The sequence below is a fragment of the Myotis nattereri genome (assembly GCF_964212035.1).
Source record: "Myotis nattereri genome assembly, chromosome: 1".
Taxonomy (NCBI): Eukaryota; Metazoa; Chordata; class Mammalia; order Chiroptera; family Vespertilionidae; genus Myotis; species Myotis nattereri.
This window is the reverse complement of record NC_138075.1, coordinates 65165658-65648210: the sequence shown is the minus strand read 5'-3', so window position 1 is coordinate 65648210 and position 482553 is coordinate 65165658. Positions and strand designations below refer to the sequence as shown.

The 482553-nt window shown below is 42.7% G+C and overlaps 11 protein-coding genes and 1 pseudogene across 16 annotated transcripts in view; 5 read left to right on the top strand and 7 right to left on the bottom strand.

Moving 5' to 3' along the window:
* Window positions 1–3136: 3136 nt before the first annotated feature.
* Window positions 3137–144939, bottom strand: UBR1 (ubiquitin protein ligase E3 component n-recognin 1). The gene is made up of 48 exons (XM_081112661.1): window positions 144862–144939; window positions 144383–144731; window positions 130055–130311; window positions 125767–125845; window positions 117951–118061; window positions 108020–108150; window positions 105269–105407; window positions 104011–104073; window positions 103612–103735; window positions 103217–103324; window positions 102493–102581; window positions 100488–100586; window positions 99448–99605; window positions 94853–94952; window positions 93441–93569; window positions 88535–88715; window positions 86011–86072; window positions 85619–85729; window positions 84766–84831; window positions 84409–84510; window positions 79311–79374; window positions 77136–77260; window positions 73284–73336; window positions 71758–71860; window positions 71235–71283; window positions 70688–70842; window positions 68813–68912; window positions 68108–68217; window positions 64295–64381; window positions 60154–60335; window positions 55317–55522; window positions 53804–53897; window positions 52422–52571; window positions 47289–47386; window positions 42950–43043; window positions 41764–41912; window positions 39819–39874; window positions 38727–38823; window positions 36478–36545; window positions 34729–34879; window positions 34195–34282; window positions 25857–25990; window positions 24360–24468; window positions 22448–22504; window positions 17644–17721; window positions 9417–9587; window positions 7619–7720; window positions 3137–5743 (listed from the first exon to the last, which is right to left on the bottom strand). Exons 2-48 carry the CDS (start codon window positions 144461–144463, stop codon window positions 5602–5604), a joined length of 5262 nt encoding a protein of 1753 aa, XP_080968787.1. The 5' UTR covers window positions 144464–144731; window positions 144862–144939; the 3' UTR covers window positions 3137–5601.
* A 19965-nt stretch (window positions 144940–164904) lies between these two features.
* TMEM62 (transmembrane protein 62) lies at window positions 164905–213742 on the top strand (the record flags this gene model as incomplete). The annotated part of the gene is made up of 14 exons (XM_081112674.1): window positions 164905–165084; window positions 165394–165505; window positions 166745–166882; window positions 169652–169697; window positions 175267–175408; window positions 178255–178379; window positions 178525–178647; window positions 184542–184694; window positions 193205–193364; window positions 203344–203457; window positions 206033–206117; window positions 208039–208143; window positions 210030–210148; window positions 212710–213742. 14 exons carry the CDS (start codon window positions 164905–164907, stop codon window positions 213034–213036), a joined length of 1929 nt encoding a protein of 642 aa, XP_080968800.1. The 3' UTR covers window positions 213037–213742.
* Window positions 213743–213993: 251 nt separating this feature from the next.
* Window positions 213994–226127, top strand: CCNDBP1 (cyclin D1 binding protein 1). Of its 3 annotated transcripts, XM_081089224.1 has the most exons (11): window positions 213994–214221; window positions 214438–214497; window positions 214781–214866; window positions 217407–217488; window positions 218345–218441; window positions 218615–218688; window positions 219524–219600; window positions 219939–220222; window positions 221511–221571; window positions 224669–224715; window positions 224966–226127. In XM_081089224.1, the coding sequence occupies exons 1-11, from the start codon at window positions 214119–214121 to the stop codon at window positions 225078–225080; spliced, it is 1086 nt and encodes a 361-aa protein (XP_080945350.1). In that variant the 5' UTR covers window positions 213994–214118; the 3' UTR covers window positions 225081–226127. The 3 variants fall into 3 exon arrangements, with proteins under 3 accessions (XP_080945350.1, XP_080945352.1, XP_080945351.1); XM_081089226.1 differs by lacking the exon at window positions 221511–221571 and having other exon boundaries at window positions 214037–214221; window positions 224966–225799; XM_081089225.1 differs by lacking the exons at window positions 218345–218441; window positions 218615–218688 and having other exon boundaries at window positions 214037–214221.
* Window positions 226128–228124: 1997 nt separating this feature from the next.
* On the bottom strand, window positions 228125–249451 carry EPB42 (erythrocyte membrane protein band 4.2). Its single transcript, XM_081089212.1, has 13 exons — window positions 249252–249451; window positions 247578–247763; window positions 246716–246949; window positions 243063–243181; window positions 242044–242148; window positions 240450–240627; window positions 239761–239899; window positions 239395–239498; window positions 238377–238619; window positions 236739–237038; window positions 233245–233405; window positions 231086–231219; window positions 228125–229111 (listed from the first exon to the last, which is right to left on the bottom strand). The coding sequence occupies exons 1-13, from the start codon at window positions 249259–249261 to the stop codon at window positions 228949–228951; spliced, it is 2076 nt and encodes a 691-aa protein (XP_080945338.1). The 5' UTR covers window positions 249262–249451; the 3' UTR covers window positions 228125–228948.
* A 15039-nt stretch (window positions 249452–264490) lies between these two features.
* On the bottom strand, window positions 264491–294934 carry TGM5 (transglutaminase 5; the record flags this gene model as incomplete). The annotated part of the gene is made up of 14 exons (XM_081091799.1): window positions 264491–264644; window positions 264816–264949; window positions 268101–268261; window positions 268735–269082; window positions 271996–272235; window positions 272339–272442; window positions 273129–273264; window positions 282360–282537; window positions 283383–283511; window positions 285881–285999; window positions 287388–287633; window positions 287731–287910; window positions 292241–292349; window positions 294926–294934. The coding sequence occupies 14 exons, from the start codon at window positions 294932–294934 to the stop codon at window positions 264491–264493; spliced, it is 2247 nt and encodes a 748-aa protein (XP_080947925.1).
* LOC308527532 (10 kDa heat shock protein, mitochondrial-like) lies at window positions 274592–274902 on the top strand (annotated as a pseudogene). The gene has a single exon. The product of its transcript is annotated as a 10 kDa heat shock protein, mitochondrial-like (transcript).
* A 7624-nt stretch (window positions 294935–302558) lies between the features above and the next one.
* On the bottom strand, window positions 302559–330148 carry TGM7 (transglutaminase 7; the record flags this gene model as incomplete). Its single annotated transcript, XM_081091677.1, has 13 exons — window positions 302559–303065; window positions 303305–303438; window positions 304995–305155; window positions 305879–306205; window positions 307474–307716; window positions 308146–308249; window positions 309738–309876; window positions 312058–312235; window positions 312322–312450; window positions 314249–314367; window positions 315094–315339; window positions 317190–317372; window positions 330136–330148. The coding sequence occupies 13 exons, from the start codon at window positions 330146–330148 to the stop codon at window positions 302906–302908; spliced, it is 2136 nt and encodes a 711-aa protein (XP_080947803.1). The 3' UTR covers window positions 302559–302905.
* A 21987-nt stretch (window positions 330149–352135) lies between these two features.
* Window positions 352136–354250, bottom strand: LCMT2 (leucine carboxyl methyltransferase 2; the record flags this gene model as incomplete). The annotated part of the gene is made up of 1 exon (XM_081112647.1): window positions 352136–354250. The coding sequence occupies one exon, from the start codon at window positions 354248–354250 to the stop codon at window positions 352193–352195; it is 2058 nt and encodes a 685-aa protein (XP_080968773.1). The 3' UTR covers window positions 352136–352192.
* Window positions 354251–354403: 153 nt separating this feature from the next.
* On the top strand, window positions 354404–378577 carry MAPDA (N6-Methyl-AMP deaminase). Its single transcript, XM_081112635.1, has 11 exons — window positions 354404–354700; window positions 360118–360344; window positions 360582–360712; window positions 362020–362080; window positions 364904–364991; window positions 367999–368080; window positions 371094–371220; window positions 372220–372300; window positions 374691–374829; window positions 376980–377080; window positions 378294–378577. Exons 2-11 carry the CDS (start codon window positions 360282–360284, stop codon window positions 378486–378488), a joined length of 1068 nt encoding a protein of 355 aa, XP_080968761.1. The 5' UTR covers window positions 354404–354700; window positions 360118–360281; the 3' UTR covers window positions 378489–378577.
* Window positions 378578–381725: 3148 nt separating this feature from the next.
* ZSCAN29 (zinc finger and SCAN domain containing 29) lies at window positions 381726–392011 on the bottom strand. 3 transcript variants are annotated; one of them, XM_081112593.1, is made up of 6 exons: window positions 391662–392011; window positions 390743–391180; window positions 390065–390266; window positions 387376–388074; window positions 384632–385102; window positions 381726–382664 (listed from the first exon to the last, which is right to left on the bottom strand). In XM_081112593.1, the coding sequence occupies exons 2-6, from the start codon at window positions 391055–391057 to the stop codon at window positions 381796–381798; spliced, it is 2556 nt and encodes an 851-aa protein (XP_080968719.1). In that variant the 5' UTR covers window positions 391058–391180; window positions 391662–392011; the 3' UTR covers window positions 381726–381795. The 3 variants fall into 3 exon arrangements, with proteins under 3 accessions (XP_080968719.1, XP_080968718.1, XP_080968720.1); XM_081112592.1 differs by having other exon boundaries at window positions 390743–391961; XM_081112594.1 differs by having other exon boundaries at window positions 381732–382664; window positions 387376–387624; window positions 390743–391961.
* Window positions 391447–438934, top strand: TUBGCP4 (tubulin gamma complex component 4). The gene is made up of 18 exons (XM_081112623.1): window positions 391447–392588; window positions 396619–396747; window positions 410723–410845; window positions 411224–411277; window positions 411967–412023; window positions 416582–416661; window positions 420524–420725; window positions 423620–423785; window positions 423996–424120; window positions 428223–428273; window positions 428698–428803; window positions 430266–430373; window positions 430667–430805; window positions 433519–433696; window positions 434223–434357; window positions 436231–436347; window positions 436964–437103; window positions 437939–438934. Exons 1-18 carry the CDS (start codon window positions 392511–392513, stop codon window positions 437949–437951), a joined length of 2001 nt encoding a protein of 666 aa, XP_080968749.1. The 5' UTR covers window positions 391447–392510; the 3' UTR covers window positions 437952–438934.
* TP53BP1 (tumor protein p53 binding protein 1) overlaps window positions 437935–482553 on the bottom strand; it is a 94039-nt gene continuing 49420 nt past the window's right edge. Inside the window, exons 14-28 of the mRNA XM_081112578.1 lie at window positions 481617–481820; window positions 476946–477003; window positions 474050–474142; window positions 464338–464821; window positions 458602–458754; window positions 452198–452469; window positions 451446–451595; window positions 450719–451149; window positions 447848–448039; window positions 447255–447470; window positions 445625–445840; window positions 442137–442231; window positions 441271–441470; window positions 440362–440507; window positions 437935–439969 (exon numbers count right to left, since the gene is read on the bottom strand). Coding sequence (XP_080968704.1) covers window positions 439782–439969; window positions 440362–440507; window positions 441271–441470; window positions 442137–442231; window positions 445625–445840; window positions 447255–447470; window positions 447848–448039; window positions 450719–451149; window positions 451446–451595; window positions 452198–452469; window positions 458602–458754; window positions 464338–464821; window positions 474050–474142; window positions 476946–477003; window positions 481617–481820 — 3098 coding nt within the window. The 3' untranslated portion in view covers window positions 437935–439781. The remainder of the gene's footprint in view (window positions 439970–440361; window positions 440508–441270; window positions 441471–442136; window positions 442232–445624; window positions 445841–447254; window positions 447471–447847; window positions 448040–450718; window positions 451150–451445; window positions 451596–452197; window positions 452470–458601; window positions 458755–464337; window positions 464822–474049; window positions 474143–476945; window positions 477004–481616; window positions 481821–482553) is intronic.

Below are 482553 nucleotides of genomic sequence, written 5' to 3'. Positions count from 1 at the left end.
TAAATTTTATTTTTTAATATTTTAATTTCCCTATACTAATAAAAGACAAAAAGGGTAATTAACCATACCTCCACTACGCTTCCCATTGGCTAATCAGCGAGATATGCAAATTAACTGCCAACAAAGATGGCGGCCGGCAGCCACGCAGCTTAAGGGCTTGCTTGCTCCAGTGATGGAGGAAGCCAAGCTTCCCCGCCTGATGCGGCCTGCTCTAAGCTCCAAAAGCAGCAGCTCCAAAAGCAACAAAGTTTCAATTATAGAAGCCAAACAAACCCCAGATACCTGCTTTCAGCCAGCCGCAGCCTCAGAGCTGGGAGTGCCAGTGAAGGCAACAGAGTTTCAGTTATAGAAGGTAAATAAATCCCAGAATAAAAAAAAGAAATAAAGGAGAGGCTGGGAGCTTCAGTCCCAGGCCAGCCTGAAAACGGCCCTCAGCCCCTCACCCAGACTGGCCAGGCACCCCAGTGGAGACCCCCACCCTAAAGGGGGCGTGGCCAGCCTGAAAACAGCCATCAGCCCCTCATCCAGGCTGGCCAGGCACCCCAGTGGGGACCCCCACCCTGAAGGGGGTGTGATCAGCTGCAAACAGCCATCAGCCCCTCACTCAGGCTGGCCAGGCACCCAAGTGGGACCCCCCACATTGATCCAGGAGACCCTTCAGGGCAAACCAGCTGGCCCCCACCCGTGCACCAGGTCTCTATCCTATATAGTAAAAGGGTAATATGCAAACTGACCCTAACAGCAGAAAAACTGGGAATGACTGGTTACTATGACACACACTGACCACCAGGGGGCAGACGCTCAATGCAGGAGCTGCCCTCTGGTGGTCAGTGAGCTCCCACATGGGGGAGCTCTGCTCAGCCAAAAGCCAGGCTGATGGCTGCCAGTACAGCAGTGGTGGTGGGAGCCTCTCCTGCCTCCTCAGCAGTGCTAAGGATGTCTGACTGCAGCTTAGGTCTGCTCCATGCTGGCAAGTGGACATCCCCTGAGGGCTGCCGGGCTGCCAGAGGGATGTCTGATTGCCAGCTTAGGCCTAATCCCCTGGGGAGCAGGCCTAAGCCAGCAGGTGGTCATCCCCCGATGGGTCCCAGACTGCGAGAGGGCACAGGCCGGGCTGAGGGCCCCCCACAAGTGCACAAATTTTTGTGCACCGGGCCTCTAGTTTATTTATAACTGACAGTAAGTTTTCAACCAATTTTTTTTTAAAGCAGGCTTTCTTTTATTTTTAAAAAATATTTTTTTTCATTGATTACAGAAAGGAAGGGAGAGAGAGAGAGAGATAGAAACATCAATGATGAGAGAAAATCAATTGATTCTGCACGCCACACACTGGGGATCGAGCCTGCAACCTGGGTATGTGCCCGGACCAGGAATTGAACCATGACCTCCTGGTTCATAGGTCCACACTCAGCCACTAAGCCACACTGGCCAGGCTTAACCAAAATTTTTGAAGGCTATGGAACAATAGTAATATTTTCCATTGGTTATTAAAATTGCTTGCCACATTTGTAGTAATTCACTCCTGTAGAAAGTGAAGGACTGCCTCTGTTTGGTTTCAGTTTTCCACATCTTTGCCAACATGTTATTGTTTCTCTTTTCAATAATCGCCATTCTAGTAGGTAGGTATGAAATGGTATTTCATTGTGGTTTTGATTTGCATTATTCTAATGACTAATAATGTTGAACATCTTCTTATGTAGTTATTATCAATTTGTATATCTTTTCTGGAGAAAAAGCTATGCAAATCTTTTGCCCATTTTAAAATTGGGTTTAATGTCTTTATTTTCCATCTGGATCTATTTGTTGCTCACCTGATATTTTCCTAAATAGGTGAGTTAACCCATTTAATTTGATAAATTGGTCTAAATTTATAGTTTTACTATGTAGTCCATTTTCTTGGCTTTTCCCTCTTTTGGTATTGTATTGAAGTTCTAGTTGAAACTTTATATTACTAATATCTTTATGTAATGCTCTTAATATTGTCTTTAAAAACTTTTGCTTTCCTGATATATGACTGGGAATAGAACTGGTGTCCACTGGTTCATGGGTTGACGCCCAACCACTGAGCCACACTGCTGGGCTGTATAGTGCTGCTTTAGATAGTTGTCTGCCCACAGGGTGTGCTACCCCAAGGGATGTATAGATTCACTTTTAAGATATTTAAATATAAATATTCTATTTTTCAATTGATTTTTTAAAATCTCAATTTTAAGAGAATGTACTTAATGCATTAATGCAGTATTGCATGAATATAGAAATACATAATTCATGTTTAAAACTAATTTACTGATAAAGTGTATGGTTTCAAAGTTTGGAGACCATTACACTAAATACCTATTTTTTAAAAATATTTTTATTGATTTCAGAGAGGAAGGGAAAGGGAGATAGAAACATCAATGATGAGAGTCATTGATTGGCCGCCCCCTGCACACCCCCTTCTGGAGATCAAGCTTGCAACCTGGCATGTGTCCTTGATTGGAATCAAACCTGGGATCCTTCAGTCTGCAGGTCAACGCTCTATCCACTGAGCCAAACTGGCTAGGGCAATATCTATGTCTTTTAAAGAATTTGTTTGGGCCCTGGCTGGGTGGTTTAGTTGGTTGTAGCATCGTCCCGTGCACCAAAAGGTTGCAGGTTCAATTCTCAGTCAGGGCACATATCTAGGTTACAGGCCTGAGCCCTGGTTGGGGTGCATATGGGAGGCAACTGATAGATGTTTCTCTCTCACACTGGTGTTACTTTCTCTAACTTTCTCTCTAAAACAGCCGTGGGCAAACTACGGCCTGCGGGCTGAATCCGGCCCGTTTGAAATGAATAAAACTAAAAACTAAAAAAAAAGACCGTACCCTTTTATGTAATGATGTTTACTTTGAATTTATATTAGTTCACACAAACACTCCATCCATGCTTTTGTTCCGGCCCTCCGGTCCAGTTTAAGAACCCATTGTGGCCCTGAGTCAAAAAGTTTGCCCACCCCTGCTCTAAAATCAATAAAAAACATATCCTCAGATGAGGATTAAAAATAAATTTTGTCTGGGCTGACAAGGATAACTTTTAACTAGAGCTCATTTCTAGGTACAGATTTTTATACTTCAAACCCTATCCCCAAACATAAGAAGTCCCTTTTTTCCTTTTAAATATACACATATAAGATATTTTATTTCAAAAAGCACGAGAACATTATACAAGTTTTAAATTTACATTTTGCAATAAAAGATATCAATATAAGCATTATTTGTATAAGTTCATGGATGGAATTTCAAACAGTGGTATAAACATGTTGCAGTCACTAAATATAGATCATCATCACAGTGAACCAAATGCATAGTTGTTATGAAATAACAAATGACCACTAAAGGATGAACTCACAGCCCATACACCAACATAATAAATTAATTATACAGATACATGTTTTCCTTTACCGTATCATAAAAATTCCTGCTGACCCCTCACACCAAACATTAAAAAAACACAGGTTTGGAGTTATCTTGTTGAACTAGTTCCTCCACATTCTACACTAATAAAAATAAAGTGACTTTTTGCTCATTTTTAAAGTAAATTTCATAAGCAGGATTAAATTGTTTGCAATGATGAAGGCAAACCACTAAGGTATTTGAATATAATTAGAGATCCATTGGGCTGGCGGCAGCACTGACATATATTCATCTACAGTGCAGAGATGTGAATCTATTTCAACAGGTGGAACTCAATATGAAATAGGTTCTTTGGCAATACAGGTCTGACTGGCTAATGTGGGATAGTCTTTCTGGCCGCTTGAGAGCTTAACCCCAGAATTTGCGAAGCGAATATAAAAAGACTAGAAATTTAAAGTCAGTTTATCTTTGCTAAACTGGAGCCGGTCTATTAGGGCAGAAGTCAGCACCTTCTGTTGACTATCCTGGCTCAGACTTCCCAGTCAGCCAATCCATCCAACAAAGTCACATAAGAAATAAAGGGAAATGTTCTAATCACTTAATCACACTGGCAAATTTGACAAACTGAATACTGAATTTTCTGATCCTCACCTATCAACTATTACAAATTGTTCAGTGAAGTTTAATCAATTTCCTGATACCTTCTCAATAATTATTCAAGTAGATCATGATTCTGATGCCTGTTCATGTCAATTACTTACTGCAAAATCCACCTTTACTTTACATAGAAATAACAAAAAAAATCTGACCCCAAATGTGCATCATCAATCACTTCACAAATTTTTATTTGCTTGCCTTTGCTGAGCACAAAGAAAGTAGGAAAACATTTACACACATATATGACACTAATCACTAAAGGAAAAATAAGATGATCTTTGAATGCATCTTTCAAACTCCTAACATTATTCCACATACAACAGAAGCTAAAATGGAAGATTTCAACTTATCTTCTGTCTGCTGTTTACATCACAAGTTCTTGATAAAAGTTAAAAGTTTGCACAGATTTTGGAGAGCTTGATTATTTATAAACAAGATGGCTCAACCACAGCATGTTATAACAGGACACAGACTATTGATCACATGGCTTTTTTGGTTGTTTGTACTAGTCATAAAAATCAGTTTATGAAAAGGTTACACACAGATAACAAATGAAGGATTAGTCTTTTATAAAGACATAGGAGGTTGCAGAATTGGCTTCAATTTGATTGTCCTAACTTACAGCTGTCATGCTCTGTTCACTGAGGGAATTTTCCTTTCTTCATTCTATAGATAGTTTACATCAGAACTGCATCAGATTTCTAAGAGTCAAATAGGATGGTACCACATCACGAGATAAGTGAACTCATTTTAGAAACTTGCCTTTGGAAAATGGAAAGTATAATTTCAAAACTCAATGAAGTTATTTGTGGTCAGAGGTGAGGATTATAGATAGACTGTCCCATCAGGAATGAATAATAAATGCACTATCCTAATACTGGCAGAAATTTGCCTTAGAAGTGGCAACTCAGTCCATATAGAGATTTCATTTAATTTCTAACTGAAACAGTAAGTAGCACGCTAGGGTATTTCCTTAAAAGAGAAATGACTAAAAATTTACTTTTTTGGGAAAACTTTCTCAATTACAGAATTTTCCAATTGAAGCATACTGAATGGTTTCTGCAATTCCTCTTTAGCTGCAAGAAGAAAATCACAGATTATTAGAATCTTGTCAGTGATCCAATGCTAGCCTAACTAGCATTAAATCGGGGGTGAGGGTGGGGACCACCAATAACAAAATTGCAGAGTTAACTAACATACAATAATGTCCAAAACTGCTTGATGTGACTTCATTGATCAGGGAGATGAAATGAAATGGGATTAGAAAGGGAAGTAAGTTTTCTGGATATATTAGCAGAATCAGACACTTGGGGTGAAGGAGCATTTCTTTAGTGTTCTAGAACATAGAACAGATTAGTTTATGCTCTTCTTTTCCTTCAAGCATATGTTCACTAATTGAAAGCAATACTCCATTAAGGAATATTTTATTGATTTATATGAATCTGGGCACAACTGGACAAGGAGCAAAAGACCCTCCAACACTTCTACAGCCCTCCAAAAGGTCTCCATAATTTTGAATCAGTCTTCATTATAGTCTTCATTCGTGATTGTCCCGAGGCAGAGCTGGAGCTCATAATAACTGCCAGTTGAATCCAAATAACATCTGATTCGTTTCCTGGCTCCTAGCAATCTCTTCTATTATGCAGTGTTGTTGCCACACCAAATGGAGCTTCCGATATCTCTCATGACACAAATGAAGGGGGTTGCCTCTCCTTCAGAGAAAAACAACAACAACATGTAAGTTTGATCAAATAATTGTCACTTTGTTGCCTAAATTAGCCTGAACTCTTGAGTTTTCTTTGAGCTGGGAGGAATCACCAGGACAGGGTTTTAAAAGGGATATTTTCCCTTCACCATTGATCACTAAGAACCTAATAGGTTATTTAGCTATTGAAGCAGAAATTTACTCCTTGGTTATTCAGAAAATAGGTATTCCATGAGCATTATGGGACCTCATTTAAATGGCCAACAAGGAGCTCTAATGGCTTTTTAGGTTCATCAGCTTTGATTTCTGATCTTTGCATAATAAAGGTTAGATTTGAGATGTAACACTAATCCCTCAAATTATATTCTGCTCCTCAGAAATATTTGGTTATAGCTGTCCTTGTGACACAAAAAATTTGCTGGTGATTAGCACATATTTAAATCAATTTACTCCACAACAATTCTAAGGCTGCACAGTTTGTAACATTATTTAACAACTAATCCAAAATGACTTAAGTTTGGCTGTTGCCAATAATGGAGAATTGTGAGATTCTCATTCCTGAGGCACTCGAGTATCTCAGCTAGTTGGGTATTTCTAAACTGCCTAATTAATTTTAAAATTCTGCTTCTTTGCACCTTTTTGGAACACATCAGATCTCTTATCCTCAGTCAATAACAACTTTCACAACTCAGATTTTTTTTTAATCTTCACTTGAGGGTTCTTTTTTTAAATTCTTTATTGATTAAGGTATTATGTATGTGTCCTCATTCCCCCATTAGTCCCCCTCCCCCATACCCTCAACCCCTGTTGTCTGTGTCCACTGGTTAGGGGTAAGCGGGAGAGATCAAGGGTATTTTTCCATTGATTTTTAGGGAGAGTGAAAAGAGAAGGAAAGAGAGAGAGAGAAACATTGATGTGAGAGAAACACATCGATTGGTTGCCTCCTGCACAAGCCCTGACCAGGGCCCGGTTTGGGGAGGAGCCTGCAACCAAGCACGTGCCCTTGACCGAACTGAACCTGGGACCCTTTGGTCGGCAGGCCGATGTTCTATCTACTGAGCCAAACTGGCTCGGGCTTTTCTCAGATTTTTTAAATCCCAAAGAGTATCTCTACAGGTCAAATGCTGTCACAAAAAAAACAAATCTCTATATGATAAAAGAGGTTCCAAACCCCTGTTAATTCCAAGTAATATATATATATATTTAAAAAATATTTTTATTGATTTTTTTACAGAGAGGAAGGGAGAGGTATAAAGAGTTAGAAACATCAATGCGCCAGAAACATTGATCAGCTGCCTCCTGCACACCCCCTACTGAGGATGTGCCTGCAACCAAGGTACATGCCCTTGACCGGAATCGAACCTGGGACCATTTGGTCCGAAGGCCGACGCTCTATCCACTGAGCCAAACCAGTTAGGGCCCAAGTAATATTTTTTAAAAAACCCACAATTTCAATTAAACAAAGAGACAATTTACTGTATGGAGATCTAATCTTTATCTGTGTGTACTTTTGTAACTATTGTGCCTTATTTCCTCTTTCTCATACATCATGAACAGTCTCCAGTACCTAATACCGGGAACAATATAGAAAAATTCAGCTTCTAAGTATTTTGCTTTGCTAAAGCAAAGAAGGCTGATGTAGCTGACTAATAGTTTCAAGTATTGCAATGGAAACAATGAATATCCATTTTAGTCTGAAGTCCCTCACTGAACATTCCAGATTTCTTTCTTTTATATATTAGTGTCAATTAAATCTAATTAATGATGAAGAATGGTTGATTAAAAAAAAACAGAGCATGCAAACCAGGACAGTTGGTATCTTAAAAATGTTGGAGAAGTATTACTCTTAATGTGACTAAAATTAAATAAAAAAACCTCTTACTTCAGGCCAGGATCTGTTTCACCATATTCATCCAAGTAAGGAGCCGGATAGGCACAGCCTCTGGCTTTACCTTCAACTAAGACCACTCTGCATTCTCTGATTCTGAAGGACAACCAACCAACAGGAAGGAATATTAAGTGCATGTGTGCAAATGATAGGCACTGTATCAAAGCTAATCTAAAGAAAAGACAGCCAATATCTGTTAGGAATTCAGTATGAAGAAAATTATACATAAACAGGTAAACTGTGTTTTGTCTAAATAAAGAGAATAAACATTACTCTATTTGTTAAAGCTATGAGAAAGCATCACTGGATTTAGAGACATGGAATCAGTAATACTGACTATCTACACTGAAGAGGGAAAGGAGACTATCCTACCCGAGGCATAGGTAACCTAGGAAGTGGTGACTGGAATAGTTTCTGTTATGTTTCCTGACCTATGAACTGGGGGGGAGAGCGCTAAACAGAAGAACAGCACCACATCTCCCGGTCTGATAACCGCGGGCCAGAAAGGTCAACCGGGTAAGTGTCAAGCCTTTCCTGGTTTGAACCAACCTCCAGCAAGGGCCACTTTGAAGTATTTGGGACTCTCACAGCAGAGAAATGGAGACACGAAAAATAAGGCTTGTGTACACAGGTGATAAGTACTATAGAGAGAAATTATAAAATAAACTAGGTAGTGGTTTTACTCGCTGCAGGTTCCCTGGAAGAAGAAAACAGGTGTTGGGGTTTGGCTTCCATACAGTCATCCCCTCATCTAACTGATGCCTACAGTGATTACATATGCCATAGATAGGGAGATACTAGTGCTTATATACACAAACACTATATTACACGGGGAAATGGAAAGAAAAAGGACAAGCATCCTTCTCAATTTTATCTCACAAGACCAACTTGTTCTCTCCTTTCATAAATGAGTGACTATTGTACTACTCTCAGTTTTTTGCAGAGAGAACCAGGGAAAACACGGCTGGTTGATAGAGGAAATGAAAATATTCAAAGGACAACCTAAAGTAACAATTTACATATACTTTAAAAATCTAAGTTTTAGGATTCTAAGCTCTTTCACTATATCTTAGTATTACACAATTCCAGAGTAATCAATACAAAGTCTGTTATATTTAAGATTTTCCACAAATAATCAAAATCTGAACAACATTCTACTGAAAAAAAAAAATTATCTTTATTGTTGAAAGTATTACAGATGTCCCTCCCTTTTCCCCACTGACCCCTCCCCCCCGACTCCACACCCCCCATAGGACAGAATCCTACTTAAATTTTTTATTTTTTACTACTTATTTTGTAACTAGAAGCCCAGTGCACGACATTTGTACACAGTGTGTGTGTGTGTGTGTGTGTGTGTGTGTGTGTATGTGAGAGAGTCCCTCAGCCCGGCCTGCGCCCTCTCGCGGCAGACATCCTGAGGGGTTTTTAGCACTGCTGCAGAGGTGGGAGAGGCTCCTGCCACTGTCGCTTCACTTGCCAGCCGTGAGCCTGGCTTCTGGCTGAGTGGTGCTTCCCCTGTGGGAGTGCACCGACCATCAGGGGGCAGCTCCTGCGTTAAGCGCCTGCTCCCTGGTGTGCGCCACAGCGACTGGTTATTCCACCAGTCAGTTGATTTGCATATTAGGGTTTTATTATATAGGATAGCTTCTCGAATGCAATCTCAGGTGAATAACTGGTCTCTACTCTAACTTGTGATATAATTTCCTATCAACACACTGATGTCATAATGGCCTCCAGATTGAATCCAAATTCCCTAAATTCATTATGAAGCTTTCAGAACACACATACTCACTTCAGGAAAATGCAGACTCCAGCTCCACAGTGAAGTGCATGAAAAATGCAAGCTCCAACCTCTTCCCCATTTACCGTTTCTTGGCAGCAAATGTTCTGAGAACACAGTATGGTCCCACAGAAAAGACAAAGGACAGGGTTCTTTTTCTCATCATCTGCAGACCGTGGGCACCTCAAAAGGGAAGAAAACATTCAGTATGGCAGAAGAACAAAAAAAGCATGATATATCTAGTTAGCATGAAACATGTTCCCATCACTGGCTGCTTTGCAGCAAAGATAGCTCTTAAAAGACAAGGGAACATTTAATTGCATGATTCCTCTTTAATATTTTCCCCTAAGAAGACTTAACAACAACAAAAATCTTCTGATTAATCCATAGTAAGAAAATTTATTATTAAATATAGTATCCTGATAATTCTTATAAAGTTTGACAATTAAATATGTTTTGAGATTGAGATTTATTATAGAATCCAGTCTTCATCTGACATGGCCAATTTATAGTCAACTGCTTCCTCTTGATTCATGTTTAGTCAAGCTTGTGTCCTATGTTGGAGGAATAAGACAATATTTTTAAATCATAATTTGCAGTAAGGGTTCAAACACATTTCTCCCCATTTCTTTGAGGTATTAAGATCTTTAGGATTGAAATGAGAGACTGCAGTCTTTGAGTTGATGGCCCCTTCCACCTGGAAACAAAGAAAGTCTTAGGAATAAAAAAGTGGCCCTGATTGGTTTGGCTCAGTGGACAGAGTGTCGGCCTGCAGACTGAAGGGTTCCAGGTTCGATTCCAGTCAAGGGCATGTACCTTGGTTGCAGGCACAACCCCAGTAGGGGGTGTGCAGGAGGCAGCTGATTGATGTTTCTCTCTCATCGATGTTTCTGACTCTCTATCCCTCTCCCTTCCTCTCTGTAAAAAATCAATAAAATATATTTTTTTAAAAAAAGTGATAGAGTTGACTTACTTGAACCTAATAGTACTTTGAGATCCGATCATTTTATATAGTGGCATGGTATAGCCTTGCTATAATGCCCCCAAAGGGAGCATCACTTTTTGAATTAAAAGTGATAATGGTTTTCTTTTAAAAAGGAATTTCCCATGCTCCTATCTCTGCTGTATACTGAACATAATAGAAACATCAAAAATTCCCTAATTTGGGCAGTAAAAAGTAAATGAAACCACAGTAGAGATCCAGCAAGGCTCTACTGTCTAATAGGAGCAAAGGGACTCTGCGCATAGGTCTTCCATTCCTGTCTCCTGTAGATGACAGAGCCGTTTCCACTTCCAGGGGGTTGCTCCAGAGTGTAATCATGGCCCTTTTTTGATAAAGCCAACATCTTCTTTCACTTTTCGCACAGGACGGCTGATTCTGAGTCACTAGCTAGTTTATGGAGAAAAACAGCTGAAGTGTGATAACTGAGCGGCCACATTACACTAAGGCTGGCTCAGCCTTAATGTAAACTGGTGGTGACAATAAAACTGGAAGAAATCATAAGATTTACTTTCATTTTTACTTGAAACCAGTAAGTAGGAATATCATCCAGGAGGATCTTCATTGTGATTAATGACTAACACTCTTTTCAGATCCTCCTAAGAGCCAACAGCATGATAGATACCTTTTAGTGCCTGGGAGAAAATACCTATTCACTGGGCTTTGGGATAGCAATCCAGCCCTAAGATTATGAAAGTCAATGAACTTAAACTGGATGTAATCTTTGAAATCATCTAGCTAATTTTTTGAGGGCTGAGAGATAAAGTGAATCAACCACTTCTTTAGTTGGCTGACCTTAATCTTCATGAGACAAGCATCAAGGAGCCAACACCAACAGCAATTCTATCTGGGAGCAGAGCCTGGACTATAAACTGCCTGAGCCCTGGCTGGGCCCTTTAAACCTCCTGGCTTCCTGGCTCAAAGCATTCCTTAGTCATTTTTGTAGGGCAGATTCTTAAAGTGGGCCAAAGAAAGGCTCTTTAAGCTCTCAAAATGTTCCTAAACAGCAATCCCTTACTTTGTTCCTTCAAATGATAGCAAGTTATTTAACACATGATTAAGGACTACTAATTGTCACCTTGTACAGTAACTGGTATCCTTAAAACAAAATTAGAGTTAGTCGTGTTTAGTGGGAGTTGTAATTAATTTAAATTTACTAAGAAGTTTGGCTGCAGGACAATGCTTGGTAACATTACAAAACTCCTAAACGAATTTTGGAATTCGGCAATTTGGGAAAAAGGTGCTTTCTTACTAGTATATCATTCACAAAGTGTTGAATGGGCTTTGACATTCAGGCTGCCGAGATTTTTGCCTTTCAATTACAAGTCACTGTTAGTTTCATGTCATCATTATCAATCTGGTTTGCTATAGGTGGTAGTGTGATGCCAATTGAATGCCAAGGATACATAACTGCATCAATAGGAATTTTGGCTTATTATTTTCAAGACATGATGTGCTGTGATTAAAATATGAAATATTCACATACCAATGGCTAAAGCAGATATGAATATAATTTCTCCACTCAGTGACACTGGTGGTGTACTACTTATGAATTTATGCTATTCAAGTAGTTTACATCAGATTATGGCAAGGTAAGTGTAAAACAAAAATTACTGTTAACTTTAGAGGATGTTATTTTATCATAGAGAATCATGTGTTTAAGCTCATATTGTTCTCTTACAAAAGTAACTAACACGTAATTCACCCATGGTATTAGTAATGAGTAGAATATAATTTGTGTATTTTGCTTCTCACCAGTCCTAATCATACAGTGCTTTTTAAAATTTTATTTTAAAGTGATAAGTGAAAAGGAAGATAAAGAAAATTTTGAGAAACACTGCTTTGAGTAGTGTTTAATCTGACTGAGTTAGAGGGGCATGGTACCAAAAAAGGTTAAGGGGGTATATTCCCTCTTTCCCTTATCCAGGCTTGAACTTGAGTTACAATGCTATTATTTGTTTTATTGTTATAATGGGATTCTATAAAGATTTTGTTTGGGGGAGAAAAGGGTTCTTCAGTGTTTTTTTCAGTGAATCAATGTGGTCACCACACTGTAATGCATGTAAAACTGTTTAAAGATAGATGAATAAACAATGATTCTTACAATGGGGGAGGGGGGATGGAGGGAGAGAGCGGGAAAGAGGGGGAGAGAGAGAGAGAGAGAGAGAGAGAGAGAGAGAGAGAGAGAGAGAGAGAGAGAGAGGAGAGAGAGAGAGAGTTAGTTCTTGTAGCTTTAAAAAAAATTGAGGAGGGATGTCATAGCAGATGGGGGAATAGGGCGCTCCAGGTATCAGTTACTGATCTGGCAAGAATTGACTGAAGCAACTACTCTGGAACTCTGGAGTGTAGATGGACACTCGCAGTGTCCAGAGGAGTACTTGACAAAGAAAGAGACTAGCAAATTTCAGCAAATTGTAGCGTTTTGTGTCGTGACTAGCATCCCCAGGCCTATAGCAGGTAGCTATGGGGGTGGCTGCCCGCAATCCTGGTGGGGCTACTGGATGGGCAATAGGAAACTAATCCTCAAAAATCAGGGTCGTATGTTCTGCACAGCAATTCATTGCCGGGCTGGACACAAATTGATCGTTGTTTCAACCACCAAAGGCTGAAGTAACTTCTTTGGCAATGATGGTGAAGGGAATTAGACAGAATATTCTTTTTTTCTTCTTCTCTTTTCTGTTCTTATTGGATACAGGAATTTAAGGAAATCTTTGTCAATTCACTGGCTTACCATAGAAATAATGATACAAAGCCTTCAGTAAACACACAACAAGGAATAAAGTCTTCGCAAATAGTGTAGAAAAGTCACTACTAGTGACAATGGCAGCCTTTATCAAGTGACAAGGGCAATTCCTGGGGCAGTGGGGTGGGGCAGATAATCTGATTTCCAGAGTTACTAGATCATAATATTCAAAATGTCCACTTTTCAACAAAAGTTACAAAGCTTAGAAAGAAATAAAAATCGATGGCCCAGTCACAGGAAAAAAAGAAACTGATAGAAATCATTCCTGAGGAAGCCCAGACATGAGGTTAAAAAACAAAGACTTTAAATTAGCTCTCTTAAATGTGTTAAAAGAGCTGACGAAAAACAATGACAAAGAACTAAAGGAAATTAGGAAAATATATGAAAAAGTAGAAAATATTAGTAAAAAGAAATTATAAAAAGGTATGTGCCCCTGTCTGGAATCAAACCCAGGACCCTTCAGTCCGCAGGCTGACACAATCCACTGAGCCAAACCGGCTAGGGCAGAATCAGTAAGTTTTAAGGCAGGGCAATTGAAATTACTGAGACAGAGGAGCAGAAAGAAATAAAAATTAAAGAAGTGAAGAAAAAAAAGGAACAGAGCCCTAGGGGATTTATGAGACACCATCAATCATACCTACATACATATACATTATGGGAGTCCTAGAGACACACACACACACAAAATATTAAAACTAAGCTGGTATCAATTCAAACTAAATTTAGGACATTAATTGTAATCCCTATGAATACCCAGCAAAGTTGCGGGGTGTAAGATCAACACATAATATTAGTTGTGTTTTAATATACCAGCAATGAACAATACAAACAGGAAATTAAGAAAACAATTTCATTTATAATAACATCCAAAAGAATAAAATACCTAGAAATAAATTTAACCAAAAATGGAAAGACTTCACAGTGAAAGCTATAAACATAGCAAAAAGAAATTAAAGGAGACCTAAATACAGGAAGGCATCCATGTTCATGATATGGAGACTACAGAAATGGAAGAGCCAACCTTCAAGTTCATGTGTTACTGCAAGGGATCCCAAATAATTAAAATGAAAAGGAAAAAGCTGGAAGGCTCAAATATTACAATTTCAAAACTTACTACAAAGCTACAGTAATTAAAATGTGTGGTACTAGCATAAGAATAAGACATATAGACCACTGGAACAGAACTGAGAGTTCAGAAATAAACCCAAACATTTATGATCAATTGATTTTCAATGTGGCTGCCAAAACTATTCAATGGTGGAAAATAGTATCTTGAAAAACAGTGGTGGTGCCAACTGGACCCAGTTGAAAAGAAGAATGAAGCCCTAACCAGTCTGGCTCAGTGGACAGAACGTCGGCCTGTGGACTGAAGGGTCCCGGGTTCAATTCCAGTCAAGGGCACATGCCCAGGTTGTGGGCTCGATCCCCAGTGGGGAATGTGCAGGAGGCAGCCCATCAATGATTCTCTCATCACTGATGTTTCTCTCTCTCTCTCCCTCTCCCTTATCCTCTGAAATAAATAAAAATATATATAAAAAAGAAAGAAAAGAAGAATGAAGTTGGACCTCCTACCTTATTTCAAAAATTAACTCAAAATGGATACACATCCTACCCTAGCTGGGTTTCTCAGTGGTTAGAACACCAGCCTGCAGTGCAAAGTATCTCGGGTTTGATTCACAATCAACGGCACAGTACCTTAGCTGCAGGTTCCCCAGCCCTGGTGGGGGTGCAAGCAGGAGGCAACCAATCGATGCATCTCTCTCACATCGATGTCTCTCCCCCTCGCCCTCTAAAAATCAATGGAAAAATACCCTTGGATGAGGATTAAAACAAACAAAAAAACCCCTAAATCTAAGCGCTAAAATGATAAACCTATTAGAAAAAAACATAGGAATAAATCTTTATGACCTCAGATTTGGCAATGGATTCTTTAGCACTGACATGAAAAGCCCAAGCAAAAAAGGAAAAAACAGAGAGAAAATGGACTTTTATGAATCAAAGGACATTATGAAAACACAACCTATAGAATGGGATAAGTTATTTGCAAATTAAGAATATGATTAGTCCAGTTTAATGTCCAGAATATATAAAGAACTGTTAACAACTCAACAACAAAACAGTCCGATTATAAAATTGGGAAAGGACTTAAACATATACAAATGTCCAAGAGGCACATGAAAAGATGTCTGACATCACTGTCATTAAGGAAATGTATATCAAACCGCAATGAGCTACTATTTTACACCCACTAGAATGGCTTTAATTTAACAAAACAGAAAGTAGTGTTGGCGAGGATATGGAGAAATAGGAGCCATCGTATATTGCTAGTGGGAATGTAAAATGATACAGTGGAAAACAGTTTAGTGGTTCCTCAAAAAGTTAAACATAGAATTGTCATAATAACCCAGCAATTCCACACCTAAGTAAAATTACTGGAGGAAAATTAAAATACATGTACACACAGAAACTTGTAAATGAATGTTAGTAGTATAATTCATAGTAATCAAAAAGGGGACATGATTTTAAATGCCCATTAGTGGATGAATGGATAAAAAAATTTGAAATATACAATGAAATATTATTTCTCTAAAAAAACAAAAAAGTACTGATACATGCTACAACTTGGATGAAACTTGAATACACTATGCTAAGTGAGAGAGGTAAGACACAAAAGGTCATACAGAGTATGATTCCTTTTATATAATACTAGAGGCCCGGTGCACGAAATTTGTGCACTGGATGGTGGGGGAGGGGGTGTCCCTCAGCCCAGCCTACACCCTCTCCAATCTTGGACCCCTCAAGGGATATCTCCCTCCCCTGTGGGATCAGGCCTAAACGGGCAGTCGGACATCCCTCTCACAATCTAGGACTGCTGGCTCCCAACTGCTCGCTGCCTGCCTGCCAGGCTGATTGCCTCCTAACCACTCCCCTGGCTGATTGATTGACACCTAACTGCCCTCCCCTGCCGGCCCGGTCTCCCCAACTGCCCTCCACTGCCGGCCCAGTCGCTCCCAACTGCCCTCCCCTGCTGTCCTGATCGCCCAAAAACTGACCTCCCCTGCAGGCCATCTTGTGGTGGCCATCTCTGACCACATGGGGGTGGCCATCTTGTGTGTTGGAGTGATGGTCAATTTGCATACTGGTCATGACTAATCAGCATATCTGGTTGTGACTGTGAGGGCTTCGTGGCCAATTTGCACATTACCCTTTTATTAGTCATGACTAATTAGCATATCCAGTCATGACTGTGAGGGCTTCATGACCAATTTGCATATTACCCTTTTATTAGTATTATTAATATAGACTAGAGGCCCAGTGCACAAAATTTGTGCACAGGTAGGGTCCTTAGTGGCTGCTGGCTGCAGGCCAGGGCCTCCCTTCATTCCGAGCTGCCCTCTGGTGGTCAGCGCACATCACTGCAAGCAATTGAACTCCCGAGGGGACACTTTGCATATTAGGCTTTTATATATATTGACTAGAGGCCCAGTGCATGAAATTCATGCACTGGTAGGATCCCTAGTGGCTGCAGGCTGAGGCCTCTCTCCCTGCCCCCGGACCTCCTTCCCTTCCCCTGCCACCTGCCAGCCCCAGGACCTACCTCCCTTCCCCCAGCCGGCCTGTGAGGGGACAATTTGCACACTACATTTTTATTATATAGGATATCCAGAATAGGCAAATCCACAGAGATAGAAAGCAGATTATTGATTACCAGGGGATTAGAGAAGAGGGGGATGGGGAGTAATTATTTAGTGGATACAAGGTGTTTCTCTGGGGTGATGAGAAAGCTTTGAAACTAGAGAGGTGGTGGTTACACAATATTGTAAATATACTAAATGACACAGAATTATACACTTTATCACGATTAATTGCATGTTATGAGGTTTTCACTTAGAGGAACCAGTTAGTGACCCTGAAACGGCAGGAAACAAGAGTATCCCCAAGAAAAGAGAAAATTTTCTTCAAAGGAGGAGCCACTCAGCAGTGGACCTGAAGAAGTGGCTGGTAGCAAGACTAGCAACTCCATGAAAAAGAAAAAGCACCAATAGCTATGCCAGGAAGATTAGAATAGATAGTACCCTGGTGGGTTATAATCACCCACAGTGCCCCATCCCGATCTCCCAATAAAAACAAATTCCTAAGAGTTGAAAAAAAAAAGTTTGCTAGTGGTGGTGTATATATCAACTGCAAGCTTAAACAAATTTTAATTATATATTTCTCTCTCTCTCTCTCTCTCTTATTTTTTTATTGATTTCAGAGAGCAAGGTAGAGGGAGAGAGAGATAGAAACATCAATGATAAGAGAGAATCACTGATTGGCTGCTTTCTGTACACCTCGCGCCCCCCCCCCCCCCGCCCCCTAATGGAGACCGAGCCTGCAACTCGGGTATGTGCCCTTGACCAGAATTCCAGCATTGAACCTGGGACTCTTTAGTCTGCAGGCCAACACTCTATCCACTGAGCCAAACTGGCTAGAGAAAAATATATATTTCTTCTTACCTGAAATGAGAAGCTTGATTTAGAAGGCAGCTATAATCATCAGGAAGCTCTATCAAACTATTTCTTTTTCTAGGGTACCTAAAAATACAATTTAAAAGGCAATTTTATTAGGAAATAAGCCCAGATCAAAAATTGACCAATAAAAAAGAAAGTCTTAAAAATAACAAAAGGACCCATACTTGCAACCCACAGTTAATAGATTCCCACTGCTACTAGATTAAAGCCAAATTTCTCAGCCTAGAATTCCAAATCCTTCATCAGCTAGCTTCCTTTCCAAACTCAACTTCCTAAGACTAAATTGTTTCAGCTAGATTTCTATACTATCTAGGAAGGAAACATAAAACAGTGGTTAAGAACACAACCTTTGAAATCAGACAAACCTGGTTACAAATCCTAAATTCTCTGACACCTGATAAGTCACTGAACATAAGCTTATATTTCCTGGTCTGAAACTGAGGATGAATATATTATATTTTCTTAATCAAAGGCACACCATTGATTTAATAACACTTTTTTTTGGGGGGGGGGGGACCATAAAAGATTCATGTTGATTTAAGAAATGTTATACGGAGATCAAGAAACATCATGGAGCTGTTGAGGGCTCAATAAGACATTGAAATGAAATATAATATACTTAGTACTTGATGCATGTTTGCAAAAGTTATTATACATTATCACCATACTAGATACAACAAAAGCCTTGCTTGCTGCCTTGGGGAAGGTCATCTGAATAACATGGAATTCTCCTCTCAAACTTCAAGCAATCTAAATTCTCTAATTCCTTCTATGTTCAGCTAAAAATTATTTCCTCTAAGACTAAACTTGTGTCATTAAGAATCTTTTACTCTTTAAATTTCTATAGCATTAACAGTATATTCCATATACAGGAGTGGGCAAAAGTAGGTTAAATTACCAGCCATCATTACATAAAAAACAAATCATAAGTAAGGATACAATATAAAATAATAAGACAAAAAATATAAATAAATAATACAATAATCTATCCTATCTAATAAAGAGGGAATATGCTAATTGACCCTTACATCGTCACAAAGATGGCGGCACCCACAGCCAATAAGGAAGGAATATGCTAATTTACTGCCCCGCCCTCAAATATGGTGGTGCCCACAGCCAATAAGGCGGGAATATGCTAATTGACTGCCCGCCCTCAAAGCTGGTGGCGCCCACAGCCACAAGATGGCGGTGCCCAGTTCCCTCAGCCCCACCAGGGTGGCAAGGATGGGCCCACTCCAGGTGGGTCTGGCCTCTCTGCACGCCTGCCTCTGGAGTTCTCCCAGTCTTCTCAGCCCCCCAGCCACCCAGGGCTGGCCCAAGGTGCAGGCAAGCCTCAGGTGGCGGCTGTCCAGGGCCACCCGAGGCTCAGGTAACCAGGGCCGGCTGAGGCTTGTGCTGCCGGCAGTGGCAGCAGCAGAGGTGTGATGGGGTGTCACCTTCTCCTGATAGTTGGATTGCCTCCCGCCCCTGAGGGCTCCTGGACTGTGAGAGGGGGCAGGCCAGGCTGAGAGACACCCCCTCAGTGCATGAATTTTCATGCACTGAGCCTCTAGTCCTACATAAGAAAAGGGTAATATGCAAACTGACCCTAACAGCAGAAAGACTGGGAATGACTGGTCACTATGACAGACACTGACCACCAGGGGGCAGATGCTCAATGCAGCAGCTGTCCCCTGGTGGTCAGTGCGCTCCCACATGGGGGAGCTCTGCTCAGCCACAAGCCAGGCTGATGGCTGCCAGCACAGTGGTGGTGGTGGGAGCCTCTCCCGCCTCCTCAGCAGCGCTAAGGATGTCCAACTGCAGCTTATGCCTGCTCCCCGCTGGCAAGTGGACATCCCCCGAGGGCTGCCAGAGGGATGTCTGGCTGCCAGGTTGGGCCTGATCTCCCAGGGAGCGGGCCTAAGCCAGCAGGTGGACATCCTCCGAGGGGTCCCAGACTGCGAGAGGGCACAGGCCGAGCTGAGGAACCCCCGCCTCCCCGAGTGCACAAATTTTTGTGCACCAGGCCTCTAGTAATATAAATAAAAGCGTAATATGCTAATTAGACCGGACGTCCTTCCGGATGACCTTCCAGATGAAGCTGGGGCTGCGAGGGCTGAGGTGGCCACCGTGGCGGGTGGGGGCTGAGGCACCTGCTGCCGCGGTGGGAGCCAAGCCCCTTGCATGTATTTCATGTACTGGGCCTCTAGTCTATAATAAGAAAAGTATAATATGCTAATTAGACTGGACGACCTTCTGGACGAAGCCGGGGCTGTGAGGGAAGCCCGGGTCCCGGGTGCCAGAGGGAAGCAGGTACCAGCAGCTGGAGAAGGAAGGCCCACTATTGCACAAATTCGTGCATTGGGCCTCTAGTTAATAAACAATAATACAAGAATAAACTGTGTTTTATGTACTCACAACTATAAACATACTTTTGCCCACCCCTGTATTATATATATATATATATTTTTTTCTTTTTTTAAATATATTTTATTGATTTTTTACAGAGAGGAAGGGAGAGGGATAGAGAGTTAGAAACATCGATGACAGAGAAACATCCATCAGCCGCTTCCTGCACACCCCCTACTGGGGATGTGCCCGCAGCCAAGGTACATGCCCTTGACCAGAATCAAACCTGGGACTGTTCAGTCCGCAGGCCGATGCTCCATCCACTAAGCCAAACCGGCTAGGGCCCCTGTATTATATTTTATCCTACTTATGTCTTGAATTTATGTATATAATTCGATTATAAACTACACATTACAAAACTCTATGTGTTATGTCTTTTAACTCTCCCAGAGTATTTAGTATCATGCTGGGGAAGTAGCAGATGTCTAAAAGGTACACAATTAATTAGAACAAAGGAAAAATGGTATGAGATTAACTAGTCCTAAAATATGTATGTACTCATCTTCTAAACTTTTTTCTACTTTAAGATCTTTCTTTTCTTTTTTTTTTGTAGCTTCTTGACCCCTTCTGCCATTCATAGGACCCTTCTGTCCCCCCCCTTTTTTTTTTTAGTTTTATTGCTTAAAGTATTACAAAGGGTATTACATATGTCTCCTTTTTCCCCCCGCCCTTGACAATCCGATCTTTCTTTTCTTGGTGATGCGAATACTACTGCATCTGAGCACAGGAGCTGGATCTGTAATCTCTAAATCACTAAAGCTGGGTTAAAATAGGTTAAATTACCAGCCATCATACATAAAAAATAAATGGATAGCATGTGCACATTTACAAGGAAGGTGCAAGAGTTCAAAGGGTGAGAAAAGATGTAAAAAGAAAGTGGCAAAGGTACATTGTCTCACAGTGTTTGCTTTAGTCATAGAAAAATGGTACTGGTGTTAGTATTTAAGGCTGAGCAGGTGGGTTTCGACTCCTCTGCTTGCTTATTGATGCAATTCAATTTAAATAAAAATTAGACACTGTACATAATATAAGCCAGGCCCTGGAGGGGATACACAGAAGATAAGCGTGCAGTTTTGGCCCTTGTTGAGTTTACTGCTAGTGATATAGTGTACTGGCAGGTACACATGCACACACATGCCAACACACATTAGACGATATATTAGGATAGGCTTTTTGGAGGAGGGGATATTTGAATTAGTCCTTGAGGAAGAAGTGAATTTTGATGGAATCATAACTTGAGGAAGAGAGGAGGGCTAAAGAAGTTTTATTGGGCTGAAGCACTGTCCAGTTCTCCATCAGGAAGAACACTGGTGTTGAGACTATAACTCCACATCTTCCAGTACTTTGACAAAACCTCAGATGCATGGCCAGAAGGACCCATACTTGCAATCCATAACAGAAGGCCACACATCTGAGATTTCATATTGTTGGAATCAGCTTTCTATAAGTTTGGTGTGGCTGAACCAAGAAAGAAGGCATATGCAGATTTCCATAGAAATTCTGATGCCATGAAAGATTTTGAGGAGATGAGGAAGGCTGGTATCTTTCAGAGTACAAAGTGATGATCTTAGAATGTAAAAAAATTCTTCGGGTTGAATTCCATGGAAGTTTGTCACTGATCTGTGTCCCTGAACTCCGAAATATGAATATCTGAGCTAAGGAATAATTTCTCTTGATAACTAAACAATTAAGAAATACTAAAAAAGAAAAGTTTTGTTGGGTAATCTAAAACCATATAGGTAGGAAGGGAAAAGAGAGGAAACAGTTCTATTTATATCTTTATATATTGCTGTATTCTCAAAGGAAAAAAAGTAATTTATAGGAATACTGTCACAACCATCTGATGGCTCCAAGATGCCATTCCCTTCCTTTGCCTTTTTTTTGTTGTTAATCCTCACCGAGGATATTTTTCCATTGATTTTTTTGAGAGAGGGGAAGGGAAGGTGGGGGCGGGTGGGGGGGTGTTCAGGCAGACATTCACACAAATGAGAGAGACACATTGATTGGTTGCCTCCCACGCGTGCCCGACCTGGGGGTAATCGAACCATGTAACCCAGGTATGTGCCCTTGACTCGGAATCAAACGCAAGACCCTTTGATGTGCGGGCAGATGCGATACTCTATCAACTGAGCAACACCAGCCAGGGCACCTCTGCCTTTTAATGGACTTGCACTAGCTTAAGGAAGAGGAGCTGGTGGGCATCAAACTATCTGGGAAAATGACAGTCAGTCCAAGTGAAAAACAAATGTAGGAATAATCTGACTTCTGGCAAAGACCTAAAAGAAATGTAGGAAACCAGGTACTTAGTGAGAATGAAGACAGACTAGAAAGCTCAACAATCAACTAGTTTTGGAAACATAACTTGTAGATGGGGAGAAAAGGACTAAAAAACAAAACCAACCTGACTATGGTGCTTTTTTGCTTCAAGCAGTTCAGTAAGGCAGGATCTGCACACCACCTATATGAGGAGCAAAGAGAAAAAGCAAATAGGTCATCACAACTTTAGTACAATAGTCACCACTGAGTCATTCTTTCCAAATCTTTCTGTTCCTTCTTTCCAAATTCCTTCTTTTAGACTTTTTATTTTATATCTTGTCCCCTCTCTCCCCTACTTTTTCTATATCTCCGTATTTATTGTTCCCCTCTTTTTATTAATTTCTTTTTTAAAGGGTTTATCAATCAAGGTCCTACTAGGAAAACAAAAACCATTCTGAGTACTTTAGCAAGAGGGACTTTAATCCCAGGAATTGGTAATAGAAGATAATAGAAGGGCTGAAGAGCCAACCAGGAGACAAAACAAAAAACAAAAAACCAAGGCAACCCAAAGGTTAGCCAATAACAGGACGCTCCCACCCCTCCTAGGCTGGAAGAATAAAAGAAAATAATGTGTTACTGAAGCCCCGGGGCCAGGGTCACCAGTGGATTCTGGAACCACAGCAGCCTTGTCTGGTGGGAACTGGAGCAAGAGAAGAGCTACAGCCACTGCCAGAGATGCCCCACCAGGCAGAGAGAGGCAGTCTAAGGACTCAGGCTTTTCTCATACTCCTGGCTTAGAATATCTTGCCAGTGTCTCCCACTGGCTAAACGCAGGCAGAGCCAACTGACAAGGAAGGGAGGCTGGAAAAACCTGCAGGGGTCAGTCTCCTGCACTACAGAGCACAGGATGAGAAAGGGCTTTGAGGCAAGCAGGGTCAGGAATGGTACAAAGGGCAGCACTTTTCGTTCCAAAGTTTAAGTTTTTATCATTTGACTACCCTAGAATTAGCAAATTCAAAATGTATTAATTCCAAGAATATAAAAGTAAAATTAGTATAACCTACTGTGATTATTATAATCAACACAAAGCATGATACTGATTTTTTTTTTTACCCATTTTGATTCATTTTTAACACACTGAATACCTTGTGAAAAATGAGTAAACACAGAAAAGAACCTAACAAGAGATGAAAGCACAGAAAAAGATGACAAAAGACAGGCAGACATTCACACAAATCCTGACAGGGACATGGAAGGTCAAAAAACATTGATTAAAGAAAAAGGCAGACAGTTAAAGGTAATCATTACCTTTAACTCAACCCGTGGTTCGCAAACAATGAATATACATCCTGCATATCAGATATTTACATTACGATTCATAACAGTAGCAAAATTACAGTTATGAAGTAGCAATGAAAATAATTTTATGGTTGGGGGTCACCACAACATGAGGAACTGTATTAAAGGGTTGTGGCATAAGGAAGGTTGAGAACCACTGTAAGGAAGTCATGGAGGTAAGAGTAACACAGTGGAAAATGACTGAAAATGGTGGCAGCAAAGACAAAAGTAAGGAGATTGCACGTTAGGAGGGTAAAGAGCGATCAGGAAGACCAATAAGTAATGGGGTAGAAAAAAGCTTTTCTGAAAGCAAGACATACTTCTCCCAGGGAAATGTAACTGATACATTTTTTATCTACCAACTGTTTTGGATATAGCCCCCAAATGGGGTTCTTTTGATACTTAATTGAGACTTAATGGCTACTGGCAGCATGGTTTTTACTAACAGTCCTTCCCCCCGACGCCCCAGTTTAAAACTGCGATGATGAGACAGTAGCTCTGGAGAAGATAAGTACAGTGAATGGTACTTGGTGGAACAAGTAGAAATTCCAGCTGCCCATGGCTCTTAGTCTTACCCCAATTCCTTTAGTGGGTAAATTAGGAATCACCTATATTTTTGCCATCTTCAATCAATGCTAGTCAATTTAAAAGCTAGCAAGTAATTTTATCTTTCCTAAACTGTATCATAACTCAACAACGATATTTTGTCCCCATAGTACCTCTGGAGGAAGGGTTTTACAGTATGCCAATATTCCTGGAAAAGTAGGAACAAATTTGTGGGTAAAGATAGATAGGTACAGAGTGCACTGTACTCTCCTTCTGTAGAATCTGCAAGAGAATAAAAACACATTTAATAAGCACATTATTCTTTCCAGGTCAACCTGTTAATAGAGGTTTTTCATTGTTTATGTTCATTTCTATACGCTCTCTATACAGAGTGTATTTTGTACTCTATAAAACTCCATAGAAGCGATCCTTTTAAAACACAAATCTGATGAAGTCATTCTCCTGATCAGATGTCTCTAATGTTAAACCACCACATGATATGAAATACAAAGTCCTTATTGTGGCATACAGACCCTACATGACCTGCCCCTGGATGCCTCTTAGACCTCATCTCTATCACCCTCCCCTTGCTCATTATGCTTCAGCCACACTCTTCTTTTTATTATTCTTTGACTGTCAAGAAAAGCATTTGCATTTATTACTCCTTCTGCTTAGGAAAACTCTTTCTTCAACTCTCTGTCAGTTCAACCCAGCTCTGTTTTTTCAATGTCTCTTTGCTCAATGTCTCCTCACAGAAAACCCTCCCATTATTATTTTCCTTTGCAGTACTTATCACCATTTGACAAGTTTATCTGTCTATTTATATTTGGTCTCCCCCCAATAAAAGAAAGAACTTTACCATATTACAACACGGACTAGACTAGATAAATACATGATTTTTTAAAACTGCAAACAACAGATCTGTAATGGTAAGTACTTAAAAAGTAGCAACCTATTTTACATAGAATCAGGACAAACCTAGATTCAATAAATCCTACTAAACTGAGTTCAAAACAGAGAAACTGACAGCCAGTAAAGTGGACCTGGTCAGTTTAATCTCAAAGGATAAAAGGAAGAGTCTACAAGCAATTTTGGTGACTCTACCAAAATCATACAAGTGCTCTGATTTTTACCTATACAAAGCCACACGGAAGCCTTCTTGACTTTGATCTAGATTTAAGGCAAGTTAAGAAGAAAATGCCTCTGTTAAATATACATGGCCTTGGTTTAATACTGGAGACCTTTCCAGGAGCATTTTAATTCTTTTATAAAATAGACATGTTCAAAATTTAAACAACTGAGTGTACAGTAAAGTTTTCCTCCTACCTAGCCAAACATTTCTCTTCCCTAAGAGCTTTCCAATTTCTTATATATCCCATCCTATCAGTTATGTTCTGCATGCAGGCATTTTATAAACTCAAGCACATTAACTATACATAGAAAGGACCCATGAGTAGATTTTGTAGATTGTGAGGCTAATCTGGTTTTCGGTCTGACCTTTAACCTAACACCAGGGCAGGGACACACATGTTCAGAGTGAAAACTGATGAGTGAGGTGGGGAATACTAGAATTAGGAAGTTTTTTTTATGCTCTCCCTTTGTATTCTTGAGGCTGAAGGTAAGAAAAAATAGCCTCTCATTTACTACTATGATTTCATTTTTCTACTTACTGGTAAACAGGTCTTCAGGTGGAGTTATTCCAAGTAAATAGTGGAAAAACAACGCAGCACAACGAAGGTAAGGCATGATGCCATTCTTCAGCGAGACCCACAAATACCAGCCAGGAATATCACAGGCAACGCAGCTAAGAGGCAATAATTTCAGAACAGAACAGAATACTGATGAGCTTAAAACTCTAGATTTTAAACAGACCCTCTTTCAAAAACATAGCTAAGCATTTAAATAATTTTTATCCATTTAATTTTTAAACATTTAAAACAAAGTATTTAACTAGCTATAGCTTCAGTCTATACATCTAATAATTTCCTAAAGAAAACCACAGGTGACGTCAGAGGAATGGCAGCGTAAGAGATTCCCTTTGGTTTCTTCCCTTGAAATTTCAACAACTTGAACAGCTATCTCAACAAATGATTCCATGCTCAATGCACAAATACACCGGAGAGATCCACAGGTGCGGATCATCTAAAGATGTGGACAAGTAGAGCAAAAGGGGAAGGCAAAAGGGAGAGGGGCTGAAACGAGCCAGGCATGCTCACAGCGGGGCTCTGTTGAAGAGGGGAGGAATCCAGTGGTGACTGACATTCCTTGCAGCCAGGAGGAGACTCAGTGGGCAGGAGTGAGCAATACAAGCTGCAGCTGAGCTGAGAGACCTAAGCAAAGACACATACAGTACGTGGTAGTATGGCCATGATTATCAAGCGGTTGGCATTTCAGATGGAGAAACAAAGCCATGGAGTTTGGCCACCTTTCCTTAGTCTCCCCTTAGTCTCCCCGAGCAGTGGTTGCCAACCTTTCGGACCTCACAGACCACCAGTGGTCCGCAGACCACCAATTGGCGACCGCTGTCCCATAGCATGCCTCCCTTTGCCCTTGGTATTTATTGGGTTGCATAGCACATTATCTGCAAGCCTGAGAACTAGCACTACAAAGTAATCCCATTTTTTTCTGAGTGAAAGGTGCACTCTGTGACCGGTCCCGGGGAGGGGGAACAAGGGGAACCCTGTGGAGGCCCAATGCATTGCAGCTACACAGCAGCCAGAGACAGTGGTGGTGGGTTGACACTGTGGTTTCACAGAGCTAATAAAAAAAACTAGTGATTCAGCGCCACCAACTGGAAAAGAATAGAAAGACCTCTTTATATTAATCTTGAAGTGCTACTTACACATAAATGTCTAGAGAGGAAGGAACCCATCAAATACCATGAATAACCAAGGTAGTGAGGCAGATAGAAAATGAAAAATCTCCAGAAAACACACTTAAAGACACAGAAACCTGTGACATAAATGACAGAAAATTCAAGATTGCAGTTCTGAAACTACTCAGTGAGATGTGAGAAAATACAGCAGACAATTTAGAAACCAACTTAATGAACAAAACCAGTACTTTACCAAAGAGATTGAAACTTTAAAAAAGAACCAAACAGAAATACTGGAGATGAAGAATTATATAAAATAGATCAAGAATAAACTAGTGCCCTAGTTGTTTTGGCTCAGTGGATAGAGCGTCGGCCTGTGGACTGAAGGGTCCCAAGTTCAATTCCGGTCAAGGGCATATGCCTGGGTTGTGGGCTTGATCCCCAGTGGGGAGTGTACTGGAGGCAGTCGATCAGTGATTCTCTCTCATCATTGCTGTTTCTATCTCTCTTTCTCTCCCTCTCCCTTCCTCTCTGAAATCAATAAAATATATGTTTAAAAAAAAAAGAATAAACTAGTGAGCACAGAAAATAGAGCAAACCAAACAGAGGAAAGAATCTGTGATATAGAAATCTAGAAATGACAGAAAGGAAGAGAGTGATGTGAGCATAAGGAAAAAGAAAAAAAGACCTCTACAAGAACTATCTGACTCTATATATTTAAAAGCCTAAGTAAGGGGTGGGCAAACTTTTTGACTGGAGGGCCACAATGGGTTCTTAAACTGGACCGGAGGGCCGGAACAAAAGCATGGATGGAGTGTTTGTGTGAACTAGTATAAATTCAAAGTAAACATCATTACATAAAAGGGTACGGTCTTTTTTTTTTAGTTTTATTCATTTCAAACAGGCCGGATCCGGCCCGCGGGCCATAGTTTGCCCACAGCTGGCCTAAGCAACCGTTACAACTGAACAACCGGTTGACCAGTGGCTAGGACACACACTGACCACCAGGGGGCTGACACTAAACACAGGAGCTGCCCCCTGGTGGTCGGTATGCTCCCACAGCCAACCTCCTGTGGCCCCTTCCCCTCAGCCGGCCAACCTCCCACGGTCCCTTCCCCTGGCTGGCCAACCTCCCAAAGTCCCTCCCCCTAGCCAGTCCCCCATAGGCCTTGATTGCCGGCCAGGCTGAGGAACCCCACCCATGCATGAATTCGTGCACTGGGCCTCTAGTATAAGAATAATAGGCATACCAGAAAGAGAGGGAGAAAGGGAAGAGAGCCTATTCAAACAAATAGTTGACGAAAATTTATCAAACCTATGAAAAGAACTAGATCCTCACTTCCAAGCAGTAAACCAAATACCTAGTTACCTCAATTCAAAGAGGCCTCCTCCAAGTCACATTGTATTAAAACTTAAAAATTAATGACAAAGAAAGAATTTTCAAGGCAGTCAGGGAAAAGAAAGTAACCTATAAAGGAAAGCCCACTAGGTTATCATTGGACTCCTCAGCAAGCCAAAAAAAGAGTGGAACCAAATATTCAAACTACTGAGAGAAATAATATCCACCAATAATAATATATACAGAAAACTTATCCTTTAAATATGAAGAAAAAATAAACACTTTTCCAGACATACAGAAGCTGAGGGAATTTACTGCCAAAAGACCTATATTGCAAGAAATACTCAAGGGAGGTTTTTCCACCTGAAACAAAGAACAAAAGGTCACAGTCCAGCTAGTGTGGCTCAGTAGTTGAGCAATGACCTATGAACCAGGAGGTCAAAGTTAATTCCTGGTCAGGGCACTTGTCCGAGTTGCAGGCTCAATCCCCAGAGGGGGGCATGCAGGAGGCAGCTGATCAATGATTCTCTCTCATCACTGTTGTTTCTATTCCTCTGGCCCTCTTCCTTCCTCTTGGAAATCAATAAAAATTTTTTTTTTTTTAAAAAGAAGTATGTCTTCTTGATACAGTGTCCCCATTATCATTATAAAATGTTCAACTTTGTCTCGTTACCTTTATTATCTTGAAATCTATTTCATCAGATATAAATATGGCTAAACCTGCTTTTCTGTGTATGTTATTTGCTAAAGAATTATTTTCCACCTTTTCAATTTTAATCTAGACGCGTCTCCTAGGCTCCTTACACTAACTTCGTATTTTTGGATTCTTTTTTCATTTTGCTTTTCCGGTTGGGTGTTTTTTGCTTCGTCATATTTCAAATCTTTGACTTGATTCTTGCGATCCTCTCATCTGCTGTTGGGAGTCTGTATAATATTCTTTATTTCAGTGAGTGTATGCTTAATTTCTAGTTGGTCCTTTATCACAACATTGAGGGTCTCACTAGATTTCTTGAGGATCTCACTATATTTATCGGCAGTTTCTAGAAAATTCTTAAAAAACCTTAAAAGTGTGGTTTTGAACTCTATATCCAGTAATTTGCTTTCCTCCATTTCTGTCATTTGTGTCCTGTTTCTTTGTCTCGGCATTTTTTATGCTTCGCCGTGTCGATAGAGTGGCTTTCTGTGCTAGGTGTCCTATAGGGCCCAGTGGTCCAGCCTCCCTAATTACCTGAGGTAGACACTCTTGGTGCACCCCCTTGTGGGCTTTGTGCACAGTCTTGTTGTAGTTAAGCCTTGATTGTTGTAGGTAACACTGGGAGGATTTGACCTCCAGGCCAATTGGCTGTGAGAATCAGCTGTGTCTACGGTGGGAGAACTGTGCTGAAGACACTCTTATGGCGCAAGACTTGCTTCAGTGGGGCTTTGGTGCTCACTGAGTCTGCCCCCTGAGTGTGTCCCTTATGGATCTGCAGAGTTATAATTGGATGGTCCCACTCTGACCACTGGGTACACTGGCTCCTGGATCTATGGAGATGCTAATCTAGCCTCTGCCTGAGGCTACCCTGCAGAAGCCAGCTGTAAAGCAATGCAAGTTGCCCTGGGGCCTTGGGCAGCTGCAGTTTGTTAAGTAATTTTCAGATTACAAAGGGCCGGGCCTTTCATATGCAAAAGCCTCTGTGCACGGCTTGGGTGGGGTAGAGCCCCAGGGGATCAACTGGGCCAGCGGAGGGAGCAGTATGGCTACTCTCAGTCCTGTCCTCAGAGGCCCCGACAATCGTTGTGTGTGCCTCCGAGAGAAAGCTGCCCTCGATTTTCGACTGATGCCAGACAGTCCCGTTTCTCCTGTATGAGTCTGGGTCCCTAGAGACTTGCCCGGAACTGGAGCTCAGAGCCTGAGACTTCCTCCCGATTGAAAAAGACAATCGTGACCTCAGCCGCCAGCCCTCTCCGCATGCACTTCCGCACCTTTGTAGTTTACTTCCACACCGCACCTCCTCTTAGTCTCGGTATGCTTTTCTCTTTCCTTCCAGTTGTAGAATTTCCACTCAGCCAGCCTTCCTGTGGTTCTGGATGATGTCCGTTCTGTCTTTTAGTTGTATTTTTGAAGGGGTTGTGCGAGGCAGCAATCTCCGGTGTTTACCTATGTCGCCATCTTGGTTTTTTTCCTGGGCAACAGTTCTTAATATGTATGCACCCAATGAGGGAGCACCAAAATATATAAAGCAACTACTCACAGAATTAAAGGGAGAAATAGACCAAAACACAAAGTTGGGGAACTTAATACTTCATTGACAGCTCTAGACAGATCACCCAAACAGAAAATCGACAAAGAAATGTCCTTAAATCAGATCAAATGGACATAATTGACATTTACATAGTCTTGCATCCAAGGACATCAGATAATACATTCTTCTCTAGTGCACATGGAACATTCTCAAGGATAGACCATATGCTGGGCCACAAAACTAGGCTCAGCAAATTCAAGATGACTGAAATTATACCAAGCATATTCTCAGACCACAATACTTTAAAATTATAAATTAATTGAAAAAAGGAAGTAAAGAAGCCTACAAATTTGTGGAGATTAAACAACATATTACTAAAAAATTGAGAGCCCAGAAATAAAACTGCAGGTATATGGGAAAATACTTTTTTTTTTAATCCTCACCTGAGGATTTTTTCCTTTGATTTTTAGAGAAAGTGGAAGGGAGAAAGAGAGACAGAGAGAAACACTGATGTCAGAGAGACACATCAATTGGTTGCCTCCGGCATGCCCTGTACCAGGGCAGGAGCCTGCAACTGAGTACATGCCCTTGACTGGAATTGAACCCGGGACCCTATAGTCTGCAGGCCAACGCTCTATCCACTGACCCAAACCAGCTAGGGGATAGGCAAATACTTTTTAACAAAGGAGCTAAAAACACACAATGGAGAAAAAAGCCTCTTCAATAAATGGTGCTGGGAGAATTGTAAAGCCACATGCAAAAAAATGAAACTAGGTAACTATTTGTCCCCTTGTACAAAAATTAATTCAAAATTAATTAATTATAAAGACCTAAATGTAAGATCTGAAATATAAAGTACATTGAAGAAAACATAGGTACGTACTAAACTTATTGACCTGGGTCACAGAGAACATTTTATGAATTTGACCCCAAAAGCAAGGGAAGTAAAGGCAAAAATAAATGAATGGGACTATATCAAACTAAAAAGCTTCTGCACAGCAAAAGAAATTGGCAACAAAACAAAAAGGCAACCAACTAAATGGGAGATGATATTTGCAAACAACAGTTCTGACAAGGGGTTAATAAAAACATAAAAAACTCATACAACTCCACACTAAACAAAAAATTCAATTAAAAAATGAGCAGAGGACCTGAACAGATACCTCTCCCAAGAAGATTTATAACTGGCCATCAGATATATGAAAAGATGTTCAACTTCACTAGCTATTAGGGAAATGCAAATCAAAATTACAATGAGATACTACCTCACACCTGTTAGAATGGCCATTATCAATAAGACATGTAATAACAAGTGTTGGAGAGGCTGTGGAGAAAAAGGAACCCCCATTCACTGCTGGTGGGAATGTAAACTAGTACTAGTACTATGGAAATCAGTATGGCAATTCCTTAAAAAATTAAAAATAGAGTTACCATATGACACAGCAATCCCTTTTCTTAGTATCTATCTAAAAAACACTCAAAATAATTTATTTGCAAAGATTTATGCACCCCTATCTTCATTGCAGCATTATTCATGGTGGCCAAGAAATGGGGACAACCAAAGCACCCTTTTTAGAGGATTGGATAAAGAAGATATGGTACAGCCGAAACCGGTTTGGCTCAGTGGATAGAGCGTCGGCCTGCGGACTGAAGGGTCCCGGGTTCGATTCCGGTCAAGGGCATGCACCTGGGTTGCGGGCATATCCCCAGTAGGAGATGTGCAGGAGGCAGCTGATCGATGTTTCTCTCTCATCGATGTTTCTAACTCTCTATCTCTCTCCCTTCCTCTCTGTAAAAAATCAATAAAATATATTAAAAAAAAAGAAGATATGGTACATATATACTATGAAATGTTACTTAGCCATAGGAAAAGATGAAATACTGCCATTTGTGACAACATGCATGGAACTTGGGAATATTATGCTAAGAGAAATAAGTCAATAGAAAAGACTAAGAACTATAAGATTTCACTCTTATATGGGATATAAAACTGAAACTCATAGACAGAGACAGACAATGCTATGGTGGTTACCAGAGGGAAGGAGGTGGGAGGGTAGTAAAGGATAAAGTGGGCCAAATATATGGTGAAAGAATATGATTGGACTTTGGAAGATGGGCACACAATGCAATATACAGATCATATATCAAAGAAATGTACACTTGAAACCTATATGACCCTATTAACCAATGAATGTCACCTCAATAAATTTAATAGAATTAAAATTAAAAAAAGGAAATTACAAATCCTACATCTTTACCATGTATATTTCTAAGACAAAGAACTACTTTCTTCTTTTTCCTAATCCTTATAATGAAATATAGAGCAGATACTTTATCACTAACCCAAGTAGCTAGGTGAGCTAAAACAAAATTAATAATTTCCTGATTTCTGTATTAAAATTAACTCGTGATTTGTAGAATAGTAAACTATCCTATATGATACTGTAATGGTAAGACACAAAGAGTGAATAGAATGTAAACTATGGACTTTAGTTAATAACAATCCTATATAATAAAAGCCTAATATGCAAATTGTCCCCTCGACCCAGAGTGACTGCTTGCTATGATGTGTGCTGACCACCAGGGGGCGGTGCAGAACATGGTGGGCATTGGCGATGCAGCACTGGCAGTGGGCAGCAGTAGAAGCGCTGCCAGCTCCGATGACAGTGGGACCGTGGCAGGATGGTGAAGCAGGTGAGCAGGTGGCGCCAGGCCAAGGCAGGTGTGAGCAGGGCCCGATCACCCTGCCCATTGCCTCGCTGAAGGGGACCAGAGGCGGCAGGGGGTGGGGTTGCCACCTGGCTCCCATGACTTAGGCAGAGGGAAGGCAGGGGGGCGGGAGCCCAGAGGCCCAGGTACTGCCCAGGGCCCAGAGGTCAGCTGGGACCTGCCCTTCCACACCAGACGCTCGCGCTTCAATCACTGGCCAGGCCCAGGGACCGCACCCGTGCACAAATTTTGTGCACTGGGCCTCTAGTGTATTAATATTGGTTTATCAAATTTACCACACTAAAGGAAGATGTTAATAATAGGAGAAATTGTTAGAGGGAATATATGGGGAACACTGTACTTTCTGTTAAATTTTTCTGTGGTTATTGAACACTTACCAACCTATTTTCTATTTTTCTACATTTATTTAAACTAACTGCTGCCATTTAAAAAAATTCTATCAAACTTTGCCTATATTCCCATAATATTTACAAGAGTAAAGATGTGCCAAAACTTCTTTCAGTCTGAGAAACAAATACTATTAAATGGCTAGCTATTATTCCAAAAGCTCTCTGTTCCGTTTTTAAAATTAAAATAATTCAAAAGTTATACTGTCAAACAACTGAACAAAGAAGTGGAATTATTAAAACAATACTAAGATAGCCCTAGTCAGCTTGGCTCAGTGGATAGAGCATCAGCCTGTGGACTGAAGGGTCCCAGGTTCGATTTGGGCAAAGGGCACATGCCTGGGTTACAGGCTCAATCACCAACCAGTAGGGGTTGTGCAGGAGGCAGCCGATCAATGATTCTCTCTCATCACTGATGTTTCTATCTCTCTCTCCTTCTCCCTTCTTCTCTGAAGTCAATAAAGAAAAAAAAAATACTAAGGTAGATTATGCTAATGGACTGCTGCTACTCACCCACTTGTATATTGAGAAACTTCTGCCATGAAAGAAGATGCAGAATGAGCCTCTTCACTGTCTTCTTGAATCTGAGCAAGGGGAAGGCCTGAAAAAGAATTCTGAAAGATAAATCTATAAACTGGCTATTCCATTTACAAATTACACCTCAATTTCATGGTTCCAGGATAATAAATAATGTCTTTTCAAGGGAAGATTTTTCCCTTGTTCTCAATCTAAATAGTTGATTCTGATATTAAAACTATTATGTAAACTTTATCAGTATCTTACCCAGAGAAACAAAAAGAGCAAAACCACAGCCTAGCTAAACATGGATATTTAATAAATATTTATTATTATATAATAATTTGTAATGATATATAAAGAGAATCCATAAAGAACAAATGAGTGATCCTTCAACATCAGACAAAATACAGAACTTAGCAATATATGATTAACCACAGTACAATTAATTTTGCCAATAAATCATGGGCAAATGTTATTTATAGTTAAATAATGGGAATTTGTCAGTCAGTAAGATAGCAATGTAGTTACCTCTGTCTATGGTAAGAAGTATCTGAAGTATGTGTGCCATGGTGATCAAATGAAAGAGATAAAGGTGGTTATAAGAAGAACTAATTGATGAAGGCTGTAGATCAACAGTGTCATCCCAATACAAGGATGGGAATGCTAACACAGCACCTACCTATAAGAAAAAATGGACATCAACATGAGTAACAACAAAGACCAACACAAATTAATCTTATAACTAACTGTAAAGGGCACCAGATGCTGCATCATGTTTGTATGTTTTTTTTATAAATAACTATCATAATTTTCCTAATTATTCAAGAGAATATCTTAGAATATAATGTACCATAAATGGAGGACAAAAGTCGTCATCAAACAGGCTATTCCTTTGCTGAGTCTGCTTATTCTAGCTCTAGGCAGTGGTCTCAACTCTGTGAGGTTCAGAAGATTCAATAAGTGAGGATTTTTGAGCAGATAGCTCAAAGGCTCTTAAAATAACACTGATACACAGGTTCCACTCCAGCCCAACCTAATCAAAATCTCAGGGTTTAGGGTTCTGTTTATTAGCATTCTTTTCAAAGTTCTCCCAAGAGATTCCAAAAGACAGGGTTGACAACCACTAGGCAGAGGCCTGCAAAATGAGGGATGAGAACACTGGCTAACACAAATTCCATGCTCCCTATCTCACCACTGCTTTCCCTAGAGAATGTGTTTCGAAGGAATTAGATCATTACAGGAATGGAAAAGTTCTTCAAGCAACTCACAAAACAGCTGCCAGACATCCATGTGTTTGGGGGAAGCCTAGCTGTGTCCCTGGCCAGTTCCTATCACCAAATAACTAACAATTTTAACACACTGCGTATCGCATAGAAATCTCTAAGACATACGCCAGGGACCGCACGTTTTTGGGCAAACTGCACGTTATTTAAATCATCATAATGCACTTTAGGTGTTGTTTTTCAATAATTATAACATTTTTATTTACAAAAAACAATTAAACAATTAAAGTTCCTAGTACTTTTTTTTTTTTTTTTAATATATTTTTTATTGATTTTTCACAGAGAGGAAGGGAGAGAGATAGAGAGTTAGAAACATTGATGAGAGAGAAACATCGACCAGCTGCCTCCTGCACATCTCCTACTGGGGATATGCCCGCAACCCAGGTACATGCCCTTGACCGGAATCGAACCTGGGACCTTTCAGTCCGCAGGCCGACGCTCTATCCACTGAGCCAAACCGGTTTCGGCTCCTAGTACTTTTTTAACGTATGGTACTGCGTAAAACATTTTCCTCTATGAAGAGGGACCAAACAAAATTTACATAAGTATCTAGATTCGCTCCTTTTTCCATGGGCGTGAAAAACGAGAACACTCGTGAGGTCCTTAACAGATGGCGCATGAAACACGAGAAAACTCCTGAGCGGTACAAAATGTGCTAAGATAGCTAAAGCTGTCATTCACTGCTTATAATGTACGTAAGTTAAGAAAAAGGGGGAGAGGGAAAGCATTATATATTAGAAAAAGTTTGCTTGTATAATTATAATCAACCATGACAAGACCTATTACAAAGTAAAGAGTAAATGTGCTTTCATTTTTACAGTGGTTTTGATGGTCTCAGTCAAATCTGTATCTATTTGTAAACACAACAGACAAAAGAGACTTCATAGTTTGAGTACCAGAAGCTTATAATCTTGAACAAGGAGCACAGACTTGAATGAGACACATGAAATTATAAACTTGAGTGACTTTTAATAAAATTTCATTGAACACTTACCAAAACATGAAATAGATCTATAGATAGAAGGCAAGGTGTATCTTCTGATTTTAGGTTCGGAAGAACAACTAAAATAAAGAAATAATTATAAGTCAGTCAGTAAGACGGCAATGTAGTTAAATATAATGCAAAATGTAAACATCTAAAACAAAAATATAATTGGATTATAGAATAAAGAATCTGATAAACTGGTACATTACAACTTTAAGATATGGGAATCATAATTAAATATAAACTAAACTGAGAAAAGGCTCCTGGAAAGCCTTGGATAAATCTAAGGGTTAGAAGATAGAATTTAGGAGGTACAGGTAAAGAAACTAGGATAACTGAAATAGAGATTGTTCAATAAAATTTGCTGAATAAAAAGAATTACTTTTATACAATGTTCTCTACTTTCACCCCCTAATTAAAAATTTCTAAATGTTCTGTGATAAATAAGTGAATAAATTTGAGGTCAGAAGCAGGGAGAGCATGCAAAGCTGTATAAGTGAAATGAGGATGGAGAAGAGCCTCCTAAACAAAATAATGGTTAATATGGATTGATGACTGGAAGGAAATGCAGATAGCTCAAAAGCTATTGACTTTCTAATTTAGTTAGTCTCTAAATTTACAAGTGAGGGAAGAAGTAAGAAGGAAGTAAATCAAGAATTTAAAACAACAGTAAGGGTTGTCTATATATAAAAATGAGAAAATTAATTGTATTTCAATAAAGCTGTAACTTTTTCAAGTGAAGGCAAGAAGACTCTTTCCAGACTAGGTTAATTTTTTTTTTTTTAATATATTTTATTGATTTTTTACAGAGAGGAAGGGAGAGAGATAGAGAGTTAGAAACATCGATGAGAGAGAAACACCGATCAGCTGCCTCCTGCACATCTCCCACTGGGGATGTGCCCGCAACCCAGGTACATGCCCTTGACTGGAATCGGACCTGGGACCTTTCAGTCCGCAGGCCGACACTCTATCCACTGAGCCAAACCGGTTTTGGCCTAGGTTAATTTCTTAACCCCAAATTCAAGAGTCTGAACAAAAAGCATTAAAGTTAATTAGGAGCATAGATTTTTGAGTAAAAATGGGTTCCAGTAGTGGTTATGATTATTTGTCATATGCAGGTGACTTAACTTCTCTAAGTCTACCGTATACACAAGATTGTTAGTAGGTTCATTAGCATATGCATTTAAAGCACTTTTCCGAAGTCTGGCATATACTAACCATTTGATAAATGTTATTAATATTGGCTTTATAAAACAAACTAAAGTGATCACAGGGTGATGTCATTAACTAGCCCTTTGTTCTTGACAAGTCACTTGTTTCTAGTTCTTATTTCCTCATATGAAAAATTTTCAGTAATATTTTTGATATATCAGTTAACATATCCATGACACTATCTTATTTTCTTCTGTGTTATAAACTTCTTTGTTCTCAAGACATTTTAATAACTCTAATCTCTTGTCCTGAATTCTATCATCTTTTCTGTCATATTTTGAGGTATTTTAAAAATCATAAATCCCATAATGTGTGATAAGTGCAAAAGCAGGGAGATGCCCTAGCCGATTTGGGCATAGCATCCGCCTGTGGACTGAAGGGTTCCAGGTTCGATTCCATTCAAAGGCACATACCCGGGTTGTGAGCTTGATCTCCTGTAAGGGGTGTGAGGGAGGCAGCTGATCAATGAGTCTCTCTCATCACTGATGTTTCTCTCTCTCTCTCCTCCCTTCCTTTCTGAAATCAATAAAAATATATTTTAAAAAAAATAAATAAAAAAGCCGGGAGATTATTTGGAAGTGCTAGTAAAACAAGGTATTCAAATTATGACTGAAATGAAAAGAGATACCAAGAAATTAAAAACAAAAACAAAATTGAACTATGCAAACAGGACAAATGGTTCAACATAGCAAGAGGTCTTTTTTATTTTTATTGACTTCAGAGAGGAAGGGGAGGGAAAGAGTGATAGAAACATCGATGAGAGAGAATCATTGATCTGCTGCCTCCTGCATGGCCCCTGCTGGGGATCGAGCCTGAAACCCTGGCATGTGCCCTTGAATGGAATCGAACTTGGGACCCTTCAGTCCACAGGCCAATGCTCTATCCACTGAGGCAAACCGGCTAGGGCTGTATGTTTTTATTTTTTTGTTTGTTTTTGCATGTTCAAAATGAGTGTAGTATGTTGTTTCTTAACAAATACACTGCCAGCCATGTGATGAAAAAGAAATGTAAATAATGACATAGTAATAATTCAGAGAAGACTCTACCTGATAGGAGACGAATCAGAAGTTTCTGTATCAGGACCTGAGGACAGGTACTCCTCTGTGCAATGGCAAACTGCATTAATGCTTTCAGACCATTATGCTAAGTTGTAAGAAAGGGGAGGATAAAAAGATAATAGACCTAAGTCATTCACTGTAAAAATAATTAGTTGCAGACTTATTATACATTGTACATTCTTACAAATAAATTACAATATTTTTAATACTTCTATACAATTTTATGACCGGCCCAAATTTTTAATCAATTTTCCATGACAAAGAGGTATTAAAGCTATAATCATTTCAATTTTCATTTAAGTATTCATATTCTCCAGAGTCAATTTCTTAAATGCTTGATCCAATTTATTCTATTGAGACCCATACAAATAAATATGTTAATAGAAATTACAAAATGATGGCAGGTAACCAGTGAATTCAGGGAACAGTGCTTCTATTTCCCAAACAGAAGGAAGAGAACTAAAAGGAAGCCTACTGTGGACTCTAAGTGTCCTGTGCCAGCTGTCAGAGAATAAGAGGGTAATGGCTAGGAAGGAAGTGGTCTAGGAAGTCCTTGGTTGCCCATTCTGTGTTTACGGAACTACTGAGCACATTTCCTAAGTACCATTTTCAGGGCATGTAATGAGGCTTAGGTCTGAGGCAGGAGTACAGTCCTATAGTGTCAGGATATGCCCATCAAGGAGCCATGGCTTAGTTTTATTCTTTTATTCTTCTTCTTCTTCTTGAATTCAGTATGATGATTTATCTAGAGCTAAGCCACCATTAATAACTAAACTTAGTAAGAAGGAAAAATGTAGGTTTTTAATTTTGCAATAAACAGAGAAGGGGAGAAAAATTAACTAGTATCATCTGAAATCTCTCTTAATTACATTGAACTACCAAGATTGAGTAAGCTTTAAAGTATACAATGGCCATTCAGGCTCTAGGAGACTGAAGTAGCTCCTTAAAAAACAACAACATGGAATTCTGATAATTTTATAGAAAAAGGAATGAATAAAGAATTTTGAGAAGATAAATTAATTGCAGATTCCTTAAAAGATCATACCATGAGTTACATGTACTCTGTAAGAACACACATACCTGTCTATTTTGAAGTGCTCCAAATAGAGGTTTTCCTTCATCTCCCAAGAGGTTTTCTCAAAGAGTAAAAAAAAAAAAAAGTAATAAATCCTGAATATTTGGTTTCTGTCTAGCAGATGTTCTTTTACTAATTACATTTTTGACCAGATAATTTGCACTTCTCTGTTTCAAAGGTTCATGTTTAAGTCTATGCCAAAATTTCTAAATCTTTGAGTGAGAGAATATTATAGAGCCAAAGACAGACTGTTTACAAATTGCTACTATAGAATAATTTCCCTGTAGCAATCTATAAATAATACTTGGGCAAAACAAAGCTTCCTGGTTCATTTTTCCCCTTTTAACATCTCTTCTGGGCAAAAAAAATTTAAATAAATAATTTTTATATATAATCGCAACCTATTTTTATTATAGTTGACATGTAAGTCAATCTATTGTGTTGAAAAATGCATAAGGCAGATGCAAATAAGTTTATTGTTGTTACAAACAGTATTAAAAAGAATTATAACAGATTAAGAGGAAAAAAGATAAAGTTAAAAATACAAAAAAATGAATTCAGAAATATATTCTGCCTTGTTGGCTAGCATATTTATTGCTAAGCTACTCTTTTCCTTTTTTTTCCCCCATCAATTCTCAGCAGCAGATACATCTATGAGTGGGGAAGACTTATTTCCTTTTTTCTTCCCCCCCAATATTGTAATGTTCTTAACTATGATAACACATTCTGTATATGTCGCTTCATTCTCATGGAAAATGAGATATGTTAGTTAGCAGCTTATGCACTAGGAATAAAGTACAGTATTATGTCCACTGGATAGAAAAGCACTATAGTAAAAACAATGTAACACTATGTTAATCAAATATAGTCCAATTACTAGATTGCAGAACCACATATGAAGATACAGCCCTTTCTCCAGTCAATTTCTCATCTCGTTTATGACAAAACTGTGACCTTTTTTGTTTAATGTCTAAATATAAATTCTTGATTCCTAATGCTTATATTCCTACACCAAAAGTCAGATTTTATTGTACTTCAACATATTGTTACTATTTCTCATTTTAAAAAAATATTTTTATTGACTTCAGAGAGTAAGGGAGAGGGATAGATAGATAGAAACATCAATGATGAGAGAGAATCATTAATTGACTGCCTCGTGTATATTCCACACTGGATATCGAGCCTGCAATCTGGGCAATGTATCCCGACTGGGAATCGAACCATGACTTTCTGGTTCATAGTTCGATGCTCAACCACTGAGCTATGCCGGTCAGGCTCAAATATTTTTTGCTTCTATTTCCTATTACCATTATTATAGTTAAAAAAGAGATCAATACAAAAATTCCCAGACTAAATGGCATCAGGCCACATTAATGTACTGAAATAGTCTTCAAACAAGTTACACTATTTAGGGCTATCAGGGATAAAAAGGAATAATTTTTAGTTGGTCAATATTAATTCTATTTTTACTAGAGGCCCGATGAACAAATTTATTGCACTGGAGGGGTGGGGGGCAAGAGGGGTCTCTCAACCCAGCCTGCACCTTCTTGCAGCACGGGACCCCTTGGGGGATGTCCGCCTGCTGGCTTATGCCTGACCCCCCTCTTACCCCCAGGGTCAATCCTAAGCTGGCAGTCAGACATCCCTCTCACAGTCCAGGGCTCTCACAATCTGGGACCCCTCGCTCCTTACTGTCTGCCTGCAGTGGAGGCGGGAGAGGCTCCCACCACCACTGCTATGCTCGCAAGCCATGAACCTGGCTTCTGGCTGAGTGCGCTCCCCCTGTGGGAGTGCACTGACCACCAGGGGGCAGCTTCTGAGTTGAGTGTCTGTCCCCTGGTGGTCAGTGCATGTCATAGTGACCGGGTCCTTCTGCTGTTCGGTAGATTTGCATATTAGGGTTTTATTATATAAGATAAAATACCCAAACCAGTTCTTTTTAGGCTTTACCTATGGCCTGGAGAGTGAAAGCACATGTGCTCCAGGTCATCATGGGGACTCGAGGATCCGTTTCATCAGGAGGCACTTTCAGTCCAATTCTATACACTGTTGTGGCAAAGAGAATGACCATTTCCTTGATGCTATTAGAGTATTTTATCCTAAAAACAAAATAGAAAAAACTTATATAATGATTTAGTCACAGGAGCTAACTACTGAGAAGTCTAATTAGGTATTGAAGCAACAAACAATTTAACTCCTTTTGACAAAATAAGTTGCCCTTTGTCAAGTTAGAGATTAGAGCCTCTGTAGAAAATGTATTCAGTAAGAAAAAATGGGAAAAACAGAACTGTGTCTCCTGTAAGTAGAAAAATCTTACAAAATAGCTTTACTTCCTATGAAAGATGCAGTAAATGATCACAGCAGAAAAGGGCCCAGGCACAAATTAAGGGATTGAACAGAAAAGAAATAAAATTAAGAGGAAAGAGATCAAACGTAAGTTTTAGTGTCTGGAAAATCGACCTAGAAGTGCTTTTGTGTTGAAAGACTGTGTGTGGGGTGTTGATAATACCATGTACATGGAGGGATAATTTCTGGTCTCCTGAACTTCCATTTGTAACAAGTAACACGCACTTTCAGTAGCAGTGGGATACATAATATAAATAAGAATCATAAGTAAAAAAAGTACCTCAGATAATATTCTTTATATAATTCCTGATTTGGATACATTATATTTTTCAAAGTGTCTTCACATAAATATATTTCCAATAATCTTATGAGGTGAGTTAGGAGCTCATTGTCTCAATTTTATAAACAAGAAAAATAAATTGGGGGAGGGGGAGGTGACCTGAAGCTTTTCAGAAGTCACAGAGCAAATTAGATTTGACTTTAACTGAAGTCTCTTAAATTCTGCTCTTCTTGTAGGTTGCACTAAATATAAATGGCATTATTGTTGGACAAAAATAGTTAATTATAGACATAGTTCACCCTAATATATATTACTCTAGTATTTCAAACCACTTAATTTTATTAATACAAATAAAACTCTAGGGAGAAAGAAAAAAGATAAAAATGGGATAAAGAAACAATTTTACAAATAAAACAGGAAGGAAATAAAATACAGAAGCAAGGAAGAATTGTTCTCTACTCTAATTTTCACAACTATCTACAAATTTCTCTTAATTACTTAGATACTTACGAAGACTGAATTCCATAACTCAGGATAGAATGGAACTCAAAAGTGGAATCACCCATCCCTTGATCAAATAATACTGGAATTGTTGGGTTTTCTCCTTATAAATTAAAAGGAAAAAGAAAGAAAAATCATGAGAGTTTAGTCTGACATACACTTTTGTAGCTTTTTAAAGTTATAGATGATCATTTTCAAAAACTTTGAAAAAGCTAATAACAAATCTTTCAAAGTTTCTCTATTCAGATAACTTTGTGCGATAGTCTTCTGTTCTCCCTATAACTGTTACACATTAGATTTTTTAAAAAAATTGATTTGAGAGAGAGAAAAAGAGTGAGAGATTGAGAGATTTGTTGTTCTATTTATTATGCATTAATTGGTTGATTCTTGTATGTGCCCTGAGAGGGGACTGAGCCCACTAGGGCTCGATGCTTTTTTAAAAAGGACAATAGCTATAGTACTGTTCTGTATCTTGTTTTTTCACTAATAGATCAGAAATGTCTTTCCACATCAATAACTTTCCACCTTATCTTTTAATTTTTAATAAATGCATAGTATTCTATTAGTAAAGCAGCATATATTAGTGAATAAGAGCAAAGGATTTGTAACCAAACTGCCTGGGTTTGAATCCTAGCACTGCCACTGACTGTTACAAAGACCGTGAGTGAATATTAAACCTCTCTGTGGTCTCATTTCCTCAACAAATCAGAACTGTTGTTCCCCTATCTGGAATAAGTTGTTTTTTGGTTTTTTTCCCTGGTTGCTTTCAATATTTCCCCCCCTCATCTTTGTTTTTTAGCAGTTTGCATATGATCTGAGTGTGGTTATCTTTAAGTTTATCTGTCCGAGGTTCACTGTACTTCTTAAATCTGTCAATTTAAAGTCTTTCACCAAATTTGGTAAGTTTCTAGCCATTATTTCTTCAAAAAAAATTTTTCTGTACCATCCTTTTTCTTTTTGGGACTTTAATGAAACAAACATTGAATAAAAAATAATGTCCTAAGGCTATCTCTTTTTATTTCATTGCTTTTTCTGTCTATTCTACAGATAGGATAATTTCCACTGATCTAATTTCAAATTTACTGACTCTTATCTCTCAATCTCCATTTTACTACTGAGCCCATCTAGTTAATTATTATTTCAGTAGAGGTCCAGCGCATGAAATCGTGCAGGTAGGGTCCCTAGGCCTAGCCTCCTGCGATCAGGGATATCTTCTGCCCATTCGCCAGTCCCCAGGCTGAACACTGCTTCCACCGCCGGGCTGTCAGGCCGTTGGGATCACCAGCTCATCCCCGGCTGCTCGGGGGCGGGGGGTGGTGGTGGGGGACTCAGGCCTGTGCGAAAGCAGGCGCTGGAGACTTCACCTCCATGTGTGTGCGCCCAGCCCGCTGCTGATGGAACTTGCTACCCTCTTGGGGCCACTCACGTGGGTGCCCCCGCCACCACTAGGGCTTGCTTGAGGCCTGATGGAAGCTGCGGGGCACGCCACGACCTATCTGCCCTGGTGAAAGTGGCCCCGAAAGGGCAGCACTTTCCATCAGCAGCCGGCCCGGTGCACATGCATGGAGGTGAAGTCGCTGGCGCCTGATTTTCCGCAGGCCTGAGCCCCTGAGCAGCCGGGGATGAGCTGGTGATCCCAATGGCATGACAGCCAGCCTGGTTCTCCCACCACCCACCCCGATTCCCCCGTTCACCATCACTGATCCATCAGAGCCTGCAGGCCGGGGGCAGGGACCAAGAGGTCACCGTTCAGCCAGCTTGCCAGTCCCAACCCTCCACCACTCGCAGGCCGGGGGGAGGGTCTGAGAGGTTGTTTGGTCATGACGCTTATGGCCTGTGGCCATTTATTGTATAGGACACTAGAGGCCTGATGCACAGAATTCGTGCAAGAGTAGGTCTTCCTTCCACAGCTGCCAGCACTGCCTTCCCTCTGGCACCTGGGACCTGGGCTTCCCTCCAGCACCTGGGACCTGGGCTTCCCTCTGGCACCCGGGACCCAGGCTTCCCTCCGGCTGCCAGGAGGCACCTGGCACCCGGGCTTCCTTTGCAGCCCTGGCTTCATCCAGAAGGTTGTCTGGTCTAATTAGCTTTTATTATTTTATTATTATTAGCTTTTTTTATATTATGCTTTTATTATTATAGACTAGTGGCCTGGTGCACAAAATTCATGCATTGTTGGGGGGTGTCCCTCAGCCCGGCCTGCACCCTCTCCAATCTGGGACCCATAGGGATCGGGCCTAAACCGGCAGTCGGACACCCCTTTCGCTATCCGGGGTCGCTGGCTCCTAACTGCTCACCTGCCTGCCTGCCTGATCACCCTTAACCACTCTGCCTGATGGCCTGCTCGCTCCCACTGGCCTTCTTGCCCCCAACTGCCCCCCTGCTTGCCCCCAACTACCCCCCATGCCGGCCTGCTCACCCCCAACTACCCCCCGCCTGCTGGCCTGCTTGCCCCCAACTGCACCCCTTGCCAGCCTGCTAACCCCCAACTACCACCCAACCCTGCCAGCCTGCTCATGCCCAACTGCCCTCCCCTCCTGGCCTGATTGCCCCTAACCGCCTCTGCCTGGGCCCCGCCACCATGGCTTTGTCCAGAAGGTCTCCTGGTTAGTTAGCATATTACCCTTTTATTAGTATAGTGTGGTTTTTTTTCCAATTCTATTATTTCCATTTAGATTTTTTTAGTTTTAGTTTTTTTCTGCTGACAACTCCTATCTTTCCATTCATTTCAAGAATGTTCACCTTTACCTATGTTTCATGATTATATGGCTGCTTTAAACTTTTTGCCTGAAAATTTCAATATTAAAACATCTAAGGATTGGCATTTGATTGTTGAATGATGGTCAGGTTCTTTGTATATTGAGTAATTTTGGATTGTATCTTGAGTATTACATTGTACAGTTATGGCTCCTGTTAAAATTCTCTAGAAATATTTATTTTGTTTTGGTGGGTAATTAACCCAATTAGGTTTAACAAGTTCTGCTGCATTGTATGTGGTTGGTTCCAGTGTTAGTTTTCAGCACCTTTGTCATACTGTTTGGGTGTGCCAGGATACAAACGACTCAGGGATTAGTCTGGGGCTTGAATGGTGATTTAATGTAGCTTCGATCTCAAAGCTGTTGCTAGGCTTCTTGGGCCCTGTTCTGCACAATGTACAGCTTGGAAGGGAGCCCAGGACTTGTGTTGATCTAAAAAATAGATTTCCCTTCTATAGTGCTTCCTCTCTGGAATTTCCCCCTTAACCTCTAGCTCCAAGGGATCCTTTTCCCCAGTTCTTTGGTCAAAATGATAAGTTTCTCTCAGTTTTAGTCCCCTGTGCTATCAGCAACCTTTTGGGGTAAAACTGTGAGATAAAGAGAAAAAAATAATTGAGGATTCACTCTGCATTCTTTGGAATACAGAGGTCTCCTTTTTCTAATTCCTCTGGCTGGAGGGATTGGCGTTCTCTTATGAATTTAGGCATCTACATGGCAGTGCAGCTCTATGACAGGGGCTAGCCTCAGGAGAGGGTCAGAAGAGGTAGGGGGAACCACAAAAGGAATTTCCTTTATACTCTCTAGGGGCTTCTTTGCCTGGTGCTATAGCCAGAGAGCACCTCTCTTGAATTTGTTGCTGGTCATGTCTGTTACAAAGTTCTGTGATTTGGGGTCAAAGCTAGCAAATAAAGGAGGGGGAGGGAGGAAAACCCAGGAAACTCAATGCCTATATTAATCACTCTTCAAATTTTGATTTCTCTCCTTAATCTGTCTGAATTGTTTATTTCTCAGTCTTTAGGTAGTCTTATCTCCAACTGTAAATATATATATATATATATATATATATATATATATATATATATATTTACATATATATACATATATATATATGAGAGAACAGTTTTAAAATGTTGTTTTTGTAATTACTATTAATGATAACATTAATAATACTAGTAATAGAAATGGCTAACACATATAGTATTTACAGCTCTACTTTCCATAGGATAACTCAACACTTTAATCAATGAGATAGGTAATATTATTATTCCCACTTTATAAATTAGAAAGTCGAGGGTAAGTAACTTGTCCACGATCATATGAACAGGAAATGATGGATATAAGATTCAAACCCAAGCAGTGTGACTCCAGATTAATCACTGTCTATCCTGCCTCCCAGTATAAAAAAAATTATTAAATCAAGTAAAGTGTTTAAAACTAAACTTAGGGCTTTAAAAACCTCTATTTTCTGATACTTAACAAATATAGACTTTTAAACTATATCTTAAGAGCAATAAGTACATTTTTCTTAGAAAATTTATAGATTCTGATACTTAAATCCCACATAGCTAAGTAAAAGATAATTTTAAGCAAACCTTTAGCATGTTTTATATTATAACCTGATATTCTTGCCAGAACAGTTGGTATCCATCGTGCCAGGGTCAAAAGCTGAGCAAGAGCTTCTGCATTCTCACTGAAAAGAGATATTGAAAACTTATTAAAGCCATTGGCACAAAGTCAAGCTGAAAAGCTGAATTTGTGGAGTTCTTCCCTTGATAAATGGCTATATGAAGAAGTCAAATTCTGCCCTCACTGGTGTGGCTCAGTTGGTTGGAGCATCATCCTGTCCACTGAAGGGTCACAGATTCGATTCTTAGTCAGGGCACACACCCACCCAGTTGCGGGTTCCACTCCTGGTCGGGGAACATACAGGACAACCAATTGATGTTTCTCTATCACATCAATGTTTCTCTCTTTCCCTCTCCCTTCCTCACTCTCTAAAATAAATAAAAATATTTTTTTAAAAAAGAAGAAAAGTCAAATTCCTCCAGATTAACTGCCTATGTGATAGAGCACATGTGCCTAAAAAACAGTTTTTGGAGGGAGGGGAATTTTAAAAGTACAAGGAATAAGATTCCACCCATATTCCCATCGAATCACCATTCTTTTTTGTTTGTCTGTTTTGATAATCCTCACCAGAAATATATTTTTCACACTGCTCTTTCAAAGAGAAAAGGAGGGAGGGAAGGAGAGAAATATCTGAGATCTCATACCGACTAGTTGCCCCCTGCATGCTCCCCTACCTGGGAGCAACCTGCAGCCCAGATATGTGCCCTTGACTGGGAATCAAACCTGCAACCACTCGGTGCATGGGCCAACACTCTAACCAGAGCCACAACAGCCTGGGCTGGAATCACCATCCTTGTTGCTCAAATAAAAAAACTAGGTGTTGCCACTGATTTCTCTGATTCCCTCACACTCCACATTCTAATTTATCAGCTAGTCTCACAGGTTTTGCCTTCTAAATATATCCTAAATTGGTCACCTCTTTCTACCTCCATTATTAACCTAATCCAAGTCATATCTGAACTAGTTCAATAAACTAGTTCCTGCTTCCGCAAGGGTGTTTCATTATTATATGTGTATGCATCATACAGCAGAACCAGAGGGTTCTTTTAAAAATGTAAATCAGATCAGATCACTCCCCTGTTCAAAACACTCCAATGGTTTCCCATCACACATAAAATATAATCTTAGCTCATTCATAGCCCTTTTTTGATCTGGCTTTTCACTTGCTCCATTCCAACCATGCTGCCTTCTTGCTGTGCCTTGAACATGCTGACTGTGTTCCTACCTCAGGGCCCTAGCTCTTTTTTTTTTCTTCTTTACATGGATTACGTCTCATTTATTTTTCACAACATCCCCATTAGTTATGAACTTTTTTTTTAATTCTTTTTTTTTAAAGTATTACATGTCTCCTTTTTCCCACATTGACCTCTCCCCAGCCTTTCCCACCCCCCAGAACATGCCCTCACCCCCCTATTATCTGTGTCCATTGGTTATGCTCAAATGCATGCATACAAGTCCTTTGGTTGATCTCTTACCCCCCCTCACGCCCCGACTTCCCTCTGAGGTTGGATGGTCTGCTTGATGATTCTAAGACTCTGGCTCTACTTTTGTTCATCAGTTTATGTTGTTTATTATATTCCACAAATGAGTGCGATCATGTGATATTTATTTTTCTCCGCCTGGCTTATTTTGCTTAGCACAATGCTCTCCAGATCCATCCATGCTGTTGCAAATGGTAAGAGTTCCTTCTTTTTTTACAGCAGTGTAGTATTCCATTGTATAGATGTACCACAGTTTTTTTAATCCACTCATCTACTGATGAGCAGTTAGGCTGTTTCCAAATCTTAGCTATTGTAAATTGTGCTACTATGAACATAGGGGTGCATATATCCTTTCTGATTGGTAGTTATGAGCTCTTAATAATTGCATTTGGAAAATGGTGGTTTGTACTATGAAAACCTGGTTACGCTAGGCCTGGGTTCCTCAGAATGCTCTTCCCTGTATGATTCTGGGCTTGATTTTGCCAGAACAGGAATTTGAATGAGATTTGGAAGGCAGAAATAAAGCAGCAGCCATTACTCTCTGACAGTCATCATGGTTAGATGCAGTTATGGGCAGACATAAAGGTGTCAGCTGCCGAAACCGGTTTGGCTCAGTGGATAGAGCGTCGGCCTGCAGACTGAGAGGTCCCAGGTTCGATTCCGGTCAAGGGCATGTACCTGGGTTGCGGGCACATCCCCAGTAGGAGGTGTGCAGGAGGCAGCTGATCGATGTTTCTCTTTCATAGATGTTTCTAGCTCTCTATCTCTCTCCCTTTCTCTCTGTAAAAAATCAATAAAATATATTTAAAAAAAAAAAAAAGGTGTCAGTAGGTTCCAGTTGTCTGTAGCTGCCCACCTCTCCTTCACTCTACCTCTCTGCTCTTTTTGGAACGTCTCATCTCACTGATGTGTCTTCATTAGATGCTTGAATGTGAACCTTCTTAGGCAAGAGCTCACCACAGATTTTTCCACCAGCAACCTACTCACAATCCTATTTCTACAATTGGACAGGCCTACCTCCTCAGAGGACTAATGGGTGGACACCTCTTATCTTCCAATTCCCCCTTTAGACCTTCACTTCCCCAATGCCTCCCACAATAGTGGTTCAGCTTCCCTCATTGAATCTTGACTGATATGAGGAGATAGGGCCCTGGCTCTTGATAATGCCTGTGTGTGGCATTCTCTTTTCCCAGAGTAGCACTGCTTGTCCTTCCCTTCATTCAAGTCTCTGACAGAAGCTCCCTGACAACTCTGTCTATAATTAGTCTCATGCATTGGTATGTCTCTAGTCCTTTACTCTGATGCTTTGGTTTTTTTACAGTATTTCTTGCACAACACTTTGTATTTATGTTTACTGTTGGTCTTTCCTCTCTGTAATGTCAATTCCATACAGGCAGGGACTTGATCCAAACTATTATTAACAAGCAAGGGGAACCACAAACAGTGTTATCAAAAAGGACTTTAAAATAGGAATTTGCTAATTAAATGACAGTGAAGTTAAAATATATAATAAACTGTGCCCAAATTCACATATCTAGGTACAAACTTGATCTAAGAATTCTTTTAGTTCTCACTGTACTATGACTGATTATGACCATTTTTTTAAAAAAATACTAGTTTATTATTAGTTTTGATAAGGTTTTTATGTGCTCTTAACTTTAATAATCTTAGATTATACTGATGTTGATTTTCTAAAAATAAAAGTGGCAAACAATTACATAGGTAAGTTCTATTGTCTAATAAAAATGTTATGTATAATTATGTATTTCAGATCCTAAGTAACAAAACTGTTACTATAGCTTAAAAAATGTCACAGGATTCAGAGAACCAGTTGTAAGGATCAGTTTAACTTGAGAAAGAATTGCCCTGAAGCACCGTATTCTTAAAGAAGGTGCTGAATGTTCCTGTAGAGCAGCGGTTCTCAACCTGGGGTTTGAACGGCCCTTTCACAGGGGTCGCCTAAGACCATCGGAAAACACATATATAATTACATATTGTTTTTGTGATTAATCACTATGCTTTAATTATGTTCAATTTGTAACAATGAAATTGGGGGTCACCACAACATGAGGAACTGTATTAAAGGGTCACGGCATTAGTAAGGTTGAGAACCACGGCTGCAGAGAATAATTCCTATGTTTAAGAATCCTTATTTGGGGAGCCATTATGTAAAAAAGGCTAACAAGAAGTTGGAAAATCACTATATTTTATTATGATTTATTTTATCTTTGTTTTCACCTGTATAGTTAGGTATGGCTTTGGAGTCAGGTCTGGGTTCAAATCCTGGGTCTTTCTTGGGATAAATAAAAACTATTCACAGTCTTGTTGAAAAAAACACACACTCCTTATCTTTAAATGGAAATAATAGTACCTACGTCATTAGACTATTTAACAAAATAACCTAGTAGAGTGTCTAGAACAGGGGTGGGCAAACTTTTTGACTTGAGGGCCACAATGGGTTCTTAAACTGGACCGGAGGGCCGGAACAAAAGCATGGATAGAGTGTTTGTGTGAACTAATATAAATTCAAAGTAAACATCATTATATAAAAGGGTACGGTCTTTTTTTTTTTTTTAGTTTTATTCATTTCAAATGGGCCGAATCCGGCCCGCGGGCCGTAGTTTGCCCACGGCTGGTCTAGAACATATCAATTACTGGAAGAAAGACAGATAAATTGTTCTGATGCCACCATTTTCCAAAAAGATGACATTCTATATTCCCACGTGTTGAGTAGACGACAATTTCCAAATTAGATTTTCTAATGAATGGAATAGTAGAGAAATAGCTACTTATCGACCCTAGTTGTAAATCTATAACCTTTTAATTCTTTTGTTGTGGAAAAATGTTAAAAGTATTTTATTAACAAAACCATTTTCTTTTATGTTATCATTACAAATTCAATAAGTTTTTAAAGAAACTAAAATAGTTACAATAAATAGTATTATTATCATCAAGTAGAACAGTGAGAAAAAGAAATACACAAGTGAGTGTTCTAGTTTTCATTAAAAACTAATTAATTTGCTGTTAAACTGCAGTTACAGATAGTCAGAATATAAACTTAGTCTAAATGTTCAAAAACTATCCAAAGATACAAGATGAATCAGGTATTTTTTATTTACTTGTATAGTTAACATTTTGCCCATGTCTCTAAACTGCTAACATTTGGATCTGCCAAAAAACAGAATTAAAATTAATACTACAAAGACATTTAGAGGAACCAAACTCCAAATAGCAAATCTAACGGTGGCAAAGAATTATATGAAAAAAACAAATCTTTGCATCTTTTCTCCTTCTGTGAATGCTGACAGAGATTAAAACTCTATTGCTACTATCTGGAAGTACCAATTCAGTTGGAAGATTTACATAAAACATAGATTTGAAAAAAAACAAAAAACAAAACAAAAAAACCCATAGATTTGAGTAAATGAATATTCCAATTATTTTAGATTCCAAGAATTGGAGCTATTTTTAATCATATTTTCAAGTAGCATGTTATGAAATTAAAAAATATTACTTTAAATACCAAAAAAGAAACTAGTAATCTAACCAAAATATGCATAATGAAAAAATTAAAGACATCTTTTTATAAAATTAACCAAAACATAAATTAAAATATACCTGCTTATTGTTCGAGGTTGCAAAGGAATAATGGGGATCACAGTATTGCACAGAGACTTGCAGAGGGGGCAAAGATATTCTCCACTTTCCAAGTCAAAAAGGTCAACATGAATACGCTGCTGAAAGCTCAGCTGTACAGCTTCAAAATATCTGCAAAATTCCAAGACATAGATCCATTCTCATGTATCCTTGTTCTAATCCAAGTGAGAAAAATCTGAAATTTTGGTCTCAATGTACATGTATAAAATCCACATGCAAAAATACACAATTACAATTATAGAAGAAATAGGATGCCCATTCTATTGGGGTAAAACTGAAGGATTCAGCAGGATAGAAAAAGATTTTTAAATAATTTTGCTTAATCATAACTTATCTCCTGCCTCAACAACATGGAGAGAGAATGTAGACACTATTTTCTTCAGTTTCCAATGACCAACTGAAGAAGCCATTGGCTAATTAGGAAAATTATGCATTTAATACAATGCCAAAAGAGTAAAGCCTATACAAAAGATTTCCCAGTAATTACATTTCTGAATTGTTATCTCTTTCAGAGATAGAACTAGAATTTCTTGTCTTATTCTATCTCAAAAGTCTGTTTCAGCCCTAGCCTGTTTGGCTCCATGGATAGAGCGGCGGCCTGCGGACTGAAGGGTCCTGGGTTCGATACTGGTCCAGGGCACATGTCCACGATGCGGGCTTGATCCCCAGTAGGGGGCGTGCAGGAGGCAGCCAATCAATGATTCTCTCTCAACATTGATGTTTCTATCTCTCTCTCCTTCTCCCTTTCTCTTTGAAATCAATAAAAATAAATATTTTTTAAAAAGTATGTTTCACTCTGTTTTGAGGGGAATGAAATTTTTATAAAGGTTACTGTTTCTTTTACACAAATATTGAGCAACTAATTAGTTTGTGAAGAGCAAGTGCAGCCCGGCTGGTGTGGGTCAGTGGTTGAGTGTCGACCTATGAATCAGGAGGTCACTGTTTGATTCCTGGTCAGGGCACATGCCTGGGTAGCAGGCTCTATCCCCAGGAGGGAGCGTGCAGGAGGCAGCTGATCAATAATTCTCTCTCATCGATGTTTCTATCTCTCACTCCCTCTCCCTTCCTCTCTGAAATCAATTCTAAAAATATATTAATAAAAAAAGAACAAGTGCAAAGGAATGATGAATGAAGTGAAATTTAAGTTTGTAACTTTACACATCAATTTCTACGGGTGGTAATGTAATGAGTATCATACAAACAAAATTAGTAATTAAAACCACTTCAATTATTCAAACAAGGAAGGAAGGAAAGAAGACATGAGAAAATATGCTTTTTTGTGGCCTTTAGTGAACTTCAATATTCCTAGTTTCTTTCAAGAATATGTCAGAAAGACAACTTACTTCTGCCAGCACACCGCATGCATTACATGACCACAGCTTCCTGTATAAGTTCCATATGCCAAGTCTGGATCCATGAAAAGTGGGTCCAGGGATTCTGGTATAGGAAGACAAAATGATAGGTATTATATCCATCTCTCCCACAGTCATAAAAATGGGGGTAGGGGGAAGAGGTTATCACATCTAAAATTCTAATCATAAACTTTCTAAGGTATGTGCAAGAAAAGTGTCACTCTATCATGATAGCAGAATCTGTATTCTCAATAGTAATTAAAAAGAGGAAAATATAAAAATGATTCTAAAATTAGTATGGATTAATGACTAGTTCTATTCTTGATTTATATTTTTATTTTGAACATTAGGTTTAAGTTGCATTATCTTGGTTGTTGAAGTTATTATCTATGACTCAAGCAATTTACTTTTGTAATTTGACTGGGTAATTTTAAGGGATATTTAGGGGCATTATAATCCACTGGATAAAAGCACACACTACAGGATTCAAAATTTGGTTTCATTACGTACTTATAAGTCATGGCCTTGGGCAATTTACTTCTCTGTGCCTCAGTTCCTTCGTCTATAAAATGGAGCCCATGTTGGTAGCTAATTCATAGGGCTATTATATGGATTAAGTGATTAAATACACAGAAAGCACTTATTCTGTGCCTGGCATATGGTAAGTATTCAGTAAATGTTAAAATCAATAGGGTATTTTAAAAATAAAGCTATCTCTTGTTGTGATATAAGTGCAATACATTGGCTAATTAATTTCTTGCCAAGAAAATGCTTACCAGGAACCTGATGATGAGGCAACAATCAGACATATCCACAATGTAAGACACTGTATAAGACTACTGTCTTGCATTCTTCAAAAATGTTATTATCAAGGAAAGAAAAAAGGCAAGTGACTATTCTAGATTAAAATAGACTAAAAGAGACACAACTAGAGAACACATAAAACATGTCTGGATCCTAAATGAAAATGTCTAGTTAATAAAAGATGTTTTAAGGGTAGTTGGGGAAATTCAAGTATTGATTTTGTATTAGGTAATATTCCTGAAATGTTATTAATTTTCTTAAAGTTATAATGGTATGGTAGTACATAATGGATTGTCCTTAGTTTTAGAAAATGCAAGTGGAAAAATTTAGGGATGAAAAATCATGATACTTGCATCCTACTTTCAAATGTAAGAGCAATGAGAAATGGGGAGGGGAGGGGAGGGGAGGAGAGAGAGAGAGAGAGAGAGAGAGAGAGAGAGAGAGAGAGAGAGAAGAGAGAGAGAGAGAGAGAGAGAGAGAGAGAGAGAGAGAGAGCTAACAAGAATTAAAATTAAAAAATAAAACAAAGCCAGTATGGCACGTAAAGACCCAAGAGTCCATTTTACATATAGGTAAACTGTGATTTGACCAAATAAGGCTAAATACAATCTTGCTCCCAAAGTTCTTCCAGATAGTAGTTTTTCTAATTATATAATATGAAAAGAAATGCTCAAAAGTATATTTATTAAACAATACATACCCCCTGAGAATTCTATGGGTTTCCCCCTGTGCTGGGTTAAGGCGGTGGATTTCTGGACACAGGCCGATAATACCATGGCATTATTTTCTATTTTCACCTCTTGTTCTTCTTGGCAGAGGATGCATGTCAGCACCTCCTTTTCAGTAATAGATGGACCTCGTTTAGGACCCAAAGCAATTCTAGAGTAGTCACTGACTGGTGGGGTGCTACCAAGAGAAACGACCAGAAATGAGGATACATGTTTTGGTCACTTGTATTATATCTTGGTAGATTTTAAGTAATCATAGGGCAAGAACTTTAATAAAGACAAAATAAAAATTATATTTAGTAATATTAGCTTAAAATCCCCCCACCCCCTGATATTTCTGGCTTTTATTAGTGAATTTGCTTATTATAAAGTACATTTTGTATTGCTAAGTGCAAAAAGCGCAGATCACAAAGTAGAATGTACCAAGAAGCTAGGTATCTGTTTTTACTCTGATTATAAAAGTAAAACATACTTATTAGGAAAATTTAGAAAATCTAGAAAAGTATAAAGAAGAAAGTAAGATGCATTATACTCTCACAACCTAGAAATAATTACTTGTGTATTTCTTTCCAGCCTTTCTATTTAGAACATTTTTACATAATTAAGATCATATTACATGTATACATTTGCATACTGCTTTTATTCACTTATATTTCAATATTTTATCTCATTAAAATGTTTTTAGAAACTTTATTTTTAAACGGCTGCACAGTACTTTTACTATATGTGCTTTAATAGTTTTATCCATTTCCTCTTATTAGTAATTTAAGTTTCTATTCTGTTTTGGTAGCTGTTAAAAATGTTACACTTTAAGTGATTTACCAATTCTTAGGGTCAATGTGTGCAATAATCTATAATAATAAAAGGGTAATATGCTAATTAGACTGTCCTTCTGGACAAAGCCACAGCAGGCAGGGGCCGCGGCAGAGGCCCCCAGCTGCAGAGGTGGTAGACAGGGTCCAGGGCCAAGACCCTTGCCCGAATTTTGTGCATTGGGCCTCTAATAATGTAATAATAATAATAGTAAATATTTATTAAGCACTAATTGTGATGTGAGGCACACTTTCAAATTCTTTACATTATGTTAACCCATTTAATCCTTCCAACAACCCTCTGAGGTAGGTACTATTGTTACCTCCATTTTTCAGATGAAGAAACTGAGGCCAAAGATATTAAGAGACTTACCTAATGACGTATCACTAGGAAATAGCAGAGCCAGGATTTAACCCAAGTGGTCTGACTTCCTAGGCCATGCTCTGAACTACTCTGCAATACTACCTTTCTATCTGTACAAGAAACTCTCTAAAATGTCATAGATCATTCAATAAATGAGGAATAATTTAAATGTTCATTATCAATGTAAATGGAATTACATAATACAGAATACCAGTTTTTAAAAGGTGGGTCTCAGCTAGGTGTGGCACCACCTCTTAGAAGGCATCCAGCAATATGTGGGTAACGTTTAGTTTTTGGTTATCATAAGGACTAGGGCACACCACTAGTGTTTAGTGTATGAGGGACCAGAGATGCTAAATGGCCTGCAATTCATGGAGCAGGAAAAAGAATGGCTGCCCAAATGCCAAGACTGATAAACAGTCTAACAACATATATAAATTTCCAAAACATACTATCATGTGCAAAGTTGCAGAATATGTACATAATGCCATATACTATGCAAATAAAACAAAAGGCTGAATGACACTATATGATTCCTATGGCTGCATATATTTGTTGTGTAATAGCACAGTAAAAAACTATGACAAGGTCTATATAAAATTTATATCTCTGAAAAAGGGCAGAAAGGGGTCCAGGGTTTGGGTAAGTGCTCAAATAGAACTTCAGCTTTAACTCTATTATTTGATTTTTAGAGGAAAGTGAATTAACATAACTATGTAATTGTTTTTGTTTTAAAAATGTAATACTATATTTGCGACTCTGGGATAGGAAAAGCCTTCTTAAACATAATATAAAATGTTAAAACTCAAAAAGACTAATAAATCTGTTTTATCAACATTGAAAACTTCTCTATGGCTAAACTTCATAATTAATGTTAAAGAAACAGGAATATGAAAAACATGCAACAAGTTTAGTATCCATAATTTTAAAGGACTTCTATAAATGAGTAAGACAAAAGCAACACACTCAATAGATGGGCAAAGGATAATAACAGCCAATTCCTGGAAGACAAAATGTAGCAGGCTAGTGAACTATCATATGAAAAGATATCCAACCTGGTATTAACTAGTAATCAGGAAAATTTGGTCTGACACCAATTTTGATTATATCCAACATTTTCAAGTACCGATATATTAAGTATTGGTGAGAATGAGGAAAATAGACACTCTCATATACTGTTGGGAGTAGAAATTGGTAACACTACTTTGGAGGGAAACATGGCAGTATCTATTAAAATTTTAAATAATTATGACTTAGCCCTTTCACTTATTAGATTCCACCCTTGAGAAGTACTTGTACAATTGCAAAAGGGGGCACATAAAAAATGTTCTGCACACACACATTGTTTACAATAAGAAAAAGTTTGGAAATAAGGGGAAAACTTAAATGTCCAAAGTAAATATTGTGTATATGTTCACAGTATAGAAAACTATGCAGCAGCCTTAAAGAATGATGTAGACTCTATACTATACATCTATATATATTGACATGAAAAAATTATAAAACAGTGAAGGGAAAAAGCAAGTTAGAAAACAAAAGGTATGCTAAAATAAAAATAAGCCACTAAAAAACACAAGACTCATTATTTCCTTATGTACACCTGTTAATAAATGGTTGAAAACAAAAGAAGAGGTCTAGAACAAAAATTATGTATAGCAATGGTTATCTGTGAAGAAAAATCAGGAATATAGAGAATGGTCAAAGGGGACTTATGAATTTGAGTTGTTTTTAATGAGAGCACATTCATAATCTTTGTGCAATCAATCAGGCAATAAAAAGAAATAATGAAAGCATTAAAGCCATTAATTAACCCTGAATACATTTCCTTGTTTTGATAAATATACAGTATTCTTTTCCATTACTTTCTAAATAGTACATTGTTAATATGTAAAACTAGAGAGTTGGGACTTTCTGCTTATTGTTTTAAAGTTTTGTATTAATTTCTAGTGTTATTACCACCATCAGCCAAGATAGCTTACCTTCATATCATTTTTTAAAAAAATCTTTAAAATATACAGTCATCATTGTTTGTAGTTTGCTAGCATGCTCAGCTTCAGGATTACAGACACATTATGTGGAGTATAATGTTTCTACTGTTACTGCAAAACAATTTCCCAAAAGTATCCACAAGACAAATTATTTTAAAGAGTTGTGAAAGCTTGTTTTTAAAAATAAGGATAGGAAGTATTTACAATATTTTAAATTGGAATGCTTTTCGAACTACCATTATTTTGCCTCCTCCCTTTTCTCATTGTATCTATATATACAGCCCACAAACCATGGCTCTCAAAAGGCTAATTGATGATAATGCTCTTTTTCCCCAAGAGCATACCATAGTCAGGACTCAGAAAATCAGACTTACATATTCCCATTCCAATGTACTATCCATGACAACTATATGCGTTGTCTTCTATCTCTTTAAAAAAAAAAAAAATATATATATATATATATACACACACACACACACACACACATATATACACATACCACCTTTTGGTGAAGGACTTTTTCAATCTGCAATAATTGCAATCATTATTAGAAACTAGAGGCCCGGTGCATGAATTTGTGCACGGGTGGAGTCCCTCAGCCTGGCCGGCGATCGGGGCTGATTGGGGCCGTCTCACCCAGTCCCAATCGGGGCCGGGTGGCCAGGGGACGGGACCACGGGAGGTTGGCCAGCTGGGGGGAAGCACTGCAGGAAGTTGGCCGGCCACAGGAAGCTGGCTGTGGGAGCGCACTGACCACCAGGGTGCAGCTCCTGTATTGAGTGTCTGTGCCCTGGTGGTCAGTGTGCATCATAGCGATCAGTTAACCAATCGTTCAGTCGCTTAGGCTTTTATATACATAGACTAGATGCCTGGTGCATGAAATTTATGCATGGCTGGGGAGAGGGGGTGCCTCAACCCGGCCTGCACCCTCTCCAATCTGGGATTCCTTGGAGGACATCCCTCTCGTAATCCAGGACCGTTGGCTCCTAATTGCTCGCCTGCCTACCTGCCTGATTGCCCCTAACCATCTCTGCCTGCCTGCCTGATCACCCCTAACTGCTACACTGCCGGCCTGATCGCCCCTAACTACTCCCCTGCTGGCCTGATCACCCCTAACCGCCTCTGACTTGGAGACCGCACCAAGGACCCAGGCTTCCCTCCTCTGGCTGGCCGCAGGCACCTGGGACCTGGGCTTCCCTCCCTCTGGCCAGCTGCTGGCTTTGCCTGGGCTGGGCCGCAGGTGTCCGGACTGTGGGTGGCTTTGCCTGGCCAGCTGCAGGTGCCTGGGGCTGTAGACGGCTTCACCTGGGCCAGCCACAGCCACAAGCGCCCGGGCCTGGTTTTGTCAGGGAGGATGTCCAGAAGACGCCTGGTCTAATTAGCATATTGCCCTTTTATTAGTATAGATAATAAAAATGATGTGGAATATATGAACTGATATGTAAATGTGTATCTAAAAAAGCCCATGTATATAAGACAACAGGAGTCAATTTCTATTACTTCTGTTCACATCTTCCTATCTTTTTGTCTTTAAAAATAGTGTAATTTCTTACTATAAAATATATTTGAAAAAACGTTATTGGAGTGAATATGTACTTTTCTTCCAAAAACGGATTTGCTAATTTTTAGTTTTGCTTTGTTTTACCTCTCTTCCTCCATAATGGAGTCCTCTTTTCCAGACATTTCTGATGTACTATCATACATGAGTTTGTGAGTTTCAATGAAGGTTTTCTGTAAGGCAGACATTTGAGCCATGATCTTCTGGCGGTGTAGCCTAGCAGCTTCAGCTTTTCTTTTCCGTTCAGCTTTTTCTTTATCATGAGTAATCTGGGTATGATGAAATCACAAAAATTAGGTAAAAGCTAGTGTTATAATTTGCATATAGTGTTCAGCCAGGCAAAATTTCCTAGAGTAACAGTCTGATAAAATTGATTACCCCACCCCTTAAGCCTAGATTCAAACTTAAGTCTCAAAATTAGCATACTTTCCCATCATATCATGCAACTAACTGCTTCTTTGGTTACTTTAATAATTTAATATAAAGGCCCAATACTTTAAATACCTAATAAACTGTCTTTTATACTCAATGCAGGTACATCAAGAAAAATATTAAATGAAACAAAATTTTGAAATCATTTGTTAATCATTGAACCACTGACATTTAACCAATTTAAGCCAATCTGATGATGTTCAACAGTTACTCTTAGACCTGATGTTAAGACTAAGATCTTGAACAATATTATTGAGATGTACTGGCATTTTTAAAAAATTACTCTTTATTGTTGAGATTATTATGGATGCCCCTCTTTATTCCCCCATAGCTCCCCTCCACCCAGTTCTCACCCCACCCCAGGCCCTTGCCACCCTACTGTCTGTGTCCATAGGTAATGCATACATACATATAAGATCTTTGTCTAATCTCTTCCCAGACGCCCCCAGACTCCCCTCCCCGCACCCGCATACACCCTTCCCTCTAAGAACCGTCAGTCTGTTCCATTTCCATGCCCCTGGTTCTATTCCATTCACCTGTTTATTTTGTTCATCAGATTTTTTATTCGTTTGATTTTTAGATTCAATTGTTGATAGATAGGTATTTGTGGCCATTATGTTTGTCATATATTTTATCTTTTTCTTCTTCTTCCTTTTCTTAAAGAATACCCTTCAGCATTTCATATAATACTGGTTTGGTGGTGATAAACTCCTTTAGCTTTTTCTTGTCTGTGAAGCTCTTTATCTGACCTTCAATCCTAAATGATAGCTTTGCTGGGTAGAATAATCTTGGCTGTAAGTTCTTGGTATTCATCACTTTGAATATTTCTTGCCACTCCCTTCTGGCCTGCATAATTTCTGTTGAGAAATCGGCTGACATTCCTATGGGCACTCCCTTGTAGGAAACTAACTACATTTCTCTTGCTGCTTTTAAGATTCTCTCTTTGTCTTTTGCCAAGATCTTGGTGTGGTCCCCTTTGGGTTCCTCTTGTTTGGGGTTCTCTGTACTTCCTGGACTTGTAAGTCTATATCTTTCACCAGGTAGGGGAAGTTTTCTGTCATTATTTCTTCAGGTAGCTTTTCAATATCTTGCTCTCTCTCTTCTTCTAGCACCCCCATAATTCAGATGTTGGTACGCTTGAAGTTGTCCCAGAGGCTCCTTACACTATCTTCATATTTTTGGATTTTTTCTTTTTGCTCTTCTGGTCGGGTGTTTTTTGCATCCTCATATTTCAAATCATTGATTTGATTCTCAGGATCCTTTAGTCTACTGTTGAATCCCTGTATAATATTCTTTATTTTAGTCAGTGTATACTTAATTTCTGACTGGTCCTTTTCCATTTTTTTTTGGCATTCTCACTAAGATCCTTGAAAGTCTAAGTACCTTGGAGATTTCTAGAAGATTCTTGAGTAACCTTCTGTGTTTTTGAACTCTATATCCAGTAGTTTGCTTTCTTCCATTTCTTTCATTTGTGACGTTTGTCTCCACATTCTGGCTGCTTCCCTGTGTTTGTTTCTATGTACTGGGTAGCTGCTAAGTTTCCTTGAGTTGATGGAGTGGCCTTGTATAGTAGGTGTCCTACTATACAAGGGCCCAGTGGCTCAGCTCCCCAATCACTTGAGGTGGACACTGTAGGTCAATGGTCGGCAAACTGTGGCTTGCGAGCCACATGTGGCTCTTTGGCCCCTTGAGTGTGGCCATGAAGTTTCAATCACACTGTACGTGCATGTCCACAAGTGGTATTTTGTGGAAGAGCCACACTCAAGGGGCCGCAGTTTGCTGACCACTGCTCTAGGTGCACCCCTTGCTGTAGTTGAGCCTTGATTGCTGTTGGCATCACTGGGAGGAATTGACCCCCAGGCCAATTGGCTGTGAGGACCAGCTGTGACTACAGTGGGAGAGCTACTGTGCAAGAGACATCCTTATGGAGCAGGATTTGCTTCAGTGGGACTTTGGTGCTCACTGAGTCTGCCCCTTGAGTGTGTCGTTTATGGATGTGAAGAGTTGTAATCTGGTATAATCTCACTCTGACCACTGGGTACACTGGCTCTTGGGTCTCCAGGGAGATGCAAAGTCAGCCACTGCCTGGGGCCATCCAGCAGGAGCTACAGAGAGATCTGCAGAGTCCTCCTCCTTGTATCAGGTTTGTAAGTGCCCAGACAAGGCCCAGCTGTGAAGCAAGGCAGGCTGGTGATAGGTTTGAGCTCCCTAACCCAGCTGCAGCTTGTTTGACAGGTTTTTAGCCTGAGGAAAGGCAGGCCATTCATATGCAAAAGCCGCTGCACAGCTTGGGTGGGGTTGTAAGTTGGGTGGGCGGGGCCTAAGGGAATCACCAGGTGGAGCAAACAGAAATGGCTGCCAGTCAGCCCTGCAACCACGGAGGTCCCTGCATGAGAATAATGACTGACGCAAGCACCTCCGTCTGGAAGAAAGCTGCCCCCGAGTTCCTGCCCTGATGCCAGACAGTGCAGTTTCTCCCTGTATGTGTCTGGGTCTCCAGAGCCTCACCCGGCACTGGAGCTCAGAGGAAGTTCCCGCTTTGTAAATTCAGTTTCTGGTGCTGGCCTTTTAAGAAGAGCAGCTGGGTCTCCAGCAGCCTGTGTCACTCAGCCCCAAGCTGCACTGGTTTTTACAGTGCGCAGGGACTTGTTTTCCCAGCTCTGGGACCCTGGGCTGGGTGTCTGGTGTAGGGCTGGGACCCCTTGCTCCTTAGGGCAGCCTTCGCAGAAGCAATTTCTCTCCCAATTAAAAAGGCGGCACACATGGGTGCTGGACCTGCCCCTTCTGCGCCTGGGCACCTCCTATCAGTCTCAGTGTACTTTATTCTTTACTTCCCTAGTTGTAGTACTTCCATTCAGCCAGCTTTCTGGTGGTTCTGGATGATGGTTGTTCTATATTTTAGTTGTAATTTTGATGTGGTTGTGGGAGGCAGCAAGTACAGGCATTTGCTTACACTGCCATCTTTTGTACTGGCATTTTTTATTATGTATTCTAACTTAAGCCCAGTGTTTTCCTTTTATAAAGGATATTTAATAAATACAAATAATATTCTAGTTTTAAGATTAAAATAATCAAAACCTGATTCATTATATTAAGAAAATTCATAATCTAAATATTACAATTTCATTGAATCTAAAATGTACCATTGTCTATGTTCCACTAAGAATGAGGCTGATTAAATTATAAGAAGCTACTGATTGTAAGACATATCCCAATATCAGATATTAAAAGTTTTTAAATTAATGAAGTATTTCCAACAGAGCTCCACTACACATCTATTTCCTCTGACTTTGTATTATATTGGATAACTACATGTCAAGTACCACTAATCCCTGCAATACAGAAGCTTAATGAGCCCTGGCCAGCATGGCTCGATGGTTAGTATGTTGGCTTGCACACTGGATGGTCACAGGTTTGATTCCCAGTCAAGGGCACATACCTGGGTTGCAGAATCGATTCTGCCCTCAGTCGGTATGTATGTGGAAGGCAACCAATTGATGTGTCTCTCTCATGTCGATGCTTCTCTCTGTCTCTTTCTCTCTCTCTCTCTCTCTCTCTCTCTCTCTCTTTCTCTCTCGGCATCCCCCATCCCTTCCACTTTCTTTAAAAATCAAAGGAATAAAATATCCTCACTCCTTGGATAAGGATTTAAAAAAAGAAGCAGCTTAATGAACAACAGAAAATGGACATCTCATGTACTTTACAATAGGTTCCTTCTAACAGAAAGAAGCAGCTCCTTTATACCAGCAAAGTTCAAAGACAGAGATGAATGTCACCATTATTATAATGTTATTACCTCATCGTTCCTAATAGATTCTGATCCTGATGCAGTTGCTACTATTAAACAAGATTTTTCTCTTAATCGCTTCACTGTGTCAAACATCTGAAAAACAAATAAAATGTTAAAAGATTTGGTTGCACTAATCAGGAAAAGAAAAATTCACTAATCTGATTTTGTCATCAAGTGTCCAAATTTCTTTGACTTAAACCACACACATACACACACACAGTGACTCCTAACTGTGACAAACACCTCCCCTATTTGATTAGCAATGGAGCTAAAGAGGAGGTTCCAGGAATCAAAATAAACTGATTCGATCTGCAGGTGTTACCATACCTCTGCTTTTGCCAGGGAAAATAAAGAATTTAATTCGTGCCAAGACCGGTTTGGCTCAGTGGATAGAGCGTCGGCTTGCGGACTGAAAAGGTCCCAGGTTCGATTCCGGTCAAGGGCATGTGCCTGGGTTGCGGGCACACCCCCAATAGGAGATGTGCAGGAGGCAGCTGATTGATGTTTCTCTCTCATTGACGTTTCTAACTCTCTATCTCTCTCTCCCTTCCTCTCTGTAAAAAATCAATAAAATATATTAAAAAATAAATAAAAAAAAGAATTTAATTCGTTATATTTACATAGCCTATCTAATAAAGAGGGAATATGCTAATTGACCATCGCACACTCACAAGATGGCGGCATCCACAGCCAATAAAGAGGGAATATGCTAATTGACTGTCACACCCTCAAAGATGGAGGCGCACGGTCCCGTCAGGCCCGCCAGGGCGGCAGGTTGCAACACAGCTGGGCCCGCCCCCAGGTGGGTCCGGCCACTCCACACGCCTGCCCCCTGAGTCCCCCAGTCCCCAGCCCGCCCAGGGCCAGCCTGAGGTGCAGGCAAGCCTCAGATGGCGGCTGCCCATCGCCTTCCCGATTGCCAGGTTGCCTCCCACCCGAGGGCTCCCGGACTGTGAGAGGGGGCAGGCCGGCCTGAGGGACCCCCGCCCTCAGGTGCATGAATTTTCATGCACCAGGCCTCTAGTCTTCTCATAAGAGGCAATCCTGTTATATACTAGGTTGCTGTTTCCTACTTTTCATTTTCACTTAATCATTTATCTTCAGAGGTGTTTCCACAACAGCTATCTTATTCCTCATACCAAATATCAGGTTCCAACAATATGAAGGTATAAATTTACTGATATTTTGAAGGAGCCTCAATCTCATGTGGAAAAATCTCCCACAAGAAACTTACAACACAACTTTACATTACGCATTTGGATAAAATACCCAATGTTTATAAGAGCAAACACTTATGCTTTTTGTATATTTTGACAATGAACTTGGGTATTTCAACCAAAACTAAATTTTCAGGAATAAATCTTCAATTTATAACATCTTATCTGTAGAATATAAATGTTGGACTAAATCACAGTTCAGTTTACTTTCTTAATAAAGTTAGAATAGTTAACTACTTCTCTTGTTTCTGTTTTGATTTTGTATTTTAAATTATTATGTTGGTAAATTTAACTCAAATACAAAATATTCATGAAATCTACTTCAAGAAAAATCTTAATAATAACATCTTTATCTTACAGTTACATATCCAATTACATTAAGCTTGCTTAAGGAGTGTCTGATCCTATATAATAAAACCCTAATATGCAAATGGACCAAACGGTCGCTATGACAAGCAGTAACTACCAGGGGGCAGATACTCAATGCAGGAGCTCTGGTCAGCCAGAAGCCAGGCTCACCCACCTCCGCTGAAGATGGGCAGTAGGGAGCGAGAGCCCCGGAATGCGAGAGGGATGTCTGCCTGCTGGCTTAGGACCCCCAAGGGGTCCCGGATTGCGAGAGGGCACAAGCCGGGCTGAGGGGACCGCCCCCGCAGTGCAATAAATTCGTGCACCAGGCCTCTAGTTACATAATAAAAAAGGCAGACTTCTTGAAGTACAAATCAGTACAAAGATCTCCATTTGATATGAATGTGGGAAAAAAAATCATTCTATATTCTAATTATAAAACAATTATCTAGCTGATAACATCAGAATATTTTAATAAATACAGTGAGGGGAAACCCCATAATCTTGGTTTCATGTTTCCATATGGAAGGTTTTCGTTAAAGAAATATTCCTGGCCTTTATCCATAACCCCTTATACACTCCTTCCCAAAGGCACAGCCACCCACCCAATAGTTCAAGCTCCAAATCCAGAAGTCATCTTTGACTCCTTAATTTCCCCTTCCATCAAATCTATCAGCAAGTACAATAGATTCTACCATCAAACTACACCTTAATCAGTTTAGCTTCTTGGCATTTGCATCCTAGTCTAAGTCATACTTACTTCTACCAGGTTTACTGCAATAATCTTTTAATGGTTTCCCTGATTTTATAATTGTCCCTTATAATCCATTTACCCCACAGCAGAGTGAGCTTGTAAAAATATAGATAATATATTGTCACTTAAAATCCTTCAATGGTTTCCCACTGTACTCAAAAGTAAAATCCATCACTTTACCCTAACCCAGTGTTGGCGAACCTATGACACGTGTGTCAGAGGTGACACATGAACTCATTTTTTGGGTTGATTTTTCTTTGTTAAATGGCATTTAAATATATATAATAAATATCAAAAATATAAGTCTTTGTTTTACTATGGTTGCAAATATCAAAAAATTTCTATATGTGACACAGCACCAGAGTTAAGTTAGGGTTTTTCAAAATGCTGACACGCCAAGCTCAAAAGGTTCGCCATCACTGCCCTGACCTGTAAGTTCCTATAATGGCCTGGCTGCTGGCTGCCCCTCTGACCTTGTTGCCCATCTCTCTCTCCCTCTCCTCATTGTACTCCAGTCGTCCTGGCCTTCTTTCTGGTCACCTTAGAGCTTTAGTTTTGCTGTTACCTCTTTCTAGAGTGCTCCCCCAGATTCTTATGACTGGTTTCAAGTCATTCAGTTCTAATGTCATCTCCCAAAACAGACCTTTTCTGATTACCCATTTAAAGTTACCCTCTATTCATCTGAATTATCCTGGTATTTTCTTATTTATTGTCTGCATCTCAGTTGGTACATAAGCTCTATGACAGCAAGCACCTTATCTGTCTTGTTCAGAGTCTAGCAATGAGTACAGCACATAGTTGGATTCAATACGTTAACTGAATAACACACATGAATACATTTTATTTTTTTTAAACTCCACTAAAACATAGAGAAAATAGAGTTACTAACATGAAAACATAGGAGTAAGCATAAAAAAACAGAAGTAGCCCTGACCTGTTTGGCTCAGTGGATAGAGTGTCGGCCTACGGACTGAAAGGTCCCAGGTTCGATTCCAGTCAAGGGCATGTACCTTGATTGTGGGCACATCCCCAGTAGGAGGTGTGCAGGAGGCAGCTGATCGATGTTTCTCTCTCATCGATGTTTCTAACTCTCTATCCCTCTCCCTTCCTTTCTGTAAAAAAATCAATAAAATATATTAAAAAAACAAAACAGAAGTAAATGACTTCACAAGAATATAGTGGTTTAATTTTAGAGGCAAGCAGAGGATTCTTCTTTTCTTAAAAAATATATTTTTTATTGATTTCAGAGGGAAAGGGAGAGGGAGAGAGATAGAAACATTAATGATGAGAGAGAATCACTGATGGGCTGCCTCCTGAACACCCCCTTCTGGGGACGGAGCTCAAAACCTGGGCATGTGCCCTTGACTGGACTTGAAACTGGGACCTTTCAGTCCACAGGATGACACTCTATCCACTGAGCCAAACAGGGTAGGGCGCAAGTAGAGGATTCTTAAATAATTATTCCAAGATATAACCAGTTATTTTCCATTCCAGGTTTACCTGGAGTATCCATGTTATCATGTCCTTCTGGCCTTCTAACTGGGGAATTCCTTTGAGTTTTTCCAAAAGCATTTGTATATTCTGAGCATTCATGGCCGAACTTCCTAATCCTTTTTTAAAACACAAAAAGTACATGTCACAAGTAAATAAATTGCTTCATAATTATGTATAAATTATAACTTACAGCTAATATTATTCAATGGATAAGCAAAGTTTGCAATTAATCCCTTAAATACATTAAGTTTTTAATGGAAGAATCTGCAATTACAGGAAGTATGAAGTACTGAATTAAACAACTTCAAAACTTGAATTTACTTTGGGTCTCTCTTGCTCATTGTCCCTTGGGGCTGGTAAGTGAAAGCTAATCTTACTGATCTGTCTCTTGCCTTTCCTCCACATGTTTCATGTTTGGTAAAAGTACTTAAATAAGAACCAAAGCTCCAAAAATATGAAAGTGGGAGCTATTATATATCCATAAACTAAATAGATTTATGATGTCTTCAATGATCTAAAAAAAAACCTGTGTATAAATAGAAATAAAATGCTTTTCTCCTTTTGGTCTTATAAGCAATATGCCTGGAGTGTGCTTTGAAAAAACTCTTAATCAGGTAGCATTTAATAAAAATCTAATCTAAACTTATTCTGTTCTTCTAGGTTGAAGACAGTACAAAAGGCCACCTATCCTTCGCTCAGCCTAAAACATACTTGAAGCCTTGTGGTAGAAGTCAAAGGTCACTTCTTCCTCAGGAGCTTTCTGAAGCTGCTGCTTTTCTTCTAGTAACCCCAACGCCAGAATATGGAATGCCTACAGGAGAAATATAGGAGAAGATCTTTATGATTGTGCTTCTTCAGGTAAATATATTTTAAACGGATGAATAAAAATAAGCAATCTGATAGGTAAAAATGGGCAAAGGTTACAAACTAGAAGTTTACAGAAAGAGAAATGATAAGTACACATATGAAAAATGTTCAACCTCACTTAATAATAAATAAGTGTAAGGTGAAGCAAGATCATCCTGTTTTTCCCCTACAAGAGTGGCAAAATTTTTTTTTACCATTTAGTAAAATACAAAACTGGCAAAGGTGTTGAGAAGCAGGTACTTTTCACCACATTGGTGATGGGAAAGTAAACCGATGTAACATTTTTGGAAGCCAATTTGACAATATCTATAAAAAAATGTAAAGGTACAGACCCAGTATACTAGGAATTAGTATGATAGATACACTCACTTAACTATACAAAGATATTTATATAGGGATGCTCATTTTAGTGTTCTCTGTTATACAAAGACCTAAGAGCAACCTAATGTCTCTTAATAAGAGACTGGTTAAATGCATTACAGATATGCCTACAATAGAATCTGTAGCTTTAAGATTGAAGTAAGCTTATATGCACTAATGTGGAATAATTTCCAGAAGATACAAACCTTTAACAATGCTTACTTCCTAGGAATAGCACTGAGAGTTAGGAAGAGAAATGTTAACTTTGATTTCAAATATATCTGATATGGTATGAAATCTTATTGACATTTATTTACCATTGCTATAACAAAAATTAAGATACAGATACAGTAAGACAGCATTTAGAACCTGCAGGCCAACAATAGCTAAGAAAAAAAGAAAATTTAGCCTAGATCTGTCTGTCATCAAGTCTTTATTACACTGTCGCTTCATAATACAAGTGAAATAAAAAAAAATATATAGAAAATTATGACACAATAACTTGGAACTTTATTATCAGTAGGAGCAGGCTATCCTATTAATAAAAGGCTAATGTGCAAATCAACCAAATGGCGGAACAACCGGTTGCTATGACGCGAACTGACCACCAGGTGGAAGATGCTCAATGCAGGAGCTGCCCCCTGGTGGTCAGTGTGCTCCCACAGGGAGAGTGCTGCTCAGCCAGAACTGGGCTCAGACCTGGCATGTGCAGCAGCGGTGGCAGGAGCCTCTCCTGCCTCCATGGCAACTCTAAGGATGTCTGACTGCCAGCTTAGGCCTGCTCCTCAGTCAGACATCCCCCAAGGGCTCCTGGACTGAGAGAGGGTGCAGGCCGGGCTGAGGAACTCCCCCACCCCTGAGTGCATGAATTTCATGCACCAGGCCTCTAATATATATATATATATATACACATATATATATATATGTATATATATATATATATATATGTGTGTGTGTGTATATATATATATATATATATATAAATAAAAATAAATGGTTCCCAGAAGTAAGGATACTAAAAACATGATGTGTCACTAAGGAAATCTGTGCCACACCTAAGCTTTTTTTTTTTTTAACATGTTTTTATTGATTTCAGAGAGGAAGGGAGAGGGAGAGAAACATCAGTCATGAGACAGAATCACTGATCCGCTGCCTGCTGCACGCCCCACTCTGAGGATCAAGCCCGCAACCCAGGCATGTGCTCCGACCAGGAATTGAACCATGACTTCCTGGTACATAGGTCGATACTCAACCACAGAGCCACACCAGCGGGGCACACCAAAGCTATTTTTAATGACCTCTGTGTCTCAGGTGCACTAGTTGTGGTTTTGACTCAGGTAATATTTGAGGTTTACATACCATCTGGAGCATCCCTTCAGTCCACAAGTTAGAATCTGTGTCTAATGCCCGCTCAAATATGGTCCTGAGAATGTACATCATGATATCACAATTTAGAAGGTTAATCACTTTGCTGAAAGCAGGACAGAATTCAGGAGGTGGTGGTGGTGGTAATGCTATAGTAGAAGGGAGATGGATGGCAGAAGAGATAAACAGGTACATTTTTATTTGGGTTATTCTACATGCTCAATTGCAAATGTCAAAGTCATATATTACATGCGAAAACAACACAATTTTTATTACCTTTAAAGCACTAAAAACATTAATGTCAAGAGAAATATAAATCACTATGTCAATCACCCAAAATAAACTCCATTTGCTATAATTTAAAATTATATCACCACTGAGGTGGGCCATATCTTAAAATGTGAACAAGAAACAAAGGGTTCTTTGCACTTGTATTAGTTACCCACACTAAATAAACAAGAAAGAAACCACTATATACTCAGCTGATAATAAAAGCACAGGAAATAGTCAAAATGAGTCAATTCAGAATCTCACTTTTTACCTTCATCTTTGTTTTCTTGTTTTCTCTTTTTCTTCTGCATATGTTCAGCCTATATATTAAAAAAAAAAAAAGAAAAAGAAAAAGAAGACAGTCTATCTTTAAATATACTGCTTGGCAAGCATGACACAAATGGAATACTTTGAAGGAAGCAAGAAAGTTCCACCAACCTACCAAAATATTTTATATACTGAAGTGTGTATTCAAAATGCTACCTTGTTCCAGAAGCAAAATGGTTGTACTAGGAAAGTCTCTGCAAAATAAATGGGTAATATCCTTCCTCAAGAATTTAGTGCCCATTCTTTCAGTCAACAATATTTACTTATTGTCCTTTTCTTGTATAATATAGAAAATTTCAATATTACCTGTACACTAGATAACATTATTGATTCCATTTTAATTTCTTGGATGAAATAATGGCCTCTATTAATAAAAACGAGTATGAAACTACAGAAAACCCAGAAATTTTTCTGTGGAGTTAAAAAGCATTTTAGTTTTATTTTCTGAAGAGGATATCTTTTCCTACCTTGCTATGCTGTGTTTTGGAGTAATGATAAAAGTACATATTGAAGTCTTTCAATGATTCATCTTTTAGTTCATAAACTCCATGGCCTGATACACCTGGTTTCCTAAATAAATAAAAAATACAGAGATGAACTGCAGTTGTCTTGAAGAATAGAATACAGACAAAATAAGAACCTAAAAAGTAATCAAAAAGTCAAAATCTAGCAGAAAAAAACCATAATTATATCTCACTCAGCTGGCTTAAACTGAAATGACAAATTCATTCCAATATTAAAACTAAAAACATACACTGTATGCTCAAAGTCCTGATAATGGCTAACCTGTGTTTCATAATTATGAAATTCAAACAAATCTAAGGAAGCTTATTTTATACTACCTATAATTGATTCCATGACCTTTTTAAGTTCCTAAGGATTCTTTTTTAGCCTCTGAAACCTAAAGGTTGTCTGTTTAACTAAAGCACATTGTGTTATCTAAGGTCAAATCTAAAAATGGTAGAGAGGGGAAGAGAGGGGAACATTGATGTGAGAAAGAAACATCAATTGGTTGCCTCCTATATGCACCTCGAATACACAAGCTGGGTATATGCCCTGACTAGGAATCAAAACGGCAACCTTTTGGTGCATGGGATGGGATGACACTCAACTGACTGACTATATCGGCCAACACATAAAATACTGTTTTAAATCTACTAGAGATTTTCATGTTCAGGATAAACAATTTTTCAAATTTGGGTGAAAATACTTGCAACCATTTAAGATGACTGTGTTTTACCTTAGGATAGAGATTTTCAACCTTTTTCAGCTCATGGCACACATAAAATAATTGCTAAAATTTGGCAGCACACTAAAAAATATACTTTTGCCAATCTGACAAAAAAATAGCATTATTCTGATTTATTTACATCAGACAGTTATTGCTGTGTTGGCTGTTGTCATTTTTTACTAGACAAGAGGGAAAAGAGGTCAGTGTCCCTAAATAAATAGGTATTGCATGTTTTGAAAATTCTTGCAGCACATCCATTGAAAATTGCTGCCTTAGGACAACTACTGCATGCCAATTTATGTGTGTGTGAGAAAACACTTCAAAATTGAATTAAAATATGTAAATTTTAAATTGGTTGTGTATTGAATTTGCCTCAAGGTCAGTAAATATACAATTCTTTTTAAAAACAAACACAAAAATAAACCTACTAGAAAAGTCTAAAATTAAGATGTAAAATGAAAATTTATAGAATAAGTAAGTCTTGGCATACTTGATGGGAAAGACTATGGGTAAGGTTTCTTTGTTACATACTAAATCACTTAATATCACACATATGGGTATAGCTCATTCACCTGCCCCAAATACTCATTTCTTCAACAAACATGTATTAAAGTGCCTACTGTGTGCCCCTTGTCCTCTTTCTAACACTCTATTCTAGTTCTTGGGAATTCAAGCAAGAATTTCAGAGCTTCTACAAAGTATCCAAAATACAAGACCAAAGATTGCCTACTCTCAGAATAAGCATAAGCATTAAGTACTTACTTAAATGTGGCTACTTTGTTTATAACATTCTCTAAGCCGGTTTCATTATTTTCCTGTTGAAACATAATTTTTATTATTTTTACCTTCATATAATGACTTTTTCTTCTCTTACTGAGAAGTAGAATTCATTTTCAACATTCCTGAAGTACTTTATACACAATAAATAAAAGATCAATTTCTAATATAAAAAATTAGGCCTAAACACAATTAACTTTGTTTGGAGGGAACAATTTCTTAATAGAGGTAAGACCTATGTATAAACTGTTTAAGGAAGAAATTTTATCTAAGTTTGCCCTCATATGCATGTATACACACACACACACACACACACACCCCCCAAAACTGGTAGTTCAAAGAAAAAGAACTTTATGTAGTACATTCATTACCCACACCATTTAAGCACATGCCCATGATGTACTTTGCTAAAATCAAGGTAGCAAAATAAATGGGATCTATAGCAAAACACATATGCAAGTGTCCAAATGTAGTCTGGCTTCTGCAATTATATATATTTTTTCTAATTGCCTGAAACTTTTCTTTGAACAAAGATTTTTTTTTTAATGAAGTCATTTAAAATCAGGAAAAGGACCTAGTCAAGACAGTAAACTATCATAGATTCCTATAGTCTTGCAAAAATTAAGAAAGACTCCTTTAAAAAATTGTACTTGGGGTAAGCAGTAAAAAGTTAGGTATACCTGAAGCATTTTCTTTTATTATAAGTACTAGAGGACTGGTGCACAAAAATTTGTGCACTCGGGGGGGAGGGGGGGTCCCTCAGCCCGGCCTGTGCCCTCTCGCAGTCTGGGACCCCTCGGGAGATAACGACCTGCTGGCTTAGGCCTGCTCCCGGGTGGCAGAGGGCAGGCCCAATCCCTAGGTGCAGCCCCTGGTCGGGTTCAGAGCAGGGCCGATTGGGGAGTTGGGGCGCCGCCCCCTGTCATGCACAGAGCAGGGCGATCAGGAGGTTGTGATGCCACTCTCAGTCACGCTCAGGGTAGGGCCGATCAGGGGGTTGGGGCACTGCCCCGTCACTCACAGAGCAGGGCCCATCAGGGGGGTTGGGACTCTGTACCCTGTCACACACAGAGCAGGGCCAATCAGGGGGTTGGGGCACTGCCCCGTCACGCACAGAGCAGGGCCGATCAGGGGGTTGAGGCGCTGCCAATCTCACACTCAGGGCACGGCCCGTGGGGGGTGGGGTGTTGCGGCGCCATACCCTGACACACACAGAGCAGGGCCAATCAGGGAGTTGAGGCGCCGCACTCTGTCACGCACAGAGCCGCAGGGCGATCAGGGGGTTGGGGAGCTCCCCCCTATCAGGCACAGAGCAGGGCTGATCAGGGGGTTGGGGCGCAGGGCGGATAGGGAGGTTGTGGCCCCGCCCCCTGTCACACACAGAGCGGCAGGGCGATCGGGGGTTTGGGCGCTGCCCCCTGTCATGCTGATCCCAGTGCTGGGAGGCATATTACCCTTTTACTATATAGGGTAGAGGCCTGGTGCACGGGTGGGGCTGGCTGGTTTGCCTTGAAGGGTGTCCTGGATCAGGGTGGGGGTCCCCACTGGGGTGCCTGGCCAGCCTGGATGAGGGGATGATGGCTGTTTGCAGCTGGTCACACACCCTTCAGGGCGGGGTTCCCCACTGGGGTGTCTGGCCATTCTGGGTGAGGGGCTGAGGGCTGTTTTCAGGCTGGGGGTGACTGAAGCTCCCAACTGCTCCTTTTTTTCTTTTCTTTTTTTTATTCTGGGCCAGCTTTAGCTCTGAGGCTTGGCTCCAGCTCTGAGGCCTCAGCTGCTGAAAACAGGTATCTGGTTTATTTCGGTTCTATAATCCAAACTCTCTATCAACTCCAGCTCTGAGATCCCAGCTCTCTGAAAGCTGATTTCTGGGGTTTTGTTTAGCTTCTATATTTGTTACAATGTTTTTTAAACTGCAAGCTCAGAGGCCGGCAAGGCAGGCGGGGAACGTTGCAGTCCTCCGTCACTGAAGCAAGCAAGCCTCATGTTAGTTTCAAGCTGCCTGGCTGCCGGCCGCCATCTTGGCTGGCAGTTAATCTGCATATCGCCCTGATTAGCCAATGGGAAGGGTAGCAGTTGTACGCCAATTACCATGTTTCTCTTTTATTAGATAGGATGATATATATATTACTAGCAGTATGTTAAATTACTTTAAGTGGCACACACATATTTTTAAAATTTTGAATAATTATTCACTTACTGTAATATGTATTAAAAAAATAATAATCCAGAACATCAAGCCTACTGTTTCACTGATATTATTGCTTAGAAAGATGCTAAGGAAAATGTAAGTAAGGTGATTTTAAAATGCATTCATAATTATAAAATTGGTGAAAGGATATCCAAAAATTATACAAGTGACATGCCAAATGGTTACAGTTTAAGAATTAGTTAACAGGAACTAAACTTATCAGGGTGGTCACTTTGTAAGGTATATAAGTGTCTAATCTCACTATGTTGAAAAACTGAAACTAACAATATTATATGTCAACTGTAATTGGAAAATAAATTAATTTTTTAAAAAGTGAAACTGGAAAAAGATATAAATAAAAAGATACAAATTGGGGGTAAAAGGGTAACCAATAGTCAAAAGTTATCTCTATTCTACTTCTCTGGAAAGCCCTAATAGTACAGATAATTCTAATTCTCTTTTAAGAATCATTGTTCTAATTCATAATTAAATCTCAAGGGGAAAAATATGAGACTCATAATCTTTAAAACTATACTTAAATATCAGTATTTACAAAAACATAAATATCACCCATGGCAGACATGAAAATGCATCCCAGACCTCTAATTAGATGGACTACAGTTATTAATACAGGCCCACCCTGGGAGAAATGAAACATTGCGTAGGGCACCAGCAATCTACCATGCATCTATCTAACCTTCCTCCCTTCCTTCCATCTGGAGTCAGACTTGTATCACAGTCTGATGGCTTCCCACCAGCCTTAACCAGCTTCCTCACCATTTTCTCTCCTAGGCATTGTTTCTAATAAAATCTTAAATGTTTTGTCTTGACATCTGCTTCTCAGAAGACTCAAACTAACACCCACCCAAATAATCTCAATATTTTAGGTAGCCCACCCCCCCACCTTTCCTCTGAAAAAGTCTTAATTTAAAGTAAACAAAAGGTCAAGGAGTTTCTTGCTCTAAAATGTCTCCTAAATAGCCAGAATGTTTCTAAAATGTTTCCTAATGTCCCAAAGCCCAGACTTAAAATTTATACCACTAAAGAATGAATGGTTGCCGAAACCGGTTTGGCTCAGTGGATAGAGCGTCGGCCTGTGGACTGAAAGGTCCCGGGTTCGATTCCGGTTAGGGGCATGTACCTGGGTTGCAGGCACTTCCCCAGTGGGGGATGTGCAGGAGGCAGCTGATCGATGTTTCTCTCTCATCGATGTTTCTAACTCTCTATCTCTCTCCCTTCCTCTCTGTAAAAAATCAATAAAATATATTAAAAAAAAAAAAAAAAAAAGAATGAATGGTGCCCTGACCGGTTTGGCTCAGTGGATAGAGCATCGGCCTGCAGACTGAAGGGTCCCAGGTTCGATTCCGGTCAAGGGCATGTACCTTGCTTGCGGGCACATCCCCAGTGGGAGGTGTGCAGGAGGCAGCTGATGGATGTTTCTAACTCTCTATCCCTCTCCCTTCCTCTCTATAAAAAAATCAATAAAAAATATTTTAAAAAAAGAATGAATGGTGATGGTTTTACATCAGAAGAATTTGCTAAACAAATTTTCCTAAAACTTTGAAGTAGTTTCCAATTAGAGAAAAAGAAATAAACTATCCATCCCATCTTGAGGTGAATGAAGTAAAAAACAAAATTGGTCTTACATTCTCAGGTAAATTTTTGGCAATGGCACTGTGTGGCATGGGTTCAATACAAAGCAAGTGAATAATTTCTCTCATCGTGACCTCTTCTTTGGTCACATTTCCCACTCCAGGTACATAACGCTCGCCTAAAACAAACAATGAGAAAAAAAGTAAAACAATTAATTGCTTTCTATTTAAATCTCTTCCCACCAGGCGCACTTATAGACAGAACATTGCATTAAATTAAGTCCATGAGAGAGGGACTGAAAATTATTAGACATGTTCCTAAAACTGAACAAAAGTCTATATGCTGAAAGAAGGAGGAAGAAAAATGAAGAGATCTAAAGAACACAGCCCTTCTCTTTCTTTTGCACACACACATACATATACATACACATACTCAAACATTATAAACAAGGCCCTTCTATTAAATTAGCATGTGTTTCTAATCCAGAAAACAAGGCAGATGGCATTGAATGTGCAGTGGCCATCAATGAATAATAGCTTTTCTTTCAAGATTTTCCTCAATTTTGTCTTTGTTATTTATGAAAGAACAAAGTGAAAACTGAAAAACAAAATACTTAAAAATGTCTTTATAAATTAAATGACAAAACAGTAATATGTATCAGGAATGAGTGGTGTTGCTAAAATGCCCACATGATCAGGTTTCCATTTTGTATCTCAATAAACTACCAAATGGAGAGAAAATACTTAAATTAACAAGAACTTCATTGGTGTTAATAGCATCTAATTCCCATTGCCTCTAGAAGGCTTACAATATCTGGCCATATGTCACCACTGATTTTCAATACTATAACGTGTAAAAAGTCCAATGATACCTACAAGAAGGTTATTAAAAAGACAGTAACCCTTTGTCTAAGAGAATTGATGAATTCTACAAATTAGCCAGAGAAAGACTTTTTGTTAAATGAATTCATTTCCCACAGACTTAATCCTTTTTATATCTGTAAAGCACCTTGTAATTTTATTTTTTTCACCAAAAACAGTATCCCCTAGAATTTTAGTGCTAAAAGGAATTATCGAAATCATACAGATTACCTTCATTTTACAAATCACGAATTTGAGACTCAAAGAATGTAAATGGCATGCTCTTTATAGTTGACAACAAGGCCAAGACTACATCTTTTGATTCCTAATCTGAATCTTTTTCTACTTTTAATGTTTTCTCCATTATAAGATCAGAGATTTTATATGCTTTTTAAAAAATGTTAACTCCTGAAATTAATGAATTTAGGAATATAGCAAGTATTAACTAAAAATCAAATCACATAGGAGAAAAAACCCCAATAGATTTGACTAAAAATAATAAAAGCAAAATAGAAGCAATAATAAATTAGTAAAAATATAAAACAGCAAAAATATAGTATAGTATTAGAATTTTTTAAAGCATTCCAAGAATACAAAAATTCCCCTCAAGTTTTTATAACCTAATAAAGTATATCATTAACTTTAAAAATCTTTTACACATTTTAATTTGTCCATTTTTTTCATCAGTTTCCTATGGAATATTCTGGACAAGAAGAGTTATTAGTACCTGAAAGATTTACATATCACTTAGCAGAAAAGGCTTACTACACTTCCTGCTGAGATAAAGCAGCTAGTCTAGCAACTAGCTCTAACAAACCAATAATATGAATGCATGTTTTCAGATTTAGCTACTGGCTAGAATCACCAGGAACTATTAAGACAAAACAGAGTCTGCTGCACTAAAGTAAGAAACAAGAGCCAGAGTGAGAAGTTAAGGACTTTTCCTTAGCTGGTAAAATCAACAGAGTCTATAAAACAAAACATACAAAAGTAAGTGTGGCCAATATTTGCACCAAGTAATTTAATAGAATGACATAATAAAAATATATTTTACTTAGACCTACGTTACAATGAAATTTCATATCTATAGAAAATTTTCGGCATTCAACAGTTATTTTTCACCTACATTTCTATGATAAATATCCCAGATCTCTATAAAAAAGTCCAAACAATTACAAATTAGATATTAGAAAGATGTAATAGCTGTGTTTTTCTAAAAGGTGGGTTTCTAAACATATTAATCACATTACTATACATTCTAAGCTATATTTGGGAGATGAGTAAAGTGGTAAATTATAGCTCTTATTAATGTTCTCTTTAAAAAGTAACCCAACCCATATGCTATTTCAAAACATGTTTTAATCTTACCCACAATATAGATGAGGATTTGAAGCATTTCTTCTATTAATGTATTATATTGTTTAATCAAATCCTATAGAATCAAAAAACAATAAATTAGTTGTATAAGAACCAAAACCCTCCACAAAACATATATTTCTGCATCAGACTCAGGGTCCCTCTAAGTCCAGTATTTTCTTTCAACCACAGCAACAGAAAATTATGAGGTGAATAATTCTCTTTTTGACATCAAATTCAAAAAGGTTCATAATATCTGGCACGTAACAAGAAATAGATAATAACTGCTAAATACTATTATTGTGTTACTTATTCCCTTCATAAACTTAAGTCAACAAACTAGTTCTAATCTTTAACTTTTCCTCTACTACAGGCTTCCTTCTTACCTGGGTTGGTGAGGCAGTAGCTTCAAATAGATACTTAACAATTATGGTGAGAGTACCTTTCCATAACACAGTTCTCATTAAGCACTATTGAAAATTATTTATTTATTTTCACTAAGTATAAAACATTTATTTTCACTAAGTATAAAAATTAGCTTTGTATTTTATATCTAATACATGGCCCTTTGCAAGTGAGTTCTAATCTGAAAGAATAAAATAATGTGATTTATAAATTCAAAGTAGTCAAGAGCTACTTTATAAGTTGTTATCAAATATTAAAACAATGAAGATGTGAGAAAACTCCATGAGACAAATTATAAACTGAAAAATGTAGCAAATACAATAAATAAATAATTAATATCCTTATTAAATAAGGAACTTACAAAAACAGAAAAAGGGCAAAGGATAGGAACAGATAATTCACTACAAAAGGGGAGAAAAGCCAATAATTATGAAAACATAGTCACCTCACTGATAATTAAAAATTACAAATGAAAATGAAACACCACCTTTCATCTATAAGATCAACAAAATTAAAAATACCAGTGCCAGCTTCTCCAGGAAAAGGATCCAGTAACAACATATGCAAAGTGGTAACCAAGGGATATGACTGGTTATCTATTACTTGCTCTTTTGTGGAGAGTGATTTGCTGGTCTTCTCCCAATCATCTAACCCAGTGATGAGCAATCTATAGCCAGTGGGCAAAATCCACCCCAAAGCCTATTTTTATATGGCCCAAACAGCTAGGAATGATTTTTTACAAAAGAACATGAGCAATCAACTGTATGGAACACGAGTGTTGAGCCTCAATTAAGTAACATAATATAACAACAAAATCCATTCTCTTCCTTAGTAGACTTATACTACAAAACTCAATTATTATTATTACTAGCGGCCCAGTGCATGAAATTCATGTACTCAGAGGAGGGGAGTCCCTCAGCCTGGCCTGTGCCTTCTTACAGTCTGGGAGTCCTAGGGGGATGTCCAACTGACAGCTTAGGCCTGCTCCCTGCTGGCAGTCAGACATCCTTAGCACTGCCACCACTACCACTGTGCTCGCCAGCCATGAGCCTGGCTTCAGGCTGAATGGTGCTCCCACTGTGGGAGCGCACTGACCACCAGGGGGCAGCTCCTGCATTGAGTGTCTGCCCCCTGGTGGTCAGTGCGCATCATAGTGACTGGTTGTTCCGCTGTTAGGTCGATTTGCATTTAGCCTTTTATTATATAGGATATTTTTAATTTCATCAACAAAAATTGTGGAAATTTATTTTCTGTTTAAGTACCTACTTTCACTCAACTTGGCCTCTGGGCTCACAAAAAATTGCAGTTATTGTTAAAATAAAAAGGAACCAATTACTATTTCACCAAGTTTAGCTTAATTTATATGTAATTTAAGTATGCTATTTTGTGGTATCATTTTTTTTTGTATTTTTATTTTATTTTATTTTATTTTTTTAATTGCTTAAAGTATTACAAAGGGTATTACATGTGTCTTTTTTTTTTTTCCCCACCCCTGACTATCCCCTGGCCTCCCCCATCCCCCAGCGTCCCATGTCCATTGGTTATGCATATATGCATGCATACAAGTCCTTCGGTTGATCTCTTATACCCCTCCCTCCTGCCCCCCAACTTTCCCCGGCCTTCCTGCTGCAGTTTGACTGTGGTATCATTTTTGAAATTCATATTTATTCGCCACACACAGGTTTTCTTTTTTTTTTTTCCATTATTGTTATTGCTTTTCATTTTCAAAGGTAGCTCACATTTTGAGGTTGTTTGACAGCTTGTTTCTGGTGGGTGCGAAATAATGTGCAGTGTGGTGTTAAAAGGTAATTCAGATCATCTAAATATATGCTTCAATAAACACAATTTAGAAAGGCCAAAAAAATTTTTTAAATGCTACTACAGATGTACTGCTAGAGAAATCTTAAATCAAAGTAACTTTTCTGAAAGCAATTTGACAATATACATGAGGAATCTTAAGAAAAAGCATCCACTAGCCCTGACCAGATAGCTCAGCTAGTTACAGCATCGTCCCAATATGCCAAGGTATGGGTTTGACCTACAGTCAGGGCACGTATAAAAATCAACCAATGGCCCAGCCAGTGTGGCTCAGTGGTTGAGTGTCGACCTATGAACCAGGAGATGGTGGTTGGATTCCTGGTCAGGGCATATGCCCAGGTTGCAGACTTGATCCCCAGTAAGGGGTGTGGAGGAGGAGGGCCAATCAATGATTCTCTCTCAATATTGATGTTTCTATCTCTCTCCCTGTCCCTTCCTCTCTGAAATCAATAAAAAGATATTTAGGGGGGAAAAAATCAACTAATGAATGCATAAATAAGTGGAATAACAAACGGACATCTGTCTGTCTTTCACTTACTCTCTCTTCCTTCCTCTCTTTCTAAAATTAATAAAGAAAAATTTTTAAATATATTTTTATTGATTTCAGAGAGGAAGAGACATAGAGATAGAAAAGAAACATCCATGATGATAGAGAACCTTTGATTGGATGCCTCCTGCACGCCTCACATTGGGGATTTAGCCTGCAACCCAGGCATATGCCCTTGACTGGAATCGAACATGGGACACTTCAGTCCACAGGCCGATGCTCTACCCACTAAGCAAACTGGCCAGCGCAATAAAAAATTTTAAAAAAATAAAAAGCACATTGTTTTGTCCAGCAAATCTACTTCAAATAATTTATCTTAAGCCCTAGCTGGTTTGACTCAGTGGATAGAACATCAGCCTGTGGACCAAAGGGTCCCAGGTTCGATTCCGGTCAAGTGCATGTACCTTGGTTGGAGGCTTCTCCCCAGCCTAGGCTCTGGTCAGGGTACATGCAGGAGGCAACCAATCAATGTGTTTCTCTCACATTGATGTTTCTCTCTGTCTGTCCCTCTCTCTTCCACTCTCTCTAAAAACCAATGGAAAAATATCCTCGGGTGAGAATTAAAAAAAATAATTTATATCTATATATATAAAAGCCTAAGCAATCAAACACCTGAACAACTGGTCAACTGGTCACTATGGCACGCACTGACCACTAGGGGGCAGACACTCAACGCAGGAGCTGCCCTCTGGTTGTCAGTGCGCTCCTATGGCCAACCTCCCATGGCTAGCCAACCTCGCACTGTTTCTCCCTCGGCCGGCTGTCTCCCTCACCCCCAACCCTAATCAGCCCTGATCAGTAACGATCGCTAGCCAGGCTGAGGGACCCCACCTGTGCACGAATTCGTGCACCGGGCCTCTAGTAATAATAATAATAGTTAGGCAAGTGTTTAAACCTTGAGGTACAGAGATGTTATAAGACTAAAAACCTAAAAAAAAACCTCTTCAGCAATAAGGAACTAAAATAGCAATTTTGAACCTTTTTCATCTCATAGCACACATAAAAGAATTACTAATATTCTGCGGTACAATAAAAATATATATTTTTTGCCTCTCTGACAAAAAATTAGGTATAATTTTGTAGGATTTAAAAATAATAATAAATAATAGTAATTATCTATTTTTTTACTCCAAAATGAATTTAAAAAAAATCAGGTACCTATAGTTGTATATAAGGATTTCTGGTACCAAGAATTAACCAATCACATGCAACCTTATTATGTGACATGACCAATAATATGCAACTCTATTATATGACCTATATGTTTATGGTTCAAGACAGAACATTTACACCAGATGGCTATTGTTGTGTTGGCTGTTGTCATTTTTTTATTTGACAATGTAAGGAAAAAGAAGTCAGTGTCCCTGACAAAATAGTCAGGTCAGGTATAACATGTTTTAAAAATTCTTGCAGCACACCGGTTGAAAATCACTGGACTAAAGTATAATGCATTCATATACCACCATTAAAAATGATAATGTAAAAAAATGATATAGTTGTATATTTATTTAGTAAAAAGAAAAGGCCCATTGCAATATTTTATTAAGTACAGAAAGCAAATTATAAAATAGCACATACAAAATGATCCAATTTTTGTTTTAAACAAACAAGACACCAAAACTTTAAAAGTGATCAATTTGCCCTGACCAGTTTGGCTCAGTGTATAGAGCAGGGGTGGGCAAACTTTTTGACTCGAGGGCCACAATGGGTTCTTAAACTGGACCGGAGGGCCGGAACAAAAGCATGGATGGAGTGTTTGTGTGAACTAATATAAATTCAAAGTAAACATCATTACATAAAAGGGTACAGTCTTTTTTTAGTTTTATTCATTTCAAACAAGCCAGATCCGGCCCGTGGGCCGTAGTTTGCCCACGGCTGGTATAGAGCGTCGGCCTGCGGACTGAAGGGTCCTGGATTCGAGTCCAGTCAAGGGCATGTACCTTGGTTGCGGGCACATCCCAAGTAGGGGGTGTGCAGGAGGCAGCTGATCGATGTTTCTCTCTCAAACTCTCTATCCCTCTCCCTTCCTCTCTGTAAAAAATCAATAAAATATATTTTTTTTAAAAAGTGATCAATTCTAGGATGTAGTGTTTCATGTGATCTTTTTCTTCATTTAAAAAAATCTATATGTTCTAATTTTTGCAGAGTAAAAAGAGTATATGTGAATATATATGTAAGAGTATGTGTATGTATCTGTAGATATATATATATATATGCATGTTACCTGTATGTGTGATTTTTGCAGATACAGATAAAAAATACCAATACTAAATATGATTAAAATAGTTAAAAATAACATTTTATTTGGAATTATTTCACATCTCAGTTTCTGTTGCTTACCTGGTCATTTGTAGATATGGTCTTTTTAAAAGCATCAGCAAGTTCATACCTCTGAAGTATCAGTAATAAGAACTTGTTGGGATCCATTAAAGATGCACCAATCTGTGAAAGACACAGAGCATCAGAGTTTGTGTGTATTAAATCAGAAACATTTTGCTTCCAATAGTACTGTCAGAAAAATTATAAAATAAGTCTGTAGAAGAAAATGTAGTAGTCCCTTTTACTTCTATGATGTCATATTTTAACAGTGAGAAAAATTTAAGTAACTTAAAAAATAATTACAACATCTTCTCTTATTACTATGAATCTAAGAACGAAGGTTAAGACATAAATACCAGAAGTAATTCAAATAGGTACCTGAAGCATGATGATATCTTTATCATACATTTCTTCTCTGCACTTAACATCCTGGTAATAAAACACCTATAAAATAAAAGGTAGAATAGAAGCTACAAGAATTATTTGATCTCAAACAGAATTCTCAACAAAAACTATTCTTTTTTTTTTTTTAAGTGTATACTTTTTTTTTTTCTTCCTTTTTATTGCTTAAACAAAGACTATTCTTAAAACTTTCTCTAAACTAGGAACTCCAAGAACTCCTTAGTGGCAAAACACTAAATTGTAAATCTACAAAACATTTTAAGGGACTGTGTGGATAAGGCAAGAAAATGTGGTATGAAAATATTTCAGAGTTTAAAAATGCTTTATATTAGTTAGTACTCTTGACATGTATAGTTAAAAATTTTATTTTTCTTAAATTTAAAATACCCACTTCAATACAAGTAAATCAATACAATCAATCATAACACCATTTTTCTCCCAACTGTGGTATATTTATAATTTCTATTTCCCCAACTTTTAGGAATTGCACTTCTCTTTATTTGCTCTAAAACAGAAGGAAAAATTATAAGGTGGCCTTAATTAAGACAGGTTGTAGGAAGGCTACTGGTCCCCAAGCAAGGTAATCTTTAGAAAAGACCTATGTTAATGGGCAGGTTTCTGGTGGTACTACTGGCTATCACCTAATCTAGCCACTCAATAGGATAAAAGTAGAAATGTCTACATGGTCACTAGAACTTTCATTTCTGACTATATAAGAAAACAGAAAGCAAATACTCAGCAAAATCCAGGGACACAAGGTAAACTGATATGTTTTTTTTAATTAGAAAATGAACACATTCATAAATGTGAATAATTGGCCTTACCGTACCTGGCTAATGAGAGAGAGCCCATTTCTTCGCCACATCTCAGCAACAACCTGGGCAACTAATACCAGACAACGCAAAGGAAATTCTACTAGTGCCTCTACTTGAAAATCCTCCTGAAACAGAGTGAGGTCAATTTCATTATTTCTCAGAAGGCTTGGATGTGTCTCACAGTTATGGCAATATATATATTCTTCAGTATTCTTATCAGTAAAATAAAAGGCCTTGAATTAGATGACTAAATCCCTATGATTCAGATTTCAATGTACTACATATAGATTTAAAATTACTAAATGGGAATTATTCATGTGGGTTTCAAAATATTTCTTCCCACTCATCCACCAAAAGATATTTAAAATAGGATATAAGCCAGTCAACACTCCATATAGGCACTTACAAAAGGCACAAATTCATGCAGTCTTGGAACACCGCCCAGCCTGCTTAAACGCACATGAAGACCTAATGGTTAAAAAATAAAAGGAGAAAAATTTAAAAAGTAATAAATCCAATTAAGTTTGATTCTCAATCAACTCATCAAATTTGGAAATTTGTGAAATTTAAAAATACCATTTATTGAGTTTAAAAATGACACCTCAAAATATAAACTTTTGATTTCTAATTCTGAAAGTATTACTAATATATTTAAGTTCCTACACTGTGCAAGGTATGCTTATACATTATATAAAAATAATATGTTGTTTATAAAGACATGCTTATTTTTCACTTAACCAAGCATCGAAAGAAACAACTTAGATCTGTCTTTTCTTATAAAAATAGAAGTGACATAAAATGACATGTCCATTACACAACATACCAAAAATAACTAAAAGTGGGTCAACGACCTAAACTCAGGAGTTAAAATTATAAAACTCTTAGAAGAAAACATAGATAAAAGGCTCCAAGACATTGGATTCGGCAATAATTTCTTAACTATGACACCAAAAGCACAGGTAACCAAAAGAAAAATAAATTATAGACTATATCAAAATTAAAACCTTTTGTGCATCAAAGGACACTATCAACATAGAGAAAAGGCAACCCATAGAATGGGAGAAAATATTTACAAATCATGCATCTAATAAGCAGTTAACATACAGAATATATATAAGAACTCCAACAACCCAAAAACAAAAGATCTGATTAATGCCTGGCTAGTGTGGTTCAGTGGTTGAGCATCGACCCATGAACCAGGTGGTCACGGTTGGACTCCAGGTTGGGGCACATGCCTGGTTTGTGGGCTCGATCCCTATAGGGGGTGTGCAGGAGGCAGCCGATCAATGATTCTCTCATATCATTGTTGTTTCTGTCTCTCTCTCTCCCTCTTCCTTCCTCTCTCTGAAGTCAATAAAAACATACTTTTTAAAAATGACTTGAATAGACATTTCTCCAAAGATATACACATGGCCAATAAGCATAGAAAAAGATACCCAGTATCACAAATCACTAGAGAAATGCAAATCAAAGCCACATGAGATATTTCACAATCACTAGGATGGCTATTAAAAAAAAAAACAAAAAGAAAATAAGTGTTGATGAGGATGTGGAGAAGCTGGAATCCTTGTGCATTGCTCATCCTATATAATAAAAGGGTCACATGCAAATTGGCTGAATGGCGGAACGACCATCACTATGACGTGCACTGACCACCAGGGGGCAGACACTCAATGCAGAAGCTGTCCCCTGATGGTCAGTGTACTCCCAACAGGGGGAGCGCTGCTTAGCCAGAAGCCCTGAGCCAGGCTCCCCGAGGGCTCCCGGACTGCAAGAGAGCGCAGGCCAGGCTGAGGGACCACCCCCCCCCCCCCCAAGTGCATGAATTTCGTGCATCGGGCTTCTAGTAGGAATATAAAATGATGTAGCTGCCATGAAAAACAGTATGGCAATTCTTCAAAAAAATTAAAGAGGAGAATTACCTTAAAATCCAACAATTCTACTTATAGGTATATATCCCAAAAAATTGAAAACAGGACTCAAAGAGATATTTGTACACTCATGTTCATACCAACAGTATTCACAATAGCCAAAAGGTGGAAACAACATGAAGCATCCATTGATGAATAGATAAACAAAATGTGACACATACATATTATAGAATATTATTCAGCTTCAGAAAGGAAGAAAATTCTGATACATGCTACCACATAGATGAACTTTGAGGACATTATGCTAAGTGCAATAAGTCAGTTATAAAAGGAGATGTGTATGATTGCACTCATATGAGGTACCTATAATAATAAAGTTACAGAGACAGAAAGTAGAATAGTGGCTGCCAGGAAATGCAGGGAGTGGGAAATGAGGAGTTAAGTTGAATGGGTACAGAATTTGAGTTTGGGAAGATGAAAAATATTCTGGAGATGGATATTGGTGATGCTGCACAAAACAATGTACTTAATGCCACAGAACTAAACAGTTAAAATGGTAAATTTTATATTATGTATATTTTAGCACAGTTAAAATATATACACTTCTATAAAGTTTAAAACAACAACAACCCTGACAGGGCTAGCTTACATGGAAATGCAAATCAAAGAATGAATAAAGGAAATCTATGATCTTTCTTTTGGTGGTGAAAGAAACAGTGACACCAGCAACACTTGTGCAATTTGGCAGAAAAGAGATTAAAAACCAGCAACAAGATTTTACTATATTGAGATTTGGGCGGGAGATGAGTTATCAAGTTAGTCTTTAAGTGTGTACTGTAAGATCCATTTGTTGACCAAGATGACAGAAGGCCTAGGAAAACAAGCATCCTTAGATGTTTAGTGACAGCTCTTTGAAGGACAGTGACAGATCGTAACTGCAGTATCTGATCTGAGTATGCCTATACATACTTAGCATAGAACAAAAATAGATATGATTCTAGTCCTCTGAATATCTAGGAAACATAGCTAACAGAAACAAAGCAAAAAACTAACACTCACCAGCAAGAGTCCTTGAGAGTGGAAGATGTATGCTTACGAGATCTTCAGATACTCTGTAGGACTTAGTTTCCAAAGTGTGACCACACAATTGTACTACTGTCTTGCTACTAGACATAAAACTTGTACTACACCTCATCACAGCTTTGTGACATTCTTTATATGCCACTAGTAAGAGTTCTTCCTAGAAGAAAAATGGAAATAAAATGACAAATGATCTACTTTACCACATTATTCAATAAATATTTGCTAAGTACAAGCGCAAAATTGTTCTATGAATTACTAAGGCTACCTCCACAGGATCTGTAAACCAGTAGGAAATATAAGAAAGAGAGAGGCACATGCCTGTATACACACACACAATGTGAAAAATTGTACTAGTAAGTACCATGTAAATGACAGAAACTATTCCACTAAGAGGGGGGAAAAGCATCACAAACAACTGGGAAGACATAATGTGAAAGCAATTTTTGAGTGGGGTCTAAAGAATAAGCAGAATATAAATATGGAGAAAAGATAAGAAAATGATGGCATTATGAGCAGAGATACAGAATAAGCAAAGAAAAATAACGGAGAATACACCTCCTGTTCAGGAGTAAAGGAATAAAACTAGAAAAATCCAAGGTTTTGTGGATGGAATTAATGAGCAATTAAAGTGGAAATATGCCTGGGCATTGGCATGTGAATACATTGATGGTATCTGAAGTATAATAATATAGACAACTCACTGCTTCAAGAATTAATGGGTGTCAATAGAGTAGAGAGTAATGTTAGGAACCAACGAAACCAGTAGGAAGATTACTACAAAGTCTAAGCGTAAGGTGATAAAAGGTCTCAACTAGAGTGGGAGTAGTCAGGGGAAAAAAGAACCCAAAATAAATGTTAGGATTATCACTTCTTTGTTGTTGTTAATCCTTAACCGACTATATTTTTCCATTGATTTTTAGAGAGTGGAAGGGAGGGAGAGAGACAAAGAGAGAGAGAAACATCGATGTGAGAGACACATTGATTGGTTGCTTCCTGCACATGTCCCAAAAGGCCACTTTTTAAGATAGTGCTTCTCAAACTGATTTTATCTTCAAAAAGGAATACTATTATCAAATAAATTTTGGGACTATCCCTCTTAGAAATTAGCACATTAATTAAAGAGTTTGAGAAGTTCAGGCCCTGGCTGGGTAGCTCAGTTGGTTAGAGCATCATTCCAATAAAACAAGATTGTGGGTCTAATCACTGGTGAGGGCACATACAAGAATCAATCAATGATCCTGGCTGGTATGACTCAGTTGGTTGGGCATTATCCTGTGCACCAGGAGGTTTGATTCTCAGTCAAGGGCACATGCCAGGGTTGCAGGCTCAATCCCCAGTAAGGGGTGTGCAGGAGGCAGCAGATTTATGTTGTACTCCCACATGGATGTTCTCTCTCTCTCTTCCTCTTTCTAAAAATCAATATTCTTTTAAAAAAAATCAACCAATGAATGCATAAATAAGTGGAACAACAAATAGATCTCTTTCTGTCTCTTTAAAATCAATAAATTAAAAAAAAAGTTTAAAAAGTTCAGTGGCTTAAAAATTCCTGTTTGAATTTGTTCAACCTAGCATTTCCCAATCTTATGTGAGCACAGAGCTTTTATTCTTTAAATATAATTTTTTTTAAAAATTATTTTTTATAGATTTCAGAGAGGAAGGGAGAGGGAGAGAAGACAGAAACATCAAGGATGAGAGAGAATCATTGATTGGCTGCCTCCTGCACGCCCCTTACTGGGGATCGAGCCCACAACCCGGGCATGTGCCCTTGGATGGAATCAAACCCGGGAACCTTCAGTCTGAAGCCCAACACTTTATCCACTAAGCCAAACCAGCTAGGGCGCACAGAACTTTTTTTACCATCAAAAATATCTGTTAACAATTTAACACAGAGAATGCAGTAGCTCTTGAGATTTCCCATATGGATGAATGTATGAATCATAGTGTCTTTAATGGAACAAGAGCAATCAAGAAGAGAACATGCAAGTTGTAAGTAGAAGGAAATGATGACAAATCAATTTATTATATTCTTTTTTCTTTTAAATGATTTCAGAGAGGACGGGAGAGGGAGAGAGAGATAGAAACATCAATTATGAGAGAGAATCATTGATTGGCTGCCTCCTGCACACCCCCCACCGGGGATCGAGCCCTCAACCCAGGCACATGCCCTTGACCGGAATCAAACCTGTGGACCCTTCAGTCCACAGGCCGATGCTCTATACATTGAGCCAAGCTTGCCAGGGCTCAATTTATTATATTCTGAATTTGAAATAAGTGTAAGATCTAAGCAGGAATGTCTAACACACAAACAGAAATGATATTATAGCTTGAAAGAGTCATTTATATGAAGTTTTAATTGTGGTGGTAGAAATAAAAAGAGACTATTGGGAAAGGTCTCATTTAAATGGGCAGTCAATACAAATATTGGATAATGTAGATTTGTGAAAATTAGAGGGAAAGAACGTTTCAAAAAGGTTAAGGTACTCAACAGGAAACGATGCTATAGACATTTTAAGGAAGATGGGGCCTTAGAGAAGACCTCTGAATTTGGTTACTTAAAAAGATCCTTTGAAATTTTTTCAAAAAGCAATTCCTGTCATTTGGTAAGGGCAGAAGCCAGACTCTAAAGAGCAACAATCTGTACTAATAAAAGCCTAGGTGGTCCTCGTGCCCTCACGTGATGCCCTCACATCATCACAAGATGGCCACCACAAGATGGCCCGGCAGGGAGGGAAGTTGGGGGTGAACAGGCCAGCAGAGGAGGGCAGTTGGGGGTGATTGGGGCGGCAGGGAAAGGCAGTTAGGGGCGACCAGGCCAGCAGGAGAGGGCAGTTGGGGGCGACTGGGCCAACAGGGGAGCAGTTAGGCATCAATCAGGCCAGCAGGGGAGCAGTTAGGGGGCGATCAGGCTGGCAGGTAGAAGCGGTTAGGGGTAATCAGGCAGGCAGGCAGGCAAGTGGTTAGGAGCCAGCAGTCCCAGATTGTGAGAGGAATGTCCGACTGCCAGGAGAGATCGGGCCGAAACCAGCAGTCAGACATCCCCCGAGGGGTCCCAGATTGGAGAGGGTACAGGCCTGGCTGAGGGACAACCCCACCCTGTGCACGAATTTTGTGCACCGGGCCTCTAGTCTATACTAATAAAAGCCTATGTGGTCATCACGCCCTCACGCCATGATGCCCTCACACCGTAATAATCCATCATCAGGAGGCTGTGTGTGCAGCAGGTGCACGTGGGTGGGCGGGGCTGCCTGCATGGTGAGGCACTCGCAGGTGGACAGGGACTTGATGCTGCGTGCACGTTGTGCAGGCGGGTCCCAGCTGCTCTGCGTGGTGATGCCGGGGATCCCGGCAGCTCCACACGGAGCTGTGGAGGCAGGTCCTGGCAGTTCCACATGGTGCAGAGGTGGAACCCCTGACTCCGTCCTACCTCTTTGGGGCAATCCATTGAGGAGCCCTGGATAGGTGGGCGGGGCCTACCTCTTCGGGGAGATTGATCGCGAGGCTCCCTCACTGTGAGAGGGCACAGGCAAGGCTGGGGAACCCCCCTCCCGAGTGCACGGATTTCCTGCACCGGGCCTCTACTAGTAGACATAAATGACTTCAGAAGGCGTGACAGATGTCAAGATAAACAACAGACATTTTGACCTCATCTCCAAGAATTATGCATGCCCTTCATAAAACTGAGAGGAGCCAAAAATATGTTCTGTGACTAGTTGCTGAACAATATTTCCTGTCTTTGTTCTATAAAGCTACTGTGCTGGCCCTAGCCAGTTTGGCCCAGTGGATAGAGCATCAGCCTGTGGATTGAAGAATCCTGGGTTTGATTCCAGTCAAGGGCACATGCTTGGGTTACAGACTCGATCTCCAGTGGGGGGCATGCAGGAGGCAGCTGATTAATGATTCTCTCCATTATTGATGTTTCTGTCTCTCTCTCCCTCTCCCTTCCTCCCCAAAATCAATAAAAAAATATATTTTTTAAAAAGCTGTTGTGCTGGATTAAGGTCTTTTGTGTCTATCACTAACTGCTGGTGGTGGAGCAGAAAAGGAAAAAAGAGAGCAAGAATATAGTTTACAGAGGTAGCAAAGACAAGTAAGGGAACTTTTATTCTTGTTGTTTTTAAGGATATGTGTTTACAGGCAAATGAATGCAAGAGTGGGAAATACCAGAGGAGACAACCAAGGAATCAAACTCCAGAAAGAACTAATATAGGTTGGGACAAAGAGCCTTGGTAGAGACATTAGTTTTAGAAAGAGATGAAAAGAAAGAGACCAATAGGGAAGATACAAACTTAGTTGGTGAACAGACTGTGGTGAGAGATAGAAACTGAAGAAAATGAAAGAATTTGACTCAGGTGTCAATTTTCTCAGAACAGAAAATAAGTAAGCTCTTACTCCCAAAACAGAATCTGTGGTAGGGTTATGATCTAAAAGAGGGTTATGGTCTAAAATTATTACTTAAGGAAATATATTAGTCCTATATTTTGAAATTAATTTTCTTACTGGTTTAACACATGTAATAAAGCACTTAATTGAATGAATAGCCATCCCTCTCCATTGTTGGAATATTTAAAAGTCTGTGTTATGTGGTCCCAATTTCCATATTATTTATATTCATGTCCAAGGAAACAAATACATACATAAATAAATGTATGTTGTATTTTTTTAAAAACTTACTATTTCTAAGGTAAATGAAACTACCATGGAGAACACTTTCTAATTAAGTGTGAAAAACTGAATTTTCTTCATAAATTTTAATAAGACAGAATCAAATATATAAGAAACTACTTAATTAACTTTGCATCAAGGACGTTGCAATATTAAACTAAACTATAATAAGCACTAGAGCACTTAAAAAGACACTGCTCCTACTAACAATTTTACTTACATCACAAGCACACCACTCTTGGAACATGAGTAGAATATTCTTCAATTGCATCTGTATGGCAATGGCAGCCTCCCAGTCAGGATCCACTTCTATATGTTGTCCAACCTGTCTTCTAATTTCTTCCATTCCCTGCAAAAAAAAAGTGATTAACATATATATATGTGTGTGTGTGTGTGTGTATAGATATAGATGTATGCCCTCTTTTTCACTCCTCTACTAGCAAAATATAGAATTATCAGGATTCATATTCATATACTAGTATGCGTAGCTTTTTGTTGTTGTTGTTAATCCTTACCTGAGAATATTTTTACCATTGACTTACAGAGATAGTGAAAGGGAGGGTGGGTGAGGGAGGAGGAAGAGAGAGAGAGAAACACTGATGTGAGAAAGACACACGGGGCCCTTGACCAGGAACTGAACCTGCAACCTTTTGGTGGGCAGGCTGATGCTCTAAACCAGTGGTTCTCAACCTTCCTAATGCCGCGACCCTTTAATACAGTTCCTCATGTTGTGGTGACCCCCAACCATAAAATTATTTTCATTGCTACTTCATAACTATAATTTTGCTACTGTTATGAATCATAATGTAAATATCTTATATGCAGGATGTATTTTCATTGTTACAAACTGAATGTAATTAAAGCATAGTTATTAATCACAAAAACAATATGTAATTATATATGTGTTTTCCGATGGTCTTAGGCGACCCCTGTGAAAGGGTTGTTCGACCTCCAAAGGGGTCGCGACCCACAGGTTGAGAACCGCTGCTCTAAACAGTGAACGACACCGGCCAGCACCACATGTGCATAGCTTTTTGACATGGCTGTTATACTAGGTCAGAATGCATAGATTCAATTCTCAGCTCGGTCACTTTCTAGCTGTGTGACCCTGATAAAATTATTTCTAAGCTTCAATTCCCTTATCTATAAAAAGGGAGGTAATAATAGTAACTACTTCATAAGATTGCTATGAGGTTCAAAGAGATAATTCGTGTAAAGTGCTTATTACAGTATCACATAAGGCAGGATCAGTGAGGCAGTGTTTGCATTTTATTTCTAGTTTGCTAGATATATTCTTCCTGATATAAAAACCAAAATTTGCTAAGAAATATTAAAGACTCAGGTTAAATTTTTTTTAAATATATTTTTATTGATTTTTTACAGAGAGGAAGGGAGAGGGATAGAGAGTTAGAAACATCGATGAGAGAGAAAGAGAAACATCAATCAGCTGCCTCCTGCACACCTCCCACTGGGGATGTGCCCTCAACCAAGGTACATGCACTTGACCGGAATGGAACCTGGGACCTTTCAGTCCACAGGCTGACGCTCTATTCACTGAGGCAAACCAGTTAGGGCACAGGTTAAATTTTAAAAAATAACTTTATCTTACTGGTGTACAGAACTGTACCATACCTGCATACAGGTAAGAATCTTCAGAAAAGATCGAAAACCTTTAAGGAACTGCATTTTTAATCTTTCTGTCCAGATGGTGGGCTTGCTGATTAGGATGTACCTACAATATTAAGAGACAAAGAAATATTTCACTTCCATATTTTGAGATAGTTTAAAGTACTCAGGGTTATAAACAATATTGATTAATCAAAATTATGTATTATAATTTCTTATAATTAAAAGCTCTGGGCAGAGCTAGAATTATCCCAGCAATATGTGAATGCTCCAGAAGAGACAGATGTCAAAGCTAAGCCTGACTTCTCCACTCAAAAGGTAGTTCTGATTAAATGAACCCAGAAGCAACTTACCTTATCACAGTTGGATAACTATAGTACAGATTTTTTAGGATTGTTTATACCCTTCACCCAAAGGGAGGTAAAAATTGCCTTCAGCCTCAAAATGCATGTCAAAACAGCGTGTGTAGAATACACGCTATTTGTACAGACAAATGATTTCAGAATATTTTTTAAAAAATATATTTTATTGATTTTTTACAGAGAGGAAGGGAGAGGGATAGAGAGTTAGAAACATTGATGTGAGAGAAACATCAATTCAGCTGCCTCCTGCACACCTCCTACTGTGGATGTGCCCGCAACCAAGGTACATGCCCTTGACTGGAATCGAACCTGGGACCCTTCAATCTGCAGACCAACGCTCTATCCACTGAGCCAAACCGGTTAGGGCTTCAGAATATTTTGTAAACTAATAAATACTTATTGTACTAAAATTACACACTTTCCCCCTCCCCGCAAAAGACATGCAGTCATGAGAATTACAGAAAATTCACAACACATATAGTAGTTTGGTCTAAGAGGATTTAACAACTTTGTTGTTGCTGCTGAGTGTGTAATGACTAGAGATTTGTGAACATCTGCACTGGTTCTCCAGAGCTATTTATTCCTACGACCTGATTTCAGACAATAAATACACTACAGTTGGGGATGGGGGGGAGTCAGGATATTTGGAACTGGCTTCATATCCAATGAAAACAATGTTTATTGTGAAATGACTTCTCAGAAAGGAATCTAGCAATTATAAAAATTATTTTGCACTCAGTCAATCCCAATCAATTCCTGTTAAATATCACACATTGGGAACATAAACATGACCAAGACATCCTGTCCTTGAGGTCCTTAGTATACTGGGAAAATAGATATGGATAGTGGACACTGCAATACAATGTTAAGCACTAAAAACAAAATAAAATACAAAGGAAGTAAAGTAGGAACATAAAAGACAAGGCAACAAAGATAGGAAAAATATTTTTTTACTTTGTAAAGATTGTAAGAATTGTAGTTTAATTCTTCCTTTCTCTAGATATCCATTAATATGTTAAAAATATAATCATACACTAATAACCTTTCAAAATCTCCCTCCCTCCCTCCCTCCCTCCCTCCCTCCCTCCTTCCTTCCTTCCTTCTTTCCTTCCAGGCTCACCCAAGGAGTGAGGATATTTTTTCCATTGATTTTTTTAGAGACAGTGGATGGCAGGGGGAGAGGGAGAGAGAGAAACATCCACATGAGAGACACATCAATTGGTTGCCTCCTGCTTGCGTTCCAACCAGGACAGGGAATTGAACCCACAACTCTAACCACTGAGAAAAACTGGCCCGGGCTCTAAATCTTTTTTTAAAATCTTTATTGTTGTCCTAACTGGTTTGGCTCAGTGGATAGAGCGTCGGCCTGTGGACTGGAGAGTCCCAGGTTCGATTCCAGTCAAGGTCACAAACCTCAGTTGCAGGCTCGCTCCCTGGGCCCTGTGTTTCTCTCTCTCTTGTCTCTTCCCCTCACTTCCACTCTCTCTAAAAATCAATAGAAAAATATTCTCAGGTGAGGATTAACAAAAAAAGCAAAACACAAAAACAATAAAAAGTAAAATGAAATAAAATGATCCTAGTATAACAATCCCTTCCTTCTATTATGTAGACCTCAGAGTACTGTGTTCATTTATTCACAACTAGCTTAAATGTTATACATTCAACTAGAACCGGTTTAGTAGAGAAGGACAATAATTTAGAAGGAATTTTAAATATGAAATGAATATGGCTAAGGAAACTAATGAAACTCAACCAGTGAAGATTTGGCAGATATGCCTGCTATCTTCAAGTTAAATGAGAATTGAAGTTCTGAATGGACAAAGGGAAACAGAACTACAGAAGGAAAGCTACAAAAAGACAGAGTTCAATATAAAATAATGAACTTGTAACAGCTGGATGGGGCTACTCAACGGGTGGAATACACTGGTTTGAGAGAATGAAAATTTTCTGAGGCAGACTTAACAGAGCTTCTACTAGTACTAACAAACATTAAATACTACAGTCAGATTAGTAGCACATATGGTAAGACTATGGAGAGCTACAAATTCTGAAAGAATTTAGACTTTATTCTAGAAACAATTAAAAGACATTAAATATTTGTGGTTATTTCTGATTTAAAAGCCGGGTTCAGAAAGAAGTGGCAAATAAATAAATCTATGGGGAAAGAGTAAAAATAAGATATGACTGCAAAATTTGTACTAAGAATGACGGAGAAAATGGGATTCAATAGCTATTTGTTAAATGAAGGGTATATCTGATTGATGTTTTAGGCTAACTTTCAGAGAAGTTTTATTGATATTTATTTTGTGAGGCTAAATGATGAAGTAAAAAGAATTTGAATATTATAGATAAAACAGTGCTGGGCTCAGATCCAAGGTCTGCTACTTACTAGCTCTGTGACCTTAGGCAAATAATTATAATCTAAAAATAAAATTAAATCACCTAGCTTATGAGAATGTTGCAAGAATAAAATAAGGTGAAATAAGTTAAGCTCCTTAGCACATAACAGTTACTAAAAAAGAACAGAAGCTAGGCTGGTGTTGCTCAATAGTTGAGCAATGACCTATGAACCAGGAGGTCATGGTTCAATTCCTGGTCAGGGCACATGCCCGGTTGCAGGCTCAGTCCCCAGTGTGGGGCGTGCAGGAGATGGCTGATCAATGATTCTATCTCATCATTGATGTTTCTATCTCTCTCCCTCTCCCTTCCTCTCTGAAATAAAAATATATATTTTTTAAAAAAGAACAGAGGACACTCGTGAGAGTGAGTTACATGAGAAGCCTAGAACAGTATCTGTTGGACAGGTGCTCAAAATATGTTCACTTTCCCTTTTCCTTGTATTCAGAGATATCACTATTTAGGTAAGGATGTAGAAGAGAACTTGTAAGCATCAAAAGAGTAGGAAAACTTTAAAGTTGCCTTCCAAACCAGGATCTCTTAAAGTTTTATCATATGGGTATGCAGGGATGTCCTGACTCTAAGTTATTCATCATAAAGAATAACTATAATCAGAGATCCATAAAATAAAATATGATGAGACAATGATGTGATAATGCATCTCTTCTCTGGATATAAAAATAACTCAGTTACAAGAGTACTTCACAGTGAGAGCCACAGTAAAGAGATTTTTACTATACAGTAGACCAAAAAATGATGAATATACTAATTTAACACTGATAACTATAAGCACTCCATTGGAGTTTTTGTATATTTTTTGTTTGTTTTGCCTAATATATAATTTATGCAGAATTTGTGAATCACAATAGCTAAATGATGACTTACTACTGAATTCTTCCACCGTCTCGACTTGTACTGAAGATGTAATAACATAATAATTTACTGAACTTTAAAGAAAGATTTGTACGTCATAATCATATTCAGAAATTGAGGAATTTGAAAAGGTCTGGAAGCATTTTCCTCATCAAGGATCCAAGGCATAATTCCAGAAATCTTTCAAATGTATTTTTAAAATAGATTCAACTATTTCTAGGTTGGTTTGGAAGTCTATTTGTTTCCATCTCTCTATACCCTACAATGTGCCCTACATGGTCACCAGAAGAAGGGGACAAAATTTGATTTTTCCCCCTCAGGACTAGAAATAATTATGTCATGGAGCCCTTCATTTTAAATAGCAAACTACATGAAATATATTTTATCTTAATAGATTCTAAAAGAAAAGAATTTTTTGAAGTTTATGAATTATTTAATAGTTGATATTACAACCCTTATAATATTCACCATTTATTACTAAAATAAATTCCCTTTTAGGTCCAATAATCCCAAGATTTATCATGTGATTTCCATTTTAGTTTAAAAAGAAACTCTCCACTTTCTTCAAGGAGAAAAACTTAAGAAACCACTGATGAATATCAATAACTTGGTTACATGCATGAAAACGGGAGTTAAAACAAAATTCACACCAACTAAATCATCTGAAACTATGCCCGAAGAGACTATACAAGAGGGACAGAACCAAAGTACAGAAGTGGAACTAAGTGGAGATTCATTTACTGACCCTAAGTTACTGTGACAGGCCCCTTTTTTATTAATTTGGTTTTAACTCTATAAGAAGCCTTCACTTAAAACATTTATTGATGTGAGACAGTAAGGGTTCTTTTTACTTCTCATTATAATAAGTGAATCTTAGATAACCAAAAGCATCAGAGGTTTATTTACAAGACAGAACAAATAAGCAGTGTGTTTAATAAGTACCTTCACCTTTTGACTCGAACAACTTACTTTAGATCACATATAACAGCATATACTCGTCCCAATTTGTCCTGGCTATAACCCTGGAAGTTGAATTTGTTGTTCCTATCCAAGTACTCAGGCAAAACTTCTAGCAAAGTTTCAGTAATGACAGAAATAACATTCTGCTCTTCAATAAGATGTCGAGCCTGCAGAATATTTCAAGATGTTGTCTTTAGTATTAACTTATTTGGTTGGTCAGTAAGTCATTTTTAATATGTTTACTGAAGATCAAACACAGTCCTTTGTCTCACAGAACAGCAATTTCTGAGAAGCTATTTTCTAAAAGTAAAAAATTCCCTATTCCTCAATAACTAGAAAACACCTGTCTGGACACTCCAAACCCATTACTAAGATTATTTATATAATGCTTACCATAGGCAATCATACAACGAACAAAAGTAGAACAATCATAGATATACTTCATAACTTGTCACATTATTATTTATTATGGCACATCCCCCTACCTCCCAGCCACTATCTCTTCCCATCCCTTTCGCTGGACTTTGAAATGGGAAAGTATAGTTAGCCGAACTGTCCAAAAGAAATAGGAAAAAAAGTAGCACAAAAAGAAAGCAGAATCTTCTACTCTCCTCCCAGTTCTATGCAGCACTATATCTCCCACAATACTGGAGTCATACCCTGCACCTGCTTTATCTTTACTCACCCCAATAACTAAAGGACAACAACAACAAAAAAAGCAAAAAAAAAAAAAAAAAAAAAAAAATTGGTATTGAAAAGGCATTGCTCCTACGTTACTCTTAAAACTGAGAAATAAGCTCTGGAATTCATGGATCAGGACTTTAAGACAAAGGTAGTGCCATCATTCCCACTTCACAAGTTACCTTGTCTTCGGATACCATTAATATATTATTCACATGCAGATACCACTTAAGTATTATTCAATTTTCCAGATGAAATTAGCCCAACAAAATGATTTTGACATTGTTTTGAATCAACACTAAGCAAAATTCTTAAAAAACAAAACAAGTTTTACTTAGAAAGATTGCAAAGAAATTATTAATACATACCAGAGTAGGAACAGTAAACATCTGAACTGACAGGGCAGTTACAGAGATACTTCTATCATGATCATCACTAATGTATTCTTTCTGCAGCTGTTTATAATACTGAAAGATATAATAAGTAATAAGTGGAGAATCAATTAAAAATGACTACTGAAAACTTAAAAATCCCAATTTTAACAGCTGCTGCAAATCTGTTTCTATATATAAGATGACAAGTATTATAATTCCTATTTCTTGATGGGAAATAATATGGTCAACAAAAATATATTAGAAAGAAAATAATGAATAAGAGTAATGAATAAGAGACGAAATATGAATTCAACTGCCCAATCTCACAGAGTTGGAAGTGAGAACTATAAAAAATGCAGCCCTTGCTGGTATGTCTGAGTGGTTAGAGCATCAGCCCACTCACCAAAGGGTCACGGGTTTGATTTTTGGTCAAGTATTCAATTCCCCGGGCATGTGCAAGAAGCAACCAATCGATGTGTCTCTCTCACATCTCTTCTTCCCCTCCCACCTTAACTCTCTCTCCTTCCCTCCTACTCTTTCTAAAAATCAATGGAAAAAATATCCTCTGGTGAGGCTTAAAATAAATAAATAGATGTTAAAAACAAACAACAAGATGCACAAAACACACAAACACAGGTAAAACATCACAGAGGACTGCAATGGTGCAGTATATCCTTCCTCCAAGAAGGATCTGGGGTAATCGCTAGCAAATTCTATCCCCAATGGTATAGGCCATGGCCTATATTCCAAGTACTTATAAACTGATATGAGCCAGAAAACCAACCAATCAGATTCAATCTAGCCTTAAACAGAATGGATGCTGGCTGTACATAATTTCTTATCCATATTGGTGCACACCAGCTGAAAATAAACCCTGACATATTGGGAGACCAAAAATAATAATACATTCAGTCATGTAGTGTTAGATCCTTGATCTACATATTTAATTTTATCCATTAGAATTCCCATAGATTTAAGAGGTACCCAGTGCATACAAAAAATATCATCTTAGTAAAGAGAACTGATTTTGTATAAGAAAATAATTTCCTTTCAGATTACACATATGGTTCAACATTGTATCTCTAAAGAATTTTAGAAAAATAGAGCTGACAACCTGAATTATCACCTTTTAAGAAACCAAATGTCTTAGTTACTTTTAACAATCCACTTCTAAAATCCAGGGAGTGAAGGATCTTACCCTATAGTATCATTTGCCTTTAACAATCATTATTTCACTTTCTGCTTCCAGTTCTATCCTGGGCCCTACCTCTGCCTTGTTTTAAGTTTTACAGAACTGCCTGCAATTCAATATCAAAGGATCCTAACAAGTAGTTATTGGATACCTAACATAAGGCAAAACAGAACTCTTGCCCATATAATTCCTGCCTCCCTTTAGCATTCTTTTTTAAAAAAATACATATATATATATATATATATATATATATATATATATATATATATATTTAATTTATTTCAGAGAGGAGGAAGAGGGAGAGAGAGATAGAAACATCAAGATGAGAGAGAATTATTGATTGACTGCCTCCTGCACACCCCCTACTGGGGAACGAGCCTGCAATCTGGGCATGTGCCCTTGACCGGAATCGAACCTGGGAACCTTAAGTCCACAGGCCGATGCTTCATCCACTGAGCCAAAGTGGCCAGGGCCCTTTAGCATTCTTATATGTTCCTTTTCCCTGCTATGACTTTCAGCTAGTCACTTCTATTCTTATTATATTAACAGGCAAATGATTAGAAAGGATGAATGAACGTGATAACTTCCTATTGTTCTGTCTCAGCAAATAATAGGTCATTTCCCACCTTTCTCCTCTCCCAGACTGTTTCCATACTAGCAAATGTGAAAATAAAAAACTGTTTGACAAAGAAATGAATCCTAAAATTAAATTCTGGATTCATAATTATCCCCTTTATTTCTATTACTTCATTTACAAAAATGTTTTCTATTTCTGTTTATTGATATCTATTTATAAAGAGCAATTACCTTTACAAATTCCATAGCAAAGAATTTTTTGTATTCCATCTCCATAAAAAAACTGCTGAAGATCAATTCGTGAAGGATCTTACGGGCACCTATAAATCATTTTTGAGGGGAAGTGGGGTAGTATCACCAAGGCAAAAAAAACATTCCAGCTATTAGAAGTGGCAAAATATTATAAAATTATTTCACATGCTAGTAGACCTCAAGGACTCAAATATGAGTTGTATTTATTATATTATTTAATAGATAGAATTTAAAATATATACATATATGGCCTTTTCCCTCTTTTTCTGTAGTCTTCTCACTACTTTATCTTACTTCATTCTACCTCTCCCAACATTTCTCCACTCCTTTTCATTCTATTTCACTCAAAACTACTTACTCTTTATTCTTCCCTTTTCCATCCCCTTTAGCCTTTCTCTCTTACCTTTCACTTTTTGTTCTTTGTTTAGATTTATAAAAATTAGTACAACTTTAATAATGGCACTACATACATATACATACTTCTTTTACTGATCCTGACTAAATGAAAAGGCACTATAATTAAAAGGCAGTATCCCCAAGTTTCAACATAGAAGAATACATATTGATTGGTCGATCTTACCTTAATGTTTATCTTATAAACCAAGATCATTGATAATAGTAAACAAAAGAGATCATAGCTCCACTTTACGGTCATAATCTTCCTTTGCTTCATAGCAAACAGCATAAGCAAAGATCCACCTACCTTTATAAAGCTTTGCATCCCAAAGCATTAGCCTGCTTATGAGACAGGGATTCTCAGAGCCAGGTTCTTCTCTAAGGCATGCTTGGCAAAAGATCTGTCTAAAATCACCTACAAAAAAAAGTCATCACATAATTTTTATTCTTAAACATTTCTCCCAAAAGTATGTTTCCTATAGCATGTGAAAAAATTAACATTAATCTTTGCACATTTGATAACAAGGACAATTCTGTCAACATCATAGAATCAAGAGCCAATAAAATATTATTTACAGTACTTGAAATTCATTTCTGAAAATTAATCAAAATATATTAATAAAAGAAATTTTATTTTATACTTAATATTTTTAATTTGTAGCTATTTAAAAAAAACAACACAGTATTAGACTATATGCTTACTTGAATAGCTCATAATTTTGTTCATCCAGGAGCCAAGACGTAAAGCAAATTTCTGATGAGCCATAACCTCAGAGTGTAAAACTTCTACATGAAGTGGATGTTGAGAGACATTTTCTGAATGACTCTACAAATAAAAGGAATATAAAAGAAAACCCTAATTTTAAAAGTTTTGTTTTAACTAAGTAATCTATTCTTTAAAAAATAAATTACATGACTACTGCAGTTCCAAATCTCTGGATCCAAATACATCAACCCTATCTTTACTTAGGATGCAAAACCCATTTCAGCTTAACAATAACCCACAACCGTCTGACCAACTATGAAACCCATTTCAAAAAGATAGTAGTTTTACATGTGCATTCCTCTTATGTTCTCTTCGTCCCTAATTCAGAAAATTACCTTTATATCTTCTTTTGCTTCCTGGCAAGCAGCAAAAGCACCTGCTTTAACAGCCCGACGACCCTAATAATAGACAAACATGAGAACTAAATAGCAGAATGACAATCCAAATCAATTAGTAATATATAGCCCAAAAATCTAATCAGTTCTTAATTATTAATCATTTGTCGACTGCCTAAAAGTTAAAAGATGAACAATAAACACAAATGTTTAACACCTTCGGGTAGCTCCAGAACTTTTAATACCACTAGTAGAGAATTTCTATACTTTAGGATTTTAGATTTCCTGCCTAGCAAGATGTCAGTTCTTTACTTTTTGTAGTGTACTCGATTTCCACCTGATAATAATAACTGAAGTTTAGTAAACTCCTGCTATATGCTTTAAATACTTCTCATGCATAGCCCCAGCCAGTTTGGGTCAGTGGAGAATGTTGGCTGGCAGACTGAAGGGTCCCAGGTTTGATTACGGTCAAGGGCACATGCCTGGGTTGCAGGCTTGATCCCGAGTAGAGGGCAATCAGGAAGCGGACAATAGATTCTCTCTCATGATTGATGTTTCTTATCTCTCTCCCTCTCCCTTCCTCTCCGAAATCAATAAAAATAATAAATAAATAAGTAAATAAATAAATAAGTACTTCTCGTGAATAACTCAAAGTTCCTCAGCATGTGTTGCACAACACATTTAAGGTCCACTAGTGGGTGAGAGGTGTGGCCAGGATGTTGTTTCCTCAGCCCTGGAATCACTACACTAATTACTAACGCCATTCTGCTTCTTTCACTATATTACACTCCTCTCTAGGGCAGGATTGTGTTAAACAGTCTTTCTATACACCTGAGGAACTCATTGCTTTGGATGGAAATGAAATAAAAGCTGAGCCATAAATGAATATTATTCTAAAAATAGTTTTAATGAATGTTAAAATCTCAGAAACATACACTTTTAATAATTCACACATTTATTCATTCATTCAATAAAAATTACACAAACGGACTGAAGTTGAGCCAACATTCTTTACTCTTTGCCAAATACATTCAGCCACCTAATTACTTAGACTAAAAGAGGAAAGTTATAGTTATCTACAACTATGATACACACATAGAAAGGTCAAGTTTTAACCAGTTTGTGTAGGATATAAGAAATGGGTGAAAAAGATGGTTGTACCTAACACAATACTAGGCACTTGGCAAAGGCTCAGTCAACACCTAACTTCCAGGAACGGATATAAGACAGTACAATAATTCAAATGAAGCTCACAAACCTCTTTGTCTATGGCAGTGGTATGCAACTGGGCCTCTGCAAGCTCACAGTCAAGAGCTCTTTGTAGACTGTATATGACATGGTCATATGAATGGTGTTCGTCATTAAAAAGGACACAATAGTATCTTTCATTTTTCTCCCTGTTTAAAAAATAAGATAAGCATTCAGATATTGCAACAAATAAACAAAAGAAAAATAGACTAAAATAATATGACATTTGTACCGAAGCAGCATTGTGTAAGTTCATACATATGAGAAAGTACCACTATAATACTCATATAGGAAATTATTTTAAGTAGTACAGTACTGTGGAATTTTAAAAACCCGAATAAAAGTATTACCTTTTCCATGTCTTTTCCCCAACTTTTTTTTAATCACTTCCAGATACAGATTATTATTATCATCAGTTTATTTTTTTTTAACTTTCTTAAAATATATTTTTATTGATTTCAGAGAGGAAGGGAGAGGGAGAGATAGAAACATGAATGAAACAGAATCGTTGATTGGCTGCTTCCTGCACTCCCCCTAGTGGGGACCGAGCCTGTAACCCGGGCATGTGCCCTGACGGGGAATCTAACCGTGACCTCCTGGTTCACAGGTCGATGCTCAACCACTGAGCCACCATGACTGGGTGTAGATTATTATTGTCAGTTTAGTGGCAGGAACACATTGAAAGAGGAAGGGAGAGGGAGAGAAAGAAGCATCAATGATGAGAATCACCGATTGGCTGCTTCCTGTGCGCTCCCCACTGGGGATTGAGCCTGCAATCCGGGCATGTGCCCTGACTGGGAATTGAACCATATCTCCAGGTTCATGGGTTGATGCTCAACCACCGAGCCACACTGGCGGGGCCATCAAATATTTTTTAATCTTAAAGGCCTGGGCTAAAGGGAGACACTGTGCCCAAGTCCCTAGCTTTGTTCACAACCTCCTGGGAACCTGAAGTTGGTCCAGGCCAGGGTCATGGTTTTAATACCATTCTTCTTAACTTCTCATCTTGACAAAGGAAGAAATGCCTCAGACTCAGAACCTTCAAGCAGGCAATAATACTAACATTTTAATAACATTTAGTTCCTATTGAATTTATTTTTGTTTTATCTTATATTTCTGATTTTACAGTACATTTAAGTTTTTTTAAGTATATAGACTTAAAGTGCAGGCACTACCATTTGACTGAATGAGGGGCCTTATAGACATTTGGGTGGCTTAGGCTTTTAGACTTGTTGATATGACAATGCCTCTTCCATCTCTAAGAAGAGTATAATGTCTACATTTGAGAGTGGTGTGAGGATCTTATAAAACATGTGAAAATAGTTGTCATGGGCTACACAAATTTAGGTGTTATCAGTTTTCAACAGTTTATATAATATGCTTTTACAATGTGCTCAATTATTAATCCTCATAACTCTAAGAGGAAGATTTTCTTGGGCCTCTTATAGCTTAGGATATGGAAGCTCAAAAGGATTTCTTCATGGTCACAATGCCAATACGCAGTGAGAAGGACAGAGCTCAGATATGTGAATGTGAAGTCCGATGCTGCCTCCATACACATCCACACTCAAGCAACTTTCCCTTTTTAGGCAGGCAGATTGCTAACTAGTATTTTGTTGACCAACACAATTCTTACACGAGTTTAACTGATGCTATCACATATTTGAAATTAGAACCTTTGTGGACATAATCTCTGATGACCTGTATTTTCCCTAGCAGTTTTTGGCCCAGCAAGAGTAAAACAATGTTTATTGTCTTTATAAACTTAAATTCTTAATTTTCTCTCCTAAAATAAAACAAACCATAAAACCTAGTAAATTCAAAGAAGAATAATATATTTGTGATTAGATTTACCCACAAGGCCCAAATTATATCTTCATATCAGGTCTGGAATCCCCTTTTGTATCTGTAAGTTAAGAGCAAATAGTATAGTCTTGGAAAGACTTATTTATGCCTATTAGGAATTCCTGGATTTGGGGCTTAAAGATGTTCAATATCTACAACTGAAATAATCCTAGATACCAAAGCACAGGGCAAAGGGCCAATTCCTAATTCCTGCCAACAAGCGTATTTTATTGTTGTTGTTTTTTAAATGTGCAACAACCCACCTGAGGAACACATTGAGAGAGGGAGAGGGAGAGAGAGAGAGAAAAATCAATCAATGATAGGAGAGAATCACTGATCAGCTACCTCCTGCATGCCCCTGACTGGGAATTGAGCCCGCAATCTGGGCATGTGCCCTGACTGAGAATCGAACCATGACCTTCAGGTTATATTCAACCACTGAGCCACACTGGCCGGGCCATCAAACATTTTTTAATCTTAAAGACCTGGGCTAAAGGGACAGACACTGTGCCCAAGTCTCTACCTTTGTTCACAAACCTACTGGGAGCCGGGAAGTTGGTCCAGGCCAGTATCAAACTGGGCAACTTACTTCCCTACTTCCCTACTGTATAAGTGGCTGCTAGGGACTTATAAATCATTTAGAACATAACCCTGCAAATAGTTTTTTTGGTTTGTTTTTTTCTTAAAAATCAGAAGATTCTGACTAGGTTCTTCTTTTTGGCTTAACTTCTGTTAGCACCTAGCAGAACATCTCATATAAATGGACATTTTAAAAGTATTCCAAAAGACGATTCTCTATAAAATTTGCATAATGGTAATAAATTAAGCAGTAAATAACAAAAACATTCTTCCAACACTTATTTTGCAATATAAATAACAATCACTAAAACTTATAGCTTTTGAAAAATTTCTCCACCTTATTTGGAGTTCAGAAGGCAGTTCTTTTTCCTCTTCCCATATAGTCATTTCTACAATGTATTTTATCACTGAAGGGAACATTTTCCTGGCTTGGGCAATTACCTCTTCATTTAATGAACAACGTAAATTCTGTAAGAAAGCAGAGAAAAACAAACTACCAACATTGTATACAAATAAAATGGATAAAGAAGATAGTGTTATTAATTTATAATTATGTGTATTTATTTTTTTAAGATTTTAAAATTGATTTTCTTTTTTTAGAGAAAGGAAGAGGGAGAGAAAAAGGGAAACATCAACGAGAGAGCAAAATGTCGATTAGCTGCCTCCTGCATGTCCCCTACCAGGGATTGAGCCCAAAACCTGAGCATGTGCCCTGACTGGGAATTGAACCTGCAACTTTTCGGTGCATGGGATGACACTAAACCAAGTGAGCCACACCAGCCACGGCTATAATAATCTATAATAATAAAAGCATAATAATAATAAAAGCATAATATGCTAATTAGACGGGACAGCCAAATGGCCTTCAGGGCCACCTTTCTGACGAAGCCGGGGTTGCAAGGGCAGAGCCCCTTGCATGAATTTCGTGCATTGGGCCTCTAATGAATTTTAATAAGTTCATTACACCATCCCCCAGGAATAAAATTGAGTTGACCTCAAGTAAGTTGCTATTTATATAAGTTTAGTTTAACTCCTTATGGCCAAGTCAGTGCTACAGATAACAGAAAGGAAGGAGATAGGACCATGCCCCTCTTCACCCCCTTTTAGTGATGCTCTGCCATATGAATGTTCTCTGCCTTTCTGAGTAGCCTAACTATGATAATATCAGAGAACTACTGGTTATCTCTTATAATTTACAAAAATCTTTCTCATACCCTGGCCAATGTGGCTCAGTTGGGCGTCATTCCATGCACCAAAAGGTTGATGTTTCGATTACTGGTCAGGGTACATGCCTGGGTTGTGGGCTAATCAGTGGGGAGCATGCAGGAGACAGAACGATGTTACACTCTCACATCAAGATGTCTTTTCTCCCTTCCTCTCGCTCTAAAAATTGATAAACTATTCTTTAAAAAAATTTTTTTCTCATAATTTAAACTGATTCCCATAGCCACTCTGTAAGAAAGGCAGAGAATTAATGACATTTAAAGGATAAGGAACCCATCCAAGGTCAAAGAGCCTATAAATAGAAGACTAAAACCTGGGTCTTTTGATTCCCATAAAAAACTTTTTATTACAGAACATCATCTCCTTAATAAAAGGCTTGTTCAAACCAATCAGCTAAAAAAAAAAAAAAATGCATCCAAATGCTCTGTATCATAAGCCATTATGGAAATGCAAATCAAAATCACAATGATATACCTCTTCACACCTGTTAGGATGAGTATAACGAAAAAGGCAGATAATAACAAGTGTTGGCCAGGATGTGGAAAAATGTGAACCCTTACACTACTGGTAGAAATATAATGGTGCAGCCAATTAGGAAAACAGTATAAGAGGTGTCCAAAATGTTAAGCATCGTTAACATATGACCCAGCCATTCCACTCCTAGGTATCTATCAAAGAGAAATTTAAAAATGTCTGCACAAAAACGTATACACAAATGATCATAGAAGCATTATTCTTAATAGCCAAAAAGTGGAAACACCCCAAAAGTCCATCAACTGATAAATGGATAAATAATACGTGGTATATATCTATATATTGGAATATTACTTGGTCATAAAAAGGAATGAAGTACATGCTACCACATGGATAAACCTTGAAATCATGCTAGGTGAAAGAAGTCAATCACATATTATATCTTCCCATTTATAAAATACCAGAGGCCTGGTGCACGGATTCATGCACTGGTGGGGTCTCTCAGCCTGGCCTGAGGGGACTGGGCAGAAACCGCCTCTCCAACATCCCTCAAGGGGTCCCAGATTGCGACAGGGTGCAGGCCAGGATGAGGGACCCCACTGGTGCACGAACGGGGCTGGGGAGGGACCGCGGGAGGGCTCCAGGGCGTGTCCAACCCTGTCTCGCCCAGACCCAGCAGCAAGCTAACCTACAAGTCTGAGCATCTGCTCCCTGGTGGTCAGTGCACATTATAGTGACTGGTCAAACGAATGGTCAGACACTTAACATATTAGGCTTTTATTATATAGGCTGTCCAAACTTGGCAAAACTACAGAGACAAATTAATTGCCGAAGGCTGGGAAGTTTGTAAAAATTGAATGACTGGTTTCTTTGGAGATGATGAAAATCCTATCCTATCTAATAAAAGAGAAACATGGTAATTGGCATACGACCACTACCCTTCCCACTGGCTAATCAGGGCGATATGCAAATTAACTGCCAGCCAAGATGGCGGCCGGCAGCCAGGCAGCTTGAAACTAACATGAGGCTTGCTTGCTTCAGTGACAGAGGACTCCAACGTTCCCCGCCTGCCGCTGCAGGCCTCTGAGCTGCAACTCTAAGCAACTATGTAACAAATATAGAAGCTAAACAAAACCCCAGAAACCTACTTTAGTCCACCAGGCTTCAGCCAGCAGGATCACAACATTGTAAGCAAAGGCCAGAAACCTACTTTCAGCAGCTGAGGCCTCAGAGCTGGAGCCAAGCCTCAGAGCTAAAGCTGGCCCAGAATAAAAAAGAAAAAAAAAAAGAAAAAAAGGAGCGGTTGGGAGCTTCAGTCACCCCCAGCCTGAAAACAGCCCTCAGCCCCTCACCCAGACTGGCCAGGCACCCCAGTGGGGACCCCCACCCTGAAGGGTGTGTGACCAGCTGCAAACAGCCATCATCCCCTCATCCAGGCTGGCTAGGCACCCAAGTGGGGATCCCCACCCTAATCCAGGACACCCTTCAGGGCAAACCAGCCGGCACCCACCCATGCACCAGGCCTCTATTCTATATAGTAAGAGGGTAATATGCCTCCCAGCACCGGGATCAGCGTGACAGGGGGCAGCGCCCAAACCGCCTGATCGCCCTGCGGCTCTGGGTGTGACAGGGGGCGGGGCCACAACCGCCCTATCCACCCTGCTCTGTGTGTGACAGGGGAAGGCGCCCCAACCCCCTGATCAGCCCTGCTCTGTGCCTCATAGGGGAGAGCTCCCCAACCCCCTGATCGCCCTGCAGCTGTGTGTGTGACAGGGTGCGGCGCCCCAACCCCCTGATCGGCCCTGCTCTGTGCGTGACAGGGTGCGGCGCCCCAACACCCCTCCCCCCCGCCACAGGCCCTGCTCTGTGTGTGATGGGGTAGAGCCATAACCTCCCCATCGGCCCTGCCCTGAGTGTGAGAGTGGCGGCGCCCCAACCCCCTGATCGGCCCTGCTCTGTGGGTGATAGAGGGCGGTGCCCCAACCCCCTGATGGGCCCTGCTCTGTGAGTGACAGGGGGAAGTGCCCCAACCCCCTGATTGGCCCTGCTCTGTGCGTGACAGGGGGTGGCGCCGCAACCTCCCCATCAACCCTGCCTTGAGTGTGACAGGGGACAGTGCCCCAACCCCCCAATCGGCCCTACCCTGAGCGTGACTGAGGGTGGCATCACAACCTCCCAATCGCCCTGCTCTGTGCATGACAGGGGGCGGTGCCCCAACTCCCCAATCGGCCCTGCTCTGAGCCCCACCAGGGGCTGCACCTAGGGATTGGGCCTGCCCTCTGCCACCCGGGAGCAGGCCTAAGCCAGCAGGTCGTTATCTCCTGAGGAGTCCCAGAGTGTGAGAGGGCACAGGCTGGGTTGAGGGATCCCCCTCCCCCCGAGTGCACAAATTTTTGTGGAACGGGCCTCTAGTGTTCTATAATTGATTATGCTGACAGTTACAACTCTATGAATACAGTAAGAAACCATTGAATTATACACTTTAAATGGATGAATTTTCTTATATGGTATGCAAGTTATAACACAATAGCGTTATTTAAACCAGTGGTTCTCAACCTTGGCTGCACATTAGAATCACCTGGGAATCTTTTTAAAATCCTGATTTCTGGGCCTCATCCTCCGGAAATTCTGTTTCTTTGTTACTAATGTTGTGGCCCCACCCCATAACAAAGAAACAGAATTTCCGGAGGATGAGGCCCAGAAATCAGGATTTTAAAAAGATTACCAGGTGATTCTAATGTGCAGCCAAGGTTGAGAACCACTGATTTAAACAAAGGACTCAAACAGAAAAGAAAAGAAAAAAATCATAGTAGCTCTTTAAGATAAAAAAAAAAAAAGAAATCCAGTGGAAATCCAGTATAAACTTGTGAGACACCTAGACAGTGTTGGCGAATAATTGAATTAATTCCTTGGTGGTATTGGAAAAAAACACAAAGAACTGCATATTAACAAATAGTAACTCTTCTGTTTCAGAAATATGACATGTTTTTCCATTTATTTAGATATTTTAAAATTTCTTTCAACAATATTTTATAGTTTTCAGAATATAAATTTCATACTTTTCTTCAATTTATTCCTAAATATTTTATCTCTTTGATACTATAATATATGGAATTTTTTCATTAACTTCATTTTCAGAGTATTCATTACAATGTATAGAAATACACGTAAGTTTTTGTTTTTTAATAAGAAACTTTTTTGCTTCTTTTTCTTTATGTATATTTTTTTTATTGATTTCAGAGGAAGGAAGAGGGAGAAATAGACACATCAGTGATGAGAGAGAATCACTGATCAGCTGCCTCCTGCACACCCCTTACTGGGGATCGAGCCCACAACCCAGGCATGTGCCCTTGACCGGAATCGAACCCAAGACCCTTCAGTCCGCAGGCTGACATTCTATCCACTGAGCCAAACTGGCTAGGATGAAATACAAGTAATCCTATACAATAAAAGCCTAATATGCTAAGTGGCCAGTTGTCTGTTCAACCAATCAAAGCGTAATCTATACTAATAAAGAGCTAATATGCTAATGGTTGGGACACCATAGTGGGTAACGACCACACCATTAGCATATTAGCTGGGACGTTGCTCCAGATTTGGGGCGGAAGCAGGTAGGTGCCTGGAGGAGGCGAGACCATCCCATGCCAGGGAGGACAGGGGTGAGAGCCCATAGTGCCCCCCTCACCAGTCCTTTGCCACCCATCGCTCACACTCTGAGTGCCCTGCGGCTCACGTGCCAGGGGAAGGAGCATAGTGCAGCAGGTGGGAAGCTTCCATGCTCTCCTCCGGTGCCACGATGGGGTGGAGCTGCCACGTTGCTCCCGAGATGGGGAGGAAGTGGGGAGGCACCTAGAGAAGGTGGGACCAACCCGTGGCGATTTGAGGGACTGAAAGCGGGGCTTAAAGTGGCCAGAGAAGGCTAGAGGATTTGGGGGCTGGGCCAGGCATGCTGGAGCTCTGCGTGGACAGGTTTGGGTGTCAAGGCAAGGCTGCAGGTGGGTGAGCGGTGCCGCGTGATTTTGCGCGCTGGGCTCCTAGTATGCTAATAATATACTAAGGCCACTCAACCGCTCGCTATGACGTGCACTGACCACCAGGGGCAGATGCTCCGACCAGTTAGTTAGCTTGCTGCTGGGGTCCGGCCAATCAGGACTGAGCGAGTTGGACCAGACATGCCGTAGAGCCCTCCTGAGGGCCCTCCCCATCTGGCCAACCTCCCACATCCTGCTCTGGCCCCGATTGTGCACCGGTGGGGTCCCTTGGCCTTGCCTGTGCCCTCTCGCAATCCAGGACCCCTTAGGGGAAGTCGGAGAGCCGGTTTCCACCCGGTCCCGCAGGCCAGGCTGAGGAACCCCACTGGAGCAAGAATTCATGCACCAGGCCTCTAGTTTTTACATAATTATCTTTTTTAAAAAAATTTTTTTAAATATATTTTATTGATTTTTTACAGAGAAGAAGGGAGAGGGATAGAGATTAGACACATCGATGAGAGAGAAACATCAATCAGCTGCCTCATGCACACCCCCTACTGGGGATGTGCCCGCAACCAAGGTACATGCCCTTGACTGGAATCAAATCTGGGACCCTCAGTCCGCAGACCGACGCTCTACCCACTGAACTAAACCAGTCAGGGCTATATAATTATCTTATATCCTATAATCTTGCTGAATGGATTTATTAGTTCTAATTATTTTTTAATAGATTCCTTAGGCTTTCCTATATATTTTATATAAATCATGTCATTTGTAAATGGAGCTAGTTTTACTTCTTCCTTTCCAATATGAATGCCTTTTATTTCTTTTTTCTTGACAAACTGTCCTGGCTAGAAACTCAAGTATAATAGTGAATAGATGTAGCAAGGACAGAATCTTTGTCTTCTTCCTGATGTTAAGGAGACAGTATCCTATATAATAAAAGAGAAACATGTAAATTGACCATCCCTCCGCTACACTCACCAGCCAATCAGGAACAAGTATGCAAATTAACCCAATAAAGATGGCGGGTTAATTTGCATACACAGGCACTGGGTGGAGAGCAGAGTGGGAGAGCTGGCAGCTTGGGGGGACGTGGTTCCCTCGGTTGCTCCCCCAAGCTGCTGGGCGGAGAGCCGAGTGGGAGAGCCGGCTGAGAATGGAGCGGCTTGGGGAACTTGGCTCCCCAAGCTGCCAGACGGAGAGCAGAAAGGGAGAGCTGGCAGCTTGGAGGACTTGGCAGAGTGAGAGGCCGTGGGACGGAGACACAGCAGGAAGAGAAAACCAAGAGCACGGGGAGCACCAGGAATTCTGGGAATAGTAGTTCTGTTGGCAGCCCCAGGACCTAAAGCCGAAGCCCAGAGCGCGGGGAGCACCAGGAATGCTGGGAATCGGAGTTCTGGTGGCAGATGGATCTCCTACGCACTACAGCAAAGTGAGCCTGGAGCAAGTTACTGTCACGGTGGGAGATGGAGGGAAAGCAAAGGTGAGAGACATAAGTAAAATCAGAGTGTCCAGGAAAAATTAAAGGGAATATATCCTAAAACTTCCAGGAAATCTCCACCAATGAAGCAAAGAAAAAAAAAGATGCCTCAATTACTCTGTGAGCAACAAACTAAACTGGGTTGGGGTCTCAGACAATTCGCTCATATGATTGCAAAGACAGAAACTCCCGGATTGGAGAGGGCTCCCCTGAGAGCACCTAGGTTGGAGAGGGCGCAGGTCGGGCTGAGGGACCCACCCCCAGTGCACGAATTTTCGTGCACCGGGCCCCTAGTCCAGTATAATTACAGCTTTGAGTTTTTCCTAGATGCCCTCTATCAGGTTGAGGAAGTTCTCTTCTATTAATTTTAAGTCTTTTTTATCATGAACGTGTGTTGGAATTAGTGAAATGCTCTTGCTGCATCTTTTGTGATGATCACATGGTTTAATTTTTTATTCTATAGTGGGGCTTTGACTTACGAGTTTAATTCGTTCCGTGACGGAGCTCGTAACTCAAATTACTCGTATATCAAATCATAAAGAGACACGTGATGCTGGGCTGATGTTGTGGCATTCACTGTGACGTTCGCTGTGCCAACTAGCAGTGGGGTATCTGAAGCTGGCTCGTAACCCGAATTTTAGCTCGCAACTCAAAGCAAAAAATCGGCCGAGAGACGGCTCATATCGCAAAAAACTCGTTAGTCGGGACACTCGTAAGTCAAGGCCCCACTGTATTTATATGGTATATTGCATTGACTGATTTTTAGGTGTTAAGCTATGGACTGCATTTTACATCAGATGATGCTCATTATGCTACATCAACCCACTATTAGCAGCGATTCATGACTGGCTTCAGGAATGACAGAATGATACCTCCATTGTAAAGTTTCATTTTTTCTCTTATGACTATCAAGTAATCTATGAGATGACAATTTAGAACCATGTGAATATTGTTCCTTATGAAGTCAAGTCTCAACTGTTTTCACATCCAGTAATGATCCTTATTTATCATATACTAGTGGCCTGGTGCAGAACACCTCTCCAATCTGAGACTCTTTGGGGGATGTCCGACTGCTAGTTTAGGCCTGATCTTGGGCATCGGGTCTAAACCGACAGTCGGACATCCCTCTCACAATCCGGGACCGCTGGCGCCTAACTGCTCACCTGCCTGCCTGCCTGCCTGCCTGATCGCCCCTAACTGCCCCTAACTGCCCCCTCATGCCAGCCTGGTTGCCCCCAACTGGCCCCCTGCTGGCCTGGTCACCCCAACTGGCCTTCCCTGCAGGCCTGGTACCCCCCAACTGTCCTCCTCTGCTGATCTGATTGCCCCTCACTGCCCCCCATGCTGGCTTGGTAGCCCCTCACTCTCACTGCCCCCCCTGCTGGCCTGGTTGCCCCACGTAGCCTGCTGTTTGGTCGTTATTGTGAGGGTGTCCTGACCAATTTGCATATTACCCTTTTATTAGTATAGATTTCCTTAGGGCTTGCAAAATGTTGATTTTTGTTATTCTAGTATCCTTTTTCTATTAGCTGGTATTCGTCTAAAAAAAGAGCTTTGCCCTAGCCAGTTTGGCTCAGTGAACAGAGCATTGACCTGTAGACTAAAGGGTCCTGGGTTTGATTCTGGTCATGCCCCGTTGCAGGTTCAATCCCCAGAAGGGGGTGTGCAGGAGGCGTGCAGGAGCAGATGATCAATAATTCTCTCTCATCATTGATGTTTCTCTGTCTCTCTCCCTTCCTCTCTGAAATCAATAAAAATATATTTATAAAAGAAGAGCTTTGCCTCATCAACTGAAAATACTCATTTACCATGAAACACAATTCCTACCAACTTTTAAAGAATGATACAATAATCACTACGATGACAACAAACTTCATCTTTCTATTTTTGCTTTCTCATATGTTTCATGGGTTTTTATATCTTTAATATGAGTTAATGAATTATTGCGGTTATTTGTTATTTTTTGATGCTACAATTGTCCAACTCAGGTCAATGGAAGTCCTTTTAAGTTGTGTTCTTCTTTTGACATAAACCCATCCTTATAAGCTTATGTATTCCCTAAGGCCTGGAATCTAGTATTTTCACAGCAATCCCTGATCACATTTAATGGAAAATGGTACTTAAAGAGATCAAAAGCTGGGCCTTAGGGGTGTTTACTGCTTTAGCATTATCTGGAACAGTTTAAAGAGTACAAAAACTCCTTATTCTTAAAGTTTTGAAAGAAATTCCTCTGTGAAACTATTTGAACACTAGGAGCCTGTTGCATGAAGATTCGCGCACCTGGCTGCCAACACCGGTTTTTCTCCGGCACCTGGGACCCAGGCCGTTGGTCCGGCCGCAGTGGAGAAGCCAAGCCTCTTCAGTCTTCAGTCCAGCTGGAGCCTTCAGTCTTCACTCCACACCTGCATATGCAAATTAACTGCCATCTTTGTTGGGTTAATTTGCATAGTCACTCTGATTGCCTGGTGGACATAGCGGAGTGACACCAATTTGCACGTTTCTCTTTAATTAGTGTAGATGGCATTTTTTTAAAAGTATTGTCTCGTGACAATTTTCTGAATTTCTTCAAAGCTTACAAATATTTCAGGTGTTCTGTTTATTAATAAATTGGCATTGTATATTGTTTGATAAAGTAATCCATTTTCAAATGTATTTATAGTCATATAAAGAGTTTTTTTATAATGCTTACAATTCCTTCTGTGATTGTATCATTATTTCCTCATTCTTCTTTCTTATATACAACTGAGTTGGCTCACTTCTTTTTTTTTCTTGATTAGGATGTATAGTGAATAATCAATTTGTTGACTCTTTTTAAGGAAAGTAATTATTAAATTTATGTGTCAGTTCTTCAGTTTCCTAATTTATTACATTTGGCTTCTAACAATAATTACTTACATTTGTTCTTTTAGGCTTAAATATGTATTGTTCACTCTTATCAAATTGACTGCTTAACAAAAAGTATTCTGAGTTATCTTTTCATTATGAATTCACTATTAGGATTCTCAATGGAATTCAGTTTAACCCATACACAAAACATTTATTTCTATCCAATTTCAGCAAGCTTAAAGTAGTTAGCATTTTTTATTTAAAAAAACAAAAACAACTAATATTCTTACCTCTTTTGTAGTAGCTGCTGCTCCAGGTTCATGACTTATACAAAAAGGGCCAGTTTTCCATGCCTCGGTGTCTCCACAGTCACAAAATCCTCCTCCACTAGAAGTATGCATCTAAGAAATGAAAAATGAGTTTGTCTTGATTTCAAAACGTATTACAAAGCAAGGAAGAATGACACAGATAACTCAAATAATAAATGTTCCCTAATACTTCTACCTTAATTGTGTTTAATGTAATGGAAACTGGATATGTAAAAAACCTGAATACTAACCACAACAAAGATGTACCTTCAAATTTGAAAAATTTTTGAAATATACTCTAATTTTTAATAATAGTTTTTAAATTTTTCTACTAATGGAGAACAGATTGTGTAATGTGCAAAAAAAAATCTACACAATTCCCAGAATGCTTAAGTAATGCGATTTTCTAATTAAACAGACACTTTAAAATAATTACAATGATACTTATATATTGTACTTAAGAAATGTAAAAAGTATTTTCATCTATTTGGTGTCCTATAGCAACTAAAATGATTTACATTTTTCCTTTGAGAGTTCTTGCAAAAAAAATTAAATAAAATATATTAAGCCAGATAGAGAATGACAATGGCCTGATTTTGAATTCCCTGACTGGGAATCGAACCATGACCTCCTGGTTCATGGGTTGATGCTCAACAACTGAGCCACACTGGCTGGGTACCTAATGTTGTTCTTGAGTTATTTGTGCCAACTTACATTCCCATTAAAAGGATATATTTCGGAGTTGATCACACTGGGTGAGTTTTTCTGTTACTCATGGGTCCTTTTATTGTGTCAGGGCACATGGCCAGGTTAAGGGCTCAATCCCCATTAGGGGCATGCAGGAGGCATCTGATCAATGATTCTCTCTCACCATTGATGTTTGTATCCCTCCCTCCATCTCCTTTCCTCTCTCGGAAATCAATAAAAATATATTAAAAACAAAACAATATTAGGCAAAAATTATCAAAATTTTAAATGTATATACTGTTCAATCCAGAAAATCTACTTCTAAGAATCTAGCCTTAGGCATTCTTGAATATATACACTGAACTATATGAAAATAAAGACATATGTACACTTCAATATTTGTTGATCAGTGAAAAACTGAAAACAATATAATTGTTTATACAAAGTGGATGAGTTAAATATATGATGATATATTCCCACAAAGGAATACATGCACAATTAAATAAGGCAAGAGTAGGGATGAAAGACACAAATATAAATACATCGTTGTCATTTAGTAATTATAGAGACATACACAGGAATGAAACAGAGAAAAAGAACATTATTACATGTATCAACATAGAATTACACCCATGATATACTGTTAATTTAAAAACAAGTAGCAAAATAGAACATATAGTAGGATCCCATTTATATATACACACACACAATACCTCTCTAAATATATAAACATATGTATGTCTGTGTGCATGTTTGTAAATACATGTTTATAGATAAAAACGATCTGTAAGGATGTACAGTAAAGTGTGTTTAGTTTAACAAAGAAAGTACAAGGGGGCAGAAAGACAAATATAATTTTTATTTATAATCTTCTGTATTATTTGAAATTTTAAAAGGTAAGTTTTATTATATTGCCTAGGTAAATAAACATTTTTTAACACTGTGTGTTTCAAAGATAATCCTCCTATATAATAAAAGCCTAACATGCCAAGTGTCCGGTCATCTGGTTATCAGTTCAACTAATCAAAGCATAATATGCTAATGATATGCTAAGGCAGCTCAACTGTTCACTATGACAGGCACTGACCACCAGAGGGCAGACAGTCGGCCAGTAGCTATGATGTGCACTGACCACCAGGGGGCAGACGCTCTGACCAGTAGGTTAGCTTGCTGCTAGGGTCCGGCCTATCAGAACTGAGCGAGACAGGCCGGACACTCCCTGGAGCCCTCCTGCGATCCCTCCCTGGTTGGCCAACCTCCCGTGTCCCTCCCTGGCCCCAGTCGTGCACCGGTGGGGTCCCTTGGCCTGGCCTGTGCCCTCTCGCAATCCTGGACCCCTCGGGGGATGTTGGAGAGCCAGTTTCCGCCCAATCCCATAGGCCAGGCCAAGGGACCCCACTGGTGCACGAATTTGTGCACTGGGCCTCTAGTATCCTATATAATAAAAGTCTAATATGCAAATTGACCAAAAGGCAGAAGGACAGATCACTATGACATGCACTGACCACCAGGGGGCAGACACTCAACTCAGGAGCTGCCCCTTGGTGGTCAGTGCACTTCCACAGGGGGAGCGCCACTCACCCAGAAGCTGGGCTCACGGCTGGTGAGTGCAGCAGCAGTGGCGAGAGCCTCTCCTGCCTCTGCGGCAGTGCTAAGGATGTCAGATTGATGGCTTAGGCTTGCTCTCTGGGGCAGGCCTAAGCCATCAGTCGGACATCTCCTGAGGACTCCTGAACTGCTAGAGGGAGCAGGCCAGACTGAGGTACCCCCTTCCCCGAGTGCATGAATTTTGTGCACCGGGCCTCTAGTCTATATAATAAAAGCCTAAGCGACTGTTATGGTGGAATAACCAGAATGACTGGTTGCTATGATGCGCACTGACCATCCGGGGCAGACACTCAATGCAGGAGCTGCCTCCTGGTGCTCAGTGTGCTCCCACAAGGGGAGTGCCGCTCAGCCAGAAGCCGAGCTCATGGCTGGCTAGCATAGCGGTGGAGGCAGAAGCCTCTCCTGCTTCTGTGGCAGCGCTAAGGAGCAGTGATCTGAGTGGTAAAGGGCAGTGAGCAGGCAGGCAGTAAGGAGTGAGGGATCCCAGACTGCAAGAGGGATGTCCGCCTGCCAGCTTAGGTTTGATCCTCTGAGGCAGTGGTTCTCAATCTGTGGGTCGCAACCCCTTTGGGGGTCAAACGACACTTTCATAGGGGTCGCCTACATACATCCTGCATACCAGATATTTACATTACAATTCATAACAGTAGCAAAATTACAGTTATGAAGTAGCAACGAAAACAATTTTATGGTTGGGGTCATCACAACCTGAGGAACTGTATTAAAGGGTAGCGGCATTAGGAAAGCTGAGAACCACTGCTCTGAGGGTTCCTGGACTGCAAGAGGGTGCAGGCCGGGCTGAGTGACCACCACCCCAGTGCACAAATTTCGTACACCGGGCTTCTAGTATGTATATAAATTCTCATTATATAAGATTACAACAGGCTGATGTTAAAATAGACCGAGATAGTTATTTTTATAATTAAATCTTAGATATCACCAGCTCTGCCTATGATTTAGTGCTTTTGATCCTAACACTTTATTTCCACACATACTTGTTGAAAGCCTCTATGTCCCAAGTACCATGACAGACATAGGAGGTATAAAGTATATGAGATCTGGACCTTGTCCTGGAGAGCTTAAAGTCAGGTAGGGATGAAAGACACAAATATAAATACATCACTGTCATTTAGTAAATATAGAGACATACACAGAAGCGGAACAAAGAAAAAAGAACATTGTTAGTGAGCTTTGTTTTCTTCTCCAAGTTTATTCTAATTGACTCTAGAATGTGTTCCAAAAAGGAGTGCCAAGATTACAAGCCGGCTTGGTTTTCAGTATTAACTTCCAAGATGCAAGAAGACCCTAGTTAGGTGAACTCAATTACTATTTTGGTTCTACTTGATCAAAGTCATATTATTCTGATCTTGGCTACTTAAAATTTATTCTACTCTTCAATCAAAGACCTTGGTCCTGTCAGCAAGAACAACTGCAAAATAAACTGCCAAATGCCTTGTTCCTATTATCCAGGATGATAGCAAAGTAAAGTAGCAATGCAAAGGTATTCCATATTCACCATTCCAAAATAAGGTAAGAGAAACAACATTAAGAACAATAAAATAATTTCATTTCAATAGTGATGGTAAAAGTATTTTAAAAGTCGGGTTCAGTTATAAAGTTTCTATTAAGAGGTTTCTGCAGGTCCTGCAGGTTTCTGGATTGCTGACTGTACTACATTTGGTATAGTTCTTTCCTATAGCAATTTGGAAAAATGTATTAAGAACCTTTAAAAGTTCTTTAAAAAAATAGAACTAAAATTATTTTTTAGAGCAGTTGGTTTAAAGAAAAATTGAGCAGAAAATATCAAGTTTATATATAGCCCTTCTTCCCCTAATCCTAGAGTGTTTCCTGTATTATTAAGAACTTGCATTAGTGTGGTATATTTGTTACAATTGAGGAGTGTAACCAATGATCAAATATGTAAATTCCACCAGTGATTAGCTTTGTAATCTTGGGAAAACATTTTAACCACACTATATTATAGGCTTCTCAATCTGTTTTTCCTTGTGCACAATATTTATAACCTATATCTATAGCCCAGTACTTCCTGAGCTTAAAGCAATAATATTGAGGCCAGTCTCAAAACATAAACATCACTTTCAACTCTATGGAAGACACAACCTACATAAAACTTTAGGCATGTTACATGTCCAAAAAGAAACATCAGTCCTGGCTGATTAGGCTCTGTGGATAGAGTGTCAGCCTGCGGACCAAAGGGTCCTGGGTTTGATTCCAGTCAAAGGCACCTCAGTAGTAGGCTCCTCCCCTGCGTGGACCCTGGTCAGGACAAGTGCAGGAGGCAACCAATTGATGTGTTTCTCTCACATCAACATTTCTCTCTGTCTTTCCCTCTTTCCAAAAAGCAATGGAAAAATATCCTTGGGTGAGGGTTTTTTAAAAATACACAGAAAGCAGCATCAAGTTATTATGTTTGTCTAAGCCAGGGGTGGGCAAACTTTTTGACTTGAGGGCCACAATGGGTTCTTAAACTGGACCGGAGGGCCGGAACAAAAGCATGGATGAAGTGTTTATGTGAACTAATATAAATTCAAAGTAAACATCATTACATAAAAGGTTACAGTCTTTTTTTTTTTTTAGTTTTATTCATTTCAAACGGGCCGGATTAGGCCCGCGGGCCGTAGTTTGCCCACGGCTGGTCTAAGCCCAGAGTAAAGAACCAATACTGCCCTAATCGGTTTGGCTTGGTGGATAGAGCGTCAGCCTGCAGACTCAAGGGTCCCAGGTTCGATTCTGGTCAAGGGCATGTACCTTGGTTGAGGGCACATCCCCAGTAGGGAGTGTGCAGGAGGCAACTGATTGATATTTCTCTCTCATAGATGTTTCTAATTCTCTACCCCTCTCCCTTCCTCTCTGTAAAAACTCAATAAAATATATTTTTTAAAAAAAGAACCAATACTATTACTTGAGAAGTATATTTCAGCTCAAAATTACAAGGTTGTCTAAAAATGTAACAGGAAAAGAAAAAGCCCTCAACCTCATTAGTAATTAGGAAAATTAAATTAAGATCACAATGTGACACTATTATATAACCATCAGATTGGCTAAAATTAAAAAGACACCAAATCTTGCAAAAATGTGGAGCAATGGCAACTCTTAGATACTGCTGCCATAAATTGGTATAACCACTTTGGAAAACAGTCTGATGTTATCTATTATGAATGAAGATTCATATACTCTAGAACTGGGGTGGGCAACCCCTGGCATGCGTGCCAAACATGGCACGCCAGTAACTTTTGCTGGCATGCAAAACCCTCTCTTATAATCTTCCATTTATAATTTTTGTGAACATTTGAATGACTTAAATGTTAAATTACAAGGAACTGGCAAGACACTCGATGTTATGTTTGGTTACATAAAGGCTTTTGAAAAGAAACTGGAAGTCTTTAAGAGGGATGTGAATGGTGAGAGATTTAGATATTTCCCAAACATCAAGAGGCACATCAAAGACCTCCCAAAAGATGACAGAACAGACTGTCAAAGCCTTCAAAAGCTGTTCTTAAACATCATCGAGTCAACTATTGAGCAGTTCTTCTCAAGATTTGTGAAATTCAGAGAACTGGAAGAGAGAGCAAAATTCATGAGGTTTCCAGACAGCATGAAACTGGAGGAACTAAACTTACAAATGTTTTCATGGATAGACATGGCTGACTTGGAAATGCAGTTGATTGAATTTCAGAGTAGCTCAATTTGGAAGCAGGAATTTATTGACCTTAGAGTTGACTAGGAAAACATTGAAAAAAAGCGATTAGAGACAGAAGTACCAGAGAGAAGTGTCGAAAACGAACTATTGAGGGCTTGGAATGCCATTCCAGAAAAATTTTTGTTTAAAAAACTTTGCAACAGCGTTACTCTCCATGTTTCCATCCACATACGCTTGTGAATCTTTGTTCTCAGTGATGAATTTTGCTAAGTCTCATAATAGGAGTAGCTGACGGATGAAAGTAGTAGCTGGTGCATATCTCTGAAGGTCACGAAATATAAACCTGATGTAAAATCTCTGTCATCAGTGACGCAGCAGCAAAAGTCCCACTGATAATATCAAACCGAGTCATAAAGTTTTCTGTAGGACTATCAGTGTACATGTATACATTAAAAAATAAATGTATTTTTCATCATCATATACTGTGTTTTTGTCGCTTGAATGAATTTTATTATTTCTTCAACGTTCTTCACATACGTACATCTTAAGAGATATCAAGTAGGCATAACATGTTCTCAAAAAATTAGGGTTGGCACACAGAAGAATTTTGAGTCAGAGATTTTGCTGGTTTTGGCACGCACTCACAAAAAGGGTGCCCACCCCTGCTCTAGAACTCAGCAATTCTATTCCAGATAAATAGCCCAGAAAAACTACTGTACATATATACCAAAATGCACAAATAAGAATGTTCATAGCAGAATTGTTCATAATAACCACAAATTAGAAGCAATCTGCATTACCCATATATAGCACAATAAATAAAGACAAGCCGAAACCGGTTTGGCTCAGTGGATTGAGCGTCGGCCTGCGGACTGAAAGGTCCCAGGTTCGATTCCGGTCAAGGGCATGTACCTGGGTTGCGGGCACATCCCCACTGGGAGATGTGCAGGAGGCGGCTGATCGATGTTTCTCTCTCATCGATGTTTCTGACTCTCTATCTCTCTCCCTTCCTCTCTGTGAAAAATCAATAAAATATATTAAAATAAATAAATAAATAAATACAAAATGGATTACTGAGCATATAAGGCCAATGGACAAATTACAGCTACACACACAATGCTGAATGAAAGAAGTCACTCAAAAGGAAAAAGATACAGTATGACTCCACCTATATAAAGTTCAAAAATCAATAAAACTTGCCCTAACTGGTTTGGCTCAGTGGATAGAGCATCAGCCTGGAGACTAAAGGGTCCTGAGTTAGAATTTGGTCAAGGACACATGCTGGTCAAGGTTCAATCCCCAGTGGGGGTGTGCAGGAGGCAGTCAATCAATGATTCTCTCTCATCACTGATGTCTCTATCTCTCTCCCTCTCCCTTCCTCTCTGAAATCAATAATATATATATATATATTTTTAAAAAACACACAAAAAAACCCCAGATAAAACTATTCAATATGATTTGAGTGATAAGCTAAAACGGAAATAAAGGACAAATTATTGTGAGGGGTGAGAGAAAGATTATGATCCAGGAAGAACAAATGGGAGGAGGCCTCTGAGAGCAGGCAATGTTTTATTTCTTGACCTCAGTAGTGGTTACATGAGTGTTCACTTTATAGTTGTCCTTTAAGCTGTTCATATACCTTACACAACCTTTTGTATAAATGTGACATACTTATAAAAAATTGTATGGGACTACCTCTTCCTCATATAATATGTTTAATCAGAGCTAAAGTTACACACATCAGAACTGTAATAGCAGGAATTCAAGTACTGGTCAGGAATATGAACTAGGTGGCCAACAGATTCCTGCTAATCTAGATATTTTATGGCTCTATTTTCATACCTTGTAACGATGGTTTTTATGAACACTGTTCTGGAAGCAGTCCATACAGAGTACACATGTTGGATCAATTGCACAATCCCTGAAAAAGATTAAAAATCAGAATCCAAAATTTAGATTACTCCCATTGATGCTTACGGACTATAATGTAATGTGAATGAGTTTCCTATATGATCCAAACTAATTATAAAAATGCTTCAAAAACTAAATTTCAAATAATTTTAGCCATAGTCAAATGTTTAAGTTTGTATATTTCATTTTGTTTCTTAAATCATTCTCATTACTTTGAGTTTGCACATGGTTTCAAACTGTTAAGATACACTTCATAATTAGTTTTATGAAAAACAATTCCAGCATGTCATAATTTCAAGAGTTTCATCAAAAGGTTGATGAGACTTGGGGACTCAACAGCGTTGAGTCACACATGTAGTCACCTGTTGGGAATGGCTAAAGGCATTTCCCCAAACCTGAATAGGAAACTGATTGTGGCTGCCAGACAGTTAGAAGGCATCTTAATCTACATGTTATTGCCTCCTACTGGCCAAACACCTGAAAAGCCTTAGGCTATTCCCCTGACAATGCTTCTGTACCCTTTGAAACCTTACCCTTTGAAGTGTATTATCTCCACCTTGCCTTAGGACAAATTGTGTTAATAAAAGCAAGGGTCCTAGACAAGGCGGCAGTCTTCAGTTCCTTTAGCTGAAGGTCCTCTGACCCCCAATGTCTTTCAAAATTATATCTCGTCTCCGGACTCTTTATTAGTCTCTGGATTTCTATGTCATCTATGCATAGCCTTTTCCAGATTCCTGAACCCTTCTTGATGCTGGGACAAGAACCCCAGCAATTAACTTTTAAAAAAGTATTTGCAATCATCTTACCCATTACATTTACAAACACTTTACAAACAATGATTGTTCAATGGTAAATAAAGCTTGGATAAAGACAAAAGCCATTAGAATGTAAGCATCATAAGGGCAGGAATTTCTATTTATTTAAAAAATTTTTAATTTATTGATTGATTTTAGAGATAGAGGAAGGGGGAGAGAGAGAAACATTGATTTGTTCCACTTATTTTTGTATGCATTGGTTGATTCTTGTATGTGCCCTGACTTGGGACCGAACCCGCAACCTTCGTTATCAGGACAATGCTCTAACCAACTTAACTACCTGGCCAGCATTCTATTTATTTTATACGAGAGGCCCAGTGCATGAATTCATGCACACATGGGGTCTCTCGGCCTGGCCAGCGACTGGGGCCAGCGATTGGGGTCCATTGGGGCAGTCTCGCCCAGTCCCGATCAGGCTGATCAGGGACCACCGGGCCGCCGGGGAGGGACAATGGAGAGCTCCAGGGCATGTCTAGCCCTCTCACCCAGTCCAGATCAGATGGACCCCAGCAGCAAGCTAACCTACCATTCTTCCCCTTGGTGGTCAGTGAGCATCACAGAGACGGATTGAGAGGTTAACCGAATGGTGGACCGATAGGCTGGACACTTAGCATATTACGCTTTTAGTATATAGGAGGATATTGATATGTCCCAAACACCTTAAAACAGTGCCTACTACATGTTAGATATTGAACTAATATTTATTGAATGAGTGAAATTCAATCTCTCTTCATCTCTTCCCTAACAGCTTTTAAAATGTACTATTTTATTTAATATTTTCAGGAAAACACTAAGGACAATATACAGTAAGTCCTCACTTAAGGTCACCTATAGGTTCTTTGACTTTAAGTGAAACAACATATAACAAAACTAATTTCAGCCCTGGCTGAGTGGTTCAGTTGGTTGCAACATCATCTGGTACGCTAAAAGGTTGCAGGGGTTCGATTTTCCCAGTCAGGACACATACCTAGGTTGAGGGTTCAATCCCTAGTCAAAGCACATATGGGAGGCAACCAATTGATATTTTTCTCTAACATCGATGTCTCTCTCTCTCTCTCTCTCTCTCTACCAATTTTAAAATACATATCCTCGGGTGAGGATTAAAAAAAACCCACACACACCAAAAATATAATTTTTAAAATAGGTTAATATAAACAAGAGTTAAGTTCCTATGGCATCTTATCACTATAATGAACAACACTGAACAAAATGTTGGGGACCTGCTATAAATTGGTGCAAAATGCAAAATTAATTTTTTAAAAATAATTTTTTTTTATTGATTTCAGAGAGGAAGAGAGAGGGAGAGATAGACTGAAACATCAGTGATGAAAGAGAATCATTGATCGGCTGCCTCCTGCATGCCCCCCACTGGGGATGGAGCCCTCAACATAGGCATGTGTCCTTGACCAGAATTAAACCTGGGACCTTCAGTCCGCAGGCTGATGTTCTATCCACTGAGCCAAACTGGCTAGGGCTACAAAATTAATTTTTAAAATATTTAGAAGAGTTGAAGATATGGAATTGGAAGTTTTAAAAATGAATCTTAAAATAACAGGAAATAAAAATTGCCTAACAATGTTCTCTAAAATGTATTTGATCTACTGACCTATTTAGAGCAGGATTTCTAAACCTCAACAGTACTAAAGTTTTGAACCAGATAGTTGTCAGACATAAAGATGTCCTGTGCATTGCAGATGTTTAAGCAGCAACCCTGTCTCTACCCACTAGTACCATTTCCCCAGTTGTGACAATTTGAAATGCCTCCATGTGCCCTAGCCAGTATGGTTCATCCCGGTTAGGGCACATGCCCAAGTTGCAAGCTAGATCCCCAACAGGGCCTGCAGGAGGCAGCCAATTGATTTTTCTCTTTCACTGATGTTTCCCTCACCCTTCCTCTCTCTCTTTCTAAAAACATTAATAAAAACATATATATTTTTTAAATGTCTCCATGACACTTTTGGAGAAATAGGGTCTAAAAATGTCTACTATGCTTTAGTTGAAACTGATTGGGGCTTCAGCTAAAAATATGTAAGATAAATGAAGTATATCAGGCTATACAGCAAAACAGTGTACAAAACACATAAGCTGACTTTTTCCTGATGAAAGAATTGGATAAAAGATAGTAAGCTCTAAACAACTATTAACTAAATATAAACCAGTCAAACCTAGAATTACAGTAAAGCAAAAAACAATTTCTGTATTTATAAAGTCTAAAAAGTCCCACTTCTAACCCAACCTAAACTACCTCTATTAAAGGAGAAAAAAGAAAAACCACTAAAAGTGCTGCTAAGATCTAAAAGTTGAAAGTTTCAGGCAGGATTAGGGAGTGAAAAAGTTTTCCATGTTTAAGGCAACTGCTCTCACAAAGGGTAAAAGCCTAAATCTGTTTCTAGTTTCCATACCACTGGCCTCCTTTACCCAGTGAAATTCTTTCTACCCTTACAGGTCTGCAATCCTTTGGCACCAAATCTCACTTGGTAACAAAAACTGACTTGAAATAACATGAAACTACAGACTCTATGTATACCACTTGCTGTGAATATTTACAGATTTCTTACAAAAATGCTGTGTTTGATGATAAGATCCTGCCTTGACTCTGCTAGGGAAGTATAAAAATTCTGAAATACACCTGGCCTCAAGAGTTTCAAATTAAGAGTATGTGGACTACATAATGAGGCAAAAATCTATCACTTATGCACACTTTTGGAGAAAATAAAGAAAAAATGAGAAAACTGCTTAATTATGTCATATTAAAAAAACAAGCTGCCGGCTGACGTGGCTCAGTGGCTGAGTGTTGACATATGACCTAGGACAGTGATGGCAAACCTATGACACACGTGTCAGAGGTGACACGCGAACTCATTTTTTTGGTTGATTTTTCTTTGTTAAATGGCATTTAAATATATAAAATAAATATCAAAAATATAAGTCTTTGTTTTACTATGGTTGCAAATATCAAAAAATTTCTATATGTGACATGGCACCAGAGTTAAGTTAGGGTTTTTCAAAATGCTGACACGCCGAGCTCAAAAGGTTCGCCATCACTGAACTAGGAGGTCAGGGTTCGATTTCTGTGAAGGGCACATGCCTGGGTTGTGGGCTTGATCCCCAGTCGGGGGAGTGCAGGAGGCAGCCAATCAATGATTCCCTCTCATCATTGATGTTTCTATCTCTCCCCCTCTCTCTTCTTCTCTGAAATTAAAACAAATTTTAAAAACAAACAAGAAAACAAGCTACTAGTATACTAGCAAAAACAGATGTATAAGTGAATAATAAAAGGAAGTTAGTTAAGTAGGATTACACAAGTAATAAACCAAGAAAGGTACATCATGAAGTAGGTGTCCCTGAATTACAAAATATCAATATTGTAATTACAACCAATCCTGTAAATTTCTAATTCTTACCTACAAGAATATGTTGTTTCTCCACTTTTGAAAACCTTCCCACAGAGTTGAAATACTCCACTATGTTTTAATTTCTCTAAAGAAATATCTGGATCTTCTCCAAATAAATACCATTCCAGTGGAGTGAATATTGACGTTTGTATATTCTCCTCCTGCTTTTCCAAGTCTGGGTCCATTTCAGCAAAATAAATTTCCGGCACCAATTGTGCCAAATGGTGCAAGAAAGTAGTATGAAAATCAGCTTGCTGATCCCACCACTGAAAGAAAAGAAAATGAGTAGATTTTGTTATAAGTTCCTTCTTAAAATTCTAGGGGCACAGTTCTGTAATTTCAGAGAAAGTGACCTACAATATATTCTTATTTTATCCTTTGCCAATACAAAAGGAAAGTGGGTGATTAAAAAAAAGTCTTGGAAACAAGTGATTGCCCACATATACCATAGATACCTGGAAAAAAGAAAAGCAGCTGTAGTGGGTGAGAATTATCCTTCCCTTCTGAAATGGCTAATTTTTGGTGTGCATAGGTAACTCTATTATCATTTAGAGGCTATACAGACAAAGCGTTCCCCACAGTATTAGTTTTTTTTTCAAGAACCATGCAATTAATGAGAGATCAAAATGAATGAGTGCCAAAGAGTTTTTAGAACACAAAAAAAGCACTAACCATCAAAGAAAAAAAAAAATTGGGCTTCATCAAAAGTAAAACCTGCTCTTCAAAAGAAACTGTTACAGATGGCTTCTATGCCATGCTTATTTTTAAAAAATATATATTTGTATTGATTTCAGAGAGGAAAGGAGAGGAAGAGAGAAACATTAATGGTGAGAGAATCACTGATTGGCTGCCTCCTACAAGCCCCACTGGGGATGGAGCCTGTAACCTGGGCATGTGCCCTGACCCGAGAATTGAACCGTGACCTCCTGGTTCACTGGTGTAGGTCAACACTCAACCACTGAGCAACATCAGCTGGGCTATGCCATGCTTATTTACATCTGAAAGCATGCTCAACATCCTTAGTCATTACAAAAATGCAAATTAAAATGACAATGAGATTACCCTACAAAACCCATTAAAATGTAGGTAAAAAAATAAAATAAAGCCCTGGCCAGGGTGGCTCAGTTGATTGGAGCAGGTTTGATCCCTGGTCAAGGCACATAACTAGGTTGTGGGTTCGATCCCCAGTTGGGGCACATGCAGAAGACAACCAATTTGATGTTTCATGTTTCTCTCTCTCTCACTCCCTCCCCTCTTTCTAAAATCAATAAGCATGTCCTGGGGTGAGGATTAAAAGAGTAAACAATGCTGCCCTAGCTGGTGTGGCTCAGTGGACAGCCTGTGGACGAAAGGGTCTCAGGTTCGACTCCAGACAAGGGCACGTGCCCAGGTTGCAGGCTCCATCCCCAGTAGGGAGTGTGCAGGTGGCAGCTGATCAATGATTCTCTCTCATTGTTGATGTTTCTATCTCTCTTTCCCTCTTCCTTCTGCTCTGAAAGCAATAAAAATATATAAAAAAAGAGTAAACAATGTCATGTTGCTTGACTTAGACAAACAAGTGTCAATACTTCTGCAATTAAGAAAAAAACTCTTAAAAATCTGTAAAATATATTTAAAATGACACCAAATATTTTCAAATTATCTCCCTAATGATATTTATTAACTAGAAAGTTAAAAGATAGTAAGTATAAAGTAGAGACCCTGCAGATACCAAGTTAACCAAGTGATTAAGATAAATATCACTAATAAAAAATATTAATATCAAGACTCCCTTAATATGATGCCCTGAGAAAAATATGGTACCATTTTTGTGTTATTCTTGCCCAAAATGTATAACCTCATTCCAATCATGAAAAAACATCAAACTCAAATTGAGGATCATTGTACAAAACTGTGCAATAATCTTCGAAAGTATCAAGGTCATCCAGCCAGTGTGGCTCAGTGGTTGAGCACTGACCTATGAACCAGGAGGTCACGGTTTGATTCCCGGTCAGGGCACATGCCTGGGGTTTCCCGGGTTTCAGGCTTGGTTTCCGTAGGGGGCATGCAGGAGGCAGCCAATCAAATGATTCTCTCTCATCATAGATGTTTCTTTCTCTCTCTCCCTTCCTCTCTGAAATCAATAAAATATATATATATGTATAGATAGATAGATAGATAGATAGATATTAAAAGTATCACAGTCATGAAAAACAAGGAAAGACCAAGATACTGTTACAAATTGAAAGAGACTATGAAGAAACTGAGACACAAACTGGAAGAGATAAAGGAGAAATACTAAATGTAATGTGGGATCCTAAAAAAAACCCTGGAACAGAATAAGAACATTAGTGGGAAAACTGGTAAAATTCAAATAAGGTTTGTAGGTTAGTTATTATCAATATTAATTTCTTTACCCTAATAATTATACTAAGGTTATGCAGGATGTCAACATTAGTGGATATAGGCCTGAGAGATATAAAATAACTGTCTGTGCTATTTTTTCAAGTTTTCTGTAAGTCTAAAATGAGTCCAAAATAAAAAGTTACAAAAGTTACAAATAGTGCAGATGTCTATTTACTAATATAGAGAGGCATTAATAATATACTAGAGGCCCAGTGCACAGGTAGGGTCCTTAGGCCTGGCTGGCGATCAGGGCCAATCAGGGCTTTCCTTCCCCAGCTGCCGGCCAGGGCGTTCCTTCGTTCCATGCCGCCCCCTGGTGGTGAGTGCACGTCATAGAGGGTGGTCGAATTCCTGGTCGGTGGAACTCTCGAGGGGACAATTTGCATATTAGCCTTTTATTATATAGTTCAGTAAAGTAGGTTACAAAGCAATATGTATGAAATCTCATTTGGATTAAATATTAATTGTATTTACATGGGGGGAAATCAGAGGGAATATATACCAAAATGTTAACAGTTGTGGGTAGTGAGATTTTAGCATATTTTCATGGACTCTGTTTGTATGTCTGCTTACCTATGAATAATATCTTTACAGTGCTTTCATATTAGGGGGATAATTTTTTATTATAAAAACTAAGACATTTTACTAAAACCTTTTTTAAAAAACTGTGCCTTCCAGCCTTGGCTGGTGTGCCTAAGTGGTTGAAGCGTCAGCCCACGCACAGAAGAGTCGTGGGTTCAATTTCCGGCCCCAGGCAGGGTGAGTTCAGCATTGGGAGGCAACCAAACTATGTGTCTCTCTCATGTCAATGTTTCTCTCTCTCTCCTCCCCAACCACTTCCACCCTCTCTAAAAAACTGATGGAGAAATATCTTCAGGTGAGGATTAACAACAACCATAAAACACCAAACAACAATAACAAAAAAACCTGTGCCTTCCAGCCCTGGCTGGGTGGCTCAGTTGGTTGGAGCATCATCCCATACACCAAAAAGTTTGCTTTTGTTCTGTTTGATTGCTCTTAGTAATTTTCCCAATTTAAGAATAAAATTAATAATTCTTTATTCAATCCCCAGATTTTTTTTTCCAGCATCTGGAATTAAGGGAAGGTTTTCCTAATTGTTCTCTGAAAACAAGCTCTCACATCATTTAAATTCCCAAATATTTCCCTCATCCCCAGGGACTTACTTGGATGCTTGTTCAGGAACATCATTCTGAAAAAGAAACTTTAAATATAGTATATAACTCTTTTTCTAATTCTTCTGTTTTGAAGTGGTTACAACATCTGGAGGCTCTAGAAGTGGTCATGTGGCAAGTACTGGGTTAGTAATTGAAGCATCTCTAGCACCAAGAAATCTTTTGGTTACACAATGTTTTCTTGTGATACCATTTGACAGGTTCATAAACATAAGAAAACAACAACCCTAGTTCAACTGCTTACACCATAGGGAAACCCTACCCTATCTGATAATTGGGTCTCTAAGCCTGTCAAAACATTTCCTTTCAGCTAACTTCCATTCTTACAGCTCACAATTAACCCAAAATCTACCTTCCTGTAACTTTTAGCCTACACTGCCTGAAATGATCCAATACAATTTACTCTGCTATTTTACCCAATACAAAACATTTCCTCTCAGTCAACTTCCATTCTTACAGCTCACAATTAACCCAAAATCTACTTTCCTGTAACTTTTAGCCTACACTGCCTGAAATGATCCAATACAATTTACTCTGCTATTTTATCCAACAGCCTTTCAAATAAATTAAGGTAACTATTATATTCCTCCTTAGTCTCTTCATTTTGAGACTGAACTAGAACATAGAAACTAAAGAAATGTGTCCATTCCTAATGACATAGTATCCAGACCGTTCTCCATTTATGGAACATGTACAATATGCCTCCACACAGGGGAGCAGAACTATTTATTACCTTTCTTATCCAGAGCACTAAATTGCTTTAAAAGATCGTGTTCTTTTTTTGCCAGTCATATCACATTATGACTTAGTGAGCTTGCAACAATTAAAACCCTAGATCAGAGGTCCTCAAACTTTTTAAACAGGGGGCCAGTTCACTGTCCCTCAGACATTCCACACATGCGCACTGCAGGCCCGGGACGAGTCGTCTGCTAAGCAGGACAGGCAGTGGCGGCAAAAACACCCGGCGGGCCGGATAACTGTTTTCGGCGGGCCTCATGTGGCCCACGGGCTGTAGTTTGAGGACCCCTGCCCTAGATCAATCACATATAATTGTGATGAAAGATAGAGTTTACTGTTATTTACTTGAGTGTAGTTCATCTTCTAATAGTTTACTTAATGCCATTCTTCAGAACAAAGTCTAGTTGACTTGTTTGGAAGAGTGGAGCTATAACTACTTAAGGTGTCTTTATGGACTACCTTTTAAAATGCCTTTGAACTTTTGGTATTTATGAGTAATGACATTAACCACAGAAGGACAACTCTATTAATTTATCCACTGGTGGTGGTGATTGTTTTTTTTTAATACAGTACACACATATTCTGCCTTAGGAAGAGAATATGAGATATGTACCCCAGAGTTTAGGAAAGCAGATTTCATTCATCAAAAGACTTCAAGGAAAGCCTAGAAAATTGGAGCATGAACTTATGGTTGGAGGAGAAAAAGAAAATGGTTTAAGAGGGACAGTATGTTCTCAAAGCCATATCCTGACTGCATGTTTATGTATTTCAACAGGGAAGAAAAGAGAGGGACCTTGTTTATCACATGACTCTATATTTGTCCTAGCCTATTTTATCAATGTCATGAAGACACAGTAAACTTCCTTATCATATTTGCCAACACAAGGCTTGCAGGGATAAAAAATTCTCCTTAGGCTGATATTGCATTGAAACTAATAAGGTGAAGCTTAATTGTAATTAAAGTAAACTCCATCTGGACAAGGCCTATGTCATTCCCATATAGCAAGTAAGCACTTTGGTAAGTACTAGTATAACTCTTCCGGAGTTTTTCAGTAACTTTATTTAGTAGAGCATATTTCCATAACCACTTAGCTTATTAGAAGGGTATAACTTAACATTAAAAAAAAAAAAGGTTGTACCAAATGCTTTAAAAAAAAAAACACCAAACTCATTATATAACTACTAGAGGCCCGGTGCACAAAAATTTGTGCACTTGGGGAGGAGAGGGGGTCCCTCAGCCCAGCCTGTGCCCTCTCACAGTCTGGGACCCCTCGGGAGATAACGACCTGCTGGCTTAGGCCTGCTCCCAGGTGGCAGAGGGCAGGCCCAATCCCTAGGTGCAGCCCCTGGTCGGGCTCAGAGCAGGGCCGATTGGGAAGTTGGGGCGCCGCCCCCTGTCATGCACAGAGCAGGGCGGATTGGGAGGTTGCAATGCCACCCTCAGTCACGCTCAGGGTAGGGCCGATTGGGGGGTTGGGGCACTGTCCCCTGTCACACTCAAGGCAGGGTTGATGGGGAGGTTGCGGCACCACCCCCTGTCACCCACAGAGCAGGGCCAATCAGGGGGTTGGGGCACCGCCCCCTGTCACACACAGAGCAGGGTCGATCAGGGGGTTGGGGAGCTCCCCCCTGTCACACTCAGGGCAGGGCCGATGGGGAGGTTATGGCTCTACCCCGTCACACACAGAGCAGGGTCCGTGGGGGAGGGGGGGGGTTGGGGCGCCACACCCTGTCACCCACAGAGCAGGGCTGATCAGGGGGTTGGGGCGCCGCCACTGTCACACTCAGGGCAGGGCCAATGGGGAGGTTATGGCTCTACCCCGTCACACACAGAGCAGGGCCCATGGGGGGGGGGGGGGGGTTGGGCTCCACACCCTGTCACCCACAGAGCAGGGCTGATCAGGGGGTTGGGGAGCGGCACCCTGTCACACACAGAACCGTAGGGCGATCAGGGGGTTGGGGAGCTCCCCCATATCAGGCACAGAGCAGGGCTGATCAGGAGGTTGGGGTGCCTTCCCCAGTCACAAACAGAGCAGGGCGGATAGGGAGGTTGTGGCCCCGCCCCCTGTCACACACAGAGCCACAGGGCGATCAGGGGGTTTGGGCGCTGGCCCCTGTCACGCTGATCCCAGTGCCGGGAGGCCTCGCGGCTCCGCTGATCCCGGTGCTGGGAGGCATATTACCCTGTTACTATATAGGATAGAGGCCTGGTGCACAGGTGGGGGCCAGCTGGTTTGCCCTGAAGGGTGTCCTGGATCAGGGTGGGGGTCCCGCTTGGGTGCCTGGCCAGCCTGGATGAGGGGATGATGGCTGTTTGCATCTGGTCACACCCCCTTCAGGGTGGGGGTCCCCACTGGGGTGCCTGGACAGTCTGGGTGAGGGCTGAGGGCCGTTTTCAGGCTGGCAGGCAACTGAAGCTCCCAACCTCTCCTTTTTTTCTTTTTCTTTTTTTATTCTGGGATTTATTTACCTTCTATGGCTGTCACTGGAGCTGAGAGCCGGCTTTAGCTCTGAGGCTCGGCTCCAGCTCTGAGACCTCGGCTGCTGAAAGCAGGTCTCTGGGTTTGTTTGGATTCTATAATTGAAACACTGTTTCAGCTCCAGCTCTGAGGCCGGCTGGCTGAAAGCAGGTTTCTGGGGATTGTTTAGCTTCTATAATTGCAACATTGTTTCTTAGACTGCAGCTCAGAGGCCGGCAGCGGCCGGCGGGGAACCTTGGCTTCCTCCGTCACTGGAGCAAGCAAGCCTCCTGTTTGCTTCAGCTGCCTGGCTGCTGGCCACCATCTTGGTTGGCAGTTAATTTGCATATCACCCTGATTAGCCAATGGGAAAGGTAGCGAAGTTACGGTTAATTACCATGTTTCTCTATTATTAGATAGGACTAGAGGCCTGATGCACAAAATTCATGCAAGAGTAGGCCTTCCTTCCCCCGGCTGCTGGCACCAGCCTCCCACTGGCACCCAGTACCTGGGCTTGCTTCCCTTTGGCCACCCACAAGCACCTGGCTTCCCTCTGGCCCCGGCTTCATCCAGAATGACGTCAGATCTAATTAGCATATTACCCTTTTATTATTATAGATAGATAACTTATACCTCAATAAGATTTTTTTTATATCTGTACTGATTTCAGAAAGGAAGGGAAAGGGAGAGAGATAGAAACATCAATGACGAGAAAGAATCATTAATCAGATGCCTCCTGCATGCCGCCTACTGGGAACCGAGCCCATAACCAGAGCATGTCCCAACCAGTAATTGAACTGTGACCTCGTGGTTCACAGGTCAACACTTAACCCCTGAACCACACCAGGAGGCCTCAATAATATTTTTTAAAAATCCTCCCTATTTTCCAACAATAAAGAATTTAAATTTATATATATATATAGATAGATAGATATAGATATAGATATAGATAAAATCTCTTATTTGCCCTGCCAGCATGGCTCAGTGGATAGAGCATCAGCCTGAGCACCAAAGGGTCTCGGGTTCAATTCCTAGTCAAGGGCATGTACCTAGGTTGCAGGTTTTATCCCCGGTCCTCAGTCGCATATGCACTTGTATGTGCAGGTGGCAACCAATTAACATGGCTCTCTCACATCAATGTTTCTCTCTCTCTCTCTCCCTTCTGTCTCTCTCCCCCTCCCTCCTTTCCACTCTCTCTAAAAAGCAATGAAAAAAATATCCTTGGGTGAGGATAAATCAATAAATAAGTAAGTAAAACAATACCCAGCTGGTGTTGCTCAGTGGTTGAACATCAACCCATGAACCAGGAGGTCACCAGTTAGGTTTGATTCCTGATCAGGGCACATACCCAGGTTTCAGGCTCAATCCCCAGTAGGGGGTGTGTTTCTCGCTCATCTATGTTTCTATTTCTCTATCCCTCTCCCTTCCATTCTCTGTAAAAAAAAAAAAAAAAAAAAAAAAAAAATCAATAAAAAAATTTTTTTAAATCCTCCCTATTCAATTTTAAACTTTTTAGCCTTATAAACTCTTAACCTTCTCAACTCCTATTTCCTTCACCTCCACTCTACCTCAGCTAGTGTCTCCTCATTCATTCATTCATATATTCAATAACAATTCTGAAGCAATGTTGTAGGTAGTGGAGATACTGATGTGAACAGGAAACAGTTTGTATTATCAAGGAGTTTATTATCTAGAACAAAAGACAGACAGTAAATAGGTAGTTATGAGTAGAGCCTGAGATATGCTATATACAAGAGTATGAAAAGGATGCTATAGGAACATAGAGGCACATCTAAACCTGGCTCTGCCATCACAAGCACCTGATGTGCCTCCATGTTCTAAAACTCCAAATTTCCTCTTTCTGACCATAACATTCAGTCCTTCAATTTATGTCAACATCATAACTTTAATACCTTAAATCCCACCAATTCCCTTCGCTTTCCTTAGCTCCCTGTTCAGTCTGGACTCCAAGGTTAGCCATTATCCCAATATGCTCCCTACTTCTGTCCTCCTTCCCCCAATCACTACCATTCTTGCTAAAATAAATCACTAATGTTGATCCTCATTTATTCACAAAGAGTATGTAAATGTCTGCTATATAAAGCACATACTGGTATATATCAGTATACAGTGAGACATGATCCTTGCCTTCATGGAGCTTACATTCTGGCAGGAAAGACAGACATTTAAATAAGTAAATAAAGATAATACAGTAATTACAGATTATAATAAGTACAGTAGAAGAAATAAACAGGATACTTTGACAAAGAGTAAGAGGAACCCATCTTTTAGACAGGGTATCAAGAAAAAACAGAAGAAAAATACTCTAAGGAGGGGGCAAAAAAACAGCAAGCAAAGGCATAGGCCCTGAAGCAAGATACAGCATGGGCTCGTTTTAGAAACTAGCAGGCCAGGTGGCTAACACTGAGAGAAGAAACTAACAAGAAATTAGAGGACATGTAGAGGCCGATCAGGCAGGATCTTGAATGACTTGTAATGCATTTAGATTTTATTCCAAACACAATGGAAAATCACCAAAGAATTTAGGCAGGAAACTGACATGAATATGATTTAGTCTTAAAAAGATTTACTCTGGTTGCTAAGAGGAGAATGGACTGAAACAGGGCAAAATGGAAGCAATGAAGCCAGTTAGGAGGCCACTGCAGTTGCCTAGCAATAGATGGTGACTATGACTAGAGAGGTGGAGTGGAGACACAGAATTGTTTGTGTTCAAGAGCTATTATGGAAGTTTCATCTACTGAGACAGGAATAACAAAACTCTTGATCTGCCTCCCTGTTTCCCCCTCCCAAAATCTGGTCATTCCTCAGTATATGACACAACTATGGCCATGAATGCTTAAGCCAAACACTGGGGATCCAGATGTCATCTGTTTCTTCCCTCTTGCCTCATGCTCAATCCACAAGCAAATCTGTTTCTGCCATACTTCCAAATTCTCTCTCGAATCCAACCTCTGCTTTCCATCTCCAGTGATCTCTCTCATACAAGCCACCATCACCTATGGCGTGGATAAGTCACTGTAGTGGCTTCCTAATTGCTCCCCTATTTGAAACACTTAGACATCCAAGTGGATATGTCAAGTAGGTAGTTGGATTTGTGATTCTGGAGCTCAGAAGTGAGATGACCTAAATTTGGGAACTGAATGCATACAGGTGGTATTTATAGCCATAGAACAAAATAAATCACATAGGCAGAGAGTATAGACAGGAAAAAGAAAAGTACCACGCCAGGAAAATCTTCTGAGATGGACTTATGAAAGTCCAGTTGAAGAAGACAGAAGCTAAAAGCTGTGTTAGACCACCCCATATACTATCTGAATTTCCAATTTTTCTCAGTCCTCATCTTCCTGGACCTAGTAAACCACCCTCTTCTAGACACTACGCTACTCTCACCTCATTCCTGCTTGGCTACTCCCTGGTCCTTCCCTGGTTTTTCCTCCATCTTCTGCCCCTGAAATTCAACCATTCCTGTTCCGCCTCCTTCTCTCTCTCTCCCCCTTTACCCTGTCTTACTCCATGTCCGTCTGTCTCTCTGTATGTATGTTCCTATATACGCATATACACATACACACACACTTTCCTCCTCAAAGATCTTATCCCTCCCCACAATGTCAAGTCTGTACTGAGAACTTCCAATTGTCTAGCTTAGTCTTACTCAATGTGTGGCCCACAAGACCAGGACTTCAAAATTAGTAGGGGATGCTGATCTACAGAATCAATTACCCTAATCATTATCAAGCAATGGCTTTTATAAATGTCCAATAATTCATACCTATTATCTCACTATAATTGTGTTAGGTGATACTAAGAATTTGATAGCCTTCATACATGTTGATAGCAACATGACAGAAAAATGACCAAGGAACTAAGAAGGAAGTTTGATTTAAGGATAGCAAGAACTATAACCATAAACAAAACTCTAGTGGAGTTGGTAAGAGTTCTTAAACCTCTGCAACACTCCCATATTTATTAGTTTTGTTTTACCTGCCTCCCCATGTTGATTTAAAATACAAATTATTCAAATGTCAAAGAATCGTTGAGCTTGTTTTGCTTCATAGCAAAGAAGAAGTAATCTGGAAAGCCAGAATCTTACTCCAGTTAGGATAAAATTAAAGATAGTAGATTTAAAAATAAAAGAAAAGTAAGATGCTATCTGGGATCCTCAAGTAGAGAAATCCAAGCCAAAAAAGTGATCATGAGGCTTAACAGTCACAAGTCTTCATCCACTTATATCACCCTATCTTGTATTAAAATCATTTGATCGCTTGTCTTATCTGTGCCACTGGACTGTGACTTCCCTGAAGCTTTTGCACCTCTCTTGGAATCTACCTGCTACTTTGCAAAATCCAAAGCCTTACAATGAAATCTAACATTTCTTGAAGTAGAGTTTGCAACGTAACTCTAGCTCGATTCCTGTACCATTATCTCCAATGCCAAATAAGTGAAGTCCAGGTTGATGAGATTTTACTATACTACTTGGAAGGAATACATCAAAGCTTTAAATAAACACTCGTCATCTTTAGCAATGCAAAATTACAGTAACACTTCTGTCCACAGCACGCAGTTTCTCCATTACCTCTAAGATGTACAAAGCACAAGCTACCATTGAAACCAGATGTTTACAACTGCTTCCAAACTTTTCCCCTCTTCTCATTTCTTATTATCTCAGAGTAGAGGCCTGGTGCACAAAAATTTGTGCACTCGGGGGGGGGGGGGGGGGAGGGAGGCTACCTCAGCCCGGCCTGTGCCCTCTCACAGTCTGGGACCCCTCGGGAGATAACGACCTGCTGGCTTAGGCCTGCTCCCGGGTGGCAGAGGGCAGGCCTAATCCCTAGGTGCAGCCCCTGGTCAGGCTCAGAGCAGGGCCGATTGGGGAATTGGGGCGCCGAACCCTGTCATGCACAGAGCAGGGCGGATTGGGAGGTTGCGATGCCACCCTCAGTCACGCTCAGGGTAGGGCCGATTGGGGGGTTGGGGCACTGTCCCCTGTCACACTCAAGGCAGGGTTGATGGGGAGGTTGCGGCGCCACCCCGTCACGCACAGAGCAGGGCCAATCAGGGGGTTGGGGCGCTGCCCCCTGTCACGCACAGAGCAGGGCCGATCAGGGGGTTGGGGAGCTCCCCCCTGTCATGCACAGAGCAGGGTCGAACAGGGGGTTTGGGAGCTCCCCCCTGTCATGCACAGAGCAGGGCCCATCAGGGGGTTGGGGCACCGCCACTGTCACACTCAGGGCAGGGCCGATGGGGAGGTTATGGCTCTACCCCATCACACACAGAGCAGGGCCCGTGGGGTGGGGGGGTTGGGGCGCCGCCCTCTATCACCCACAGAGCAGGGCCGATCAGGGGGTTGGGGTGCCACCACTCGCACACTCAGGGCAGGGCCGATGGGGAGGTTATGGCTCTACCCCATCACACACAGAGCAGGGCCCGGGGATGGGGGGGTTGGGGTGCCGCACCCTGTCACACACAGAGCCGCAGAGCGATCAGGAGGTTGGGGAGCTCCCCCATATCAGGCACAGAGCAGGGCCGATCAGGGGGTTGGGGCGCCTTCCCCTGTCAGGAACAGAGCAGGGCGGATAGGGAGGTTGTGGCCCCGCCCCCTGTCACACACAGAGCCACAGGGCGATCAGGGGGTTTGGGCGCTGCCCCCTGTCATGCTGATCCCAGTGCTGGGAGACCTCGCGGCTCCGCTGATCCCGGTGCTGGGAGGCATATTACCCTTTTACTATATAGAATAGAGGCCTGGTGCATGGGTGGGGGCTGGCTGGTTTGCCCTGAAGGGTGTCCTGGATCAGGGTGGGGGTCGCCACTGGGGTACCTGGCCAGCCTGGATGAGGGGATGATGGCTGTTTGCAGCTGGTCACACACCCTTCACGGTGGGGGTCCCCACTGAGGTGCCTGGCCAGTCTGGGTGAGGGGCTGAGGGCTGTTTTCAGGCTGGGACTGAAGCTCGCAACTGCTCCTTTTTTTCTTTTCTCTTTTTTATTCTGAGCCAGCTTTAGCTCTGAGGCTCCAGCTCTTAGGCCTCAGCTCCTGAAAGCAGGTACCTGGTTTGTTTAGGTTCTACAATCGAAACTCTGTATCAACTCGAGGTCTGAGATCCCGGCTAGCTGAAAGATGGTTTCTGGGGTTTTGTTTAGCTTCTGTTTTTGTAACCATGTTTCAAACTGCAAGCTCAGAGGCCTGCAGCGGTAGGTGGGGAATGTTGGAGTCCTCCATCACTGAAGCAAGCAAGCCTCATGTTAGTTTCAAGCTGCCTGGCTGCCAGCCTCCATCTTGGCTGGCAGTTAATTTGCATATCGCCCTGATTAGCCAATGGGAAGGGTAGCGGTCACATGCCAATTATCATGTTTCTCTTTTATTAGGTAGGATAGATGCTCCCTCCTTCCGTACCAGCAGTGAAGTGAGGTTGAATTACTATTTGGGATAGGGGATAGCTGCAAGCACTGCCACAGCTATGTGGCCCAACCCTTATTCCAACTCCCTCCCTACCTGGTTTCTATCTCCCAGCCAAACTGGCCAGTCCCTGGGGTGGACTCTTATTTCTGGAGTTCGCTCTGTTCTCTCATAAAACAATGCTCAAGTGTCTGCGGTATTCAAATACTCCAAGAAAGCTTCCACTAAAACTACAAACCAAAGAAACTGCAGGAAGAGGTGTATAGCCTACACTTTCCTGCATGCAAGAAGAAACACCACCTGACAAAAGTCAACATCATGCCACAACCAATTATTTTAATATTCCCTACGTATCTCCCCACTAGACATCCAGACTATTACCTAATGTTACTGCTTACGCCTAACCTCTGTCGGCTTTCTCTCTGCAGCCAGGCGACGGGCTCAAATTTGCTCACTCTCTCTTGCCTTCCCATTCTTTCCACCTATAGATCCCGATATTCATTCATGGTATTTCTCTGGCTGGAAATGTCTGGAAGTCCCTTTTCCACCTTGCAAAAGCAGCGACGGAAGACGGGCTCCTCCACTGAGGATGAGGCCCGGGGTTCTCCAGATCCTGGGCCCAAGGACTCCAATTGCTACACCTCGTATCTTTCCCTGCAGCCCAGAGCTGACATGAGTGGACAGGGGCAGCACACCCTGGCCCTGTCGGTCCCCGCCCCGTCAGCTATCAACCCAACAGCAGGTGCTGCACCCGGATTCCAGCCGTCAAGGGGGGGGGGGGAAGGGGGGGAACGCTGCGTCTACGGGAAAATAGCTCTTCCTCCCAGCCCGCCGCAGCCCCCGACGCCACAGACCAGCTACCACCATCACCAGTTCCCTCCACGCCAGGACGGAGACATGCTGAAGCTCGTCACCGCTAATAAATGACAGGGGCATTCTACTGCGCGGACCCGGCCAGCAGGAAGGTGGGCGAGGGATGACTTTGTATTGGGTGGCTGCCTTCCACATCCATCCCGATGACTCCCCCTCCCCGGAGCCGCCATGAGCGGTGCAGCCCCACATCCTCCGAAGCGGTGCAGCCCCACATCCTCCGAAGCGCCGCAGGGAGGCACGGGGGGTACAAAAGGCACTGGCCCGCGCGGACTTACAGATGCCAGTCCCTGCGGGGTCTGGGGCAAGTCCGGGCCGACTTCCATCCTCTCCACGCCCCTGGCCTCCTCGTCCGCCATCTTGAGGGGAACCGACGCCTGCAGCTGCAGACCCCCGGCCGGAGGCGAGCGGAGACCTGTGGCCGGTTCCAGAGGCGCGAGACGACACTTTTACGACGGCGCCTGGAGTCGAATTTGACGCAGAATCGAACAGCGGCTTCCGGTGCGCTTCCCGGAAGCAGGCGTCAGGGTTCTCGGGGCGCGTGGGTCTTCCTTCCCTACTTTTTTAGTCGTAGAGCTCGGTGGCTGAAGGTTGTGTGTCTGGTTTCGGTGCAGGGAACTGTTGCATCTACGAGGTAAAAAAATAATAATAATAAAATAAAAAAAATCGGCGTCCGTTGTGAAAGGGGAAAAAAAAGCCGGGGCCAGGGTCTCCTGGCCGGGTCGTTGGTGTAGGTGTGTGTTGTCTCTCAACGTACCTGCTGCGGTTCCCGGGAGCCCATCAAAGTGAAAAAGGACTCGAAGCCATCACGTCTTTAGGAAGGTAACCCGTGGGCACTTGCGCATGCGCACAATGAAACTCAGGCCCCAGCGTTTTGGGGACTGGCGGTGAAGAAATAGCGAAAAATTGGGAACCTATTCGTCGGTGGAGGGAAGATACAATTAACATGGTAACCTGCATTATGGGACACCGTGCATCTCTTAAAAAGAACAAGGTATAGATCTATGTAGAAAGATCAAGCTAACAAGGGAGGAGGGGAAAAGACAGTCAAGTAGCCACAAACCTTATGTTTAGGCTTACATAAATTTAAATGCGAAGGAAACATCCTGAAAGGAAAGAGAACAAATGGTAGTTTGCTCTGAAAACCGGAAGGAGAGGAAGATGGTCAAGAGCTACTTTAGCTTCATCTGTAGTTTTAAGTTGTTTGCAAAACATCATTTTAAAATTTATGTTTTTAATAAAGGGGAAAATAATAAAGCTCCTTTTAGAAAATAATAAAGAGTTAACTCTTTGGCATTAGGTTAAGTCAGATCTTCAAATCATAAAAATAATTTTTAATACTAAAAAAATAAAAAGTAAAGTGAATATAAACAAAAGTAATGTATAGCCCAGCCAGCATGGCTCAGTGATCGAGCATCATCCTATGAATCAGAAGGTCATGGTTCGATTCCTGGTCAGGGCATATGTCCAGGCTCGATACCCAGTGTGGGACGTGCAGGAGGCAGCCAATCAATGATTCTCTCATCATTGATGTTTCTTTCTCTCTCTCCTCTGAAAGAAATTAAAAAAAAATTTTTTAAGAGTATAAAATAATCCTAAGACCATACAATTTGAAAGCCACTGTTGTAGAGACATTCTTACTGACTTGGGAAGATACTATATCTTGTTGGGTAGAAAAAACAAGTTAACTAAAACAGTATGGTTGTGCCCTGGCTGGGTAGCTAAGTTGGTTAAGAGTGCTGTCCCAATATGCCAAGGTTGGAATATGATCCCTGGTCAGGGCATATATAAGAATCAGCCAGCGAACCCTGGCCGGTGTAGCTCATTTGGTTGAATGTCCTCCCAGGCACCAGGAGGTCGCCAGTTTGATTCTGGTCAGGGCACAGGCCTGGGTTGCAGGGCTTGATCCCTGGTTGGGGACCTGCAGGAGGCAGCAGATCAGTGTTTCTCACAGCAATATTTCTCTTTCTCCCTTTCTGTTCCTCTCTCCCTCTCTAAAAAATAAAATAAAGTCAATTAAAATCAACCTCCCTTCTTTCCTCTCATTTACTCTCTCCCTTCCCTGTCACCCTTCCTCCCCCGCCCCCCCAAATGAATAAATAACAAAAATAGTATGGCTCTGTTTATGTAAGACAAAAATGTGCCTAGATATTTAAAAATAAACTACACAAAGTTAAAAAGTAAACAAAACCTGGGAAGAAATGTCTGCAACATAGGATAGACCAAACGATAAAATCCCGAAGACTATTCCAAGAATATTAATTACCAAAATATTGCTCTTGGTTATCCTTAGGTTGCAAAATCACAGAAATTACTTTCTGCTTAACTGTATTGTCTAGTTTTTCTTGTATTTATTGTGTAAATTTTTTAAATCTACCCATTTTTTAAAGATAGATAAATATCTAGTGCCTGATAGATACCCACCCAATCTATTCAATTCAAAAAGCCTTCTTGATAATGTATTTCCTTATCTAGCCAGATGTGGTGTGACCTTTCCCCTCCTCTTGGAGGAACTAATAGCTGTATACCTAACCTCTTGAATCAGACTTTCTGGATTTGAATTTCTTTTTTACCACTTGTTGATTGTGGAACCTTAGGCGAATTAACCTCACAGAGATTTGGTTTTCTCATCTATAAAAATAGACATGGTAATAAGACTATTTTCCTCATGATGGTTGTGAGGATTAATGAGATACCACCTGAAGCCCTAAATGCCTGGTATTGTTCAGTACAATGACTGCTAGTATTCAGGATGAACATTTTTGTAGGTTTTTTTCTGGCTGTCCTGCACCTGGTGGCAGCTTCTCAATTTAATGAAGGAGATCTTTCTGTTGTGGGAAGTCTTATTTCAGGGTGACAGTGTCCCCAAACACATGGTTAGATTTCATTTCTGCTTAGTATCCTCAGGCAGCAGTCTTCATTTAGCCTGTTCATGCTAAAAAACAATTGTGCCTCCAGCTTCTTGGTCATCTGCAGTTCCTTGGGTTTCTAAGCGTTTCTTTCTAAGCCTGTCCTCAGCTTCCTGCAGAATCTATGGATCCCTGATATCCTTTCCATAGATATCCTCTTTTCTTAAGATAGCTAGAGGTAGTTTTTATTTTTTGAAACTGAAAGATTTCTAATTGATGCATTAACTATTATGTCATCTACACTAATAAAAGAGAAAAATGGTAATTGGCGTACGGCGATACCTTTTTCATTGGCTAATCAGGGCTATATGCAAATTAACTGCCAACTAAGATTGGCAGTTAACTGCCAACAAGATGGCGGCTAATTTGCATATGTAGGCACAATGCAGGGAGGCGAAAGGGAAAGCAGGAAGAAGCCCCCTGCCACTGACAGTGATCGCAAACCCAGGGGTGAGCTAAGAGCTGGGGGGCAGGGCAAAGGCGGCCCTGGGGCCGCCTTTGCCCTGCCCCCCAGCCATGATCGGAGAATCAGGCGCCTTTGCCGCCCTGGCCAGTGATAGCAGGAAGTAGGGGTGGAGCCAGCGATGGGAGCTGGGCACGGTCGAAGCTGGCAGTCCCAGGAGCTAGGGGTCCCTTGCCTGGGCCCAAAGCAAAGCCCACGATCGCGGCGCCTCCCGCTGCCACTGCAGGTCCCCGCTGCCCGGGCCGGACGCCTAGGCCAGAGGCGTTAGGCCTGGGCAGGGGTGGAGCCTGCAACCGCGGGGAGCTGGGGGTCCCCTGCTCAGGCCTGACACCTCTGCCGGAGGCCTCAGGCCTGGTCAAGAGGCCGATCCGGTGATTGGTGATCGGAGGGTGATGAGGGTCAACTCCTCTGGCCGAGGCATCAGGCCTGGGTGGGGGGCGGAGCCGGGGATTGGGGGGATATGATGGTCCCCTTGCCCAGGCCTGAAGCCTGGGTCAGAGGCGTCAGGCTTGGGCAGGGGGTGGAGCAAGCGATCAGAGGGAGATGGGGGTCCTCTGCCCAGGCATGATTCCTGGGCCAGAGGCCTCAGGCCTGGGCGGGGGCCAGAACCAGTGATCGGGGGGAGATGGGGGTCCCCTGTCTAAGCCTGACACCTCTGGCGGAGGCGTCAGGCCTGGGCAAGGGGCCGATCAGGCGATCGGAGGGTGATGGGGGTCAACGCCTGAGGGCTCCCAGTATGTGAGAGGGGGCAGGCTGGGCTGAGGGACACTCTCCCCCCCTCCCCCACACCCAGTGCATGAATTTCGTGCACCGGGCCCCTAGTTATTAATAAGATAACACTGCCTTATATTACAGCTTGTCTTGGCCTGTCTTATTTTTGTAGTTCCTTGAGTACAAGAACCAAGATGTATACATAGAACTGCCAACTACTATTTTAAGGACTTTAGATACATTTTAAAGTATAACTCACAAAACAATCCTGTGATGTAGTTCCTATTATCATCATTGTACAGACCAGGAAATTATAGCTTGAACATGTGAGATTGCTTGTTCAAAGAACCGCAATTACCAAGTGACAGAAACCTAGATTCAAAACCTCGGTCTGTCTAGCTTCAAAATGTATGCCTTTAACCATTTCACTCTCCTGCCAACTATAAAAAAATTTTTTTGTTTCCTTTACCGTTTTGTATGTTGCAGTATAATGTCTATTGCTAAATAAATTAAAATATTCATCATGTGCCAAAACCGGTTTGGCTCAGTGGATAGGGCATCGGCCTGCGGACTGAAAGCTCCCGGGTTCGATTCTGGTCAAGGGCGTGTACCTGGGTTGCAGGCATATCCCCAGTGGGAGATGTGCAGGGGGCAGCTGATCGATGTTTCTCTCTCATCGATGTTTCTAGCTCTCTGTCTCTCTCCCTTCCTCTCTGTAAAAAATCAATAAAATATATTTTTTAAAAAAATATTCATCATGTATCTGGCATACATTTAACATCCTAGTACATTTATAATAGACATTTTATAGGTCATTAACCAAACAAAACAGATATTAACTTATCAATTATTGCTCTTTTCTGATTTAGAGCAAGGTATGGGTAGTCCTAGTTTAGGACAGGATTATGAATTTGTTTGATTCTTATGCAAAGACATACTTTTTTTTAAATTAGTATCAGTTCACAGTAAACTTTGTGAATAAATATGCTACAAGAGCATTTTGCAGGTGCCATTTTCTGTTTAAAGTGTTATCAACAAATAATATACATTAATTAGCTTTCTCAGTGCCCCAGAATGACACAGTCCATTGAGATATCCATGCCTAGAACTGTTTTCCTTAGACTCCTCATTTATGGGTTGTGCTGGAGGTTTTCAACCCTGATTACATATTAGAATCGTCTGATAATTTTTAAAAAATTCCAATGCCTGGTGTGTCACTCTAGTGAGTCTGATTTAATTAGAAAGAGGTGAGACCTGAGTATCCTTTAAAAAAAAAAAGTCTCCCAAGGGATCCTAATGAGAACCTGTGACTGATTCCATTTTAACTGACCTCTTTCTTGGGGTTATTTTCTCATGTGACACTACATGATTCTTCCTGCTTGGTACAAATCCTTGATATTCCGCATCCATTTAGAAAGAGTAACCCTTATTGGTTTTCCTATTTCTACTCTCTTGCTCATACTCATCCTCTATTTTCCTGCCAGAATTATTCTTAAACGTAAATCTGATCATGTGACTCTTACCTAAATATATTAGACTAGAGGCCCGGTGCACAAAAATGGTGGGGAAAGAGGGTCCCTCAGCCTGGCCTGTGCCCTCTCGCAGTCTGGGACCCCTCGGAAGATAACGACCTGCTGGCTTAGGCCTGCTCCCGGGTGGCAGAGGCCAGGCCCAATCCCTAGGTGCAGCCCCTGGTTGGGCTCAGAGCAGGGCCGATTGGGGAGTTGGGGCACTGCCCCCTGTCATGCACAGAGCAGGGCGGATCAGGGAGTTGGGTCGCTGCCCTCTATCACCCACAGAGCAGGGCCAATCAGGAGGTTGGGGCACCGCCACTGTCACACTCAGGGCAGGGCCGATGGGGAGGTTATGGTTCTACCCCACCACACGCAGAGCAGGGCCCGTGGTGGGAGCGGTGGTTGGGGCGCCGCCCACTATCACCCACAGAGCAGGGCCGATCAGGGGGTTGGGGCGTCACCACTCTCACACTCAGGGCAGGGCCGATGGGGAGGTTATGGCTCTACCCCTTCACACACAGAGCAGAGCCCGTGGGGGGGGAGCGGGTTTGAGGCGCCGCAGCGTGTCACACACAGAGCCGCAAAGCGATCAGGGGGTTTGGGCGCTGCCCCCTGTCACGCTGATCCCGGTGCTGGGAGGCATATTACCCTTTTACTATATTAGATAGAGGCCTGGTGCATGGGTGGGGCTGGCTGGTTTGCCCTGAAGGGTGTCCTGGATCAGGGTGGGGGTCCCCACTGGGGTGCCTGGCCAGTCTGGGTGGGGGGCTGAGGGCTGTTTTCAGGCTTGCGGGTGACTGAAGCTCCCAACTGCTCCTTTTTTTTTTTTTTATTCTGGGCCAGCTTTAGCTCTGGCTCCAGCTCTGAGGCCTCAGCTGCTGAAAGCAGGTATCTGGTTTGTTTGGGTTCTATAATCGATACACTGTATCAACTCCAGCTCTGAGATCCCGGCTCACTGAAAGCTGGTTTCTGGGGTTTCGTTTATCTTCTATACTTGTTACAATGTTTCAGACTGCAGGCTCAGAGGCCGGCAAGGCAGGCGGGGAACGTTGGTTTCCTCCGTCACTGAAGCAAGCAAGCCTCATGTTAGTTTCAAGCTGCCTGGCTGCCGGCCGCCATCTTGGCTGGCAGTTAATTTGCATATCTCGCTGATTAGCCCATTGGAAGGGTAGCGGTCGTACGCCAATTACCATGTTTCTCTTTTATTAGATAGGATGGCTGCTTTATAAGATAACTTTTAACCCTTAAGCATGGCATTCAAAGCCCTTTTCAATCTGGTTTGAAACAACTTTTGCTAGTCTAATGTCCCTGCCACACCACTTAAACTATCTAAACTATATCTGTCACCTATACCATATAATCCCTTGGCCTATAGAGCCCCCTCCCCCACTTCCACACCTATTTCTATAAAGAACTTTCTGTTTATTCTTTAGAGGTCAGTTTATATGCGACTCCCTCTGAGACGTTTTCTGGTTCTCTCATTCTCCAATAGGCAGAATCATTACCTCTGTGCTTTCATTGCACTTTTAATTATTTTGATACCTGTTGAACCTGTTAGACTAAGAGCTTCATGAGAATAGGAATTCTGTCACCACTTTGTATTCATAGAAAATGGTAGCTGCCTACTAGATCATGGATGTCCAGTATTCCTGGAAAAAAAACAACCTCAAAAAAGACTAAAATACTACACACACAAATTATTATAATTGAAATTTATAAATGGTTCTTAAAATAGTCTTTAAAAATCAATTCACAAAATGTGTATTGATCTCCTAAGCCACACTAGAGGCTAGCACTTGTATTTATTTCATTGTTAGAGTCTCCTTCCTAGGGAGAGTTTTCACTTTGAGAACTTATTAAAATACAATTTGTGTTGCCCACCCAGTGTTGCTCAGTGGTTGAGCATTGACCTATGAACCATGAGGTCAGGGTTCAAGGGCACATGCCCGGGTTGCAGGCTTGATCCTCAGTGTGGGGTGTGCAGGAGGCAGCCGATCCATGATTATTTCTCATCATTGATGTTTCTATCTCTCCCTTTCCCTTCCTCTCTGAAATCAGTAAAAATATATTTTAAAAAATACAATTTGTGTTTGGAGAGGATAACCTCTTATCAGATTACCTTTTAGTGGCATTAGTTTAACAGATGCTGGGATGTACATGTTAGAGGTTGGGTTTCAAAAGAAGCTGATTCTAAAGCAGAATTTAGCATACAGGTTTATTAGGGAGAGTTTCTTTCCCTGTAGAAGGGAAAGAAACTGAAGGAAACATGATTGAGCTGAGAGAGAGGCAGAGCTGCAGTGCAGTCTGAATGAAGGCCTTAACCAGCTTGGCATTTATGAAATTGGACTAGTTCTTTAGAGATAACAGTGGGTAAAGAGATTACAAGAATGAAAAAGTTGAAAACTGTTGGGGTCCTGCCCCAGCAGGTCCAGGGGTTCCCAAAGGTGTGGACGGAGTTGGCGAAGAAGGAAGGACACGGAGGCAGCGTTTGGTTGATCAGCATAGCGAGGTTCTTTTTTTATTCTCCTATTACATATATATTTATACCATTTGATCCTATAAGCAATCACATCATGGTATGTTTTGGGTAACGTTTTACAGTTCCTTGTTTCTTATCTGACCTTTGCCAAAAATCCTGTCTCTATCTAGTTCTGTTGGTTTTAATCTTGTCTAGGTTAATCTCTGTGTTTCCGTTACAAGGTCACTGCTCTACTGATAAGCTACGAGGAAGTGACTGAAGGAGATTCTCCTACCCAGTAAAGGTTATGTCCTCCCAGCCTCGCTGCTTGCCTTCCCTGGGACTGCCCTGTGTCGGTGGGGCTCCAGGGGTATAGGCTTTGGTGCTTCCCCTGATGCGCAGACCCCTGGGGATGTGGCCCAACAAGTCCCAAATTTATTGCCAACAGTCTTAGTCCAAGTCCTTCATAAGTAGTACATGGTATTTCTGTAACACTAGGGGGATTTACTGATTTATTCTCTTCCTTAGTCCTGTTAATCCCTAACCTGGGGAAACAACCTTTCTCCGGACTCAGAGGAGGCGCAGTGTGGAAGTCAAGTACTAAGGTGCAGAGGTGTACGTGGAGCGGGCTGGCGGCTGAGGACGCGGTTGTCTGTTTCAATCAGGAGGGAGTCTCAGGCTCTGAGCTCCAGATCTGGGCGAGTCTCTAGGGACCCAGACTCAAACGGGAGAAGCGGGACTACTGTCTGGCATCGGTCGGAACTCGAGGGCAGCTTTCTCTCCGAGGTTTGCAGCAGTTGCTGGGACTCTGAGAGGCAGAGCCCCTGGGGACGGGACTGAGAGCAGCCTTAACTGCTTGATCCGTCAGCCCTGTTGATCCCCTGGGACCCCGCCCTGCCCAAACCCTGCACAGAGCCATTAGCCGGATAGCCTCAGGCAAGGGCTAGATTAGCACCTCCCTAGAGGACAAAAGTTCTCCCACTGCAGACACAGCTGATTCTCACAGTCACTTGGCCTGGAGGTCAACTCCCCCCCACCCCCCAGTATTACCTACAACAATCAAGGCTTAACAACAACAAGACTCCCCACAAAGACCACTAGGGGGTGCACCAAGAAAACATAAAAAAATGCGGAGACAAAGAAACAGGACGCAAATGTCAGAAATGGAAGATATAGAGCTCAAAATCACACTTTTAAGGTCTTTCAATAATTTTCTAAAAACTGCCAATAAACTTAATGAGATCTACAAGAAATCTAATGAGACCCTCGATGTTGTGATAAATAACCAACTAGAAATTAAGCATACACTGACTGAAATAAAGAATATTATACAGACTCCCAACAGCAGACCAGAGGAGCGCAAGAATCAAGTCAAAGATTTGAAATGAGAAGAAGCAAAAACCACCCAACCAGAAAAGCAAAATGAAAAAAGAATCCAAAAATACGAAGATAGTGTAAGGACCCTCTGGGACAGCTTCAAGCGTACCAACATCTGAATTATAGGGGTGCCAGAAGAAGAGAGAGAGAGCAAGATATTGAAAACCTATTTGAAGAAATAATGATAGAAAACTTCCCCTACCTGTTGAAAGAAATGGACTTACAAGTCCAGGAAGCGCAGAGAACCCCAAACAAAAGGAATCCAAAGAGGACCACACCAAGACACATCATAATTAAAATGCCAAGAGCAAAAGACAAAGAGAGAATCTTAAAAGCAGCAAGAGAAAGAAACTCAGTTACCTACAAGGTAATACCCATACGACTGTCAGCTGATTTCTCAACAGAAACTTTGCAGGCTAGAAGGGAGTGGCAAGAAATATTCAAAGTGATGAGTAGCAAGAACCTACAACCAAGATTACTTTATCCAGCAAAGCTATCATTCAGAATTGAAGGTCAGATAAAGAGCTTCACAGATAAGGAAAAGCTAAAGGAGTTCATCACCACCAAACCAGTATTATATGAAATGCTGAAAGGTATCCTTTAAGAAGAGGAAGAAGAAGAAAAAGGTAAAGATATAAATTAAGAGCAACAAACATGCATCTATCAAGTGAATCTAAGAACCAAGTGAATAAATAATCTGATGAACAGAATGAACTGGTGATTATAATAGAATCAGGGACATAGAAAGGGAATGGACTGACTATTCTTGGGGGGGAAAGGGGTGTGGGAGATGCGGGAAGAGACTGGACAAAAATCGTGCACCTATGGATGAGGACAGTGGGTGGGGAGTGAGGGCGGAGGGTGGGGTGGGAACTGGGAAGAGGGGAGTTATGGGGGGAAAAAAGAGGAACAAATGTAATAATCTGAATAATAAAGATTTAATTAAAAAAAAAACATTCCAATCAAAAAATGGGCAAAGGACCTAAATAGACACCTTTTAAAAGAGGACATTCAGAAAGCCAAGAGACATATGAAAACATGCTCAAAGTCGCTAATCATCCGAGAGATGCAAATCAAAACAACAATGAGGTACCATCTCACACCTGTCAGAATGGCTATCATCAACAATTCAACAAACGACAAGTGCTGGAGAGGATGTGGAGAAAAAGGAACACTTGTGCACTGCTGGTGGGAATGCAGACTGGTGCAGCCACTATGGAAGACAGTATGGAGTTTCCTCAAAAAACTAAAAATGGAACTCCCATTTGACCCTGTGATCCCACTTCTAGGAATATATCCCAAGAAACCAGAAACACCAATCAGAAAGGATATATGCACCCCTATGTTCATAGCAGCACAATTCACCATAGCTAAGATCTGGAAACAGCCTAAGTGCCCATCTGTAGATGAATCGATTAGAAAGCTGTGGTACATCTACACGATGGAATACTATGCTGCTGTAAAAAAGAAGGAACTCTTACCATTTGCAACAGCATGGATGGAACTGGAGAGCATTATGCTAAGTGAAATAAGCCAGTCAATGAAGGAAAAATACCACATGATCTCACTAATTTTTGGATAATAAAGACCATTATAAACTTATGAACAAAAATAGATACAGAGGCAGAGCTGCCTCGAACAGATTGTCAAACTATAGCAGGAAGGCCGGGCAGGGTGGGAGGGCAGGAGGGGGGCGGGTAAGAGATCAACCGAAGGACTTGTATGCATGCATGTAAGCATAACCAATGGACATAAGACACTGGGGGGTAGGGGAGGCCAGGGGATTGTCAAGGGCGGGGGGGAAAAAAAGGAGACATATGTAATACTCTTTGTAATACTTTAAGCAATAAAAAAAATTAATTAATTAAAAAAAAGTATATGCAAGAAAAAAAAACTTAAATAAAATATTTTAGAAAGTTGAGAAAGAAATACTGTGCAGACAAAACTTGAATACATACAAAGGTAAAACTTATACATATGTACATGTAAGTATATAGTAAGCATCTAGGTTGAACTGAAGGTTTAGATTTATAAAAGCTGTTTTAAAAATAATCGTAAAAATTATTTTTACAATTCTAGTAATTATCCATCTTCCTGTTATTCTTTCCTCTTACACGGGTGATAATTGTTAGCCTAGCCTTTTGTGTGTGTGTGTGTGTGTGTGTGTGTGTGTGTGTGTGTGTGTGTGTGTGTCTTCATTGACTAGAGTTCCTGGATTGTCTCAATTGGGCCTGGCATATTCCTTGTCAAGAAATATTTCCTGCCCTAGTCAGTGTGGCTCAGTTGGTTGGAGTGTCATCCATGTGCCAAAAGATTGCCAGTTCGATTCCCGGTCAGGGCACGTACCTAGGTTGCAGGTTCAATCATCAGAGGGGTCAGGGTGCATACAGGAGGCAACTGATCAATGTTTCTCTCATATCAATGTTTCTCTGTCTCTCCATCCCTTCCTTTCTCTTTAAAAAGTCAAAAACGTATTCTTAAAATATATATTTCCTTCCTTTTCAACATTAGGGACTGTTTTTGTTTTATTTTGCTTAATCTTTGGCTTGTTGGGTGTGTAGATATCGGGGAGTCCTTGGATATGACTTTAAAATGGCAGCGACTTGAATGTTGCGGTGTTGGAATACAGGTGTAAATATGGAACATGTTCAGAAACAAATCCTGTATACCCTCTGCAAATTTGGAAAGATATACACAGTATAGGGAATGTTTATTGATTTGATTGATGATTGCTTGTTTTGGAGTATTTGGTGGAAAAGTTAATCCAGGCTCCTCATATGGGGAGACTCTCCGAATTTCATGATTATTTTAGAAAACAAAACAATATAAACATGAGTTTTATGCTTACTGAAAGTAATATATGCCGGGAGCCGGTCCATCCTTGCTGTTTCAAGGGACCTGGCATATATGGCATACTCTTCTTAATATGTTTGCTCACCTTCTTGGCACTATGTGTTTTAACCAAGGTCTCTGAGAAAGGTTGTTTCCCCAGGTAGGGATTTTCCCCTGAAGTTAGGGAGGGAATAAAACCTCTTAACTAAGTGCCAGGCGGGTAATTAATCACTTTAACTATGAACAATCATGCTTAAGCTACATAATCTTTACTCCCTGGAATGGAGATAAGAAATGCCCTAACCTTTGTAATAGAGATTGATAGGATTGAATCAACTGGTATAAATACAGATGTAACAAGACAGCAAGAGACAGAGAGAGACAGAAATAGGCACAGAACCTACACAGAACGTTCTCTAGAGACAGAAGAACTTCGCTGGAGAGAACATGGCAAAAGATCCTGGACAGAAACTGGCCTCAGAACCTAGAGACAGAACCTAGCGAGAGAACATGGCAAAAGATCCTGGACTGAACTTGACTACAGAAATTGGCAAGAGAACCTGACTAGAACCTGGTGACTGAACCTGGCTGGAGAACCTGGACAGAACCTGGCTGGAGAACCTAGCGAGGGAACTTGGCTACAGAACCTGGCTGGAGAACCTGGCTGGAGAACCTAGCAAGAGAACATGGACACAGAACCTGGCTGGAGATCCTAACCAGAACTTCACTGGAGATCCAGAGCAGAACCTCTCTGGAGATCCAGACCAGAACTTGGCTGGAGAACCTGGCTGGAGAACCTAGCAAGAGAACATGGACACAGAACTTCGCTGGAGATCCAGACCAGAACTTGGCTGGAGATCCTGGCTAGAGATCCTGGCTAGGCTGCTGATCAACTGAACGCTGCCTCCTTGTCATTCCTTCTTCGCCGACTCCGTCCACACCTTTGGGGACCCCTGGACCCGCTGGGGCTGGACCCCAGCATATGGCGCCCGAACAGGGACCCCTAGGTAAGCCCCACTCTCGGGATGGATAGGACTCCACCGTAGGAAGGGGGTGGATAGTCTTACAGATGTAACAAGACAGCAAGAGACAGAGAGAGACAGAAATAGGCACAGAACCTACACAGAACGTTCTCTAGAGACAGAAGAACTTCGCTGGAGAGAACATGGCAAAAGATCCTGGACAGAAACTGGCCTCAGAACCTAGAGACAGAACCTAGGCACAGAACCTACACAGAACGTTCTCTAGAGACAGAAGAACTTTGCTGGAGAGAACATGGCAAAAGATCCTGGACAGAAACTGGCCTCAGAACCTAGAGACAGAACCTAGCGAGAGAACATGGCAAAAGATCCTGGACTGAACCTGACTACAGAAATTGGCAAGAGAACCTGACTAGAACCTGGTGACTGAACCTGGCTGGAGATCCTAAACAGAACTTCACTGGAGATCCAGACCAGAACTTGGCTGGAGATCCTGGCTAGGCTGCTGATCAACTGAACGCTGTCTCTGTGTCATTTCTTCTTCGCCGACTCCGTCCACACCTTTGGGGACCCCTGGACCCGCTGGGGTTGGACCCCAGCAAATATACATTTTAAAGAAGAAGCAAACAAAAAAGAAAATGTAGAATAGTACCACTATCCTCATCTTCTGGCTCTAATTCCCTCTCAGTTTCTACTCCTGGTACTTATAAGGACCTGTCACAAGAGTGCTAGTTTCTTATTTAAAAAAAAAATTTCTTTTGTTAATTTTCACCCAAAGATATTTTCCCATTGATTTTTAGAGAGAGTGGAAGGGAAAGGGAGAGACACACTGAGAGAAACATGGATGTGAGAGAGACACATTGATTGGTAGTCTGTGCATGCGCTCTAGCCTGCAGCCAAGGTATGTGCCCTTGACTGGAATCTGTGGGGACAGATTGTACTTGAAGAAAGAGGCTCCCATATTGAGCTGAGAAGCAGGTGGATATGAAGTGGGTGGTCCCCATTACAACAGGAGTTGCCAGTCTTGGACTGAGGTCATTCCACAGCTGTGGGGGGAATCAGCCTATGTTAGAACAAGGAAAGTCCTGAGAATGTGATGAAGTAGTTAAGGCTGGAGCCTTCAGGACCAGTTTATGAAGAATCAGGCCTTTTGGGGGGTTGGGGGGATGGGGATTTAATGGGGGGGGGGGATGAAGACACATTTGTAATACCTTAACTAATAAAGAGTTAAAAAAAAAAAAAAGAATCAGGCCTAGGTTCAGATGTTTTATTTATTTTTTTTTTTAATTTTTTTATTGCTTAAGGTATTACAAAGGGTATTACATATGTGTCCATTTTATCCCCCCGCCCTAGACAGTCCCCCAGCCTCCCCTATCCCCCAGTGTCTTATGTCCATTGGTTATGCTTATACGCATGCATACAAGTCCTTTAGTTGATCTCTTACCCCCCTCCCTCCTGCCCCCCAACCCTCCCCGGCCATCCCACTGCAGTTTGACAATCTGTTTGAGGCAGCTCTGCCTCTGAATCTATTATTGTTCAAAAGTTTATAATGGTCTCTATTATCCATGAATGAGTGAGATCATGTGGTATTTTTCCTTCATTGACTGGCTTATTTCACTTAGCATAATGCTCTCCAGTTCCATCCATGACGTTGCAAATGGTAAGAGTTCCTTCCTTTTTAGAGCAGCATAGTATTCCATCGTGTAGATGTACCACAGTTTTCTAATCCATTCATCTACTGATGGGCACTTAGGCTGTTTCCAGATCTTAGCTATGGTGAATTGTGCTGCTATGAACATAGGGGTGCATATATCTTTTCTGATTGGTGTTTCTGGTTTCTTGGGATATATTCCTAGAAGTGGGATCACAGGGTCAAATGGGAGTTCCATTTTCAGTTTTTTAAGGAAACTCCATACTGTCTTCCATAGTGGCTGCACCAGTCTGCATTCCCACCAGCAGTGCACAAGTGTTCCTTTTTCTCCACATCCTCTCCAGCACTTGTCGTTTGTTGATTTGTTGATGATAGCCAGTCTGACAGGTGTGAGATGGTACCTCATTGTTGTTTTGATTTGCATCTCTCGGATGATTAGTGACTTTGAGCATGTTTTCATATGTCTCTTGGCTTTCAGATGTTTTATTTCTGAGGTTGCCTTGCAAACCTAGGTTTGTTGGGATTCGCTTAATTTTAGAGATAAGAATTTCCATAATTGAGGAGTCATTTCTGATTCAAATTGAATCAGACTTGGGCTAGAGGTCATAAATAGGCTGTGATCTTGGGTTCATGCTTAGCCCCGGAGCCAAAGGTTTCATTTAAGGGCACAGCTGTCCTTGTGTAATTAGTAAAATGTATGCTCTCTCTCTAAATTCTAGCCTGCTTATCAAAGATTTACAGGATCTTCTAGATTGGACCCAGATCAGTGTGTTTGTGTGTGTGTGTGTGGGGGGGGGCGGGGGGGGGCAGGATTAATGTACCAACTGGAAACAGAGATTTAGAAATTTCTGTCTTCCTTGGATCCCTGCCATCGCCTAGCTGTCTACAACCCCCACCCACTTTTGCCTTACTCTCCTCTTTTCCCTTGATATAAAAGATGCCTGAATTCTGGGCTCTCTTAAGATGGATTTTCAAAAGCTATAAGGCACCCCCATCTGCTTGAGTTGGGCCTTCTTGATCAATAAACCTTTCCTTTAAATTTCGATGTATTGAATATTGGCCCACAAACTCTGAACAGGTAACATTTGCAGGTGATCAACCACAGCATTGCAACTCTGGTGAAGGGGGAAAGGGTGTAGAAAAAGAGGGTTAGACAGATAAAGAACTTGCCAAAGATAACACAAGTAGGAGGAAAGAGTCAGGATGTGAATCAAGATACATACAACTAAAAAGGAATGAGACTGAATGTTCAATGGAAGGAACTTTGTTTAGGCATTCAGGGAGTAGTTCAACCTACCAGGAGAATAAAATCTAGTTTGCAGAGGGACAAAGTAGATTCTTTCACCATGTCTGTGGAAGTGCTATAGGCACCAGAAACACCAACAAAGATATCAGACAGCCCCCTGAGATGAAGGGAGAGGGCTGTCCCCTCCTCGGTTCATGCCTGTCTCGTAGGGAGGAATTCAAAGAGTGACCCTAGCTGATTGCGTTGTAGTAAAGCAAATTTACTAAATTTATTAAAGAAGCAAAGCAAGCAAATCTATCATACTTCTGGCTTATGGAAGCACAGATGGACTTCCCAGCTAGTCTGAGAAGTGAGCCTGGTGGAGATTTAAGGGGTTATACTCCCTTCTATCTATAGGTTTTTAAATTTCTCTGCTGAATATCTTGGTACAGATTAAGGTCTCCCTTTTACTTTTTTATGGCTTTCCCAGAATTTATGAGAAGAATTTGGCAATTTTATCTTTTAACGAGCCCCAAGACTGCTGGCTTCTCAGTTTAAACAATGTGATGAACACTCCCTCTTCTCTCTTCCTTCCCCAAAACGACTGACTTCTTTGAGATAAGTCTCTCCCTTCTTTCTTTCCCCCTGCCCCCTCCTGCCTTAGCAGTTCCAGGGTGATCTACACTGTGTATTCTGTGGTTAGGGAGAAGAGGCATTAAAACTCACCCTTCTTTCCTGCATTCTTTGGTTAGGGAGGAGAGGCATTAGTCATTTTTTCTCAAGCATCCTTGGTTGGAAAAGATAAGATCTTGGTCTTGCTTAATTTTCTTGTCTCAGTTTCCCTATTCCTCTTGCCCTGGGATTTTCCTAGCTTCTCATTATCCTGTAATAGAAGGAGTTACAGGACCCAGTTTTCAGTAGACTGCATCAATCCTGGGGTTCAGTGATTTGGTGAACATTAAAAAAACATGAACAAATGTATTTGTCCAGGATAGGAGTAAATTTTGAAAAGAGGACCCAAGATGGATCTATAATGGTTTGAGCACCTGTCAGTGAAGCCTGTCAACCATCTATGTATTCTATGTAGGCTCTTTGGAGAAAAGGTTAAACAAAACTTGTAATAAAAGTGCAGGTGAATTCAGTACAAGAAATACATAAAACAATGTATTATTAACAGAGCTGAAAGGTAAAAGGAATTCCTAGGCACAAAGTGAAAGCAGATACCAGGATAACAACTGTGTAGCGACATGGTGAACAAACAGGCCAGGTGAGAAGTCAGGAAACTCTGAAAAGAGGCCACTTCTGAGAAATAAAAATGACACAATATTTGAAGGGTTTAAAAGTACCAACTAGAGCAGCTGTGGGCAAACTACGGCCCGCGGGCCGAACCCGGCCCGTTTGAAATGAATAAAACTAAAAAAAAAAAGACTGTACCCTTTTATGTAATGATGTTTACTTTGAATTTATATTAGTTCACACAAACACTCCATCCATGCTTTTGTTCCGGCCCTCCGGTCCAGTTAAAGAATCCATTGTGGCCCTCGAGTCAAAAAGTTTGCCCACCCCTGAACTAGAGGTTTCGACAACTGGTAACAAGTTTGAGTTAGTGATAAGAACTTGGAAAACCAAACAGAAAAATCAAGATAATTCAGCATTGAAGGAACATGAGTTGTGCAAGAAGAGAATAGTTATTCTCAAACAGGGTTTAGCAAAATATGGCCCTCAAATCCACCTGTTGCCTGTTTTATACAGCCTTTAGGCTATGAACAGCTTTTACCTGGTTGAATAAGTCAAAAGAAAAACATTTCATAATACACGAACTTCCAATTTCATGTTTATAAAGTTTTTTTTGGAACCCTGCCACCTCATTCTTTTGTGTAACGGTAGAGTTGCATAGTTGCAATAAAACAGTCTGGCCCAGAAAGCCTAAAGTATTTACTGTCCCCTATAGAAAATTTTGCTAACTCAAAAAAATGGTTATTTTTCTCTTTACATGGTCATTATTGAAAACTCAGAAATATGGATAAGCAATGCGAACATAAATAACCATAATCTCATATCATCTCACTATCCCAATATAACCATAATTAATAGTTTGGTATATATACTTCCAGGCAGTTTTTTTCTGTGCCTGTGTGTGTGTGTGTGTGTGTAAAATGCACTATACTCTAGTTTTAGAAAATACTCATTAACATGTTAACATGCTATTTTTCTTCAAAATTACTTAAGATTACTGTATGTTATTCCCTTATATGGCTGTGCCATTCTATTTTTAAGACATATTGTGGACAATTTACTGTAGTTTCTAGTTTTCTCCTATTATAAACTTTGCTTTAGTAACCTTACTTATTGGTAAATCTCTGTAAACATCCATATTTTTCCTTAGGGTTAGCTATATATGTGGAAATATCAGGTCAAATAGAGTGTACATTATAATATTTTTCATTTTTACTTATTGATTTTTAGAGAGACAGAGAGATATTGATTTTTGTTGTTTCACTTATTTATGCATTTATTGGTTGATTTTTTTGTATGTGCTCTGATTGGGGATCAAACCTGCAACCATGATGTATTAGGATCTCTAACCAATTGAGCTACCCAGGAGAATAAAATCTAGTTTACTGAGTCCTGACTGGGAATTGAACCATGACCTCCTGGTTCATAGGTTGATGCTCAACCACTGAGCCACCGCAGCTGGGCTAATATTAGCTTTTAACTATTTTCCTCCCAGTCAGCTGTCAAATTCTGTAAGTTCTGTATTTACAATTTTACATCTGATTCTTCCTTTCTAATTTCAGTGTCATATTCTCCTGTCTTCCTTCTTCCTCCATTTTCCTCTCACTACCTGGATGGCTTAGTCTGTTCAAGCTACTAAGACAAAGTATGACAGACTGAGTGGCACATAAAGGACAGAAATTTATTTCTCACAGTTCTGGAGGCTGGGAGTCTAAGAGCAGAGTGCAGCATGGTCGAAGCCTTCCTACAGGATGCAGACTTGCTAACTTGTCAGTGTCCTCAAAAGGGGACAGGGACAGGGATCTGGCAGGGATCTCCCTAGGGTCTTTTTTTATTATAAGGGCACTAATCCTATTCATGAGGGCTGGATCAAAGGCCCACCTCTAAATATTACCACATTAGGAGTTAGGATTTCCACATATGAATTTTGTGGGGACACATTCTGACCATAACACTGGATTATTCCAATATCCTTCTAACAGGATTCTCTGTTACAACTCTCCCCTGTCCAGTCGGTTTCCAATGCTATTGCCAGATCTATCTTCACTCTTGGCATTTATAAAGGCCTTCCACAATGTGGCTGAAACCAAGGGTCTGGTCTCATTACTGTTATTCTTCTAGATAAAACCTAGGTCCAGCCAAATAAAATACTGTCTCCTCAATAAGCATTTTCTCACCTTAATACTTTAGTTCATGTTGTTAGGTCCTGGTGGAAAATGCTTCTCCTCGTCCCCACCTCCCCACCCCCAATCTCTGTCACTCAGAAATACTATCCGTTCTTTTTCTGTTGTTGTTAATCCTCATCTGAGAATATATTTTTCCATTGATGTTTAGAGAGAGTAGAAAGAAGGGAGGGAGGGAAAGAGAGAAAGGGAAACATCGACATGAGAGAGATACAACTGGTTGCCTCCTGCACGCCCCCTATTGGGAATTGAGCTTGCAACCCAAGCATATGCCCTGACAGGAATTGAACCAATGACCTCTTGGTTCCTGGGTCGATGCTCCCCAGTCCGGCAGCACATGAACATTCTTAAGCCCTTCAAAGGTTTGTGGAATTTGGGTATTTCCAGGCACTGCTGCACAACTGAAAAATGCCAAAGGTTAAGTTCCCAGGCTAGTTAAAGCAGGAAGAGAATTGCTTCCTTTGCCTTAGCCTACTTGATTTTTTATAATTTAGCAGCTTGACATAGCGACTCCATTTTATTTCTTCACTCTTTTCCTCAGCCTGAATCGAATTCTTCGTGCCTGGCTCATTGTAAGTATTTAAAATGTATTAAATGAACGGTATACACTCCATTGGAATACTATGTAACTAAATGCATGTGAAATCAGGTTTAAGAGAAAAAAAATTTTCACAAAACATTGGTATTACATCTAAAAAAAACCCACATATGGAAGCAGGTTGTTAATAATCAGAAGGGGCCAGAGAAAGTCAACTGTCACATGTTGTACTGCAATTTGTTATTTATTATTATTATTATTATTTATTATTATTATTATTATTATTATTATTATTATTATGTGTGTGTGTGTGTGTGCTGCAATTTAAAAGGTGTCCTCGTGCATACTTTGATTCTCACACCCCTGTGAAACACGCTCCGGGAGGTAGTATTAAGCTGTTTTATTGGTAAGGAAGCTGACGCACAAGAGGTCAGAAATGGCAAAGGCGGGGCCGGAATTCTAGCCCCGCCTCCCGGAACCGGCTCCTTCCCGGACACCCCTCGGCAGCCCCGAATGGCGCTGGGGGTCTCTCGGTTTGCTTGTCTTCACCCCCGTTACTTTCGCAAACCAAACCCAGAGCTGCAGGCCGCCGCGAGGGGCCGGTGCCCGGGAAGGCGCAGGGGCCGGCGGCGGCGTTCCAGAGCGGCGCCGTAGGCTCCGGACCGAGCCCCGAAGGTCGGCCAGGGCCGCTCCCGCGGGGCCGCGCCGGGCCGGGCGGGCGGCATGGCTGCAGTGCTGGCCTTCCGGGTGCTGGCGGTCCTGGTGGCCGCGGCGCTGACGGCCGTGCTCCTGGAGCACTACGGCCTGGCCGGCCAGACCTCGCCGCTGCCCCAGCCCCGCGTCCCCAGGAGGCCGCACCCTGCACCGGGCCCCGGAGCCAGCAATGTCTTCTGGGGTCTGCAGGTGACGCTGGGGGGGCCTGGCCGGGGGCGGGGGGCGGGGGGAGGGCCTGGGTGCAGAGCTGGCAGGACTCGGTGAGATGCTGGCAGTTTCCGCGGGGGCAGGACCCGTGCCCATTCAGGCCCCCAACCCTGGGCAGGGGCGGGGGCGGGGGTGGGGGTGGGGGGGCGCCTCGGTCCTTCCCTGGCGGGGGTGGGTTCTCTGTTGCACTGCATCTTTGCTTTTTCCTGCCCCCATAGAGAGCCGCTGGGTCGCTCTGTACGTGCTGCCTCTTCCTGACTCAGATATCTGTTTAATACCTGCTTTCGGCAGATATCCGACCTTCACCTGAGCAGGTTTCATGACCCAGGCAGAGCTGCAGACTTAGAAAAGTTCTGTTCTGAAACTATTGACATCATTCAACCAGCTCTCGTCCTAGCAACAGGTAGGGAAGGTTGCTGTGCTGTCATGTTGTTCTGTGGTCCGGAAGGTAGAATGATAGCCAGGGCTGCAGCCCTTGGCTTTGGGAACACGGGAAACACTATAGCCCCGGCCCCAGGGGAGTCCTGTAGAGGAGATAACACGTTATACTTCCATTTGCCTGTGGATAACTGAATCAAGATCCAGGGTAAAAGATTTGTCATAGCAAGGTTTTGTTAAAGTGGTAGAAGCAGGACTCAGTGTCCTCATCTTAATGTCTGCTGTATTTGTATCTGTTTTTGATGTTGCATTCCTGAATTTGAGAGGGGATTAGGGAAAGCCCTTTAACCACAACTCAAAAGTTATCTTTAAAACAAAACGCACTCATATTTCCATGTTCTTTACAGTTAATCATATTGTCAATTGTTTGAGGCTTAAATTACTCAGGACACCTTTTTCTTCAGCCCTTGGTACTTCTGAGACTTGGGTTCCCTAGAGTTTTTAAACCCCTAACCATTTGCTCCCAAACCATGTTGGAGGAGAAGCTAAAGGAGCATCTATCTTGTCTACTAGGGGATTCACCCCACCCCCCCTTACTGAAACACCTCTACTGATATGATGGAATAGCAGTCCTCATCTTATGGCAAACTTCTATTTAAGGGTCTGTCTAGTTTTCTAGAAATTTTGGTATTTGTCCAATCTACACCTTCCAGATTGCTTCTTGCTGTAAAAATAATACTTGGTTAGATTACAGCCGTTGCCATAGACATTAGGCACCTGCCCAGACTGTTGGAATTTCTTATAATTTTCATTACAGTCCCATGCTCTCTTTTTTATTTTTTTTAAAATATGTTTTTATTGCTCTTTAGATTGAGAAGAAAGGAGAGGGAAAGATAGAAACATCAAATATCAATCGGCTGCCTCCTATGGGTGATGCAGCCTGCAACCCGAGCATGTGCCCTGACTGGGAATTGAACCAGCAACCTCTTGGTGCATGTGTCAATGCTCAATCCACTGAGCCACACTGGTCAGTCCATGCTCTCTTTAAATATATATTTTTTCACAACCCATTTCTAATATAGGAGGTCAGATAGGCATTTGCTAAGCTATAAGGAACAAATGAATGGACTCAAAAGTGGCTATGCTTACACATGTGGAATACTTTAAGTATCTGTTCCTTCAGTGTGCATTAAAATAAATTGAACCTTGAACCTCCTCTGGGGTTTATTTTGTATTGCGATTCAGTTCTTATGTAAATCTGCAGGGGATCTGACAGATGCCAAAACAAAGGACCTGTTGGGATCTATGCAGCAGAAGGTAGAATGGCAAACTTACCATAGTATCCTGAAGAAGACAAGGGTCATGGAAAAAACCAAGTGGCTTGATGTCAAAGGAAATCATGGTAAGAGCCAAGACCCACATATATTAAGGCTATATTTTTATTTCCTCCAGGAGCCTAGATTCTTTCATTTAGATTATAAAATGGGACATTGTAACCTAGGTTTAGAGATACTAAAGGCCACAATTCTGAAATACAGCTATGATTTGTGATTTTAAAACGACAGGTGTCACCTGGCCAGCGTGGCTCAGTGGTTGAGTGTTGACCTATGAACCAGGAGGTCATGGTTCGATTCCCCATCAGGGCATATGCCCAGGTTGCGAGCTTGATCCCCAGTGTGGGCATGCAGGTGGCAGCCAATTAGTGATTCTCTCTCATCATTAATCTTTCTCTCTCTCCCTTCCTCTCTGAAATCAATAAAAATATTTTTAAAAAATAAGTAAATATGAAACTACAGATGTCAATGTTGGCCTTAGAGGGGAAAGTTGTATGGTCCTTTCTTCTTTACATGGAAGAAAAGCTTCTAGCAAAATCCATGCAGGTGAATATTTTAAAAAATATGCATTTTGCTAGCTGAAAGAAGCCAAACTTGTCAATCTATATACTGTATGATTCCAGTTTTATGACATTCAAGAAAAGGCAAAACTATGGGTAGATAACAGATTGCAGTTGCCAGGGGTGAGGATGGGGAGAAAGTTGACTATAAAGAGGCTTCAAGAGAGAATTTTGGTGGGTAGTGGAACTGTTCTGTATGTTGATTGTGGTGGTACATATGTTACTGTGCATTTCTCAAAATCCATAGAACTGTACATCACAAAGAATGAATTTTACTGTGTATAAATTGAAATTGCAAATAAATCCCCATCAGCATGAGGAGAAAAATGGATAATCCCTTTATGTTTTTAGATGATCATTGTTGTGATAGTAAGGAAATGAACTCTTCTCCAAAAGTATCATGATGGTAGTAGATTTGCTGGTTTTATAAAGGTTGACTTTCTTACTGGTTAGTTACTTAATTTGTCTGCTTCATTTGATTATTCATTAGTGGTAAGTACCTAATTATATTTTTAAAAACTCTACTATTTTAAGCAGATAAGTCTGTCTGGTGAAATATACAGCTGTTGGTTTGATTAAAAGATGCCTTCTTACAAAGCAACTATGAATTATAAATTGAAAATAGGATATCTGGCTTACAGCTTTCTCTGCTATATTTACATTTCCCCTTTTCCCTGATCCTAATTAGTGGTACAGGTCAAATTCTTTTGCAATAAATAATAAATATGTGTATTTTTAAAAAAAAGTTTTCCAAGCCAAGGTGCTGACTTATTTCAAGTAAGAAATATCAAATAGACTCTTGTGTTTAAATAATCTGCATAGTCCTTGGAGTTCATAAAAATCTAACTTAACTTGTGTAGGCATAAATGTTTATGGTATGGGCATATACATACATGCTGTGCTATCATAGGAGGAGAAACTAATCTTTACTAAAATTTATAACAATTTTTCTCCTACTAAGCAAGAAGTTACATATACATTATATTCCTTTGGGGCTAGCATGGACTTACAGATTAATTTCTAAGGTTATTAGAAATGTAGTGGATTCCTGGAATTGAAGCAGTTTTAGCTGTTGGAATCAGTCTGTCAAACTATGAAATCACTGTATTTCCAGATAAATGTTCTATGACATCCTGAACCTTAACCCTCACCATTATGTAATTCCTTTCTTACTGAATCTTCTTTAAGATTTAAGAGGAGCCCTGGCTGGTTTGGCTCACTGGATAGAGCGTTGGCCTGGGGACTGAAGGGTCCCAGGTTCAATTCCGGACAAGGGCATGCATGCACCTTGGTTTCAGGCACATCCCCAGTGCGGGGTGTGCAGGAGGCAGCTGATCGATGCTTCTCTCTCATCGATATTTCTAACTCTCTGTTCCTCTCTGTAAAAAAATCAATAAAATATATTTAAAAAAATGATTTAAGAGGAGAGGGGCTATTATCAAAGTAATCTGTTTTTTAGAGTCACTTGGTATGTATCCATAAATCAGGCATCAATCCAGTCCTTGCTGGCTTCCAGAATCACATGATTAAAACAACAGCAATAACCATCCAGTCTTGTACTTTCAAATTGATGTGTATTCTAAATAGTACATGATTCAAAGTACAGTGGGGCCTTGACTTACGAGTTTAATTCATTCCATGACGGAGCTCGTAACTCAAATTACTTGTATGTCAAATCACAGTGATGTTCGCTGCGCCAACTAGCGGTGGGGTATCTGAAGCTGGCTTGTAACCTGAATTTTAGCTCGCAACTCAACTCAAAGCAAAAAATCGGCCGAGAGACGGCTGTATCTCGAAAAACTCGTTAGTCGGGACACTTGTAAGTCAAGGCCGCACTGTATTTATTATTCTCCAGTATACTAGTTGCCTTAAACAGGTTTCCAGATAATCTGAATTCTATTTTCAAATTTTAAAAATTATCAATCTAATTTATTGGCATTCTACCATTTAAAGTGTTATTGAAAGAATTGTAATTTTTCTTTAGTCATTAACATGTTTGCACTTTTTAAAAAAAATATTTCTACTGATTTTGAGAAAGAGAGGAAGGGGGAGAGAGCGAGAAAGAGAAACATTGATGTGGGAGTGGGACATTGATTGGCTGCCTCCCACATGCTCCCCACTAGAGATCGAGCCCACAACTCAGGCATGTGCCCTGACTAGGAATTGAACCAGCAACCTTTTGGTGCATGGGATAATGCCCAAACAACTGAGCCACACTGGCCAGGGTTCATTTTTCTTTTTAATATAGATGATGTTTGCTCTTTTCTTTTTAATTAGATTCATTCAATGTTCCAAGTCTGGAGAGCGTCGAGAATTATTACAGGTACTGTAATGAACAGAAGACAGACCATCATGTGTTACAAGAAGGGTACAGTCAATGAATGGGTGAAAACATTTTTTAACAGATAAATTTCTATTTATAGAAACTGGTAATTTAGAAAAGGAAACTTTTTTTTTTTTAATGTGTGTGACATTCAATTTTTTGGTTTTGTTTTGGGACTTCTTTTAATTCTTTTTATTTCATGTGCTTTCATGCTTTTTCTTGGGTTATGGTACTTGTAATATTCCACATAGACATTTATTTATTTGTTTATTTATTTATTGCCATTGATGCATAGCAGAAGTCATTTAGATCATAGCTTGTCAACTAGAATACTATAGGTTTTAGGAATGCTGAGATGTTGATTTTCTCACCCGCTAGGGTGGCTGAAGTGCCCAGTTGGTCACCTCTGGCTGCTTTATCCTTTCATTCCAGAATGTCACACAAATATTAAAGTTTTCTTTATGTGCAATGAATATGAAAAAGATGGTGAAGGTGAAAGGATCTTGAGTTAGAAAACTGATTCTGTAATCTCAATGTGTTAAGATTTTTCTTTTGATTATAATTTCACAGTATTTCTGCATTGTCAGTCAAGTAGCAAATATTTATTGAGAGCCCATCCTTAGTTAGATAGTATGAGAGATACAAGAGTTAATATTCGTAAGACTTCTGTATAAATGTTTAAGATTCCGGCAGGTGGGTGTATATCCACCGGTCATACAGCTACCTAAACAACCCTTGTATGTAAGTTCACTTATTAAACTGGTCACCTACAAAAAAAAAAGAGTTAATATTAAAAAATATAGTCTATACCAGTGATGGCGAACCTTTTGAGCTTGACGTGTCAGCATTTTGTAAAACCCTAACTTAACTCTGGTGCCGTGTCACATATAGAAATTTTTTGATATTTGCAACCATAGTAAAACAAAGACTATCAAAGGAGCGAAAATTGTGTCCAGTCTTTTTTATTTTTCAATATTTTTTATTGATTTTTTTTAGAGAAAGGAGGGTAGAGGGAGCAGGGAAGAAGATAAAAACATCGATGAGAGAGAAGCATTGATCAGCTGCCTCCTGCACACTCCCTACTGGGGATCAAGTCTGCAATCTGGGCATGTGCCCTGACAGGGAATCGAACCAGTGACTTCTTGGTGCATACGTTCACACTCAACCACTGAGCCATACTGGCTGGGCTGTGTTCAGTCTTAAAAGAGGGGTAGCATTTCAAAAAGTAAGATACTTCGAGTGGTATATTTTAGGCAAAAACAACAACAACAAAACCAACCCCAAACAAAAAAACAAAATAAAGCGAACTCCCTGAACTTTAAAAGCTAGAATGAACTTTTAGGGGCAGAAAGGAAACTGGTTATCACCAAAATTAGGGTTCATAATGAGGACTGGTATCTTGGGGCCAATTTAATGGAGGTCTTAAGTGAGAAGCATAGAGATTTAGATGTGATGAGTAATAGTTCATAATCCAGTACAAGTTCCTAAGAAGACAAGTAACATAATGAAAATAGTATCTTATAAAGACAATTGCACAACAACAACAAAAAGATAAGGATAAAAAAGAAAAAAGAGGGAGAGACTGGAGCTGTATGGATACCAAATAGGAGAGTCCTGCAGTAGTCCAGTCACAGTATGAAAAGGGCTTGAGAAGACAAACCTGTCTAAGTTCCTGGATATGGGAATGGTGGCATCAATTTGAGGATGATATGTCAAAAAGAATTGGTTACCATATAATTAGTCGCCATAACTTGGAAGAGGAGGTATTCCTCTTTTGTTAATGTGAGAAAAGAAAAGGACAGACATGAAAATCTTTCACTTTCTATTAACTGTTTGTGTCTTTGATTGTGACTATGGGAATGGAGTTAAGAAACATTTTCAAAGAAGAATTAATAGGGTTTAGGATCTGAGTGTTTATTGGGAAAGTAAAGTTACTAATCACTTTAAAGTTTCTTATCTTTATACTAGAAGCTCGGTGCACAAACTTCGTGCACGGGGTGGGGGGAGGGGTACCCTCAGCCCAGCCTGCACCCTCTCCAATCCGGGACCCATCGGGGGATGTCTGACTGCCTGCCTGCCTGATCGCCCCTAACTGCCCCCCCCTGCTGGCCTGGTCATCCCCAACTGTCCCCCCCTGCTGGCCTGGTCGCCCCCAACTCCCCCCCCCCGCCCCGCTAGCCTGGTCACCCCTAACTGCCTCCCCCGCCAGCCTGGTCGCCCCATGCAGCCTGCTGTTTCATCATTTAGTCACCCCTCACTTCCCCCCCTGCTGGCCTGCCTGGTCACCCCACACAGCCTGCTGCTCAGTCATTTGGTCATCCCTCACTAACCCCCCTGCTGGCCTGGTCGCCCCATGCAGCCTGTTCGGTCGTCCGTTCAGTTGTTTTGGTTGCGATGGTCGCTTGGGCTTTTATATATATAGACTAGAGGCCTGGTGCACAAAAATTTGTGCACTCAGAGGGGGGGAAGGGGTGGTCCCTCAGCCTGGCCTGTGCCCTCTCACAGTCTGGGACCCCTCAGGGGATGACCATCTGCTGGCTGAGGCCTGCTCCCCAGGGGATTGGGCCTAAGATGGCAATCAGACATCCCTCTGGCAGCCCAGCAGCCCTCGGGGGATGTCCACTTGCCAGTGGGGAGCAGACCTAAGCTGCAGTCAGACATACTTAGCACTGCTGAGGAGGCAGGAGAGGCTCCCACCACCACCGCTGTACTGGCAGCCATCAGCCTGGCATGTGGCAGAGCAGAGCTCCTCCATGTGAGAGCTCACTGACCACCAGAGGGCAGCTCCTGCATTGAGCATCTGCCCCCTGGTGGTCAGTGTGTGTCATAGTGACCAGTCATTCCCAATCTTTCTGCTGTTCGGGTCAGTTTGCATATTACCCTTTTACTATATAGGATAGAGGCCTGGTGCATGGGTGGGGGCTGGCTGGTTTGCCCTGAGGGTGTCCCAGATCAGGGTGGGGGTCCCGCTTGGGTGCCTGGTGCCTGGGTGAGAGGCTGATGGCTGTTTTCAGGCTGCCCACACCCCCTTCAGGGTGGAGGTCCCCACTGGGGTGCCTGGCCAGCCTGGATGAGGGGCTGAGGGCTGTTTTCAGGCGGGCCAAGCCTGCAACTGAAGCGCCCAGTCTCTCCTTTTTTTCTTTTTCTTTTTTTATTATTCTGGGATTTATTTACCTTCTGTAATTGAAACTTTGTTGCGGCTCCAGCTCGAGGCCGGCTGGCTGAAAGCAGGTATCTGGGGTTTGTTTGGCTTCTATAATTGAAGCATTGTTGCGGTCCTGCTCGCTCCAGCTCTGACGGCTGAAAGCAGGTATCTGGGGTTTGTTTAGCTTCTATAATTGTAACATTGTTGCTTAGAGTGCAGCTCAGAGCCCAGCAGCGGCAGGCAGGGAACCTTGGCTTCCTCCATCACTGGAGCAAGCAAGCCTCCTGTTCGCTTCAGCTGCCTGGCTGCTGGCCGCCATCTTGGTTGGCAGTTAATCTGCATATCCTGCTGATTAGCCAATGGAAAGCGTATCGGAGGTATGGTTAATTACCATGTTTGTCTATTATTAGATAGGATTTTTGTTCCTAAGTGCCTAGCCTATCTGAGTTTAATAAATAGCACATATCTACATATCTTCATTATCTATCTATCTATCTATCTATCTATCTATCTATCTATCACAGAAATATCAACCTGAAGGAAAGAGATCTTGAAGTTAAATCTTGAGCTTAAGAATGCCCCAGAGGATGTGGAGGAAAGGGAACACTAGTTCACTGCTAATGGGAATGCACTATGGATAACAGTATGAAGTTTTCTCAAAAAATTAAAAATGGAACTGTCATTTGACCCAGTGATCCCACCTCTGGGAATATATCCTAAAAACTCCAAAACACCAATCAGAAAGAATATGTGCACCCCTATGTTCATAGAAGCATTATTTATAATAGCTAAGATGTGGAAATAGATCAAGTGCCCATCAATAGATGAATGGGTAAAAAAGCTGTGGTACATTTACACAATGGAATACTATACAGCTGTAAAAAAGAGGGACCCTTTACCCTTTGAGACAGCATGGATGAACCTGGAGACTATTATGCTAAGTGAAATATGCCAGTCAGAGAAAGACAAATATCACATGATATCATTTACTTGTGGAATCTAATGAACAAAAGGAATTGACCAACAAAATCAGACTGAAAGCATGGAGGCATGAACAGACTGACTTACCTCGATGTGGGGTTGCAGGGAGGAGGAGCAATAAACCAAAACACTTATATGCATAGTCCATGGACACAGACAATAGGGTGGTGAAGACTTGTGGGGAGGGAGGGAGGGGAGAAAGTAGGCATTAGGCAGAGGCGGGTAAAGGGGGAAAAAATGGGAGACATCTGTAATACTGTCAACAAAAAAATAAGAAAATAATTTAAAAAAGAGTGCCCCAGTGAATGCCAAAATCCAGAATTCCAAAAATGTTATTAACTATCATATATTTTAACCTCTCCCTTTAAATAGTTGGATTTATTTTTTGATAGTTGGATTTTAACGTGTCAAAAAATATAGCAATATAAACAACATATGAGATTATAAAATCCTGAAGAATAACTCTGAAAACATATTGAGCAGGAAAAATATAAATAAACTTTTTAATGAGGAAGAAGCCCTGAAATGAAAATTTTAAAAATACCAAGAAGAGAGGGAATAGAATTGACTATTAACTGTAATATGTATGATAATTTATGATATAGTTGATGGCTGTTGTGGCTTAAATTTAGCTCCCTGATGGCACATTAAGTTTCAGAAGTTTATTTGTATTTTTCATATATGCTCTTCGGTAAAAAGTCATATAGGACACTTAGATATTTTCTTAAAATGTTCTGACATTTGAATAATATAGGTATACCCCAATGTAATCTATACTTTCCTTACATTTATTTAACAAATATTTAACAAGTGCCTACTTTATGTACTATGTTACCCATCCTTTCTCTCTACTCTTCACTCTCCTACTTTATGGACACCTGAACACTATTGACACTTAAGATGGTGAGGACTTTTATTACTGGATATGGACCCTGTGAATGTTATCAGTATGTTTTTAGGAACTGAAAAAGGTTTACTGACTCATACCTAGACTATCATTTTTCTCCTGGTTTGATGGCTTCTTTACAAGGTTTTATCGCTAGTTAAGCCTCTGTAGTCCTGTTTTAAGAAATAAACACTTTTGTATCTCACTGCACCAAGAATTCTACTATGTACTTAGTAGGACTTCACTACAGTTTTAATGATTGGTAAGTACCATTTCACTAGGTTCTGACTGATCTCTTTTTAAATGTTTAGTGGATTGCTTAAAATCGCCCCCTACTTCTCTGCTTTACTTGGCAACTTTGTGTGTTGGTTACTGTCTTTAGAGACAATGGGATAAAAATCTTTAAAATTTCTTTTACACTTTATCCATTGTGGATCTAGTTCAGTCTGTTTCTCTGTCAGATCAGGGGAGGCAAACCACGGTGTGATATTAGGGCATTTAAACGTATTCAGTTTTTTTATGATTGCATTAAAACTTTTCTGTCTTGTATTTTTTAGGAAATATTCTGCCATACGTACGGATGGCTCTTTCCATTATGTTCACAGTACTCCCTTTGGAAACTATTCTTTCATCTCTTTGGATGCCACCCTAAACCCAGGGCCTAAGAGGCCCTATAATTTCTTTGGAATTTTAGATGAGGTACAGTAAAAATCTCACTTCTCTTTGTAGCTAACCTACTTTTCTCAGATATATGTGGCTTACTTAAAATTATCCTAGGGAAACAAGTCCTTATCTAAAAATGCTTGAGAAAAAAGTTTCCTGCGATTACAGGTATAGCCAGAAGAAATTACTGGCTACTTCAGTACTGTTATAAGTACCTCACATTTTATACTTATATTTATTCAGTAAACATTTATTAAATATGTACTAAGTGTAAGATGCACTTAGCAAGGTACAGGGCATACATACAGCTTTGTATACTATATGGTATATTCCTAAATCCCTGCAGTTGCCATTTTTAACTGAAGGTCTCTCTCTCTCTCTCTCTCTCTCTCTCTCTCTCTCTCTCTCTCACTCTCACTCTCACTCTCTATCTCTTTCTCTCAGTATATATATTGAAATAAATAAGTTCCTTTTAAACAATTTTTTTGTAAGCTAGGTGAAAACTCTTTGTAAGCTGGATTAAAACTGGAAAGTCACATCTGAGAACCTCTCATTATTTCTTGGTACAACAAATAACAACTCATTAAATGTTTAGTGAGCACATGCTCATATGCAATACGTATGTGTCCATGTATAAGAATACAAAGGTGATATGGTCAAGTCCCTGGCCTCTTAAGATATTTAATTTAGTGGTGGGGCATAAGACCAGTGCAGAAATAACTCATAAAAGGCTGAATTTGCTAAGTGCTGCAAGAGATTCAAAGTGATATGAGGGTGTAGAGGGGCTGGAAATCAAGTGAACAGAATATTGTCTGATGCATTGTGTTATATTAGGCATTTTGTTTAATGTAGGTGTATTTTCTTTCCTGTCTACTAAATGTCTTTAGACCGAGTTGATTAAAGTGTTATTTTTAAATATATTCCTCAGAATAATGTTTTTTAAGGTATGATTCAAGGATCATCTGCATAAAAATCGGCTGGAATCTTATAAAATGAATATTCCCGGCTTTACTTGCAATGTATCAAATTAGAAACACTTAGGGTGGGGCCCAGGAATTTATTGCCAATAGCACTTTATAGATAATATTAATGTATATTTACATATGTGCAAGTTATTTTTGAAATCAACTTCTTGAGGGATGATTTACATATAATAAAATACATCATTTCAACTGTTTGAAGAGTTTAAAAAATATATGTATATATTTAAAAGAGTTTAAAAAATATATGTATATATATTTTTTATTGATTTCAGAAAGGGATAGGGAGAGAGAGAGAAACATCAATGATGAGAGAATTATTAATTGGCTGCCTCCTGCATGCCCCTTTCTGGGGACTGAGCCCAAAACCTGGGCATCTGCCCTGACTGAGAATCAAACTGTGAGCTCCTAGTTCATAGGTTGACTTTCAATCACTGAGCCACGCTGGCCAGGTTGTTTGCAGAGTTTTGATAAATGTCTATACTGGTGTATAACTCTCACCACAACTAAGAACCCCAGAAAGTTCTCTTGTAAAGTCAGTCTCCACCCCCAGTCCCAGGGGACAATTGTTCGGGGTTTTCTGTCAGCATAGATTACTTTTGTTTGTTCTAGAGTTTTATATAAATGAGATCATACAGAATGTACTCTTGTATTTGGCTTCTTTTGCTCAGTATAATGTTTCTGAGATTTATCCATACTATTGTGTATATCAGTTCTTTCTGTTTAAAAAATACATTTTTATTGATTTTTTTTTTTCTAATCGTCACTTGAGGATATTCTTCCATTGATTATTAGAGAGAGTGGAAGGGAGGGGGAGAGACAGAGAGAAAAACATCGATGTGAGAGAGACACATCAATTGGCTGCCTCCTGCACATCTCCCAACCGGGGATTGAGCCTGCAACTGAGGTACATGCCCTTGACTGGGGATTGAACCGGGACCCTTTAGCCCTTGGGCCAATGCTCTATCCACTGAGCAAAACTAGGGCTTTATTGATTGAGAGAGAGAGAGAGAAACATCAATCGGCTGCCTCCTGCACACTCCATACCAGGGATTGAGTCCAAAACCTGGGCAAATGCCCTGACTGGGAGTCAAACTAGCAACCTCTCGGTGCACTGAAGATGCTCAACAAACTGAGCCACACCGGCCAGGGCAGTTCTTTTTCTTTTTTTAAATCCTCACCCGATTTTCCATTGATTTTTAGGGAGAGTAGAAGAGAGAGGGAAAGGCAGAGAGAAACATCAATATTAGAGAAACACATTGATTGGTTGCCTCCTGAACCCCTACCAGAGGCCAGGCCGGGGAGGAGCCTGCAGCCAAGGTATGTGCCGTTGACCGGAATTGAACCTGGGACCCTTTGGTCCACAGGCCGACGCTCTATCCACTGAGCCAAACTGGCCAGGGCCAGTTCTTTATTTTTAAATTGCCAAGTAGTATTCTGTTGTATGGCTATATGCAATTTGTTTATGGTTTCTAATTTCTGGCTACTATGACTAGAGCTGTTAGAAACATTCAGGTACAAGGCTTTCTATGGACATAATATGTATTTTGTTTTAGTATCAATATCCTCTTTATTAATTGCAGTGTGGTATACAGGGCTGAAAAGGTTAGTGTTTCTTTATTTTTATAAATAAATTTATAAATTTTAAAAATTACGTAAGGTTACGTTGATTATTTTTGTTCCCTCATCTATTAAATGGGGGTAGTACCTGCCCTGTTTATATTATATGTGAAAACAGTTAGAAACTTACAAACATCCATACAGGTCATTAATTAGCAGGGTGTCAGCCCGAAACATAATACACTTTTTATTATAATATTTGAAGGGTGTTGTTTAATCTATTGACATTAGATTTCAGCCTGAGCCTAATTAAAAGATTCTTCTATTTTTCTTCCTTTTTAGAAACAGATGGAGGAGCTTTTATTATTGTCAAAGGAAAGTAATCAGAGCAACCACACTATTTGGTTTGGACACTATACAACATTTACTATTCTTTCTCCATCACCAGGAGTTCAGTCAATAATGAGGTGAGGCAGGCTTCTAAAATTAAAATTAATTGTTTTTAGTTATTTTATATTGCTCTACCTATCTTGCTTTTCTGAAGAAATATTTGTATGAGTTTGGCACACAAGTTATTTTTATTCATTATTCCATTTATTTTTCATTGGTTAGTTCAGCTATAGCTTATTTGTGTGGGCACCTCCATACACTTGGTGGACTGATGCCTGTTTTGCACACTCGTCACTACCAGGGCACTTTGGAACTTGAGGTGGGAGACTGGAAGAACAACAGAAGGTAAGGGGTAGTTACCCCACAGAATAAAACTTATACATGTTAACACATTGTGGACCAGTAGTTTTATTGCTAGCTTTACCCAGTGGTCAGATAAGTTTCTATTGAACTAGTACAAAAAATGTTTTACATAAATGTTAAAGGCATGCTTTAAAATTAAATACCCATTGCATTTTGAAGTTATTTATTACATGTTCTTACAAGCTAATATCTTTTTAAAGTATGATATTTTGTAAAACACTGTAATATGAAGCGAGAATTCTCGTGATTCATCCGCAATGTGTTAAGTTTGCTAAAGCAATAATAGCTTTCTTAATGCTATCGTGGGTAATCCCAATTAAGGAAAAACTTGTGATACTTCTGTTTTTGAAGTAATTTGTGTACCTGGCAATTTTTGTTGTGCAAAAACTTTTTACGACAGTTATGTTTGCTATCACTATGTTATGTTGGATTTTCAAGACACATCCATTAGGAAATAGTTCTCAAACTCTAGTATGCATAAGAATTCTGGAGGATCTTATTAAAAACTAGAGGTCCGATGCATGAAATTCATGCACGGGGGTGGGGGGGTCTCAGCCTGGCCTGCATCCTCTCCATTCCAGGACCCCTCGGGGATGTCCGACTGCTGGTCGGATATCCCTCTCGCAATATGGAACCACTGGCTCCTAACTGCTCACCTGCCTGCCTGCTTGATTGCCCCTAACCAGTCTGCCTGCCTGCCTGATCGCCCCTAACTGCCTCTGCCTCGGCCTCCGCCACTGTGGCTTTGTCCGGAAGGACAACCAGAAGATGTCCAGTTGACCTGGTTTAATTAGCATATTACCCTTTTATTAGTATAGATTAGTCCGCTCAGACAGCTAAAACAAAATATCATAAATTTGTGTGCCTTAAACAACAGAAATGTATTTTTCTCACAGTTCTGGAGGCTGGAATTTGGGGTCAGGGTACCAGCATAGCATCGTCCCATACACCAGAAAGTGAAGGATCCATTGCCAGTCAGGGCACATGCCCAGGTTGCAGATTCAATACCCAGTCCAGTGAGTGTAGGAAACAATGGAACAATGTTTCTCTCTCCCTTCTCTCTGAGATCAATTAAAATGAATGATAAATAATGTTCTCTAAGTATGGTTTTAACAGGAAAGACATTAGTGATCTATGAAGTGAAAAACTTGTTATAACACATATATACAGTATGACCCCATTTTAAAAAAATTGATTTCAGAGGAAGGGAGAAGGAGGGAGAGATAGAAACATCAATGATGAGAATCATTGATCAGCTGCCTCCTGCACACCCGTACTGAGGATCAAGCCCGAAATTTGACCAGGAATCATATCGTGACCTCCTGGTTCATAGATCGATGCTCAACCACTGAGCCCCACCAGCCGGGCCCCATTTTTATCAATACCAGGCACATGAAGTACATGGGCAAGATCTCACTCCTAGACAAAAGTCTGAAATTGCCCAAACTCCTCTGCAGCTAGGTTTCTGGATATGAATTCGTTTCTGCCAATTGGATGCGCTTGCACAATATTTTGAAGGCAGAAGTGGGGCAGAGGCATCTTCCCGCAGTTTGGGCTGTTTGCTGCTGGTGATCATGTTTGCAGAGATGTGGAGGATTTCTGAAGCGGAATCCAGGCTGTGCACAGGCAGTTGTGGCAAAGGCAGTGCCCAGTGACCTGTTTTGTGGGAGCTGGAGGGCACTTGCGGGGTCAGCAGTTTCCCGATCCCCAGGTCACAGCTGTGCCAGAGTGCCCTAGAATTCAGTTGTGGCTGAGGGGTAGCTCCTCCCACTGGGCAGGGAGTCTTTCCTGGGGGACCAGCCTAATACCCACTCCTCCAGCTTTCCGATGATTTCCCAAGCACCAGTTCCCTGTGCTAAATTCTTTCCTGCCTAAAATAGCAAAGATCTAAAAACATCTTGGATCTTCTCCTTTCAACAAAAACAATGCTATACAGGGTCAGGTCTGAGAAGTGGCTGAGGTGTTGCGGAAGGCTCCCTTCTTTGAGTCTCAGCTTCCTCTTCTGTAGAACCAAGACCAAAGATTATCTGTTCATAGTTACTGAAGACCATGGCAGCTGTTTCCCAAAGATGGCCACAACATTTCCCATCCCTTCTGTTGCCTTGCCACTTTCCTCCACGTCCTCTCTCTTGAAGTGGGGCTGACCTCGGAATTCCAAGGCCAAGGCGGAAAAGGCATGGGGCTGCAGCCTACCCACCTCGCCAGGGTTTCCAGCTCCAGCCCCACCCACGCCGCTCCGGGCTCTGTCTGGTGCGGGGCCTTGCCCTCCTGGCTCACTTCCCCTCCTGTCTGCCGCCCAATGCCTCGCTGCACATCATGGCCCACCTGCTGGTGCTGCTGGGCCCAGCAGGCGGGGTAAGAGCCCACGTCGGGCCTCGCACCTCCTGGCTCCTATATGCCGCTGCCCCCTACACCCCGTGACCCCTATTCCTGCTGCTGTTCCAACCGAGCTAGACACCTGGGTGCTGTGCGCGGCCTGCGGGGACTGCTATGGTCACCAGGAAAGCCTCCCCACCCCATCCCTGATTCCAGCGCCCCGATCCCAGGTCCACTTCCGCCAAAGGGGCGCTTTACCCGCGCAGCTGCCCGAGCCTGAGACCGAGCAACTCCAAGGTCCCCGGGCCCCAAAGTTCTGCCAGCCAAGGCGGTGGGCTGGCTGGCCCCGCCCTGATCGGGGTGTTGGGGGCGATCGGCCCAGATCAGGCCAGTTCGCTGGTCTCAGTGGGTGTCATAGCGACTGGTCGTTAGGTCGTTATGGTCGTGACGGCACTACAGTCTCTGGCTTTTTATATATATAGATAAAACTTTCCAGGCTCTACCTCTAGAGATTTTGATTGTGTTGGTCTGGGTAAGGACCCAAGAAAATGCATATTTTAAAAACATACCAGTGCCCTAGCTGGTTTGACTCAGTGGATAGAGCGTTGGCTGCGGACTGAAGGGTCCTGGGTTTGATTCTAGTCAAGGGTACATGCCTTGGTTGTGGGCTCGATCCCCAGATGTTTCTATATTTCTCTCCCTCTCCCTTCCTCTCTGAAATCAAAAATATATAAAAGTAAATAAATAAAAGCTGTTGAGCAAAAATATGTTACTTAAAAATAAATAAATAAGAGCATACCAGGCACTTTATGGACCAAACTTTGAGAAACACTAGGACCAACCCTGGTGGGGTAGTTCAATTGGTTAGAGCATCATCCTGATATGCCAAGGTTGTGGATTTGATCTCCAATGGGTACATACAAGAAGCAACCAATGAATGCATAAAATCAATAAAATTTTAAAAGAGAGAAAGAAAAACACTATGACTAGAAATAAGTAATTTTCTCTTGAATTTTATTTAATTTTTTTAATATATGTATTTTTTATTGATTTCAGAGTAAAGGAAAGGGAGAGGGAGATAGAAACATCAATGATGAGAGAGAATCATTGATTGGCTGCCTCCTGCATGCCCCACACTGAGGATGGAGCCGCAACCCAGGCATGTGCCCTGACCAGGAATCGAACCGTGACCTCCTGGTTCATAAATGATAACCACTGAACCATGCTGGCTGGGCTTTAATTTAATTATTAATTTTTATTTTTTAATTGATTTTTAGAGAGAGAGGAAAGGAGAGAGAGAAAGAGAAACATCTATGTGAGAGCAAAACAGATTGGCTGCCTCCTGTAAACCCCCTACCTGGGATTGAGTCCAAAACTCCAGCATATGTCCTGACCAGGAATCGAATATGTAACCTTTCAGTGCATGGGATAATGACCAACCAACTGAGCCACACTGTCCAGGGCTCTCCTGAATTTTATCTACATTTCTAGTTATTTCTATAAGATGTTAGTGATTTAAGTTCTTCAAATAGATGATAATTGGTTTTGTTAAGGTTAATGTCTTCCTAAGAAGAAACATAACTTATCAAAAGCATATAGTATAATTAAACATAGAAAGAGAACTAAATATATTATAACTTTGATAATACCATTTAAGTGCACTAGTTTAAGTATCGATGAGTATCACTTCATTGTTTAACTATTATCAATTACTGTTTATTATGACTCAGTACTCTGAAGATATTAGGTACCCAATAAATATTTGCTGAGCTGAGTATGTTTTCTTCCCATTTTTAACTATCTCCATTAATTAAAAAGCAGCTTTACATTGTAGGTGGTACTTACTCATTTTAGTTGGTTTTGTAGAATCTGGGTAAGAGCTATGTTTGAAGCCTGTAATTAGTTGGCTACTGGCTACTGTAATTACTTTGAGCCTTATAAGACCTGTCTTTTCATGACTGAAAGGCTGTGGGCTGGGCTGGAACTGCCTTGTTCCTAATCCTTGATTGGCCTCTTTATTTAAGTGATATTAATTATGACACTTTTTTTCCTCTTCCCACCTGTTCTCCTGTGTTCTAACCCTGGGGTTTTATTTGGAGTTTTACTGAAAGTACCTAACTTTTACCTGCCCTTACTAAACATTTAAATTGTACTAGTAAAATAGTTTTAAAAAATAGTAGATTAGTAATATTAGGCCAGGCTTTGTTGTAGATGCAAATAAACGTGTGACTTAACACAACAGATGTCTATTTTTTCATTCATGTAAAGCTGGTATGAGTCAAGCCAACTCTCTTCTAGAGGGTGACAGGGATTCAGACTTCCTCCATCTTAAAAGGCCACTATTTCAACACTTCAATTCCCGTACTTTGGACCAGAAGTGTGGTATGTGTCACTTCAGTTCACAGGCCATTGGTCAGAACTAGTCACATTGTCCCAACCTAATACCAGGGACTCTGGGAAATGCCGGGGAGCACAGGGAGTATTTGGTGAACACTCTTGTTTCTGCCATAGTTAATTATTTCTCAGTTCTAAAAGTTAGAAAATGCAGAACTGGTTATTCCTTTTTGTTGTTAATCCTCAACCGAGGATATTTTTTCATTGATTTTTAGAGACAGTGGAAGGAAGGGAGAGAGACTTTTTTTTTTTTTTTTTAAATATATTTTATTGACTCTTCACAGAGAGGAAGGGAGAGAGACAGAGAGCCAGAAACATTGATGAGAGAGAAACACCGATCAGCTGCCTCCTGCACATCTCCCACCGGGGATATGCCCGCAACCCAGGCACACGCCCCCGACCGGAATCGAACCCGGGACCCCTCAGTCCGCAGGCCGACGCTCCATCCACTGAGCCAAACCGGTTTCGGCAAGGGAGAGAGACTTAAGAGAGAGAAACATCAATGTGAGAGAGACACATCATTTACTTGCCCCCTGCACTTACCCCAACCAGGGGCCGGGGGTTGGGCCTGCAGCCAAGGTACATGCCCTTGACCAGAATTGAACTCAGGACCCTTTGGTCCACGGGCCAATGCTCTATCCACTGAAACAAACCAGCTAGGGCAAAACTGGTTATTCTATAGCTTTCATTGTGCATTTAGAAAATCAAGACAACTTAACTTTTGTTAATTTCTTTGAAATTATAGAAATAAAGATTTAACAGACAAGTGAAAGGTTTCTAATTGTGTTTATTTTAATATTTTATGTAGCATTGTTGATGGTGTGAGGAATGTCAGATATTAGGCTTAAGATGAATATCTCAGGTTCAAAATGAATTAATTCAACAAGCATGAATTTAAAAATTAAAGAGTGCATGCTATGTACTAGACATTTATCAAGGCACAGTTAAATTCATGGCTTCAGTCAGATCCCAGTTGTTGTGACAAATGTGAAGTATAAAGTGATAGGGGCCAGGGAAAAAGACAGAAAAACAATATTATTGACTCTGCATTCAAATTCATGATCTCAAAAAGTATACTTTTATATTTTTACATTTGTTCTGTATATAACCTTCATGCCTCTTAAAATGTGAAGTGACTAATTGCCTTATTGTTCTCTGGTCTCTAGGTACCGCATCTTTGCTTTTGATCATGACCTCTTTAGCTTTTCAGATTTGATCTTTGGTGAGTGGCCTGTGATACTTATCACCAATCCTAAGTCGCTCCTCTATAGTTCTAAACATGAACCACTAGAAAGACTCCTTCACTCAACACACATCAGGTATGTAGAAAATCTTCAGAATTTACTTTCAGTTTGATATTGATGGAGAATAAATCATTGTGACTGCATTCCCATGTAACAGCTATGAGATGTCCCACTTTAGTTGTCTCAACAATCTAAACATGTAAAGACTAGAGGCCCGATGCACGAAGATTCATGCAAGAATAGGCCTTCCTTCCCCTGGCTGCCCCCACCGCCTTTGCTCCGGTCGGAGCCGCCTTTCCACCTCTCACCTTGTCGAATCAATGTGCATATTCCCTCCTTATTGGCTGTGGGCGCTGCCACCTTTGTCGTGAAGTTACGGTCAATTTGCATTTTCTGTCTTTATTAGATAGGACTAGAGGCCCAGTACACGGGTGGGGTCACTAGGCCTGGCTGGTGATCAGGACCGATTAGGGCCTGCAGGCCGGGGGAAGGGACAGGGCACAGGGGGTTGGCCACTGGCCCTGAGGAAGGAGCCGGCTCTCAGTCCCCATGGGAAAGGGGCCACGTCCACTGCCACCCACCCCCGGCTCCCTGTCCCAGCCCGGGCCCGGGGAGAAGGCAATGGGTCGCTGGGAAGGGTGTGGAAGGAACAGATGCTGGCGCCTTGCCACTGCGTGGTTCCCTACCTCCCCAACTCCTCCTTCCTTCGCCACCTCACCACCACCGCTGGAGGTGGGTAGTGGGCCAGTTGGAGCCTGCCAGCTGGGGAGAGGGACAGGGTGTGGGAGCTTGGCCACCAGCCCCTCTGGGAAAGGGGCTATGTCCACCACCACCCACCCCCAGTTCCCCATCCCAGCCTGGGGCACAAAGGCCCCAGCGGGGTTGGGAGAGGAGGCGACGGTCACCAGGCCAGGCATAAGGAATGGACACCGGACGCCAATGCTGCCCTGGCCACGGGAGGTTGGCTGTGGGAGTGCACTAACCACCAGGGGGCAGTTCCTGTGTTGAGCATCTGCCCCCTGGTGGTCAATGCACGTCATAGCAACTGTTCGACCGGTCATTCCAGTCATAATGGTTGCTTAGGCTTTTATATATATACTAGGGGCCCGGTGCACGAAATTCGTGCACTGGGTGTGTGTGTGTGTGTGTGGGGGGGAGTGTCCCTCAGCCCAGCCTGCCCCCTCTCACATACTGGGAGCCCTCAGGCGTTGACCCCCATCACCCTCCGATCGCCTGATCGGCCCCTTGCCCAGGCCTGACGCCTCCGCCAGAGGTGTCAGGCTTGGACAGGGGACCCCCAGCTCCCCCCGATCACTGGCTCTGGCCCCTGCCCAGGCCTGAGGCCTCTGGCCCAGGAATCATGCCTGGGCAGGGGACCCCCATCTCCCTCTGATCGCTTGCTCCACCCCCCGCCCAAGCCTGACGCCTCTGACCCAGGCTTCAGGCCTGGGCAAGGGGACCATCATATCCCCCCAATCCCCGGCTCCGCCCCCCACCCAGGCCTGATGCCTCGGCCAGAGGAGTTGACCCTCATCACCCTCCGATCACCAATCACTGGATCGGCCCCTTGACCAGGCCTGAGGCCTCCGGCAGAGGTGTCAGGCCTGGGAAGGGGACCCCCAGCTCCACACGGTTGCAGGCTCCGCCCCTGCCCAGGCCTAACGCCTCTGGCCTAGGCGTCCGGCCCGGGCAGCGGGGACCTGCAGTGGCAGCGGGGGGCGCTGTGATCGTGGGCTTCGTTTTAGGCCCAGGCAAGGGACCCCTAGCTCCTGGGACTGCCAGCTTCGACCGTGCCCAGCTCCCATCGCTGACTCCACCCCTACTTCCTGCTATCACTGGCCAGGGCGGCAAAGGCGCCTGATTCTCCGATCATGGCTCGGGGGCATGGCAAAGGCGGCCTTTGCCCTGCCCCCCAGCTCTTAGCTCCCCCCTGGGTTTGCGATCACTGTCAGTGGCAGGGGGCTTCTTCCTGCTTTCCCTTTCGCCTCCCTGCATTGTGCCTACATATGCAAATTAGCCACCATCTTGTTGGCAGTTAACTGCCAATCTTAGTTGGCAGTTAATTTGCATATAGCCTTGATTAGCCAATGAAAATGGTATTGCCGTACGCCAATTACCATTTTTCTCTTTTATTAGTGTAGACTAGAGGCCTGGTGCACAAAATTTGTGCACTCGGGGGGGGGTCCCCCAGCCTGGTCTGTGCACTGTCACAGTGCGGGAGCCCCATGATCAGTCACCCCAAAGAGGTAGGCCCCACCCACCCATCTGGGGCTCCTTGATGGATTGCCCCAAAGAGGTAGGCCGGAGCCAGGGGTCCTGCCTCTGTGCCGTGCGGAGCCAGGAGGCAGGACCCCCAGGCAGGCCTCGCCGCATAGAGCTGGGGGACCCCCAGGCAGGCCTCGCTGCATGGACCCGGGAGGAGGCAGGACCCCCAAGCAGTCCTTGCTGCGCAGAGCTGGGAGGAGGTGAGACTCCCAGGCAGGCTTTGTGCTGCGCACGCAGCGTCAAGCCCAGCCCTGCCTGCCTGTGCATGCCCACTGTGCATACAGCCATCTTGTGATGGCATGAGGGCATCGTGGCGTGACGACTACTTAGGCTTTTATTAGTAAGGATACTAGAGGCCCGGTGCATGAAAATTCATGCTCTGGAGGGGAGGGGTCCCTCAGTCCAGCCTGCCCTGTCTCACAGTCTGGGAGCCCTCAGGGGATGTCCTACTGACAGCTTAGGCCCACCCCCCCAACGCCCCCGGGAGCAGGCGTAAGCCACAGTCTGGCCTTCCTCTGCAGGAGGTGACCGGGCTGATCAGGGAAAGGCGCCGCCCCCATCACCCTGCTGCTGCTGCCACTACTAGCTATGGTGGCTGCGAGGCCTGAGGCCCGAGCCTCGCAGCCGCCAGGTCTCATGGCTGCCTGAGCCCACGGCCACAGCTGCCATGAGCCCCTGGCCTTGCAGCCGCTGTGGCTTTGTCCGGATGAACATCTGGATGGACATCCGCCCTAATTAGCATATTACCCTTTTACTAGTATAGATAGACAAATTGGTTACTGTTTCATTACAATTCAGTTAAAAATATATTTTAGCCCTGGCCAGTGTGGCTCAGTTGGTTGGAGTGTCGTCCCATATACCAAAAGGTTGCAAGTTCTATTTTTAGTCAGGGCACATACCCAGGTTGCAAGTTAGATCCCCGTCTGGGTGTGTTTGGGAGGCAACTTATCGATGTTTTTTTTCTCTCTCTCTCCCTCCCTTCCTCTTTCTAGAAATCCCTCTCTATCTGTCTATCTATCTATCTATCTATCTATCTATCTATCTATCGATATAAAAAGCAGTAATATGCAAATGAGGTCAAGACTCCGTCACAGTCATGACCAGCTCAGGAGGAGGGGCCGGGTGTGGCCCTGAGCCTGAGAGAACAACATGCAGGCGCAGCTTGGAGCCTGAGAGATCCACACAGAGGGGCGCCTGCTCTGAGCCTCAAGCCTCAGACACGGCTGGGGGCAGGCCCCTAACAGACACACACACACACACACACACACACACACACACACACGGCACCTGCTCTGAGCCTACGCGGCTGAGGTCACCTGTCAGGGCTGTGAGGAGAGAGGAAAGCCTATCCTGCCACGTGTACCAGTGCCCAGGAGGTGCTTGGGCCCCTTGGTCTGAGGGGTCTTCTCCAGGGCAGTCTCCTGGTTGCTTCTCTGGTCCCGGTCAAGGGAAGGAGCCAAGGGTCGGTGGAAACGAGGCCAGGCCAATCAGATTTTCCAGTTGTTCCCGGCTGTGCTTTTGCTCCAGGGGCTGGAGGGGGGAAGTTCTCCACACAAAGGCAGGAAGGCAGAGGCGCTCTGTGGCAAAGGCAAAGGCACAGTGGCCCTGGGACAGCCCGAGGGTCTGCAGCACAGAGTGCTGGGCAGGGCAGCCGCCGCAGGGGGCCGTCCCCGGCACCTCTCACCCCTCCAGGGACCTCAGCTCGGGATGTCACAGTCAGGGGAACAGACCCAGACAGGGTTGAGACCTGCCCAGGTCACATAAAGCTTCCAATTCAGCGCCCTCTCCAGCTTCTTCAAGTTCACAGCCATTGACTGAACACTTTCTATCAAGTTCCTAGAAGGTGGTAATCCCTCACTAACTGTGGTTTTAAGAGGGCTCCCTTTACACAGCTTTTACACAGTATGCCTTTACACAGCTTTCTTGAAGAGGCACTTACATGCCATACAACTCACCCACAGCAGGCATACTGTTTGATGCATGAATTTCCTCAGCAGCTCAACCACCGACACAAACCGTTTTCAAGCTTCCATCACACTGTTTGTCCATCTGCAGTCAACCCCACCCCAGCCCCAGGCAACCACAGGTCTGCTTTCTGTCCCTGTAATTTTGTCTTTTCTAGAAATCTCCACATTCTTTAAAAACAAAAAACAAAAAAACAAAAACGATTAAAAAAAAACAAAAACAAGAACGCTGCTGTCTTCAGGCCTACAAAGGGGAAGATGACTGAGGGCAAAAAAGATGTCTCCGTGAAGGGCCTAGAGCAGTGGTTCTCAACCCTCTGGCCCTTTAAATACAGTTCCTCATGTTGTGACCCAACCATAAAATTATTTTGTTGCTACTTCATAACTGTAATGTTGCTACTGTTATGAATCGTAATGTAAATATCTGATATGCAGGATGGTCTTAGGCGACAGCTGTGAAAGGGTCGTTCAACCGCCAAAGGGGTCGCGACCCATAGGTTGAGAACCGCTGGCCTAGAGTGTGGGGCCTGGCCCCTCCTGCTTTAACTCCCAGATGAACAAACTCAGGGTCAGAGAGGCCTGGGGTGTGGTTCAGTCTTTTCAACCCATGCCTGCATCCCAGACACTAATGACAGTGGCAGCAGCGGTGGTACTACTCAGAGCCTGGCCTGGCCACACCAGCCCCCCGACCCCAGTGGGCACACACATACACACACACGGGGGCGCCTGCTCTGAGCCTCTGACACGGCGGGGACAGGCCCCCAGCAGACACATACACACACACACACACATACACATATACAGGGCACCTGCTTTGAGCCTCCGCGGCCAGACTGCAGCTTAGGACATCCTGTGAGTAGGACATCCCCTGAGGACTCCCGGACTGTGCGAGGGGGCAGGGTGGGCTGAGGGACCGCCCCCCCCCCCCAGTGCACAAATTTCGTGCACCGGGCCTCTAGTGTGTATGTATGTATGTGTGTATATATATATCTGTATATGTATATGTATATGTATGTACTGAGTGGCCAGATTATTACGACCACCCCATCAGTACAATGAAGTGAATTAGTTATGCAAGTAATAATAATAAAACCTTGAGAGTATTTTCTTAGGAAGTTTTCAATATTCAGTATTTTTGGAAGTGTCAATGAAGTACTGATGGGGTGGTCCTAATAATCTGGCCACTCGGTATGTATGTATGTATATATACACACACACACACACACACACACACACATATATGTATATATATTATATATTTACTAGTATGCTGCTGAAAGTTTAAAAACTATCCAGAAACCCATAATCCTACCATTATTACTTTTTTTATTTTATCTTCATGTTATTATATTGTTATAATTATAATATACATATTCTAGGGTTATTCTAAGATATTCATTTGTATACTACTTAAAACAGTTATATTTTATATCAAAAAATTTTTTCATTTTGCTACATAGCCTTCCAAAAAAGAAAAAGCTATATAAACCTTATGGAATTAAATATTCCATTGCCATGTGAATGTGACTGTAAATTAAAGAGACTTATGAAACCTTTCTCAAACATAAAGGCACTCTTTTAAATATATGTATTTTATTTTTAAGCATATTTTTATTGATTTCAGAGAAGAAGGGAGGGGGAGAGAGATAGAGACATCGATGATGAGAGAGAATCATTGATTGGCTGCCTCCTGCATGCCCCCTACTGGGGATTGAGCCCACATCCTGGGCATGTGCCCTTGACTGGAATCAATCCCTGGACCCCTCAGTCTGCAGGCTGTTGTTTTATCCACTGAGCCAAACCAGCTAAGGTAATATATGTACTTTATGCTCTTTTAAATTTTATTTTGAAAAGTAATACAACAACCACCTTTGGAAAATAGGGTGTGGGATTATATGTGTATCCCCACCCCTCACCAATAGAATTATTATTAATGATTTTGAGTTTCCCTTAGTAGGCATTCTCTTTTAGGCATCTTTTTACTTAGTTGTAATAATAGGGCACAATCTATTCTTATTTTAAAAATATATTGGGCTGACATCCAATCTAATAATAGACAAACATGGCAATTAACCGTACCTCTGACACGCTTCCCATTGGCTAATCAGGGCGATATGCAAATTAACTGCCAACCAAGATGACAGCTGGCAGCCAGGCAGCTGAAGCAAACAGGAGGCTTCCTTGCTCCAGTGATGGAGGAAGCCAAGGTTCCCCGCCTGCCGCTGCCAGCCTCTGAGCTGCAGTCTAAGAAACACTGCTGCAATTATAGAAGCTAAACAATCCCCAGAAACCTGCTTTCAGCCAGCTGGGCCTCAGAGCTGGAGCTGCAACAGAGTTTCAATTATAGAAGCCAAACAAACCCAGAGACCTGCTTTCAGCAGCCGAGGTCTCAGAGCTGGAGCTGAGCCTCAGAGCTGAAGCTGGCTCTCAGTTCCAGTGACAGCCATAGAAGGTAAATAAATCCCAGAATAAAAAAAAAAAAAAAAAAAAAAGAAAAAAAAAAAAGGAGAGGTTGGGAGCTTCAGTCACCCACCAGCCTGAAAACGGCCCTCAGCCCCTCACCCAGACTGGCCAGGCACCCCATTGGGGACCCCCACCCTGAAGGGGGTGTGACCAGCTGCAAACAGCCATCATCCCCTCATCCAGGCTGGCCAGGCACCCAAGCGGGACTCCCACCCTGATCCAGGACACCCTTCAGGGCAAACCAGCCGGCCCCCACCCATGCACCAGGCCTCTATCCTATATAGCAGGGGTCCTCAAACTTTTTAAACAGGGGCCCAGTTCACTGTCCCTCAGACCGTTGGAGGGCCGGACTATAGTTTAAAAAAAAAACTATGAACAGATTCCTATGCATACTGCATATATCTTATTTTGAAGTAAAAAAACAAAACGGGAACAAATACAATATTTGTATTTGCATGTGGCCCGCGGGCCGTAGTTTGAGGACCCCTGCTATATAGTAAAAGGGTAATATGCAAACTGACCCTAACAGCAGAATGACTGGGAATGACTGGTCACTACGACACACACTGACCACCAGGGGGCAGACACTCAATGCAGGAGCTGCCCTCTGGTGGTCAGGGCGCTCTCACATGGAGGAGCTCTGCTCAGCCACAAGCCAGGCTGATGGCTGCCAGTACAGCAGTGGTGGTGGGAGCCTCTCCCACCTCCTCAGCAGCGCTAAGGATGTCCAACTGCAGTTTTGGCCTGCTCCCCGCTGGCAAGTGGACATCCCCCGAGGGCTGCCGGGCTGCCAGAGGGATGTCTGATTGCCATCTTAGGCCCAATCCCCCGGGAAGCGGGCCCAAGCCAGCAGGTGGTCACCCCCGAAGGGTCCCAGACTGCGAGAGGGCACAGGCTGGGCTGAGGGACTCTCCCCCCGCCCTCCGAGTGCACAAATTTTTGTGCACCGGGCCTCTAGTCTATATATACAAATCCTAAGTGACCTTTACAATTGGTCGCTATGATGCGCACTGACCAACAGGGGTCAGATGCTTAATGCAGAAGCTGCCCCCTGGTGGTTAGTGCTCTCCCACAGCCCTCCCGTGGCTGTTCAACCTCTCATGGTTCCTGCTCCTGGTTGGCTGGCCCCGATCAGCCCCAATGGGGACTAGGTGAAATGGCCCCCATGGCCCTGATCGCTGGCCAGGCCAAGGGACCCCACCCATGTTTTCCATAGTGGCTTTACCACTTCACATTCCCACCACCAGTGAATAAGGTACTCAATTACTTTTTAAAATGGGTACTAATTTATATGTTATTAGATATTGTACTTTTAAGAAGATTAACTACTTAATCTGGAAAAAATGGTATCAAGCTGTTTTAAGATTTTTTTTATTACTAGTTAAGTAAAACATACATTTCTCAGGTTTTTGTTTTTTTTAATAGGAGCTGGATATCAAATTTGGGCATTATATTCTCTGGGGCCTGGTAACCTTAGCCTTATTTGAAACATTGCTTCTTTAGGGTAGATAGAAGAACCAAATGAGTGGACCAAATAGGAGATGGTAGGCTTGACATTAGATGAACAAATGTCTAATTTACATTCTCTTTCTATGAGAAAAAACAGGACTTTAGGAGTTTCTTCAGAAAGAACTTTGGGTCTACTCCAAAATATACTCCAGAAACTACTCCAGAATAGTTTCAAATTTCTCACCAGTTCAGGTTTGCTGAATTATGCAAATCCAAAAGCCACCATTCAGAAAGAAACCAAATTATATGAATAGTGGTCCCTACAGTAGTACCATGTCATGATTCTGCCTATATTTTTATCTTTTCGGGTTATAATAGGTTATTCTCCTTTATAAAAACAATGACAGATACCTAAAACCTGTGCTGTATATGCTTTCATTTCAGAGTCTTGGCCTTTTCCTCATCCTCCATTACTTCTGTCACAGTTAAGATCGATGGAGTTCATTTAGGGGAAGCTACTCATTTGTCTGGTCCTATTTTCACACTGAAGTGGAACCCAAGAAACTACATTAATAGTACACATAATATAGAAGTAATTGTCCAGGTAAGTTAGTAATTTTCAATTCGCTGTATAAATGTGATTAGACTGTAACCACACTGAACTCCGATTTGGCGGGGAAGGGGGGTTTTGCAGTCAGTTGGTAAAGGTGAAACTAAGTGTAATAAAAATTTGGATGCATTGGATTTGTTATGTTCTGAAAATGTGCACTCAGGAGTAATTCTTCTTTTAGACTAAAAACTGAGTAGAGGAAAAGTGGAGTGTGCCACTACTGGCCACAGTCCCCCCGTTTTCTACCTTCAGGGAATCATTCTTTTGTTTTCTTTCAACTGTGGCCCCAGTGTCTTTTAATAATGGGAGAAAAATTCACCAATATACCAAAAGATAATAGAATAAGTCAGAAGACATGTATTTATGTATCCATGCCTTTGATTGCTTTCTCCAAATACAGGAAGATTGTGTCATTATTTTGAAAGCTCTAGGACAGCAAATTTTCAAGGCAATGAAGGATTTTTTTTTATTTGGGGGTATGCATTCATAACATGTGCAGTCACTGTCTGCCTGGCATTGCTCTGATTTAACCTGGCAAGCATTTAATTCACTAGCACCTGCCAGAGTAGACAGTGGTCATTGTTACCAAAATAGAGCTGTTTCATCAACCTTATGAAACTCTTTAAGGGATAGATTGTGCTCAGAAATTATTTTCTAAAAAAAAAATCCATCAATATCTATAACTTTATGGTTTGATGACAGTTTTTAACTGTTAAATCTTTTAATATTAACTTGGTTTGAAACATGAAGTAATCCTTCAGAAAACACATGAAATTATTTTCATTACTTTTTTTTTTTTTTCGGTCACAGAGAAGGATTTTGAGCAGGAAGGAGCTGTTTACTGAGCCCTGATGTCAGGCACTTAAATTTTTTACTTTATCCATATCATAATCCTGTATGCTGGGTAGCTTTATCCCCGATTCATAGATAAGGAACAAGAGAAGGCACTTTACAATGTCACTGTCTTTGAAGTGTTCTGCTTAGGAGGAAAAAGGAACACAGGGAGGATGTGGAAGGCGGGATGGCTGGGGATGAACTCTTAATGTCTTTCATATTAGGAGTTGGTCATTTAAAAAAGGCTTGAAGGTATGAGTGCAACTAGAATATTCCCTGTGTCATGGGAAGAAGTAGGAGCAGCCATAGGAGATCTGCTCACTGTAGGAATGGGGAACTCTCAAATCCTTGGATTGCTCCAGAATCTCAGCTTCTGTAGTTTTATGAGAAAGAAACCTTATTCATATTTCTTGAAATATTTCTGGTTATCTATCTGAATCCTTAGTAAAAATGTGAAATCACTATACTTTTTATATCTTTAACATTTCTTGCAACATTATTGAGGTATAATTTACATATAAAACATAAATACAATTTGGTAAGTTTTGACATACATACACATCCTTGAAACCATTACTACAATCAATATGACACATCACCCTCAGAAGTGTTCTGGTGCCCTTTTGTAACTACCTTCTTTCCGCGCTCATTTCCAGGCAACCAGTGATCTGTTTTCTGTCTATGTGTGTTATAACTTAAAAACATTCGTCTACTGAATATGAAATAGGGACCCTGGTCCCCTCATTCATCAGTGGGAACATTATGTCCTTTTAAAAGATATATATATATTTTTTATTGACTTCAGACAGGAAGGAAGAGGGAAAGACAGATAGGAACATTAATGAATCACTGATCATCTGCCTCCTGCATGCCACCATTGGAGACTGAGCCCACAACTGGGGCATGTGCCCTGACCAGGAACCAAACCTTGACCTCCAAGTTCTTAGGTCAACACTCAACCACTGAGCCACACTGGCTTGGTGAACATTATGTCCTTTCAAATACGTTATGCTATATAGATAAGTCTGAGAGAAAAATCTGTGAGAATCTGGCCGGTGTGGCTCAGTTGAGTGTCATCCTGTGCATTGAAGCTTTGCCAGTTTGATTCCTGGTCAGGGCATGTGCCCAGGTTGTGGATTTAGTCCCCAGTTGGGGTGCATAAGGAAGGCAAACTGATTGATATTTCTCTCTCACAGCGATGTTTCCCTCTCTTCTTTCTCTCCTCTCCCTTCCTCTTTAAAATTAATTTAAAAAAAATTTTAAAAATCCATAAGAGATCACATCAATTTATTATATTGTATTTTACCTACTTACTACAGTGGGGCCTTGATTCATTCCAAGACCAAGCTCTTTAAGGAGCTCGTTAACTCAAATTACTCTGTCAACTCAAAGCAAAAAATTGGCCGAGAGACAGCTGGTATCTCAAAAAACTCGTTAGTCGGGACACTCGTAAGTCAAGGCCCCACTGTATATTCATTGAATATAGGTTCCAGGCAGCCTACCAGCAAACATTCTCAGCTCAATTCTCAGTGTGGTTCCTGAATTAGTAGCATCAACACCACCTGGGAAATTGTTAGAAATGCTAACTCTCAGTTTCCTTCTCAAACCTATGAACCAGAAACTGGAGATGGGAGCCGGCAATCTTTTAACAGTCAATCCCTCCAGGTGATTCCGATGTGCATTAAAGGTTGAGGACAGTATTTTAGACTGTTGTATCTACTTTGCCAATTTAAAGACTAGGAATTTCTATATCTCAATTAAAGAAAATCTCTGCTTTAAAACAAGAACTTATCACTGAAAGTAAGAATATTTGGAGTATTTACACTAATAAAAGAGAAACATGGTAATTGGCGTACAACCGCTACCCTTCCCATTGGCTAATCAGGGCAATATGCAAATTAACTGTCAGCCAAGATGGTGTCCGGCAGCCAGGCAGCTTGAAACTAACATGAGGCTTGCTTGCTTCAGTGACGGAGGACTCCAAAATTCCCCCCGCCGGCCGCTGCAGGCCTCTGAGCCTGCAGTTTCAAACATTGTAACAAATATAGACGCCCAGAAACCAGCTTTCAGCCAGCTGGGATCTCAGAGCTGGAGTTGATACAGAGTTTCGATTATAGAACCGAAACAAACCAGATACCTGCTTTCAGGAGCGGAGGCCTAAGAGCTGGAGCCTCAGAGCTAAAACTGGCCCAGAATAAAAAAGAGAAAAGAAAAAAAGGAGCAGTTGGGAGCTTCAGTCCCAGCCTGAAAACAGCCCGCAGCCCCTCACCCAGACTAGCCAGGCACCCCAGTGGGGACCCCCACCCTGAAGGGTGTGTGACCAGCTGCAAACAGGCATCATCCCCTCATCCAGGCTGGCCAGGCACCCCAGTGGGGACCCCCACCCTGAAGGGTGTGTGACCAGCTGCAAACAACCATCATCCCCTCACCCAGGCTGGCCAGGCACCCCAGTGGGGACCCCCACCCTGATCCAGGACACCCTTCAGAGCAAACCAGCTGGCACCCACCCATGCACCAGGCCTCTATTCTATATAGTAAAAGGGTAATATGCCTCCCAGCACCGGGATCAGTGGAGCTGAGAGGCCTCCTGGCACCGGGATCAATGTGACAGGGGGCAGTGCCCAAACCCCCTCATTGCCCTGCGGCTCTGTGTGTGACAAGGGGCGGGGCCACAACCTCCCTATCGGCCCTGCTCTGTTCATGACAGGTGAAGGCACCCCAACCCCCTGATCGGCCCTGCTCTGTGGGTGATAGAGGGCGGCGCCCCAACCCCCTGATCCGCCCTGCTCTGTGTGTGACAGGGGGCGGTGTGCCAACTCCCCTGTTGGCCCTACTCTGTGAGTGACAGGGGGGAGCTCCTCAACTCCCTGATGGGCCCTGCTCTGTGCGTGACAGGGGGGAGCTCCTCAACCCCCTGATGGGCCCTGCTCTGTGCGTGATGGGGCCGGGGGGGGGGAGCTCCTCAACCCCCTGATGGGCCCTGCTCTGTGCGTGATGGGGCGGGGGGGGGCGGGGAGCTCCCCAACCCCCTGATCCTCCCTGCTCTGTGCTTGACAGGGGGCAGCGCCCCACCCCCTGATTGGCCCTGCTCTGTGAGTGACAGGGGGTGGCGCCACAACCTCCCCATTGACTCTGCCTTGAGTGTGACAAGGGGCGGTGCCCCAACACCCCAATCGGCCCTACCCTGAGCGTGACTGAGGGTGGCATCACAACCTCCCAATCCGCCCTGCTCTGTGCATGATAGGGGGCAGCGCCCCAACTCCCTAGTCGGCCCTGCTCTGAGCCCAACCAGGGGCTGCACCTAGGGATTGGGCCTGCCCTCTGCCACCCGGGAGCAGGCCTAAGCCAGCAGGCCGTTATCTCCCAAGGGGTCCCAGACTGCGAGAGGGCACAGGCTGGGCTGAGGGACCCCCCCCCCCCCCCCCCCCGCCTCCGAGTGCACAAATTTTTGTGCACCGGGCCTCTAGTAGTTTGATAAATGCCAGCAAAGCTTCTTTTCACTATTTAAAAACTTTTGTATGAGCATTATGCTAAGCGAAATAAGCCAGTCAGAGAAGGATAAATATTACATGATCTCACTCATTTGTGGAATATAATGAACAACATAAACAGATGAACAAAAACAGATCCAGAGACAGAGAAGCATCAATCAGACCGTCAAACCTCAGAGGGAAGGTAGGGGAGGGTGTGGGTAAGGGGGAGAGATCAACCAAAGGACTTGTATGCATGCATATAAGCATAACCAATGGACAGGCAACAGGGGGGTGAGGGCATGAGTGGGGGGTAGGGGGACAATGAGGGGATAAGGACACATATGTAATACCTTAATATAAGGAAAAAAAATAAAAACTTTTGTATGATGGCTAATTTAAAAAATATATGGAAGAGTTAATACTATAATGAATTCCCATGTATCCATCAGCCAATTAAATAGTTACCAACTCATGACCAGTCTTTTTTCATCTATACTCCATCCACGTCTCTCCTTCCTGCACCATGATGTCATTTTATATGCAAATATGTCAGTATGATTTACTAAAAGGTAAGGACTATTTTTTAATGTAATCATTTAAAAAAAGTAACCATAATACCATATTATACCTGAAAAATTAACAGTAATTCCTTAATATCAAACCATCCAGCTAGTGTTCAGTTTTCCCAATTTGTCATATATGTTTCTCTCTATACATTGCATTTAGTTGATTCAAATCAGAATCCAAACAAGGCTCAAATACTGCATTTAGCTGATTTGTCTCTTCTGTCTCTCACCCCTCCTGTTTTTTCCTTTATAGGATATATATATTCTATATATATTTTCTTTGGAAACTGGGTCTTTTATCCTGTAGAATTTCCTGTGTTCTAGATTTTTTGCTTTTTGATTTGAGTCTGTTTTTTTTTGTTGTTTTTTTTTTAGCAAGAATACTTCATTTGGTGTTTTATTCTTTCACCAGAAGACTATAATATCTGGTCATCTCTTTGTTAGTAAGGTTAAGATTGATCAGTGTATTCAGGTATTGTTAACCTTATCTAATGATGTGCTGATAAATATTTAACAACCAACTTGGAGGATGTTTGGAGTGGGAGCTGCTTCATAGCATTTCTCTGATTTATACTAGTTTCCATGATATAAATATTCCTACCAACACAACATCAATTGGCTTGCAAAATTCCTGAAAATTTAACAACTGGTTCTGTGAGTCAGTCAAGCCAGCTCCAGCAAACAGCTGGCTTATCCCTCCATTCATTGGGAGGTATCCAATCAGCTTTTCATTGAAGGATTTCCAGCAGCTATTGATTATCTTTGCCTAGATCCATTATTTCATTAGATTTATAAAATGATGATATTCAAATTGCTACTCCTTATTATAGGAGTATTAATTAGAATAGGTCAATAAAGAAAACATTTCTCTTATCTTTTTGGTACCCAGATAAAGAGTTCATACAAGAAAGACAGGATAAATGCTTTCTTTTTTTTTTTTAATTCTTTATTGTTCAAAGTATTACATATGTCTCCTTTTTCCCCCATTGACCTCTCCCCAGCCACCCATACCTGCATCAAATGCCCTCACCCCCCTATTGTCTGTGTCCATTGTTCATGCTCATATGCAAGGATACAAGGCCTTTGGTTGATCTCTTACCCCACCTCTCACCATCCTTTGCCTTCCCTCTGAGGTTTGACGGTCTGTTTGATGTTTTTCTGTCTCTGAATCTATTTTTGTGCATCAGTTTATGTTGTTCATTATATTCCACAAATGAGGGAGATGTTGTGATATTTATCTTTCTCCAACTGGCTTATTTTGCTTAGTGTAGTGTTCTTCAGTCCATCCATGCTGTTGCAAATAGTAAGAGTTCTTTCTTTTTTACAGCAGCTTAGTATTCCATCGTGTAGATGTGCCACAGTTTTTTAGTTCACTCATCTGCTGATGGGCACTTAGGCTGTTTCCAAATCTTAGCTATTGTAATATAGGGGTGCATATATTTTTTCTGATTAGTGTTTCTTATTTCTTGGGATATATTCCTAAAAGTGGGATTACTGGATCAAATGGGAGTTCCATTTTTAATTCTTTGAGGAAACTCCATACTGTTTTCCACAGAGGCTGCACCAGTCTGCTTCCCACCAGCAGTGTACTTTTCTCCACATCCTCACCAGCATTTGTCATTTGTTGATTTGTTGATGATAGCCATTCTGACAGGTGTGAGATGGTACCTAATTGTTGTTTTGATTTGCATCTCTCGGATGATTAGTGGCTTTGAACATATTTTCATATGTCTCTTGGCCTTCTGTATGTCCACTTTCTTTTATTTTTATTTTTTATTAATTAAATCTTTATTGTTCAGATTATTGCATTTGTTCCTCTTTTCCCCCCCAATAACTCCCCTCCACCCAGTTCCCACCCCACCCTCCTCCCTCACTCCCCATCCACTGTCCTCATCCATAGGTGCATGATTTTTGTCCAGTCTCTTCCCTCATCCCCCACACCCCTTCCTCCCCCAAGAATAGTCAGTCCATTCCCTCTCTATGTCCCTGATTCTATTATAATCACCAGTTCATTCTGTTCATCAGATTATTTATTCACTTGATTCTTAGATTCACTTGTTGATAGATGCATATTTGTTGTTCATAATTTGTATCTTTACCTTTTTCTTCTTCTTCCTTTTCTTAAAGGATACCTTTCAGCATTTCATATAATACTGGTTTGGTGGTGATGAACTCCTTTAGCTTTTCCTTATATGTGAAGCTCTTTATCTGACCTTCAATTCTGAATGATAGCTTTGTTGGATAAAGTAATCTTGGTTGTAGGTTCTTGGCATTCATCACTTTGAATATTTCTTGCCACTCCCTTCTGGCCTGCAAAGTTTCTATTGAGAAATCAGCTGACATTCGTATGGGTACTCCCTTGTAGGTAACTGACTTTCTTTCTCTTGCTGGTTTTAAGATTCTCTCTTGTCTTTTGCTCTTGGCATTTTAATGATGATGTGTCTTGGTGTGATCCTCTTTGGATTCCTTTTGTTTGGGGTTCTCTGCGCTTCCTGGACTTGTAAGTCTATTTCTTTCACCAGGTAGGGGAAGTTTTCTGTCATTATTTCTTCAAATAGGTTTTCAATATCTTGCTCTCTCTCTCTTCTTCTGGCACCCCTATAATTCAGATGTTGGTACGCTTGAAGCTGTCCCAGAGGCTCCTTACACTATCTTCGTATTTTTGGATTCTTTTTTCATTTTGCTTTTCTGGTTGGGTGTTTTTTGCTTCTTCGTATTTCAAATCGTTGACTTGATTCTTGCAATCCTCTAGTCTGCAGTTGGGAGTCTGTATAATATTCTTTATTTCAGTCAGTGTATGCTTAATTTCTAGTTGGTTCTTTATCACAACCTCGAGGGTCTCATTAGATTTCTTGTAGATCTCATTAAGTTTATCGGCAGTTTCTAGAAAATTCTTGAAAAACCTTAAAAGTGTGGTTTTGAACTCTATATCCACTAGTTTACTTTCCTCCATTTCTGTCATTTGTGTCCTTTTTCTTTGTCTCCGCATTTTTTATGCTTCCCTGTGTTGATAAAGTGGTTTTCTGTGCTGAGTGTCCTCTAGGGCCCAGTGGTTCAGCCTCCCCAATTACCTGAGGAGGGCACTCTTGGTGCACCCCCTTGTGGGCTTTGTGCACAGTCTTGTTGTAGTTAAGCCTTGATCGTTGTAGTTATCACTAGGAGGAATTGAGCTCCAGGCCAATTGGCTGTGAGAATCAGCTGTGTCTGCAGTGGGAGAACTTCTGTGCTGAGACACCCCTCTGGGGCAAGATTTGCTTCAAAGGGGCTTTGGTGCTCACTGAGTCTGCCCCCTGAGTGTGTCCTTTATGGTTCCACGGGGCTGCAGACTGTATGGTCCCACTCTGACCTCTGGGTTTCCTGGCTCCTGGGTCTTTAGGGAGGTGCTAATCTAGCCTAGGCCTGAGGCTATCCAGCAAAAGCCTCCCTGCAGGGCTTGGGCGGGGCGGGGCTAGCAGTTACGGCTGCTCTCAGTCCAGCCCTCAGAGGCTCTGCTTCTCAGTGTCCCAGTAATCGCTGCAAGCCCCTTGGAGAGAAAGCTGCCCTCGAGTTCCGCCTGATGCCAGACAGTCCCGCTTCTCCAATATGAGTCTGGGTTCCTAGAGACTCTCCCGGAACTGGAGCTCAGAGCCTGAGGCTCCCTCCCGATTGAAAAAGACAACTGTTCCCTCAGCCGCCAGCCCGCTCCGCATGCACCTCCGCATCTTAGTATTTTACTTTAGTACTGTGCCTCCTCTGAGTCTCGGTATGCTTTTCTCTTTCCTTCTAGTTGTAGAATTTCCACTCAGCCAGCCTTCCTGTGGTTCTGGATGATGTGCGTTCCGTCTTTTAGTTGTATTTTTGAAGTGGTTGTTCGAGGCAGCAAACTCCGGTGTTTACCTATGCTGCCATCTTGGTTTCTCCTGTATGTCCACTTTCGAAAAGTGTCTATTTAGGTCCTTTGCCCGTTTTTGATTGGATTGCTTATCTTCCTTTTGTTAAGTTGTATGAGTTCCCTATAAATGTAGATTAAACCTTTATTGGATGTAACATTGGCAAATATGTTCTCCCATGCAATGGTCTTTCTTGTTGTTTTGTTGATGGCTTCTTTTGCTGTGCATAAGCTTTTTATTTTGATGTAGTCCAATTTGTTTATTTTCTCTTTAGTTTCCTAGTTTCCATTGTCCTAGGAGATATATCTGCAGGATAAATTCTTAATTCTTCCCCCACCTCCCTTTTCTAAACCAGTGTTCAGAATAATGAGTTGTTCCTTAGTATCTGCCAAAGATAATGATATGAGTCTTCTAGTTTTAGAATCATTATGAATGCAACATTTTAAAATTCATATGTAGCATGTTTTAATCCATTGATTTATTATTTTTTTTTAAATATATTTTATTGATTTTTTACAGAGAGGAAGGGAGAGAGATAGAGAGTTAGAAACATTGATGAGAGAGAAACATCGATCAGCTGCCTCCTGCACATCCCCCACTGGGGAAGTGCCTGCAACCCAGGTACATGCCCTTGACCGGAATCGAACTTGGGACCTTTCAGTCCGCAGGCCGATGCTCTATCCGCTGAGCCAAACTGGCTTTGGCTGATTTATTCTTTTTTATGCTCAAATTGTTCCATCTTTGGCTAGTGGGAACATCTCCAAATTGGTCACTAAGTCCTTTGATACAATCCTAATAGTCTTCGTTAGTTTTTTTTTTTTTTTTTTTGCTTTCCCATATGACAAGATAGTCCAAGCCCTTCTTATGTATTTCTTACTCAAGAACTGGAATCAGCCATTTTTCTAAAGAGCACTCGTTCTTTATAGTGAAAAACGATACTTTGAGACCACAATTGGCACTAGCCCAGCTAGTTCACAGCTATTGGGTTTGTTGTTATTTCTAGGCCTTTTCAGTGAACAAAGGGAAATAAAGATTTTTTTTAAAAAAAGAAAATATGTTGTGAGAACATGGTGACATTTCCAATTTAAATCTAGAATTACAAGGTTCTAAAGATATTTCCAATTTAAATCTAGAATTACAAGGTTTTATGTAAAAGTGCTTGTAGGAAGAATAAAAAATAAATGAAAAAAAAGTAGCATGATAGTTTCTTCTCTGCTCTGCTTCTAACTAGGATTCTGCTGGGAGAAGTAAGAGTGTTCACCACATATTTTCTCTTGAAGAGGATAATCAGCTCAGATTTGACCCTCTCGCATCTTTTATTCTTCTTACAGATTACTGCATGGTGGTGAGTAAATTCAACTTAATGTTATGTGTGTTTCTACTGGATTTGGTAGGTCCAAAATCATAAATAATTATGTGATGAGAAAGCTGAACCTTATAAAAAAGAAAAATTTAGTTATTCATCTAGAAGAATAAAATGTTTTTAAGTTGAAAGGCATAGACAAGTAATACCTGTTTTGGGATCTGTCTCTAACCAATGCCATTAAACCAGGATAACTAAAGGAATTATAGGGACTGTGTGTCCTACACAACAAACAATATGTGCTAAATGTAGAAGACTTGGAAATTTTAGAAATAAAGTGAAACCATTCCAACATCATTCTTTGATCACACTACCCATTATAACCATTGTATTTGTCATTATGATATTCTTTTTTCTCTTGTATACATTTGTATATGAGTTTTTAGTATAAAATAGTAAGTAAACTTTTAGTTCTCTTTTGCTCTCTGATTTTTCCCATGGAGGAATTTGTTTTACTAGTATCTTATATCAATTTATATTATTTAATAACATAATGTTATTGACTGCATTATATTGTCATAGATACACCTTAAGCATTTTTTTTTAAATGTTTGAGACCAAGCATCCCTGTCTTACTACGGAAATGAGTCAGACAGAGATTGTAGGAAACACTCTCAGCAGGGGTAAGCATTTCCCTATTGCTGGGTGTTTGTTTCCAGTTTTTTCCTCTACTATATAAATACTGCTTGTATCTAAGGTTTTGCATATAGTAGTTTTGGGGGATAAATTCCTAGAAGTGAATTGCTAGATGAAAGAATTGACACATTATATACTTTACTTACTTATTATATAATTACATAAATTACTTATTATTTATTATAGTCATTGTTTTTTTGTTTTTGTTTTTCGTCTATCCTCCTTTAGTAAAACATAAGCCCTATGAAGGCAGGGATCTTTATCTGGTATGCCTAACACCTAGTAGGCCCTCAATAAAGATTTCTTGAGCAAATAAATGGGTATATATATTTTTTTAGTTTTTAATATACACTGTCAAATAGTGTTCCAGAGAAGCTGTGGCAATTTATACTCTATTTCCCTCAGATCTCACCTATCCTGGGTATTAACATGAAATCTTCAAAAGATATACACTACAATGTTAAGAAGAAAATTTAAACCTCCTTTAATTTCACCTCCTCACACTTAAACTGTGAATTGATTATTATTTTAATTGGCTTTTATTACTTGTGTGATTGTGTTGTGTAAAACTATGACTAATGGGTATTTGTATCTAATTTTTACAAAATTTTTGTGTCATTTTTCTTTTGGGGATTTTTATTTTTTATTTTTTATTTATTTTTTTTTCCCCTCGCCCTAGACAGTCCCCTAGCCTCCCCTATCCCCCAGTGTCTTATGTCCATTGGTTATGCTTATATGCATGCATACAAGTCCTTTAGTTGATCTCTTACCCTCCTACCTCCTGCCCCCCAACCCTCCCCGGCCTTCTCTTTTGGGGATTTTTAATAACTACTTAGATCAGGCTTTGAAAACGTTGATGTTCTATGAATTATCTGGGAATATTAGTAAAAGGCATATTCTAATCAGTAGGGCTGAGGTGGGGCCTGAGGTTCTGCATTCCTAACAAGCTCAAGATGATTCCAAAGATGACCTTTGAGAAACAAGGATCTAAATTACATTTCTTTACTGTTAGTTAATCACCAAGTGAATGACTTCTTGATGGAGAAAGCAAAAAGAAAGTGCAGTCTCTGTTCACTCAGCTGCAGTGTACTGTGCACTGGTTTTTTTATTCTTATACAAATTTAATCAATTTTTAAAAATTGATTTCAAAGAGGAAGGGAGAGGGAGAGAGAGAGATAGAAACATCAATGATAAGAGAAAACCATTGATTGGCTGCCTCTTGTATGACCCCTCCTGGGGATCGAGCCCGCAACCTGGGCATGTGCCCTTGACCAGAATCAAACCAGGGACCCTTCAGTCCACAGGCCGACGCTCTATCCACTGAGCCAAACTGGCTATGGCTATTCTCATACAATTTTATTTATTTATTTATTTTTTAAAATATATTTTATTGATTTTTTTACAGAGAGGAAGGGAGAGGGATAGAGAGTTAGAAACATCGATGAGAGAGAAACATCAATCAGCTGCCTCCTGCACACTCCCTACTGGGTATGTGCCCGCAACCAAGGTACATGCCCTTGACCGGAATTGAACCTGGGACCCTTGAGTCCACAGGCCAACGCTCTATCCACTGAGCCAAACCAGTTAGGGCTCTAACACAATTTTAAATAAAACAAAGTATGCTTCTCCTATAACAATGAAAATGGACTATTTTAATGTGATCATTTTTTATATCTGTATAAAATTACATGGTTTCAACATGGTGTAAGTATCCAAATTCTAAAAGAGTAATGCTGAGGCAACTTATAATTTTCTTATTTTGATAGATCAGATGTTTGATTTTCTTTGGCTACATATTTTTCTTATATAGTCATTTCTGCTAATGATGTCATTTTCATTTTTGTTAATGAGGCCATTTTAAAAATCTTAACCAGAGCTGTGCCCATGTATCTATTTCACAGTAACACCTACTTCTCTGCAGGCCCGGGTCCTTTTTGTGCTGATTGTGCTGATCCAGCTCTTCATTCTCATTATTTATAGGCATCAACGATATCTAGAGCTTAAAGGTTAGTCACGGTTTCTTTCATTCTTAGAAGACTTTATTTTAAAGTAGTACGTAATGTCCTCACTATTGCCAAATGATAAATATGAATATAAATATAAATTGTCTTTGCCTGAGCTCTGTGAGGTATACCCTTTCAACTACCACACATTTTCTATAGTACTCTGGCTTTAATAAAAACCCAAACAAAAACCAAAACCTGCCAAAGCCGGTTTGGCTCAGCGGATAGAGCGTCGGCCTGCGGACTGAAAGGTCCCAGGTTCGATTCCGGTCAAGGGCATGTACCTGGGTTGCAGGCACTTCCCCTGTGGGGTATGTGCAGGAGGCAGCTGATTGATGTTTCTCTCTCATCGATGTTTCTAACTCTCTATCTCTCTCCCTTCCTCTCTGTAAAAAATCAATAAAATATATTTTAAAAAAAAAAAAAAAAAAAAAAAAAACCAAAACCTTTCATCACTTGCTGCTACATGAGGCTCAACCAAAATGGGGGGGAAAATTACCATATAGCTCAAAGTTGCCAAACATCTCTACTAGACATTGAAGTGTTACCTAACTAGCCATAGTTTCACCCAGTTACCTGTAATATATTCTAGGTAATTATTCACTGTTCATACCATGCACATTTCTGCTTCTGCACTTTTGCCCAGGTCATCATCTCTAATTTAAATTGTTTTCCTAAACTTGTCTAATCTTAGCCTCCTTTAGGGCTCATCTCAAAACCACTTTTTCCATACCATTTTCTCCAACCATTCCAGGTCATAATGAGCTCTTGTTTCTCTAAGTCCCTATAGTCCTTCCTGACGATTAATTGATACATAATTAGCTAATCACTTGGCTTTACATTTATTATTATAGGTGGATATGTATTACTACTTTGAGAAGTACCAGGTTAGGACAAGAAGGAAGCTGAGTAGCAAGTGTGTAATACACAAAGGGAGAAAAGTTATACATTATCACGTTTTGTATGAAATTAACTGTTAGCAGGCTGAATGATGTTATATGCTAGCCTGTGAAGAAAGACATACTAATTAACTTACATCAGGCTGTCTTACCATTGGGATCAGTTCTCTAAATACTTCCCACCTCTAAGATTGCTCAGTGTGCACTGAGCTTCCTATCATAGTCTTCTGCTGCCTGATTTATGATCAGCCACATAATGAGTGGAATGGCTGCCTCGGGTTGAAGATCTGGAATACTTAGTCTGTGGCCACAGAATGGACCTTCTCTGTGTGAAGCCCTTAGACTTGGGCTTTTTGGTACTTTATTTTAAGAGATGCTCATTTGGAGAGCTTTATGGATCCCTTTCAATTGTAGTAAGAGGATAGCTGGGAGTTAAGAGTTGTATCACATATGGGAAAGGAATATTTGAACAGGTACTCATACTTAAGATTAGACTGGAGAAATGTATTTCTTTGATATGCCTTTGATATATTTTGACATACCTTTTGGAAGTTTGTACATTTGGACATTAAATCCCCTAGAAAACAAAGACTTGAGTATAGATTTGTATTTCAAGCACACATGAAGATAAACTAGTATCATCCTCTGGTGGGTCTTTTTTAAAAAATCTTTATTATTGCAACTATTATATATGTCCCCCATTTTTCCCCAGTGACCCCTTGTAGCCCTCCCCCTGGCAGGTATTTCTATATTGTTTTCAGTCATTTTAAAGTGTGTGTTCGCGTGCACACTCCTCACAACTATACCATTGCTTTGAATTTCTCACCCTCTGCAATTCTAAGTGAATTGGGCTAATCAGGATTCCCGCCAACTTATAAATTTAAAGTGGTGTCATCTGTATAGTTACCATATAACAACATATTTGCTGAATATATAGGATAGCCCATGGAAGTCTTCTAGAAAATGTTATAAAGAAATTAAACTTTGCGTATGTTCATTGGATTTTTCAAATTTATTTTCTTTAGGACCTCCAGGATTTATAAATTTGACCTCATTTTCCCTTCATGTCTTGAGCAAAATAAACATCTTCTACTATTCTGTCTTGTTCCTGACTCTATATACAGTGCTGGGTAAGTCAATTAGGAAACCTGAGATTGTGGAGCAATCAGTAGAGTCATTTAGGCTCTGTAGAGCATAACACACGGCACATGGTTCCTTCATAAGTCATTTCCTTGGATATGGTCTTGGGAACTAAAATTGTTTCTTAACGTGTTTAAGGGACATTTAGTTTACTTAAGAGTGCTAAGGAAACCATTGCAGAATTTGTGTAGAAACTTAATCGGAGGTAGTTCAGCTTAATTGCCATCTCTTCAAAGCAGCCCTTTTTGACTACCTTCAAGTTTTATCCTCTGTTTCATCATGCTTTTTATTTCCTTCATTACTTTATCAGAATTTATGATTATCTTCTGTGTTCATCATCTTTTCCCTTATTAGAATATCCATTGATGTCTTTTCTCTCTTGTTCACCTTTATGTCCACCACTAAGAACAATGCCTAGCATAGAGTTCAGTGAATAATTTATTAATGTGTTGCTCCTAAAAAAGAAAAGAAACTGAGATGAGCAGTGAGTTTAGTTATATCTGAAACTCTTCTGTTATATTAATTATTATGCCCAATACTTATAAAGTCACTTAACCACTTATGGAAGTAGAAAGCACTGAGTTGTTTTTTTTAAGCTTCTTACTAATGTACCTTCCTGACTAAAAGTAAATTAGGCTATTTGTAGCTTAGTCTTTGGTTTACACTTTTATTCCACTAGAGAACACAAGGTAGTAAAATAAAAAATATGACATTTTACCATCCTATATAATAAAGAGCTAATATGCTAATTAGACCAAACAGCAGAACGACCATCCGGACGACCTTGCAGACGAAGCTGGGCCCTGAAGCTGGGCTGCAAGGGCCGAGCCCCTTGCACAGATTTCGTGCACAGGGCCTCTAGTACTATATAACAAGCTATAGCAGATTCCCCTTTGGAAGCCAGTTTTCTTGTTTGTTGAAGCTGATTTGGACACATGTCTTACACTGGAAGACAAAGCAAGTGATTTGGTTCCTGGCTGTGAAAGAAAACATGGAGAGGGCAGAAGTTGCTTCATTTTTAAAAGTTGAAACTTCAAGGGAAAACACTTTTTTAGATGAATATGTATCTAATGGAGTTTAATAGTAATATATCTGAGAAAAGTACCTATGACTTTTTAAAAGCTGAAGTCTAGTCTTACAAGCAAATTATAGTATTGCATTTTAAGAAAGGGAATCTGACAGTCCCTTAATCACTCTTTACATATAGTAGTTCCAGGCACCTGCATACTGAGAATGGGCAGTAAATAATAGTAGGGAGGAGGAGAGAAAAGTCATTCTGGTATTATAGGTGAAAAAATAAAAAAGCAAGTTAAATTCTGTTCATGTTCACCCTGCGTATATAGTTGATGTATAAAGTAATGACTATGGATCAGCAAGAAAAGGTAAAATATTAATAATCATTAACATTAGTAATAAAGAGAAGTACATTTTAGAAAAATGAAAGTGGTTGAAGTTTTATAGCTTAAATGAGTAAATCTCAGTCATCTAGAAGATTAACTTTTGAGGAATACCTCTTTGCTTCTTAAAGGAAATGTTAATGAATTGTATTGACGTAATTACTGCAACAGAATCTCCTAAGATTTGTGAATACACTCCTGTATGTTTCTGGAATTACAAGCTACATATCTTGTCCAGGTATAGTATGTACTCAGACGATTTCATAATCCAGAGAAATATGGAGTAAAGGAGCAAATAGTTAGTTGGTTAGCTAGGATATCCGGTGCAGCATAGAGATTAGCAAAGAAAAAAAGCTATGTAAATAAAATGCTTATAGATGACTAGTCTCATATTTCTTCGTTATTCCTGCAAATGCATCTTGTGATGTATGTAATTAGAGTCATAGTTATTTAATCTTCCCTCTCCACTGCTTCTTCAGGACCATGGTTCATTGGTGAAATTACTAAAGGCAAAATGGGTTGCTGCTTTTCCTTTGGGATCTTTGTTGATGGGCGTTTCCTACAAGGCAGTTTAACATTTGTGGTTGGAATTCTCCAGGTAAGAAGTCAGAAAAGCAACTTAAGAACATCTTGACTTTGTCAGACTAATTGTGTAACACTTAAGAATTAAATTCAAAATCCCAAATTAGATACCATAGATCAGTGATGGCGAACCTATGACACGCGTGTCAGAGGTGACATGCGAACTCATCTTTTTGGTTGATTTTTCTTTGTTAAATGGCATTTAAATATATAAAATAAATATAAAAAATATAAATCTTTGTTTTACTATGATTGTAAATATAAAAAAATTTCTATATGTGACACGGCACCAGAGTTAAGTTAGGGTTTTTCAAAATGTTGACATGCCGAGCTCAAAAGGTTTGCCATCACTGCCATAGATCATGTTTCCTAATTTACTGGCAGGCAGTGTTTAATAACTGGTATTTTGTTTGCCTTTTGAGTACTGCCTACGCTCTTCCACCATTCTCATGTAAACATCTAAAATACATTTTTGGTAGACAGGGTTTATAAGAGGGGAAAGAGGTTTTGGTTTCTGTTGCTTGTTTCACCGTGCTTTTCATTGACAAAATGAATGAAATAAGGGACTTATGGTAGAATAAAGGATAGACTTCTGATTAAACCAAAATTGATTATGAAAATGAAGCAGGAAAATATTTCAGAAGGAGGAAAGGAAAATGACACATATAAGAAAAGTATTCAGTTAACCACTGGAAGCTGCACTGGGCAAAACTAGCCCTGGGTTTCCTAGTAATGTCTTATTGGTATACTTGTTTTGGAAACACTGATACATTTGATTTACATTTTGATCAAAATACCTTTAAAACAAACACACATACAAACAAAACCCTGACCCATAGCAAATCTCTATAAATAGGTTTGAAAGATATTTACCTAACCATTTATTTTACTCACTTAAGGGGACTAATCGACCAAAATCTGGAGGTAATGATCTAGAGTTTTGGAAGAGATCCAGAAACATTGTTCAAAATGAGTTTGAACAATGTTCAAACAGGGTAGTAAACATGATCAGCAGGATTAGAGATAAACAAATAGGGAAGACCTCTGCAAACTGGCCATAGGCCCAAATGTTCTCTATAAAGCTGCATTTCCTATGTGTATACGTCTGGGTCCAGTTCAGTTTTTTTGTTATGTAAATGGAGGTTGTCTCTCAGGAGCACTCTTGTACCAAGTAAAACCTGAACCGTACCAAAGGGTGGGTATATATTCATACTTGAATAGTAGTACATTAATGATGGATCTTAACTACATCTAGGCTCATGACTCCCAAATCTATATCTCTGATCTAGACCTCTTCTCTGCACTCCAAGTGCCTATATATCCAGTTGTCACTTCTCGTCTTCCCTTGGATATCTAACAAGCATCTCAATTTAAAAGTATACCTTTAATAGGACCTTTAATTTCTACCCCCAAATTTGTTCCTCTCTAGTTAATTTTAATTTTACTAAATGGCTCCACAATTTACCCAGTTTCTTTAAGATGTATCTCCAATCCTTCCCCTTCTCTCATATTCTCTCTAGCAAGTAATACCTTGTTTGCTCTGTCTCCTATATATATCTTGAATCCACCACTTCTCTCCATCTCATTATTACCACCCTAATTTAAGTCAGGGCCATGCAAAATTATTACCTTAAAAATTAGCCTGCTATGCTTGGTCAAACATTTAACTCACCTCTAAGGCCTTGGCAGGGCCAGACCAAATGATTTCACAGGCCTTATACGACCTGCAGGCTGGACGTTCCCCGCCTCTGCTTTAAGCAGAGCAGTGACATGATCGGGGTCCTGCTGATTGCCCAAATTTCCACCTGGCTCATCATGTTTTAGGCCATTGGCTTTAAATAGGCCAAGACCTCACCTACCTCTGGGCTTTTCATTTGATCCTTCTTCCAGGAATGCACTTCCTCCCATTGACTCATTCCTGTACTTCAGGCCTCAGAGAGTTCGTCTGCCATTTACCCTCTTATTTTCTTTATAGAATTTCTCAAAATCTGTAATTAATTTTTTTGAGGGGAGGGGGGGTTATCCCTGTTAGAATGCAAGCTCTATAATGCATCTTTTCTGACTTGTTTACCAGTATGTCCCAGGCCTAAAGTGTTGCACAGGGCTTGCCACATAATGGATGATGAATGAATGGTACAGCAGCTAAACCTGGATTATAACTTAAACCTTCTAATTTGTATTCCAGTAATCATCATGGTACTTCAAATAAAAATACACAGATAAAAAAAATATTGATACCCAAGTAACCCCCTCCCTCTGCCAAAAAAGCATGTGAGCGTGTGTATGCATACATATTCAATTCATTTCCTCCTTAAACATTATCGAGGGCTTCAAGATAAGTGAAGTGATACTTGCCTTTAAAATGAATGAAAGGATACAGGCCCAAATATACAACTAACCATAAGTCAACTATTGTGATATAAGCAAGTGTGATTGAAGCATAAAGAATCAGAGAGTTAACCCCCCAAGAGGGAAAGCAACATATTCTTAGGAGCTACCTAATGTATTAGCGAGCCCTGGTCCTGACTCCTCTGAGGGCTTGCTAGTAAACTAATGATGATGTTCTCCTCTTTCCAGTTGGCATTTTTTAACATCCCCTTGATGGCTTACCTGTGTTGGAGCTTGCTGCAGCGGTGCTATGGTCACAACTTCAGGTCTCATCTCCGTCAAGGAAAATACTTGAAAATTATTCCTGTTTACCTTTTTGTGTTACTGCTATACATCTGGCAGATTTATGCCTGCTACTTTCTTCAGAGGGCGTATGGCACCCTAGCTTTTTTCTTCTCCCCTTTGCGGACCTGGCTGACACTGTTGACACCTGTTCTCATTCATCGCGTATGGACACTGAACTCCAAGGAGCTTGTCACCTTTACAGTGCAGTTAAAAAGCCACCTGAGCTCCTGAAGGCCATGTCTCACCATCTACCTCTGTCGCCCAGGCCTCTGCCCCAGCAGCAGGTGGAAGGCCAACACTGGTGGACAAGCTTCAGGGAGCTGCTGCTCCTTGGCTGCCTAGGGGTTGGGTGATTACCCACTACTGATTCCTGCAGAATGGACTTGCAGAGTCTCTAAATGATGCTATGATTCCTTCCTTCCCCAAGAAGGCAAAGGGTTGATTTACTTCTGTGAAGGGTAGAGGACGGGCTGGGTGTGTATGGGTGTATCTGAGGCCCAGTGTGTTTTTAGGGCTAACTCATGTAAAGTACCGAGCACAGTGTCTGGAACTCAGCAGTCAAGGGTGCCACTTTAGAGTCGGAGAACCAGTGTGAACTTGGACCTGACCCTGACTACCCTGGCACTATTAGCTCTCAGTCTGCTTTAACGGCAGGCTGGGGCCTCCGCTTCTTCAATGGGGGAGGGGGAGTTTCAATCAATCAAATACAGTAAATGAATGACAATAGGAAATAACTCGTCCCAGCCCGTGTGGCTCAGTTGGTTATCCTGTGCACCAAGAAGTCCTGGGTTGAATTCCCCGTTAGGCACATGCCCCGGTTGCAGACTCTATCTCCAGTAGGGGGCATGCAGGAGGCAGCCAATGGATGTTTCTATCTGTCCCTCGCCCTTCCTCTCTCTCTAAAAATAAAATCAATAAAAACATTTTTAAAAAATGGAAATAGTCTGGCCAGCTCAGTGGTTACGCTTAGACGTAGACCTATGAACCAGGAGGTCACCGTGTGATTGCCGGCCGGTCAGGGCACAAGCCGGGGTGGCTCAATCCTCAGTGCGGGGTGTGCAGGAGGCAGCCGATCAATGATTCTCATTATTAATGTTTTCCCCTCTCCCTTCCTCTCTGAAATTAAAAATAAAAAAGGAAGTAACTCCTCGGGGGCGGGCCATGGGAGGCGTGGCCTGGTCTGGGGGCGGGCGGGGCGGTTTGTTGCCGGAAAGGACCCGGGTCTGTGACGCCGGAAGTGGAGCCACCGCAGCAGCTGCCACCGCAGCAGCTGCCTCGGCGCCCTGCCTGCCGGCCCCAGGCCGTCTCCGGAGATGGCGAGCGCGGCGGCCCCTGCAGCGCCCTCCCTTCCCCCGCCTCTGGAGCAGCTGCGGCATTTAGCCGGGGACCTGCGGCTACTCTTGCCCGGAGTGCGGGGTGAGCGGACGCCGTTGGGACGGGCGGCCGTAGGGACGGGCTTGGGTCGGGAAGAGGCCCAGCCGTGGCGGGGGTCGGGCGGCGGAGCGGGGGTCTGGGTGCCGGGGAGGGAGGCCGGGCGGAGGAGGCGGGGAGGGGGCGGGGCCCAGGCGGCTCCGGTCACCTCTGCTCTTCCTTCCGCCACTGCCCGCGGGCGCCTGCCCCCCATCCACCCAGTGGGCGAAGCCCTGGAGACCGCCAAGGAGTTCAGCCGGGAGACGTTTTGGCGCCGACTCAGTGAGTGCCTCTGGGGCTGGGGACCCCCACCTCCCGTCTGCTCCCAGCGGCCCGCCTGGCCCCTCTCTCTCTCCCCTCCCCCGCATCCTCTCTGCGGGGTGCCTCACCGGGCCCGCCGTCGGCACCTCGGAGGGTGAAACCGTAAACACCGGGTTTTGGAGGTGCTTTGAGACGGCTCAGCCAGTAGGGGTGGAGAGGAGCGCGTTATCTTCAAGTCCGCGCAGCCGCGGCAGCCGGTCCTGTGGGCATGACAGGCGCCTGCCCTCCCCGCTGTCGCCCCCAGATGAGGCAGCTGAGACGGTGTCCAGGGAAGCCACGACTCTCACCGAAGTCTTCGCGCGACTCCCGCGGCCACCGCCGTCCGCACAGGTGGGCTTTGCGTTCCTGTGCTGCCTCCCGATTCCTTAGGAATCCTCTCTCCATCTTCCCACCTCTGAGCTCAGCCAGGGACTTATTCTTCTTATCTGTCAAACAGGACTGCAGTTCTCACCCCCAGGATTGTTGTGAGGACCACATTGCCACGTGCAGGGCCTGGCCTGGAGTAGGCTGGTCTTCTAAGGAGAACTGGTTCAGCTTATTACCTTTCTGGTCATTTAAGCACTTGCTATTTGTTTTCCCGTAACTGACCCCCATCTAGCAGATGAGTCAGCAGGCTCAGAGGCTAGGGTTAAGGTGTATAAGCAGTGAGTTAGGATTTAAATTAGGATCTATCTGATGTCTAAGCTATACCGTTTTTGTTACGCTACATCCCTTTTTATATTCAATTATTTTTATATGATTCAGTAACAATGTATACAGTATAAAATTTAAAAGATATCAAAGTTAAGTGTGCTACAAAGTTTATTTCTTCGTTCCCTAGTTCCTTTTGAATTACTCATAAGTATTATATGCATATACACATTTATGTATATATGCCTGCTTCTTTTTACACAAATGACAGAATGCCATAAACACTTTTCTGGATCTTTTTTAAAAAAAATTAACACCCTGGCCGATTTGGCTCAGTGGGTAGAGCGTCGGCCTGCGGACTGAAGGGTCCCAGGTTAGATTCCGGTCAAGGGCATGTACCTTGGTTGCCGGCACATCCCCAGTGGGGAGTGTGCAGGAGGCAGCTGATCGATGTAACTCTCTCCCTCTCTGTAAAAAATCAATAAAAGTATTTAAAAAATGTTTTAAAAATTAACAATATAGTTTGCAAATTGATTCTCAGCAGCACATAATAAAGTTGATCATTTCTTTGTAATGGCTGCAAGGTATTCAGTAGAGAGCATATAACCATAATTCAGGTAGCCAGTACTCTATGTAGACATTTAAGCTGTTTCCAATTTGTAGCTATTATAAACAGTGCTGTAAATTGCCTAATACATTCTTGGTATATGTGTGTATATTGGTAAAAAAAAAAAAAAACAAAACCACACACATATGCAACAACAACAAAAACAATTCCAGGAAGTGGAATTGCTAGAACAAAGACTTTATGCATTTAATAACCCCTTTATTATAAAACTAATGAAAATAAACATGTCAACTGTGACCAAGTGTGCTCTATGCCCAGTTTTTCTAGAGCTAGGTATACTGAATTTGGGATAAATTTATTTAAAAATGGCATACTCATTGCCTTATTTGATTTTCGCAGTTAATAGTTCGTTTTCTTGCTCAATCTATATTTCCAGATGTTTTGAAATGGAAAAATACTCTTTTGCTGCACCTACAATGATAAACTCTCTCCCCCTACATAACTCAGAGATCTGTGATGAGGAAATGAGATTAATTATATGAGAGCACTTGAAAAACTTTGTGGAAGAAAGTCAATATTTATTTCAAAGGGAGTTAGTAATAATACCTTGTTTTTCTTACCTGCCAACTCCTTTCAAATATTCTTAGGACTTGCTGCTAAAATTCACAGCTAGTAAGATACCATGAGGAGGCAGCATAGAACTATTTTCTGTACATGCTTAGGTCAGTGGTTTCACTCAGATGGAAAATTAGAATTTGGTTTTATTTGAATTATATATATTTGAATCACAATTGCTTAGGATCTCAGCATGCTAGTCTTACTGAATAATAGTTATATTTATTTTTAATTTCAGTTCCATATGGACTTTTCCTTTTATAAACTTACGTATTTAGATGTTGAAGGAATGTCAAATTGCCATAAAAGTTTCTAAACACTCTCAGTCACTGTACTTATCCATCCCAGACTAGTAAGCAGTTTGGGGACTGGCACCATTCTGTAGAGCACATTTTACATAGCACTGGCTTAAAATTTAGCAGCTAAATGAGGACAAGGAAGATAAGTGAAAGTCAGTGTCTGCTTAGAAGGCAAATAGTCAACACTGAACATTGTAGAGTCCATTATTACCTTTAGGTATATTATGTTCCTGCAGAACTAGAGAAAAAGAGAGACAGACACCTGGTTAATGGTCTAAGAGGATAGGCAAACTTTTTCTGTAAAGGGCCAGATAATAAATATTTACGCTTTGCAGGCCAGTGATGCAACTCTGCCCTTGTAGTGCAAACACAACTATAATAATCTGTAAACAAAAGAGTATGACTGTGTACCGGTAACACTATTAAAAAAAACCTGGCAGTGCACCTGACTTGGCCCAGGGGTCCATAGTTGGCCAATTCCTGGTCTATGATAAGGTGAATATTTCATAGCAGAAATCAAGAATAAGTTTTTCCAGCTGTTTCTTCATGTTTTATTGAATTACCAGCTCAGTACCTGGTGTCCGGCTAACTTCTCTCTAGTATGTGATGAGAATAGGACAAGGCCTAACCCATACTAGGACTTCAGAAAGGGTTTGTGATGCTATACCGTCGTCTTCTCTCTTCCAGAGTAGAAGAGTTGACCAGATTGATCTAATCCATTTCCTTTTTCATTCTGAAATTGGTCTACCTCTTCATAGGAAGCCCAGAGGCTCTGTGAACAAGTCCATGCTGCCATCAAGGCAATTATTGCAGTATACTATTCACTTCCCAAGGATCAGGGTAAGTCACTGTCACACATAAACATTGGGTAGACCTTGGCTAATGTGACAGCTTATGTACTGAAACTTTACCTTGCTCTCAATTTGAGCAGGTAATGTAACTTCCTCATAAAATGCAAAGATAACTTCATAATGGAAGTGACCTCTGTAAATAAGCCTTCAGCTATAGATGCTGTGTTCCCATCCCCCTCGCCTTACCTGACTCTAAGGTTTCTCATTCTCACTAGCTCCTTCCTCTCTAACCCAATATACCATCACAGATGCTGGCTAAGTCTCACCCCATACCCAGGCCCAAGCTATCCCCAGTCTCCACCCATATTATATCACACCCTATTGCTGAGTTTCCTTATACATTAAGTGGCTTCCATGTCTTTTTTATTTTTTACTTTTATTGATTTCAGAGAGTAAGGGAAAGGAGAGAAAGATAGAAACATCAATGATGAGAGAGAATCATTGATCAGCTGCCTACTGGGGATAGAGTCCGCAACCCGGGCATGTGCCCTTGACCAGAATCAAACCTGGGACCTGCAGGCCGGCGCTCTATCCACTGAGCCAAACCAGCTAGGGCCATGCCTTTCTTATAATCAGCAGTCAGGAATGGTGGGAAGAGCAAGGGAAGAGCTCCCTTTTTGCTGTGGCTCTGCTTCTTTTGAACCCATATGGCTTATTCTCCTGGTCCTGCCTGCCCCAGAATCAGTATTTCTTTTCTTTAAAAAAAAAATGTTTTGTGTGGGTACTCCAATTACAGCATGTGGGTGCACATTACCTTAAGTTCTGTAGTGCTTACACTCTTGAGGAAAGTAGATGTTTGCTTCTGGAAAGAAGACCGGCTGCTTAGTCTTTGGGTTTGGCTACAGGAATCACTCTGAGGAAGCTGGTTCGCAGCGCCACTTTGGACATCGTGGATGGCATGGCTCAGCTTGTGGAAGTGCTTTGCACCACTCCAGCTCAGAGGTAGTGATGCCACGGTTGAGTATTAGTTAATGGGGTTCCTTGTATCAGGAAGGGATAAAAGCTCAGTTCAACAGCAAAATTGTAGTGTAACTGAGAGTAATAACCAGGAGGAAGGAGCTCTTTAGGACAGGAACCTAGATTATTGATATGTCCTTATTGATTCCTTTCCTCAGCCCTGAGAACAATGACCTTATTTCTTGCAACAATGTCTGGGTTGCGTGCGAGCAGGTGCCTCAGATACCAAGAGGTGGGTAAGAGTGGGAAGTGGGTCATTGACTCTGATGGCCAAAGCAGACAGACCTCTCATACGAGCATCCAGTTTTGTACCATATATATATTTTAACTTACATAAAGAGTTTAGTCAAATATATATACTTTATTACCAATAGCAAAAGATAGGTATTAATACTTTCTGCCAGTCTTTTTAGTTCTCATATTTCTTAATTCAAACTCCCTTTTTGCTGTGGCTCTGCTTCTTATTGAACCCATATGGCTTATTCTCCTGGTCCTGCCTGCCCCAGAATCAGTATTTCTTTTCTTTAAACAAACAAACAAAAAAAAAAAAAAAAAAAAGAAGCTTTTATTTATTTTTGAGAGGGAGGAAGAGAGAGAGAGAGAGAGAAACCAATGTGAGAGAGAAACATCAATCAGATCACCTGCCTCCTGCAACCCCTGCTACTGGGGATCGAGCCCACAGCCTGGGCATGTGCCTGACTGGGAATCTAACTGGTGACCTTTTGGTACATGGGGCGATGCCCAACCAACTGAGCCATACTGGCCATGGCCCCAGGTTCAATATTATGAGACACACTGAAGCAGTTATGAGGTAGAACCAGCTAGGTCAAAAATTGTGGTCATTCAAGGGGACCATTGAGAAACACCTTGTGATCATTTTACTTGCAGTGAATGATAAGCTTTTTAGCCCCCTGTTTTGATATCCAGAGGATGTATGTGAGAATTTTACATTAAACCACTGGCCTTGTTGAATGTCCTTGGCACTCCCTTCAAATGGGGACATTGTTGATTGCCCTTTGCAGACTTCAGAGAATTGTTGGGTTTCTCCTCTAATTTTTTACTTACAGATAACAAAGCTGCAGCCCTTTTAATGCTGACAAAGAGTGTGGATTTAGTGAAGGATGCACATGAGGAAATGGAGCAGGTGAGACGACGTCTATCTTTGTTGGTCATTGGAAGGCTACTGTGACTAGTAGATGAGAATTGGTTATAAAGACAGGAGATGTCCCGAGCACTGGCTGAATAAGTCCCAGCCTCACTCCCGTCCTCCATCTCCCACCTGCACCCCATGCTGGTGTGTGATTTAGTACCACTCCCCTGTCCCATTGCTGGACTAGGAGAGAGAGAGGGTTTATGCAGTGATCCAACTCTGTCGCCATTAGTGAAGTAGCTAGCTGAGGTTTGGAACAACTCAGACATGATGCTGAAAGTACAACAGACTCTTTTTTTTTTGGCATTCACATAAATGATGGTATGTCTTAGGCTGTGGAAGAATGTGACCCTTACCATGGCCTCTTGAATGATGATGAGGAGAACAACTCTGACAACCATGGTGATGAACAGGATGATGTGTTGAGGTGTCCAAACAATCAGGACTCATATTGGTCAGAGGAAGATCAAGAGCTGATAATCCCGTGCCTTGCGCTGGTGAGAGCATCCAAAGCCTGCCTGAAGAAAATCCGGATCTCAGTGGCAGAGAATGGGAAGAAGGACCAGGTGGCCCAGCTGGATGACATTGTGGATATTTCTGATGAGATCAGCCCTAGGTAAGTGTGAGCTCTACTTGAAATATCAGTTCTGATATTCTGAGCAGCAATTCTGATCTCTGCTTGTGTTGTCATCCCAGTTTTCCCCCCAGTTTCTTTTTATTTTGAACATCTTCACGCCTACAGGAAAGTTGAAAAAGCATTGCAGCGAGCACCCACACATATCCTTCTTATTATTCACATTATTTTCTATATCGGTTTATTTCTCTATAGATAGATGTGCCATTTTTCCCCCACTGAACCGTTTGAGAGTAAGTTGCAGACCTCAATGACATTTCACCTTTAAATACTTTTATTCTTATTATATCCAAGAAATTTAACATTGAACAAATTAATATGATCTAATATTCAAATTTGTCCAGTTATCTCTAAAATATCTTACAGAATTTATTTTTTTTTAATCTTAGGTTCTGTCTTGGTGTCACATTGCATTTGGTGGTCATCTCCTTGGTCTCTTGAAACTAGAACAACCCCTGTCTTTTTTAGCCTTTTTTTAATTGACATTTTTAAAAATCCAATTTTTAAAAAATTGGCATTAACAATTTAAAATAATCTTTGTAGAATATCCAACAATCTAGATTCATGTGACTGTTTTTTCATGATCATATATTCAACTTAAAGATTTTTTGGCAAGAATAACATAGTTGAGTGTTTTTGGCTTCTCATCGCGTCACTTTGAGTGTCACGTGATGTCAATTTGTCCCATTATTGGTGGAACTAAATTTGATCACTTGGTTAAGTGGTGCCCACTTTGGTGGCATTATATGGACGAACCCCTCCTGTATTAGTTATTAAATTGGTGGTTTCAGATCCTCACATTTTTTAATGAATTGATCATGTCTTCTCCTAGTGCAGTGATGGCAAACCTATGACACGTGTGTCAGAGGTGACACGCGAACTCATTTTTTTGGTTGATTTTTCTTTGTTAAATGGCATTTAAATATATAAAATAAATATCAAAAATATAAGTCTTTGTTTTACTATGGTTGCAAAGATCAAAAAATTTCTATATGTGACATGGCACCAGAGTTAAGTTAGGGTTTTTCAAAATGCTGTCACGCTGAGCTCAAAAGGTTCACCATCACTGTCCTAGTGAAACAGGATATATATGTGTTCAGTAAATACCCGTTGAGTTGATTGTTTATTGGTTGCCCAATTTAAGGAACTGATAGGCATTTCTGGGGCAGTCATTTTCTTATTGGTTGGCATCCTTAGTTGTGTGCTAGAGCCACATAGCTGTGCTTTGTTTCATTTTTTGTTAATGGTTATTTTTACTTTCTGCCCTTAGTGTGGATGATTTGGCTCTAAGTATATATCCACCTATGTGCCACCCGACTGTGCGAATGAGTGTAAGTACGTGCGTTGATAAACCTAATTGGTAGAATTTTACCAATCACTAGCATGTTCTTTAAGCTGTAGGAAATACATTTGTCACACTTGGACATAAGTACAACAGTAATATATTTCTTACATGTGTTGTTGTTTTTTTAAAGGGGGTTCCTAAATTCAGCTCTCTCTTTAAATGTGACCACTGTTGTTATTTTGTTTTGTTTTGTTTTTATTTTTTTATTTATTTTTATTGCTTAAAGTATTACAAAGGGTTCTTACATGTGTTTTGTGCTTGATAAATATTTGCTGAATTATAATAGCCATGAGCTCTGGTAGTACTGTTTTCTATAACCACCTGGGTAAATCATTTAGAAAAACCCGAAGACCTTAGAAAATGCTTCTTTGAAGAGAATGTCTTAATTACTGTAGTGCTTTCAGATCTTCTCAACTGAAGTCATCTGTTTCTAATTTCTGCTATAGGCAGAAATAAGTGTTCCAGAAAACAACTCTGCTCTAATATAAACACATTATGTGATTTAACCATGGAGGATCAAGTTCTTTATAAAATCTGATTATATTGTATTCTTTGAAGTCCTGGGTTCTGTGCTAGAGAGAGTTCTGTTTTATTTTTATAAACTCAAGTTCTTATCTCTAACGTTATTGAAAGGAGAAGTAAACTGCCAAATGGTTTATATTCTATAATCAGATGTATCAATCCTAATCACATTTGATAAGTTAAATAGTGGAAATTAGATACATCAAAGTATCTTCATAATATACAAACACCTTGAAGGAGAATAGGATTCTTTTGGGCATTAACTTTTTAAATTTGTATTCACTTTTAAAAAATTGACTTCCTAAGAAATAAACATCTTTAGCAATATGCCTTCTCAATTACCTTGAGTAAAATTATAAAATATGTATTATATATTGATGGCATACATACATCCTCATGTTATCTTGTCATTGGTGTTCTTAAAAATTCTGTACATAGATTTTTAAAAAAGAATTAGGATTTTAAAAATATTTTTTATTATTGATTTTAAAGAGAGAGGAAGGGAGAGACAGAGAAACATAGTTTGTTTGCCTCCAATATGCACCCCTATCGGGGACTGAACCTGCAACCCAGGCATGTGCCCTGACCAGGAATCAAACCGGCAACCTTTCGGTACACAGGACAGTGCTCAACTGACTGAGCCACACTGGCCAGGGTTATACGTAGATTTTTTAAAAGAAAAACAGTTGTTTCTACTATATGTTTAGAACTATCAGAAGTTGGGACAAATTCAGATTATATTCTTCCTTTTGCTGTTTTATTAATTTAAAATATTTTTAAAAAAATCTTGTAAAAGCCAAAACCGGTTTGGCTCAGTGGATAGAGCGTCGGCTTGCGGACTGAGGGGTCCCAGGTTCGATTCCGGTCAAGGGCATGTACCTGGGTTGCGGGCACAATCCCCGGTGGGAGATGTGCAGGAGGCAGCTGATCGATGTTTCTCTCTCATCGATGTTTCTAACTCTCTCTCTCCCTCCCTTCCTCTCTGTAAAAAATCAATAAAATCAATAAAAAAAAAATAAAAAAAAAAAATCTTGTAAAAGCGTTGCAGCAACAGTATCCTATACAATAAAAGAGAAACATGCAAATTAACCATCCCTCCACTACACGCAAGCCACGCCCACAAGCCACACCCACCAGCCAATCAGGAGCAAGTATGCAAATTAACCCAACTAAGATGGTGGCAGCCACAGAGCAAGCAGGAGCCTTGGGTTGCCCCTGGCAATGGAGGAAGCCAAGCTTCCTGCCTGCCCTGGCCGGCCCTCGGCTCTGCTCAAGGCTACAAAGCTTCAATTATAGAAAATAAATACAGTGGGGCCTTGACTTACGAGTGTCCCAACTAACGAGTTTTTTGAGATACCAGCTGTCTCTTGGCCAATTTTTTGCATTGAGTTGATAGAGTAATTTGAGTTAAGCTCCTTAACAAGCTCCTTAATGAGCTCGGTCTCAGAACAAATTAAACTCATAAGTCAAAGCCCCACTGTAAATCCCAGATACCTGCTTCCACCTGCCCATGGCCTCCACTCAAAGAGGGGCTGAAAGCCTGGGTTGCCAGGGTCTCCACTCAGCCAGGCCTAGGCTCTGCTCAAGGCTACAAAGTTTCAATTATAGAAGATAAATAAATCCCAGAAAAAAAGGAGAGGCTGGGAGCTTGGGTTGCCAGAGGCATGGCCAGCTTGAAAATGGCCATCAGCCCCTCACCCAGGCTGGTCAGGCACCCCAGCGGGACTCCCCCACCCTGAAGGGGCTGTGGGCAGCCTGAGAACGGCCCTCAGCCCCTCACCCAGGCTGACCACACCCCCATGGGGTGAGGGTCCCCACTGGGGAGCTTGATCAGCCTGCAAACAGCCATCAGCCCCTCACCCAGGCTGGCCAAGCACCCCACTGGGAACCCCCACCCTGAAGAGGGTGTGGCCAGCCTGAAAATGGCCCTCAACCCCTCACCCAGGCTGGCCAGGCACCCCAGCAGGACCCCCACCCTGATCTGGGACATCTTTCAGAGCAAACCAGCCAGCCCCACCCATGCACCAGGCATCTATCCTATATAATAAAAGGGTAATATGCAAATGGGCCCTAACAGCAAAATGACTGATCACTATGACACACACTGACCACCAGGGGGCAGACACTCAATGCAGGAGCTGCCCCTGGTGGTCAGTGTACTCCCACAGGGGGAGCTCTGCTCAGCCACAAGCCAGGCTGTCGGCTGCCAGCACAGTGGTGGTGGCGGGAGCCTCTCCTGCCTCCTCAGCAGCGCTAAGGATGTCTGACTGCCGTTTAGGCCTGCTCCCCACTGACAAGTGGACTTCCTCCGAGGACTCCCGGGCTGCCAGAGGGATGTCTGACTGCCACCTTAGGCCCAATCCTTTGGGGAACAGGTGGACATCCCCCGAGGGGTCCCAGACTGTGAGAGGGCACAGGCTGGGCTGAGAGACCCCCCCTCCCCAGTGCACAAATTTTTGTGCACTGGGCCTCTAGTTATTAAGATTTGGCTAAATAGTAAAGAATCCAAAATCAGGGTGAGTCCTTACCATAAAAATAAACCTTCTCTGTTTCTTTTCTAGGCTGCAAAACTTGTGTCTGTTTTAAAGAAGGCACTTGAAATTACAAGGTGAGTATGAGGACTTCTCCCCAAATAGATGTTTGAGAATAAACCTATCCAGCCATTCTCAACTCCCAAACCCCCATTTGAAGGAGCGGGTATGGAGTTTTCTTTCAGCTTCAGTTGTGGAGCAGCTAAGCTTCTGCAGAGAAACTTGCCTTTTCTTAATTTAATTTCCTCTGTGCTTCCTGTTGAAGATATGTTTTCCTTTGACAATATAATAAATTTCATTTCTTTTTCCCCCCCATTCCATTCACAGAGCGAGTCATGTAACCCCACAACCAGAAGATAGTTGGATCCCTTTACTCATTAATGCTGTTGATCATTGCATGGACAGAATCAAGGAACTCACTCAGAATGAACTTGAATTATGAGTTTTCAGGCTCATTTGTACTCTCCTCTCTCCTTTTCTTACTGTCACAGCCAGGCTCTGATGTCTGCTTTTAAAATGGGGCTAGAATGTTTTCTGGTTTGAAAAGGAGTTTCTGTCTATATTTATCAAGAGGCACTATTACCAAAGATTGTTGGTTAGGCCAGACTGGCAATTATTTATAAAACGTATGAGTATGATATATTTTTCTGTGCTAGCTACAAAAGATAATGGCATGATTTTGTGTTTCTTAATCGCCTCCCAGAGATTCCTGGGGAAGCTGCCTCATTCCCTATTTGCAATAAAGTATATTGATTCATTGTTAAAGAGGTTGACAATCTCAATAAAATACTAACCTGCCAGTGCTTAAATGAGTACTCCTCCAAAGTTTCTTTCTATCAGAAATACAGGTAGAAACTAAAACATTGCTTTCCTTTAGGCTTAAAAGTCTGAAGATCTGATTCTGTTCAGAAGTATGCATAGAACAGAACACTTGACTTTAAAGAAAGTGACTCCAAAGCCCCTCTTAGTAATTGAGCATGTTATATAATATCATTATTCTTATAAGTCCTACTGAATATTATTACAGGTCACTCCATGCCTCTAAGATTATTTTGTGGTATTGAGCTCATTTGTTAACTTTGTTCACCTTGTTGAACCAGATTTGTTTTTCTTATACATACCTATATTGTTTTCTGTTATATATTACATGTCCCCAGATATAAATACAAAATTAAAAGCAAAAAAAATTTAATTGATCTTTTAGAGGAAGGGAGAAAAAGAGAGAGCGAGAAACGTTGATATATTGCCTGCTGCACATGCTTCAACTAGCAATCAAACTTGGGTACGTGCCCTGACTGGTAATTGAACCCACCATCTTTGGTGAACAGGATGACTTTCAAACCAACCAAGCCATACCGGCCAGGGCTAAATACAAAATTTTTATAAACCAAAAAATTTTAAATGTATAAGCTTATATAATGTTAAGTGTCTCTTTAGTTAAATCTTTTGCAAAGTCATCACCAACCTATATAATAAAAGGGTAATATGCAAATAGACCAAACAGCAATCAAAGCGTAATATGCTTATGATATGCTAAGGCTGCTCAACTGCTTGCTATGACTTGCACTGACCACCAGGGGGCAGACAGTCAACTAGTCAGTCAGTTGCTATGATGTGCACTGACCACCATGGGGCAGATGCTCCGACCGGTAGGTTAGCTTGCTGCTGGGGTCTGGCTGATTGAGCAAGATGGGCTGGACATGCCCTGGAGCCCTCCCGCGGTCCCTCCCCAGCCCCATCGTGCATTGGTGGGGTCCCTCAGCCTGGCCTGCACATCCTTGCAATCTGGGACCCCTCAGGGGATGTTGGAGAGCCGGTTTCCGTCCGATCCCACAGGCCACTCCCCTTGGGAGGGCGCCAGATGCAGGGCTTATGGCTGGCAAGCACTACTGTGGCAGTGCGAGCCTCTCCCGATCAGGACTGATTGGGCGTGAGCCTGCGGCAGGCACAGTGGGGCCGGGATGAGCGGGAGGGGCAGTAGGAGCTGCAGGCGGCATTGGACTGCTGGTTTCAGCCCAATCCCTGCAGGCCACACAGAGGGACCCCATGAATTCATACACCAGGTCTCTAGTCCTATATAATAAAAGGCTAATATACAAATGGACCCAATCACGAATGACCGTTTGCTATGACACACACTGACCACCAGGGGGCAGATGCTTAATGTAGGAGCTGTCCCCTGGTGGTCAATACACTCCCACAGGGGGAGCGCTGCTCAGCCAGAAGCCAGGCTTAAGGCTGGTGAGCGCAGCAGCAGTGGTGGGAGCCTCTCCTGCCTCCACGGCTGTACTAAGGATGTCCGACTGCCGGCTTAGGCCCACTCCCCATGGGAAGAGGACCTAAGCCGGCAGCCAGACATCCCCCAAGGGCTCCCAGACTGCTAGAGCACAGGCTGGGCTGAGGGATGCCCTCCCCCCGTGCACAAATTGCATGCACTGGGCCTCTAGTCTACACTAATAAAAGACAAAGATGCTAATTGACCATACCTTTGCTATGCCCTAAGCCACGCCCACCAGCCAATCAGAGTGACTATATGCAAATTAACCCAACCAAGATGGCGGCCAGCAGCCACGGAGCTGGAGCAAGCAGTAGGCTTGGTTGCATGGGCGATGGAGGAAGCCATGCTTCCCACCAGCCCTGAGCCAACTGAGGCCTCCACTCATGGCAACAAAGTTTCAATTATAGAAGACAAATCCCAGATACCTGCTTCCAGACAGCCTCCACTGGGAGCTTGGGTGGCTGGGGGTTGTGGCCAGCCTGCAAATAGCCATCAGCCCCTCACCCAGGCTGGCCAGGCACTCCTATATAATAAAAGGATAATATGCAAATTGACCCTAACAGCAGAACGACTGGGAATGACTGGTCACTATGACACACACTGACCATGAGGGGGCAGATGCTCAATGCAGGAGCTGCCCCCTGGTGGTCAGTGCGCTCCCACAGGGGGAGCTCTACTCAGCCACAAGTCAGACTGATGGCTGCCAGTACAGCGGTCGTGGTGGGAGCCTCTCCCACCTCCTCAGCAGCACTAAGGATGTCCAACTGCAGCTTAGGCCTGCTCCCCGCTGGCACATGGACATCCCCCAAGGGCTCCCGGGCTGCCAGAGGGATGTCCGGATTGGGCCTAAGCCAGCAGGTGGTCATTCCCCAAGGGGTCCCAGACTGCGAGAGAGCACAGGCCGGGCTGAGGGACACACCCCCCCCCCCCCGAGTGCACAAATTTTTGTGCACTGGGCCTCTAGTTTAATTATAATTTTGTACCAGCCTGGAAGATTATATATTGGAAACAAGGTAAACCTGTAGTTTTGCATATTCTGGTGACTTGACTTGGGCCTTATGTATATACTGTGATCTCAGCAACCTCTGCTGCCCGTTCTTTTTCTTGTGTAGGTGTAATTCATCCCATCTGCCCTTCTGATGTCTCTAGGTAGAAACAGCAATAGTAGCCATTCTTTTGAGCACTAGTGAGTACTTGGGGTCGAAATTCCTAAGGCAAGAGTTTTAATTTTCCTTTATAAAGTGCCATTCTGTATATTTAACAAATGTCATAAAGAAAAAGAACTAAATTCAAACCGAGAAAGTGCCAAAGCAACAAAATAATGTGAACAAAACAATCATTACTTTGTACAAAGGGAGTTCAGTTTTTTTTATTCTTTCTTACAGGGCCTATTTTCTATATACTTAATAATTTTAACATTACTAGACCAAATACATGTTACTGACATCAGACTTTAATTGTGGGATACTTAATACATAAAGAACTCCCATAAAACTTATCTATAGCTAAATCTAGAAGATCATTCTACTCTTAGACCCTATGTTCTGTATTTTATAACTTTGTTCAATCATCTTTGAGACTTTAAGGATAATGGTCAGGGACAGCACCGATCAATGTAATAGGGCTATCTAAAAATTCCATTTTTAGCAATTTCAAAAATATATGATTTAAATGTTAAGTTCTTTTCCTTTCCTGTAAGTTAATGAATGTGTTAGTGAGTACTAAAATGGTTATGAAAATCCTGAACCAGAAAAATCTGCATGTACTCTGAGTACCTTTTTAAGGATCTCCTTTTATCACCCAAGCCCAGCAGTTTCTAAGGCAACTGGTCTTCACAGCTGCCTTAAGCTGGAATGACAGAAATGGATGTCTTTTCTGTTGATTTCTGGGAATCTAGTTTTATTCTTGGTCACCCTCCTGCTCAGCTTGAATGGAGATTCATTTGTCTGGTAAGCAAAGTTTCCCTTCCATTTGGTTTTAGAGCATATAGATACAAGAGGGTGGTGGGGGCCATGATGCTGGAGCCACTTGTTTAAGCTGCAAGTTCAGGGGCTACCACAGTGACACTTCTGTAGTTGGTTAGGTTCTGGAACATGTTGCAGTCCATTTCCACATTGAGCCGTTGGAGCCCCACCTTCACCGGTGTGAACCAGAATTGGGTGCACAAGGTGTTTCCAGGTCGCACGGGACCTAATCTGAAATAAAGGAAAAGGCAGGTGCTAGTTCTGTCCCAGGCTGGTTGCTTTGCTGGTCCCAGTGACTCTGATCCTTTCCTACCTGAAGAGGTGGATCATGACCTAAGTACCTTGCTGTTGAAACAGGAGGTTTTAAGGGGGTAGAAGACGGGAGCCGCCCTATGGTGAGCAGTTTCATGGGTGAGAAGAGAAATCCTATTCTAAGGGCTTCCAAGCTGCATCTGTGGTTTATCATCTGTGACTTCAGTCTGGTCCCAGTCTCTGTAACAGTATTGGGGTGTGTTTGGAAAAGCTATCATTTTGGGACCCTCACACTGCTAAACACAGTGGGTATGGCAGGTGCATTGAGATGTCAATAGCCAACAGGTGGTGGTTGGAGCCTTATCAGCAGCCTCCTGGCCTGCCTGTGGGCATTATGGTGACTGAGGGAATGGTACAGATTTTCTTTGAGGAGCTTTGCCCCACAATTGATCTGGAAGACCATAGAAGTCTGGTTAAATCCGAACTTATTGGCAAGAATGACTCATTGAGTTTCATGAAGCTGAGGCAGTGGCTCAATACTAGACAACCTGTCAGGGACCTCAGGGACGGTACAATAGTCATCATGAACTCTAAAGTATATACTGTGTTATTCAGTGAAGGATGTAGTGGACATAATGAGAGGAGAGATGATGAAAGAAGATATTTGCAGCATTTAAAACCAACAAGGGACTAATACCTAGACTCTACAGGCCACTCCTACAAATCAACGAGGAAAAAAAGTGGGAACACCAAGAGAAAAGTGGTCAAAGACCATAGAGAGGAGTAAATGGAAAAGGCTTATAAACACACGAAGAGTTAAAACAATAATGAGATACTGCCTTATTTCCATTAGACTAGAAAAAAGAGAAAGTTGGGTATTGCTATGAGTGGAGGAATAGTAGGAATATAGAAACTGTCATGGAGTGCTGGAGGGAGTGAGGCTTCTGCAGCCATTCTGCAAACAAAGCTGATAGTACCTGGTCAAACCAGGTCACATCCTATGACTCAGCAATTCTATTCCTGGCATCTATATCCTTTCCTCCCCCACCAAACTTTCAGACAAATACATAAGGGGCCATGTGGAGATGTTCATTGCAGCATTATGTGTGGTGGTTGAGAGTTGAAGATACTCTGGGTACCATCACTGTGAAGTAGAGTGGTAGGTCGCAGGGGATGTGCAGTGTGTATTATGTAGCAGAAACAATGGACTGGATATATGTGGATGGATCTTAAAAACAGAGATCTGAGTGAAAAGTAAGAAAAAGAGTTAGACATAACATCACTTATACAATTTAAAAATATAAGCTCATGCTGTGGCCAGTGTGGCTCAATTAGTTGGAGTGCTGTCCTGTGCACTGAATGGTCACAAGTTCGATTCCCAGTCAGGGCACATACCCTGTTGTGGGTTCAATCCCTGGTTGGGGGATGTCCGGGAGGCAATTGATCAATGTCTCTCTCACATCAATGTTTCCCTCTCCCTCGCCCTCTCGCTCTAAAATAAAGAAAAATAGAGGCGCGTGAGGCAATAGTGCACATTTTATACTAACAAAATGATATGAAGTGTGGTTGGAACAGGAGTAGGGATAAAAGGGATTATTTAAACAAAATTCAAAATTGTGGTGGGCTTTAGTAGAATGCCGTTTTCGAGAGGCAGCCTCCCCGTGATGTTCTCTAGTACCCAGTCCTAACCCTGTCACCTGCACTCACCAACAATATTGAAGCTCTTCCGGCATGACAGGGCAGCAACCAGGGTCAGGGGGGTGCCCAAGGAGCACACAGCCTCCCTCCCTCCTGTCCCCCTAGGATGAGATAGGCCCTAACCCCTTATTTCTACTTCAGGGCATATTCTCTCTGTCTCCATGGACACACCAAAAAGACAGTTATTAACCTTGGGCCCAGTGTTTCTGACCCGTTGAGATGTGTCAGTGGGATGAGAAGCTTGTGGTCTCTTACCTGTAGCTCCTCTCTCTGTGAATGAGCCCCCTGCCGAAGATGGAGATCACACAGTCCTTCATGGGAGCATCTAGGGAGTTATGGATGCTGACTGAGGCCAAAAGAGGCTGATATTGCTCCGCGGCCTCTGGCATCTGTGGTAAGAGACACAGTTACTCCTTCCCCTCCTGGGCACCCTCCCTGTACCCCCTATCTCTGCCATCCTGACCCAAACACCACAGCTGCCTTCTCTACCCCTCTGCCTGGTCTTCCTGCATTTACCCTCACACCGGATCCATCACAGACCGTCTCTGATGGTGCCTCTCCTCCACTTAGAGACCATGGAGGGTTTCCCATGGTCTCTGGAATAAAGCTTCGGCTGGCATTCAGAGCCCTTCGTGGTCTGACCCCAACCCACTTCTCCAACCTTATTTGTTCTTCCCTTGACTAAACAACATTCAAGCCATATTGGGTGCTTTCCCATCCTCAGCACACCCCTCGGGCTCCTTCCTTTGGGCCTCTTCTACTTGCAAGGGCCTTCCCCACTTCTGCATAGTGACTTTGTGGCTCTATTAAAGCATTTACATAGAAGACCAACATTGTGTCTCCCTTACGCAACTATAACCTTTTTAAGGGCATGGACCAAATTGCATTAATTTTGGCCAGGGTAGACGTGGAAGGATGACTGGGTCAAGAGCCATAAGTCTCTAAAATGTCCCATTATTATGATCTTGGGCATGTTGCTCTCTAGGAGAGATTCCTCATCTGAATAATGGGAACAGGTCCACCGCACAGGGCTTTTGAATGAAAAGAAATAAGGTGAAAATGCATTGGCCAATGTATAAAGTGCTAAATAAACACCTGCTATTATCTACACTAATAAAAGAGAAAAATGGTAATTGGCGTACGGCGATACCTTTTTCATTGGCTAATCAGGGCTATATGCAAATTAACTGCCAACTAAGATTGGCAGTTAACTGCCAACAAGATGGCGGCTAATTTGCATATGTAGGCACAATGCAGGGAGGCGAAAGGGAAAGCAGGAAGAAGCCCCCTGCCACTGACAGTGATCGCAAACCCAGGGGTGAGCTAAGAGCTGGGGGGCAGGGCAAAGGCGGCCCTGGGGCCGCCTTAGCCCTGCCCCTGAGCCATGATCGGAGAATCAGGCGCCTTTGCCGCCCTGGCCAGTGATAGCAGGAAGTAGGGGTGGAGCCAGCGATGGGAGCTGGGGACGGTCGAAGCTGGCAGTCCCAGGAGCTAGGGGTCCCTTGCCTGGGCCTAAAGCGAAGCCCACAATCGCGGCGCCCCCCGCTGCCACTGCAGGTCCCCGCTGCCTGGGCCGGACGCCTAGGCCAGAGGCATTAGGCCTGGGCAGGGGCGGAGCCTGCAACCGCGGGGAGCTGGGGGTCCCCTGCCCAGGCCTGACACCTCTGCCGGAGGCCTCAGGCCTGGTCAAGGGGCCGATCCAGTGATTGGTGATCGGAGGGTGATGAGGGTCAACTCCTGGCTGAGGCATCAGGCCTGGGTGGGGGGCGGAGCCGGGGGTTGGGGGGATATGATGGTCCCCTTGCCCAGGCCTGAAGCCTGGGTCAGAGGTGTCAGGCTTGGGCGGGGGGTGGAGCAAGCGATCAGAGGGAGATGGGAGTCCTCTGCCCAGGCATGATTCCTGGGCCAAAGGCTTCAGGCCTGGGCGGGGGCCAGAGCCAGTGATCGGGGGGAGATGGGGGTCCCCTGTCCAAGCCTGACACCTCTGGCGGAGGCGTCAGGCCTGGGCAAGGGGCCGATCAGGCGATCGGAGGGTGATGGGGGTCAATGCCTGAGGGCTCCCAGTATGTGAGAGGGGGCAGGCTGGGCTGAGGGACACTCTCCCCCCCCCCCCACACACACACCCAGTGCACGAATTTCATGCACCGGGCCCCTAGTTATCTCTATAAGTATGGAGGCTACAACTGGGGAGGACCAACCTTTACTTAACCACATAAGAAGCTGGAAGATTTAAACCTGAATAGCACATGTAAGAAGCCATCTCTTTCAAAACAAGGAGCTCTCAACATAGCACGTTCTGGTGATCCTGCAGCAGTCACCTGCACTGACACGTGACGCCCTTTGATTCTTTCTGAAATGGGGACCTGAGCAGTAAGTAGCGCATGAGAGCAATCTGGGGAAAGACTGGTGCTTACCTCAATGGCAAGGCATGGTCTACCAATGGCGATGTCTTCCTGAGCAAAGCAGCTGAGGCTGGACTCTGAGTGTGTTGCCACAGCGGTAAGTCTGAGGAAGCTGTTCTCAGGTGGGCTTCGCGCAAAATGGGAGAAGGACAGGCCGGTGGTGATTCTCCTAACTGAGATACGTGACAGACGAGTCAGTGCAAAAAGCTGAGCGCGCGTGCCCCGGAGACAAGCAATAGTGACACACAGAATGCAGAGGAGTCGGGATCTCACTGAAGCCAGAAAGGAGCCTCATTCCTCACAGCAATTTCAAATTTGAACTCATCCAAGAACCCATCCGTCACCGCCATCACCACCCTCACTAACACTTTTGGCAGACCACAGTCCCTGTGAGCTAGAACAAGTTAAGCTCTCTGGGCCTCAGTTTCTTTGTCGAATAATCACGCCTGCCTGGTGGGATGGCTTGTGTTAAATGAGATACTGCAAATGAGGTATTTATCTCAGACCCTGCCGCACATTGTTACTGAATATGTGCTGACTTAGTTCCATCCCGTTCTCTGCTTCTTCTCTTTCCCCTTTGCAGAGAAAATAAAGCCATCCTTCATCCTTGAGGAATTCTTTCAAGCTCATGTTCCCATTCCCAAACGACAGACATAGACATCTACCCTATCTCTCACTGCTCCCCTAAGGGGGATGATGTGTCCCCACTGCGAAAGTCAAGTCCTCTGTTTTTATTTTTATTTTTAAATATATTTTACTGATTTTTTTACAGAGAGGAAGGGAGAGGGATAGAGAGCTAGAAACATCGATGAGAGAGAAACATCGATCAGCTGCCTCCTGCACACCCCCTACTGGGGATGTGCCTGCAACCCAGGTACATGCCCTTGACCGGAATCGAACCTGGGACCCTTCAGTCCGCAGGCCGACGCCCTATCCACTGAGCCAAACCGGTCAGGGCAAGTCCTCCGTTTTTAAAATCTATGCTCCATCCTGACCCTACCAGTGCCTAGCTGTGTAACTTTGGGCAAATTATTTAACCTCTCTGTGTCTCGGTCTCCTCATCTGTAAAGTGGGGATAATAATGGTTCCTGCCTCATTAGGTTGTGAGGATAAATGAGGCAATGTACATATAACACTCGACACACCATGTTTGCCATCAATAAGTGCCCCAAAATGTGAGCTATAATTATTCTTGTTGTCTCTCATTTCCCAAAGAGTTGCACCATCAATTAAAACCCATCTCACCCTGGGTGGAGGTGGGCAAAGGGCATGGGGGTGGGGGAAATGGCAGACATCTCCTATAGTGTCAACAATAAAAAATTTAAATAAAAACAATAAAAGCCATGGCTGGTGTGGCTCAGTTGGTTAAGAGTCATCCCATGCACCAAAAGGTTACCGGTTTAATTCCCAGTCAAGGCACATGCCCAGGTTGCGAGTTCAGTCTCTGTAGGAGAGGCAATCGGTGATTCTCACATCAATGTTTCTCTCTCTCTCTCCCTTCTTCTCTCTGAAATCAATAGATATGTATTAAAAAATAAATAAGTAAAACCCATCTTCCCTGAGGTTTCAGTCTTTTGCTCTCTGATTATTTTCTTCAGCATGTAAGCAGATTTCACTTTCTCTCATCTTAAAAGAAAAACAACCAACTTCCCTCTACCCAGTGTCTGACTACCACCCAACCTCTCTTCTTTAAAATTTTTTTAAATTCCTCACCCAAGGATATGTTCTTACTGATTTTTAGAGAGTGAGAGGAAGGGAGAGAGAAAGACGTCGATGTGAGGGAGAAACATCAATCGGTTGCCTCTTGCACATGCCCCAACGAGGGAACTAACCCAGAGTCAGACCTCTCTGCCATAGAGGCTGTTCAGCCTTGATGTCTCATGGCCCCTCTGCTGCATTGCTGGGTGCCGCCTTCCTGTCTTTGACTTCTCTGTCTCCCTGACTCTCCGCTCTTTCCCTAACTGCCCCCCAATGCTGGTGTTGCCTGTGTTTCCTCCTCACCCTCTCTTCTCACAGTCCTCCACGCCCCCTTGAGCTCACTGATGCCATGATCTGGTCTCCAACCCAGACCTTTATCTTGAATACCCAGTACTGGCCATCTCACGGGCTTTCAGACCCAACATGCCACAAACAGAACCCATCATCTTTCCTCCCAAACCTTTCCTTCCCCATTTTCCCTATTGTAGAGGCCCACCCAAACTGGAAGCACCCCACCCCCTCCCCACACACATACACACACATACACATATTCACAAGTCCAATCTATAGCTTCCTTAATATGTTTTCATTTGAAGTGCTGATAGTTTAGTTTGTTCTTCATTTCTTGATTATTACAAAAACCTTTTAACTTCTAATCCAGTTTCTCAACAATGGATGCACATTAGAATGATATGGGGAGCTTTAGAAAACAATCCCAATGCCAGGCCATACTTCAAATCAGTTTTATCCGACTTTGGTGGTGAGGCCCAGGTATCAGTATTTTTACAGTTCCCCAGGTGCATCCAAGGTTGAGAACCACAATTTCTAATATGACCCCTTCCATTCCATTCTCCCAAAAGTTCTTTTTTAAGAATGAATTTCTAATCATATTGACCCCTGGCTCCCCATTGCGCAGAGAACAAAACTCAACTGCTTAGCATGACCTACAAGCTCCTGCATGATCTGGCCTCATCCAGCTCTCACACCTCCCCCCCCGCCCCCCCCCCGCCCCCACTGCTCCGCTCCCTTCCCCACCCCCTTAGAAGGGGAACATGACAGAGTGGAGAGTGGGGTGGTGATTAGGAGACTGTTGTAATAATGTAGATGCCTGCACATTGAAATCACCAAAGGAATTACAATTTTTTAAAAATGTTTGGCTCCAACCATGGAATTTCTGTTTTAATTGGTCTGGGGTGCAGGCTGACATCAAATTTCCCCAGGTGATTCTGATTGTAGGAACATTTGAGAGCAACCGCTCTTGTCCAGGAAATTTCAACCCTAGAATAACATGGGGAGTGTTTTAAAAACACCAATGCCCAGACCCCACCCCAGGCCAATTAAGTAAGAATCTCTGAGAGGAAGAACCTGCACACATGCTCCTCTGCCTGGAATGCCCATGACTCACTTTTCCGGCCACCACTGTCCTGCTCACCCTTTAGGACCCAGAGCCGCTTGATTTACTTGGAGGCAGCCTGTGCTCCAGTCTGGGTGCAATGCTCCCTGCCATTCTATTCTGTTTACCTTGCCAAACACTTCTTACACTGCTGCTGTGGTCTGTGTACTTACCTTACTGCAATCAGAATTGTGGGATTTTTTTTTTTCTGTGTGAAGCACAATAACCAATATATATATATATATATATATATATAGAGAGAGAGAGAGAGAGAGAGAGAGAGAGAGAGAGAGAGAGAGAGAATACCAGGAGCTAGAAGCCACCCATTGAGACCTGCAGGGGGAGCCTTATGGCTACAGTCTGCCCAGGGTGGGAACTGGGTGTCTGGGCATCTGGCAGGGCCACAGAGAGTTACCCAGGTTGGCACTGAGCGTAAGGAGCAGCTTCTCCCTCCAGAGCTCAGCAGCCAGGACGCCGTTGTAGTACACGGCCTGCACCCCAATTGCCAGCCGCACAGCCTTCTCCTGGTCACTGGGGTTCACCAGGGTCACGGAGAACTGGGCATCCCCTCTCAGGGGTAGGGAGCTGGGTGCTTCCAAGAACAGGTACAGAGGATCCGCAGTCTCGAGACTGGGAGGATGGATGCTGTTGTCGTCCCCATGCTCCAGCTTCTCTTTCTGGACTCTCTCCAGCACCTCTTTTTCTTGAAGAGATCCTGAAGAACAGGAGAAACAAAGCAGGCCTCTTACCCAGCAGGCATAGGCCCTGCTAATAGAAGCCCAGGATTAAGATTTATTTACCCACGGCTGCTCAAATGCCAAAGTCACAAGAACTTTGCAAACCTCTAAGGGCATATTTAGCTTTTTTTTTTTTTTTTTTTTTAAAGTCTGTGTTCGGCACAGACACAGCGTGTCCCTTCCAAGTCACTCAAGGACCGAGTTCTTTTTCAAGTGCCATGAATTTGCCCCTTGAACAGTTGGGAGAGCCAGCTTTTCTCATAGGACAATTCACACTGTCTCTGAGGACCGTTTGGGAGAGACTTGAATCTTCCTCAGTGAAGGAGTTGGAACTTATTCCCAGGGCAATGGGGGCCTTGGAATGTTCTGGAGCAAGGGCGTAAGATAATTATACTGAGAGAGACACAAGTCTTAGAAAGCTCATTCTGGAAATGGAAAGTTTGGAAATGGAATAATGATGAAGAGACTGCAGGCAGGGGGTCCAGTTAGGCGACCATTGGAATATTGTGGACAAGAGATGACAAGGCCCTGGGTTACCTATAGGCAATGGGGAAGGAGATGAGGAGACAAATGTGAGAGTAATGTGGGGCAGTGAAGGGGAAAAGACGAGAGTGCAGGCCTTATTATCGGAACAAATAGGTAGACAGCGGTGCCATTAACTAATATGGAGGGAGGAACAGGTTAAGAGGGATTGGATAAGCAGGGGAGAGGAAGAACAACATCTTTTGGCAGCTGGGTTTAGTATTAAGTGTGTTGTTTTGTAGCAAAATCGGGGGCAATTTTGCCCCTCGGGAGACATTTGGGTATGTCTGGGGACACTTTTTTTTTTTTTAAATATATTTTATTGATTTTTTACAGAGAGGAAGGGAGAGGGATAGAGAGTTAGAAACATCAATGAGAGAGAAACATCAATCAGCTGCCTCCTGCACACCTCCATACTGGGGATGTGCCTGCAACCAAGGTGCATGCCCTTGACCAGAATCGAACCTGGGACCTTTCAGTCCGCAGGCCGACGCTCTAACCACTGAGCCAAACCGGTTAGGACTGGGGACACTTTTGTTTGTCACAACGGGTGGTGGTGGTGATTGGTGATGGAGGGGTGTTGGCATCTGGTGGGGAGAGGTCAGGAATGCTGTACAGCCCCTCACAACCAAGCGTTCCCTGGCCCCAAATGTCAAATGTCATATTGACATGTATTTCTCATAGGTCAATATGAGAAATATGGTGGGGAAAGAACCGCAACTCTCCACGGCCTGCATCCCCCCTCTTTGCTGTTTCAGGAGCTGAGGAGCCCGGGGCCCTCCCCTGGCCAGTACCTTCAGGGTACTTGTAGTTCTGAGTGATGTCCTCACAGCGGTCACTGCCCACACCTTTGGTGCTGATGTTGCTGCCCACATACTTCGTGTTGGAGTTGGTCAGCGCCAGTGTCCCATCCTCACAGCACTTCCAGACCACGCAGGAGGCGTTTACTGAGGCAAACATGTCTGCTACTGCGGGGGTCAGCCCCAGGATCCCCTCCTTGACCGCTCTGACCGGGACCAGATCACAGGCCTTCAGGACTAAGGGAGAGAAAGGTCAGTGGGCAAGAGGAGCCACACCCAGACCTCTGCTTGGGTCAGAGCTCCATAACCTCAGTTCCCATCCTAGACCCTATTTTCCCTCCCCGGGGATTAAGGTCAGAGATGGGCACTAAGCAGGGTTTCTAAGAGGGCGTGCAGAGGTGAAACAATGTTTAGTGACAGTAATTTTGGTAATGGTCGGTGGCAGGAGCCCTCTCAGAAACTGGACAGGCAGAACCCTAGAGAAACATAGTACACAGGCGTTCCTAAGCCAGCTGTGCTATGGATGTGATAGGAATAGGTCGCTGTTCTGTTGCTGGGGAAGGAAGAACCATCTTTTTATGGATCCTAAAGACCTTTCCTGAGCTTAAATCCAGACTCCTTCTATGAGCTTGAACCTATTTTGATTCCCTCTTCATCCATACCCAGAATCTCAGAAACCCCATGACAAGCCCCTGACCCGCACATCTACCAGCTCCCTTCAGGCCCTCTGCCTTTCACCGAGGCCCAGCTCTCTCACCTGCTGCTCTGAGGTGGGGCTCAGTCTCCCCACCGTCTGGGGCTGAGATGGCTGACACCTTTGTCCCCTTGAGCCCCCTGGCATCAGGTCGGCATTCTGCCAGCCACTACCATTCTCTCCACTCTTCTTGCTTTAGGGAATGCAAACCCCTTTTGGACCTCCTGTTGTTCCTGTTTCCTCTCCAAGGGACTCCTTCAGCCCAGGCACTCTGTGCAGCCCAGGGTGGTCCTGACCTCCCCCGCCCCCATGTTTTACCTGCACCTCCCTTAGGAGCACTTGGGTACAGAGTCTGCCATCCGCCGTAACCCGGGGGCAAATCAGGCCGGGTCATCCAGCACTCTGTGGAAGTCTGGAAGATCCTGAAGGTTGCAAAAGAGCAATTTAAGTGCCAGAAAGAGTCCGGAGGAGGTTCTAGAAATAGCAGTTGCTGTTGCCATGGGGATGGGAGTTGCTGTGTAAAAGTGGCTGTAACACGAGGAAGGAGAGTGCACGCCTCGACTGACCCTCAGCGTCCTGCCTCCTCTCAGAGCCTGGGCCACTCGGGGTGGTGGGTTCCCATGGGGTTGGGGCCCAGGTCTGGAGCCCTTCCAGTCCGAGACTTCATCCCCTTGGGCTGCTCACCAGATCCGGCCTCGCTGGCCCTGTCCGTTCTGCAGGCCCTCCTCGGTGTAGTACTCGTCCACCAGCAGGCCCCCGCCCGTGCCCTGGGCGGAGGAGAACGTGGTCACGACGCGCGCAGGGATCCCCAGACTCCGCAGCACTGCGTGGAAGGGGCGGAGTCAGAGGGGCCACAGGGCCTGGTGGGTGTTGGGGTACGGCTAGTGTTTTCAGGGTCTCTTCTGGGCAGGCAGTGTCTTAAATGCCAGGTGACGGCGTGGAACGACGAGGGGCACATGCACGGGGAGTTAGAACTGACAGCCGGCACAGGGCCTCGAAAGGCCAGGAAATGCGGTGCACACAAGCCACCCGGCAGGCGGAGCCCACAGAGCGCTGCGGGCTTGCTCTACTCGGGGAGCGGCAGGGGGAGTTTCGGGTGAAAGTGAGTTTGGGAGCAGAGTTCCCCAGATGGGCCCAACTTGGCCGAGCGGGAAACGGAGCAGAAGCTGGTCAGGAGGAGCCGCCCTGAGCAAATACTGCGTTCTTGGCCAGAGGGTGCCCCTGCGCCCGCTATGGATCAATGGAGGGGAGGGAAGGCGGCGGGTGGGGCAGTACCTGCTTTTGGAGATGTCTCTCCCACAGGGGGGCCACCGGGCAACCCGACAGGAAGACACTCTACTCTGTACGGTGGTCAAGGTGAGCCCGATCCGTACCTGTGCAAGCAACAGCGGCCAGCACCCAGGCCTGGCCCTCGGACACAGGCCGCCCCCGGCCCGTGCACCACTGCCGCAGGACGGGCGCGCTGCCCCTGCGCTTGCTCAGCAAGGCCCCCTCCTGGGCGGCCTGGGTCTGCGGGGTGGGCAGGACACTCTTCTCCTTGAGAGCATGCAGCTGTTTGGGGAAACACGTGGCTGTTACGTGAGTCCCAGGATGGTCAGCTTCCGGGGTGGCGTGGGGTGGGGTGGCGGTGAGCGGGTGAGGTGAGGGTGAGAGGGTGAAGTGGGGTGGGGAGTGAGGAGGGCTCATCGCAGTTTTCCAAGGGTGGTGAGCAGTCCACCTGCATCAGAATTACCTGGACCGTGTTAAACCTGCATGTTCCGCGCTAGCTCACTGGGTTATAATCTTTGGGGTGGGGGTGGGGGGCGCTGGGAGGAGTCCAGGAACCGATTTTTTTTAAAATTTATTTTAAATTGATTTCAGAAAGGAAGGGAGGGAGAGAGGGAGATAGCAAATCAATGATGAGAATCATTGATCAGCTGTCTCCTGCACGCCCCCTACTGGGGATCAAGCCTGCAACCCAGCATGTGCCCTGACTGGAAATGGCACCTCCTGGTGCATAGGTCCACGCTCAACCACAGAGCCCTGCCGGCTGGGGCAGGAATCCACCTCTTTAACAAGTCCCCTAGAAGCCAGGAGTTTGCGACCACACTGGCAAAGGAAGCCACAGAGCAGCGTGAGAGCGCCCCCCACTGGGGGCTGGGTTCCGGGCTCCTTCACTTGCCGGCTCTGATGCCTGGGAGGGTGTTGGCCCTCCTATCCTACCCTTCCTCCTCCTCACAGGCTGGCTCTGCCCCTCACCACATCTTCAGAGGGGAGCCCCGTGGCACCAGAGGAAGTGGCGACACATCACTCCTGTGAAAGGACTTTGAGGAACAACAGGAAAGCAGCAAGCTGCCATCATGGTCTGCGTGTCCTTAGGAATAATTTACAAATAAAAACAAGTCCCGCCCTAACTGGTTTGGCTCAGTGGCTAGAGCGTTGGCCTGCAAACTGAAAGGTCCCAGGTTCGATTCTGGTCAAGGGCATGTACTGTGGTTGCGGGCACATCCCCAGTAGGAGGTGTGCAGGAGGCAGCTGATCGATGTTTCTCTCTCATCGATGTTTCTGACTCTCTGTCCCTCTCCCTTCCTCTCTGTAAAAGATCAATAAAATATATTTTAAAAAAACAAAAACAAAAAACAAAACAAAAAAACAACAAGTCCCTCTGGCCACCTTAGCCGCTGAGTAAGATGGACCCCACTCCCTGCCTTCCAGAGGCCCGGGCCTCCAGTTTGGGCTGGGGGAGGGGTGCTCTGAGGACACCCAGGCCAGGTTGAGTCCTCGCTGCTTGTCCTGGAGAATGGTACCTACTTTGTTTTTCTCCCCCTGTGGCTGCTACTGTCCTCCCCTCCGCACTCATGCCATTCTCCAGGGACTATCCCCCACTCCCTGGGAAGAGGGACTATTTGTGTTTTGAAGGTACTCAGGGCTGTAGCGGGCGGCGGGCAGCTCTGCTAGAGGGCTCCCGCTTCCCCTCCTCGCACTCACCACCGCGCCCAAAATGCGGGCCACATGCGCAGGGTTGCCCCACTCCTCCACCTGCTCGTCCATGCTCAGCAAGTCCAGGCTGAGGTCCAAGACATCCCCCTCAAACTGTAAGGACCACACAGAGCAGTGATGAAGGGTCTCCATCCCACAATTCAGCCCCATCACCTTGTCCTTCTCTTGGACTCAGGCTTCCCTCCGTCCTCCCTTGCCTTGTCCCCGCCCCCCCACCCCCCCACCCCCACCCCCGCCCCGTGCCCCTTGGTCCCGGTGCCTGGCAGTCCAATCCTTTGCCTGTTCTGTTATTCGACTCCCCCGATAAGGTGTGAATGCTTGAAGACCAGGGCTGTGTTGTTTCCTTCCATTTCTATCTTTATCCATGTAGTGCACTCCTACCGCTCCTGCTAGCACCGACCCACGTGCGGAGGATACCAAGGCAGCTCCTGCTTTTGCAAAGCCCACAGTGAGCAGCGGAGGGGGACCCTAGCCACTTAGACTCCAGGTCTCAGCAACGTGGCCAGGGCTCTAGGAGGGATGCCAACGCAGAGCAGCGAGCACAGTAGAGAGATTCACTCTGCCTTTGGGGCTGAGGAAGCTTTCAGAGGGTCTTAACAGATGGGTAGGAGTTTCCCAGGTGGTAACGAAGGGAAGCTATTCCAATGGGGGGGGGGGGGCATTCAGCCCACATGCCCAGGGGCTGGCTGGTCGGGAGCTGGAGCACGGGCAGCTCTCGGAGAAAGGAAAGCGGTGGCCTGTCTGAAGGGTCTGTGTGTCGTGCAGGGGCCGGGTTTATATCCTGTAGACAGTGGGGGTTTAGCAGAGGGCTTTGGTTGGTGTGATCTTTAAGAAGATAACTCTGGGAGCTGTGGAGGATGGTCTGATATGGCCCTGGGGAAAGAGAGGTTCAACATGGCTGAAATGTCCTAAACATGTTGCTTTTGGACCTGCCATCCCTGTCTGGCCTGAGCACTAACGGTTTCGGGGAAGGACTGTCCCTTCACCTTCCCCAGAGGCCCCTGTACCTGGCCGAAGTCCCAGGACTCCTCCTGGACGCAGGCAGCCGTGCCCAGGTAGATGAGGCCGTTCTGGTTCAGCAAGTACTCACAGCGCTGAGCCTCATTTTCCAGGAACACAGCATCCTCTGGGGAGAGGCAGGCAGGAATGAGGGCCTGGGGTGTGCTAGGCCTGCTCTCCACATCCTGGCCTCTGGCCCTCCCTGCCCAGGTCAGTTTGGACTGTGCGTCTCCCCTTCAGCTCTGGGCTTAATGAGGACGGAGGGAGGACTTCCTCTTTTCACTGCCCCCTCTGGGACCTGGCCTGCTGTCTGGTGGAGAGAGGGGGCAGGGGGCAGACTTTCTGTGTCAGCCAAGGTGGCCTTCATGGTCCGCCAGGAACAAGCCAACCCTAAAAATCCTACTCGTTCCCAGAAGACACGTGCAGCCCGAGCGCTACCATCCCAAGAGAATGTGCCAGCAGCCCGGGGAGCTTCCCAGTGGGCCTGTTATGTCTCTCTCCCAAGTTCAACTTAAACAAAATAGTGTTTAGAAAAAAACAACACAACATAGGTAGACGGGGGGAGCAGAAGGGAAGAGCAGCATTTGGCAAGACAGGGTGAGAGGGAGCAGTGGGGCTGGCAAAGAGAAAGACAGAGCATTGGCTTTCTGCCTGCGGGTGTCCAAGGGGGTCTAGGACTCCCACGGCCTCTTGTTGGTGCCCCTCCTGCTGTCCGCATCCAAGGGTTGGGCTGGGAAGGAGGATGGGGGCTTTCAAGAGTCCACTGCCCACTCTGGGAAGCTGGGAGTGCTGGGGGATCTGCTCTGCTTCCCAAGTGTCTCTCTGCACCTGGTGCTGGGGGTGGAGTCGGGCGGGGGCAGGGGGTGGGTGTTAGACTGGTTCCTGGGACGAGCAGGAGAAAAAGATTTCCAACCCCCCGCCAGGCATCCATCGGGGATGAGAGTGCTCAAAGCAACAGAAGGGTAGGATATTAGCCATCAGGAAGCCCTAAAATCAGAGCATATGCCCAAGGAGCCCTCAACTCCTGTCCCTCTATCCCAAGTACATTCTATGAAGTCAGCTGGACTCCACTTCTTTGGAAGTCACTTCAAACTGAAGTGTTTGGCCCGGGTTGCAGGGCTCTGGGAAATACCTGATCAGAGCGCAGGTAGCACTATGCTCCTGTCCTCTGCTTGGGTGCGCCTCCCTTTGATAAGTTCCCTGCTTGTGAATACGGCTCTGACTTTCATTCTAGGATGTAAAATTCCCTTTGGAATTTAGGAAAGCCCCATCCCCAGGTATCCAGGATGAGACTGAGTCCCAGACAATCTGAAAATCTCTTACTCACCTCGCAGTGAGCAGAGCAAACAATACACTCCTGCTCAGATGGACACATGCACCTACACACACACACACACACACACACACACATACACCTACACACACACCTACACACACACCTACACACACACACCTACACACACACCTACACACACACACCTACACACACACCTACACACACACCTACACACACACCTACACACATACACCTACACACATACACCTACACACACACCTACACACACACCTACACACACACACACACACCTACACACACACCTACACATACACCTACACACATACACCTACACACACACACCTACACACACACACCTACACACACACCTACACACACATACCTACACACACACACACACCTACACACACACATACACACACATACCTACACACTTACACACACACACATACCTACACACACACACCTACACACACACCTACACACACACACACCTACACACACACCTACACATACACCTACACACATACACCTACACACACACCTACACACACACACACCTACACACACACCTACACACACATACCTACACACACACACACACCTACACACACACATACACACACATACCTACACACCTACACACACACACATACCTACACACACACACACCTACACACACACCTACACACACACCTACACACACACCTACACACACACACACACCTACACATACACCTACACACATACACCTACACACACACACCTACACACACACACACCTACACACACACCTACACACACATACCTACACACACACACACACCTACACACACACATACACACACATACCTACACACCTACACACACACATACCTACACACACACACCTACACACACACCCACACACACACCTACACACACATACCTACACACACACACACACCTACTCACATACACCCCCACACACACATACCTACACACACACACACCTACACACACACACATACCTACACACACACACACACCTACACACACCTACACACACACCTACACACACACACACAGAGGCTGTCCCTACAAGCCAACCATGACTAGATGTTAGTTCCTATCCATTATTCCACCTATCCACCCTGCTAAGCACAAAGAGAGCCTTGAACTGAGGAAGGAGTGGGGATTGGAGACTAGAGAAGTAGAGATAGGGAGCCAATGGGGATTCAGGTGCTACATGAAGAGGGAGTCAGGAACTGGAGATGGGGCTGCAGGAACCTGGGAAGATTTCTTCAAATTTCCTCCCATTTCCCAGCCCTGCCTTGTAAGGAGGCCCCTTCAGGGAGACCAAAGTATTAAGGTGGGTGGTAGCAGATTTTAAACGCAAAGACAGCAAACTCACTCTCAAATTGGCCCACGTCTGCTGGGACACATACTCTTCACTTCCTTCACAGCTTTGCCCTTGCCCTGGCCTCCTTCTTTTTCCCTACCTAAACAAAGCTTGCTTTATCCCAAAGGGGTGGGGGAAGGAAAGACAGACTCAATCGTCAGAAGGATAGATGCCCTGTTGGCTCCTGTTGGGGCCAAATACCGACGAGCTCTTCTAGAGGAAATAGCTCCAACAGCCTGGGCTGATCTTTGCCAGAGATGGCCGCTGGTTGGGCAGCAGGAAAGCCCACCCATTGGGCGCTGAGCTACAGGAGGCCAGCCCTGGAATTTGAGGCGCAAGTGGGATATTTCCAGGCCTCAGTATGGAGAGAACCCAGCAGTCTTCAGTAGTAAGAACAGAAGAAACAAGTGGAGAGAAGCAGGACAGATTTACTGTGAAGCTGATGGAACTGAAGCTTTGGGGCCCCTCACTAGCACAGACCCCCTTCAGGCTCTGGGAGGGACCTTAGCAATTCATAATTTTGTATTCTTTTTCTTTAAGAGGGTTCCCAAAATTATATAAACCTGTTTTCACAAAACCTGGATTCACCTGGAGATAGTCTATGGGAGGGCAGGGAGGTAACAGAGCAGCTTATCCCTAAGTTCTTGCCCTTTTACAATAAAGGGCAGCTCTCCCAGGGTCATCTCTGACTCGTATCTCCTATGACCAAATAGCCTGAGCCAACGCCAGAGTTTGGTGGTGAGATGAGCCTTTGCTTTCAGTGGGGAGTCCCAGGCTGCTTCTGCCCAGGGTGACACCAAAACAGGACTCTGGATCTGAGAGGCCATTCATCCAGGAAGCAGACTCCCCAAGAACGAGTACTGGTGCTGCCCTCAGAGGGAGTTGTCCACTGGGGTCTGGGGCAGGCGCTCCCTGCCTGAGCTGCACCCATCCTGTACCTTGAGGACCCTGTGCCGCCCAGGCTGACCCAAGTCCAAACTTACCTCGAACCCAGGGGTTAAAGAGCAAGGTGAACTGGCCTAGGAGGCGAGGCTTCCTGCGTGAGACCTGCAGCAGGAGTGAGTAGTGCCCAATGACCGCATCCGAGGGCGTGGTCACAGAGATGGTCCAGGACTGGGCATCTCTCTCCTCCACCACTGCACTCCAACTCTTCCGGTTTCCCAGACTGGAAATTGGGAACGTGGCTTGGGTCCTGTTGGCCTTGGAAGGCTGCTCTCCTGCAGTCACAAATGACCAGACGAATGGGTCATTGGGACCACTTGGTCACAACTGAGTAATAGAGTCAAGTATAACAAAGTTGGAGCAGTTAAAAAATTAGTTTGGGAGGAGAATAAGAGGCCCATCCATTAATGGGAGGCAATAGAAGATGATGGGAGCACTCAAGTTCTCTTGTGCCCATGGACCTACATTTAGACATTTTATAGTCTATGAAATGGGCGTGATAATAATACCTGCTTCCGGGTGTCAATGTGAGGTCTTAATGAGATAGTGCATGTTAATCCCTTGGCCGAATATCTGACATGTGGTACAGATCCAATAAATAGCAACAATTAAATGTGATATTCAGCCGGGATTAGATCCCCTTCAGGCTTTTCTACAGAACTGATATTATATTTGCAACTAAAAGGAACCCCCTAGTGATAATGCTGCGAAGCAACTTCTGAATCATATTAAACAAGACTTATTATGCACATTATCTTCTCTTCACAACAGCCCTGCTGGGTGGGCAAAACTTCTTGAGGTCCAGGTGCCATGTAGGCCGTTTGTCCCTTAGTTCCCTGAGCGGGCGATGGGGAAGAACCCTTCAGTCCTGCTGCCAAAGGGGCCCAGGTCTGCTCCACTCACCAGTTTGTGCAATGAAGGCCACCTTTTTTAGGGCAGGCAGATATGCATGGACTGGAGCCCGGAAGTGCAGCCTGATGGTGAAGGGCTGTCCCCTCCTCACAACTAGGCGCCTGGAGCTGATGTCCTTGGTGTGGTGCTCCTCATTGTTTCTTGCTGCCTGGAAGTCGCAGCTCTTGATCCCCAGGGCTGTGTGGAAAAAGAGAAAACCTGGAGACTAGGCAATTGTGACAAGTAAGTAAAAGCAGAGACTCAGGAGTCAGCAAGACCAGGGTTCAAAAATTCTTGGCTCAACTTACTAGTTTGCTAAGGCAAATAACTTAACTACTATGACCCTCAATTTTCTCTTCCTTAGAGTGGTCACTCCTCCTTGCAGGGTTGTGGAGATGAAATAAAGTAATATATATATATACACTAGTCCTCCCCACCCCCTTATCCCTAGGGGATACACGCCAAGACCCCAGTGGATGCTTGAAACTGCAAATAGTACCAAATCCTATAGAATACCAGAGATTTTCAACCGGTGTGCAATAAGAATTTTTTAAATGTGCAAAACCTGACTGTTTAGTCAAGGGCATTGACCTCTTTCCCCTTAAATTGTCAAAGAAAAAAGTGAAAACAGCCAGCACAACAATAGCCGTCCAGTGTGAATAAACAAAAATTATACCTAATTTTTGTTAGATCAGCAAAAAATATATTTTTGGTGTGCCACAGAATTTTATAATTAGTTTATGTGTGCCATGTGATGAAAAAGGTTGAAAATTGCTGCTCTATACTATATTTTTCCTATACATACACACATGATAAAGTTTAATTTATAAATTTGTCACAATTAGAAATGAACAGTAACAATTAATAATAAAATAGCACAATTATAATAATATACTGTAATAAAGTTATGTGAGTGGTTTGGGGCCATTAGTAAGTAAGATAAGGGTTAGTTGCAGGCAAGCACTGTGACACCACAAAGGTCTCTGTGAGAGCCGAGATGGCTACTAAGTGACTAAGGGGTGGGTAGCATATGCCATGAGTACACTGGGAGAGGGGGTGATTCACATCCCAGGAAGCACACTGTGTGGGATTTCATCATGCTGCTCAGAGTGGCCCGCAACCTAAAACGTAAGAATTGTTTCCTGCTGGAATTTTACATTTAATATTTTCAGATCACAATTGACCATGGTAACTGAAACCACAAAAGTGAAAACATTGATGGGGGGACTACTGTAATACACTTAGCTTAGGGTCAGACACATAAGTCCCATTAAATGAAACAGTAATTATTATTATTAATAATAATAAGAGCAGTGCTTGTTCTCATTGTTGACCCCTTTTCTTGTCCCAATCCTGAAGCAATGAATAAAATCCAGAATCTTGCTCACCTCTACTCATATTTTCTACACATATGATCCTGGGACAAGAATATAAATCCATGTTAGCCATTCTCACCATCTTACCACCATCAATTATGACCACAAACTTACTGCCACAACCTACTCTGTTGCTACTGCATAGCCCCACCACCGTCACCACCTCCACTACCGCACCCATTACCACTCCTCAACATAGTCACACCACCCGTCACCTCCACCACCATCCTACTTCCTTTCATGACAACACACAGTGATGGAGGGGCCACTGACAGTCCAGCAAGCCCCATGGAGAGTTGGCGTGGCTCACCCTGTCCCATGGATGCAGGCTGCCCTTATCCACTTGGCCACAGGAAGTGTCTATCTTGAACTGTTGCTTGGGGCTTCCTCTCTGAATCTGTCTTCCAGACAAAAAAATAATGGAGGTACTTTTGTTGGCTTAAGAATCTATAAATAGTGGCGTTTCCTTCTGCTTCTCTTGTGAGCTCCCTGACAAGTTTCTTCTCTCCTGCTCCCTCCCGACTGGTATCTCTTGAACCAGCTGTTGGGAGTTACCATTTTTTCATTTTATCTCTTGAGCCAGGAGGCCCAGGCAGGGTATGCCTGGCAGGCTGGAGTGGGAAAGATCTGCCATCTGAAGAAACCTGGAAGAAACCTCTAAGTCTGGTGCTTCAGTGGCCTCAGGTGACCCTCTGAGATGTTACCTGGAGGACACTGAACGACTGGAAGAGATGACTCCACAAATAGGAAGCCCACATCCAACCCCAAATCTCAGGCCCTAAACATAGCACGGGCTGTAAGTTGCTAGATGTTTGTGGGCTGTTTTGATAATATAAAGAGACAACATGTATGCTTGGGACTCATCTGTGTGAAAGAGATAAGGAGGTAGAATTTGCTGGTGAAAAATAAATGTCCTGAAAGCAGAAGCCAGAGCCCAAACTCTTCTGAGCCTGTGTGGTCTGGGGCTCTCTATCAGAGGGTGTGGAACTATCTTGAGAGGCAGAGCCCATTTTTTTTCTTGTTCTACTTGTCTAGTCACAGAGGAGAAAAGACACAGGAGAGGATCTCCTATTTGGCTGCATTTGACCTTCTACAGCCCAGCTATTTATTGGGCTTCTGAAACTGTCACCAGAAGCATTCTCAGGGCAGCTGTACTGGCCTGCTTGCACGTGGGCTATCTGTAGAAGGATATAAAAGAAACAGCAAAGAACAATGGTTGCCTGTGGGAGGAGAGCTGGCGGTCGGGGGGGGGGGGGGGTTGGTGTGTCATATAGGGATTTTTCTGCTGTTGGCTCTTTTATACTTTTAAAACTTTAAACCATTGCCCATTTGGAGAATCTTATAAAAAAATGAAGCTGCTGCCTTCTCACTCCCCACCCCCCAAAAAAGATTCGTCATGAGAAATGAAGAGGTAAATTTTTCATTATTTGATGAGGATATGTTTTTTTACCTGGAAAACATGAATCTGCTAAAAGTGATTATAAAGGATAAGATAATATGTAAGCTGATCTTAACTTCGATGCATTCTCAATAAAAATGTCACCCAGCCAGCATTGCTCAGTGGTTGAGCATTGACCTATGAACCAGGAGGTCATGTTTCAATTCCCTGTTAGGGTACACATCCAGGTTGCAGGCTTAGTCACCAGTGGGTGGTGGTGGTTGGGGGGGGGGGGTTGGTGTGCAGGAGACAATAGATCAATGATTCTCTCATCATTGATGTTTCTCTCTCTCCCTCTCCCTTCCTCTCTGAAATCAATAAAAAAAATATTTTAAATGCCAACAAGGTTTTTTTTCTGACACTAGAAAAGTTGATTCTAAGGTTCAAAAATAAATTTCTAAAGGCTTCCTAGATATTAAGACATAATATGATATTACTGTACATAAACCAAATGTATGCATTAAGTAAGTGCTAAATGTGGCAAGTAATATTTAACTAACATCTACCAAAACTTAAAATGTCTATACTTCTGAGTCACCCCTACATATTCTATCATGCAAATAACCAAATATGTATAAAATGAAATATATACAAGTATATCCATTGCACTGGTAGTTACAATAGCAAAATATTGGAAACTACCTAAATGTCCATAAATAAGGTACTGGACAGATAAATTATGAGACATGCATTCAAAAGAATACAAGTCTGAAAAAGAATGAAGTAGCTCTATATCAACTGATACAGAACAATCTCCAAGCTATATTGTTACATGGAATAAGCAAGCTATAGAGCAGTGTGAAGAGAAAGCTACCTTTGTACTCAGGATATGTGTGTGTAGGGAGAATATATATGAATTTACTTGTGTTTATATAAAATATTTCTGAAAAGTTATTGCTTCTGGGTAGGAAAATTCAGCCCCACGTAGCTTCACAAAAAACCATGATCTAGCAGTATTTCACTTGGGGCTCTTTTGGGGTAGCCTATGAAACAGATACTCCTTTGGTTGACCGGTGAGTGCATAATGTGAGAAGGATAGAGGGAGGAATGACTGAAAAGGTCTGTTCTGCTTCCTAGCACTCACACCTTTTAACTCCCCAGCCTCTGGCAGAAAAACAAATTGTCAGCTGCTGTGTACCCAAGAATTCATTTATTCATTGATGACACAAGTATTTATTGAGCACTGCTGTGCATCAGGAACTTATCAGGCACTGGTAATTCAGTAATAAATGAGATAAATGTGTCCCTGCTACCCAGAAGCGTATATTGCAGCAGGGGAAACAGGCAATATGAAATGCTTACACCATTAATTATTTACTTGCTATAAAGAGAGGCTTCAAGTTCTAGGACCTAGGTGTGGTAGTCAGGAGGCTTCTCAGAGAGTGATATTTAAGCTGAGAAACTGGAAGGATAAATAGGAGTTAGCTAGCTACTGGGGCAAGAGGAGGGGCTGGGTGAGAGGAGAGAGAACGGCATGTGCAAAGGCCCTAAGGCAGGGAGCAATTGAAGGAAGTCCATGGAACTGGAGCACAGATTATGATGGGAAGAGGTAAGGCAAGGGCTAACCCTTGCAGAGTTGAGTCAAATGTTTTGATTTTTTCCCTCAGTGTGCTTGGAAGCTATTGAATGGTATTTTAAGCAAGAGAATAACACAATCAGATTTGCATTTAAAAAATATGAGGCTGAGTAAAATAGGAAAAATTATTAAGTGGGGGGAAAAGTGGAAGAGAGAGGACCAATAAAAGACATGGTTCAAGTGAGAGATGCTGGTGGCCTGGTCAAAGGAGTTTTGGTGAAGATAGAGGTGGACAGATTTGACAGAAATGTAAGGGGTTAAATTGGCAAGACATGCTAATGGACAGAATTTGAAGAGCAAAGAAGAAAATACATTGAACATGACTCCCAGGTTCAAATAAATTAATTGTGCTGGTACATTGCTTTACAAAGCACTTTCATATACGTTATCTCGTGTGATCTGAACCTCAGTCTTGTAAAGTAAACAAGGGATCATTATTTCAATTTAATTGGTGAGGATCAGGGAGTAAACATGTTTATTTTAATGAAGGAATAATGAATAGCAGACTAGCATGATACCATCTCCCCTATTGAGAATAATTAAAATACTGCCAGAGAGAATTTAAGATGACTAACAATGAAACATGATGTTTCAGAAGAGCATATATTAAAATGATGCAAAAGATGAAAGATGAGTAGAAATGGAGATAAAACAGAACGAACAATGAAGCCAAGAACCTACATCATACCTATGTCTGTATACATGCTGTGCACTCACTAGAAATGTATCCATCTCTAAACTCCCAGGAGTTGAGGCTTTCCCAACATCCCACAGGTTATGGTAAAGACGACTCAAACTAGGGTCTTCCAGCCCAAATCCCATCTATTTGATTTCACATTGGCTGTAATCTGAACCACCACTGAGAAGGTCTCTCTATTCAAATCTTCTAAAAGTTCTCAAGGATTTCTGCTTTTAGATATAGCAGACAAGCATGATACCATCTCCCCTATGGAGAATAATTAGAAAAGCTGAATGAAAATTTAAATACCGGAAAGCATCAAGGCAGCAAGGGTTTGAGGGATGGAGATCTGGAGAGAAGAGAAGCTCAGAGAGGTGAGCCTGACAGACTGTCACTTTTCCCTTTGGGGGATTTGCTGATTCATAATTGACAGATGATAGCTTGCGAGTCTGAGCAGATCTTCTGGCCATCTCACAGGGTTGGAGAATAAAAACTGAACTTCCAGGGCTACTAAGGATGAAGGGCCTCCATAAACACCCCAGATCTTTAGTGGGACCCCCCAAAGGTCTGTACCCCAGGAGTAAAGATACATAGGAAATAGACTAAAACTTATAAAAACTGAAACATAGTTTTGTTTGTTTTCAGGAACTCAGTCAATGGAAGTTTTTATTCCCATTGACATTGTCATGGATATTATCATCGTTATTATTATTTATCTAACAAAGTTGTAAACATTGGAATAGCATGGAGTGGTTTAAAAAATTCTTTTTATTGTGATAGAACATTTATCATCCTAAGCATTTTTAAGTGTACAGTTCAGAGTGTTGAGTATATTTTCATTGTGTGAAAGATCTCCACAACCTTTCCATCCTGCAGAACTGAAACGCGACGCTCATTAGGTACAAGTCCCTTTTGCCTACTCTTCTCAGCCTCTTGCAACCACCATTCTCTATATCTATATATCTAGTAGCATTCTTTCAATATTAATTTGACTAATTTAGATATTTCATGTAAGTGGAAACGTATAGTATTTGTCCTTTTTTCACTTTAGCATAACATCCTTAAGGTCCACTCATGTAGTAGCATGTAACAGAATTTCCTTCCATGCATAACATTCTATTGTGTGTATATACCACATTTTGATTATCCATTCATTCATTGATGGTTGTTTGGGTTGCTTCTGCCGCATGGCTATTGTGAACAGTGCTATGAACATGGATATGCAAATATATCTTCAAGACCCTGCTTTCAATCCTTTTGGATATATACCCAGAAGCGGGGTTGGTGGATAATATGGCAGATCTATTTTAAATTATTTGAGGAACTGACATGCTGTTCTTTAAAGTGATTGCACCACTTTACAATCTACCAACAAGGCACAAAAGTTCCAACTTCTCTGCATCCCCACCAATACTTGTTATTTTCTGTGTGTGTGTTTTTTAAAATTTTATATTGTCCATCTTAGTGGGTGGGAGGTAATATCTGAATGCAGTATTGATTTGCCTTTCTCTTATGATCAGTGATATTCAGAATTTTTTTTCATATGCTTGTTGACCATTTGTATATCATCTTTGGAGAAATGTTTATTCAAATGCTTTGCTTATTTTTTAAAAAATCCTCACCTGAGGCTATTTTTTTCCATTGAGTTCTAGAGGAAGAGAGTGGAAGAGAGGGAGCAGGGAAAGAGAGAGAGAAAAATATCGACACATCGATTAGTTGCCTCCCGCATGCGCCCCTACCTGGCCTAGGAAAATTGCAACTGAGGTATGTGCCCTTGACTGGGAATCAAACCCAAGACCCTTTGGCTCAAGGGCTGACACTCTAACCACTGAGCCAGACTGACCAGGGCACTCTGCCTATTTTTAAATTGGGTTATTTGATATTTTTGTTGTTGAGTTATAGGAGTCCTTTATATATTCTGGATATTAACCTCTTATCAGATTTATGTTTGTAAATATTTTCTCCCATTCCATAGGTTGCTTTTCAACCTTTGATGAACAAGAGCTTTAGAGTTTGGTGTAGTCCTATTTGTCTATTTTTACTTTTTTAAAACATATATTTTTATTGATTTCAGAGAGGAAAGGAGAGGGAAAGAGAGATAGAAACATCAATGATGAGAGAGAATCATTGATTGGCTGCCTCCTGTACACCTCCAACTGGGGATTGAGCCTACAACCCAGGCATGTGCCCTGACTAGGAATTGAACCATCACCTCCTGGTTCATAGGTTGACGCTCAACCACTGATCCATGCCAGCCAGGCTGTCTATTTTTACTTTTGTTGCATGTGCTGAAACCCCACTTAAATCAGCCTGGATTATGATGCTCTGCTCTATCCTAACTGCCTGCCAGAAGGAAAATTCTCTAGAATATTAGGATTATCCAGAGCCTGACCTATTCTCTGTGATTTTTACACACAGTATCTAACATTCAACCAAAAATTACTAGGCATAGCAGGTAACAAGACTAAATGACTGGGAAACAAGAGAAGAAAAAAAGGCAATAGGACTAGGTCCATAGAAAATTTAGATATTGGAGGTATTTATCACAGACTTTTTAAAATGTGATTATTATATTTAAGAAAATAGGTGACAACTTGTATAATTTCAGCAGATGATTGAAATGTGTAGAAAATAACCAAATGTAGATTGTAGTATCCTATATAATAAAAGCCTAATATGCTAAGTGTCCAGTCGATCAGTCATTTGTTCAACCAATCAAAGCGTAATATGCTAATGATATGGTAAGGCTGCTCAACTGCTCACTATGATGTGTACTGACCACCAGGGGGCAGATGCTCCAACCGGTAGGTTAGCTTGCTGCTGGGGTTTGGCCGATCGGGACTGAGCTAGACAGGCCAGACATGCCCTGGAGCCCTCCCGCAGTCCCTCCCGCAGTTCCTCCCCAGCTGGCCAACCTCCCACGCCCCTCTCTGGCCCCGATAGTGCACTGGTGGGGTCCCTCAGCCTGGCCTGCACCCTCTTGCAATCTGGGACCCTTTGGGGGATGTTGGAGAGTCAGTTTTGGCCCGATCCCACAGGCCAGACCAAGGGACCTCACTGGTGCACAAATTTGTGCACTGGGCCTCTAGTTTAAAAATAGAGTAATTAAAATTACAAACGCTATAGGTAAGCTAATAACAGATTTAGCACAGCAGAAGAGAGGATTAGTGAACTAGAAAACAGATCAGTAGAAGAGATCAAATTAAGCATGGAGAGAAAAAATAATGGAAAAGATAGATTAAAGCAAAAAAGACTTTTAGGAAAAAACTCTCTGTGAAATTGTAGTCCCAGAAAGAGACGAGAGAGAGAGAGAGAGAGAGAGAGAGAGAGAGAGAGAGAGAGAGAGAGAGAACAGAAATGTTTGGAGAAATAATGCCAAGAATGTTTTAAAACTAAAGCCACAAATTCAAGAAATGCTGAGAACTCGAAGCAGGACTTTTAAAATTTTTAAAGTAGCCAGAGAAAAATACATATTACTTTCTTTTTAAAATAATTTTTTATTTTCAATTATAGTTGATATAAATTATTATATTCATTTCAGGTGTATACCCCAGTAATAAGAAGCTACATAACTTACTAAGTGATCATCCCAATAAATCTCCCAACCATTTGACACCATATATAGTTATTAGAATATTATTGACTATATTCCCTATGTTGTACTTTACATTCCCATGACTATTCTATAACAACCAATTTGTACTTCTTAATCTCTTCACCTTTTTTGCCCATCTCCTTAACCCACCTCCCATCTGGCAACCATCAAAATGTTCTCTATTTATGAGTCTGTTTCTGTTCTGTTTATTTGTTTATTTTGTTTTTAGGTTCAATTGTTGATAGATATGTATTTATTGCCATTTTATTGTTCATATTTTTTATCTTCTTAAAAAAGACTCTTCAACATTTCATATAGTACTAGTTTGGTAATGATGAACTCCTTTAGCTCTGAAAAGCTCTTTTATCTGCCCTTCAATTCTAAATGATAACTTTGTTGGGTAGAGTAATCTTGGTTGTAGGTGCTTGCTTTTCATGACTTTGAATATTTCTTGCCAATCCCTTCTGGCCTTTCTTTTGATAAATTAGCTGACAATCTTATAGGTGCTCCCTTGTAGGTAACTAACTGCTTTTCCCTTGTTTTTAAGATTCTTGCTTTGCCTTTAACATTTTGCATTTTAATTATGATGTTTCTTGGTGTGTGCCTCTTTGGGTTCATCTTGTTTGGGACTCTGTGCTTTCTGGACTTGTATTTCTATATCCTTCACCTAGTTAGGGAAGTTTTCTGTCATTATTTTTTCAAATAGGTTTTCAGTTTCTCACTCTCTCTCTTTTCCTTATAGTACCCTCAGTGATGCAAATGTTGGTGTGCTCAACGTTGTCCCAGAGGCTCCTTACACTGCTTTCATTTTTAAAAAATTCTTTTTTTCTTTTTGCTGTTTGAATGGGTGTTTTTTGCTTGCTTATATTATAAACCGTTGACTTGATTCTCAGTTTCATCTACTCTACTGTTGATTCCCTGTAAGTTATTCTTTATTTTGGTTAGTGTATTCTTCATTTCTGACTGGTTCTTTTTTATGCTGCTGAGGTTCTCACTAAATTCATTGAGCAATATTGTAACCAGGATTTTGAACTCTGCATCTAGTAGATTGCTTGTCTCCATTCTGTTTGGTTCTTTTTCTGGAGTTTTGTTCTGTTCTTTCACATGGGCCATGTTCTTTTGTCTCCTCATTTTGGCAACCACCCTGTGTTTGTTTCTATGTATTAGGTAGAGTTGCTATGTCTTCCTGGCTTGGTAGTGTGGCCTAATGTAATAGGTGTCCTGTAGGTTCCAGTGATACAGCCTCCCCAGTCACTCAAACTGGGCGTCTCTCCATTCCCCCATGTGGGCTATATGCTCTTCTGTTGAGGTTGAGCTGTGATTGCCATTGGCATGACAATGTGAGGGATTTATCCAGGCCCATCATCTTCAAGGACTGGCTGTGACCACTGACCACTGACCTCCAACCACTGTGGAGGGTCAGCTATACAGGGGCCCACCACACAAAGCAAGACTTACTTCAACAGGGCTCTGGTGTCTGCTGAGTCTGCCCCTTGAGTGTCTCGCTTGTAGAGGTGATTGAGTTGTGCTTTGATGTGTTTTGAAGCTGTCCACTGGGTGTGGTGGTTCTGAGACCTCCGGATAGGTGCATGCCAAGGCCAGCCACCACCTGTGCTTTGTCTAGGACCACCCTCCATAAGCTACAAAGAGATCTGTAGATGGTTGCTTTGTGTGCTGGGCTGGGAGGTACATAGGCAAGGTCAGGCTGTGAATAAAGGCTGGTTGCTGCTTGTGTCAGGCCTGGGGCCACTTAGCAAGAGGTATGGGATTTGCTGAGGCCAAGATGCTGCTTTGTGAGAGATTTTAGGAAAATATGAAGCATGCGTCAAGACAAGCCATTCATATGGAAAAAACCACTGGAAACAGCTTGGGTGGGCTTGAAAGTTGGGTGAGGCAAGGCCTCCAGGAATCACCAGGGTGGGGCAAACAATGTGAGTCAGGTTGATGGAGACTCAGATATGGCACCTGTCTGCTGGCTTTGTGAGGGAAGGGCTCATCAAAGTAACAATGGATTCTGCCAGCACTTCTGTCTGGGAGAAAGCTCTCACCCTGATGAGAATTCAGTCCCTCCCTATGTCTCTGGTGCCTTTCAAGCTGCTGACCCCAGGCTGGAGCTCAGAGGGAGTCCCAGTAAGTACGTGTGTGGGCCCTTTAAGAGGAACTGCCTGGGACTCCAGCAGCCTCAGTCTTCCTCAGCCTGCATCCTGCTGGTTTTTACAACCAGAAGTTATGGGGACTTCTCTTCCTGGCACTGGAACACTAGATAGGGGGCCTGGTGGGCTGGGACCCCTTGCTCTTCAGGGGGACTTCCACAGCTGAGATATCCTTCCCAATTTTTACCCATCACATGTGGGTGTGGGACCAGCCCACTCTGCATCTCTGCCTCTCTTACCAGTCTTGATGTGGCCTCTTTAATTCCCTAGTTGTAGGACTTTGATTCAGCTCAATTTCAGGTGGTTCTGAATGATGGTTATTCTGTAGTTTAGTTGTAATTTTTTGTTTGTTTGCTTTTTGTTAGTTCTCACCTGAGGATATATTTTTCCATTAATTTTTAGAGAGAGTGGAAGGGAGGGAGGCAGGGAGAGAGAGAGAGAGAAAAAAAACACCACATGGATGTGAGAGAGACACATCAATTGGTTGCCTCCTGCACATGGCCTGATTGGGGTCAGGGATTGAACCTGGAACCCAGGTACATGCCCTTGACTGGGAATTGAACCCGAGACATTTTGGTGTGAGGGACGATGCTCTAACTACTGATAACACTGGCCAGAGCTAGTTGTAATTTTGATGTGGTTATGGGAGGATGCAAGTACCACGTTTACCTATGCTTCCAACTTGGGCAGAAGTCAAAACACATATTACTTTCAAAGGAGCAAAATAAGATTAATAGATGACATCTCAATGAACTCAATGGAAGCTAAAAGACAAGTGAGATGATATCTTGAAAAATTCTGGAGGAAGAAACAGCTAATCTAGAATTATATATATGAGAAAATATTTTTCAACAAATGAAGGCATATATTTCCAGACAAACAAACATGCCTTGTTTTCCATTGTTCTGCCCAAAGCAGCAAACATGGGGGCTCAGGGCACATTTTATCAACTAATTGACTAAATGAGTGAATTAAAAATTAGGAATCTGAACAAGAATTCCCTAGAGTTTTTAGTTTTAAATCATAGGGATAATGCTAATATCTGCACTAGAGTAATCATTGATAACCTTTAATGTTTTTCTTTTTTTTTTATGACATTTATGTTTTTTATTGACTTGATTCATTCATTTTTTTTAAATGTTTTTCTTGATGGAAGCCTATTATCCAAAGAATTGGATGGCTCTGTTTATTACAAATAGGGGAAAAGTTTAAAGATATATAAGGAAACTGAGAGTCAATTAACATACTAGTAATTCCTGATCTTTGGTTTTGAGACCCTACGAAAAGGGTCTCAATGAGCCACTCTTTTCTTAGCCAGCCAGTTCTGTAGTCCAGTTTAAAAGGTCTTGAAAGACCATGTGACTTTTAAACTTTCCTGGAGGATTTTTCCAACCTGAGCCATTGGTGGGTCAGTGCTCAGCTATTTCTGCATTAAGTACGGTGCGGGTGCGATCAGTCAGCTCACTCAACACAGGGGCTGAGCTGAAGTTCTGGATGGAGGTGCTTCCTTTTTCCTTATTGTGCCACCGCTGGACACCTACCAGAGAAACTCTGTGAGCAGCTGGGCTTCCCTGCAGACTGGCAGACATACTCTGCAGTTTAGATATGTTTGCATGCCTAAACTTGTTGCAAGGTTTTTATTTGAGAACTTTTTTAAATTGTGAGGACTGACTTCCTTGCCAAGGAGTAGCGGACACAGTCGCAGGCAACGAAGGCATTTACAAGGCAGTTCCTGGGTGTGATGATTGTACAATGGAGCAGTAGTTGTAGAATCTGCCATCTATAAATGAGAAGTAGGCGGAAAGGGAAAGGGAGAGAGAGAAACATTGTTTTGTTGTCCCCACCCTTCCTGGGGGGATTGAACCTGCAACCTGAGTATGTACCCTGACTGGGAGTAGAACTGGTGACCTTTCAGTCCACAGGACGCTGCTCCAACCAACTGAGCCACACCAGCTAAGGCCCATGTAGTGTTCTTTGCTTCATGAAGGCACCAATAGAAAAGTAGAGGGCTGAAGAAGGGTAGGGTTAAAGTATTGATTTTTCGGATTCCTTCCCTATATCATCACTGAAGGTCAGTTCTTGGCAGGCAGCCCTCTTCACATAAATCTTTCTGTCTTACGTATGTGGAATGTAAGCAATGCGTTTCCCACAATCTCTCCCTCCCTGCATGTCTTTAGGTTTAGGGATCTGAGTATCCCACAGTTACTGTGGCTCCCTACCCGCTGGCCACTCCTGAGTAGATCGCCCCTCTCCTCAAAATACCCACCAACAGACAGAATTAAAAGGAGAAATAGATAAATCAACAATCATAATGGGGAATTTTAACATACTCACTTGGTAATTCATAGAACAAACAGAGAAATTACTGAGGATACAGATTTGAGCAACTGATTAACAAACTTGACCTAATGGACATATATAAAACAATGTGCCACAAAACTTCAGAATACATACTCAAAAGCACATGAAACATCTATCATTGGGCTATATGCTGGCCCACAGCACAGGTCTCAACAAATTGAAAAGGAGGAAAATCAGACAGAGTAAGTTCTCTTGAAGCATCCATGTTATATATAAAAACTGCTGTTTGAAAATTTAACCCTGCTATTTTGACTTCTGTAAATGCTTGTTTGCTTAAATAATAAGGAAATAAGACTACTCCCTGTTCCAGAGAGGGCATAAACGTTCCCCAGATGAAGGTGTCAGTGCTGGCGCCAGGCCAAGCCTTTGGTTGAGGTCTCAAAGCCCCAGTACATAGGGCTCTTTAAGAACTTGCAAAGGGGACCAGAAAACCCCATATTTGGGAGACAAAGAAGGTAAAAAGATATAAATACAGGAAACTTTCTGTGTGACCTTGCCCAGAATTCTAGAGACATTTTTCTCTGGGTCCATGTGTAATAATAATAATAAATGTAACTCCATCTCTCTAAGCGTTGCTTGGTTCTTCTCTGGTCTTCTGTAGCACTCTAGCCACATTGTAACTAGGCTAGAAATCAATTCCAAAAAGATAACTAGAGAATCACCAAATATATGGAATGGAAGCAATGTGTTTCTTTCTTTTTTTTTTTAATCCTCACTCGAGGATATTTTTCCATTGATTTTCAGAGAGAGTGGAAAGAGAGGGAAAGACAGGTAGAAACATCCATGTGAGAGAAACACATCAACTGGTTGCCTCCTGCAACCATCAAGACTAGGGCCTGGGCCAGGGAGGTGCCCTGGACTAGAATCGAACCCTGCAGCCTTTGGTCCACAGGCCTACACTCTATCCACTGAGCCAAACCAGCTCGGGCAGCAATGTGTATCTAAAATCAGTCTTTCATTCTCCCTCTGTTTCTAATCTTGATCCTTCTCCCTCTACCTTGGTGAAGAGTGACCTAGCTCTTTCTCACATTCCCACAGATTCATGCATTATCCCAGGGTTGACCCATCAACCAGGAGGTCAGGGTTCCTGAACACTCTTGCTGCGCCAAGCACTTGGCCAGTCTCCTGTAGGAAGCTCCAAGCCAGCGGTTCTTAACCGTGGGTCGTGACCCCTTTCGGGGTCGAACGACCCTTTCACAGGGGTCGCCTAAGACCATCAGAAAACACATATATAATTACATATTGTTTTTGTGATTAATCACTATGCTTTAATTATGTTCAATTTGTAACAATGAAAATACATCCTGCATATCAGATATTTACATTACGATTCAAAACAGTAGCAAAATTACAGTTATAAAGTAGCAATGAAAGTAATTTTATGGTTGGGGGTCACCACAACATGAGGAACTGTATTAAAGGGTCGCGGCATTAGGAAGGTTGAGAACCACTGCTCCAAGCTCTTGTACAGTCTGAAGACAAGTTCCAATCTGTGGGGTCCAAGGCAAGCTAGGAGTGCTCTGCAGTCAAATTCTTTTTGTCTGTACTCCTGAAAAAGTGGCAGGCCCAAAGGTGACCTTCAGGATTGAGACTATTGTATTTTCAGTGGTTCTCAAGTTACATGTAGTCTGCTCAGTTCTGCAAAATAGTATCAACTTTAAGCACTGACATTATAGGCAATGACTGTGATCCAAGACTTACTAGGTGTACCGGTTAATAATGCGGATTTTGTAATCAAAGAAAACATTATAATTTCAAGAGATACTTCAAAAGTGCTTTATTAAAAGTAATGTCCATCACTAGCTACGCATTTTCCCCATCTTTCAGGTAATTTGTGGATACCGTCCCAATAGAACTTATCTTGTTTTGAGGCAAACCATTCAGAGACCCAATTTTCCACTTTTTCATATGTTTTGAAGTGCTGCTCAGAAAGTGCGTGTGTCATCGAACAAGTGGTAATCTGAAGGAGCAAGGTCTGGTGAATATGGAGGGTGGGTTAATACTAGTATATAAGGTTTGGTACTATCTGCAGTTTTAGCCACTCACTAGGGGTCTTGGAATGTATCCCCCATGGATAAGGAGAAACCACTGTATAGGTTATTTTCAGCTCCCTGCTACCAGGGTTTTCCTAGTTCTCAGCCCATTCTTTTTTTTAAAATATATTTTTATTGACTTCAGAGAGGAAGGGAGAGGGAGAGAGAGACAGAAACATCAATGATGAGACAGAATCATTGGCTGGCTGCCTCCTGCAAACCCCAAGTGGGGATCCAGCCTGCAACAAAGGCATGTGCCCTTGACCAGAATCGAATCTGGGACCCTTCAGTCCACAGTCTGACGCTCCATCCACTGAGCCAAACCAGCTATGGCTCAGCCTACTCTTTAATAGGGCTATCTACCTACTATAGAATTCCCACCACACCCTCTACTCTCCCTCTGATTAACTACACTTACCCTTTAGTTTATATATAATAGAATTATTTAACTTTTTAAAATTTAATGTATATGCATTTAATATATGTCCTAAACAGTTCTCTCAGTCATAGCTAGTGCCTGAAGGGCAGGTGCATCATGCCTTTCTCTAAGCAGAACTCTGCACAGTACCCTGCGTCTAAGAGGAGATAACAATTGGAATTCTTTTGTGTTCAGTGGGACCATTCAACACAAGAAAGGCCTGAGAGTATTTCATTTCCTATGAAAAATCTGCCTTCCTTCATTATTCAGCTGGCTTTATCCCCTGCACCCAGCCATCCCAGATCCACCCAGGACCACAATGCACTGGTAGACTACGAGCCAAGAGGCTGGAACTGCTAGGACTAAGGAACTTCTTGGATGCACCATAGGAAGGGATTCAAAGGAAGTTCAACTGAGAGACCTCCCAGATTTTTTTCCAAGACACAAAGATGATAGGTAGTATGTAGAAACACCTACAAAGGTTTTTGTTTCCCTAACTGGATCGGACTGATACACCATATGTAAGTACCTTACTTATTTGTTGACATGTTTATTGCCTGTGCTCCTCCCGGCCCCCACCATGTAAGCTCCATGGGGGCAAGGACTTTGCTTTTTTTTTTTTTTTTTTTACTGCCTTATCCCCTATACTATAATAATGGGTGGGGTCCAAGGCAATCTAGGAGTGCTCTGCAGTCAAATTCTTTTTGTCTATACTCCTGAAAAAGTGGCAGACCCAAAGGTGACCTTCAGGATTGAGACTATTGTCTCAAAAATCAAAGATCAGGGATTACTAGTATGTTAACTGACCCTCAGTTTCTGAATGAATGGGCTCATTGAAACAATGGGACACTCCAGCATCCAGGGAATAGGCGGGAGCTACTGCAGGGAAAGTGGTGATTACATGGGTACAAAGTAGATGAGAATAAGGACTGAAGTTTATTGGTACCAGGAAATTAGCCATCGCAATGTCAAGACGACAGTGAGCTGCACAGCCAGTCTTCTTCTTTTTTTGACATCTGAGCAGTTAATCATGGTCAAATGACCTGCCGGGTCACTGAACCTCTGTGCCACCTCACACTTCTGGGTGGGACACCATGGGATCCCTGGGCCCTGAACAGAATCTTGGGGAACTGTGCAAATGGCCCAGGAGACTATCCGTCACTAGCATGGCCTCTGCTGCTCGTGTCAGAGCCCTACAAAGCCTCTGTTGTGGTGGGGGAATGACGCAGCTTGTATTTGATCTTGATTATTTTCTTCAAGCTTAAAATCTATGCATTCATCTCCTTCTCCTAGAATTTATAACGACATGTCAACATTGATGTCCTTGTAACCCTTGATGTCCTTAAATTTGTTGCTCCTCAGATTAGCTTGGATCTGCCTTTGGCCACTCTTGAAGGGGACAGTCTTTAGAGTGATGCTGGCCCTGTGTTGGGGTTTCAGGACTCCAATGCTGCCACAGAGAAAGGAAAATGTCAAAAAACAAAGCCCCTTTTCACTCAGTAAGCTGGTCTCTCCTTTCCCAGTTTTCTCAGAGCCTGGCCTAAGAAAGCCCATGTCCAGAAACGATAGCGCTGACCTCAGGATAAGACAGGAGAGAAGGCTGAGCACCCCTCACACTTACAAGACTCTCTGCTGTTTCCTGAAGAGACCACTTCCTTCCACAGTCAGCACACAGTCTTCAACCTGCTCCGAGAGAGGGTTTGAAAATATCACCTGTATGGAGAGTGGCTGGTTCACAATGGCTGCTCCTAGGACCTGAACAGAGAAATCGGAAGAAAGGAAGAAGCAGAGAATTAATCTCATTCTCCAGTTCACCGCACTTGTGGAGGACACTGTTCCCTAGGTCTGTTTTCTGAAGAGCTGGGCTTCCATGGCCGTGTTTCTCCAACTGTGGTTTGAAAAACTCTTCAAAAAACTACTAGACTTAATAAATGAATTTGGCAATGTAGCAGGATACAAAATTAACACCCAGAAATCCATGGCTTTTTATACACCAATAATGAACTCTCAGAAAGAGAAACTTAAAAAAAAATCCCATTTACCATTGCACCAAAAAAATTAAGATAGCTAGGAATAAACTTAACTAAGGAGGTAAAAGACCTGTACTCAGAAAACTACAGGACACTGAAAAAAAAGAAATAGAGGAAGACATAAACAAATGGAAGATTATACCGTGTTCATGGATTGGTAGAATCAACATCATTAAAATGTCCATACTACCCAAAGTGATCTATAGATTTAATGCAATTCCCATTAAAATACCAATGGCATATTTCACAGACCTAGAATAAATTCTCCAAAAATTCATATGGAACAAAAAAAGACCCTAAATAGCAGCAGCAATCTTGAGAAAGAAGAACAAAGTTGGAGGGATCACAATACCAGATACCAAGCTATATTACAAAGCCACTGTTCTCAAAACCTACTGGCATTGGCACAAGGACAGACATATAGACCAATGGAACTGAACAGAGAACCCAGAAATCAACCCAAACCACTATTCTCCATTAATATTTGACAAAGGAGGCAAGAGCATACAATGAAGTCAAGACAGTCTCTTTAATAAATGGTGTTGGGAAAATTGGACAGATACATGCAACAAAATAAAACTAGACCACCAACTTACACCATACACAAAAATAACTTCAAAATGGATAAAGGACTTAAACATAAGATGGGAAACCATAAAAATCTTAGAAGAATCAATAGGCAGCAAAATATCAGACATATGTCATAGCAATATTTTCACCGATACAGCTCCTAGGGCAGTGAAAACTAAGAAGAAAATAAATCAAAATAAAAAGCTTCTGTACAGCAAAAGAAACCATCAGCAAAACTATAAGAAAGATCACTGCATGGGAGAACATGTTTGCCAATATTATATCCGATAAGGGCCTAATCTCCAAAAATTATTGGGAACTCATACATTTTAACAAAAGGAAGATAAACAATCCAATCAAAAAATGGGCAAAGGACCTAAATAGACACTTTTCAAAAGTGGACATACAGAAGGCCAAGAAACATATGAAAACATGTTCAAAGTCACTAATCATCCGAGAGATGCAAATCAAAAGGACAATGAGGTACCATCTCACCCCTGTCAGAATGGCTATCATCAACAAGTGACAAGTGCTGGTGAGGATGTAGAGAAAAAGGAACTCATGTGCACTGCTGGTGGGAATGCAGACTGGTGCAGCCACTATGGAAAACAGTACGGAGTTTCCTCAAAAAAAAAAAAAATTAAAAATGGAACTCCCATTTGACCCAGTGATCACACTTCTAGGACTATATCCCAAGAAATCAGAAACAGCAATCAGAAAGGACATATGCACCCTTATGTTCATAGAAGCACAATTTACAATAGCTAAGATCTGGAAACAGCCTAATTGCCCATCAGCAGATCAGTGGATTAAAAATCAGTGGTACATCTATACAGTGGAATACTATGCTGCTGTAAAAAGAAAGAACTCTTACCATTCACAACAGCATGGATGGACGTGGAGAGCATTATGCTAAGCAAAATAAGCCAGTTGGAGAAAGATAAATACATGATCTTCCTCATTTGTGGAATATAATAAACAACATAAACTGATGAACAAAAATAGATTCAGAGACAGAGAAGCATCAAACAGACTGTCAAACTTCAGAGGGAAGGCAGAGGAGGGTGAGGGATGGAGTGGGGTAAGAGATCAACCAAAGGACTTGTATGAATGCATATAAGCATAACCAATGGACACAGACACTAAGCGGGTTAGGGCATGTGCTGGGGGATGGGGGTGGCTGGGGAGAAGTCAATGGGGGGAAAAGGAGACATATGTAATACTATATGTAATATTTTTAAAAAATATATTTCATTGATTTTTTTAAAAATATATTTTATTGATTTTTTACAGAGAGGAAGGGAGAGGGATAGAGAGTTAGAAACATCGATGAGAGAGAGAGACATCGATCAGCTGCTTCCTGCACACTCCCTACTGGAGATGTGCCCGTAACCAAGGTACATGCCGGAATTGAACCTGGGACCCTTGAGTCCGCAGGCTGACGCTCTAGCCACTGAGCCAAACGGGTTAGGGCCTATATGTAATATTTTAAACAATAAAGAATTTTTTTAAAAAGAGAATATTCTTTGGCAGTTTTTGTTTGTTTCCTCTGACTGCAATTCTACCCCATCCCTTCCTTCCCTTTTATCATAACTGGCTCATTCTTTTCACATGAAGAGCTCATTCAGGGCTGTAGAGACAAGGAAGTGGCTTCAAGAAACCTAGAAGCACCTTTGGACCGCCCCCCCCCCCCCCCCGCCCCCGCCCCGCAAGGCGAGGCTTGCCAGATGCACACTGCGGAGGGCACCAGAGGCTCGTGTGTCAGGGTCCAGGAAGCTGCTTGGCTTTGCTGAGGCAGCAATGGAAGGAAGGGACCCCTGACATCTTCCCACTCAGAGGATCACAGGATGTCAGAACAGGGTGTGTCCTCAGAGGCCATCTTGTCTAATCCTCTCAATTGACAGTTCAGAAGCAGAGGCCCAAGGGTTTGCCCAAGGATGTACAGTCAGGAAAAGGTAAATCAAACCTAAGCTGACCTTCAGGCAGTGCTCTCCCCCTTCTCAGGTCCCTCCCAATTGAGCTCACGTTGACCTTGGGGAAGGCCAAGAGTGGGAGGTGGCACAAGAGAGGGACCTCTCCATGGCAGCTGCTTAAGGTCCAACCACAAGGCATCTAACGGTGCAAGAGGATGGAAACATCACCCAGTGTTTTCAGATAAACCTCCCAATCCAGGTGGGAAGTACCTGGAAGCACCAGAAGAGGCAGAGGAAAGGAGGGGCTGCTTTTCTGACCAGGCTCTCGAGGGCTCCTCGCTCTCCCAGCTAGTCCCAAGGAACCCCCAGGCCACTTCCAGGGCTCTTGCTTACATTAATTATGATGGTAGGATACACTAAGGTGATGATCTTGTTCACCAGGATCTTCTCGGGACTGCTCTTCTCTTCCACCAGGGCACTGATGCGAATCAGCTTGTCTGTGGACAGGTGCTGGCTGTACTGGGAGTAGGAGATTTGACAGGGATGGGTCTTTGCTAGGGAGAGAACACAAGGATGAGGTGAGACTGCTGGGGAAATCAGCTGGGCCTGGTGGATATGGGGGCATTTTTATAGAAAGGAGGAAGCCAGCATGTACTGAGCCCCAGTGAAGTGGGTACCAGGTTTTCAGATGGAGAGACTGGGAAGTGAAATGGCTTGCCCAAGGTTATTCTGCTGGTAAATGGGGGAGCTGAGGCTCTAAAGTTTGGATGACTCGAAAGCTCAGGTTTTCCCCACTAAGCCAGGCTACTGTCCTTGAAGGAAGGGAAGAAGGAAGAAGAGGAGACAGGAGGCAGAGGCAGAGGCAGAGGGAAGGAGACAAGGGAAGAAGAGAAATCTGTGCTGAGGAGACACCAGGAAGATGGTGTCACAGGGAAGCTCCAGACCCTTGTTGGCTGGCTTGACCCCAGTGGTATTTCCATAACCCATCTGTGTACAGAGTCCTCAGGCCCATACCCAGAGCCCATACCTTCTTCAGGTAAGAGGCTGATGAAGGCTGTGTCCTGCCAGAACGGGGGCAGGGGACTGCCATTATGCAGCAGAGACTGAGCACTCAGGTTCACTCTGAGGTCCTTGGACTGGAGCGACATGTTGAGGGCCAGCAGGACAAACCTTATGTCCTGGCCCATGTTGGGAGGGTCGAGCAGCTGGAATTTCAGGGAGACCTGGATAACATCACTGGGCCGAAGGGAAGGTGAATCCAGCCTCCGAGGCAAGGGCTTGGAAGATCGTGAGTCTGCTTGGTAGTGGCCCCGGGACTTTCCAGTCTTCAGCTTCTGAAGAGCCTTCAGAAACACCCGTCTCTCCTGGGGAGAACCTGGGAGGGCAGAGATAGCACCATCGATGGGCCAGCGGCTAGGCCATGGCTGAACATCCTTCCCAACAGCCATACCAACACTGCAAGGTTGTTCAAACCTTCATTTCCAACAACAAATACTCCCTATATTTTATCAGGTGCTTTCTAAGTGCCAGGCTCTGCACTTCACTCCTTTCACACCTCACTCACATCACCCATGAGAGAGAGATATTATTATTATTCCACATACAGATGTGGAAAATGGGGCTTTGAGAGGGCATGTCAGTTGCCCAAGTCTCACAACTTGCTGGGGGCAGAGTCCAGGTAGAAGCCAAATCCACATGAATAAAGTCATCTGTGCTCATGACCAATAGACTATAGCTGTGGTCGGCAAACTGCGGCTCTTTGGCCCCTTGAGTGAGGCTCTTCCTAAGCCTTAGGAGTACCCTAATTAAGTTAATAACAATGCACCTACCTAAATAGTTTAAGTTTAAAAAATGTGGCTCTCAAAAGAAATTTCAATCATTGTACTGTTGATATTTGGCTCTGTTGACTAATGAGTTTGCCGACCACTGGACTATAGTATTGTCACTATTCCATGGGGAAGAGGCCCACAAATGCCCTTCAAGACAGCAGGGCATGATTTGATTTCGGTTCCAGCACTACATTATTAGTCAGGTGTAGACTACCTGGATATTGAGAGATGAAAAACCACAGTGAAAAAAATAAGAGGAACTCAGTCAAGCTGAGTTCCCAGAGCACCCAGATCTCAGTCCTAGGGGGGCGCGGTGGCCGGGAAGTGCAGGGGTACTCACCGTGCTTCCCTAGTAATCCCAGCAGCTGCCTTCACTGGACACTTACCGTCGCCAGGGCCCCGCTTTACCCCCTTAGTGCACCCCCACCACCTCCCAGGCAGAGGTCACTGTGTCCCCTTGCTCTCGAGGTTGCTCTGAGCCTTGTTTCATGCGGAAGAGAATCTTGAGACATTGGCTTCAGTAAGAGTGGACCCAGAGAGATGTGGGTCAGGTTTAACTCATCTGTGGTTTGCTCTGCCTTCAGATCTTGTCAGGCTGGGTGGGAGGAGACAGAATACTGCCTGGCTGAGCAGCACACTCAGGCCCGCTGGAATATAGCTCCAGATCCCCCAAGTTCACAGGGAACCCTGTGGACCTTGTAGCAAATGCTGCTCATGCCCCACCCATATTGCCTTGGCATTTGCCATTTCAATGCCCATGTGCCCTAATTTCAAATTCTAGCATCTGCTACTACTCTTTGCCTGAGGCTTTCTCTGCTCTTGCATAGGGCAGACCAAAAGTGCTAGAGAATTTACACCCCCAACCCATGACCAACAGGATTTGGTGGATAAATAATAGCCCCTTGCCTCTTGGGTGGGATAAATCTAGGCCAGCCATTTTCAACCTGTGTGCCCCAAGAATTTTTAAAACATGCAAGATGTGACTATTTAGTAAGGGCACTGACCTCTTTTCCCTTAGATTGTCAAATAAAAAATGACAACAGCCAGCACAACAATAGGCACCTGGTGTGAATGACTCAAAATTATACATATTTTTGTCAGATCAGCAAAAAATATCTTTTTGGTGTACTGCAGAATTTTAGTAATTAGTATATGTGTGCCATGAGATGAACAGGATTGACAATCGCTGGCCCTGGATGTTGTTCTACACTTTACACTGAATCCCTGATAGGGTGGTCAGATTTAGCAAATAAAACTACAGGGCCATTTAATTTGAATTTCAGATTAACAATCAATAATTGGAGACATGGTTAGACTAAAGCATTATTCATCCTGTATTTTCTCTGGCAACCTCACTGTCAGAGCTCCCCAGCCGGCCTGAGCTCCTGCCGCCCACCTTCGAACAGGCTTGATGGGGCCCTTGCACTGGCTCCCTCCCCTTCCCTGTCTCCCTTGCTCACTCTCCTTCCTTCCAGTAGTTCCTGGATTGCCTCACAGATAAACCACTTGTACTTGGATCCTTGCCTCACAGATCTGTTTCTGGGCACCCCAACCAAGATAACTCAGAGTCGATGGGGGTGGGGAGGGGAAGGACGGTTTTGCTGTGTAGCGCCTTCCTAGGCTTGGATTTTGGAGCTTCTCTATGGTGGCCCCAAAGGCCCACATAGACAGACCACAGACACCCACTTGCCAGCATTCCCAGCAATTGCTCCCCCTCCCCCACCCTCCACACATTCCTGATCCGTCCTCCTCAGATCCTGCCCCTCACCCTGCTTTTGGCCCTCATGGGTTGGATATTTTTGCTTGGCTCCCTAGTGATTGAACCTGGTGACTGGCCTTCCTCAATTTCCAGGAATTAATCCACAGCTGACTAATTTAGCTGCCCCTTTGCCCCTGCTGGCTTGGATAAGAAGCCCCTGCCAGGTCTCCCACATCTCCAAATCATCTTCTGCAGGGGTCGGGCACAAGAGTGAGCATATGGCCTTATAGCAGCCTGGGTGCTGACTGGTGATCTAGTTTGTCCTCCAAACACCCAATAAAACACAGTAAATTAAACAGTACATTAAAGGAAATTAATTTAATTAATTAATAAGCGTTTGGTTTTTTTTACTAAACGCCCCCATCTTCAGTGGGAGGCTGATTTGCGGGTAAGGCAGGGCTGAGGAATTCATATACTGTTGATAAGATGCCTGTCAATGGCCCTATAGTCAATGTGAATGTCTGTGGGAAAGTGCTCACTGGCCTGTGGGGTGGGGGTGGGGTGGGGGGCATGAGGCAGTGAGGCAGTGGGGATGCCTGAATTGGGAACTCAAAACTGAAGGGCTGAGATGGACCTGGGTCCTGCCCCACAGACACCCTCTGTTCCCCAGAGGCCTGTTCCAGCTGGCTGAGGGGTTCCCTGGGGTAGGGGGAAAGGTGCCCACCGGACCTGGACTCTGAGGGGGCTGGTATAGTCATACCTTCTTCATACTTGTAGTTCTCCGTGATGTCATCCCGCTCATCACTCCGGATGCTCTTGGTGCTGATAAAATTGCCCACAGAACGCGTGTCCCAGTGCAGCCTCTGCTCCTTTCCTCCGTGGACGAGCCAGCACACACAGTCGGCATTCACCATGGAAAAGACAAAGGCCGTATCGTAGCTCAGATCCACCTCTCCCTCTTTGATGGCTCTGACGGAGGCAGGGCCACAGCAGAACAGGCCTGGGGGAGAACGGAAGAGCCATGAGGGGCCGTTGCAGGGACAGGCGGGGCCGAGGGCGGTTTCCGTGGGAGTGGGTTCTGCCTTTCCCATGGAGAGCCTCACCATTGCTCCTCTCCTGAGGCGTGGAGTCCAGCACCTGCCAGCCTCCGTATCCGGGAGGGAGGTCCTTTCGGGCCATCCAGCACTCATTCCAGACATGGAAGTTCCTGAGGGAGAAGCCACAGGAGCCAGTGTCAGATAAGCTAAGGGCAAGTTTGTAGTGCTTGTGTGCCTTCTGGAAGAAGGCAGGGGACGATGAGCAGGTGCACTGACCAGTAGAAAGACAGACGTAGCACCCCCAGGCCTTCAAACCTCTGTGGGTGAGTAGTGATGGCTCTTCCTCCTGTGAGCCCAATCTGCCCTGAAAGGAGCTTTCCTCTGTTGGTGACTAGAGAATGAAGGCTTACAGCGCCGACTGAAGTTAAAAACTCTCTCTCTCTCTCTCTCTCTCTCTCTCTCTCTCTCTCTCTCTCTCTCTCTCTCTCTCTCTCTCTCCTCTCTCTCCCAGAAAGTCCTTGTGCCATTTCCTGTGGGTGCTGCTGACTCAGAGGCAGTCACGGTCTTTGTGTCTGGAGGTGAGGCTTCCGGTCCTCCTGCAGCCACAGGCTGAGTATTGAATGAAGGAGGCGGCAGAGGAAAACCTCAGCCAGGACAGGGAGCTCTTGTGATGTTTAGATTCTAAACTAAAAACCATTGTTTTTGTGTTGAGCTGTGTCCCAGCCTTTGGGTTGGGGATACTGAGCTGCAGGGCTGGGGAAAGTGAGGGTGGGGGGCATGAGAGGGCATCAGGCTCATGGACTCACTTCTTCTGGTGGGGTTCACCCTACGAAGAGAATGAGAAGTTGTCTCTCACCAGACAGTGTCCTTCTTATTCTCCAAAATCCTGCCCGTGTTGTCGTAGTACTCATCTATGATTAGGTTCCCGTCTGTGTCGTGGCCAGAGTCAAAGTTGGTGATCACGCGGGTGGGGATCCCCAGGCACCTCATCACTGCAAAAAGGGCAGAAAATCTTCTGGGGTTGTGGATGCAGGAGCTCTGTGGCTTCCTGGAGTTAGGGCCTGGGCTCAGGGAAATCACTCATTTAGCGCCTTCAGGACCGAGCAGGAGCTGTCTGGGGCACTGGGTTGGTGATGCTGCCAACTTCCTCCCCATCCTCCTGAGCTCCTCTCCCTGGTGCTCACAGAAGCCACTGCTTGCAAAGGTGCAGGTTGCTTCAACAAGCACTGTCAGGGCCAACAGAAAGTCTAGGGAGGCCTGGGTTCCCCTGCCTGGGCCAGCAGGGCGGGGCGGGCACACCCCTTTAGCAAGACTCGGTAGCCTGACTCAGTCGCATTTCTCTCCTAGCCATAAATTTCCACCTCCAAACCAAATACCTGGAAAGTTTTCCTTTCTATGATAGAGATTGTTGGCTGAGGACATCAGATTCTTAGGCAAAGAGTCCTGTGGTTTGGACTCCCCCCTTTTCTATGGGTGGATTGTCTTGGCAGCTTCTCAAAGAAAGTATCACAGATCCAGCCAGAGGGAAGGAAACTGTGGAACAGAAGCCTGGAAAAGGGGGGCTGTACCTGGTGGAGCAATTCTGGGAAAGCGGTAGGATGTTATCTTCATTCCTGATGGCGCATCTCTTCCCTTTGCCAACCAACTTCCTTCCTTGTCCTCTGCTCTGTTTCTCCCACTCTGCATTCTTTTAAGAACAGCAATATCTCCCAGCCCATCCTACTACCAAGGCCCTGGGGATCCCTGTCCCCTAAAGTCCAACTGTGAAGCAATAATAATAATAATATCTACCAGCAGGCATGGTGCTGTTTTGCATGCATTATTCCCAGGACAACTCTACGTGGAAGCTGATGTTATTATCCCCATTTTGCAGATGAGGAATCAGAGGCTAAGAAAAGTTTGCTCACCTGGACCAGAGTCACACAGCTAAGAAGTGGCAGAGCTATCCCTCAAATCCTGGTCTCACTGCTCAGCTTGTACTCAATTCTGAGTTCACCTCCCAGTATTATGCAAACAGTTCAGCATTCTAGTATTTTCACCTTATTCCACATCCAAAGCACTTCCCTAAGTTATCAAATATTTGGCAAAAACAAGATTTCTAGGGGTGGTTATTTTTAGATATTTGGTTGGTTTCCATTTTTTCCCCTGTTGTAAATAATGCTGTGATGAACATCTTTATAGATCAGTCTTTTTTCCTCCCTGGGGACAGATTCCAGGAGATAAAATGAGAGTCAACAAATATAGTGGCCAGCAACGACTGCAGGTCTCTCCTTGCAGCCGCGGTGCGACAGCGGAGCACAGGCAGCGGTGGTCGGAGTCATGGCAGGACAGGCCTTAGGAAGTTCCTTCCCCACTTTGACCGAGTATTAACTGAAAGCAGTGCTGCAGAAACTGTAACCAAAGGAGGCATGATGCTTCCAGAAAAACCTCAAGGAAAAGTATTGCAAGCCATAGTAGTCCCTATTGGATCAGGCTCCAAAGGAAAGGGTAGAGAGATTCAACCTGTTAGCCTGACAGTTGGAGATAAAGGTCTCCTTCCAGAATATGGAGGCACCGAAGTAGTTCTAGACAAGGATTATTTCTTATTTAGAGATGGTGACGTTCCTGGAAAGTATGTACCAGTAGACTGAAATAAATCACCATTGAAATGACATCATGTGAAGCTGCCCATTCCATTGAAGTTCTGAAATCTTTCGTCATGTAAATAATTTCCGTGTTTCTTTTAAAATAAACTAATGAAAAAAATATATAGATACTTCTCAGCATTGTTCACATACTACTGTAATTTTTAAAATGTTCATAATTTTTGCCCTAACCGGTTTGGCTCAGTGGATAGAGCATCGGCCTGTGGACTCAAGGGTCCCGGGTTCGATTCCGGTCAAGGGCATGTACCTTGGTTGTGGGCACATCCCCAGTAGGGAGTGTGTAAGAGGCAGCTGATCGGTGTTTCTCTCTCATCGATGGTTCTGATTCTCTGTCCCTCTCCCTTCCTCTCTGTGAAAAATCAATAAAATATATTTTTTAAAAAATGTTCATAATTTTTAGTTCAAATACTTATTTATATTAAACATTTAATTGCTTATAGATTTTAGTTTAGGCTCCTTCTCATACGTTGGCACAAAGCCTCTCCAAGCTAGGGCATGGACACACCCCTGGATATGGCCCAAGACAGGGTGGAGAGAAGCCCAAAGGGGAACCTGGAGTTCTCCTTGGAGTGGCATGTCTGCACGTCTGCACAGGGCCAAGGAACAAGGGCAGGGAGTGAGCAGAGCCGACAAGCGAGTTGTAGGTGGAGGTGACACAGGACAGCCTCAGAGGGGAGGGTGAAGGTTCGAAGAGCTGTCACTGAAGGAACCTGAGACAGGAGTGATGCAAGAGCATTCAAGTGACTCAGGAGCATGGCGTGGGCCAGGATTTATGCTAAGATGACAGACGGGTGGGTAACACTTATGGTAGTAAGAGAATGTGCCAAGGAGAACTGAGTAGGAAGAGCAGTGAACAAGCCTCTGTTCTTCACCCCGATTGCATTCATGAACAGCCACTTGAAGTGTTAGTGGTGGTGCCCACTCCTGCCCCACATGTCTGGATGGGCACAGAGTAGATGCGCATTAAAGTGTGTTGGAAGCAGGTTGTCTTTAACCTGTGCACAAGGTTTCTGCAGAGTATCGCTCCCAATGATTCACAGTTTGACATGAGACTCAGGTGACTCATTGATAATGTTGTGGGAGCTGAGTCCCTCATAAAAAAGAAACCCATATTGTGTGTGTGCATCTACAGGCATGCACGCTCACATGGTGATATTTGGAAAAGGTGCAGAAGATCTCAGAGCTGGGAAAGAATTGGAGCTCCCAAGGCATACTACACAACACCCAGCATGAATTACTACCTCTCTTTACTTGGCCATTTTAGCACTTATTTGGTGACAAGTGTCAAGCCTTTGCCATGAACCAGGCAGTGAGTTAGATGCAAAGTGCTCAGAAGCTAAAGACATTCCTGCCCTCCAGGAGTGCAGCTTCACTCTTGACTAGTGGCAGACACTGTGCTGATGGGGCATTAAAACATGCAGTCTGTTTCAGGCTGGACATGAAGGCTTCTCACCAGTTCTCCCTCCACCACCAGCCCTGCCTCCGCATAAAGAAATGTAGCTCCAATTTTATAAGAGAAATTAATGGAAAGTTAGAGTTCAATTTATTGAAATTCATTTGGTCAGCTTTGCTATCACACATCCATGGCTTATACTGAAGAATAGAGTCAAAGCCCCAGCTAATATAAAATCAAAGTAATTGCATTTAAATTTGATGATTTTTTAGCATCTTTTAACTTCTCCTGGGTTGTAGTAAGCTTTCAAATGGTAGATGTAACCACTTCCTGCTCCACCTAATATGCCTTTAATTGTTTCCACAACAAGATGGTTATCTTGCCTTAGTTTTTCAGATATGTTAGCACGAGGTCATATTCTCACTTGTCTGCAGTGACAATAAAACCTAAAACTGCTCTAAAAAATAAAGTCTACTTAAAAAAAAATGTAGCCCTAGGTGGTTTGGTTCAGTGGTTAAAGCGCTGGCCTGCGGGCTGAAGGGCCCCAGGTTCGGTTCCGGTCAAGGGCAATGCCTGGGTTGTGGGCTCAATCCCCACAGGATTGAGCAACCAATCAATGATTCTCTCTCATCATTGCTGTTTCTATCTCTCTCTTTCCCTTCCTCTCTGAAATCAAGAATAAAAAAAAAATATATAGGGATGTAAAGAAACAGGAAAATTGTCAGTCAATAGAACTAGATCCAGAAATGACAGGGATCATGGAACTAACTGACAAGGACATTAAAACAGGTATTTTAAATACTATAAATATGCTCAAGAGAAAGTAAAGGAAAACATAAATATAATAAGAAAAATTGAAGATAAAGAAAAGACTCAATGAAATTTTTAAAAATCCTCACCCAAGGATAATTTTTCATTGATTTTTAAAGAGAGTGGAAGGGAGGGGGAGAGACAGAGAGAGAGAGAGAAACACCGATGTGAGAGAGACACATTGATTGGTTGCCTCCTGCACACACCCAACCTGAGGCAGGGGATCGAGCCTGCAACTGAGTTACATGCCCTTGACAGGAATCAAACCTGGGACCCTTCAGTCCGTAGGCTGATGCTCTATCCACTGAGCCAAACCAGCTAGGGCCCAATGGAACTTTTAAAGGTGAAAAATACAATCTATAAAACAAAAATACATACTGGACAAAATATTATACAAATATAACAATATACTTCCCTGGCTAGTGTGCTCGGTGGTTAGAATGTTGGCCCACACACTAAAGGGTTACGGGTTCAATTCCTGGTCAAGGGTATGTACCTGGGTTGGAAGGCAACCAATTTATTTCTCTCTCACACATTGATGTCTCTCTCTCTCTCCCCTCTTTTCCTCCCTTCAACTTTCTCTAAAAATCAATGGAAAACATATCCTTGGTGATGATTAAAACAACAACAACAAAAGATAATATACTTTTTTATAAGAACACCTTTAAATACAATGCTATATATTAAATACATCAAAATGTTTCCCTATCTTGGGGGGAAGTGAATGGAAATGGCTTATGAGATAAGTGGGGGAAATCAATTAATTAGTTACATTTTTTAAAATGAGGGGCCTGAAGAAGACCTATTACGATAAATGCCATGACACGAGGAATATGATTAATTTAATCCCAAACACTCCAAGGAACAAAGCAAGGAAATAAACCCCAAAAGTGCTAGAGCCCAGCTACTGTGTGTCAGTGGTTGAGTGTCAACCTATAAGCCAGGAGATCTCAGTTCAATTCCTGGTCAGGGTACATGCCCAGGTTGTGGGCTCAAGTCCCAGGGGGAGGCGTGGAGGAGGCAGCTGATCAATGATTCTCTCTCATCATTGGTGTTTCTGTCTTTCTTTCCCTCTCCCTTCCTCTCTGAAATTAATAATTTTTTTTAAAAGACTAATCAAGTTCTGACCTGATTATGTCAAACCCACTGAAGATAATCTCCCTTCTTAGAATCAACTGATTTGGGACCTTAATTACATCTGCAAAATTCTTTAAAAAAAAAAAAAAGTGGTAGAGAAAATAGAAAGATGAAGTTTGGTAGATGGCTAGAAAAACCTTTTAGCCCAGCTGATGTTGCTCAGTGGTTGAGCAACGACCCATGAACCAGGAGGTCACAGTTTGATTCCTGGTCAGGGCATATGCCCAGGTTTCAGGCTCAATCCCAGTATGGGGCATGCAGGAGGCAACCAATCAATGATTCTCATCATTGATGTTTGTCTCTCTCCCTCTCCCTTCTTCTCTCTGAAATCAATAAAAATATATATTTTTTAAAAAATAATAACATAAAAACCTTTTAACCAAGAGCCAGTCAGACCTTTGCAGCCTAAGAGGCAGAGATTAAAACACCAGGAGACTAATTATCATAGCTAACACTTATGTAAAACTAACCATGTGCCAGGCATTTTTCTAACTGCTTGCCACATATTAATTAACAGCTTGGGGAGGGAATATTTCATACAATCTTTGATGCCTCATAAATCCATGGAGAATAATAGTAGATTTGTGTTTAAGCCAAAGGTTGAAGCTAAATAGCACACGGGGGGCCTTGGCTGAGGTTCCTTTTTTCAGAGTGAATGACTCAGTAAAAACAACAAGGACAAGAGTTATTGTATTGAAATAACTCTATACAAACAAGTGAGGAGAAACCTTAGCTCCATGAAGAGAGGAGGTGCCCAGCCCCAAGCTCTCAGCCTCCTCACCTTCCCACCATTTCCCACCATGGCTCAGGGCCCAGGGCCCTACTTTACAGCAGAGGAGATGATACCCCATGGACCTGCTCACAGTCACATGTTCAAGTCTTCCAACCCTCAGCCCCTCACTTCTGCCCCCACTGCTCCCCCATGCAGTTGTGGGTAGGAGCCTACCAGGACCAGGCATATTCCTAGGATGCCTGGCTTAAAAAAAATACACTTTATTGAGATAATTCGCATACCATAAAATGCACCCTTTTAGAGTCACCACTTCAGTGGTTGGTAGTATAGTCACAGGTTGTGCAACAATCCCCACTAATAATCCCAGAACATTTCACCTAAAAAAAAACACCTCTATGTCTTCTAGCAGTCACTTTCCATTCCCCCCAGCCCCAGGCAACCACTAAGCCACTCTCCTGTCTCTATGAATTGGCCTATTCTGGGCATTGCACATATATGGAATCATACAATAAGTGGCTTTTGGACACCTGGCTTTGGGGAGAATTTTCAGACAACAGATCATCACTGTCCCCTCTGTTCCTGGTTACAGTGCGAGGCTTCCTGGATACTTTACAGACCTCAGCCAAGGGCTGAGGGGCCGACCTTGTCACAAGGAGTGGGTGGCCAGAACAGGATGACTGAGAGTCGCGGGGCAGCTGGGCCTGAGCATCGAAGGGTAGGCCAGGGATTTCTCTGAATTTCTCCGAGTAATAGACAACTAAACGGTTGTCAAGGAAACAGCCGGTCCAAAAATTATAGCACTATCTTTGATGCATCCAAAGTTTCATTTCTACGATTTTTCTTTAGGAACTCAATGTCAATCTGTTCACATTAGAAAAAGGCAATACTGGGAAGTAGAGCTGCTGGGGGGAGGATGTACTTCTGTGTCACAGAAGAGTCACTTGATCACTTTTGAACTTCAGTTTTTTCACCTGTAAAGTGATGGTCGGTAATGATATCTACTTTGCATGTGGTTGTGACGATTAGAAAGAGTGAAAGTGCTCACTGTGTGCCCGAAGCACAGGGGATGCTGGACACATGGTGGCTGCTCGTCATGTCTGTGCAGTATATGGCCTCGTGGTGAGAGCGTGCCAGACCTGGATGTGAGCCTCGCTCCACCACTCAATCTCTTCATCTGCAAAATTGAGGTGATGGTAGGACCTAATTCACAAGGTCATTTGGAGGATCAGACAGAACTATCCTAGCTAATACTGAACACTCACTGTAGCCAGGCTCTATTCTAAGAATTCTCCATGTGTGAGCTTAATCCTCTGAGGAAACTGAGGCACATGTTAAGTGACCTGTCCGAGGTTATCCAGCCAACTAATGGCCTTACTAGTTTTTGAAGCCAAGCAGTCTACCCCTGGAGCCCACATGCCTCACCATTACTCTAAGCTGTCAAAGTTTTAGCGCAGTTCCTGGCACAAAGGAAGTCTTCCATAACCATCAGCTCTTGTGATGGTGAATAACAGTAACACTTTGGCAGGTGAATCGGGTTAAGGAGCTTGATAGACCTCTAACTTTTAGTGGAGGATACAGACTGGGTCTTACCCATTTTTATATCCAAAAGTATTTGAAGCATAGTGCCTAGCATAGAATAAGGACTCAATAATTAAGTGTTATCGGAATGAGTTTTAAAAACTGATATACTTATTAATATACAATGTGGTAGGCCTTTCCGGGAAGGCTGGCGCTAACTGAGCTTCAGTTGCACCCACTGTAGCCCACATTTGACCCACTTTGCCCAACCCTTTGCTTCCCAGATCACTCTAGAGCCATTATTCTCATAAACATTTTAATTGGTCTGCTCTCTTGCATAATCTCCATTCACTAGCTCCACCTCTGTCATCAACCAGTTCCAGATAATCACACCCCAAACCCTGGCCCTTTCTTTTACACACATACACCTGGCCCATTAGACTCAAGGCTTTCCATGCACAGGAAGATTTCCTCTCTATCCTGCACAAACAAGATTGATCCGTCCTCTGCCTCTCACTCTTGTGCCTCCTCCCTCAATGACTCAGACATCCTAGTTTACCCAAATGCCTATAACCCTTATCTGTCACACAATCAAAGCTGTCAGATTCCTGGTTTCTTATTAAAACAAAACACCGACCAAGGAATCTTTGACTAATCAAAGCATTAACTCAAGCCGGGGCTGTGCAGCTACAGGGGAGGAGTAGTTCCACGGAAACTCCTCCTCACCAACCTGTGTGAAGTCACCCTCTGTAGGTGTTGACAGAGACCTCCTTGTACCCTTGGACAGAGGCCTGGCCTTTGCTCATAGCCCAGGGCTCTCTGGGCTTCCTCCAGAAGACTGGAGCTGGACTCAGCACACACATGCATACAGAGTGCACCAGGCCTTGTCCTCTAGGGAATTTCTACACAAGAGGCCTCACTCCTTGATAAAACCAAGTTGTGGGCAGATCTGGCCTCCCTGGATTGCACTAGAGAGTGCTGTGAACAAAAGCCCCGCTTGGCATCTTTCTCCAGGTAACATTAATAACTTCCTGATTGTGACCCAAGTCAGGTTTAGGGATATGCATGCCAACAGGCTGAGAGCTGGCCTAGGCTGGGGGGCAGGGTGAGGGTGAGGGCCAGGAGCAAGAGTCCCTGGGTGAGGCAGAAGACCTCCTCCTGCTACCTCCAGTGTGCAACTCATTTCTAGGTGTCAATGTCCTCAACATTTACCTCCCACTTCCTTCTACTTGCTCCTCTTGCCACCTGCAAACCAACTTCCACCTGTCATCTTTCCCACGTGCCTATTCTTTTTAGCTTTTCTTCCCCTAATGTTGCATCTACTCCCTATCTGAAAAGTTGAGCTACCATTTCCCCTCACCCTTTAGTTCCCTGGCCTGAGCCAGGCCTCCAGACCTCCGAACTTGTGAAACTCCCAATTCAAGGTCATTGCACTTTGGCTGTCACCTCGCTCATCGCCCATACCACTGCTCAGATGCACATTTCCCTCTCATATGAACATCTTCATTAAGACCATTCTCTGTGCTAATCAGTTTGCAAGTTTTCCTAGTTAATTGGCCTCTCATCTCCTTCCTAGCTTGCACCAGACAGTTTCCAGCCAGGTTCAGTTAGAAGAGAGGGAAGGGGGCCAGGTTCCCGGAAGTGTCTGATTTCTACCTCAAAACCATCCTCTGAAATAACCCCAGATATGTGAAGCCTGAGGTTAGTGGAGAGACATTTTTGCTGGAAAGGGCTTCCTTCCAAATGTTCCTTGGTGGTAACTGTGTGAGATGAAGACAAGAATTATTTGGAGGGCTAATATGTGAGCCATTGCATTTTTGGTCATTTCATGGGGAACTTTCTACGCCGTACCTGTGCACATGATGGCTGCAAAGACCCAGCACTGCCCGTAGTGCACTGGCTGGCAACCTGTGGCGTGCCACTGTTTCAAGATGGCCACGCTGCCAGTCCACTCTGCAGGGTTGGTGCCGTCTGAGAAATTCTCACTCCACTTTCCATTGAGCACCCCATTGTCGTCATTGCTGTTGATCTGAAGAGAAGCCATACATAGAAGAATTAGAAGCATCCTTTTCATCAACAGGATGTGATGTGTGAGCTGCCTTGCAAGGCCTGAGACACAGAGGAGGCTTTCATCTCATTTTACCTGGGAGCTTCCAGACCTGCCGGGGAAGGGGTCGGGATGTGAAGCTGGCCACTCTGACTTGTGTTCCACTGTGAATTAGTTTATTATTTTATTTCTACACACTCTCTTACCCCTCACCTCCCCATCCCCTGCAAAGCTTGGCTTTGGTAGCTTTTAAAAATACTCAGAGCAGCAGAAACCGGTTTGGCTCAATGGATAGAGCGCCGGCCTGCGGACTGAAGGGTCCCAGGTTCAATTCCGGTCAAGGGCATGTACCTGGGTTGCGGGCATATCCCCAGTAGGAGATGTGCAGGAGGCAGCTGATCGATGTTTCTCTCTCATCGATGTTTCTAACTCTCTATCTCTCTCCCTTCCTCTCTGTAAAAGTCAATAAAATAAAATAAATAAATAAATAAATAAATAAATAAATAAAAATACTCAGAGCAAAGGAAATTTAGAAACAATAAGACCATTTCACAAACTATGGCTACGCTCAGCCTTTCCCAAAACGTGCAATTTGGGATTAATAGACATGATGGCCCACGCCCAGCTATTTCAGAGCTCAGTTGAGAAAAACCTGTTAGCTATAACTTTCATCAGACTTAGCCAAAATGGCTTTGCAAGAGGGCCCATGCCTCTCAACTCTTCATTCTCCCATCACAGGGGCAACTGTGAGTGGGCAGGGCTCCCCTGGCACGGCTTCCTCCCTCTCTGGACATTCCCTGCGTGGGCAAATCCACACCCAGCCTCACCATGGCGCACACCACCCTGCTGATGTAGACAGGGCTCCCTCGAAGAGCACAGTCTTTGGCTGGGTCATTCTTGAAGTGCAGGCTCTTGTCTAGCAACTCCAGGCAGATGTCTATGATATTCTCTTCAAACTGCAAGGAGAGATGCCGAGAGGCAAGGCACCCATGCTTGGCACATGCAGATATGGAGCCACCCCACTCAGCTCTCCAACGGAGTGTGTTTGAAATACAAACCCACTTGGAAGGTAACTGTGTCTAGTAGCACAGCCATGAACTCGGGCAGGTACAGGGTCTCAAAGCTCTAGGATCACAACTCCCCCACTTGGTATGTCCTGCAAGTCAAATCCTTGGAGTTTTTTCTGATGTGTCTGACTTGCTGAAAAATCATCTCTCTCTGTCTTCTCTCCTTAATCTCCACACTCTTGGACCTCATGAACTGTTCTTGCTAAAACCACATTGCCTCATCTTCCACCCTCACCGGCTGATCCGGCTCATCATTGGTAGTTAAGGCTAAGGTGATGGCTCCAACTTGCCATGGTGCCAGCCGTTCAGTAGGGCTGTGGGCTGACTAATAGCATGTGAGTTATGGAAACTTCCCACCCAAGGCAGGCGAGGTGAGAATGCCACTTGTCCTGAGGCCTTTCGCTGAGCCCAAGCCTGGTTTAGCATCATAGCACTGGCTACATCCCTACTCATCAGGCTCAGGTATAATGATGTAGCCAAGGTCTGTCTTCCCTGCCTACGTGTATGCTCTGCCCCTCTCGAACGTTCCTTGGAACTTCACACCCCAGATCTGGCACAGTGCTCAGCACAGAGTAAGGGCTCTGAGCATCTTCGTTGAATGAGAGTAAGTGAACTAATTGATTTCCATGTAACGCTGGGCAATAAACAGGATCTGGAGGCTCTCCGATCCACTTTCCCCAAGGGATGGTTTGATCAGTTCACTTTTCTGCTTTAAAATGTTCAAAGATCCCTGTGACCTTTGATCAGAACCAAAGCTCTAACCTCCTCTACAAGACACATAAGACCCTCCCTGATCTGGCCTTCTTCTTCTCCTCAATACCCTCGCCTCACCAGTGTTGTTCCAGCAACACCCAGATTCCTTGTAACCCCTGCAGCAGGTCAAACGGATCCTCACCTTTGTGTCTTTGCTCATCCTTCTCTTTGCCTGTGATGTTTCCCCCCACCTTCCTTCTCTTGGTTAACTCAGTTCAAGTATTTCCTCTTCCAGGAAGCTTTCCAGACAGCCCCATGCCCAACCAAGTGCTCTTCCTCCAGGCTCTCAGGGGCCCCTGTGCCTGTCTGGCAATCGTTACATGTCACGCTGCATACGTGACCTGCTTATATGACTGAGTCCCCACTTCACTGTGGGCTCGGGGACAGTGTTTTATTCATCTTTATATCTCTAGCACCTAGAACCCTGCTTGGCACTCAGCAGGCATTCAGTATATTTTCACTGAATAAGAGATGTGGGAGGACCCAGGGCTCAGAGACCAGCAGCTCTGCTCTCCTGCTTCTCACAGGTGGCAGCAACCTCCTGTCCAGGAACTCACTAAGATCCCTATCTGCCCATGCTGAGTGTGGGGGTGGGGATGTCAGCTGGTGCAAGTTTAGGCTGCTATGTCTCATCTTGACTATATCCACCTGGGGGCAGCCTAGGCTGGGCCTGAGGCCACACGTGTTGGACAAGTCCAGGAGAGGAAGCCATAGCAAACTGAAACAAGGCTCTACACCAGTGGTTCTCAACCTTGGCTGCACATTAGAATCACCTGGGAATCTTGTTAAAATCCTGGTTTCTGGGCCTCATCATCAGTAACAAAGAAACAGAATTTCCGGAGGATGAGGCCCAGAAATCAGGATTTTAACAAGATTCCCAGGTGATTCTAATGTGCAGCCAAGGTTTAGAACCACTGCTCTACATGCTCCCCTGGGATTTCCCATTTGACACCCCTCTGGGTGGCAGGGCTGGTCCTCTCTCCCTGCCAGTGCCCCAGTGCCAGGGCGAGCCTCAAGAACCCTCCTCCCTGGCCTGGTTCTGGACTTCCTGGAGCATCTGCTGAAGGCTGGGCTGTTGTAGAGCATTGTGATTAGTATGATGCTATTTTTACAAATAAAGTCACATGTTTTAGAATATGTGTGGAAAACAAAACCTTAGAGCAACCTACACCACACTAGAAACAGTTAACAAACAAAAAAATGAGGCACCACCATGGCCGTTGTCGCGGTTGTGCCTTCATCCTCACTCACATACTCAGTGGAGTTCCTGGGTGGGTACCTTCAGCTGCCCTTCTCTCTCTAATCCTGACACAGTCAGCAAAGAACACCTTCCAACTTTCTGTGGCTGCTCCTCTAGCTTCCCGAAGTCACATCTCACATCTTCCCAGTACCATTTAGTTCCCATTAGTCAGTAGTTCTAGATAAACCTTGCCTGAGGGGCATCCTCCCATCCCCCTCCTGCTTCCCTCTCCCTTAGATGGTCCATGAGCTGGGCCGAGACTCACCTGCCCATAGTTCCAGGGACAAGGGCGGATCCAGTTCTTGTTTCCTTGGTAGATGAAGCCGTAATCATTCATGACATACTCCTGCCTCTGGGGCTCACTGTCCAAGAAGACCGCGTCCCCTAGGAATCAACGTGGGAGGACACAAAGCAGAAAAGTCATCTTGCCCTTCCTGCCCATCCCCATCCACAGAAGGCATGGAAACAACGCTGAGGACTGCACAGGGTGACACCAAGAGGGGAAGCAAGACCTGCTCTCCACCATCCCTCAACAGCGGCAACAGGCTCAACGTGAAAATGACGTGGGACAGTAAAAATTTATCTTTGGTGGAATTTATTGGTTTGCAAAGCACATTTACATCCCAGCCCCATTTTAAGGTTGGGGAAACAGGCTCACAGTGATAAATAGCTTGCCCACATCACATAGTACAGGGTGAAATGTGAACACAGCCCATGTGACTCCATGCTCTGTGCTCTGCCATACTTAATTAATCCTGGTTGGAAAAGAGCAAGCCAGAATTTAGGGGTTGGCTTTGACCTCATCATTTCTTTTGTAGGACTCAAGCTTTAAAAGAGAAGACCCCACAGATACCATTTTCTTCCCCACAGCTCCAGGGGGCCCTCAGGACAAGTCTGAAACACACAGTTTTGGAGGCCAGGTAGGGGTGTGTGTGTGTGTGTGTGTGTGTGTGTGTGTGTGTGTGTGAAAGAGAGAGAGAGAGAGAGAGAGAGAGAGAGAGAGAGAGAGAGAGAGAGAACGAACAGACACCCATCCTCCTTGATCCAGTGGCAGGGCCTCTTCATGTGGCTGATGGGTAAGAGTTCTGAGCCCATCAGTAACAGAGCAGTGGGAGGTGGTTAGAGATATTAGAACCCAGCCAGGGCTCTGGGTTTTGGCACAACGCAGCAGGCCCCCTTGGCATAAGGTTGGTGGAGAAAGTAGAATGAGAGGGAGTAAGAGAAGGGAGACATCCTCTGATTCAGAAGTGAGAATTTGTTGAATTTGACCTCTGCCCCAAATCCCTTATTCTCAACTCTTTCTGCCCTCTTCCTACTCTGTCCTCCTAGCTTGTCCTTCATTCTGCTCACATCCGTGCCAGCCGTCTGTGGAACTACTCCTGCTCCCAGGTAGATGTAGAGGACAGGGATTGTGGGCCAGGTAGTTCTGGGATATTTCCTATAGCTATGTTTGCCTATGACAAAAACTTTCCAGTCCAAATAAATAGGGAACCAGTTAAAAATTTGGTGCATCCAAATGGTGAAGTAATTGTACTGTTAAAAGGAATGTACTGACAGAAAAATATGTCCAACATTGAATTTTTAAATGAAAAAAACGCAAATTAGAGCAAACTATGTGTTAAATAATCCCATGTGTGGTATGTATTATATAATTACACACATATACATATATGCAATAAATACACATTTGATTACACGTAGAACATTTTTTGTAATGTGGCATTGACAAAGGGGCGGAGACAAGGGACCCCCACACAGGCACCCCGCCTTACCTGAGCACCAGGGATTGAAGAGCAGAATGAATTTCCCAAGTTGGTAGGCCGTGACAGACCCCTGGAAGGAGTCAATGTGAACCTTCAAGAGGTACAGACCCACAGGCGCCATGGGAGGGGCACACAGGCTCACCTCCAGGGAGCTGGCCTTGTTGGTCTCCAGTGAGGCCATCCAGGGACTGGGGCTATGACGACCTGCCAGGCTGAACACAGCCCGAGTCCCCTTGGCCAGGTCGGGCATCGGTCCTGGGAGGGAAGCAGAGTTGAGGCCCTCTGAGGAAACCTCCCAGCTCCTGAGACTCTGCCCCCACACCCGCCCCTGTGTGCCAGCAGGGGTTCTCACCAGTCTCAGCTACAAAGATGATGTTGTCCAGGTCTGGCTCGAAGCCCCGGTTCCTGAAGTACAGAGTGATGTTGAAAGCCTGGCCCCGGCGAACGATGAGGTGGTCGAAGGTGATCTCCTCCGTGTGGTGCCGCATGTTGTTCCGGGAGCTTTGGAAGTCTGTGACGGACAACTCCAGCCCTGCGATGGGGCAGCCGGGGCAGACGAAAGAGCAGGGTTAGGGAGCATGGTCCAGCCTTGTCCACCACTTACTAGTTGTGCAAACTTGAGAAAGAAGTTTAGCCTTTCTGAGCCTCACTTCCCAAGTCGGTAAAATAGAATCCACAATACCAGCCTTACACGGTTGGTATAAGGATTAAACGAGGCTCCGTACATGTACGTGCCTCCTTTTTACTTCTTGCCTCCCTTCCTTCCCTGCTTCTCTGACCCTCTAATCCAGTGGTTCTCAACCTTCCTAATGCCGCGACCCTTTAATACAGTTCCTCATGTTGTGGTGACCCCCAACCATAACATCATTTTCGTTGCTACTTCATAACTGTAATTTTGCTACTGTTATGAGTCGTCATGTAAATATCTGATATGCAGGATGTATTTTCATTGTTCGCGACCCACAGCCTTCCTCCCTTACTCTCCTGGAGGAACATGGTTTTCTCTCTCGGTCCAACTCCTGTAGGACTGGCCAAGTATGCCTGTGCCCTTTAGCCTAGCATGTCCTCAGATTTACGCCAGCATCCACTTTCTTGAACAAAAGTTGAGTTTCACTTTCCCCTGTACCAGCATCCAAATCTGGGAGGAAGTCCCTGCGTGAGCTGCTGTGCTTTCAGCAATTCGCTGGCCTTCTGACTATATAGCGCATGTGCCCAATGCCTGGGGAGGTGCGATGCTGAGGTCAGCGAGGAAGGCCCACTCCCAGCCTCCCAGAGTTTCTGCTCAGGCGCAGACTGACCTCAGTGTCCTCCAGGTGTACCTCCGCAGAAGGGGCGCATTTCTAACTTCACCTTTGAACATGGTCAGCGCATGGTTCCCACACGTTAAATCACAGTTGGCTCATCCATCTCCTTCTCAGTCTGTATCCATTTATGTGTCATAGGTCCCTTCACTCTTTCCTTGAAAATGTCTGTGGTGTCCATCTGTCCCTTTCACATTAACACAATTGCAACCGCCTCACCTCACTCCTAGTGACACGAACAGTCTCCATCAGGTCTTCTGCTTTCTGTCTCTCCACATCACCCACGCCTTAACACATCACCAGAATACCTCTCCTCCAGACAACTTGATCGTTCCATTCTTTTGCTTTAAAAGCTCTGAAATACCCAACAGCCCACCGTACAAAATGCACACTCCTTAACCTGCCACTAACGATCCTCCATACCTGGTCTTCACTTACACTTGCATTCTTACTTCTCACTACTCTCACCATGGGTCTTCCTCTCCATCTGATCTGTCTTCAAGCAAATGGTAGCCTCCCTGTCCATGTATTTTGCTGCTGCTGTAGCCCCAACTCAGAATGCCCCTTCACTATCTAACCAAAGTCCACTTTTCCTCCAGCGCTGTTCAAGACCCACCTTCTTCATAGAGCTTGTCTCCTTTGGCCTACCCTTCTTCCCATCTTCACTTGATCTACAGCATGTAACTGTATCACTCACAGGGAACCTTAACTGCTTAATGGACAAGTTAATATGCTCATTTGTTCATTCATATCAACAAACTTTTACTGAGAGTCTATTAGATTTAGGCTCATTATGAGATGTGCAGATATTTTTGCAGTTACTTTTTTGTCTGTTTTCCACCACTAGATGTAAATCAATGGGGATAGAGACCTAGCTGTGTTATCTCATCTGTATTTAGATTTTAAGAAATATGAACCAAAACATTTGACAAAATCCAACATTCTTTCATAATGAAAATACTCAACAAATTAAGACTAGAAGAAACTTCCTCAACCTGATAAAGGTAATCTATGAAAAATCCACAGCTAACATTATACTTAATAGTGGAAGATTAGCTGCTTTCCCCCTAAGATAAGGAACAAGACAAGAATGTCCACTATCACCCCGTCTATTCACCTGGATGGCAATAACAAGAAAGAGAGAAAGCAACAAGTGTTGGTGAGGATGTAGAGAAATTGGAACCTTCATATATTGCTGGTGAGATTGTAAAATGATGTGGCCATTTTGGAAGCAGTCCAGCAGTTCCTCAAAATGTTAAACATTGTTACCATGACCCAGCAGTTCCACTCCTAGAGATTCCACTCCTATACCCAAGAGATTGAAAACATATGTTCACAGAAATTTGTACATTAATGTTGATAGCAGCATTATTTATAACAGCCAGAAAATAAACAACCTGAATGTTCATCACCTGATTAATTAATGAAAGTGGTATATCCATACACTGGAATATTATTCAGCCATAAAAAGAAATTCTGAATATATTATAACATGGATGAAAGTTGAAAACATTATGCAGAATGAAAGAAGCCAAACACAAAGGCTTATTATATGATTCCATTAATATAAAATATGCAGACTAGGCAATTCATAAAGGCAGAAAGTAGAATAGAGTTTAGCAGGGGCTGGGATGAAGAGGATATGGGGCATGACTGCTAATGAGCATGAGTTTCTTATAAAAGAAATATAAGCACAATTTTCAGCACATTGTAGGTATTAAAAAATGTTTACCATGTTGAATAAAGTTCTCTGTCTTTTGTATAATCACCCTGTACTTATTTCAAATTTCAGATTCAATGAACACGTTATTGAGGGCCTGATTACTGTGATAGGCACCGTTCTAGGTACCTCAAGACAGTTTTCTCATTGTATCCTCCCCACAACAGTAGAGGCATGATGTCATGTCATCCACACTTGGCATAGAGAAAACCAAGGTTTAGGCAAATTAAATGTCTTGCCCAAAGTTTAACTTAAGGTCACTGGCTCAAGTCCTGTGCTATTTCCTTTACCCAATAGCTACCGCCCATTTCCAGCCTTTACTCATGTTCAGAAAGGACACCCAACCCACTGCCAGTTGGGAAAGCACTTGGCTTTTCCCTAGTGGTGGGATTAGAAGCTCATTCTTTTTGGAGACCAGTTGACTAGACAGAGCTTGCTAACCAGTCCTAATTCAACTTGGGCACATGACCCAGACTACCACAGGAGTGGGAGCATTTGCCTGACAGTGAGCAGTGGGGACAAAGCTCATCCTCTGGATGCATTCTGGGTCCAGTTAACATCTACCTGTAACATAGGGATTGTTCTTCAGCCCAGACACTAGATATTCAAGCAGGAGGTACATTTAACATTGGACATATTTGTTCTTTTTATGCAAGAAGAATGTGGTGAAATGATCAATAAAGTAGAAATAAAATGATAGGAAGAACTTTTAAAGTAATTGGTCTCAGTGTCTAGCTAAAGACATACTCCCACACAAGCACAAAGAGACATAGATAAGAACTTGCATTGCATCATTGCTTATATAACTAAAAATAGGGAAGCAACCTGAATGCCCACAATAGGGGACTGGATAAATAAATTACTTACACCCATAATATGAAATACTATGCAATGTAGAAAATAGTGAAAATCTATAGGTACTGAGTGGCATGGATAGAGCCCGAAGGCATACTGTTGAGCAAAAAAAAAAAAGTCAAGCTGTAGAAAAATATGTACAATATGATTAGACCAAAGATATACAAGAAGCCACACATACTAATATTACATTGAGCATATATATATGAATATAAATGTATAGACAAAAGACTGGTAACAGTGGTTTCTCTAGAGATGAGGCCGGGGTTGGGGTGAGGGTAAAGGGACTGACTATAGCTTCACTTGTAATTATTGCTTTATTTTATTCCAACTGTGTATTAGCATATTTCTTGTGAAATTAAAAATTTAAAAATAAAAATTTAACACAAAAACAGTAAAGGAAGGTGAGTCTGTTACATTTATAGAACTTTATAGCTTATTCTTATGATTTCAACTAACCATTTAATCTTCATAGCAGCTCTTTCTAGAGAGAGGGAATTGATATAGATAGAAGGGTGGTGGTGAGATTAGCTAAGATGAGGAAGAGACCTGAAGTAGGGGAAGAAGTGAAGATATGAAATTCAGAGGCTTCTAGAGATGGAAGATAATGTCAAGATTGTCTCGTCCAACCCCCTTGTTCTTTCAGGCATGGAGGCTGGGAACTGGAGAAGTGACTTGCTCAATGTCAAAGGGTCAGCTGGTAGAAAAGAACAGAAACCACGACCTCCTAATTCCTGATCCTGCCCTGTCCCACTGGGCTATAGAAGCCAGCATGTTGGCATGCAGCTGCTTGGCTGTGTTTACCTGCTGGTATCTCCTGTCTCCTGGTTCTTGGGCTACCAACTCTGAGGTTCCTGGAGTTTCTACTCCTTCTGCCTCTGTTCTTTATTTGCTCCCTTCTTCCTATGAATCCACCCACTTGACTCCCTACAGTCTCTCTGTCTTTCTTGCCCCTGACCTCCAGCAGCCCCATGGGCCTGCCCTACCTTGTGCCATGGTGGCTGCCTTCAGTGCTTGGGCTGCTCCCCACGGAATAGCAGGATGGCCTGGAGCTTCAGGAAACTGGTCTTGGAGTGTCTGCTTCACCTTCCATCCCTGAGACGCCAGGAGACACTGGAGGCGGGGCTGGCTGCTGCACTGCCACCTGCTTACTGGGCAGATCACAACTGGTTTTCTCACTTGCCCTCAAGTTTTTCTTGGCAAAGTTGCTCTGCTAAGATGAAGTGCAATGGCCAATGAACTGTCAGGGCCTTGTGCTATATAGGCCTTTGACAGCTCTTGGGCAATGGGGTATTCTTTGGTAGGTGCTGTGCTGGGAGGGAGGGAGCCAGGTGGGAGTGGTAAGCTGATGGGGCTTCTAGGGCGATGGAGAGAGGCTGCACTCCTGCAAGAAGGAGCACCAGGGCCACAAGACTACAGCTCACAATTGAGACCCAAGCCTACGACTCTGCTAGGCACCTGAGCCCTTTCTTTTATTCTGAAGAGTCACTCCTGGATATCCAGTGCCATAGAGCCCACTCTGGATCACTTTAGTATGACTTTTTAAACATTTATTTTTTGTCAGAGGTATTGTCATGGGTAAGATCTGCCAAGTCCCAGGTGACTCTTGAATAAAAGCAGTTGAGGAAGAAAACTTGGGAAGATTCGTGGAAGAGTTTTGGAAATAGATGAGAGAGTGGGAATGCCAGTGAGTAGTAAGATTCTAGTAAGAAAAGTGCAAGTCCTTGGACTGAATGTGTAAGGGAGAAAAGAACTGATGGGAGAAGAGAGACACAAAGGGGGAGGGTTCTTCATAGGCAGCTGGTCGGACTCTCTGAAGAACGCCCCCCCTTCCCCCTTCCTTTCCCTCCTGTGGGACACTTCTCCCTGTGTACCCCTGCTTTCTAGGTTCCTTGTCCGCTCTTCTCAGGAACCTCAGTCACCAGCTCCCATCTCCCCTCCTGTATTTCCAACTCTCTCTATCCCCAATCAGTATTTAAAGTGTATTTACTAGTATACATGTGTATATAGAATTCACTAACACACCGTCAACCACCTTCTATCCAAAGTGGAACTCCTGCCCGGCCGGTGTTGCTCAGTGGTTGAGCATCAACCCATGCACCAAGAGGTCACTGGTTTGATTCCTTGTCAGGGCACATGCCTGGGTTTTGGGCTCCATCCCCAGTAGGGGGCATGCAGGAGGCACTTGATCGATGTTGATGTTTCTCTCTCTCTCTCTCTCTCTCTCTCTCTCTCTCTCCCTCCCTCCCTCCCCTTCCTTTCTGTCTAAAATCAATATTTAAAAAAAAAAGTGGAACTCCATCCCTCTCCCCTTCCTCCTGCATCCCTGGTCTTGGTGAGTGAGGACAGTGCCCACTCAGTCACTCTGGGAGAAACTGGTACCACCTCATTCTTCTCCAACTTCCTGACTTCCCTTAGCCTGTCAGTCACTGAGCCTGTCCAGTCCAACTCCTGATTATTTCCTAAAACTGGCCCTTCTCCGTGCCCTTGGTCTTGCCTTCCCTGAAGCCTCCACTTGCCTAGACAGCAGCTCCTAATGAGCCTCCCACCTATCCTTTTTCCAAATGAGTTGCCAACGTGATTTTTCTGAAATGCCAATTCAACCAGGTTGCTCAAGATACAACAGTTGGGTAAAGTTCAAACTTGTCAACATCACCCCCAGAGCCCTTCAGGATCTTTCCTTCCTTGCCTGGAATCTAGGCAGGCAAACCCTTTCAGTTACCCCATGGAGACCTGCTCTCCTGCACCTCCAAGTTCTTGAATGAGTTGGTCTCTCTCTGAAATGTTCTCCTCTCACTTGTCTACTTTCTTGTATCCAGGCTCAAGCATTGCCCTGGGGAAGTCTTCCTGACTCTCTCTTCCACACCAGGCTTTCAGGGGCACCCCCTTTTGTGTTCTCTATTAGCCTAGTCATACTCCACATTATAAATACTTACCTATCTTTCCTTTTTAAGGGCATAGCCTGCGTCTAACTAGTATATTCTCAGTGCTTAATAATGACGGTGGTTAACAAGAAAACTACTAGAAGAACTATAGCTTTCACATTTCAGATGCTGTTTTAGTTCTTTTTTCTTTTTCTTTTTTTAGATAACCAGGATAACGTGAATATAAAATTGAGCCCCTTTATTTGGACTTTATAACAAGGAAAACTTAGTAATAATTAAATAATTAGGGGTGTAGTTATAATTAGGGGTATAGGCTTCCTAAATGAACCAGTATGCACGCTTTATTTAATGACTCAATAAAAAATTGTGTGTCCTTGAGCCTTCATTATTTAAAACTCTGATTTATCTAAGGCTACACAGTGTTCATTATTCAGCAAAGGCATCATTTCTTGGGGTCCAACAATGGAGGAGCCACCATTGTTGGGGTTTGCTGGCTGTTTATTGAGGCCGTCAATGAGACCATGCAAGATGAACATGTTTGTTTTAGTTCTTTATGTGCATTATCCCACCTAATATTCACACCATCCCCATGAGCTGGGTACTATTATTATTCCTATGTTACAGATGAGGAAATCAAGACTTAAAGACATTAAATAGTTTTCCCAACATCACTCACTAAGAACTGGTGGAACTAGATTTGGACACAGTCAAATGGTCCAAATGGTGAGTGAGGACAGTGCCAAGACCAGTCAGACTCCAGAGTCCTGTGTAAGAACCATGCAGTACCTGAAGCATGGTTGGTTTTCTAGTTCCTACCTGCTAACTGATGAAATAAATTAATTAAAAGATGATCCATGAATGAATGAATAGGTAAAGGCATGAACCCATTGTCACACTAGCTGAGATGGGAAGGAGAAATGGACATGGAAGCATAACCAATGGACACAGACACCAGGGTGGTGAGGGCATGAGTGGGGGTGGGGCAATGGAGGGATGAAGGACACATATGTAATACCTTAATCAATAAAGAAAGAAAGAAAAAAAGAAATGGACATGGGCAGGTAAGATTAATTGTGAGGGGAGGCAGGAAGTGAGTGCAGCTAGGCTGGGCAGGTCTGGAGAGGTGGGGGTAGCAGAGAGGAAAATGCCCAATGGCTACCCAGCAACAACCTATTTCATGGCTGGGGCTAATGAGCTGACTTATAGATGCAGCCTATCATTTGATTCCTACAGGTCATTTGTGGAGGAGAGTGTGCTAGGGGAGGGAGGCAGCTCTGATCAGAGCAGCTGGTCTCCGGGTCCAGAGTCAGGGAGGCAGAGGAGAGTCAGGAAGCCGAGTGGAGTTGATGAGAACCTTTCCATCTGGACAGAGACAAGGCTGTGACTGCAGGGAAGGGCCACAGAGCAGACCCTGGGACACTCACGTCGGGAGGTGTGGAGGCACCGGCCATCCCTCCGGGCAGCCCAGCTCTAGCAAGGTGGGGGTGGGGGGCCTCCAGACCTTATAAGACTCAGAGAGACTAGGACCCTTGTCCTGGTCCTGCCATGAGTTCCCAGTATGGCTTAGACAAGTTCCAGCCTCCTTGTCTGTAGATTCAGGGTCCTTGGCTCCGTAGTGCCCAGGTCTGAGGAGAAGGCAGAGAGCTCCCCACAGACAATTGCGAAGGGAAGCCAGAATTGGAAGATCCAGGTGGGATCCTCTGCCTCCTTCCTCTTCCCACCCCCAGACATGGAGGCAGTGACCCAGGGGAGGTGATTAAACTCGTCAGAGGGCCTCTGCGTATGATACCAAGATCTTTAGAACACACTTTCTCATTTGATCCTCACTGCAACCCTCTGAGGGAAGGAAGGCCTGGCGCTGTTTTATTGTTGCTATCATCTTGCAACTGAGGGAGCCAGGGTCACACCACGACAGAGCCCAGACTCTGCCCAGAGCTCTCTCCTTTGTAGCACACAATGGCACTGAATAGCAGGGACTCCAAAACTACCAGCCAAAAGGATATGAGGACAAGGTCTCTGTGACCGCCACAGGGGGTGGCAAGACCAGCAATCACTTGACAAGGGTGCTGCTGGCCTGGTTTGTGCCTCCTGCTCCTGAAAATTTCTTTTGCCATATATGCCTAAGCCCTGGTCACTGACAATAGGGTGGTGAAGGCCTGGAGGGGAGGGGGGGTGTGGGGGTGGGGCTAGAAGAGATCAATGTGGGGCAAAGGAGACATATGTAATACTTTCAACAATAAAGACTAAAAAAAAATTTTTTTTCTTTTGCTAGAGTTTATCTGTGGGCACAACTGCCTGGCCGGGTGACCCCAGCGGTTCGCTGTGAGGTGAGGGGAGGGCCAGGACAGGAAGCAGAGCTGCTCAGGCCTAATCTCAGGGCTCTCTCCAGCAGAGGCGGGGACCCCGGCATCCCGGGCCCTGGGATGGCAGAGCTATCCGGGAGCTTTGAGACTGTCTAGCCGGCTCATCTAACCGAAGTTCTAACCGAAGTGAGGAAATGAGGCCAGTCGGTCTTGCCTACGCAAAGGAAGAAAACACAAAGGGCACATTTCTTAAAGCCAATTTTTAGTTGGGGAGAGAGGAAATATTTGAAAGATCAACCATGAAGGCAGAGATGGTTAATATCCCCATACTCCTGCCCACTGATCCCCTCCAGTGACACAGTCCCTGCATCTCCAGACAGGAGGGGCAGCGACTAAATGAAGGAGGACCCACCACCCTGTAAAGGGAGCAAGTTTCCAATTTCCGTAGGAGCCAGTGCAGGCTCCCGGTCTCCTGTGGGCGGGCAGGGAGCCACCTGGCACAGCAGTGACAGAGCCCCATAGAAATGGCCTCGGCACTTAATGGGGACAGGTGCAGCTGCACACAGGTGGAGTGTGGGTGTGCGGGCGCCTGCCCTTCCTGCCCAAAGCAGCCTGCAAAAGCAAAAGAAACACAAAACAAGGGAGGAGGAGGAGGGGAGGAGGGGAGGAGGGGAGGAGGGTAGTGAGAGGAGCCGAGTGAACCTGCAGACTCACCGAGCAGGTGAGGAGCAGAGGAAGAAGCCATGCCTGAGCATCCGCGGGAGGATGTGCTCCCTCTCGGCGCTTCTGGATGGCCTCAATTTTCCATGATGGAGAGGCGTCAATTCGTAATGATAACTATTTTTTTATTGAGTCATAATTGACACATAACCTTGTGTAAATTTTAGGTATACAACATGTTCATCTGAAACACTTATATATTGCAATATGATTATCACCGTTACACCTCCATCATATCACATAATATTTCTTTTTTTGTGGAGAGAACATTTAAGATCGGAAGTATATAATACAGTATTGTTAACTATGATCACAAAGCTGTACATTAGATCTCCAGAACTTATTCTTCTAACTAGAAGGTTATGTCCTTTGACCAACATCTCCCCATTTCTCCCATTCCCAGCCCCTGGTAACCACCACACTGTTTCTACCAGTTCAGCTTTTCTAGATTCCCCATACAGGAATACCTCATTGTATTGTGCTTTGTTTTATTGAACTTCATAGATGGACCATTTTGCAAATTGAAGGCAAGATTCTCCACCAGCAAAGAGATTGCCACTTGCTTTATTGCGGTAGTCTGGAACCAAACCCGAAATATCCCCAAGGTACGCCTGTATAAGTGAGATCAGGCCGTGTTTGTCTTTCCCCATTTGACTTCTCTCCACTTAGCATAATGCCCTCAAGGGCCATCTACGTTGTAGCACGTGGCAGGATTTGCTTGTTTCTCCTGGCTGCACAATATTCCATTGTGTATGTACCACATCTTCTTTGTCCGTTAGTCTAATGACACTTAGGTTGTTTGCATATCTTGGCTATTGTCAGTGAACATGGCAGTACAGGTATTTCTTTGAGATAGTGGTTTCATTTCCTTCGGATATATAACCAGAAGTGGAATTGCTGGATCATATAGTAGTTCTATTTTTAACTTTTGAGGAAACTCTGTACTATTTTCTATGATGGCTGGACAAATATACATTCTCAACAACAGTGCACAAGGGTTCCCTTTTCCCCACATCCTCACCAACCTTTGTTATCTCTTGTCTTTTGTTTGTTTGTTTTGTTTTATTTTTTAATCCCCACCCAAAAATATTTTTCCATTGATTTTTAGAGAGAGTGGAAGAGAGAGGGAAAGACAAAGTGAAACATGGATGTGAGGGAGGTACATCGATTGGTTGCCTCCTGCTCGAGCACCGACCAGGACCTGAGTGGGGAGGAGCCTGCAATTGAGGTACATGCCCTTGACCAGAATCGAACTCGGGATCCTTTGGTCCGCAGGCCGAAGCTCTATCCACTGAGCCAAACTGGCTAGGGTTCTCTTGTGTTTTTTATTTTTATTTTTTGGTGGTTTTTTTTTTTTATGATAGCCATGTAATGATAACTTAAAAAACAACAACAACACAATGACACACAAGAATAAACTCAAAATGGCTAAAAGACATCAAAGTAAGTCACAAAACCATAAAAATCCCTGAAGAAAACATAAGCAGTAAAATCTCAGACATCTCACATAGCAGTACATCTCCTAGACCAGGGGTAGGCAAACTTTTTGTGAGTGCGTGCCAAAACCAGCAAAATCTCTGACTCAAAATTTTTCTGCGTGCCAACCCTAATTTTTTGAGAACGTGTTACGCCTACTTGATATCTCTTAAGGTGTACGTATGTGAAGAACCTTGAAGAAATAATAAAATTCATTCGAGCAACAAAAACACAGTATACGATGATGAAAAATACATTTATTTTTTAATGTATACATGTACACTGATAGTCCGACAGAAAACTTTATGACTCCGTTTGATATTATCAGTGGGACTTTTGCTGCTGCATCACTGATGACAGAGATTTTACATCAGGTTTATATTTCGTGACCTTCAGAGATATGCACGAGCTACTGCTTTCATCCGTCAGGCTACTCCTATTACAAGACTTAACAAAATTCATCACTTAGAACAAAGATTCACAATTGTAAATGGAAGATTATAAGAGGGTTTCGCGTGCCAGCAAAAGTTACTGGCGTGCCATGTTTGGCACACGTGCCCGCGGTTTTCCACCCCTGTCCTAGACTCTAGGACAGCCGTGGGCAAACTACGGCCTGCGGGCCAGATCCGACCCGTTCGGCTGTTCTATCCGGCCCGCGGAGCAGAAAGAGCGGAGGGTTCTCTTGCTCTCCCCTCCACTCCTTCGCCAGCAGCAGTGTTAACATGGCAACGTCGGGAAACATGGCCGCAGCTCCTTCTTCTGAGTCCAGTTTAAGAACCCATTGTGGCCCTCGAGTCAAAAAGTTTGCCCACCCCTGCTCTAGGACCTAGAGAAAGATAAACAAAGGAACAAATAAACAAAGGGGACTACATCAAAATAAAAAGCTTCTGCAGAGCCAAAGAAACCATCAACAAAATGAAAAGGGAGCCCACTGTATGGGAGAACATTTTCACCAATGATACGGTAACCAACAGGGTTGAATCATTATGAACGTTTATTCCAATACTGCTGGCAATATAGGAGAGCAGCAGGTCATCCACAAAAATCTGCTCTGCACCCCACCATAGCCGGCTGCCTATATTGGTAGAAGTACAGAGGAAAGTCGGGAAAAGGGCAAATGGGCAGTTTACAGATATGCGAAAGGGCTGGGGTCTTCAAAGGCCTTAGTAATATGCAAAGCCTGGGGTCCTCGAGGGCTGGTGATTCTGGTGTCTGGCTCCAGTTTCTGCAACAAAATTGTTAATCTTTCCATGATAATAGGCAGCTCCAAAAGGGGAGGAAGGGCTGCTCTTCCAGGTGAGCTCCCAGGTCCTGAGTGCAGCTGCCAGCCAGGTTAGAATGTGCCTTCTTTCATCAGAACAAAACAATCACGGTTAACAGCCTGATTAATATTTCTTACAATTCTAGCTGGTTCCCCTGAAGCATGGTGGCAACCATGTTTGGTGGGAATTGCTGTTTAAAATTTTAACCCTGCTGACTTGGCTTCTGTACTTATTTGCTTGCTAAAACAATAGAAAAGTTACTTTGATTTTCTGAACTTATGTATGCTATCCCAATCGATTGAATACTCCATTGTTGGAGGTTTGAATATCCCATTGATTGTGATCTTACTGGTTATTGGAGCACATTCTTCTGTACCTGGAAACCAGGACAGCACAATTACCCTAAATTGCCTCAGTGGCTACAGATAATGCATTCCGGTTGACTCAGTGGTCCCAAGACCAAGACAGCACAATTATTCTAAATTGCCTCAGCAGCTCCAGATAATGTGTTTCCGTTGATTCAGTGGTCCGAAGACCCAAAACTACAATTAATCTTTATAGATAACTAACTTGCTCAATTTCGCTTCTGTAACTGCTTTGTGCAAACCACGTTCTTCATTCCAAACCCAAAGATGTAATCGATACCTTTGTAATATTTGCCTATATAAGCCTGATGTTGCCACCATTTTGGGACTGGGAGATTTGGAGCCATAATTCTCTCTCAGTTGCTGGCTTACTAAATGACTCATTAATTTGGTCTTGCGTCCTGAGGGGTACATTACAACACCCCAACATTCTATTTCTGCCCCTATCAATACATCTGGTAAAGGGTTAATTTCCAAAATGTATGAAGAACTCATACAACTCAACCCCAGGAAGACAAACAATACAGTTAAAAAATAGGCAAATTTTTAACACCGAATAGACACTTATCCAAAGAGGACATACAGATGGCCAATACACATATGAAAAAATGCTCACTGATCATCAGAGAGATACAAATTAAAATGACAATGAGATATCACATCTGTCAGAATGGCTACCATCAACAAATCAACAAATGACAAGGGCTGGTGAGGATATGGAGATGGTGCAGCCATTATGAAAAACAGTATGGAGTTTCCTAAAAAAATTAAATATGGAACTGCCATTTGACCCAGTGATCCCACTTTTAGGAATATATTCAACACCAATAAGAAAGAATTTATGCACCCCTATGTTCATAACAGCACAATTTGCAATAGCTAAAATCTGGAAATAGCCAAAGTGCCCATCAGTAGATGAGTAGATAAAAAAGCTGTGGTACATTTACACAATGGAATACATGCAGCTATAAAAAAGAAGGAACTCTTATCCTTTGCAACAGTATGGATGGACTTGGAGATTAATATGGTAAGTGAAATAAGCCAGTTAGAGAGTGATAAATATTACATGATTTCACTTACATGTGGAATCTAATGAACAAAATACACTGATGAACAAAATAGATCCAGAGACATGGATGCATGAAATAGACTGACAGATCTCAGAGGTGGAGGAAGAAATTAACCAAAGAGCATGTACCCATCTATGCATAGCCCATGGACACAGTGTGGTGAAGGCCTGGGGTGAGCTAGGTGAAGGGTGGCAAAGGGCGAGAGAAATGGGGAACATCTGTAATATTGACAACAATTAAGAAAAGCACAGCCCTGGCCACTGTTGCTCAGTGGATAGAGCATTGGCCCAGGGACTGAAGGGTCTTGGGTTCGATTCCCGGTCAAGGGCATGTACCTGTATCATAGGTTTGATTTCCAGCCCCAGTCAGGGCGCATGCAGGAGGCAACCAGTGAATGTGTCTCTCTCACATCGATGTTTCTCTCTCTCTTTCCCCCCTCCCTTCCAGTATCTCTAAAAATCAATGGAAAAGATATCTTCAGGTGAGGATTAACAAAACAAACAAAAATTAAAAAAAGAAAAGCACATGCACACAATGAAGGGGAAAAAGAGACCAGAAAATATATGGCAAAATGTGAGCAGAGATTTCTTCTGGGATGGAGAAGAAATCAGTGCCTATTCTTTTCCCCTTTTCTGTTCTTTCCAAATTATCTGGAATGAGCACAAATGCTCTTGAGTGCCACAGGAAGAAAATAGAAAGGAGTGGTTCCCTGTCCTCAAAATAACAAAAACAGTGGAAAGAAAGAGATGCTGGGGCCAGCTGGGGTGACTTGGAGAGGATAAAAGATTAGGGGAAGTAAGTGGGTAAGGGACGGAGAGGGGAAGATGGGGGTCAGGGAAAGTGAGGGCCTGTTTTGGGGAGCAGCCATCCCTCCTGGGGCCGCCCTGAGTGGCCCTGCCCAGCTGTCCTTGTGCTCTCAGGCCAGCAGCAGAGAAGTCCCGCTTGGCAGCTTCTGTCCAGGCTCCGTAGCACTGCAGCCACTGTTCTCCTCAGAGCTCCTCTACCTCTGCCTGCAGGCTGACAATTTCCTTGATTCCAGAGAGGCTGAGTTCGAGGGATCGTGTTGAGCTTTTTCGTGTTGGGCGTATTCTGTGCATGATCCCTTAAAGGGGGAGAGAGAAGACAAAAAGGGCAGGGAGGGCCTGACCACACAGCAGGCAGCCAAGAGGACAGGCTGGTAGCAATAAGTAGCTTATTAGCTCAGAAGCAAGAACACCAGTGATCAATCAAAGACGTCTTTATTGTCTCCTTCCAAGATGCACAGCGGTTATAAAGGAGCTTCATATGCCCCCAGGCAGGCAGGGAAGAGGAGAGAGAAGGAGCACAGATGACACTACCCCATCAGGAGTTGGGTGGGACAGGGAGGGGACCGGGAGGTCATGGGGGCAGGGGGAGGACTGCAAGGGGCCAGGGAGGGTGTCAGAAGGGGAGGGGTGGTCTTGAGGAGGGGCTGAGGGTGCAGGGAGGCATCAGGAGAACAGGGTGGGACCTGGGGAGGGATTGGGGGTACTAGGAGGGCATCAGGAAATTGGATCAGGGTAGGGAGCGTTCCTGGGGGGAGGTGGGCGTGTCAGGAAGGCCTGGCTGCTGCTACGAAGACGTCCTTGTAACCCTTGATCTCCTTGACTTCGTTGCTGCTGATGAGGACTTGTAGCTGGCGGGGTCCAGCTTTGAAGGGGTAGAGGTCCAGTTGGATTTGGATGGTGTGTCCTGCCACCAGAGTCCCAAGGCTGAAAGTAAAAAAGAGCTTGTTAGAGCATTGAGGAGTGACTGCAGTGGGTAACCTGGTCACCTGCCTTGGTTGGCAAGCACCTCCCACCTCCCCGACAGCACAGAGCCAATCTTCCCTGAGGAGTGGGGGCGGGGGGGGGGGGAGGAGGGGGGTATGGGTGCACAGAGGCACCATCCAGGAGGCTGAGGGCCATCCTGTGACCCCACGAGGAACCTCTTATCAGACGATGGCACTTACTCATTTGACACCTGCCCGTGGATGAGGCCACTTCCCTCCAGCACCATCGTGCAGTGACTCAGAGCCACCGTCTGGGTGTTGGTGAGGGTGATGTGGACTCTCAGTGGCTTGCCCACCTCAGCCCTCTCAGACACCTGTGTGGAGAGGGGACGGGGATATTGTGGGTAACTGACCTCATTTCTGCATTCCAATTCAGTAACCTCACTCCCCCATCCCTCTGTTGACCACCAGGCACTGTTTATTTAGAGCTAAGACACTGCAGTTGGGAGCAAAGAATGTGAGATGAGAGTATCCAAGGTTAACACACACCCTGGCCTGTCTTAGAAAGAAGCCACCATCAATCAGAAATTGGCACCAAGTTGAAATCGTATTTCCCTCTCTACCATCTAGTTCCGGATGGCAATTAGCTTTCAGTGTAAGTGCCAGCTCCAACCAGCTGGTGGTGGCTATAGGAATGCTGTGTTAAAAAGAAACATGTCCCTTGTATGCTGATGAGGGTGTCAAAGTAGAACAGGTAAAAGGAACAGGAACCCAGCCTAGGCACACACATCATCCCCAGGTCCCTTACCTATGGGGACCATGTAATAGCCAACTGCCATCGGATCCTGCTGTCGCCAGGCTTCAGGTAAGGGGCAGGCTCTCACCTAGGCACCAGGCTGCCTGCTCTTGTGATCCTGCCCCCCGTTTGTGGAGGCCACCTGACATCACTTGCCGGGCAGCATGCCCAGGTGGAAACCATCAGGCGGCCAGGTGGTTTCTGACAATGGAGTCACTCAGTTCTCGTTTTCAGTGGGGCTTGGGTGTGCTGCTGGGAAGCCACCAGGTGCAAAGCCAGGTTGGGACTAGGCCAGTGATGGCAAACCTATGACACGCGTGTCAGAGGTGACATGCGAACTCATTTTTTTTGGTTGATTTTTCTTTGTTAAATGGCATTTAAATATATAAAATAAATATCAAAAATATAAATCTTTGTTTTACTATGGTTGCAAATATCAAAAAATTTCTATATGTGAGACGGCACCAGAATTACGTTAGGGTTTTTCAAAATGCTGACACGCCGAGCTCAAAAGGTTCGCCATCACTGGACTAGGCTGAGGGGATGTTTTCCAGAGCAGGAGGGGAAGGTGGGCAAAGGAGCTTCAGGGGAAGGAAGTCCTGGTAACAGGAGAGGGGAATACCCTGCCCTCCTCCGTGTATCCTTCCATCACCTGTATTCCTTCCCCGTCCAATGGCCTCGCCAGCCACTCAAGCCTCTGAACTTGAAATCTGAGGCTCATCTTTCATTTGCTCCCCTCTTCCTTGTCACCCCCATCTTATCAGCAGTCGCCTTTAGAATTTGACTTGTGGTCTCTCTCAAATCTCTCTCCTCCACTCCATCTCCCAGTCATTGCCTTTCTTGTCTCTGCCTCTGCAAGGCTACTTCCTCACTTAGAATGCCTTCTCTCTATCTCTGTGTAGTGTCTTCTTATAGCCTACATTCCATTTGCATCTTCTGTAAAACGTCGCCTCCTCTCGGAAGCCTTCGTGCGCTTGTACAGAGCACAGAACTGCGCTTCTCACACCATACGGCGCTTTGATCATCCATTTGGTGTCAAGACAGTGACTGTGTCTCGTTCGCTGCTGTCCCCCCAGCCCCCAGGTTGGGTGAGTCAGAGAGCCCCTGGGTCCCGTCTGTGTCCAGATGCCTTACCTCAATAGATAAGTGGGGAGGCTCCAGAGAGATATCTTTCAGGACCAGTATGGACCTCCCGGTCCCCTCTACCTCCGCGATGCCAGACACGCGAATCAGCTTTTCATCGGTCAGCTTGTTTCTGTAGTTGTTGTAGGGTAGCAAGAGCGGCCACTGTATCTCTAAGCACAGATAAAAGACACCTTGAGCCTAGGGCAGTGGTCGGCAAACTCATTAGTCGACAGAGCCAAATATCAACAGTACAACGATTGAAATTTCTTTTGAGAGCCAAATTTTTTAACCTTAAACTATATAGGTAGGTACATTGTTATTAACTTAATTAGGGTACTCCTAAGCTGGCCTTTGCTAAAAACGTCCTCAATCTGATTGAGGTACGTTCGCTGAGGTCGACCCCTTCCAACTCTCCCATCCACACTCGTCTTGTATTCTTGTTTTATCTATCTCCTTTCCGAAAACCGACTTCTGCACATGGGCCATGAAGTTTCAATCGCACTGTACATGCGTGCCCGCACGTGGTATTTTGTGGAAGAGCCACACCCAAGGGGCCAAAGAGCCGCATGTGGCTCTCGAGCCGCGGTTTGCCGACCACTGGTCTAGGGAACGGGTCTCAGAAAGAGGGGGGAGGAGGAACTGTGTGTGAGTCTAGATGGGTGTGAAAGCGTCTGTGCGTATGTATGTAAGGGAGACAGAGAGCAGGCTTACCCTGCCCCTACTGCACCCAGAGGTCGCTGCTGGTGTCTCCTGGTGGGAGGCATCAGAGGTGTGTATGTATGCGGGGGATGTGAGGTCTCTGTGTGATCTGGCTGGTCCAGCCCAGCTTTGTTCATGGACCCAAAGTTCCCCTCTGTCCTGTAGATAACTTTCCAGGCCTGCCTCATACTCACCCTCCCCAAAGTCCAGGTTCAAGTGCAGTATTTGCCTCCAGAGGGGCTGCCGGGTCCCACCCTTGTGCAGCAGGGCCTGGGCACAGAAGCGCACCTCCAGTCTGAGGGGCCCCCGGGGGTGGGCTCTGTGTGGCACCCTCTTGGCATGCAGCGTCAGCAGCAGGTCCTGGCCCCACTCGGGGGTCCTGGTCAGGTGAAGCCGCAGCAGCGCTGGCTGATCCCGGAAGCCTTCAGACCCCAGCAGATCCAGGAAGGGGGTAGAGGCCCTCCTGGAGCCCAGCATTTTCCGGGATGCCTTCATGAACACAGAGCGCTCCTCGGGAGATCCTGGAAGAAGGAAGAGACAGGAAAGACGTCAGTGGGAGAGGTTGAAAAACGAGCCACCAGACAAGTCACAGCTCCCCTCCTGAATCCCTAACCACAGGAAGAGCTGCATGGGAGGCAGCACAGCATCATGGGTGAGAACATGGGGATTGGTGTTGCTTGGCGCAGGGTTTAAATCCTTCCTCCATCATAGGCCTTTACTCTCTCAGTGCTCAGTCCCGTCATCTGTAACCTGGGGCTACCTCCTTACTTCATAGAGTTGCCAAAACTTTGGGTTAAATGAGTTGTTCTTTGTCATCAATATTGACGCTGTCATCACTATCATCATCATCAAACCCAGAGGTTTCTCTCTCCCTCCAGGATCCTCACTTTTAAAATACAGGATATCCCCCCCAATATGTATACACACTTCAATAACTGATAGATCAATTTTGAAAATGAAATGTATTTTAATAAGCACTGTATTTATAATTATTCAAAGGGTGTGTATACATTTTGGGGGGATACCCAGTATTTTAGAAGTAAGGATGCTGGTGGGAGAGAATAAGCCTTTTATGCTCAAGCCTTTTAAAGCTTCAGCTCTTGCCCCCACTATGGGCTATTCAACATTCAGTCTTAACCCCAACTACCTCAAACTGGACTTCTCTAGAACATTTACTGTGCACCAGAGGCACTATTCTAAGTAGTTTCTGGGTATTAACTCACTTAACCCTCACATCAGCCCTCTGAAATACTGTTAACCCATTTCACAGATGAGAAAGTAGAGGCAAGGGGATAGTAAGAAGGTGTCCAAACTTACCCAGCTAGAACATAGCAAGCCCTTGAGTAGTATTCAGGCGGCCTGACTCTACTCTGGGAGCCTTCTCCATGGGGACATCTACTCCCTCCCTTCTACAGGCCCCGGAGCCCTTTCCCTCCTTGTGCATCTACCTCTCCCCTTGTTGCCACCTCCACTGCCATGACAGAAGGAGTCTGTGATGTGACTCTAGGATACAGTTGCCAGGTAACATCAAGGACTTTCAATTAAATTTGAAATTCTGATAAACAACAAATAACTTTTAGTATAAGAATTGCACATGTACTATTTGGGACATACTTATACTAATAAAATATTTGTTTATCTGAATTTACCTGGAATTCAAATTTAACTGGACACCCTGTATTTTTATTTGCTAAACCGAGCAACCCTGCCGTGGGAGCCATTCCCATTGGGAGGTAGCACAAAGGAGCTTATACCACCTTCCTCCCAAGTCCCCCGGGGCCCTGGGTACCTTCTGGGTACTTGTAGGAGCTGGTGATGTCCTGGCGCTGGTCTGATCCTACCAACTTGGTGCTGATTTTCTTCCCGATGGAACTGGTGTTATGGGCCAGGATTTCCTGGGCCTGGCCATCCCCAAAGAGCCAAATGACCTCATCGGCATTTACCTCCGCATACACAAATGGGGTGTCATAGGGCAGGTGGATCTCCCCTTCCCTGATGGCCTTCACGGAGGCAGGGCCACAGCAGAACAGCCCTGTGCGGGGAACAGGCATTGTGGCAGGCTAGCCTGGCCGCTGACGCCTGGACCGGGGGCGCTGGTTGGGTTGTGGGAAGAAGGGAGATGGGATAGGGATGGGCAGTGGCACGAAGGCCACTCTCCAGTTCCCATTAATTCAGCCGAGCCTCACAGCCCCATCACCCCCTCCCTCCCCGACCAGTGAAACAGCAATCAGCATCCTCCTCCCCACCTTACAGGTGAGGAAGCAACTGAGAGGTCCACTGGCTTATCTGGGTGGCCCCGCTGTCAGTGTCAAAGTCAGACCCCTGGCCCACAGTTGTCTCTGCTTTGACTTTGGGGAGGGGATAAAGTGGGGAAAATACCTCTTCTTCCTGGCCTTTTGCTCACGTGTCCTGTCACGTGGTCGGCCTTTCCACAAAGCCTTCCACCATGGTCCTCACTCACCGCTGCTGGTTTGCTGGGGTGTGGGGTCCAGAACCTGCCACCCGTTGAATCCGGGGGGGAGGTCTTTCCGGATCATCCAGCACTCGTTCCAGACGTGGAAATTCCTGCAGAAAGGAAGAAGGCGGCCAGCACTCACATCCCAGCGAATTTGCCAGGTGCGAGACCCCAGGCTATACTGAGTGCTTGATATCCTCATTCTCTTATTTTTTTTTAAAAAAAAAACTTTTTATTTGGAAGTAATTTCAAGCTTACAGTGAAGTTACAAAAATAGTACAAAGAACACCCATCTATCCAATTCATTGATTGTTAACATTTTGCCCTATTTGCTTTATCATTGCCTTTCTTTCAGTACAGATATGGAATATATATATATCTAAATTTTTAGTTCAGTGTATATTTCCTTAGACTAGGGATCTTCCCTTACCTCATACATTTAATATTGACACAGTGTTTTTAAAAGCTAATTTATGTCTATATTTCAGTTTTGTCAGTTGACCTAATGACAGGTGTAGCATTCTTTCCACCCAGTCCAGGATCACCCACTGCAGTTAGTTGTCCAGTATTCCTTGTCTTCTTTAATCTGGAACAGTTCCTCGGCCTCTGTTTCATTACATTGAAATTTAAATAGAGTGCTAGTTTGTTTTACCAGAGTGGCCCTCATTTCTGCCTTGTCTGGTGTTTCCTCATGATTAGATTCAGGCTATGAATCACAGACAGAATTCTACAGGAGCGACAGATCTTCTCAGAGACACTCCTGCTTCTTGAATCCGAGAAGGTTCAGCCTCTAGGAGCTCAGAGAGGGACAGCAGCTAGTTCTCGATGCAACTCAAAGGTCTTACCTGGAAACTGGCTGGAAAAGAGAATCAGGTTTGGGGTAGAGCGGAGGAGAAAGGAAGCAGGAAGAGACTAAAGATACAAAAATAAAGGACACCCAGAGACACAGGAGATTAAGGCCTAGACAAGCACACGTGCGTGCGTGCCAGCACACAAGCGAGGGAGTGAGGCAGGGAGGAGGAGAAGCCAAGAGAGACTGAAGGAACCATGCAGGTAGCTCTTCTAAGCTTTGCCCTGACAGGGAAAATAGAGAGCAGTGCAAACAGAAAGACCCAAAATAGGAAGAGTGAGATGAGTGCAGACTCTGAATTCAGAATTTAGGGGCACAATCTGCCATTCATTTGGTTGCCGGCTTCAGAATGTTCTCCCGTAGGCTCCTGTTTCTGAAATGAGTTTGATGTGATGACCTAATTAGCCAGAACAGTCTCCTGGGCTGGGAACTTATTCTCTGAGCATCAGCAACAACATACTGGGCATACTGCTCCAGCTCGGGGCAGTGATTCTCAACCTTCTGGCCCTTTAAATACAGTTCCTCATGTTGTGGTGACCCCCAACCATAAAGTTATTTTAGTTGCTACTTCATAACTGTAATGTTGCTACTGTTATGAATCGTAATGTAAATATCTGATATGCAGGATGGTCTTCGGCGACCCCTGTGAAAGGGTTGTTTGACTGCCAAAGGGGTCGCGACCCACAGGGTGAGAACCAGAGTTTCCCTACCCTCCTGCAGACAGAGCAGAGATCTGTTGGCCCCTTACCATACTTTGTCCCGTTTCTGAGTTGACAGCATTTCTGCATTTCGGTCATAGTAGGTATCTATGGTCAAGTTCCCATCGACGTTGTGTGCAGAACGGAAATTGGAAACAACACGGGTTGGAACACCTAAGCATCTCATTACTAAAGAGAAGAAAAGCATGGAGAATCATTGGAAGCCAAATCACTGGTATGCCAGGCACACTTTCTAACTTTCTAGCTGGAGGAGGGAAAGAAGGCAAAGATTCTTGCAGATCCATACTTGTAACTTCTTCATCCTCAGAGCACCACACCCAAGCCCCCAAACTTGGCTGCTACCTGTTCTATCGATGGTTTCCCTCCTGCCGGGGAGGGGGGGGGGTGTAGAGGGGGGATCATTTGAGGGTCACAATTAACAACAATTAACAACTCAATTTATCATTTAGGGCTTTTCCCAGTCATCAGCTTCCCAAATTAAAAACAAAGGACCTAAAACATTTTATAATTTGAAAAGAAAGTTTAAAACTTTAGTGCCGTGGCCAGTTTCAGAAGAGAAGCTGTGTGACCTTAGGTAAGTAGCTTAACTCATTTAGGCCTTAGTCTCCTGGTATGAAACAAAACGAGGAATTGAGCCAGATGATTCTCAGTCCTGAAGTTCTGGATCTGTAATGCCACAGAAAGACAAGGGTTTGGCGGAGGTAAGAAACAAATCAGAGAATGGATGGAAGAGCAAAGATAGACTTATAGAGACAAGGAGAAGATATCTAAGACAAAGGGAACCTGCAAGTACGAGGCAATGGCCATCTTTGTTAAGGCAACAGCATCCTCTTGTGGCCGTCAAGGTAGTGCTGCAAAGGCTTCTTAAAGCTGAGTTAAGATTTCACAGATCGAGTCACAAGAAGTGGGCAGTACACCACCACGATCGCCACCACACACACACCTGCACACCTGCCCCGGGCCAGATGAAATCAGTCCAAGAGCCAGGTGTGACCTTCCAGAGAGGGAAGGTTTATCCCGTCATCTGCTCAGAAGAAGCCACTCGGAGGATTACAGCGCTTTGAAACATAAACGGACTATTGAGAGTGACCAATCTTTTTGTTTCAATTTATTCAAGAGCCCAAAGAGCACCACCTGTCTTCAATCACCTGTCCACTCCCAGCATAGCTCCTGGGCTTTTCACAGACCCTTCGCAAGGAGGAGAGCTAGACCAGGGCCCTGGGCCTGGGAGCGGTGACAGGCTCAGAGGTGGAGCAAGGACGCAGACTTAGACCTTCTCCTGCTCATCTCAGGGTCCAACGGCCCGAGCCCTCCTCCATGATACCTGCCTCGCCACCCCAGGGTGAACTTGACTCTACTCAATGCTGGCACAGTCCTGAGCATCTTACAGTGAAAACAGATGAGTAACACGAGGTCACTTGATTTGAACACTCAGATTTAAACCTCTCCTACACATAGCTGCCAAGCTATGCTGCCCCTCTCAGGAAAACCTGGAACTTTGTCTTTGTTCCCTGTCTCTGTCCATTCTGTGCTCCCTCATTCTCTAACTCACAGTCAGCCCAAGAGTTCAGCCAACGTTTGCTGAGCACCAGAGTGGCCGGCAGCACGGTGTAAGGTGCTCCTGCCTTCCCTCCTCTTTACAGATAACCTGAGCAATGAGTTTGCACTAGATCAGCCGTGGGCAAACTACGTCCCGCGGGCTGGATCCGGCCCGTTTGAAATGAATAAAACTAAAAAAAAAAAATAAAGACCGTACCCTTTTATGTAATGATGTTTACTTTGAATTTATATTAGTTCACACAAGCACTCCAGCCATGCTTTTGTTCCGGCCCTCCGGTCCAGTTTAAGAACCCATTGTGGCCCTCGAGTCAAAAAGTTTGCCCACCCCTGCACTGGGTTGTAAATAACTGACAATGCACAGACCATCAATGCACCTTCAGGGTAGTTTCCAAAGTAGCAAATCTCTAATGGTAGCTCCCCAAGAATGTCTCTGAAAATATCTGGGAGCTTCCAACTCTGCCATCTTCTTGTCCCTCAAGCTTCCCCCAACCTGTCCCGACTCCAGGCTCACCGGGAGCTGAGAAACCTAAGCAGGTGGCAGAAAGAAGTTCCGTCAAGGACACTGTGGGGTGATGGCAACAGGTCAACCTCCCTCGTGCGTAGATGTGCAGGATTCCTCAAGACTACAGAGCGTGCGGGTTAAGAGCCGAGTGCCCACCACTCCTGAGCTAGGGGCTGTGGGCCAGCCACAGTCAGCTCAAGTGAAAACAGAGATATCAGAGCCCGACCTGGAAGGGTTATCGTGAAGATTAAATAAGTGATTCTGCACTTCTATCTCCCCTCACTCACCGGTGCACATGACAGCTGCAAAGACCCAGCACTGTCCGTACTTCACAGGCTGCCCGCCCCTGGCTGACCACTGCCGCAGGATGGCCACGCTGCCATTCCACTCCAGTGGGCTGACCCCCCGGGAGTAGTCCTCGCCCCAGTTCCCCTGCAGCACGCCGTTGTCATCGTTGCTGTTGATCTGCAAAGGACAGGTGGGTGGGTCTCCATCGTGCCCAGGGCAAGCTCCGACTGCCCTCAGATGGGCGGGGAAGCTTCTGTCGTTACCATGGCGCTCACCACCCTGCAGATGTACACCACGTCGTTCCGCTGCGAGTAGTCTTTGGATGGGTTCTCTAAGAAGTACAGGCTCTTGTTCAGGATCTCAAAGCAGATGTCTATGATGTCCTCTTCAAACTTCCAAGTGAGTGCAAGGGAGAAAAAAAAGAAAAGACTGAAAACGTCTAAAATGCTGAAATTTCAAGAAAGTAACAGACTTTTAGGGAAGGTGTGTAGGGGGGTGGGGCTTCATATCAGATAAGGCTCTGCCCTGGAAGAGCTTATAAATCAAAATGAGAATTCTGCAACACTGACCTGGGTGGTGCTGATGGGAAATACAAAGAGAGTTCAGAGAGGAAAGATGCTCATTGGCCGAAGAGATCAGAGAAGGCTATTGGAGCTGGTGGGCTTTGAAGGGTGAGGTAGACAGGGAGAGAGGAGGGGAGTCTTTGAGCATGGCAGGTACCAAGGACAGGGGCCTGGAGAGTCTCATTTCTGGAGGACTTGTGGGAAAAGATCGGATGGATAAACACAGGGCAAGACCTGTAAGGAGAGGGAGAGATGTGGGGAGCCTTTAAATCAGGTAGAGGGTTCAGCACGGGAGAAGCCAGTGCAGCTCATGGTATTCGTTTAGCACGTGTTTGTGACATGTCACAGTCCTTTTGGCTGCCACATGCACTGGCATTTGTCTCAGTTTCCAAACAAGTAAACAGGTTGTCACAGTTGAAGAACTGGGAAGCTGATCTTCCTCCATAGAGCTCCCTGCTTCCCCTGCTCTTCCCTCCTGGTGTGTGGACAGAGAGAAGCTGCACCAGCTGTGGCTGGTGGTTGGGAGCAGAAAAGTTGGCCAGAGCTAGAGGTCCCCCGCCCTGTACACTAACTGGATATTTGATGTTATTGAAGAATTGCTGCTCATTTTGTATACATTGTGGGGTTCTGTTGTTCAGAAAGTCATCTTTTAGAGCTATATTCTGAAGTATTACTGAATTAAATGATATGGTAACTATTATTTGATTCAAAATAAATCCAGTGATGAGCTGCTGGGGGAGGTGGGGCAAGAGGGAGGAGTATAGATCAGGGTTCAGCAAACTTTTTCTGTAAAGGATGAAATAGTAAATATTTCAGGCTTTGCAGGTGAGAGGGACTCTGTTTCAGCTACGTAACTTTGCCCCCGTAGCACAAAAGAAGCCACAGATAACACCTCAACGAATGAGCATAGCTGTGTTCCAATGGTATTTACTGCCCTAGCCAGTTTGGCTCAGTGGATAGAGCGTCGGCCTGCAGACCAAAGGGTCCCAGGTTCGATTCCAGTCAAGGACACATACCTTGGTTGCGGGCACATCCCTGGCCTGGGCCCTGGTCAGGGCTCGTGCAGGAGGAGGCAACCAATCAATGTGTTTCTCTCACATCAACGTTTCTCTCTGTCTTTCCCTCTCTCTTCCACTCTCTCTAAAAAATCAGTGGAAAATTATCATCGGGTGAGGATTAACATAAATAAATAAATACATAAAGTGGTATTTACAGACACTGAAGTTTAAACTTCATATAATTTGCACATCACAAAATATTATTTTTAAATTATTTTTCGACAATTTAAAAATGTGAAAATCATGCTTCGTTCATGGGCCATGTGAAAACAGACAGTGGGCCACATTTGACCCGTGGGCTATAGTTTGCAAACCCCTGGGATAGAGGAAACAAGATTCACCATAAATTGATCACTGTTGAAACTGAGGCAGGTTCATGAATGTTCACTACAGTAGCCTGCCCACTTCGATTATGTTTTAAGTTGTTTCATAATATTAACAACTAAGAGGGATAAGGCATCTCCCTTTCCTTCCTTGCCCCCCTCACCGGATGGGAAATTGGTCCCGCACCGCACGCCCTGAGTTTTGTTAGCAGCCTTTGTGAGCCCACCTTCCCGGGGTAGTGTTACCTGCCCGTAGTTCCAGGGCCAGGAGGTGATGAATTGTTCATGACCCTTGTGCACAAAGCCATAGTCCATCATGATATACTCTCGCAGCAGTATTTCACTGGGCAGGTAGACGTCATCCTCTGAACACGTAAGAGTAATAGAGGGGGTAAAACCCCGAACCAAAAAAACAGGGTAATAAAAATGAAAAATTGTAATGAAAGTATCTTGCTGGAAAAAGGAGAAGCAATGGGTTGATGGCAACAGAAATCAAGAGCGGACCCCTTAAAAGTCTATAATGTGTTTTTCTAGATGCCAGATATATAAAATGTATACTTTTAAAAAATAATAATTATTTCCTGATTGTAAAAGCAGCAAGTTTGTTGTAGAAATTTGGAAAACACTGATGATGGAAAGAAGACAATGAAAATCGCTCTTTCCCACTCCTCAGAGACACATTTTGGTATATTCTGGGCACTCTCTCTCTTTCTCTGCACATGTGTGTAATACAATTACATATCGCATTGTATTCCATCTCCTAATCTATTTCACTGAACATCACACATTTCAAAGAGAGCTTATGGGACCAAAACCAAGCTCTTGCAACACTGTGACCTAAGATTGAAATTCTCCATAGGATGTAACAGATACTTAATAGTGCTATCTTTTCCTGAGGAAATATAAGATTTTTTTAAAAAATCACACCATGAACATTTTCATCATGCACTAAAAATTCCTTGTAAAGATGATTTTTAGTGAGCACTAGGTAATGTATTGCATAGCTATTCAGCATTTTTTTCTTCTGGGCTTTCTAGTTAGAACATTCCCAATGGATCAGGTTAGCATTACCACCTGTGAGCAAGCTGTACCTGCACTCCAAGGGTTAAAAAGCAGGATGAAAGTCCCCGCTGGGTGAGTCATGCTGTAACCCTGGCCTTGAGAGATGTCTATCTTCAGAGTGTAGGGACCAATGACTGCACTGGCGGGTGTGAAAAGGGACACAAAGAGTGAGTTGGAGTCAATGGTGAAGTCAGAAGCACTCCAGGCATTCCCTTGTCGAGCCTGGGTGAGTCCAAAGGTAGCTCGGGTTCCTGACAGCTTCGTGGGTGCTGGTCCTGTGTAGGAAAGAACAACCCCAAGGTAAGGTTTGAAGTCTATGTGACCTTCACCTTCTCCCACCCCCTGCTGCTAATGGCTTTTGGTTTAAGGTTTTCACTGCCACTGTGTGTCCTTGGGGAAGCCACTGAAGATCTTTGGGCCTCAGTCTTTTATCTGTAATACTAGAGGCCTGGTGCACAAAAATTTGTGCACTCAGGGGGGAGGGGGGCTCCCTCAGCCCGGCCCGTGCCCTCTCGCAGTCTGAGACCCCTCGGGAGATAACGACCTGCTGGCTTAGGCCTGCTCCCAGGTGGCAGAGGGCAGGCCCAATCTCTAGGTGCAGCCCCTGGTCAGGCTCAGAGCAGGGCAGATTGGGGAGTTGGGGCGCCGCCCCCTGTCATGCACAGAGCAGGGCAGATCGGGAGGTTGCGATGCCACCCTCAGTCAGCTCAGGGTAGGGCCGATTGGGGGGTTGGGGCATCGCTCCCTGTCACACTCAAGGCAGGGTCGATGGGGAGGTTGCGGTGCCACCCCCTATCACGCACAGAGCAGGGCCAATCAGGGGGTTGGGCAGCGCCCCCTGTCATGCACAGAGCAGGGCCCATCAGGGGGTTGGGGAGCTCCCCCCTGTCATGCACAGAGCAGGGCAGATCAGGGGGGTGGGGCGCCGCCCTCTATCACCCACAGAGAAGGGCTGATCAGGGGGTTGGGGCGCCGCCACTGTCACACTCAGGGCAGGGCCGATGGGGAGGTTATGGCTCTACCCCATCACATACAGAGCAGGTCCGATCAGGGGGTTGGGACGCCGCACCCTGTCACACACAGAGCCGCAGGGCGATCAGGGGGTTTGGGCGCTGCCCCCGTCACACTGATCCCCGTGCTGGGAGGCCTCTCAGCTCCCCTGATCCTGGTGCTGGGAGGCATATTACCCTTTTACTATATAGGATAGAGGCCTGGTGCACGGGTGGGGGCCGGCTGGTTTGCCCTAAAGGGTGTCCTAGATCAGGGTGGGGGTCCCCACTGGGGTGCCTGGCCAGCCTGGGTGAGGGGATGATGGCTGTTTGCAGCTGGTCACACACCCTTCAGGGTGGGGGTCACCACTGGGGTGCCTGGCCAGCCTGGGTGAGGGGATGATGGCTGTTTGCAGCTGGTCACACACCCTTCAGGGTGGGGGTCTCCACTGGGGTGCCTGGCCAGTCTGGGTAAGGGGCTGAGGGCTGTTTTCAGGCTGGCGGGTGACTGAAGCTCCCAACTGCTCCTTTTTTTCTTTTCTTTTTTTTTATTCTGGGCCAGCTTTAGCTCTGGCTCCAGCTCTGAGATCCCGGCTCGCTGAAAGCAGGTTTCTGGGGTTTTGTTTAGCTTCTATATTTGTAACAATGTTTCAAACTGCAAGCTCAGAGGCCGGCAAGGCAGGCGGGGAATGTTGGTTTCCTCTGTCACTGAAGCAAGCAAGCCTCATGTTAGCTTCAAGCTGCCTGGCTGCCGGCTGCCATCTTGGCTGGCAGTTAATTTGCATATCTCGCTGATTAGCCAATGGGAAGGGTAGCGGACGTATGCTAATTACCATGTTTCTCTTTTATTAAATAGGATGGGATCATAATAGTACCCACCTGAAAATTTCATCATGAGGATTAAGTAAGTTAATGTGTGTGAAGTTTAGTACAGTGCCTGTAGTGTATTTAAAGGTTGGTCGTTGTTATCACAACTTCAGTTTTCTGAGCTGGCCACATCTTTTCTTAACAACATGAATAGGGTGTTGAGCAGTAACGGGGTCCTGGGGACTCCCAGGAGGAGAGAAGAAGGGAGGCTCAGGAAGGAGAGGTAGGTGCCCGACAAGTGGACTTTGCCTTGGGGAGGGTGAACCCACCGGTCTCAGCCACGAAGGTGATGTGGTCGGTCCCGCAGTGGAAAGGTCGGTTGAAATGCAGTTGGAGCGTGAAGGGCTGGCCCCGGCGCACGATGAGCCGCCTCAGGCCCATCTCCTGCGTGTGATGCGACTTGTTGTTCCTGGAGCTCTGCAGGTCCACGGACCTGAGTTCTAAGGCTGCCACTGGGAGAGAGGAAGGCAAGGTCACCACCCAGCCGTGGTTCCCTGGGCTCAGCCTCCCTCGACACTTATCAATCATTTCTGTGGCACCTGGCTCTGACTTAGGCAAGGTTCCAGTCCAGATCTTAGGCCTTCTGCCACCCTGCTCCCTGGTTTCAGGGCTCAGTTTCAGAGGGGAATTCAGCAGGTCCTGGCCTGAGAGTGGGAGGACGATGATCCTGGTGACCTCTGTCCCAGAAAACAAATCATTTCCAGGTAACTGAAACTTAGCCTTGCCACTTGTGTTAACAATCTATAATAATAAAAGCGTAATATGCTAATTAGACCAGACAGCCAAATGACCTTCTGGACATCATTCTGGATGTCCTTCCAGATGACCTTCTGGATGAAACCATGGTCAGGGCGGGGGGGGGGGGGGGTCTCTGTGGACGGGGGCCGAGGCAGAGGCCATTAGGGGTGATCCCGCAGGCAGGCAAGAAGTTAGGGGCAATCAGGCAGGCAGGTGAGTGGTTAGGGGCAATCAAGCAGGCAGGCAAGCAGTTAGGAGCAATCAGGCAGGCAGGCATAGGGTTAGGGGCAATCATGCTGGCAGGCAGAGTGGTAGGGGTTATCAGGCAGGCAGGCAGAGTGGTTAGGAGTGATGAGGCAGGCAGGTAAGCGAGCAGTTAGGAGCCAGTGGTACCAGATTTTGAGAGGGATGTCCGACTGCTGGTTTAGGCCCAATTCCGCAGGCAAGTGGTTAGGGGCAGTCAGACATCCCCTGAGGGGTCCAAGATTGTGAGAGGGTGCAGGCCAGGCTAAGGGACCTCCCTCTCCCCATGCACAAATTTCATGCACCGGGCCTCTAGTCCTATATAATAAAAGGCTAATATGCAAACTGACTGAACGGTGGAACGACCGGTCAGTATGACGTGCACTGACCACCAGGGGGCAGACACTCAATGCAGGAGCTGCCCCCTGGTGGTCAGTGTGCTCCCACAGAGGGAGTGACCCTCAGCCAGAAGCTGGGCTCATGGCTGGCGAGTGCAGAAGCAGTGGCGGGAGCCTCTCCCACCTCCACTGCAGGCAGGAAGTAAGGAGTGAGGGGTCCTGGACTGCAAGAGCCCTGGACTTCGAGAGGGATGTCTGACTGCCAGCTTAGGCCCGATCCCCAGGGGAATTGGACCTAAGCCGGCAGGTAGACATCCCTCAAGGGTCCTGGACTGCAAGAGGGTGCAGGCTGGGATGAGGAACACCCCCTCGAGTGCACAAATGTCATGCACCGGGCCTCTAGTCTTCTATAAGTTACTCTATTAGCCTGCTGATAAAAGAAAGAGCAAATTAGAATTTTTTATGAATTAAATCAATGAGCTAACTGGAGGCTGGGACCTCAGCTACAGGCATGTCCTTGCTGTAGGAATCTAGACAGGTGGGAACCTCAGGGTTACTTATAGCTTATTTCTTGCTTCTCAACCATGTTCCCAGTGTCTGAGGGCACTGACTACTGCTTCCTGGGGTGCCACTGTGTGGGTATTCAGTGAAAAGTTTAAAAACTCTCATAGCACAGTGTGCGAGAATGAGACTCACCACCTCGGCTGTGAGACCTCAAGTGAGTCATTTAATGTCCCTAGACATCAGTGTCCTTGGGTGAAAAAGGAGACAATGGATTCCTACCTCATAGGGCTCATATGGGCATTAAGTAAAGATTCACCTGTAAAGACCTTAGCGTAGCAGCAGGTATAAAATTGGCACTCAGGGATCATTGGTTGCTCTTAGTACTAGTGATAATGCATCCTCAGATTGTATTCCCTTTGCTATTTTTGCTGGCGATTTTTATTGTATTTCTGTCAACAAAAATCTATTAGGTTTTTTCCCCTAGCAGTACATTCATTTATGTCAGTGGTTCTCCACCAGGGAAATTTTGTCCTCTGAAGGACAGGTGGCAATGTCTGGAGACATTTTTTTGTTGCCACAACGTGGAGAAAGGCTGCCACTGGCATCTAGTGGGTGGAGGCTGGGGATGCTGCCAAACAGTATCCTCCAGGAAAAACTCGAGTTTGCTCTCAGTCATGATGTAAATTGTGGGCCATAATAAAAAAGTGGGAAAGCACCCTAGCCGGTTTGGCTCAGTGGATAGAGCGTCGGTCTGCGGACTGAAGGGTCCTGGGTTCAATTCTGGTCAAGGGCATATGCCCTGGTTGTAGGCTTGATCCCCAATAGGGGTGGGGGGCTTGTGCAGGAGGCAGCTGATCAATGATTCTCATGATTGATGTTTCTCTCTCTCCCTCTTCCTTCCTCTCTGAAATCAATAAAAAATATATTTTTTAAAAACTTGGAAAGCAACTGGCCTAGATCCTGTTGGAAACTGGCTGCATGCCATTTGTTCCTAAGGATCTTGACAATTTCATCCCAGGATCTCCTGAGCCTCCCCAGAAAGCCCCTCCACTGCATACATAGAGCCCAATGGCTATTCCATCCTGAGAGATCAGGCACACACCCAGGCAGTGAAGACAACTTCTGCAGGAAGGACCAGGACTGGGGCAGCCTTTTCCTGGCCACTGTCCACAGCTCTGAGCATTGTCCTAAAGGAGGCCAACTCCATTTTCCCGTGACCCAGGCTGACTCCTGGTTCAGAAGGAAAGGGAGGAGGAAGAAGGAAGCGGTCTTCCTCCTTGTGGCCAAGGTTGCAGTGCACGGAGAAAACTGGTCGCCATTGGAGGCTCAGGTTTCCTTTTTTATTATTCCACTTAATATAATTACACATTTGGCTCACTGAAGTGCCTTTCATGTCAGGAAGACAATGACTTCAGCGAACCAAAGGGAGGGACTTCAAAAGAGCAGGGAAAAAAGCCAAGAGGATGAGGAAGAGATTCCACAAAGCAGGAAATCAAGCAGAATTAATGAGTAACAACATGTCAGTGCCCACAAGGCCTTGACTTGGCCACTGGTCCATGGAGTTAGTAACAAGTGAGAGGAGAGGTAAGCCCCAGCCACAAGACGCCTGGTGCTTAATTAATACAAAGACAAGGATATAAAAAGGATCAAAATATATCCCCATGTATTATCAGCATTAAAAAAAATTAAGAGAGAGAGACATTAAAACAGCCCTCTGCCTGCAATGAATTCTGAGATACAAAACTCTTGTTCTCTGAGAGATCAAAACCTGAGGCAGCCCCGCTGTTGTGGAAGATTTATAAAAATAATAATAATATGGTGGTGTTTTATTTTTATTGATTTTTTAGAGGGAGAGGAAGGGAGAGGGATAGAGCGATAGAAACATCCAATTGGCTGCCTCCTGCACACTTCCTACTGAGGATTGAGCCTGAAACTGGGGCATGTGTCCTGACTGGGAATTGAACCATTGACCTTCTAGTTCATAGGTTGACATTCAATCACTGGGCCACACCAGCCAGGTTCTCATGGAAGGTTTTATCTCTCCCTTTGAGTCTTGGTTCAGAGGTAACCACGGACTTTCTTTGAGCATTGAAGATGATGCCCCACCTCCCATCCTATGGTCGCTTGCCATCTCAACACCCTCTATTTTCTGCAGAGCACTCAATCATATCTGGATTTAGTTCCATGGAAGCAGAGTCCTTGGCCACCTTTTACACCTGCCTAGAATGGAACAGGGTTTCTAATTGCAGATAATTATAGCTAATGTTCTTTTGTACTTAATACTTACCATGTCAGGCACTGTCTGAAGTGTTTTACATGACTTAAATCATTTACATTCTTACAACCACTCCTATCGAGGTGTTAATATTGTTCCTGACATGCAGGGAGTTGCAGGGCAGAGCTGGAATTCAAATACAGAATCTGGAGCCTGTCCCCTAACCCTTCACATTCTCCTGCCTCCCCTTGCGGGTGCTTAGAGATGTTTGTTGAATGGACACATGACACATGCATGAAGGAGGAGGACAATGATCTGGCAGGAGGGCAGTGAGGCTGGAGGGGACAGAAGGAGAAGAGTCTGTGAGGGTAGCAGGGCCAAGATGCTGCTATTGGCTTTGGTAGTAATGTGTACACTTATCCTTGATGGGAGAATACAATTTATGACTTTCTGAGGGCAATTTATCACAATGTATTACAAAACAAAAGAAAGCCTTAAAACACAAATACCTTGGAGCCATAAATTCCTCTTCTAGGAATTTTTCCTTAAAAGAATCATAATTTGTGTACAAAAATTATGGATGTTCAGTGCAACACATATTCTTTCAGTAAGAGTTAGATACACAAGCTTTGTGCCTCTCATCTTGACTTAATCAACAAACAGGACAAAGAATATGGGAAATATGTTACAGATTACCTTTAGAGGGTAAAATTATGGGAAATTTCTCTTTGAGTTCCTTTGGGTTGTCCAAGCTTTAGCTTAAACACATATCTTTTTTGTATTTAGGGGAAAGTGTTACTTTGATTAAAGGTAGTTTTTGAGCAGAAGTGGCATGATCTATGCTGTACTTCTGGATTAATCTGGCTGTGGTATGTAGCCCAGACCAGAGGAAAAAAAACAATGAACAAGAGAAGAGCAGTGCGAACTCCGTTGCAATCATCTTAGGCAAAAGGTAAGGACCTACACAAAGGTGTTGGTGAGGAAAACCTATGTTCAAGGGACACCGGTGTCCATGGGCAGGTGTCAGGCAAAGAAACAGCTGGTTTGGATAAAGACCGGGGCCGGTTAAAGGAACCCACTGCCAATAATGTCCTAGGGCAGTGATGGCGAACCTATGACACGCGTGTCAGAGGTGACACGCGAACTAATTTTTTTTGGTTGATTTTTCTTTGTTAAATGGCATTTAAATATATAAAATAAGTATCAAAAATATAAGTCTTTGTTTTACTATGGTTGTAAATACCAAAAAATTTCTGTATGTGACATGGCACCAGAGTTAAGTTAGGGTTTTTCAAAATGCTGACACGCCGAGCTCAAAATGTTCGCCATCACTGTGACCTAGGGCGATCAGGCTACTGGTGAAGGGTTGGAAAGCTCCAGGTGGAAATGGCAACAATGAGTTATCCCCGGCTCAGCCAGCAGAGAGAGAGTTGGCACCTGCCACCCACTGTCAGGTGGACTCAGCTCCTTCCCTCCTCCTGCCTCTGTCACTCTATCCTGCTCCTTGGTCAATATCGTTTATTTTTCCACTACTCATTAGTATTTTCAGTTTGGGACTTTGATAAATGCTTCATTCTTTTTTATTTCTTCCCTTTTAAAAAATGTGAAAGAGTCCATCTGTGTGAGAACACAGGAAGATTCCTATGTGATGAGATTATGCAGTGCTTCTGTGCCTCTTTAAGTGTGCAAGAGAAAAAGTGTTTTAGTACCTAAAGGTTCAAGTCCAAACTTCTTAGTCAAGCATTCAAAGCCCTCTACAATGTGGTCCCAACATCTTATCTCCCAAAATAAATAAACTCTGCTTCACTTGTGGCCTCCAAATAGGTCTACCTCTGCATGGTCTACCTGCCCAGCTCTACCTCTGCATGGTCCCTGCCCCTTCCCCAATCTCTACATGTTCCCATTGTAACTATTCTTCGAGCAAAACTCAGCATCCACCTCCTCCATGGAATCCTTCTTAAACATTTCAGAACATGGAGGTATCTTAGCACCTTTAACGAACGTTTTGCATCTAGCTAATATTGACTAAGTGTTATTAAGCTCCAGGATTTATATGCATTATCTCCTATTCCTACAAATACCCAGCAAGATCTTATTAACTCCATATTACAGATGAGCAGGCAGAGGACCAATAAGGTTAATTTTCCCAGTGTCACCCACCTAGTAGGTGGCAAAATTGTCACTTATATCTGGACAAATTGACTCCAGAACCTAGTTCTTCTGGCCGGTGTGGCTGCTCTGGAAGTCCCCAGACTCCCCCCACACTCCCCCTGCCTTTTTTTTTTTTTTTACAGGAAATGAATACAGTGTTTTATTCAAATGAAAATGTAATAAACAGACCTAAGAGGAGTTGCTCTGGTGGAAGAACTGAAGAGGGGCCCGCCCCGCCCTGGCTTCTCTGCAAAGCCCTAGGGTTCCAAAGAACACAATGAAAACCACAGTTCCACCTCAGCCTCCTCCTCCTAAATGCCAGCCTGTCGGAGCAGACCAGCCCCAGGGCCCACCTGGTCTTTCCCGCTGCTCTGAAATTTCTTAGACTCTAAACTACTTATTTCAGTTAACCACTGACTGACATGTTTCTTTGAACCATTATTTTTATTTAATGTCTACATAATTAACTATATTGTTTGATTGTTGACACCCAGTACTCAGCAAATAGCTGCTGGCAGGATAAACGTGTTCCTGGCTGGCTGCACTATTTAAATCATTAGGTCTTTTGCAGAAAATATAGCACTGGATTAATGTCCATAATATGTTAAAGTTTCTATGAATATTAAGTCTTGCTATAATCAGAGAAATGAAAACTAAAACAATAATGAGACCCCATCTTTGATTCATTCAAAAATATTTTTAAAAATACCAATAACTTATTTTGTATATGGACTGGACTGTCTCATATGGTGGAAGTGTGAATTCATACAGACTTTTTAGAGAAACTGATTGATATTGAAGGGTAGCAGAATATGCCATCCCAAAAAATAAAGATTTTTTTTGAGCTAAAGGCAATTGAGAAGAAGCATATACAAGAAGGGCTCTCTGCCCTCCCCCCATTTGTCTAAAAGGAGGACATAAACTTGTAAATGTGTTCTCTCTCTCCTCTCTAAGAGAAAGAATAGAAGTTATCACCAGAGAGAGCTCTGGGCCCTCACCATCCCAGAGAAGCAGCAGAGGAATCCACACACCAAGCTTTCTAACTAGTCTTATCTCCCATTAGTTTCCCCATATGTTTCCCTTGCTGCACTAGAAATTCAAAGTCCTCTTCCTTTGTCTTTCCTTTCTGTAAAAATTCACTGTTGCTTTGTTAAGATGCTATATAAGCCCAAGTTCTAACCAACTCTTTGAGTTATTCATCACTGAATGTTCCCATGTGTATCTGCAATACACATGTTAATAAATTTCCATTTATTTTTCTCCTGTTAGTCTAATTTATAGGTCCCCAGCCAATGAACTTAATTGGTAGAGGGGAAAACAGTTAAGTTTTCTCTCCCCTCTAATATCCATCAAAACTAAAAGTGGATCCAATGGTCCCTCTTTTAGAAATCTTTCAGTTAAAAAACATTTGCACACATTGCAGCATTGTATAAAAGGGCAAAATAGTGGAAACAATGTAAATGTCCATGAACAAGGCATAGTAATAAATTAAACTAATTAATAAATTTATTAAATACATTATGCTTATCTACCCGAAATTGAAAACTATAATTTATTTCAGATCTTTGTATTGACATGCAAAGATTTCCAAGATATATGATTTAGCTTTTTTAAAAAGAAAGTCATTAGATAATATATATTATGTAATCTCATTGTATAAAACAAATAATTTTATATAACCTAGCATTATTTGGAAGCAGTTAACTAAATTGTTAACCATTTTCTTCCTATGAGAAAAAAGCCAGATTTTACATATGTATGTATGTAAAGGCGGACTTGGTCTTTTTAAAACCCTAATACATGAACTTTTAACTTTTTTATAACAAGCATTTATTTTTGTGTGGATTACTTATTTAATTGAAGTATCGTATTTTAAAACATTAAATATGATAACTATAACATTTTAGGCTTCCTATAGTTGGGCAGATAACTGAAGGAAGAAAAATAGCCTAGAATTTAGCACAAAAGTACCCTGGAGTCTAACATATGAATAAGCCTCTTGAACCTTCTCTACTGAACTCTGGCTTATATTAAAATACCATGTACATCTCAAATTTCTAATAATTTCTAGGATATATAATTTATTTCTTATTTTTATTAAAAATTTAAAAACTTAATTACAGTTGATGTTCAATATTATATTAGTCAGACGTATAGCATAGTGGTTAGACATTTATATAACTTACAAAGTGAGCCCCCCGAGTCTAGTACCCAACTGACACCATATGTAGTTATTAAAATAGAATTGGCTCTATTCCCTATGCTGTACTTTACATCCCTGTGGCTATTTTGTAACTTCCAATCTGTACATCTTAACCTCTTCACCTTTTTCATCCAACCCCCTCCCATCTGGCAACCCATCAGTTTGTTCTATATACCTATGTTGTTTCTGTTTTGTTTGTTCATTTATTTTGTTTTTTAGATTCCACTCTATGATGTATAATTTACAGCACAAATTTAAAAAATACACAATCCATGTTTAGCGCCCTTCCCATGAGCCTGCCAGGCTGGCCCCACCTTTTCCTCACTCCCAGCAGCAGAGCAGCATTGGTTCTAAGGGAACTCAAAAAAGAACCCAAAGGCAGGAGAGCATCTCTCTGAGGGGAGCTGAGAGCCAGAGGAGAAATTGGACCAGGAGAGAGGTCTAGGACCCAAGGGGTCCTCCCACAGCTCCAGGGTTAGCCACAGAAATGGCCTCTCAAGCACCAAGGGGTAAAGGTCAAGGTCCTTGTGGGCCACCTCAGACTTCCCAAGCTTCAGGGTTAAACTGAATCCATTCATAACAAAATGAAAGACTGAAGGTAAAGAACTGGGAGAAAGAAGCCAGATTATACGATGAACTATCAACATCAACATAGGCCCTCCTATCTTTTCTGGGCGCTCTCTGCCCTCTCTATACATCTCCCTCTCTTGACTTAGCACTTTAGAGAAGTTAGGTTCCCAGCACTCACCCTGCTTCATCTTCCTCCTTCTTCTGTCAGCCAGGGCCCTTCAACTAATCAGTATTAAGATTCTAGACTTAATTGCCTCTCTGAGCATTTACTGTCATCTGACTAGAAACTTTCCTTCCATCCTGAGTCGGGTGGAGCTGCCATTTCCTCCTCCTCCCAGTATTCTTCCTGCTCTTAGCTTTCCCACTGTTCTGGGTGCATCTTAGCTTAAGGAAAAGAAATCTTTCTAAACCCTTTTCAAGAATTGCTAAAAGAATTGTTTCTGTGGCCTCTTTTTTAAGCTGAGAAAACTCAAGTGGCATGAAAGGCAAAGCTTGGTTTGGATCTGTTCCTTTGCACCCATCACCTCAAGGTTTGGGACTAGATTCACTCTAAACCAGCTCATTCTGGTGTCAGGCATCACTCCACATTGCCTAGATAAGAATAAGGGACAAAGCTGCCCTCAGGAAGGTCATCACAAATGGTCATGAAAAAGCCTTTGAATAGCCCATTAGGACCCAAAGACCTTTGCATCTTGAAGAAAAAAAATGAAGTACATTGAAATAGTGAATTATTCATTCAAAATGAAGTTGGGGCTCAGGCGGCATGGCTCAGTGGTTGAGTGCCAACCTATGAAAGGGGAGGTCATGGTTCCATTCCGGTCAGGCCATATGCCTGGGTTGCAGGCTCTATCCCCAGTGTGGGGCATGCAGGAGGCGCCTGATCAATGATTCTCTCTCATCATTGATGTTTCTATCTCTCTCCTTCTCCCTTCCTCTCTGAAATAAATAAAAATATTTTTAAAAATAAAAATGAAGCTGGTAAAGTTTCCACTGACGAGGGGAAATTGCCATGATATAATGTTAACTGGTGGGGTGCATGGGTTGGGGGCGGGGGGAGCAGGATACAAAAACAGTGCAGTTTATTTCCATGGTGTGAAAAATGTTATTTCTATGGATAGACCCGTTTTTTAAGAGATGGAAGAAAACATAAACGGTGATCCTCTAAGGGCCATGAGATTGTAAATTGTTGTAGTTTCCTTATTTATACTTTTCTGAGTTAAAAAAGAGAAAGAGAAAATTCTACCTTGGGAGAGTAAGATGCTTTTAATCAGGGAGGGGAAAAAATATGTTTGAAGAGGAAGTGAGAAACGGGGCAGGAGGACATGGCTGGAGATCTGGACGTGTGTCTTTTACCAGATTCACAGGTTAAAGAGAGAAGCAGAAGCATCCAGTCAATACTCCTGGAGGAAGAATTTAGTTTGGTAAAAGAATAGCGCTGCAAGGAAAACATAAAGCTAGTTATACGAGTGCAGTTACTGGTCATTGTCAAAGGTACGTAAGGGGCACCTAACTCCCTGTGTGATTCATAGAGAAACTATCTGCTCCCACTGTAAGCAAAGCTTTCTGTCACATCCTCTGCCTTTCTTTAATTTGTTGAGTGTATTTAGAAAACGGTCCTCAGTTAGATGCATTAAACGTGCTCATTAACAAGTGTTTACTGAGCACTCTGAGGACTTTATTTTTATCAAATTTTCTTTACTTTGCCTCAGAAAAATAATACTTTGGGTACTAATCCAAGAATCTCTTGTAGTAGAAACAAATGCTCTTTTGATGAAGGCAGAATTTTTTAAAAAAACAGCTCTTTGTAATAAAAGTCCTAACTTATGTTAAAAATATTTTTAGCATACATTTTTATAAATGGTGGAGGGGGGTATACATTTAGATAAATGTCCTTGCTGTTATTTTGTCTCTGCTGAGGTCGGTTTTTTCCATAGTTACAATCACAATGTATCTTAAAGACGGAACTTGTGTAATGGGAGCATATCCGTAGAAAACAATTTGCCATCCTATTTGAAAATATAGCCTTAACAGTGTAATGACTTTTGCCTTGTAAAACTAAGCTTTTACATTTCAAATATTTGTTTATTTCAACCCTTCCATTTTCATTTGGGGGCTTAAATGGGAAAAGAGGTTTCTCCAAAAATAACCACCATATTATTATCTAGGACCTAGATTCTAGGTTAACCAAAGAAAATTCTATTTGGCCAACCTTAAGGGCCTCATTAATACTAAGTATTCCAATTCCTGCTACCCCTTTCCCCCTCCCTCCCTCCCTCCCTCCCTCTCTCCCTTCCTTCCTTCCTTCCTTCCTTCCTTCCTTCCTTCCTTCCTTCCTTCCTCCTTCCTTCCTTCCTTCCTTCCTTCCTTCCTTCCTTCCTTCCTTCCTTCCTCCCTTCTTTCCTTTTACAAATATTGAATGACTGTCATGTTGCCAACACCATTTTAGAAGTTTTGAGGCACACAAAGTTAAAAGCCAATCTTAACCCAAAGGAAGAGCTAAGAATCTATTGATGAAGATAAAGCACACAACTATCCTCTTCAGAGGAGACTGCCCTGAGTAGTAGGCTCAGTTGCTGTAGGTGTTCTGGGGAGGAGCTCGACAAAGGCACTGTGATATGTGACCAGCCACTGGTCATGAAGGATGAAGAGGATTTTAGAGAGACAGATGGTGGAAGAAAGGCATTCTAGGCCAAGGACACAGCAAAGGCAAAGCAGGGACGGAAGGGAGAGCTAGGGTTGTTTTTGAAACTGGCAGCAACCAAAACTCACTTTATAAAACAATTGTTTTCAACAGGGGAAAAAAATAGGGTCAGAGGCTTGTAAGTTTCAAAATTGCATAAAACAAAGCTGTGTTTCCTACACTACTTTGAAATTAGTTTTAGTGTTGTGAATTTTACACCTAAATATCACCTATTAAATTGAGCTTTGGATTACTCCTAGTTTTTTTCATACCACTACCTACATCAGCTCTCACACATGATTATCATCCCCACCTGGAACCTAGCTCAGCAGCTATATTGAGCAACTAATTTTAAAATGAAGGTGCCATCAAGTGATTAAGTTATGTTCAATACCCATCAAAGTATTGCAAATTATGTTCTTTGACTGATTATATTACATTCTGTTTACTGTATAAATTTTCTCCTAAAAGACAAGTGCTCGATAGAGTCAAGTTTTAAATCTAATTTCCAGAACAAAACAAAAAAAAAGCTCTTTTACCATAGAATCATCTATGACAGGGGTCCTCAAACTACGGCCCGCGAGCCACATGCAAATACAAATATTGTATTTGTTCCCGTTTTGTTTTTTTACTTCAAAATAAGATATGTGCAGTGTGCATAGGAATTTGTTCATAGTTTTTTTTAAACTATAGTCCGGCCCTCCAACGGTCTGAGGGACAGTGAACTGGCCCCCTGTTTAAAAAGTTTGAGGACCCCTGATCTATGATAATAGACCAACCTGTGCTAGGGTTAATCCACTAGATTCGTCCCACAACAAGACAGCAAGTTCTGAGGACCTTTCATCCTAAAATAAATACAGACACATATAATCCTTCCCTGGTTCAACACCCTTATATGTGTCTACTGGGTTTTCCACTTGAAGGTTCTGTAGTCACTTCAAATTCAACATGATCAAAATCGAACTAATTAGTTCCACCCATTCCCCCAAATTCATACTATTTCTTACTTATCCTTGTAAATATTACAAAACTTCATCAGATGTTTGGAACCTGCTGTATGAAGGCCCTGTGACCAAAAGGGACAGAGCACAGGTTTCTGAGTTAGAAAACTTGGCTCAGGACCCTGCTCTGGGCCTTCTGAGCTTGGCTAGTAAGCCTTGATAAGAGCACTCCCCCATACAAAATGGGGCCAATAGCATTGATTCTCAATGCAACTCCAACTTTATGGAGTTGCATTGAGAATCAAATAGATAGTGGGATTAGATAAAATAGATTTGTGGAAGCATGTAGAAGCTTTAAAGAACTATACAAGCATTAGCCAGTTTTATTGATACTAATGGTAATATTTAAGATCCTTCAGAATGTGAGTTTCATATAGAGTGAAAAAACACGTGTCAAGACGTGCTGCTAAACTGTCCAAGTAAACATTCGTGACCATGGAGAAATGGTCAGAGCTAAGATCAGCCTCCGTCTTACTCAGTCTTGTCAATACTACTGGCTTGAGTATTCTCAGGGGGACTGAAAACATAATATGTGACCTAAGCTGATTAGGTCATACCCTGCTTAAACTCACCAATGGCTTGCATTGCTCCAAAGTCCAAGATCTTCACATGGTTCACCACGGTATTTTACCCCGATCACATTTTCAGCTGTATTCCCCACAATTCTTCCTTTCACTTGCTTCCTGGTGGTTTGCCCAGTTACCACATTCCCAATGTGTTTCCCCAAGCCATGCCCTTCCCTGATCATATTTTCTATCCTCCCTCCTGAAATGTCACTTCCTCATGGAAGCTATCTCTAACTAGCTGAGACCCCATGTTTACCTCTTGGAACACGTCTATTCTCTTTCTTAGCACTGATCACACTCTAAATAGTTATTTGTATATTTTGTCTTCATCCCTAGATTTCCAGTCTGATCCCACCTGCACAGGCTGAGCCATCTACAAAATAACGCCCATTTTTATAATATCAATAGTTCCCCTATGAAATTAGCTGGAAATCAAGTAATTCCTGGGAACTTCTCCCCATAAGTGCTGGAGAATCCCTAGAGTTGCTTACTTTTGTCCACGAATTGGACCTGCTCTCTCGACGGCTGCTGCCTACTTGGAAAATGGGAACCCAGCTGCACATGTTCAAGGATGAGTTGACTGGCTCAGCCCCATCAGGCTAGAGGTTCTTGACCAACTCCACAAGCCTGGGAGGACTGCAGAGGCCTTCGGTTATATAGCTGGAAGGGTGGAGCCAGAGAGCCACATCCTCTGCCTGGGACCAGTTTCTGAGCCCCTGTTGTTAAGTCTTGGGATCTTATGCAGACAGCCCCTTTCTGGTGGCAAGCTTCACCCATCTTGCCCTCATCTGCCTGTCTGACTTCAATCTGGACCACTCCAAGCCATCACCTTGTTTTAATAAATAAACATCCAAAAATAAATAAATAAGTAAACATCCAAGGTGAGTTAGTCCAGGTGGGTTCCCCAATACCTTTTTCCCCAGGATGGTCCTCTGCTCCTTAAAAATGATGGAAGAAGAGTAATGGAGGAGTTTTGCCTAAACATCTAAAACCTGGAGAAGGAGATGTCATGAGGTTGCTGGCTTCATGCTTCTGGGTAGATGGTGATGATATTTTTGAAATAGAAAACACTGTGTGAGGACCAAGTTTGGGAGGTCAGAACATGGGTCAGGTTTAGGATTGTGGTTGACTTTGGGAAAACCATTAGATGTATAAGAGAGAGGCTGACTAGGCAGTTGAATAGATGAATCTGTAGCATAGCAGAATGGTCCGGGTTAGGGACATAAAATGATAGTCATGGGAGCCAAGGATTTGGATGAGTGCCTGTGTGAAATGGCTGCAGAGTGAGAAGAGACCCTAGGAATTCCAGGATGAGTAAAGGAGATGATGGCCATGGAACCAGAGAGGTATCAGGAAAACCAGGAGGTGGTTGTCCTAAGAAGCCAAAGTGTTTCAAGAAGCTGGGAGCGTTGCCCTGGCTGGCATGGCTCAGTAGTTAGAGCATCAGCTGCACACTGGACAGTTGCAGGTTCGATCCCCACCCCCGGTGCATGTGGGAAGCAACCAGCCCATATGTCTCTCTCACATCCATGTTTCTCTCCCCCCAGATCCCCCCTCTCTCTCCCTCCTCTCTCTCTAGAAATCAATGGGAAAAATATCCTCACTTGTTGGGTGAGGATTAAGAAAGAAGAAGAAGAAGAAGAAGAAGAAGAAGAAGAAGAAGAAGAAGAAGAAGAAGAAGAAGAAGAAGGAGAAGGGAGTGCTGCCAAGCCATAAGTAACATAAAGTATGAAAAGTATACATCAGTATGGAGACTACTGTACCTTAGTGAGAGAGATTCAGATGGTGGGATGGTGGGAGAGGAAAAGACATTAGAGAGAGTTGAGGACTACATGGGAGAGGAGAAAATGGGGACAGTGAATGTGAGCAAAGTTAGAAATGACTTCCTTTTCTTTTGCCAGGCTTCATTTTTGTTCTTTTAAAAATAATCAGTGAAACCCTAGCCAGTTTGGCTCAGTGATAGAGTGTCAGCCTGTGGACTGAAGGGTCCCGGGTTTGATTCTGGTCAAGGGCACGTACCTTGGTTGCAGGCTCCTCTCCAGCAAGGGCCCTGGTGGGGGCTCGTACAGGAGGCAACCAATAGATGTGCTTTTCTCACCTTAATATTTCTCTGTCTTTCCCTCTTTCTCCCACTCTCTAAAAATTAACGGGAAAATATCCTCAGGTGAGGATTAAAAATAATAATAATCAGTGAGGGAGGAAAAATCAATGAAGGAAGAATTTCAGGAGACCAAGAGCCAGAGGCCAGTAGAAGGGAATTTTTTCATTGTCTCTTTATTTTCTACTCAAAATAATCTATATATATAAAAGTCTAAATGACCAGTCAACCAGCTGACCATTCAACGCACTGACCATCATGGGGCAGACACTCATCACAGGAGTGGAAACCACAGGAATGGAAACATGGAACAGACTGATGAATCTCGGAGGGAAGGATGGGGAAGGGCGGGAAGAGATTAACCAAAGATCTTACATGCATACTAGAGGCCCGGTGCACAGATTCATGCACCGGCGGGGTCCCTCAGCCTGGCCTGCACCCTTTAACAATCCGGGAACCCCCGGGGGATGTCGGAGAGCTGGTTTTGGCCCAATCCCTGCAGGCTAGCCCAAGAGACCCCACCGGTGCATGAATCTGTGCACCGGGCCTCTAGTATTCAATAATATTTAAATATTACCCACCTCTGTGAATGAGATTTCACATTTTTGATTTTCCAAATGTCTAAATGGATCTGGATCCCTCACTTTAGAAGAAAAGATATGCATGCTTTCTTATACTGGCTGCTTCCTTCAAAGAGACAATGGAAGCAGAACTTACTGGTATTTGTAGATATAACTTTGAATCTAAACTCAGTCCCTCACTTAGGGCCATGTCAGTGGGAAGGTTTGCACTATTTGTAATTTTAATACAAAAGAGCAAGTTGGCACAATTTGAATAGAAATTTCTTACCAAAATCCCAAAGCAATGTTAAATGTGGAACCATGAGAACTTTATCATCTGGAAAAGATGCAGCAATTCTTGATTTAACTTGCTTTTATGTTTGTTTGTTTATTTGTTCCCTCCCCCCAACCTTTCTGGAGAGTATCAGGAGAATTTTAGGCCAAAAGGGGGCATTTGACTGAGGGTATCCCCAAATAACAACTCAGGAAGTTTGATTGTGAGGGAAGGGTAGCATCTGGAGAGGTCAAAGGAGGAGTTTTCACTAGTCAGAGAATTGAGCATCATTAAGTGTTGATAGGAAAGAATGAGTAGAAAGGGATTAGTTAAAAAGATACAGGAAAGAGAATGAATAATCCAGGCACCTCAAACTCAAATATCTGAGGAGCCAGGTAGATAATCTAATTCCACAAAATACCACGTGCGGGCGTGCACGTACGGTGCGATTGAAACTTTGTGGCCCATGCGCAGAAGTCGGTATTTTGTGGAAGAGCCACACTCAAGGGGGCAAAGAGCCGCATGTGGCTCTCGAGACGCAGTTTGCCGACCACTGACTAAATGAGTGACGCAGTGGGATGTGAGAAACAGACAAGACTGTCGGGAACTGCGAGAGACTGGAGGGTTAAGCTCCTTCTATATGTTGGCCTGAGGCTGGGGGAGTTCTGAGGGATGGTGGAACAGTTCTTGATTGCAATGGTAGTATATACACAAATATATATGTTGATCAAAACTGGTGGAAGTATACACTGAAAAAGATAGATTTTGCCTTCCATTTTTCCTTATGTTAAGTAAAATAAAAATATCAGGAAGAGAAACCTATGTGAGTTGGACATAGGATGGTGGAAAGATTTGCCTTAAATGGAGGAGAGATATAGTCTCTATGGTAGCAAGAGGAAAGATAGTAAAGAAGGGAAGGTGGGCAGGCAAGTTTGTGATAGAAATTTGAGGGGGTTTTGATCTGATGACCTCTATTTTGCCATTGAAGCAAGAGGTCCAGTCATCAGCTTACTATGAGGTGAGAAATGGGAAGTCAGATATTTGAGGAGGGTGGTGATGGTTTGATATAACCACAGAGGCGAATTCCAGAATGAATGAACTGGAAAGAGGTGACAGGATTGTTAGGTAGTATTTCAGGCCCTTCTGAGGTTGGTGATAATAAAATTAATTAGTAATAATAATAGTGACTAAAAATAAAACTTTATGTTTTATATAAAGGAATTATGAAGGCAAAACTAGGGCTGGTATGTGATTTTATTAGGGATCAAAACTACTACTTTTTACTTGAGCATCTTGACTTGCATGGTCACTTCATGGTTCAAGATGGCCAACCCAGCTGTACCAGAAGACAAAAAGGGGGCTCTTCTGCTAAATCATATCTCTTTAAGCTTTCCTGCACCAACCACCCAACATTCTCCCTCAATTTGCTGGAATAAAGTCACATGACCACACCTGAATACAAGGGCAGTTGGGAAATGCAGTCTTTTATTCCTGGCAGCAATGTGTCCAACTAGGCATCAGGGTGCTATTATTAAAGATTATATATTGTGGTGTTGGTAGTCTCTACCGCAGTGATCTGTCCTGCAGTGGCTATCTGTTCTTCAATGGAGCATCTCAGGATGTGGCCATAGAGAAGCCTGAGAGTTGATTTCACCAGTAGAGTTGGGGTTTTATCAGATAAATGGTATAAAAGTGCTAAAAAGCAAGAGCCTCGAACTGTCTTGAGAGAGTGACTAAAATCATGAATCATGGATTGTAAAAAGGTTTGGGAGAAAAGTGAGAGAAGGAGGAAGTTGATGGGTGCAGAGAGAGTAGAGATAGTAATGATGTGGACAGACTGATGCCATGGTGAAAGGGGCGTGAGGTAGAAATTAAGCGGGTAAGTTTGAGTAGTAGGAGGTTGTGGTGGAGTTAAGTTGTAGACAGACAGCTGCTAATCATCATTTTCAAGAGAGAAGATGGGACAACGACACTCTGAAGCTTCTGTGAAGATCAGGGAGTAACAAGAATCCACCAAACCTCTTCCCTGTTTCTCTCTCCTCCCCATCTACTTTCTACTTCTATGAGTCTGCATCTGTAGTATTTCAAACTGAGGGTGTATTGGGCACATTGTATGCCTCACCTCACATCCCCTCAGCCCACTTTAACTCCAACTATTTCTGCAACAGCCAGGTGTGACCTGACAACATACCTCCTCGCAGGTGAGACCTGATAGCACTGGGTCTAAACCTCATCAGGAACCTCTCACACTCTGTCTCAGCATTTCTCTGACCTGCTGGGCACTCACTCATTTGCAAACCTGAAAAGGGGGGAGAAAGTCAATACCTAGGGCCCAATCCTTGACCACTGGGGACCAGGATCCGGTAAATAAGTGCTCCCTTTTATCTCATTCAGGGCGGACAATTCTTAAGCACATTCTACTTGGCTCTCCAGAGGATCCTAGCAGGACTAAGCCCCAAGTGCCCATAACAGTGACCAGCTTTATAAGATTTTTAAAAAATTTGTGCTAACACATAACGTGAAATTTACCACTTTAAAAGAATTTTGCAGTGTATAATTCAGTGACATCTAGTACATTCAGTTGTGAAACTGTCACCACTGGCCAATTGCCCAACATTTTCATCACACACACACACAAAAAAAAACCTTGTACCCATGTAGCCTCACTCTTCATTTCTCCCTAACCCAACACCTGGCAACTACGAATCCTTAAGAACTTGCCTAGTTTAGATATTTCATATAAATGGAATCATACAATATGTATCCTTTTCTGGCTGGATTCTTTTACTTAGCATATGTTTTTGAGATTCATCCATGCTGAAGTGGGTTTCAGTACTTCATTCCTTGTTTGCTTGTTTTTTTAGTAAAACAAAATTTATTAGTACCTCATTCCTTTTTATGGCAGAATAATATACCATTGCATGGATATACCATGTTTTGTTTACCTATTCAGCAGCTTATGAAAATTTAGGTTGTTTGCACTTTTGGCTATTGTGAATAGTACTGCTATGACCAATAATACATTTTAAAATTAAATTTATTAGGGGGACATTGGTTAATAGGATCATATAAGTTTCAAGTGTACATTTCTATGATACAAAATCTGTATATTACACTGTGTGCCCACCACCAAAATCAAACCACCATTCGTCACCAAATATTAGGCCCCCTCAAACCCCCACTACCTTCTTCCCACTGGTGACTATTGCACTGTTGTCTGTGATAACACATTTTTACATTGGCTTTTCCTCCTTTCCTGTCAGTGTGGGAGATAGAATGGTATGAAAGAATCTGGAGCCCGACCAGGAGCGGGGATCAAACCTGTAACCCAGGTACGAGTCCTTGACTGGGAATAGAACCCACAACGCTTCGGTGGTTGGGCCACTGCTCTGTCCATTGAGCCACACCAGCCAGTGCCCCTGGCTCCTTTCAATCCTCATAAATACCTGGTGAGATAGGCACTATTATCAAACCCATTTTACAGATGAGAAGACTGTGTTGGGCCCAGAGAGACTATGGGACTTACCTCAGGTCACCCAGTGGTGAATCCAGGTTCTAAAATGTGTTCCCTTTCTACACCTCATGTTATTGCCCATGAAGGGTCTTGCCTTTTCAACTTTTACTAAAAGGATGGGTGTTATTTCTCTACAAGGAGTAGGCACTCTGATCTTTTCTTTGGTTGCTGGACATTCTGTAGCTGCCTGTGTACATTCCACACCAAGTTTCTGTGACTAAGTTTCAGCCGTGGCCCAAAGCCCCCTCTGATCTCTTGACAAAGGAATATGGAGCAGGAGCACCCTTTCCTGGTTTGCATCCGATGGTCCCATGGCTCCTAGACCCCTGTCACAGGCCCAAGGACTCCACCTGGGCTTGACAATTACCTGTTTGTTGTTTTGGGAAGGTTCGACTTACATGTGGAATGAACTCAAGCAACTCCCTGGACAAATTTTAAACCACAGGAAGAGCCATTAGGCTAGGCAATGGAAGGTTTATTTAGAACCTGACAGGTAGAACCAGGTTAAGATCCTTCTGCGTCAGTCTGTTGCGATGTTAATGATTGTTCTGGTTTGGATTCTCATTGGTTAGGAGAGACTTTGGGCAAAAATCATTAAGGTGAGGTGTGGCTGTTCTCTAACCTAAGCAAGGGGCCAGGTCATTTAAGGATGGCTACATGGCTAAGCCATTGTTTCAGCACTTTCACCAGAGCCCTGGCTGTGAGATGGTTTCATCACCTGAAGGGTGTTGGCTTGGGATCAAGGAAGAGCATCATTACCTTTACACCTTGGTCTCCTTCTCTTGAGCCCCCACTTCCCCCCCCCAGTCCATTATTTATGACCCCTAAAATATCTACAAATGAATCAATAAAATAGAGCTCTTGTGGAGGCAGCAAATCAGGATTGTCATTAGAGAGGGGGAGGGGGTGGGAATCCCCATTTCCTTGTAAACACAGCATCCTGAAAGAGAGCATCTAGATCAGGGGTGGGCAAACTTTTTGACTCGAGGGCCACAATGGGTTCTTAAACTGGACCGGAGGGCCGGAACAAAAGCATGGATGGAGTGTTTGTGTGAACTAATATAAATTCAAAGTAAACATCATTACATAAAAGGGTACGGTCTTTTTTTTTTTTTAGTTTTATTCATTTCAAACTGGCCGGATCCGGCCCGCGGGCCGTAGTTTGCCCACGGCTGATCTAGATAGTGTTTAAGAGTGAGACAAGGTGCCCTAGCCAGTTTGGCTCAGTGGATAGAGCGTTGGCCTGCAGACTGAAGGGTCCTGGGTTTAATTCCGGCCAAGGGCACATGTCAGGTTGGGAGCTCAATCCCCTGTGGGGGGCATGCAGGAGGCAGCCAATCAATGATTCCCTCTCATCATTGATGTTTCTATCGCGCGCTCTCTCTCCCTTCCTCTCTGAAATCAATAAAAATTAAAATAAATAAATAAATAAATAAGAATGAGACAAGGTGTTCTGGGGTGCCCCGTGACTTAAGCAACACCTCAAGGCTGGGGCAGGTGAGGTACTGATTAACCATTAATCAAAGTTCCAAGGTTCAAAACAGCAGCTGTTTCTACTAGTGGGAGAGAATTACTCACTGTCCCCTAACAATGACACTTATCTGTGGTCTCGTAAAGGAGTAAAAAGCATGCTCCCCAGAGGGGCCTACTATCAGGACAGACATTATTTCCTCTATGCGCAGGATCTGAAGGTTAGTACTCACTCTTCATGTTTAACCTATAACAAATAAGATTATAGTATGGAATGAGAAAAAGGAGTCTGATTTCTAAGGCACTCGATATAAAAGTAGCAGAATTTCTGGATGAGAGAATTACTTCCAGGTTAACTCATTTCCAAGTACTAGTCCCCAGACTTGGCCATCCCAATTAGATTTCAAGTTAGGATGTCTGGACTGAGCACCTGGGGCAGCTGCCTGCACTACATCAGCCCCAGGAAATACCACACGTTTCCATCACAGTTTCGGGCTTGGTTAGTTGTTCTGGACAAAAGGACACTGGTTCCCCTCAATGGCTTGTGTTCAGCTGCTGACCAATGCCTTGGCTATTTGACTTCACCGTGGCATGAAATCATTGGCCTATAAAAGGAGTAGAGGCAGAAAGGGTTATGTAAGGTTCAGGTCTCAAAGTCAACAGAAAGGAGTTTCAGGTTGCTGGCTGACAATGCAGAGAAGGGAGTTTGGCATTTCAGGGGCAGGGTCCACGCTGCCTGTAGGGCCAGTCTGACCAGCAGCACACTCTCAGAGGAACTTCCCTCAAGCGCCAGCTTGATGGTTCCAGTTTGGGTCTATACAGCGTCAAGGCATTTTGTCATGGCATTTAGTTTCTCTTACAAGGCAGATGAGTGAAGTGTTGTGGGATTCAGCCCAAGCCTCAGAGCTACCGTGAGACTGGATTACTACAGGATTCTCAAACCTGAGTTAGAATCCTGACTCTACGATTAGCCTGTGCCCATGAACAAATTACATCCCTTCTCAAAGCCTCCGTTTCCTCATCTTCAAAGGGAGCAGAATAATAATATACCTCTCCAGGTTGTGAGGATTTCAGGAGACAAAGTTTGAAAGCACTTGGCCCAGTTCTGGGCACAAAGTCAGCGCTCGATAAATAGAAGGGATTATGACTATTTGAAAAGCATATATCTGCTCAAGTAGGGCCCTTCTCTCTTCTCAGGATTCCTTATTTGAGCTAAAGGAGCTCTTGGCTAGGACCACAGAGGTTGACCAGTTGGTAATGAACTTCATTACCTGTCATCGCATTTCATTTCTGGGTAGTTCACTCACTGTCCTAAAGGGCTTACCTATGGCGATTACCTCAGCAAATGACTCAGGTTTTGGGGTAATGAAGGAGGCAGGATTATGACTTGTTGACACCGTATTTGATATAATAAGTACAGCAGGGTGAAGGTGTTTGTTCAGAATCACAAGGCTGCGTCCAGCATCTGGAAATAGCTGAGCCTCACAGAGGACTTGAGTTACCACAAAAGTTTTCTTCTGAGTGCAGAACAATGATGATAATTTACATTCTCTAGATTTCTAAATTCACCTGTTCCTTGACTGAGTGAATGTCTCCAATATCAGGGAGATAAAATATGTTACTTTTTTAAAAAGTTATTTATCACAGTGTAAATGCAACAGAGAGGATTTAAGATAACAAATGTCTGTCATTAAATTCAAAGATTAGCTTCACTATCTCCTTCCCATTAATTAAAAGCTTAAATTTATAGATTGAGCCTAAAAATCTCATTGTTTCCCATTAAATCCCACCCCAATCCTTGAGAAACTGATCTGTGTCTGACATATTGACACAACCAACATATCCCAAACTCAATTCATTGTTCTCCTTAAACTGCCTCTCTTTCTCATTTTGTCAATGGCTTTACAATGTTCTAGGGATCCTTTAAAAATGTAAGTCAAACCTAGCTGGCTTGGCTCAGTGGATACAGCATCGGCCTGTGAACTGAGGGGTTCTGGGTTTGATTCCGGTCAAGGGCACATGCCCAGGTTGCTGGCTCGATCCCTGATAGGAGGCAGCCGATCATTGATTCTCTCTCTTCGTTGATGTTTCCATCTCTCTCTCCCTCTCCCTTCCTCTCTGAAATCAATAAAAGTATATTTTTTAAAAATGTAAGTCAAATAATATCTTTATACACTGTAATATTCAGGCTTTCATATGAGTGAGAACCCAAACATAGAGATCTTGGTGTGATCTCTGATTCTTCAACCACCTTTCCTCTCTGTTCAGGAGTCACCTGGTCCTGTTGCTGTATCATGGTCATACAGACTGGTTAAGATCCTGAGTTCCATCAGTAGACCCTCCTGGGTATGATGCCTGGCTTTACCACTTACAGCTGTGCAACATTAATCCTGTTACTTAACCTCTCTGTGCCTTAATAGCCTCATCCTTTAAATATGAAAAAGAACAGTTAATTCATCATAGAGTTGCTGTAATAGTTAAGTGAGATAATGTGCCAGCAATTAGTAAGTACTTGATACAGTTCTGCTACCAATTTTATTATTATTACAAATAATCTAGAATGTGTTCCTTACTCTCTATTTTATTGTAGCTGCTCCATTTTAAGGTTTTATATTTTTGTCCTGGGCTACAGATACTGATGTTTAATTTTATACTGCTTCCAGATTTCCCTCTCATTACCCTGTCCTGCGGAGCTCTGCCAAACTGGTCTTCCTGCCCTGGGAGTTGCCTAAATCTATCTGAATGTTTTTACCACCCTTTATTGGACCTCTCCTCAGTTTTGAGGAGGTGAAGTGAGAGAGTAGAAGATACCCATACCTCAAGTCTTGCCATACTCTCTCTTTCTCTCCCTTCCTAGACCACATGGCTTTCAGCTCCCTTTTCATCATTTATGCTCTTCTCTTATGTCTGTCTTCTTATTTTGTACTCCAGTGTCATGACCTAAAGATAAAGGCTACATGACCTAAGGGAACATTGAAAGGATATGAGAAAGTTCTGTCTCCAAGAAGTTAAACACCCACAATGAGAGATCCTTGTTCAGTTTGTTTATAGAGTGCCAGGTGTTGGGAACACAGCAATGAATAAGATACTATTCCTGCCCGTAAGAAGCTTCAATCTGGAATGAGAAGACAGACTAGAAAACAGATTGTAACTCAATATGGTAAGTGAAATATGGATGGTATTTACAAGGTTCAATGGCGATACAGAAGAGCAATCCATACCATCCTTAAAAGGGTTTGAGGGCATGGTGGATTAGAATCAGGGAATGCTTCCCAAAGGTAAGCTTTGAAAGTCAAGTAGGAATTGTATTACCAAGGTTGGGATGGTGTGAGAATAAGGCAAGAGGGGCAGTATCAAGAACCCAACTGGGAGTCCAAGTGGAGCAAGCAAGCTGAGTGGTTATGTGGTCGAGTCTTGGAGACCAGTAGAGCTTGCATGGCTGACCAACTGAAGAGCAGATTGCAGAATTCAAAGAAGCTTTTTCACTGTTTGATAAAGATGGTGATAGAACTGTAACAACAAAGGAATGGGGAATTGTAATGAGGTCTCTTGGGCAGAATCCCACAGAAGCAGAGTTACAGGACATGATTAATGAGTGGATGCTGATGGTATTGGCATAATTGACTTCCCAGAATTTCTGAGAATGAGAATCCATTCTCAGAATGGATTCTCAGAAATACAATCCATTCCAAGTTGTATATTTGTTCCCCCCCCAAAAAAAATGTACCCCTCTCCCTTCCCCAAAAAGGTAGAGCACTGCAAGTAAAGAAATGGAGGCATGAAACAGTATCGTGTGCTTTAGGACCTAGGCAGGGGTGGGCAAACTTTTTGACTCGAGGGCCACAATGGGTTCGTAAACTGGACTGGAGGGCCGGAACAAAAGCATGGATGGAGTGTTTGTGTGAACTAGTATAAATTCAAAGTAAACATCATTACATGAAAGGGTACGGTCTTTTTTTTTTTTTTAGTTTTATTCATTTCAAACGGGCCGTAGTTTGCCCACGGCTGACTAGTGTATAGCTTAATATAAATGGGCTATCAATAAGGAGATGAGGCATTTGGGCTTTATGAAAAAGCTGCTAATGAAGCATGTTTACACAGTATGTATAATAAATATTAATATAGAAGGAAATAAAAACCAGGAGGGAAAAAAAGACAATGGGTCTGAATGAAACTGGCTCCGGCAGAGGCTCTGGGAGCCAGGAGCAGCCAGGCTTGGGCTATCTCACAGAGAATTTGCCCCTTATTCTTTTTTTCAATGTATTTTTATTGTTGACAGTATTACAGTTATCTCCCATTTCCCCCCCCCCCCTTTAGTCTTTTTTTATTGATTTTTTTTAAGAGAGAGAAGAAGGGAGAGAGAGAAGAAGAAGAAGAAGAAGAAGAAGAAGAAGAAGAAGAAGAAGAAGAAGAAGAAGAAGAAGAAGAAGAAGAAAGAGAGAGAGAGAGAGAGAGAGAGAGAGAGAGAGAGAAAGAGAGAGAGAGAGAGAGAGAGAGAGAGAGAGAGAGAGAGAACATTGATCAGTTGCCTACCACACATGCCCTATCTAGGGATCAAACCCACAACCTAGGTAAGTGCCCTCACTGGAAATTGAACTTGATAACTTTGGTGCACAGGATAAGGCTCCAACCAACTGAGCCACACCAGCCAGGGATCCTCTTCTTCTTCTTTTTTTTAAAAATAAATCTTTATTGTTCAGATTATTACAGTTGTTCCTCTTTTCCCCCCCATAGCTCCCCTCCACCCAGTTCCCACCCCACCCTCTGCCCTTACCCTCCCACTGTCTTCATCCATAAGTGTACGTTTTTTGTCCAGTCTCTTCCCGCACCCCCGCACACCCCTTTCCCCCCGAGAATAGTCAGTCCTTTCTATGCCCCTGATTCTATTATATTCACTAGTTTACTCTGTTCATCAGATTTTTTATTCACTTGATTTTTAGATTCACTTGTTGATAGATATGTATTTGCTGTTCATAATTTTTATCTTTACCTTTTTCTTCTCCTTCCTCTTCTTAAAGAATACCTTTCAGCATTTCATATAATACTGGTTTGGTGGTGATGAACTCCTTTAGCTTTTCCTTATCTGTGAAGCTCTTTATCTGACCTTCAATTCTGAACAATAGCTTTGCTGGATAAAGTAATCTTGATTGTAGGTTCTTGCTATTCATCACTTTGAATATTTCTTGCCACTCCCTTCTGGCCTGCATAGTTTTTGTTGAGAAAGCAGCTGACAATTGTATGGGTACTCCCTTGTAGGTAACTGACTTTTTTTCTCTTGCTGCTTTTAAGATTCTCTCTTTGTCTTTTGCTCTTGGCATTTTAATTATGATGTGTCTTGGTGTGGTCCTCTTTGGATTCCTTTTGTTTGGGGTTCTCTGCACTTCCTGGACTTGGAAGTCTATTTCTTTCACCAGGTGGGGGAAGTTTTCTGTCATTATTTCTTCAAATAGGTTTTCAATATCTTGCCCTCTCTCTTCTTCTGGCACCCCTATAATTCGGATGTTGGTACGCTTGAAGTTGTCTCAGAGGCTCCTTACACTATCTTGATATTTTTGGATTCTTTTTTCTTTTCCGGTTGGGTATTTTTTGCTTCTTCGTATTTCAAATCTTTGACTTGCTTCTTGGGATCCTCTTGTCTGCTGTTGGATCTCTGTATATTATTCTTTATTTCAGTCAGTGTATGCTTAATTTCTAGTTGGTCCTTTTTCATATCCTCAAGGGTCTCACTAAATTTATCAGCGGTTTCTAGAAAATTCTTGAAAAACCTTATAACCGTGGTTTTGAACTCTATATCCAGTAGTTTAGTTTCCTCCATTTCTGTCATTTGTGATATGTTTCTTTGTCTCCACATTTTGGCTGCTTCCCTGTGTTTATAGAGTGGCTTTGTGTGCTAGGTGTCCTATAGGGCCCAGTGGCTTAGCCTCCCCAATTACCAGAGGTGGGCACTCTTGGTGCACCCCTTTGTGGGCTTTGTGCACAGTCTTGTTGTAGTTAAGCCTTGATTGTTGTTGGTATCACTGGGAGGAATTGACCTCCAGGCCCATTGGCTGTGAGAATCAGCTGTGTCTACAGTGGGAGAACTTCTGTGCTGAAGACACCCTTCTGGGGCAAGACTTGCTTCAGTGGGGCTTTGGTGCTCACTGAGTCTGCCCCCTGAGTGTGTCCCTTATGGATCTGAGGAGTTGTAATCTGGATGGTCCCACTCTGACCACTGGGTACACGGGCTCTTGGATCTCTAAGGAGGTGCTAATTTAGCCTCTGCCTGAGGCTACCCAGCAGGAGGTATGGAGAGATCTGCAGATTCCTCTTCCTTGTTTGGGGTTTGGAGGTGCCCAAATGAGGCCCAGCTGTGAAGCAATGCAAGCTGCTGTGGGGCCTTGGGCCTTCTCTTGGAAGTTCTGGGTCTGTCTGGCCCAGCTGCAGTTTGTTAGGTAATTTTCAGATTGCAAAGGGCCAGGGCATTCATATGCAAAAGCCTCTGCTAGCAGCTTGGGTGGGGCGGGGTCTCAGGGAATCAACAGGGTGGAGCAAACAGCTATGGCTTATCCTCAGCCCTGTCCTAAGAGGCCCCCTGGTCTCAGTGTCCCGGTAATCACTTCAAGCACCTCTGAGAGAAAGCTGCCCTCAAGTTTAGCCTGATGCCAGATAGTACAGTTTCTCCCCATATGAGTCCTGGGTCCCCAGAGACTCGCCCAGAACTGATTGAAAAAGACACTGGCGTCCTCCGTTGCCAGCCCTTTCCACACGCGCGCCTCCATACCTCTGCACTTTACTTCCTCACCTCCTCTGAGTCTCAGTGTGCTTTTCTCTTTCCTTCTAGTTGTAGAATTTCCACTCAGCCAGCCTTCCTGTGGTTCTGGATGATGTCTGTTTTGTCTTTTAGTTGTAGTTTTGAAGTGGTTGTGCAAGGCAGCAATTTCCGGTGTTTACTTATGTCGCCATCTCGGTTTCTCCCTCTCTTATTCTTCAAGCTACAATTTGTGTTTCTAGTTCAGCCCTTTTTATTTGCTAGTTCTATTCCTGTATTTGGTCTGGTTATTTACAGAAGGAAAAAAAAAGTGAGTGAATGTGGAGAGTGAGGAGGGAGGTTATAAAATAGATACTATTTGAATAAGTAGCTCTCCATTTGGATGTTTAACAGACTCCCAAAGTCAACACATCCAACCTAAAACTTCTGATCTATGCCCACAAATCTGCACACCCGTAGTCTCCTCCAACTCAGTTAACAGCAACTCCAACTTTCCAGTTACTTAGGCCTAAAGTCTTGAAGCCTTTTCTTTCTTTCTTCCTTTCTTTCTTTCTTTCTTTCTTTCTTTCTTTCTTTCTTTCTTTCTTTCTTTCTTCTTTCTCTCTCTCCTTTCCTTCCTTCCTTCCTTTCTTCCTTCCTTCCTCCCTTCCTTCCTTCCTTGAAATTCTGTTGGCTCTTCCTTCAGAATATACCTGAAATTCCACCATTTTTCACCTTCCTAGATGAATCTACATCATCTCTCACCTTGATTACTGCAGCAGCCTTCCACTATGTCCATTTTGAGGGATCTTTTCAAAATGTAAGTCAAATAATATCACCCAAACCCTTTTTAACCTAGATTAAAATCTATTTTTAATTACAATGAATTGCTTTAGGAGCTTTGCTCTTGGCATTCCTTCTGCCTGAAAAAAACATTTTCTCTAATAATCTAATTAACTAACTCTGTCACCTCAAGTCTTTGCTAAAATGCCACTGCTCAGTGAGAGTGACCCTATCTACCCTATTTAATATTATAACCTGCTACCTCCTCCCCATACACTCCTTATCCTCCTTACTCTACTCTACTTTTTCTTTTCTCCACCGTCTTTATCACGTCTAATATAATATATAATGTATTTATTATCTTTATTGTTTAATTTCTGGTCTCCCACTGCTAGGCTGCAAATTCTACAAGGGATTATTTAGATCACTGATATGCTATGTCAGACACATCTAACAGAGCCAACTTAAATGTTGAATGAATGAATGAATGAATGAACGAATGAAAAGTGGATATTATCCATTGAAAGCTCCACTTTATATTATTCAGATTCCCCTTTCTTAACATGTCTCAGAAGCTAGTGTTGAGAAATAGAGGAATGAGTTGCATGCATCTTAATTCTAGGGACTGAATGAAAAAGGAAAACAAGTCTCCCTATGGCATGATCCTGGATAGAGAAAAGACGAATCTTTTAAAATTTTAATGTATTTTTTTTTACCCTTAAATTTTAAATGAATAAAGTTATCAGACTTTTTCTGAATTTTGTTTGTATATATGTGTTCTTTAAGGCCTTTTTCTACCACTAAGTTTATAACATGTTCTTTTATACTTGTTCTGATGCTCATAGAATTTAGTTTTGTTTTCCTTATTAAGTTTGGGTCTGATCTTTAATACATCTAGAATTTAGGCTTGTATTTGTGAGAATTAGGGAGCAAACATCACTTTTCACAAATGATTAGCCAGATGGTGGTCCCAATCATATACCAAATAGTCCAGCCTCACCTCACTAGTTTAAAATGTCACCTTAACATATAGTCTGTTCTTGAATTCTTTATTCTTTCAATCTACTTGTCTATTCTGGCACCAATATCAATCTATTTTTTATTTTTTTATTTCTTTATTGGTTAAGGTATTATTTTAATTACTATGGCTTTACACTATATTTTGATTTTCTGATGGTAATCTCTGATCTTATTACAATTCACTATTTATTACTAATTTTAGCCTAACTCAAACATATAGCTATTCATGTGACTTTTTAAAAAATATTTACTATGTGTTATGCACTGGAAATAAAGATATGCTGGCTGGATTCAATTGTCCAAATATAAATTCAGTGGATTGAGGTCTAGACTGTGCTGTGTGTATTGTATTACAATTTTTTATTTAGATTTTATTTTTCAATTACAGTTTACATTTACTACTATTTTGTACTAGTTTTAGGTGTACAGCATAGTGGTTAGGCAATCATACACTTTACAAAGTGTCCCCCCGGTATTTCCAGTACCCACCTGGCACCATACACAGTTATTACAATATACTGACTATATTCTCTATGCTGTACTTTACACACCTGTTACTATTTTATAACTACCAATTTGTACTTCTTAACCTCTTCACCTCTTTCACCCAATCCCCCAACTCCCCCATCCCTCTGGCATCCACCAGTCTCTTCTCTGTGCCTATGTAAACTCTGCTTTCTTTAATTGAGTGGGGTTTTTTGAGGTCTGGTGGTGGCAAAGGTATTTTTCCTCTTAAGTATTGGTTATGTACTGATGTAGTTATAAATAAGAAAGATCATCTTTGCTAACTTTTTCTGAAATAGTAAGCCAAATATGAATCAGAGGTTGGGGCTCTAATGAAAAGTTTAAAAATGTGGACAAAGACTAGGAAATGCAAAAAGCAGGATATGGTGTAATATCCTAAAAATCATTCTTATGACAATTTATTTCCTAGCCTTAGTCTGCCAATTAGGTGGCACATGACTTTTCATGTAAATATTAGGGCAAGGTCTTTCTTCTCCCTCTATTAAACTTCTTTTAATAAGTCATGCCTAGTGAAGCATCACATTCTAGAAAGATCTTGTATGTATGTGCTCATGAGCACATTTAATTGCATGCTCCCACTCCCTCAGATTAACCTTTTGGCAAAGTTAGCTCATTTCATTTCCAAAAGACATGGGGTAACCATGGTCCAATGTTGAGCAAAAGGTAATGAGGATCAGCTGAAAATTGCAATCAGGGAAAAGATTCAGGTGTAATCTGTAACACTAGGAGTAACAATGGGAAGTCTACCCCCTTTATCCAGGTCAAAGCAGTTGAATTTTTTTTAAAAATGTTTTTATTGATTTCAAAGAGAGAGGCAGGGAGAGGGAGGGAGGAAGAGAGAAATAGGAGAGAGAGAGAGAGAGAGAGAGAGAGAGAGAGAGAGAGAGAGAGAGAGAGAGAGAGAGAGAGAGAGAGAGAGGGAAGAGGGAAGAGGGAAGAGGGAAGAGGGAAGAGGGAAGAGGGAAGAGGGAAGAGGGAAGAGGGAAGAGGGAAGAGGGAAGAGGGAAGAGAGAAGGGAGAAGGGAGAAGGGAGAAGAGAGAAATAGAAGAGAGAAGAGAGAAGAGAGAAGAGAGAAGAGAGAAGAGAGAGCAAGAGAGAAAAACATCGATCAGTTGCTTCTTGCACACACCCTACTGGAGACTGTGCCTGCAACCCAGGTATATGCCCAACCAAGAATTGAACCAGAGACCTTTTTGTGCATGGGACTATGCTCAATCAACTGAGCTACACCAGCCAGGGCAAAACAGTTGAATTTTAAAAACTCTTAAATAGGGGTCTTTAAAACTTGAATACTCACACCCCCCCCCCCCCACACAGTAATTAAAGGACTTTTGACATCTGTTTGTGCATGGTAGGCAAAATAGTAATATTCAAATGTAATGTATTTGAGTGTCAGATTGGACCTCCATCCAACAGGTATTTATTGAGCATCTACTATGACAGGGATAGAGAAGTGAACTAGACACACAATTCCTTCCCTCAGTCAAGAAACTGCCCCTTCCCAACCAAGGGCTTATGTCACTGTCCAAGAAAAATAATCAGCCTTATAACTAAACTGTGGAATGACAGAACTGTTTACATCATTACTGATATCCAAGGAACTCTTAACCTACTCTAAAGCTGATTATAAGTTTCATAATTTCTCCTCTGCATAATCTCCTTCTCTTTTAAACATCAAGTCCAAATGTGATTATCCAGGACTCATGACCTACTTTGCCAGCCTAATGCTATTTTATTTCCCTTTCTTCATTACTGTAGTCAAAAAGCTTAGTTTAGTTTTAATATGACATTAGGCATTATTGGTTCCCATGATGTAGGAACTCACCTTAGTAACTAGTTCTTCTATTATTGACCAGATTCTGCAAAGAGCCCGGGCTTCTTTAACACAGTGGTTGGTTACATTTGGGGCTGCCATATAGGAGTATTTTCTAGGAGGTGTCATTTAGGCGTCTCAGAGGGGCTATTTGAGGTTAAGTTTGGGAATCACAAAATGGACATGGAATAAACCAAGACTTTCAAGATCTGAGATCAACTGAAAGAGAAGACCAAGGCAGTGCCTGGCCACTGGAACACATGTTGCATGTCATCTTCCTAACATTACTAAGGAGGATTAAATCTGTAGAAAAATGAAAAATTGACATTTGGTGGTAAAATTCTAAAAGCACACAAGGAAATGGCAACACTGGCCTTTGAAGAACATATTCCAAAAGTTTTTCTTAATCTGTCTTCATATCCTTACTAGTATGATACTGTTTTTGAGACCCTGACAGTAAATTCAACATAATAAATTATCTCCCTTTCTTAATTTTTCTGGCCTAAAAAGAAGTACAACCCTGGCCAGTGGGGCTCAGCTGGTTGGAGCATCATCCTGTACACCGAAAGGTCTCAGGTTTGATTCCCAGTCAAGGCACCTGATCAATGTTTCTCTCTCACATAAATGTCTCCCCCCCCCCCCCCCGCCCCAAATCAATAAAAACATATCCTCAGGTGAGGGTTTAAAAAGAAAAGTACAATTACTAAACAAGAAAAAGGCCTTTAACTCTCATAACTACTCTAGAGCTCCATTCCAGAATTTTAGAACAAAAATATTCAGAGGTGAAATGGAAAAGCAAAAATTATTGTCCAACTGGAGTTCTCAATCTGGCCCACATCTCTGCTGATTACTGTTATGAAACTGGGATCCAGCAGCAGTCCACACAGAGCGCTGTTCCAAAGGCACATAGTAAATGTTGTTGACAAAACTTCTAAGTGCTCTAATGAGTAGAGCTTGAGAAATGACTAATTCCTTACCTGAGTATGATGCATGTATCGGGTTAGAGGTGGAGGGCATGCTTAATCTGGTAATCACTTATAGAAAATGGGATAATTTTCCTGGAACAAGCCTGATTAGTCATGTGCCATACTGGCCAGTGCTCAAGAGAACAGGCACTACTAATTTGGCTCTGGCACATATCCACATTCTCTTTATGATTCTACCCCACCCACCACCCCCAACACCACCTCACCACAGCACCACCTTCTTACCCACCCCCCCAAAAAAAAATAAGTAATGAAATAATAATGGTTGGTGGCACCACCTAAAGCATTACAGATGTTCCCAGGGCCTTGGAGTCATTTCTAGGTTAGAATTCTGGTACTATTACATAGCTGAGAGCACTCATTTAATCAATGTTCTGCTTTGATCTACTCCTGAAAGTTGGAAGTAGGCCGTAGTGAACTTAAAGATAGGAATTACAAAGCATGCAGCCTTTTCCTCTTCTGATCATATTTCTGGCAGTAATCTAGTACCTATAGTCTTGCCAGATGCCTAGCTGTAGTCAGCCTTGAAGTTTCCCAGGACTCTTTCACCACCAGAACTAACAACTTCTCTTGAAAGGGCTCCTGCAGTCTCAGTGAAGCTGAAGCTAGACAGCGGTTGTCTTCTCCTGGGAGCCTTCATCTAACAGAGCCAACATTGTCTTCTCCATACACTTAGGTTTGTGTTTGCTACTCAGTCTTTATATTAATCACTTTTCACATTCATATATATGCAAAGTTGTTATAAAAATATTTAGGAAGAGAGGAGTCTGTGCCATACTAAGCCCATCAAGATGTTAAAATTTATAGTACTGTAGAATCTCAAGGTATTATTAAGCTTTCAAGGACTAAAGACTAACAAGAACTACTGAACTGGTTCACTTAGTACCACTAAAGCCACTACCTTTTGAGACACAATTTAGAGAAATTAAGACTTAAATTTTAAGGATGAATACCTAAGATATTTCATTGATTCCACAAGGCTTTCTATGAAAGATGGTCCATTTAAAGGGGATAATTGAGGAGAGCTTAATGAAGATACTAATTGAAAAGGACTGAGCAAGGTTAAGGGAAGCCAAGTCAAGATAGTGAAGTACCTCAGCAGTGATCTAGGGACATGTTCTACATCTATATTGTCCAGTACCATAGCCATTGGTTACATGTGACTACTGAGCACTTAAAATGTGGTTAATGCAACTAAGCCACTGAATTCTTAATTTTATTTAATTTTTATTAATTTAAGTTCAAATAGCCACATGGCTAATGGCTAGTATATTGAACAGTGCAGCTCAGGTCTAGCAAAGAGCAATTACAATCCTAGGCCTGATGCGGTAAGAAGGAACAATTACTGGAACCTGGAATGATGCAGAATTAGAGCTATACCTTATTACATGGATAAAAAGCTGTGGCCTTTGACAAAAAAAAAAGGGGGACTCTGCCAACTTGCAGACTAGTAGGAGAAACACTGAGAATACCCTGCCTCACTCTTCCTGTCCTACATCTCCCTCTGGTGCCTATGACTGGTAATACTCACCAGAAACTCACTGATATAGTCCAGGAATGTCAGCCTCCTGGGGCACAGACCATAGTTAAGGGTGAAGAGTAGAGCTGAAGCATAACATTATCATATCATGTACACAATGAGTTGAACCATCCATTGTTTGATTTATAAGCACTCATAAATCTATATAAATATGGAACCAGTGACAAAAATGGAAAAGCATATTTTCCAATAAAGTCCTATATAAAGATCATTGTTGAATCTATCCGAGTTCTCTTCTGCACTAAACAGCACCATGCTTTAATAAAACTGTAACTGGGTTCACTTTAGATTTTATACATGAAGAATGAGGTCAATATCATGCCCTTTCAACTATATTCAACTTTAGATTCTTACCAAGGATCTGTGTGAAACTTTTTCTGAAGTACCACCTCAAATCATAAAGCATAGGAGTGGGAAATTTTTCACTTGACTTAGGTTAAAGGTCACTGTAACTCAATAAGTGGATAAATGCAGATTAGAAAATGGGAGGAAGACCAACTAGATATAGGGATCTAAAGGCCCCAATTCCTCCTCTAGGACTATATGACCACTCTCTTAAGATAGGCCTACTTATGTTTTATTTTTGTATCATCTCTCTGAGTGATGGTATGTTTTAACATAATAGTGCCAATAAAATAAAATAAAAGGAGGGGTGTGGAGTGGGGTAATATCTGTAGCCAAAGTCAAATCCTATTTGTGGAAACCTTTATTGTCTACTTTAGTGGATCCTAAATAAATCAGAAGCCCAGTCCCTACTGCCCAGCACTCAGGGAAGAAAGGTCTAATGTTACTGTATGGGGGTTGAAGTAGGTGCCAAAGGAAAAGCAGTTCCCACCACCTCCAAGGAGCAGGAGCTGTTGCTCTTCAGGAAGGAGGATGCTGGTATGGTTGTGCAACATTAGTGGCCATGGGACACCTGTTGTGTCAATCTGAAACTCAGAGCTCAATCCTGTAGTCAGATCGATAACAGTCACCCCGGGAACTGAGGAGGAATGAATCCAGACCCCTCCAACCAGTAGGAGCTTCTCATTAAGCACATGAGCTGTGTGGGAGTACCTTGGGGTAATGGGAGGCTGGATATCAACTGATTCCCAGAGGAATCCACAACTGGTTGGTTTCAGAAAGACTACAGAGCTCAATGGCTCCTCAGAAGCACCCAGGCCTCCGGCAATAAGGGCCCCCGCTTGCCAGCTGCAGGCACTGTGGGAATGCCGACCTTCAGGTGCCTCCCCCTCCACTGGGATCCTGACCCAAGTCATTGTCCCCACGTGGAGAAAATGCCAGTCACTCAATACAGGTTCCCCCACACTTCGGCCCCCATAGACAAACAAGTACGTCTGATTTTCATAGGACACTTGTGTTGTTGAATGCCGCCAACATGACAAAGTGGAATCTCCTTCTGTGCCAGCTTTTGTTACCGTTACATTTAGATCCTCGGCGCTATCCTCCTCACTCTTACAAAAACGAAGTTGGAGAATCCCCACGGCTGGAGTTACTGGGGACAGTCTCCCTCCCAGAACCAGAACCTGAGTATCGGAAAGTCTCGTCATGGTGTGATAAAGGCGTCCATCCCACTGAGCTTCAGTCCCCCGACTGCCTACTGGTTTGCCTTTCCATTCAAAGTCACAGCATCTTGAGAGCAAGTGAAACTTGCTCACTCGGCAATGCCGCCCCTCCTGCTCTCCAAATCCACCTGCGCTGAGAATGCCTGGGCTCAAGAGGGCAGAGGCGTGGCCATATCTCTTACAGTGTGGGCCCTGGCTGTCACTAGTGACCACCTTGGCAAGGAGGGTCCCGGAAGGGGAAGCAGGCTCTACCCGAGGAAACAGCTCTGGGGGTGAAAGCACCCACGTTTGGGAGAGAGTGTCTCCCTTAGAAGCGGCCAGAATGAAATAGTGGGCGCACTTCAGATGCCACTCCTCAAACTCGTCAAAGGGTTCGAGATTTTCCATGCGCCGACGTTCTTCTGCGGGCAGGAGGCAGCGATAGAATTCATTCATGTCCATGGCCCTGCAGGCAGTCCAGCCAGCCTGGAGGAAGCGGAGCTGCTGGGACGCCACGTCGGGGAAGCGGTCCAGGCCATGCAAAGGAGAATTGAGCTGCTGAAAATGTTGCTGCATGAACTGGCCAAAGGGGTCATGCGGCCTCATCTGCTCGTAGATCACGAAAAGAGCATCAGGAAAACGCTGGGCTGCCCAGGCGATGAGGGCCGCTGCATTATCCGGCTCCAGGTAGGTCAGCACGGCCTCAGCGAGGAGCAGAGTGGGTGCGGCTTCATCAAGGCCCGCGGCGGCCAGGGCCTGGTCCAATCGCTCCAGCTGCCTCAAGTCCAAGCCCAGGATGCGGTAGTCCGAACTCTCAAAGCACAGCGCTGACGCAGGGTCCCCGCTCCGGAAAGGCCCGGTTACCGCGCACAGCTCCGGCGTGTCTCTAATCCTCTCCGCTTTGCGCCGCGCCACGTCTGGAAAATCGACCTCAAATACCGCAGCCCAGGACAGGCGGCCTGCAGCTTTGAGGCGAAAATACAGCGAGTCCGAGCCCGCGCCCAGCGACAGGATCTGGGCGCGAGGCGCTCCCGGGGCCGCGCACGTCCGTTCCAGGAAGGCGCGCACGCAGTGCCGGACGGCGCGTGCGCGGACGTAGTAGCCGCGGTGGATGAGCGGCGCGCGGCGCGCGCACCCCGGCACTAGCAGCGCGGCGAAGGCGTCGTGCACGTACCCGCGCGTGGCCAGGGAGCTCTTGCTGAGGGCGCTGCTGTCGTTGGTACTCTGCACGGCTCCCGCCCGGCGCTCGCGGCTCCGCGGGCCCATGGCCAGAAGGCGCTCAAGAGCCCCGGCCCGTCACGGTGCTGAGCTGCTCCTCCGTTCTAGTTACCCACCCGGCGGACTTCTGCACGGAAACACCACCCCTCCCCCTTTGACTCCTCTTCCGCAGACCAGTTGCGTCACTTCCGGGAAGAGCGCGCCTGGCTGAGGAGAATTGAGGCGGGCGTAGCTTGCGCTAGAATTCCACGGGCTGACTTCTTTGATTCCCCGGGACTGCTGTTTCGCGGGAAGACTGTCCGCTACGGCTTATTGTGACACGTAAACTGTCAGGGAAGCTCGGGTTGTCACTTCTGCAAGCTTTTCCGTGTGAAGGGAAATTTCTAATCTAAGTTCTCATAGTTGACTCAACTGTTGACAGAAATCTGTAAGCGGTGAGTCTGTGGGGACTGACAGCCAGAACTTGGACGGGAAGATCTGCACCGCGGACGCTGGCGGGCAAGTAGAGGAAGGGGTCGGTCCTTGGATACTAACTGCTAGTGCAAATTTATTTAATGCTTTAAAGGTTACAAAGAGAGATCCCACTCAAGTCTGAGAAGAAGTCAGAGGGGTCTGGTGCAAAATGAACAGGCCTTTACAGAGGTTGTGTTTCACCCAATAAAATTTTCCCCGCAGATATATGTACTATTGATGGTCTTGTATTCCTGGCTCTGTGCTAAGCTGCCAGTAAGTAAATTACTCAGCCCCAGATTCTCAGCTATAAAATGACATTCCCCTCTACTTTCCAAATTCTGTGATTCTAGGGTCGTAAGGGAATCACAGAGGCGAGGTGATTATTCCCTCATGATACGGTCTGAATCTTGTTGGGGGTTTAAAATAGTAACCATCAAGTTTCTGAGGTGGGTGTTCAGGCATCATGACCAGTAGAAAACTGCCTCCAGAGATATTTACGGAGACTTGTAATTTATTCATTGGGATTTGGTGACTGACTCGGGCTGAGATGGAGAAGAAAATCAAGATGACTAAAGGTGTGGTTACCTGGAAGCAATATAGCATAATGATTAAAAGTATGAGTTTTGGCCCTGGCCGGTGTGACTCGGTGGATAGAGCGTCAGCATTGCGAACTGCAGGTTCTCGGGTTCAGGGCACGTGCCTGGGGTGCGAGCCCCATCCCCAGTAGGGGGCGTGCAGCAGGCATACAATCAGTGATTATCTGTCACCATTGGTGTTTCTATCGCTCCCTCTCCCTTCCTCTCTGAAATATATAAAATGAGTTTTGAAATTCTACCAATTCGAGTTTGAATACTGGGACTCAAAAGTTTGAGTCAGGATAAAGTTTCGTTAATTGAAAAGTTTCCTTTAGCTTTAGTGTTTAAGAGCTATCAATAACTTTAGGGAGAGCAATTTCTGTGCAGCAATCAGAGCCAGATCCACGTTATAGTGAATGGGAAATAAGTAAATGGAGGCAGCCAGTCTAAATTACACTTTCAAGGAAATTAGCTCAGAAGGAGAGACAGGGCGGTAGTTAAAGAGGAATGTAGAATAAAAGACAGTTTGGGTGTTGTTGTTTTTAGGTGGAAGCAAATACTATGTTTGCATGTTGGTTCCCTGAGTGCAGAGAGCCAGTGGGGGGTGGGGGAGAGAGGTTGGAGGAACAGAAAAGTGGAGAATAACTAGTGGTGTAATGAATTAGAATAGATGGGAAGGAATGGAATTCTGGGCACAAATTAGTCTGCGAATCAAGAGAATGGATCTTTTTTCCTCTGGCTTCTGAGGGAAGAAATGGTGTAGATGAAGATAAGTTTTAGGTGTGGGGAGGGGAGACAGAAAGAGGAAATTCATGCCTGAGGGCGTCTGTTGTCTCTGTGAAGCTGGTGGGAAGCAGTTGGGTCTACTTGAGTTTGGAATTGCCTTTGAAGGGAATAGGAAAAGAACTCCCCTGAACTTGCTGGACCTTGGGATCCTCATCTCTAAAATGAGGGGACTAAGTCTGCTTTGTGAATTGTCTTAAGGTTGATTGAGGAGCAAATGGGGGTGGGAGGAAGAGTTATAGAACTTTCAAAAAAATACAGAGAACTATGGAAATAATATTTTAATGACAAGTTAGTAAAATGTACATGATATGTTAGAAATATTTTTTATTTCTTTTTTAAAAAATATATTTTATGATTTTTTACAGAGAGGAAGAGAGAGGGATAGAGAGTTGGAAACATCGATGAGAGAGAAATTTCGGTCAGCTGCCTCCTGCACACCCCCTACTGGGGATATGTCTGCAACCAAGGTACATGCCTTTGACCGGAATTGAACCTGGGACCGTTCAGTCCGCAGGCTGACGCTCTATCCACTGAGCCAAAACCGGCTAGGGCAAATATTTTTTATTTCTAACAAAAAAGAGCAGAAATCAAAAGTGATCCAAGAAGAAAGAGAATAGGGAAAAATTTGTGATTTGGGTATCTTACGATTGTTTTCTGGTTATTATTTTTTAATCTGTTTATTCTTATGTAAAATGGAAGTAATAATACCTCACGGGTTGTTGTGAAGATTAAGAAATATAACCATCTAAGACACTTAGCACAGTGCCTGGTTCATAGTAAGTGCTTAATAAAAAGTTACAAATAATTTTATTAATCTGAGGTCCCCTACATCTCCCCTACTCATGAAAAAAGTACTCTGGGAGACAGGAGACTTGGTTCTGGTCCTTCCCTACTTGATAAACTGTTAGTACAAATGTAGAAAGGTCTTATCTCAGTGTGTTGCCTTTCAGCTTCTCACTCTCATTCCAGCTTCTGGCCCATGCAAAATCCAGCCCAGGGCCCAGCTGGTGTGGCTCAGTGGTTGAGCATCAACCCATGCACCAAGAGATCATGGGATCCATTCCAGGTCAGGGCACATGCGGTGGTTTCAGGTTCAATCCCCAGTAGGGAGCCTGCAGGAGGCAGCCAATTGATGTTTCTGTTCCTCTCTCTCTTTCCCTTCCTCTCTCTCTGAAAAAAAAAAAAAAAAAGGAAAAAAAAATCCAGCCCAGGAAAGTTGAATTTGGTGGGAAATGGTATTGTTGATAGAAGTATCTTAGGCAAGGATCAGTGAAACAATTTTTTCAAATGTGCTTGTTTTGTGTTTCACATAGGTTACCCTAGAGGCCCAGTGTACAAAATTCGTGCACTAGTAGGGTCCCTAGCAGCTGCTGGCTGCTGTCCTGGGCCTCCCTCCCTTCCCCCAGCTGGCCCCACCCTCTGGTTAAGCTCCCAGACTAATTCCTGGTGGAGGGGACAGTTTGCATACTACACTTTTATTATATAGGATTGTAGCCAGTGGGTCAGTAAATTTACAACTATTTAAAAGAGAATGGTTTGAATGTGGCACAAAATAAGGTCAGGATCCTAGAGTAGGTTATTATCAGCCTGCTATAGAAAATGTCTTAAGTGCTTTTTTAGACTGTTGTCAAACCAGGAAAGTTCTTTCTTACAATTCATAATAATGAAGCTATTTTCAATATTAAAAAAATAATTTAATTATTTCATAAACAATTCTTTCAAATAAATAATTTGTTAAGTATTCTAAATGTTAATTTATTAAAATTATTAAGTAAACATTACAATTATTGAAATTTTTAATTTATTAAAATTAGTTAAAAAAGTAATCAAGTTTTATATGCTTGTTGTAAAACCTCAGAATTGCACAAAACTATATAAGGTAAATAAAGTAAAATTCTCTCCCCTGACCTTTGCCACCTCCAACCCACAATCTAGTGGTAACAGTTTTCTGTGTGCCCTTTCATATGTATTTTAGGAATAAAGATATAAATAAGAGAGAGAATGTGTGTGAGTGTATACGTACATACATGCTTTATTCATAAATGTCATCTTTTTGAATGTATTTTGCAACTTACTTTTTGGAAGTAACACTATGTCATAGAAATCTTTCCATATAGTCATAGATATTCAGTTGAGTGGATATGTATAATTAATTTAGTCAGTACCTACTGATGGACATTTAGGTTGTTTCCTATTTTTGCTATTATAAATAATACTATAAGAAATGTATTTGTACATATCCTATAAGATTTAAGATAAATTCTTAACAATAGAATTATTGGATAAAAATGTGTTGTGTGTGTGTTGATACATATAGCCAATTTGGTTTCCAAAAAGATCACACCAAGTTCTGCTCACACCAGAACTTTTCTTAGACTTTCACCAGTATTAGGTATTATTCTTCTGAGATTCACAATATTTTTTTCTGGGTAATTTTACAAGTTAAGTCTTTCATGAACTTTAAAAATCAATTTCTAAGGAATACTTTGAGACTATTTTTATTAACATTTACTTTATAAGTCAATTTATGACAAATTGACTTTACCTATGTAAGATAAAGTATGTTTTCCCATTTTAACGACATCTATTATGTCCCTTAGTAGAGAGATTAAACATATTGATTAAATAGTCCATTTTTTAAAATTTGTTACTATTTATTAAGCACTTACTATATGGTAATTCATTGAAATGCCACTTTTAACTCATGCTGAGTTGGCCTTGCTGTGGGCTTCTATAGCTCTGTCTCGTCCTGTACAATCTATATTCTTTATTGCCCATTTTAATATCTTGGTAACTTATTTACCCCTCTCAGTATCAATTTAGAGATTTGTAATGTGGTAAAAAATGTTTATTTTGCAAGGTTATTGGTGAGATTAAATATTATATTATTAAAAGTGCTTATCTGGTAGGCTCTTAATGGAAACTGCTATTATTATTAACATCATCATTACTAATACGTAAGAACCCAGAGAGTCAAGGTGACTACTTTGAAAATCACTAAATTTCATTTGGAATTTTATCTTAATGTACTAGAGGCCTGGTGCACGAAATTCATGCGTGCGTACAGTCCCTAGGCCTGGCCTGTGATCAGGGCCATCTTCCCCAGGTGCCTGCAACCAGCCCCGCACCCCGCCACCAGCCACCCCGATTCCCCGTTCACCATCGGGCAATCAGAGCCTGACAGCCAGGGGACAGGACTGAGAGGTCAGCTATTCCCACCTGCTCGCCAGCCCCACTCCCGCCATGGTTGCCCTGTATGTGTGGGGCGACTGGTGGGGCGGGGGCCTTGGCCTGAGCCACCTGCATCCCCCGCCACTTACCCCTGGTTCCCCGTTCACCATTGGGCAAGCGGAACCTGCTGGCCAGGGAAAGGAACCAAGAGGTAGTCAGTGCACCGCATCGTGACTGGTCAAGCGGTCATTCTGATCCTGCCGTTAGGGTCAATTTGCATATTACCCTTTTATTATATAGGATAAGCCACCTTCAGCGGTGAAGGACAAATTAGGACTTATCACCTGTAATGTGCTAGGTTCTAGCCATAGTCCTTGTCCTTAGAAGCTTATAATCTAGTGAGGAAGACAAGTAAATCAGTGATTGAGATACAGTGTGATAAAGCACTGAGTGAAAGGTAGTCACTGAATTCTATGGGAGCATACAAGAAGGGAATTTAAATTACTATTTCAGTCCTCACAGCTACTCTGCACTTTTATCCCATTTTTACAAATAAGGAAACTGAAGCTGTGAGGTTAACTGACTACTAAACTGTGAAAACTAGTAAAAGGACTAACCAAGTCCAATGAAGCCAACACCTCTGCTCTTTATATATTTTAAACAATTCAAAATATAAACTGTTTTTTACCCAAAATAGGCTTTCTGAATTTCTACTGTTAGAAGTAGTTTTATAGAAAATGCTAATAAGTAAGGAATACATCCAACTGAATTGCAGATTGTAATCCACCTCTTACTTTTTCTTATTTCTAGTTCACATTGTTAGCTCATTAACTTTGGAGGGGCTTTTTGTCTTTTGAAGAATAAATTCGCAAAAGTCCTGTTTCTTTGCTTTTAGGTCAACATCTGAAATGTTCACATTTATTTCAATAGGTAAAGCTAAACCCTGAGCAACATTTCAGCTAATTTTATAAAAATGTGTGGAAATAAAGTAATCTGAAGGAAATTCAAGACCACAAAATTTACTGACTGAACTACATGGTATTGTACATACCAATAAGAGTGTTTGGAGAAAGACCTTTTTATTCTGCTACGTCATGATGGAAGCAGAAGACCAGCAGCAATGGAAGAGAACCTTTTTCTCAGAACTACCTAAAGTGGTGAGAATTCAACCAGAGAATTCTAGAGTGGTTGCTAATTATAATGACTCTGTGTTGTTTCTTTTCACACAAAAAAAGTGAGTTTTACTGTTATAATTTATAAACTTTAAAAGTTATATAGCTAAATCTCATAGGCAATTTGCCTACTATAGACTACAAACATCAAGTACATGGTATAATGCTATGAATCTAGTGGATAGTTAGTATGTTTTTACAGATTGTATTCTTTTGTTTTAGGAACTTCATGCCCACTTGAATGGATCCATTAGTTGTAATACCATGAAGAAATTAATAGCTAAGAAACCAGGTCTCAAAATCCATGATCAAATGACTATGATCGATAAAGGAAAGAAAAGAACTTTAGAAGAGTGAGTTTGGGGAGATTGTGGATGCATTCCTTTTTCTCTCTCACTATTTTGAGATTGTAAATAGTATGTAAGAATTCAGGTTTTATTTATTTATTTATTTATTTATTTATTTATTAAACATATTTTATTGATTTTTTACAGAGAGGAAGGGAAAGAGATAGAGAGTTAGAAACATCGATGAGAGAGAAACATCGATCAGCTGCCTCCTGCACATCTCCTACTGGGGATGTGCCCGCAACCCAGGTACATGCCCTTGACCGGAATCGAACCTGGGACCTTCCAGTCCCCACGCCGACGCTCTATCCACTGAGCCAAACCGGTTTTGGCAGAATTCAGGTTTTAATAGTCAAAGTAATAGGGTAGCCATCTGGTATGGAGAGTATAACTTGACATACAGCATTTTTCCAGCTGTCCGACTGTTGACAATATTTTTAATGATTTATGTTGTTTGTGAAGTTGTACTATACTGAATATTCTTTAGACTGGAAAGTATAGGCTTACTGACTTTTCTCCTATTTGCTCCTACCAATGGGGGATGGTGGGAGTGGTGGTGGAAAAGGGAAACTAGTATTTTCCACTTAAAAATATCAGTAATGTTTTCTTTTCAGTCATTGGTCTTTTTAGATCAATGTAATTTTCAAAAAACCTATCTGTAATTCTTTATAAATATACAGGGTGTCCTAAAAACACATATACACACTTTAACAGCTGATAGTTCAATTGATGTTTCTTTCTTTTCAGCCAGACTAAGCTTTGAACAAAGGAAGTTCATCCTAAAATGCTACTGGAAGTTTGAAAACGCAGTTGAAGTACAAACACTGCCTTTATGATATTTCAAAGTATGATTTTTTCATACTTTAATTTTCATTACTTTTTAGATTTAACTATTTTGAAATAATAGATGAAGCCAGACTAAGCTTTGAACAAAGAAAATTTATCCACTAAACTTTTTTTATGGGGATACATAAAAGATAAAGTTTATGGTACAAAAAATTGAGGGCGCACAAATACCAAACAATATTATTCTTGATGTTTGCGATTCCATTCCTTCGAGTTATCAGCAGTGCCTGGACCAGAACGGTCATCACTTTGAAAACAGATGTTGACAAAAAAAATTACTCATTTCTGTAGATTCTTTTAAATTTTGAAAATGCACTGTATGTTAATAAACACTATAATCATTCACACTGTGTATACATTTTTTGGGATACCCTATATAATTACTAAAATCTAATTTAATTGCTTACTGAATTTGTCTTGAGCTTTTGATGACTAGAGTATCTTAAAACTTTTTATTCATGTTATAGATGTTTCCAGATGTTTCAGATTATTCATCAGCTTACTACTAGCCCTGAAGATATTTTAATGGTAAGAAATGATGGTTTTGTTTTTCATAATATTTGACCATAGATAGAAAGGCTCTATCCCTATTGCCTGGAAGATTTTTCACTGCCTGGGTGGATGTTATAGAGAGTGAAGAAGTTCAAGAAGTGCCTAGAAGTGGAATTATTAATTCCTAGCAAAATTGTACCTTTCCTCTGGGAATGTGGTACTAAAGAACACATCTGTGTTCTCTTATCTGAAGCTCCAGGATACTAATAGTTTCCATGATACGGAAGACTGGTTTCTGTATCATTGATCTGACTAGGATGGCATTTAAAATGTCCTCTTTGCTCAGCTCATGTGGCTCAGTGGTTCAGCATCGACCTATGAACTAGGAAGTCATGGTTCAATTCCCAGTCAGGGCACATGCCTGGGTTGCAGGCTCAGTCCCCAGTGTGGGCACGGTGTGCAGGAGGCAGCCAGTCAATGATTCTCTCTCATCATTGATGTTTCTAATTTCTCTCTCCTTCTCTGAAATCAATACAAATATATTTAAAAGAATAAAAATAAAAATGTCCTTTTTGTAAATGAAGAGAAACAAAATCCTGTCAGTGTTCTTAATCATTCAGCCTTTAGATATCATTTACCCTGGTCATTTAGAAAAATGCAAAGTAAGAAGTATAGCCTGTGTTTCTGGAGAACTAACTTTTGACTGATCAAGAAAGAATTTTCCTCTTTGGCCAAGATTGATCCTCACAATAAACACTAAATTAATCACCTTTTGGAGGAGAGTTGAATCTAAAACTTTAGTTCAACAAAAGTTGACTGAATGCCCATCATGTTCCAGTACTAGAGACTGGGGGATATAAAGACAGATTGGCATGGTCCCTGCCCTTGAAGAATTTATAGTCAGGGCTGAATCTGGCAGACACAGCTGTGGACCCCAAGGAAGTATTCTTGGACGTGGGGTAGGGATGATTCCACAGGCCTCACTGTGGCCTAGGTAAATCTTTTTTTGCTCTCACGCTATACTTGCCAGCAACGTTCTATTATTCATTTGATTTCACAGGTATCTCACCACCAAGATGAGGGGTACCCTGGATAGTAGATATGATCACTTCAGCCACTGAGAAGAACTGCCACTTCATACTCATTGTTAGTGCACACATTAACAAACAGGCTTCTGCATTAGTCTCCTGGGAGCTGGGGTAGAGTGACTTGGGATCTCTGGGCCTGGAGCAGTGATAAGATGCAAGTTCCTCAACCTACAGAGATGAGGCCCACAATAGCAGCAATGTGAAGCTCCTAGAGAAGCAGTGCCACTGGGTCTAGTATACAGAGGCTGCAGGCTCATGCTCGGTGGTGAAGGAAGCAGTGGTGTCTCTCTTGGTGTAGGGGTGTCATTTGATTTTTGAATGCTGTTGTGTATAGTCCAGCCGTGGGCAAACTATGGGCCGCGGGCCGGATCCGGCCCATTTGAAATGAATAAAACTAAAAAAAAAAAAAATGACCGTACCCTTTTATGTAATGATGTTTACTTTGAATTTATATTAGTTCACACAAACACTCCATCCATGCTTTTGTTCCGGCCCTCCGGTCCAGTTTAAGAACCCATTGTGGCCCTCGAGTCAAAAAGTTTGCCCACCCCTGGTATAGTCTCTGAGGCTGATTCTCTAGACCTCCATTACATTTATATTATAATAAATTTATTTTTGGTTTTAATTTAAAAAAAGAAAAAGATGAGACTCAGACCTTGGATTGCAGTGAATCCACTAAGGTAGTTCCTTTCCCCTGTTAGGCACATGTACACATAGTCAAAGCAGGTTAGGATTAGGATATTGCCCCAGCTGGGTGGCTCAGTTGGTTGAAGCATTGTCCTGTATACCAAAAAGGTTGCAGGTTTGATTCCTGGTCAGAGCACATATGTAGATTGCGGATCTCATCCTGGTCAGGGTGTGTATGGGAGGCAACCGATAGATGTTTCTCACATGTATGTTTCACGCGCTCTCTTCTCTCTCTCTCTCTTTCACCTCTCTCTCTCCCCCTTCCTTTCTCTAAAATCAATAAATATATCCTCCAGTGAGGATTTTAAAAAAAGATTAGGGTATGAACTGTAAGGACTAACTAGGGCACGTTGTCACAGTATCCCTAACCTGGTCCTTTTTCTATTAGATTTGGTATTTTTTAGGATTGATGGCAGAGATGGAAACATGCCTTTAGATATCATTTACCCTGGTCATTTAGTAATGTTTGGATTGTTGAGATTTGTACTAAATTAGATATAGTTTGACTCATATTTATCACTCACTTTCTTTGCCTAAGAAGAATTTTCCTATATACTTCTGGGGGAAATTTAACCCTGCCTAAAGAATTTTATGAAAAATACAATGTATTCCTAAATATCTTGAATAAGAATCTTAAGCCATGACTTTAAATTGTACATCATTAATGTCTGATCATATTAGCTGTTCATTTCCATATGTTCCTATCTAGTACTACACACTCATAGATGGTTTTAACTGGATTTAGTTTTGCCTTCTCTGTTTTATCAAACTGCTGTTATGAACACAAGGAAATAGAAACATGGTTAAAATGGTTAAAAGGAGAGAAAAACAAAAAGTGTGAATGATGTACAGATTTGGATTTAATGTGGAAATGAGGGGTGATGAGAGATAATGGAAATTTTGCAGTTCTGTCATGGTCTCCATCAGGGCTGTGGCAAAGCAGGTATTCTTAACCACATGGAGGATTTCCAACATGTTTCCCAAATCAAATGTAATGAATGAAATGAAGCTGTAGCATTTGGCACTTTAATTGGGACCCTTATACCAACATTATCAATATTATGTTCATTGCTTTTATTATCAGGTCACAAAAGACGTCATTAAAGAATTTGCAGATGATGGTGTCAAGTACCTGGAACTAAGGAGCACACCCAGAAGAGACAGTGCTACAGGTAGAATTTAATTATTTCTCAGCCAATGTAATCTTTTCTGTGTGCTTTGGTCATTCATGTGTTTACAAGTTGAGAATATGAAGCACTTACTTTTACTCTATTGTAAAAGTAGAATCAACATTCCAAATGTTATGATGTACATTTATGGTGCACATTATTAATGAGTAAGTTATTTTTTAAAAAATTAACTCAGGTATTATCTGTTTAAGGGGAATAAGAAGGCCTGCAAAAATGTCATTTGTTTTTGTTTGTTTTTTATTTCAGAGAGGAAGTGGGAGGGGGAGAGAGAGAAAAACATCAATGATGAGAGGGAATCCTTGATCGGCTGCCTCCTGCACGTCCCCTACTGGGGATAGAGCCCACAACCTGGGCATGTGCCTTGACCGGAATCAAACCCAGGACCATTCAGTCTGCAGGCTGACACTCTGTCCACTGACCAAACCGGCTAGGGCTCATTTGTTTTTCTTGTTTGTTTTTCTCACTCTGAGAAAAGGACATTTGCTTCTTCTAGTTGCATTGTCTTAAACAGGCTAATTCTTGCTGCCTGCATCAAGAGCACTTGTGAAATAATGTCATCGAGTAGATGCAGAATCATGTTTTGTAACAATCACTGAAATGAGGTTATTCATTCACTTCTCAGGGACTAGTAGTGTCTTTGGCTAGGAGCAAGCTGTGATGTGGTAAAACCCCTCTGGATGGAGATGAGCAGATCTGGATGTGGTCTGGAGAAAATTCCATAAGAGTAACATCAGGAGATATTATGTAGTATCTTTGGGTCCCTCTTAGCATTTTGTGATCCTACCAGGTCATCTTGCACCCTGACATGTATAGCCCAGTCACCATTCAGGGGGTAAAATTTTTTTAACTACATACAGTAAAGTAAGTGTTGACAACTGGGGCAAGCAGAAGAGACTTATCTTGCATTTTTTAACTGCAGAATCAGTTCTAAGTTATGCTGGTGAGGGTAGTGAGAGAAAAGGGTAGAAAAAAACCTACCAATTATTAGAGCTAGGTTGCTCTTTGAATGGAGATTCAAAAGAGAGGTTTTAACCTAAGTATGTAACAATAGGGGAATTGTTAAATAAAGATTAATGGAACGGTAGGCAACAATAAAAATAGTTTAAAATACACTTTAATGACTGGAGATATGCTCAGAAGATAGTGTTAAATGACTGAACAGAATACATATTTACTTAGTAGCATCCCATCTATTCAGAATCTATATATATAAAAAGCTAGCGACCAGAACACCATAACAACCAGAATGACCGGTTGCTATGACGCCCACTGCCGCCAGCGAACTGGCCCAATCAGGGGGTGGGGCCGGCCAGCCAACCTCCTGAGGCCCCTTTCCCCCAACCAACCCCATCCCTGGTCGGCCTCTCCCACCCTGATCAGGGGGTGGGGCTGGCCAGCCAACCTCCCACAGCCCCGCCCCTGATCAGCCTCTCCCACCAGATCGAGGGCAGGGCAGCCAGCCAACACCCCCCCACGGCCCTTCCCCCCGGCCGGCCCCTCCCCCGATGGGCCCCCACCACCCTGATCAGCCCACAGCCCTTCCCCCCAGTGAGCCCCGCCCCTGATTGCCCCCCACCCCAATAGGAGGCAGAGCCAGCCTGCCAACCTCCTGCAGCCCCTCCCCCCAGCCAGCCCCGCCGCCAATGGGCCCACACCACCCCGATTGGCCCATGGCCCCTCCCCCCAGCTGGCCCCCCACCTGTGCATGAATTTGTGCACTGGGCCTCTAGTATCTACACCAGCCGTGGGCAAACTACGGCCCGCGGGCCGAATCCGGCCCGTTTGAAATAAATAAAACTAAAAAAAAAAAGACCATACCCTTTTATTAATGATGTTTACTTTGAATTTATATTAGTTCACACAAACACTCCATCCATGCTTTTGTTCCGGCCCTCCAGTCCAGTTTAAGAACCCATTGTGGCCCTCGAGTCAAAAAGTTTGCCCACCCCTGATCTACACTAATAAAAGAGAAACATGCAAATTTGTGTCACTCTGCTACACCCACCAGTCAATCAGGATGAGTATGCAAATTAACCAAACAAAGATGGCAGTTAATTTGCATATGCAGGCACAGAGCAAAGACTGAAGATGACTGAAGACTGAAGAGGCTTGGCTTCTTGCTGCAACCAGAGCAGAGTAGCCAAGCCTCGCTGCTGCGGCCAGACCAAAGGCCTGGGTCCTGGGTGCCAGAGGAAAACCGGTGCCGGCAGCCAGGGGAGGAAGGTCTATTGCGCGAATCTTCATGCAATGGGCCTCTAGAATCTATAAGAAAAGGGTAATATGCTAATTAGACCAGATGTCCTTCCGGATGAAGCCGGGGCCAGAGGGAAGCCCAGGTCTCAGGTGCCAGAGGGAAGCCGTTGCCAGCAGCCGGGGGAAGGAAGGCCTACTCTTGCACGGATTTCATGCATCGGGCCTCTAGTATACATAAATATATATGTATGCTTAGAAAAACAAAGACAGTAGTTATCTTTGAGTGGTGGGATTATATGTTAGTTTTATTTTTCTTCTTTATAACTTCCTGTGCTTTACTAGAGATTTTCCACCAAAAGTAAGCATTTTAGAATTGGGGCACAATAGTATTTCAGAGGAGGTTGTTCTGGAGAGTGTTCTAGAGCTCCCCAGAAGAGGAGAATTTAAGCACCCAAAGAGAGGCTTTGGAAAAGGGCTTGTTATTGTTCTTGTTTTGTTAAAACATTAAAAATTTTTCATAACATTTTGTGAGACTAATTTTATGTCTGTTGAATCTAAGAATCCTTTTTAGTCTTGTTTTCATTTTATTTTTTATAGTACTTAATTATTTTTCCAAATTTACTAAAGTTCAATTAGTATTTACTAAAATATATCCATAGGGTTGTGTTTTAATTCATCTTTAGCCATGCTTTAGTCACAACATAAAATGAAAATGTAATTTGTTCACATAGGGATACTAATGTTGAAGGATTAAATAGTTGATGATCTCTTTACATGTTCTTTGTGTCCTTTCCAGGAATGACTAAAAAAACTTATGTGGAATCTGTACTTGAGGGTATAAAACAGTCTAAACAAGAAAACTTAGACATTGATGTTAGGTAAGAAGCATTGTACCTTAGTGATCACCATTTAAAAATCTAGATGGGTGAAAATTTTACTACTTTGACCATGGGTGTAATGGATTTTTATAAGTCAACCAATAACTGTTTTTTATCTTATAACTAGAGGCCGGGTGCACGAATTTGTGGGGTCCCTAGGCCTGGCCTGCATGATCAGGATGAAACCGGGTCTCCAACATCCCCTGAGGGTTCCTGGATTGTGAGAGGGCGCAGGCCAGGCTGAGGGACCCCACCGGTGCATGATTGGGGCTGGGGAGGGATGTGGGAGATTAGCCAGCTGGGGAGGAGCCGCAGGAGGGCTCCCAGTATGTCTGACCCGTCTCACTCAGTCCCCATCAGCCTGACCCCAGCAGCAAGCTAACCTACCAGTTGGAGCATCTGCCCCCTGGTGGTCAGTACACATCATAGTGGCTGGTTGACCAGTTGACTATCTGGCCCTGGTGGACAGTGCATGTCATAACAACTGGTCGACCATTCGACTGCCTCCTGGTGGTCAGTGCATGTAATAGCAAGTTTATTGTTAGAGATCAGAGATTATCTTGTTTAATTGTTTCTATATGCTCACCCTCTAGAGAAGTGGTTCTCAACCTGTGGGTCGCCATCCTGTGGGTCGCGACCCCTTTGGGGGTCGAATGACCCTTTCACAGGGGTCGCCTAAGACCATCGGAAAACACATATATAATTACATATTGTTTTTGTGATTAATCACTATGCTTTAATTATGTTCAATTTGTAATAATGAAAATACATCCTGTCTATCAGATATTTACATTATGATTCATAACAGTGGCAAAATTACAGTTATGAAGTAGCAACGAAAATAATTTTATGGTTGGGGGTCACCACAACATGAGGAACTGTATTAAAGGGTAGCGGCATTAGGAAGGTTGAGAACCACTGCTCTAGAGTGTAAATTCAGTGAGGCCAGAAACCTTGTTCTTTGGCCACTACACATCCAGTACTTAGAACAGAACTGGCACGTAATCAGGGCTCAATAGGTCCTCGAAGGAGGAAAACTAGCTGTAATGTTTTTGACTATAAAATCTCTCAAAATTAAGCTTAACTAGACAAATACCCCAATTTCAAAACCACACAAAAGACATTAAGATAATTTAGAAAAGAAGATATACAAATGGCCATTAAATGTATAGAAAACCTCACTAATCAGATAATTTTTAAAAGAAATATTACAGTACCATTTCAATCCCCCCCACCACCACCACCGCCAAAAAGGGTAATAACCAGTGTTTTGAACTTACACTGTTGGTGAGCATATCCTATATAATAAAAGCCTAATATGCTAAGTGCCCTGTAGTCCGTTCAACCAGTCAAAATGTAATATGCTAATGATATGCTAAGGATGCTCAACTGCTCGCTATCATGTGCACTGACCACCAGGGGGCAAATGCTCCGACCAGTAGGTTAGCTTGCTGTTGCGGTCCCATGTGGACACACCCTGGAGCCCTCTTGCAGTTCCCCCCACCTCCCCTGTTGGCGAACCTCCCATATCCCTTCCCAGCCCCGATCATGCACCAGTGGGGTCCCTGCGCTCTTGCCCAATCCAGGACCCCTCAGGGGATGTCAGAGAGCTGGTTTCGACCCGAGCTCGCAGGCCAGGCCAAGGGACCCCACTGGTGCATGAATTTGTGCACTGGGCCTCTAGTGTAATTAATAAAACTTCTCTAAAGAGCAATATGTATTAAGATCTATAAAAATAATTTTCCCCTCTGACCCAGTATTTCTCTTCTAGAAATGTAGCCTAAGGAAATTGATTGATTTATGTTAAGATTCTTCATTGTAGTGCTATTTATAACAAAAAGTAGAAAACATCCTAAAATGTCCAGCAATCAGACGACAATTACATTGTTAGGTTCATATGATTTATATTATTTTCTAACATTTAATGGCAGGGGAAATTGTTAAGTGGAAAAAAAATGACACTGCATTTTATATATAGTTGATCCAAATTCTGTAAATAAATAAATGCTAAAGGAATTTCTGTATTATTTTTTAAAATATATTTTTATTTATTTCAGAGAGGAAGGGAGAGGGAGAGAGAGATAGAAACATCAATGATGAGAGAAAATCATTTATCGGCTGCACCCTGCATACCCCACACTAGGGATTGAGCCCACAACCCGAGCCCACAACCCAGACATGTGCCCTGACCGGGAATTGAACTGTGATTTCCTGGTTCATAGGTTGATGTTCAACCACTGAGCCATACCGGGCTTTATTTTTTTAAATAAATAGGTAAACTAATAAGTACAGGAAAAAAGTTACACAATATTAACAAGGATTCTCAGAATATTAGATTTCTTGTAGAATTTCAGTTAATATATGTATCAGCTATTGGATACATATTAGAATTAAATTATTACCAATTTTGTAATCTTTATGAAATAATGGATCTAAGCCTCCTGATGAAAGAACACACCACTATCTGTGAAATAACTCTTGCTAAAAAACTGGATTTGATCTGATTAAGCCTCTAGATTAGATCCAATGTTCAATTTATAGGAAATATGAGACAGGAGAACGTGTTAGTAACACAGGGATTCAATCAACAAACCCAGACTGTGGGAAACTTTATACGGCAAATGACCTAGTTTCTTCAACAAATAAATTTAAGAAAAGAGGTTGGGAGGCGTGCAGTAGGGCTGGGGTGAAGGGAGTGGCTGTAGATTAAACAATACTTGAAATGCACTGACCAACACAATGTGTGAACCTTTCGTTGGATTATCGATCGGACAAACTGTAAGTAAGAAGTAGCTCAACAATAAAACATGAGACAATTAGAAATTTGAACACTAATTAAATATTTGGTGCTATTCGGGAATTTATGTCTCATTCCCTCTAGCAAAGTAAGACGTCATGTCAATTAGGCGATACATTTCCTATAATAAGATGTACCTGCCGTAGCTCTCTGGCCATATTCAAGAGTTGTATTTTTTATCATATTTGTATTAAACTGCCTTTTTTTATATTAAAGATATTTGATATCAATAGACAGAAGAGGGGGCCCTTCAGTGGCCAAGGAGACTGTTAAACTTGCTGAAGAATTCTTCCTTTCTACTAAAGATACAGTAATTGGCCTTGACCTCAGTGGAGACCCTACAGTAAGTTATTTTTCCTAAATACATTTTATTTCTAAAGAAGTCAAATTAGTTTGTGGGATAAGGATAACCAGAATGCATACAGCAACTATCCTCAACCAGGATTCTGTGAAAGAATTAAGCCCCATAAAAAAGCAAAAAAAGATTTGCATGACAATATGATTATTTTCTCCGTTCTTATAAAGATAGTACACAGCTAGTTCCAGTCTACATACATAGGAGAGAAGTCAGTTCATTTTATACAGTGGATGTCTAATGCTTAATTGTCTAGACTAGAGCTTAATTATCTCATAGAATCCCCAGTTGAGAAAGGCTGGCCTAGAGCTTCTTGAATGTCAGATTCAAGCAGGGTGTCTCATATGTGGCACTATTGGTATTTTGAGCCAAATAATTCTTTCTTGTGGGGACTATACTGTGCATTGTAGGGTGTTTAGCAGCATTCCTGGCTCTATCTACTAGATGCCAATAGCGCCCTCCCAGTTGTGACACGCAAAACTGTTACATTGCCAAATGTCCCCGGGGTTTGGGAGAGGGGAGGGGTTGGAGATTGCCCTTAGTTGAAAAGCCACTGAATTAATCTCATGAAACTGGTTCTTTTGGCTTTGTCTAAACTTGGTCTGTTCTACTGTTTCATCCATCCATTTGATAGAAGCTTTTTTTAGTAATCGTGTGGCTTCCTGAATCAGATAAGTTCTTGTTAGCACTAGATACCCTTCCATAAATAAAATTTGGTGATTACTAAATCTAGCTTAGCTACTAGTAATTGACCTCAGGTTCACTGATACTTAAGATTCTTGAGGGCAGGACTATCTTTGTTAACTTTGCATTCCCCAAAGTGTTTAGCACATTGTAGGTGCCTTATAAACAAAATGTACAAATGAATCAATCTGCTGAGGTTTTTTCCGGCTATTATTTTATTTATTTGTTTATTGGGACAGAGTACCCAGTTCCTCAGTTTGCCCAGGGTTCTCCTGCATCCTCATTTTAACTTTTATCTTTAAGGCAGGACAAGCAGAAGATTTCTTGGAACCACTTTTGGAAGCAAAAAAAGCAGGTCTGAAGTTGGCATTGCATCTTTCAGAGGTAAATAATATTTTAAAATTAGGCTGGAGAGGGTAGAATACAGTGGAAAATAGTAATCAACTTTAAATGGCTAAAAAGATACCTGGCATGGAAAAACATTTTTAGAAAGGGGAAAAGTAGAAATACGTTTTAACATAAATTATAATGATAAAGGCATGACTTGCTTTAGTCCTTCATGTTACTGGTTTTGTTTTTGTGGTTCCCGGGAGGGTGGCTGTTGACTTCCAGTACAGCTGTGTCCTTAAAAATAGCTTACTGACATCTTGCTAAAGAAAATTCATGAATTTCCATCATTGACCTTATCATTGGTAAGCTGGCATTGAGAGAAGCACCAGTTCATCTCACTTTGTCCTCAGAGGGAAAGGGACTTGAGTGTATCACATGTACTGGCAAGAAAGGGAGTAGCTCATCATCATTTTATAAGGCTCAGGGAGATGAGGTGCCCCTTGATCCCCAGCTCCTTGGCAACATGAACAAGTGACAGATAATGGCTGGAGAATAGTCACTTTCTTAAGCACATCTTTGTGAGGCAAACAGGGGACTCTACTGCACTTTCACCCATTTTATAAATGGTTTATTTCTTCCTATTCTTTTTTTTTTCTTTACATACAAAAAGCTATACATAATATATACAACTACGTGAGTTTGGATTTGTTTCTTAACCAGTTAACTGCCACGCATCCCCACACGCCACGATATTTTGAATTTAATTTAATAAAATAAATTTGCACTGAATATTAGAAAAATAAATATATCACTCACAACTCGGGTGTTCTTGAATATTTTCAGCTGAAAATTCTCACAAAAAATGATTTTAAAGTTGGTCAGGGCTGTCACTTAGGGAAAACTATTTTTTTTTTTTAATAGATGCACATGGTGTGTGGGGAAGGTCCGCCGCTTGCGTCTGTAGACACTTATGGCGTTCAATGGGTTAAATGCAGGAAAAAATACTTATTCTACTTATTTCATGGGATTATCTTGTGTATTAGATGGAGTGATATATAAAGTTTGAATAGCATCAGGATGTAAAGATTTAAGGAAAAAATTGGAGCTTCTTGTCATTATTGGTGTTTTTCATGTCTATAAGCAAGGGGTCAGTTATCTAGTGGCAGAACTTAAGAAAATATAGGTTCCATGTGTCCACACTCTGACCATAAAGACCTTTCACTTTTAGGAAACCATCTAGCTGACCTGATACCTGACTGAAGCAGTGGGTCAATATAATGAAACAGCCAGCATGTGTCACTGTAACTAGTTATCTCTGTTCTTGGTGCACAGCATCAAAGCGCTTTAGCTTAATTTTTTTTTCTTTTTTTTCTTTTTTTTTTAATATATTTTATTGATTTTTCACAGAGAGGAAGGGAGAGGGATAGAGAGCCAGAAACATCGATGAGAGAGAAACATTGATCAGCTGCCTTCTGCACACCTCCCACTGGGGATGTGCCCACAACCAAGGCACATGCCCTTGGCCGGAATTGAACCCGGGACCCTTCAGTCCGCAGGCCGACGTTCCATTCACTGAGCCAAACCGGCCGGGGCTAACTTAATTTTTGTTGCATTTCTTATTTGATCCATTGGATATAAGATATTTCAATTCCAAATGTTATTGTGATTTGAATTTTAGGCTATTAAGGGGTAAAGAGCACAGCTAGACATTTTCATGGTGGTTGTGGTATGTAGGTAGCTAGCCTTGTCAAAATAAAACGTGAGCACACTGTGTGGAGAATCTGGGCCCTGGAGTCAGATGGAGCCAGATTTCACCCTTCTCTCTGTCATTCACTAGCTCCGTGAACCTTGGACAACTTCTGCTTAAAATGCATTATGTTTTTAACGACAAAAGTTACATGTATCTGCAGAAAATCCAAGTGTAGAGAACTGTTATATAGACGGAAAAAAAATTAAAAATGAAAGGTCCCCTTCCCATTTCAGTTATGCTCCCAAGTTGATCATCTTAACAGTTTTGTATTTATATTTTTCCAGACCTTTTTCTAATATATATGAACACACATATACACCACAGGACACATATATGTATGGAGTTGTGTATTTTGTTTTTGCAAATTACTTTAATTTGATGAGCTTTAATTTCTTCATCATAATACTTTGCAAGATTCTTGTGAGGTTTAAAGGAAATGTATGTAAAAAGGCACAAAGTAGGTCCTTAATATGTGCTTATTATCATTGGCTATAATTATTATCATTGGAATGAATCTAGAATATTGGGAAATGAATGGGAAGATAAAAGGCAAAGAAGAGAGCTAGGAAGGTAGAAGTAATTCAGCTTTCCAGAATGTCTGTACTACCTTCTCAGGGACAGAGTACCTGGCTTTAGAAAAAAGCACCTTTAAAACAACTGAAAGAGGTTATTGATGCCCTCTCTCCTCTTTGAGATTCCAAACCTCAAGAAAGAAACACAAGTACTCCTGGATCTGTTTCCCGACAGAATTGGGCATGGGACATTTCTCAACTCCTCTGAGGGAGGATCCTTGGATCTGGTGAACTTTGTGAGGAAACACCAGATACCGCTGGGTAAGGCTTAGGGCTTCAGGTCCTTCAGACAACCCTGTGCCCCTTCCACCCCCAACCCCCATATTGCAACCCAGATGTAGAGAAGTTTTGTTCTAAATATATAAATATTATTTAGGAAGTAAAAGATATGGATAAGTGCTTTCTGAGCCTCATTTAAGTAACACAAAGTTTTAGCTTCCATTAAAACAGTGGTTCTCAACCTTCCTAATGCCGCAACTCTTTAATACAGTTCCTCATGTTGTGGTGACCCCCAACCATAAAATTATTTTTGTTGCTACTTCATAACTGTAATTTTGCTACTGTTATGAATCGTAATGTAAATATCTGATATGCAGGTTGTAGTTTCATTGTTACAAATTGAACATAAAGCATAGTGATTCATCACAAAAACAATATGTAGTTATATATGTGTTTTCCGATGGTCTTAGGCGACCCCTGTGAAAGGGTCATTCGACCACCAAAGGGGTCATGACCCACAGGTTGAGAACCACTGCATTAGAATATAAGCTCCATGAGAGCAGAGCCCGTCTCTGTCTTGTTCACTTTACATTCCCTAGTTCCTAGAACTCAGTATTATACTGAAGGAATAAGGGGCATCTAGTATTTTGAAATGACTTTAACCAAATTAATATGTGTTATGAAAATGTGTCACTTTTTTAAAATTAAGAATTATGGAAAATTCGAAGTATATTATTATATGTATGTTGACTGTTACACACTTGTTAGACTACATGTGTATACCTGGAGCTGTTTTTGTTTAACAGCATATATTTATGAAATGCCTACTCTGTTCCGGTCACTTTTCAATTGCTTGGAATAGAGCAGTAAATAAAACAGACAAACAAGCTTGCTTTCTCAAAGAATTTATAGTCTAGCAAATGTAAGACAGTAAACAAATGCACAAGAAAATATTAGAGTTAAGTTCTTCGAAGAAAATTAAACAGGCTGATATAATGATGAAATAACCACTTTCGATTGGATGATCAAGGAAGGCCTTTCTGGAGAGGCAAAGAAGCAATGGATTGAAATCCAGTTTACCGAATGATAAATTCACTGAATTTACAAATTTACCAATTTGTAAAAACACTTGCTTGGGTATGCTTTTCTTAAAACTAGTTAGACTTTTCAACAATTCATAATGGGTGAAGCTTTTTTATTTTTACCAAGGAAAATTTTAAACATCAACAAAAGTAGAGAAAATGGAAACTCCAGTGATAGCGGTCGTACTTGTTGTGGTGGCTCCCAGTGCAGTGTGGGGGCAGGTTGGCTTCACCATTTCTTGGACTGAGTGGCGCTGTGTTGAGGCTGCCTTACCCAAGAGAGCAGACACCATCCATCAAGTCAGTGAAGTATTCTACTCTGCCTAGGGAGCCTGGTACAGTTTCAAGGCAGGAATTTGTTAATAGAAGTCACTCTTAAGATGGACTGACTTGCAGCAGGCAGTGATTGGATGGTTGTCTGACTAAAAGAAGTAAGGGGTTTTCTTTGAAACCTTGAAAAGTTCCATTTCTGCTCTTGGCTTTTTATAATGCTGTAACTCTCAAGCAGTTCTGCCATTATCCGACCTTTATTTTAGCCTCCACATATAGACCAGGGAGAGTGTAGCAACCCTTCAGATAATTCCCTGGCTGCTTTATCGGGACTGGCTTACACATTCCTCTCTTCTCTCTTGTTAAAAGAAAGGGGAAGCACATGGCCGTAAAGGGAATATTAATTCCCTACCTGCCACAGTTGCTATCGTAAGTTGCACATATTTCCCACACAAGCACACTAATTGAACTACAAATTTTTACACAAGAAAAGGTCAACTTTTAAAAATATATTTTTTATTGATTTTTTTAAAGAGAGAGGGAGAGAGAGAATCGTCAATATTAGAGCAAAACTTGGATCGGCTGCCTCTTGCATGCCCATACCAGTGTCAAGTCCGCAACCTGATCATGTACCCTGACTGGGGATCAAACCAGCAACCTTTCAGTGCCCGGGATGATGCCCAACCAACACTATACCAGCGAGGGCAAGAAAAGGTCGATTTTGTAAAAGAATGAACTACTGAAAATTAGCATAGTTTAGAAAGATTTCTCATGTATCTACTTGATGATTGAGTCTACTAATCTGCTTTTAATAAAAGGATTTTTCCCCCTTTCCTGTAGAACTCTGTTTGACCTCAAACATCAAAAGTCGGACAGTTCCATCTTATGACCAGCATCATTTCGGATTCTGGCACAGCATTGCCCATCCTTCTGTGATCTGTGTAAGGTGTTTTCTGTGAAGTATTTTGCTCCTTTTTAATCCCTGAGTTGCTTTAGGTCAGACATTCATTACCTAGTTGAGTGCCTTGCATGCCTGAGGGTAATAGAGCCCACATAGAGTGAGAGAGGACTGGGGCATGAGAAGCTACAAAGGGCCAGGGTGACTGGTTTGGCTCTAAGGGAAAAGGTCCTGGACAGTAACTAGGGGAACATTAAAAAAAAAATAGTGCCTTAGCTGGTTTGGCTCATTGGATAGAGTGTCGGCCTGCGAACTGAAGGGTCTGGGGTTGATTCCAGTCAAGGGCATGTACCTCTGTTGTGGGTTCAATCCCTGGCCCTGGTCAGGAGGCAACCAATCAATGTGTCTCTCTCACATTGATGTTTCTCTCTGTGTGTCTCTCCCCCTCCCTTCCACTCTCTTTAAAAATCAATGGAAAAATACCCTCCGATGAGGATTAACAACAACAAAAATAGTGATGCCTGGCACCCATCCCTTGAGATTCTGCTTTATATAATCAGGGAAGTGCCCTGAGAACAGATAGTTTTTAAAGTTCCTTAGGAGATTTTAATACGCACCAATGGTTAGAGTACTGCTCTGGTGTTCGTTGCTTGTTTAATCCTCACCCAAGGATATATTTTTATAGATTTCAGCGAGGAAGGAAGAGGGAGAAAGAGAAAAACATCAATGATGAGAGAATCATTGATTGGCTGCCTCCTGCATACTCCACACTGGGGATCCAGCCTGCAACCTGGGTATGTGCCAGGAATCAAACCCGTGATCTCCTGGTTCATAGGTTGATGCTCAACTACTGAGCCATGCTGGCCAGGCTGTTTTTATTGATTTGAGAGAGAGAGGAAGGGAGAGAGACAGGGAAACATGTATGTGAGAAACATCAATCCATTGCCTCCCTGCACACACCCCAACGGGATCAAACCTGCAACGTAGGTGTGTGCCTTGACCAGGAATCAAACCCACAGTCTTTTGGTGTATGGAATGATGCTCCAACTAACTGAGCCATTTGGCCAGGGCTGGGGCTTTTTTCTTTGTGTGTTTTTTAATGGTAAACAAGCCCCTTTAGGTACGCATAGATGTATTTATAGGCCCCTGTTTAGACTCTTAAAAGAAGCATGGTGAATAGGAAAATAGACTAAAGAAGAGTTGTTTTTAAAAATCATTTCCTTGTTCATTTCAAACTTTCTTGCTTATCTTGGCAGACTGACGATAAGGGTGTTTTTGCAACACACCTTTCCCAAGAGTACCAGCTGGCAGCTGAAAATTTTAATTTGACCCCGTCTCAGGTATGGGATTTGTCTTATGAATCCATTGACTACATCTTTGCTTCTGACAGCACCAGGTCTGAACTGAAAAGGAAGTGGAATCATCTGAAACCCACAGTGTTACATTTTTAAGCTGTAATGAAGTGAATTACTTTTGAGTATGTGTTGCAACCAAGATCTTTCTGCCATATTTCTTTTAGTAAACCATCCACCTCTCATGATTAATTCCTCTGGAATCAAGTTATTGGTTTTTTAAAAATATTTCTGCCTTTCTCTTATTTTGACCATAATGGAGCTATGCCAGCCAGATACTTCTTGAGCTGTAGGGTACTTTAAGCTTCTATTTCCAGCCTTTATTATTTTTTGTCACACACACCCCCTCCTCACTCCACCCTCACTCCCTATTTTCAGCCTTTAATCTGATTTCCAGTTGTTCCAAAGTTTTGTTTCTGAAATAGCCCATGATGGGTGTTGGAGGATTTAAACTAACTAAAATATCTCCATATAATATCTGTTATTTTAAGCACCATGATGTTTCTATCTCTCCTTCTCCCTTCCTTTCTGAAATCAATAAAAACCTATATATTTTTTAAAAGGCAGGCAAAGATTTATCTCTTCCTACCAAGAACTTACTCATAATTTGCGTACACACACACACATATATATATACACACACACACGTGTGTGTGTATATATGTGTGTGTGTGTGTGTGTGTGTGTATATATATATAGAGGCCCAGTGCACGAATTCATGCAGTAGTGGGGTCCAGCCGGCCCACCTGATGGGAGCCATTGGGGGTGGGCCAGCCGGGACGAGGGTCCGCGGGTGGTTTGCTGGCCGGCCCTGCCTCCGATCGGGGTGCGTGGGCCCACTCAGGGGTGGGGCTGGCAGGGGGGTCATTCTGCTGTTTGGTCAATTGCATATTACCCTTTTATTATAGAGGATGTGTGTATCTGTATATATATACACATACATATTATGTGTGCATGTGTGTGTGTATATATATATGTGTGTGTGTGTATATATATATATGGTATGGGTTTTTTTTGGCACATAGATATTTTTAAATATACCTGAAGAAACACTGGGTACTTTATAGATATAATCTTTATTAACATGGTATCCCTGAGAGGCAAATTAAGGTATAAACATTATCCCACTTTACAGAAAAGGAATTGGAAGCAGGTTGGCTTACACATAAGACATTTGGACCCAGAATTCATATCTGTTGATACCCCAACCAGTGCTTTCCCACAAGACTATACATATACTAAATATAGTAACCTCTCATTTGAAAAAACATACTTCCCTAACCAAATCAGATCTGAAGCATTGCTTTAGACTGGTGTTTCTTATATCTTCCTGTCTGCTTAGGTAATATAATTGAGATACCATCTCCCTTTAATTACTAATAAATGTTAGAGTCCTTGTACTAGGAACCCTCAACATCAGAACCCTAATTCATCTCTCATCTAACACAGGAAGCTATGAATTACAGAATATTCTATCTCCCCACTCCTCTCCCTAATCTCATTCCAGCCACAGAACTCTAATTAAATGTGAATGTGATACAGCTACATATCCTAGGCCTTGGCCATCTGTTCACATTCCTCTTTCCTGACTTAACCATCAAAGTATCTTCTCAAGATACTACCTTTTTCTGACCTTTGTCTCCCAAAGGAGCTAGTCTACTGCAATTGCTCATTCTTCTCCCGTACCAGCTGTTTCCTTATCAATAACTGCAGCATAGCACCTGATTTAATACAGACGATGGGAGCATCACCTCCTGATCTGCCTCTGGCACCCCATGCTTCAGCTGAGGCGATGCTTTCCCTGTCTCCTGCACAGCCCTGCTCCTGAAATTTTGTGCTGCTCCAGACTTCCTTACAGTCTTTCATTTGCCCTCTGCTCCATCTGCACAAAGCACCTTATGTTCCCATTTCTCATTCACTTAACACTCAGTTTAGAAAAGTTCATCCCATCCTAATTTACCCAATAATCTCCCCTCCTTTGAACACCTGTTTTATGAAGCCTTCCTGAACAAAAGGCAAATACCTCTCATATTTTTTACAGCAAATTCGAATACATTAGATCTTAACATTTATGCAGTGTTACTACCTAGCTTTAAAACTTTGCAACTGTACGTGTGTACTTATTTTTTTGTCCACGTCAGTGTCATTTTAGATTGTAAGGACAGGGACTGTTTAATTTGTGCTGAACAGGGCTCACCATACTACTATGAAAATATGGGCAACTGATTTAATACTATTTGACTATAAAGATCAGAAGTACACTTGTGTTTAAAGAGCTGCTTTTCAAAATAGAGTTATACAGTTGAATATATGCATGTGTGTGTGTGTGTATTGGACTCAACTGATCAAAGATCATCTGTCCTCCTTGCCATTAAGGTAAACAGCTGCTGGTTTGGTCCGTTTTCCCAATCCATGGCAGTGTGGCAGTGGCTACTGCCCCTTGTAGGTTAGTATTGAGCACCCCCGGGAAACCTAACTGGCTATGTGTTTGGAGTGTGTAGAACATAGAGAATTCCCTGTTGGCAGCTTTAACTGCTTTCCCAATCATCTCATCCAGTTGCCTTGCTCTTTGGGCTTCAGGACCAAGGGACAGGTGAGATTCAGATGAAATGGACAGAAAAAAATTAAACTACATGATGTAAATGGAGTATTTTTCTATTCCAGATCTTATAGGACCTGAAAGAAACTAAGACATCCAGGGTTTATACTGCAATATTTATGCAAGGTTTACATTGTTTCCCCATATAAAACACCTAGGTGACCAAGATGGACATTAAACTCTCCTGTAAGGTAAATGAAGAGTGTGTACGACAAATATAAAGGCTCCTCTACTTACGATGGGGCTGTGTCCAGATACGCCCATCATGAGTGGATTATTTGTAAGTAAAAATGTCCTTAACATACCAAACATCAAAGCTTAGCCTAGATGAGTTTCTATTGAATGTGTATCATATTCATACCATCACAAAGTTGAACTATTGTAAATTGGGGACCATCTGTATATCATTCTGGGCACAGACTTAAGAGAGCAGGAGGAGTCATTCCTTTTTGTATTCCCATTACTGTATAAAGAGCTAGACCTACTGAGTGAGAAAAGTTTCACAACTTCTCTCTGAAATGCTGCTGAGTAACAGGATGAGTAAAGAAGGTACGTGTTAGAGGACCTACTACTGTGCCTCTCTATTAAGGAAGCAGGAGAGGGATTGAAATCTTTCTTGCATCCTTAAGATGACTACCTTGGGAATTTGATCCAGGAGAAACTGGAACTGTGGGGTAAATCCTAGAGTATTTCCTAAGCTAGTTGAGCACAGATAGGAGATGGATCTCACCACCATTGAAAGATTTTTCAAACAGTTTCAATACATTTATTGAGGTTCTTTTTTTTTTTAAATAGATTCTCAGTGGCTTACTTAGGCATTGATTGTTTCAGAAGTTTTTCTCGTGTGTGAATTTCTCTGTGCTTATTCAGAGCAGAGCTTTTACTGAAGCACTTGCCACAATCCTGACACCCATAGGGTTTCTCTCCTGTGTGGGTTCTATGATGTGCACGCAAATCAGAACTCTTACTGAAACTCTTTCCACAGTCAGGACACATATGGGGTCTCTCTCCTGTATGTATCCTCCGATGTGCACTAAAATGAGAACTGTTATTGAAGCTTTTTCCACACTCTTCACATTGATAGGGCTTTTCTCCTGTGTGGGTTCTCTGGTGAATTATAAGGCTTGAGCTCTGATTGAAACGTTTTCCACACTCACTACATTGATATGGTTTCTCTCCTGTGTGGATTCTCCTATGGGTGATGAAATTTGAACTGTCACGGAAACTTTTCCCACAGTCAAGACACTTATAAGGTTTCTCTCCAGTGTGGATTCTCCGGTGTCTAATGAGGCGTGCACTCCGACTGAAGCTTTTCCCACAGTCAGCACATTTATATGGATTTTCCACTTGTTGGGTTATCTGATGCATGAGGTGGGAGTTTGCACCAAAGCTTTTGCCATATCTAAGATATTTATTGGGTCTCTCTCCCAAGTAAGGTCTCTGATGACTTAAAACTTTATCCAAACTTCTCTCTGGGAGTGTGGGTTTTCCTCTTCTTTCTCCTGGGGTCCTTTCCCAGTGTCTTCCTGATCTACATTCAGTCTCACTGCCTTTACTGTGATTAAGATGCCGGCAAATTTTCCTTTCAGACCTTGCAAGTAATGTCCTATGTAGTTGTACTTCCTCAGAAATATCCCGTTTTAGATTCTCTTCATTCTCAAATCCAGCCTCAAAACCTGCCATGAGAATATAATTTTTAAAGTTATCCATTTCCTTAATGATTCTTTGCCGAGGTAAAATAAGTGTCACACTAGATAATTAAAGATTAAAATTAGGGGGTTCTAGATCCTAAACAATTAATATCTATTAAAATTTCAGTGTTTTACTTTTCTCCTTGGTAACCTATCACACATTTCTCATCTACATAGGGCTCTTTAGTATATTCTTTTAATTCTTCCTGGATACCCAGGATCTTCAGAAAATCATCTCAGTATAACAAGAAAAATCTGCCAGATTTTAAAAATTATCGCCATTTTTATACAGGAAAGACACATCCTAATGCTGGATTTTTGCCTCTTCTCAGGCTATTATGGTACTCTAGTTTATGTTCTTTGCCAGTAACTAAAGGGATTAGAAGGGAATGTCCAGGAAAACTCTGGGAAACTTGTATATCCAAAAAGAGTTATATGTGTCCCCTTCTGCTCAAATTCCAATATATGTTGAAAATAAAAATAGGGTAGAAGACTACTTGGTGTCTTCCAAAGAACAGTAAGCCTTCTAAGAGAAGAACTGTGCTAGGAAGTGTCTCACTAAAAACATTCTCTTTGCCTATGGAAAGCTAATCACTAAATGCTCCTAAAGCACTTACCCTAATGCCAAAGCTAAGAACCAAATGCCAGGCTCCCCAGGCCTAGGCTTTGTGAACTTGAAAATTTTTAGTTTGAATTTACAGAATTTTCAGATAAACTCTGGATCCCAAATTTCCTGGACTAAATCTGAGAGCAAAAGAATGCTGAGTGTCAGCTTGTGTTCTACCTGTCAGCAGTATTCCTATCTAGAAGCCAGGTCTTAAGACATGCCCCGTGAAATAGAGGTTCATCAGATTAAATGAAATCTCAGAACCATAAATATATAAATTTTTTGTGATCCTCCATGAGGGATTTTTAGCATTTCCTAAACCTAGAAGCCATTTTTTAGTGGAATATAGGAACACCCCCACGGAACTCATGCTCCATGGAACAATCTTAAAGAATGTTGATCTAAAGAACTTTTGGAAAAGAAAACTGCTCTTTATTGAATACTTACCATGTGCCCAAGAATTGGCTAGGTGCTTCACCATGGTACCTTATTTATAGCAACTTTTTGAGGTAGGTCTTAATAGATAAGTAAACTTACAGGATTAGGTTCTCAGTTACTCAACTTATAACCAACAGAGTCCAGATTCACATACATATACAGGGATGAGCAAATGTAAGTTAATAGTTGTGAGTATGCAAAAACAATTTATTCTTGTATTATTTATTAATTATTATATTATTTATTTGTATTAGTCATAATATTTCATATCCTTATTTGTAATTTAGCTTTTAGGTATGATGGTTGGTAATTTAACCTACTTTTGCCCACCCCTACACATGTATGACTCCAAAATCAGAATTTTTCTTCCCATGAGGGAAGCCATAGTGAAGTATTCTCTTCATAATACATCAGCTAAGATTCAAGGTCAATTCTTTCAGAAATCTCAAACTTTTGCATAAGTGTGTCTAAAGAAAGAGGTTACCAGATTTTCAAATATGTATATAAAACAGACATACAGCTGGTATATAAGCTGAAACAAGAACAACAAACAAATGAGAATGAACTTTTAAGATCAACTTCATCCCATTATGGATACATGAATGCTACTAGGAAATGTTCATTTTCCGATTACCTGCTAGGTCAACTGCCTAGAAACCTAGCAGCTCACGTATAGATGATAGCAAATTTACAAAGTTTGCAATCACCTTGGATTGAGGCAAGTCAAGTGAGTAATTTATTTCCCCTCACTAAACTGCTATAATAGGGCACATGGGGAAGAGATGGGTGGTCACAAAAAGAATCCATGGGAGCTGGGTCTTAAGAGGCTTCAATCTCATGATGTGTTTTCCTAAATCCCACTGCCTCCCCTTTGCTACTTAGACCTTAAGAAGTAAAAGGATCTTACCACTGGGGCTCTGGAATAAGACTGGAGCACGTGTCAAGACAGCCCCCGGGGGTAGCTCAGTATCCTCTTCATCATCCTCAGAATCTTCTTCTGAGGCCTCTTCTGCCTCCTCAGCTTGCTTCTCAGTTTCAGCCTCACTGGTCTCCTGGATGGTGCAAGAAGCTGTGTCTTCTTCCTGGCCATCACTGGGTGGGGCAGCAACCCGAGCACTCACCAATGCATCCATCTCTTCAAAGAAGGGACAGGTCTCTGCTGCTTGGCCATTCTTGACTTTCCGATAGCTGGTTTGTAGGCTTTTAAACTTGGTCCGACATTGCTCTGGTGTCCTAAGGAACCCATATTCCCATAACCGCTCAGCCACTGCTCCATACAGCTGGCTGTTGCGGTGACAGTTCCGAAGGGCTTCATAAAACTGAGTCTCACTAAGAATTGCAAGGTAAGTCTTCGTCTCTTCGTAGCCCCAGTGTACACCTGCCACCGGAAGAGAATTTCAGCACCAGGGCTTTATAGCCTCAATCCCTTAATCATATCATCTGCATCTTTCAAACATTCTTTGAAAGTTTCCCACAGAATGACTCAAAACCCCAAGAAACAGTCTCTTTTAAAATCACACTACTGCCTAAACTCTTATTATGACCCTTCTTCACTTGCCACAATATCAAAAGAAAAAAAGAAACAATCCCAGCAAAGACCTAAAAGGGTACAAGATAAGGACCTGATAGTCATGCACCTTGTCGTTAGGAGAGGACTGGCAGAAAGAGGAAGGGAGCAGAGCAGACAGCATCTCCTGGCCTGAACACGTGCTAGTGCTGCAGGCCCCACCTGGGCAGTGCTTCATCAGGATGATTACAGACCCTGCTCCCTGAAGGTAACCAAGGTAGAGGGAAGGGAGATTCAAAGAGTTTTCTTCCCACTTGAGAGCCAGCTGGAGATTACATTGCTTCTATTACCATCCACTCACTGAAAAGTAAAGAAGGGGAGGGGGGACATGGGGACATCTGTAATATCCTCAACAATAAAAAATTTTAAAACAGTGTGGGGGGAGAATCAGAAGACAGAAAAAGCAGCGGAAAGGATGAAAAGATAATGAAAATTATAGCAGCTGACACATGTGCCACGTTTGTGGTTTACTTACATTTATTCCAGTGACAAAAGAAGGAAAATGAATTGGGGGGGGGGGGGGAGTAGAAGGTAGGAAGACGATTAGAACAGAACTAAAGTAACATCAAACATAATTTAAGAAATGGAAGCAAAAGATCACTGTTCACAGTGCAACTAAATTTGAGAGATGTAGTCCTGTTGCCATTCCCCATTTTACAGTTTGGGAAACAAACTTGCTGCAGGACTTTTCATTCCTCTTAAAATGCCAGTGTGTGTTGCGAATCTCATAGAGGAGACTCAGAAAATGTTTCCCTAACTTTGGGCAATCCTTCACTATGCTATTTGAAGTAAAAAGGAACAAACTAACTTTGAGATTTGGGGGAGTAAAAGATAAAGCACCAGTTCATATAAAGTTCTTAATATTAGTTCTTAAAAATAAAACAGTGCCAAGTTTTTTCAAACTTCAATTATTTTATACCTAGCGGCCTGGTGCATGAATTCATGCACCAGTGGGGTCCCTCAGCCTGGCCTGGGGGATCGGGCTGAAACGGGCTCTCTGACATCCCCTCAGGGATCCCAGATTGCAAGAGGGTGCAGGCCAGGCTGAGGGACCCCACCAGTGCACCACTGGGGCTGGGGACGGACACGGGAGGTTGGCCAGCTGGGGAGCGACTGCAGGAGAGCTCCAGGGCATGTCCAGCCTGTCTCGCTCAGTCCCCGATTGGCCAGACCCCAGCCAGAGCATCTGCCCCCTGGTGGTCAGTGCACGTCATAGCAACTGGTTAACCGGTTGACTGCTCCCTGGTGGTCAGTGCATGTCAGAGCAAACAGTTGAGCGGCCTTAGCATATCATTAGCATATTATGCTTTGATTGGTTGAACGGAAGACTGGACACTTAGCATATTAGACTTTTATTATATAGGTTCAGGAAAAATTTTTAATTTTCAAAAATGGAAGCAATGATATTCCTTTTCAGAACTCTCTTGAATTTGCTGTGTATTTCTTTAAAATACCTAAAATTGCCGAAACCGGTTTGGCTCAGTGGATAGAGTGTTGGCCTGCAGACTGAGGGGTCCCGGGTTCGATTCCGGTCAAGGGCATGTACCTGGGTTGCGGGCACATCCCCAGTGGGAGATGTGCAGGAGGCAGCTGATCGATGTTTCTCTCTCATCGATATTTCTAACTCTCTCTCTCCCTTCCTCTCTGTAAAAAAAAAATAAAATATATTTTTAAAAAAATACCTAAAATTATTCCCTACTCTTTATTATCTGACTTTCCCACAGAATGAAATATAATGGAATTGAGAAGTGCCTCTCTATTCTCTATAAGTGAATAGGTGAATAGCTTAAGGCAGGTGACCGTAAGCTTCATGACTCCACATCCAGGCTCATAAGTCTAATCCCAAAACCCCGTGGTTCTCAACCTTCTGGCCCTTTAAATACAGTTCCTCGTGTTGTCACCCAACCATAAAATTATTTTCGTTGCTACTTCATAACTGTAATGTTGCTACTGTTATGAATCGTAATGTAAATATCTGATATGCAGGATGGTCTTAGGTGACCCCTGTGAAAGGGTCGTTCGACCGCCAAATGGGTCGCGACCCACAAGTTGAGAACCACTGCCCAATAAGAAAAGCTTCTTACCACTTGGGCTTCGGTAAAGGACAGGTGCAGTCGAATTGTTGGGGTCCTGGGGGATGGCTTTCTCGCCCATTTCATCACTGTCAGACTCTTCCGCTGTGGCCTCTTCTGCTCCCTCCTCATGCTGCCAGTTCCCTGGCTCTGGCTCCTCAGTCTCAGCATCGCTGCTTGCCAGGCCAGAGTGAGAGGCTGCCTCTTCCAGGCCATTACTGGGCAGGGCAATGACCTGAGCACTCATCAGGGCTTCCATCTCTTCAAAAAAGGGGCAGGTCTCAGGTGGGTGGCCACTCTTGACTTTCCTATAGCTCTTCTGGAGACCTTTGAACTTGGTCCGACACTGTTCCAGCGTCCGGAGGAAACCATACTCCCGGAGCCGTTCAGCCACAGCCCCATATACTTGGCTGTTTCGATGACAATTTCGGAGAGCCGCATAAAATTCAGTCTGACTGAGAATCGCGAGGAGAGTTCTGGTCTCTTCATAGCCCCAGTGCACACCTGCCACCTTCTCATCCTCAAAGCCCCAGTGATCCTGATCCACCCAGCTGCTTTTCTCTCTCCTGGATGGTAACAGGTCAGCATGCATTTGTCTATCTCCTGTGAGACTGCCTCTTGGGAGTTCCTTTTCCTTGGAGCCCAGATCTGGGATCCAAGGCTCTCCTCGCTCCAACCTGGAGACCACACCAGATTTAGGAAATGGAAATCCTGCTTGCAGGAAAGCAAACAAAGGATGTCATAATTTGGACTTACCAGGAAAAAAAATACCTGAGTTCAGACCTGCCTTTTTTATCCAAGAGGCTTATAAAGAAAGTGGCTGCCCAGCCAGTATGGCTCTGTGGTTGAGCATCAACCCAGGAACCAAGAGATCAAGGTTCAATTCCCTGGTCAGGGCACATGCCAGGTTGTTGGCTTAATCCCCAGAAGGGAGCATGCAGGAGGCAGTCAACTGATGATGTTTCTCTCTCATCGATGTTTCTATCTCTCTGTCCTTCTCCCTTCCTCTCTCTCTAAGAAATCAATAAAAATATAGTTTTTAAAAGTGTCTAAGGAAGTATTTTCAGAAAGTGCAATGTGTTGAAGAAAATGGGGGAAATACATGAAACCTCAAAAACTGAGAACTATTTATTTTCCAGAACAGGGTGATGAGAGGAAAGCTTCTGTTGTATGTCAGAGCAGATAATTCTGTTCCAAACTGCTCCCAAGCCCTCCTGACCACTTGTAGGCAGGTCATGGCACTGCTGGGAACAGTTACCTCCTGTCTCCTATATTTCTCCACTTGAGGCTAGAAAATTAAACTCAGATTTCAAGGGGGAGGGAAACAGAGGGGAAATCGTCCTCAACTCATCTGTTTCCTTCACACTCAGTCACCAAGTTCTAAAGGTTTTTCCCTTACTATATCCTCTATTCCTACTGCCACCATCCAAGTCTAGACTCCTCACCTTCTCACTCCCAGCTACCTGCAGCAGTCACTGTCCTACCTAGCTCCAGGCTCTTGCTTCCTCAGCTCACATGCTATATACTGCTGGATCTTAACCTGAGTGCCTACTATGCACTGTCCATATCAGGCTCTTCCCCTCCTATCCAAATTTAACCCATTCTTCAAGCTGTATTTGCCAATGCCCCCATGAAGCCTTCCCTACAGCCCTCCTTCATCTTCCACTCTGTCAAACTCCTATTATGCTCACACAATTGAGGAACAAGTTATTATTTAGCATTGCATTGTTTCAGTACAGTTCAGTCAGCACATATTTATGTTTGCTGTTATGTTCTCAATCATATTATAAGCTCTTTAAGGATAGGCATCTTTCCTTATTGCAGAATGCCTTGCAAGGTGTTGAGCACATGGCAGGTGTTCACAAACTGATTAATTCTACAAGCCTATGTGGGGGGGTTGAGGGATTGCATCTGGATGACTAGAGACCAGAGAAGCTAGCTGAGAAGGGTAGCATCTTGAATGATAAAGTCAGAATTCAGAACAACCTCAACAAGTTAAAGAAATGATCAAAGAAAAAAATCATACAATATGGATTTTACAGAGTACAAAGAAGAAAAACAAGCTCTACAAAATCATGTACAAGGGTAAGTACTAGACGTAAAGACAATGGGGAAGGCTATGAGAGTCCTAGGAATTACCAAGTGAACAATAACATTAAGTAATTAGTTGAGCTATACTGAAAGAAAATAGTGAAATTCTGAAGTAAAATTCTTACTCTGCCTTAAACTATCGGACCCTCATTAGAATAATACACATAACTTAGTTCTCCATAATTGACATATTTGTAGAACTTAAAGTTTCCAAGGGAAAGTAACAAAAACTTAGTATGTCAGAATAATGGAGTTTCTGAGGAAAAGCTTGAAGAAACAAATACAATTTATTTTGGAAAAGGAAAATGATTAAAAGGAAGATATACCTTCAAGTATAGAAAATACATTTTATCTAGGAAATACTGACCTAGTACCATCATTACCAAGAGGAAATAAATTTGTTCAAAGTTCTGACAAAAACTAAGGAACCATTCTCTGGCAGACTTATCAAAAGCGGAAATACAAGGATACTTTCTGCAGCAGAGAGCTAAACTATCTGCCTTCAGGAGGTAACCAACACCACATACTCCATCGTTACTGCTCATTCCTACATCCCTTTCCCACTCACTAGTCCCAAACCCCACTTCCCCACTTAGAATCTACTCCTCACCGCTCCTGTGAAAAGGTCTGAGCTTCTCCTTTGGGTTCATCTGCTCCTGTGGTCCCAGGACTGGGCTTCTTGCCCTCTTTTTCTTGGGTACACCCCTGGACTGAGATTCCACTGACTCCTGCCGAACACTTAACTCTCGTGATGATTTCAGGGGTGTCATCTTCTCCAAGCGTACTTCCTGCCCCTTCACAGAGACTGTGACCTAGAAACAACCCCCATTAATGGTCACTGCAAGGTTATTATGAGGGGCCTTCCCAGAGGAGATTAATACCCCGCAAAAAAGACCACCATCCTTTGGGGACATGGCTAAGGTTGTGGTTGGTGGTGGTAATAGCCAAAGGAGTCATTCTGATTCCATTACTGTTCGCTTAGAGCAGCTGGGACTCCAGAAGGCAAAGATCAAAACAGTAAACCCACTACAGGCGAAAACATAAATCCCCTTTTTTCCCAATTAAATAAAACTGAATCTATGAATAACTCATGATGACAGGGTAGCAAAGATACACCCAGGTAGCATCTCCAGATAAGCTGTATTTGAAAAAGTTACCTGTTCTGGGACCAGAAGTATAAGCATTACCAAGGGAGATTGTGCCCCTCTTTACATGTCTGCACCTTAATTTGGCCCCGTAACCTTGCCCCTGCCCAGTCACAGACTTGTGAGTTCCCCTCCCTTCTCACCGAGCGTCCAGGTCTTCCAGGCTCTCCTTCTAAATCTTCCACCAGAGCCACGGCCTCCTCTCCACTTTCCGGACATTGCTCCTGTGCCCACTTCTGGATCTCCCCGGGTAAGATGGTCAGGAACTGCTCTAGCACCAACAACTCTACAATCTGCTCCTTGGAGCGCACCTCCGGCCTTAGCCACCGACAGCAAAGTTCCCAGAGTTGGCTGAAAGCCTCCCGGGGCCCAGCTACCTCGTGGTACTGAAATTTCCTGAAGCGCTGTCGTGAGGCCTCCGAGCTAGTGCCATTCCCTCTCTGAGTGGGTTTGGCCATGATTCGCAGCAGAAAGCAGCTTCCCTCCACGTAATGGTCTGGGTTCCGGGGCTTACACCTATCTTCCCATGTCCTTGGAGAATCCCCTGCAGATGAGTCTCTCTCTGCAAGAGGCGTTTTTTCCTAGGGTAGAGAGAGATGGCACTATCAGAAGGAATATATTCACATGTCTAAAGCCTTGCCCGAGCTGGCCTGACTTCGCATCTATATGCTCCATGTGGCCATCTGAGGTAGCACCAGCTTCAGGATAGCAAGCCCCAACTGAGCCTGGAGGGAAAACTTGCAAAGCTGCATTTCCGGGCGACTTCCCAGGGCAGCCTGGCAAAACAGCAGAGAAGAGAACATAGTCTGCTCTTCTTCCCCCACCCCCCAACTCTGATCCCATGGAGCTCCTCTGCCAAGGTCGCACTGTGAGTTCGAACCTATGGGAGACCTGGAGCTCAGCAGCGAAAGGCAAGTCACCGTCCCGCTCGCGGCCACACAAAGCCTCTGTCCAGCGGGTCGCAGCTGATCGCCCCCAGGCTCTCTACGGCCGCCCAAACCCCTGGACTCCACAACTACCAGTTCCCACCCCCGGACAAAAATCAAGTACTGAATCAAATACTGGGTCTTTGCTTGTCCTCACAGCAGAAGTGACCGCTCGGCAAATGTTCAGGAACTACTGACGGGAAACCTCCCGCCTGGAGAGGTTGGTTTTGGCTCCTGAAGCGAGGGCCGGTGGGCTGGGGGAGAGCTGCACCGAGTTGGGGGGAGAAGGGAGTCCGAGGGGGCAGCAGTCACGGGTCTCCTGGGGACGAGCTCGGGTGCTGGCCAGGATTGCCGAGTGCTGCTGCGGGGTTCGCGGGCGCGGAGCTCAGCTCCGGGAGCGGCGGGTGCGGGGTTCCGGCCTCTTTGTCTTCGCTCCCTCCGGCCAGGTCACTATCGGAGCCGCGGTGCAGGAACCCCTCGCCCCCCTCCGAGACCTTCTACCGGGCGAAGGTGCCCGAGAGCACTCTCCAGCCCACTCCTGGGAGTGTCTCTCTCCCGGGCTGTCCCTCAGTCCACTCGCCTCTCTGCCCGCGGGCCAGCCCCAGCCGCCCGAGGTCGGCCCCAGGCCCGGCTCGCCAGGCTGCTAGTCCAGCTCCCGAACCGGAAGTCCGTGCGGGTGACTCGGACACCGAGGGCGCATGCGCGAAGCCAGCCGCCGCGACTCCGACTCCCGCGGAGCCCAGGCTGGAGCCGGCGGGCGGGTGGGCCCCGCGGGCGCCGCACTTCCGGGACGCGGCGCAGCGTCCTCTCTCCGCTTCCCGGCCGCTCCTCCCGCCGCAATTGTCCCGGCGAGTGGGCTCAGGAGGAACCGTCGAGCCCAGGGGCCTGCGCGCGTGTAGAGAACGGAGCCGTGGATTCCGTGGTTGCCTGGAAGGGCGCGGGGGGAAGGAGCGACGGATAAAGGGGCTCGAGTCCCGCCGTGGGCATGATCCACGAACTGCTCTTGGCGCTGAGCGGGTACCCGGGTTCCATCTTCACCTGGAACAAGCGCGGCGGCCTGCAGGTACGGTCCGGCCCAGAGCGCGGGAACCGGCGAGCGCCGACGGGGTGGGTGGACCTGAGCCCGTGCGTGGGGAGGAGTTTGGGGGCCGGGGGCGGGGCCTGGGGCGGGGGCGTGTCCCGGGGCGACGTGGGACGGACGCGGGGTTAGCGAGCTGGGCCTGGGCTGGGGAACCGAGGGCCGGCCCGTAATGGCCCGGCCTTGGGGAAGGGAGAGAGAGACCCCCATCGGCCTAAAGTTGAGATTTGAGCGAAAGTTTCTGGGGAGCTGGATGTGAAAGCGGGGGAGGCATTTTCTCCCATTTCAATCTTGCACTCTTTTAAATTTTGAAAGCTAGACCAACTACATAACGTTTTGGGGTTTGTTTTTGTTTTGGTGTGTGTGTGTGTGTGTGTGTGTGTGTGTGTGTGTGTGTGTGCTTTGTTTTGTTTTACGTAGCATTTAGCATACAACAAGAGTTCAGCCAGTTTGTTGAATGAAAAAATGAATGTGTTTCTGTCAAGACTCCTTTCTCAGGAAATTCAGCAGGAGGAGAATTTGGAAGGAGGCCTTCGTGTAACCAGGAATGTATGAGGAGCAGAGGCTATGTACTATACGCATTATCTAATTCAATCTTAACCACCCACCTTCATATCACAGATTAACTCCCTGTGACACACAGCTAGTAATTAGCAAGCATGGTCTTGAACCCAGATCTGTCTGGCTCCAGTGTCTCAACTACTCCTTCCTGCTCCTGCTTCCAGTAACGTTATCTCACCCTCTCAGTAAGTTAGTAACTAGGTATTGTTAGCTCCAGGTGACAAGTGAGCAAACTGAAGCTCAGAATTTCATGGTGGCTGCTCCTGGTATTAGCAAGATTTGTATATATAGCTTTGATGACAGTCATGCCTATTCCTGTGAGAACTGGCAGTATAGCTGGGGAGGAGCAGAAAAATAAATAGTCTATAAAACCTATAAATCAAAGCAGTTCCTCTTGTTACTATTTATTTTCCCTTGTAAAACTAGCACAATGCCAGGCATATAGGAGGAAAATGTACTGGAGTATTTGTGGGTGCTTTATGACCTGAAGTAAAAAGATAAGCAGTATAGGAAAGATAGCTGCCTTCCTTTCTGATAAAAAAAAGTCTCAATCAGATATTTTCCTCTTTAAGGGCTCAGCTTTAAAGTCACCTCCTCAGAAAAACTTTTTCTGACCATCTCTTTTAACTATCCTCCCTATGCCATTCTTCTCTATCCAAGCAATTTGTTTATTTCCCTTTTAGGACTTTCCAGTCGTTCTCTCTTATAGATTGCCCATGAGGGCAAAGACCACTGTGATCTTCAGAGATGTACCAGGAGTACCTAGCACAGTTTCTGCCTCAGAGTAGGTGTTCAGATATTGTGCAAGAAAAGACCACCAAAACCAGCAATTGCATACTTTCTGCAGAACAATGATTTTCACATTTGAATAAAGGGAAAACTAGTTGGAAATGCCCACTATGGATGAAAATCATCTTATTGTAATATTGCTAAGCTAAATACAAACTCAAGCATATTGTTCTTATAACCAAACTAGAGGCCTAGTGCATGAAATTCTTGTGTGTGTGTGTGTGTGTGTGTGTGTGTCTGTCCGTCCCCCTCAGCCTGACCTGCACCCTTTCCAATCCAGGAGCCCTCAGGGGATATCCTACTGACAGCTTAGGCCCGCTCCCCGTGGTTCTCTGCTCTCTGCGGGAGCTGCCTGTGGGCTGGGCTTGCCTGCTCCTGGGTTGCCACGGGGACGGCCAAGCAGGCCGTTCTGGGAGCTGCCTGCCAGCCGGCCTTGCCTGTTCCCTGGTCGCCCTGTTGATGGCCAAGCAGGCCAAGCTGTGCTGGGAGCTGCCTCCTCCCTGCTGTCAGTCTCCACCAAGGCGATGAGGTTAATTTGCATACTCACTCCTGATTTGCTGGTGGGCATGGTGAAGGTATGGTCAATTTGCATCTTTCTCTTTTATTAGTGTAGATCTTTTTTACAAAGTAAACAAAACTAACAAATTGATCATTGAAATTAACATTGGTATTATTGACATTTTGTAGTGTATAATTCTTTGTTGTGGGGGCTGTCCTTTGCATTGTGGCATATTTAGCAGCATACATGGTCTCTGCTCACTAGAGACCAGTAATACCCCCTGAGTTATGACAACTAAACATAGCTCCAGCCATTACCAAATGTCCCTTAGGAGGCAAAAGTGCCCCTCATTGGGAACCACTGATGTAATGTGATGTATACAGTGGGGCCTTGACTTACGAGTATCCTGACTAACGAGTTTTTCGAGATACGAGCCGTCTCTCAGCTGATTTTTTGCTTTGAGTTACGAGCTAAAATTCGGGTTACGAGCCAGCTTAAGATACCCCACTGCTAGTTGGCGCAGCGAACATCACAGTGAACGCCACAACATCAGCCCAGCATCACATGTCTCACTCGTTCACTGTTGATTTGACATACGAGTAATTTGAGTTACGAGCTCTGTCACAGAACGAATTAAACTCGTAAGTCAAGGCCCCACTGTACTGTTGTTTTGCTGAAACCAAATTGCCAACATTGAGTTTGAATGACTTTGCTACAGATATGGCTATTCTAATTTAGAGAATGTCTGTTCATATTACTAGGTTGTACCAAATGGTATCAACTGTTTTGGTATTGTTTGCTATTTTAGAATACTAGACCTTCAACTTTTCTAAAACTGTGCCAAAAATCACTGTTCAAAATGCCAGTTTTATGGGAGTATCACTTGATAACTAGGTAGAACTGTCCTAATAATAATAATAATAAAAATGCTTATATTTATTGAGTACTCGCTGTGTTCTTGGTACATGTTATTTACATGTAATAATTTTACTTCTGGGTATATACCCAAAAGAAATGAAAGCAGGGACTTGAACAGATATTTGTACACCCATGTTCATAGCAGTATTATTCAGAATAGCCTAAAGGTAGAAGCAACTCAGGTGTCCATGAACAGATAAACAAAATGTAGTATGTGTGTGTGTGTGTGTGTGTGTGTATAAATTCTGACACATGCTACTGTATGGATGAAACTTGGAGACACTACTAAGTGAAATAAGTCAGTCACAAAGCACAAATATCGTATGATTCCACTTATTAGAGGTACTTAGAGTAGTCAAATTCATAGAGACAGGAAATAGAAGGGTGGGTGCCTGGAGCTGTGGGGAGAGAGGATGGGGAGTCTTTGTACATGGGTACAGAGTATCAGTTTAGGAAAATGAAAATGTTCTGGAGATGGATGGATGGTGGTGATGGTTGCACAACAATGTGAATGCACTTAATGCCAAGAACTGCACACTTAAAAATGGCTAAAATTGTCACTCTTATGTATATTTTGCCTCAATTTATTTTGAAAATGTTGAATGAATACATTCTCCCACTACTTTTTTCTACTTGAACTGCTGTGTAACCTTATATAGCGTACTAGGCTATCATTTAAATTAAAAATGAAAATATGTATATTAAATGTATATGCCCAGTTACAAAGTTGCTTTTGCAGGTTACAGTATGCTACATTTATTTACATTTTTATTGAAATGAAAACATGATTTAAAATTGCATAGAGAATTTCTAAATCCTAAGAATGTGTTTGAGAAACCCCTGAAGTTTGCTAAACACTTTGCCAAAGACAACTTTGTTGCAACCAAGTAAAAAACTCCTATCTTTAAAGACCATGCCTGAAATATTGCATAAGGTATAGTAACTACCCTTGAGGGGAGGTTGACTTATTTTTAATGTACACCATTTTGTATTCTTTTTTGAATTCATGTTTGAATTCTTTACCATGTGTTACCACTTATTCAAGTAAAGAATTTATTAGGTTGGGGTGGGAAACAGCACCTTTATAGTGGTTTAGAAATACTTTTGTTATCCAGACTTAACTAATCTTAAATGGGCATCTGGAGAAAGGAAACGCTAAATAATATGGAGCATTTGAAGCACCTCAAAGACTGGCATGCAGTGAATCACAAGCATCAGTGTTTTCAGTGCTTCCTTCCTCTCCCCCAGGTGTCACAGGACTTCCCGTTTCTCCATCCCAGTGAAACAAGTGTCCTGAATCGACTCTGCCGGCTGGGCACAGACTATATCCGCTTCACCGAATTCATTGAACAGTACACAGGCCATGTGCAGCAACAGGTAAGTTGCTGTTCTCAGGGAATGTACACCTCCAGAGGGCGGGAGCTATGTTAAGCTTTCACTGAATCCACTGGTAATTCATGTGAAATAAGTCATAAGAAGTTATGAATTTCTCATCACTGGAATTCCTCAGGTGAAGGCCAGGGGACTGCACCTTACACAAGGGGAAAATATACGCAGGGATTAATTAGGCAGATTGGTGTAAGAGAACATACATTTTGCCTGAGTTTTAGAAGACCTGAATTAAATTTTGAGCTGGACCAGAGTTCCAATTCCAGAGGTGAAAACATGAAGTATTATTTCAAATTCCTTTGACACTCTGCTTCTCACTATCTTAGTCATGTTGAGGCAAGCAACTAAAATCCTTGAGCTTCATTTTTTAAATTTGTAAATAAGAGTTAAACCAAAGAAGGTGCTTGGCACATAGTAAGTACTTAATAAATATTATCCATTATTATGAATTAATTGAAAATCAGTACAATGTAGAGGTCAAGGTTTTGTGCCCCACACCATCATTCACTGGCCATAGAGTGCTCAGCAGTAACCTAATGCTCAGTAACTAAGGCCCTGTTTCCTTATCTATGAAATGGGGGTAATAGATAGTAAGTATCTCATAGGGTTGTGAAGATTAAACAAGGTAATTCATGGGAAATACCTGGTATGTAGTAGGCACTCAAATTTTTTGAAAGAGATATTTTAAAGTTCTCTTTATTTTTAACAATCTGTAATTCTTGTCAATGGTAAGTAAAAAGACTGCTGAATCGCCTGACTGGTGTGGCTCAGTGGTTGAACATGGACCTATAAACCAGGAGTTCATGGTTTGATTTTCGGTCAGGACACCGGCTCAAGTTGTGGGTTCGATCCCAGTAGGGGGCATGCAGGAGATAGCCAATCAGTGATTCTCATCATTGATGTTTTTATCTCTCCCTATATTGTGTGACTGATTCAGTGATGACTATTTTCCAGTTGAAAGAATGATTCTGGTTGAGGGGAAAGGTGGGGACTTCTACAAAGGAAGTAGAAGGATGCTTTTCTGAAATAACATAGTCAATACCCTTTGGCGTCTATTATATAAATTGGGTGTCAGGCCTTTGGTGTGTCAACTGATGGTCATTGGCACCAATTCAGTGCCAACAAGAATCCCCAATTTGGGGTGTGGTGAAAAAGGAAACTTTATTCAGTGCCATCAGCTCAACTGTGATACAGCACAGCTGTGAGAGCCACACAGCTATAGAACAGCCCTGGGGCCTGGCCCCTCTGTGGCTAGACAGCTCTGCTACTCAGTGGTCATTGCTCTGGTCGGTTCTTCTCTACTCTGCCAAGACATCTTTGGTGTCTTCAGTCTTCGTGGAAGGGGAAAGTGCGGCCCTAGGTGGTTTGGCTCAGTGGATAAAGCATTGGCCTGCAGACCAAATGGTCCAGGGTTCAATTCCAGTCAAGGGCCGGTACTTTGGTTATGGGCTCCTCCCTGGCTCAGGCCTTGGTCAGGACTCATGCATGAGGCAACCAATTGATGTGTTTCTCTCATATCGATGTTTCTCTCTGTCTTCCACTCTCCCTAAAAAAATAATCAATGGAAAAATACTCTCGGGTGAGGATTAACAAAACAAACAAAAAAAAAGAAGAAGAAGAAGAAGAAAAAGAAAGACAGGGAAAGTGTGCTCACCCTGGCTATGTAGCTCAGTTGCTTAGAGTGTCATCCTGATACACCAGGGTTGTGAGTTCGATCCCGGGATCAGGGCACATATAAGAATCAACCTATACCCGGGGAGACCTCGAACACCACCTGGGACCCTACAGCCACACTGGCCAGGGACCAGCTGCCACAGCTGTGAACCCACGAACACGGAGACTCCAGCCTTCCTCGCCATGGGCTCCTTGTCCAGGGGGAGACAAAATGGTGGCCGAATAGATGGATGGGTCTGGTTCCTTCTCACAGAGCAGATAGGAGAAATAGCTGAATCCAATAACATCCACCTGGAATTGGCAAAGTAAGCACAGCTGGAGAGGCAATCCGTGGACAGAAAGGTGAGAGCTAGCCAGGAAACTGGTGGGATCAGGGACCTGGGCTGGAGGGAGAAATGTGTGCAGCCTGGACTACACTGAACCAACACCATGTCCCTTAGGGACAAGGGTAGCACTGGACTGTGGAACAGTGTACACAGGGCTGTTGGCAGTGGGGGACTCTATTACAGTAGCCCCTATTGCCTTATTCATATCTAATTTCCTCTCCCCTGCTCCAAGTTCATACACCCTTCTCTTTTCTCTTTCTTTGCTAGCCAATTTTTTTTCTTGTTGTTACTTGTTTGATAGTTTGTTAGGTTTTTTTTGTTTTTGTTTTTTATTTTATGCTTTTGTTTTCCTCTCCTCACTTGTTCTCTTCTACTAATAGCTTAGTTAGTTTCACTCACCAAACTCAGGCCTATCTGCTGCCTACTCTATTCTCCTTTTTCAAAAATAAATGAATATACAGATAGATAAATTAAAGAAAGGGGGAAATTTTTTGTATAAATTTATATATATATTTTAAACATATTTTTAATTACTATTTTTTTAATTATTATTTATTATTTTTTAATTGATTATTTTGTTTTTTACTTTTCTTCGTATAAACTCATTCTACCTCTTCTATACTGAGTCGTGGCCATTTGTCCATTCATTCAATTCCTTTATCTTACATTCTGGAAATAAACTTTGCCCCTTCAGATTCAGCTCCCCTCGTTTTTGTGTGTGTTTTTTTTGTTTTTTTTTTCTGGGGGTTGGTTGTTTGCATTTTTGGTTTAGTTGTTGGTTTTGTGGAGTTTTCTCCTCATATACTTCTCTTTTTTATTTTCTCTTTCTTTCCCCTTCTTTTTTCTTCATTTTCCTTTCTCTCTTACCTCTTTTCTTTTTCTCAATATCATTTTTGTGCCCTTTTATCTCCCCTAATTCTCTTTTCTCTGGTGGTCACCTTTATTTGGGGTTATTGGTGTTCTGAATACATTCGTGTTTTGTTCCCTCTGTGTCATGTCTTGTCGAGTTGTATTTTGTGCCTTTTGGTCAACGTGGTAGACAGTGAGCCACATAATCAGACACCCTGAAAGGAGTAAAAATGGGAAGACAGCCCTAACAGGTTTGGCTCAGTGGATAGAGCATTAGCCTGAAGACTCAAAGATCCCAGGTTTGATTCCGGTGAAGGGCATGTATCTTGGTTGCAGGCACATACCCAGTGGGGAGTGTGCAGGAGGCAGCTGATCAATGTTTCTCTCTCATCGATGTTTCTAACTCTCCCTCTCCCTTCCTCTCTGTAAAAAATCAATAAAAATATATTTTTAAAAAATGGGGAGACAAAGAAACAGCCCCCACACTAAAGAAAAGGAGGAATCACCAGAAAAGGAAGTAAATTAAATAGAAGCAAGCAATTTGTCAGAGAAAGAATTCAGAGCAATGGTCATAAGGACACTGAAAAGGATGGAAGACAAATTCAACAACATGTGTAAGAATCAAGAGGAAATGGCCGAAACCGGTTTGGCTCAGTGGATAGAGCGTTGGCCTGCGGACTGAAAGGTCCCAGGTTCGATTCCGGTCAGGGCATGTACCTTGGTTGCGGGCACATCCCCAGTGGGGAGTGTGCAGGAGGCAGCTGGTCGATGTTTCTCTCTCATCAATGTTTCTAACTCTCTATCTCTCTCCTTTCCTCACTGTAAAAACTCAATAAAATACATTTTAAAAAAAGAAAAAGAATCAAGAGGAAATGAAGAAGAACCAAGAAGAAATGAAGAATGACATAGCTGCAATAAAGAACTCAGTAGAAAGGAAAACACCCAAGCAGAGCAGCAACTGGGGGGAAAAAAACCTTAAAAAAACAGGAGGCGAGCATAAGGGGGCTTTGGGACAACATGAAACAAAACAACATCTGCATAGTAGGAGTGGCAGAAGAAGAGGAAACTGAACAAGGAATAGAAAACCTGTAAGAAATAATGACAGAAAACTTCCCTGATATTGGAAAGAAAAAACTCACACAAGTCCAAGAAGCTCAGAGTCCCAAACAAGATGAACCCAAAAAGACTGACACCAATACACATCATAATTAAATTGGAAAGCACCAACAACAAAGTAAGAATCTTAAAGGCTGCTAGAGAGAGACAGAAAGTTATCTACAAGGGATCTCCCATCAGACTGTCAACTGATTTCTCAACAGAAACACATCAGGCCAGAAGGGAATGGAATGAAATATACAAAGTGATGCAAAGCAAGGGACTGAATCCAAGAATACTATATGCAGCAAGGCTATCATTCAAAATTGAAGGTGTAATCAGGAGCTTCACAGACAAAAAAGGGCTAAGGGAGTTCATTACCACCAAACCAGCAATGCAAGAAATGCTAAAGGGACTGCTGTAAAAAGACGAAATAGGAAGGGAAGAAGGAACACAGGCATAAAGAATAAAAATGGCAACAAACAAGTACCTGTCAATAATAACCTTAAATGTAATTGGATTAAATGTTCCAACCAAAAGACATAGAGTAGCTGAATGGATAAAAAAACATGACCCACCTCAAAACAAAGGACTCACACAGACTAATAGTGAAGGGTTAGAAAAATTTTTTCAGGCTAATGGAAATGAAAAAATACTGGGGCAGCAATACTTATATCTGACAAATTAGACCTCAAAGTGAAGGCCATAACAAGAGATAGGCCATTTCATAATACTAAAGGGAGCAATTCAACAAGAGGCTATAACCCTGGTAAACATATATGCACCCAATGCAGGAGCACCCAAATACATAAAAAAAACTTCTGGAAGATATCAAGGGAGAGATCGACAGCAATACAGTCATAGTAGGGGACTTTAATATCCTATTGATACCACTAGATAAATCCTCTAAATGAAAAATCAGCAAGGAAATCCTAAATGACTCACTAATCCTAAATGACTCACTATATCAGATGGACTTGATTGACATCTTCAGAACATTTCATCCCAAAGCTGCAGAATATACATTCTTCTCAAGTGCACATAGTACATTTTAAAAGATAGACCACATATTGGGACACAAGCAAAGTCTCATCAGACTCAAGAAGATAGAAATCATATCAAGCATCTTCTCCGACCACAGTGGCATAAAATTAGAAATCAACTACAATGAAAAAAATTAAACACTTGGAGGCTAAATAGCATGCTATTAAATAATGATTGGGTTACCAAAGAGATCAAATAAGAAATAAAAAGTATCCTGGCAACAAACAACAGTGAAAGCACACCAATCCAAAATCTATGGGACACAGTGAAAGCAGTCTTGAGAGGGACATTCATAGCTCTACAGACCTACCTAAAAAAACAAGAAAAAAAATGGTAATAAATTATCTAACTCTATAACTCAAAAAATTAGAAAGCCAGCAACAAGAAAAACCCAGAGTAAGCAGAAGGAAGGAAATAATAAAGATCAGAGTGGAAATAAATGACATAGAGACCAAAAAACAATACAAAAGACCAATAAAACCAACAGTTGGTTCTTTGAAAGGATAAACAAGATTGATGAACCTCTAGCCAGGCTCACCAAGAAGCAAAGAGAGAGCACCCAAATAAACAAAATAAAAAATGAAAGAGGTGAAGTAACAATTGTCCCCACAGAAATACAAAGTATTATGAAGAAATACTATGAACAACTCTATTCCAACAAACTGGACAACCTAGATGAAATAGACATATTCTTAGAAAAATACAAGCTTCCAAAACTCAATCAGGAAGAATCAAAAAATCTTAATAGGCCAATAACTACCAAAGAAATTGAAATAGTAATCAAAAATCTTCCAGCAAACAAAAGCCCTGGTCCAGAAAGCTTTGCAAGGGAGTTCTACTAAGCATTCAAAGAACTAAAATTTATCCTCCTCAGACTATTTCAAAAAATTCAAGAGGAGAGCACACTTCCAAGCTCTCTCTATGAAGCCAGCATTACCCTAATTCCAAAACCAGATGAAGACACCACAAAGAAAGAGAACTACAGACCAATATTCTTGATGAACATAGAAGCTAAAATCCTCAACAAAATTCTAGCAAATTGGATCCAGCATTACATTAGAAAGATCATAAACCATGATCAAGTGGGATTTATTCCGGGGATGCAAGAATGGTACTATATCCGTAAATCAACTAATGTGATCCATCACATAAACAAACTGAAAGACAAAAATCACATAATCATATCAATCGATGCAGAAAAAGCATTTGACAAAATCCAATACTCTTTTTTGATAAAAACTCTCAGCAAAGTGGGAATAGAGGGATCATATCTCAACATAATAAAAGCCTTATATGACAAACCTTCAGCCAACATCATACTCAATGGGCAAAAATTCCCCTAAGAACAGGAACAAGACAGGTATGCCCACTTTCACTACTCGTGTTTGATATAGTACTGGAAGTGCTAGCCATAGCAATCAGACAAGAATAAGAAATAAAAGGCATCCAAATTGGAAAAGAAGAAGTAAAATTCTCCTTATTTGCAGATGACATGATATTGTATATAGGAACCCCAAAGACTCCATAAAAAAACTACTAGACTTAATAAATGAATTTGGCAATGTAGCAGGATACAAAATCAACACCCAGAAATCTATGGCTTTTTTATACACCAACAATGAACTCACAAAAAGAGAAACTAAACAATGCCATTTACCATTGCACCAACAAAATTAAGATACCTATGAATAAAGTTAACTAAGGAGGTAAAAGTTCTATACCCAGAAAACCTCAGAACATTGAAAAAAGAGATAGAGGAAGACATAAACAAATGGAAGAACATATCATTTTCATGGATTGGTAGAATCAACATCATTAAAATGTCCATACTACCCAAAGCAATTTATAGATTTAATGCAATCCCCATTGAAATACCAATGCATATTTCACAGAACAAAGCCTGCAAAAATTCATCTGGAATAAAAAAAAGACCCCGAATTACGACAGCAATCCTGAGAAAAAAGACCAAAGTTGGAGGGATCATAACACCAGATATCAAGCTATATTACAAAGCCACAGTGCTCAAAATTGCCTGGTACTGGCATAAGAACAGACATATAGACTAATGGAACAGAACAGAGACCCCAGAAATTTACCCAAGCCATTATGCTCAATATTTGACAAAGGAGGCAAGAGCATACAATGGAGTCAAGATAGTCTCTACAATAAATGGTGCTGGAGCCCTAACTGGTTTGGCTCAGTGGATAGAGCATCAGCCTGCAGACTGAAAGGCCCCAGGTTCGATTCCAGTCAAGGGCATGTACCTTGGTTGCAGGCACATCCCCAGTAGGAGGTGTGCAGGAGGCAGCTGATCGATGTTTCTAACTCTCTATCCCTCTCCCTTCCTCTCTGTAAAAAATCAATAAAATATATATTTTTAAAAATAAATGGTGCTGGGAAAATTGGTCAGATATATGGAAAAATTGAAAGTAGACCACCAACTTACACCATACACAGAAACGTACTCAAAATGGATAAAGGACTTAAACGTAAGATGGGAAACCATAAAAATCTTAGAAGAATTCATAAGCAGCAAAATATCAGACATATGCTGTAGCAATAGCTTTACTGATACAACTCCTAGGGTAGTGGTCGGCAAACCACGGCTTGCAAGCCGCATGCAGCTCTTTGGCCCCTTCAGTGTGGCTCTTCCACAAAATACCGGCTCTTCCACAAAATACCAACTTCTGCGCATGGGCCACGAAGTTTCAATCGCACTGTACATGCACGCCCTCACGTGGTATTTTGTGGAAGAGCCACACTGAAGGGGCCAAAGAGCCGCATGTGGCTCGTGAGCCGCGATTTGCCGACCACGGTCCTAGGGCAATGGAAACTAGGGAGAAAATAAACAAATGGGACTACATCAAAATAAAAAGCTTCTGCACAGCAAAAAAAAAAAAAAAAAAAAAAAAAGCCATCAACAAAACAACAAGAAAGACCACTGCATGGGAGAACATATTTGCCAATGCTATTTCAGATAAGGGTTTAATCTCCACAATTTATAGGGAACTCACACAACTTAACAAAAGGAGGATAAACAATCCAATCAAAAAAGAGGCAAAGGACCTAAGTAGACACTTTTTGAAAGAGGCCATACAGAAAGCCAAGAGATATGTGAAAACATGCTCAAAGTCACTAATTATCCAAGAGATGCAAATCAAAACAACAGCGAGGTACCATCTCACACCTCTCAGAATGGCTATCATCAACAAATCAACAAACGACAAGTGCTGGCGAGGATGTGGTGAAAAAGGAACTCTTGTGCACTGCTGGTGGGAATGCAGACTGGTGCAGCCACTGTGGAAAACAGTATGGAGTTTCCTCAAAAAATTAAAAATGGAACTCCCATTTGACCCAGTAATCCCATTTCTAGGACTATATCCCAAGAAATCAGGAACACCAATCAGAAAAGATATATGCACCCTTATGTTTATAGCAACACAATTTACAATAGCTAAGATTTGGAAACAGCCTAAGTGCCCATCTGCAGATGAGTGGATTAAAACTGTGGTTCATCTACACAATGGAATACTATGCTGCTATAAAAAAGAACTTTTACTATTTGCAACAGCATGGATGGAACTGGAGAGCATTATGCTAAGCAAAATAAGCCAGTTGGAGAAAGATAAATACCACATGATCTCACTCATATGTGGGATATAATAATCAACATAAACTGATGAACAAAAATGTATCCAGATACAAGGTGGCACTGAGCAGACTGTCCAACCTTAGGGAGAAGGCAGGGGAGGGGGGGTTAGAGATCAACCAAAGGACTTGTATTCATGTGTATTAGCATGACCAATGGACACAGACACTGGGGTGTTGGGGGCTTAACCTCGGGGGTGGGGGTGGCCAGGGGGTGTTAATCAGGGAAAAAATGAGACATGTAATACTTCAAACAATAAAAAAAATTAAAAGAAGAATAACGTGTGAAAATTATGTGAAATTCAAATTAAGCCTCATAAAGTTGTGGAACACAGGAAAAAAAAGAATCAACCAATGAATGCATAAATAAGTGGAGCAACAAATGGATGTTTCTCTCCCTCTCTCCCTCTCTCCCTCCCTCTTCTCCTTCCTCTCTGTAATCAATCAATCAATCAATACTTTTTAAAAAATTCCCTTTAAAGAAAGTATGCTCTCTGAGCCAGAGGGGAGCTGGCTTATAAGGACAGAAGTCCCTTTCCCTGGTCCCTGTTGGTCCATCTTCATGCAAATAACGGCTCCAAATCCTCACAATTCGATTGGCCCAAAAGGTACTGTCCTGATTGTTCAGAATAGAGCCACTCTGGATAGGGAACGCCTCAATTCTATTGGTTGAAATAGGAACCTTTTGTAAGGGCTGGCTCAGATGACCGAAATACAGTGCAGGCAGGCAGTTTAGCTCAGGCTTCCTTGGAAGTGCAGTTTGCATGAGAGGCCCCTGTGCAGAAATGGCTGGTAGGTTCTGATTTTTGTTGTTGTTGTTTTTTAAATTTGAGCCTGCTTAGTCACCAGGAGCCCTTCTCGTAGATGTCTTTTTCCCTAGGGGTTCACAAGTGGTAATCTGTGGGGCAAAAGAGTTGGAGGATAATGCCTTACGTTTTCATCTCTGGGACAGAGATTCCCGTTCACTTAAACTGAATTTATTGCAGAGAAAAGACATAAGCTAAACATTAAAATCTAATCAATGCTAGTTTGCTTTGAGATCATATTAAGAGAGTACACTTAATTATCAAAGTTGGAATCTATACATATATTGATAAACTTTATATTTATATTAATATGCATTCTATTATATTATATCACATTAACTATATTAAGACTATTATATTAACTATATTATTAATATAATGTCGCTGTATATTATTAATATTAAGAATATTGATTTTTTCTTATATAACACCTAAAAGAAAAAAATCTGTTCTATATTCATGTGACTATGTGGGTTTCATCTTATATGATATGTGAATTCCTACTTTCCCAATTCTAAACATGTCGGTGGCACCTCTTTTTTTTGAAAAGTAAAAAGTATACTCATTTTCTCTTTTATTTTGTAACTAGAGGCCCGGTGTACAAAAATTTGTGCACTCGGTGGCGGAGGGGGGTCCCTCAGCCCGGCCTGTGCCCTCTCGCAGTCTGGGACCCCTCAGGGGATGACCACCTGCTGGCTTAGGCCCGCTCCCCGGGGGATTGGGCCTAAGATGGCAATCAGACATTCCTCTGGCAGCCCGGCAGCCCTTGGGGGATGTCCACTTGTCAGCAGGGAGCAGGCCTAAACTGCAGTCGGACATCCTTAGTGCTGCTGAGGAGGCAGGAGAGGCTCCCACCACCACCGCTGTACTGGCAGCCATCAGCCTGGCTTGTGGCTGAGCAGAGCTCCTCCCATGTGAGAGCGCCCTGACCACCAGAGGGCAGCTCCTGCATTGAGCGTCTGCCCCCTGGTGGTCAGTGTGTGTCATAGTGACCAGTCATTCCCAGTCCTTCTGCTGTTAGGGTCAGTTTTCATATTACCCTTTTACTATATAGGATAGAGGCCTGGTGCACGGGTGGGGGCCGGCTGGTTTTCCCTGAAGGGTGTCCCGGATCAGGGTAGGGGTCCCACTTGGGTGCCTGGCCAGCCTGGATGAGGGGATGATGGCTGTTTGCAGCTGGTCACACCCCCTTCAGGGTGGGGGTCCCCACTGGGGTGCCTGGCCAGCCTGGGTGAGGGGCTGATGGCTGTTTGCATCTGATCGCACCCCCTTCGGGGTGGGGGTCCCCACTGGGGTGCCTGGCCAGTCTGGGTGAGGGGCTGAGGGCCATTTTCAGGCTGGCAGGTGACTAAAGCTTCCAACCTCTCCTTTTTTTCTTTTTTCTTTTTTCTTTTTTAATTCTGGGATTTATTTACCTTCTATGGCTGTCACTGGAACTGAGAGCCGGCTTTAGCTCTGAGGCTTGGCTCCAGCTCTGAGACCTCAGCTGCTGAAAGCAGGTATCTGGGTTTGTTTGGCTTCTATAATTGAAACACTGTTGCAGCTCCAGCTCTGAGGGTCGGCTGGCTGAAAGCAGGTTTCTGGGGTTTGTTTAGCTTCTATAATTGCAACATTATTTCTTAGAGTGCAGCTCAGAGGCCGGCAGCGGCAGGCAGGGCACCTTGGCTTCCTCCATCACTGGAGAAAGCAAGCCTCCTGTTTGCTTCAGCTGCCTGGCTGCCGACTGTCATCTTGGTTGGCAGTTAATTTGCATATCGCCCTGATTAGCCAATGGGAAGCGTGTTGGAGGTACGGTTAATTACCATGTTTGTCTATTATTAGATACTAGGGGCCCGGTGCACGAAATTCGTGCACTGGGTGTGGGGGCGGGGTGGAGAGTGTCCCTCAGCCCAGCCTGCCCCCTCTCACATACTGGGAGCCCTCAGGGGTTGACCCCCATCACCCTCCGATCGCCTGATCGGCCCCTTGCCCAGGCCTGACGCCTCCGCCAGAGGTGTCAGGCTTGGACAGGGGACCCCCATCTCCCCCCGATCACTGGCTCTGGCCCCCGCCCAGGCCTGAGGCCTCTGGCCCAGGAATCATGCCTGGGCAGGGGACCCCCATCTCCCTCTGATCGCTTGCTCCACCCCCCGCCCAAGCCTGAAGCCTCTGACCCAGGCTTCAGGCCTGGGCAAGGGGACCATCATATCCCCCCAATCCCCGGCTCCGCCCCCCATCCAGGCCTGATGCCTCAGCCAGAGGAGTTGACCCTCATCACCCTCCGATCACCAATCACCGGATCGGCCCCTTGACCAGGCCTGAGGCCTCCGGCAGAGGTGTCAGGCCTGGGCAGGGGACCCCCAGCTCCCCGCGGTTGCAGGCTCCACCCCTACCCAGGCCTAACGCCTCTGGCCTAGGCGTCCGGCCCAGGCAGCGGGGACCTGCAGTGGCAGCGGGGGGCGCTGTGATCATGGGCTTCGCTTTAGGCCCAGGCAAGGGACCCCTAGCTCCTGGGACTGCCAGCTTCGACCGTGCCCAGCTCCCATCACTGGCTCCACCCCTACTTCCTGCTATCACTGGCCAGGGTAGCAAAGGCGCCTGATCTGATCATGGCTGGGGGGCAGGGCAAAGGCGGCCCCAGGGCCGCCTTTGCCCTGCCCCCCAGCTCTTAGCTGCCCCCTGGGTTTCCGATCACTGTCAAGTGGCAGGGGGCTTCTTCCTGCTTTCCCTTTGGCCTCCCTGCATTGTGCCTACATATGCAAATTAGCCGCCATCTTGTTGGCAGTTAACTGCCAATCTTAGTTGGCAGTTAATTTGCATATAGCCCTGATTAGCCAATGAAAAAGGTATCGCCGTACGCCAATTACCATTTTTCTCTTTTATTAGTGTAGAGGATAAATGAAGGCATTCAGTTATCTGGAGTGGCACAAGATCAAAACAAAATTGACTGGTTGCAAGCCAATCTGGTCTATTTCACCCTGTGCCAATGCTGTTCTTATTATAGCTGTGAACATTTACATCCAGGAACTACTAGTTTCCTTTGCATCATCCTCTGGCTACACTGTACCTTATAATCCCTGAGCCCAAGCTTCCTACCACATTTGTTGCTGAATTCTGTTCTTATATCTACCACCACCGGAGGCCAATTACCCAAATTAGTACATAGCCATAGAGGCTAGTCATTGTGACCTCTAGTCAATGGTTAACCACAATTTCTTATATAAAGCTATAGAAGAAGGTCTTACAAAAAAATTGCAGCTGACAAGCATATTTGTAAATAGCCTCTTAGTGAGAGTCTTGTAACTCCCCATGTTGGCTATCAGATTCATGTTCAGATGAGTTGCCATACTAGGCAGGGGCAGGGATGTTAGAACAGGATTGATGTCATTTTACTTATTCAGTAAATACAGGGTGTCCCCCCAAAAATGTATATACATTTTAATAGCTGATAGCTCAATTGATGTTACTTTCTTTTCAGATTTAACCTGTTGGAATTAAAAATTATTCAGAGTGTGTATACATTTTTGGGGCTACCCTGTATTTCCCTCTGTGTTCAAAGAACTGTGCTAGGAGCTAAAATACAAAGATGAATAAAATGTGGGATCTTGTTTCATGAAGCTTTTGGTCTAGTGACAAAAGTACAAGTCCAGCACTAAGTAAAGATGCTATGAAAGCAACAAAGGGGGAAGCTATTGACTCCCTGAGGAAAGTTAGGAATGGCTTTCAGAGAAGAGATGCTTGAGTTGGATCCTGTAGGAAGAGTAGGTATTTTCCCAAAGATGAGTATACAGCCCCGGCTGGTGTGTCTCAGTGATTAGAGTGTCAGCCTGCACACTGAAGGGTTGAGGGTTCAATTCCCAATCAAGGGCATGTACCTAGGTTGGAGGTTTGATCCCTAGCCCTGACTAGGGGCGAATATGGGAAGCAATCTCTCTCTCTCTCTCTCTCTCTCTCTCTCTCTCTCTCTCTCTCTCCCAATCTCTAAAAATCAATGTAAAAAATATCCTCGTGATGATTAACAAAAAGAAAGAAAAAAGATGAATATACAGTTATAAGTAGAACACATCCAAATTCACAGGGCTAAGAAATAGAAGCAAGGCACATTTGGTGACCTGTGGGTAGTTTGGAAATGAGGATGTGAAGTTTAACACACACAGTAAAATAATTTTGCAGAGAGGTAAGGGCCAGAATGCAGAAGTCATTGCATGCCATGTAGGGGAGTTTAAATATTATTCTGGACAGTGGTAAACCATCAAAAGGATTTAAGCTGGAATTTATAAGGTTAAAATTGAGTTGTAGAAAAGTCCCTACTAACAGTATGGAGTACCACCTGGTTGTAACATCTGGGCTGCTTGGAAAGTTAAAATACCACATTTTAAAAGGTCAGAACTCAAAATCTGTCTCTTCAGTTGGGCTTTCCTTTCACTCAAGCACTTCTTTGATATGGAATTATTTAAGCAAAAACAGTACCACTAATAAAGGGTAATGTCTTCAGCTTTCAGGGTCTGAGCTGAGAGCTGATTTCTCTTTGTTTGATTTCAGGATCACCATCCATCTCAGCAGGGCCAAGGTGGGTTACATGGAATCTATCTCAGGGCCTTCTGCACAGGTCTGGACTCTGTTTTGCAGCCTTATCGACAAGCACTGCTTGATTTGGAACAAGAGGTGAGAGGAGATATGGGAACAACACCTCTGGGACAGAAGATTAGGGCATGTTTTTGAATTTGAAATGCCTTTTGATATGGTCAGGTGGTTAGGAGTAAGCTATTTTCAACATGGCTGGAGAGTACAGTGTATTCTCTGTGGTTGTCCAAGCCATGATCAAAGTGGCGTGCAGCTCATGGCAAAGGTTCCTGAGTAAGAAGAGCCCTAGCTTTGATTTTATTATCACCTGAAAATCAGAATTATCTTCTATAAATCAGCAATTCTCAATAGCCTAAAACTAACACTAAGCCCATTCTTAGATTTCATTCTAGTTTTCATAGATCGAATAGATTTGGGATATTTTGTATGGAGCTCTAATCACGGTGTTTCTTGTTGCAGTTCCTGGCTGACCCCCACCTCTCCATATCACATGTCAATTACTCCTTAGACCAGGTATGCTGTTCAAGTAACAAAATGCCTTGGAATCTGTTGATATTGTTAAAATAATCCAACTTGTGAAATTTTTTGAGAACATTTTTCCTTCTGGATTAAAATAGCCCAGCATTTTATATTTTGTATGCTTTCCTAGGTCAGAACTGTTTGAAAAGCTCCAAATTTAACATTTAAAACTTAATGTCTGATGTTAATGCTCTAAATTGACCTCAATATTAACAGTTTTGCTAGTCTCAGAAATAGAGACTGCTTCTATCTGCCATTCTCTTTCTATCTGCCACTAATCCCATATCAAGTTGCCTTAAGATAGTGGATCTTGTCCTAGCCAATTTGGCTCAGTGGATAGAGCGTCAGCCTAGGGACTGAAAAGTCCCAGATTTGATTCCCATAAGCTGGTTGCAGGCTCAATCCCAGCCCTGAGCAGGAGGCAACCAATGTGTCTCTCTCACATCATGTTTCTTTCTCTCTGTCTCTCCCCCTCCCTTCCACTCTCTCTAAAAGTCATTGGAAAAATATCCTTGGGTGAGGGTTAACAAAAAAATAAAAAATAAAAAAGATATTGGATCTTGGCTGCTCTATGGTATTGCCATCTTTGTAAGTGGGATTATTTAGAAACAAAAGCATTTCCTGAAGTAATTTTTTTCCTTGTATTTGATGATAGATCCTCCTAATTATTCTCTACTTTGCAGTTCCAGCTCCTTTTTCCCTCTGTGATGGTTGTAGTAGAACAAATTAAAAGTCAGAAGGTGAGAACTATTCTTTTTCCTTTTGCTTCAGTAAGCACCAAGTAAATATTCTTAATTTTGCCTTACATTCTTTTTTGAAGACTCTAGATTTTAGTAGTTTGTATGTATGTATGTAACAATATTTGCTTGGGTATTATGCTAAGTGTCAAGAATGCAAAAATAAATTATGACCTTGCCCCTAAGTACCTTCTGGTCCAGAAGGTGTGGAAAATGTTAATAGACATACTCAAGAATGCTGTTGGATAAGAGAATAATGCTATGGATATTTGGAGTTGGGAGCTTTTTGCACTAAGGATTTAAAACTGTTGTATATGGATCTTAAGGAGAAGCTAAAAGTTAATTCTTAAAAAAAAAAGAAGGCAATAGTTTCTTGTTAGGGTGTTGGCAGTTTTATGAAAATTAGGCCATTGGGTAAAACCTCATGCTTATTATTTATTAAATATGCCTATTCTTATCACAAGTTTTCATCAAATGCACTGAAAAGGTAGGGTTCCCAATGTCAGGAGACTGTCTTTTCTAGGCAACATCAGTAATTCTGAAGAGTAAATGCTTTGAGATTTCACATTAGAAGAAGAATTAACAAATGGATTAAACGTGTGTTTTTAGCTCATTCATGTTTTTAAGCTGTTATATTTCTGCCTTGCCTAATTAGGAATGCTCACCTTGGTGAATATAACTAGTTAGCCAGTTAATTTGCCCAGTTTCTACTTTATTTTTTCACCTTGTGAGTATAGAAATTTATATTTTGCTGTATTCACTCTGTCTAGCAAAGCCAGAAGGGGAGGTGCTCTTTGGTCTTTCAAAGCTGATTGTCCTCATCATATAACATAGAGATTTTTTTTTTTAAGTATTTTATTGATTTTTTACAGGGAGGAAGGGAGAGGGATAGAGAGTTAGAAACATCAATGAGAGAGAAACATCGATCAGCTGTCTCCTGCACACCCCCTACTGGGGATGTACCCACAACCAAGGTACATGCCCTTGACCGGAATCGAACCTGGGACCCTTGAGTCCGCAGGCTGACGCTCTGTCCACTGAGCCAAACCGGTTAGGGCAGCATCGAGCTTTTATACTTTACATACATTCAGTCCTCTAAGGGGTCAAATAGGTTAAGGAACTGTCTGGGGTCACACAGATGGTAGGAAATGGTAGAACTGGACTATAAGCCCACATCTGTCTGACTCCAAAGACTATGACCTTCTGAACTCTACTAGTCTATCTCCTAAATTGGAGGGCACCTTCTCAGTGACTGGATTTAGTATAAGGATTCCATGCCTAGCTGCACATTTCAGTTGACTTCCAGCTTCCACTGGCCACAGGAAGGAGAGTGGAAAATTAGCAGAGGGATTGCTGATGGGCAAACCTTCCTTCCTGCCAGGGGGTGGTAGAGAAGCTAGTGTGCTATGGCTCTACCCAGCGAAAAACGGATGTAGCCAAGAACATGGGCTGGAGGTGAGACTGGGGATGATTGCAGACAGGCAAAAGGGATCCTTTTAGAATGATGGAAATGTTATGAAAGTGGATTATGGTAATTGGTTGCACAATGCTGTAAATTTACTAAAAATTGTTGAGTAGTACACTTAAAATGGGTGAATTTTATGTTATGTAAATTATTCATCAATAAAGCAGTTGTTGTTGTTTTTTAAAGAGAAAGCCAGAAGGCATAGAGAGAGGGGGCAGATTTTTAGAAAAGTGTATACTTTAGAAGTAGTATAAATTAGGCCTTAATCTGAAAGAAAGAGATTTCTTTACCTCTTTGCTTGGAATTTCAACTAAATGTTTCTGGTTTCTCTAGTGCAATACTTCTCAAAATTCATTGTGCATTATAATCACCTGAAGCAAATTGTTAAAACCAGGTTGTTGGGCCCTACCCCAGAGGGTCTGATTCAGGAGGCCTGGAGTAGAGCCCAAGAATTTGCATTTCTTTTAAGTTCCTAGGCGATGCTGCTGCTCCTTGAGGTGGGGCCAGATGGAGAGGGGTAGGGAGGCTGTAGAATCCATACTTAGAGAACAACTATTATGATATTCTGATTTATAATAAATACATATTTGGTCTTCCTATTGTTTGTTGTGCCGAGCTCAGCACGGCCAGGGGCGAACCTGAGAGGGGGTGGCAGTGAAGGATTAAAGAAGAAAGGCAGGGACCCTTCCCCACTCCCCACGTGGGAGTCTGTACTTGTTCTTCAATAAATCTCCCTTTGCTATACTAAAAAAATAAAATAAAATAAAGAAGACAGACAAGAGAATAAAGCTGGGGCTAGGTGAGACGCTGCTCTCGGGTGGGGAGACAGTGCTACAGCCTGCAAGCCGAGTCTTTATTTTATAGCCAGATTCCAGGAGGCAAAGTAAGGGCGTGGTCAAGATGTTTACAATGTTTTCATGGGTTTCGAATCTACTCAATTACATGCACCTGAACTCTATCAAGCTTTGTTTTGGCAGCACTTGCTGCACCTCCCGCAGCCTACCTCACTTAGTTCGGACCATAAGGTCAAGCTTACAACCACAGCCTTTGGCTATAATTGTGCTGGGAGGGCTTTGCCCTCCAAGCTGGGACTTGCATGTGGCAAACGAGAGGACCATGACCTCTCTTTAGTCTGAGGCTTGAACCTGCCCAGATGCTGTAGCTGCTCTCCACAGTTTGTGGCACAAAGCTCATAAAACCCTTGGAATTTCCTAAGTGGTAAGAGTGATAAAGGTGTCTTGATATTCATAAGAAACCCCTATCAACCTCACCTGAGTTGTTGTTTTAAATTGTGTATTTTTTTAATCCTTACCTGAGGAGATTTTTTTCTATTGATTTCAAGAGAAAATAGAAGAGAGGAAGAGGGAGGGGGGGAGAGAGAGAAACTTTGGTGTGAGAGAGACACATTGATTGGCTGCCTCCTGCACATGCCCCTACTGGGGCCTGGGAAACTGCAACTGAGGTACATGCCCTTGACCAGAAATTGAACTCATGACCCTTTGGTCCTCAGGCCAACACTCTAACCACTGGGCAAAGGTTGGTTGTTTTTCTGGGTTTTTTAAAAAATATTTATAAATTGGGGTGACATTGGTCAACATGAACATATTGGTTTCAGGTGTGGGTTTCTAAGTTACAAGACCTGTATATTGCACGGTGTGCCCACCATCCAAAGTCAAACTTCTCTTTTCACCTTATCTTAGGTCCTCCTTTCCCCACCCCCTTCCCTCTGGCAACCACCACACTGTTGTTTGTGTTCATGAGTTTCAGTTTTATATCCCACATATGTGTGAAATCATATGGTTCTTAGCTTTTTCTCACTTATTTAGCATGATGTTCTCAAGGTCCAACCATGTTGTTGCAAATGGCACTATTTCATCCTTTCTTATGGCTGAGTAGTAAGTGTTCCATGTGTATATGTACCATACCTTCTTTATCCAGTCCTCTATCGTAGACACTTAGGTTGTTTCCATGTTTTGGCCACTGTGAATAATGCTGCAGTGAACATAGGGGTGCATATATCTGTGCGAATACATGCTTTCGAGTTTTTCGGGCATATACCCAGGCGAGGGGATTGCTGGGTCATATGGTAGCTCTAGTCTTAATTTTTTTGAGTAATCGCCAGACTGCTTTCCATAGTGGTTGTCCCAGTCTATATTCCCACCAGCAGTGAATGAGGGGTCCCTTTTTTCACAACCTCTCCAACACTTGTTACTGCTTGTCTTGTTGATCATGGCCACTCTAACAGGCACACCTGCGTTGTTAATGAGGTGACTTTTGCACAGCACTTAAGGATAGGCGCTGGTTGCCAGGGGAATCAACCATGTGATTGGAGAGTTGGAACTTTCAGTCCCACCCCCAACCTTTGAGGAGTGGGGATGGGGGAGAGCTTGGAAATTGAGTTCAATCACCTGTGCCTGATGATTTAATCAATGGTACCTGTGTGATGAAGCCTCCATTAAAACCCAAGAGGACAGGATTCTGAGACCACCCAGGTTGGTGAACCAGAACAATTCCACCTGCACCATGCAGGGCCCAAACTCCCTGGGGACAGACGCTCCTTTGTTTGGGATCTCATCCTATGTATCTCCATCTGGCTTTTGACTCCTATCCTTTCATATACTTGGTAAAAAAACAAAAACAAAACAAAACTGTAATCTAGTGAATAACCGGGTTTCCTGAGCTCTGTGAGCCACTCTAGCAGATTCATTGAACTCAAGGAGGGGGTCATGGGAACTTCTGATGTATAGCCAGTGAAAAGGACAGCAACAACCTGGGCTTGTAATCGGCTTCTGAAATGGAGGATGGTCTTGTGGGACTGAGCCCTTAACCTGTAGCGTCTAATGCCATCTCAGGGTAGAGTCAGAATAAAATTAAAATGTAGGACACCCCAGCTGGTGTTTGAGAATTGCTTGGTGCTGTGGGGAAAACCCCACACATATTGAATTGTAGTCAGAATTGAACTATACCTGGATCTTATGATCAAGTTATCCCCATTCTCTACGCGATTGTGCCCTCTGGATTGAATATAGAATATGAGTTTGTGCTACATGAACTACTGAAATGGAATCCAGATTGAAAAGGCTATGTTTTCCACAGATTCATGGTTGTCAGATCCTGGAAACAGTATACAAACACAGCTGTGGAGGTTTGCCTCCTGTTCGAAGTGCACTAGAAAAGTAAGTCATGGTTCAATTGGGGGTTGGGGGCAGAGGTGGGTGGTCAAGTGACTTGACTGCGTGGGTTTTATTTTCAGGTCATCTCAGGTTTCCCTCTGGGGAAAGGTATGACCAGGATAGAAAAGACCCATGAGCAGAGGAGCCCATGTAATCCTTTTGATGGCTCAGAAATTGCAAAAAGAGGATTATAAAGTGTTGAGTATCAAAGCTAGATGTCCTTGAGGCAACCCTTTTAATATTTGGATCTCATCATCCTGGGAGAATTTCCATTACTTGTGCGAGATAATGCCTAGCTGTGTCTAAACGTGTGTATTTTGAATAGCTGCTATTTTCACATCGAGGCCCTTAAAAATGTTTATACTTTGTAATCCCATAATGCCACTTTTAGGAATTTTATTCTAAGAAATGTATTTAAAAGGAAATAAACATATGCACGAGCATTATTCATTGCAATGTTGTGTACTATATCAAGAAATTAAAAAATTAACAGCAGTAGAGGAAAGATAAAGATATATTCTCTTGATAGACTATAATGCCATTAACACTATACATACTATAAAAACACGTAAAAATATATATTTTTTAAATATATTTTATTGATTTTTCACAGAGAGGAAGGGAGAGAGATAGAGAGTTAGAAACATCGATGAGAGAGAAACATCGATCAGCTGCCTCTTGCATACCCCCGACTGGGGATGTGCCCGCAACCAAGGTACATGCCCTTGGCCGGAATCGAACCCGGTACCCTTCAGCCCTCAGGGCAACGCTCTATCCACTGAGCCAAACCGGTCAGGGCCGTAAAAATATTTTTTATAACACTAATTAAAAAGGATTCAGCCCTGACCAGTTTGGCTCAGTGGCTAGAGCATCGGCCTGTGGACTAAAGAGTCCCAGGTTTGATTCCAGTCAAGGGCATGTACCTTGGTTGCGGGCACATCCCCAGTAGGGGGTGTGCAGGAGGCAGCTGATTGATGTTTCTCTCTCATCGATGTTTCTAACTCTCTATCCCTCTCCCTTCCTCTCTGTAAAAAATCAATAAAATATATTTTTTTAAAAAGAATTCAAAAGTATGTCTTATGATTACAACTATATTAAATGTATATGGTGTTTCATGAAAGACTGCTCATTTGACTCGTATCCTATTCCCCTCTTCTTCCTCATTTCTTAAAAAGAGGGTGTGGAAAAAAAGAGGGTATGGCATTGATGGAAAAATTGAAAATCAATGATCTCTGAGGTGCCTCCCAACTCTTAACAATCTCCACTTTAACCACTACACAAGTAAGTCCTCAGATGAGCAGGAAAATTTCCAGAATATGTTTCTGGACTTCTCTCTTACTGTGCCTTTTTTTCCGTAATAAAAGAAATTAATTTTGATTGTAGAAAATACAGACATGCAAAGAGAAGAAATAAAAATCACCTGTTTTCGCAGTCCCTTGAGACACCCAATTCAACTTTTGGTGTATATCCCCTCTAGTTTCTCTCTGTATAAACAGACTGTATAGTTTTATGCATTGAATATAAAATCTTATGTAGATAACTAGGGGCCCAGTGCACGAAATTCGTGCATGGGTAGGGGCCCTAGGCCTGGCCAACGATCAGGGCTGATCTGTGGGGCGATTAGGGGGGGCCCCCACTGGCACCTGCCTTGACTGGCCTGGCACCGCCTGCTCGCCAGCTCCACTCCCTGCCACCGCTGCCAGTCACCTTCCTCTGCGGGGTGACCAGCAGGGCAATTGGGGTGCCCCCATGGGCACCCATCTTGGCCAGCCTGGCACCGCCTACTCTCAGGCCCCGGCTTGGGCTGGGAGCAGCTCCTGTGTTGAGCATCTGCCCCCTGGTTGTCAGTGCACATCATAGCGACCAGTCATTCTACCAGTCATTCCGTCGTTCAGTCAATTTGCATATTAGGCTTTTATTATATAGGATATAATAAATTTATATATTTTCAGGAACCAAACTTTACAGATCACAGAGTGCAATGTGCAAAATTTAAATGCCTTTACATTTAATTTTTTAAAGAGCTATTCCATTCAGTTAGCATACGACAAATAGCAGACTCAATCTCTTTTATTTTTTTAAAGTATATCTTATTGATTTTTTTACAGAGAGGAAAGGAGAGAGATAGAGAGTTAGAAACATCGATGAGAGAGAAACATCGATCAGCTGCCTCCTGCACACCCCCCACTGGGGATGTGCCCGCAGCCAAGGTACATGCTCTTGACCGGAATCGAACCTGGGACCTTTCAGTCCGCAGGCCGACGCTCTATCCACTGAGCCAAACCGGTCCTGGCTAGACTCAATCTCTTTTAGTTTCTTTTTCTTCCCCGATTATTTTGAAAATTTTCAAATCTACAAAAATGTTGAAAGAACTGTACAATAAACACCTATATACCCTTTAATTTCACCAGTTAACATTTTGCCACATTTATTTTTTTCTTTCTCCCTCTATGTAAACTGTGAAATGTATATGTAAATTTATATATTTATATGTAAACACCCACATACATACCATAATTTTTTGCTGAGTGATTTGAAAGTGGTCACAAATATAACAACACTTAACCCCTTAATGTCAGCTTGTATTGTTTAAAAAAAGGGGGGGGGCATTTATATAACCTCAATACCATATTATACTCAAGAACGATAACATTGCCCTAGCCGGCTTGGCTCAGTGGATAGAGTGTCGGCCTGCGGACTGAAGGGTCCCAGGTTCGATTCTGGCTAGGGGCACATGCCTGGGTTGCGGGCTCGATCCCCAGTAGGGGGTGTGCAGGAGGCGGCCTATCAATGATTCTCTCTCATCCTTGGTGTTTCTATCTCTCTCCCTCTCCTTTCCTCTCTAAAATCAATAAGGAAATATGTATATATAAAAAATAACGGTAACATTAATTCAACAGTATGATATCCAAACTATATCTGAATTTCTTCAGTTCCCCTCCAAAAATTCTTTATAGCTGTTCTTTTGTGAATCCAGGATCCAACCAGTGTTCACATGTTGCATTTGGTTGTCATGTCTTTTTAGTCTCCTTTGCTTTTTTGCTTTTTCTTTTTTTTTTAATCTTTGATGACTGACATTTTAAGAGTTCTGACCAGTTGTCTTGAAGAATGTTCCACAATCTGGATTTTTCTGTTCTTTCCTCATGTTTACATTTGGGTTAAAAAAATTTTTTTGCAAGAATACTACATGGGTCATATTATTTCCTGTTGCATCATATCAGAAGGCACAGAAAATAAGTTTGTCCCATTACTGGTGTTGTAAAGTTTGATCACTTGGTTTAAGTGTTTTCCACCAGATCTCTCTGTTTTAGAGGGACATTTTCCCCTTTGTAATTAATATGTTGTCTGGTGGTGATCCTTTGAAACCATGTAATTATCCCATTCCCCAACAACCTTTCTGCATTTTGTTGGATCATACTTGTTCAGGTATACCTGCCTGTTATGTATTGAATCTACTCTCCCTATGTGATTCCAACAAAAAATAAAACAAATTTAATACTAGGTTAGCCAAAGAGAGACTCCTGTAAGTCCACTTAATTTTAACAGTAATATCAGTGTTAAAACTTAATTTACACAAAAGGAGGAAAGAAAATGTGTTTCTCCTAAAAGACTATCAGAGCAGTCACTGAACATTTCAGACTTCAGTATGTAGGTCACAAGTTTGGAAATTTAACCAGTCCAGCCACAAACATTTAAATTAAAAATACCACAATTATTTTTAGCTTACTTGGTCATTTCCCTGTGACTCATCCACCTCTCAGGCCTCTGTTTATCCTGTAGCGGTTTAAAGCATACCCTCTGGGCCCCTGAGGGCTTAGTGTTCTTTAAGTGGACTTCTAAGGGTCTTGCTTTTCTCCCAACTCAGAATCCTGGCCGTGTGTCATGGGGTCATGTATAAGCAGCTCTCAGCCTGGATGCTACATGGACTCCTCTTGGACCAGCATGAAGAGTTCTTTATCAAACAGGGTCCATCTTCTGGTAATGTCACTGCCCAGCCAGAAGAGGATGAGGAGGATCTGGGTATTGGGGGACTGACAGGAAAACAACTGAGAGAACTCCAGGACTTGGTGAGAACATAGCAAGAAGCCCAGCATACTCCTGCCAGGAATCAGAAAAGACTACAGCTAAATGACCTTCTGGTGACCCTGCCCCAAGTTCATCATAGCCTGGGCACCTTCCATAAATTCTTTAGATATAAATACTTGTCTTTATCTTTTTTTTAATACTTAAATGTAATACCTAACTTAATGTGAGACTACAAGACAGGAAATAATTTGTGAGATTCCTTTTGTTTCCCCTTTTCCTAGTATATGCTTTTAAAAGGTTAATAATAAGTCTTGTCTCCTAAAGTAGTTTGTAGCTACCCTGTAGTATTTGTTTATAAATATATTTTTATTGATTTCAGAGAGAGAGAGAGAGAAACATCAGTGATGAGAGAGAATCATTGACCAGCTGCCTCCTGCATGCCCCCTACTGGGGATCAAGCCAGCAACCTGGGCATGTGCCCTGACCAGGAATTGAACCGTTATCCCCTGGTTCATAGGGCGACACTCAACCACTGAGCCACACTGGCTGGGCTACCCTTTAGTATTTAAATGCAGTTTGGAGTTTTGATTAAACTCTCCAAAGTCCTCTCTTGTCCTTATTCATCCATCCATTCATTTATCCTGTTACAACATTTAATTAAATGGGTGTTATGTGCCAGGCACTGTTCTAGGTGCCACAACTACACAGACAAATAATAGGTAGTAGTCCATGTCCTTAAAGAGCTTATAGTTTAGTGGAAGATATAAGTAAACAGTAACATTACAGTGTACTAAGTATTCTGGAAAGAGTAAGTATGGGTATCAGAACATGGTATTAAAGTAACTAGAGAAGTCTTTTCAGTGAAATATATGGGTAAATTGCAAAGAGTTTGAGAGGAGAGGTCAAGAAACATTCCAGGCATGCGTGTAAATATTCTAGGGAAGGATGTGTGTAAAGTACAGAGCCCATGAAGGACATGGCTCATTTGGGGAACCATTAGTAATTCAATTGAAATGGTCAAGTAAAGACTGTAGTATCTTGTAAGGACAGTGAAGGGGATGGGGGAAGTGGCAATCTGTGAAGCTGTTGAGTTAAGCAGAGGTAAAATCATGAGAGCCCTTGTAAACAGTGGGAAGGAATGAACTTGAACCTGAAAAGAGCTAGGAGCCAGTGAAGAATTTTAGGCAATATATTAGCACCATTGGACTTTATGATAGATCACTCTAGATACTGTGTGGGGATTCTTTGTGGGGTTTTTTTTTAATCAAGATTCACTGTAGGTACATTAGAAGAATGTGGGTGAAAATAATAATGGCTAAACCAAGGGTATTAACAGTAAATATGGAGAAAAATAAAGAGGCTTGAGAGAGATTTAAGAAGTGGAATAAGTAGGCCTTAGTAATCACTAATTGATTGGATATGGACCCAGAGGAAAGAATCAAGGATGATACCTAAGTATCTGCTTTCAGCAGCTAGGTGAGTAGTGATGATAAGCAATGTATATTGCTAGTATTGGAGGAAAGAATATGTATCTAATTTTGGACATGTTGAGTTTGAGGTACTTGTAGGAAATGTCCAGTGGGCTGAGGCTGGTGCTCATGAGAGCAATCTAGCTTACAGGTGACAATTTAGGCATCATCAGCTTTAGAAATATTTAATCTGGGTCAACGTGGGTCTTCAGGAGGTTCTGTGAAATGTATGTCTGTATATTTGTCTGGAAACTTTTATAATTGTAGAGAGTTCTGTGATGTAAAAACTTAAAATACCTGTTATGGTGAAAAATTCAGCCATGGAAGATGTGATGGTTGATAAAAAGGATGGGGAGAGTGAAAGGAAAAGGAATAGTGCCAGGAGGAACACCAGCACGAAGCCCAAAACAGTGAGGGCAAATAGCAGAGATCAAAGTCAGGACAGTTGAGTCCCTTGGAACTAGATAAGGGTCAAATCTAAAGCAAGGCAGGGATTGGGGGTGCTGAGTGATTCGGGGGGGGGTATCTGGGCCTTTCTGGGCTGTGTCGGTGGTTCTCCAGCTTCACTGTGCACCGGAGTCACCTGGAGAGCTTGTTAAAACAGATTGCTGTACCTCGTTGCCCAAGTTTCCTGTAGATCTGGGAAGGGGCTTGAAAATTTGCCTTTCTTATAAGCCTAACCAATGGACACATGCACCAGGGGGTGAGGGCATGAGTGGGGGTGGTGAGGGGAGAGATGGGGGGATAAGGACACATATGTAATACCTTAATTAATAAAGAAAAAATATTTTTTGAGAAAAAAGATTTGCATTTCTAACAAGCTCCCGTGTGAAGCTGATGCTGCTGGTCCAGGAGCCACACTTTGAGAACCACGTGGCTAAATGACTTGGGGCTGGAGTAAAGAGCTGGGCAGAGCAGGCATGTACACAAGATAATAAAATCATAGACGTGTAGACTTGGGAAAAGATCAAGTGTTCCACGGTACAAGTAGAGAAACTGAGTGCCAGATCTGCACAAGTAGTAAAGCGGAGTGAGGACAGAAATCCTAATATTAAAAAAACACTGGTCCCGCCAGTGTGGCTCAGTGGTTGAGTGTTGACCCCTGAACCAGGAGGTCACAGATCCCAGGTCAGGGCTCATGCCCAGGGTGTGGGCTAGTTCCCAGTAGGAGGCGTGCAAGAGGCAGCCGGTCAGTGATTCTCTCTCATCATTGATGTTTCTATTTCTCCCTCTCCCTTCCTCTCTCTGAAATCAATAAAAAACATATTACAAACAACAACAACAAAACACTGTTATTTCCACCATCTCCTGTGCTGCCTGAAAATGGAGTACATCTAACACTAGATGCAACTTCAGATTTAAAGTCCCTGCTCTACTTACAGAAAATACATATCACATGTTGGGATGTTTTCTTGTTTTCCCTTTCTTCACACATCATCTCTGATATGGGTTACTTCCCTGGCCAGCGCCTGATAGAGGAAGAGAACATGCTGGCACCATCTCTAAAGCAGTTTTCCCTGCGCGTGGAGATTCTGCCATCCTACATCCCAGTGAGGGTTGCTGAAAAAATCCTGTTTGTTGGAGAGTCTGTCCAGATGTTTGAGAATCAAAATGTCAGCCTGACTAGAAAAGGTAAGAATATCCTTGCACAACGTACCCCATCCTCCAAGGCCCTTCTGGATAGCGCGCGAACCCAAGTACCCCTGGTCCTAGTGAGGGCGAGTAATGTTTATGCACTGACATTTCAGCACAACCATGACGTGCTTGCTCGCCGGCAGGATGGGGGCCCTTGCTGTCCTGGTTGTGCCCCGCCTCCTGTGACGGTGCCTTCCCATTTTGCAGGATCCATTTTGAAAAACCAGGAGGACACCTTTGCTGCCGAGCTGCATCGCCTCAAGCAGCAGCCGCTCTTCAGCCTGGTGGACTTTGAGCAGGTGGTGGACCGTATTCGGAGCACTGTGGCTGAGGTTTGTCTCTCATCGTCTGTTTTCTTAGGAAGAAAGTGGATTAATTTCCCCAGGAATTGAATACTTGACTTTTGCTTCTTCTTAATGTCGTAAGAACTTAGCTTGGAGGGAATTGTTTGACAGAGTTGAAGGGCAAGAAGTAGGAAATGGAAAGATTCTCTCTGTTCTTAATAGTAGAGGGGGAGCTGCCTTAGCCTCTCGCCCCTGGCAGGAGTATACGAGTTAGTTAACTAGCTCGTTGAATAAAGGGCGGTTTCATTTCACATCGTCAGCATTTTGAATCTGTCTGTGTACAGTAGTTGGCAATAACTCCAAGGAACCGATGGATTCTCAGTAAATGTAGTGCCTTACTTATGTTTTATAATGGCTTTATTACTTATTCTGCCATTTGTGGATATGATACTCCTGAGGAAGACAGAACAGGTATAATTTTCCCATTCCTGTAAATGAAAACAACACTCAGGAAGCTAACTTGCCTGGTGTTGCACAGTAAGTAACAAAGGTGAGGTCCAACCCATACCTAGTTCATTGTTCATATGTGATTCGTGCTTCATCCATGAACTTAAGTTATGACCAATACTTTTTCAAATGGGCATATGTTCTGTCCTTATGACACAGTTTGGCTCACAGGTGTGTGATAATGTGAAATGAAATCTTCAGTTAGTCAACTGGGTTGTTGATTGTGTTAGTGGTTTTCAACTCTGGCTGCGCGTAGAATCCCAGTGGAGATAATAAAGCTTACTTGCACCATGTCCTTTCCTCAGAGCTTCTGATTTGTAAGTCAGGAGGGCATAGGTACTTGTACTTATACCAACCAACCAATAAACAAACCCCTGCAGGTTATTTTGAAGCATAGCCAATGCACTAGGGCAGGGGTGGGCAACCCCTGGCACGCGTGCCAAACATGGCACGCCAGTAACTTTTGCTGGCACGCGAAACCCTCTCTTATAATCTTCCATTTACAATTTTTTTCTTAATATCGACTTTTTTATTTTTCAGGTAAATTCAGTGTAGGTGCATCTTAGATAAATAAATAATTTTACATAACAAGTTATCTTAAAGACCATAGACATGGATTGACGAGAGAGGGGGAGAGCAATTACATCTATGCCTCTGCCTTAACGCTCCCTGCCTTCCTAGATCCGACCAGTGTTTTGGTTTCATCCACATACGCTTGTGAATCTTTGTTCTCAGTGATGAATTTTGTTAAGTCTCCTTATAGGAGTAGCCTGACTGGTGAAAGTAGTAGCTCATGCATATATCTGAAGGTCACGAAATAGAAACTTGATGTAAAATCTCTGTCATCAGTGATGCAGCAGCAAAAGTCCCACTGATAATATCAAACGGAGTCATAAAGTTTTCTGTCGGACTATCAGTGTACATGTATACATTAAAAAATAAATGTATTTTTCATCATCATATACTGTGTTTTTGTCGCTCGAATGAATTTTATTATTTCTTCAAGGTTCTTTCTTTTTATTTTTTTTTATTCTTTATTCATTGCACAAACCAGATTCTTCTCCAGTCTCTCCTCTAAATTGGACTTCACCCTACGTCCCTAATTTCTGTTTAGTGTTTTTATGAAAGGCTTTTCTCATTAAGACTTTACTGATGTAGGAGAATCACCACTCCCATCACTCCATGTATCTGGGGCTGCTCCTTTTTTGGATAACAGCTCTGCCCTTGGCCCTCCTCACTCTTGTGGTCCCAGTGATCCACACCCTGCTGCCTACTCCTCATTCCTTGTCTTTTTGTACCCACTGCTTCCCCTCAAGGTTCTTCACATACGTACACCTTAAGAGATATCAAGTAGGCGTAACATGTTCTCAAAAAACTAGGGTTGGCACGCAGAAGAATTTCGAGTCAGAGCTTTTGCTGGTTTTGGCACGCACTCACAAAAAGGTTGCCCACCCCTGCACTAGAGTCAGTGTCCAGAACCTGAGGAAGCTTAGAATTAGGTGCCCTCACATTGGAAGCCCAGTAATCTGTCACAAATTGTCATTATCTTTTTTGGTCACTGCCTCAAAAATTTCTAGGTGTTGGAGACAGAGTTGTGTTATAAACAGAATATTAGACATTAAAATGGCCTGTAGCTTTGTAGTACAGTTTGAAATTAGGAAGTGTGATGTCTCCAGCTTTGTATTTCAGGATCGTTTTGGCTATTTGGGACCTTTTTGTGGTTCCATACAAACTTTATAATTGTGTTTTCTATTTGTGTGAAGAAATATGATGGAATTTTGATGTATGGAATCTATAGATGACTTTGGGTAATATGGACATTTTATTTTAATTCTTTTTAATCCTCACCCAACGATATGGAGAGAGAAGGGAGGGCCGTTGATGTGAGAGAGAAACATTGATCGGTTGTCTCCGATATACACCCCACCTAAGGATTGAACCCACAACCCAGGTATGTACCCTGACCTGGAATCAAACTGGCAACCTTTTGGTGCACAGGACAACGCTCAACCAACTGAGCCACACCAGCTGGGTAGGGTAGTATGGACATTTTAACTATTAATTCTTCTGATCCACAAACATGGAATGTCTTTCAGTTTGTTTGTGCAGCCTTTGATTTCTTTCAGCAAAGTCTTGTGGTTTTTGTTGTATGTATCTTTCACTTCCTTGGTTAAGTTTATTATTTTACTCAGCATAATTGAGATTAATCCATGTTGCATGTATCAGTAGTTTACCCTTTCTATTGCTAAATCAATGTGTTTTCTCTTCCTCTGCTGATAAATATTTAGGTTTTTCCCCGCATTGTAGTTTTAATTTGCATTCCCCTAATGACATTAACATTTTTATATGCTTATTTACCATCCATATATCTCCTTTGGTGAAGTGTCAGTTCAAATCTTTTGTCCATTTTTATTGTTTTTATTTTGTTTTTTTACTATTTGAGTTTCAAGAATTCTTTATTCTAGATATAAGTCCTTTGATATGTGACTTATAAATATTTTCTCCCAATCTATAACTTGTCTTTTCATTCCCTTAACACTGTCTTTCAAATAGCAGAAGTTAATTTTGACTAAATCCAGTTTACCAATTTTTATTCTTTTATGGATCATGCTTTTGGCATTGTGCCTAAGAAATCTTTGCTTAACTAACCAAGGTCATAAAAATTTTCTCTTGTTTTCTTCTAGAAATTTATGGTTTTCAGTTTTACTATTAGGTTTGTGATCATTTTGAGTTAATTTTTCTATGTTGTACAAGGTATGAATCAACTTTTTAAAAATTTTAGTATCTTTTATTTATTCATAAGAAAACAATTCACATAGCTCAAAAATAAAAATACAGGAGGAAAAATGCTTTGACTCCATGCTCAGTTCCCATTTTCCTTAACCCAACATTATAAATTTTCTTTCTTCTGTATAGATATATATTTGTGGCATATATAAGGATTACGAATATGTGTTTTCCCCTTTGTTACACAAAAGATAGTTCACTGTATTCAGTATTATACAACTTGGTTTTCTGTGCTTAACAATGTCTTGGTAATATTTACACATTTCCCTAGAGAAGGTCCTGGTTATGTTTTACAACTACACAGTATTCCACTATATGGATTGAATCAACTTTTAATTTTTTACATGTGTATATCCAATTGTTCTAGCAACTTGGTTGTTTGCTGTAGAGTTTTGGTACATACCCTTCCTAAGAATGTTTCCTTTTGTTTCTTGTTTGTTTTTCTAAAATCATGAAAGGATATTGACTTTCATCAAATGCTTTTTCTGCATCTATTGAAGTGATCATATGGTTTTTATTTTTTATATTTAATTTATTAATTACATTCATATTTAAATGTTTAATTTTTTATTGAATAAAATTTACATGACACCATTTGAGCCATTTAAAGGTAGTATAAAATTCATTGGTTTTTAGTGTATTCACCATGTTGTATAATCATCACTACTATTTAATTTCAGAATATTTCCACCTCATATATATTATTTTGCTGTTAAACTACCCTTCCTGGATTTAACCTGACTTGGTAGTGGTTTATATTTTTTTCTCAACGCTGCTGGATTTGTACAAAACCATGTTTTACGTTAATTTTCATTGTAATGAAATGTTGTCCCTGTTTTGTTGGTTCTTTTCACAGCATCTCTGGAAGCTGATGGTAGAAGAGTCAGATTTACTGGGTCAGCTGAAGGTAATAGCTTAGCTGTCCTATTCACTCTTAAAATGATGCTGGTGAGCAGTGACTTCATTTTCCAGCCTCTGCTGAGAGCGCTGATTGCCTGTACCCAGATTTCTAGATGACCTGACATGTCCTCGGCCAAGTGGGCCACCTCCACCTGTTACTACAAATGAACTATAGTACAAAACTTTAGGTGTTAAGTTTCTCCTGGTGTAACATAACTGTGTTTTTACTGAATGATACCAAAGACACACCAGACATTCTGCCCTGAAGGATTGCTAAATATGCCCCTTTAAAATGCCAGAAGCCTATGTCCTTTTGTACGGTAACTCAAACTGATGAACTTTGGAAATTATGTGTGTAATTCCAGTACGACAGTGAGGAGCTCAAGGCCCTGCTGGATTACCAAATTATAAATTGAAATTCTTTTTTGCAGATCATTAAAGACTTCTACCTTCTTGGACGTGGAGAACTGTTTCAGGCCTTCATTGACACAGCTCAACACATGTTAAAAACACCACCCACTGCAGTCACAGAACATGGTAATTGCCCTGGGGGCCTGAGGATGACCAGCTGACTGAAGTTGTAGGGTGTTTCTTGGCTGCTGTCGAGCCATTTCGGCTGCTCCTCATTAGCGCAGACTGGCTAGTTACAGAGATGCAAGGCCTTCCAGGTAGGCTTCCCACCTGGTCAGGGGAGCAGCCTCTGGGCTTGTGACCGTTTCTGGAAGAGTCGGTTCGGGCCTTCAAACCATCAGATTATAGCCTTATGTCCCTATGGGACACGTGCGGACTTACTGCCACCTACTGTACCAGAATTCTTTAGGTTGTATTGATGGGAACCTAACCTGAACTAACTTAGGTAGAAAAGGAGAATGCATTTGCTATTGTATCTGTAACTCCAGGGGGGTAGGGTATAGCTGGGCCTCAGAACAACTGATGTTAGCGGCTTGAATTCTGCTGAGATCCTCTCTGTCTTACCATGTCTTCTCTGTGCCCCTTGTACACTCCTTGATGGCCTTACATTTCCATCTGGAAACGTGGCCACTAGCAGACCCTAGGAGCATGCCTCACAATGTCTACCAAATCTGATCTCTTTGGTAGCAAAATAAAAAATTCCGAGGAAATTTTTTGATGAGCCCAGCCCAGATCATATACCTCTCCCTGGAACAGAGAGGTCAGACATCAAGGTGTGCCTTCCTCAGTAAAGTGTTTATCTTTGACCAACGGGGATGACCACTATTCCCATTCAGATTACATGAGGGAAGTTGGGTGAGGATCAGAGTAAAAAAGAAAATGAGGGAGGGAGGGGGACAGAGTTACTATTTTTCTAGCTCTATAAAACAATAGATGTCCACTACACTTACATGGGACTTTTTTGGTTGCAAATATCAGAAAACCCGATTCAAACTCACTTAAAGAGGGGAAAATCATTTATTGATTCTTATGACTGAAAAGGTCAGAAGTATGATGGCTTTAGGCAGAGTTTGAGCTAATGGCTCATATGACACTTTCAGGACTTGGTATCATTCCATCTTTATCTCTGCCTTTCTTCTCAGACAGGCCTGTTCTGTATGGTGGCAGGATGGCCTCCAGTGAACACACACACACACACACACACACACACACACACAGCTGTACTCACACAGCATCTGAAAGCCTCTTAATTGGCCTGGCTTGGGTCATGTTCAGACCCCTAAACAAAATAGTATATCAAGGTAGAGTATCATATTCCATTTGATCATGCCGGAGTCCCCTGCCGACCCCTAGGATCAGGTATTGTCAACCCACTGGAACTGCCTGGATTACCCTGGGCAGGGTGATTCTCCAAGGAAAATCAGAATGCTGTTACCAGCAAGAGGAGGAGGAACGCATGCTAGTCAGGCAAAAGCAACCAATGTCTGCTGCGTCCTGTTTGTTTTCGGCAGCTGGGGGAGGTGGGAAGCAGGAGTCTGGGTTTGTTACGTAGCCAAGCACCCGTGTCAGCCCATGTTCTTTCTTGCAGACGTGAACGTGGCCTTCCAGCAGTCGGCACACAAGGTGTTGCTAGACGATGACAACCTCCTCCCTCTGCTGCACTTGACGATTGAGTACCATGGGAAGGAGCACAAAGGTTGGCCATCCTCTCGTACATCTTTCTGTTCCTGCTGCTCATCATCTGTTCTGCTACCTCTGCTTCCACCTACCTCCACAGAAGCCATAGCATTTTGGACCTTAGAAACCAGCTAGTTCACATTTTATAAAAACCTCCTAAGAGAACTTCACACGAACAGTTCCTTGCCTCTGCAAGTCCCCTTTGTGCTTCTGACACTGAGGGAGCACTCATTTCCTGAATGCTACTCACCGTTGCTGCTCTAGTTCTAGATTAAAGTCTAATCTAGACATCCTTCCTCCTCTTCTTGACAGATGCTGCTCAGGCCAGGGACGGGCCTCCCCGGGAAACCTCTCCTCGGGAAGCCCCTGCATCGGGCTGGGCAGCCCTAGGTCTTTCCTACAAAGTGCAGTGGCCACTGCACATTCTCTTCACGCCTGCTGTCCTGGAAAAGTGAGTATTTCCACGTTTCTCCCAGGTAGTTAAGACCCACCTTACTTCCAAGGGAAGGAAGCAGTAATAGAATTGGTGGGAGAACAGTAGCCACCCTTTAAATCAGAGGTTTCAACTCAGATGCCTTGAGGGGCTGCACAGAAAACAAGTGAAGCCACTGACCTGAGAAGTGGGGAGTGGTGGGGACTGGAATGAGAGGGAGGGTCAAACCCTTAAAACTATGAAAGGTTCATGTGCGTTTTTAGTGCCAAAACAAGCAGTTTGACCCCTGGGACACGCAGACCCTGCCCCACATGGGCCTGGCCCTGGGTAATCCCTCAGGCTGACCCAGTTCCTCCCTGACTTCTGTGACTATTTATTTGCTGGGAAGACTTTCTAAGCTCGAGCGTTTGCTGTGGACTTTAGCCACTGGAGAAGATCACCTCCTTATCCCCAGGGAGAGGCAGTGGGGGCAGCCCAGCCCACGGGGTGGAATGAAGGGGCGTCACTCCAGGTGGGAAGACTCTTGGATCCGCCTGGTCTTTACCCTGAGAGCCTGCCAAGTGCTGTTGCTTGGCTCCGTCAGGACCTAACGTCCCTGAACCAGAGGGAGACTAGAGCTCTAGAGCAGTGGTTCTGAACCTTCTGGCCCTTTAAATACAGTGCCTCATGTTGTGACCCAACCATAAAATTACTTTCGTTGCTACTTCATAACTGTAATGTTGCTACTGTTATGAATCGTAATGTAAATATCTGATATGCAGGATGGTCTTAGGCGACCCCTGTGAAAGGGTCATTCAACTGCCAAAGGGGTCGCGACCCACAGGTTGAGAACCGCTGCCTAGAGAAAGGAAGCAGGAGAAGCATATTTGACTGGTGATGGCCTCTGAAATCCATCCCCAAGCCGTTTCAGGAACGTCCCAAATCCTGTGACAGGTTCTGGGCCCCTTGCCTGTCTGGAGGATGGACGTGGTCATGCTCAGGCTAGGGCAATGGAGACAAGGGAAACAAATGAACAGCAGGGCCTCTCTTATTCCTCCCTCTTCCTGTTCACAACCCCCTTTACTTTTGGGTAGAGAAGCTTAGAGTGAGAGATTAGACATAAACTGGAAAAGATAAGGCTTGTTTGGGGCGGGGGGGGTGGGGGGTATTCTGTGGCAGGTTCAGAACCCACAGCCCCATGGTCCACTCACCTCCTCACTTGATATGCCCTTAAAGAAATCAAACTCAGAGGTATTTTTAAACTTCTTATTATGAAAATCTCCTATGGACTATAGTGAACTCCCATGTACACATATCCAGCTCCAGTAACCATCAACATTATGGGACTTATTTTGTGTGTGTGTTTTTTGCTGGAGTCTATAAAGCAATCCCAGACATGTCATTCACTGTCATTATGCAATTCAAAAGATGTTTATAAGCACAACCACAATGCCATTATCATGCCCAATAAAATTCTCTCTTGTCTGATAGCCAGTCCACATTGAAATTACCCCAATTATCTAAAAAATGTTTTCTATGGTTTACTCAAATCAGAATCCAAACAAGGTGAACTATTTTTAATATGTTGTTCCACTAGAAATAGGTAATTTTTTTTTAAAATATATTTTATTGATTTTTCACAGAGAGGAAGGGAGAGAGATAGAAAGTTAGAAACATCGATAAGAGAGAAACATCGATCAGCTGCCTCCTGCACATCTCCTACTGGGGATGTGCCCGCAACCCAGGTACATGCCCTTGACCGGAATCGAACCTGGGACCTTTCAGTCCGCAGGCCGACGCTCTATCCACTGAGCCAACCCGGTTTTGGCAGAAATAGGTAATTTTTAAAAAACCAGATGGAATTGGATTGTCTTCGCATGCCTACCTAGAATAGGTAAATATATGCAGTTCCACCAGGAATCGGCTGCTCATCCCATGTGTCTTCTCCGTACAGGGTTCAGCAATAGGCAGTTAGCCCCTGAGCTTGCTGCAGGGGATCTCAGTGAGGGGAGCCCTCAACTTTATCTTCTCTTTGGGCTTCAGGGACAGAGAATCATATTAACCAAAATCCTTGGATCCTAACATACTCTTCTTATGGGTCCTTGAAAGACCCTCTTTTCTTCTTTCTTCTACACTCTCACACACACTCTCACACATTTACACACACACTCACACACTCACTCTCACACACACACACACACACACACACACTCACACACACATACTCTCACACACACACACACACACATGCGCATCCACTTCCCAGCACAATAACTAGAACACTGACAATAATTTCCATCTACCTATGTGGTCCTTCCCAGTCCTGCCTCTTGCCTCCCGCATCCCAAAGCGACCACTATCCTAAATTCCATGTTTTCTATCACATATCTATGTTTAGTTTTATAACATCTAAATATATTCCCCCAAAGTATATACTTTTTCCTATGTAGTTGTTTTAAACACTATAAAAAAGAGTGTAAGACTATGTTATGTAATCTTTTGAGATTTACCTTTTTATTCAAAATGATGCTATTACTGGGAGTTGTTTTGTTGTGTTGTACAGCTGAAGTTCACTTTAAGGCTATGTAACAGTCCATCAAATAAATAATTTTATTTGTCCCCATCTCTAGGCATTCTTATTTCCTTCTTGCCTTTTTGGGGAGGGGCAGGTGGCACAGAGTGCTGGGGTCTGTCGAGGGGTGGGGCGGGGAGTGAAGTTTTTATCTTGCATAGCCTGATGTTTCTGTCCCAGGTACAACGTAGTTTTCAAGTACTTACTGAGTGTGCGCCGGGTACAAGCTGAACTGCAGCACTGCTGGGCCCTGCAGATGCAGCGCAAGCACCTCAAATCCAACCAGACCGACGCAGTCAAGTGGCGCCTGAGAAATCACATGGCCTTCCTGGTGGATAATCTTCAGTATTACCTCCAGGTCTGTGCTGACGGAGGAGGAGAGGAAGGGGTACAAAGAGAAGTCCGGGGCGTTGGCAGGAGTTTGGTGAAACACTGGGATTTGAGAAAATTCACAACTTTATCAATAGGCTTGTTTCTTGGGGGCGTTTTTGAGGAAAGTGAAAATAAATGAAGGAAAAAGAGGGGTTAGGGTCCTTATCAACAGTGCAATATTTATTGCTGACCTGGCCCTATTTTTAGTTTGCTGTAACTTCTGGAATCCTGTAGGACATAACCAAGTCAGTCAGTGGAGGGGGTGTGGCAGGAGGGGATTGGGCTGGGGCAGGCGGTCAGGTGGGGAATCTGCCAAGACCGGAGGCTGAAGAATTAGGCAGATAACTTTCTACAAGGTTGGGTCTCTAAGGGTGTATTTGGTCAGCCTTAAAGTGGCTTCAATAGGAGAAAGATGGGGGCAGGGAGCTTCTGTGTCTTCCTGTCAGGCATTACTGTCCTTGAGTGCTCAGAATATGCAAGCTGCTATAATTATTTGTGTAACTGTCTACCAGGTAGATGTGCTGGAGTCTCAGTTCTCACAGCTGCTTCATCAAATCAACTCTACCCGAGATTTTGAAAGCATCCGATTGGCTCACGACCACTTCCTGAGCAATTTGCTGGCTCAGTCCTTTATCTTGTTGAAACCTGTAAGTAGGACTGATTGGTTTTCTAGCTTGAATGTTTCCTTAGCCACTTTGAGTTGCCAGGATATGGAACTATCATTAAGTAATTGTTTACCCTCCATTTTTAACAACTTATAAAGCAAAATGAAAGGGAATGTTAAAAGGTAACTTAAATGTCTTTGCATCTCTTAAATATATCATAGGATGTGGTAAGCAGCTATATATAGATGACAAAATATGGGTTTAACCCTCAGAAGGAAGGATTTCAAGAAATTTAAAAAACCTTTCTGACACCGCAGAAAGACCAACAAAAAGCATATAGAATTTACTTTTCTAGTATTGACTTCTTTTTAGCAAGAGGGGGGAAGGAGGAGAGAGAGAGGTGAACATTGATTTGTTGTCCCACTTATTTATGCATTCACTGGCTGATTCTTGTACGTGCCTTGACCAGGGATTGAACCTGCAACCTTGGTATGTCAGGACGATGCTCTAACCAACTGAGCCACTGGGCCAAGTCTAGAAATCTTTGGATAAGGATCAATCAGTGTTTGAAAGTTGTTTTCACAGACAACTGGAGTAGTGAGTGTCTCCCTCTCCATGTATATGTGTGTATATATGTACACACACATATGTATGTATGTATGTATGTCTCCTTCAGGGAAGTTATTCTCAACTTTGGATCCACATGGGAATCTGGGAACTTTAAAAAACGAGGCCCAGAGCACTTAAATTAGAGTCCCTGGAGTGGGACCCATGTACCAGTATTTATTTTTAAAGTATTTTTTTCTTGAATTCAGAGAGGAAGGGAGAGATAGATAGAAACATCAATGATGAGAGAGAATCACTGATGGGCTGCTTCCTGCAGGCCCCCCCTCTCACCCCGAGGCTTGAGTCCACAACCAGGGCATGTGCCCTGACTGGGAATCAAAGTGTGATCTCCTGGTTCATAGGTCGACGCTCAACCACTGAGCCACGCCGGACAGGTGGTACAAATATTTTTTAAAGCTCACAAGCTGATTCTAATTCCAGAATTAAAAAAAAAAAAAGATTGAAATGACCTTTTGTAGGTTATACTGTAATGGTTACCCTTTATCTCTGATGTGAGCTGTGCCACACCACAAGCACTGCAGACTCCTCTTTTGTCCTGGTTTGGGCTGTTCATGTTGCTGCACTAAGGGAGAGTGAGTCATATAAATACACTCCAAAGGGTTCTGTGAATTGAAAGCCACCAAGAACCACTGTGACAGGTATGCTGTCTTCGATGGCTTGAGTGCCTCCTTGGGGAAAAGCAGACTCTCAGAGCAGGTAGTCATCACTAAATATTTATTGAGTGCTTACTGTATGCAAGGCACTAGGGATACAAAGAGGTATAAGTCATGGCTCTGCCCTTAAGGAGCTCACAATCTAGTTGGAGAAACAGGACATACGTACACACACAGATCAGCAACAACATAGACGGGCTGAACAAACACGTACCGAATAGTACAGATAATATAGAGGAGAGAGAATTAGGGGGTCACTAAAGGCTACAGTAGGAAGGAAGCGCTCCACTGAGGAGCAGGGCCTGGTATTAGGAGGAGAGTGTCCCAGGCACAGGGAGCAACACTGAAAGCCAAGCTCAAGGCAGGAGCAGGCGCGGTGGGTCCATGAAACGGTGACTGGTTTAAGTGGCTAGTGTGGAGGTTCTGTGCAGGGGCGACTAAGAGCAATAGCATCTTTGCCAGGAAGGGGTTTGTTTTACACGTTTGCATTTGAGGAGTTGGCAGGACTTGCACATGACATTCTCACTCCTAAGGTCAGATGTGGGAGCATGAGAATACGTTAGTTCTTAGATTTTCCAAAATGTTTAATGTCACAGATCTCCTTTTCCCTAATGCCAACCTTATTTCCTATATAGGTGTTTCACTGCCTGAATGAAATTCTAGATCTCTGCCATAGCTTCTGCTCGCTGGTCAGTCAGAACCTGGGCCCCCTGGATGAACGTGGGGTCGCCCAGCTACGCATCCTGGTGAAGGTGAGTGGCCTGGCCAGTGGCAGTGGGCAGCCCTGTCCAAAGGATAGAGATGGCTTTGCCAATGGGAACCATATCTTTCCCTTTGAGGCAATAAAGCATTCCCCATACATACACACAGAAATAAATGACAAGATACAAATTTAAAACGTTACTGGTTGATTTTGAAGCAGATAATTTTGTGCTGCCTCAGCATTCAAAAATAGGTCAGCCCTGGATAGTTTATTCAGCCCACCAATATGCATCAGCTTGGCTCTCACTTTCTCATGGCCAGGCTCCTTACTTCCTTCAACCGACTCTCTATCTCACGGAGATTATAATGATCTCCTGTAACAAAACGCACAGGCTCTCCACAGCCCCAGTACATGACAGAACATATTAATTTGAAGCTGGCTACTAAGTTCCTACTGAGGATGAGAGGACTTCCATAGGAAGTCCGAGTTCTGTGGACTCAGCACTACGAAGGCATTTCAGGAGCTAAGAGCAAGGGGCATGTGGGAAGGCCAGGTGGTGCCATAGAATTCTGAGCGAGGCTTTCCCCAAGGAACAGCCCGTCCCCTCTCCACATGGATAGTTGGTGAGTCAAGAGGAATGGCAACTTGAGTCCTTCTCTCTGCAGGGCTTTAGCCGTCAGTCTTCACTCCTATTCAAGATTCTCTCCAGTGTCCGTAATCATCAAATCAACTCGGATTTGGCTCAACTACTGTTACGACTAGATTATAACAAATACTACACCCAGGCTGGTGGAACTCTGGGCAGGTAGGAACAACCCCTGGGGAACTCAGTGGACTATGTATGTAGCTTTTATAAGACCAGTTGTAGAATTCCAAAGCTGGAAGCAGGCTTTAGCCATTACCTAACCAGGGATGGGGACGTCTGGCCCGTGGGCCATATAAGGCCCACAAAACCATTTGGTCTGGCCCTGCCAAGGCATTAGACGTGAGATAAATGTTTGACCAAAAATAGCAGGCTAATTTTTAAGCTGATAATTTTGTTTGGCTTGCAAGTAATAAAAATATCCAAATGGCCCTTGGCAGAAAAAAGGCTCCCCACCCCTGATTCTAATCCATATATCCTCATTTTATAAACAAGGAAACGAAGGCTCAGAGAGATAGAGGGCTGTGTCTGATCATCTTTAATAATTTTAATGGATATTTCCCAGTGAAAGTCATCATCATAGTAAAAGACTAAACTCTAGGCTGAGATGGGTTTTAAGTTCTTGGCTAGGTTGTGTATTGCCATGCTGGGAAGAAGCATGGGTTCAGTTCCCAGTTCTGACATTAACGAGCTGTGCAGCTTCCGAGTCTGTGCAAGCAGAGGATCGCCCCTGGAACTCTAAACTTCTGAAATCTAATACTGAGTTGCAGTGGTTGTAGGTCTCACTCAGGTCTGTCCCATTTTAAAAAGCACCTGATTCTCCTTTCTCTCTCTGGAATGTCAAGCATATTTTCCTAAGCAATTTTAGCAGGAGTCAGAGAAACTTTGAGTTTTAAGACGACATTATCTAGATCACAAGTTACCCTGATTCATATTTCTGTGAAGAAAATCTTAGCAAAGCATGTTTGATGAGGTGTTTCTTTTTTCTCTTTTCTAGTTTCGGGATGTGAACATTTCTGGTTCACAAACTAAAATAACAAATCTATCCCCGTAGCGTTCCGCCTTTAACAGAAGACTCAAAACCGATATCCCATTCTCTAGCCACTCACCAAATATCTGCAAACTACTGAGATGGCTCTACCTTTCGCCCGAGAAGCGATTGCTGAGCATTCAAGAGTACAGCTCCTCTCCTTGTTCCCATGTGGAAGGGTCTGCCCGCTTTAGGGAGTTCTGAACTTGCCCACAAAGGAGGACATGTGGCATCAACTCTCCCGCTGCTGACCATGCCAGCTCCATTCCACTGAGGACATTTGTCAGATAAGTTCATCTACTGAGCGCCTACTGTGTGCCTGAGTACTGTTCAAGCTGCAAGAAACACAGCAGAAAGTAATCACATATCAGAAAGTGAAATGTTCGTGGCCAGTGTGAAAAAGGAATTAGATTTACAAGTAGGTCAGCTGCGGGATGTTGCCACTGAGCCAGGAAGGCTCCAGGTAAGAGAGACTGTTCCATCCTTAAGGATTTTCAAAACTGTGAATCTGAAGAATTTTACCAATAACTTCCAATTATTTCAGACTGGTGAAAGGACAAAACTAGCTATTGGCAATGTATTTAAAGTATTGTTTAACAAAGAAAAAGTTTCTTAAAAAAAATGAGGTCAAATTGTTAGATGTCACATACTGAAAATTAGAATTATCCCATTTTAGGAGCCCAACCATCACTAGTAATCACTAATATTTGTATCATTGTGAATAAAAATAAATATTCATCAAATAATTTCCTTTAACCCAAAAAAAGAATGCAGTATTCTGGCTTCAGTGTGTAGCCACTCAGTCTGGTCCTCACATCTTCATCCACCACATCCTCTCCCACCCTCATTCCCTGCAATTTCAGCTAAAGATGACCTCTTCCACTGCTGCCCCTGGAGCCGGGGCTAGCAGACCATTGCCTGCCGCCTGTTTTTATAAATAAAGCTTTACTGTTACACACCCTCTCCATTCGTTTACCCATGGTCTGTGGTTGATTTCATGCCATCATGGCAAAGGTGAGTAGCTGTGACACACGAAATGGCCCACAAAACCTAAAATGTTTACTATTTGGCAGAAAAAATATTTTTGGCCCCCGTTTTGCAGATGGAAGGTATCAACAGGGAGGATGCTCCGGGAGGGAAGGAACACCCCCAGCCTCTGTGAGACAGGAATGACGTTCAGTGCCTGGGACGAGGACCTGTAACGCTTCCAAGTGCTGTCACTGCTTCTCGTGTTGATCCCTGCGGAAAGTCACTGCTCATTCACAGCAGTTGGTCCTTTTGCCTTGGAGCTCTAAGAACACAGTACCCACAGGTCAGCTTAGTGAGTGCAACTCTATGAAGACAGATATTTTTTTAATTGCCAGGAAACTCAGAACTATGCTGAATTTCACTCAACTTTTGGCACAACTATTAACCTGGACCTACTGTAAAGTTTATTTTTTAGATATAGTGAATTTTAGACATCCCAGGATGTCCTTTTGACAGTGACGCTACAGAAAATTTTATAAGTCCCTCCTTGCTATTTTCCTTGCCTGGCTGTCCTCTACAGTGAACAAGCCTCTTGAAAACCACAGAGAAGGTACTGTTTGCCTTACTCTTCTTCTGAGATTAAGCTCAAAGAAGTGGATGAAGAAATCCCAGTTACTACAACCAAAGAGATTCAACATTTATTTTATCATAAAAGTCCAGCAAATAAAACTATATACAAGATCCATGCAAAGAATCCAATTACACACAAGACACATTTAAAACCTTGTTAAAACACAATCTCCACAACAGCAAGGAATAAAACCGGTAAGACCAAGTATCCTTAGTGAGAAATATAATCGTGTTTATATTTTGGATGCTGCTTGAATCCAATTCTCTCCCCAACAATGAGGCACTGGATCACCCACTCTTGTGACACCACTGGCAGCTGCAGTGCCTCCGCACACTTCAGCACCGAGGCCGGGCACGAGGGGTCCGTCACCACCACGTCAAATACCCCTAAAGCGATATCTGCGGGAAGCGGGAAGGTGAACAAGGAAAGGAGACTCAATTTAACTCTCCATTAAAAAGCCAGATGTGCCTTCTAGCCTGTACATCCCACTCTGCCCAAACTAAAACCCTGTATGTCAAACACAGCGTGCAGCTGATCACAACCAAACGTGCAGTTAGCCCTGAATGCAGACCTTACAGAAACGTTTAGCAAATGCCCCGCTGGACACCAATCGGAGCGCACAGCCCAGTGCTTCACTCACGTTGGCTCACCCCTTGAGGGTGGTGCTTTGCTTCTCTCAGCTTAACCTTACCCGTGCAGCGATCATCAGGGCTCAGACCACAAGGCTTCATTGCTATGGGTCTAAGGATATCCTTGGAGCAACAACCACACACACATTCTTTCCAGGTACCTTTGTTGTGGGCACTTGAATGGTGCTGCTTCACAGAGGCTGCCCCCCCGGTCATGAGGATCTCAGACCAGAGCTCCAGGAAGTTCTGCTGTTGGTCTGAAACCAGGAGTACCTTCAGATTCTGGAAAGGGTTTTCTCGGGGTTGCCTATGAAGGAGGCAGAGACACAGCACCTTGGAATTGGAAGGAGTCTTCGCATGATAGATAATAACAACAGCCCTTCTACGAAGGGACTAAGGTACATCTGGATGCTTTAGAAACCCCTGCATCTGGGCACCACACCCCTTCCCTCTTTCTGTGAACGATGTGGATTCTCTGGGATCATGGTCTTCTAATCCACCCCTTCCATTTCCATGTTTGTCCTGGGCCCAGGAATAAGCCAAATCATGCTCCTAAGCCTACTTTTTTTTTTTTTTTTTTATTGATTTCAGAAAGGAAGGGAGAAGGAGAGACAGAAACATCAATGATGAAACAAAGTCATTGATCGGCTGCCTCCTGCACGCCCCCCACTGGGGAACGAGCCCGCAACCCGGGTATGTGCCCTTGACCAGAATCAAATCCAGGACCCTTCAGTCTGCAGGCCAATGCTCTATCCACTGAGCCAAACCAGCTATGACCTAAGCCTACTAGTACATTTTTAAATGCCTTACTTAAAACTTAGTCCCCTAACCTTATAGGTTGAGACTATTGAGCCCACATGGAAATGCTCACACATTTTCAAAAGGTCTCTAAACAGTATACCCTAAGGAAGTAAACTAGGTAAACTGCTTAAGTAATCTCAAACCTATTCAAAGTCTGTAATTTATCGTGTGATCATTCCAGTTTCTAGAAATATTTACTCTCTAGATTCTGTCCTCCTGAAGCTGTTGCCTTCCTTTCCACCATTCTATGTGGGCTCTTAAATACTCACCAATCCAGAATTCTCTGCTCCTCAAGGCTGTACCCAGCTGGCAGCAGATAATTGCGGTAATTCTGGAGCTGGTTGGCATGGCAACTGTCATGGACCCAGACATGAGACACACAAGGAATCCCACTGGCAAGGCACAGGAAGTACTTCCGGGTTCGACAATGCTGATCGGCAATCAGGAGACATTGGTAAGCCGTGTTACACTGGAAGAAAAGGAGCAGAACTGATGGGTCTGGTGATGTCTATGCAAAGCCCCCAAACAGTCCATGTCCCAGAGAACAGATCCAAACACCCAATACAGCTGCCCTTGACCAACATGGGTCCATTTACGGATTTTTTCAATTGACCCACACAGTTCAAATCCATGTTCAGAGGTCAACTCTGCTGTTGGGAATCCAGGGGGAGGATTCGACTGGTTACATGTAGGTTTTCCACTGCGTTAAAGGTCAGCCCCCTGTAACCCCATGTTGTTCAAGGACCCAAATTATGATTGAGCCTGTCCTGCCCAAGGTCTCACCTCACTGAAAGGCCCAGGGGCTCCCCATGCCTGCAGCTTTCTGGGGGCCTAAATCCTGAAGGGACAACCAAACTCCATGTATCCAGCATTTCAGGCAAAGGATCATTGTAACATTGAACATTGTAACAAGGATTTCTATTAAACACAAATTTTAATCTGCTTTGTCCCAACAGATTAACCCAAGACTCTAACTTCTCCTCCTTGCACACAGTACAAGTTCTATTTTATGCAACACCCTTTTGGCCTTTCCCAGTCCCTGAAACCTCTGGCTACTGTCCCTCCTGGGCCTCCTCAGTGCAGCAGGTGGGCTCTCCATCGCTGCGCCCGGGAAGCTTCCCAAAGAACTCCTCACCTGAGCTTCATTGAAGTCTTCGAGAATATAGCCAGCTCCTGCCCGAAGCTGGGACTCTGTGTACTGCTTGTTGAAAGGAGGAATTTCTAAAAATTCTATATATAAAAACAGACAGACAACCAAGACAACGATTACTACTAGTTGGTTTCTTATTTGCTACTTTATGCCTGCCTCTTACTGCCCCCTCTGCCTCCCCAGCTATCTCCAGAGCACTACATCCCAAAGGCGGCTCAAGGGCTTCCCCGTGGCTCAGAAAGAGACCTGTCTTGAGGCCCATAAAGTGCTGCCAAAAGGACAACAGGAGGGGCAGGAAGATGAGAACGGAGGTAGGTCCCAGACCTACAAACATCGAGCATTTCTGCACTGAGACAGTCATCAGACTGTTCATGGGGGATGGACTCAATCACTTCCCATAGTGACACGTTCCAATGTGAGTAACCTTCACCATCAGGAAGCTCTTCCTCATGTCTACCCTATGTCTCCTTCAAACTGCGCCCATTGTCCTAATTCTGCCTTTTGTGGAGAATAGCTAGTTAGCACTTCTTATAACAAAGCCTTCCAATTCTCCCTTCAGCTGTTTTACCCCTTGTGCACTAAAACACTGATGAACCAGACTGCTCAAAGTAGGGTTTTTAAAATTTAAAAGATTAAGTGAAGATTAGCGAAAATCCTGTTCAACCTTTTTATTGAAAACTATCTACCTTTGATGATCTTGAAGTACCTCAGGACACTGAACATCAATGACTGCTCTACAGTCTTGAGGGTGAAGTAGAAGTTATGAGAGATGAGGCTGAAGTTGTAATGACCCTAGGCAATTAGAAATCGCTTCTTTTGACCAAATATCTAATTTGAGCTTGTTTTCTTGTCATCTGCTCCTCTCATATATAAATAACACATTAAAAAAAAAGAAAAAAGCAAGACATTAGAGATTTTAGTTAATTCGGGTTTCTGTGAAATTAAGTGCCAACATACTTATCACAAATAAAAACCCAACCAAATGCATAGAAGTTCAATGCCAGGACCATTCCCCTTCCCAGTAGACCCCTGCAGCGATGGCTCCCCCTCAGATGCCCGCCCTGCCTGCTGGAGCTCCCCAGGCAATGTTACTGCCCCAAACTCGGGCCTCTGCACCTTGAGGAGTTCTGATTGGCCAGCCTATTCACTTTTATTGCTCTTTTCTTGATTCAGCATTCTCCACATTTTTCTCAAAATGAAAGAAAACTGGAAATTCTAAAAGGAGTACTTCTCAGCTTTGTCACTGTCCTTTGACCCATCGGAATATATCATGTCACAGTTTTCAGTGCCAACCACTCCACTGTCGAGTCCCCGTGGAGGTCCTTTACTTTTCTCGGGACTTCTGTTTTACGTCTGCTTAACCCAGCACTGTGTCTAGCCTTGACCTGTTTAATTACCACTCGTATTTCCTTGCATTTGTGTGATCAAATATTACCTAGGTCTAGGCAGTCCATTTTTCTAATGTTTCTGAATTCGTTTGGATTTAAGTGACCCTGCCCAACCAGAGGCTAAAATGAATAGGTTTTTAATCCCCTCATTTAAATCAAGGATAAAGATACTAAATAAAACCAACTCCAGAGTCACTCCCTGTGGCTGATGGGTCCCCAATGGAATGCCACCTACCAAGACAGGGTTCAGTGTTCTTAGCTATTTAATAAATGTCTGAAGTTAAATTCAAATATTTTACTGAGCTCCTGGCATCAAAGAGATTCCCATTTATTTGCAAAACATATCACATAGTTTTTGAAAACTACTACAGAAGGTTGTTTTAGTGCAGGTGTCTCTAGGCTTCTTGAGATTGAGGAACCTCTAGACATTCTGTTATGCCAAAAAGATCAAGGGTTTTGGTACAGGTGGGGGAATGTCCAAGGATGAAAGAGCAACATAAAGCAGACATTTTCACCATGACCACAATTTCCATGGGAAACCTGGAGATCCCTCTAAAAAACTGTCCAAATTCCTCCTCATTTACACAAGGCCTCCCTCTCCTCACTCCTGGTTACAGGATGGGATTAAAAACATTTGCTGTCCCAGCAAGGGAGAATAGAAGGGATTGTTATGGGTTGAGTTTATAAGATCTCACACAGGCTCGCAGGTTTTTAAGGAACTGGACAGTCGCAAGTCATACCAAAACTAGCTTTCTTGACCATGATATACCAACAAATAAAACATCTACAAAGCTGCCTTGTGAAGTCCTGGTCCAGGGAAGGGTTGAGGAGTGTGTTGGAGAATAAAGACTAAAGTCCAGTAATATTGTGAAAGCAAAATAAAGCAAGACCACAAACACTTTTGATACCATGACAAACCTCTTCTCAGAATCCTCAAGGGACTTATGATCCAAATAAAACCACATTCTTGGCTAGGAAAGTCCTCACACACCTTATCTCCCATTGTACCTACCTGACTTCTGTCTGACAAACGAGGCTTGGTGTACTCTTAACCTTGAAACTCCCACCCCCGACAGCCTATACACTGACGACTCTGTTTAAGCACCTTACAGAGCATAAACCTTAACTGCAACTTCCTGACCACCCTTCCCACGTCCCTGTGCAGAGCCCCACGTGGCTGCAGTTGCTAAGACACAGTTTTGGTTCATTAGGAAAGAGTCATCCGCACACCTGAAATGCCAACCATCACAAACCTGCAGTGGTGCTATCTCACCATCGCCAGGTTCCCTCATTTGATTCCCTTTTGTAAGACTCAACATTAGCCAGAACTTGAACCTTTAGAAAACATCATTCCACTTGGACCTTGAGCTTTCACAGCTACATTCGGATACTGCCGCCAATTACTTACATTAAGTTATATACATTTGTACTGTCCATTTCTTCTCCTAGATCACACACAGACAGTTGAAATAATTTTACCTTTCCCCACTGAAGCCTTCACTCCAACCCTAAGTAGCAGACAACACAGAAATACAACGTACTGATTTAGTTTAAGGTTGAAGAGAGGAAGAGGAGTTGAAAGGCCTAGAAGCAGTTTCTCTGAAGTCCCCTGGGGCCCTGGGCACCCCATATTCCCCGTCTTACACAGACCTCAAGAGAATGAACCTGCCCCCATGTGGGTTTCCTCTGGCAGTTGCCCCTAGAACACAGACGGGGACCCAGAAGCCTGTCTTAGATGGCTGTGGTGGGTAGAACACTGGGTTCTAGTCCCAAACCTACCATTATCGTGGACAGAAAGCAGTTATTTAACCTCCAAGCTTGTTTCCTCATCTGTAAAACAGATGAAAAGATCTATCTCCCATCTGCCTAACAGGAACTGTTTTGAGAAACCACTTACTAAGGAGAATTTTGTGAAAATAGTCTATAAACAAAGAATCAGGGTTATATTAATTTTTCCTGACCAAGACCCCAGTTGCCAATTGTCCTGCCTCCTCTACAGACGGCTGGGGACCACCAGGCACATAGCGTGAATGGAAGTGAAGGAGGTGCAGGCGGCAGAGCCCCCAGGCCTCCCTAGGGCCTTACCTTCCTCTTCCTCACTGCTTCCTGAAGGACCGTCTGGCAGTTTGGAGCGACTGGCCAGCTTGTCGCTTGTGGTGGCCATGGTGAGGAGAAAGGCATAGCCTAGGAACAAGGTCTTGTTGAGAGGCAGAGGCCCTCTGTGCTCGTCCAGGGTGGAGGGCTCCCCCATGTTGTCTCCACTCTCACAGGGGCTCACGAACTCCCCTGCCCCCACCGCACCTGCGAGAGACAGAGGCAGGGTTACTAGATGGATACAAACCACGGCCAGGGCATGACGGGTGGGTAGGAATGCCCTGATGGACTTTTCCCCAAAAGCCATTCATTCCTATGGCCAACAACCTAGAACAAAACTTAGTGCGCAAAACTTACATATTTTACACAGTCGTGACAATGTATACATTGTTTTCATAAATGAATTCACTTTTTTATTACCAAGAAATGTCCCCAAAAGATAAACCCTGATGTCACCAAAATGGTGCAGAGAATACTGGGTAGTGAATGTATTTTTTACACGTTGATGGAGCCACATCAAAACAGCCTGCTTCAACTGTGCCAGTTTCCAACACCTGGGGGAGGGAAGTGACCCAGCCAGTCCAGGACTCCCGGACACCCATGCTCCAAGTGCACCCAATAAATCCTTGAAGAAAATGAGTACCTGACTTGGAGAAGCTGAATCGTAGGCTCATTAGGAGGCTAAGATGACAGGCAGGTCATGCCTCCCTAAAATAAAACCAGCAGCAAGAGCACAGGGTGACGGAGCACATATGAGCCTGGACTTCAAAGCCTGCGTCTGGATCTGGATTCTGGATTCTGGATTCTGGATCGCCTCGGGACTTCCCTGTGCTTCAGGGGCTTTAACTGGAAGGGGACGCTAGCGCCTGTCCCTGACGGGGAAGCTATGAGGCGATATGTGTGCAGCACTGGGTCCACCTTCACACACCCTGAAGCTCAGCAGAGATGTTAACAGATGCGGAGGTGACACAACCCGAATACACAGGAAGCAAAAGGAGCTCTGCTGCCAAGACAACCAACCCACCATCACCCTCCTCCTCTGCGGACTGAGCCCCTCGGGGCAGCGCTGAGACCTGGACCCCTGCCTCCCGCAGCCCACAGCGGCGGGGCTGCTCCCAGCAGAGGCTCAGTCACAGCAGCTGGGGAACTCTGTCAATAAGAAGCATGAAGGGCTGAAGCGGGCTGTCTGAGGGACAGTCGGGAGAGGGGAGATGCAGGCCTGAGGCCTGAAGGTGAGAAGGGAGCAGCTGCCAGAGGCAGAAGATGGTGCCGGGAAAGGCAGAGATCAGACCGAAGACTGGTGTCCACCTTTTTGAAGAGGTGAAATGTCTCCTATTTTGAATCTGCTTAAAGCTCAGTATTTCACCTTTCCCTCCTAGAACCTACAGAGAAGTCAACTGTTGTTTCCGATCAAGACTGTCTCTGTCCACCCCCATGCACGCTGCTGGTAAGTGGGGGAGGGGATGCAGAAAGCTGTCTGAGTGGCACCCGTGGGCCGGTGAGGGCCTCCAACTCTGGAGCCAGGACAGAGGAGACAGAGCCTCCCGTCCAACTCCGTCCCTCCAGCAGCTGGCCTTGCACTGGGCCCTGGTCTGCGGGAGGAGGCCAGGGGGACCCTCACCAGGTTTCACAGTGGCAGACTTCCGGCCTCGCTTGGCAGGGGACCGGTCCTCTTCGGAGGTGATGAGTTTCCGTTTGCCTGAGACAGCTCCGGTGGAGGCTCGCGGGCTTTCCGTGGCCTTCCGGGTCGGGGTCGTGCTGCTGCTGCTGGAGGCAGTGTGGGTGGCGGGGGAGCTGAGGTTGCTGCGCCGTTTCCGTTTCCCTTCCACCAGATTATCTGTGACAGGAGAGGCCAAAGGTCGGTCAGCTTCTCCATCTACGGCCTGAACTCCAAGAAGATGGGCAGAGCCTGACGCAGACACCACCGCGACCTTTCACCAGCCTCCCCGGGCAGAGGCCTTTCAAGGCCACCAAACTTCCTGTTTCCATCCCTGCCGTGATGACATGTGTGTGTTCCCCAACAGAACCGGGGGCCCAGCACAACCTGACGACTGACCATTCGGTCCTGGGACGGAAAGAAAGACAGGCAGTGGCTCCAGAAAAGGGCGGCCCATCGCCATCGCATAAGCCACAGGGGACAGTAAGGCCTACGGGAGAGAGCGGAATGCTCCAGAAGCCCTCCTCCCACACAGGAGCCCGGGGCACAGGCCTCACCTAAGCTGATGTCCGCCGCCTTGGTGAGCGGCGTCACTGCCTCGTAAGGGCCGAGGCCATACTGCTCCCTCAGTCTGTTTCCTTGCTCCAAGGACAGGATGACAGCCATTCGCTTGTACCACTTCCTTTGGCCTTCCTTCTCAATGCTGTAGTACAGCTCTCCAGACTCCTTCCTGTGCCCTTTCACCACGCCTGGGTGAGGAAAACATCAAGAAGCCGGCTGTTGTTTTCGGCTGCCCAGCACCCCTCACAAAGGCTTGGCTTTGCAGAACAGGCTAAGTACGGGAATCAGGTGCTCCAACAGTGGGCTGAAGTTACGCTTTAACAAAATCCCCGTTGTCAATCTCAAATCCCACCACCTAGGACATATGTAGCTAGGACCCTGACATCGGGACGTGGAAAGTTTCCCAGCAGAAGGAACCCTTTAGTTACAAAATAAAGCTTCCTTAGCCCTGGTGAGAAACATTTAGTTGGAGCATCGTCCTGTGCACCAAAGGGTGGTGGGTTCAATCCCTGGTCAGGGCACATACAGGAGGCAACAGATGGAAGTTTCTCTCTCACATTAATGTTTCTCTCTCTCCTCCTCCCTTCCTCTCTCTAGTGGAAAAAGATGTTCTCAGGTGAAGATAAATTAGATCTTCCTAAAGCCTGCCTTCATGGTTTGTAGGTGTTTAAATGGTTTTTGAAATGAAATGGCATGTGGTTTCTTAATTATCCCATTATAGCCTGCTAATTCTTGGCTTCTTTCAAGGCTGAGGAATAATTCTTAAGCTGTAGGTGAAAGATGACATCACTCTAAGAGAGAGAGCATGTGTCTATGTGTTTATGTCTGTGTAGCAAAATCAAAATAAAGATAGAACAAAGAAAAAAATAAATCCTGCCTAATCGTACTTCCCGATTATCTACTTTCCTGCTCTTGCTCTGACTCAGAACTTAAAGGTAAGGCCTTTAGGTTAGTTAGAAAAGCAACGTGGGGTATAAAGGAAACTGGGCTACAACTGAGGGGACCTGCACCTAGGCCCAATTCTGCAGCCACTAAGTGCGTAATCTTTGGCAAGATCCATTTCCAATCCTATGAAAGAGAATACTCCCCTCTATCAAGCAATAAATAATTTATACATACACACACACACAAACACAACACAACACATATATAAAACCAGGGCATTAGTATAAACAGTTTTTCATTCCCACAAACAGAAAGATCCATTTGTTCTCTTCGCTAGCCTATGCTTGAATGAATGACTAAAAGAAACCCAGAACCGAAGCCACAAGGAAAAAAATATTAGTACAGAGGAGATAACAGGCCTTGGTTCTCTCTTTGTGTGTGCCACAGAATCACTCTCTTTCTCCTGCCCGTTCATCTCCTGGCTTAAATCTCTATCACCACGTAAATCACAAAGATCCCCTCAAAAGCAGAAAGAAGTCCAAGGCCAACAATATACTTCACCCGAATGAAGAGCTAGAACTAGCAGCAGCCCAGTGCTGACATTATGCACAGCCTCAATAAATGGGACACAGAATCCCCACCCTTGATCCATAATTCACTCTGGCACAGACGCGCCTCTATCTTACGAGGGCCAAATGCGGGCTCCAAGAGTGGCTTTACCCCTGAAAGAAGAAGGAACGCATCTGATACAAACTGTAAGTCACAGGTCAAAAAAGACCGCAACCCATGTGCTACAACCTGCCGCCACACAGAGCTAAGTGTGAGCCAGAACTCGAAGGGGAAGTGGCCCATTTAACGCTGAAGTAAAGGGGCCAACACCAACTGCTCAGGAGTGCAAACCACAAGAGTCGAGAGATTTCAATCGGGGGGCATTTTTGCCTATTATATCCTAATTCATGTTCCCAAAAAATCCCCAGAAAGGATGATTTCAAATGACAAAGTCAATACAACATGTATCTCCAACTTAGTTCACAGAAAAGAGGTAATATATTCAAAGAACTGGCACACGAAACTCATAACAAATATAAATCTCTCACTCTCACCAGTACAGGGACTGGCCACTTGAAAATAAAAAGGCACATTGTCCAAACCAGAAAGCAAGCGGTGGGTGTGCAGGCACTAAAAACTTCTTCTTCAGCAGAAGTATCTCCATGTATTTGCCACACTCACCGACTAGGTTCCCAGCAAGGCGGGCAGTAAGTTTAAAAGTCACGGGTGAGAGAACCGAGAACGGAAAGGGAAAAGCACCAACTTCACGGTGGAGGAACCTGCAAATACCACCGGACCCCAGCGCCGAAGGTTCAGGCACCACTGACGGCCTGTGGTGGTCACGCACCCACCTCCCCCTGGGACGTGATGAACAGGGAACTTCACCGCTGCAGCGTTCTTTTGAAAAACCCGAACTCCAAGCTAATCAGGAAAAAAAACATAAGACAAACCCAAATCTTCTACAAAATACCTGACCGGTACTCCTCAAAACTGCCAAGGTCATAAAAAACAAGAAAAGATTCCGACATTGTCACAGCTGAGAGGCGATCGCAGGACACAGGAGGGCCTACCGCAATGCGGTGCTCATCCCGGACGGGATCTCCAGACAGACAGGGACACGGAAAAGCTGGCGAAACCCAAATACAGCCTGGAATAAGCCAAGGTTGGTTTCTTAGTTTTGACAGATGCTAACTTAAGAGAAAGTTGAAAAAGGGGTGAGAAATATATGGGGACTCTGTGCTATCAGTACCCTGTACTTGGCAAATTTTCTGTAGATACAGAATTATTCCAAAATAACAAGTTTATTCAAAAACAAGCAACGGAGAACAACAAAAAAAGCCAATGGTGCAATGAACCAGTGTTGCCAGCACAGAATTTGTGGCAGGAGAGGACTGCCCCGGAGCAGGAATCTCTGCAGAGGCTTCTGTTATTACCTGCACTGAAATACTCATCCTCCGAGAGGGCCGTCACCTCCGTATCCAGCGGGATGGGGTCACACAGCAGAATGTCTTTGCCCAACACATCGCACTCGTACCCGTCATCAAAGAGCAATTTATACTTCCCAGCTCCGACATCTTGTGTGATTTTCCCGGAGTAAAAGTAGCCATTGGATGACCACTTGGCCACAACACGGAGCCCGACAAAGCTATTGCCTGGAGAGGAAGCATCTAAGCCATCAGAAGGGCCCGCAGGCGCCTGGAAAGGGATCTCTGGAGAGTCACTTCGGCGGGAAGCACCGGCGCCCGGGTCTCCGCGTTTGGTGGAGTCTGGCACTCGGGGCGCGATGCGGGTGAAGGACTTATCATCTGGCGACATGCTGGGCGAAATGTCCTCTATGCCCAACGGGCCAGGCACAGCTGTTTCTCTAATAAGAAATGAGAGAGAGGAGAAGGCAGTGAGAATAAGAAGAGAGAATACTTAACTAGCAATCTTCCCACTCCTTCGTCCATGGGTCTCTTCAGCCCATTCTTTGATAACCCATCACAGGCACAAGCCTGCTCTCTCAGGGGCCTCACTCTGATCCCTGCCCACTCCCCAGTCAGTGTGGGTCCCTCTTCTCCCTCCTGACACCCCACATACTCTCTAATCCCCTCTCTTCTCTCTTCGCCCTTTTTTTCTAAGCAAGTCATAGACTAAGTATATCTCACACTACCCGGGTACCTGGTTCCAGTGGTCCGAGAAGGCGGGCGGCCCCTTCGCCCGCGCCCACGAGGCGTGACTGGAGCCTTCCCTCCCTGTCTGATGCCAAGGCCTGCATCACCATCCTCCTCACACACTGGCGCCCCTGTCTGACTGACCCCTTTTCTAGGACTAGAGAATGAAGACAGGTTAGTCTGATGGCACCTGCTACTGCATCCTTTCCCCAAAGCTCCCCTTGGCCCTCAGACTACATGCCGGCCGCCAGGGCAGCAGGAAGCTGGGCCACACCCGCCACCAAAGCACCAGCTGGGGAGTGGGAATGTGGACAAGCACAGGGATCCTCCTCCTCGCACGTCTGCTCCCCTGACACAGCTTCCTACTGCTGCCCTCAAAAACAGCCCGTGTTTCTGCCCTGCCTTCGCTTCTACGTCCGGCTCTGGACCTCTGCCCAGGGAACAAAAAGCGAGGGGCTGGGTCGAGGTGGGCCACTGCCCCGAACTTTCTGTATTCCCAGTCGAAACACTCGCAGGCTGCTGGAAGTGGGGGTGGCAGGAGCACGTGCCGGCGCTGTCCAAGTCCCACCGCCTGGCTTTCCGCCTTTCCTAAGGGCGTCTACCTCCCAGCCAACCCCAAATGGGACGGGAACGCACGAGGAGAAGAGGAGTCCGTCTATCCTGATGGAGGGTGGGCTTCCCACTGCTCCCCTTTTTCTGTGATATTTAAATGTCAGCAACCCTGCCCCTGCTGGCTCTCCCTGGGGACCCTGTCTGCACCTCGGTTTTCCTGGGCCTCCTCGGGAGCTGGGCAAGGCAAAATCTGCGGGTTCTGTCCCGCTGGTTTTCCCTTTGAGCGGTCCGGCTCCGCGCCCTGAGCTGCCACTGCTGTGAATGGCTGAGAGGCTCGTCCCACTGGATGTGCGGAGTAAGCTGGACGCCTTGGAGGAAAAGGAGCTGATATCCCCCAGGTCCCCTGAGGAGCCCCCAGTCTTGGAAGGGGAAATTTCAGATTCACACTCCCGACACTCTACCACTGGCTCTTCAGTCTCCTGCAAGGAAGAAATGGATACAAAAGCTAAAAGACACCACAATAACATAATGCCAATGTGATGGATGGAAAACCCTAGAGATGGCAAGAAATTTCAATTCAGAAAGATGGAAATCAGGAACAATGGAAATGTTCTACATTTGTTTAGAATAGTGGTTACATATAACTGTTAAAAACCACTGAACTGAATAAGATCTACGCATGCTACAGAGAATACATTATAGCACAATAAAAAATGTAAAAAATAAAGGTGGGAAGAAAGAGACCTCTATCCCGAACTGTTAATTATCTTTTTACTGGACAAATTCATAACCTTTGGCTACCAAGAAACAGCAGTGCTTCTTACCCAGAGGACAGAGGTAAGTCCCTGTCTGAAAGGCAGGTAAGGAAGGAGGTAGGTTGTCAGAGAAGGAAAATTAGTGGTTGGGAGCCGTTCTGGTACATGATTAGCAGTGGGTAGCATTACCTGTTTCTTTGAGATTAGGTGTTTTATATTACCTTTCAACAATACTATTTTAAAAATTAAGATAAAAAAGATAATCAAAATATATGAGTTTTCAGAAATCTAGAGGACAGGAATGTCTATCTCACCTGCCTACTTTAATGGACTGATAGTGGTTGCCTGGAGCCCAGTTTAAGCAGCCTTCCAAGGCTAATTCCCAGGCTTACGGGAGAAGGTTCTATAACCAATCATCAATGTCCCCTATGGCACAGGACTGAGAAATTACCGATAGGAGCTGCACATCTGCCTTTCTGCTCTAGAGCATTATTGTACTGTCAAAAAATAGCCCTAGCCGGTTTGGCTCAGTGGATAGAGTGTCAGCCTGCGGACCAAAGGGTCCCAGGTTCAATTCTGGTCAAGGGCATGTACCTCGGTTGCAGGCTCCTCCCCGGAGGCCCTAGTCAGGGCTCATGCAGGAGGCAACCAATCGATGTGTTTCTCTCACATTGATATTTCTCTCTGTCTTTCCCTCTCTTTTCCACTCTCTCTCTAAAAATCAACAGAAAAAATCCTCGGGTGAGGATTAAATATATATATATATGTAGAAGATACACTCTTCCCTCAGAGAGTTTGCAATCTCTCTGGGAGACAGTATGAACACATATTTAAATAATGCTATGAGCTGACTAAATAAATATTTTGGACCATTCCCTTCTTGAAAATATGTCCTCCTTTAGAATCTGTAAGTCATTTTCTCTTCCTTCCATTCTACCCTTTGGCTGCTTCGATTTATGTTTGTATTTGGGTTCCTCTTCCCCAGTTTATTCCTTTAAAATTGGTATTTCCCAAGACTCTGTGGTCATTCCTTTTCCCACCCTTCTAACTTTCCCTGGCTAGTCTTATCAGACCCATACCTGACTATCCACAATGATCACTCAGCTCCAAACTCTCAGATGCAAATGCCTACCAACTCTTCCCCGAGGACATCTGAAATTTAACCCAACGCTCAATCCTGTCCATCTCCTGCCTCAGTGAGTGCGCCCTGGCCATCCCCAGTGACCTGACATCCTCTGCAGCTCTCTCTAGCAGAGGCTGCTTTTTCTCAACCAAGCCTCGAGTCAAGAGCTTGGAGATGAGAGGCCTCTTTGCTCCCATTGCCTTTAACAGACCATTTCTCTTTCCCCACCTCTCTCTCCTACCAAACCACTACTTGCCATTCTGTTAAACTTTCCTCTCCCTCCCCCTTGTGACTCACCAACACCCTCCAATCACTCCCTCTCATGCATGAACACCTCAGCTCCTGGTACACAGCCTCCCTTCCCTCCCCACCTCGACTTCTGTCATCATTCTCTGAGACTTACATCCATCAAATGACCCGTCCAGCAACTCTCAACTTTCCCGGTCTAATGACCACCATTAACCTTTTCTTCTACTCTACATCATCCATCTGTTACTAGGGTCAATAACAGAAACTGCACCACCTCCAAAAATCTCAATCACAAACGTGCCCTTCTCCAAGCACCATCTCCTATCATCCAACTCGACTGCCCTAGCTGGGTCTGGTCAGCATCATCTGCCAAGGTCATCTGACTGAAACAGGTGTTGTGAGCCCAGAATGTAAGTTAATTCCTTCTCTTGGTCATGGCAAATGTGTAGGGGCAAGGCCTGCACAAAAGGCTGGGACTCCAGGTGTGTTTCAGTTAGAGAGCAGGCTCAACAAGCAGTAGCCAGCCTAACCGGTTTGGCTCAGTGGATAGAGTGTCGGCCTGCAGACTCAAGGGTCCCAGGTTCGATTCCGGCCAAGGGCATGTACCTGGGTTGCAGGCACATCCCCAGTAGCGGGTGTGCAGGAGGCAGCTGATCAATGTTTCTCTCTCATCAATGTTTCTAACTCTCTATCCCTCTCCCTTCCTCTCTGTAAAAAAATCAATAAAATATATTAAAAAAAATAAAAATAAAAATCATCATTCTCCCCTTTAAAAAAAGAAAGCAGTAGCCAGCTATACCTGCCTTTGCAACTGTCCGGCAATCGAAGCTATTGCTCTTATATGACTTAGGCCCAGGCTGCAAGCTGTCCTATGATGTTTTGATGTATTTGCTACTTGTTTTCCTGTATGTCTCTCCTGCTAGACTACAGAGGCCACATGAAGACAGAGATCAGAACCATCTTCTTTCCTGGACACATCCCCCAAATCTAGCACAGTACCTTCTGCAGAAGAGGCCCTTAGCAAATATTTACTGAAATAAGACCTTCTCTTTCAAACTGTGTCCTATTTATATTCTCTATCTCAGTATATGGTACCACCATATATCAGCTAATCAGGCAAAAAGCCCAGACATTTAATATGATTCTAATATGATTTTTTCCCTCTCCCTCAATCCCCGCATTCAGAAATTCCCCAAAGTCTATGTATTTCTTGCATCTATGTCTCTCCTCTCAACCCTTACTGCCACTGTCCTAACTTGACACTAATTACCTCTTGTCTGACTATGCCTCTAACCTCAACGCACTCCAATTCATTTACACTGTTGTCAACCTAACTTACCCAACATGCAATTTATCCTATATAACAAAAGCCTAATATGCTAAGCGTCCAGTCGTCCGTTCAACCAATCAAAGGCAAATGATATGCTAAGGCCACTCAACCGCTCACTATGACATGCATTGACCACCAGGGGGCAGATAGTCAACCGGTCGACCAGTTACTAAGATGTGCACTGACCACCAGGGGCAGACAGTCGACTGGTAGGTTAGCTTGCTGCTGGGGTCCGGCCGATCAGGACTGAGCAAAACAGGCCGGACACACCCTGGAGCCCTCCCATGATCCCTCCCAGGCTGGCCAACCTCCTGTGTCCCTCCCTGGCCCCGACTGTGCACCGGTGGGGTCCCTGGGCCTGGCCTGTGCCCTCTTGCAATCCGGGACACCTCGGGGGATGTTGGAGAGCTGGTTTTGGCCTGATCCCGCAGGCCAGGCCAAAGGACCCCACTGGTGCATGAATGCGTGCACCGGGCCTCTAGTTAATTAATAACAATGGTGCCTTTGCTCACTGAGCCTTCTATACGGAATACCCTTCCCCCTTAGCTCCCGGTATATAAAACCTTCAGTGTCCAACTCTAATCTAAGTATATCACTCCATTTCCTCCAAATTCTCTAACAGCTCTCCATCACAAAGAAGATAAAAATCTAAATTCCTTTCTATGGTACACAGAGTCCTTATGCTCTGGGCCCTTACCAACCTCAACAGCATCCTCTCTCATTATTCCCTATCCTACTGTTGTTGTCATACTGAGCTTCTAAATACTCATTAAGCATGCCATGGCACCTACATATTTACCTAACTTTTCCTTCTGCCTGCACTGTCCTTCTCCTCCACCCCTCAATGCTATTTGCCACACTCTTGGGCACTGCATATCCTGTGAGGCCTTTTAGCCGCCTTCAGGTAGGCTAGTGGGCTCCATGCCTCTTCCTAACACAGCTTTCCACCCTCCACTACAGCAACCAACACGCTGTGGATTTGTTGCATGTGAAGTGTAAACCCCTAGAGGACAGGGACACTGTCTTTTTACCTTCATACTCCCAGTGCCCACCACAGAACTAGGATCTTAGTGAAAAGAACCTGCTGGTAAGTAAATGAATAAAATCTCTAAGAGATGATAAACAAGGGCTACAAGAGATGAAGGAAGGAAAGTTCCCAGAATCCTCTGACCTGAACCTGCCCACCTTCACACTACTACACATTTCTGTGCTGCGCGCCAATCAGACTGTTCACACCTGTGTTTTCGCTACTTTCCGCTTCTCTGCCTTTGCTCCTCAAGCCTTGCATAAGAATGGCCTTCCCCTTATCTCCCAATGTCCTAAGCCTTCAGTGTACAAGTCAAATACCTTCTGGCCATCATCCAGAAAGATTTTATCAAAATTTCCCTCTTCCTTTCGGAATACATCACTTTCACTCTTAAAAGCCAGCATATAGTCTGGCTGGTGTGGCTCAGTGCTTGAGCATCAACCTATGACCTTGGAGGTCATGGTTTGATCCCCAGTCAGGCCACCTGCCTGGGTTGAGGGCTCGATCCCCAATGTGGGGAGTGCAGGAGGCAGCCAATCAATGATTCTTCCTCATCATTGATGTTTCTATCTCTCTCTCTCCCCCTCTCTGAAATCAATAAAAATATATTTTTTAAGAAAGGCAGCATAGTGTAGTGCTTAGGAAGATGGGCATTGGAACTAGACTGTCTGGATTGAATTCCAGTTCCTCTATTAGCTGTGTAGCCTTAAGCAGGTTATTTTAACTCGCTGTCCCTCAGCTTCTTTATCTGCAACATGGGAATAACAATATCTATGTCATAGCTAACTGAGGATTAAATAAATTAAATCATTTAAAGTCCTTAGAATAGTGCCTGACATATAGTTATTGCTCTATAAATGTTAGTCATTATCATTCTTTTATTTAATTATGGCAATGTCTCCCATAGGGGTACGATAAATATTACATTAAGAAATTATTTATGACATGGAACTTCATTTTCCCCTCAGAGTATCTAGGAGGCCTGCTGTTTCCAGAAATACACTCTACAAAGCACCATATGACAAACTAAGTCATATGTGTAACACTTGATATAGCACCCGGCACAGAGTTCACTGTAACTGCAACAGTTACAAAACCTTCACGTGAAAGCAAATTGTTTTTCTATAAAGCTCCTAAGTTCATAATTTTTACAAAATAGTAATAATATTGAAAATAGTATGCAAACATAAAATTGAAGATGAATCAACATTTTAAAAGAAGTAATTCTGGGATTATTATTATTTGTTATACAATAAGTAAAGAACATAAGACAGTTTCTCAAACTAATGTCAAATGCTTTCTGACACAAGAGCCACAATGGCCCATTAATAAACAATAGCTATAATATATTCCATTTAATAAAACTATATACCGTAGTTTAATTCTCTGAGTACAGTTTCCTCTATGACTAGCTGGCAGAATTAAACAAAAGTGCCTGAGTGAAGGAAGAAAATAGCTGTGCCTCTTATGAATTAAATAGAATGGTTCCCAAATATTAGCATATGTACCCAGAAAGGTGCCAGTCTAGAAAGTCTGTCTAATCTCAGTATTCGATGTGAACAAAGTCAGCATATAACACTGTCCAATATAATAGTCAATAAATGCTAATATTATGCTGACACTGGGAATGAATCCATATGAACCCTGACAGATGAAGGTACATGGCTTACCAACAGGTTCATAACCACATTTGATGAAGACCAAGAAAGGACACATGAGTAAACATGAAAACACATGGGAAAACAATGACAATGAGAAAACATGTGCAGCCCAGCAGGAAATTCTAAGCTTCATTAGAGTTTCCAAGGATTAAAAATAATACATAAAATCTTTATATTTATATATGACAGAGATGTATCCATCTATTCTTTATAAAAACGGAAAGCAGGATGGGACTGGTTGAATAACCAGCCAAAGGTCAACATCAAACCCATGGTTGGAAAAGACACAGAATTCAGGACTCTTGGTTTCTAAGCTGGTTCTTATATCTTTCTATTAAAAAGATGGAAGAAAACCAAGTGTTAGTAGCTAGTTGCTCAGGACAGGGGCTTGGGGAGGTGGCATGAAGTGACAGAGTAATTTTTCTACTGAAAGAAATTTGCTACATCAACCCACAGCATATATTACCTCAGTAACTTTTCTTTCTACTTCTGTTCCGTCCACATAATACACATCTGTGATGACACGAGTGACAAGCGTGCGAACCTCATGGATGGTCCTCATGTGCCGATGCAAGACGTGGCCACGCGGTGGCTGCGGCATCTCGAACTCCTCCTCCCCCTGTGGAAGCAAATGGAGAGCACAGAATGGGCCTCACTGCAGACGGGCAGCGTCCAGGTCAACTTCTTCGTGATGAACAGTGCAGAGGCTCCAGGAATCTAGTGTGAAAACACTCTCCAGCTGCTTTGTTTTGCAATCACCTACATAAAAACAGCGGTGGACCATCTGTACCGCCAGAGGCTAGAAGAATTTGTCTCAGTGTCACCAAAAAATGACCTATTTCTGTCTACATCAAAATCGTAACACCTAGCACTTATATTTAAGATATTTAAGTAAAACTTTGATCGCCGAAAAGTACATTGTTTTTAAATTTTGATCTTTCTGATTCTGATGCTGACTTTTACAGGTTTATACTTGGAACAGCTCTGTAGACAAAGGCATTCTTTAGAACTGTATGTAAAGCAGAATGACAGCTGTTGACCTCAGTGCCGTCTGTTTTCCCGGCATCAGTAAACAAAACTATAGTTGAGCTATACCTGGAACAAGATACACTGAGTTATCCTAGAATTAAATGTAAAATATTGAATCTATTCCAAATAATAGATTATAACTGAAGAGCTGAACTAGTGTCCAGAAACAGAAAATATTAGCAAATTAATATTTTCTATCTAGATCAGCGGTCGCCAACCTTTCGGACCTCACGGACCACCAGTTGGCAACCGCTGGCTGATCTAGTTATAAATAATAATCAGTTAAATAGTTAATTAAGACCTACATTTTTAATACAACTGTTACATACATGTTTTCTCATAATACCTATATCACATTTATCCACAGTCACACCCTACCCTGTACCACTGGGTCTATAATTCTGAAGAGTAAATGCACACTTTTTCTCCCTCCTTATTCCCCCTACAGTGGACTAATTTTACTTTCAGTAGTCAGTGTCAAAGTATCCAAGACTTTCCAAAGAATTATATGTACCACTGCAATAATGGGGATTCTGGGTGTTTCATGACAATGTGGTAGTAATTTACCTACAACTTTCGATAATTTGCCTGAATAATTCCTACTCCAACCCCATCTTAGAGGTAAAATATGTACTAAAAAGGAACTATGTAAATTATGTGAATAAATAAAAATGAAATCAAAAGCATGGAATGTTACTCAACCAATTCCTTAAATACTTCTATACATACAACTCTGGTTAGTGAATGGTCCGAGCATTGCTCTGTCACACCTCAACTGCCAGGGGCCCCTGTGTTAGAACCATGACAGCCTGAACCTCTTTGGGTTTGAAAGATTTCAGTGCTTTACACATCTCTGAAATGTGGCTAAGAAGCCTCCCTGTAATTCTTCCATTACCAACACCCAAACAAATGATCACTTCACGAGAGACATTTACACATGTCTGACAGAATAAGAAAGGAGAGAGGGAAAGGGGCAGATAAAAGGAAAGCTATTCTTATTCTTTCTTTAAAATCTTCTGAAAAGTAATCTCTGTAAAGATAAAATAACTTGAGAATTTTGTCATTACTAAGACAAAATGAAAATAAAACCATACTTTCCCTTCATAGAAAACCTGGCTCCAGGGAGAAACCAAGATGGTGGCATAGGTAAACATCTGAAATTGCTGATTTGCACAACCACTTCAAAAATACAACTAAAAGACAAAACGGACATCATCCAGAACCACAGGAAGGCTGGCTGAGTGGAAATTCTACAACTAGAAGGAAAGAGAAAAGCACACTGAGACTCAGAGGAGGTGCAGAAGTAAAGTGCAGGGGTATGGAGGCGCATGCAGAAAGGGCTGACAACTGAGGACGTGGTTGTCTTTTTCAATCGGGAGGGAGTCTCAAGCTCCATACTGCTCTGAACTCCAGTTCCAGGCAAGTCTCTGGAGACCCAGACTCACACGGGGAGAAACTGGACTGTCTGGCAGCGGGCAGAACTCGAGGGCGGCTTTCTCTCAGAAGTGTTTGCAGCGATTGCCAGGACACTGAGACCGGGGTCCTCTTAGGGCAGGACTGAGGAGCAGCCATAGCTGTTTGCTCCGCCCTGTTGATTCCCTGAGACCCCACCCCACCCAAGCTGTGAGCAGAGGCTTTTGCATATGAAAGGCCTGGCCCTTTGCAATCTAAAATTACCTAACAAACTGCAGCTGGGTCAGAGAGACCCAGAACTTCCAAAAGAAGGCCCAAGGCCCCACAGCAGCTTGCATTGCTTCACAGCTGGGCCTCATCTGGGCACCTCCAAATCCCAAACAAAGAAGTGGAATCTGCAGATCTCTCTATACCTCCTGCTGGGAAGCCTCAGGCAGAGGCTAAATTAGCACCTCCTTAGAGATCCAAGTGCCAGTGTACCCAGTAGTCAGAGTGGAACCATCCAGATTACAACTCCTCAGATCCATAAGGGACACACTCAGGGGGCAGACTCAGTGAGCACAAAAGCCCCACTGAAGCAAGTCTTGCCCCAGAAGGGTGTCTCCAGAACATAAGTTCTCCCACCATAGACACAGCTGATTCTCACAGCCAATTGGCCTGGAGGTCAATTCCTCCCAGTGATACCTACAACAATCAAGGCTTAACTACAACAAGACTGTGCACACAGCCCACAAAGGGGTCACCTAGAGTGTCCCCCTCAGGTAATTGGGGAGGCTGAGCCACTGGGCCCTATAGGACACCTAGCACAGAAAGCCACCCTATCAACACAGGGAAACATAAAAAATGCGGAGACAAAGAAACAGGTTACAAATGACAGAAATGGAGGAAAGCAAACTACTGGATACAGAGTTCAAAACCACAATTATAAGGTTTTTCAAGAGTTTTCTAGAAACTGCTGATAAATTTAGTGAGACCCTCAAGAAATCTAGTGAGACCCTCGAGGTTATGAAAAAGGACCAACTAGAAATTAAGGATACACTAACAGAAATAAAGACTATTATACAGAGATCCAACAGCAGACTAGAGGATCGCAAGAATCAAGTAAAAGATTTGAAATATGAATAAGTAAAAAACACCCAACCGGAAAAGAAAAAAGAAAAAAGAATCCAAAAATATCAAGATAGTGTAAAGAGCCGCTGCGACAACTTCAAGCGAACCAACATCCAAATTATAGGAGTGCCAGAAGAAGAGAGAGGGCAAGATATTGAAAACCTATTTGAAGAAATAATGACAGAAAACTTCCCCTACCTGGTGAAAGAAATAGACTTACAAGTCCAGGAAGCGCAGAAAACCCCAAACAAAAGGAATCCAAAGAGGACCACACCAAGACACATCATAATTAAAATGCCAAGAGCAAAAGACAAAGAGAGAATCTTAAAAGCAGCAAGAGAAAGACAGTCAGTTACCTACCTACAAGGGAGTACCCATAAGATTGTCAGCTGATTTCTCAACAGAAACCATGCAGGCCAGAAGGGAGTGGCAAGAAATATTCAAAGTGATGAATAGCAAGAACCTACAACCAAGATTACTTTACCCAGCAAAGCTATTATTCAGAATTGAAGGTCAGATAAAGAGCTTCACAGATAAGAAAAAGCTAAAGGAGTTCATCACCACCAAACCCGTATTATATGAAATGCTGAAAGGTATTCTTTAAGAAGAGGAAGAAGAAGAAAAAGGTAAAGATAAAAATTATGGACAACAAGTACATATCTATCAACAAGTGAATCTAAAAATCAAGTGAATAAATAATCTGATGAACAGAGTAATCTGGTGAATATAATAGAATCAGAGGCATAGAAAGGGAGTGGACTGACAATTTTCGGGCAGAAAGGGGTGTGGGGGATGCGGGAAGAGACTGGACAAAAATTGTGCACCTATGGATGAGGACAGTGGTGGGGGGCGGGGGGTGGTAAGGGCAGAGGGTGGGGTGGGAACTGGGTGGAGGGGAGCTATGGGGGACAAAAAGAGGAACAACTGTAATAATTTGAACAATAAAGATTTAATTTAAAAAGAAAGAAAGAAAACCTGGCTCCAGACCCACTTGAAAATTTAAAGAATGTCAAAGGTAGCTGCCTATACTATTCTCTAAGCCAGACTGCAGGGAGAAACAAAGCTCTGACACTTGGAAAACCTCGCTTTCATTCACATTGTTGTGCTAACATCACCATGAACTTGTTCATCTTTCCCAAATGAAACTCTACCCATTCACCTCTATCTTTTTCTAGCCTCTTTTTTTTCTTAGCATAAGCAATGAGCTCTTAAATGTTACATCACTCCGCATGACACAGGAGTAAACTACTAAAGTATCAGCAGTGGTTGTGGTAGTGACAGCAGCCCCCAACAATGACAGAGCACTTACTATGTGCCAGGCTCAGAGCTTTGGGCTTTGCATGTCTTATCTCATTTAATCCTCACTATTCAGATAAAGTGATCTGATTCCAAAGCTTGGGCCTTAAGCATACTGGCTCACTGGCTCCTATAATCATGATGAGCTAGGAGAAAAGATTACTTCCCTATTTTAGAGAAGTAAAATATGAGGAAGAAAAGGAAAATATAAAACAGTGGTTCCCACATGATTGCTAGCTTTAAGTTTAACTTTTTATAAAAGCAGAGAAACCAAAATTATGCAGCAGAATGCAAACACTTTAAGGGTGAAAATAAACAGACGGAAAATGGGATCTGATATGCTAGAACCCCTATATCCAGAAGACTGTTGCTATTTGAATCTGTATGAATTGATAAGGTCTTAGATCTCACAGACTGTGTCACTATAAAAGTCTAATATAAACAGTTTTAGAGAGGCAAGGATAGACAGAACAAGACTACACAGGCCATGATTAAAATATAGAAAAGCAACATAGCATAATGAAAAGAATACCGATTCTGAAGTAGACATGCTGGGTTCAAATTCCGGTTCTGCCACCTACTGATGGCAAAATCTTGGGCAAGTTACTTAACCTCTCTTCAGCTTTGTTTCTTTACCTGTGAAATGGGAGCAATGATACCAACCTCACGGGTTGTCTTGAGCACAACGCTAACACACGACAGGTGTTCAGTAACTAGGATCTACTTCCCTACTCTATTCCCAAGAACCTGTTCCTCCTCCAGCCTCACTTCCATCAGCCCCAACGCTTTTCCTCCCATTAAGTCGAGTCTGAGACTTTCTGCAGTCGCTAGTCACCTGGAGACTTGTGCCCATCATCTCTCTCTATTCCTGTTATTAGTCTTTGCTTTTAATACTGTGATACACTATCTTTCATACTTTTTCTACTCCTTCCTCCTTTACATTTTACTCTCTCAGTTCCTGCGAACCATGGTGAAATAGACTTGGAGGAAACACAATTAGTTATAGTTATAACACAACTAGCTCTGATAGTTATAAAGAAGGACGCAAAATGATAGCAAAAGGGAAGGAAAAGATTGAACAACTTAAAAGAATATAGGACCCAGACTATATTCCTGGCTTTCTTTTCTAGTAAAGACCTACTTGGCAAACTCTAGCACTATTCCATTTTCCCTAAAAGACCATTTACTAGTTACAGCTACCCATAATTTTCACTACCCTATCTCTATTCTGAATAAATTGTTTTTGTCTTTTAATTACTGGTCTGTACAAAATTATGAAGGATTATCATTAGGTAAAAGTACCACAGCTTAATTCTCTGGGAATCCAGAAAGTGGAAGCCGGCACTTTTCTCACCTGGCTGTGGAGTGACTCTGTGTCATCCCCAGAAGCACTGGTTGGTTTCTCACCAGTCCCCTTCTCAGTCTGAACTGTGGCATCCTGTTTTCCAGAGTTCTCATCCACTGTACTGGTCCCCTGTTCACACACATTTTTTACAGTCTGGGTCGCTGCTGAAACAGTTTCTGGGATCCATAGGGAAGGCTCTATGGTCTGAATTCCTATGTTATTTTGGCTGGGCCTTTCAATCAAGGTCTTACTAGGTTTTTCCTGATTGGTATTCCACCCTTCTTTCTGGCCGTCTAGCACATCTATCTCCATCACTTCCTCTCGCAGACTGGATGGCCCCTTTGCGGCCTTCTGCTGGGAGGCAGGAGGCGCAGGGTCTTCGACGGGGCTACTGGGCTTCGTAGTTTGTTGATGCTGCCCGGTCCTTTGGTCACCTCCCAATTCTTCCTTCTCTTCTTCATCTTCAGTACTTGGAAAATGGAGTAAGTTCCCCCTGAGAATCAACCACATAAAGAAACCATGTCAAGTAAGCACACCTGCATGTACATACTCATGTGCATGCTCATGTGTGCATACTGGCAAGGGGAACCATAATTTGACAATTTGAGAAACATGGGGGAGAAAATAAAATGACCAAGAATATCACCTTATGAGGTTTCTCATCATAATTTCACTCCTGTGATGATAAAATTCCACTGTGATGATAAAATAGTCATAATACTTCTTCTCATCACTAGCTATAAACTCTGACATAGGAAAATAAATAAGAAGATATAAAGCCATTATTGAAGTCACAGACAATGAAGGTAGCTTAGGGATCTATTTCACAAAAGCTCAATTAAATAATAAATAACAACAATAAAAATAACAAAAAAAGGGGGGGGAACACAAATTAAAAAAAAAAAACAATAAATAAAGAAAACAAAAAGGCGGAAAGAAGATCAATTAGGTCAAGAGTCCTCTGACTTTATGATTCTAACATTTCTTAAATGACTACTGGCATTTTAGATACACCTAAGCCCGACCAAAAATTTCAGCAAAAGAAGAGATCCTAGCTTTGCAAGCTCTACTAGTATATCTACAAGTAACCATTTCAGGATGACTTGGTGCCTCAAGATACAGCCAACTTCTTTTCACTAGACTTACCATTTGGCTGTCAGTGACTTATTCATTTCACTGCATTTGATGAATGTCTCCTGCAAACCAGGTACCATGAAACTCTAAGGTGCCTAGAGGCTTTAAATGTCTTTAACAATACACCAGGATAAAAAGACCCAGATTAACTCCAAGTGAGCAGGTTACACAGAAACTTGACATTCATGTCTTATTCAAGTTTATACTTAAAACACCCACCACAGGGCTTAATATAAAGTTAAGTGTCTAATGAATGTATTTTAAACAAAAGAATTCATGTTCTCTCAATTGGTTAACTACAAAAAGCTACTCTGATTAAATAAACTAATTGTATAACTAGCAAATGCCCATGTAGAAAATGCCCATAACTTAAAAAAGTCCATAACCTTTGACTTTTTCTAAGTTACAAGTTCAAATGAATAAGTATACTACAAACAACAAACTAATGAATTTTTAGGCTACATTACATGCATAATGGCCAGAATAAAGATAAAAGGATCCATTTTGAACTGACTACAGTAAGATCACATCTGGAACCTGTTTTAGTTTGGGGTGTCATCTATATATATAAAAGCTTAAGCGACCGAACGACCAGTCGACCGGTAGCTATGATGCACACTGACCACCAGGTGGCAGATGCTCAACACAGGAGCTGCCCCCGGTGGTCAGTGCACTCCCACAGCGGGAGCACTGCTCAGCTGACGGTTGGGCGCCAGACGCCGGGCTCATGGCTGGCAAGTGCAGCGGTACCAGGCACAGCGGGGCAGGGATCAGCAGGAGCAGTGAGGCGCCCGGCCAGGGCCCAGGCTCCTCCCCAACCACCTGCTGCTTCACGCGCTACTACATCACCCAAGGGGCCCGGATTGCAAGAGGGCACAGGCCAGGCTGAAGGACCCCACTGGTGCACAAATCCGTGCACCAGGCCTCTAGTATTTTATAATGCATAAACTGAGATACACCCAAAAGACAACATACAGGATGATAAAGGATCTACGAACTATGCTGTATGTTGCTGTAAGCATTTGACCAGAGAAAGGTGGAGCAGTTGCCAGCTTGGGAGGAGCTCTAACCATAGGACCTGCTCTGCTCTGAACCTTGAAGAGAAAAGGAGAGGTTTCTGAGGTTTCTATCATGTTTAGCTCAGTTTATCAAAAATGGAAGTTAGTCCTAGCTGGTTTGGCTCACTGGATGAGTGTGAGCCTGCAGACTGAAGGGTCCCAGGCTCAACTCCAGTCAAGGGCACATGCCAGGGTTGCAGGCTCGATCCCCAGTAGGGGGTGTGCAGGAGGCAGCCGATCAATGATTCTCCCTGATCATTGATATTTCTATCTCTCTCTCCCTCTCCCTTCTACTCTGAAATCAACGAAGGTATATTTAAAAAAACACACACACAAAAGAACAAAAAACTGGAAGTCAAAGAGGGATTTAGAATAAAGTTCTAACCAAGGGCCTGGTATAAATTGATTGTCATACTTTGTGTCCTGGGTGTCAGGAACCTCAACTGAATGAAATAGATGTTTCAATGAAGAGATAGGAATAAGACCACCAGGAGACAGATGAGTAACACCTACCTCATTGATCTTATTTAAAAACTAGAGGTCCAGTGCATGAAATTCATGCGGGTGGGGGGGGGGGAGTTTGAAGGGGGGAGACCCTCAGCCTGGCCTACACCCTCTCCAATCCAGGACCCCTCAGGATCAGGCCTAAACCGGCAGTCGGACATTCCTCTTGCAATCCAGGACCACTGGCTCCTAACCGCTCGCCTGCCTGCCTGATTGCCTCCTAACCGCCTCTGCCTGCCGGCCTGATCGCCCCCTAACTGCCCTCTCCTGCCAGCCTGATCACCCCTAACTGCCTCTGCCTGCTGGCCTGATCGCCCCCTAACTGCTCCCCTCCCAGCCTGATCGCCCCTTAGCTGCCCTCCCCTGCTGGCCCGATCACCCCTAACTGCTCTCCCCTGCCAGCCTGATAGCCCCTCACTGCCTCTGCCTTGGCCCCCGCCACAGTGGCTTTGTCCAGAAGAGTCCAGTCTAATTAGCATACAGTGGGGCCTTGACTTACGAGTTTAATTCGTTCTGAGACCAAGCTCGTTAAGGAGCTCGTTAACTCAAATTACCCTGTCAACTCAATGCAAAAAATCAGCCAAGAGACAGCTGGTATCTCAAAAAACTCGTTAGTCGGGACACTCATAAGTATAGGCCCCATAGTATTACCTTTTTATTAGAATAGACTAGAGGCCCGGTGCAAAAAAATTTGTGCACTCGGCGGGGAGGGGGGGTCCCTCAGCCCGGCCTGTGCCCTCTCACAGTCTGGGACCCCTCAGGAGATAATGACCTGCTGTCTTAGGCCTGCTCCTGGGTGGCAGAGGGCAGGCCCAATCCCTAGGTGCAGCTCCTGGTCGGGCTCAGAGCAGGGCAGATTGGGAGGTTGCGATGCCACCCTCAGTCACGCTCAGGGCAGGGCCAGTTGGGGGGTTGGGGCACCGCCCCCTGTCACACTCAAGGCAGGGTCGATGGGGAGGTTGCGGCGCCACCCCTGTCACGCACAGAACAGGACCCATCAGGGGGGTTGGGGCTCCGTACCCTGTCACGCACAGAGCAGGGTCAATCAGGGGGTTGGGGAGCTCCCCCCTGTCATGCACAGAGGAGGGCCGATCAGGGGGTTGAGGAGCTCCCCCCTGTCACTCACAGAGTAGGGCCGATAGGGGAGTTGGGGCACCGCCCCCTGTCACACTCAGGGCAGGGTGGATCAGGGAGTTGGGGCGCCACCACTCTCACACTCAGGGCAGGGCCGATGGGGAGGTTATGGCTCTACCCCGTCACACACAGAGCAGGGCCCATGGGGGCGGGGGGGGCGTTGGGGCGCCGCACCTTGTCACACACAGAGCAGGGCCAATCAGGGGGTTGGGGCGCCGCACCCTGTCACACACAGAGCTGCAGGGCGATCAGGGCGTTGGGGAGCTCCCCCCTATCAGGCACAGAGCATGGCTGATCAGGGGGTTGGGGCGCCTTCCCCTGTCAGGAACAGAGCAGGGCGAATAGGGAGGTTGTGGCCCCGCCCCCTGTCACACACAGAGCCGCAGGGCGATCAGGGGGTTTGGGCACTGCCCCCTGTCACGCTGATCCCGGTGCTGGGAGGCCTCTCAGCTCCGCTGATCCCGGTGCTGGGAGGCCTCGCGGCTCCGCTGATCCCGGTGCTGGGAGGCATATTACCCTTTTACTATATAGGATAGAGGCCTGGTGCATGGGTGGGGCTGGCTGGTTTCCCTGAAGGGTGTCCTGGATCAGGGTGGGGGTCCCCACTGGGGTGCCTGGCCAGTCTGGGTGAGGGGATGATGGCTGTTTGCAGCTGGTCACACACCCTTCAGTGTGGGGGTCCCCACTGGGGTGCCTGGCCAGTCTGGGTGAGGGGCTGAGGGCTGTTTTCAGGCTGGGACTAAAGCTCCCAACTTCTCCTTTTTTTCTTTTTCTTTTTTTTATTCTGGGCCAGCTTTAGCTCTGAGGCTCCAGCTCTGCGGCCTCCGCGCTGCTGAAAGCAGGTATCTGGTTTGTTTAGGTTCTATAATCGAAACTCTGTATCAACTCCAGCTCTGAGATCCCAGCTCGCTGAAAGCTGGTTTCTGGGGTTTTGTTTAGCTTCTATATTTGTTACAATGTTCAAACTGCAGGCTCAGAGGGCGGCAAGGCAGGCGAGGAACGTTGGAGTCCTCCATCACTGAAGCAAGCAAGCCTCATGTTCAGTTTAAGCTGCCTGGCTGCCGGCCGCCATCTTGGCTGGCAGTTAATTTGCATATCGCCCTGATTAGCCAATGGGAAGGGTAGCGGCCATATGCCAATTACCATGTTTCTCTTTTATTAGATGGGATTATTTAGCACAGTACTAGGTATAAAACAGATGCTCAATCAATATTAGTTGCATAAGACAAAGCAATTAAGGAGATGCAATTCATCTTCTTTATAAACTGAATACTCATGTTTGAATCTTTAAGATAACTAACATATTAATAGCTAAGCAATAATGAAAGTGAGTCAAAAACTAGATGGAACATGACTGGATTAACTATTTTAATAATTCAATTACCATTGTTCCCCAACATAAACATAAATAAGCCTACTACACATTTTACTTCATAAGCTGCTTATTTAGGATAGAACTTCTGAACAGATATTCACTTCTAAAGCAAAGCCTTGTTTTATTTGAGACATTTAATTCTTAATTGATAAATATTAGGTTGCTTTTTTCCCAAAAAAGAGTTAATCAGAAGAATTCTTCTTTCTCTAAAGACTAAATGTGTCTCATTGCAATATTAGTAATATATAGCAGATTCCTATCAAATATTAGAATTTTGGTATTTATAATTCTCATATTAGCATCAGTCAAATGAAATGATGTTAAAATCATAATCAGGCAACAAAATCTTAGACATATGCCGAAGCAATTTCTTCACTGATACAGCTCCTAGGGCACTTGAAACTAAAGAGAAAATGAACAAATGGGACTACTTCAAAATAAAAAGCTTCTGCACAGCAAAAGAAACCATCAACAAAACAACAAGAAAACCCACTGTGTGGGAAAACATATTTGCCAATGTCATATCTGATAAGGGCCTAATCTCCAAAATTTATAGGGAACTCATACAACTTAACAAAAGGGAGATAAACAATCCAATCAAAAAATGGGCAAAGGACCTAAATAGACACCTTTCAAAAGAGGACATTCAGAAAGCCAAGAGACATATGAAAACATGCTCAAAGTCACTAATCATCCGAGAGATGCAAATCAAAACAACAATGAGGTACCATCTCACACCTGTCAGAATGGCTATCATCAACAAATCAACAAACGACAAGTGCTGGAGAGGATGTGGAGAAAAAGGAACACTTGTGCACTGCTGGTGGGAATGCAGACTGGTGCAGCCACTATGGAAGACAGTATGGAATTTCCTCAAAAAACTACAAATGGAAGTCCCATTTGACCCTGTGATCCCACTTCTAGGAATATATCCCAGGAAACCAGAAACACCAATCAGAAAAGATATATGCACCCCTATGTTCATAGCAGCACAATTCACCATAGCTAAGATCTGGAAACAGCCTAAGTGCCCATCAGTAGATGAATGGATTAGAAAACTGTGGTACATCTACACAATGGAATACTATGCTGCTGTAAAAAAAGAAGGAACTCTTACCATTTGCAACGTCATGGATGGAACTGGAGAGCATTATGCTAAGTGAAATAAGTCAGTCAATGAAGGAAAAATACCACATGATCTCACTCATTCATGGATAATAGAGACCATTATAAACTTTTGAACAGTAATAGACACAGAGGCAGAGCTGCCTCGAACAGATGGTCAAAATGCAGTGGGAAGGCCGGGGAAAGTTGGGGGGGCAGGAGGGAGGGGTATAAGAGAGCAACCGAAGGACTTGTATGCATGCATATATGCATAACCAATGGACATGGGACGCTGGGGGGTGGGGGAGGCCAGGGGATAGTCAAGGGCGGGGGAAAAAAAAAAAAAGAGAGACACATATGTAATACCCTTTGTAATACTTTAAGCAATAAAAAAAAGAAAAAAAAAGGAAAAAAATCATAATCATTTCCCACCCAGGATCATATAATATATATATATATATATATATATATATATATATATATATATATATATATAGTTTTGATTGGCAAGATTTGCTGATTAAGACCAACATAAAACAGCAGGTAAAAACCAAAAGCGTAATTACAACACATACTCCAAAAAGTGTTGCCCACTCCTAACAAGTTCATAAATTCTGTAGACATAATAAAGCAACTGAGAAACATCTACCATGAATGTATATATTAATGTCCCAAGAAACAAAAAAGAAGAAATCTTTAGCACCAGAACAAAGTTTTAGAAGACAAGAGAAATCCAATATACTGTAAGAAGGACCACACCTCTCTCTCTTCATTAGTTCCAGCTACACAATTCTATTCTGGTCACTGTATGCCAGATTTAGAAACCGACGCTAAGAAATTCTAGCAGAAAAAGCCTGGGCAAAATTAATCCTAAGTGAAACAGAGAAGAATAAATCTCCATATTTAACAAACTTCTAACCATTCTGTTCTCAGTGTAGATCTGTCTGTAGAGCAACTGAAGCCAAATCCAGTTGGATTGCAGGCCCTTTTTCTATTAAGGCTACACAAAATCCCCAGCAGCTGGGCCTATTGTAAGACAGTCTAATAAAACAGACAGGCAATACAATGCCACTGATAAATTTAGTAATTGCTGGCCATTACCACACCAATTTTGGAACCACACCAAGTGACATTTCACCCAACAAGCTTCTTGATATAATAGAGGATATAATCTGGGCTAGCTGATTCCTAACAATACCAACAAGTTCACATTTAATCATCAGAATGCCCAATAAAAACACTGACATGTTCCTTCTAAATATTTCTATCAATAAAGAATACAGAAATTATGCTGCAAATAACACTATTAGATACCTAGCGACAAACATTATTATATTCTCTAATTATAAAATCACTAAATTCCAGAGATGACAGATATCATATATCATAATGAAAATAAAAACTTATTTTCATTGTCATTACTTCTTCCCCTATAATAAATATAGGACTCATATATTCCAAACAAATACTCTTCAATTATATCAATAGCAAAGAAATATTTTGTAAATCAAAAAAATTTTTTTCTGCTTCAAAGCTGTTCTAAGAAATTATAGAGTAAAGAAATTATAGAAAAATCTTAATTCCATCAGGTCCGACAAACTTTAAATCCAGGATATTAAGCCCAAGCGATGTGGCTCAGTGGTTGAGCGTCGACCTATGAACCAGGTCACAGTTCAATTCCCAGTCAGGGCACGTGGCCAGGGTTTCAGGCTTGATCCCCAGTAGGGGGGCATGCAGGAGGCACCCAATCAATGATTCTCTCTCAATATTGATGTTTCTATCTCTCCCTATCCCTTCCTCTCTAAAGTCAATAAAATATATTTTTTAAATCTGGGATGTTAAGCATTATCTCAGTTTTGCTATGGGAAACTAAACGGAAATTAAAAGTCTGTTAAAAATAAACATTTCCAAACCTAAGAAAAAGAGAATAAATCTTGGAAATATAAAATGATAATAGTTTCATAAATATATGAAGACTTAATCATTTCAAATTGTTAGAACTGGCAGATAAAGACAAAAATCTATATCTATAAATTACTTAATAAAACTTCTCATAGGGCAAAGGACCTAAATAGACACCTTTCAAAAGAGGACATTCAGAAAGCCAAGAGACATATGAAAACATGCTCAAAGTCACTAATCATCCGAGAGATGCAAATCAAAACAACAATGAGGTACCATCTCACACCTGTCAGACTGGCTATCATCAACAAATCAGCAAACGACAAGTGCTGGAGAGGATGTGGAGAAAAAGGAACACTTGTGCACTGCTGGTGGGAATGCAGACTGGTGCAGCCACTATGGAAGACAGTATGGAGTTTCCTTAAAAAACTGAAAATGGAACTCCCATTTGACCCTGTGATCCCACTTCTAGGAATATATCCCAAGAAACCAGAAACACCAATCAGAAAAGATATATGCACCCCTATGTTCATAGCAGCACAATTCACCATAGCTAAGATCTGGAAACAGCCTAAGTGTCCATCAGTAGATGAATGGATTAGAAAACTGTGGTACATCTACACGATGGAATACTATGCTGCTCTAAAAAGGAAGGAACTCTTACCATTTGCAACGTCATGGATGGAACTGGAGAGCATTATGCTAAGTGAAATAAGCCAGTCAATGAAGAAAAAATACCACATGATCTCACTCATTCATGGATAATAGAGACCATTATAAACTTTTGAACAATAATAGATACAGAGGCAGAGCTGCCTCAAACAGATTGTCAAACTGCAGTGGGAAGGCCGGGGAGGGTTGGGTGGCAGGAGGTAGGGGGGTAAGAGATCAACTAAAGGACTTGTATGCATGCGTATAAGCATAACCAATGGACATAAGACACTGGGGGATAGGGGAGGCTGGGGGACTGTCTAGGGCGGGGGGATAAAATGGACACATATGTAATACCCTTTGTAATACTTTAAGCAATTAAAAAAAAAAAAAAAGAAAAAAAAAAAAAAAAACTTCTCATGATTATAGCCCGGCCACCGTGGCTTAGTGGTTGAGTATCAACCTATGAGCCAGGAGGTCACAATTCGATTCCCAGTCAGGGCACATGTCGGGGTTGCAGGCTCAATCCCCGGTGGGAGGCATGCAAAAGGCAGCCGATCAATGATTCTGTCTCATCCTTGATGTTTCTATCTCTCGTTCCCTCTTCCTTCCACTCTGATATCAATAAAATATATATATATATATATATATATATATATATATATATATATATATATATAAACAAAAACTTCTCATAACTATAAATCTTTATAAATCCATCTAGAATATGCTACAGTCCCTCAGATAAAAAAGTAAACTCAAGTTCCAAAATAGTAGCACTATATTCTAAATTTTGGTACCACAATTTTATGGATCAATATAAATACAGCCCAGAAGATGCTGTGAAAATAATGCTCACCTGGTAGGTGTGGAGCAGGGATCCTGACTTTGAGCCTCATCCTCTTGCTGGGTTTCGCAGACACAGCTAAGCAAAGACATGGCCTTCTGGGGACTAAAACAATAAATTAAAGCAATATACTGTGTTAGTTTTGAAACAAAATGTACCCCTGAAGATTATCCTTTTAGGTACAGAGGAAATAAAATCTTCTTTCTGCATCCAAAACTCCAAACTGCCTTACACCAACATTCAGATTCTCAGAGTATTTGTTTCATATTAGCATAATTAAAAACTCTCAAGGAAGATTTGCAGGAAATAAGGTGGGCAGAGGACTATATTAAATACCATAAAGACACCATCAGAGGGGATGTGAGGGGGCGAGGGCAGAGTGGAGGGGTCAATGGCGGGGGGGAAAGGGGGACTTCTGCAATACTTCCAACAATACACAATCAGCAAGGTCCAGGAATGTATAACTCTATAAGACATAAAGCCCCGTTTCTTCAACCAATAAATTGCTAACTAGCCAGGGCTGAGTTGGTAATTTTTTATACTGGGTGATGAATATACAGTGTTTATTATACTGTTTCTCTACTTTTGTATATGTTTGAAACCTTCAACAGTGAAATGTCTTGAGAAAGAAGATGATAGCAAGTTACAGAGCCCAGTTACAGATGACACTTTGTTTTAAAAAGAGTGGTACTGCCTGGCAGTGTGACTCAGTGATTGAGTGTCAACCTATGAACCAGGAGGTAATGGGTTCGACATCAGTCAGGGCACATGCCCAGGGTTTCGAGCTCGATCCCCAGTGTGGGACCATGCAGGAGGCGGCCAATCAATGATTCTCTCATCATTTATGTTTCTATCTCTCTCCCTCTCCCTTCCTCTCTGAAATCAATAAAAATGTATTAAAAAGAGAGTGGTACTGCTTTACCCAAATACAGAGGAAGCAATGAGCATTTAAAATATTCTAACTGAGCTTACCTCTTTTTTTTATTAATTGAATTTATTGGAGTGACATTGGTTCACAATACCATATGGGTTTCAAGTGTACAATTCAATAAACATCATCTGCATGCTGCGATGAGCACCCCTCATCCGAAGTAAAGCCTCTTTCCATCCCCATCTCCCCGCCTTTGCCAGCCTCCACCTAGCCACTACCCCCCTCTCCCTCAGGCTATCATTGCACTGTTGTCTGTGTGTATGGGTGATATATATATGTTTTGGGGCTAATCCCTTCACCTTCTTTCATCCAGCCCTCCCAACTTCCTCCACTCTGACAGCTATCAGTTGGTTCCATGTATCCATGCCTCTGTTTCTATTTTGTCCATTTATTTTCTTCATTAGACTCCACACGTGAGGTCATATGGTTTTTGTCTTTCTCTGACTGGCTTATTTCACTTAGCATAATAATCTCCAGATCCATCCATTCTGTCACAAATGGTAAGATTTCCAGCAGCTCAGTTGGTTAGAGTAGCGATCGCCAACCTTCCGGACCTCACGGACCAGCAGTGGTTCGCAGACCACTGGTTGGTGACCACGGGGTGAGAGTATTGTCTCGATGCACCATGGGTGCAGGTTTGATCCCAGTTCAGGGCACATACGAGAATCAACCAGTGAATGCATAAATAAGTGGATCAACAAATCAATGTTTTCTCTCTCTCGAAAATTAATAAATTTAAAAAAAACTTTTCCAGAGCTTACTTTAAATGATTTATTATACACCCAATGGTAAAATGAATAGTCAAACACTTTTAAAATTTAGATTCTCATATACAAAATTTGCTTCACAACAATACCAATGAATTTCTCCTCATCCTATGAGCCACCAATCTAATCATGTGCCTCAAGTATTTTCCCAACCCTACATCCCTCCCAAAGGGTTTGGGAAGCTTTAGCAGCATATTCTGGTCCCTTTCAATGGGCACATGTACAGACCAATAACAAGTTATATCTAGTATGCAATTCTGTTAAAACCAAAGAGATCAAGAATAAACTATTTTTTTTCAACTTGTAAGACTACATATCATTAGTCTTCAACCTTGTAAGGACCCTAAGGTACCAATTTTTCAGATTAAATATGTAAGAGCCCAGAGTACAACTGATCTCTCTAACATATAACTAAATACAGATCAAAGGATTTAGACAGGGGCCAGAAACTTGAAACTGAAGGTCAAATTGAGTCCACACATAGGCCTTATATGACCCACCAAACAGGAGTTGAACCCGGACTATCCTCCTCCCCAGCCTTTTAAATAGGGCTGGTGTTCAGTTGGCCGTCATCCTCAGCACTTCAAGGTCTTGCACTCAGCCCGCTTTACTTATTTATAGTACCTGCTTAGCCTGATTTAAAAATTCTCACCTATATTTCACAAACTGCTGCTACTGTTTTCATGCCAGAAACCAATAAAACAATTTTACTCTCACAGCCACCAGATGGCAAAGCTTACCCACCAGAGCCTCCGGATGGAGTCATACTCATGCTCAAAGCATTACAGCCTTCATGACAAAGCAAAAATAACAGTTCAACACAGTAGCAAATTTGGCAAACAGAAGAGAAAATGGCCTGAGGCTGCGGCTGAGTAGAGGGTCTCAGAGGAACAAGGCCTAAGCCTATCTCTTGTTAAACCCTCCATTGCCTCACCAAAGCAACAACAAAAAAAGGTTAAAAAAAAAAAAAAAAGGACACTGTCCCACATGAACAAAAGGGAGAAAGGAAAACACCTTTAAATATCTTAGTTCTAAGTATAGCAAAAGCTTTATTAGACTTAAGAAAGCCTATATTAGATTCAACACATTGTTAAATCCTTTATGCTGGAGTTATATTTTAAGTTTCATTCCTCTCTTGATAAATCATCTTCCCTGCAGTACAGCGGCTTTGTATATTGAATTCCTCTAAATAGCAACTAGCTCTAGTTACCTGGCAACAGCCTCAGCAACATCAGTGGATCCATTTTTTCTTTCACCAATTGCAGGCTCTTAATAAAAACAGAAGCAAGGAAAGGAAAGAAAAAGAGAATTCAGTTAATATTACACCAAAAAAACCTGTTCTACTAGTACGTATTTGCAACAAATAACAAAAAGAAATGGGTAAAAATAATAAGGAAACAGAAAAAGATTTATAATTTAATTAGAGGCCTGGTGCACAAAAATCGTGCACAGGTATGGTCCCTAGGCCTGACCTGCAATTAGGGCCATCTTTCCCAGCTGCCCACAGCTAGCCCTGCCCCCCACCGCCACCCACCCCCGGTCCCCTGTTTGCCATCAGGTGATCGGTGCCTAATGGCCAGGGAAAGGGACCAAGAAAGAGCCTGCTCGCCGGCCCCACCCCCGCCGCAGGTCACCCTCTGTGTGTGGGGTGACCAGCAGGGCAGGGACCTTGGCCTGGTGCCACCCTCATCCCCTGCCACCCACCCCCAGTTCGCCATCAGGTGATTGGAGCCTGCCGGCCGGGAAAGGGACTGAGAGGTGGTACAAGTTTCTCTCACTTCTATCAGTAAATTTTTTTCAAACTTCCTACAGATGACTAATCAGTTTGTTCAGAAACAGAATGAAGCAGTAACATTTAAAAATGAATCTCAACTATCTTGTCTCATACAAGAATTTTTAAAATATGTACTTAAAAATACTTACTTAAAAATCAAATTAAAAATTAAAAATCACATAAATTTAAAATAAACAAGAAAAGTTTAATAAGATAAATTATGTAGGAAAATGTCTTTGGATGCAAATTTTAAATAGTGTGCAGTTTTATGAGAACCCACACATAGAAAGTACTCAAGTTCTTCCTAAAGTTCTTTGGAGACAGATAATTGAAAAACAACATTTTCAAAAAAGAGGTGGCTCAGTTGTTTGAAATGTCAGCCCATGCACCAAAGGGTTGTGGTTCAATCCCAGTCAGGGTACATGCTTGGGTTACAGTTCAATCCCCTGTTGGGGCTCATGTAGGAGGCAGCCAATCGATATTTCTCTCTTACATAGATATTTATTTCTCTCAATCCCTTCCTCTCTCTTTAAAAAATAAAAAAAAAAAAATCAATGAGGAAATATATCCCTGGGTGAGGATTTAAAAAAAAAGAAGAAAAAGAAGAAGAATCAAGAATAATACTGAAAAGAATCCCATATTTTCAAAGTAATGTCACTAATATCAAGGGATTAAAATTTATTCACTGACAATTTATTCCAGCCTCAGAAAAAAAGTAACAAATACTTTTAAACATTTCTACAATTTCATGACCCAACATAATCTAAATAGTCTATCAAGGAGGCAGCTGAAGTTTAGTGGTTAAAGCCCTAGCTCTGAAACAGAAGCCTGGCTCAGGCTCTGGCTCCAGCACTTAGTAGTACAACCTGGGAGTAAACGCCTCCATCTTCTGAGTCAGTTTTCTCTCCTATAAAACAGGACCACCCTCACAGGTTTGTGTGGGGATGAGAGGAGTGAAATTTTGAGTATGGTGCCTGATCCTATGCTCCTATTATCTGAAAAGTAATAATACGGTCATCCTTAACATTTAGCTTCATTTAAATTCTTTCCAATTGTAATCTCAAATCTAAAGATTCAAGGCTACCACATACTCTCTTAATAAGCTCTACTTGATTTCAAAAAAGATGATAAGGATAGAAACATGTAATACTTTAATTTCTACTGAGGTTCTAAGATTCAAACCAGTAAGCCCTGAGAAGCAGAATAGCACTGTAATTTGGAACTGGACTTCTGGTTCTTGGAACTAGTTTGAATTAAGGTACTACATTAAATAGTTGTATGACTCTAAGAAAGGTGCTCAACCGGCCTGTGCCTCAGTTTCCCCAACTGTAAAATGTAGATAATAATGGGATCTTCAAAAAAAACACAGCTTTACAAGATTGTCGGGGGATTTAGTGAGCTGTGCATGTAAAATGCCTGGTGTATAGTAAGAACTGAAAATCTATTTAGGTAAAATTTTTCTTTGTTCTCAAAGGATGAAAAATCCCTCTTATTAAAGTTTACTCACTCTATTAGTGGTCTTTTTTATCATTATTAGTATTATTTCAGAGAGAAAGGGAAAGGGAGAGAGACAGAACATCAATGATGACAGAGAACCATCGATCACCCCCGCTGGGGACCGAGCCCACAACCTGGATATGTGCCTCAACCAGGAACCAAACCAAGACCCCCTGGCTCATAGGTCGATGCACAACCACTGAGCCACACCAGTCTGGCTATTAGTGGTCTTTGAAAGCTTTCCCTCACAACTCCCTCAGGGCCCTGGTTCATCAACAATTTCCCCTATTCCCTCACTTTTAATCCATCTCCCTTTTGGATATTTCTATTCAGTCTATATACCTGATTAGACCTCGAAGTCTAAAAATGAAAAATCTCCTCTAATCCTGCATTTCCCTCTAACTTTCCATATTTAACAAAAACTTCTTAAAAGAATACATTTGCTGCCTCTTCTCCCATCATGCCTCAACTATGTTCAGTAGCTCCCATCCAAACCACTATACTGATATAGTTCTTGCTAGAGTCACCAAATGGATCCTAATTGCCAAACCCAATGTACTTCAGAAATATCTTACTAGACCTCACTTCTCCATCTGACATTGTTTTCTTCTTGTAACTTTCCTCCCCATAGCCATCCATGGCTTTATATTCTCTTAGCCAACTTCTCTGAATGTTCCTTTACAATCTCTTTTAAGACTTCTTCCTTTTCTAACTCCATTAAACTGCATTTACAAACTACTTAGTAAAAAAATGTATAACCTTTGGAGTCAAATATGATTCAAACTCCAGCTCTACTTCTTACCAGTTATTGTGACAAAACATATATAATTTAAAATCTCTCTTAGTCTGTTTTCTCATCAATAAAATGGAAATAGGATATCTATATGGAGTGCTATCATGAAAACTAAACACAGATGTAGAATCATCCGGTATTTTTTTCCTCCCCCTTACTTCTATATTCAACTGGTCCCAAGTTGTCCCTATTCTACTACCTACCTCTCAAATTCATCCCTTATCTCCATCCCCACTATTAATGACCCCAATTCCTGGTTAAAGACTCAGTTTGCCAGGTAGAAGAACAAGAAATGGGCAAGGCAAGGAATGATACATAGAAGCCCAAGTTTTGAAACACTCAGCTGATCTATTTATTTATTCATTTACTTATCTATCTATCTTCACCCGAGGATATGTTTATTGATTTTAGAAAGAGAGGAAAGGGAAGAGGGAGAGGGAGAGAACCACTGATGTGAGAGAGAAACATGGACTGGTTGCTTCCCATAGGTACCCCAACCAGAGATTCAACTCACAACCTAGGTATGTACTAAAGGGAATTGAGCCCTAACCGGTTTGGCTCAGTGGATAGAGCGTCGGCCTGCGGACTCAAGGGTCCCAGGTTCGATTCCGGCCAAGGGCATGTACCTTGGTTGCGGGCACATACCCAGTGGGGAATGTGCAGGAGGCAGCTGATCGATGTTTCTCTCTCATCAATGTTTCTAACTCTCTATCCCTCTCCCTTCCTCTCTGTAAAAAAGTCAATAAAATATATTTTAAAAAAAAAAAAAGAAAAGGGAATTGAACCTACAACCTTTTGGTGTATGGGATGACACTCCAAGCAACTGAGTCACCAGGCCAGGGCTCAGCTGATCCTTTTAAAAAAGCAAATCCAGCCGAAACCGGTTTGGCTCAGTGGATAGAGCGTCGGCCTGCGGACTGAAGGGTCCCGGGTTCGATTCCGGTCAGGGGCATGTGCCTGGGTTGTGGGCACTTCCCCAGTGGGAGATGTGCGGGGGACAGCTGATCGATGTTTCTCTCTCATCGATGTTTCTAACTCTCTATCTCTCTCTCTTCCTCTCTGTAAAGAATCAATAAAATATATTTAAAAAAAAAAAAAAAAAAGCAAATCCAGTCTTATTATTCCCTTGCCTAAAATTTTTCAACTTCTCATCATTATATAAAAGGCCTTTCAGAATCTGGTCTCTACCTTACAGCCACTCCCTTGTACCTTCTCTGTATTTTAGCCAAATAACTTGCAATTAATGTGGGAAATAGTCAACATAAACCTACAATGTGAATCCACAATCTCAAATTTCCTACCCTCTTCTGAACTGTTTCTGAATATGGAAGCCAATTACTTAAGGTCAACACAGGTTTAATGCAGAGATACAACCGGAACCATAGAAATTATAAAATGGAGCATCTTCGTCTTAGCTGGTTTGGCTCAGTGGATAAAATGTTGGCTTATGGACTAAAGGGTCCCAGGTTCGATTCCAGTCAAGGGTACATGCTCAGGTTGCGGGCTCGATCCCCAGTAGAGGCTGTACAGGAGGCATCCAATCAATGATTCTTTCTCATCATTGATGTTTCTTTCTATCTCTCCCTCTCCCTTCCTCTCTGAAAACAATAAAAATATATTTTAAAATAAAAAAATAAAATAAAATGGAGCATCTTCAGTAATATTGACAGTGACTGGCCAAAGGCAAAGAATTAAATATATGACAATAATATTTTACAAATACATTTATAATTATAAAAGTATAACTAGAAAGAATATAACCACTACTTCCCAGATGATCTGGAGCTACTAATTACCCAAGATTAACATAAACTTACTTTCCAGACTAAACTGCAAAGATTCTTCACTCGCCTCCGCCTCAGGACTGACCAGTTTCATTCTCAGACACAATTTATCATCCATTTCTGGGACAGCTGCAGAATCTTCTTTTTCATTCCCAAGTATAGGATCATTAGTTTCCACCACGCTTTCAGACATGACATCACTGGTTGCTGTGGTGCTTTCTGGATAGTTGCTAATATCTGAAAGAAGAGAGGCAGGAGGTAGAAAGAAAGAACACTAAAATGCAAACAAAAACAATAACTCAAGGTTGTCAATTTGCCTGTTTGGCTCCACAGCTCTGCAGGATTGAAAGGGAGTTCCTAGGTTAGATCCTGTCACAAGTATCAACAACTACACACTAGTATTAACACCTGGTCTTAGGAGCAACAGGATTCAGTTCCACTTCTGCATCTGGACAAAGGATGCTGCATGAGCCCTCAGCCAATGCCAGCATGAGGCATAGGTAGCAGGACACTCCAGGCGGCATGACTGTTACCTCCCAGCACTGACTAGAGAAAAAAAATAGGTTAATGTAGAAGATTACTGGCTGCTTTAGGGAAGGAGGATCTATGTTTTCTTGCCTTGTCAAGCAGCAGACTGATCAGCCAGGGTACTGAATTAATAGTACTTCTACCCTACCTGTACTCTCTTCCTTATAAGAGCTCTATATTTAGCACTCAGATTTCACTATCTTGCAAGTAATAGGATAAAATCCCTAGAATTTTTTTTCTTTTTTCCTTCTACCTTTTCTTTCCTCTCATCACCACTAACTATCACATGGGAGTAAACTCATGAAATCAGACATCACAACCTTATTCTTCCTAAGACAAAAATCAACCTTATGAGGAAGATTCAACTCCTCAGATCTAAAAGAATTGGAATCAGCCTAAGTGCCCATCAGCAGATGAATGGATTAAAAAACTTTGGCACATC

Bases quoted from the DNA above. Each gene is read 5' to 3' on its own strand.
- UBR1 (XM_081112661.1), bottom strand. From the start codon at position 144,463: ATGGCGGACGAGGAGGCCAGGGGCGTGGAGAGGATGGAAGTCGGCCCG. The intron at 52,572-53,803 runs GTAAGTTGTCTT...GGAATTTTGCAG, and splicing joins CATGCGGTGTGCTGGCAGAA to ATATTTTGAAGCTGTACAGC. The intron at 22,505-24,359 runs GTACTATGGGGA...CTCCTCATATAG, and splicing joins GTAAAACCCTTCCTCCAGAG to GTGGTGTGCAGATCCTGCCT.
- CCNDBP1 (XM_081089224.1), top strand. From the start codon at position 214,119: ATGGCGAGCGCGGCGGCCCCTGCAGCGCCCTCCCTTCCCCCGCCTCTG. The intron at 214,222-214,437 runs GTGAGCGGACGC...CCATCCACCCAG, and splicing joins ACTCTTGCCCGGAGTGCGGG to TGGGCGAAGCCCTGGAGACC. The intron at 219,601-219,938 runs GTGAGACGACGT...GGTATGTCTTAG, and splicing joins CACATGAGGAAATGGAGCAG to GCTGTGGAAGAATGTGACCC.
- EPB42 (XM_081089212.1), bottom strand. The intron at 243,182-246,715 runs GTAAGTTTGGAC...GCCTCTCCCCAG, and splicing joins CTTTAACCCCTGGGTTCGAG to AGGATGCTGTGTTCCTGGAA. The intron at 233,406-236,738 runs GTAACTCTCTGT...CACGTATCTCAG, and splicing joins TACGCTCAGTGCCAACCTGG to TTAGGAGAATCACCACCGGC.
- MAPDA (XM_081112635.1), top strand. From the start codon at position 360,282: ATGATGGAAGCAGAAGACCAGCAGCAATGGAAGAGAACCTTTTTCTCA. The intron at 360,345-360,581 runs GTGAGAATTCAA...CTTTTGTTTTAG, and splicing joins TCTCAGAACTACCTAAAGTG to GAACTTCATGCCCACTTGAA. The intron at 372,301-374,690 runs GTAAATAATATT...CTCCTCTTTGAG, and splicing joins TGGCATTGCATCTTTCAGAG to ATTCCAAACCTCAAGAAAGA.
- ZSCAN29 (XM_081112593.1), bottom strand. From the start codon at position 391,057: ATGGCCAAACCCACTCAGAGAGGGAATGGCACTAGCTCGGAGGCCTCA. The intron at 385,103-387,375 runs GTAAGAAGCTTT...TTCCGGTGGCAG, and splicing joins CCTTTACCGAAGCCCAAGTG to GTGTACACTGGGGCTACGAA. The intron at 382,665-384,631 runs GTAAGATCCTTT...TTCTCATGGCAG, and splicing joins CTTATTCCAGAGCCCCAGTG to GTTTTGAGGCTGGATTTGAG.
- TUBGCP4 (XM_081112623.1), top strand. From the start codon at position 392,511: ATGATCCACGAACTGCTCTTGGCGCTGAGCGGGTACCCGGGTTCCATC. The intron at 411,278-411,966 runs GTATGCTGTTCA...TCTACTTTGCAG, and splicing joins TCAATTACTCCTTAGACCAG to TTCCAGCTCCTTTTTCCCTC. The intron at 420,726-423,619 runs GTGAGAACATAG...TTCCCTGGCCAG, and splicing joins TGAGAGAACTCCAGGACTTG to CGCCTGATAGAGGAAGAGAA.